At 43.1% G+C, this 440,114-nt stretch overlaps 6 protein-coding genes across 32 annotated transcripts; 3 read left to right on the forward strand and 3 right to left on the reverse strand.

Moving 5' to 3' along the window:
- Nucleotides 1-207: 207 nt before the first annotated feature.
- LOC121549957 (transcription factor 7-like 2) lies at nucleotides 208-120,117 on the reverse strand. 21 transcript variants are annotated; one of them, XM_041863200.2, is made up of 16 exons: nucleotides 119,493-120,113; nucleotides 119,272-119,338; nucleotides 118,995-119,119; nucleotides 70,055-70,156; nucleotides 62,518-62,577; nucleotides 16,937-17,069; nucleotides 14,069-14,171; nucleotides 12,901-12,975; nucleotides 8,488-8,625; nucleotides 8,138-8,324; nucleotides 7,564-7,671; nucleotides 6,874-6,937; nucleotides 6,116-6,166; nucleotides 4,847-4,919; nucleotides 3,612-3,636; nucleotides 1,151-1,239 (listed from the first exon to the last, which is right to left on the reverse strand). In XM_041863200.2, exons 1-15 carry the CDS (start codon nucleotides 119,679-119,681, stop codon nucleotides 3,630-3,632), a joined length of 1,482 nt encoding a protein of 493 aa, XP_041719134.1. In that variant the 5' UTR covers nucleotides 119,682-120,113; the 3' UTR covers nucleotides 1,151-1,239; nucleotides 3,612-3,629. The 21 variants fall into 21 exon arrangements, with proteins under 21 accessions (XP_041718487.2, XP_041718203.2, XP_041718243.2 ...); XM_041862553.2 differs by lacking the exon at nucleotides 3,612-3,636 and having other exon boundaries at nucleotides 208-1,239; nucleotides 6,874-6,922; nucleotides 8,138-8,300; nucleotides 8,488-8,610; nucleotides 119,493-120,116; XM_041862269.2 differs by lacking the exon at nucleotides 3,612-3,636 and having other exon boundaries at nucleotides 208-1,239; nucleotides 8,488-8,610; nucleotides 119,493-120,116.
- A 41,776-nt stretch (nucleotides 120,118-161,893) lies between these two features.
- On the reverse strand, nucleotides 161,894-361,289 carry LOC121551068 (vesicle transport through interaction with t-SNAREs homolog 1A). 5 transcript variants are annotated; one of them, XM_041863633.1, is made up of 9 exons: nucleotides 361,114-361,289; nucleotides 353,758-353,816; nucleotides 351,069-351,179; nucleotides 327,119-327,196; nucleotides 319,200-319,220; nucleotides 308,112-308,196; nucleotides 243,269-243,339; nucleotides 238,530-238,591; nucleotides 161,894-163,164 (listed from the first exon to the last, which is right to left on the reverse strand). In XM_041863633.1, exons 1-9 carry the CDS (start codon nucleotides 361,205-361,207, stop codon nucleotides 163,071-163,073), a joined length of 675 nt encoding a protein of 224 aa, XP_041719567.1. In that variant the 5' UTR covers nucleotides 361,208-361,289; the 3' UTR covers nucleotides 161,894-163,070. The 5 variants fall into 5 exon arrangements, with proteins under 5 accessions (XP_041719567.1, XP_041719636.1, XP_041719700.1 ...); XM_041863766.1 differs by having other exon boundaries at nucleotides 163,083-163,164; nucleotides 238,519-238,591; XM_041863702.1 differs by lacking the exon at nucleotides 319,200-319,220.
- Nucleotides 361,290-361,724: 435 nt separating this feature from the next.
- Nucleotides 361,725-368,898, forward strand: LOC121551362 (RNA-binding protein with serine-rich domain 1). Its single transcript, XM_041864013.2, has 7 exons — nucleotides 361,725-361,780; nucleotides 362,434-362,583; nucleotides 362,827-362,997; nucleotides 363,319-363,424; nucleotides 363,614-363,767; nucleotides 364,124-364,268; nucleotides 368,337-368,898. Coding segments are annotated over exons 1-7 (834 nt in total). The 5' UTR covers nucleotides 361,725-361,778; the 3' UTR covers nucleotides 368,443-368,898.
- A 3,468-nt stretch (nucleotides 368,899-372,366) lies between these two features.
- LOC121551440 (arf-GAP with dual PH domain-containing protein 1) lies at nucleotides 372,367-399,491 on the forward strand. 3 transcript variants are annotated; one of them, XM_041864139.2, is made up of 11 exons: nucleotides 372,367-372,562; nucleotides 372,682-372,805; nucleotides 384,221-384,351; nucleotides 384,943-385,034; nucleotides 386,696-386,778; nucleotides 394,709-394,821; nucleotides 395,203-395,367; nucleotides 397,249-397,332; nucleotides 397,434-397,568; nucleotides 397,707-397,935; nucleotides 398,627-399,491. In XM_041864139.2, exons 2-11 carry the CDS (start codon nucleotides 372,715-372,717, stop codon nucleotides 398,653-398,655), a joined length of 1,152 nt encoding a protein of 383 aa, XP_041720073.1. In that variant the 5' UTR covers nucleotides 372,367-372,562; nucleotides 372,682-372,714; the 3' UTR covers nucleotides 398,656-399,491. The 3 variants fall into 3 exon arrangements, with proteins under 3 accessions (XP_041720073.1, XP_045069112.1, XP_041720143.1); XM_045213177.1 differs by having other exon boundaries at nucleotides 372,367-372,805; XM_041864209.2 differs by having other exon boundaries at nucleotides 372,368-372,805; nucleotides 395,221-395,367.
- A 4,521-nt stretch (nucleotides 399,492-404,012) lies between these two features.
- Nucleotides 404,013-407,179, reverse strand: LOC121551569 (transcription factor Sox-8-like). Its single transcript, XM_041864304.2, has 3 exons — nucleotides 406,573-407,179; nucleotides 406,018-406,265; nucleotides 404,013-405,794 (listed from the first exon to the last, which is right to left on the reverse strand). Exons 1-3 carry the CDS (start codon nucleotides 406,989-406,991, stop codon nucleotides 405,040-405,042), a joined length of 1,422 nt encoding a protein of 473 aa, XP_041720238.2. The 5' UTR covers nucleotides 406,992-407,179; the 3' UTR covers nucleotides 404,013-405,039.
- A 1,291-nt stretch (nucleotides 407,180-408,470) lies between these two features.
- lmf1 (lipase maturation factor 1) lies at nucleotides 408,471-430,705 on the forward strand. The gene is made up of 11 exons (XM_041864409.2): nucleotides 408,471-409,568; nucleotides 410,037-410,346; nucleotides 411,238-411,248; nucleotides 414,881-415,029; nucleotides 422,891-422,956; nucleotides 426,293-426,460; nucleotides 426,914-427,094; nucleotides 428,256-428,409; nucleotides 428,611-428,794; nucleotides 429,580-429,692; nucleotides 430,127-430,705. Exons 1-11 carry the CDS (start codon nucleotides 409,364-409,366, stop codon nucleotides 430,296-430,298), a joined length of 1,713 nt encoding a protein of 570 aa, XP_041720343.2. The 5' UTR covers nucleotides 408,471-409,363; the 3' UTR covers nucleotides 430,299-430,705.
- The last annotated feature ends 9,409 nt before the right edge of the window (nucleotides 430,706-440,114 follow it).

Genomic DNA, 440,114 nt, shown 5'->3' on the forward strand with positions numbered 1-440,114 from the left:
CTTACGTTAAGAAAAAATATTTATACAATGTATTAAGAAAAAGAACATATTTTAAAATGGACAACATACAAGATACAACAAGCAATCTCTAAAGCAATAAATACTACTGGTCCTAGCGTTGTGACATTTTGTATTGAATACCGCAATCCACCACCCACCCCAATAGCCCTCCCCCTGTCTCCCCTCCAACCCCCCACCCACCCCACCTGACTCCACCCCCAAAGGTAAACAAAAAAAATAAAAAAGACAACGCAATGGAACGATGCACATTAACACAGTAACCCCCCCCACCCAGCCAATAGTTCTGTACATTTAAAGAAGAACAAGTAACATCACAATTAAAGTTGTTCCTCAGTAAGAGAGGTGTCTCCACGATCCTCATACCCTCAAATGATTGGTTCGCAAGCTCGTATTTAATACAAATAATGAAGGAGAACCAACTCTTTCAAGAAAAGGGCTCATTGAATAGTCATCTGTCATTTAAACACGTTTAAGTGGAACTACTAAACCATTTTCTGTTTAACACTACAAAATAAAGACAAGAACAGAAGTTCAGAAGAATTTTGGCCATACTCTACAGCTCATTGGATTATTATTTCATTATAATATTTATATTTTTTTTCGATAATGATGGGTCAAATATTGACCAATGAACTTTGATAAAACAGTAACACATTTTCAAAGCCTTATGGCACAGAAACAGAAAAAAAAGATTGAACGAAACAAAGAGAAAATAATTAGGGATGCAGAAAAAGAGGAAGGTAGGAAGGAAGGATCTACTCTATAGACTTGGTAACGAGCGACAGAGGCTGAGGGGCCGTGGAGTTGGGGTGTAGCGAGTGGGAATGACACAGCGATGCTGCCAAGGGCCTGGCCAGGACGGCGCCTGAGGAGCCCGGCTGCCGCGAGGACGAGACGTCGCCGTGGGCTCCGTTGTGGGCTGCGCCAGGCGTTTTGCCCGCTGCAGCAGCAGAGTTTTCCAGCAGAACCAAAGATGGCGGAGGAGGATGCCCAGCCAGAAGGTGCCGGTGAGGGTGGTGGAGAGGCTGGTGGGCCGGTTTCATAGTCAGTGAGAGAGGTTGCATTTGTTCAGTCTGAGGTCTGGACTCTTTCGAGGAGGGGGAGGGGGCCACCGAGGAGGGGGGAGGGTGGGGGGAGTCTAGTAAGCTTCCGTCCGAAGAGGGAGGACTGGCACAGCTACCTTCACCTTGGATGTAGCGAATGCACTTTTTTTTTCTCCTGGAGATGGGGGACAGAGAAAGACGTTTATTTTAAGCATGACATCCCAGAACTGACCAATCTGCTGGGCAATAGCTGAGCCTTAGCAGTCAACTTAAATGCACCATCTTGTTTCACTGGCATTATGCATACATAAAATCTAAAACCTATTTCTGGGCCTTACATTGTTGTTATTTTTCTGGTGCATTTAAGTGGTTGCCAACGCTACAGCCTGGCTGAGGATCAAGGCTACAGGTGGCCTGCTCAGACTCCCAGGACATACACACAGTACAACACAGTACACCAAACAGACAGACAGGATGATGAACAAGGAGAGACAGCAGGAGGATGAAAATGATGGATGAGAAATGGATGACGAATAAAGAAGAATGAAGAATGGTTTTCATGGCGAATCTCAAAACAACTCCCTTTATTGTTGCTATTTTTCCTCATCTTTTAAACGTTTCCTCACAGACTTCTGATCTTTACTGAACCAATGAGCTGGCCGTGGTGAAGAGCTACTGCCAGGATCAACCTGCTCTTCTGAGATACTAGTCCTCCCTCTCTTTCCCCTCCCTCCTCACTTCCCTCCACTATCCTAACTTCTCCCCCTTCTCTCCTCCCTCCCCTCTCTCCTCCACTATCCTGACTTCTCTCTCTCCTTCCTCCTCACTTCTCTCCACTATCCTAACTTCTCTCTCTCTCTCTCCTCCCTCCACTATCCTGACTTCTCTCTCTCTCTCGCTCTCCTTTCCTTAGGGGGGGAGAGTTTGGATGCTGAGGTAAGAGGTTAGAGGGATCCCCGCTACGCTGCACCTGCCCCTAAGACATGTGTATGAGGGTCACGCTATAATGTTTGCATTTCTGCTCGGGTCGGGACTCTCCCGTCTGGCGTGCCTGCAGCCAACCCATCTCGCTCTGTGGAACGGCCCAAAATGCAACTGCACTGAGCTATCACTCAAGAGGGTCGGGGGGGCGGGGGTGCAGGGAGGGAAGGATGGACAGAGGGGGGAGCCTATGCCCACCTCGTTTCACCCTGACCTCAACAACAACTCCTTATCACAAGGTCTGTGCCTGCCTCGAGGGCAAATACACTGTGGTTCAGACTGTGTTGCTAGCTCACAGGGACAATGAGCAAGAAGGAGAAAGAACAGAATTCGGAGGTGGGGAGGGAGTCGGACAGAAGTGAGTGATAGAAACAATGCTTTGGTTCAGCTAGCCTTCGACAAATGTAAGCATCTCTGTTCTATCGTTCAATAAACGGTAAGGCCTGTTTCTCAAGTCATACCCTGCCTGTACTCCTTCAGATAAAGGTTTCACACAAATAGTGTGAGAGAGAGAAAGAGATGGAAAGAAATAGGGGTGAGATCAATCAGTGAGAACTGATAAAAGAGGAATGAAGAGAAAGGGAGAGTGGGGAAAGAAAAGTATATATTTGGACAACCACACATACCTTACACTGACAGAATGCTGGATAAAGAGGCATGCACTTCTGAGATTTAACAATTACACAAAGAGAACGAGCACACAACATGGACACACAAGAAAGAGTAAACCACTGGGAAATGTCAACTGAAAAAGCTAAGAAAGGCTGTCAAAGACCCTGTATGAGTATTGTGTGGTATTGAGCGCTAGCTATCAGTGTAAAACCTCTGCCAGTGCTGAAGTGATAACTGCCTGTCAAACCGCTACAAATGAGCTAATATCCATTTTTTAACAGACATATCGATTGATAGTATGGGCCTGTGTAACATATTGATTTCCTCGTCTCCAGGGGAATTACGCCAGATGCATCTTTCAGGAAATGGAGCCCGGTGTGGTCTGTTAACCTCTCGATTCCTTAAACGATGCAGGAATTATCCCTGGCTATTTCCAAGCCAAGACCTCTGACACCCCGCTGCTGGCCTACTCATCATCTACCCGTTACGTTCATGGACTGGATCAGGTAATACTGCGAGTATGTCATCCCTATATCAATGTGATCAACTGTTTACGTCTTATTTTAAATCTACTATAACAGTACTACTGTGTGGAGCATTGCTAAGAGTTCAGCAGGCCTTGTGTATGACTTTAATTGGATGTTGACTTCAATTGGACGCCATATGAATTCAACCTTTATAATTGCACACGAAAAGTGACTTGGTAAGATCACTCAATATCCTATGAGCTGTTTTCTTTGAGGCAAAATGCCAGATAGACTTTCCGAAGTAATAACTACAGATCAATATTGAAAACAAAATAAGAAAAATGAAATGTATTGATTGGTCGCATGCCTTGGGTTGACCATGGTGATGTACAGTATCAAACGGAGTGTCACAATGGTCAGGGTAGAGGTGGAGACAGTGCAAGCCAGACACGGAGAAGGGTATTACTTAACAGAAACAGATACCTACCATGAAAATATTCCCAATTCAAAGACTGCTTGTGTCAGAACAGAAAGACAACAGGTAGGGACTAATTAAGGGTTATTAGAGAGGAGTTTGGAGGAGGAGGAGGAAGAGGAGGAGGAGGAAGAGGAGGAGGAGGAGGAGGAAGAGGGCATAGAAGAAAGTCACTCTGGTGCCCTCTGAGAAGCAGGGCCAAGCCTTAACATGACAAGGTTATCAAGATGGCCAATTCAGACAGACACTTAAGACAGTTAGGATGTCAGGCACTTACATACAGCCTGGATAGAAAATGGATTTCAACCTTTCAACTTGCCAGAAGAATAGTATCATAAACCATAAATGTATAATTTTTTTTATTACATTACAACAAAAAGACCCAAAGGTCTCCTAAATTTGATTGTGTACAATGTTGCAAGCAGGACTGAGGTAGTGTACAAATAATGATGCTAGTAAATCCATTTTCTGCCACTGGGCTTCTAGTTTTCAAAGAAAATAGGTGAAATGACCTGCTAGGAGAAGTTCTAGCAGAATATTCCCCAATCAGGAAAAGAAACAGATAAAATGTAGGTGCCATCAATGAATACATATATTTTCGAGGGACATCTTGAGAAGACGTAAGAGAAGGAAGTGGTTGTCATTACGGTTGTCCTCCCATAGATACTACAGGGGTATACCTGCATGGTTTGCACCATAAACCCAGCTGGTCAAGCCCAAACAAGGCACGACACTTCTTTGGGGCATTTGCATCTGTTAGCCAAAGAGGTAGACACACAAACAATACAAAAACACAGAAAATGGACACGTCATTGGACAGACAACATGTAGCCAAGGCTTAGGTTTGGGCTGTCAACACTGGGACCTCCTCCACACAGACCAGGCCATCGCGTCTCCAACTCCTCTCAGACCCAGTCTGATGAGTCCTGCCCCTCATTATGAAAATCTGCCCTATAGGACCCACACAACCTCACATCTATACGCTGCAATCTATACTTGGGTACAGACAAACACCACTCACACCAACACACACACACTAACGCATACCCTGTTAGCCCTGTTCCCAAACACCAACACAACTAGAGGCAGGCCAGACTAGCAGGGCTGGGTTGGAGGAAGAGTTGGGAGGTGGCGACAGCCTGGCGAAGGAAGAAGAGAGGGAGGCGGAGAGGGAAGGAGGAAGTCCCAGCTCAGAGAGCAGCCGTCACCTGGCCCCCGGCGTTCACGCCAGCACACACCATACACACCTGCACGGGCCACACCAGTTATTCTGCTGATCGAGCCCAAAGCGCGCTCGACACTTCTTAGGAGCGCTCAGGTCTGATGCCACAACAGGGAGGAAAGCCAGCAGACAGGAGGAAGAATAACCAAAAAGGGGGAAGAAAAAGAGCAGAGAAATAAAGGAGAAAAACGGAAACCAGTGAGTCTGTGAGTTTCGTAATCGTGGCATATCTAGCTAATTTCCCCCCTAACTAAAAAGATGCAAGTAATTGTGCAGTATGCCTTTACAGAAAGGACTGTCAGAAGACACGGTTAGTCTTTCAGACATTAGTCAAATCAAACCGCAAGCAAAAAGTTAACAAATGCATAAATGTGCAAAGATTAAGTCGAAGAAAAGGATAGTCATTTCCACTTTAATAGAAGGCTAAAGCGATTTTGTTAGAGGAGAATATGATGGGGGAAATAAAGCAGACTTGATTACATTTCTGCTAAGTGACATTCATAGTTGTACTTTTTATCGCCATATTTGAAAAGGAGCGGGAAGAGGTGGTAAGTAGGAAGAGGAAGCAGTATCAGACTGTTAAGCTAAGGGAAGGTTTGGGTTAGTCCCAGCCAGGGAAAGCATTAAAGGGTTAAACCCTACTGAATGCAGCAAGGGCACTACTACTTAGACCTGAATTCAAACACCTGACACACAGTTTTCTACCATAGTGGCTTAATAATCAAATGTAGAGCAAAGTGATAGCTGGGTCAAAGGAGGAATCCTTTGGTGAGTGAATCCAGGCCTTAGTTTGAGCAGAGACTGCGTAGTAGGGGAATAGGCCCAACTCATGCTGGCCCAGAAAAAGGCACAAGCACAGCTACTGAAGCAAATAGATTAAGGAGGTTTACCCTGACTGACGTCAAATCTCTGGGTCATAATCAACATTAAGATTACTTTAACTTTAATAGTCACCGCTAGAAATATATACAACATATGGATTTGGCCAAATGGGGAAGATTGTTCTAGAATAAATGGCTTTAACACAGAAGCATCATTAAATAAATATGTAAGTATATAAAATAAAACATACTTTTGCTAGTATAAATAAAATGTTCAAATAAATAAACATAAGAGACATTTTAAGAAAGAAAGCAGCAAACAAAGCATATAACATTCTTCAAAATATTGCATTTAGCTTAGTAAAATTAATTTTAAATATAATATATTTTCACATACATAGATAAATACATAATAAACTAAAAAGAGAAAAAAAAACAAGTTAGTAATTTAAGACTCAAAATGACATTAGCACCTGTAATCGGAGGGAGTGAAAGGCAAGGGTTTGGAAAATATTCTCTGTGTTCTGAAAAAAAGAACAGATGGAGAGGCCTTCAAGAGGGGATCCGTCAAGTAAACGAGTTTAGAATACAGTTTAATATTCTGCATTTCTCCTTTTCAACTCACAATATGGAATATCAGAAGAATATGAATAAGAATATAAAATGAAAAAGTAATAGAATTAGCAAACCTCCTTAATTTTAAGATGTGGGTGATTTTTTCCCTCTTTTTTTGTGTGTGATTAAAAAGCATGCATGAAAACAAGCAGGGGCAGCCCAAGTTACAGACACACACACAAGCACAGTCTATCTGCAGGGCACAGGCATTATAACGCACAGAAACACAACACTGGCAAAGTTAATGGCTCTCGCAAATGCTTAAATTTCACATTCTCAAAACACACATATCACAGTATCATAAATGCTGGGGGGCAAAGTGTGTGTGTGGGAGGGGGGTGAGGAGGAGGGGTGAGGCTGGGGGGGGTCATGCATATTCAACGTTATTAGCTGGGGAAGGCTAGGGGAGGGGTTGGGGAATGGAAGGAGGGGGTAACAAGCAAGTCTACCATTTAAATATTGCATTATGGGTAGCATAACTATGTAGTCAAAAAAAACGAGCCAGGCACAACAACTTAAAAATAAATAAAAAAGCAGTAGAGAAAAAGACTTTTATCTCGTGAGACGTCACACAGTCCTGACACATGATGGATCTCCTAATAGGAGAGAGACTTACCATTGCCCTCTCCTGGCTGCTTATCCCTTTTCCTCTTCTTCTTCTTGCCCTGTTGGTTAGCCGCCAAAAGAAGAGAAATAGACAGGAACCTTAGTTATTATATTGCAGAAGACCTGAGACATGAAATCAAAACGGGTCATCTTTCTGTATATTTATTTATTCATTCACTCTCTGTCTCTTTCTCTGCCCGCCGGTTTTAACTGCCACTGCAAGACAGAATTTCCCATTCTCCCTTTCTGTATTTTTTTACTCTCTCTTTTTTCTTTTGTTGTAATCTTTTCACTTATTTTCCCCTTGTTTATGTAGAGGCTTTGTTGGTTTCTAGCGAGGGAGTCAGATTTGCAGAATGCTTTGTGCAGGCTGAGAGGAGTCAAAGTTTCACTGGTCAACCTGAGCCTTGCAGGGGCGTATGATGACCCCTGAACTGCTGGACACACACCAACGCTGGGAGAGAAACTTCCTTCAGCATCAGAATTCCAGGGACTTTAGACCCTGTTTTATATAGCCCAGCAAATCTACTGTAAAGTATATTGGAGATTCCATTGGCTAATGTGTCTAGGGAAACAGTCAGTCGGCATTGCTAGTGAGGTGAGCTCTCAGCTCAGACAGAACAGTAAGAGCACTCATCCCAGACATGTCCTTGTGAGGGGAGAAATACAGGAGGTACGTGTTGAAAACTTAAAAACTTACATAGTTATCTCGTGCTGACCAGCCGGGGTAGAGCTGCATGTGAAGCTGTCGCTCTTTCCTGGCCAGCTCGTAGTATTTCGCCTGCTCCTCTCGTGTTAGGGCGTGCCACTACAGACAGACACGCGGAAAGAGAGAGAGAGGGAGGGAGGGGAAGAGAGGGGGAAGGACATCATAGAAAGAGAAGAGGGCAAAAAAGAGGTAGAGACAAACTAAGACATGTTGCCCTTGTCTTCCAGACCCAGTAGCAGGCCTATAGTCAACTAAACCATACATTAAGTGTGTTGTGGATATTTTCATTTGACATTTTTTTACATTTCAGTCATTTAGCAGACGCTCTTATCCAGAGCGACTTACAGGAGCAGTTAGGGTTAAGTGCCTTGCTCAAGAGCACATCGGCATATTTTTCACCTAGTCAGCTCTGGGATTCGAACCAGCGACCCTTTGGTTACCGGCCCAACACTCTTAACCGCTAGGCTACCTGCCCTATGCATAGTCCCTTGTACAGGGAGTTACCAAGCTGTATGTGTAAAGTGAGTGAGTCTGTGTCTATAGCGGTGCCGTCTCTCTCTCTCACCCTTCGTCCCAGTATCTGGTTAATGGCGGCGCTCTCTTTCAACGTGCACTCGGCCACCACCTTGGCCCTCATCTCCTTCATGTAGAGCATAAAGGCATTCAGCGGCTTCTTGATGTGGGGCTGCTTCTTCTTCTCCTCTTCCTTTTTGGAGTCCTGGTGTTTCCTGTGGAGTGTGTACAGTATAGTACTGTATGGTTGGCAAATACCCAGAATTGGTATTAAACAGCTTATTGTAATGGTAGAATTTAGAACAATAATACCAGTGCCAAATGTGCCGCTACTGCTGTTTAGTTTACAATGGTAAAAATAAGCAGAGGTGTGTGTGTGTGTGCAGATGTGTATGTACTCACGAGCTGTTGAGGCCTATGTCGCTGTGGGAGGACTCTTGCTTGACGTTGGGCGTGACGATGGCGGGGTGGGGGATGCCGGTCTGGTGCAAACTGTGGTGAGGGGGGACCATGTGGTGAGGGAACCTGGAGGACAGAAAACTGTGTAAATCGTCAGAGTGGACACGTGTGAAATGGAAGATGGACACATCAAACAGAGACAGAATATGCTCACTCGACATTCATACAGACGTGCACATGTTGACGTGCTGTATAGGGCCGAATCCTAACTTGAGGTCCGAGCGGGAAAGTCGGATTTTCATGTAAATCTCTCATTGAGATTCAATGCATGACTTATACAAAAGCTTGAGTTTCGCACGCGTATATCAAGAAAGCATTCGGTCCATAAGTATCACAGAATCTCACAACCACATAGAAACAGTTACCCAGTACACACACACATTACACATCACAAGTCATATTTCATAATATTCATTTTAAAATAAGAGCTGTTTTGTTTTGAAGTGGGAAGAGTTTCAAATGGAAGGACGGGACAGTCATTTTCTGCCAAAATGACCCATACAGACACTTTAACTGTAATGGGTTTTAACAAGTCCTCACATGCTTCTATAACTGAGCCAAAATAGTGACTTTCTCCAATGGTAAGTCAGTGTTTAGTGCTGCCACCCCTCTGTGGACTGTGGATGACAAATACAAGTTCCAGGATGTCTTGGTCCCTTTACAATGTGACAAACTACAGGTATGTTGAGTCTTGTGCCAATCTGTTGTGTAAGCTGATGTCAAAACTGAGGTCATGTTAAAACATATTCAGCTCCTAGGGCACCGCCTTAGCTTTAACCATTGGTAAGGCACCTTTTTCTATGTTAAACCTAGACCTATTCTATTGGGCCTCGTGCTAGATCAGGATTATTCATGGTTATTCTTTACCCCTCTACTCTACATCTTTATAACACTGGTATCATTAGCTACACTGATAGAGGGCAATAACCCGCATCGATGGATTCACTTCACAGAGCAATGAGCAACACAATTGTGTGTGTGATGAGTGAGAGTAATTATGTCTATGTAAGATTATTTGAATGTGAGTGTCTGTGTGAGTGTAGAGTATATATCTCAGCTACGCATGACCGTACACAAATCATAGAAAAAGAGTGGAGGATGAAGGAGGGGGAAAAAGGAGGAATCATTTTTTATTTATTTATTTTGCTCATTTTCTTGATGTGTCTGGCTGCATGGCTTGGAGCCAGAATATAATGATGAGCATCAACTCGCCAGGAACAACTAGTTTCTGTTGCAGGCGATCTCTGGGGAGTGTGTTCTCTCTGTCTCTCTCTCTCTCTCTCTCTGTCTGTCTGTCTCTCTCTCTCCCCCCTCCTTCTCTCTCCCCCCCCCTCTCTCTCCCTCCCTCCCTCCCTCCCGCTGCTCTTCTCTCCTCCCTTCTCCTCTCTTCATCATTGACACGTTTGTGTTCGTGCCATGTCATCTGCTGAGCCGCGGCAGTGGCTGCAGATCACCCATCATTAGGCCGCCGCATTTCCCCTACTCTCTCTCTCTTTTTCCTTCCTTCTCCCTCTCTTGGTGCACTTGTTAAAATGTCCTCTGTTCAGCGTCACATTTTTTCCTCTTCTTCCTTCTCTACTCTCCTCCTCCTTCCTGTCCCCTCCCCCCTCCCACCTCCCCCTCTCCCTCCCTCCAGCTGCCACCGCGCGGCCCAGGTTATGGTTTAAACATGACGGCCATCCCTTTGATGTGCGGGGCATTATCCAGCCTCATCAGCACAGAACAGCGCCTTGGTCCAATTTAGCCAACAGAGGGGGAGAGAGAGAGAGGGAGAGGAGGCCTCCATTCCCCAGGCTCCTACGTCTCAATCTGAAAGGCAGGGATGGGGGTGGGTCATTGGCTGCAACGGAGGCCCAGTGTCAGCCAGGGCCATTTAATTGCCAACGCGAGGCGGTACCCCCGTGCCTGGTTAATGTATAATGACTCGTCCGGCGCACTTTCCCTTCCGCAGAAAAAAAAAAGGGCTGAGGGTAAGCGAGGGAGGAAGGGAGAGAGAGAGAGAGACATGAGGGAGGAACATATCAAAGGGCAGGCGTTGGACAGGGGGCGAGAGGCCTACACTTCCTCCCACGTGTGACACACAGGCCCGCCAGAGATAATGGACCTGTACTGTTCCAAACCCATTTTTAAAAGAATATATTTTCATTTGCTCCGACTCTGCTCTCTCCTGCTTGCCTTTTTTCCTTCCAGATAATGTATTTTTTGAACAGGGCCTGGTGTAAGGTGCTCATTGAGGGGGCGCAATGTACGAAAGTGAGGCTCACCCTCTGCATCGTAATCGGGCCGGTATGTGGCACTACGGGGTTGTTCTTTTGTTAAGATCTGGCTACCCAGTGAAATACAGGACCAGGACATCTCAATCACTCAGGCCTCATGTAATTATTAGACATGGACCGGACTTTATAACTACTGGATGTCTTGTGATATATTTAAGCCCTTTTAAAGCCAAGAGACAATTCTCTAATTCTGTTTACATTTTTTGCTTCCGAAACCCTGTCATATACACAATTATCCAAACCTTTCCACTCTGCACCATTTCTCTATGCCGTCAACAACCCAAATGGCCATCTTTTTTTGTCAAACCCCCTGTAGCAGTTTTAACAAGGATGTGCTAAAGCCCCTTTCTCCAGAGACGGAGACCTCCACCTATTCAGCTATGCTAATTCAATTAGGGCTCATCAGAACGCATTAGCTCTCCCCAGCCCCACAGCACAGCCAATCCCCCTAGCCCCCATCCAGCAGATTCAATTAGCCTTGCTGGAAATACGATGATCACAATGTAGAGGCCGTCATTAGAGCTGAATTAGCTGTCACTTAAAGCACAGGTCCACTAGATTTGGCCAGACCCCAGTTAGTCTGGCTGCCCGGCTCTACCAGACACCAGACACACCCTGCCTGCACTGAAGAGCAGGGCAACCAGGGCTGGGCTGGGGAGAGGGGGGCAACGTCTGCTTTAGGGGAGTCGCTGGGAGTGGAAGAGGGACACAATAGGGGGTAGAGATGATAAATTAGAGCCTTTATAATAACCCTGCTATGCAGATGACATGAAAAACCAGCCTGTGCTAGAGTGAACAGTCGGTCGCTAAAGCCATGAGGGAGTCTGGATCAAGGTGATGATGGAAACGATCAATCTAAATACGGAAGTATTGTGTATTAATGAAGAATACATGTGAAGTTATACATGTTCAATGTAAGGCTAACCAAGAAAGAGGACAAACTAAGATCTATTGGCAAACATATCCTCTTTCTTTTTAACACTGTGAATGTGCTTTTCTGCTTTTAATTAAAAGGAGCGTTTAAGGTCTGTGTGTGTGTTTGTGTGTGTGTGTGTGTGTGTGTCTGTGTGTGTGTGTGTGTGAGTGAGAGAGAGAGATGAGGAACACGAGTGCACACGAAATGTGTTCAATGTCAAAATACTAAGGGTGTGAGGTACTATTTCACAACATGAACCTTTCCATACCCCATTCGAGGCCTCACTCTCTCTCTTTTCCTCCCTCGCTCACACTTATCCATCAACGAGGTCTGAACAGTCGACCATAAGGAGCTGCCTTTCCAATCAGCCTGTAATGAAACTAAAGTTTGGTCTGGTCCCCAGTTCCAAACTCTCTAGCTGCCTGCACTGAAACGCCTGTGAATACAGCTCTGGGCTGGGGGAGAGGGACAGGGGGAAAGCAAAGGCTATATGGAGCTGTATTTATTTTTTTCGAAAAGACTCCAAACCTACAAATCATGGGGTACTTGTCATCCACAGTTAACTCTTCCCACATTCCATACAATACAGAGTATTGGGAGAGCCTGGCCCAGTTAAAAACACATAACGCAGCAACAACAATGCAGAGTAGTATAGCACTGCCCCCGAGAGAGCCAGGCCCAGTTTAAAACGTATAACACAACAACAACAAACCCCCGGGTTCACTTGTGTCCAGAGCTCTCCCCTTCAGCTGGACCCTAATGGGCCCAACAAAGAACTAACCATGTGTCAAGCCCCAGCATGCATCATTCTCTCCTTTTAAGTGTATAGATGTTTATATATCAATGTGTCTGGTTGTTTAAAAGCTAGCAGCAAGGACATGCCCCGTCCATTACAGATGTGGCTGACATGCAGCTAGGGTAAATGTTCTTTAGGGGCCTCATTAGCTCAAAAGTGATACATATAATTAATATTTCAACACATTAGCGGGGGACACTGGAGGATTAGCCTTTTGAACGTGGAGACGAGAGTGTACACTCTCCGCGTGACAGCCTCCTCCTCTCTGTGTGTGTGTGTGTGTGTGTGTGTGTGTGTGTGTGTGTGTGTGTGTGTGTGTGTGTGTGTGCGTGTGTGTGTGCGTGTTTATCTCCCAAGTCTCAACTCACCTTTGCATGGATGCGTTGACAGTGAGCGCAGTCGGGTAGGGGTGTCTAAAACCCTGGTAAACAGGTTGACCTTGCCTAGGAGAAGGACAAAGAAGAGAAGGAGGTAAAGAAACAGGGTTGATGGAAGTAGAGGAGGCAAAGCCCTCTCCCTCTCTCCCTGATCGCAGGCCTCTTTATTCTCATTTGATCAGGACTAAAATCTAGGGGATTGCAGAGCGCGGATCAAAGGAGAGGCAAACTCTGAACAATTTGATTGCCACAAATCTGATAGGAATGGCTAAATTAAATTTCATAACCCTTCGCTCAGTGTCGATGGAGAGGGGGCCCTTTCCTCCCCGAGCTGAATCTAGGTGTTTTGTTGTGATAATTAAAGACGAAGCGCGACTCTTTAATGGAGCCATCACGCTAATTGAGGTCTACACATCTAAAGACAAACAATAATGAATGTAAATTTATACCAAAATAAAGTGCAGCGAATCAAAGGGTGCCGCGGCTGCGCTCGGGACCTCTCCCAGTATTTAGATCGCGGTGAGAAAACATTAAATTAACAGAGCTTAATTTGTAGCCTTTTGTCATATTAACAAGTGTTGACAAGAGTCACCCAGGGAGAGCCCCCGTGTGGAATTGTGGGTAAAATGCGGGCAATCACGGTTCATTGCTCTAATTGGACAATACAGAGACATGCAAAATAGCATTCGCCACAAAGTTGGGGTTGGAGGGGGGTTTAGGAAACCGCAGTGTGCTTCTGTGGCCCATGAGTCAGTCCATTGCTTGAATTTATCAACTGGAGACTCCAGTAGAGAGGGAGACTTAGCCATCCTCGCTGCAATGTGGTCAGCTAGGAGTCAAATCAGTGCCTGATCAAAATTGAGAGGACCCAGTTTGAGATAAGTGGATACAGAGCTTTCCCTATGTGCAGAAACCAAGCTCTATTAGCATTCACAACAAATCAGAAGACATTGCCTCTGATGGATAACTATTTCACGTTATATCATCTACATTAGGGATGCTGATTTTACAACATAAAGTACTACAGAACTTAATGCTCCAAACCACTAAATAAATCTACATCTAGACATAGTTACAAAACAAAGACACCAGCACATGCTTGGAGCACTAAAACATGCTTAATAACAGTAGAGAAAGAGAGTACTAAAACGTTGCTTACTGTGGTACTAACCACCCCAGCGGATGAGGGATCTGGCCTACAGCGCCAGGCGAGAGAGGGTAATAGGGGGATATGTCTGGGTGTTGTGGAGGCCTTGGAATTCCTGGAGAGAAAGAGAGAGAAAGGATAGGGGGACAATGAGAGAGGGAGGGATGGACAGAGAAATATAAGTCAGTGTTAAAATCCTCCTTTGTGAGTTTCACAATTGAACAGAGTCGACATCACTGGAAGCTGGGTGGCTAGGGAGGAGGAGGTGCAGTTACGCTCGCATGTTCACAGTGCTAAATCACACGTCCTGATCAAAGCTGTTCCGAGTCAGGCGCTACGGTGGCATAACGTGTTGAGAGAGACGGGGAGAAAAAAAGAGGGGGGGAAACTACCCCAACATGATCACATTGGTCTTCTATTGAATGAGAGGATTAACAACGTGCGATAATTGAGGTTTAGAAGCTAACATAACAAACAATGTGTACAGTCTCATACAGTAAGGACGGGATTCACTCAGATGAAATAATGACATCTGTTCCTTTAGAGGTCTGCAGGTAAACAGGGTTTGACTTCATATACAGTAAACCCAGCAAGTTATCTTACTGTCATAAGCATGAATGAAGTGATGTTATAAACAGGCTCTGCATGTTATTCATGACCAGCTTGTTTCATAGCTAGTCGGCTTACCCAATATACTGTGTGACATGTTGTTTTAGCCTAGCTGTCTTCAACTGACATAGGCTCTTATGACTATGACATTATAAAGTAGGTCTTATAAATAGGGGCCCTTCGTCTCCTGCTTCTCTTTAGCAGAAGTAGTTATGTTCCACTGTTCATCTTCATGTTTAACAAAGAGACAGAAATGCTTTAGTTTTCCCATCTGACGAACAGTGACAGAGATGTCCTACATAAGGACAGCTCTCATAGAGGGCAAAACGATCACACATTTGCCAATGTCGCCTACACTTACTGTGGCAGATGACAGGCAAAGAAAACACGCAACAAGCCACCCAAAACATTAGGCCTCCAAAGGTCTGTCGTAAAAATAACACGCTCAAGATCAAAAAAGGAGAAAGCAAAGAAATTATGGATTTTCAATTTTTCCAGTGTTGAGCATTAAAACACAACAAGGAAGTGTTTGAATTCCACTGGCAGACAGCGCAGCAGAGGGACTTTTATTTGCTCCGGAGCATTTTTTCACAGTGGGCCTGCCTGGCCTGCATGTCGGTGCAGCTGTGGAGCAGTTTTTGGCTGGAAAGAGTGGACCCAGATGAAGAGTTCTGCAGAACTGACCCTGGCCCCATGAATCCATCCACAGCCGGTATGTCGCCAGTGTGTGTCACACCCAAAGCATCAAGGCAGAGCCAGGTTTGTGTGGAAAGCAGACTTTGTTCAGTGACAGGTACCTAAGGAACACTTTGTGCATCCAAAAAGTAGACAAACTCTCACTGGTCTCTAAATACTGACGGTGAACTAATTGTGAACAATAAGATGAATGTAAAATATAATAATAATAATAATGTAATCACAAGTTATAGATCGTTAATTACACATTTGATGCTGAGGAGGGTTCCAAAAATGTTGCTGACACACTCCTCAGAGGAAAGCGTTCCGAACGTTGCTCTTCATTGCCATCCAGTGCTGAAGCCTTAATATAGCTTGTTAATTAATTAAACACTAAGCTCAATTAAGCAAGGCCATTAACTGGCATATTAAACAGCAGCTGGGACGTTATTATCGCCCCTTTGTGAGGACAATCATAATTAGAGACCATTATGACCTCAAAACAAAACAACCAGAGACCTTTCAAAGCTACTTAATACTTACCACTGTACAACATATTGAAAGTAAGTTACCCTATTTGGTCATAATGTTTATTGCAGGTGGACAAGTCAGATGGATGGGGTGTGTGTGTGTGTGTGTGTGTGTGTGTGTGTGTGTGTAGGAGAGGGGCATTCAGCCGTGTGAGGTTATACACACGTACCTCCTCCTGTCGTGTCAGAAGAGAGAGAGGAAGCAGTGACCCTCCCCTTCCTGCCAGAGCATGTGTGCAGAGACGCTAAAGAGACTGGGGTCAACAGGCTTACTTCTGCAAGACCAGAGACACAATAGCACAGGCCATAAAAGAGAGAGAAGCTCTCTGTCTCTCTCAGAGTAGCCCTGACTGTTGTCTGCCCTCAAATATCTCAGACCTGGTCACCAGGGATTTCCACATAACACGATAACTCCGGTAGACACGCTAGCTTCGCCCTCATGTGGGTGCTAGCAAGCAGGCTAGGTAGTGCTAGGTATTAACAGCCAATCCAGAAGGGGGCTAGAAGCTATAGTGAGCTTCGATTGGTCAATAGCGCTGCGATGTTGCGGAGTACTTGCATAAAGTTCAGCTTTCCCCAACTTTGGTGCTGCCCTCTATACGCTCCCTGACCCATGCTCGAGTCACCCAACGGTCCCCCAGCCAACTTCCTTCCCCTCCACTGAAAATGAATGGCTTCCGAAGTTTCATCGCCCCCTGTGGTCAGCGGTGGAAATCCACTGTCAGAGAAAGCAGGCCCTGCAAAGCTGTGCTTTGTGAGGGTTATATCTTCCATAAATAAAATGTCATTGTATCAGGCAGAAGTGTGTGTCTGTGTGTGTGGTGGTTGCATAAGCAGCAGTGGTAGCCTTTGTATGTGGAAAACAATGAGAATTAAATATATATTTTGAAGAATTCAAAATAAATATATCTATTTTTTAAATGCTCCCAGACCTTGGGAGAAGATCACTGTTTGGATTTGAGGACTGAGTGGCTGGAGTGTTAACCATTTCCAAACCATGTTAACCATTTCCCAACTGGGCCTCAGTGTAGTGTAGTGTAGTGTAGTGTAGTGTAGTCTGTCTTACCTGTTTTGGGGTCCACATCTCCCTGTAGGTGCGGAGGGGGGTTGCCCGGTGTGAAGTGCTCATTGCTGTAGGTGATCAGAGGCGTGAGCGGGTGCACATGGTGAGGGTGCTGTACCACTGGGACCTTATTAGACTAAAGAGAGGAGAGAGAGAGAGAGAGAGAGAGAAAGAGAGAGAGAGAGAGAGAGAGAGAGAGAGAGAGAGAGAGAGAGAGAGAGAGAGAGAGAGAGAGAGAGAGAGAGAGAGAGAGAGAGAGAGAGAGAGAGAGAGCAAAAGAAAGAAAAAAGAGAGAGAGAGAGTGAGCGAGCGAGCGAGCGAGCGAGAGAGAGAGAGAGAGAGAGAGAGAGAGAGAGAAGAGGAGAAGTGCGTGTTAATATTTGGGGTAGAGATTGCAGGCGCCTGCAGCGGAATTATAACATGGATCAGAAAGCTGTTTAAAAAACGAGAGCTATCAAATGATCAACCCCCTCAGAGCGCCAAACCGCCAGAGCAGAGTGAAAATAGTGTGGTTGGTAATTAAGAACACTTCTGTGGTGACACTCAGTAATGCCATCTCAGATGCAGGGCTGCCATTTTAGATTTGGATTGGGGCTGCACGACAAGGGGGCTTCAACCAAATACGTGTAAAGTCCACAGCCATAATAACAACACTCAGCAACACTCTACCATCCAATTCCCCCACTCTCCTTTAGTGGTTTATCCTACTGATTCCCTCTCCTCCCTCTGATCTCTACCCCTCCCCTCTCTGTCCCCCCCCAGTGTCTGGTTTTGGGGGGTAGAGGAGAAGGGGAGGTAAAGGGGATAGGGGGGCGTTATAATAAACGAGGGGAGAAAATCAATTTCTACATATTTGCCAAATTAGTTTTAGCTATATAACCTGCTCTTTGTGCTATTAAATGACGCAGGCATCTTTTTCAATTACCCAAAGATGATAGTTGAGCTGAGGGGTTCTCCGCCATGGGCCCTGTGTTAACCAGAGCTTAGCCCACTTCTCCAGGCACAGGTACAGGCATACACACACACACAAACACACACACACACACACACGCACACACTAACCAGATTAGTGTTCTGGTACAAACCACTGGCGGTGAGCTGGTCTTGCTCAACCGATATTCTATTCTGTCCCTAGGCAGTCAAAGAGGCATCACTAATCAGGCTTATGATAACATGGCTGACGTGTGCTGGGGAAAAGGAGACAGTGAGCTAGCTGGGTTGTGTGTGTGTGTGTGTGTGTGTCTGTGTGTCTGTGTGTCTGTGTGTGTGTATAGAGAGGGAGGGAGTAATGTAGGTGCAATGGGGGTGTGGGTAATGTTCCACTCTAACAGTCCAAACACACTCATTAGCTACCCTAACCATGGTGAGGCACCAACCCAAAGCCTGGGTATGGCAATTTTCCAATAGACTTTGAAATGCATTTAAGGGGGAGAGGGAGGGAGGGATAATACATGGACTCTATGCTCATTTAACTATACAAATGCAAAGCTGAGGCCCTAGGCAAGACACATGTGCAGAGCTTACTGGTGAAAAGACATCCTCACCTCCATAGGCTGGCTGAGCCTTCTGTGAACACTGTATGAGATAAATGGCCTATTCTGTGTAACTGACTACCAGACCAACTGACCCTACAACATTCCATACCCAGGGTGGGTGGCAAAAGGAGTTGGTCTGGACTGTACCAGGCTGGAGTGGGTAAAGTACCCTTCCAGATCTCCCCCCTTCAGTGGGGCTGTGAGAGGGGGAGATGGGAGAGGGGGAGGCGTAGCACAAGGGTAAAGAGGGAGGGAGCATTCCCCACTGCCATGGTCCCAATGAAAGATTAATGAACCCAGTAGAACTACTGGGAGACATGGAGAGACTCTGGGGACTCATTCAGCCCTGAGCTCAAAAGACTGGAGAGAGAGAAAGGAGAGCGAGAGAGAGAGAGAGGGAGAGAGAGAGAGGGGGGTTGGTGGAGGTACACGCCTCGTTAAAATGAACACAGGACACAAATCAACATGTTTTTCCCCCACAGTCCCCCTATCTAGAAATCAAGAATGGAGGGATAAATAAATATTGAGGGAGATGACAGCTGCCAAACACTGCTGACGAGGTAGCCATTGAGCAGCGCACTGGTTATCCCAAATGGCCTTCTCTCCTCCTAACCCCCTTTCCCTCCTCCTCTACCCCCCTCAGTAATGATGTGAAAGAATGTTGTCAATTCTCCCTGTGCTGAAAGGCTTTAGTGGCCATTTAAATTAGTTATTTTGTCCAGGGCCCTCTCCATTGAGAGACAGTTTAAAATGCCCATCCACTGAGTCTGCATTGAGAGAGAGAGAGGAGAGAGAGGAGAGAGAGGGTGAGGGAAGGAGAGACAGCAAAATAGACAGCAAGAGATGAGAGAAAGAGGGTGAGCAAGAGGGTGAGAGAATGAAGGACAGACAGACAGTGAGAGAGGAAGAGAGAGAGAGAGAGAGACAGAGACAGAGAGAGAGAGAGACAGAGAGACAGAGAGAGAGACAGAGAGAGAGAGAGAGAGAGAGAGAGAGAGTCAACCGATTTACACCACAGTCACTTCAGGGGCTAACAGGCCTCCTTTTCAGAAGCCCCGAGCAGAGCCAGGCAAATAATAGCCAAGACAAGTGCTCCACTTTATGTGGCTTCAGATCCACGCGGACACTGCTGCTGTTTGGCTACTGTAGCGGCCAGCCTCTCACTGTGTCACTGAGGGGAGGAGAAAGGAGGGAGGTGTAATGTTACCCATAGAGAGAAAAATGCATAAGCAACGGAGATGTGCTGCCTTACAGAGAAAGCATGGCTGTATCAAGTCTAAAGAATAAACACATTCTGAATTCGTTCTAACGATTATTTTTCAGTGCAGTTATTCTAAAACAACTCTCAATTATATGCTTGCAGTAGGTGTGCAGTGAGAGGTGTGTGCGAGTGAACGATTCACTACAACTTCCATTTGGGTCAAGATGACTCCCACACCTCTACATGCCCTAGAGTTCAGACTTCCCTGACAAGCTCATCAGTTTAGCTTCTGCACACTCACAGAGAGAGCAGGTGGGCCATCCCAGATTCCAACACCTACAGTGCAGAGCCCATCTGGACTGTAACACATTCCCAGAGCTCTAGTGGAACATCCATGGAGAGAAGCAGGATGATTTGTTTTGTTTTACTGACATGAGACCCATCACACCTGAAGTTCAGGCCTTCGCAGGAAACACAGGCTTGGTGCACACCATATCTCTTCGATCAACAATACATTTCTGCTTCTAGAAAATAAAATATAGCCTACACCGTGCACACACACACACACACACACACACACACACACACACACACACACACACACACACAGAGACACAGACACAGACACAGACACAGACACACACACACACACAGAGACACATACACATACACAGACACACACAGACACAGACACAGACAAACACACACACACACAGACACAGACACACACACACACAGAGACACAGACACAGACACAGACACACACAAACACCCTTTCCGTTCAAGTGAATCCAAACCCTGCTATACCTGTGTAAACTAGACCTCGGTACAGAACCTGCTTTTAACACCCTCGGACAACAGGCGCTGACGGAATCAATTGCTCGTCAATTAGTCTAGTCACAAACTTGTTCAAATAAATAAGAGGAAACTAGACTAATCAAATATTAATTTATTTACTCTTACAAACCACTCTTTGAGCAGCTTCACCACAGATATGTGGGAATGACAGTTACAAGAGAATGCCCTGTGAGAAACAGAAGGAAAGGGACAGGAGGAGGACAGCGAGAAAGGGGCCCTGGAGAGAAAACCAGGACAGGGAAAAGCTGTTGGCCTTGCATATCCGCTTGGTGGCACCTTGCAGGGCAATTTGAAGACTAAATGTGAAGGTGGCGACCTTGTGGCCTCTGGGGGGCCTAGCGCGTATCTCTGTGCTTTATGTCATGATATGATAAGTTGTCACAACGGCTTGCGGGCTGTAATGAGCTGTAGTGGGGATGAGCCAGTGGGGAGCGGGGGAGGAGTTGGGGGGGGGCCTGACAGCATAGTGATGGATAGGGGTCCTCACAGGCCCACAAATTCCAGAGCAAACAGAAGCGGCTGCCAAGGCCCTGAACCGCTCCCAAAACGTGCCAGTTTGCAGAAAACACAGACTGTGCAAGGGGAGTGGGAGGTAGGGAGAAAAAGAGAGGGAGGGAATGATTGGAGTGTGTGTCTGTGTCTGTGGACTTTGATAAGTGCAAAAATCAAAACACAAACTGATGTCATTACCATGGCAACATCAAATGATTGTCCACAATACCTCATATTGGCAGGATAGGATCTATTTTCATAAAACATTCAAGTTTTCCTCTGAGAAGTTCAGAGTGCCCCTTCCATGCAAAACATTCTCATCTCCAAGTGATGCCCATATCACATCTCTGTTTCCAGTAACTACATTTCCCCTCTCACTGTTAGCAGTGATGGAGATCAAACTGAACATTCACAAAGATGGATCGTAGGCTACACATGAAATCGGCGCAATGCTACATTTTTATTAATGCAACACCTTGGGGTCAAACGAGCAGAGAAACACATTACATATCATTTTGTGTTGGTTACTTTACCAAGACAATATCTTAAAGTTTAATCCTCTATGAACATTAAATTAGATCACCATATTTTAATTAAAACTGGACAATTTCTGCAGCATTAAACACATACTTTTGTTTACACGTGAAACCAACCTTCACTGTTGTGTTTGCACTAAAATACTATATATCTGTTAGTAACATTAAAGGATCTCAGAGCTGGGTTGGAAAAAAATGAAACAATTTAGGAAGGCGCCAGGCGATCAGTATTGCTATTCCAGAAAGGGGGGAAAGCAGTCCAGCCAAGGGTATCTTGCTCCAGAGACCGAGTCAGTATATTTAAAACTTAATCTATTCACTTTGCTGCAGTGACATGCTTGCTGCTGATCACAGGACCGAACAAAAATGTTATCTGGGCCAAAGCCTTTGCTCTCATTCTCCATCTCTCTTCATTCATTCTTTCATACCGAAGTCTTTCATTTGTCAAATTTACATTCTGCAATATATCTTACATATAACTTTGTCAATGTGATTTTGATCAATAATTGTCAAAAATTGATTTTAATGTCTTCAATATGGAGGTTTATACAAGAGCAACATGAATGCTATGTGTGTTTATGCTTTCCTGTTAAAATGTAAACATCTCTTGAGCTTTCCTACCTGAGTTGAGGAGGCGTCTTTAAGCAGTGATACTACAGTAGTTCTGTCATCTTTTGAAATGCAATCAGCGCCTCTCATTTTCAGTTGAAAGAAGTAATTATAATTTTGAATTAGACTGCAAAATCAACAGAGGAATATGTTAATTTGTGGGTTATTTCAATTATATTTAATATTTCATGGTTAGACATGAGCATAATCAAGTAATTATTTGTCTAGGAAATACTATTCAGCTGGATAACAAGATATTATATTTTGAGGAATAACAACGCAATATTGAAATAACTATTTAAATGTAAATTTGTTAGTAAATAACTGTTTATAGATTTAAATATCAATTTAAAACAAAATGGCAAAAAGCACAATTATTTCCAATGCTGCTACTTCCTGTTTTTGGACTGTTTCTGTAAATGTACACTGCTCATTAACATATCCCCACACACTCCTCCCATACACACACCAAGATCAAGAACACACCTCCCCTCCCCGCACATAAACATACACAGCCCCCCCCCAAAAAAAAGGCAAAGAGTTATATTTGAAAGGAAAAAGCGCTCTTTACAGCCACTTTAAAGCAGATGACCACCAGCCTGCACACACAGTGGGGGAATACCCCCTGGGCCCCCCTTAATCACAACAACCATCATCTGGTAACACAATCAAAAAGTGATGGAGCACAGGAATTGAGAGAAAGAGAGATGAAGAGAGACGGAGAGAAGAGGCAGGGGAGTGTGCTTTACTCACCCAGCCACTGAGGTTGAGATGCCAGCAGCCGATCTGCTGGAGGAGGGAGAGCCCTGGGGCGAGGACTCCTCCTCTGGCTCCCCTCTCCTCCGGCCCCGCTAAAACACCATCCCTCAGGTACATGACCCCCTGCTCTCCTTTCACCTGCCTCCCACTTCTCCTTCCTCACTACGGCCTCCCTTTCTTCTTCCTCCTCTACTTCTTCTTCTTTGTCTTTTCTTAGCCCTCAGTTCTTCTTCCCCCAAAGTACTGGAGTGTGTGCGGCTGGGCATGTGTGTGTCCCTCAAACTGGCATCCTCATCGCCACACGACTGGCCTACTGTTTTCCCCGGGTTTTGTGACTGGAGGCACCACAGGCGTATGTCTCTAAAGATCCACGGATGGGGCTCAGAGTCTGGGGCCTAGTGGCCTGCCCCCCCCGTACCTCCCCTAAAACAGCCTGAGGATTCCTCAGCTTCCTCCACCACTCTCAGCAGCCCTTTGCAGCCTCCTCTCTCAGGAAAGTTTGTGCCGGTCACAAGAAATGAATGCGAGAACACAAACCGAGGCGAGAAAAAAAGATCAAGCGCTACTTCCCAGCAGTGCAGAGAAGTGTTCCCACAAGCAACAAACAAGAAAAAATATACACCCCAAAAATGTTTTGTTATTACTCAACTCCCAGATTGCACGCTTGTATGTGTGTATACGTGTGTGTGTGTATATATGGGTGTGTATGTGGGTGTGGGCTCTGCCGTCCCTCCAGGATGCCCAGAGTCGAACTGGCAGCTTGAAAAGCTTTGGCTACAACAAGGTGAAGTGAGCAAGGCAAGAGGAAAGAGACAAAGAGGAGCGAGGGGGAGAAAAAAAGAGAAAGAAACAACATCCACAAAGGGAGGGCAGGCTCAGCAAACTGTGGCCAACAGTCACTTATCCGTGTGATACTGACAGTCCCCTGTCCAACCCCACTTTCCAGGGGGGAAGGAGAATACGAGAAAGAAAGGTATTTGTCTTCCCTTTGACATGGACGTGACATCTACGTGGGGTTTTCTTTCAGTTTTTTCCTGTCCTACAATACTGAAGATGGGAGGATGGACGATTCCACCGTCAAACTCTTCCTGAGCTCTCTGTGTGAGAAGATCGACTAAGCAAGGCCTAATGCAAGGCCTAAAGCCTCCACACCCCCTACTGTCCTCCTTCTCTTAAACGTTATTATCTTGAGATAATTTCCTCTGAATATTCGGGCCCCACAACCATGCTCCTGTCCCCAACTCTTTGCAGACTCTTAGCACTTCCAGGGCCTTTGACCAGGGAAAGCATACCCAGGAGACGTAGAAACCAATTAACAAGCAGGATGAATTAACTAATTGCACTACAACCTGCTTCACCAAGGGTTAATTAGATATTTTATTTTAAATATAAAATGTTGGTTCCTAATAAATCTATAATTATACGGTTATCATTGTAATATTACTTAGTGACAAAAAAAAGTCGGTGGAATTGACCTACGGTATACTCCAAACACATTGTCACTTAAATTTACCTGGTGATAATGAATCTAAAAAAATATTTAAAATATAGGGCCAACTGAAAAGGCGGTCCAGTATATTTCAATATCTGAGTAACAATAAGACGTATAAAAATGACAACAACGGAAACAAAATCCTACCGCATGGCTTTTATCCAACTATTTTATTTCAAGAAGTTTTTTCACTTTGTTTCTCTTTTTTTTTTGCCCTGCTCTCCTCTGGCCTTCGCCAGGCAGTCCTGAGGCCCTTAATGCCAAAACAAAGCCCTGGGAATGTCCTTTACACGGCTCCCACAAAAGCAACGAGGCTCCGGGCTTGACAAGTAAATGAACCCCTCACAACGTGGCGGCTAATTGCCTTCCCTCCCTCCATTCAACTCGGCCGCCACACTCCCGTGACCTCCTTTGTCCCATGTGCACTTTCTTAAGTAAACTGTCAGTTCGCACGCAAATGATGGACAGCTCCCAATCCGCCGGGCCACAATGGCAACAGTGCGACCAACAGGAGAGACTACTCCTCTGAAAAAAGAGAGAAATAAAAGACCCTCTATCCCACTCCACTGTCTCCGGCATTCGCTCTAGACTAAAAAGTGTGCAAGAAAAGAAATGACAGAGAGGAAAGTCTGTAGAAAGAGAGGATACCGGAATGGACAACAATGGATGGCGACCGTTACAAATCCCACTCATTTGGACTTAACTTTGAGGAATACAAGACAGGACACTAAATGAAAATGATTGGCATAAACTCAAAGAGATGCTCCTAATCTACATACCATGATAATTGATTTAATAGAAAATGTACTTATAATACAAATTGAGTTTCATGATCTAAAATTCATTTTTTTGAATACGTTTCAAAATTATTTAAAGAACAATAACTATCAAAATTGCTATTTAAAATAAATAAATATAAAAATCCATTAGAAGAAACTGGAGTAAAAATACATGATATTTAGTAATTAACAGTAGTACAAAGCACTTGACTGATTTCATTACCTTAATCATAATTGTAATGATTTAATATCAATATCAATATGATTATTTTGACAAAATAATACATTATAATTTAAGATTAGTGTTGCCTTAGATAAAACCCTGTCAGACTGTCAGACAAAGCAATCAAACACTTCCTTTCAACATGTCACTTAGCAACTAAACTATTATAAATTGCCAAATGGAAGACATACAATAATGTCAATAAACTCCAATAAAATAATAATATTTAAAGCCAGATTTAAAGTCCACTCACATTAGTTGAACAAAAAAGCACAGGAGGTAATAAATAATGTTGAAGTCTTACCATTTAAAAGAGCTGTATTTGGGATGCTGCTCGGTTCCTGGTTAAAACAAGCATGCTGGCGCTCATGGTAGCGCACAGACTACAACAAGACGCCCATCACCATGTCATCCACTAATCCACTGGGGGGCAGCACCTCATCTACGACAGCCCCTCGCAAACCAAACGCCCGATCGACTGAGTCAATAACACACGAGCCCAAAGAAGAGGGAAAATGAACGGTGGCGCGCCAGCCAGCAATGGTAAGCAGATCCAGGTCCGACAGAGGAGAGAGCGAGCGCCCAAACCGGGCTGCTCACACTCAGCCCCCTCATTCCACACACACACACACACACACTCAGGCAGCTTTGCTCTCCTCCGCATCTGACCAGGAGTCCCTCTCTCCCCCTCGCCCATCTTCATATCCCCCCTAATAAGTTATTTCGTGTCCATCTCTCTTTCTTTGATAAGTTGAAAGAACAACAGAAAGAAGTGAGAGAAAGAAGTAAGAGAAAGAAGTGAGGGATAGGGAGAGAAGCTTTCCTTCGGCGGCTTGGCAGACATAAAGATCCTCGACTTTTCTATAGGAGTTGCCCTAACTTGGCTAAACTCAAGCAGTGGGGTGTCCCTCGTCATGTCATTAATCCCCAACGCTAGCCACGCTCCATTCAATAGGAGTCGGACGAAATAAAACACAAAATAAAAAAAATAAAAAAAAGCCAAAGAATGTAATCCAATGGCGCAGCGAGTGTGTGGTGTTGTGGCCCCGTTGCCCCCTGGTCCTGCCTGCCGGTAGCCCCAGATTTTGATGAAGGGACCCCGGAAAATACAACGACACCAAAAAGACCAACCAGACATTTATTAACAAAAGACCTGTCGCACTGTTACAGCTTTGCAACCTCTACTGTCGCCCTGTAATCTCCAAAGACAACCGAGAAGAAAAAGGAGCTCCAACTCCAAAGTCAAACAAAGCCAGAAGACAAGCTAACAACAGCAGTGAACAATAACAAAAATACTAATACATCGAAACAAGCCGTTATGGTTCCTAACGAACTGGCAAAGGGAAATAAAGCCCGGCCAACTGGTGGCTTGAAGAGAGGAAGCCCACTCTTAAAGCTGTGTTCAGACCATCCACCATACCACCGCTGTGAGCCTTTCAACCATAGCAGAAAAAAAGGACTATTGATCTTCAAATGGCGATAATTGAAAAGATCAAAAAGATTAAACAAAATCGAGAATGTGCTGACTTACCATGTTATGCTCTTTTTTTGGTTGCGAATTTCTGTAAAAAAAATTTAAATATTCGCTCAAAGATGCGGTATCGGAGGTGTCAAATTTTTTTTGCCGTCTCTTGATCGTATTACTTCCGCAGTCCTGGTTTCCAACGCGTCTGAACTTTTTCCTTTTCTCTTGTATTTTGTTTGTGGTACCCAGCTTTTTTTTCCCCTCCTTAAGACTTTAAAAGCCTTCAGCTCAGTAAAGCAGCACAAATTATCTTGCCACCTTGCGCAGCTCTGATGCTTTGGCCGCTAACTTTGGAAGGCCCTTTACTACTGCTTCAAAATTAGCATTGTCAAAGCAGTTAATGAATATTAATATTGTATTTGTCATTGGACCTGGCCCATTGCTGAACTCCAAGTCATCCATCAGGGACAAGATTAAGCACACAATTATTTCTGACTGACAGGGACCAAATCTGGGAGATTTTTTTCTCTCAGACAATTTAAAGAAAAAGACACAACATCATCTTAAGGTGCCTCCCTGGAGACAAGAGACAAGATGAATACACTTTTAATGAAGCACGATTTCATTGTGCGTGAGCTGGAGGAACGTTAGAAAAAAAGAGAAAGATATAAATATTCTGACTCAGGATTTTTACAGTTTTTACTGAAAGGACTGAAACCACAAATTACAAATATTTACTGTGACAGCAGTCCAAAATTATGATTTTTTTCTTCTTTTGATAGAATCTGAATTCTAAGGAACATTGCTCCCATCCTCATGGAATACCTTTTCCTGGGTGATTTCTAACATGAGTTGGAATGAAGAGGAATAAGCTACAGACACGAAATAGTAAATAATTCCTGCACAATTTTGCCATGAAACATTAATAAAAAACCTGGACTGCCAGCGCTCTACGCGGAGCCTGACACAGTGCCGACCGCTAAGGACCACACAGGTAGCCTTCCAGCACTACCCGCTACCAACATTTCAACTCTAACCGGGATACCCTTTCCCTTAACCATCAGAACCACCCGCTTACACCATTACAGTTCAAACCAGAGAACCTTTTCCCAACAGTCTGAAATGCATTAAGTACAACCCGGGATGTACATCAAACAACATGTCTGAAAAATCACATATTTTCTGATCGAGACTGGGCAGAATAATACCAAGTCGTAATAAAAACGTGTTTTCAAAAAACAGCGTCTTAATCACCAGCATTCTTACCTGCACCTGCCTCGCTGAGAAGTTAGCCGGGTAACAATGCCATTTAGTTCAGTCCTACTGTTAATCCAACATCTATTGTAAATGCTTAAGAAAAAATGATTTTGCCCCCAAAAAACGTTTTGTCTTCTCATCCATGAGGCGTAAGAACTCGTTCGATAACAGTTATTTTTACCATCTTTGAGGTGCTTTCACTGCTTTCACTTTCCAGTTATCGGTCAGGTGGGCGACCAAAGTATGAACCTTTTTTATGGGCATATTAAGACTTTCTATCTTTTCTCTGGAAAATACCACTATGAAATATAGTAAAAAGGTGCTGAGGGGGGTGTACGAAAAATGACAGATGTGGGGCACTAATGCCACCGGCCGGTGAATTGGTGAAGGTCGGGGGTCAAGCTGTGGGCGCATCTTGGAGTGTCGGGCCCCTGCCGACCACCCCGCCGGACCCCTAATACCATTAGCAACCCTTAGATGAACATTCTAAATTGGGCTTTTGTTCTCAAGGTGCCGATCCGACCCCAACAGCCCACCGGCACTACCGCCCCAAAATACAGATGGTAGTGTCTTTTATCGAAATGAAGAAAGCAGCTTAGGACCGACCGCTCCATATCTACATTTTACTGCGCCTCGAAAAGCCGTCGGCATCGCCGTGATTTTTATCGAGTGTTTTTATTTTTAGATAAGTATCGTATATAGCTGTAATTTTCATAAGAGATGTATATTATTTTACCTCACTTATGGTTAGTGGGAAATATCATATTTTGATATTGCTTTAAAAAATTTAGAACATAGTCAATAATTTTTTTATCTACTGCTATATTTAGAGTTCTACTTCAACATGGGAGAACATTTCGTTCTAAAATGTTAGAATATTTTCCAAACATAGCAGTAATAGATGAATATATGCTGAATTTTACAACATAATTGTGTGTTCCTGATAGATCTACAGTATTTTGTAATTTTACATCAATATACATGTTTATGTCTATGAATAATAATAATAATAAAAAATTTATAACAAAATTAGACACTATACAAATATAATTCTTATTGGATAATGAATGATGTAATTGCACTGACACCGACACACAACCAAACTAATTAGGTGTTCACCGGAGCCGGTCTTTAAGAGTAAACAGTGATCAGAGAACCCCTCCACATCTTAATGCATGTTGAGAGTCTAAAACAGGTCCAATCTAGGTGAAGAGAAGGAGAGGAGAGCAGGCAGCTCTGTGGCCCAGCATGATCACATCAGCACTAGTATCAAATTAACTCTCCGACTTTGAAACTTATTGATCTGCTATTAAGACACTAGTGAACTTGATGAAGTGAGTGCTGTAGGTGACTCGGGGACTTCAAAGTCTCGTGCCAGCCACATAAAACAAGCTGCTTTGATCCCGCCTCGGATCTAGAGAGGGGGCTTCTGAGGAACCCCCCAATTCGTCTCCTCTCTCCTCTACTCTCCTCTCCTCTCCCACTCACCCGAGGCCCGGGCTTCAATACCGGCTCTCTCTTTCTCTCCATCTCTCTCCGGCAGCCTGGAGAACTGGCACACCACTACCGTACAACCATACACTGTTAATTGTACATTTTCAAGGGAATGATTAACATGGAGAATACGGTAGATTTTACAGTGGTGCAGATCTCCCTGCTGATTCACACAAACACACACACTGTTTGACTGCATGCTACGATCCATAAACAAGTCACATTCACGTCGGCTCCGCTGCCGCTTCTAAAGATGTCACCATTACAATTCACTGCTGATAATGAGGGGAGTCTCCTGACCGAGTTTACAGTATGAAGTAGTGTATGGATAAGAGGAACAATGCAGAATGCTAGATATAGCAATGCTATTGTGTGGTAAAATTCCCCCTCTGCCCAAGGCAAGTCTTCACACCCACATTAGATACTGCACACTGCCAATCATACCTGGGATTTTTTTTTCTCCTTTTGTGCCACTGGGTGGAGGTAGTAGTTGATGTTTTCAGTTCACACTAAATCACAATTACATACTGAGAAATAAACAAATCCAGACAAGCCCGTGGAACTCCATATTTTCCGGGCAAACCCTCTACAGAGCCTACATCAATGTACATAACACACAAAAAGCAGAGTCTAACCCACTCAGTAGAAGCCCTAGCTAGATGCTTTCTCTATTCCACTACTAGAAGAGATGGGAAATAGATTTCAACAAGCCCCACTGTAAACACAAGAGGTATAAGATCTCAGGTTCTGCCTCCATTCCTCTACTAACCTAAAAAGGCAGATTAAATCAATATTAATGACTCAATTAATAATCGGCAACACAGTGTTTGCGCTCAGGCTCCAGTGCTAAAGAGATGTGTGTGTCTACATGTGTGTGTGTGTGTGGCTGCACTTGGAGTGCCAGGGCTAAGCTGTGTCTGTTTAATTAAGAGGGGTAAACAGATGACAAATGTGAGACAGTTAAACATTTAATGTGTGTTTATCTCCCCCCTCTCGCACTCATTTATTTACTTCAGAGGAGACTCAGAGTGGGTGGCGTTAAAGACTGATGGGAGAGATGCCGGTGGATTAAAACACTGCCGCCGCACTACCGTGACAGCCAGCAGGCAACACAGAGAGATTTCCTGCCAATTGTTTTGACATTTTTTACTGTTCAACTTCATTCTGTTTGATAAAAAGAGAGGGATTATACAATGAATTGAATAAGTAAAAAGACTTACGCTACTATACAGCTGTTGTGAGAGGCAACAATTAAATTGGTTTCGAATTTGATGACATTATGACATTGAATGACGAAGAACATTTAAATTAGATTTTCTATTTCAAATAATATCAAGTGAATTGACAATATAAAATATTGCTTGAACGTTCATGATCGCATTCTCCATGCAAGTAAGATCACCTGGCAATGAGAGATTTTTTTCTTCTTCTAACGCTTCCTATCTTGCATTGATGATGTGCCAAGAGTCAATGTCAAAAGCGAGCTGCACTAGACCCGTAGTAAATGCAGAACGAGCAACGCCTGCGGCACACACATCCTTTTCTTAACCCAATTGCACTATCTAACTAAAAGTTATCATTTCCATTGTGACAATGTTAAAGTAAAAAAAAAAAAAAAGATATGTATGGGGATGGATAGAGGAAGGGGAGGCAAGGGAGAAAAAACCAAAGAAGAAGAAGAGCAGGAGGAAGAGGGGGGGGGGAAGAGCTCTGTGCCACGAGCATATATAAGAGAACTTTCACCAATTAGTGGGGAGAAACGGGAGAGGGTGATGCCGCAGCACCGGCACTCAAAGAGCCAGGCCTCGCGGCGCGAAGCTGTCATGTCGGCAGGATTGATCAACAGGCCTGCTATTTCTAATGGCATGTTGTCATGAAGCCGCAGCCATGGGGAGACACATGCCTCAGTCCTCGTAGACAGCAAAGTGTGTGTGTGTGTGTGTGTGTGTGTGTGTGAATTTGAAAGATAGGGTTGGGTGTATTGCAGCAACCATATATACCTATTCTGTGCCCATATATATTTTACTAACAATTTGAGAAAAGGCCTCAATTCCTCTTCCCCTCTCTTCCTTTCTACCTTACCCAAACCTGAAGTGTTCAAATGTGACAGGTGCGCCTGTACTGTTTCATTCTCACCTAGTCAACCCAAACAAAGCTTGTGTCAGTGCAATGACTGCAAAAAATAAAATGTATAATATTGTAAAAAATGTAAAAAATAATGAATATATATATATATATATATATATATATATACAGTTGAAGTCGGAAGTTTACATACACCTTAGCCAAATACATTGAAACTCAGTTTTTCACAATTCCTGACATTTAATCCTAGTAGAAATTCCCTGTTTTAGGTCAGTTAGGATCACCACTTTATTTTAAGAATGTGAAATGTCAGAATAATAGCAGAGAGAATGATTTATTTCAGCTTTTATTTCTTTCATCACATTCCCAGTGGGTCAGAAGTTTACATACACTCAATTAGTATTTGGTAGCATTGCCTTTAAATTGTTTAACTTGGGCCAAACGTTTCGGGTAGCCTTCCACAAGCTTCCCACAATAAGTTGGGTGCATTTTGGCCCATTCCTCCTGACATAGCTGGTGTAACTGAGTCAGGTTTGTAGGCCTCCTTGCTCGCACACACTTTTTCAGTTCTGCCCACAAATATTCTATAGGATTGAGGTCAGGGCTTTGTGATGGCCACTCCAATACCTTGACTTTGTTGTCCCTAAGCCATTTTGCCACAACTTTGGAAGTATGCTTGGGGTCATTGTCCATTTGGAAGGCCTATTTGCTTTAACTTCCTGACTGATGTCTTGAGATGTTGCTTCAATATATCCACATCATTTTCCTTCCTCCTGATGCCATCTATTTTGTGAAGTGCACCAGTCCCTCCTGAAGCAAAGCACCCCCACAGCATGATGCTGCCACCTCTGTGCTTTACGGTTGGGATGGTGTTCGGCTTGCAAGCCACCCCCTTTTTCCTCCAAACATAACGATGGTAATTATGGCCAAACAGTTATATTTTTGTTTCATCAGACCAGAGGACATTTCTCCAAAAAGTACAATCTTTGACCTCATGTGCAGTTGCAAACCGTGTCTGGCTTTTTTATGGCGGTTTTGGAGCAGTGGCTTCTTCCTTGCTGAGCGGCCATTCAGGTTATGTCGATATAGGACTCATTTTACTGTGCATATAGATACTTTTGTACCTGTTTCCTCCAGCATCTTCACAAGGTCCTTTGCTGTTGTTCTGGGATTGATTTGCACTTTTCGTACCAAAGTACTTTCATCTCTAGGAGACAGAACGCGTCTCCTTCCTGAGCGGTATGACGGCTGCATGGTCCCATGGTGTTTATACTTGCGTACTATTGTTTTTACAGATGAACGTGGTACCTTCAGGCGTTTGGAAATTGCTCCCAAGGATGAACTAGACTTGTGGAGGTCTACAATTTTTTTTTCTGAGGTCTTGGCTGATTTCTTTTGATTTTCCCATGATGTCAAGAAAAGAGGCACTTAGTTTGAAGGTAGGCCTTGAAATACATCCACAGGTACACCTCCAATTGACTCAAATGATGTCAATTAGCCTATCAGAAGCTTCTAAAACCATGACATCATTTTCTGGAATTTTCCAAGCTGTTTAAAGGCACAGTCAACTTAGTGTATGTAAACTTCCGACTTCAACTGTATATACACACACACACACACACACACACACACACACACACACACACACACACATATATTAACCAATCAGTAGTTCAATTTGTGAAATTAAAATACACTAAATAGAAGATGTGTTTCAGCTTTGATGCAATTTTTTATTCCACTTTCATAACAATCATAAGTATCTATTTCATTGAGCTATACATTATTGTCTCAATCAAGAGGCTATGATATGCTGCATTAAGTTTGCAAAAATATTTATACTATCATCTGAAAAGCATCTTAATTGATTAAAGCTCATTTACTGAAAATCTAGCAGATAAAGAAAATGTATAATGGAATAATGGAAAACGGTTCTCGGAACATCTACAGAAAAACGACGCAATCAAACAAAGGAAATTGTTCAATAAAAAATTAGACACGTTGTTTAGTTTTTCAGTAATGCGGCAACAGTAACAAGAAGGCTTGCTTCATTTCTAGCCTTTGCGACCTCACGGTGGCATCACTAACGATAAAAAGTCAAATAAAAGTTACAGAACTTTCGAGTTCAAGATATCGCTAGCTACTTGGAGTGCATGTCACGTATAGGTAACCTTTTTATCGGGCCTGCCTCTGGTCTCATCAGTCGATGAAATTCTCTGCCCGCGGCAGTGGCTTAGCCGAGGGACATGGACCAATAGAAAAATATTTCATTGTGTTAGCATTTCAAATGGCGAGTTGAGGGCGGGGGGGTATTTGGAGGGGTGAGGGAAAGAAGCACTAACCGATCATTGCCAGCGGAATTAATTGGCTATTCCAAAAATAATGTCCCTTACCCACGATCCTCGGAGGGCCGAACGCTAGCGGAGGGCACTTTTTTTTGTTCAGTGTCTTCAAAAAGAGGACTGCTTGGGGGTACTGGCCGTATTAGGGTTTTAGCTCAGTCCCCTAAAGACCGGGGGGAAATAATCAGAGGCGCTGAACCAAACTCGGCTAATCCGCACCCTAATTAAAAACTCTGAAACCCCAAAACACCTCACAGTAATGCCAGTCGAAATAAAATGGAGTGATAAAAGGTCGGAACATCGAATTATTCTGAAGATTAAAACAATTAATAATAATAATAATAATAATAATGATAATAATAAAGAGAACAAAAAATATACAGAGATCATTTTTGAACAAGGGACTGCACTCGGCTTTCAGCCAATGCTAGATAAATGGCTCAAGATGGAACAACCATGGTGGTGCTTCGATCCTTTTATTCAAGGGGATTTAGGTTTGAGCTCTGTTACACATCGCCCAAGCATATGCAATGACCCCAACTGATATCGGTGCATCTTTTAGCCATATCTTAATCTAACGTTTTTAAAGCTCTGTGGCTTTTCAGACTCAAAACAGCATTAAGAATGAGCATTGTTTGGAGCGAGGGGGGGGAGGCAGCCCTGGGAGACGATTCCACAGAATTGTTAGGCCTGGTCCGGGGCAGGAGCCCTCTGGATAAACAGCTGCTTATGCGCACGAATCAGCAACTCTATAGAGCAAAGTGGGAAAACAAAACACCAAAAACAAACAGGCCAAAAAAAAGAGATCCAGATTAGGAGGGGAACCATCCCAAATGCTACATCTCTCCATATCGATAGTTTTAGGCCTACAGCATGCAGGGTGTCAATTCCCCCCTCCCCCCCGAAGACGAACGTGCGAATTTGCAGTGGTCCCCATTACACACCTCCCCTTCGCTCATTGTGAATTCAGTCAACGAAGTCAATCTTATTAACTTCCGCGCTGGTTCACACATGACATTTTCTTCAATTTTCTCACCAACATCAAAAACATCAATTAGCAGCTGGAAAATGGGAAGGAGCGAATGACAGAGTCCGATAACGGACTTATTTGAAGCTGAGGGTAAATCTATTCTCCGGTTTCTGAATGTGTTCATTACAATTGCATTTTCAAAGAAGACCTCCAAGTAGCAAAGAAATTCAATTTATCTTCTAGAAATGTCCAAAAATAGTTATTTTTATTGTTATCCTGTGTCTATCTCTCGACCTCAGTGGGCAACACAAAGCATAGTGGTGCAATATTTTCAGTCTCTCATTATAACAGATCACAACTTCTTCCACAGAACTTGAAACCGTGTAACGCCAAATCCAACCCCCAAAATTGTTTCCTGTGATGGATTGAGACTCAGATAAAAAAATCTTTAACAAACCTATTGTCAAATAAAAATATAGACCTAGGCCTACTGTATAATTATTTAACATCTACTTTTATCCTAAAATAGTAATTAAATACACCAGATTTTATATAACTTGACAAATCTGAGGGAAAAATCTGTTTATTGTGTTTTATTGAGTTTGTTTTTAAGCTAATCATATCTTAAATTAAAGTTAAATTAGTTTATCCAAACTCCACTGTACTGACAAGTAGTCATGCAATGTAGCCTATGTGGCATGTTATGACACCCCCCTCATAGCTTTAAATGCAATATTTTTTACCCATTAATGGATCATGGATACATGATATGCTACACAAAAATTCAAATAAAATATGAAATAGTGTACATCAGCTCATTTCAATTGATAATTTCCAGATTTTTACGCATGACATCACAAAGTGCGTTGAAATATGAACCTGCACATTAATAAACCTTTCTTTGCCCAACTTTTCCCCTTTCCCAACATTGATGAGCATGTAACCCAATAAACCTTGGATAGTAACCTTTAAGTAAAAGTCTATTTTCTGCTGATATCCAAACATCGTCAGATGGCTTCCTCATGCTTGAGTTACATCTCCGAGGGGGTGAACAAAAGCAACTTTAGCAGCTGCGGAAAGACACTCGTAATGCGATGGGGGAGATCACATATAGAGACGCGGGGATCACGTTCCTGCGGCCCATTGATTTCTGATCTTTTGACATTATTTAGATGCTTTTTATTTTCTTGCCCGTCTTTTATTGCACATCACAAAAGACAGGGATGTCCAAACAAGTGACGGTGGGGATATCTACTATCTGTCAAAAGAGCAGGCTTTTCCCGGCACTGAAGCAGTGGAGTGCTCTGACATAGTGCCGAGAATCGTCGGGATGAAAATATCACTCTTTATAATGGGGCTAATCAGATTTCGGATGCTATTTGCCTTCTAGCCAAGGAGAGATGAGTTGTGTAGAGCAAGAGGGCTGTAACCAATACACTTCCCCTAGTCCATCAGAGTCTGCACCTCAAAAAGAAGTCGTTTAATACATCCATCTGAGAAGTAGCTATAGGCTACAAATCACACCGATGCAGAACTCAACTGAAATGTATGGTGACACATTTACCTGACTTTCTATGTACAAAATTGTAAATATAGCTAAAACAAACAAGCCGGCTAAATGCAGAACGAAACGAGTTAGAGGGCATTTGTAATACCTCTGCTAGATTAATGCTCAACATACAGCAGTGATCATTTCCATTAAGCAGGGATTTGATCATCTTCCCCATGTGCTTTCACAGGCCTGTTGCAGATTAGAGCACCGTGAAAATGGCCAAATGGTTCTGTTTATCTCCCTGTAATTATTTTGATGCAGATGACGGAGATTGTTTGAGCGGCTGTGTGTAAGGCTTGATGACGCACACATTTGTACACACAGTGAGATAAAGACCTCTACATGGACAAAGCTGAGTAGTGCCTCTAAATACCATTAACCCATTAGATTGTTTTAATAAAAACCTTACAAAAGGACTTACAGTAAGCGATTTGTTTTAGGTGAAAGAGCAGGTTCGAGCACACACAATGACCATCTTCAAGTCAAGTAATGACTGACAGTAATGTTCTGGTTTCTGGTGACGTGACACTAATGGACTTTCAATGAGGTAGAAAAACAGGCAAACTCGACGACCACGGCATGACGATTGCCATGCTAGCTGACACCGCTTCAATGGGCAATCAGGGCCACCCACACATCTCCCACGGCTTCAATTTTAAAGGAGAATTCATATTTCTTGTTCTTCCCAAAACATAACTATCAACAACAATCCAGTCAAAGATAAAGTATTTATTGAAGAGCACTCCATCATATTATTCCCATTACTTGCACATTGACAGTTTAAAAGAGTAATTACACACAAGCAAGGTAAACAAAATAATTTGCCAGTGAAAGGTATTGTCAGTAGGCTTAATGTAAAAAACGCTGTGTTTATATACTAACATCTATTATTCTCCTAAAGTCTTATAATCGGTCTTATAATTTGCAATAATAGAGGAACACAGCATTCTGTTTCATCCATTTAATTCCATGCATTTTACAAGCTTTCTTTTGATTGGCGCAATTGGTGATACCTTAGACTGCTATCTTTTCAAGACTATATTGAAGTGGCATCCAGGATAACCACTTACATAAACAAAGCACTATCCTTGAGTCTTGCTTTTCATAGTGTTCATAGGTCTGGACCAGGGTTTTCCAAACTCGGTCCTCAGGACCCCAAGGGGTGCACGTTTTGGTTTTTGCCCTAGCAGTACACAGCTGATTCAAATAATCAACTAACCATCAAGCTTTGATTATTTGAATCAGCTGTGTAGTGCTAGGGCAAAAACCAAAACGGGCACCCGGGGGGGGCCCCAGAACCGAGTTTGGGAATCCCTGGTCTAGACTCTAGGTCTATATAATCCTAGTGTTTATTAAAAAACAATGCTTATTTTAGTTAAACGCTCGACAGACGTGCTTATTTTCGATGAAAACAAGCAATCAATCTTAGAGTCGTTACTCTTTATAATCACTTCTATTTTCAGTCCATTAAAGTTTGGCCGTGTCAGATGATTACACCCTTCGTATCTACCTTTCCAATTACGTTTAGAGTTTGGGATTTACAAATGTGAACTTTCATGTCCTGTGTTGGCAGATAAGTCGCTGCTCCTGGCCATGAAAGCAGCGCTTTAATGAGTTGCACTAGGGTTAATTGGTTCGCTAAGATCCCCGAGTCATGTTTCTCAATATGAAATTAAGCCATTTCCTGGAGTTTCCACAACTTATTTAATTACAAACACTTCAGCCCAATTTCCATTTCCCACAGAGTTGAAAAAAAGGCTGTGTTAATCTCACCATGTCTGCTTGTTTGTTTACTTGTTTGTTTATTTGTTTGTTTATGCTGGTTGGTCTTACCCTGCATTCCCATGATTCCTGAACCGTCATATGTTCTTCATAGATACCCCATGGTGTACGAAGATCTCTTTCAGATAAACATCATCCACTGCCATGTGTACGTGCACAAGGCTGCATTTAGACAGGAAGCCCAATTCTGATTTTTTCCCCCATAAATTGGTCTTTTCACATCAGATCTTTTTCAGAGCTGATCTGATTGGTCATAAGACAAATGAGTGAAAAGAAAGATCAGAATTGGGCTGCCTGCCTACATGCAGCCGTGGTGTGGTGGCCCTCCTGTAGCTCAGTTGGTAGAGCATGGTGCTTGCAACGCCAGGGTTGTTGTTCAAATCCCACGGGGGGTCAGTATGAAAAATGTATGCACTCACTAACTGTAAGTCGCTCTGGATAAGAGCGTCTGCTAAATGACTAAAATGTAAAATGTAGAGAAAATGGCATGAGTCACCAATACGGTTCGGTCAACTTAGTGTTTCCCCTAGAATATGGTAGCTAGTGTTTGTCATAATGTTTTAGAAGGAAAAAATAACATCTCTCCCACCTTTTCACTCTCTCCATCTTACCACATACATACACAGACAGACAGACCCCCCCACACACACAACCAGTTAATCCCTCATAAACGACTGCACCAGTCACTTGCTATTAGGAACTACACGAGGTGAATCTGTCCGTATAAAATACCTTGTAATTAACACTGGTGCAAATGTGTTAAGGTTATCCTGTGGTAGAAGGGGTTCAGTACTCCTGACAGTGTAATTACGGGTTCCCCACAACGCACCAACCATCTCATTTAACATTGGTAATTCAATCCATCTTGATTTTCCCAGCACCGCCCCACTCATTGATGGATAGTTATCATTAGAGGGGGACAAAGCACTGAAACGACTGAGGCGTGTGTGTGTGTGTGTGTGTGTGTTGGGCCTAATGCCGGGGTGCAGGAGGATGCATCCTTTCAGACACACACTATTGCGGTCTATGAGCAGTCCTTTAACGTTAAATTACTGAGGGGTGTGTATGGAGAGATGGGACAGAGGGAACGCTTTGCGTCAGAGAGCAGGATGGATACTGGAAACACACACACATAAAAGTACACACACACACACACCTATATGAGCATACACACCACTTGGTTCCCAGTGACCCCAACACACAGAGAGGCTATGGTTCTACTCGGCACCCTTCTATAGCATGCTGCTCAGACTGCTGAGAGACGGCAGACACACACGCACGTCTCGTATTCGCAGCAGTCTGGTGTTACTCTATATATTCAGCCCCAGCCTGGCTGTATACATCTTCATTATATGCTGTGTTTATTTTCCTGCAGGGGGGAGTGGGGCGGAGAAGAGTCTCCTAGTCATCCCAGGGCAGCAGAAGGCCTCTCTAATGAATCTCTGCTAGACATTATGGGCTCTGTCTTACCCACTGCATTATCACACAACTCATGGCCAGCCGGCCCAAAAACCTCTCTAAACAGTGTGTCACATTTAAACAGGCACATGCTCACACACTATACAAGGCCAATAGGTCTCAATAGCTTCACATGAAGCACCGCTTGTTTGCATTATCGTAAAAATGATAATTCCTTTTATCATAATCAAGGTCCTACATATACATAGTCTATGGCCTATCTCTCTTCTAACACATGGGCATCTGAAAAACAACAACACGAATCCATTCGGGCAAAAGAGAATAAATAACTGAGGAGGTGGTGAAGAGGAACAAATGCCCAGAAAAGCGAGCCCAGTTGACGTGCGACTATAGCAGCACTGCGCTCAGCTCAATATGATTATCTCTCTCTCCTTTCTGGCCGCAGGTTTCGGGGTCAGCGGCGCCATACACACATGCCTGGCCTTGCCATTTCAATGATTGAATTGCTTCAGGAGCTCTCAATCGATTGTGTTCAGTGGCCCCAGAGAGGTCCCTGTGGAGAATGCCCACCACCGTCTCACCGTCCTGGGGGTGGGGTGGGGGGGAGCCCAGTCGCACAACCCGCCCCTATCCATTAAGCAGGAGCCGGTACCACCGGCAAGAGCAGCTCCAAAATGGCTGCCGCAACAGGCAGCGGCGCTTCATGTTTCTACCCTGAAACGCGGGGGCCTACTGCGGGGGGGTTTGTTTTGTTTTTTCTATTAGCAGGGATTTAAAAGGCATTTTGACACCTGGAGTTGTCGACACTTCCACAAAGATACTCGTGTTTTTACTGTCAAACTCTATTTAACGGTGGAGCACACAGTGGTTCAGTCAGGTGATGCTGCCTGGCTGAATGAGATTCTCAGGCTTGTGCTCTCTTGTTTTGTTGGCTCGTTGTGAGGGAGGAATGCGTTGCTATAGCCTCCAAACTCAGCGTGCACGCAAATACAGCACACAAACACACACATACACCATTTTGCGTATACTCACACATACACTATTCAATTACCCCTCACATGTAGGTCTATGTACTGTATGCCTCCATAGACATCAGTGCTGGCCTGCCTGCAGACCCTGCAGTTTGTTTAGCAACACTCCATTTGACGACGCCCGAAGGGTGCAATTAAGTCCAATTACAGCCTGTCGGTTTTATTAAGAGGCACAGGCTGGCCAGGCTCGGGGGCAGCGTGGGGAGTAGGAGCTGCAGCAGCACCAAACTGCTGCACTGCAGGCTGCCAGGCTGGCTGGCTGAGGGGAATAGAGGCATAACTCTGAGGAGAAGGGCAAACGGAAGCAGACGTCAGCAAACCAAAAAAGACAACTGACAGACAGCTAGACTCGACTGCGAATGTAAACAGTGGAGGTGTAGAAAAACAGAAAAAGTTCAGGTTCACCGGGTTCAAAGCTATTCGCTTCCAGTCAAAGCTCCTATTCAACAAGGCCGGGGTCAGCAGGTGAGTTGACCTCAGATGCTCTAGTGATTAGCCTACAGTCATCTATCCTTGAGGTGAGATGGGGTTGGACTAGCAGTCAAGTTTAGAGGCAGTACTGTGTGCCAGGCTACGCCATACTGTATTACTGAGTTATCAAACTAGAAAAAGCATGGTATGATTACATATTTTTATGACCGCTGATTTAACAATTGATCAATAGAGCAATGGGAAAAGTAGAAGTGTATGAATACCAGTGAAAGGGGGAAAAAATCGATACAGTTACATTTCACAATATTATTTTGGACGATATTAGCGTAAGGTAGCACTAGTCAGCTGTACCTGCGGCAAAATTCCGGAAATCTTCATCCCATAGCTTGTTCTCCATGTTCTTTCAACTTTTAAAACAGTGAGCCAACAAGTTTTCATCACTTTTACTTCCATGACTGATCAAAACTCAATTTCACACCCCTTGACTTTTTCCACATTTTGTGTTACAGCCTGAATTTAAAATGGATTACATTGAGATTTTTTGTCACTTGCCTATACACAATACACGATAATGTCAAAGTGGAATGATGATTTTTAAAACAAATTAATTAAAAATGAAAAGCTGAAATGTCTTGAGTCAATAAGTATTCAACTCTTTGTTATGGCATGCCTAAATAAGTCATATAATAAGTGTTTAACATGATTTTTGAATGACTGCCTTATCTCTGTACCCCACACATAAAATTATCTGTAAGGTCCCTCAGTCGAGCAATCAATTTCAAACACAGATTCAACCACAAAGACCAGGGAGGTTTTCCAATGCCTCGCAAAGATGGCACCTATTAGTAGATGGGTAAAAAAAAAAAAAAAAGGCAGACATTGAATATCCCTTTGAGCATGGTGAAGTTATTAATTAGACTTTGGATGGTGTATCAATCCACCCAGTCACTACAAAGATACAGGCATCCTTCCTAACTCAGTTGCCAGAGAGGAAGGAAACCGCTCAGGGATTTCACCATGAGGCCAATGGTGACTTTAAACAGTTACAGAGTTTATTGGCTGTGATTGGAGAAAACTGAGGATGGATCAACAACATTGTAGTTACTCCACAATACTAACCTAATTGACAGAATGAAAAGAAGGATGTCTGTACAGAATACAAATATTCAACATGCATCCTGTTTGCAACAAGGCACTAATGTAGCCCTCCTGTAGCTCAGTTGGTAGAGCATGGCGCTTGCAACGCCAGGGTTGTGGGTTCGATTCCCATGGGGGGCCAGTATGAAAAATGTATGCACTCACTAACTGTAAGTCGCTCTGGATAAGAGCGTCTGCTAAATGACTAAAATGTAAATGTAACACTGCAAAAAATGGTGCAACGCAATTTACTTTTTCTACTGAATACAAAGTGTTATGTTTGGGGCAAATCCAATTCAACACATTCCTGAGTACCACTCTCCATATTTTCAAGCATAGTGGTGGCTGTATCATGTTATAGGTATGCTTGTCATAAGGACTGAGGAGTTTTTTAGGATAAAAAAGAAACGGAATAGAGCTAAACACAGGAAGAATCCTAGAGAAAAACCTGGTTCAGTCTGCTTTCCACCAGACACTGGGAGATGAATTCACATTTCTGCAGGACAATAACCTAAAACACAAGGCCAAATCTACACTGGAGTTGCTTACCAAGAAGACAGTGAATGTTCCTGAGTGGCCGAGTTACAGTGTAGACTTAAATCTGCTTGAAAATCTATATTTTAAAGAATAATGGGTAAATCTTGCACAATCCAGGTGTGGAAAGCTTTTAGAGACTTGCCCAGAAAGACTCATATATGAAATCGCTGCCAAAGGTGATTCTAACATGTATTGAAATATGTTTATGAGTCACTGTAACCTATTCTTTATCCATAAAGTAATCTCTTGAAATAAGACCTTAATTGAAAGTCTCAGCAGCTGTGAAGTGTAAATGATGATTCTTTGATGCAGGGAAAATGGGATTTATTCATGTCAATAGTTGTCGTCGTCAGTGCATTACCCTTCTGTAACTTTGGCTTTCTCTGTTGTCTTCCGTTGTAGTGCATTAGGACATTGGCAAAATCCATAAGTCAGTGCAGGGGGTTTAATACTTATCTAATCAAGATATGCACTACATGGCCAAAAGTATGTGGACACCTGCTCATTCCAAAATCATGGGTATTAATTTAGTGCATTAGTGAGGTCTGGCACTGATGTTGGGCGATTAGGCCTGGCTCGCATTCGGCGTTCCAATTCCTCCCAAAGGTGTTTGATGGGGTTGAGGTCACGGCTCTGTGCAGGCCAGTCAAGTTCTTCCACACCGATCTTGACGAACAATTTATGTATGGACCTCAATTTGTGCACAGGGGCATTGTCATGCTGAAACAGGAAAGGGCCTTCCCCAAACTGTTGCCACAAAGTTGGAAGCACAGAATCATCTAGAATGTCATTGTATGCTGTAGCGTTAAGATTTCCCTTCACTGGAACTAAGGGGCCTAGCCCGAACTATGAAAAACAGCCCCAGACCATTATTCCTCCTCCACCAAACTTTACAGTTGGTACTATGCATTCGGGTAGGTAGCATTCTCCTGGCATCCGCCAAACACAGATTTGTCCGTCGGACTGCCAGGTGTGGTTCATCACTCCAGAGAACCTGTTTCCACTGCTCCAGAGTCCAATGTCGGGGAGGTTTACACCACTCCAGCCGACACTTGGCATTGCGCATGGTGATCTTAGGCTTGTGTGCGGCTGCTCGCCCATGGAAACCCATTTCATGAAGCTCCCGACGAACAGTTCTTGTGCTGACGTTGCTTCCAGAGGCAGTTTGGAACTCTGTAGTGAGTGTTGCAACCGAGGACAGGCGATTTTTACGTTGGAAGGTGGCATGCTATGAAGGTGCCACGTTGAAAGTCACTGGGCTCTTCAGTACAGGCTAATGTTTGTCTATGGAGATTGCATGGCGGTGTGCTCGATTTTATACACCTGTCAGCAACGGGTGTGGCTGAAATAGCCAAATCCACTAATTTCAAGGGGTGTCCAGATACTTTTGGCAATGTAGTGTATTAGTGTTTTTTCTTACTTTCTTCTTTTTCTTCCACTTTGACATTACAGAGTATTTTGTGTAGATCATTGCCAAACAACGACAATTAAATCCATTTTAATCCCACTTTGTAACACAACAAAATGTGGAAAAAGTCAAGGGGTGTGAACACTTTCTGAAGGCACTGTAGAATCGTGAGAATCACAATACATATCGTATCGGCAACCCAAGTATTGTGATAATATCGTATCAATTCCCAGCCCTACTAAATACCACCCATCTGAAGTCTGACAGCAAAAACGGCTGAATGCAGATGTCACAAAGCAATTTGGGAGGGGGCTACATACAGTAGTCATGTGAGCTTTCCCTGGGGTACTTGTATGTGTGTGAATAGCGTAATACTACAGCTGTGATGGAACAAAACACCGGCGCATCTTTCATCAGTCATCATCGCATCAAAAACGTGCCTCAAATGAATGCGTCGTTTTCCACAATCGCCCCCTTTCCTCCGACCCCACTGCGGGGATGTTTACAGATAGCTATCATTCCGTCTTCTTCACGTTTTGCGCTTGGACACGTTTCAAAAGACCAGGGCTTTTTATCTTGCCTCTTGCTGTGAGGAAATTTGCTCCTTAATGGCTTTCTAAACAGGAAGCCCGACAATAAAAACTAGAAAATGAGAATGCTTCCCTCTCAGTCCTTTCAGAAGAGGCATCCTTCGATGTGTTGGGGAAGAGTATTCTGAGTGCACATCACTGTGGTGCCAACTGTGTCAGTCATAATGACCTTCACCTGCTAGCACAACGTAATACTACTATTAGATATCAAATTAAAGTCTGAATACTGTTTATGGCATTCTTAGGTGTTTACTGCTTGTGTTTACTGTGGTATATTCACAACACAATCCCCTGCCTCCTCTATGGAATCCATGCCCACTGAGTGTGTCCTGGACATGCCATGAGTAAGCTAGTCCTTCTGTGCACCAACACAAAAAAAGAGACCAGAAAGACAGCTACATGCGCTTCCGCACAGTTGGATAAAACAAACCTTAACCGCACAACTCAACTTCACCAAATAACTATTTGTTTTCTAAATGTTCTGAAGTAGTATTTTTTCTACTCTCCTCTCTCTCTGGGTAAAACAAATCCCTCATTTCCGGCCTCAAAAACACCCCCTCCCCTTTCTCCCTCCCTGTGTGCCGTTTCCGTGTGTGGAAGTCTTCACTCGCATTGATTTTTCCCAGCCGGGGCCCTTCCCAACACGAGGCGCTTCCTTGACGGTGTCATCACCAGCGCCATTCTTCCTTTTAACTGTGTTTTCCTCTAGTGGCGTAGTGTACTAAACCGTCAGAGAGGAGTGGGTGAAGAAAGGAGAAGAAAAACTGTTGAATCTATTGATTTCTGTTTGATGAGATGGTGGTGGTGGGGGGGGGGGGCATAGTTCAAAGCTGTGGAGATTCTTTTTTGATCACCGCTACAGTAGTGGTGTTTGTTAGTAGGGGTAGTATCAAATAGTACACAAAGATTGTATATGTGAATTTGTGTGCATCTGTCTGTGAATTCCTTTGATTCTGCATTGTGTTAAGTTCATACCCAGATTCCATGTGGTCAGCAGGCTCATTAAATGTAGTGACCAACATGCAAAAGCTTTATGACACGCTGATATACGATCATTAGAATGTGCCAGCACGTGACCTACTGTACACTGGCTATCCCTATGGAGTTGAATGGTAGACAAAGTGAATACATTCGCTCACTCGATGCACGGTATTAAACTGTAGACACAGGGAGAAACATAAAGAACATCACTACTATTCAACGAATGATGAGTTACATGAGCTGGGAGAAGGAGATGGTAAGATATGGAGAGACAGGCAGAGAAAGCTTGACAGCAGTGGGAGAAAGAGAGAAACGAAGGGAGTCTTTGCAACGTCCATTCATTTCCCCATCATGAAGCAAGATACGGAGAGCCAGGGAGTCAAAAGACAGCATGGTCAGAACGATGGGTAAGGTAGAGATTGGAGAAAGGGAGAATGAGATGGCGGGAGTCTTTGCAGTCTCCATTCATTCCCATGATGAGCCAGAGCTGTAGACTCTCATCCAGTCCTCCCCAGTCTGCTAGTCCTCTCTGTGATGTGCAGCTGTGTCCACTGGGGGCTACAATTAGCCCATCAAACTCATTCCAGCCGAGACTCGGCGCCGCCTCTCAAACCCCCTCGCTCTCTGGAGCCAACTCTTCCAAAGAGACAGGCAACTTGTAAGACTGGGGGAGGTAGCCTTTGAAGTCCCAGGCGTTGCCGAGGCCTCCCTTTTTGCTCATATCAGGGGTGAGGAGATATAACAATTAAAACGTCAAGAGAGGCAGGCACCCACCACGGCACTCATGCACAGCACACAGGCTCGTGTGCCGTAAGCACGCCCGCTCAGGAGAAGTTGGGCCACAATGGAGGAGAGGCAAGCGAGGCGTTAGCATGGTGTCTAACGGGTAAGCACCGACAGAGACCGTGGTACAAGTGATGAAGGATCTTGACACATATTTCCTTCTAGCGTCGTTTCCATCCATCTCAATTTTCTCTCTGTTGCTTCTCTGTCGTTATCTTCCTTTCTTCAACAAAATTGGAGTTATCTGTCTTAGTGGTAGTTTCTGAAACCCAGATGGCCTGTAATGTATGTGACTCCATGTTGCATAAGACACAGCTTTACTCTTCTCTGCTCTCAGATAGAGAGCGCACACACACACACACACCTCCCCTACAAATGCAGAATCAGTCTGACACACAGCCAGAACAAACCCACATAATTTTAAGGAGGATTACAATGACTTCAATCATACCCTGTTCCCCAGGCCCCCTATACTGCGATCCTACCCTGTCAACTCCTTTGCCTTAAGTCTGTTGTGCTATACCTATACCAGGACTGACTCTGCTGTACGGTGCAGGGTCATCTATAGTTTAAACAGGTTTGCTTACGCAGATGCAATTGAACATGTGGTCTGCATTAGCTACAGCTGTGGTCACCAACCTTTTCTGAGTCAAGATCACTTTCGAAGTCAAAAAGCAAGCAGACGAGGTTTGTGCAGTAGGCCTAATACATTATTACAGCATATTAGCTATTTGCCTGGCCTGCCAATATTGGTATTCTCAGACCATATTATATTTCAAAATTCGAGCTTGATAACAAAATAGATCAGTTGGTGTAGCACTTGTGAGGCACAGCTGAGCCTAAATTGAAATAAATTGCAAATAATTAGCTTTTTTTATTTTACTGGACTGATGGTACCTGCATCTGCTGATCATGGTGCTTTCAAGACAACTGGGAACTATGGAAAAAAACAAGGTCAAGTCATGACATCAGTGATTTTCAGGTTGGAAAGTTGGGAGGTCTAGAAAGATGCCAGAGTGTACGACTTGGAATTCCGAGTTGGATGACCGTTCAAAACTATTTTTCCCAGTCGGATCTAGTTTTTTTCTGAGTTCCCAGTTGTTTTGAACACGGCATTAGTCTCAGCGGAGGGAGGGAGAGAGCAGCAAAGGGTCCGCCTCTCACGATCCCTGCTCTCTCCTTCCTTTCCTCCAGTGACACTGACCAGAGAGAGGGGACACTGTCTTCCACCTGATGGCGAAACTTGAGTCGCACCTCATCTGCCTGATGCACAAATTCATGTTGTTCCTATGACGAGAGAAAGTAAAATATTCCTCGATATTAAAGTAGACACGACGTGCTGCTAATAATAGTAATACAACGCAGGGCTATCGATACACCTGGCTTCTCATTCATTGCAGATGCAGCTCGAGCGGAAGTATGGAGAAGGGCATTTTATGTTTTGTAATAGTATTGAATAAAAATAGTGATGACAGTTCTGAATATATTTTTTTTACATGAACTCACTCATAAAAACAGCAGCTCTTTGCTGTATTCTTTGACAGTCTCTCTGTGGTCATGCTTTTAAAAGTCATTAAATCTTACGTATACTAGTATCAAACTTTGCTGTGGCCGGGGTCATGGAATCTCTGTAGGTGATTTGAGCTATCCGATTGGCCAGCGCAGCAGGTGCACTCTATTTAGCCACAGATCTCCCGGTTCGCCAGGTAGGCAGAGTTAGTCTTTTCAGACAAATGAAAGGTTCAAAATGGGAACACTTTGCTTACCCGTTGCGCAGGGCTTCTGAATGAAGTGCACCTACTGCCAACAGCGCAACACGGAAAAAGTATAAATAGGAAAGCAAGCCTTTATCATTGGCTTTTCTACAGAAATGTTTGGTGATCGATTAGGAATGCCTTAAAGATCGACTGGTTGGTGACCACTGAGCTACATCAAGGAGCAGCAGCCAACAAGAGCTTAACCAGCGTTTTAGCATCCGTCAAGACTAACATGTCAAAAGTCTGCCCTTTTAGCAGCTTATCAACAAACTGTACGATAGTGATAAAAACAAAAATAGCTAATGCATAAGTTTGCATTTAATTGCAAACATAAATTGGACATCAGTTCTGAGAACATTGCACTGCAAGTCATGCTTCATAAAACGAGGAAGCATTCTGTCTTTTGTCTGTTATTTTAGACTTCTCTAAAGACAGAATCCCGTTAAAAAAAAACAATGGCTATGGTCTTAATGAATGCCAGTGAGAATCCACTGAGCCATTCAGGCTGCCAGTTGATTTCTCCATGCCTCGCTACACACCAATCAGCTCGCCAGCCCGGCCACACCACCAGCCAGTCACTTGTCTGCCATTTCAACACAAGATGGAGACAGTGCCAAAAGTTCCACTTAAAATCTCCATTCACCATGACGTGTGAGGAAAAGAGCCCAAATGCTGGGCTTTCCAACAAAGTCGAGGAAAACACAACAAAAGCTGCCGAATTCTGCGGACAAGCCGCATCTTCTCGGTTTCTGCTGAGCACAAAATAAATAAGCATGAAGAGGAGGAGGAGGGCGGGGGGGGCGTCTTGTTACGTAGGAACAGAGCATGTAGCAGATAAGAGCAACAGTGTACAAAGAAGAAGTCAGGCCGGTGAAACTTGAGCAGATAAATCATCGCCTCACTGTCCCTTAATCAGCACGTAAAGAAGAGCCTGTTGTGTGTCTGCAAAACCACGCCTGTCTCGCTCCAATCACAAAGCTTAACGGGTTTGTAATTTCAAATCTCACATACACACAACTATCACACAGCCACTAGGGCAAGGCTGCATCCATGCTATTTATTTTACTCAGAAAGGATGTTAACAAGACAAATGAATGAATAAATACACAAATAATGCATATACACTAGTGGTCAAAAGTTTTAGAACACCTACTCATTCAAGGGTTTCTGTCTATTTTTACTAATTTCTACATTGTAGAATAATAGTGAAGACATCAAAACACTGAAATAACACATTTGGAATCATGTAGTAACCAAAAATGTGTTAAACAAATCAAAATATGTTTTATATTTGAGATTCTTCAAATTTTACATTACATTTACGTCATTTAGCAGACGCTCTTATCCAGAAGCAATTAGGGTTAAGTGCCTTGCTCAAGGGCACATCGACAGATTTTTCCACCTAGTCGACTCGGGGATTAGAACCAGCGACCTTTCGGTTACTGGCACAACACTCTTAACCACTAAGCTACCTGCCGCCACCCTTTGCCTTGATGACAGCTTTGCACACTCTTGGCATTCTCTCAACCAGCTCCATGAGGTTGTCACCTGGAATGCATTTCAATCAACAGGTGTGCCTTCTTAAAAGTTAATTTGTGGAATTCCTTTCCTTCTTAATGTGTTTGAGCCAATCAGTAAAGAGAAACGACAGTCCATCATTAATTTAAGACATGGAGGTCAGTCAATACGGAATATTCCAAGAACTTTGAAAGTTTCTTCAAGTGCAGTTGCAAAAACCATCAAGCGCTATGATGAAACTGGCTCTCATGAGGACCGCCACAGGAATTTAAGTCCCAGAGTTACCTCTGCTGCAGAGGATAAGTTCATTAGAGTTACCATTACTAAAGGACACCAATAAGAAGAAAAGACCTGCTTGGGCCAAGAAACACAAGCAATGGACATTTGGGCTTAGTGGGACTATCATTTGTTTTTCAACAGGACAATGACTCAACACACCTCCAGGCTGTGTAAGGGATATTTTACCAAGATAGAGAGTGATGGAGTGCTACATCAGATGACCTGGCCTCCACAATTCCCCGACCTCAACCCAATTGAGATGGTTTGGGATGAGTCGGACGGCAGAGTGAAGGAAAAGCAGCCAACAAGTGCTCACCATATATGGGAACTCCTTCAAGACTGTTGGAAAAGCATTCCAGGTGAAGCTGGTTGAGAGAATGCCAAGCGTGTGCAAAGCTGTCATAAAGGCTATTTGAAGAATCTCATAAAAAAATATATTTTTGATTTGTTTAACACTTTTTTGGTTACTACATGATTCCATATGTGTTATTTCATAGTTTTGATGTCTTCACTATTATTCTACAATGTAGAACATAGTAAAAATAGAGAAAAACACTTGAATGAGTAGGTGTTCTAAAACTTTGGACCGGTAGTATAGATAATGCTAATAATATACTGTTTTGCTTTTTGACAGATATCCCAATGCTGAGGACTTTGATGGTGGGTTCATTCTTTTTAAGATGCATCTCTCGTACATGCTTTTGTTTACAATCTGGCTAGTGCCTGGTGCACATGGCAGAGCTGCTTGCCCATCACCAGTGTGAAATGTTATTCTATATTAAATATTATAAACGGGGTGGTTCGAGCCCTGAATGCTGATTCGCTGAAAGCGGTGGTATATCAGACCGTATACCACGGGTATGACAAAACTTTTATTTTTACTGCTCTAATTACATTGGTAACCAGTTTATAATAGCAATAAGCCACCTCTGGGGGTTTGTGGTATATTTCCAATATACCACGGCTAAAGGCTGTATCCAGGCACTTCGCTTTGCGTCGTGCTTAAGAACAGCCCTTAGCTGTGGTATATTGGCCATATACCACACCCCATCGGGCCCTATTGCTTATTGATAAACCCGGTGGTTTGAGCCGTGAAAGCTGATTGGCTGAAAGTTTATAATAGAAATAAGGCAACTTGGGGGTTTGTAGTAAATGGCCAATATACCACTGCTAACGGCTGTATCCAGGCACTCTGCATTGTGTCGTGCGTAAAGGCGTCAGCATGCTTTAGTTCTGCTGGCTTCGGCTAGTCAAAAGGAGCGAGTGTGCTCACATACTCCCTTAAAAGATCTTCTCTTGACAAAAAAGTTTTGTCAATTTTGAGACGCCGTTGCCTGTATACACTTCCTCAAAATAGTCAGAATTAATCTAAGATAAGTCAAGAAATCTGTCATTAATTTTGACGTTTTTGTCAAGCAATTTTACATTTAACTAAGATGTTCATGCAGTATTTCTCAATGAAAAAATGTGCATGAAAACAAGTAATCTCTCGTTGAATGACAACAAAGACTTTATTGAAGAATCCCTACTGTTGACCAATCACCAACAAAGGGGTGTAAACTTCGGCTACCGACTTACGGCTTTGCTTCCCCAAAAATTTTTGTGTGCCTGAACAGCCGAAAAAAAACAGAACGTACAGAAATGTCACAAAATGTCTTTGTAATATATGCACAAACTCTTACGAACTGTTTCGGCTGGGAAGCATGCGGACGCCTTAAGAACAGCCCTTAGCCGTGGTACTGTGTGTTGGCCATATACCACACCCCCTCGTGCCTTATTGCTTAATTATAATACAGGCAGGCACCACATTACTACAAGACAAAACAGCTCGCTCACTCAAGCATGATAGTCTTGTAAGTATAAAAGCAAAGCTTGTTTTCATATACAGTGCCCTCCATAATTAATGGGACAGTGAAGCATTTTTTCTCTCTTTTGGCTCTGTACTCCAAATGTTTGGATTTGAACTCAAATAGTAACTATGAGGTTAAAGTGCAGACTGTCAGCTTTAATTTGAGGGTATTTTCATCAGGTGAAATTACAAAACTTTTTGTACATAGTCCCCCCATTTTAGGGGAGCAAAAGTATTGGGACAAATTCACTTATATGTGTATTAAAGTAGTAAAAAGTATTTGGTCCCATATTCATAGCACATAATGACTACATCAAGCTTGTGACTACAAATTTGTTGGATGCATTTGCTCTTTGCTTTGGTTGTGTTTCAGATTAGTTTGTGCCCAAAAGAAATGAATGGTAAATAATGTATTGTGTCATTTTAGAGTCACTTTTATTGTAAATAAGAACAGAATATGTTTCTAAACACTTCTACATGAATGTGGATACTACCATGATTACAGATAATCCTGACTGAATCGTGAATAATGATGAGTGAGAAAGTTAGATGCACAAATATCATAACCCCCCAAAAAATAATATTTGTAATGTTGAGAAGTTAGCATGTCTTGGGGGTATGATATATTTCTCACTAATCACTATTAACGATTCATTCAGGATTATCTGTAATCATGGTTGCATCCACATTAATGTAACAGTGTTTAGAAAACATATTATATTCGTATTAACTATAAAAGTGACTCCAAAATGACACAATACATTAATTACCATTCATTTTTATTGGGCACAAACTAATCTGAAACACAACCAAAGCAAAGAGCAAATGCATCCAACAAATGTGTAGTCACAAGCTTGATGTAGTCATTGTGTGCTATGAATATGGGACCAAATACTTCACTTTGTACTACTTTATTACACACGTATGTGAATTTGTCCCAATACTTTGTCTCCTAAAATGGGGAGACTATGTACAAAAAGTGCTGTAATTTCTAAACGGTTCACGCAATATGGATGAAAATACCCTCAAACTAAAGCTGACAGTCTGCACTTCAACCTCATAGTCATTATTTGATTTCAAATCTAAACTTTTAGAGTATAGAGCCAAAATAAGAAAAAATGCTTCACTGTCCCAATAATTATGGCGAGCACTGTAATAAAAAAAAGCTTGAAAATGTAGTGGAATGGGATTATTGTGGTGTGTAAAGAATCTAATAATTTAGAGGCTCTCCGCACTACTAAAGCTAACTCTCTCTCCTCTGCTCTCATCCTTCTAGACCTATCTGCTGCCTTTGATACTGTGAACCATCAGATCCTCCTCTCCACCCTCTCCGAGTTGGGCATCTCCGGTGCGGCTCACTCTTGGATTGCGTCCTACCTCACAGGTCGCTCCTACCAGGTGGCGTGGCGAGAATCTGTCTCCGCACCACGTGCTCTCACCACTGGTGTCCCCCAGGGCTCAGTTCTAGGCCCTCTCCTATTCTCTCTATCCACCAAGTCACTTGGCTCTGTCATATCCTCACATGGTCTCTCCTATCATTGCTACGCAGACGACACACAATGAATCTTCTCCTTTCCCCCTTCTGATAACCAGGTGGCGAATCGCATCTCTGCATGTCTAGCAGACATATCAGTATGGATGACGGATCACCACCTCAAGCTGAACTTCGGCAAGACGGAGCTGCTCTTCCTCCCGGGGAAGGACTGCCCGCTCCATGATCTCGCCATCACGGTTGACAACTCCATTGTGTCCTCCTCCCAGAGTGCAAAGAACCTTGGCGTGACCCTGGACAACACCCTGTCGTTCTCCGCTAACATCAAAGCGGTGACCCGATCCTGTAGGTTCATGCTCTACAACATTCGCAGAGTATGACCCTACCTTACACAGGAAGCGGCACAGGTCCTAATCCAGGCACTTGTCATCTCCCGTCTGGATTACTGCAACTCGCTGTTGGCTGGGCTCCCTGCCTGTGCCATTAAACCCCTACAACTCATCCAGAATGCTGCAGCCCGTCTGGTGTTCAACCTTCCCAAGTTCTCTCACGTCACCCCGCTCCTCCGCACACTCCACTGGCTTCCAGTTGAAGCCCTGATCTGCTACAAGACCATGGTGCTTGCCTACGGAGCTGTGAGGGGAACGGCACCTCCGTACCTTCAGGCTCTGATCAGTCCCTACACCCAAACGAGGGCATTGCGTTCATCCACCTCTGGCCTGCTGGCCCCCCTAACTCTGCGGAAGCACAGTTCCCGCTCAGCCCAGTCAAAACTGTTCGCTGCTCTGGCACCCCAATGGTGGAACAAGCTCCCTCACGACGCCAGGACAGCGGAGTCACTCACCACCTTCCGGAGACACTTGAAACCCCACCTCTTTAAGGAATACCTGGGATAGGATAAAAGTAATCCTTCTACCCTCCCCCTACCCCACCAAAAAAATAATAATAATAGATATATTGTAAAGTGGTTGTCCCACTGGCAATCATATGGTGAATGCACCAATTTGTAAGTCGCTCTGGATAAGAGCGTCTGCTAAATGACGAAAATGTAATGTAAAATGTTAACTTGTATGCAGTACAAATCACATTATTGTGGGAGCACCTCCTCCAAGAGTATGAATTAGGCTGTTTGAAAAGGTTTGAATCCTAAGCAACCTGCCTACACATTGTTTGAAGTACAATAGACCAACATAGTTCCTGTAGTAGGTCAAAGCTGTGTGCTGGGAAACCTTGGTAGAGCATTGGTGAAGTATGCATTGTGGTGATCATGTGAATTTCCTTTATTTTGCGGCTTCAGACTGATGCCTACTTCTCGCTTAAGACATAGGTGTTGTTGTTGGTTTTTTTCATGTTTTTTACACCGGAAGGTGGTTTTCTGTTAACATTTCCACATGCAAAGACAGATATATTTTTTTTAACCAAAAGTTTGTTATTGGCAGTGGTATTGTAACCTTTAATTTGGCCTCTGCCAAAAGGTCTGGGCTTTAATGGCACATGTTGTGCGTTTGCATAACTGCAATGGTTGCTGGTTTAAACATTTACATTTTAGTAATTTAGCAGACGCTCTTATCCAGAGCGACTTACAGTTAGTGAGTGTATACATTTTCATACTGGCCCCCCGTGGGAAACGAACCCACAACCCTGGCGTTGCAAGCGCCGTGCTCTACCAACTGAGCTACAGGGGACTATGATCCTTGGCAGTTGCCCTCTAACAGCTAAAATCTGTTTTGATCCAACTATCAAAGAATGTGTAGAATTTGCCATGGATAGTCAAAAGGTAATTGTCTGCAGTTTTCAGAAGCTGAATAGCTCAATTGGTTGTGACAGTCTTACATTGTAAAATATGACTCAATTCCCATTGAAAGTAAAGTAAAAGAAAACGTTTTTAAATCATTGACTTTTGAAGGTCGTATAACTCAGCTATAGAGACTAATCAAAGATATCCCCATGTACACTAAAGCTGCGTCGTTCTTGTGCCTTTTTCATCTTGTTTCTAGCCTACAGCGTTGCGGAATTATGCATCCTATACATTTATATGTGGTCCTCTGTAGCTCAATTGGTAGAGCATGGCGCTTGTAACGCCAGGGTAGTGGGTTCGATCCCCGGGACCACCCATACGTAAAAATGTATGCACACATGATTGTAAGTCGCTTTGGATAAAAGCGTCTGCTAAATGGCATATTATTATTATTATTATTTATATAATCCGGGTTTGAGCCGCGCCACTGGAATGGCCGTGCATGGCAGAGTTGTTGACAAATATCCAACACATGGGCTAGTTCAGCATCCAGATTAAATACAATTAAGACAGTCAAATTGCAGAGTTGTTAGTTTGGCACTGTTAATCAGCAGACATTTGGATTTAAATGTCAAGAAGACAGGAGATGGAGCGTACTGGAATTTATTATGGATGTTAGAAACTGGTGAGTTTTTGTGATGCTAGCAAGCATGTATTTGCACACTGCAGTCAGTACACAACCGAGGCGCTGTTTACATGTAACGTTAGCTAGCAATTCGTTTTCTCAGCTACAGTTTGAGTTGTGTCCTGTCTGAGAGTGAAATGTGGCTAGCTCTTACCATAGCTTGGACTATGGATTAGCTAGCTAGCTAGTGTTGCAAAAGCCAAATGCATGCATTGTACGGTAGCAGCGTGACAATTTGCCCAAAGTTTGGTGTTGGTTTTGAACTAATGTATCTAGATAGCTATGTTTTGTGGAAAAATGTAGGACTGCCATTTGGACGTGAGCTAGCTAATGTTAGCTAGCTTCTGTGTCGAGGTCAGCTGTTGTTGTCTGTCTCTAGCTAGCTAGCTAATGACTGATTTAATTTGTGTATTAACCTTCCATAACCAAATATAGCTAGCTACCATTCTTTGGCTGTTCATTAGCTAGCTAGCTTTCAGCTGACTGGTGTTAGCTAGCTGCTGGACATTGGACAAGTAAGTTAACGTTAGCTAGCTAGCTACCTAGCTATTCAAAGTATCTGTTTGATTTTGTTGATTAAACTCAGCTTGAATCCCACCATATCACTAGCTATCTACTGTAGCCTGTTTGTTCTCATACTTTTTCTATGACTGGCAGCCTGGTGCAGCTGTGTTGTTGCCGAGCAACCAAATTGCTCGATGGTGTGTGAGAACTCTGAGAAATATATTAGCATTGTCAGAAATGCTACAAAAAGGTAGCACATCGTTGGCACGTGAGAGCGATATAGTATACGTTTAATCAAACCTGTTGCCCCTACAAATGTATTCAGTCCGAAAGGTGGCAAGTCTAACGGTCACTTTATGGACGCTTTAGTCTTGTTCTTATCCGACGCCTAGATATTGAGCTTTTCCTAATGCTAACGACCCTGTTCAAAATCCGTTATATGGTTGCGGTAATGGCCGGACGGCTCATAACGAGAGCCAGGGAGTGTGTTGTGTACCTCCAATCGAGGTGATTTGAGAATTTTCATCGACATTGGTGTCATATCGGCTTAAATATGACAGTAAGGAGATTTCAATTTAACATTGAGCTTCAACCAACGCCATACTATTGTAGCACCGACCGGTGCGAAAATAATAATGGATTTTCCTTAACAACATACCCATATTTCAATGAAATTGGCCAATGTTTCCCTGACGTGTATGGCAATTATGATTTAATATGTATCCCCTACTTACTGCAATTGTGGTATTCTCATGTAGCATGTTAATGGTCCTGTGTAGCTCAGTTGGTAGAGCATGGCGTTTGCAATGCCAGGGTTGTGGGTTCGATTCCCACGGGGGGCCAGTATGAAAAATTTATGCACTCACTAACTGTAAGTCGCTCTGGATAAGAGCGTCTGCTAAATGACAAAAAAATTATAATAACCCCTTTAATCAGAGGTGATTCTTGGAGGGCTGGAAAAATATAAAAAATAAGAAACATGCAGAGGTATGCAAGAGCATGCAAATACAATCACCTGCCTCGGTGTGAGCTGTCCCAAATTTCCACAAACTATTCTGTCAAATGTAATTGCTTTTTTTGAGGATTCAGGAGACTAAAGAAGAGCCTGGCACTCAGGCATCATTGACTACACTGACTGTGGATGATAACATCAAAAACACAACCAAACAAATAAAGAAAGTTCAGGGATGTCTTCACTGAAACTGCTGAGAAGAAGAAAAGAAAATACATTGGAGGTTAGTCTCACTCAGGTTGAAAAACTCACTGAGGACAATACAAAACTATTCAGAAATCAGATACCGAGTGTTCTCAACTAATCCCCCCAACCCGCTCTCCCGCCGTACGAGCAGGGACACTAAACCTAATTCAGGGCAGCTTAAGTGCTCCCTGGAAACAGTCAGCATTCCACCGGTCAACACACACACCCACACACACACTCACACTCAGAGAGAGAGAGAGAGAAGATGTTAAACTTTGACTGCCACAATGCATTCAACCATAGCAATAAATTGTTATTTGAGGATGTGGGGTTCATCGTTTCTCCATAGACACCCAGCCCGCCCTACCCCTCTCAAACATCCCCCACAAAATCTCTCACCCCAAACAAAAGTGTGGCCACTGCAGTCAGGCAAAGAAGCAAGCAGGGGATGAATCTTCCAAAACAGGGGATGCTGTGCCAGTCCAACCAGTGGATAAGCAGGCGAGAGTGTGCTGAGGGTCTGAATGTGATTCAAGAGGACAGCAGACAGTAGCACCATATACAGTATGTGATGGGCTTTTGGAATCGAATTTTAGAGTTGTGCATCCAGCTTCCTTTGGGCCCACTGCTATTTGACCCTGACCTTTGGACATCTTTCAGCCAGATACAGGGATAAATAGTCCTTAAAAGGAGGTTTACTTTTTTACAACCAAATCTAAATTTTTGATGTAAATGCCATGTTATAGCTAGAAGGGTCTAGTTTTTTGAGAAACTTACCCCAACCAGCGATTCACTTCCTCATCCCTGCTGTGCAGTACGGGGGCTCTGAAAAAACATGAACAAATGCACCAAAAACACCCAAATATTTCCTTTTAGAAATGGAAACACTCTCAGTATAGTGATGCAGGTCTTTAGATGTTATACACATTAAATTGTGTCATTCAGAACTTTATCCGCAACCTTATATTACATTTTGTGCGACTCAAGCTGTTTTCCTTATCCAGCTGTTCCATTCTTGGTGTAGCCTGCTGCTAGAATGGTCGGAGAGGTAACACTGGAGTCGCAACAAAATGGAATACAACGTTGCGGATAAAGTTCAAAATGATACAATTTCATGTACGTTTCTCAAAAACAAGTGAAATCGCAAAAGAAGTGTCTGGACCCTTCTATAACATGCCATTTACATCAAAAATAGAGATTTGGTTGAAATTCTCCTATAATGAGAAATCTTTAAGACCTTAATTCTAGAGGATCATAATTTTTGTTATTTACAGTTTTTTTTAACCTTCTGACCAAGTAAGCACTGGCAGTGATTTCATAGAGCTGACGCACACACAAACACATACTGTAAACACTGCTCCAAATTCTACAGGCGACCCTAGGGACATTCTCTAAATCACTTCACCCTACTCTCCAAAGTTCATGTCAAAACTTCCTGGAGCAGGCATTTCTAAAGGAAAAACTAAGAGTTTCACAAAGTAATAACGCTGTGTATAATCCCACACAATTCAGTCTAGTAAGAAAGTGAGAACAGAGGGAGGGAAGAAGGAAGGATTTCAACAAAAACAAATCATTGGTTTGGCAAAGAGATGTGTGTAAAAACACCCTCCAAAGATTGAGATTTTATCTCCTGAGTCATTCAATTTTGTGTGTTGATGCCCACTCGTGATAGCGTAAATTCAATTGTCTCAATTTTGCAGTAACATTGGCAATAACTGACTGAGAGCAAGGAAATAAAAAATGTCATGCTTTGTTGGAGGTATCCGGGCTAGACTATAGGCTACTTGTAAAGTTATAGCCTAAATCTTCATGTTAACTCACTGTAATATGTTTCCCTCCTTTGCCGCCTTCCCATCACCCCTCCTTTCTCCTCCTCCTTGGAACCAGTCATTCCATTCCTCCGCTGGGAAAAGGAGGTCATGTATCGACTTACCCAGCGTCCCTCTCTCTCTCCAGCCACAAGACCCTTCCGCCTCTTCCTCCCCCCCATCTCATTCCATCACTCTACCCAACCCGGAACATCCCACCACACCTCCCCATTTCAATTCTTCCATACTAACCATTCCCTCTCATTTCAATTCTTCCATACCCCCCGTTCCCCCCTTCCCGCCCAACCATGCCCTCAGCCCAATACTAATTGGTAAATCTGCTGAACCATAGCAGTTCCAACAATGAGACACCTGGAGTTCTGTCAAAACGAGTTTCCCTGTGAAACGGCCTCAAGTACTAATACAGTACACGCTCACAGCAGCCCAACCACAGAATCAGATGTGGGACTTGGGCAGAGGAGGAGGGAGGGAGGGTTGGACAAGCAGGGATATATAGAAAAAGTGCTTCATGTTAATTATCATTATTTGGAAAATACGCAGTGGGATGCGGTGGGATGTTTCACTATAAAGTTAGATTTAAGGTCCCTGAAGACCAATATGCCAAATTAATGTATCTGTTTGCACATTGTACCATGATTTAAGGTCAAATTTTGATGAGACATTTTTCTATCTGACTGCAAAACTAAGCTGCTATCACTTTCCTATTTTGCTCTCAAGCACACACACACACACACACACACACACACACACACACGCCTGCAGTGTGTCACAAGGCGTGGTGTCTGTGAATTCATGTGCAACTGTGCTTGACAACCTTACTTGACCTGACAGTCTGCTTATGTAGCACACACAAACAGACACACCTAAAATTGGATTGGGCAAACGTACATCTACACCTTAGACAGAGAGACACAGACACCAACAAATATGCAGACACACCTGTGCAGACAAACACATATTTAAGACGCACTCACAAAGAAACACAGACATAGACACACCCAACAGAGCTCCTGCCTTACCTAGTCAAAAAAGTTGACTAGGGAGGGAAATATCTCCTCTCTCCACTTGTAAACCGTGTTTACATTAACGGTTGTTTCCGTAAGTGTTTTTTCCAAGTGCAACGTTTTTATTACCGACACGGTCCCGATGGAGCATGGAAAATCAGGCAATTGATCAGCTGGAGCAACTCAAGCAGGCAACTCAAAAGAATCCGGGGTCCATACAAAGGAGACGACAATTCGTTTTCATCTTGGCTCCACGTCCCACAGTTCCTCTCACTCCCTTCATCAGTCTAAACGTGCAACCATGAGCCATAATCTAGCCTAGCGCCCACTTATTTGGCAGCAGGCAGCAGTCAGCTCTGCAGACCAAGGCTAGCCATTATGTCCTGCTCCATTCAAACTCTGACTGTTTGGGTCCGTCAAGGAGGGCACCATAGTTGAATAGTAGTAATATAGAAATGAAACAGGCCCTGACTCTTCCTGGGCCTTGGATGGCTCCTGACGACAGGAGAACAATTCAGAAAAGCTAGACAGCCTTGTCTCGTCCAAGTCCCTCGTCTTCAACATCGGCCAAACCCCACCCGGCCAAACATAAATACAGAGGCAGGCACACACAGTCACTCACTTAGACTATACACACACACAGAGACAGAGACAGAGACAGAGACAGAGACAGAGACAGAGACAGAGATAGAGACAGAGACAGAGAGAGACACACTCCACTCCCTAGTTAACTTCTCGCTGGCTCTGCATTCAGATGCTGATAATAAAGAGAATCCTCTTCAAGACAGCTGCTAAGAGAAACAGATGAAAAGAGAACAGAAAGAGATTCTCTCTCCCGGATGGTAATTCAAACACGAACACAGAATACAGCCCTTCAGCAAAAGACTGGAAAATGATTGACATCTCATAATATGTGACAAAGACTTACCAAAAACCTCAGAACTGATGGAGATTCTGATAAATAAATATTCTATACTGTCTGAAACCTTCATGGATCTGAAATCATCATTCTATACCATGTACAAACAGCAGAGACATCAAGTAAAATTCCACCCAAAAACTATCTTTTGGTATTTGTTTCATTAGTCCATTGTTGACATAGTCCCAAAATGTTTTGCTTGTCAGCAATCAAGTTTTTAAGATACGTAACTTTCAAAAAACAGAAATCATCCCAGTATGATGCATTTTGCATACAGGGATGATTTCTATATTTTGAAAGTTTTGGGACTATGTCAACAATGGACTAGTGAAACAAATACCCCAAAAATATTTTTGCTTAAAATCAATAGACACTTTGGCACTGTTGTAAATCGAAAGGATACAATCATCTATCGACAGAGACCGTAATGCTACCTTGAGAGTAACCATTCTAAACCATCTGATGTTAGCTACAAAGCACAGTCAGCTAACTGAGCTAGGCTACACCAAGTATCACAATGCTAGAGTGGGTTACAAGCCAATGACTTACAAAACACAGTTCACCATTCTTCTAAACCATCTCTGGAAATCAGGGTTGTCAGAGAACTAGGAATGTATGTGTTGCATCAGTACATATTTAGTGTGAGAACCATGATGAAAAAGTTAATAGGTACTTGAAACTTGAAAAGTATCCCCCAAAATATCTGCACCAGCACCCATTATAATAATAATAATATGCCATTTAGCAGACGCTTTTATCCAAAGCGACTTACAGTCATGCGTGCATACATTTTTTTTTTTGTGTATGGGTGGTCCCGGGGATCGAACCCACTACCTTGGCGTTACAAGCGCCGTGCTCTACCAGCTGAGCTACAGAGGACCACATTACAGAGCAACAAAGCAAGTCAACAACACAGCAGCAACAGCACTCAATCAGCAGCAAACACATAGCATGATTAGAATTATGACTATTATTAATACTTTTTTTAAATCATCATCATTTGTCAGTTGTTATTTGGCATCATCAACCAGCTAGCAAGATACTTGGAATTCAAAGTTCTCACCAACTGAAATTGGTGAAGGCTCAGATCTGACTGTCCGGGGAATTCCAAGCAGAAGGGCCCCTGAAAGGTAAAGACGGACGTTCCCGAGTCACACAATTATATCAGCTCACACACACACACACACACATCATCCTAGCCTACCGGGGACATGATTGCAAAGGAATGTGTTCTCACTTAAGCCTAACTCACCCCCCTTTTCACTAGCTAGGCTATTCATTTATTTAAACTTCTATTTCCTTTCCTTTTCGCTGCCTCAGCTTTCTCCAGGGTGCCTTAGCTATCCTTATACACACACATTACACAGAGAGAATATGATAACATGGGTTGGCTCTGGGTTGGTTACATGGCTGTTATACTGGCTGGCTAGTTGTTAACACTGGAGTAACTTGGCTATTTCTTGCTGCTGGTTCAAAGACATTGACTTGTTTGGCTCGTAAGGAGACTGCAGCGTGCACTAGGGTGAACATGGGGAGATGTATTCCTGTGCATGTAGGTAGGTTTGCAGCTAACAGCCTAATCACATTTTAAATCACTCTAAAATCAGGATATGAAGGGCATGGAAAGAAAGAGGGAGGGAAACAAGAGGAAGAAGGAAGAGAAACAGGGAAGGAGATAAAGAGTTTAAGTATCAGTTTACAACAACAAAAAACAACGTGCACACTAATCAAAGTGCAAAGTCATTCAGACACACACACAAAACAAATCCCTACTGAACCACCTAGGTTAGTGTGTTTATCCATATACTGAAACCTCATACATTAAGTTACTGTAGTGTACATGTTACTCTGCATATTTCTCTGAGCAGGCTTACAGTATGTACAGTGCTTGCACACACGCACACACATTCTAGATATCCACGTCCGTCACACATTCCCCAGGGTGGCCTTAGTTCACAGGTGTTATAATCGCTAAATGCCACTCAGAGGTAAAGAGGACAATGACTTCCCAACTATTGCTGTGCGTTTCAAAGCCGCTATCCACATTTCTCCATGCAAATCAGATGACAACTAAGGGTGGAGAAAATAGGCTTCCCACTACTACAGGTCAGAATCTGGATGATACTTCTCTATAAATTCCTCTGTTGTCTGCCCAGCAGCCACTGACTGTTGTTGGGGTGTCTGTAAACAACTGGACATTCAGTGTTGTAGAGAAACAATGACTTTGTCTAGATTGGGTTTCACTGAGTAAAACAGCAAACCCCTACTGCCCTCTCGTCACAGTTCCCATGATTGACACACGTCTCGTCTCGGCTGGTCTCACATTTGGCCCCTAAGTTGGTTGTGATGTCAGCCTGACAGTGCAATGTCTGGTTTGAGACAGTGGACAGGGCAAAGGCCTGGTTGGGTGCCCAGAGGAGGCACAAAGCCCCCTGTCTCAGGGTGAGGCCATGTCTCCTACCAACAGCTCTGGTCTAAAGCACTGCTGCCACAACAACAGACACCATTGAACTTATCTGTGATTACGCTGCCACTGACTTTGCTCAGACTAGCCAGAGCTTGCAGACTGAAGTAAAGAGGAGTTTCTGAGCAAGGAAAAGAGAGAGACCGACAGAGAGACATAGAGAGAGAGAGAGAGAGAGAGAGAGAGAGATCTCCTCTCGTAAACAGTGAGGGCAGTGTCTCCAGTCTGTGACCCTGGGGACACTCATTAACAGTGAAGGAGGCCAGGATTTCACACCAGGGCTTCCAACCCCCAGAGCTATTGTCTGTACAACCCAGGTGCACCGCAATTTAGAGGGAGGAGACATATCTTTATTTAACATGTCACAATGTACATAAAGATGGACGTGGAGTGGACAAGAGGCCACTTCTTTTCTAAGGATGACCGGCCAAGCCGTTCAGGCACAGTTGGGGACTGCGAAGTCACTGTGGGCATTTCCTGAACAAATCTATTCTATTTCAAAATGTAGGGATGGAGACTTCATTTCAAGCCAACTCCCACTCCTTTCTGTAGCTCTTCTTCCAGTGCACTTTCTATGGCGAGACAAATGGGCCTGCAATGTGAAAGCCGAGTGTTCATTGGTTAGAAAGCCTCAGGTGGGAGGTCTTGCCATACATAGATGTAATGGTCAGATTCAATCACTTCCTCAACACTAATTATTATACACTCGGAATAGACACACAACAGGACACTACACCTCACCCTTACTCCCTCAAGTTACATGTTTCACCGCTCCTGACACACACATACACACACTACACGGAGGCCCCAGTTGGGAAATGGTTAACACTCCAGCCATCCCCTGCTGCCAGTGAAAGCCCAGAAAACAATGGAGACATTGTCTGGCCTAAACAAGACTCTGACAAAAGCACTGTGTGTGTGTGTGTGTGTGTGTGTGTGTGTGTGTGTGTGTGTGTGTGTGTGCACTCTCTCGCTCTCAAACATACGCGTATTTCTGCCCCAGTTCCCAGCATGTCAATTTAAAAAACGTTGTTAAAAATGTTTGACTTGCACCACAATAGTAAGTCTAAAGTGGCTGCAAAATTAAGGGTATTCATCACATAGCCTATAATTTACTAGTAAGAAGATTACTCAATATTTAAAAGCCAACAACAAGTGACGTCACCTTTCTTACATTGCCTTACCCATTTCTTGTCTTTATACTGAGTAGAAATGTAAAGTACTTTTCTTAACTTGAATGTGTTAAGAAATGGCATGAGCACCACCATGTTATGCCTGGCCACTGCTATGATGACTGCTTGAGTAGCAGCAGTGGGAGTCTGTGATGTGGGGGCACACACACACAAAATAAATCCTGTAACAAATCATAAATCTGTCTAAAAACAAATCCCACCTCTAAGCTACTAGAAAAAGTGGCATAAGACATCAGCCAATCGGGTATCTGTGGTGCATCGATAATTAAGATGACTGTCAACTCATTGAGTTTTGAGAATTGACTGTGTTCATGTGTGTATGATGTGTCACATGAAGATAGCACTATGAACTTAAAATGACTACGGACTGAGGGTTATTTTATACAAGATTATCTCGGACTGTTGACCGTGTGAGGCAGATGCACAATACAAAAATGTCTCTCCCTGGGTTTCGTTCTGTAAAAAATACACATCAATAGACATATCAATTAATAATAACGTTCAGCCAATGGTCTAAAGTTCAGCGGCAGCGGTTTGGAGGCTGCCCCGCAGGGCGGTCAGACACTTCAAAGGGCCCGGCGTGCCCCCTTTGCGATCATGGCGGTGAGGGGCAAACCACGCAGCCTCATAACGACAAGCCCCTGTGAGGTCACTTCCTCCATTCCCTTCATGGCTGACCCTCAAGAGCTCCACCCACTTCTACCCCAGAAACCGACCTACCCAGAGACTCTTCACAAGACAGTACATTTTTGTTTCATTCTATGTGTATCTGTCCATCTGTCTTTGTCCTTCTCTATCTCTCTCTGCTCAATTTAGCATTTGTATATCTCAAACTTGATCTTTTTGTTTTATTTACTGTTTCACTGTCTCTCCGACTTTTTCTAAGATTGTTGAAGTGTCACTTGAACTTCGGATCGCTCTCTCCTTATCTCCGGTCCCTATCGGCTGGCTGTTATCGCTGTAGTGCAGACAGCACATTCCTAGCCAAAGAGGTCAAGGTGCCCAGGTGTTCTTCCCATTTGAAAGCAAAAATAAACTACAGTTTACTGCCCAATTTATTGATAAGGGGATCACGTAAAGGAGCATATTGGCCATGTTGGTGGGAAGGGTGCGATCTATACATTTACACGCTGACTGAGATACGAAGGCCCAAGGTGTTATCTCTGACATTACCCGAGTCGCCAAAACCAATCTATCTGTCTTTACGTTGTTAACACTGTTATGATACAAACCAGGGAACCATCTAATCAAACTCGCCTCAGTCGCAGATACGTGGAGAGGAGGGCGAGAGGGGATATTACAATACAAGCTTCATCTCACATTAAATGTAATCACTTATGCTAACAGCAAGTGCGTGCCGGTGCAGCAACACCTCTGATGGTACCAATCAATCAAAATAAATAAATAAACAATGAGATAAACACGTTTGGCGCAACAAGACGCTAATGTATTCTGAGTGCGAGGCGTTTGAACCGTAACCGTGTGTTGGACGTCATCTTAGGAAACTCCTCTTAAAGCCCTCGGTACCAAGGAGCAATGGAAGACGTGAGGTGATAAGTATTTGCAGCCATATGACTCATGGAGGAATAAAAACAGAAGTATTTACCTGCAGCTTAACTGCCTCCTACCAGCTTAATGATTTCAGAGGAGATGTATGTCTCTTAAAATAACCGTCCAAGTAGGGCCTCCTGAACTTTACGGTATAAAAATAACACTGGCGTCGCTCGGAGGATAAGGAGGGCCTGTCCTACTGAGTTTGGTTGTTGTGTTTGTTAGAGCGCTGTCATCGCCATCTCTTTGTCTTAGCATAACTTTTGACAGGGTTTCTGTTTCAAATAAACAGCCTATTTTAAGCAGTATGTACTTAGCGAAACTGGGCAAAAGACCAAGAGGGCTGGCATGCCAACTTTCTCTTAATGTTGAACTGGAAACCATTTATGATAGTATTTTTATTGTGGCTCATAAAAACGGTCTATACTTATCAGATACCAACAGTGACTTACGTGAAGACAGTGCCTTGACATCAAGTCTTTGCGTGAAACTCAAGAGCATAACAAATGTAGACTACATACTAGCTCCATGGGTCAACACAGGGTCAGCTATGTGGTTAACTCTAAATCAATCATGCCTTTCCCACACGCACAAAAGCATTTCAGAGTTGGACTGCTGATCTAGAAACAGTTCCCCCGTGTTCATGTAATCTTCTTCATTATGATCCAAAAATTCAAACTGATCCTAGATCAGCACTCATACTCGGAGAAGCTTTATGAATACGGGCCAATGGGTCTATAGTGTAGCCTAAACCAAGTACAGTTGAAGTCGGAAGTTTACATACACCTTAGCCAAATACATTTAAACTCAGTTCTTCACAATTCCTGACATTTAATCCTAGTAAAAATTCCCTGTCTTAGGTCAGTTAGGATCACCACTTTATTTTTAAGAATGTGAAATGTCAGAATAATAGTAGAGAGAATTATTTCTTTCAGCTTTTATTTCTTTCATCACATTCACAGTAGGTCAGAAGTTTACATACACTCAATTAGTATTTGGTGGCATTGCCTTTAAATGGTTTAACTTGGGTCAAACATTTCGGGTAGCCTTCCACAAGCTTCCCACAATAAGTTGGGTGAATTTTGACCCATTCCTCCTGACAGAGCTGGTGTAACTGAGTCAGGTTTGTAGGCCTCCATGCTCGCACACGCTTTTTCAGTTCTGCCCACAAATGTTCTATTGAGGTCAGGGCTTTGTGATGGCCACTCCAATACCTTGACTTTGTTGTTCTTAAGCCATTTAGCCACAACTTTGGAAGTATGCTTGCGTTCATTGTCCATTTGGAAGACCCATTTGCGACCAAGCTTTAACTTCCTGACTGATGTCTTGAGATGTTGCTTCAATATATCCACATAATTTTCCTTCCTCATGATGCCATCTATTTTGTGAATTGCACCAGACCCTCCTGCAGCAAAGCACCCCTACAGCATGATGCTGCCACCCCTGTGCTTCACGGTTGGGATGGTGTTCTTCGGCTTGCAAGCCACCCCCTTTTTCCTCCAAAAATAACGATGGTAATTATGGCCAAACAGTTATATTTTTGTTTCATCAGACCAGAGGACATTTCTCCAAAAAGTACAATCTTTGTCCCCATGTGCAGTTGCAAACTGTAGTCTGGCTTTTTTATGGTGGTTTTGGAGCAGTGGCTTCTTCCTTGCTGAGCAGCCTTTCAGGTTATGTTGATATAGGACTCGTTTTACTGTGGATATAAATACTTTTGTACCTGTTTCCTCCAGCATCTTCACAAGGTCCTTTGCTGTTGTTCTGGGATTGATTTGCACTTTTCGCACCAACGTACGATCATCTCTAGGAGACAGAACGCGTCTCCTTCCTGAGCGGTATGGCGGCTGCGTGGTCCCATGGTGTTTATACTTGCGTACTATTGTTTGTACAGATGAACGTGGTACCTTCAGGCGTTTTGAAATTGCTCCCAAGGATGAACCAGACTTGTGGAAGTCTACAATTATTTTTCTGAGGTCTTGGCTGATTTCTTTTGAATTTCCCATGATGTCAAGCAAAGAGGCACTGAGTTTGAAGGTAGGCCTTGAAATACATCCACAGGTACACCTCCAATTGACTCAAATGACGTCAATTAGCCTATCAGAAGCTTCTAAAGCCATGACATCATTTTCTGGAATTTTTCAAGCTGTTTAAAGGCACAGTCAACTTAGTGTATGTAAACTTCTGACCCACTGGAATTGTGATACAGTGAATTATAAGTGAAATAATCTGTCTATAAACAATTGTTTGAAAAATTACTTGTGTCATGCACAAAGTAGATGTCCTAACCGACTTGCTAAAACTATAGTTTGTTAACAAGAAATTTGTGGAGTGGTTGAAAAACGAGTTTTAATGACTCCAACCTAAGTGTATGTAAACTTCAGACTTCAACTGTATATGTCCGATATTATTGTATATACACCGTGTCTGAACATTAACATTGGTGCTATAACTATACTAATTAAATGGTACAACTCCAGAAACAATGCTACCCACTATGCTAATACTGGCCTAAGGCACTTCTTGCTAACACCTCTAACATTCATGCCACACTTCTGATATTCCTCACTATGTAATCTTTACATTGACCTCTCTTAACGGCTGAAAAGTGAGAAACAGAACAGTATAACAGAGAACTAGCTTTTTAAATATCAACATGGTCTATTAGACTACAAGGACTCAGTTTTCATGCCCCTATCACGGTCCAATAGTCACGTAGCCAGCCTGTGTGCCGGGCAGTCATGCCCTTTGGAAAGTGAACAGCGTGGGTTAGTTAACAATGTGGCTATAACTCCGCCTACGCTGCGCTCATAAAGTCAGAAGAGTAAACCTTCCTTCTCTGAGGTTGTGGGTCATCTCCATAGGTTTCCTATTAGGTTCATATCACTATCCAGCTCCAAACTCTACTGTACAGTAAGCACTGGGCGGGGCCTTGTGTCGACACACTGGGTCGGAAGCGGCGTGGCCGTCCAAAGAGCAATGGCCACCTGCCACTTTGCCAAGTCCACTACATCCACCATCTTATCCCGAGTGAGCTTTGTCTTTCCCATGTTCTTACCATTGGCTTTACGCAATCAATACAATCAATATAATGCTTATAGCCCCCAAAATGCTTTATAACAACAAAACACCCCTCTAAAGGTATGATGAGTAGTTACCTCTGTTGGTCGGCTTAAAATAGCTTGGCTGGTTAGTGAGTGACTGTCATTTCTAGGAAGACAGCCATCTCTCTACGTATTTCAGTTAGTCACTGACATCCATTCAACAGGTTTTGTGTTGGAAAAAGAGGGTATACAGAGGTATACAACAGGATACAGTAGAAGGGTTGTCTTTCTGTCTTAGAGGAAAAAGAGGTAGAGAAATGTAAAGGACTAAAGCGGGGTGTTACTTACAACGATGTGTGCCGGTGACGGGGACCGGGCATCTTTAAGTGCTTGTCTACTTTGAAGACTTCCGTGGTTAACATCTAGCAGGGGCCATTTCATCTGTAGGTACTAGATTGTGAGAAAGAAACAAAGTGGAGAAAGAAAGAAAAACATGTTAACAATGCAGAAATAAAACATTAACAAAAAGGAATAAACATTTTAAAAGTGATTACATGAAAGAAAGTAAAAACAAAACTCAAATATTTTTTTTTTTTTTTTTGTCATTTACTTTTTAGTCATTTAGCAGACGCTCTTATCCAGAGCGACTTACAGGAGCAATTAGGGTTAAGTGCCTTGCTCAAGGGCACATCGACAGATCTTTCACCTAGTCGTTGGGCCACGATCTTAACCACTAAGCTACATGCCGCCCCAAATTCAAACGGTAATTCCAAGGATGTGACACGTGGTGGGTTTTGTCTCACGAACTTGAACACACACTTCATATGGATTGAGAGGAATCATAACATTGCATTTTCTGTGTCATATTAGTCCCCCCCCTCAAAACAAAACTACATTAGACTGAAACCATTTATTACAGACCTTAAAAAAGAGACCTACATGTCCTAGCAGTTGGAAAAATATACCGGAGTTGTGTTTTATGGCATCCATTCAAGAATTAGAACCATTTCAAATCTTAGGTAGAATAAATCACTCCTTCTATGCCTGTGAAGGCTACTGTAAGTCGATTATGGGGTTAGAATGACTTAATGCCATAAATGTGACCACTCTGGGATTCCAGGTGACTTAAATTACTTTTATTGGTCAACCTCATATAACGGTGCACTGTGGAGCCACGGCACACTGTTATAGGTCTGACTCTACCTAGCGACTGTCCCAGTGAATAATTAACTGAGTGACACACACACAAGACGTAGATAGATACACTACCAGTCAGAAGTTTGGACACACCTACTCATTCAAGGGTTTTTCTTTATTTTTACTATTTCTTACATTGTAGAATAATAGTGAAGATATCAAAACTATGAAATAACACATATGGAATCATGTAGTAACAAAATAAGTGTTAAACAAATCAAAGTATATTTTATTTTTGAGAAACTTCAAATAGCCACCATATGCCTTGATGAAAGCTTTGCACACTCTTTGCATTCTATAATATATAATATAATAATATATAATATAATATGCCATTTAGCAGACACTTTTATCCAAAGCGACTTACACAAAAAAAAAAAAATTATGCACGCATGACTGTATGGGTGGTCCCGGGGATCGAACCCACTACCTTGGCGGTACAAGCGCCGTGCTCTACCAGCTGAGCTGGAATGCTTTTCCAACTATCTTGAAGGAGTTCCCACATATCCTGAGCACTTGTTGGCTGCTTTTCCTTCACTCTGCGGTTTGACTCAGCCCAAACCATCTCAATTGGGTTGAGGTTGGGGGATTGTTGGGGCCAGGTCATCAGATGCAGTACTCCATCACTCTCCTTCTTGGTAAAATAGCCCTTACACAGCCTGGAGGTGTGCTGGGTCATTGTCCTGTTGAAAAACAAATGATAGTCCCACTAAGCCCAAACCAGATGGGATGGCGTATCGCTGTAGAATGCTGTGGTAGCCATGCTGGTTAAGTGTGCCTTGAATTCTAAATAAATCACAGACAGTGTCACCAGCAAAGCACCCCCACACCATAACGCCTCCTTCTCCATGCTTTACGGTGGGAAATACACATGCGCTGATCATCCGTTCACCCACACCGCGTCTCACAAAGACAAGGCGGTTGGAACCCAAAATCTCCAATTTGGACTCCAGACCAAAATACAAATTTCCACCGGTCTAATGTCCTTGCTTGTGTTTCTTGGCCCAAGCAGGTCTCTTCTTCTTATTGGTGTCCTTTAGTAGTGGTTTCTTTGCAGCAATTCGAACATAAAGGCCTGATTCACACAGTCCCCTCTGAATAGTTGATGTTGAGATGTGTCTGTTACTTGAACTCTGTGAAGCATTTATTTGGGCTGCAATTTCTGAGGCTGGTAACTCTAATGAACTTATCCTCTGCAGCAGAGTTAACTCTGGGTCTTCCATTCCCGTCGCGTCCTCATGTGAGCCAGTTTCATCATAGCGCTTGATGGTTTTTGCGACTGCACTTGAAGAAACTTGAAAAGTTATTAGAATGTTCCGTATTGACTGACCTTCATGTCTTAAAGTAATGATGGACTGTTGTTTCTCTTTGCTTATTTTGAGCTGTTCTTGCCATAATATGGACTTGGTATTTTACCAAATAAGTCAATCTTCTGTATACCTACCTTGTCATAACACAACTGATTGGCTCAAACGCATTAAGAAGGAAATACATTCCACAAATTAACTTTCAAGAAGGCACACCTGTTAACTGAAATGCATTCCAGGTGACTACCTCATGAAGTTGGTTGAGAGAATGCCAAGAGTGTGCAAAGCTGTCATCAAGGCAAAGGGTGCTACTTTGAAGAATCTCAAATATAAAATATTTTGATTTGTTTAACACTTTTTTGGTTACTACATGATTCCATATGTGTTATTTCATAGTTTTGATGTCTACACTATTATTCTACAATGTCGAATATAGTAAAACTAAAGAAAAACCCTGGAATGAGTAGGTGTGTCCAAACTTTTGACTGGTACTGTACATGGACCATTTTCTCATTAACTGGGCGGAGCCCTTTAAATCAGATGATATGCCGATTGTTTTGGTGACATAGTCTACCATATTTAGTTTCCTGGACTGTAACGAGGAAAGGAGGAGGAGGAAGAACTGTTGCTCTGAATTATGAACTAAGGCATCGGGGAGAGCAATATCTGAACCATTGCAAGACAAACTTTACAGGGGCAAGAACTTCATAAAGAAGAAGCCTAGCATCTTAAGTATTGTGACCAATGTCTTCTTTGTCAACAGGTCATACTGACTATTTACCTTCAAAGGATTTAAGGATACTCTCAAAAGGGTACTCATATAATGCAATAGCGAAAGTATAATTCCCCCCGCTCATTCCACTACCCACAGCCGAATGCTTTCCCTTCTAGACCTCTATTTGCTGTGCCTGCTATTTGACTATAGCTAATGCTCCCACTACATTCTGACACAGTGACCCTTGGGGGTGACCCTGCTATCGGCTGTGACATAAACTACTCTCGCCTTACGAATGTCAGGGCCACCAAGTCGGAGGGGGTACAGACTGAGGTCACCTCAGCTGCCTGCCTGCGCTCAGAGAGGGCCTCCAACATTAGTTAAGTTACAGGGGGTCAACAGGGTGAAACAGGCACTTATTGTACGGTGTGAAAAATAGAACTACTAAATATCATGATAGGGTACACTGTGTAAGAACCACTGACCCTTCCATACTGCTTACTGACGGAGAACATTCAAATAGGTATTCAAACCAATATGTCAAACGGTGACAGGAGTTCCTTGAATTTGCATGCGGGGCTGTGCAAATACTCCTAATGGGAATGAGGGCAGTCAAAATATGAAGGGAAAAATATGCCATAAATAATTACTATAAAACTCTGTACAGTTGATATAACATGATCAACAATTAAATATGTAAAGGGAGAGCAACAGAGCCAGATAGGAAAACAGACACCAAGAGAATATGACAAAAGAAAGAAAGAAAGAAAGAAAGAAAGAAAGAAAGAAAGAAAGAAAGAAAGAAAGAAAGAAAGAAAGAAAGAAAGAAAGAAAGAAAGAAAGAAAGAAAGAAAGAAAGAAAGAAAGAAAGAAAGAAAGAAAGAAAGAAAGAAAGAAAGAAAGAAAGAAAGAAAGAAAGAAAGAAAGAAAGAAAGAAAAAGAAAGAAAGAAAGAGGGGGTCATTAGAGTTGGCAAGTGGAAACACTGGAGGGTTCCGGACTTGTTTCTTAACCTTGGGACCACAGGCACTGCTCCTTCTAGCCTCAAGGCCGGCACATGAAAAATAGTTTTGGAGTAAACCCGACATAAAAAAGAAGTGCCGTAATGTATGCCGCCTCATACCACACCAGGTCCCCCCAAAGGAAACTTCTGACAAGTCGAGTTGGCCTTGTTTCTTGGCCTCTGATGCAATGGGAACATCAACTGCTGGGCTAGGATTTCGTCCAAAAAACTTGGCCGGAGCTAGAATTGGAATGTTGTCATTCCATCTACGTCTGTGTCCCTATCCATAGCCCCTAAATAAAACAATCACTACGGCCCTTCTGCTGCCCCGCTGTCCAACAGCTCATTTCCTGTAGCCTATTCAACTACCTAATCAGAGCTACTCTCTGTCCTCTACGTATGGGCCTGTGCTAGAAGAAATCTGTACACTTGTGTGTTGCTGTGTTTGTTACTACGTCAGAAAGAGTGTGTGTGTGTGTGAGACGTCTGTATTTGTGTGTGTGCCACAACCTTTCCTGAGACCGTGGCTAAATCAGTGGTAATTAGCAGAGGGTTCACTGCAGGGTGCCTTGCTGTGTTTGTGCTGGAGGAAGTTATTGACTCCCGTCCTCTGCCTCAGCCCCTTCAACAAAAACTCAGCCTGGCTCCACAACGACTAATTGATGACACAACACAAGGCTTTTGCTGCAACTGTATTTTTGTGCATCGAGGGGTGGAAAGTAGTGATGGGGGAAAAATCGATACATTTACATATCGGGATATTATTTTTTACGATATATTGTATTCTTTTTTACGATATATCGTATCGTTTTGACAATATCACAATATTATTTTTGCGCTAATTGGCTGTACCTGCACCACAACTATTTTTCCTTCAAAGCATGTTCTTCATCTTCTTTTTAAATAGGAAGCCAATTAGTTTTCAGCACTTTTATTTCCATGGCTGATCAAAACTCTGATCAAAACTTTTCATGACTCTCTCTTGTCCTTCTGCAGCAGACATATGGTGAGCAATATGTTTGGAACATCTAATCACATTAAAATCACAGTATAAAATCACAATACATATAGAATCGTGAGAATCGCAATACATATCGTATCGGCACCTAAGTATCGTGATAATATTGTATTGTGAGGTCCCTGGCAATTCCCAGCCCAAGCGGAGAGGACGACTTGTAAAGCTCCAGTGATTGTGGTCTTGTGGTATTTACAGACCCCCCACATTGGGTATTAATTGCCATGAAGGGACTGGGGGGGACGTGGGGGGGATGTTTGAGTGGTGGGGGGCACTTGAGAGTGATGGTACCACTGTGAGGTAACTCAGGACAGCATATACAGTGCCTTCATAGAGTGTTCATACCCCTTGACTTATTCTACATTTGTGAACATTTATTGAAAATGAAATACAGATATATCTCATTTACATAAGTATTCACACACCTGAGTCAATACTTTGTAGAAGCACCTTTGGCAGCAATTACAGCTGTGAGTCTTTCTGGGTAAGTTTCTAAGAGCTTTGGACACCTGGATTGTGCAACATTTGCCTATTATTCTTTTCAAAATTCTGTGTTTGAAACTCACTGCTCGACTGAGGTACCTTACAGACAATTGTATGTGTGGGGTACAAACATGAGGTAGTCATTCAAAAATCACGTTAAAAATTATTATTGCACACAGAGTGAGTCCATGCAACTCATTATGTGACTCCTGAACTTATTTACGTTTTTGCCATAACAAAAGGGTTGAATACTTATTGACTCAATACATTTCAGCTTTTAATTTTTAATTAATTCCACTTTTACATTTTAAATAAATCAGAATTTAATCAATTTTAAATTCAGGCTGTAACACAACATCATGTGGAAAAAGTAAAGGGGTGTGAATAATTTCTGAAGGCACTGTACACACTTAGAAAAAAGGGTTCCAAAAGGGTTATTCAGCTGTCCCATAGGAGAACCCTTTTTGGTTCCAGATAGAACTCTTTTGGATTCCATGTAGAACCCCAGGGATTTTTCTGCCATTGAAATCCTGGACGCCTAAGTCCAAACAGTGTACAAAATACAGTGCATTCGGAAAGTATTCAGACCACTTCCCTTTATCCACATTTTCTTACGTTACAGCCTTATTCTAAAATGGATTAAATAAATACAAATCCTCATCAATCTACACACAATACCCCATAATGACAAAGCGAAAACAGGTTTTTTGTCATTTTTGCAGATTTTTTAAATAAATAAAACGTATTTACATAAGCATTCAAAGCCTTTGCTATGAGACTCTAAATTGAGCTCTGGTGCATCCTGTTTCCGTTGATAATCCTTGAGATGTTTCTACAACTTGATTGGAGTCCATCTGTGGTAAATTCAATTGATTGGACATGATCTGGAAAGGCACACACCTGTCTATATAAGGTCCCACAGTTGACAGTGCATGTCAGAGCAAAAACCAAGCCATGAGGTTGAAGGAATTGTGCATAGAGCTCCGAGACAGGATTGTGTCGAGGCACAGATCTGGGGAAGGGTACCAAAAAATGTCTGCAGCATTGAAGGTCCCCAAGAACACAGTGGCCTCCATCATTCTTAAATGGAAGAAGTTGAGAACCACCAAGACTCTTCCTTGAGCTGGCCGCCCGGCCAAACTGAGCAATCGGGGGAGAAGGGCCTTGGTCAGGGATGTGACCAAGAACCCGATGGTCACTCTGACAGAGCTCCAGAGTTCCTCTGTGGAGATTGGAGAAACTTCCAGAAGGACAACCATCTCTGCAGCACTCCACCAATCAGGCCTTTATGGTAGAGTGGCCAGACGTAAGCCACTCCTCAGTAAAAGGCACATGACAGCCCGCTTGGAGTTTGCCAAAACGCACCTAAAGGACTCTCACACCATGAGAAACAAGATTCTCTGGTCTGATGAAACAAAGATTGAACTCTTTGGCCTGAATGCTAAGCATCACGTCTGGAGGAAACCTGGCACCATCCCTACGGTGAAGCATGGTGGTGGCAGCATCATGCTGTGGGGATGTTTTTCAGCTGCAGGAACTGGGACACTAGTCAGGATCGAGGGAAAGATGTACGGAGCTCTTTGTGGGATTTTCTATTTCAGCTCATGAAACATGGGACCAACACTTTACATATTGCGTTTATATTTTTGTTCAGTGTATATATATACAGTGGGGGAAAAAAGTATTTAGTCAGCCACCAATTGTGCAAGTTCTCCCACTTAAAAAGATGAGAGAGGCCTGTAATTTTCATCATAGGTACATGTCAACTATGACAGACAAAATGAGAAAAAAAATACAGAAAATCACATTGTAGGATTTTTAATGAATTTCTTTGCAAATTATGGTGGAAAATAAGTATCTACTGTGAAGCATGGGGGTGGAAACATCATGCTTTGGGGCTGTTTTTCTGCAAAGGGACCAGGACGACTGATCCGTGTAAAGGAAAGAATGAATGGGGCCATGTATCGTGAGATTTTGAGTGAAAACCTCCTTCCATCAGCAAGGGCATTGAAGATGAAACGTGGCTGGGTCTTTCAGCATGACAATGATCCCAAACACACCGCCCGGGCAACGAAGGAGTGGCTTCTTAAGAAGCATTTCAAGGTCCTGGAGTGGCCTAGCCAGTCTCCAGATATCAACCCCATAGAAAATCTTTGGAGGGAGTTGAAAGTCTGTGTTGCCCAGCGACAGCCCCAAAACATCACTGCTCTAGAGGAGATCTGCATGGAGGAATGGGCCAAAATACCAGCAACAGTGTGTGAAAACCTTGTGAAGACTTACAGAAAACGTTTGACCTGTGTCATTGCCAACAAAGGGTATATAACAAAGTATTGAGAAACTTTTGTTATTGACCAAATACTTATTTTCCACCATAATTTGCAAAGAAATTCATTAAAAATCCTACAATGTGATTTTCTGGAGAAAAAAAATCTCAATTTGTCTGTCATAGTTGACGTGTACCTATGATGAAAATTACAGGCCTCTCTCATCTTTTTAAGTGGGAGAACTTGCACAATTGGTGGCTGACTAAATACTTTTTTCCCCCACTGTATATACTGCTCAAAAAAATAAAGGGAACACTTAAACAACACAATGTAACTCCAAGTCAATCACACTTCTGTGAAATCAAACTGTCCACTTAGGAAGCAACACTGATTGACAATACATTTCACATGCTGTTGTGCAAATGGAATAGACAACAGGTGGAAATTATAGGCAATTAGCAAGACACCCCCCAATAAAGGACTGGTTTTGCAGGTGGTGACCACAGACCACTTCTCAGTTCCTATGCTTCCTGGCTGATGTTTTGGTCACTTTTGAATGCTGGCGGTGCTTTCACTCTAGTGGTAGCATGAGACGGAGTCTACAACCCACACAAGTGGCTCAGGTAGTGCAGCTCATCCAGGATGGCACATCAATGCGAGCTGTGGCAAGAAGGTTTGCTGTGTCTGTCAGCGTAGTGTCCAGAGCATGGAGGTGCTACCAGGGAGACAGGCCAGTACATCAGGAGACGTGGAGGAGGCCGTAGGAGGGCAACAACCCAGCAGCAGGACTGCTACCTCCGCCTTTGTGCAAGGAGGAGCAGGAGGAGCACTGCCAGAGCCCTGCAAAATGACCTCCAGCAGGCCACAAATGTGCATGTGTCTGCTCAAACGGTCAGAAACAGACTCCATGAGGGTGGTATGAGGGCCCGACGTCCACAGGTGGGGGTTGTGCTTACAGCCCAACACCGTGCAGGACGTTTGGCATTTGCCAGAGAACACCAAGATTGGCAAATTCGCCACTGGCGCCCTGTGCTCTTCACAGATGAAAGCAGGTTCACACTGAGCACATGTGACAGACGTGACAGAGTCTGGAGACGCCGTGGAGAACGTTCTGCTGCCTGCAACATCCTCCAGCATGACCGGTTTGGCGGTGGGTCAGTCATGGTGTGGGGTGGCATTTCTTTGGGGGGCCGCACAGCCCTCCATGTGCTCGCCAGAGGTAGCCTGACTGCCATTAGGTACCGAGATGAGATCCTTAGACCCCTTGTGAGACCATATGCTGGTGCGGTTGGCCCTGGGTTCCTCCTAATGCAAGACAATGCTAGACCTCATGTGGCTGGAGTGTGTCAGCAGTTCCTGCAAGAGGAAGGCATTGATGCTATGGACTGGCCCGCCCGTTCCCCAGACCTGAATCCAATTGAGCACATCTGGGACATCATGTCTCGCTCCATCCACCAACGCCACGTTGCACCACAGACTGTCCAGGAGTTGGCGGATGCTTTAGTCCAGGTCTGGGAGGAGATCCCTCAGGAGACCATCTGCCACCTCATCAGGAGCATGCCCAGGCGTTGTAGGGAGGTCATACAGGCACGTGGAGGCCACACACACTACTGAGCCTCATTTTGACTTGTTTTAAGGACATTACATCAAAGTTGGATCAGCCTGTAGTATGGTTTTCCACTAATTTTGAGGGTGACTCCAAATCCAGACCTCCATGGGTTGATAAATTTGATTTCCATTGATATTTTTTGTGTGATTTTGTTGTCAGCACATTCAACTATGTAAAGAAAAAAGTATTTAATAAGATTATTTCATTCATTCAGATCTAGGATGTGTTATTTTAGTGTTCCCTTTATTTTTTTGAGCAGTGTATATATATATATACACTACCAGTCAAAAGTTTGGACACACCTACACATTCAAGGGTTAGCCACCCTTCGCCTTGATGACAGCTTTGCACACTCTTGGCATTCTCTCAACCAGCTTCATGAGGTAGTCACCTGGAATGCATTTCAATTAACAGGTGTGCCTTCTTAAAAGTTAATTTGTAGAATTGTTATCCTTCTTAATGCGTTTGAGCCAATCAGTTGTGTTGTGACAAGGTATACAAGGTATACAGAAGATAGCCCTATTTGGTAAAAGACCAAGTCCATAATATGGCAAGAACAGCTCAAATAAGCAAAGAGAAATGACAGTCCATCATTACTTTAAGACATGAAGGTCAGTCAATACCGAAAAGTTCAAGCCCAAATAAATGATTCAGAGTTCAAGTCACAGACACATCTCAACATCAACTGTTTAGAGGGGACTGTGTGAATTGCTGCAAAGAAACCACTACTACAGGACACCAATAATAAGAAGAGACCTGCTTGGGCCAAGAAACACGAGCAATGGAAATTAGACCAGTGGAAATTTGTTCTTTGGATCCAACCGCCGTGTCTTTGTGAGACGCGGTGTGGGTGAACAGATGATCTCCGCATGTGTAGTTCTCACCGTAAAGCATGGAGGAGGAGGTGTTATGGTGTGGGGGTGCTTTGCTGGTGACACTGTCTGTGGTTTATTTAGAATTCAAGGCACACTTAACCAGCAAGGCTACCACAGCATTCTGCAGCGATACGCCATCTCATCTGGTTTAGGCTTAGTGGGACTATCATTTGTTTTTCAACAGGACAATGACCCAACACACCACCTTGGCTATTTTACCAATAAGGAGAGTGATGGAGTGCTGCATCAGATGACCTGGCCTCCACAATCCCCCAACCTCAACCCAATTGAGATAGTTTGGGATGAGTCGGACGGCAGAGTGAAGGAAAAGCAGCCAACAATTGCTAAGCATATGTGGGAACACCTTCAAGACTGTTGGAAAAGCATTCCAGGTGAAGCTGGTTGAGAGAATGCCAAGAGTGTGCAAAGCTGTCATCAAGGCGAAGGGTGGCTTTTTGAAGAATCTCAAATATAAAATATATTTTGATTTGTTTAACACTTATTTTGTTACTACATGATTCCATATGTGTTATTTCATTGTTTTGATGTCTTCACTATTATTTTACATTGTAGAAAATAGTAAAAATAAAGAAAAACCTTTGAATGAGTAGGTGTGTCCAAACCTTTGACTGGTACTGTATACAGTTGAAGTCGGAAGTTTACATACACCTTAGCCAAATACATTTAAACTCAGTTTTTCACAATTCCTGACATTTAATCCTAGTAAAAATTCCCTGTCTCAGGTCAGTTAGGATCACCACTGGAAATTGCTCCCAAGGATGAACCAGACTTGTGGAGGTCAAAAAAAAAAAATCGATGTCCTAACCGACTTGCCAAAACTATAGTTTGTTAACAAGAAATTTGTGGAGCGGTTGAAAAACAACTTTTAATGACTCCAACCTAAGTGTATGTAAACTTCCGACTTCAACTGTATATATATTTTTTATAAATACATTTTGTGTGGATGGAAAACCCAGTGTAAACTTAAACGACTAAAACCAGATATAAAGTATGTAGAAAAGATAATGGAGCTATATATTTTTTTATGATATAATCTTTTGAGAACTAACAATTACCAAAAAAAAGCTAGACATTCAGGGAGAATAGAAAAATATTGATTTTGTTATTATGTTTGAGGAAAACAACACAGATTTAGCTATGGCAAAATGCACAGAATTGCAGGTAATTAGCTTTAAAAATTGCACAAATTTCTCTCAGCTCCATAGAAACATTTGTAGAATTGCAGGAAATTGGCTTAAAAATTCCAACATTTATCTACACCACCAAGATGGGGGCCTCTAAAATGTCCTCTAATATTCCGCCATGCCGACCGGCCGACTGTGTCCATTGCCACGCGTATGCCACACCCACTACCAAGCCCACCTAAGCCCCTTTTTGATCCAGAAAAAACCGTGGAACCCTCTGTGGAAAGTGTTCTACAAGAACACTTTTTGAACCCTTTTTGGTTCTAGATAGTACCTTTTTTTCTAAGAGTGTACTGGTGCCAAAGGGCCTGAATTCTGATTCCAGTCATTGGAATCAGAATTCTCATAGACTAGACTAACCAAATGATTGTCCAAGTTGAGTACACAGATGCACACAAATATCCAGACACAACCGCAGGGAGGCCTTGAGTGAGGGGACATCTGTTGAGGTGGTGGGTGTGTGGGGGTGGTGAAAGGTGACACCCCAGAGTGTGGCGCTAGAACGGAGAGAGACGGAAAGGCAGAGTGCACATGCCCTGACAGGCAGCTCTCACATGCTAATCCCTCCTGCAGGTTTTACAAGCATGCCAAGGAAAACGGAGCCCCGGCGAGTGGCAAGCTTTCTGACCCCACCTCCTCCCCCTTTCCCCTCCTCCCTCTGTTCCTCCCCCCTCCCAGTGCCTGCTGACGGACGCGCCGCCTGGGCTTGAGTAGGCCGTGACCCCTGACCCCTCTCTGCTGCCCTGCTCCTCCTCCTACCTCGAAAAACTCTCCCGCTAGGAGGGCCTCCCTGGTAACTCAAGAGCCATTCCAATGTGACAAATTGCTCCGGAGGATAACTCTCTCGCCCCCCACCTCTTCTTCCTCCCCTTACCCCCGGCATCTCCCGACCCCTAAGAGCCACCCAGAGCACACACTGTCCTCTCTCTCCCCCCCCCCTAACCCTTGGCCTCTCCTCGGCTCACCGGACCAACAATGGGAGCTGAATGACTCAATTGTCTCTGATGAAGTGAAAGACAAGGGAGTCCTCTAAATCCTTACAGAGGGATGAACTCTCCCTCTCTCGCCTGGAGATTTCCCATAGTGACAAGCACACTGGTTAAAAAGCGGGTGAGAGTTAGTGATAGAGGGAGAGGTGGTCTTAAAAAATAGCCCCAAGCCCCCACATTTCACTACCAAGGTCTAACTGCTGGACTGTCTGCTTGCCATATTTGAGTGACTGATGCAGAAGTTCAGCTTGGCATGGTATGAGCTGCTGAATGTGAGCCAGTCATCACAATGCAAACAAGCTGAGGCTAACCCAGTGCCGTCCCTTATACAGGAGGAGGCCACAGCAGGAGACAACAGAGTGCATTGTGAGTGCTCACATATCCTTCCACGTACACACCACAAGTTGGGCGATAGTCCTGAATATTTGACTTGGAATACGAGGGGACTCTTATTTCAAATATATAACAAATAGACTACTAGAACATATTAACCTGAAATACTTTGATACATATGTCATTAACACTAGTCTAATGCATAATGTTACTAAAGCTCTCCCAATATGTATACATTTCACAAATAAGCTAAGCGTCAATACACCCTCACTGACTAAATAAAATAATCGTATGCAATTTTATTAGCGATAAACTATTTACACTGAGTCAGCGGCCCTGAATTCTGGAGGCGGTCGATGGTGTAAAACCTGTTGTTGTTAAAACCCCATCTAATGTGTTTATCACATGCAACCCAATCCTTGGTGCAAACCGGCTTGTTCATTTAGTTTTGGATTAAGAGCAGAGGCTTTCCCCCAATCAGACAAACAGGCTTCCTAAAGTGCCAAAGTGTCTCGGAACACCGTGAATATTCCCAGCAGGCCGGCGAGAGAGGATGAAGTGAAACCCGGTCGCAGGCCAAACGTGGTCCAGAGGCATTCCAGCCACGTAAACAATGAGAGAGAGAGAGAGCGGGAGAGAGGGGCGAGCAGCTCCGGTTTACCGGCAACATATGGAGCCTGGGTCTTGCTCTGGAGACACCGGGCAGATCTCCGGCCCATCTGTGTCAATGGGCGCTGACTCATAGTACAGCCATGACGCAGCCACCGCCACCCAGACACAAGAGAAGTGGATGTGTACCCCACACACACAGATTTTGACATGTAGGCTACAAGGAGCAACACATGCATTCACACGGTGACATATGCATGTATACACTCAAAGTTACGCGCATGCACAATGAGACAGACGTGTTCACCGAACACACATTACTGAACACATGCTCACACAAAGGAACACACCATAGCTAACAGTACGTCATGTCCAATAACACCCTGGGGACAGGGGCCTGGGATCAGAATGACAGCTTTCAGAAAACACCAAATCAAAAAACAAATATAAAGAGGTTTATTTGTGTTTGCTGAGACCCCTTCAAAAGAGTCAATCCCACTATCCCAGTGTCAAGTCTTATTGGGATTGACTGAGACTAAAAGGTCTAAGAAAGTGTATTGTTTAACTTCATATTCTCCTAAGGACAGCTGCTAGATTCAAATAATACTGGAAAATGATGGGCGAATATGTTTCCTTCTTGATATTTGTGGGTTCCTTTGTCTAGGCCACAGGTGCAGGGCTAAAACATGCACCCAATTGTTGGGGCGGGAACAGTCATTTTCTGTAATTGAGGGGGGGAGAAGAATTATGCAATCCAGACTCTTTGAAATCCCCCAGGTCAACAGAGAGACCCTTTCCCAATCTCTAGGATACACCACACATTTGTGTGTGTGTGTGTGTGTGTGTGTGTGTGTGTGTGTGTTCGTCTCCAGAAAACTGAGGATGAGGAGGAAGAAGAGTGAAATTAGCAGGCAGACATTGAGGGGAGTAGATGAGGGAAGGAAGTACAGCCAGAGCTGAGAGAAAGTTAGTCGACGCGAGAGGGCTCTTCATGACTGATTTAGTTCTTCTAATACACATTTTATGAGTAAATACAAAAAAAGCCCCACTAGCTCTGATAGCCAGAGGGGTTTTGCAAGCAGGAAAATAAAAGTGGAATGTGGGAAGGCCTGGGGTTTGCGTGCCCCGGGGCGGGAAGGGGTCCGCTGGGCCTGTATTTACTCCAAAGCCAGAACCGCTAGGGGGTTCCACAAGGCCCTGACTCCAAAACCTCCCTCATCCTCACCTCTTACACCCCCACCACCACCACACCACACCCTCTCCCCCCACATCCTCTAAACGTATTCTGAAAACTGTCTGAAAACAACGTGGCCAAGGCTGTGCTGGTTTTTAAAGACTTTGAGGCATTGTACTCTTCTATAAAATAAATGTTATTTTGGAATGGATTATTTTCACTGTTTCCTCAAAATGTGGCCCCGAACCCTTTCCTAATCTGTCCTGTTCTGGATGTTAACGCTGGTCTCAAACACGGGTTCATGAGATATGTGCAGTCTTGCTCCTACACTGTTTACTTAACAGGTGTGGACACATGCCTGTCCCCGCCTTATCTTAGCTCATTGGTCACCATAGCAACACCCACCCGTAGTATGCGTTCCAGCAGGTATATCTCACTGGTCATCCCCAAAGCCAACACCTCCTTTGGTCGCCATTCCTTCCAGTTCTCTGCTGCAAATGACTGGAACGAACTGCAAAAATCTCTGAAGCTGGAGACACTTATCTCCCTCACTATCTTTAAGCATCAGTTGTCAGAGTAGCTTACCGATCACTGCACCTGTACACAGCCCATCTGTAATTAGCCCACCCAACTACCTCATCCCCATATTGTTATTTACATTGTTATTTATTTTGCTCATTTGCACCCCAGTATCTCTATTTGCACATCATCTTCTGCACATATATCACTCCAGTGTTAATACTAAATTATAATTGTAATTATTTTGCACTATGGCCTATTTATTGCCTTACCTCCATAACTTACTACATTTGCACACACTGTATATGTATGAAAAAATGTATGCACTGGATAAGTGACTAAAATGTAAAAATGTAAATGTATATCGATTTTCTATTGTTATTGACTGCACGTTATGTTTATTCCATATGTAACTCTGTGTTGTTGTTGTTTTTACCGCACTGCTTTGCTTTATCTTGGCCAGGTCGCAGTTGTAAATGAGAACTTGTTCTCAACTGGCTTACCTGGTTAAATAAAGGTGAGATAAAATAAAATAAAAGAACACATTTAAAACACTGATTTGCAACACAAGTTTCAAAAGATTGCGCAACACACATTCAACAAAAAATATCCAAAAATGATTGAACAAAATGTAATTACAGTAGTAAAATGCTCTATTATAAACATGTCTGTTCGAAAGACAAAATCATCTGAACCAATGAGAAATAAACTGAGTGACTGTGGGACCTGGAGCTCCACAATACTTTTGAGCTAATATTCTATAAGTGGAACATGAGCTCAAGCAGTAGAACATTTGAGGTGCCGGTACTCAGCTCCGGTGAGCTCCTGCCCAAGTCGAGCACTGATCCCACTTGAAGTAAGGAAGACCAGTCACAGACACACCAGGGCACTCACATCTTCTCCAAGGATATGACATCATCCCAGTGTGACTCCAAACTCTTGGTGGATTTCCAGCATACTGACTCAGAAAGTAAACAGTGTTGTGTTTCTTTAACTCCCCTTGTCTCTACCACACAGTGTCATTAAGAGTATCCCTGGGTCTTTCTATAAATAGAGCTGGGAGGCTGAGGACTCCAGGAGCCTGCTGTTCCTCCGACAGACCAGGGACACTAATAAATAGCACAGGCATCTTTAACATCAGGCTTGGCTGGCTCAGCTCTCAGGTCCGTACTGCTTCTATCTCAGCTTCGGTCTCTAGTTCTCTGACTCTCTCCGTGTCTGGGCCTTTTCCCCAAGACTGTGGTTACACATCCTCCTCAGTCTATGCTTAAACAAAGCTCTCGAAGGGTCTCTTGGGTCTACCGTGGTTCAGTTGGTCGGAGCACGGTTCTAATTGTTTCAATTTGAGCAAATACTAAACACACAGAAAGTATAAACTGCAGGTCGCTTTGGATGAACGCATCTGCTTGATAACTGTACTACTCATCTACAGTAGCCCAGAGCAGCACAGCGAGTGTGGGCAGAGAGCGAGTGAGATCAGGGCTGAGGTGAGAAGCTCAGGTTAGATCCCAGTCCTGCTTCCGCCAGTGGATTCTCGAGCACACTGACCTACATAGTGGTTACGTGAGCTCAGCATGCTAGCACAGCAGGGCTAGGTGTGCCTCAGCCCCTTACGCAAGACTCTCGCTCTGTGTTAGAAAAAAGGTTGAGTAATAGGTGAACATTGTGCGTACATTTTTGTGGTAATATTAAAAGTATAAAATAAGGACTTGAAGGTTGAGCCAGAGCCCTGGAACCTCTTCTTGCAGCCACCTTGAATGGCTTGAGGATGATGATGATTGGCCTTGTGATGTTGGATGGATGTCACCCTGACACAACAAGGTGGTTACCTGTTAGGTAACATTTAGGTAACTACAGTATATACAGTGAGGGAAAAAAGTATTTGATCCCCTGCTGATTTTGTACGTTTGTTAATTTTAATGGTAGGTTTATTTGAACAGTGAGAGACAGAATAACAACAACAAAATCCAGAAAAACGCATGTCAAAAATGTTATAAATTGATTTGCATTTTAATGGGGGAAATAAGTATTTGACCCCTCTGCAAAACATGACTTAGTACTTGGTGGCAAAACCCTTGTTGGCAATCACAGAGGTCAGACGTTTCTTGTAGTTGGCCACCAGGTTTGCACACATCTCAGGAGGGATTTTGTCCCACTCCTCTTTGCAGATCTTCTCCAAGTAATTAATGTTTCGAGCCTGACGTTTGGCAACTCGAACGTTCAGCTCATTCCACAGATTTTCTATGGGATTAAGGTCTGGAGACTGGCTAGGCCACTCCAGGACCTTAATGTACTTCTTCTTGAGCCACTCCTTTGTTGCCTTGGCCGTGTGTTTTGGGTCATTGTCATGCTGGAATACCCATCCACGACCCATTTTCAATGCCCTGGCTGAGGGAAGGATGTTCTCACCCAAGATTTGATGGTACATGGCCCCGTCCATCGTCCCTTTGATGCGGTGAAGTTGTCCTGTCCCCTTAGCAGAAAACCCCCAAAGCATAATGTTTCCACCTCCATGTTTGACGGTGGGGATGGTGTTCTTGGGGTCATAGGCAGCATTCCTCCTCCTCAAAACACGGCGAGTTGAGTTGATGCCAAAGAGCTCGATTTTGGTCTCAACTGACCACAACACTTTCACCCAGTTCTCCTCTGAATCATTCAGATGTTCATTGTCAAACTTCAGACGGGCCTGTATATGTGCTTTCTTGAGCAGGGGGACCTTGCGGGCGCTGCAGGATTTCAGTCCTTCACGCCGTAGTGTGTTACCAATTGTTTTCTTGGTGACTATGGTCCCAGCTGCCTTGAGATCATTGACAAGATCCTCCCGTGTAGTTCTGGGCTGATTCCTCACCGTTCTCATGATCATTGCAACTCCACGAGGTGAGATCTTGCATGGAGCCCCAGGCCGAGGGAGATTGACAGTTCTTTTATGTTTCTTCCATTTGCGAATAATTGCACCAACTGTTGTCACCTTCTCACCAAGCTGCTTGGCGATGGTCTTGTAGCACATTCCAGCCTTGTGTAGGTCTACAATCTTGTCCCTGACATCCTTGGAGAGCTCTTTGGTCTTGGCCATGGTGGAGAGTTTGGAATCTGATTGATTGATTGCTTCTGTGGACATGTGTCTTTTATAAAGGTAACAAACTGAGATTAGGAGCACTCCCTTTAAGAGTGTGCTCCTAATCTCAGCTCGTTACCTGTATAATAATGCAAATTAATATATAAAATTTTTGACATTTGTTTTTCTGGATTGTTTTCTTGTTATTCTGTCTCTCACTGTTGAAATAAAGCTACCATTAAAATTATAGACTGATCATGTCTTTGTCAGTGGGCAAACGTACAAAATCAGCAGGGGATCAAATACTTTTTTCCCTCACTGTAGTTCCATGGCCGTCAGATTGGAAAAGTATAATTACAAGCATTCCATAAGTGTCAAAGCCTTGTATTGACAATTACATTAAGTTTATGCAAAGAGTCAATATTTGCAGTGTTGACCCTTCTTTTTCAAGACCTCTGCAATCCGCCCTGGCATGCTGTCAATTAACTTCTGGGCCACATCCTGACTGATGGCAGCCCATTCTTGCATAATCAATGCTTGGAGTTTGTCAGAATTTGTGGGTTTTTGTTTGTCCACCCGTCTCTTGAGGATTGACCACAAGTTCTCAATGGGATGAAGATCTGGGGAGTTTCCTGGCCATGGACCCAAAATTTCAGAGCCACTTAGTTATCACTTTTGCCTTATGGCAAGGTGCTCCATCATGCTGGAAAAGGCATTGTTCATCACCAAACTGTTCTTGGATGGTTGGAAGAAGTTGCTCTCGGAGGATGTGTTGGTACCATTCTTTATTCATGGCTGTGTTCTTAGGCAAAATTGTGAGTGAGCCCACTCCCTTGGCTGAGAAGCAACCCCACACATGAATGGTCTCAGGATGCTTTACTGTTGGCATGACACAGGACTGATGGTAGCGCTCACCTTGTCTTCTCCGGACAAGCTTTTTTCCGGATACCCCAAACAATCGGAAAGGGGATTCAACAGAGAAAATGACTTTACCCCAGTCCTCAGCAGTCCAATCCCTGTACCTTTTGCAGAATATCAGTCTGTCCCTGATGTTTTTCCTGGAGAGTAGTGGCTTCCTCGCTGCCCTTCTAGACACCAGGCCATCCTCCAAAAGTCTTCGCCTCACTGTGCGTGCAGATGCACTCACACCTTCCTGCTGCCATTCCTGAGCAAGCTCTGCACTGGAGGTGCCCCAATCCCATAGCTTAATCAACTTTAGGAGACGGTCCTGGTGCTTGCTGGACTTTCTTGGACGCCCTGACGCCTTCTTCACAACAATTGAACCTCTCTCCTTGAAGTTCTTGATGATCCGATAAATGGTTGATTTAGGTGCAATCTTACTAGCAGCAATATCCTTGCCTGTGAAGCCCTTTTTGTGCAAAGCAATGATGACGGCACGTGTTTCCTTGCAGGTAACTATGGTTAACAGAGGAAGAACAATGATTTCAAGCACCACCCTCCTTTTAAAGCTTCCAGTCTGTTATTCTAACTCAATCAGCATGACAGAGTGATCTCCAGTCGTGTCCTCGCCAATACTCTCACCTGTGTTAACGAGAGAATCACTGACATGATGGCAGCTGGTCCTTTTGTGGCAGGGCTGACATTTTTGGGGGATTAAGTTCATTTTCATGGCAAAGAGGGACTTTGCAATTCATTGCAATTCATCTGATCACTCTTCATAACATTCTGGAGTATATGCAAATTGCCATCATAAAAACTGAGGCAGCAGACTTTGTGAAAATTAATATTTGTGTCATTCTCAAAACTTTTGACCACGACTGTACACACACACACATACACACTCAACCTTCACAAAGGCTTCACATACACACACATTAAAACGCTCAGCGATCACACAGCTACGCCTACACACCCTAAAAGAACACAAAAGAATAACACGCACACAGACCATTTCTACACACAACCTACAAAGGTTTTCTACATATTCTCAAACACTTCCGCACGCACAAGCCCACACACATACACACACCTTGGAGCAGTTCAGACTCCATATTCATGAGGCCCATTACCAGGGCTCCAGCTCAAAATTCAGAATGGTTTCAGGACACAGGCATGGTTTCAGGGCACAGGCATGGAGCCCTACACCTCCAAGACAGTGAAGACAGTTTGCACTACAGCAGAAAACCTCACAGCGGTCCGAGGAATCTGTACATCTACAATTCTCTGTAATATACTGTATCCTTGAGAAAACATCATCATACCCCGATTGAGCGAGTACAGATTAAGCCTAGTTTAAACTAATCTGCTGTTCCTGAGGGCAATATGATCTCATTGACTGTGATACAGGGAATAGGCTGATTAATTGTTTTCCATCCATTTAAACACACATTATAGCACTGGGAGACTAGCTCTTCACTGTCACAGCTTAATTAAGCAATAAGGCCAGAGGGGGTGTGATATATGGCCAATATACCACGGCTAAGGGCTGTTCTTAAGCACGACGCAACGCAGAGTGCCTGGATACAGCCCTTAGCCGTAGTATATTGTCAATATACCACAAGCCCCCGAGGTGCCTCATTGCTATTATAAACTGGTTAGAAACGTAATTATAATAGTAAAAAGTAATTTTGGGTCATCCCTCTGATATGCCACAGCTTTAAGCCAATCAGCATTCAGGGCTCGAACCACCCAGTTTATAATTAACAAATAAGTCATAAGGATGTGGTTATTGGAGCTCATTAAAATGGAGGATGTTGCCGTGACAACAGGACTCTGAGAGGGTCAAGGAGGCTGCTACGTGGGCCGGGCTGCGTGGGTGTTTCTCCTTCCCCTCTCCTGTTCCTCTGTACCCCACCCCTCACCTCCAAATCAACTGACAATGACTCCCCCTCCCCTTGCACACCCCCCCTCTGTCTCTCTTGCACACACACAGACACCTCATGGCTAATTACTGCCTCGCTTAATCACTGGGTGATCTGTCTGACTCTGAATCCCCCCTTCACCAGAGACACAAACAAACAAACGTAGGCACACAAGCTAATTACTGATTAATCTTTTATATGGTCTTTTACCAACTCCCTGTTTGGCTCTCTTCAAGAGAGCGAGAGTTGCACCCCTTCTCAAAAAACCTACACTCGATCCCTCCGATGTCAACAACTACAGACCAGTATCCCTTCTTTCTTTTCTCTCCAAAACTCTTGAGCGTGCCGTCTTTAACCAACTCTCTTGCTATCTCTCTCAGAATGACCTTCTTGATCCAAACCAGTCAGGTTTCAAGACTGGTCATTCAACTGAGACTGCTCTTCTCTGTGTCATGGAGGCTCTCCGCACTACTAAAGCTAACTCTCTCTCCTCTGCTCTTGTCCTTCTAGACCTGTCTGCTGCCTTTGATACTGTGAACCATCAGATCCTCCTCTCCACCCTCTCCGAGCTGGGCATCTCCGGCGCGGCTCACTCTGACAGGTCGCTCCTACCAAGTGGTGTGGCGAGAATCTGTCTCCGCATCACGTGCTCTCACCACTGGTGTCCCCCAGGGCTCAGTTCTAGGCCCTCTCCTATTCTCGCTATACACCAAGTCACTTGGCTCTGTCATATCCTCACATGGCCTCTCCTATCATTGCTACGCAGACGACACACAACTAATCTTCTCCTTTCCCCCTTCTGATAACCAGGTGGCGAATCGCATCTCTGCATGTCTGGCAGACATATCAGTGTGGATGACAGATCACCACCTCAAGCTGAACCTTGGCAAGACGGAGCTGCTCTTCCTCCTGGGGAAGGACTGCCCGTTCCATGATCTCGCCATCACGGTTGACAACTCCGTTGTGTCCTCCTCCCAGAGTGCAAAAAGCCTTGGCGTGACCCTGGACAACACCCTGTCGTTCTCCGCTAACATCAAGGCGGTGACCCGATCCTGTAGGTTCATGCTCTACAACATTCGGAGAGTACGACCCTGCCTTACACAGGAAGCGGCACAGGTCCTAATCCAGGCACTTGTCATCTCCTGTCTGGATTACTGCAACTCGCTGTTGGCTGGGCTCCCTGCCTGTGCCATTAAACCCCTACAACTCATCCAGAATGCCGCAGCCCGTCTGGTGTTCAACCTTCCCAAGTTCTCTCACGTCACCCTGCTCCTCCGCACACTCCACTGGCTTCCAGTTGAAGCTCGCATCTGAAGCTCGCATCTGTCTCCCGAGTGGCGCAGTGGTCTAAGGCACTGAATCGCAGTGCTAGCTGTGCCACTAGATATCCTGGTTCGAATCCAGGCTCTGTCGTAGCCGGCCGCGACCGGGAGACCCATGGGGCGGCGCACAATTGGCCCAGCGTCGTCCAGGGTAGGGGAGGGAATGGCCGGCAGGGATGTAGCTCAGTTGGTAGAGCATGGCGTTTGCAACGCCAGGGTTGTGGGTTTGATTCCCACGGGGGGCCAGTATGAAAAAATATATATATATATATAATAATACAAAAAATAATGTATACACTCACTAACTGTAAGTCGCTCTGGATAAGAGCGTCTGCTAAATGACTAAAAATGTAAATGTAAAAAAAATGCTACAAGACCATGGCGCTTGCCTACGGAGCTGTGAGGGGAATGGCACCTCCGTACCTTCAGGCTCTGATCAGTCCCTACACCCAAACGAGGGCATTGCGTTCATCCACCTCTGGCCTGCTGGCCCCCCTACCTCTGCGGAAGCACAGTTCCCGCTCAGCCCAGTCAAAACTGTTCGCTGCTCTGGCACCCCAATGGTGGAACAAGCTCCCTCACGACGCCAGGACGGCGCAGTCATTCACCACCTTCCGGAGACACTTGAAACCCCACCTCTTTAAGGAATACCTGGGATAGGATAAAGTAATCCTTCTACCCTACCCTTACCCCACCCCCAACATTTAAAAAAAAATAAACATATTGTAAAGTGGTTATCCCACTGGCTATAAGGTGAATGCACCAATTTGTAAGTCGCTCTGGATAAGAGCGTCTGCTAAATTACGTAAATGTCAATGTTATTTCCACCGGCCAATGGAAATGTAGGGGAAAGGGAGAAAGACACAGAGGAAAGCGTGACAAAAACTATCTGCTGTGTGTGACCTTTGCCCTGTATAGCCTACTTTAAACATGCAAACTTCATAGTAAAAAAACAATTTCTGAAAACACACACTTTGTTACTCCCTTTTTCATATCTCTCCGACGTACCCCATGAAAACAGACACAAATCCCAAAACCATGTTAATACGTCGATAACGAGCTGAGGCCATCTATTGATCAGCTTAATTTTGCATCTCTTAGCTGGGGAGCAACAGCCCGGCTGGATGGAGATCATTACACTGATGTTCACACACACACTGTAACTGACGTAGAAATAAGTTAAGAGCTCAACCGCCCGCATTACAGCAGGCGGGCTAATGACACGCCAAACGTGTGTGTGTGTGTGAGAAAGAACGAGAGAGTGTGAGAGCGTGAGAGAGAGGGGAAAGAGAGAGAGAGAGAGAGAGGGGGGGAGAGAGAGCGAGAGAGAGAGGGGAACGAGAGAGAGAGAGAGAGGGGGAGCGAGAGAGAGAGGGGAACGAGAGAGAGGGGGGAGAGCGAGAGAGAGAGGGGAACGAGAGAGAGAGAGGGGGGGAGCGAGAGAGAGAGGGGAACGAGAGAGAGAGGGAGGGGGAGAGAGAGAGAGGGGAACGAGAGAGAGAGGGGAGGGGGGAGCGAGAGAGAGAGAGAGAGAGAGAGAGAGAGAGAGAGAGAGAGAGAGAGAGAGAGAGAGAGAGAGGGGGAACGAGAGAGAGAGGGAGGGGGGAGAGCGAGAGAGAGAGGGGAACGAGAGAGAGAGAGAGAGAGGGGGGAACGAGAGAGAGAGAGAGAGTGAGAGAGAGAGTAAAGAGAACAGGCCACAAGCCTTTCCTAATTGGTGCAGTGAGGCAGAGATAAAGAGAGAGGATAGACACTATACCCTAGCTCAATCCATTTAGCTCCAGTATGTCCTATATTCTCAGTAGTTTTCATTCTGAAATAGTGTTCTGCTTCGAAGGATCTTTTTTTTTATATACAGATGATGATAATAAGCTAAGCGTTCATCATAGGAGCAGTTATGAGTTGTTTTCCAGTGAGTCAGCACGGGAGCTGAAACAGAGGACGTTCTCCTCCCCTTAACACATTCTGACAGCTCGCTCTGACAGACAGATGAATACATCTGAACATGCGTGTAGCAAACAATATGGAGTAATATCCTCTCTTATGCCAACGAGGCCCAGCATTGATGCAACCCTCTTCAATATTGGGAGCTGCATGTCATTCACGCATTAGGAAAAAAAGGCGAGGTCCTGGCACCGGAGATAATTTACACTGCACACCTTAATATATATACGGTATGAATAAACCTATGTCTACACCTATAGCGATTCATAAAGGTTGTTTTTGGTTCCCGTTTTGTTCCAGATAGGTTCCATAAAGGTTAACATGATCTAGAAAAAACCTTAGCTACAAACTGTGTGTTTTTGTCAGCTGGGGGATGCAGTGCAGCGGCGGGAGGAGGAGAGGAAAAAAGCCCTCAGCCAAGCCATCAAGTTGAACATTGAACTTCAGAGTAGTAGCTGCCTTTCTATGCCTCTCCTTTTGATGTTACCTCCAAAGCAAAGGATCAAAGGCTTGGAGTGTGGCGTGGGGAAGTCCCAGGCTCTTAGCCTGCCAGCCTGTGATATATGCAAAAGTCTACGCCAAAAAAAGAGAGAGCGCAAGCTAGGGAGAGACGGGGGAGAGAGAGAGGGAGAGGGTCGGAGAGAGAGAGGGAGGGAGACGGAGAGAGAAAGGCAGAGAGGGAGAGACAGAGACAGAGGGAGAGAGAGAGCAGGGTGAGTGAGAGAGCAAGAGAGAGCAAGCTTGCAAGGAATGTGGCTAAATAGTGTGTTTCGCTTTTAATGAACAGTGAGGATGCAATTGGCTGCTTGCTCTCTGGTTGTTTTAGCTACAATGAGAGGTGAAAATAATGTATGTTTGAATCAGAGAATAGGCATTGGTTTGATACTGAGAGATGGGGGGTACTGGCAGTTTTTGTTACCCTTCCCCCAATCCCCCATCGCCTTTCGAACATCAAGGGCGTGAGGCTGTGTCGTCTCTACATAAATATACAGTGTGCTGTTAAAGTCAGGACTACAGTAAACACAGTGAAGAGGAAATGCTGTGTGTCTCTCACAGAACCGTCCACACACACACACAGAAACACACAATACTGGACATGAACAAACACACACAAAATACGGGCTCAGCTGGGCCAAATACTGGAGCAGAGGTGTGCTGAAACTGACAAACCTTTACTAGAGACAGACAAACAAACACACACACACACACACACCCTTTCCCCAAGGCTATAGGATTAAGAGGTCCAGCTTCCTTCCCACATATCCCGTCGATCTGCCCCCACAGCCCCTCCCACCCCTCCACCCCTGGTCTGCCAGCTAGCCATGCCTGCGAGGAGGACACACCTGAACTTGACATCGATCGGCCCCAAGCTTTTCCTTCACACAGACACACACACAAAATCTGATAGAAAAGAAGCTGACAACTCTAAAGTGGAGAGAGGCAAAGAACACCTCAGGGAGGACGGATGAGGAGGATGAGGAGAATGGAAGAGGAGGATGAGGAGGAGGATGATGAGGATGGATGAGGAGGATGAGGAGGATGGATGAGGAGGATGATGAGGAGGATGGATGAGGAGGATGGGAGCCATCCTTGAGAGAACTCTGACAACCTACCATACATGCAGGTCACCATCCTGCTATCTATTAACCAACTAGCACACTGAATAGCATACAAACAAACACATGTATGCAGTCTTCCGCCCAACACACACATCTAAATGCCCAGCCAGTATCAACGTCGGTCGGGTTTGTCCATCTACCCTTGGGGTCACCGTCACAGCCCCATTCTTCAAGTTACAGATTCCTTAAGAGTCATGGCCTTGAGAGAGGGAGGAGGGGGGGGAAGACTGGAGGTACAACATAATCAGCCTGTTGTTGGAGGAATAGGAGAAAGTGAGAGAGAGTGAGAATGGAAAGAAAGAGAGAGAGAGAGAAGGGGAGAGGGAGGAATATAAAACATGGCCGGATCTTATTTCGCAACAGCTGCCAGGTCCTCTGGACTTTCTGCATTTCCACGTCTTTGTGTGTGTCCGAGTACAAGTAAGCCTAGGTTATGAGTGGCTGCATGTATAAGTTATGATAGAACTTGTCGACAAGAACTACAAAAGTATCCCCTTGCTACGGAATTGTATGTAAACACAAAACAGATGCGGCACTTCCCATTGGAAATGAATAGTTGAAGGATAAGGCGTGTGTTGCTATTCAGTCGCATACAGCACCAGTATGTCCAATCTAAACTCAGCAAAAAAGAAACGTCCTCTCACTGTCAACTGCATTTATTTTCAGCAAACTTAACATGTGTAAATATTTGTATGAACATAACAAGATTCAACAACTGAGACATAAACTGAACAAGTTCCACAGACATGTGACTAACAGAAATTGAATAATGTTTCCCTGAACAAAAGGGGGGTCAAAATCAAAAGTAACAGTCAGTATCTGGTGTGGCCACCAGCTGCATTAAGTACTGCAGTGCATCTCCTCCTCATGGACTGCACCAGATTTGCCAGTTCTTGCTGTGAGATGTTACCCCACTCTTCCACCAAGGCACCTGCAAGTTCCCGGACATTTCTGGGGGGAATGGCCCTAGCCCTCACCCTCCGATCCAACAGGTCCCAGACGTGCTCAATGGGATTGAGATCCGGGCTCTTAGCTGGCCATAGCAGAACACTGACATTCCTGTCTTGCAGGAAATCACGCACAGAACGAGCAGTATGGCTGGTGGCATTGTCATGCTGGAGGGTCATGTCAAAATGAGCCTGCAGGAAGGGTACCACATGAGGGAGGAGGATGTCTTCCCTGTAACGCACAGCGTTGAGATTGCCTGCAATGACAACAAGCTCAGTCTGATGATGCTGTGACACACCGCCCCAGACCATGACGGACCCTCCACCTCCAAATCGATCCCGCTCCAGAGTACAGGCCTCGGTGTAACGCTCATTCCTTCGACGATAAACGCGAATCCGACCCTCACCCCTGGTGAGACAAAACCGCGACTCGTCAGTGAAGAGCACTTTTTGCCAGTCCTGTCTGGTCCAGCGACGGTGGGTTTGTGCCCATAGGGGACATTGTTGCCGGTGATGTTTGGTGAGAACCTGCCTTACAACAGGCCTACAAGCCCTCAGTCCAGCCTCTCTCAGCCTATTGTGGACAGTCTGAGCACTGATGGAGGGATTGTGCGTTCCTGGTGTAACTCGGGCAGTTGTTGCTGCCATCCTGTACCTGTCCCGCTTGTGTGATGTTCGGATGTACCGATCCTGTGCAGGTGTTGTTACACGTGGTCTGCCACTGCGAGGACGATCAGCTGTCCGTCCTGTCTCCCTGTAGCGCTGTCTTAGGCGTCTCACTGTACGGACATTGCAATTTATTGCCCTGGCCACATCTGCAGTCCTCATGCCTCCTTGCAGCATGCCTAAGGCACGTTCACGCAGATTATGGTGTTTTTCAGAGTCAGTAGAAAGGCCTCTTTAGTGTCCTAAGTTTTCATAACTGTGACCTTAATTGCCTTGTAAGCTGTTAGTGTCTTAATGACCGTTCCACAGGTGCATGTTCATTAATTGTTTATGGTTCATTGAACAAACATGGGAAACAGTGTTTAAACCCTTTACAATGAAGATCTGTCAAGTTATTTGGATTTCTACTAATTATCTTTGAAAGACAGAGTCCTGAAAAGGGGACTTCTTATAAGTTTATAAGACATTCAGGCTTTCATTGACCTTTAAAAAAGTTGTTAAGTTAGGTCATTGATTTTCTTTGGGAAATAGTGCATATAGCATAGAGAAATGGAGCACACAAAATATAGATATTTCGATATTGCCGACAATCCTGTGGAAAACATAATTAGATATTTCCCTGTGACTAAATAATTTTCTAAAGAATAACAATCCTACATTTTACATTTTAGTCATTTAGCAGACGCTCTTATCCAGAGCGACTTACAGTTAGTGAGTGCATACATTTTTCATACTGGCCCCCCGTGGGAATCGAACCCACAACACTGGCGTTGCAAGCACCATGCTCTACCAACTGAGCTACAGGAGGCTACATGCCACTTTCTCTATATGAACCTGAGAAAGAAGGCACTTGTAAAAAAGTTGACTATGCCCTTGCCTTGATTTCAAGGCAAGAATGGCAACACCAGATTAACTATATCCAGATGGTTAAGAAGGAACTGTTCTGGCTCTGTAGCCATACTAGAGCAAACCTGAGTGCACTGTGGGGAAAAGACAGAAATGGGGTTAATGGCTAGCGGGGATACAGCTTTTGAATTTCCGTATCAGGTTAGGAGAACTTATGCAGCTGGTTAGGAGAATTCACGTAGCAGGTCAGGAGAATTAGGTTAAGGTTAGGGAAACGGTTAAGGTTAGGGTTAGCTAAAATGCAAAAAAAATCTACTTTTGACGTTAATTTGACGTTCTAGCCATGACCAGAAATGGGTGGATGAACTTGAAAATACAAAGGAAATTAGCAGGTGGGGCATGTTTCGGGTGTGATCAGGGCTTGTGTTGCTAAAGCTCGGCTTCACTCTGCCTCGCCGTGATGGATAGCTAATGAGCAAGAGAAAGATCCATCGAGTGATACCGCAGAATACCATCCATCGACAGGGCAGATCGCTAGCTCCCTCCCTATCAACGACGGGTTAGGGGGATGAAAAGACAGGAGGATAGACGAGGATGGGGAGGGGGGAGAATGAGAAAGAGGGAATGTGAGAGAGAAAAAAAAATCCCAATGATGACACCTAAGTGCAAAGAACGATTAAGGATTTACTTTCAAAAAGGACTCCCATTGATCTTTTTTGATAGACCTGCAATAAATCTAACTAGATCGACTCACATGAGAATGAAGCCTAATCCTTTAGTCAGATCCAGAAGAACTCAAACCAAACCAGCTGTTAATTTAGGCTTTACAAGATAAAGCAGGAGAAATCCAACCTGATGTACCCTAGGGCAAGGGCTTACATCATCTCTGTAAAGCAATCAACTTATTGCCAGTTTGGAGAGGTAATCAGAGCACACACTGTGAGTGAGAGAAGGAAGGGGAGAGGGAGAAGTGTCACGACTTCCTCTGAGGCTGCCTCCTCTCCTTGTTCGGGCAGGCTTCGGCGTTCGTCGTCACCGGCCTTCTAGCCACTGCCGCTCCTCTTCTCATCATTCCATTTGTTTTGTCTTGTTTTTTTTACACCCACCTGGTTCATATCCTCTCATCAGTCTCTGTATAAGTGTTCCCTCTGCTCCCCCATGTCTTTGTGTGTGATTGTTTCCATGTGGAGGTGTCGATAGCTCGGTGGAGCATTATGTACTTTATCGCCGGGATATTCACCCGTGTGTTTTGTTTTCCCCAGTGCGCCGTTAAGTCGCACTGTAGTTGTTTTACGCATTGCTGTGAACTGCTGTATTGGCCGAATAAACCATTATTCTGTGATTTACACCTCCTGCACCTGACTCCGTCCAAATCACCCGCTACAGAATCACACACCCAACAGCATGGAGTCAGCAGGAGCGGGGAATATGCCTGGAGTCTTTGAGTGGGTCCGGGAGCATTCCAACATGTTAGCCAGCTTGCTCGAAGCGATGGATCGGGTTCTCCAGGCCGTCCAGCGCCTGGAGAGGAGAGGACCCGACCCTGCGGAACCAGCTGATCGACCGGATCCAGCCACCCACACCCCAGCACCCAGAGGTATTCACCTGTCTCGAACGAGGGAATACGACAGGATAGCGGCCCGCTGCCAGGGTTTCCTCCTGCAGCTGGACCTCTATTTCACCACCATCAGCCCTGCTCAATTGAATCGGGAGAAGGTGTCCACCCTCGTCTCCTGCCTCTTGGGGAAAGCCCTGGAGTGGGCCAACGCAGTCTGGAGTGAAGGAGAAACGTTGGACAACTACGGAGAGTTCGCTCGCCTCTTCCGGGCAGTCTTCGATCATCCCCCCGAAGGAAGAGAGGTGGGCGAGCGTCTGGTCCATCTGAGGCAGGGGACGAGGACCGCGCAATACTTTTCTCTGGAGTTTAGAATTCTAGAGGCTGGGTCTGGGTGGAACGAGCGGGACCTCATCGACCACTTCCGATGCAGCCTGCGTGAGGACGTCCGAAGGGAGGTAGCCTGCCGGGATACCACGTTGACCTTCAACCAACTGGTGGACATGGCCATCCGGTTGGACAACCTGCTGGCTTCGAGAGGACGTCCTGGAAGGGGCCTGCCCGTTTCACCCCCCTTCAACCCGGATCACGTTCCGATGGAGCTGGGTGGTGCAGCGATCCGGGAGAACGGAGGACGACAGATCAAGTGTCACTCTTGTGGCAAGACAGGACATTCTGCTGCACGATGTCGTTCGAGTTCTTCTGGTTCTGAAGGCGGCAGGCAGGGCACTCTCGCGTCACCCCAGGTAGCGCAAACCCACACGTGTTTTCCAAAATGCAGGCGACCAAATTACCACCCCATCGGGCGGGGGATTGCGAGATAAACCTCTGGTTAGACGCTGTGCCTCCCAGGAGTCATGTAAATCCACTGTCGCAGGCTGAAACGGAGGCTATGGAGACATACGTCTCCGAGTCCCTGCATCAGGGGTTCATACATCCCTCCACTTCACCCGCCTCCTCGAGTTTATTTTTCGTGAAGAAGAAAGACGGGGGTCTGCGCCCTTGCATTGATTACCGTGCACTTAATCAAACTACCATTCGCTATAGTTACCCTCTACCCCTAATTTCCTCTGTTATCGAATCAATGCATGGGGCATGCTTCTTCACAAAATTAGATCTCAAGAGTGCGTACAACCTGGTGCGTGTCCGGGAAGGGGATGAGAGAGGAAGACAGCATTTAGCACAACAACAGGGCATTATGAATACCTGGTGATGCCGTACGGGTTGATGAATGCTCCATCAGTCTTCCAGTCCTTTGTGAGCAAGGTGTTTCAGGACATGCTTGGTCGCGGTGTGGTGGTCTACATCGATGACATCCTGGTGTATTCCGCTACGCCGCCACGTCCACCTCCAGTGCGCCGTGCGTCGCCAGAATGCCAACGCTGACCATCACCGCATTGAGGCCCCGGTCTTTGTACCGGGTGATCGAGTCTGTCTCTCGACCCGGAACCTGCCCCTCCGCCTGCCCTGCCGGAAGCTGAGCCCGCGGTTTGTGGGGCCGTTGAAAGTCCTGAGGAGAGTTAACGAGGTTACGTATAGGTTGCTGCTCCCTCCTGATTACCGTAATAACCCCTCGTTTCACGTATCTCTCCTCAGGCTGGTGGTGGCTGGTCCACTCCAGGAGTCTGAGGTGCGGGAGGTCCCTCCGCCCCCTATGGACATCAAGGGGGTCCCGGCATACTCCGTCCATTCCATCCTGGATTCGAGGCGTCGGGTGAGGGTCCTTCAGTACCTCGTGGAGTGGGAGGGGTACGGTCCGGAGGAGCGGTGCTGGGTCCCGGTGAAGGATGTCCTCGATCCCTCCCTGTTGCGGGATTTCCACCGTCGCCATCCGGCTCGCTCTGCTCCGCGTCCTCCTGGTCGTCCCCGAGGCCGGTGTCGGCGTGCTGCTGGAGCTGCGCATCAAGGGGGGGGTACTGTCACAACTTCCTCCGAAGCTGCCTCCTCTCCTTGTTCGGGCAGGCTGCAGCGTTCGTCGTCACCAGCCTTCTAGCTGCTGCCGCTCCTCTTCTCATCATTCCATTTGTTTTGTCTTGTTTTTTACGCACACCTGGTTCATATCCTCTCATCAGTCCCTGTCTTAAGTATTCACTCTGCCCCCCATGTCTTTGTGTGTGATTGTTTCCATGTGGAGGTGTCGATAGCTCGGTGGAGCATTATGTACTTTATCGCCGGGATATTCACCCGTGTTTTGTTTTCCCCAGTGCGCCGTTAAGTCGCACTGTAGTTGTTTTACGCATTGCTGCGAACCGCTGTATTGGCCGAATAAACCATTATTCTGTGATTTACATCTCCTGCGCCTGACTCCGTCCAAATCACCCGCTACAAGAAGAGTGGAAGAGAGAGAGATGTAAAGAGGAAGAGACACATATAACCTGAGAGGCAGAAAGTACAACAAAACACTGAAAGGGAAAAATATATAAATAATAGGACCTAAAACCATAGCAAACCATAGTAATTAAAACTGTTATTTTTGTTCGGCCCTTTTTCTTCTCTCCCCTCACCACTCGCAGCGGAAGTATTGCAAGATGCCTTCCAGCCCACACTGGTAACATCGTCTAATGTATTTTTCAGCCATGCATCCTGTGTTTGTATGTGATTGTGTGTGTAGGCTATGTGTAATCATGTTATAGTTGTTTTAGTTCCTATAGTTGATTTAGTTCCTATAGTTGTTTTAGTTCCTATAGTTGTTTTAGTTCCTATAGTTGTTTTAGTTCCTATAGTTGTTTTAGTTCCTATAGTTGATTTAGTTCCTATAGTTGATTTAGTTCCTATAGTTGTTTTAGTTCCTAAAGTTGTTTTAGTTCCTTTTCTGATCTGAGAGTGTGTTACCACAATGAGGGTGCAGAGAATATGCATACCACACGCACACACACGCACACACACGCACACACACGCACACACACCCACCCGCAGTCATTAATCCCATCTCCTTGTCTTTAATGTCCTGTTTACTACATGCAACAAGATCAAATCTCAAATCCTATTCCAGGTCTTACAGACCCCTTCACTTTGTGGTTTCAGAGGAGGGGTGAAAAAAGCAGGCTCTGTAGTCTCTGGACACTGTCCAAGGAAAACTGAACCTCAGGAGTCAAAACAAAACCACACGTGAAAGCAGAGTAAAAACAGATCCCCCCTCGGCCCCTCTCATCTACCCTACCTCTCCGCCCTCTCGTGGTTACACTGGATGCACACAGGGATCACCACGACTTTGTGGGGCTCCTCTCGCCCCTCCAAATTGTGGCAGGTTTTGGGGCTTTGACACGGACCAGTACTTTTGTGTATACAGGACACATCCCATGTAAAGGAGAACGCCACTTTAGCTCCATTCTATTGCCCTGTGCTATCTTTAGCGCCCTGCTAAACCGCTACCCCCCCACACCGCCCCCTTAAAAGAAGAGAGCCCAGCCCAGGCCTGTGGTTCTGACTGCCCACTGGCACCTCTCACCACGGCCACAAGGTCACACTTTTAATTACACAGAAACAGTAATCTCACCAGACAGATGGCAAGCAGGCCGCCTCTCAATTACTTTATGCCCAATTGAATCATTACTGATGCTATTTGCTAAATTATGGTACACTAAAACACCACAAAACAGGAGGTGGGGGGAGACAGCAGATGTGCCTCTTGCCAAGCATCTGTGACAGAGATGAAAAAGGCGTGAAGAATACAAGCGCAGGGCGGTGTTAGTTTTCAAAAATATATATATCTATAATACTACAATCAGGGCCAGTGAAAACAGACCCTTATTTTTCATGAAGGAAAAAAAATCATGGGCCTATGCAAAACATGTCGGCTCCCAACACCCTAGTTTGGTAACCACATAACAAGGGCAATTTATACTGAACAAAAATATAAAAGCAACATGCAACAATTTCAAAGATTTTACTGAGTTACAGTTCATATAAGGATATCAGTCAATTGAAATGAATTCCTTAGGCCCTAATCTATGGATTTCACATGACTTGGCAGGGGTGCACCCACCGGGGAGACAGGCTCAGCCAATCAGAATGAGTTTTTCCCCACAAAAGGGCTTTATTACAGACAGAAATACTCCTCAGCACCGCCCCAGCCCCCCCACCTCAGACGATCCCACAGGTGAAGAAGCCAGATGTGGAGGTCCTGGGCTGGCGTGGTTACATGTGGTCTGCGGTTGTGAGGCCGGTTGGACGTACTGCCAAATTCTCTAGAACGCAGCTTATGGTAGAGAAATGAACATTCAATTCTCTGGCGACAGCTGTGGTGGACATTCCTGCAGTCAGCGTGCCAATTGCACGCTCCCTCAAAACTTGAGACATCTGTGGCATTGTGTTGTGTGACAAAACTGCACATTTTAAAGCTGCCTTTTTTGTCCTCAGCACAAGGTGCACCTGTGTAATGATACCTGTGTAATGATCATGCTGTTTAAACAGTTCTTGATATGCCACAACTGTAAGGTGGATGGATTATCTTGGCAAAGGAGAAATGCTCGCTAATAGAGACATAAACAAATGTATGCAACAACAAAAATGAGAAATAAGCTTTCTGGGATTTTTTATTTCAGCTCATGAAACATGGGAGCATCACTTTACATGTTGCGTTTATATTTTTGTTCAGTGTAAAAACAAAAGTGAGGAAAGGTCCAATGCAGCCGTTTTTATCTCAATATCAAATCATTTCTGGGTAACAAATAAGTACCTTACTGTGATTGTTTTCAAATACAATTATCAAAAAGATAGAAAATAGCAATTTCTCAAGCAAGAATTTTGATAGGACTGTCTGGGAGTGGTCTGAGTGGGGAGGGGAAAACTGAAAACTAGCTGTTATTGGCAGAGAACTTTGGAACTCTCTTTCTTATTGGTCTATTAACTAATTTAAAGCCTGGCGGGCCAAAACTCCATCCCACCAAAACAGGCTGAAATTTCATGCATTCTTTTCAAACAGCTCTTACACTAAAAGGGCATTATCATAATTTTCACAATTTCACAGTATTATTCTAACCTCATAGTGTGGAAATATATATAAAATCACCTTTTTTGACTGCACTGGGCTTTTAAAAGGAGAGAGGGAAGAACGTTTGGTTTATGGTTTTCTCTGGGCCCAGCAGTTGTCTTTGGGGAACATCACTGGGCTCGGCTCCTTTCCTGAAAACCCAGCAGTGACCCAGTATCCAAACTACCGATGCTTCGCTCTTCCTGACAATGGCCTCTGTGAATAATTAAAGGTTGGCTTTCCCAGCGTCTCTGACCACAGCTCCCCAAGCATCTCAATCTCTGGCCAATCAGCTCGAATGTGTTGGCTACTCAGACATGCTTGAATCCAATACTGATACTGATATTGATTCGATATTGATACTATTACAAAATGTCACAGCCAAAACCAATGAAGACACAAATGCTGGTTAGTTTAGGTGAGAACTTAATAGCACAAATATTGCTGCACCGATGCTCGTATAAATTCTTGAATTTAGGCCTTAATCGAGCCAAGAGAGATAATGCTTTGGTCTTTCTGGTTGTAAATCCTCCGGCTGATTGGCTGCCCGTTTGGTCATTGGGTACATATCTTGCCCTGATTGGTTGCACCCTGGGGTGTCATGTTCTACGACATGTATACATAACTTCATGCCACTGGGGGGTGGAGCCCAACAGGCCGGAGGAGGGCTATAAATCTACCCTAACCATAGGAGCGACAAGGAGCACATCAATGCAACACAAACATTTCCTCTCACAACAAGAACACTATGGCGACTCCCACCTCTTCTCCTCCATTAGAACGGAGCACAATGGGCTAAATCAGCACAGGAACATCCAGCGGGATATATGGGTCAAGCTGAGACTGACACGATTCAGTCATTTTAAGACGGGGTCAACTCTGAATCCATATATAATGGCTGTGAAAAACACTTGTCCTCCTCACGACCCTAATAAGACTGGCAGCTCCCCACTAAATGGGAACAGTTGCGTCGAGTGGCACGTCCTCTGCTGTAAAACGATCCTCAGAGCATATAGAAAACTTCCAAGCAGTTTTTTTGAGTCGGGGTGAGGAATTCCCTTGGCCTATAGAGCGCGGTCAGCAGTTGTTCTCCCAAGAGGGTGTGTGAGCGACTTGGAAGGAGGGAGGAGGAGGGGGGAGGAGGAGGCGGGAGGAGGAGGAGTCGGGATTCGGGAGGATGGCTGGATGTTACCAACCACATGTCAAATTGAGAAAGAGGGATTCTTCCAGAGGGTTTCAGAAAATGTGTGGGTCCGCAAAGCGATCCCGCAGGCCAAGTTACAGGATGAGGAGTAGGGTTGGTGGGCAGAGTTAGTCTCTCATGCACATCCACTCCATGGCCCTGGAAATAAGAGTTTCCCGTTGCAATCTCCAACCCTGCCATGGTTCTGGGGCAAAGAGTGGGGGAATAGCAGACAAGTTGAGTATGGGAGATAATATAATAATAATATAGGCCATTTAGCAGACGCTTTCATCCAAAGCGACTTACAGTCACGTGTGCATACATTTTACGTATGGGTGGCCCCGGGAATCGAACCGACAATCCTGGCGTTGCAAGCGCCATGCTCTACCAACTGAGTCATACAGGACCACCAGCTTCTGCTCTGCCAAGCTGGTCCCAGAGTCTACAGCACCAATCACTAGGCCTATACTGCAAACTAACCTACATCCGTAAACAATCAAATGCCAATGTTGGTCCACAGTAGTAGCATCCAGGGGCTTGCTAACAACACTAAGCAATGGGACTACAGTAGTTTCAGACCAACTGATCCCTGCTGAGATTAGGGTGAAGAATTCCACCGAATACCTTCTCCTAACCCCACGCCACGGCCATGGACTCCTGCCCTCCCAGCTGCTGTGTGTGTGGCAGAGTGGGCGCCGTGGCAGGCAGCTCTGACACCTGTCTCTGACAAGTCCCAGCATTCACACAGTGACTAAAGCTCGCTGCCTGGAAGTCAGGTGACAAACACTAACCCACACCTCCTGACAGCACACACACATACAGTAGACTACACACGCTGAAACATCTTAACCAAGAGGCACTTAAGTGTTATCCAGACCACTTACAAAGCCTCAATACCATGCTAGAGATACCCTCATGTCTCTCAGATATACAACCCCTGATTCAATCTGTGGCTTGGAGCTGTAAACTGTTGCTTCCCCCAGTCTCTCGCACACCCTGCTGTAACCACCGTTTTTGCATACCGCTCGACTTGCGTAACTGTCGAGTGGTTTCTCTCCCGGGAGACAATGACTGTGTACAGAGCAGGCCAAATCTTTCCATTTTAAATAGGCTTGAGATTGCGAGAGAGACAAGACGATTGGTCCACTCTCACTTCTATGAGAGTTGAGTAACATACGGGTGACTGCCAAAATAAAGGAAACACCAGCATAGTGTCTTAATAGGGCATTGGGCCAGCATGAGCCCGAACAGCTTCAATGCGCCTTGGTATAGATTTTCTACAAGTGTCTGGAACTCCATTGGAGGGATGCGACAACATTCTTCCACAAGAAATTCCATAATTTTGTGTTTTGTTGACAGTGGTGGAAAACGCTCTCAGGCGCCACTCCAAAATCTCCCATAAGTGTTCAATTGGGTTGAGATCTGGTGACTGAGACGACCATGGTATATGGTTTACATCGTTTTCATGCTCATCAAACCATTCAGTGACCACTCGTGCCCTGTGGATGGGGGCATTGTCATTATATGGGGGTATGGCCACGGTAGCCAAAATAATGGCCTGCCCAGTAATTTTATACATGATCCTAAGCACAACGGGATGTTAATTGCTTAATTAACTCAGGAACCACACATTTGTGGAAGAACCTGCTTTCAATATACTTTGTGTCCCTTATTTACTCAAGCATTTCCTTTATTTTGGCAGTTACCTGTACGTTGCTTCTTTAAGAGAACAGTGAGAAGCACAGATAGGTAAGACTGCCTGTGGCTGAAGCCCTGAGCCTTGCGTGCCTGGAGTAAACGTCGGAATTAACGCTGTAATTGTAACTTAATTGTAAACTCCCCTGAGTTCACTGAGAGTATCAGAGTCTAGCTGTGTCAGGGAGTGTGTAATTGAGTTGTACAGTCCAACAACAGCTACTTTGAAACCTTCTACTACTACTACTACTACTACAAGTGCTTCTTTACCCATAATATACATTTACATTTACATTTTAGTCATTTAGCAGACGCTCTTATCCAGAGCGACTTACAGTTAGTGAATACATCTTTTTTTATACTGCCCCCCGTGGGAATCGAACCCGCAACCCTGGCGTTGCAAACGCCATGCTCTATCAACTGAGCTACATCCCTGCCGGCCATTCCCTCACCTACCCTGGACGACGCTGGGCTAATTGTGCGCCGCCCATGAGTCTCCCGGTCGCGGCCGGCTGCGACAGAGCCTGGATTCGAACCAGGATCTCTAGTGGCACAGTTAGCACTGCGATGCAGTGCCTTAGACCACTGCGCCACTCAGGAGCTTTATGTACTTTATATACTTTATGTGCGCTATATAGTGAGCTTGTCATCACTGTTGCTCGGGGGGGGGGGGGTTAGGGTTCAGGCTGGGTGCTGGGGCAGCAGACTGGGCCTGATTGAGCGCTTCAGCCCCTGGTATGGCGATGCTGCCACACGGCCGACCACCGCCCCTTTCCCCGCCTCATTTGCACAGAAATCCCGCTTTTCTGCACTCAGTGTATATTTTTGTCATTTCCCTGCCGAGGGTCCATTTGTATTATCTGCCGAAATGGCATGCAGAGGGAGGAGGAGGTAGAGAGTGTTTTGCTACAGTGGGATGCAGAGGGAGGAGGAGACTGTGTTTTGCTACAGTGGCGCTTCTCAACGCCAACCTCCCCCCTGAACACACACACATCGGATGGACACTCAGGCCCAACTCCCCCTCCCTGACTAATGTGCCCCGGCACTCGTACATCACCCGTAAATTGGCCAAATGAATTAACCATAACCTCTGCTTAGCGTTACAGGCTTTAAATGGATTTCCCCCTCTTCAGGTCTGGCCAATAATTGAATTTATCCATCTTGTTGAAGCACAGTTTACACACTTGCTAACATCATGCCAATCCCGGCTACATTTTCCGCTCCAATGGCGGGAGTGAGGGAGATTTGTCATCGGATCATAACAGGTAATTCGAACAACAATTAGTCTGATGACTCCACCGTATGTCAATGTCTGGCTGCCCAGTAGTCAAGACCTTGGTGGAACAAAAAACCCTATCTATCTAAACCCCACCCTTTCTCAACTCTCCCCTTGCAGTTCTTTAATATCAATCATGTAATCCTCCAGGTTGAAGCAACAACAACCCATGGCTGTGGTCTCTAGGAAGTAAATGAGGGTTGTGAGCAACCACGCAAACACACACAGACAGACAGACGAGGCTGTAGCCGTGAACATTGGTGTTGGTGGGGTTCATCTCTACACTTGTGTAGTGTTTGAACAGTAGTGCATTAGACACTCTGGGGCCCACAGGACAATTCAGCTATGTAAACACAGAGGAACTTCCTTCCCTCCGGTCCTTCAGGCCGGCACTGAGACGACCCACTGTTTAAACAGCAGAGAATTCCTCCGGCCGCCTGGCCCTACAAGAGCAGCTGCTCTCCACTGAGGCGGACCAGAGACAGACTCAGTGTAAAGTCAAAGTCCTCGGGGTCATCCTCCAAAGACAAATACATACATCCCCCTTGGCGTTTTTCCTATTTTGTTGTATTACAACCTGTAATTTAAATGGATTTTTATTTGGATTTCGTGTAATGGACATACACAAAATAGTCCAAATTGGTGAAGTGAAATGAAAAAAATAAATCTAAAATCTAAAAAATAAATAACGGAAAAGTGGTGCGTGCATATGTATTCACCCCCTTTGCTATGAAGCCCCTAAATAAGCTCTGCTGCAACCAATTAACTTCAGAAGTCACAAAATTAGTTAAATAAAGTCCACCTGTGTGCAATCTAAGTGTCACATGATCTGTCACATGATCTCAGTATATATACACCTGTTCTGAAAGGTCCCAGAGTCTGCAACACCACTAAGCACCATGAAGACCAAGGAGCTCTCCAAACAGGTCAGGGACAAAGTTGTGGAGAAGTACAGATCAGGGTTGGGTTATATAAGTGGAAGGCATGTTGTGTGAATCAAATGATACAAACCCCCAGAAAATCAATTTTAATTCCAGGTTGTAAGGCAACAAAATAGGAAAAATGCCAAGGGGGGTGAATACTTTCGCAAGCCACTGTATTTATATACATAAAGACTTAGCATGGCCATATCAGGTTTACTTTGACCTCCAGTGTGATGTCTGAATGGGTTTTATTTGTTCACATAAAATGCTAGGCTAGTCGCCTGGGCACAGGCAGATGAGCTAACCAGAAGATCAAGGGTTAAAACTGAAATCTTGCCACTCAACACCACCTGTTATGACAAAGCCAGCAATTTATCTTTATTTATATTAGAAAAATGCAAAGCACCATGCTCCATACAGATAGAGGGGAAGTAAAGGGGAAGATAAAGAAACTCCTCATTCTAAAGGGCACCGTGACAGACGCCACAAGGGCCGGTCACATGACCCTCACCGTCCACCCAAGATGACACGATGGCGATCGAGACCCCTACTGTCGATTATGTGGACCACGTTCAACATTTCATTATTGAATCTTCATATTCATCTTCTATTATTATGACCTATAATATAAATCCTTTCAATTGACTGTCAGTCAAATCTGTTATAATACTATAATAGGCCTAATCTAGAAAATCATAGTTGACTTCCTTTTCCCTGTAGATATATATCTTAGTAGTATATGACTTGCTAACACTGTTAACAACAGGTCATTATTTAAACCCAAACCTTGCTGAATTCAATTGTTCACTTCAACAGTGCTATATTCCCTCTGCTTTTCAGTTGATTTGGTCCTCAGTCCGCATCAGTCCCCTCTGGCTGACAGCGAAGGCCACTCATCCCACCTCGGGCCAGTTGTCCAAACAGACACTCAATTCACTTTGACCCCTTGTGGAGCCAATTGACAATTCACTCAGTGCTGGGAGTCAATTTCCTCATGTTTGGAAATGACCCAAAACACTGCTGACACCATTCCTCAGTGGAGTAGAATGCATTAGGGAGATTTAAACCTATGCTTTTCACACAAACGACCCCCCACCACCCACTCAAACACACAGACCACAACATAGAATTATATCCCACAACAGTGTGAGATGTGGTATTCAATCTATTCTACAGCCTACTAAGAGCCCACCATAGCATGTGTCCATGTGACCAGTAATTCTCATGATATGTTATCTACTGTACCCAAATTGACAGCTGTACTTTTTAAGAGGGGCAATATTATCGTGTGTAAATAGATTTCTAATGGGTGGCTAAAGAGCTGACACTGGGAATTTGCTCTTAATCTATTTGGAAATTGGTGCACAGACCCGGACAATCTCTCACTGTTCCACATTGCGTGTGTGCAAAGGGCTTACATTTCATTAGCCTTGTGCATTTTTACATACAGTAATCTCTGCAACAATCTCATTTTGTTCTAAATCCCACAATAATCCGGAGATTAGTAGATTAATTTATTTATGCTCTGGCTCTAAAGCTCCCTCACCTTTTCAAGCAGTTATGAATCAACCTTTAAATGCAAAAAAGCAGACAATCACCTCATTAGTGCGCTCACACACACACACAAACACAGCACTCCTCAGAACTTATCCTCCTGTAATTAAGAGTTTAATTAGAATATAAAAAATGCATAGTTTTTCCACCTTTCGCTTCTCAATTATGTGTTTAATACAAAACGGTCCCTCACATCTGAAAAGGTTGGGTCCAGTTTATCTGAATAAACTAAAAATTGCAATCACAAACTGGACAGACCCATCTCAAGGATGCCAAATGATCTATGCTCCTTACAAATACAGAAACCCTTGACATTTGTGAATACATTAAATACAGCAGATCATCACCATAACAAGATACACTGGTAAGACTGCTGCATCTTTTAATGCAGGACCTAATATTGTAATGACAATTACCTAATATATCACATTTATTTTCCCTTTCAAGTTAAAAATACACTTATAGGTTTGTTGTAGTTTATAACAATGGAGCGATGGTATAGGGATGAATAAATCCTAAAGGGTTCACATATTTTCTCCAAACATTGCAGGCAATTATTCATAATCACTTCTCCCAAAACACCAAGCTCTCCTGAGTGAGAGTTCCGCACAGTGGAACATTCTAGAGCATTCTGCCACATCCATAAAAGGATGGCCTAGTACAGGTGTTCCCTGCACATTGGCACGGCTAGTTATTATATAGCCCAACATGATCATTAGGGGTTGTGATGGTGTTACACAAACCGCAGACAAAGGCGTGCGAGCGCACACACACAGACAGATACTCCAATGGAAAACTCGAGCACTCCTATCACTCGTCATAAAAAGGGTCAGAGAGGCAGCTCTTTTCCTAACAGAAAGCACCCTGCACTTTGACCCTCCCCAAACACACTCCAATCCAAACACAAGCCTGGCACCACCAAATTCCTCCACTGTCACACAATCCTCTCGCCCACCAACGCTTTTAGGGCGGACATTTTGATGACGAGGCGTGGACACATGAGGAGGTAAATACTGTAGAGAACTGGCCAGATTCATTAAGAGGAAAAGCCACACACATGGCCTGTCCATCAACCTCGGCAATAAACTCATCCCCCCTCCCTCCTCTTCTCTAAGTCCCGCTGTTCCTTTTTTGGGGGGGAGATAAATGTGAGGTTTGGAGGCACTATTATTTGGACATTAACCAGGAACTGTCGCTGCTCTCATTGCCTGGCATTAACAGCAATTATGCACCCTATTCAACCGGCCTTTGTGCGACCCCCCACCCCCCACATACACACATCGCTGGACGCATTTCCCGCTTTTCTTAACCCCCCACCCAGCGCATTCTCTCCCACTCCGCTGGTAAACTCCTTTCGCTGCTGGTCTTGAATTAATGGGTTTATGGAAATATGCACACAGACAAAAAAATATATATATACCTAGTGTAAAATGTTATCAATAATAGTATCAATAATTATTTCCCCAAAAAACATTCAGTAAAATACCTTGCACCTGCATTTGAAAAATTCTTCACACTTAATGATATAGTTTTTCCCTATAAAAGGTCTATGTTATAAGTATCATTCAATTATCAATAAACAGGCAATCAATACTACAGAGGTACTACAGAGCTATTTGTGGACCCCAGAAAGAGTATCTGCTGCTATCGCAACAGCTAATGGGGATCCAAATACCCCCCAAAATCGTATCTTTGTACTGTTTGCGGTACAAAAAACCAGCTCTACTGTAAAGGAATACAACCCCCTGCTAGCACCTGTTCTAAACTATTTTGATCCTATAATTGATCGAAAGAGAAACAATTATTTGAGCTTCAGTAGAATTACAGAATAAAGGGGTGAGATTGTCTATCATCTAAGGAGTCATTGCCTGAAAGGTAAAAATTGACATCTCGACTAGCAGTCCATGGCTATCTCAACCAATGCTCCCAACACGTGCAATTGTATCAGAACAGTTTACAGATATAAGGACAATACAACAAAGAATCCTAATAACTGCCCCCTACCCCTTGAAATTCAGGGAACATCCATGCATCTTACATATGTTGGATCTAGGGAGCATAGAACATAAAATATATGAGCGCATAGTGCATGTACATACTGTGCTGGACATATATGGAACACACAAACACACACACAGATAGGCAATCATTTGATTTCCATGTTTCAGAGAGCCCCAAGCCCTGTGGGCCGGCAGCAAGACTATATTTAACAGATGACAAAAGTTGCATTCCAGATGTACAGTGAGATCTTTGTGTTGAGCTTTATGGAAATGCATGTGAGACAGAGAGAGAGACAGAGACAGAAGAGAGAGAGAGAGAGAGAGAGAGAGAGAGAGAGAGAGAGAGAGAGAGAGAGAGACAGAGAGAGAGAGAGAGAAAGGGAAGAAGAGGGGAGCGCTAGTCCACAGCTGCTAAACCAATGCTGTTTTTTAAAAACAGAATAGCATACAGCAGTATTGCCCAGTGATAGGGAATTGGAAGGTTGGAGGTGAAAGTGTTTTGTCAGTAGTTTATGCAATTCGCTTTACCAGCCGCAGTTCTATTGAGGTAGAAACATTGTATATTTCAGTTATAGGTCTATTACAATCAAATAAAATCTATCACCTTTTTGATAAACTTATGCATTCAGCACAACTTGCATTTAGAAATGTAACATCAGATTAGTAGTTCTATTAAAACAAAGAGCAATGGCATAGGTTTGATAGATAAACAAAAGGGGGGAAAAGAAGCATGAACTATAGCCAAACTCTATTCATTACCACTCTGGAACTACTCCCATCACTGTATTTAAAAACCTCATTAAAAACACGCCCACAAACGTGTTGGACTGACTTATTTTTGCTGTGTGTCATTTCAAACAAACTGATGGAGAGCATGTTTTGTATGCTTTCACACATCTTAGCCTGCCAACATCATCAGCATAAGACAATTAAGCCCTGCCAATGAGAGAAAAAAATCTCTGTAAATATTTACAGTGCAAATCTTTTCCATTCATTCACCAGGCGCTAACAAAACCTTACTGTACTCTCCCTCTCTCACAATCCCCCCCCCCCCCCCTCCCCATCCTCTCTCTTTCTCTACATCTGCGATTCATTGACTTTACAATTTACCACATGTCGAGATGGGAGAGGTCGAGACTCCATCTGAATCACGGCACAAATATGCGAGTGATTTATTGTTTTAAAAACCGTGGGCCGATTTTGTGCAACTCCACTTTTCCTGAGCATTACTCCTATTGGCAAACCATGAACAATTACAGTTTGGACTAATTAAGCTGAGAGAATGTGCTGTGCGCCACTAATGTCTAGCAGGCCCCAATTTTTGTTTAACGGTGCCAAACTTTGCTCCCCAACTTAACTCCCTCAAATCCAAAACAGATTGCACTTTTTATGTGTGTTTATCAAGCTCAAGAAAAATAAGGACATTTTATTTTCCTTGCATGGTATAAGAGGAACAGAGAGAGGGGGGGGGGGGGGGGGGTTGGAAGAGATGAGGAAAGATAGAGAGAAAAAGAGAGAGAGGGGGGAGAGAGAGCGGGTCCTGCTTCCGCTATACTTTGTAAACAAAAGTGATTTGCAGGACAAAAGGAGCACAAACTTAATAAATTCGGAGCGCGTTTTGCGAGGTGAAACACAAAATGTGGACGCATAGTGCCATGAACCCCCTGTGGATAGCAATTAGGTCCTATTAACATGTAAAGCCCATTTGATAAGGTGTGGGTCTATCCCCTGAATCCACATTAAGCTATCTCTCCTCACCTCGCAGGGACAAGCCATTCAGAGCTGTACCAGAACACACATAATCCACATGATATGCCATTGTTATGCATATGCTGCTAACATGTTTAAAAAGATACTGTCTGTGTCAATTCTAAAATATAGGACATACCATTACATCTACATGAACACAAAAGGATTACGCTAGGTGTTATTTTCGGGCTGATGTACAATTACAACTGCTAAATCGGATGTTAATTTCAATAATCTTGCCACAAATCCACCATTCCCTCCAAAACATGTAAAAATGGTATAACTCATTAATTGTGAAGGAAAGTATTATTATTTTTTTAATAGGTGGGTCTACCACAATAGGAGAGATACTGGTGCAACAATAGAAGTGAAACAAAGAAAAGAGAGAAAAAAGCTATTGTTATAGCTAACCACACAACACCTCTCGCCAAGCTTGCTGTGGAATCGCCACAGGTTTCGGGTGCGTATTTTTTCACTCTAAATAGACCAGTGGAAGCTGGGTGTTGTGTTCTCTCTCTCTCCCTCTCTCTTTTTTTGTTCCTTTTTAAAACGACTCGTAATTATACAACGAAACCCAAAACCCCAGCCAAAAGTCTGCATGCCCCTGGAATTATGGGGCCAGGGGTGGCGTCAAATATCTTAACATTCATAAGTCAGAGAAGCAGTAAATAAACCCAGCAGATTTATGGCCCTGCAGCCCTAGCCAGAGTTCTTGCAGCCCCGCTCTCTCTCCTCTCTGCAGACCTGTTGAGGTGTGATGTTAGCCCGTAGCACTGGAGTTAACCCATCGCCTTTTCAGAAAGCCCCATGTTAGCATTAGCATCTGCACAATCGCAGAGAGAGAGAGAGCGAGAGAGAGAGAGAGATGTGCAAGAAACAGTATGGCACCGGGGGTTAGCTGGCCAGGCCACTTCACCAATTCATCCTGCTCCCACTGAACCAGCAGGCCTTTGTGTGAGGTTGAAAAAGGAGGTAGGGGAAGGAAGGGAGGAGAAGAGGGCAGGAGGCCTAACACCCTGGGCACAACGTCATGTCAAATTGCTAAATGATCCCAAATTGTACAGCTTTTAGACTTAGGTGGTTGGAAAAACAAACTCTCGCTCATTATAGCTCTCTGAGGTCAGACAAAGTATAGTAACCTCCACACATTCAAACACACACACACACACAAGCACACACTCACACTTAAAAAAAGACATGCAGTGACGGAATCACAGGAAGCATAGAAAGGCATGCCCAAAATGTCAAGATCACGGCCAGCTGACAAAAAGGAGAAATCAAGTGGTAAGACCGTGGTAGCATCACTAACATCCCAATCATATCACATTGGGACAATATATGTCTAAAGGTGTGGAAACAAAAACCAAAAATTGCACACACATGCCAAAACATGAATTACAGAAATCATAGTATTGCACCGTCTGCACCAATAAGACCGGAAATCGATTAAATTAGAAAATCGGACTGAGGAGAAAAAGCAACCGACGACGCCTGCTATATCAAAGAACCGTAACATAACAATGGACTGAGCTAGCCATTTCTAATCACAGACACAGTACCAATCATATTCTGCAGTCGTCATTACTAGTTAGGGAGGAAGACAGGTAATCAATGCCCAGGTGAATTATTGATGCTATACATTTATGAATATAACGGACACAAAACTTCAAAGCTCTAATGGCTGGACACACACGGTGCAAAAAGGAGGGCTGGGTGAGTGCAGTAAGTAAACCATCATCAGCCTAAAAAGGTATGACGTGATCTCAGGGTATGAAGAATAAAGCTGTCCTGAACATTTATAGTGCAGTTCTATTTGTGCAATAAATGATATCACGTTTGCAATGTCTCCTTGCTTTGTAAACCAATTACAAAACAAACACTGTTCACTAGGCATTTCTAAAATGTTATTTTTGCAGATGATCTTATCTTACCTACAGGGAGGTGGTGGGGAATGACAGTGATCAAAAAGGCTAATATGAAAACCTTCCTGATTTTGAATTACCTCTAAACTAATGGGCAAAAGGAGACTGAGATCAGACCTGAGATCAGATTGAGACATATACTGCAGCATCTTCTTACAGTGCCAGGGAATTCCATTAATTTATTCTTATCAGTTTGGTACATAAGCACATTGTAATGTGGAAGTTATGTGTGCTTGTGCTGGACCTTGGTTTATAGTGAACAAAAAGAAACTAACCCTTGCCCGTTGAAACAAGAAGCCATCTTAAAGTGGGTGTGTGCGTGTGTGATAAAGGTAAAGAATTGCAATTGGTCTCAAATATGCACGAGACACATATTTAATAAAACACCAAATCATAAAATATACAAATAGCAAGATAATTCAATAAGATGAAATGTTTTTAATATCTGTGCAATTATTTTGTAGACATGTTATAAGACATGCTTAAAATGTGTCAGACACAAAAGGATGCATTTCATTGCCTATCAAGTGTGTTTATTTTCAAGGTGTGCCTGATTCACTAAATTGAGGAAACAAATATCAATTTCATTACCGAGAGGCGTATATGGGGGTAAGTTCATATTTCATAATGCCTGGTTTTTGCCTTAACCTTGTAAAATGTCCTAAAGCGATGACTTGTAATTGCAACCATATAAAAAAAAATACGAATAGTTTAGAAAATTATCCCGCTTAAGCATTGCTATTGCCCAGTGGGACTAGGAGGTGGCGAGTAAATGAGTAAGTATGCATAATTATAGCAAAGCTGATTGCCTCTAATAAATAAGATCAATTTATTCATAAATAACATTTTACATGGCACATGCTTTTAAGAGCGATGGTTTACCCCTTACAAGCTAGAGCGGTATCATGCAGTACATAGGCTATAACACTGCATCATGTAAAATTCAAACATTATTTCCAGCCTATACATAAATGATTTTAGAATTATTTAAATGTTTGAGGGAAAAATATAAATGTCTGCATATTCAAAGTAACTGTCAATGACAGGCCTCTTTCAGCTAATGTCAATGCAGTTTGACAGATGCAAATTAAATAAACTAATCAACACATTGGTTTTGTTTTTATAAGGTCCTTTCTCAATGCTTTTCTGAGTTTCCTTTATGTTGATATATTTATCTAAACTTACTTGTGTTAGGCGTTATTATACAGTACTAAGAAGGTTTAAATAGGTGTGAGTTTTAAGCATTAGAGTAAAAAAGGTTTTCAATTATGTTGTGAAAACAACGTAGCCAAGGCGCAGGACAACATTATATTAGGGGGCGGTATTAAATAAAAGCCAGACGTAGCCTATCTGACACTCACTTAATAATACAGTAATAAGAAGAATACAAATAAAAATAAGATTTTAAAATTGTCCACTATAAACTGAAATGTTATTATTAAAATTAATGTTTATGTTTTGTATTATAATTTGATCACAGGTATACAAGAAAGCGAATATTCATCATATGCACATGACCTTATAATATAATAATATGCCATTTAGCAGACGCTTTTATCCAAACCGGCATACAGTCATGTGTGCATACATTTTTACGTATGGGTGGTCCCGGGGATCGAACCCACTACCCTGGCGTTACAAGCGCCATGCTCTACCAATTGAGCTACAGAGGACCATGTTGCATAGCATTTTTTGATATGAGGTGATGGAAACGCATTGAGTATCCCGATTCCTATAGAATGCTATAGGCTACAGAGAAACATGCAGGCACACTGTGTTGCGAGCGACATGCATGCCATTGTACAGTTCATAAGAAGTTGTGAAACTTCTGTCTACATTTAAGAGCTAAACACACCTAGCTGGGTGACAATGCGCGTTTACTCTAGGGGCTACTTAGGTTGTGTGTGTCCACTAATGTATATGTGTAAATAAACGAACTTACTGTGCGTGCTGTTGGAGAAAGTGATCCATTCGGAAGGTACGGGCTTGTAAGATCGGGGATCATTATAAATGGATAGCCCGGGTACGGTGGGCTCTTGAACAGCCCTCCATCTTGCCTTTTCGCAGCTAACATGGCGGGGAAAAGAATAACTTTTATAAGTGCCTTGAAAACTTTGATGCATCTGAGATTCCAGAAGAAACTCATTCGGCACGCTCATATAGTGCCATTGTGTAAAAATCTAAGAGACAAGAGCGTGAACGGAAAAGCAGAAACTCACCCTCCTCTAAACTTTCTCTTGTTTTGTCTCTGAAAGTTTCAGATCTAGGCGGAGGCCGTCTTTCCGCCTTGAAATGCAACGAAACACAGGGGTTGCATTAAAGAAACACATAGGGAAATCATTACTTTTTAAATACCGTGCTTTCACTGCATATTTCGCGCATAATAAGTAAATGGTTGCAAACTACCGAATAGACAATCGATTACGATTATTTCACTTACCTCCGAATCCGACGAGCTGTTTTGATTTGTTTCTGATTCATTTACAAGAGAAGATTTGACATCTGCTAAATCCCTTTCTGCCGATAAATTCTCCGAAATCTTTTCCTCCTGCTCCCCTTCATCTTTGAAGGAAATCATTTCATCGTTCGCACCCAAATCGTCCCCTCCACCGCCGTTGAGCTGCGGCATTTTCCCGAGCAATTTTGGGGGGCAAAAACACAAAGTTTTAAACCCTTGATCTTGGTGATCTAGAATCCGAGTTTAAGTTTAGAGTCTGTATTGGCGTTTTCCAAGCACTGGCGGTTAGTACAAACTAAAAAGAAGGGGAATCTTGGCAGAAAAAGAAGCCGGAGATGGAGCTGAGCCGCTCGGATTGAGTGAGTTGAAGTTGGTCGGAGTGGTTTTCAGTTCAAAGGCGGCGCTGATTGACAGATAGAGAGGGATGGAAATAGAGAGAGTCTGGATTCAGGATTATTGACAGGGAGAAACACACAAGAAACTAATGAGATTCAAAAAGGGAGGGACTTGAAGTGACGTTTTTATAAATAGGGAGAGAAAAAAAAGCCTGGAGGAAGCCGGCCGATGAGTAGCAGTTAGGAAAGGCAGTTTGGGTGAGGAGCGCAGGACAGTGAAGCGCCCGTTTGCTTTTGTGCTGGAATAGCAAAATAGGCTGAAGATAGTAGCCTACTTGGAAATGCGCATTCAATATATGGGCGGTCTCCCACTGAAAATGAATAGAGAGCACTTCCTTATTTTCTCCAGTTTCAAAATGTAGCAATTTTCAAAAGCCACGGCATTGGGGCCAAAAGTTTCCTGCGCATGCATTCCAGAATAAACTTCAATAAATCTAGGCTATATCAACATTTGCTTCATAGGGTAGGGGCAGGTTACATGAAGCAGTATGAATAGCATTTTGATTACTATGACATCTTGAACCCGTTCCTTCTTTTCTTTCTTTAGCCCATGTAATGCAAGCTATGATATTTTGATATTATATTAGACATTTTGTTGTAAATTTCTCATAACATATTGCATCATTTTCTATTCTAGACTATATCCTAAATTAGGTTGCATCTATAGTTTATGTACTTGCATTGTGCAAATATAAAGGACACAATGATGGGCGCACAGACGTGCTCTCAGTCTGCACGACGTTGGGAAGAATACAGGCAGAGGGGCTAATGAGGCCGGGGTTTTAGGACTAACCTGTAGACTATTCATTATGAATAATAGAACAGGGGCTTGGTAAATTTGTGCTGGGTTCTTTTCTTTTCTCCATCTGACAGATTTCTAAAGCACAAGAAAAAATGCCACCAATAAACTTTTCGGCTCATTTGTGTCATTGATGCAAATTACTCACGTCTCTCGGAAAAATAAATCATTATGGAGCAGGTTTATTTATACTGGTCATCCAGTGGTGCTGCAATAAATACGTTTTAATTAGACGATAGGCTAGAATATTTACCACGCTAAAACCTACTGTTTGTGTCAAAAATTATGTAGCCTGTCAAAATATTAATATGCTTAATTGACTCCTTGATAGCTGTACACCAGGTGGTCAATTGACAGTAGCCTGGTTGTAGGCCTGCCTAGCTAAAGGCCAGTATCTAGTCTTTTTACTACTAAGACGTATTGAATATAAAACAGTCTACCTGAATGTCGTCTACGATCATCCTCAATGCTTATCGCTGCTTGTATTCACACCTTCGTCTCAAAGTGTTGTTTAAAACAGCAACCTCTGGAGCTCAAAATAAGTCATTCTTCGCTCATCCTCTTTGGGTTTCGCGCTACAAATTCTATTCCAATCAGGGTCACACAGACATCAAACAGTGGATGAATATCATTAATGCGGTGAAGTGTTAGAATAAATTAGTCGGAGAAACAAAACGAGGGCTTTGCATTTTTTGTTCTGCACTATTTTCTTTATTTATTGTTAATTCTGAAATTGAATTATTAAAGTATATATCTCTGCTTCAGCCTATAGGGTTCATATTTTGATGACCCCTAAAAAGCTGTCGGTAGGCATGTATGACTTTTTTTTTTGTGAAAAAATAAGCAGTTTATGGAATAGGCCTATAGCTGACACACCTCTCATTTGGCTACTCTAGAAAGACCACTTTAGTGTGTGTGTGTGTGTGTGTATGTGTATGTGTGTGGCTCAGTAGTCCACTGGTGGGGCTACAAAATGTAGCCTGGAAAAGCTATATTCCATTCAATAATCATAAAATTGATGTTAAATAAATGATTAAATGTTTATTCCAGAAAAACTAAATATACAACTGTAGTAACATCTTTTTTTATTTTTAAGGCATCATATTCAGATTTTTTGTCTGTCTTCTGCTCAGTGGTCAAAATACTGTGTTGACCCCAAAACAATTCACATAGACCTACTGCATGCCAGAGATAAGGGCTCTATAATGAACCTGTATATCAACTCGCTTAAACAGGCTGCTTTAAAAGCGCATCCTTCTGCAAATGATCACTGATCTGGCATGACTGGATCAGCTGAAAGCAATATGGTAGAAATCTACACAATATTATCAAATTATTGACTTCCTCAAGGAAGGAAGGAAGGAAGGAAGGAAGGAAGGAAACATTGAAAGGGCAGGAGGGAATATAAGGATACTCTTCTTAGATAATCATGTATGTCTGTGTAGGCAGCAAAGAGGCGCCCCACCACTCCCAGCTCTACAGACCTGGAGACCACACAGAACAGCCCAAAGCAGTGGAATTCCAAGCTTGCCTCTCCCTGGATTGCCTCAGCAGGTGCCTGAGAGTTCACTGGGGTGTGTGGCGTGTTATTGTGCCTGCAGCGGGGTACCTGCCTCTGATGCTGTCCCATTGAGTCTAATCTGAGGGACCTTTTAATAGGCTGATGTGTGACTCAGCCAAAAACATGATGGTATGTAATCTAATGGGCATTTTTATGAATTACTTTATGATTATTATTCTTATACACTGAGTGTACAAAACATTAGGAACACCTTCCTAATATTGAGTTGCACCCCCTTTTGCCCTCCTAACAACCTCAATTCGTCGGGGCATGGACTCTACAAGGTGTCGAAAGCTTTCCACAGGAATGCTAGCCCATGTTGACTCCAATGCTTCTCACAGTTGTGTCAAGTCGGCTGGATGTCCTTTGGGTGGTGGACAATACTTGACACACACGGGAAACTGTTGAGCGTGAAAAACCCAGCAGCGTTGCAGTTCTTGATACACTCAAACCGGTGCTTCTGGCACCTACTACCAAACCCTGTTCAAAGGCACTTAAATGTTTTGTCTTGCCCATTCACCCTCTGAATGGCACACATACACAATCCATGTCTCAATTGTCTCAAGGCTTAAAAATCCTTATTTAACCTGTCTCCTCCCCTTCATCTACACTGATTTAAATGGATTTAACAGGTAATATCAATAAGGGATCATAGGTTTCACCTGGATTTACCTGGTCAGTCTATGTCATGTTCCTAATGTTTTGTACACTCAGTGTATATTATATAATGCTGTTAGTGTTGTTATTGATGCAACTGCAGTTACAGTGCCTTCGGACGAAGCAAAAACAGGTGTTTAGACATTTTTGCTAATTTACAATAATAACAAAAACTGAAATATGACATTTACATAAGTATTCAGACCCTTTACTCAGTACTTTGTTGAAGCACCTTTGGCAGCAATTACAGCCTTGAGGCTTCTTGGGTATGACGCTACAAGCTTGGCACACCTGTATTTGGAGAGTTTCTCCCATTCTTCTCTGCAGATCCTCTCAAGCTCTGTCAGGTTGGATGGGGAGCGTTGCTGCACAGCTATTTTCAGGTCTCTCCAGAGATGTTTGATCGGGTCCACTCAAGGACATTCAGTGACTTGTCCCGAAGCCACTCCTGCGTTGTCTTGGCTGTGTGCTTAGGGTCGTTGTCCTGTTGGAAGGTGAACATTTGCCCCAGTCTGAGGTCCTGAGTGCCCTGGAGCAGGTTTTCATCAAGGATCTCTCTGTACTTTGCTCCATTCATCTTTCCCTCGATCCTGACAAGTCTCTCAGTCCCTGCCGCTGAAAAACATCCCGACAGCATGATGCTGCCACCACTATGCTTCACCGTAGGGATGGTGCCAGGTTTCCTCCAGACGGGACGCTTGGCATTCAGGCCAAAGAGTTGAATCTTGGTTTCATCAGACCAGAGAATCTTGTTTAGACTTTTGGCAAACTCCAAGCGGGCTGTCATGTGCCTTTTACTGAGGAGTGACTTCCTTCTGGCCACTCTACCATAAAGGCCTGATTGGTGGAGTGCTGCAGAGATGGTTGTCCTTCACGAAGATTCTCCCATCTCCACAGAGGAACTCTGGAGCCCTGACAGAGTGACCATTGGGTTCTTGGTCACCTCCCTGACCAAGGCCCTTCTCCCCCGATTGCTCAGTTTGGCCGGGTGGCCAGCTTTAGGAAGAGTCTTGGTGGTTCCAAACTTCTTCCATTTAAGAATGATGGAGGCCACTGTGTTCTTGGGGACCTTCAATGCTGCAGAAATATTTTGATACCCTTCCCCAGATCTGTGCCTCGACAAAATCCTGTCTCGGAGCTCTACAGACAATTCCTTCGACCTCATCGCTTGGTTTTTGCTCTGACATGCACTGTCAACTGTGGGACCTTATATAGACAGGTGTGCCTTTCCAAATCATGTCCAATCAATTGAATTGACCACAGGTGGACTCCAATCCAGTTATAGAAACATCTCAAGGAGGATCAATGGAAACAGGATGCACCTGAGCTCAATTTCGAGTCTCATAGCAAAGGGTCTGAATACTTATATAAATAAGGTATTTTTGTTTTTTATTTGTATTAAATTTGCAAGAAAATTCTAAATACCTGTTTTCGCTTTGTCATTATGGGGTATTGTGTGTAGATTGCTGAGGAATTTGTTTTATTTAATTCATTTTAGAATAAGGCTGTAAAGTAACAAAATGTGGAAAAAGTCAAGGGGTCTGAATACTTTCTGAAGGCACTGTATGTAGTCATTTCACTATGGAGGAATGTTATAAATTCGAAAGTACTCATAGATTCTGTCACATTCTCACCCCAATACACACCACTTTATTCGATCAACCCCTCTTCCTTCCTTGATATTACAGAGGAAAGCGCTATTATAGTCCCAGTGGTCCTTACAACCAACCTCAGGCAAGATAGTCCTGCACACATACTAAATTATGTGTGCAAACAGTTAATTACCCTCAATGCCTCTTTATTCCCGACCGTGCAGGCTGAAAAGGCTCTGGGGACAATTAGTATATTATAAGGTCTGTCTATGGGCCTTGCTATCTGGGATCTTTGGGATGTAAAATGTCCCAACTCTTGAAGTTGACATTTAAAATGGTTACGGTAAGTGTTAAGGTTAGGGTTAGGTAAGGTTAGGGTTAGCGTTTAGGGTAGGATAGGGACGCCCCAAAGATCCCGGATAGCACTAACCGTCTGCCTACCCACTTGTTTTAGTTAGTAAAAATATGTGCATTTTAAAGCCGTGTTTAAAGGGTAACTACAGTTTGAGTCATGCCAGATCCAGTCTTAGCTAGATGAATAAAACAATATAACGTTTTATGTCTTTAACAAGTGGAACTTAGCATTTAACCTTTTATTGCATTTCGTCAATGACAAATTAGCCCCATTGTATGAGGAGGCACCGCTAACCATTTTAGAATTTTTTCCAGTACAGTTCAGATTAATTATATCATATGAATAATGACATGGTTAACCACAATTATGTGTTTCTAATGGCTCTCCACATTGTGTAAAAGACAATAATGGGGGAATTGATTTTTTAAATGTGTTTGATTATGCAAAGGACCTTTTATGATGTACAGTATATTCATAATTATTTTAAAAGCAAATCGGACCACCGAAATAAAACTTTTTTGCAGAGGTGGTTAATTAATGTTTCCTGCCATTATACAGTACAAACATACAATACCACTCAGAAAGCTGAGGAGCACAGAAAATAGATTATAAACTGGGTGGTTCGAGCCCTGAATGCTGATTGGCAGACAGGGTATGACAAAACATGTATTTTTACTGCTCTAATTTCGTTGGTAACCAGTTAATAATAGCAATATAAAGGCACCTCGGGGGTTTGTGGTATACACTATGGCCATATACCAAACCCCCTCGGGCCTTATCGCTTAAACTTACTGTATATAACGTTGGAGTGTAAGTCACATAAATGAGCATGGGTTTGTCTTATACAATCAATACTATTGCCATGCCACAATTTCTTTAACAATCTGTTTAACCAAGCGGTTGTAGTTTGATTCGATTATTAAAAACTATAAATGAATTCCCCAACATACACTACCATTCAAAAGTTTGGGGTCACTTAGAAATGTCCTTGTTTTCGAAAGAAAAGCAATTTTTATGTCCATTAAAATAACATCAAATTGATCAGAAAAACAGTGTAGACATTGTTAATAGGTGTACAGAGGCCCATTATCAGCAACCATCAGTCCTGTGTTCCAATGGCACGTTGTGTTTACTAATCCAAGTTTATCATTTTAAAAGGCTAATTGATCATTAGAAAACCCTTTTGCAATTATGTTAGCACAGCTGAAAACTGTTGTGCTGATTAAAGAAGCACAATATACGTAAAAATGTATGCACACATGACTGTAAGTCGCTTTGGATAAAAGCGTCTGCTAAATGGCATATTATATTTTTATAATTATTATTATATTATATTATTATAAAACTGGCCTTCTTGAGACTAGTTGAGTATCTGGAGCATCAGCAATTGTTGGTTCGATTACAGGCTCAAAATGGCGAGAAACAAATAGCTTTCTTCTGAAACTCGTCAGTCTATTCTTGAAGGCTATTCCATGCGAGAAATTGCCAAGAAATGTAAGATCTCGTACAACGCTGTGTACTACTCCCTTCACAGAACAACAATTGCTGATGCTCCAGATACTCAACTAGTCTCAAGAAGGCCAGTTTTTTATTTTATTTTATTTTTAGGGGGTAGATCAGCTTTAATATTTCAGATAGATTGTAACTTCCATCAATGTAATTGTCTGCATCACATCCAAACCCCCCATATGTTTTACCCATATATATATATATATATATATATATATATATATATATATATATATATATATATATATATATACACATATATATGAACAGAACAGCGCGGAGAAGATGGCTGCCGTTTTACAGCCCTCTAACCAATTGTACTATTATGTGTGTTTTTCCGCGTTATTTGTAATTTATTTTGTACATAATGTTTCTGCCATCGTCTCTTATAACCAAAAAGAGCTTCTGGATATCAGGACAGCGATTACTCACCTCGTATTGGACGAAGATTTTTTCTTCAACGAGGCGGCCGCGAAGGATATCATACAGACACCCGACAAGGCCCAAATCCCCGTCATTCGCGTGAGGAAAAGACGGAGATATCGTGGACGTAGATCGGGGTGCCTTGTAAGGATCCGATGGCGAGCGAGTAAACTGCCTCTTCCATCAATCCTATTAGCCAACGTTCAATCATTTGAAAATAAATTGGATGACTTAAGATTACGGTTATCCTACCAACGGGACATTAAAAACTGTAATATCTTATGTTTCACTGAGTCGTGGCTGAACGACGACATGGATATCATACAGCTAGCGGGCTATACGCTACATCGGCAGGATAGAACGGCTGACTCCGGTAAGACATGGGGTGGCGGTCTGTGTATATTTGTAAACAACAGCTGGTGCACAAAATCAAATACTAAGGAAGTCTCGAGGTTTTGCTCGCCTGAGGTAGAGTATCTTATGATAAGCTGTAGACCACACTATTTACCAAGAGAGTTTTCATCTATATTTTTCATAGCTGTCTATTTACCACCACAAACCAATGCTGGCATTAAGATTGCACTGAATGAGTTGTACAAGGCCATAAATCAACAGGAAAACGCTCATCCAGATGCAGCGCTCCTAGTGGCCGGGGACTTTAATGCAGGGAAACTTAAATCCGTTCTACCTAATTTCTACCAGCATGTTAAATGTGCAACCAGATGAAAAAAAACGCTAGACCACCTTTACTCCACACACAGAGACGCATACAAAGCTCTCCCTCGCCCTCCATTTGGCAAATCTGACCATAACTCTATCCTCCTGATTCCTGCTTATAAGCAAAAACTAAATCAGGAAGCACTACAGAGGGTAGTGCGTACGGCCCAGTACATCACTGGGGCCAAGCTTCCTGCCATCCAGGACCTCTATACCAGGTGGTGTCAGAGGAAGGCCCTCAAAATTGTCAAAGACTCCAGCCACCCTAGTCATAGACTGTTCTCTCTGCTACCGCACGGCAAGCGGTACTGGAGTGCCAAGTCTAGGTCCAAAAGACTTCTCAACAGCTTCTACCCCCAAGCCATAAGACTCCTGAACAGCTAATCATGGCTACCCGGACTATTTGCACTGCCCCCCCACCCCATCCTTTTTACGCTGCTGCTACTCTGTTAATTATTTATGCATAGTCACTTTAACTCTACCCACATGTACATATTACCTCAACTACCTCAACTAGCCGGTGCCCCCGCACATTGACTCTGCAACGGTACCCCCCTGTATATATATAGCTTCCCTACTGTCACTTTATTTTACTTCTGCTCTTTTTTTTCTCAACACTTTTTTTTTGTTGTTGTTGTTTTATTTTTACTTTTTTTGTTAAAAATAAATGCACTGTTGGTTAAGGGCTGTAAGTAAGCATTTCACTGTAATGTCTGCACCTGTTGTATTCGGCGCATGTGACCAATAAAATTTGATTTGATTTGATTTGATTTGATATATATCTATATAAAAAAAAAAGTATTTGATCCCATGCTGATTTTGTACGTTTGCCCACTGACAAAGACATGATCAGTCTATAATTTTAATGGTAGGTTTATTTGAACAGTGAGAGACAGAATAACAACAAAACAATCCAGGAAAACGCATGTCAAAAATGTTATAAATTGATTTGCATTTTAATGAGGGAAATAAGTATTTGACCCCTCTGCAAAACATGACTTAGTACTTGGTGGCAAAACCCTTGTTGGCAATCACAGAGGTCAGACGTTTCTTGTAGTTGGCCAGCAGGTTTGCACACATCTCAGGAGGGATTTTGTCCCACTCCTCTTTGCAGATCTTCTCCAAATCATTAAGGTTTCGAGCCCGATGTTTGGCAACTCGAACCTTCAGCTCCCTCCACAGATTTTCTTTGGGATTAAGGTCTGGAGACTGGCTAGGCCACTCCAGGACCTTAATGTGCTTCTTCTTGAGCCACTCCTTTGTTGCCTTGGCCGTGTGTTTTGGGTCATTGTCATGCTGGAATACCCATCCACGACCCATTTTCAATGCCCTGGCTGAGGGAAGGAGGTTCTCACCCAAGATTTGATGGTACTTGGCCCCGTCCATCGTCCCTTTGATGCGGTGAAGTTGTCCTGTCCCCTTAGCAGAAAAACACCCCCAAAGCATAATGTTTCCACCTTCATGTTTGACAGTGGGGATGGTGTTCTTGGGGTCATAGGCAGCATTCCTCCTCCTCCAAACACGGCGAGTTGAGTTGATGCCAAAGAGCTCGATTTTGGTCTCAACTGACCACAACACTTTCACCCAGTTCTCCTTTGAATCATTCAGATGTTCATTGGCAAACTTCAGACGGGCCTGTATATGTGCTTTCTTGAGCAGGGGGACCTTGCGGGCGCTGCAGGATTTCAGTCCTTCACGGCATAGTGTGTTACCAATTGTTTTCTTGGTGACTATGGTCCCAGCTGCCTTGAGATCATTGACAAGATCCTCCCGTGTAGTTCTGGGCTGATTCCTCACCATTCTCATGATCATTGCAACTCCACGAGGTGAGATCTTGCATGGAGCCCCAGGCCAAGGGAGATTGACAGTTATTTTGTGTTTCTTCCATTTGCGAATAATCGCACCAACTGTTGTCACGTTCTCACCAAGCTGCTTGGCGATGGTCTTGTAGCCCATTCCAGCCTTGTGTAGGTCTACAATCTTGTCCCTGACATCCTTGGAGAGCTCTTTGGTCTTGGCCATGGTGGAGAGTTTGCAATCTGATTGATTGATTGCTTCTGTGGACAGGTGTCTTTTATACAGGTAACAAGCTGAGATTAGTAGCACTCCCTTTAAGAGTGTGCTCCTAATCTCAGCTTGTTACCTGTAAAAAAGACACCTGGGAGCCAGAAATCTTTCTGATTGAGAGGGGGTCAAATACTTATTTCCCTCATTAAAATGCAAATCAATTTATACAATTTTTGACATGCGTTTTTCTGGATTTTGTTGTTGTTATTCTGTCTCTCACTGTTCAAATAAACCTACCATTAAAATTATAGACTGATCATTTCTTTGTCAGTGGGCAAATGTACAAAATCAGCAGGGGATCAAATACTTTTTTCCCTCACTGTATACACACATACACATATACACACATACACATACATACACACACACATATATATACATAAATACATACATATATACATACATCCATACACACACACACACACATATCCTTTTTATAATTATATTTCCCTTCATTACTTTCCAACCCCACCACCCCTTCCCCAATTGGAGTAAACTAGTGAACAACAACGCTTAGGCCTCTACTTCCAGCCCATACATACTATATACATTTTATGGACACAGTCAAATTCTACAATAATTATATTTTGTTTGTTTTTACTTCTGAACTTCCTCCGATCATTTTCATGATGTCCATCTGGTTTGCTTCTATATGCCATATTTTTCTAACTGTGCTCTTTCACAAAAGCTCTCAACCTATAACCTATATACTTATTATGGACACAGTATGCTTTACATTAGTTATCTTGTTGTTATTAGTTGTTGTTATTAGTCCCATCCTTCAGCTCCATTCAACACCTCCCATCTATCTCTTAACATCATCCATATTGGATTTCTATTTGCCATATATTTTTCAACTGTACTGTGATGTTTTACAAAAGTTCTGAACCTTTCTATTCTCATTGTTTCTACAGATCGCAAATTGAAAATAAACATTTTTGCTAAAAGTATTATTATATTATTGATCGATTGACTATGACTTTTCAGATCACCCAGTAGTGCTATCTGCAGGGTTAGCTCCAGGTAAATATTGCAATCCTTTAGCCATTCCTGGAAACAAGCTACAAATGGACAGTACCAAAACAAATGATCTAATGATTCTGTCTCTTCGCAGCAAAATCTGCAGAGCTGGGAAGATTGTATCCACCATTTAAATAATATTCTATTGGTAGCAAGAATTTTATATAATAATTTAAATTGAACAATTCTAAGTTTTGAATCCGGCGTCGTTTTGCGTATCAATTCCTAAATACTATGCCATGGAATTGGTACGTCAAAAATCTCTTCCCAACTATCTACAGTATATGGGACGGCTGTCAATCCTTTGGTCCTTAAATGAAACTGGTATACTTTTTTATTTATCACAATTTTCTTTAACCAATTATACTCTTTAATGCAAGGCCGATAGACAAGTTCCTTACTTTTTCCCCCTTACACTTTCCTTTTCCAGTTTTGCGGTAATGCTGCAATTATTTGGTTGTAATTTTGGGTAGAGCAGACATTTCCATATGTTTTTGTTAGCTGCTTGTGCGACATAACTCCACCAGTCCTACTGATAATATAATTTATGAAGATTATACCTTTTTTAAACATTTTGTCCAAAAAAAAGGTTTTTTATCAATTAGTATATTTGAGTTTAACCACTTTATTTGTTGCATTATTTGTTCTGTTGTTTCTGGAGGATTAAATTGAAATTGCAACCAACTTTCTATGGCTTGTTTTAGAAATAGTGATATTTGGGAGATTTCTTCCTTTTCTAATAACTGAAAGTGAGAGGTTGTAATCTGAATAAAGGGAAAAAGGCCATTCTTGAACATTGGGTGAGACAATCTTACTAATTTGCTAGAGAACCAGTTCGGATTTAAGTATAACTTTTGTATGACTGAAGCTTTTAGTGATAGGTCTAATGCTTTAATATTTAATAATTTCTGTCCTCCGAATTCATATTAATTATATAAATAGGCCCGTTTAATTTTGTCTGGCTTGCCGTTCCAAATAAAATGGAATATTCTGTTCTCATATAATTTAAAAAACTGTTCACTAAGCGTAGGTAAGACCATAAGCAAATAGGTAAACTGGGAAAATACTAAAGAGTTAATCAGGGTGATTTTTCCACAAATTGACAGGTATTTACCTTTCCATGGTAGCAAGATCTTATCTATTTTTGCTAACTTTCTATAAAAATGTATTGGAGTGAGATCATTTATTTCATTTGGGATATGTATTCCGAGTATATCCACATCACCATCAGACCATTTTATTGGTAAACTACACGGTAATGTAAACATTTTATTTTTTAGTGATCCAATACGTAATATAGTCCATTTGTCATAATTTGGTTGTAATCCAGAGTGGTTAGAAAATGTATCTAGATCCTCTATGAGGCTGTAGAGGGATTCAAGTTGTGGATTTAAAAGAAAACATGAATCATCAGCGTACAATGACACCTTTGTTTTTAAGCCCTGGATTTCTAATCCCTTGATATTATTGTTGGATCTGATTTTAATAGCTAACATCTCGATGCCAATAATAAATAGATATGCCGATAGTGGACAACCTTGTTTCCCTCCTCTTGACAGTTTAAAACTTTCGGAGAAATAGCCATTATTTACTATTTTACACCTAGTTACTGTACATGACTTTAACCCAATTTATAAGAGATTGTACAAAATTGAAATGCTCCAGGCATTTATACATAAACCCAGTTTTATTGCTTCTTTAATCAGCCCAACAGTTTTCAGCTGTGCTAACATAATGGCAAAAGGGTTTTCTAATGATCAATTAGCCTTTTGAAATTATAAACTTGGATTAGCAAACACAATGTGCCATTGGAACACAGGACTGATGGTTGCTGATAATGGGCCTCTGTACGCCTATATAGATATTCCATTAACAATCAGCCGTTTCCAGCTACAATAGCCATTCACAACATTAACAATGTCTACACTGTATTTCTGATCAATTTGATGTTATTTTAATGGACGAAAAAAATGCTTTTCTTTCGAAAACAAGGACATTTCTAAGTGACCCAAAACTTTGGAACGGTAGTATATATGCTCACTCTGTAGATTTTTACATTTTACATTTTAGTCATTTAGCAGAAGCTCTTATCCAGAGCGACTTAAAGTAGTGAGTGCACACATTTTCATACTGTACAAAGGATAGGCATTAAAATGTTTAGAAGTGAGTAGCACAATATGAAGAAGAGTTCAAGGAACAGGTCAGACTGACATGATTGATGGCAACATTCTGGTTTTGTAGCTCTACTTCTACCTCTGTAGGTATTGGCTGCTGGCAGCACCGGACTGTCTCCAACCCGTCCACCGTTACAAAACAGTACATCGTGAGAACCATATTAGAGAAATTAAGTGAACTGCCTCCTTCATCCAAAACAAACAGCAGGCTTTTCAGAAATGGATGTGATAGTCATTAATCAGAGGATGAGGCAGACCTAGAGCTCTCTAAACATGGAACCCACCTGAGACAGGACTGCAGGACCTTGGAGCTACGGAACACAGCCAGGGCCTGTGTTCGCTGTCCTCAAGCCTTGTGGTCACCTCTGATGTGTCAGCCAAGGCACAGCAGTGTACACCTGTCTTTCAGAGAAATCGTCTCACTGAATGGCGAGCCAACCCACTGCGCAAAAACAGGTTGAATAAACGTTGTTTCCACGTCATTTAAAAAACAATCTATGTAATGACGTTGAATCAACGTGGAAAACTGTTTGAATTTGCAAAAAGTCATTAACGTAAGAGATTTTAGTAGTTTTTTCTCACCCAATTTGCAACCTAAATCCAATGGCATGGTGATATGTTTTGTTGATTTCACATTGAAATCAACCAAATGTAATTCAAAACTAGACATTGAACTGATGTCGGTGCCCAGTGGGAAGCCACCTCTGGCTTGTAAACGTTAGGTAAAGGTCAATAGTAGGCCAAGAACACAGCAGATTTGTGTTGGGTATTATTGTGTTTTTATGCTATGTTTGACACTTAATGAGAGGTGAAAAACTATGGTGGCCTACGTCATAGATCCATATATTTGTTAATGTTAAATTGGATGATTCACACCAGCACATTCTGCTGAGAGCATCGACTTTGCGGGAGAGCGACTCAAATTTGTGGCCATCGTTAAGTTCAATGTTTTTGTCTGGTCTTACAACAAATATGTGCAGTCATTATAAAGATGCTGACACGGCTTGTGGCATTTGGCTTCTACTGACTGCAGGTCAGGTGTGGGACTAGACATTACCACAAAGAAAACTGACAGAGAACTGGCCTTTTTGTTTCTCACCTTTGCTCAGCAAGACTTTTCACAAACCTCACAAATAACGATATCAAAAGAGATGCACAGGAGGCATGTGGAAAATAACTGTTATCCTGACCCCCGCTTTGTGTTTCGGACTTAAAGGAAGTCCCTCATAATGATGGGCTTGTGTTTTGGACAACACTACCTCTGCTTTTGTAGGCAGGGCGGGGGGAGGGGGGGGGGAGTGCAACAGCAGGGCTTAGGACCAGGAGGAGAAAGACCAGGAACAATGTTTCAATGACATTCAGAAGAATGGCCCATAATTACTACCGTACTGACTGAGAGCAGTTTGCCCTGTTTGTGGCTGAATTAAGTGTGTGTATGTTGAGAGGGGTAGTGGTGGTGGGTGGGTGGTCTGAGAATTCAATTTCCATTCAGAGGGGGCTTATTTAGGATATTTACCCATTGTCCACATCACGTTTGCATTCCCCCCCCCCCCCTTCACTCTATCCCTCTCTCTCTGTCTTTTTCTCACACTTTATGGAATTGTTTTCCAATCATATTTGTATATAGAAACACATGATGTACAAGCTGTGCGCTCTATAGCTCCAGAGTTGATTGTACGCAGGTGCTCTTTGAATAGGACATTGCAAGTAGCGAGAAAAAAACAGACAGCACTTTCTAACACAAAAATATTGAATAGATTCATGCTTTGTGTCCCCGGAATGTTAACCCGATGTCCACGCCCGTGTGGAAATCGAATTAGCGTAATACAAAAATCACCATCAAAATCTGTCTGTTTAAGCTAGAGACTTCAGCATGCGCTGCGTCTCATCCACCGATGTCGGCCTCAGGTGCATTTCAGGCACCTCAAATCATACTTCCTTTTGATTGATGTTTTGCCATGTACGAATGTGTTATTCAATGTGTTTCTATGGGCTAATAGCAGTAAGGCCAAATTCAATGTTTTATCAAAGTATATAAATATATATATATATATACAGTGGGGAGAACAAGTATTTGATACACTGCCGATTTTGCAAGTTTTCCTACTTACAAAGCATGTAGAGGTCTCTAGTTTTTATCATAGGTACACTTCAACTGTGAGAGACGGAATCTAAAACAAAAATCCAGAAAATCACATTGTATGATTTTAAGTAATTAATTTGCATTTTATTGCATGACATAAGTATTTGATACATCAGAAAAGCAGAACTTAATATTTGGAACAGAAACCTTTGTTTGCAATTACAGAGATCATACGTTTCCTGTAGGTCTTGACCAGGTTTGCACACACTGCAGCAGGGATTTTGGCCCACTCCTCCATACAGACCTTCTCCAGATCCTTCAGGTTTCGGGGCTGTCGCTGGGCAATACGGACTTTCAGCTCCCTCCAAAGATTTTCTATTGGGTTCAGGTCTGGAGACTGGCTAGGCCACTCCAGGACCTTGAGATGCTTCTTACGGAGCCACTCCTTAGTTGCCCTGGCTGTGTGTTTCGGGTCGTTGTCATGCTGGAAGACCCTGCCACGACCCATCTTCAATGCTCTTACTGAGGGAAGGAGGTTGTTGGCCAAGATCTCGCGATACATGGCCCCATCCATCCTCCCCTCAATACGGTGCAGTCGTCCTTTCCCCTTTGCAGAAAAGCATCCCCAAAGAATGATGTTTCCACCTCCATGCTTCACGGTTGGGATGGTGTTCTTGGGGTTGTACTCATCCTTCTTCTTCCTCCAAACACGGCGAGTGGAGTTTAGACCAAAAAGCTGTATTTTTGTCTCATCAGACCACATGACCTTCTCCCATTCCTCCTCTGGATCATCCAGATGGTCATTGGCAAAATTCAGACGGGCCTGGACATGCGCTGGCTTGAGCAGGGGGACCTTGCGTGCGCTGCAGGATTTTAATCCATGACGGCGTAGTGTGTTACTAATGGTTTTCTTTGAGACTGTGGTCCCAGCTCTCTTCAGGTCATTGACCAGGTCCTGCCGTGTAGTTCTGGGTTGATCCCTCACCTTCCTCATGATCATTGATGCCCCACGAGGTGAGATCTTGCATGGAGCCCCAGACCGAGGGTGAATGACCGTCATCTTGAACTTCTTCCATTTTCTAATAATTGCGCCAACAGTTGTTGCCTTCTCACCAAGCTGTTTGCCTATTGTCCTGTAGCCCATCCCAGCCTTGTGCAGGTCTACAATTGTATCCCTGATGTCCTTACACAGCTCTCTGGTCTTGGCCATTGTGGAGAGGTTGGAGTCTGTTTGATTGAGTGTGTGGACAGGTGTCTTTTATACAGGTAACGAGTTCAAACAGGTGCAGTTAATACAGGTAATGAGTGGAGAACAGGAGGGCTTCTTAAAGATTCTGTAGTGTTAAGATTTCCCTTCACTGGAACTAAGGGGCCTAGCCTGAACCATGAAAAACAGTCCCAGACCATTATTCCCCCTCCACCAAACTTCATAGTTGGCACTATGCATTTGGGCAGGTAGCGTTCTTCTGGCATCCGCCAAACCCAGATTAATCAGTTGGACTGACAGATGGTGAAGCGTGATTCATCACTCCAGAGAACGCGTTTCTACTGCTCCAGAGTCCAATGGCGGTGAACTTTACACCACTCCAGCCGACGCTTGGCATTGTGCATGGTGATCTTAGGCTTGTGTGCGGCTGCTTGGCCATGGAAACCCATTTCACGAAGCTCCCGACTAACAGTTATTGTGCTGACGTTGCTTCCAGAGGCAGTTTGGAACTCGGCAGTGAGTGTTGCAACTGAGGACAGATGATTTTTACACGCTACGCGCTTCAGCACTCGGCGGTCCCGTTCTGTGAGCTTGTGTGGCCTACCACTTCGCGGCTGAGCCGTTGTTGCTCCTAGACGTTTCCACTTCACAATAACTTCACTTACAGTTGACCGGGGTAGCTCTAGCAGGGCAGAAATTTGACGAACTGACTTGTTGGAAAAGTGGCATCCTATGACGGTGCCACGTTGAAAGTCACTGAGCTCTTCAGTAAGGCCATTCTACTGCCAATGTTTGTCTATGGAGATTGCATGGCAGTGGGCTTGATTTTATACACCTGTCAGCAACGGGTGTGTTTGAAATAGCTGAATCCACTAATTTGAAGGGATGTCCACATATTTGGTATATATAGTGTATATTAAAATGCAGAGGCAACATTTAAAACACCAGCAATGTGATTCGGCACGAAGCCATGGTATTTTGATTGTTGCTCTACATTTCAATTGTTGCTATAGAAATGCCATGATAATGAAAGCTTATTAACAGAAAACTTTATATGTTACAAAGTGATGCCTGTTTTTCTCTCTCTGTTCTGTAGCCCTTTTCTGCAGTCAATGACCAAAAGCGCCCTCTTTGGTCTCATGGGTGGAATGTTATTAATATTTTAAAGAATTTCTTAATTAATAAAGGTAATTTTTTCTCAAATCAGTCTTCTGTGATGTATATAAAGTGTACTATTGGGATGCAAACTCAAAATGTATTACATGTCAGCTCTATATCTGACATGGTACAGGTGTCTTCTTTTGTTTAAGCCCATAACCATGTGTGTGAGGTGTATACCTTTGTTTCAAAGTATATTTGTTTAAGACTACCAAGAATCACTCTGTGTGACCCTGATTTAGCCCACTGCAGTAAAAGGTTAATATCGGTAATTGCTTTGGAAGGGGGCGCGATTGTGAATTATGCTGTAGACCTAAATTCACTAGGTATTCAATTCCGCCACAATGGCTTAGTGACCTTAGGTCAAATGAGATGCTTCATAATGCAAATGAAATCATTTTCTCATCAATTACTTGTGACTACAGTATGTTCCACCGGTTCGTGTTTGTTCAGTTTGTGTTTTCATAACCAGCAGGTGGTGAAGAGATACAGATGAATGCTAGATCAAAGCTTATACACTAACGGAGGCAGAGAATGGTTTAGAGGTTAAAGGGCGCAGGGTTATGGTTGATGCCTGGCAAAACACAAGATGAATGCAGCAGACACATTAACTAGTCTTTATCTAAACAGTTTGGTATAGGGATCCAATAGGCGAAATGAGGTACCCCTCACCCCCTGGGACCATCGGATCATGACCATTAGAATCACTCACAATGGGTGATGTGATGTATTTTTAAAAATCCAAATAGTAAATAAAATAACAAAACTCTTCAAAATGATGGATTATATGACGTAATCCGAGAGTTTACAGAGTTCTGGTGTAATGTGAATTATTATCATGGGCATTAGTTTAAGGCCATAATGATTTGCAATATTGATTACTTCTGCTCTAGGTCAAAATGATAAAATCTGTTATTTTCCTTAAAGTATATCAAAATCAACCATATCGTATCTATTTTAACCACGTCTGTGTATTTTCTCCTGGTTTACTGTTTTGAATCGCTCCCCATATCCTCCAAATGCCCTCTTTCCCATCTGTCTAAACTTCACCGTTAATTTTATCAGCACCCCTCACGGTTTCCATACCAGGACCCTAATTAAGAAATTAATGCAGGAAAATCAATTGGCCTCAAGTTTTTGTGCAATGTATTCATGATGGCTTCAAGCTAACACCAATCAATGCTTTTTGCATGGGTGGAAAAACTGCCTAAGTTATAGCTGGAGGATTTTGATATGAATTTCAATGAAATAAACACCTAATGAATTCTACACCTTCATGGTGTTGTAAGGTGTATTGAATATATTCAAGGGCATAAAGTCTCTTTTGGTCACCACCTATCTATCACTTACTACGATTCAACTTGCCGGTAAGATTTCTCCTGTGTTTCGCTGTATGTTTGATAACTGGTGTGCTTACTGTCTATTAACATGTTTGAAAGTGTCCCTACCGATTTACAATTAAAATGTGCATTCAGTGATCTGTGATGTTCTCCCTGTATTGTGTCAGTTGATGAATCAGTGTGTTTTGTGCGTTCAAGCCTATAGAGGACAAAAGCTAATTTGGATGGTTCGAGCTGTGCACTCCATCAAAATTGTTTCATTGAACAGCAACCTTGAATTTTCTTTGACGCAATTGCCTTCCTCCAAAGCCACAAATTGCAATTAGGCTATAGCAATTCATTACCTGAACAAAACGAGGGCAAAGGGCAAAGAGAGACACAAATACCCCACACAAGCATGAAGCCACAGGTTAACATTTTGCCCAGTCCTCACAAACAACAGTCAGTCCTCATAAACCACAGTCAGTCCTCATAAACCACAGCACAGATAGTGGTTGTTTCATTCGGACTTCATATTTTGGCCAGCGTAGTTGGTGATAACGGTTATGAAACGCAGTCCCTTGTTCCATCAGGGTCCATGCTTTTTCTTCACTCAGTGAAATGAGTCCCATGTTCTATTTCTATTCATTAACCAACGTCCCAAATGCATCATAAGCCTAGAAATCAGATCACAGTATAGTTTATCAATATTAATAAGGATAGGCAAACTCCTCTGGTAATTAAGAGTGTCCCTTAGCTTTGATTTAGACCATTACTAACGCATCTGCATCTTTAGATTAGAAAACCGGCCTCTTTTATTTAATAACATTAAATCCCGACATGCATCTTCTAAAAGCTTTAATAAGACAAAGATAAGATTTGCATCCCCATACACGTGTCTTTTTCAATTGATTATGAAGCCGCCATTGATGTGTGAGAAATTGATGTTTTCCTCTGTTCTTAATGGGTTCTAATAGAAAAGGCGGAGACTTTGCTTCTTTGATGTTCAATCAGTCAAAATTCCCACTTCTTCTTTGTCAGACTATATTTGGTAAATAACGGTGACAATCCATGTGCTTTAATAAGATGAAATAGAGAGAGAGGGAGATGGAGGGTGATGGATAGAGAGAGAAAGGGGTGAAAGAAAGAGAGAGTGCACAATGGCGAGAGCGAGGGTGAGAGGGATAAAGAGAGAGAGAGAGAGAGAGAGAGAGAGAGAGAGAGAGAGAGAGAGAGAGAGAGAGAGAGAGAGAAGAAAAGGGGTGGTATTTCACACGTTTGTATTTCAAATGTACTATATCTGCTTTCCATGGGGACTTTATGTGACACAGTGCCCTCTGACAAACACAAGCACACATGGCTACCCTTTCAATGGCAATCTGGATGCTAAAAATTAGCTCTGGACTGAGCTCTCATATTCTGGGTTATTTGTTTATGTGTAAATTATATTTCACAGTACTGTCCCCATGCTTGTGTGAATTACGTGTTGCTGTGACACATTACTTTGTTTATTCCAAACAACACCCACATCATCAAAGTCTGTCCAGTCTCTCGGTTAATGCTGTCACACCTGGCCCATAGCACTCATGTTGTCTGTGTCACTCAACCCATAAAGTGAAGCTTTCTGGTAACTATGAGAGGAATACAAACCACAGTCACCACCAATGCCCATTGTAGTGCCAGGTTTTTGGAGTTGAGATTCAGTCTATGCCCATTGCTCTGCCATGTATTTGGAGATTATATTCACTTAGAAGATTCACAAAGCCAGCCTGCACAGCATCAAGTGGATTTGATTTGCAGATTAAAAACAAGGATATTGTAAGCAAACAAGGATGGCACAAGTCATGTATATTTGAACACTTCTGGAACACTGGAGCAGCTTTTAAACTCTAACGTCTTCAGCTGGGCATCCCAACCTCTCTTCACATTAAATGGACCATAGAAAGTGTGTTATATTAGAGAGTGGGGGAGGGTGTCTTCGACGACTCATTAGCATGCTGTTTAGTCCCCTCTCAAAAAGGGGAAAAGGCAAGTGAACATTTTAGAAATAAAGGAAATAATGTCACGATAGAACCCTGAGTAGAGAAAAGGCAGCTGTTCTTTCCATTTGGCCAGTTTACAGCTGGACAGACAACAGACAGGGACATAGAGGTATATAAATATTAAATGATAAAAATAGGTCAGTGTGATGGACTAAGGAGTAGGGAAAGTCAAAAGAAGAGATGGACAGGTGGTAAGAAAGATAGAGAGATAGGTAGATGGGGCAAGAAAGATAAGGTTAACTAGAACGAGGGCAATAAAGGGAATGGGAGGAGAGATGAAAAGGTATTAGCAAAGATGGTGAGGTGGAAAGCGGGATGGAGAGGTGGAAGGAGGGAGGGAGAGGTGGAAGGAGGGAGAGGTGGAAGGAAGGATGGATAGGTGGAAGGAGGGAGGGAGAGGTGGAAGGAAGGATGGAGAGGTGGAAGGAGGGAGGGAGAGGTGGAAGGAAGGAAGGATGGAGAGGTGGAAGGAGGGAGGGAGAGGTGGAAGGAGGGAGAGGAGGAAGGAAGGATGGATAGGTGGAAGGAGGGATGGAGAAGTAGGAGGGATGGAGAGAGAGTGCACAGCAGGGAGCCCAGAGTGGCTAGGGGCTGGCTCCAGGCAGGGAGAGGGCATGGGAGGATTTAGATAGCAGATCAACCATAGACACACTCGATAAACCCCCACGGACAGGAGGAAACCTGATACCGCTCGACACTTTGGAGCATTCATTTACAAATGTTTACATCCTTTAAGGAACAGAAAAAGACTTGTCAATGCTGTTCGATATCTGCACAAGCCAAAATACCGTAGCATTGGGATAACATAGAATGAAGAGGGGTTTGTTGGATTGATTCGTTTTTGCATTTGTTTGGACTTTTTACCGCAGGTCTCGTGAAGTTCTACTAAACAGTGGAAAAGGAGAAAAGTATGTAAATAATGTTTATGTATCCAGATCCATAGAAAAAGATAAACCACAATTGTTTTACACAACTTTGTAGTGTACTTGCAATGTGAGGCCCAAATAAAGTAGATTATTTATGGGCTACATTAGAACATAATACAGAACAGTAACATGCATGTAACAATGAACAGGTGTGAAATTGAATCACTGAACCCTGTAGGCAAGATTTATAAACAGAACGCAGACAGCAATACTTAGATCATCAGTATTTTTAAGTGAGCAATTTATTTTATTTTATTGTATATATAGGGGGAAATATGAAGCTCAGTATAGTGCTGTTTAAACAGAGGAGGTACAGTCATGTGGGGTAGTGGCTCAGGAGATGGGTGTTTGACCTGATACATATTCAGGAACCAGGCAGATTACTGGTGCATTTCAATTTGGCTCTGTTTTCTTAACCAATAAAGGATAGCAGAGTGTGTTTTTTTTTATCAACTCAAAAACAGATGTGGGAACTTAATTTGATCAACCTGTTGCAGAAGAACTATCCTGCAATGCAGGAAATGTAAAACCTGTAGTGCATTTGAGGTTTAAAAAGGCTTCTGAAGTTTGTAATTTCCATTTTGAAATTTCAGACTTGATTTTCCCTTACGAAGAATTGATCAACTCCTACAAAAATGTCCATTAATTATAATCCACATAATAATTCACTTTTCCTGTTGTTGCAGGATTATTTTCCTGCTGTAGCAAACTGGCTCAAATGAAGATCCTACATCTGTAGGTCTGAACAGGGCCATAGTTGCTCCTAAAAAGCCCATGAGAGGACTGAGGGCTCGTGTAGTGGTTACTGGCTCAGTGAAGCCTCAGTTCAGCGACCACCAGCCTCTCAAAAGTAACTCAACCCAAAAGTGAACATAAGAGGTTCTTTCTTTCACCCTTGTTAGAGACGGCCACATCCATAAAAAGCTCCTATGGTCGACTGGTTTAAAGATGGCCGCCTACTCCAAACACCTCAGACCAAACCAGTAAAACCTCCTAAGAAAAATCTGTCTGACTAAGTTGGTTTAAATATATTCATAGTCGTGCCTTAGGGGGACATATTTCAGTGTTGCACATAATTATAAGTCCTCAGGTGTGTGTCATTGAACTGTAAATCACCCTTGCTTGTTAGAAGTGCCTTATTTCAATTCTCTCAACTCTCTTGCATTTCAAACACACCCAAAGTAAAGTAAGAGCAGGACAAAGAAGGAGATAGGGGAAAAAAATAGTCTTTGTCGTTTGCAGAGAATAACAATTTCAGAAGGGCTGTTGCTCCCACGCCTCACTTCTCGATCAGAGAAACCTGTGTCAAAAAGTATGTTTTTCTAACGGTGCCTCATTTGCATGTGAATAATACATGCTACTTATAAGCATATTAAATGGAATATAGCTGCACGTAATTTGAAGGAAGAGATTAGAACTTCCAAGTTAATTATAAAGATGTCAGCCGGTGAGCCTGAGCCCGAAGGTCGCCCTCTTTAGTTTAGTCATTGTATGCACAAACAATAGATAAAGTGTCATCAAACAGTCTATTAGGGCTGTCAATGCTGCATCAGTCAGGAACCTGGGCCACACACTCTCAGTACTTGTATTATCACCCTCCTGTATCTCACACACTTACAGACAGTGATGCATAACAACTAAAGAAAGATTGTTAAAAAAGCGTATGGTCTCTATACATATGTAAGACTGTGTGTGTGTGTGTGTGTGTGTGTGTGTGTGTGTGTGTGTGTGTGTGTGTGTGTGTGTGTATGCTTCGGTCATTACTGTACCATTAATACCAAATCAACTCAGAGAGGCAGCGAGTGGAAAGGAGTGTAGGGGAGTGCCTCTGGGTGCTCTTTGACAGGGCCGCCAGTCAAAGGGGCCGGCTCGCTCTGTGTTTCTGTCAATCTCCCTCCTCTGAAGTTTCATTTAAAGGGAGGAGGGACGCCTCACTAACTCCTAACAGGTAAGAGAGCCCATATTATCAGGCCTCAGAGAAACCAGGAGAAATCTGATGTGTTCTTTCAACTGTACTAAACTGAGCTAGGCTCACTGACTACAGGAAGGCCACTGTCGGCTGATTAAGAACGAGAGAGAGAAAGAGGGAGAGACAGAGGGGGGATATACATATGATGTGAGAGATGGAGAGACAAGAGGAAAAGTGTAAAGAAATGTATATAATAAGGGGGTGAGAATGAGCAGAGCAAGATTAGATCTACAGTTGAAGTCGGAAGTTTACATACAATTAGGTTGGAGTCATTAAAACTCGTTTTTCAACCACTCCACAAATTTCTTGTTAACAAACTATAGTTTTGGCAAGTCGGTTAGGACATCTACTTTGTGCATGACACAAGTAATTTTTTCAACAATTGTTTACAGACAGATTATTTCACTTATAATTCACGGTATCACAATTCCAGTGGGTGAGACGTTTACATACACTAAGTTGACAGTGCCTTTAAACAGCTTGGAAAATTCCAGAAAATGATGTCATGGCTTTAGAAGCTTCTGATAGGCTAATTGACATCATTTGAATCAATTGGAGGTGTACCTGTGGATGTATTTCAAGGCCTACCTTCAAACTCAGTGCCTCTTTGCTTGACATCATGGGAAAATCAAAAGAAATCAGCCAAGACCTCAGAAAAACAATTGTAGACCTCTACAAGTCTGGTTCATCCTTGGGAGCAATTTCCAAACGCCTGAAGGTACCACGTTCATCTGTACAAACAATAGTACGCAAGTATAAACACCATGGGACAACGCAGCCGTCATACCGCTCAGGAAGGAGACGCGTTCTGTCTCCTAGAGATTAACGCAAATCAATCCCAGAACAACAGCAAAGGACCTTGTGAAGATGCTGGAGGAAACAGGTACAAAAGTATCTATATCCACAGTAAAACAAGTCCTATATTGACATAACCTGAAAGGCCGCTCAGCAAGGAAGAAGCCACTGATCCAAAACTGCCATAAAAAAGCCAGACTACGGTTTGCAACTGCACATGGGGACAAAGATCGTACTTTTTGGAGAAATGTCCTCTGGTCTGATGAAACAAAAATAGAACTGTTTTGCCATAATGACCATCGTTATGTTTGGAGGAAAAAGGGGATACCTTGCAAGCCGAAGAACACCATCCCAACCGTGAAGCACGGGGGTGGCAGCATCATGCTGTGGGGGTGCTTTGCTGCAGGAGGGACGGGTGCACTTCATAAAATAGATGGCATCATCAGGAAGGAAAATTATGTGGATATATTGAAGCAAAATCTCAAGACATTAGTCAGGAAGTTAAAGCTTGGTCACAAATGGTTCTTCCAAATGGACAATGACCCCAAGCATACTTCCAAAGTTGTGGCAAAATGGCTTAAGGACAACAAAGTCAAGGTAATGGAGTGGCCATCACAAAGCCCTGACCTCAATCCTATAGAAAATGTGTGGGCAGAACTGAAAAAGCGTGTGTGAGCAAGGAGGCCTACAAACCTGACTCAGTTACACCAGCTCTGTCAGGAGGAATGGGCCAAAATTCACCCAACCTATTGTGGGAAGCTAGTGGAAGGCTACCCGAAACATTTGACCCAAGTTAAACAATTTAAAGGCAATGCTACCAAATACTAATTGAGTGTATGTAAACTTCTGACCCACTGGGAATGTGATGAAAGAAGTAAAAGCTGAAATAAATCATTCTCTCTACTATTATGACTGTAAGTCGCTTTGGATAAAAGCGTCTGCTAAATGGCATATTATATTATTATTATTATTATATTATATTATATTATATTATATTATTATTCAGACATTTCACATTGTTAAAATAAAGTGGTGATCCTAACTGACCTAAGACAGGTAATCTTTACTAGGATTAAATGTCAGGAATTGTGAAAAACTGAGTTTAAATGTATTTGGCTAAGGTGTATGTAAACTTCCGACTTCAACTGTATGGGAGCAAAATATCGGCTGTCTGATGAAAACCTCTTATCTCCAAAACAGACACTTTTCAGGAAGTGGAAAAAATGACCATTTTCCCCATTAACAAACATACAATTAGTAAACTTCAGAAGCTATTTTGAATACATTTTCTTGGTCCTAGAGTTATTAAATGTCCATAGTGCATTGAGGGAATTACTTATTTCAATAAATGTACAAAAACAATGGCAAATATTGAGTTATCTGGTTTTCATCAGACAGCGACAATATCTACGTGTATGAGAGAGGGGGGTGGGGAGAGAAGGGGGAAGAGTGAGAGAGAGAGAGAGAGAGAGAGAGAGAGAGAGAGAGAGAGAGAGAGAGAGAGAGAGAGAGAGAGAGAAGGGGGAAGAGAGAGGAAGAGACAGAGTAAATCTGTAGAGAGTATACTGATCCATACCAATATGCTTACAGTGATGGAAGGTATGGCCTTCCATTCTACTACTCTTTGGAGCGTGCTGGCGGCTAAGATGGGGGCCTCACCAAAGCTGTCATCAAAGGGTGGCTATTTGAAGAATCTCAAATATAAAATATATTTTCATTTGTTTAACACTTTTTTGCTTACTACATGATTCCATATGTGTTATTTCATAGTTTTGATGTCTTCACTATTATTCTACAATGTAGAAAATAGTAAAAATAAAGAAAAACCCTGGAATCAGTAGGTGTGTCCAAACCTTGACTGGTAGTGTTTGTGTATGGGCTCACACACACACAAATGCAGGCACACGCACATACACACACATCTTTCTCAATATTTCATTCAGCATGCCCCAACTGAGCTTCTCAAAGCCCACCAAACCAAGAGCACAAACCTGGCACACAGGATCCATGGTACCCCAAAGCCAACTATGAAAACAACAACACAGTCACCTACAATCTGACAGACTGTCTTTTCACCCAAAACCCCAAATACAATATATTGACTTAAGCTTAACCAACCATTGAGGCTTCAGGCCCTAACTCCAATAGCGACTTCACCATCATCTCAGTATAATTGTAAACCATGGCTGTGGTATGCAATGATAAAAAAGTGACCTCACATAAAATGTACACATCATTTCCTCAACACGTCTTTGTTCAGAAAGAAGGAAACTGTTCATATTAATAATAATAATAATAAAACACTTAAAAAAAAAAAAGTATATATCTATTTTGAAGTATTTTATGTTTTTATTGGATAGAGAGAGATAGAGGTGAAAGGTGGGAGAGAGAGCGCTGAAAGAGCAGTCCATTATACATGTGCTCCAAAGGCAGCTAGCAGCTTAGACTGCTAGATCACCCCAGTTCACACATTTTCTGTTTTGATATTGTGTTTATTTGTGTTTGAGAAGATGGTTTTGATTGAGTAAACCAACATAGAGCTATTACAGTAGCCTACTGTGTTGTGATAGTTTCTATCTACTGGGATAAATAGTGACTTGTAGCTTCTTCCTGTCCTCTGCTGACCTCATCAATATGAGACGTGAGGATTGGGGATGAAGATGATTGGAAGTACCTTTACGTTTCATGAAAAAGAGAACATGGCAACCAACTGTTTCGGCCCAATTTCTTGTTTTGAGCTGCCTCAAACCGAATATCGAATCAAACACGATTCTCGCCACTCTGTTTTGTCTGGTATGTTCTTCAAGCTGGGTGTCATCGGAGAGTAAACTATGTGTACATTTTCAGTCCTTTGAGTTTTTTCCCGTCTCTCGCTCTCTTCGCATGTGTGTGAGTGTGTGTGTATGTGTTTTGCGAACAACCGTATGTGTGCTGGCTTTGTTTTTCTTTTTGAAAATCCCTTTGATGTGCCCTGTTTATTTATTTATTACAAAAGGCCTTTTCGGCGGTTAGTGCTACGGTGGGTACAGCGGTGCTCGGAGCGCCATCCATCAACGAGGAGTCTCTTTGACGGATGAACCGCTGACCTCGCCTTCCCAGCATTCTCTGGTTCTGCTACAGTACAGGTAAAGTAGGGCCTCTTTTTTAAGGAGACGCACTTCCTCATCTGTCTGAGTATCAATGTGTGTCAGTGTGTGTATGCTCCCCCCAATTGTAAAGTGGTTATCCCACTGGCTATAGGGTGAACGCACCAATTTGTGAGTCGCTCTGGCTAAGAGCGTCTGCTAAATGACGTTAATGTGCCCTTGAGCAAGGCACTTAACCCTAATTGCTCCTGTAAGTCGCTCTGGATAAGAGCGTCTGCTAAATGACTAAAATGTAATGTAAATGTAATGTAAATGTATGTATTCATAACGTGATCCATTTCATTTCTAAATATGAACATATTATTCTGACTTGGTTTAAAATATAATCTTTCCATCCCTTGGTAAAGATAACCTTGGTAACTGAGGGCTCCTACTGTGTGGATGACATGTGATGTCATGCTGTTGATGTGAATATTGCAGCAATTATTCATGATATGAACAAGGTTCAATTGTAAAAAAAAAAAAAAAAAAGTTCAAAATATGTTTTAGTTAAACAACTTCACTAAGTTCTTTATACATGTTAGTAATACCTTTATACCTTTCTGGATTTTTATATGTAACATTGTTTAAAGGTCCAATACATCCGTTTTTATATCAATATCAAATAATTTCTGGGTAACACTTAAGTACCTTACTGTGATAAACTAAAATAGCTTCTTAGCATAGAGCAATTTCTCAAGCAAGAACTTTGCCAGGACTGTCTGGGAGTGGTCTGAGTGGGGAGGGGAAAACGTGATACAACATTTACGTCATTTAGCAGACGCTCTTATCCAGAGCGATTTACAAATTGGTGCATTCACCTTATAGCCAGTGGGATAACCACTTTACAATATGTTTAAAAAAATTTAAATTTTTGGGGGGGTGGGGTGGGGTAAGGGGGGTAAGAAGGATTACGTTATCCTATCCCAGGTATTCCTTAAAGAGGTGGGGTTTCAAGTGTCTCCGGAAGGTGGTGAGTGACTCCGCTGTCCTGGCGTCGTGAGGGAGCTTGTTCCACCATTGGGGTGCCAGAGCAGCGAACAGTTTTGACTGGGCTGAGCGGGAACTGTGCTTCCGCAGAGGTAGGGGGCCAGCAGGCCAGAGGTGGATGAACGCAATGCCCTCGTTTGGGTGTAGTGACTGATCAGAGCCTGAAGGTACGGAGGTGCCGTTTCCCCTCACAGCTCCGTAGGCAAGCACCATGGTCTTGTAGCAGATGCGAGCTTCAACTGGAAGCCAGTGGAGTGTGCGGAGGAGCGGGGTGACGTGAGATAACTTGGGAAGGTTGAACACCAGACGGGCTGCGGCATTCTGGATGAGTTGTAGGGGTTTAATGGCACAGGCAGGGAGCCCAGCCAACAGCGAGTTGCAGTAATCCAGACGGGAGATGACAAGTGCCTGGATTAGGACCTGTGGCGCTTCCTATGTAAGGCAGGGTCATACTCTCCGAATGTTGTAGAGCATGAACCTACATGATTGGGTCACCGCCTTGATGTTAGCGGAGAACGACAGGGTGTTGTCCAGGGTCACGCCAAGGCTCTTCGCACTCTGGGAGGAGGACACAATGGAGTTGTCAACCGTGATGGCGAGATCATGGAACGGGCAGTCCTTCCCCGGGAGGAAGAGCAGCTCCGTCTTGCCGAGGTTCAGCTTGAGGTGGTGATCCGTCATCCACACTGATATGTCTGCCAGACATGTAGAGATGCGATTCGCCACCTGGTTATCAGAAGGGGGAAAGGAGAAGATTAGTTGTGTGTCGTCTGCGTAGCAATGATAGGAGAGGCCATGTGAGGATATGACAGAGCCAAGTGACTTGGTGTATAGCGAGAATAGGAGAGGGCCTAGAACTGAGCCCTGGGGGACACCAGTGGTGAGAGCACGTGGTGCGGAGACAGATTCTCACCACGCCACTTGGTAGGAGCGACCGCTCAGGAAGGACGCAATCCAAGAGTGAGCCGAAAAAGTTGTATTGATAGTGAGAGTACATTAGTAACAGTACTAGTTTGTTAAACCAAATGCCTTTTCTTTACTACATGACCTATTGTTGCATACTGCCCAAGAAGAGTCATTTCTCACTGTTAGTGAACCTTCTGAATTCTTCTCACCGGAGCAAGATTGTATCACTGCCATTATACTACTTGCATAGAGCTATAAGCTACTTTTTTTGCTTGGCCTTCAACCACAGGAAGTACCTCAGCACATGTGAAGATTTCAATGGTTCTCCATTCCAAGTTAAAAAGAGAAGGAGGAATATGTCATGTGCCATAGCCTAGTTTTCTCCTTTCCCTCATCTGTGCTTTATTTTTATTGACATATTAGCTAGTGTCTTATTTATTTATTCCTCAAATGTGGTTTTGTTTTACATTTTCTTCATCATTTTCTGTTTTATTTATTTCTGTTTTTACCTACACTATTTGAGTAACTTTGTTTTGCTTGAAAACTTGATAACCCCTTTTGTTTGTTACCATTTGTTCAGGGAGTGTAAAAGGTGTCTATAAAAGAGAGATAGATAGTGAGATACTAGTCATCAATCAGTTTAAACAATGAGAGCTGATGGACAGTCAGACCAACGAGGCTATTTACTCAGAATAATCAACATACCAAAAGTGAATGAGGACTCAAGGCTAGAGCAGGATTGTTGAACCACAAACACTGAAGGCTCTAAGCATCCCCAAGCATTTCAATGTACATCGTTTTTGTTCAAGAGGGAATTCATTTAGAATGAACACGTTGTATTCATGGTGAAGGTACAATGGTAACATTACTAGTTTGTATAACCAAATGCTTGACCTATTGTTGCATACTGCCCAAGCCCAAGGAGAAAATGATCTTACAGCTCTTTGCAACTAGTATAATGGCAGTGAGTAATACAATTTTGCTTCTGATTTCTTCTCATCGGAGCAAAAATGTTATTACTCACTGCCATTATACTAGTTGGAAAGAGCTGTAAGATCATTTTCCCTCTTGGCCTTCAACCACAACAAGTACCTCAGCACATGTTGAGAGTTCAATGGCCTCATTTATACCTGGTTCTAACATGCATCCTGTGTCCTGATCTTGTCCACATTCTACACATGGTGTTAAAATGTGTCTTTTATCCATCCACTCTGTCTGCATTGTGACAATATTTCCTGGTCCCGCCCTGTATGCAAGTTATTTGATAAATATTATTTCTAAATAATATGTACTATTTACTTTGATGGCATTAGTCAATGGTGCCAGTTGTCAATGATTTTAGAGGGCAGGATAATGATGATTTAAATGATTTCACTGTCCAGATCCGTCTACACTTGCACAATGCGTGCCTGACTACCTCTAGAGATGGGCAGGAAGATCTGATCACATTTAGATCACAATGTGTCTTCAGATCACAATGCATATTTTAATCGTCTACACCAGTCCTGTCTTAAAATGTGGCCACAATCAGAATGTGGATAAGATCACGACAAAGGACGCATGTTAGAACCAGGTATAAACAGGGCTTATGGTTCTCCATTCCAAGTTAAAAAGAAAATAGTCCAAACACATTCATGAAAAATATATTCTATTTACAAAATAAATCTATAGCCTTTACCTTTATACTGCACATGATATTCAGAGGTGAGTGCTATTGAGGATACATTGACCATTTCACAATGTAACGTATCACTTTAGCCTGTATCCATGTTTCTTTCTCTCACTATCCATATTTCTCTTTCATCGCGCTGGCATGTCCGTGGGGGCCCAAGCCCCCCTCCCCCTCTGACGCCCCTCCCTTGCCCCTCCGACAGAAACCCCCAGATGGAAACCATGGGGATTAATGATTCATAAGCTGCTATGTACACAATTATTATTATTCTAATGTGTAGTAATGGCTCATGAGCATCTGATGCACACATGGCATGGATAGATTAATCTCCTTCCAACCAACACAAAAATAAACAACCAAATATTTATATTATTTGGTCATTTTGTGAAATTCTATATCTTGTGCCCTTTTGGTAACGATAACCTGCATTCAACTTCGTAAAGTGTTTGGCCATTGATGCCAAACCTCTAGTTGATGTTGTTGTTTGGAGTTTGGCGGTTGGCTGAAGGTCACTGGTATTTCTCAGAGGGACTCAGTATATGAATTCAGCATTTAAATCCCAAGGTGTAATTGAGTGTCTCGTAGTCTTCTGAACATACTGAGGGATGGAGTTCCGATCAATCACCCTCTATGGACAGTCCATACAGTCCAGCTTCAACTACAGTTCTACATGTTGGTTGTATGGGCTCAGCCTTTGCACCTGTGCAATAAGCTTGAATATCAAAGTTTTTTTTTTGTTGTGACCAACGTTTTATTTTGTTTCTTCTTTTTTTTTTATGAGGGGCTCAATGCACACTAGGGTCATTTCAATTCGGGACAATTTCTGGACAACTGCAAAGGCAGTAATACTTCCCCAAATATCTTTGCATCTTTAAGTTACAGTTTGTTGATAAAACGCAAACACATACAGTTGATGTCGGAAGTTTACATACACCTTAGCCAACTACATTTAAACTCAGTATTCCACAATTCCTGACATTTAATCCTAGTAAAAATCCCCTGTCTTAGGTCAGTTAGGTTCACCACTTTATTTTAAGAATGTGAAATGTCAGAATAATAGTAGAGAGAATGATTTATTTCAGCTTTTATTTATTTTATCACATTCCCAGTGGGTCAGAAGTTTACATACACTCAATTTGTATTTGGGAGCATTGCCTTTAAATTGTTTAACTTGGGTCAAACCTGTCGGGTTCCCACAATAAGTTGGGTGAATTTTGGCCCATTCCTCCTGACAGAGCTGGTGTAACTGAGTCAGGTTTGTAGGCCTCCTTGCTCGCACACACTTTTTCAGTTCTGCCCACACATTTTCTATAGGATTGAGGTCAGGGCTTTGTGATGGCAACTCCAATACCTTGACTTTGTTGTCTTTAAGCCATTTTGCCACAACTTTGGAAGTATGCTTGGGGTCATTGTCCATTTGGAGACCCATTTTCAACCAAGCTTTAACTTCCTGACTGATGTCTTGAGATGTTGCTTCAATATATCCACATAATTTTCCTTCCTGATGATGCCATCTATTTTATGAAGTGCACCAGTCCCTCCTGCAGCAAAGCACCCCCACTGCATGATGCTGCCACCCCCGTACTTCACGGTTGGGATGGTGTTCTTTGGCTTGCAAGCACCCCCTTTTTCCTCCAAACATAACGATGGTCATTATGGCCAAACAGTTCTATTTTTGTTTCATCAGACCAGAGGACATTTCTCCAAAAAGTATGATCTTTGTCCCCATGTGCAGTTGCAAACCGTAGTCTGGCTTTTTTATGGCGGTTTTGGATCAGTGGCTTCTTCCTTGCTGAGCAGCCTTTCAGGTTATGTCGATATAGGACTCGTTTTACTGTGTATATATATACTTTTGTACCTATTTCCTCCAGCATCTTCACAAGGTCCTTTGCTGTTGTTCTGGGATTGATTTGCACTTTTCGCACCAAAGTACGTTCATCTCTAGGAGACAGAACGCGTCTCCTTCCTGAGCGGTATGACAGCTGCGTGGTCCCATGGTGTTTATACTTGCGTACTATTGTTTGTACAGATTAACGTGGTACCTTCAGGCGTTTGGAAATTGTTCCCAAGGATGAACCAGACTTGTGAAGGTCTATAATTTTTTCTCTGAGGTCTTGGCTGATTTCTTTTGATTTTCCCATGATGTCAAGCAAAGAGGCACTGAGTTTGAAGGTAGGCCTTGAAATACATCCACAGGTACGCCTCCAATTGACTCAAATGATGTCAATTAGCCTATCAGAAGCTTCTAAAGCCATGACATCCTTTTCTGGAATTTTCCAAGTTGTTTAAAGGCACAGTCAACTTAGTGTATGTAAACTTCTGACCCACTGGAATTGTGATACAGTGAATTATAAGTGAAATAATCTGTTTGTAACAATTGTTGGAAAAATTACTTGTGTCATGCACAAAATAGATGTCCTAACCGACTTGCCAAAACTATAGTTTGTTAACAAGATATTTGTGGAGTGGTTGAAAAACAAATTTTAATGACTCCAACCTAAGTGTATGTAAACCTCCGACTTTAACTGTATAAAACAATGCAGAATTGCCCTCAGAATTTGTTGGGGCCAGCCATGTTTGTAACTTCCATGTTGAAATATGGCATAATTAATCAATTCTGACCCCCACCTACACTGGTCAAGTGAAGGCGTCCAGGGCCCAGAAGGGTTGTCCTGTTTAGCATAAATGAGTGCATGTTTTAATACCTGGAGTCTCAATTATTTGGCTGTGTGTTTGGTTGTCATGGCAGGTTAAGAGAGTGTTGGCCCTTTAAAGACCTTTAGCTAAATGGGATCATAATATTGGCAGCATCATCATGGGTAATAAGTGTGTGATTATGTGTGTGTGTGTGTGTGTGTATAACCTGTTTGCCAAACCTCATAAAATCATTATTTTGAATCATAACTTAAAACATCTCAAATAAGATACTTTTTTTGACAGAGTTCCAGCCTTTTTATTAACCCTCAATATCTGTGGAAATTCTATCTTAACTTATTTTGAAAAATCTTTAACCCACCACTGTCATGCAGAACCTTTCACAGTGTGTTGATGAGTGTGATTATGATGATTAAGTCTCTCTCTCTCTCTCTCTCTCTCTCTCTCTCTCTCTCTCTCTCTCTCTCTCTCTCTCTCTCTCTCTCTCTCTCTCTCTCTCTCTCTCTCTCTCTCTCTCTCTCTCTGTCTCTGTCTCTGTCTCTGTCTCTGTCTCTGTCTCTGTCTCTCTGTCTCTGTCTCTCTCTCTCTCTCTCTCGATTAGAAGTTCCGACGTGGCCTCTGGGATTGGACGATTTCAACATATTTTATTTAACTGCTGTAAGGTCTAATATTCAACAGCTGTGATCTATAGCAGAATTACAATTCTCAGGGTCAAGGAGGGATTCTGCCACGGAAGGGGAGGGTACAATGACTCCTTAGAAAAAAGGAATGATAGAGAGATGAGAAAAGAGAGAGAAAAGGGGGAAGAATCTCACTAGTTGTCTTTAAAAATGAATGAGCAAATGGGTAATCCCAGCCACTGCATCGGAAGGAGAAAAATCAATATTGGCTCTCTGTTCATCTGGGCAGTCAGAAAAATCCTTCAGATCAGCAAAAGTTGTGCATTTTGTTTCCGCCGCTATACAACTCAATAGAGGTGTGTGTGTGTTTTATAATAGCATGTGTGTGTGTCTGTGTGGACGTGTTTAACTACAGTGAGGGAAAAAAGTATTTGATCCCCTGCTGATTTTGTACGTTTGCCCACTGACGAAGACATGATCAGTCTATAATTTTAATGGTAGGTTTATTTGAACAGTGAGACAGAATAAAAAATAAAAAAAATGCATGTCAAAAATGTTATAAATTGATTTGCATTTTAATGAGGGAAATAAGTATTTGACCCCTCTGCAAAACATGACTTAGTACTTGGTGGCAAAACCCTTGCTGGCAATCACAGAGGTCAGACGTTTCTTGTAGTTGGCCACCAGGTTTGCACACATCTCAGGAGGGATTTTGTCCCACTCCTCTTTGCAGATCTTCTCCAAGTCATTCGAGGCTGACGTTTGGCAACTCGAACCATCAGCTCCCTCCACAGATGTTCTATGGGATTAAGGTCTGGAGACTGGCTAGGCCACTCCAGGACCTTAATGTGCTTCTTCTTGAGCCACTCCTTTGTTGCCTTGGCCGTGTGTTTTGGGTCATTGTCATGCTGGAATACCCATCCACAACCCATTTTCAATGCCCTGGCTGAGGGAAGGAGGTTCTCACCCAAGATTTGACGGTACATGGCCCCGTCCATCGTCCCTTTGATGCGGTGAAGTTGTCCTGTCCCCTTAGCAGAAAAAACACCCCCAAAAGCATAATGTTTCCACCTCCATGTTTGACGGTGGGGATGGTGTTCTTGGGGTCATAGGCAGCATTCCTCCTCCTCCAAACACGGCGAGTTGAGTTGATGCCAAAGAGCTCGATTTTGGTCTCATCTGACCACAACACTTTCACCCAGTTCTCCTCTGAATCATTCAGATATTCACTGGCAAACTTCAGACGGGCCTGTATATGTGCTTTCTTGAGCAGGGGGACCTTGCGGGCGCTGCAGGATTTCAGTCCTTCACAGCGTAGTGTGTTACCAATTGTTTTCTTGGTGACTATGGTCCCAGCTGCCTTGAGATCATTGAGAAGATCCTCCCGTGTAGTTCTGGGCTGATTCCTCACCGTTCTCATGATCATTGCAACTCCACGAGGTGAGATCTTGCATGGAGCCCCAGGCCGAGGGAGATTGACAGTTCTTTTATGTTTCTTCCATTTGCGAATAATCGCACCAACTGTTGTCACCTTCTCACCAAGCTGCTTGCCGATGGTCTTGTAGCACATTCCAGCCTTGTGTAGGTCTACAATCTTGTCCCTGACATCCTTGGAGAGCTCTTTGATCTTGTTGTTATTCTGTCTCTCACTGTTCAAATAAACCTACCATTAAAATTATAGACAGATCATTTCTTTGTCAGTGGGAAAACGTACAAAATCAGCAGGGGATCAAATACTTTTTTCCCTCACTGTATACTTGTGGGGACCAGAAGTCCCCACAAGAATAGTAAACCAAGAAAAATTTGACCAACTGAGGACATTTTGTTGGTCCGTCCCCACAAGGTCAAATGCTATTTCTAGAGATTTTAGGGTTAAGGTTAGAATTAGGTTTAGGGTTAGGAGATAGGGTTAGTTTTAGGGTTAGGGTTAGGAGCTAGGGTTAGGTTTAGGGTTACGGTTAGGTTTTAGGGTTAAGGTTAGGGTTAGGTTTGGGGGTTAGGGAAAATAGGATTTTGAATGGGACTGAATTGTATGTCCCCACAAGGTTAGCTGCGCAAGACTGTGTGTGTGTGAGACTGACAGAATGTATGGGTCCATGACTTCAGTTAAAGTATTTTGAATCATGTCTGTGTGAGTTTAAAAACTGACCAATGCCCACAGTTTGAAACCAAATATATTCCTCCTGCATATTACAGCACTGATAAACGAGCATGATATCCACATAAAAGCAAGCAGGCTGGCATTCCTTACTGTGTTAGATGTATCCTACTGTACGAGTGAGGAAAGGGTGGTTGGGGATGTAAGAGGACATCATATAAATTCTGTAACCTTTGAACTCCCCATTCAATTGACCCCTCACTCCAACCTGCAGGGGTCCCCCTCGCTACAATCCAATTCCACTTCCTGCCCTGTGTAGAAAGACAGTCAGACGAGCTCTGTGATTGGACACACCTTCATGAATGTTTAATCACTACCCCCCCCGTCTGTCTAAGGCAGAGGTATCAAGGAGGGGGATGGAGGACAGAGAGAGGAGGAGGGTTCCATTGCCCTTCTAAGGTTGCATGTAACATTGAGACAATACCTTTCTCTCATTCCCGCATCCCATCTTCCTCATCTCCATCCATTATAGTATATCAATGAGCTTATGTTTATGTTTGGACAATCATGCATATGAAATGCCTCACAGATAAAATTCTACCCCCCTTCTCGATCCCAAATCCCCCATCCCATCCCCCTTCCCTTCTTCCTCCATGCTAAGTGATGCCCCCCAGTTCATTAGAGAGCTCTTCAGTAGCCTGTCATAAAGGATGTGCTCCATCAAAGCTGATCGACTCCCCGTTTTCCAGAAAGATGTCGTGGGTTATCACCGTTTGCTCAGATCTCCGGCTACGGGGAACATGAATGGCAGGCCGTCGTTTGAAGACAGTGATTTCTCCACTGATGCCTCCCAGTTGGAAATGTAGAATATTGTCTGGTAAGACACCATATGCAAAGTAAATGACTGTACAGCTTGGAACTAGCACAACAGTCAGGGCCTGCCTTCCAGCAACCTAGTCTGATCCTCCATATCTCCCTCTCGTCTTACCTCTGTCTGTCTCGCTCTCTCTCTCTCAATCCATCTCTACATTACACTGACCAGAATAATACTTTTTGACTCTGAAAAGAGAATGGACAAAAAATGTCCCCATTGACTACTGATTTCAATTTGTCAACATGCTTCTGGGATCTGACATTCACTGTACCACTAAACACATATTCAAATCAATGGACCATAACAAATTACTGCATTTAAATGTTGCAAAAGTATCCAACCATTTACTGCAGCATATTATACATTAATATATCCTAATAGCTATTGGGATCCTAATGAAATTATAAACATTGCATAACGAAACTAGAGGTTAAAAGTACACTAACATTTAAGAGGCCTAATACTGTCTACTGGGTCAATTATATGAAGTCTCCATTATCATGCAAATGGCAGCGCCCGTTACAACTGTATTCCTTTGTAGTTGTAAAGAGATAATTTTAGCTCAAAGGATATGTCAGTATTCTACAGGGAGAGTGATGAGATGGAGAGAGAAAGAGGAAGAGAAGTTTAGTCTGCTTCAGTCCGTGTCTGACCTGGTCTTTGTGTTCAGTGTTCATATTGTAGGAATAGTCCACCTGTGTCGGCGCTTCACTGTGTCGGCGATGAGGTACACATAATAGAGGGTAATACAAACATTGGATTTGACTGCGGTTTAGCTGTGGGTAAAATGGAAACTTGCAGGCTCCGCCTTCCCTTCTTCCTGAAGTGTCAGGTTGTTTTTCCGGTGATGAATAAAGGACAGAACGAGAGGGGCGGAGGAGGGAAGACGACAGCAAGTTATGACAGGGCATCTTTGTTGTTGAAATGCAATACTGCTTTAATGACAACACAAACGTTCTTCACATCTACAGAAATCACAAAATGTCTCGGAAAAAAACTAAAGAGCCCCAGAAAAGTATGAAAAGCAACATCGTGTTGAGTTCAGCTACATTGACCTGATCATCAAGATATTAGACGAACACTATGGATGGACATTTCGGACATCGACCGAACCATGCATACACAACAAATAAACCAACAGCACTCGCCATTGCACTATTCCGGCTCCATCTTTCGCCCACAAGCACAATGGTAGGCCCTCTAGACATGGCTGTAGCTTTGTGACCTTCCACAGAGAATAGGGTTATTGTCATGTCTCCATAAACACCATTAAAATAAACAACAGTGTTGGTGGTAAAAAAAAAGAAGAAAGAAACCATTCTACTTGGACTGGTGGTGTGTACAAAAGGGGGAACATACTGTAGCTCTCTCTCTACTATCATATAATAAAAGGAGGACTAGGGGGTTTCTCCAGCACGTGTGACAGTGGAGATGGATGTGTGTGTAATGTATTTTGTCTATGTATGTGTTTGTGCGGACAGTCGAAAGAGAGGTAGATTCATCCGTATTGTCAAACGGTGTCATTGTGGATTTCGGCTCGCTGGTCTGCGGGCGGATGTGCGTCCCTCACAGCGGAGACTCTCTGGGAGATAAAACGTCTGCCTCCCATCGTGATCCCACTGTTGGAGCTGTTTAGCTATCCCGTTTAAGGTCCGTCCATCAGAGGAACAACGGCTCAAACGCTCCCTGTCACAATTCCTGTCCGCCTAAACGGCTGACAAACGGCAGGATTTTGTACCGGAAGGGGACGCCGCTGAGAAGTTTGCTTGTCTGGGGAACAATTCTCCCCTTTTACCTGTTTTCGAGAGGACCCCTGGTTTGTGTATCAAACACCAGGAGATGTAGGCTTAACCTGCATTGTGGTTGAAAGGGTTCTCGGTAGGGCTATTTTTTCAAATGTGGCATACACCTACAGTGGGGAGAACAAGTATTTGATACACTGCCGATTTTGCAGGTTTTCCTACTTACAAAGCATGTAGAGGTCTGTCATTTTTATCATAGGTACACTTCAACTGTGAGAGACGGAATCTAAAACAAAAATCCAGAAAATCACATTGTATGATTTTTAAGTAATTAATTTGCATTTTATTGCATGACATAAATGCAAATTAATTACTTAAAAAAATAAAAAACTCTCTCTTTGTCTGTATGAAGCCCACACACCTTTAGCCATTTAAGGAGGGTTAACACTGGGCTTAATTCAATATTAAAAGGTGTCTGTACCTGCTGCTATTGTTGCCCCTTGGAGCAAGTTTTCATCTTTCTCTCTGTGGCAAGACGCTTGTCGAAAACCAAATCAGTCACAAAGAAGAGAAAGGGGTAATGAATAATCTATTTCATATTCTAAAGGCACACGCTGCTCTGAGGGAGAGAAGGAGAGAGAGAGAGAGAGAGAGAGAGAGAGGGAAGGAAGGAAGGAGGGAGATGTGGAGAGATATTAGAGGGCTGGGAAAAAAAGGAAGGATGGGCAGGCAAAAAGAAGGAGAGAACAAGAGAAAGGAGACAGAAAAAGCAGATGATACCAGGCGTCTGCCAAGCCAAGGAATCACATGGCAGATGATACCAGGCGTCTGCCAAGCCAAGGAATCACATGGCAGATGATACCAGGTGTCTGCCAAGCCAAGGAATCACATGGCAGATGATACCAGGCGTCTGCCAAGCCAAGGAATCACATGGCAGATGATACCAGGTGTCTGCCAAGCCAAGGAATCACATGGCAGATGATACCAGGTGTCTGCCAAGCCAAGGAATCACATGACAGATGATACCAGGCATCTGCCAAGCCAAGGAATCACCTGACAGATGATACCAGGTGTCTGCCAAGCCAAGGATTCACATGACAGATGATACCAGGCGTCTGCCAAGCCAAGGAATCACATGACAGATGATACCAGGCGTCTGCCAAGCCAAGGAATCACATGACAGATGATATCAGGTGTCTGCCAAGCCAAGGAATCACATGACAGATGATACCAGGCGTCTGCCAAGCCAAGGAATCACCTGACAGATGATACCAGGTGTCTGCCAAGCCAAGGAATCACATGACAGATGATACCAGGCGTCTGCCAAGCCAAGGAATCACATGACAGATGATACCAGGCGTCTGCCAAGCCAAGGAATCACATGACAGATGATACCAGGCGTCTGCCAAGCCAAGGAATCACATGACAGATGATACCAGGTGTCTGCCAAGCCAAGGAATCACATGACAGATGATACCAGGCGTCTGCCAAGCCAAGAAATCACATGACAGATGATACCAGGCGTCTGCCAAGCCAAGGAATCACATGACAGATGATACCAGGCGTCTGCCAAGCCAAGGAATCACATGACAGGCCTCCTGTTTAAATAATACCCCCACCCGTCTAAACAAATCATTAGCCCTCCCTCTTCTATCTAAAGTTGTTTAATGCCATTTCTTAATGAACATAATAGCCAGAAATAATAATGAAAGAAAATATAAACATCTAAACGGAGGCCAGGCAGAGTTGACAGCGACGCTCAATTATTTCCTTGTCAAGTGTGTCTGTTTTTAATGAGGCCCTGTGGGACTGACGGCTGTCAGTCAGCCCTGACTTTTTGACACCATTACAACTTCAAATAGAGCCGCGCTCGCTGCCTGCTGCAGCCACGCTGCACGGTGGAAGGGAGGCAGCAGCAGTGCTACAACTCAGCTCATCCTGACAGGCTGGGAGAGGGAGAGGGAGGAAGAGAGGGTGAGGGAAGAGGGAGGAGGGGTGGGGGTGAGGAAGAAAGGAGGGAGGGACCGAGGAGAGAGGACGAGCACACGCAGGCACACCAGATAGGTACACACAATAATCAGTTATTTTTCTCATATACACCAACCTCCATGTATAGACTCTCATACACACCTCCACCTGTTTTTCCTTTTGATGGAAAAACCAATCACACCGGTGATTATCTGATGAGGTTTGTCCAACTGGCAGGGATTTCTCCCCCCTTATTTCCTCTCCTTCTTATCCTCTTTTTTCATTATTCCTCAACTTAATGATAACTCGGCCACGGGTTGGCCCACATGGGATGGAGGGGGAGACACTATTTTGTTGGCCATTAATTTGAACCTTTGAAGCCACCGGGCGGCGGGGAGGCGGTGGTGGAGAAAGGCCCCCCCCCCCACCAAGCCCGCTTCCAAAATAATACAATCGGCTAGGCCTGAAACGGAATAGCAAATGGCCTCTCTCTCGTGTTGCTGCACAGAGGCAGGTGGCCGTCTGGCCTGAGCCAGGCAGAGACCACCGGCCTACTGTCTGTCCGTCTGTCTGTCTGGAGGAGGTGGACGTGGCGGGTACCTGTGTACGTTTTAATGAGAGTATGTTTCTGTGTGAGTGTAATGTGTTTGCTACAGGGCTAATGAGAGCATCATTCAGCCATAATGACGGGACACTAAAATGCCCCTCAACAGTCCCTTTGCAGTGCCTCTTGGATTTTGCACATAAAACACAACAATCTTACTCTGTCCACCTACAGTAGAATGGCTTTCCCTTTCCAAACTGGACTGAAACACACATAGTATTGGGAGTTGGTAAAATGAGCATGCTACATCATGTCAGCTTGAAGCGGTTTGGGTTAAAGACTACATAAAAATTATTATCATTACAATTTAGATAGGACAACATAGCAATATCACTTAAATAAAAAATGAGTTAAGTCTGAATTCACACAAAATCAAAGCAATCCATGTTTGAACTGGTCCTGGACAGATACGTACTATACATGTCATGTGATTCGCTGGCCAAAGACGATTGGTCTGCGTCAGGTTACGTTTACAATAGACTTCATAAAATGTACACTTGCTATCACATACTCTAATGATAATCAAAGATAATAATAATCAATTCTCAAACAATGTATATAAATAAATATTAACAGAATTACTGATAATATGAAAAACCTAAAAACCTTTTTAACTCTACGTACATTTATGTAGATTTGCCAGTTAGTGCAGTATGTCACCTACTATGATCAATTCTCTATTAATGTCTTGTCTGTACAAACAAAAGATCATGGAGTCTGGACAATGTTGAGATCCCATACAGTCAGATACCAATGATATGTATGAGTGAGTAATGTGAAGAGGATGGATAAAGCAAATCCTGGGTCTCCTTCCTTAAGCTAAAACAGAAGCAAACCTTTTCATGCGAATACATCTTCCATTTACGAATGTATATCTCATATTTGGGCCCAACCGTGTGGAAAGAGGTGACTCTGACTGCCACCTCTTATTTGAAGGTACTGTCCTTTGTGCCTGGAGGCTGTGTGTGAATGTGAATGCATATAGTAAGTCCCCATGTTAATCAGAGTTGAGTCTAGCGTTTAATATACTAGATGTATTGAAAGATGGTCTGACAAACAGGGAGAGAAAAGCCCTGCGTACCGATATGCACGCACTCGCACGCACGCACACACACACACGCGCTCACACACACACACACACGCACGCTCACACACACATACAAATGGGACTGCGGACACCTTAGGTTAGACCATGGAAGTAGCGAATAAACAACACTAGCATGTTCTATATCTTTGAACTTGACTAGACTCTTTGAATCCCCCATAGGCTCTCGCTACCCAGGGAAAAGATGGATCTCCCATGCAAACACAGTCCAGTGACAACAACACCCTGAATAATATCAATAACAATAGAAAGAACTGTGGGGGCGAGAGAGAGAGAGAGAGATAGAGAGACCCCTGTCAGGGTCTGGAAAGAGTGATTCATTGGAACCATTTGTCCTAATTACTCCAGAGCAATGCTTTGTCGCTATTAATCACGCGTGGTGTGTGTGTGTGTGTGTGTGTGATGGAGTGTGTTTGTGTGAGCATTGGGTAGATCAGCGCCCTCGCACATTGAAATAGATAGCCAGGATGATGGTGATGAGGATGATGGCGCCGAGGACGAAGACCAGGACTCTGTTCTGGATAATTCTGCACACACAGAGAGAGAGAGAGAGAGAGAGAGAGAGAGAGAGAGACACAGAGAGAGAGAGGGGACGAGAGAGACAGAGAGACAGAGAGGGATAGAGAGAGAGAGAGAGAGAGACAGAGAGAGAGAGAAAGAAAGAAAGAGAAAGAGAAAGAGAGAGGGAAAAGAGGGAAAGACAGGGTTAGACAGGGGTCACAGTAGTCTGTTTGAATCCACAGAGACATCTGAAACACGCCCAAACATGTATGCATTTATGTGCAACAAAATGACCAGTCCTCATGTTTAATGGGTACTATGAGGGCCTCATACAAGGTTATTTACTGTTCACACACACTGACAAGACTGCTATTCAAAAGGGACACACACTCCACACACGTAAACGCAAGCTCGCACACATGATGAACAGCGCCGGAAGAAGATGGCTGCCGTTTTACAGCCCTCTAACCAATTGTACTATTATGTGTGTTTTTCCGCGTTATTTGTAATTTATTTTGTACATAATGTTTCTGCCATCGTCTCTTATAACCAAAGAGAGCTTCTGGATATCAGGACAGCGATTACTCACCTCGCGTTGGACGAACACTTTTTCTTCAACGAGGCGTTCGCGAAGGATATTCTACAGACTCCCGACAAGGCCCAGATCCCCGTCATTCGCGTGAGGAAGAGACGGAGATATCGTGGGCGCAGATCCGGGTGCCTTGTAAGGATACGACGGCGAACGAGTAAACTGCCTCTCCCATCAATCCTATTAGCCAACGTTCAAGCTTTGGAGAATAAAATGGACGATTTAAGATTACGGTTATCCTACCAACGGGACATTAAAAACTGTAATATCTTATGTTTCACGGAGTCGTGGCTGAGCGACGACAATGATAACATTCAGCTAGCAGGCTATACGCTACATCGGCAGGACAGAACGGCAGACTCGGGTAAGACGAGGGGTGGCGGTCTCTGTATATTTGTAAACAACAGCTGGTGCACAAAATCAAATACTAAGGAAGTCTCAAGGTTTTGCTCGCCTGAGGTAGAGTATCTTATGATAAGCTGTAGACCACACTATTTACCAAGAGAGTTTTCATCTATATTTTTCATAGCTGTCTATTTACCACCACAAACCAATGCTGGCATTAAGATTGCACTGAATGAGTTGTACAAGGCCATTAATCAACAGGAAAACGCTCATCCAGATGCAGCGCTCCTAGTAGCAGGGGACTTTAATGCAGGGAAACTTAAATCCGTTCTACCTAATTTCTACCAGCATGTTAAATGTGCAACCAGAGGGGAAAAAACTCTAGACCACCTTTACTCCACACACAGAGACGCATACAAAGCTCTCCCTCGCCCTCCATTTGGCAAATCTGACCATAACTCTATCCTCCTGATTCCTGCTTATAAGCAAAAACTGAAGCAGGAAGCACCAGTGATTCGGCTAATAAAAAAGTGGTCAGATGACGCAGATGCTAAGCTACAGGACTGTTTTGCTAGCACAGACTGGAACATGTTCCGGGATTCTTCAGACAGCATTGAGGAGTACACCACATCAGTCACTGGCTTCATCAATAAGTGCATCGATGATGTCGTCCCCACAGTGACCGTACGTACATACCCCAACCAGAAGCCATGGATTACAGGAAACATCCGCACTGAGCTAAAGGGTAGAGCTGCCGCTTTCAAGGAACGGGACTCTAACCCGGACGCTTATAAGAAATCCCGCTATGACCTCCGACGAACCATCAAACAGGCAAAGAGTCAATACAGGTCTAAGATTGAATCATACTACACTGGCTCTGACGCTCGTCGGATGTGGCAGGGCTTGAAAACTATTACAAACTACAAAGGGAAGCACAGCCGCGAGCTGCCCAGTGACACAAGCCTACCAGACGAGCTAAACCACTTCTATGCTCGCTTCGAGGCAAGCAACACTGAAGCATGCATGAGAGCACCAGCTGTTCCGGACGACTATGTGATCACGCTCTCCGTAGCCGATGTGAGTAAGACTTTTAAGCAGGTCAACATTCACAAGGCCGCAGGGCCAGACGGATTACCAGGACGTGTACTCCGAGCATGTGCTGACCAACTGGCAAGTGTCTTCACTGACATTTTCAACATGTCCCTGACTGAGTCTGTAATACCAACATGTTTCAAGCAGACCACCATAGTCCCTGTGCCCAAGAACTCTAAGATAACCTGCCTAAATGACTACCGACCCGTGGCACTGACGTCTGTAGCCATGAAGTGCTTTGAAAGACTGGTCATGGCTCACATCAACAGCATAATCCCAGAAACCCTAGACCCACTCCAATTTGCATACCGCCCCAACAGATCCACAGATGATGCAATCTCTATCGCACTCCACACTGCCCTTTCCCACCTGGACAAGAGGAACACCTACGTGAGAATGCTATTCATTGACTACAGCTCAGCATTCAACACCATAGTGCCCTCAAAGCTCATCACTAAGCTAAGGATCCTGGGACTAAACACCTCCCTCTGCAACTGGATCCTGGACTTCCTGACGGGCCGCCCCAGGTGGTAAGGGTAGGTAACAACACATCTGCCACACTGATCCTCAACACGGGGGCCCCTCAGGGGGTGCGTGCTCAGTCCCCTCCTGTACTCTCTGTTCACCCATGACTGCATGGCCAGGCACGACTCCAACACCATCATTAAGTTTGCCGACGACACAACAGTGGTAGGCCTGATCACCGACAACGATGAGACAGCCTATAGGGAGGAGGTCAGAGATCTGGCCGTGTGGTGCCAGGACAACAACCTCTCCCTCAACGTGACCAAGACAAAGGAGATGATTGTGGACTACAGGAAAAAAAAGAGGACTGAGCACGCCCCCATTCTCATCGACGGGGCTGTAGTGGAACAGGTTGAGAGCTTCAAGTTCCTTGGTGTCCACATCACCAACGAACTATCATGGTCCAAACACACCAAGACAGTCGTGAAGAGGGCACGACAAAGCCTATTCCCCCTCAGGAGACTAAAAAGATTTGGCATGGGTCCTCAGATCCTCAAAAATTCTACAGCTGCACCATCGAGAGCATCCTGACTGGTTGCATCACCGCCTGGTATGGCAACTGCTTGGCCTCTGACCGCAAGGCACTACAGAGGGTAGTGCGTACGGCCCAGTACATCACAGGGGCAAAGCTCCCTGCCATCCAGGACCTCTATACCAGGCGGTGTCAGAGGAAGGCCCTCAAAATTGTCAAAGACTCCAGTCACCCTAGTCATAGACTGTTCTCTCTGCTACCGCACGGCAAGCGGTACCGGAGTGCCAAGTCTAGGTCCAAAAGACTTCTCAACAGCTTCTACCCCCAAGCCATAAGACTCCTGAACAGCTAATCATGGCTACCCGGACTATTTGCACTGCCCCCCCACCCCATACTTTTTACGCTGCTGCTACTCTGTTAAGTATTTATGCATAGTCACTTTAACTCTACCCACATGTACATATTACCTCAACTACCTCAACTAGCCGGTGCCCCCGCACATTGACTATGCAACGGTACCCCCCTGTATATATAGCCTCCCTACTGTCACTTTATTCTATTGTATATATAGCCTCCCTACTGTCACTTTATTTTTACTTCTGCTCTTTTTTTCTCAACACTTTTTTGTTGTTGTTTTATTCTTACTTTTTTGTTTAAAATAAATGCACTGTTGGTTAAGGGCTGTAAGTAAGCATTTCACTGTAATGTCTGCACCTGTTGTATTCGGCGCATGTGACCAATAAAATTTGATTTGATTTGATTTGATTTGCACAAATATGCATGCACGCGCACACACAAAAGCCTGTAGGCGCGCGCACACAATCGTTTGTTCCAGCAACTCCCAAACACTGACTCATAAACACACATCCAATCACACACACAAAACTGCAGACATGCTTTAGGAAAGGAAAGGGGAAGGGAAAACCTCTTTAAAAACGTTATTTTCATAATAAAGTGGAAAAAGTGGCTCAAGTTTCCTGGAGGTAATAAAATATAACATCTGTGAATTACGGATGGAATTTGCCATTAAACACCTCGCTCTGTGGCACATTCCCATTCTCCCACAGTCGCCTAAGTACATTTGACAAAAATAGACTTTGAACAAAAAGAAAAATGTAAAGAGAAGGGAGGACATGGAGAGCAAATTGATGTTTTAGTTTGTTTGTGTGTGTGTTCATATGTATATACCATACCGGTCAAAAGTTATAGAACACCTACTCATTCAAGGGTTTTTCTTTATTTTTACTATTTTCTACGTTGTAGAATAATAGTGAAGACATCAAAACTATGAAATTACACATATGGAATCATGTAGTAACCAAAAAAGTGTTAAACAAATCAAAATATATTTTATATTTGAGATTCTTCAGTAGCTACCCTTTGCCTTGATGACAGCTTTGCACACTCTTGGCATTCTCTTAACCAGCTTCACCTGGAATGCTTTTTCAAAAGTCTTGAAGGAGTTCCTTCACTCTGCGGTCCAACTCATCCCAAACCATCTCAACTGGGTTAAGGTAGGGGGATTGTGGATGCCAGGTCATCTGTTGCAGCACTCCATCACGCTTCTTCTTACACAGCCTGGAGGTGTGTTGTGCAATTGTCCTGTTGAAAAATAAATTACAGTCCCACTAAGCGCAAACCAGATGGGATGGTGTATCGCTGCTGAATGCTGTAGTAGCCATGCTGGTTAAGTGTGCCTTCAATTCTAAATACATCACAGACAGTGTCACCAGCAAAGCACCCCCACACCATCACACCTCCTCCTCGCTTCACGGTGGGAACCACACATGTGGAGATCTTCCGTTCACCTACTCTGTGTCTCACAAAGACACGGTGGATGGAACCCAAAATCTCAAATTTGGACTCATCAGACCAAAGGACAGATTTCCACTGGTCTAATGTCCATTGCTAGTGTTTCTTGGCCCAACCAAGTCTCTTCTTCTTATTGTCGTCCTTTAGTAGTGGTTTCTTTGCTGCAATTCAACCATGAAGGCTTGATTCACGCAGTCTCCTCTGAACAGTTGATGTTGAAATGTGTCTGTTACTTGAACTCTGTGAAGCATTTATTTGGGCTGCAATTTCTGATGCTGGTATCTCTAATGAACTTATCCTCTGCAGCAGATGTAACTCTGAGTCTTCCTTTCCCGTGGCGGTCCTCATGAGAGCCAGTTTCATCATGGCGCTTGATGGTTTTTGCGACTGCACTTTCAAAGTTCTTGAATTTTCCGTATTGACTGACCTTCATGTCTTAAAGTAATGATGGACTGTCGTTTCTCTTTGCTTATTTGAGCTGTTCTTGCCATAATATGGACTTGGTCTTTTACCAAATAGGGCTATCTTCTGTATACCCCCCCTACCTTGTCACAACACAACTGATTGGCTCAAATGCATTAAGAAGGAAATAAATTCCACAAATGAACGTTTAACTGTTAATTGAAATGCATTCCAGGTGACTATCTCATGAAGCTGGTTGAGAGAATGCCAAGAGTGTGCAAAGCTGTCATCAAGTCAAAGGGTGGCTACTTTGAAGAATCTCAAATATAAAATATATTCTGATTTGTTTAACACTTTTTTGGTTACTACATGATTCCATATGTGTTATTTCATAGTTTTGATGTCATCACTATTATTCTACAATGTAAAAAAATAAAGAAAAACCCTTGAATGAGTAGGTGTGTCCAAACTTTTGACTGGTACTGTATGTACAGTGGGGAAAAAAAGTATTTAGTCAGCCACCAATTGTGCAAGTTCTCCCACTTAAAAAGATGAGAGAGGCCTGTAATTTTCATCATAGGTACACGTCAACTATGACAGACAAATTGAGAAAAAAAAATCCCATTGTAGGATTTTTAATGAATTTATTTGCAAATTATGGTGGAAAATAAGTATTTGGTCACCTACAAACAAGCAAGATTTCTGGCTCTCACAGACCTGTAACTTCTTCTTTAAGAGGCTCCTCTGTCCTCCACTCGTTACCTGTATTAATGGCACCTGTTTGAACTTGTTATCAGTATAAAATACACCTGTCCACAACCTCAAACAGTCACACTCCAAACTCCACTATGGCCAAGACCAAAGAGCTGTCAAAGGACACCAGAAACAAAATTGTAGACCTGCACCAGGATGGGAAGACTGAATCTGCAATAGGTAAGCAGCTTGGTTTGAATAAATCAATTGTGGGAGCAATTATTAGGAAATGGAAGACATACAAGACCACTGATAATCTCCCTCGATCTGGGGCTCCACACAAGATCTCACCCCGTGGGGTCAAAATGATCACAAGAACGGTGAGCAAAAATCCCAGAACCACACGGGGGGACCTAGTGAATGACCTGCAGAGAGCTGGGACCAAAGTAACAAAGCCTACCATCAGTAACACACTACGCCGCCAGGGACTCAAATCCTGCAGTGCCAGACGTGTCCCCCTGCTTAAGCCAGTACATGTCCAGGCCCGTCTGAAGTTTGCTAGAGTGCATTTGGATGATCCAGAAGAGGATTGGGAGAATGTCATATGGTCAGATGAAACCAAAATAGAACTTTTTGAAAACGTTTGACCTGTGTCATTGCCAACAAAGGGTATATAACAAAGTATTGAGAAACTTTTGTTATTGACCAAATACTTATTTTCCACCATAATTTGCAAATAAATTCATAAAAAATCCTACAATGTGATTTTCAGGATTTTTTTCCCTCATTTTGTCTGTCATAGTTGACGTGTACCTATGATGAAAATTACAGGCCTCTCTCATCTTTTTAAGTGGGAGAACTTGCACAATTGGTGGCTGACTAAATACTTTTTTTTGTATGTGTGTATGTATGTGTGTGTGTGTGTGTGTGTCCCAGATGTAGTCTCCAGAGCGCCTCTCCACACACCTGACAAATGACAGAATTATCACATTTGCTGACATGTGGAGGGGGAGTGGGGCCAGTGTCCACTGCTCTAAGCAGGAGATGAATAGCCCATGCTTCAGCCATTCATCACAGGGGCTGTGGAGCTGCAACTCAGGACTGCTCACTCACCCCCTACCTACCCCTTCCTCTCCCCCAGCCCGACCCCCAGCCCCAGCATCTATCCTGGCCTGAGTTTAGTGGCAGTTTACTCCCAACTCCAGCCGTAGACCCGCTCTTACATCTAGTCCCTGTCCTGGAGCATCTTTAGTAAGATACTTACCCCAGCCTGAGTTTCAGCCTCTTCCACCAACTTCTACAGCCTGGTCCTACACTAGCCCTGCTCCAGTCCAATGCTCCAGCCCATTGCCCCAGCCTGACATGGAGAGGGTCTCCAGGGGCCCGAGCCCTCAGCTTGGAAACAGCTCAGCAGGTCATGTTTATGAGAGTGTGTGAGTGTAAGTGTGTCTGTGCTACGCATGTGACGGTGAGAAAATACATTTGTAATGAGAGTTAAGCTATGACAGAACACTCCATTCATCATGTTTATCATAGATTGATTTGAATAATTGGGCCTGGTCTCCGTGGCTCTGGCAAGGGGCTTCTCCTGATAGGGCACTGGCGCTGCAGCATTTGCATAATGCAGAGCCGTTTGGGGAAGAAGCGGGAAACATTAATCAGCGCGTGTTTAGCAAGGCCACAACTCCCTCTTTAATTGCCATTCATTATTAATGATGATTATTTACTCGCAAATAGCCCAACAGAGATGCTAGCATGTTACTGTGTGTGTTGTGTTTGGGGATCCTGCTGCTAGTTCATTTTACAGATGTGGAGGCAGGAGGAGGGGTTGAGATGAATGAGGAGGGGTTGTTGGGAAGTTCGTTTTGGGCTGGCGAAGGCCTGGTTAAGGGGATAGGGAAATAGCACTTTAAAACAAGTTTTATTTTAATAAGCTTTAATAAACTATTTATAAGTAGTGCAGGTAGGCTATTTATGCCTATACTATTGATAAATTAGTCTTCTAGCATTCATAACCATTTATTAACATGGTATGCATTGTAAAAATTTCTAAGAAAGCATTTATAAGTATTTATATTCGCATTCATAATGACTTAATAATACAAGTTATTATTAAGCTCTTCACTTGGGTAACGTACAGGGTAGTGCTTAGCGATTAGTGCGTTTTGAGGTCAGTTTCGGTTTCGATTATTTATTTATTTTACATTAAATGCACTATGCATTATGTGGGTTGAATACTGTAACAACACAGAATAAAACAATTAATACAATTCTCATGATGATAGTGTCTGCCCATTACTGCTTGTCACTTATTAACCATCATTTATTCACATTACTTTAAAATATTTCAGCTGTTGTGTATATTACATTTGTTTTATTTGATGACGTTATTATGTAAGTCATCATCTCATCTCTATAGATATCTGACTAAATCACTATGTTAGTAGTTCTTCAAAGTAAATAAGGCATACTTTTATGACTGCTGAATACCAACTATCAATCACTTAGATCATGTATTTCAGGTAGAGATACCTCACGAAGCAACTGCTCTCTATCCCTCTCGATCATGCGTTCTCTCTTCTCTCCGTTTCCCTGTCTGCTCCACATAGATCAGACAAGTAGGCGGGTGTGCAATGGATTATGGTCATTGTAGTTAATTACCACGTTTTCTGCGCTACACTATGTAGAGTATTGACTAAAACTAAAACTCCCTACATTCTCGCACAGTTCGGGCTTGATCTGATTTATCTCTAGAGAAACCATGCATCGAGCTCACAAAAAAAACCTGAACGAAATGGATTTCAAAATATTGAACCAATGTCAGTCAATTTCGGTTAATCGCTCAGCACTAGTACAAGGTAAGCGCTGTACACTACACTGTCAATAAAACAAATATTATTCTTAAAAACGAGAGCGTCATTTGGTGTCCGAAGCGGGATCCTCCGACAGGACGATCTCGCAGGAGTCAATAAGCAATAACACAAAATACAGTGTCACTGGTCAGGACCTTAACACCTAGCCTAAGGAACTCTCTGTCTATTTCTCATGCTCTGAAGTCCTATTTCTCTTCATGTTACCTCCCATGTGGCGCAGTGGTCTAAGGCACTGCATCGCAGTGCTAGCTGTGCCACTAGAGATCCTGGTTCGAACCAGGCTCTGTCGTAGCTGGCCGCGACCGGGAGACCCATGGGGCGGCGCACAATTGGCCCAGCGTCGTCCAGGGTAGGGGAGGGAATGGTCGGCAGGGATGTAGCTCAGTTGGTAGAGCATTTGCAACACCAGGGTTGTGGGTTCGATTCCCACGGGGGGCCAGTATGAAAAATAAATAAATAATGTATGCACTCACTAACTGTAAGTCGCTCTGGATAAGAGCGTCTGCTAAATGACTCAAATGTAAAAAAAAAAAATTTCACTTCATACCGGCGTTATTCCTGTATTGAAATCCCTAACTAGGTGTGTCTAGTGCATTGGATATGGGACCTGCCTCCTTAACAACACTGGGCCTGGGGGAATCTAAATGGAAAGCGGATTGGAGAGGAGGAGAGGACCACGGGCTGGTCTGTTTGATACTTACAAGGTCATTTGAATGAATGTGTAAAATGCATGGGACGGTGGGCTCTCTCCTGCCTACAGTAATGTAGATTAATATACCGCTGGTTAGGGGACTCCTCTGACAACAATCTCCGAGGATGGAGAAGGTCCCCAGGCCCCCAGGCCCCCAGGCAACCCCCTCCACCCCCTCACGCCCAGGCTGCCAGACGGGGAGGAGAAGAGGAGAGCCCAGAGTGGAGGAGAGGAGCGAGGGATTAGAAGTGAGTCATAATTCACTCGAGCCATGTTTAAATCCATTTAAGAAACAGTGTCTGTGACACTTTAAAGAGTGTAAGCCCTGCCCTCTGACAGCCCCTGTAATTAACCCCTGGAACCCCCACCACAGAGAGAGAAGGTAGAGGGGTGAGAGGAGGAATATTCACAGTTGGTTTGGATAGCTAGAGCCCGTGTCTCTGTAAAATAACCGAGCATTCAAATGTATATCCAATTGTGCCTAATGGCATGATGATCTCAGAAATCTACATGTATGTCACACAGGCATGTGAGCTATTCATAAAAAAAGACCACACGTGTGTAATGTATTCATTAAAATTGGTCACTACAATCCATCATAAAGCGGAGACCAAATCCACATTATTCTGTGATACTGTTGATAACAGTCCCCTTTTTCATAATCCACTGGACCTAATTTGCAATGATAATTTTTGCTACAAAGTCGTCCATCAAATAGATATCATCTACACTGCAAAGATTATATATGCCACAAAGAGATTGATATCAATTTACCATCCAAATACGATTACAAGCCTTATTCATTAAAATAAAGTCACATAACGCCATCGTAAAAATCTCCAAACATATCTTGGACCAGAGAGTTTCAGTGTGAAAAACATGGTTTCCTCTACCTTATGGGAGATCCAGGTCTGACACATCACATCTCCAGACAGAACAGAACTTATCAAACCGGATCCATCCTCTGTGTTTGACACTTGAGAGAGGAGAAAATAATGGGAGGGGTGGGGTGGAGGTGTGTGTGTGCATGACACACAACTCAAGGCTTGAGATAAATCTTACCCCCCTCTGGCATACCTTCTCATGAGGCCCTTATGTGATCCCCCCATCTCTCTCTCCCTCTTTTTCCCCATTCTCTCTCTCTCCCTCTTTTTCCCCATTCTCTCTCTCCCTCTTTTTCCCCATTCTCTCTCTCCCTCTTTTTCCCCATTCTCTCTCTCTCCCTCTTTTCCCCCATTCGCTCTCTCTCTCCCTCTTTTTCCCCATTCTCTCTCACTCACACACACACACACACACACACACACACACACACACACACACACACACACACACACACACACACACACACACACACACACACACGACACCATCCCAACACCAGTACCTTCTATAGAAGCTCAGGAGGGCTGGCTCTATTGGTTATAGGACCTCTTCTACCCTACCAACCAACCAACCAAGCAAGCAGTTGACTACAGAGCAAAGCAGCTATAGCACTGCCCAAAGACAGGGGATGCTATATGTGCATGCAAGTGAGGGAGAGAGTTGGAAGGAGAGAGAGGAGGGAGGAGATATGGAGGAAAGAGGGCTAGAGCAATGGAGAATAAAAATGAGAGAAGAAGCAGCAGAGAGCGCGAGGGGAAAAACAGAAACCCTCGAAGAGTCCGTTTACCCGGGGAAGGAGGCTGGAAGAGAGCCTCCTCAGAGAGATGAAAATAATGAGGATTCACAAAATCGTACCAGTGTTATTAAAATTTAAAATCTCTATTTTTTTCCCTCTCTTACTTAGTGTTTTTTCTTCACAGCACACCCTCATTACCAACCCTAATAAGGCCAGGGATACACCTCTATGGTGTGTGTGTGTGTATGTGTGTGTGTGTGTGGGGGGGGGAGTTCTGGGTCCAGCCCCCTTGTGCTATGCACCCCCCACAACCCTAAATTCTCTACAGCCCCTCACACACCACCTCTCTGCTGGCTCTCTTAGGTGGACGTGCGGACATACAGACACACAGTCAGACTGACACACGGACACTACACATCACTACAATCTTAGAACACAAACCAGATATTTCTTTCTCCTTTATTCCCCCTCCTTTTCACTACTAGGCCAATAAAACACAAATCAATGGCTGTTTGACCCGTTCTGGTTCTTTCTCTAAATCCTGGGAATATGCAGCATGGGAGAGGAGAGGAGGAGAGAAAAGAAGGGAGGGAACGAGGGAGGGGAAAAGAGGGAGGAGGGAAGGGTGCCGGAACGATCAATGTGTTCACAGAGAGAGTGATGGACATAGTGCAGAAAGCTGGGGGGGCCGAGCCCTGACGAACGCGTGTGCTTGTGATCATAAACTGATACAAAATAAATATTTTATTCTATTGCCCATCTTCACTCCCCTCCTCTACACACACATTAATGTCAAAGTTGTCTGTTTAAATAGGGTTATAGAGGAATATAAAATCAACATTGATTCAATTAAAATAGCTATAATAACTTGCCATGTTACAATCAAATGAATGAAACAGATCGGGTAAAATTTGTCAAATCGTCATCATTTTATCAGAACAGCTTACAAAATAAATGTGAAGACATCAATTGCGTGTCAACCCACATAAAAAAACGTGAGCTGTTGTGCCAACAGCTTGGATAATAGGTTGACCTGTGGGGTATACCACAAAGCAGTTGATAAACAACCAGAAATAACTGTAGTTTTTCTGGTTAATTAAGAAAGCTAAACGTATGTGTTGTTGGTTGTTGAGTCAATTAGACCAAGCCCATTTCAAGAACATCTTTCAAATTTTTTTATAGTTATTTCAGTATTTTTAGGCAACTTAGCTGGCTAACTCCTTGATGCTGCTTTGTAGTATACCCCCCTCAGTAATAGAATGAGACTTGATTCCTCTGTATGTACAGTACCAGTCAAAAGTTTGGACACACCTACTCATTCAATGGTTTTTCTTTATTTTTACTATTTTGTACATTGTAGAATAATAGTGAAGACATCAAAACTATGAAATAACACATATGGAATCATGTAGTAACCAAAAAAGTGTTAAACAAATTAAAATATATTTTATATTTGAGATTCTTCAAAGTAGTCACCCTTTGCCTTGATGACAGCTTTGCACACTCTTGGCATTCTCTCAACCAGCTTCATGAGATAGTCACCTGGAATGCATTTCAATTAACATGTGTGCCTTGTTAAAAGTTAATTTCTGGAATGTATTTTGTTCTTAATGCATTTGAGCCAATCAGTCTATCAGCCAATCAATCAGCCCTATTTGGTAAAATACCAAGTCTATATTATGGCAAGAACAGCTCAAATAAGCAAAGACACACACAACTGTGTATGTAGGCCATTGCATTTGAGCCAATCAGTTGTGTTGTGACAAGGTAGGGGGGGGGTATACAGAAGATAGCCCTATTTGGTAAAATACCAAGTCTATATTATGGCAAGAACAGCTCAAATAAGCAAAGAGAAACAACAGTCCATCATTACTAAATAAATAAATAAATAAAAACCCTTGAATGAGTAGGTGTGTCCAAACTTTTGACAGGTACTTTATGTTCTGCCCATTACCCCCAACGGTGTGTTCAAGCTAAATGAGATTTTCTTTAACTGGTTCCAATGAATCACTCTTCCCAGGCCCTGACAGGGGTCTCTCTCTCTCACACACACACAGACAGACTGTGGGCACACAAGCACAGCAAGAGGGTCTTAAATGATTTTTCTTTTTCGTAAAGAGTTTTTACAGCTTAACATACACACACACACACACCCACACACACACACACACACACACACCTTTTACTATCCTTGTGGGGACCTAAAACTGATTTCCATTCAAAATCCTATTTTCCCTAACCCTAAACCTAACCTTAACTCCAACTCTAAACCTAACCCTAATTGTAACCCTAGCCCTAAACCCAACCCTTAAAATTGCCTTTGTCCTCATGGGGACCTGGGAAATGTCCCCACGATGGAGAATTTTCCTTGTTTTACTATCCTTGTGGGGACTTTTGGGGATTTCTGGTACCTACGAGGATAGTAATACAATCCTGCCCTCCCCCCACACCCCCCCCACACACATTTACTGCCAGGGCTGATGGCTGAAAAAAATACAGCTCTTTAATTGCATGTTATTTACTTTAAAAGGGCCCCGACATCATGTAATTCCCGAAAGAAAAACAGTACTTATGCACAAACACAAACTCTCACACTAACACTCTAGCCCCTACTGGATGTTGTATCTCAATAGGACCTGAATACTATAATACATCATTTTCACAAGGGCTTATTAGCCACATTACTGTACAATTACCCAATGGCTCTCTCTATGAATTAAAGTATGAACAAAATAATATATAGTTTTAAGGAAATTCTAGAAAAATGCTCATATACACCACAGGACTTGATACGCAATGAGGGCTCTCTTTTCCTTCCCACACGACCTTGTTCAATCTTTAGCTCTATTTACAGTATTGTACATTCTGTGCGACGGTTGGAAGGAAGTTTGATTGTCTCCGTTTGGAGTCCATGGTCTGAGCGAGCAGCACTCTTATTTATTTATATTTTTTGGGGAGCTTAGCACAGACCCACGAGAGCAGCACCGGGGCTCTACATGTTCATCCATTTTTTATTTGGAGGCTAACAACCTGGCCAGCAGCCGAGGCTGGGACTTGGAACTCTCCTGGAAAAGTGTTGGAGGGTTGAGAGAGGATGAGAAAAAGGGAAGACATAGGGGGCTAAGTGAGTGTGTGTGTAAAAAATAACCAAAGAAAGTATAGAGCGAGAGTGAGGGAGAAATACAGCAGGGGAGAGAATACCTTGTTTGCAACTCTTTCTGGAATTTTCAAAAACTTTTGCCTGCAGTGGTTTCAGGCAGCTGCAGTCTCATGTCCTGGTATGATGTGGCTTTTTGAGTCTCTCTTCTTTTTTATAGATACACAGTTTACTGACCTAGCTGGCAGCTTGCCAGAGTAGTAGTTCTCTCTCTCCTTCTCTCCCTCTACCCCTCACCCCATCCCCCTCTCACTCTCCTTCCTTCATGCACTCCTTTTCTGTTTTCTACTTACCTCACTTTTTCTTGTTTAACCTCTCTCTCCCACACTTGTTCCTTCTCCTTACCTTAATATTATCTCTCCCTCCCTACTTACCTTTCTATTTCCTTGCATCCCTTATTCCACCCTTTCCCATATTCTCTTCACATGCTCCCTCTTTTTCCCCATTCTCTCGCTCTCTCTCCCTCTTTTTCCCCATTCTCTCTCTCCCTCTTTTCCCCCATTCTCTCTCTCCCTCCTTTTCCCCATTCTCTCTCTCTCTCTGATGTGAAACGCAGCGGAGGGTTCTTTGAGCACGTTCAGCTCTGTGGTCAAGTAAGCCAATGAGAGATCACAAGCCCTACCTACCGTCAATGTATCCCAGACAGTCGCAGAATCAATGCACTCTGTACAAGGCTAAACGTGTACAAATGGATAATGTGTGCATTGTGTGTCCTGCATACCTCACCTCTCCTCTTTCCTTTCTATGTCACAGGACATAGGCATCTCGGAACAAACAAATAGCTAGAGAAAGCCGAGCTGAGGAGCTTTTTGAGTACGTCCACAATGGCTTCTAATTTCTTCTAATTTGGTGGCATACCTCTACGATGCTCAAATGTGCCTCCGCGGGATTTCTTCGAGGGGCCTTCACTTGGAGGGCAAGGTTATATTGCTGTGCAAATGCCACACACACACAACTGTGTATGTAGGCCATACATGGATGGTGCATGTGAAATGAAGCACTTTAATAGCTTCCATTTTCTTTTTTAATGAGGTTATACTACATGCAAGGATACATATTAAGTTGTTGGCAAAACAATAGGCTAACCTGCTGCTCAAGCATTAACCTCTGACTGATCCCATCGCTGCCACCAACTGCTGCTGTAACTGATGCTTTGCATTTTGGGAAGGTGACTGGATGGAGTGGGACATTGAGACGTGAATCTTTCCAGCCTGGAGGTTGATAGTGAATAGTACAGCGTTTATACAGCGCCCAATAAATTACTTTTCTAACTATTTCGTCTCGCCTGCTAAGATTTCACAACTCAAAACCACTCGGACGCATTCCATCGGAGGGCCCGCCGCGTATCAGATTACCGGCCCTGCTGAAAGGGCGTAACACTTTCCATGGGAACCATATGCCTCCAAAACTATGATGCACATACATTTGTATTGTATGTTCAGTATTGAAATCTCATTAGGCCACATAAATCATCCGTACGGGCTGGCCAATCGAAAGGGAGGAGGGAAAAAGTTGAGCCGGGATGCTCTGTGCGTTGTAAACAGACCCGGGGCAATGGTTTATGACGTCTGCGTGCTGCGTTTCAGTCACACAATAGATAGCTGCCACACGGGGCTTTGATTTGATTATTTCACCTAGATGTCTTGTAGAGACTTTGGTGAAATGTATTATGTCCGCTTTCTAGGCACATGACGGCTGCTTTTCTACGTAGAAGTATTGGGTCTGACAATGGTAGTAGGAATTGTACATTTTATACCGATTTCTTTTGTAATGGAATTTGGAAACTTGAAGCTATTGGATGACGAATAGCTACGTTTTTAAAAGAATGCTTGGGATCGCAGCATTACAGAAAATGATGGAAAGAATGAACAAAACAGAAATAACTAAAACAAATTATGTTTATGTAAGCATTTCAAAGAGTTTCTGCCATGCTTGTTGTATCTAAAAGTTGTATCTTCACAATAACTTTATGTCATGGTACCACGTTACATTGTTTGCTTAAGCAGGCAGTCAGAGTACTGTCTCCACTCCAAATGTTAGCCCTTTCAATAAGATAAAACGCTTTAAACTAATTACATCGAAAAATAGAGCTATCTAGGATTCCACAGAGGAGAAGTAATGAGGAAATGTGTGTTTATGTCTGTGTCTTTTTATTAAATGGTGTGGAGACTCCTTATGTGTTTATTTGCCATTTTAAATAAAGTCTTCAAATATTTGCTTAAAACCCCCGGTGGCTTCATTCAGCATCCTGTGTCTCCAGATATGGGTAATGTTGATATACTGATCTCAACCCCAAAACACACACAAAAACACACGACATATAATTGCCTACTCAGTTATCACACAAATAGTTCACACACACACACACACACACACACACACACACACACACAGTGGTGACGGTCATTCAGGGCAGGTGGGGCAGAGCCTCATCTGTTTTGAGACCCACCTGTTGCCTGTTTTGTATGTTATTTTGGCATTAATACATGTCACATATCAGTTTGCAAACAATGTAAAAAAAATGAAGATCATTGAGTTAATAAAGTCACATACGAACATGGTCTCTTTTTTGCTTTCTTGAGTAAGGCAGCTCCAAAATGCAGGTGTTACAGCCTAGCTCAGCGCTTTCTGTGGTGGTGGGGCAGCCAGCGGAAAATACGGAGCGTAGGGGTTGGTAATGTTCTCTAGTTGCGCCGTGATTGGCTCAGTGTTCTGTCACTCATGGGGACACTATGTCACCGCAAAATCTACGGGGAGAGCTCGAAAATTCAAGCCCCTTGGGTGCTGCCATACAGTTACATTAGAAGTGCCCATCCACGAAGGCTCAAGGTCATTGGCCACAGATAAAATGACATCAAATCACGTTATATCTACCATAGCCTTTATTGGACTGATCATGTCAACATCATACTTTCAACATCTTAGCTAGCAAGCTAGACAAGCAGTCATCATCATGAATCACGTCGACAATCCTTTTCATCCTTGTCATATGAAGAGAGATTATAGATAAAACGTATCGTTGCTCATTAGCCATTGGACATAAACATCACACAACAAGTTGGAAATCGCAAATTCAACAATGAGTGGTTTGGAAGTAATCAGTGGCTAACTGCAAGCGTTGCAAAGCAATCACTAGCCTGCTATTCAGTGAAGTGGGTGTGTGGTCCAAGTCTGGGTTTAAGGGTCTCTTTTCCAAGCTTAAAAGGATAAACCTTCAATACCATGGGCCAGAAAAGGTTGAATACATTGGCCATGCTGTCAATCCAGCATGACTTCTGCCGCGTTCAAAACAACTGGAAACTCTGAACTGGGAAATCTCAGACTTCAGTGAGTTCAAGACAACTGGGAACTCCGAAAAAAACAAGCTCCGTCTGGGAAATACATTTTGAACGGTCATCTAACTCTGAATTCCAAGTTGGGAACTCGGGCCTCTTTCTAGAGCTGAAGATCACTGACGTCATGATTCGAACTTGTTTCCCCCCCCCAGAACTCCCAGTTGTCTTGACAGCACCATACATCCAGAGATTGCCAGACTTTGACGATAAAGTTTGATGACAAAAATTTGCCCACAAGGACCGCCGCGCCACCTTCCTGTTCAAGTGAGCACAGCATAACAAGGTGAGTCCAAAAATGACTTGTATGCTACTGCATAAATGTAATATGCCAGGGAGATATGTACACTATAGCTAAGAAAGTAACACTAACATGTGGACCAGACCGCACGCTGATCGCGCGCATGTATATTTTTTCCTCCCACACCAGACGTGATCAGGACACGCAGGTTGAAATATCAAAATGAACTCTGAACCAACTATATTAACTTGGAGACAGGTCGAAAACCATTAAACATGTATGGCAATTTAGCTAGCAAGCTTGCTGTTGCTAGCTAATTTGTCCTGGGATATAAACATTGGGTTGTTATTTTACCTGAAATGCACAAGGTCCTCTACTCCGACAATTAATCCACAGATAAAAGGGTACCGAGTTTGTTTCTAGTAATCTCTCCTCCTTCAGGCTTCTTCTTCTTCTTTGGACATTATATTGCATTTGGCAACCAACTTTAAAAGGTGCATTACCACCACCAATTGGACTGGAGTGTGTCTTTCAATCGCCCACGTGGGTAGATGCTTCTAAAAACCAATGAGGAGATGAGAGAGGCAGGACTTGCAGTGCGTTGAGCGTCACAAACAGAACCTAATTCTATTTTAGCGCCTGGCCACGCAGACACTCGTTGACGCACGTGAGCAGTGTGGGTGCAATGATTGAATAACATGTATGTGTAAATGTATTTTGCAACGTTCACGCATGCGACGCGTGTGGTGTGGTCAGCATGTAAGTGTACAGTTGTGGTCAAAGGTTTTGAGAATGACACAAATACTATTTTTCACAAAGTCTGCTGCCACAGTTTTGATGATGGCAATTTGCATATACTCCAGAATGTCATGAAGAGTGATCAGATGAATTGCAATTAATTGCAAAGTCCCTCTTTGCCATGAAAATGAATTTAATCCCCAAAAAACATTTCCACTGCATTTCAGCCCTGCCACAAAAGGACCAGCTGCCATCATGTCAGTGATTCTCTCGTTAACACAGGTGAGAGTGTTGACGAGGACAAGGCTGGAGATCACTCTGTCATGCTGATTGAGTTAGAATAACAGACTGGAAGCTTTAAAAGGAGGGTGGTGCTTGAAATCATTGTTCTTCCTCTGTTAACCATGGTTACCTGCAAGGAAACACGTGCCGTCATCATTGCTTTGCACAAAAAGGGCTTCACAGGCAAGGATATTGCTGCTAGTAAGATTGCACCTAAATCAACCATTTTTCGGATCATCAAGAACTTCAAGGAGAGGTTCAATTGTTGTGAAGAAGGCGTCAGGGCGCCCAAGAAAGTCCAGCAAGCGCCAGGACTGTCTCCTAAAGTTGATTCAGCTGCGGGATCGGGGCACCTCCAGTGCAGAGCTTGCTCAGGAATGGCAGCAGGCAGGTGTGAGTGCATCTGCACACACAGTGAGGTGAAGACTTTTGGAGGATGGCCTGGTGTTAAGAAGGGCAGCAAAGAAGCCACTTCTCTCCAGGAAAAACATCAGGGACAGACTGATATTCTGCAAAAGGTACAGGGATTGGACTGCAGAGGACTGGGGTAAAGTAATTTTCTCTGATGAATCCCCTTTCCGATTGTTTGGGGCATCCGGAAAACACCTTGTCCGGAGAAGACAAGGTGAGTGCTACCATCAGTCCTGTGTCATGCCAACAGTAAAGCATCCTGAGACCATTCATGTGTGGGATTGCTTCTCAGCCAAGGGAGTGGGCTCACTCACAATTTTGCCTAAGAACACAGCCATGAATAAAGAATGGTACCAACACATCCTCCGAGAGCAACTTCTCCCAACCATCCAAGAACAGTTTGGTGACGACCAATGCCTTTTCCAGCATGATGGAGCACCTTGCCATAAGGCAAAAGTGATAACTAAGTGGCTCGGGGAACAAAACATCAACATTTTGGGTCCATGGCCAGGAAACTCCCCAGACCTTAATCCCATTGAGAACTTGTGGTCGATCCTCAAGATGCGGGTGGACAAACAAAAACCCACAAGCATTGATTATGCAAGAATGGGCTGCCATCAGTCAGGATGTGGCCCAGAAGTTAATTGACAGCATGCCAGGGTGGTTTGCAGAGGTCTTGAAAAAGAAGGGTCAACACTGCAAATATTGACTCTTTGCATAAACTTAATGTAATTGTCAATAAAACCCTTTGACACTTATGGAATGCTTGTAATTATACTTCATAACACTGAAGCAGCGAACTTTGTGAAGACCAATACTTGTGTCATTCTCAATAATTTTGACCACGACTGTATGTTGTGTAGTAGGCTGTTAGTAGCCCATGTGCTTCACCCTAATAATTTGGCCCCTTTCCCCCTCATAACATAGCCTACTGTTCTGACTTGCTGGTGCACATGTAGCCTATAGCCTGTTTTAGAGAAATATAATCATAGAATATTGTAAGAGCTTTCATTGTCTGCTTATATGCCCCCTTTATTTATTCTACGGTTCTGACTTGGTGTACAGGGAGAATACTGTAAGAACGGCCCATGTTCTGAATTCTGTCGCTGCACATTTTAAAAGTGCTGAACAAATAGTTATATTGACTACGTCCGTCCTAGCTCTTAATCGAAATTATGGATAGCCTCTTATCCGCTCGTCGTCCCCATATGCCATAGTTTGTACATCTCAATTGTCAGTAGAAACCACATTTGTTTAAGCAAGTCAGCCATATCAGCGATGTTTTTTTAAAAGGCAGTAAATGAGGCTGAATGAACTGTTTCACTGCCAGACAAGGCTCCGCTGATAGCCAGGTGTAGCAGTGGTAAGGATTCACTCCATTGTGCTGAAAAGAAAGCTCTGCTGTTGGGACAGCTTTATGTAGGCCCTAACCGTTTGTCACCGTTATAGTGCAATTCATGTATTGTTTAGTGTTGTGTTGTGGCTTTGCTGGGGTGCATTTAAAAAATGTTGGGGGAGTTTGCCCCACCAAGATTTACATGCTAAAATCGCTACTGCACACAGAGTAAGTACATATTTATTCTGAACGAAAGGCATTTCTTCTGTAAATAAATATTTTTAGCACAAGTTTTTCACAAAAGTTATTTTGAAATAAGTAAAGTAATTGAGCAAAATATGACCATTGTGTACACTTTAACACAAACACACTCAAGCAGGACCTTTAAAGGTAGTGTTGACAGAGTTTGATAGAAACTGATAGTGAAAAACAAACTAGTTGATACTATAGTACTATAATCTACAGGTAACTGCCAAAATAAAGGAAACACTTGAGTAAATGAGTGATACAAAGTATATTGAACGCAGGTGCTTCCACACAGGTGTGGTTCCTGAGTTAATTAAGCTATTAACATCCCATCATGCTTAGGGTCATGTATACAAATACCCAGTTGCCCATTATTTTGACTACCATGGCTAGAAGAAGAGATCTCAGTGACATTGAAAGAGGGATCTCAAAGGAGCATAGTGGGTTTAAAGTGTGTGTGTGTGTGTCTCAGTCACCAGATCTCAACCCAATTGAACACTTATGGGACTCTTGTGGGAGAATGGTGTCGGATCCCTCCAATAGAGTTCCAGACACTTGTTAGAATCTATGACAAGGCGCATTGAAGCTGTTCTGGCGGCTCCTGATGGCCCAACGCCCTATTAATCTTCTAGAGTCTAAGCCAGGGGAGGGGGGTTCTACTAAGCTAACATATGGAATTGTTATAAGATGGTCATACCAAGGATCATTTAGCTATTTGATTTGGAATTTTAAGACCCCTTAAGGTATCAACAAAATGTATAAAACCATTATTTGATGAAACATTGAATTTTGGCATTACTGCTATTAGCCCATTTAAATGGATTGAATAACAAATTTACTACATGGAACAACAGATTATCCCTCAAAAAATGTATTTAACCCCTTATTTTAGGCACTAAACTATCTCCATATATACTTCCATTAGTTTTTTAAACTGGTACCGGGGATCTTCAGACGAGTCTTGTGGGCGTCTTGTGGGAGCAAAACAACCGACATGTACGTGTTCGTGAGAGACTTAGTGTGTCATATTAGTGTGTATCCCAAACTGTTCGGATGCTACAGACAGAAGTTGGCAGAAGAGGCTGTACCAAACTTGTGGGGGTCGTAGAGCAACACGGAGAACACCATCGTATTCGTGAGCGTCTCATCGTTCCACAGAGGATTCATAATAGTAGTATGCCAAACTGTTCGTTTTTTTAGACGTTTTCGCAATAAGACCCATTTTTGGGATGTTTTATGGTCTGACAAACACCGCTCTAGCTCTGCCACCTTTAACCACAGATGTGTAAGGGAGATAACTCTAGCTTAAACTGACGGAATTTGATCGGGATTTTTGTATTATGTTAACCTCTACAGGATCGGTGTCCTGTCTACAGGACGGTTGAGCTAACGTGGGCTAATGTGATTATCATGACTGTAACAGCAAACTTTCCAGGACATAGACATGGCTTATATGGGCAGAAAGCTTAAATTCTTGTTAATCTTAACTGCACTGTCCAATTTACAGTAGCTATTACAGTGAAAAAAGACCATGCTATTATTTGAGGAGAGTGCACAACAAACAAAAAACGTATCACTGCAACTGGTTTGATACATTCACCTCTGAAGGTAAATAATGTACTTATATTCAGTAATCTTGCTCTGATTTGTCATCCTGAGGGTCCAGAGATAAAATGCATTTGCAAGAATGAAAGGAGAAATGGGCGCATGAGATGGTTGCACAAAGCGGTATAGCAGTGAATAACTGAAAACAAATGGCAAGCCTGAATGAACAACCTGAATTTGCTTCACACTTTAAATCGCTTCAACCCGGGTCTGAAAGGAAGGAACAGAAGCAACACAGGCACTCCAAACAACACAACGCCGCACAGCGACCGTCCTTGCCATGGCGAAGCGAGGGAGTCATGGACGGGCGGGGGAAATAGATGCTCGGAAGCCACTCTATAGAAGACTCCTCGAGGGCACACAGCGCTAGCGTCAGCGACCTATGCAAACAATGGCTGAGGAGGTTAGCAGCGTAGCGCTTTAAAAACTAGCGCTTGGAAATAAACAAATGAGCTCCTTCCCTCTACCTCAGGCCATTCACCTGGTTTGAATAGTGACTGTCATAATAGCAGTATATGTACAGTTCTATGGACAGGCCAACAAACAGGGTGATAGAGACTGACAGGAATCTGTCAAGAAAAAACTGCCTCTGATTTGTCATGTCTTGATTTCTATAGTTGACTTGTTTGGGCTAGTCTGAACAGATTGTATTTACAGGTTAAAGGTGAGCTGGGTTATTTAGTGGTGTGGATGGAAATTTGCTCCCGCGAGAGAGGTCAGAGGTCAAGTCCACAGGCTTAAGGGCAGCAGCCCCGTCTGAGAGTTAACCCCGCGACCTACAGGGTCATGAACACACTGCGCTAGTGTGGCCGGCAGGCAGGAGCACAGGAGATCAGCTGAGGTCTACGGTGTGTGTGTTGTGTGTGTGAGATGGTTTGTGTACGTGCATTTTCACATCAAGAAGGCGTAGTGTAAAAGTGGAAAACTACAGGAGTGCAACTGACGCGTCTGTGTGAAATAACAATGAGATTACACAAGAAGCCCCAACAGAATCTCGGTTTGTGATTCATCGGTTGTTGGATAACCACTTGTTTGGGCCTAGTGTTCCTTCTCAAAGCCAACCAGCTCTGTGTCTCCAACTGGATAAACGGGGGAAGTTTCAAGCTGGTCGGTCAGTCCAGTGCGAGAAAAAAAAGGATAATGTCATCCACCGCTTGACACTACAAGGGAGGTTTTAGTCAGTCTAAATAATCCATGCCGATGCATTAAATTTGCAGACCCACATCCCTCACTTTCCCCAGTACAATCCCTGTCTCAGCCGTGAGGGGGGGGGGGTATGGAAGAGAGGTAGTGGAGGGGGAAAGAGAGAGAGAGACCTAAGAGTGAGTGAGAGAAACAATGTGATAGAGGTCGAGGAGACAGGGGGGACCTATCCAACAAGAGAGAGAAGGGGGGGGAGATAAAGAGATAGTGAGAATAAGGACAGGAGGGGAGGAGGGGTAGAGGGGAGGAAGCCTTGAGTGACACTGATTCACTCATGATTACCTGCCTCACCCCTTCTTAAAAAAAGAACAATTTGAGCGCGGGGCCATCAGTGCGGTGGGTTCGTTGCAATAACGGTGTTATTGACTTGTTGCTCCGGCTCCATTTGCTTAGTGCCCTGGAGGCTGAAATCAATAGACTCCGCTACGAATCGGACTAATCAGGCCCTGCAGCCACATAGGGTCAGGCTGCAAAAAACTCAGGAAAAATCTATAGGAAGCTGAGCGATGGAACGACAGGGAGGAAAGAGAGAGAGAGGAGAGAGAGGAGGGGTTCAGAAAGTCTTCTCTAACAGCAGCACAATTTAATTGACCAATACTTTTTTCCTTCTTCCTACATTTGAAAGGTCAGGGGGAGTCAGGGCTGCTTGGGGAGTTCTTCTAGGAAACGGAAGTCAAGAGATGAAATGAAAATAATAATCTGCTATGAGTTCATTCTAACTGGTGACTTCCTTGTTGAAGTGCGCCTCACAGTATGCTGCTCCGCCCACTCTATTCCCCTTCTCTCTTCACTGTACTTGTGCATGTGACATTAAAACTTGAAACTTAACAAACCCTCAAACCTGTGAGCTAACTTCAAACAAATGAAATAGTGTAGTCAAATTTAACATGGTAAATTCATGAATAAGAATTATATAGAAAATACAAATGTTTCCAAATGGGAAAAGTTTCTAATGCGAAGTGACGAGGTGGGCATCTCGCATGTGAGCGCAAATGATCAAAGCCATTGATAATTGGTGACGGTCATATTGGGCAACATTTTTGAGAAGGGCCTATTCTTTCTCTGAATCTCAGGCAGATGCCTGTTTCTCTCCCCAGTTTGAGGCAACCTGCCCGACTCCCTCAAGGATCAGCAGCATCAACCAACTCTCCTTACCATGTTTAGAAAACATAAAAAATGTGAAGGCCAAATTTGTGGGTGGGAAAGCACTGTTAATGTAACCTAATAACACGGGGGGCCAGTATGAAACATTTATGCACTCACTAACTGTAAGTCGCTCTGGATAAGAGCGTCTGCTAAATGACTAAAATGTAAAATGTAATAATATTCTAATCACCTTTAGAACATTTCCAGAACCAACTATATTTTTTATTTCAATTTGAGAAAATCTACAATAGAAATGGTCCCACCCTATTGAGAGACTCTAACCACAAGCCAAGGCCCCATCAAACTAACTTAGAGTGTCAGTGGCCGTCCTGAGAGTGGGAGGTTGGGTCATTCCCGGGCCGAGTCAAACCAAAGACTGTAAAAATGGGACCCGAATGCGTCTCTGCTTGGGGGTATATTGGGGGTAAGGCCCTGTGACTCAAATACAGTAGGCTGCCTACAATGCAAGCACATGACATGTAAACAAAACATTTGGGTTCCTGAATCTGCACTGTATTCAAGTCATATCTTAAAATAGAGCATTTACTGTGCAAATCCAATGGAAGGAAATACATTATTGCAATGGAAATGCAGGTTCTTAATAGGACATGCTTAATAGGGCATTTCAATCAAATGTGTTCTGTAGTTCCCTGGAATATTGACTTGTCATCTTAGGTACTGTACGTTGTAAAATAACTTTTGGCTTTCTATCTTTCTATGCCTTTCCAATCTCAAGCAACACTTCATTATGTTGGTTCGTTTTCCTTACTGTACCATAGAAAATAGTACTGAAAGTACTGTAAATAGCACTAAGAGAGTCGTACACACTACTATGGTTGGCTTCCTGAATAGGTTTGTAGTTAGAAACCGAATCAATATCATGCTGTATTCATAATATGCTAGTGACTGAAGCCTGTCAAGTCTCCTGTAATTCTATTTGGTAAAAAATTATATTTGAATCAGTGAATGTTGTTCCCATCTGCTTGATCATTCATTACTGCTTCTTGCAGAGAAAGTAGGAATCCAAAGCTTGGCAAACACTCAACACATGAATGATAAGTGCTCAAGTGCTGATGACAGGAGAGACAAAGGGACTAAGAGGATACAAGATAGATTTTGATCAGACCAGCCAGGTCTCTCTGGAGTCTGGACCTCAACTAAACTCTTCATTTTCACCACAGAGGTCAACATTTCTATTTGATGCACACTTTGGATTATAAAGGACTAGTTTACCATTTATTTTTACATTTCTTTACTGGAGTGAAAATGAATTAGAGGAAGAATTTAGAATTCTAATAAAATGTGTATATTTTTAAATACTAACTGCAGAAATTTGCACATTTTGTAGGAACTGACTTGAAGTCTTTTAGACATTACAGTCAGCTTTAAGCAGTGTTATTTACACCTAGATTTCACACCATGCTCCTATTGTGTACTGTACATGATGGGTTTCCATGGCAGCATCAACCAAAATATCACTGAAGAATGGAAAGGGTTTGAATGTATTGCAACATCTTACTTTCGATTCGGTTGCAGTATCAAATAGTAGTTTTGGGATTGAAGAGTAGAGGGACCCTGGATGATTAACGGCCAGGCTGAAATCCAGGGGATGTACTTACATCAAGCTGCCTCACGCTACAGAAACAGGATTTTTCCCATGTTGAAAGAGGGGCATGAGTGAAAAAGTTTGGGAAGCACTGCAAGAAATGAATTACACTTTAATCATTATTAATATTAGTGTTTTCCCAATACCACTACCGCTAAATTCTTGCCACCGCTGCAAAATATATATTTATACAGTGGGGAGAACAAGTATTTGATACACTGCCGATTTTGCAGGTTTTCCTACTTACAAAGCATGTAGAGGTCTGTAATTTTTATCATAGGTACACTTCAACTGTGAGAGACTGAATCTAAAACAAAAATCCAGAAAATCACATTGTATGATTTTTAAGTAATTCATTTGCATTTTATTGCATGACATAAGTATTTGATCACATACCAACCAGTAAGAATTACAGCTCTCACAGGCCTGTTAGTTTTTCTTTAAGAAGCCCTCCTGTTCTCCACTCATTACCTGTATTAACTGCACCTGTTTTAACTCGTTACCTGTATAAAAGACACTCAATCAAATAGACTCCAACCTCTCCACAATGGCCAAGACCAGAGAGCTGTGTAAGGACATCAGGGATACAATTGTAGACCTGCACAAGGCTGGGATGGGCTACAGGACAATAGGCAAGCAGCTTGGTGAGAAGGCAACAACTGTTGGCGCAATTATTAGAAAATGGAAGAAGTTCAAGATGACGGTCAATCACCATCGGTCTGGGGCTCCATGCAAGATCTCACCTCGTGGGGCATCAATGATCATGAGGAAGGTGAGGGATCAGCCCAGAACTACACGGCAGGACCTGGTCAATGACCTGAAGAGAGCTGGGACCACAGTCTCAAAGAAAACCATTAGTAACACACTACGGCGTCATGGATTAAAATCCTGCAGCGCACGCAAGGTCCCCTTGCTCAAGCCAGCGCATGTCCAGGCCCGTCTGAAGTTTGCCAATGACCATCTGGATGATCCAGAGGAGGAATGGGAGAAGGTCATGTGGTCTGATGAGACAAAAATAGAGCTTTTTGGTCTAAACTCCACTTGCCGTGTTTGGAGGAAGAAGAAGGATGAGTACAACCCCAAGAACAACATCCCAACGTGAAGCATGTAGGTGGAAACATCATTCTTTGGGGATGCTTTTCTGCAAAGGGGACAGGATGACTGCACCGTATTGAGGGGAGGATGGATGGGGCCATGTATCGCGAGATCTTGGCCAACAACCTCCTTCCCTCAGTAAGAGCATTGAAGATGGGTCGTGGCTGGGTCTTCCAGCATGACAACGACCCAAACACACAGCCAGGGCAACTAAGGAGTGGCTCTGTAAGAAGCATCTCAAGGTCCTGGAGTGGCCTAGCCAGTCTCCAGACCTGAACCCAATAGAACATCTTTGGAGGGAGCTGAAAGTCCGTATTGCCCAGCGACAGCCCCGAAATCTGAAGGATCTGGAGAAGGTCTGTATGGAGGAGTGGGCCAAAATCCCTGCTGCAGTGTGTGCAAACCTGGTCAAGACATACAGGAAACGTATGATCTCTGTAATTGCAAACTAAGGTGTCTGTACCAAATATTAAGTTCTGCTTTTCTGATGTATCAAATACTTGCATTTATGTCATGCAATAAAATACAAATTAATTACTTAAAAATCATACAATGTGATTTTCTGGATTTTTGTTTTAGATTCCGTCTCTCACAGTTGAAGTGTACCTATGATAAAAATTACAGACCTCTACATGCTTTGTAAGTAGGAAAACCTGCAAAATCGGCAGTGTATCAAATTCTCCCCTCTGTATATGTATATATATACACTACCGGTCAAAAGTTTTAGAACAAGGGTTTCTCTTTATTTTTACTATTTTCTACATTGTAGAATAATAGTGAAGACATCCAAACTATGAAATAACACATATGGAATCATGTAGTAACCAAAAAAGTGTTAAACAAATCTTCAAATAGCCACCCTTTGCCTTGATGACAGCTTTGCACACTTTTGGCATTCTCTCAACCAGCTTCACCTGGAATGCTTTTCCAACAGTCTTGAAGGAGTTCCCACATATGCTGAGCACTTGTTGGCTGTTTTTCCTTCCCTCTGCGGTCCGACTCATCACAAACCATCTCAATTTGTTTGAGGTCGGGGGATTGTGGAGGCCAGGTCATCTAATGCAGCACTCCATCACTCTCCTTCTTGGTAAAATAGCCCTTACACAGCCTGTAGGTGTGTTGGGTCATTGTCCTGTTGAAAAACAAATGATAGTCCTACTAAGCCCAAACCAGATGGGATGGCGTATCGCTGCAGAATGCTGTGGTAGGCATGCTGGTTAAGTGTGCCTTGAATTCTAAATAAATCACAGACAGCATCACCAGCAAAGCACCCCCACACCATAACACCTCCTCCTCCATGCTTTATGGTGGGAAATACACATGCAGAGATCATTAGTTCACCCACACCGCGTCTCACTAAGACACGGCGGTTGGAACCAAAAATAAAAAAATTGGACTCCAGACCAAAGGACAAATTTCCACCGGTCTAATGTCCAGGTCTCTTCTTATTGGTGTCTTTTAGTAGCAACAATTGCAACAATTCGACCATGAAGGCCTGATTCACACAGTCTCCTCTGAACAGTTGATGTTGAGATGTGTCTGTTACTTGAACTCTGTGAAGCATTTATTTGGGCTGCAATGTCTGAGGCTGGTAACGCTAATGAACTTATCCTCTGCAGCAGAGGTAACTCGGTCTTTCATTCCTGTGGCGTTCCTCATGAGAGCCAGTTTCATCATAGCGCTTGATGGTTTTTGCGACTGCACTTGAACAAACTTTTAAAGTTCTTGAAATTGTCCGTATTGACTGACCTTCATGTCTTAAAGTAATGATGGACTGTCGTTTCTCTTTGATTATTTGAGCTGTTCTTGCCATAATATGGACTTGGTCTTTAACAAATAGGGCTATCTTCTGTTTACCCCCCCCTACCTTGTCACAACACAACTGATTGGCTCAAACGCATTAAGGAAAGAAATTCCACAACTTTTAAGAAGGCACACCTGTTAATTGAAATGCATTCCAGGTGACTACCTCATGAAGCTGGTTGAGAGAATGCCAAGAGTGTGCAAAGCTGTCATCAAGGCAAAGGGTGGCTATTTGAAGAATCTCAAATATAAAATATATTTTGATTTGTTGAACACTTTTTTGGTTACTACATGATTCCATATGTGTTATTTCATAGTTTATGTCTTCACTATTATTCTACAATGTAGAAAATAATAAAAAGAAAGAAAGAACCTTGAATGAGTAGGTGTTCTAAAACTTTTGACCGGTAGTGTACACACAGTACGTGTGTTATGTCAAAAATCCCTTATACAGGCCCTTACACAAATGTTACCCAACTAAATCACTACAAACCTCACAAACATCTGGGAAAACCATCCCATGTTGATGTTTACAGTTTCTCCTCTTGGTTACATACAGTAAGGCCTGTCCCTGTCCCTGTCCTAGGGGTCGAGTCCCTTTCTCAAATACTCCACATTTCCATCCTCATACATTCAACACATCACAGGCCGACCGAGGAACCAGTGGCACACTATGAAAAGCTAATCCATTATTAATACTGAAGAGCGCCAGGATTGTTTGGCGGTGGCCGGTGCTGTGTAGAAATGTATTCTTCACACAAAGAACGAGAGAGAGAGGAAAGAGAGAGAGAAGAGAGGGGAAAGAGAGAGAGAGAGGAGTGTTTCAATGAAGTTTTTATCAGGACACAACCCTGTTTGGCTTCAACATAGGAGCAGGGCCATGACATGGACATCTCCTGAGAACACACAAACTTCTCCTGTCTGGTTTGTCACTCCTTTTACTTGTGTTGTGTTTGTGATGTGTCTGTCGCTTGGCTAAAAGGACTCCTGTCCCCTCAGTGCCACTGCTATAGGAGAAGTACGTTTCTGCTGACACTGGGACTTTTCTACCTATTGGTCTACTCCTCCATAGCCAATGAGAGGCTGGGGAAGGGGGCTGGGAGCAGATAGATGATTGGCTCTGGGCAGTGAGCTGAGAATTGTTGGTAAAACCTCACACAGGTGGATCTAGGGAGAGGAAGCCAGAAGATAGGTGTGGTAAACATCTATTTAGAGTATGCAAATGACAGTGGCAAATAAGAGAAACCACTCACACAACGCCAAACAATCACACGTTAAAAAACGAATACTTAGGCACACTAACACATCTAGAAATCTTTTCAATTCCAATCAATTGGACTGTTTTATAGTACATCGTCTTTGAATAACTAACTTAAATAACGATTCTCTTTCTCCCGGCTAATAGACATTAACCCGTGTCTTTGCTGCTAACATTCCATGGCTAACGCCCAGCCTCCCCGGATAGGACGAAGTGCAAGGTCAGCCATGGCCTTGCTGACCAATAGTTATTCGACTAATAAGCCCCTACCCGCCCCATAGGATCCTCCTGTCTTCGTCCTCTACCCCGTTCTGGGTGCTGTGGAACAATGGCGCTTGGATACATTAAAGCTCCTGCCCTGTGATCAAACGAGCAAATGCCTCCCGGGTCAGCCAAGAGCTACCCAACGTCAGTTAACAATGCAGCATTTAAACATCAGTCGTATGCAAAGCGGCTGGTACACAGGGGAGACCGGGGCGGCAGAGCAGAGCCATAGCAGGGGCAGAGAGCTACAGTGTAGAGCCTGGCCTGGACTTATCTGTCAAATAGAAATAATGAGTGTGGGGCTTTCCTAAAGACAGCATGCTATTTAACGCACAGCTGTGTCAGTTGATCGCCCAAACAGCATTACTATGGGAAAATGGGATATGAGACTGTCAGCTATAGCATAGGATTACTACAGTAGAATTAACACGCAAAAACAGGATTGTGTTAGCGATTATGACAGATTACGGTACGAAACGTGATATTTTGGCTGTTTAATCACTGACACAGCAAATCTATCTATTTACAGTGCCTCAGAAAGTATTCCTACCCCTTGACTCATTCCACATTTTGCTGTGTTACAGCCTGAATTCAAAATGGATTAAATATATATTTTTCCCCTCACTCATCTACACACAATACCCCATAATGACAATGTGAAAACATGCTTTTAGACATTTTAGCAAATTAATAAAAAATGTAAGGCTGAAATGTCTTGAGTCAATAAGTATTCAACCCGTTTCTTATGGCAAGCTTAAATCCAACACAGGATACCTAAGCACGCAGGCACACACCCACAACATACACCAGGTGTCAAGTTTACCCTTCAAATTTGAACTTCTGTCCATACAAAAACCCAGACCCCCATTTTGCTGAGGAGCAGCCGACACATTCAAACACAACAAACTGAAAAAACTAATGACCAAAATACCAAGAAATTCACTTTCCGATTGCTTTGACAAACACGAAGATGCATCCTTTTGTTTTTGTGTGGCTTTTTTAAAGCCAAGGGGGCGACTGCCCCTGCCTCTCGACTGCTTGGTTAACCAACTGACCTGCTGTCAAAGGAGCCTTTGTGAGTGTGCTCTGGCGGCCGGCCAATCAGATCCTCCAGCTTGTCAATCTCTGGGAGGATAATGGTGGCCTTGGTATGCGATCTGCGGCAGAATGAGACAGGCTGACTGCTCTAGGCCCTCCGAAAAAAGGCCACGGGGAAAAATACCTGTTTGGCCCCAAGCCAAAGTGACACTGCATTATTGAGGCCTGGGGTTATTTCTCTAGTTAATCCCTTTACTTATCATCACTCTTCCTCTTTCATCCATTCTTCAGGGCTTAAGTGAGCTTCTTGCCAGGTAAACAGAACAGGGGGCTGGTAGAGTAGGGACACCAATTTGATTTAATGATGTAGTCTCTGGCCTCATTATACACTAACAATCTCATGCTGTAACTATAAACCATATGTATAGTAGGTGTAAGAAAAATAACGGACTGAGCAGACTGAGTAACTAGGCCCACGCAGGGTGTGTGATGGAGATGTGATGGAAATATGTGTGTGTGTTTCTGAGTGAGAGTGAGAAAGGGAGAGGGGGGGGGGGGGGGCTCATGAAAAGGAATAGGGGACTATGCCCCGAAACGAACAAAACAAAGACAGAAATCATGGAAATCATGTTTACACACGCAAAGAGTAAGAACTTCTCAGAAAAACTTATTGAACAATTACAGGAATGACAAGACTTCTACTTGTCACACAAGTTCATATTCACTTTGGAATGGTACAACCGAATACGAAAAAACGTCAAGCTTCAACGAACTCCTACTTTTGACACCACCCTCCGTGAAACAAGTGTTTATGCTTTTAACTTCAGAACCAACTAGTGACAGCAGGAAATGATGAAACGCCAAATACCTCTCTGACTCTGAGAACCTGCTCAACCAGTATACAGCACGCCCTCTCTCCTCCAGAGAGAGGAAAGAGGAGAGAGATAGAGAGAGGGGAGAGGAGAGAGATAGAGAGAGACAGAGGGGAGAGAGAGACAGAGGGGAGAGAGAGAGAGAGAGAGAGAGCGACAGAGGGGGAGAGAGAGACAGAGGGGAGAGAGAGAGAGCGAGACAGAGGGGAGAGAGAGAGAGAGAGAGAGGACCGAGGGGAGAGAGAGAGAGAGAGACCGAGGGGAGAGAGAGAGAGAGAGACAGAGGGGAGAGAGAGAGAGAGTCAGGGGGTGAGACAGTGAGAGAGAGAGAGAGAGAGAGAGAGAGAGAGAGAGCGAGAGAGAGAGATAGATAGAGAGACAGTGAGCGAGAGAGAGCGAGAGAGAGGAGCGACAGAGAGAGGAGAGCGAGAGAGAGAGAGAGGGGAGAGAGAAGGGTGCTGGAATGTGTTAATACTTGCAGTGTCAATCTCCACCAAGCAAATATTAGCCCCTCCTATCGTTTCCCTGCTATTGTGAGTATAGCGACAGAGGAGGAGAGGGAGACAGTGTGTGTGCGTGCATGGATACGTGCACACACACGCTCAGGGCTCAAATACACACATTCACATACGCATGCTGGCACTCATGCACACTGACACACAAACTCAGACACACCTAACCACAGGCGCAGACACACACACACCTTCCATTGTTTGTAGAGTGCGGGGAAGGAGAGTCGGGACATGCTCATTTCACACCACGGGGTGAGCCAAGGAGGAGTAACAGAATCCAGTCGTAAAAAACCTTGCAGCACCCCCTCTCTGCTTTTCTCACAGTTATCACTTAACAAAACCCGTCTCTCTTTGCACAACTGTCATACTAATCTTGCTGTTGGCTTGTTGCATTACAGCAGCACTATGCCAACCTCTGTTCATAAACAAACTTTGAAAGCCATGGTTGCAAATAGAGTAGAAACATAAAACGTATAATCTGTTGAAAACTATCATGGAATGAAAGATTGCACTTGAAAATAAATCCTGAAACACGAACGGACAAAATAAAATGTATGGTTAATCCGCATGTCTCATGTTAGACCGCCCTCAGAACCACTACACACGTTGTGAGTTAACCCCTTCAGCGCCGGAGACAAATCAAAGTCTCCTGCTCTCAGAAGGGGGTCCACACCTCAAACGGCAACACCATCAGCTGGAATAACCCTCATCCTCGTCTCCACCTTCATTTGGGTTAAGTGCCTCCGCTCCACACTGCCCACGCACCCAGAGATTGACGGAGTGAGCGAGTGAATGAGGGAAAGAGAGAAGGGGGAGGCAGGACGAGATGGAGAAAGTTTGTGATAAAAGACGCAACTTTCTCATCAACGCCGGAACGTCGGAATTAGTTGGGAAGTCTCAAAATGCACATAGGCAGAAAAATATAAAAGTAAGCAAGATTGATATACTAGCATGGCCAGCATTCGCCAAACTTATTTTGGGGGTATAACAGAGGTGATTTGTTAGCGTCCTGTATTTGTAGCGTATGGCTTCCTAGGAATGGCCGTGCTGTTCCGAATCCGGAACTCTGGAAGTTCTATTCCGGGATCCGGGCCACAGTGGTGTGTCAAATTAGAGGGAATGTTGTGTTTTGGGAAATCTAATTTGAGGCTCGTTTGTTTTCCTGGCCTTATTTTGCAACTGGAAGGTGGGAGGCAGACTTCCAAGTTCTAACGTCTCTCTGTCATCCCTCGCAAACAAGAAGAATGTCCGACGTTCCACTTCCAACAACAACCTCACCAAGAAAAGGTTGTGGAGTGTCGACTGAAACGGGCCCCACAGTCCAACCCACTCAGACACATTTCTCTATTTCTCTTTTTCATAAAACACAAACTCTCTCCGTTTTACAATTGAATCCATTGAATTAGGCAAATAATTAATTGAAAGGTTATTTTACGGTGTCACGGCGACATATGTAAGCGCACATACATATACACATATTAAAAAACACAAATATTAGCATCCATCTCCTGGCGCTAATTGCGACTGACTCCCAGTGGGAGGAGACAGGGGTCCTTGGTCGATAATTAATCCTTGTTTGGAAAAGTAAATGACATTCATTAGCAGGGAACGGCGCCAAGTCCCATTATTTACATGGCAATAATCTGGAGCGTCCTGGCAGCGCTCTTTTAATATTACGGAAATAACTCAGGGAAGAGGATGAGTACAATCACTCCTCTCCCTTTTCCTGTCTTCACACCCAGAACAATTAGGCCTGGGAGAACAGATGGAGACGCTTCTCAGTAAAAAAGCCCTCTGAAAGGCTTCTCATCTTCTTCTTATCTCACACACACACACACACACACACACACACACACACACACACACACACACACACACACACACGGTAAACACAGACAAAAATGTAATGCAGTGAAGACACATATTCAGGTACTCGTGGAAACATATTGAAGAAACTGTGAACACACACAAAAACATACTGACTTGCACCTTAACACAGTCACATATTCTGAAAACAGATACTGAAAAGTAAAATGCATAAATATGCAAGCTCTACTGCAAACAGTTAATGGATAAAAACACCCTCAATGTTGGTGATGAAATACAAAAAGCTACTTTGGTTAGTCAGAGTTCACTGGTTGTATCTTTGGACTTCATTGGTGACAATAATCAATATCATGTATATTATATAATCCAGGATATACACTGAGTATACCAATTAGGAACACATTGCTAATATTGAGTTGCACCTCCTTTTGCCCTCAGAAGAGCCTCAATTCGTCGGGGCATGGACTCTACAACATGTCGAAAGCGTTCAACAGAGATGCTGGCCCATGTTGACTGGACCATTTTTGATACACACAGGAAACTGTTGAGCATGAAAAACCCAGCAGCGTTGCCGTTCTTGACACACTCAAACCGGTGTGCCTGGCACCTACTACCATACCCCTTTCAAAGGCACTTAAATCTTTTGTCGTTCACCCTCTGAATGGCACACATACACAATCCATGTCTCAACTGTCTCAAGGCTTAAAAATCCTTATTTAACCTGATTCCTCCCCTTCATCTACACTGAGGAGACTGAAAAGATTTGGCATGGTTCCTCAGATCCTCAAAAGATTCTACAGCTGGACCATCGAGAGCATCCTGACTGGTTGCATCACCGCCTGGTATGGCAACTGCTTGGCCTCCGACCGCAAGGCACTACAGAGGGTAGTGCGTACGGCCCAGTACATCACTGGGGCCAAGCTTCCTGCCATCCAGGACCTCTATACCAGGCGGTGTCAGAGGAAGGCCTTCAAAATTGTCAGACTCCAGCCACCCTAGTCATAGACTGTTCTCTCTGCTACCGCACGGCAAGCGGTACCGGAGTGCCAAGTCTAGGTCCAAAAGACTTCTCAACAGCTTCTACCCCCAAATTTTTAAAAAAATGCACTGTTGGTTAAGGTTGTAAGTAAGCATTTCACTGTAATGTCTGCACCTGTTGTATTCGGCGCATGTGGCCAATAAAATTTGATTTGATTTAATTGAAGTGGATTTAACAAGTGACATCAATAAGGGATCATAGCTTTCACCTGACCTGAATTCACCTGGTCAGTCTATGTCATAGAAAGAGCTGTTCTTAATGTTTTGTATACTCAGTGTACATTCCTTATTGTTTAGCTAGATAAATATACTAGCTAAGAATTCTGCATGAACTACCGTACTTTCCACATCTGAAAACACGTCAGCACTTCAACAGTGCACGCTTTGTATGCAGACACCCGCAAACGAACACACACTAAACAATGGGTGCGTTAAGATTGCCTAAGCCGGCACAACAATCGGAAAAATTACATAATAGGGCTCTTGTTGTGCAACACCAGTTTGCTCACAATGGTGCTGGTCTCTTGATATTGTCCTGCTACAACATACAGGGAAAATAATAATACAATTGCGTATAGACGGAGCTAGCCGTGAACACTTGTGCTAGGCGGTTCAGCACGAAAGCCTCCAGCATGCCCGTTTTCAGTTACAGACTCTCTCTTTCAGTAAAGAGTTATTGACTTACTTATGCGGTCGTTTCCACAGTCACACTTGGTTATGATAGAATAAAGAGGACTTTGTGATGGAGGGTACAAGTAAATGTCAATGTTATTCAAAGTGGATGCCATCTGGTCTGGTGTGACGCAACAACAATGTTTTCTCTTATTATGCTATTGTATTTCCATTATATTCGTTTTTTTAAGATATAAATATCACCTGTGTAGATCTCCAGCCACAAGCCATGTCCATATTTCCTCTTTCTTCCTTCCTGCCATTCCCTCCTCCTTTAACTCACTGAACCTTACCCTCTCTTTCAAGTTTTACGTTTTATTTGTTAAATGTCAAATGTTTAACTTGCAAGCCCTACCCGACAGTGCAGTATTCAATATCAAACAAGCATAACTAATATATATACAGTGGGGGAAAAAATTATTTAGTCAGCCACCAATTGTGCAATTTCTCCCACTTAAAAAGATGAGAGAGGCCTGTAATTTCCATCATAGGTACACGTCAACTATGACAGACAAATTGAGATTTTTTTTCTCCAGAAAATCACATTGTAGGATTTTTAATGAATTTATTTGCAAATTATGGTGGAAAATAAGTATTTGGTCACCTACAAACAAGCAAGATTTCTGGCTCTCACAGACCTGTAACTTCTTCTTTAAGAGGCTCCTCTGTCCTCCACTCGTTACCTGTATTAATGGCACCTGTTTGAACTTGTTATCAGTATAAAAGACACCTGTCCACAACCTCAAACAGTCACACTCCAAACTCCACTATGGCCAAGACTAAAGAGCTGTCAAAGGACACCAGAAACAAAATTGTAGACCTGCACCAGGCTGGGAAGACTGAATCTGCAATAGGTAAGCAGGTTGGTTTGAAGAAATCAACTGTGGGAGCAATTATTAGGAAATGGAAGACATACAAGACCACTGATAATCTCCCTCGATCTGGGGCTCCACGCAAAATCTCACCCCGTGGGGTCAAAATGATCACAAGAACGGTGAGCAAAAATCCCAGAACCACATGGGGGGACCTAGTGAATGACCTGCAGAGAGCTGGGACCAAAAGTAACAAAGCCTACCATCAGTAACACACTACGCCCAGGGACTCAAATCCTGCAGTGCCAGACGTGTCCCCCTGCTTAAGCCAGTACATGTCCAGGCCCGTCTGAAGTGCATTTGGATGATCCAGAAGAGGATTGGGAGAATGTCATATGGTCAGATGAAACCAAAATAGAACTTTTTGGTAAAAACCCAACTCGTCGTGTTTGGATGACAAAGAATGCTGAGTTGCATCCAAAGAACACCATACCTACTGTGAAGCATGGGGGTAGAAACATCATGCTTTGGGGCTGTTTTTCTGCAAAGGGACCAGGACGACTGATCTGTGTAAAGGAAAGAATGAATGGGGCCATGTATCGTGAGATTTTGAGTGAAAATCTCCTTCCATCAGCAAGGGCATTTAAGATGAAACGTGGCTGGGTCTTTCAGCATGACAATGATCCCAAACACACTGCCCGGGCAACGAAGGAGTGGCTTCGTAAGAAGCATTTCAAGGTCCTAGAGTGGCCTAGCCAGTCTCCAGATCTCAACCCCATAGAAAATCTTTGGAGGGAGTTGAAAGTCCGTGTTGCCCAGCGACAGCCCCAAAACATCACTGCTCTAGAGGAGATCTGCATGGAGGAATGGGCCAAAATACCAGCAACAGTGTGTGAAAACCTTGTGAAGACTTACAGAAAACGTTTGACCTGTGTCATTGCCAACAAAGGGTATATAACAAAGTATTGAGAAACTTTTGTTATTGACCAAATACTTATTTTCCACCATAATTTGCAAATAAATTCATTAAAAATCCTACAATGTGATTTTCTGGATTTTTTTCCTCATTTTGTCTGTCATAGTTGACGTGTACCTATGATGAAAATTACAGGCCTCTCTCATCTTTTTAAGTGGGAGAACTTGCACAATTGGTGGCTGACTAAATACTTTTTTCCCCCACTGTATATATATTTTTTAAACAACTTGAGAAATAAGAGAGGAAGCTATATACAGGGTACATACTTAGTGCTGAACGATTAACTGAAATCTGTGGTTATATTTCGTTTTTATAACAAAGTAGGTTAAATTATTTGAATTCCATTTCATTCTGTTTTTTTCTGTGAGCTCAAAGTGCACATTGTGCTAAAGTTTTAATAAATCAGATCATGCCCGAACTGTGCGATGTAGTAGGGAGTTGTAGTCCAACAGACCAATGTTCTACATAGTTTAGAGCAGAAAACGTGATAATTAACTACAATGACCATAATACATTGCACAGCTACTTGTCCGGTCTGTGTTTCTTTTACGCCTGCTACGTAAGAGAGAAGAATGCGCAGTTTCTTCTCGAGGATTTTCTACCTGAAAATACATGATCTAAGTGATTGATAGTTGGTATTCAGCAGACAGCATAGGCAGCAGCTCTATAGAGATGAGATGAAATAATAAAGTAATCAAATAAAACAAAATGTAATATACACTGAGTATACAAAACATTAAGAACACCTGCTCCCTTATCGACGTCACTTGTTAAATCCACTTCAATCAGGAGGAGACAGGTTAAAGAAGGATTTTTAAGCCTTGAGACAATTGAGACAAGGATTGTGTATGTGTGCCTTTGAACGGGGTATGGTAGTAGGTGCCAGGCGCACCAGTTTGTGTCAAGAACTGCAACGCTGCTGGGTTTTTCATGCTCAAAAGTTTCCAGTGTGTATCAAGAATGGTCCACCACCCAAAAGACATCCAGCCAACTTGACAATTGTAGGAAACATTGGAGTCGAAATGGGCCAGCATCCCTGTAGATTGCTTTCGACACCTTGTAGCGTCCATGCCCCGATGAATTGAGGCTGTTCTGAGGGCAAAAGGGGTGGGGAGGAGTGGGTGCAATGCAATATTGGGAAGGTGTTCCTAATGTTTGGTATACTCAGTGTACACAACAACTGAAATATTTTATTAAAGTAAAGTCTTGTGAATAACTGATGGTTAATAAGTGATAAGCAGTCATGAGCAGTCACTACCATCATGAGACTTTTATTAATTGGTTTATTCTGTGTTACAGCATTCGACCCACATAATGCATGTTGCATTTATTGTAAAAAGAAAAAAAAAGAAAACCGAAATGGTGATTTTTTAATAATCTAACCAAAACCGAACCAACCTCAAAAAGTACTAATCGCTCAGCACTAGCCTGAATAGATTTGTTATTAAATAAAAAAAAATCTCACACATCTACACACAATATGCCATAATGACAAAGTGAAAACATGTTTTTAGAAATCTTTGCCTCTTTTATTGAAAATGAAATACAGAAATATATAATTTACATAAGTATTCACACCCCTTTGCTATTATGCTCCAAATTGAGCTCAGTCCTTTGACCATCCTTGAGATGTCACTACAACTTAATTGGAGTCCACCTGTGGCCAATTCAATTGTTTGGACATGATTTAGAAAGAAACAAACCTGTCTATATAAGGTCCCACAGTTGACAGTTCATGTCAGAGCAGAAACTATACCATGAAGTCCAAGGAACTGTCCGTAGAACTCTGAGATAGAATTGTGATGAGGCATATATCTGGTGAAGGGTATAAAACAAGTGTTGAAAGTTTCCAAGACCACAGTGGTCTCTATCATTGGGAAACTGGAAAAAAATATGGAACTACCCAGACTCTGCCTAGAGATGGCCGTTCGGCCAAACTGAGCAACCGGACAAGAAGGACCTTGTTCAGGGAGGTGACCAAGAACCCAATGGCTGAGATGGGAGAACCTGCCAGAAGGACAAGTCTCTACAGCACTTCACCAATCTGGGCTTGATGGGAGAGTGGCCAGACGGAAGCCACTCCTGAGAAAAAGCCACATGACAGCACACCAGGAGTTTTCAAAAAGGCATGTGAAAGACTGAGATCATACGGCAAAAGATTCTGTGTTCAAACCAGCAACAGCTCATCACCCGTTCAACACCATCCCTACCGTGAAGCACGGTGGTGGCAGCATCATGCTATGGGGATGCTTTTCAGCAGCAGGGACTCGGAGACTAGTAAGGATAGAGGGAACAATGAATGGAGCCAAATATAGGCAAATCCTTGATGAGACCATGCTTCAGAGTGCAAACGACCTTAGACTGGGGCGAAGATTTAGGCTCCAACAGGACAATGACCCCAAGCATACAGCCAAAGCAATGAGGGAATGGCTTCAGAACAAGAATGTGAAAGTCCTTTGGCCAGCCAAAGCCCAGACTTGAATCCCATTGAAAATCTATGGAAAGACTTGAAGATTGCTGTTCACTGCCGCTCCCCATCTAATTTAACAGCGCTTGAGAAAATCTGCAAGGAGGAATGGGAGAAAATCCCAAAATCCAGATGTGCAAAGCTGATACAGACATACCCAAGAAGACTCACAGCTGTAATCACCGCCAAAGGTGCTTCTACAAAGTATTGACTCATGGGTGTGAATACTTATGTCAATTAGATACTGTATTTCATAAAAATAAAAAACATGTTTTCACTTTGTCATTATGGGTAGTGTGTGATATTATAATTTTCATTCGATTTTGAATTCAGGCTGTAACAACAAAATGTGGAATAAGTCAAGGGGTATGAATACTTTCTGAAGGCACTGTAAACAGCGCTGAAAAGTGACTGGTAGCAGGAATATATAAATACTTATGGTAATATACTAAAAGTAATATACACATGTAAACAGGAGTAATAGTGACCGGTAGCAGGATAAATAGATAGATACTAAATGGTAACGGCAATCAATTAATGAACAACAGTGTAGTGGTAGTAATAAATCTAATCAATAATACATTTTGCAGCAGCGTAGGTGAGAGGTGGATCAATAGTTGTTAGCCATTTAACAGTATTATGGCTAGGGGATAGAAGTGGTTTATGAGTCTGTTGGTCTGAACCTTGATGCACCTGTACCGCCTGCCGGACGGGACTATGGAGAATAGTCAATTTCTTGGGTGGCTGGAGTCTTTGGGAATTCTTCAGGCATTTCTCAGACACCCTTGCTCTCTGTTTAAGCGTAAATCATAGTCCACAGACGCTGAGATGCGATAGTCCGGCGTCCTATTGTGATATAGCTACATGGCTCTGAGACCACCATCGGCCGGCGACGCACAGCCTGAACGTGCACCTCCACACAATTCCCAACCAACGCGTCTCTGGTACACGTCCTCTATTCATTTGAATGTGTTGACAGTTGCTTGAGCTGTGATGAGAATTTGAAAAGTATGAAAACCAGCTGTCCAATATTCTAGAACATGGCTGTGCGTACCTGTACACGTTTGGTACTCTGATAAACCCTTTATGCACAAACCGTGTTATGTTGCAAATTCTTGAAAAAGGTGAGACATACAAAACAATACACACAAAACACACATTGAGCATGTAGTACAAGAGCATCTGTAAGTATAGTTGTCCTTGTATGACACTGTCTTTGACACTGTACTGACAATACGCCCCCTTCGCCTCATCCCTCCTTCCTCTCAGCACACTATCATCCACCCCAGTGACCTGGATCCTGAGGGCCTTTTCCCTTTGTCCCATGTCAGGTACTGGGTCACAGCCCCGAAAACCGAGACGCCCGCTATTGTCACGCCTGTTACCGATCTTTGTCCCACTAAGTACAATGATTAAGGTATCAATCCTTTGGGAATAGCTGAGCGCAACAGAAATATCCTGACTGACAGCTTCTAGGAGTGAGTGCTATTCTACACCTCTCTCCTCTCTAGTTCTTCCAGTCTCCCACTGCCCCTGTGGTGATGCTACGAGACGGGGAGAGGACGAGGAGAGTCCCCTCCGCATGTTGAGTCCCCACCAGGACAGATCCAGTGAGAGCAGTCACAGATCAGGCAGCATCCCTGAGCCCTCCTCAGTCCTACTCTCAGAGATACAGTTACACCTCCAAAACCATAGATCCTGACAAAAGGACAAACCGTAGCTCAGGTCACGCAGGCCTCACCCCTTCTCAGAAATACGTCCCCCACCCTACCCACACCCTAGGGTCATGGAGTTACTCTAACCTGATGCAGGGAGTCCCTCGTCAGAGGCTGAGAGAGGCGGTGTTGTGTCTTCTTTCCCACCTCTTGTATACAAAGGGATACCATTTCTTCAGTAGTTATGAAGGCACAGAAGACAGATACAGTTGAAGTCGGAAGTTTACATACACCTTAGCCAAATACATTTAAACTCAGTTCTTCACAATTCCTGACATTTAATCCTTGTAAACATTCCCTGTCTTATGTCAGATAGGATCACCACTTTATTTTAAGAATGTGAAATGTCAGAATAATGGTAGAGAGAATGATTTATTTCAGCTTTTATTTCTTTCATCACATTCCCAGTGGGTCCGAAGTTTACATACACTCAATTAGTATTTGGTAGCATTGCCTTTAAATTGTTTAACTTGGGTCAAACGTTTCGGGTAGCCTTCCACAAGCTTCCCACAATAAGTTAGGTACATTTTGGCCCATTCCTCCTGACAGAGCTGGTGTAACTGAGTCAGGTTTGTAGGCTTCCTTGCTCGCACACGCTTTTTCAGTTCTGCCCACAAATTTTCTATAGGATTGAGGTCAGGGCTTTGTGATGGCCACTCCAATACCTTGACTTTGTTGTCCTTAAGCTATTTTGCCACAACTTTGGAAGTATGCTTGGGGTCATTGTCCATTTGGAAGACCCATTTGCGACCAAGCTTTAACTTCCTGACTGATGTCTTGAGATGTCGCTTCAATATATCCACATCATTTTCCTTCCTCATGATGCCATCTATTTTGTGAAGTGCACCAGTCCCTCCTGCAGCAAAGCACCCCCACAGCATGATGCTGCCAACCCCGTGCTTCACGGTTGGGATGGTGTTCTTCGGCTTGCAAGCAACCCCCTTTTTCCTCCAAACATAACGATAGTCATTATAGCAAAACAGTTCTATTTTTGTTTCATCAGACCAGAGGATATTTCTCCAAAAAGTACGATCTTTGTCCCCATGTGCAGTTGCAAACCGTAATCTGGCTTTTTTATGGCGGTTTTGGAGCAGTGGCTTCTTCCTTGCTGAGCGGCCTTTCAGGTCATGTCGATATAGGACTCGTTTTACTGTGGATATAGATACTTTTGTTCCTGTTTCCTCCAGCATCTTCACAAGGTCCTTTGCTGTTGTTCTGGGATTGATTTGCACTTTTCGCACCAAAGTACATTCATCTCTAGGAGACAGAACGCGTCTCCTTCCTGAGCGGTATGACGGCTGCGTGGTCCCATGGTGTTTATACTCTATTGTTTGTATAGATGAACGTGGTACCTTCAGGGATTTGGAAATTGCTCCCAAGGATGAACCAGACTTGTGGAGGTCTACAAAACATTTTCTGAGGTCTTGGCTGATTTATTTTGATTTTCCCATGATGTCAAGCAAAGAGGCACTGAGTTTGAAGGTAGGCCTTGAAATGCATCCACAGGTACACCTCCAATTGACTCAAATGATGTCAATTAGCCTATCAGAAGCTTCTAAAGCCATGACATCATTTTCTGGAATTTTCCAAGCTGTTTAAAGGCACCGTCAACTTAGTGTATGTAAACTTCGGACCCACTGGAATTGTGATAATGTGAATTATAAGTGAAATAATCTGTCTGTAAACAATTGTTGGAAAAATTACTTGTGTCATGTACAAAAGTAGATGTCCTAACCGACTTGCCAAAATGTGTGGAGTGGTTGAAAAAAACGAGTTTTAATGACTCCAACCTAAGTGTATGTAAACTTCCGACTTCAACTGTACAGTGGGGAGAACAAGTATTTGATACACTGCTGATTTTGCAGGTTTTCCTACTTACAAAGCATGTAGAGGTCTGTAATTTTTATCATAGGTACACTTCAACTGTGAGAGACAGAATCTAAAACAAAAATCCAGAAAACCACATTGTATGATTTTTAAGTAATTAATTTGCATTTTATTGCATGACATAAGTATTTGATACATCAGAAAAGCAGAACTTAATATTTGGTACAGAAACCTTTGTTTGCAATTATAGAGATCATACGTTTCCTGTAGGTCTTGACCAGGTTTGCACACACTGCAGCAGGGATTTTGGCCCACTCCTCCATACAGACCTTCTCCAGATCCTTCAGGTTTCGGGGCTGTCGCTGGGCAATAGGGACTTTCAGCACTCTCCAAAGATTTTCTATTGGGTTCAAGTCTGGAGACTGGCTAGGCCACTCCAGGACCTTGAGATGCTTCTTACGGAGCCACTCCATAGTTGCCCTAGCTGTGTGTTTCGGGTCGTTGTCATGCTGGAAGACCCAGCCACGACCCATCTTCAATGCTCTTACTGAGGGAAGGAGGTTGTTGGCCAAGATCTCGCGATACATGGCCCCATCCATCCTCCCCTCAATACGGTGCATTCGTCCTGTCCCTTTTGCAGAAAAGCATCCCCAAAGAATGATGTTTCCACCTCCATGCTTCACGGTTGGGATGGTGTTCTTGGGGTTGTACTCATCCTTCTTCTTCCTCCAAACACGGCGAGTGGAGTTTAGACCAAAAAGCTCAATTTTTGTCTCATCAGACCACATGACCTTCTCCCATTCCTCCTCTGGATCATCCAGATGGTCATTGGCAAACTTCAGACGGGCCTGGACATGCGCTGGCTTGAGCAGGGTCGACCTTGCGTGCGCTGAAGGATTTTAATCCATGACGGCGTAGTGTGTTACTAATGGTTCTCTTTGAGACTGTGGTCCCAGCTCTCTTCAGGTCATTGACCAGGTCCTGCCGTGTAGTTCTGGGCTGATCCCTCACCTTCCTCATGATCATTGATGCCCCACGAGGTGAGATCTTGCATGGAGCCCCAGACCGAGGGTGATTGACCATCATCTTGAACTTCTTCCATTTTCTAATAATTGCGCCAACAGTTGTTGCCTTCTCACCAAGCTGCTTGCCTATTGTCCTGTAGCCCATCCCAGCCTTGTGCAGGCCTACAATTTTATCCCTGATGTCCTTACACAGCTCTCTGGTCTTGGCCATTGTGGAGAGGTTGGAGTCTGTTTGATTGAGTGTGTGGACAGGTGTCTTTTATACAGGTAACGAGTTGAAACAGGTGCAGTTAATACAGGTAATGAGTGGAGAACAGGAGGGCTTCTTAAAGAAAAACTAACAGGTCTGTGAGAGACGGAATTCTTACCGGTTGGTAGGTGATCAAATACTTATGTCATGCAATAAAATGCAAATTAATTACCTAAAAATCATACAATGTGATTTTCTGGATTTTTGTTTTAGATTCCGTCTCTCACAGTTGAAGTGTACCTATGATAAAAATGACAGACCTCTACATGCTTTGTAAGTAGGAAAACCTGCAAAATCGGCAGTGTATCAAATACTTGTTCTCCCCACTGTATGTTCTATGTGTTGTTCTTGTGTTTATCTACCATTGAAAAGCAATTGATATCAACACGGTTGTCAATCGTCCTTCCACTGCTCTGACGCAGGCTATTTGAGGAAAGAGAGGGGGCAGAGAGCGACCTTTTTCTGAGCTTCCGAGTTGAAACTTCCCAGAGAAATCCGATAAAACCCAGGGCCCGGCTAGCGCCGCCACTCATTTGTTTGCTCGCTCGTCAAGTTTCCTGCGACCTCATCCCCCCGCCATCCGATCCATCTGCTTATCTCCCAGATCAAAGGCGTGCGCAGCCGCTTCACATTTAACCCCGGCCGGGTCCTCCCACGTCATGTCTAAATATTAATGATAATAAAGTCTCACCCCCATCCTGTCTCAGGCCATTACAGCCGACATCGATCCTACAGCTCTCCTGGCCAATTAGAAGGCGGCCGTCGTAATGCGTCTCTGCACATCAAAGGACCAGAGCCATTGATCCGCTCCTGGATCTTAACGTTTACCGTTAAAAAAAAAGCTATATTCGGAAATGATTTTATTCAGCGGGTCGGATGCAGGGGAAGTGCTCAAACCCAGAAGGGAGGGATAGAGAAATAGAGATGTAGTGGCTCAATCATTTTAAAGAGCTTTAGGCCCTTCCATCCCCTGGTCTAGATCCCAGGAACAACCCTGGGGCAGGACGGTAGAAAGAATCGGGAACACTTTGACAACCAGCGTCATAACACGTTATGACCCAGTCATAACCATGTCATAATGTCATAACAGCTGACATAACTTGTCATAACCTGTTAAAATATGGTCATAACACTGTCATTACATATCTTTAGACCTATTGTGACATATGTTGCGTTATTTTATGGCTGGTTATGACACCTATATAAAAACCCACAAAACCATATTAAAATATCATTGTAATTGCACACACATTGATGTCAGACATGCACCTAGCCCAATACTCTGTTGCTGATGACTGGGATGAATGCAGGAGCAGATTTCAGGAGCAGGACAAGACGCCCTCTTTTTGACTGACTGATGACTGATATAAGGTGGTAACAATGCTTCTTGACAGTGTCATACTGTATTTTCTTAGTCCAAGCAAAGTGACACAGGATGGTCATAATGCTTCATGACAGTGGCATAGTAAATTTTCTACAAGCTAAATGTGGGTTTTGACACTCTTATGTAGGTGTCATAACCAGCCATAAAATAACGCAATATATGTCACAACAGGGATAAAAATATGGGTCATGACAGCGTTATGGCCATATTATGACAGGTTATGACAAGTTATGTTAGCTGTTAGGACATATTATAACATGCTTATGACCATGTCATAACGTGTTATGACACTGGGTGTGAAGTAAAGTGTTACCAAAGTATCCTATCCATGTTCCCAACAGCAGCACTGTAATTCTGCTTGTCATGAGGTCTAATGCTTCTTCTAACCCAGTTCTATTTTCAAACACTGACTGAACATGAAAAAGTAAGTTAAACAAACTGAGGTTTCCAATTAAAATGTCCCAAACGCTAATATGTTGCTGTAAGCCCATTGTTTGTGAAGCCTGTTAGCATGAGAACATTTGTGGGACTGGGCTCTTTGGGGTTCTGGGAGAATGAGAAAAGCAAGGCCAGGAGCCTGACGTGTCCAGAAGACTTTCTATAGAGGTCTCAGTAAGCTAGCATGTACAGTGCATTTGGAAAGTATTCAGACCCCTTGACTTTTCCCCCAATTTGTTACGTTACAGCCTTATTCTAAAATCAATCTACACACAATACCCCATAATGACAAAGCAAAAACAGGGTTTTAGAAATGTTTGCAAGTTTATTGAAAATAAAAAACAGAAATATCACAATTTGATAAGTATTCAGACCCTTTACTCAGTACTTTGTTGAAGCACCTTTGGCATTGTTTACTGCCTCGAGTCTTCTTTGGTATAATAATAATAATATAATAATAATATGCCATTTAGCAGACACTTTTATCCAAAGCGACTTACAGTCATGCGTGCATAAATGTTTGTGTATGGGTGGTCCCGGGGATTGAACCCACTACCTTGGCGTTACAAGCGCCGTGCTCTACCAGCTGAGCTACAGAGGATGATGCTACAAGCTTGGCACACCTGTATTTGGGGAGTTTCTCCCATTCTTCTCTGCAGATCCTCTCAAGCTCTGTCAGGTTAGATGGGGAGCATCGCTGCACAGCTATTTTCAGGTCTCTCCAGAGATGTTTGATCGGGTTCAAGTCCGGGCTCTGGCTGGGCCAGTCAAGGCCATTGAGACTTGTCCCGAAGCCACTCCTGCGTTGTCTTGGCTGTGTGTTTAGGGTCCTTGTCCTGTTGGAAGCTAGACCTTCGCCCCCAGTCTGAGGTCCTGAACGCTCTGGAGCAGGTTTTCATCAAGGATCTCTCTGTACTTTGCTCCGTTCATCTTTCCCCCGATCCGAAGTCTCTCAGTCCCTGCCGCTGAAAAACATCCCGACAGCATGATGCTGCCACCACCATGCTTCATCGTAGGGATGGTGCCAGGTTTCCATCCAGACGTGACGCTTGGCATTCAGGCCAAAGAGTTCAATCTTGGTTTCATCAGACCAGAGAATCTTGTTTCTCATGGTCTAAAAGTCTTTAGGTGACTTTTGGCAAACTCCAAGTGGGCTGTCATGTGCCTTTTACTGAGGAGTGGCTTCCGTCTGGCCACTCTCCCATAAAGGCCTGATTGGTGGAGTGCTGCAGAGATGGTTGTCCTTCTGGAAGATTCTCCCATCTCCACAGAGGAACTCTGGAGCCCTGACAGAGTGACCATCGGGTTCTTGGTCACCTCCCTGACCAAGGCCCTTCTCCCCCGATTGCTCAGTTTGGCCGGGCGGTCAACTCTAGTCTTGGTGGTTCCAAACTTCTTCCATTTAAGAATGATGGAGGCCACTGTGTTCTTGGGAACCTTCAATGCTGCAGAAATGTTTTGGTACCCTTCCCCAGATCTGTGCCTCGACACAATCCTGTCTCGGAGCTCGACGGACAAATTCTTCGACCTCATGGGTTGGTTTTTGCTCTGACATGCACTGTCAACTGATGCACTGTCAACTGTGGGACCTTATATTAGACAGGTGTGTACCTTTCCAAATCATGCACAATCAATTGAATTTACCACAGGTGGACACCAATCAAGTTGTAGAAACATCAAGGATGATCAATGGAAACATGAAGCACCTGAGCTCAATTTCGAGTCTCATAGCAAAGGGTCTGAATACTTATGTAAATAAGTTATTTCTGTTTTTTATTTTTAATACATTTGCAAGAATTTCAAAAATATAACTTTTCGCTTTGTCATTATGGGGTATTGTGTGTAGATTGATGAGGGAAATTTTTTATTTAATCAATTGGAAAAAGTCAAGGGGTCTGAATACTTTCCGAATGCACTGAACATCTACCCTGGTCGACTCCTACACCACAGAAGAGGTCTTCAGGCCAGATACAGCTTTGACCGAACAAATGTTGACCTCTCTAACATGTTAAAGTTTGAGCTCCATTACTTTGCACATACTATACATCACTTAAAACTATTGGTAGAGCAACAGTGCAACACAATAAAAGAGAGAGAGAGAGAGAGAGACAGAAAGAGAGAGACAGAGAGAGAGAGAGAGAGAGAGAGACAAAGAGAGAATTGAATTTAAATTGAATTGAGAGAGAGAGACAGAGAGAGAGAGAGCGAGAGACAGAGAGAGACAGAGAGAGAGACAGGGACAGAGCGAGACAGAGAGAGAGAACGCACAACTTGCGTTCATAAACCAGAAACATTCCTCACACAAAATATGCTAATTAATACCACTGCTGACAACATTATATACAGCGTCTGGTTGTGCTGTCTTCATCTGCTGGGGCTCTCTGATAGCCCTGGCCTAGAGGCGACCTCACTGCTTTCATTGTACCAAAGCCTGGAGGAAGGGTTGTTCAATATCCAGGACTACAATACCACTTTTCATAGAGGCTATAATACACCAAAACACTGGGCAATGAGGCAACGAGACTGCAGCCCCTAAGACTTTTTATTTCTTCAATAATTTGACCATTACTGACTGGCACGTAGCTATTCACACCATGGGCGAGGGTGTGTATGGATTACTGACTTAATGTTTTTGTGAGTTGACTTTTGTTGCGAGAGTGAAAGGCCTGAATGAATGGCAACTACGTCTATGAAGATGGATTCACTTGTCCCATTGAGTAGGGTTGGAATAAAAGACAACAACGAAGCTTCCATTGTAGCGATGGCTAGCGAAGAGATGTTTATCCAACCTCAGATCGAATAGTTTAATATGAGAGCTGGATGACAGAAGGCCTTCTCAAGAACTCCTTTACCAGACCATAATGCCATGGAAAAATACTGAAACTTTGAGGCTACATTTCACTGGTTAGCCTTCAAAACTCGCAAACCATTACAACACGTGGAAGATGTTTGTCATGGTATCTGTTGGCGCCACCCCCCTACAGTAGAGATGTTGGTGAAAAATCCCTTTCTCAAGTTTCAGGACCTCCCAACTCCTTCAATTTCCCCACCAAGTCTTCTCTCTCGTGTAGCCTTTGTGTTCCATGTTCATGCTCCTCTTCCCACTGTCCCGTTTGCCTGTGGTAGCCCTCACTAGTATAGGCTTTGCTTGCAGGGTGCTTCGCTTCAACTTTTTGCTTAAGACTACACCAAAATATGTAATTAAAGATTTGTGAAAGGAAACCAGTGTTTAGAATGGTTTATGTCAAGTCTGTCATGAAATGCTCCACCACAGGGCAGCTTTTAGATGGGGCTGGTGTGCATCGACATCTTATTAAATAAAATAGCATCTGCACAAAAACAGGCAGGCAAAATATACGGTGACAGAGCTTTCTCTGTGTCTGTCAGGCCAGAGGATTAACGTTAACACAATGGTGGTGCAACGTTGTAGGAACGTTAGTCCTGGCTGATAGTCCAGCTCCTCACATGTGTGTGATGCTGCGGGTGTACACAGGTCAGCGGAGGTTGGGGATTCACAGGCTCTGCAAACAGGCTGGGAAACTGACACAAGACTGCTAGGCCAATGTCCTCGCAACCTCGCCTTAACGTCTTAGCAATGTTGGCCCTGGCGCCATCGGAGCTGTGGGTTTAGGACAATAAGCCAGCAGACAGGAAGCAGCGCAGTGACCCGGTAAACATTCTGACAAATAAACAAACTGGCCGAGTAACTGAACTTGAGAAGTTGCGGATTTGAAGGAGGTTCGGGGCCGATTCCGTGCTCCTTGCATGGAAGTATGGCAGGGGATTCTTTCTTGTACTGCAGACTCAAAGTGTTTGTATATGCAAACAACCACAGCACATAGATACAGAAGGTTCAAAACACAAATGCAAGCTCAAGTACATACCTGTTTGAGTATAAGAACACACAGACAAAAACATATTGTGCTGATTGAGGATGAACAGTGACAGGGCCTAAAATTAACACCCACCACCTGCCAAATGCGGGTATGTTTTGGCATTGGCGGGTAAGATGTCTATTTCACCAGCCATGTTGGCGGGTGGTCAGGGCTCCACAGTGCAAGCATTTCACTCGCATTTGTGAATAAAAAGTCAAGTACGATCACATTTATAGTAAAATAGATACTGCAGTAGCTGTTTTCAAAGTAATTGCACCATTTTGTTTTATAGCTGGTAAATTAATCGCACAAAGTCAAAGAACTACGAATTCTATATAGCCTATCCCACCTCGAGCTGCAAAACTGCCTGGCTGGGGGCTGTGCACAAGTGAAGCGCTGAGTGAAAGATACATTTTTAGAAGCGCTGCGCACAGGCATAAAAGTTGGTCTAATTTACTTTAGTGACACTTTGTCCTTGTGTTTCTTGGCTATTTACATTGTTTTGTTCACAAGCTAGGTTGTTTTTCGATGTTTGAGTTTCAACTGCTAGGGAAGAGAAGACAATGAGTCTGACTCACAGTCACAAACATAAATCGCGCTACCACGGTAACCTCCCGCCCTTAAATGGCAGGTGAAATTATTTGTCTCATCTGTGATATTTTAGTTAAAAGACTCAGGTCACAAAAAATGTAATTATTCAATATACCACATTAGTTACTTCTTACTAGTAATACATTTATTGTTTTAGAAACATTACAAAGCATGCTCATCCGTTTTTTTATGTTTTGTTGGTGTCATTTTAGCAACCCAAAAATATTTTGGCTGGTAAAAAAATCAGAGTGGCTGGTAGATTCTTTAATCTACCTGCCACAGTGGCTGATGGACCAAAAAAGTTAATTCTATGCCCTGAACAGTGCTGTCTGAACGGCCAGGAATCATTATTAACAGTCAGGCTCTGAATGCTGTGCCTGTCCATGTAATTATTTCCTGGAAGTAAGGATCAATTAGAGGTCAGAGGTAAGGGTACCTTATTGACCTCAAGCCACTCCTGTCAAAAGGCTTCAGAGCCAGCAGACACCTTATTTTGGCTGATAATTGGGTTAAGCAGTCTTTTCACCCCATGAAGCTTCTCTTTTGTCGTTCCCTACTTCTCTGCTCCGTTGATGGATGTTTCTAAAAAAATAAAAATAAAAATCAAGTCCAAAAATGAAGAGCCGGACAGGTCAGCGTCTTCCTGCTTTTCACATCCTTGCGAAAGCTTTGGCAGAGGCAAGGTGAGGGATGGGGCCTCGGAAGGGGAAGGGAGGGGAGGGGCGGGGAGATATAATTCTAGATGTTCCTCCTGTAAGCCTATTAGAGAGCCACTGATACATGCAAGTGAAACAAATTCCTCATATTCTCACAATTTCATGACAAATTATCAGCCATACAAAAATAACATTTGAGAAAAAAATTATACAGTGGTGTTCAATCGAGAAAGTGACATTTCAAATAGGAGGTACAGTAAACAGCTTTGAAAAGTGCTGTGTGTGTGGGTAAAAACTTTACAGTGAGGCTAGCGGGTTTCTGCGAGGCCAAGGCCGTCCCAGCCCGGGACAGCTAGCGACAGGGTGATGTTGACCCTGGAGGTGCAAACCAACCTCCTTGTCGCCACGGAGACGCTGGGTGCCCGGGTCTGGTCGAGCTGAGGAGTCTGCCGTCCAGCTGGCATGGGGCCTGGGCTAGCACTGGGGTGCCCAGCCAACTACCCTCCTGCCTGCCTGCCTGCCTGGCTGCTTGGCCCATACCCTAAACCATCGGCCAAGGGCGGGTGAGGGCAGTGCCAGCTGGGATAGCACTTTACCACCGAGCCCACTCTCCAAACAAACAACCCAGCGGGCCAGAAGCCACTCCGTCATTACTGACGGAGCCGCATGCCTCGTCTAGGCCAGCCCTGCCCTGCACTTGTCAGGAGCTGTCCCAGAGCAAGGATATTCCAATAATTCCCTGCTTCAGAGAGATTGTAGACCTACACAAGGCTGGAATGGGCTACAAGACCATCAGCAAGCAGCTTGGTGAGAAGGTGACAACAGTTGGTGCGATTATTCGCAAATGGAAGAAACACAAAATAACTGTCAATCTCCCTCGGCCTGGGGCTCCATGCAAGATCTCACCTCGTGGAGTTGCAATGATCATGAGAACGGTGAGGAATCAGCCCAGAACTACATGGGAGGATGTTGTCAATGATCTCACGGCAGCTGGGACCATAGTCACCAGGAAAACCGCTGTGTGTTCTCTCTGTTCATGGCCTGTACACACAAAACGTCTCTGAGTAGAAGTGCTCATCTAGGATCAGGTCCCTGTCTTATTCATTATGATTTAAACTGCAAAACTGATCCTATATCAGCACTCCTACCGACCCGCTTTGTGAATATGGGCCATGTTTGCAAAGAAAGAAAGAAAGAAAGAAAGAAAGAAAGAAAGAAAGAAAGAAAGAAAGAAAGAAAGAAAGAAAGAAAGAAAGAAAGAAAGAAAGAAAGAAAGAAAGAAAGAAAGAAAGAAAGAAAGAAAGAAAGAAAGAAAGAAAGAAAGAAAGAAAGAAAGAAAGAAAGAAAGAAAGAAAGAAAGAAAGAAAGAAAGAAAGAAAGAAAGAAAGAAAGAAAGAAAGAAAGAAAGAAAGAAAGAAAGAAAGAAAGAAAGAAAGAAAGAAAGAAAGAAAGAAAGAAAGAAAGAAAGAAAGAAAGAAAGAAAGAAAGAAAGAAAGAAAGAAAGAAAGAAAGAAAGAAAGAAAGAAAGAAAGAAAGAAAGAAAGAAAGAAAGAAAGAAAGAAAGAAAGAAAGAAAGAAAGAAAGAAAGAAAGAAAGAAAGAAAGAAAGAAAGAAAGAAAGAAAGAAAGAAAGAAAGAAAGAAAGAAAGAAAGAAAGAAAGAAAGAAAGAAAGAAAGAAAGAAAGAAAGAAAGAAAGAAAGAAAGAAAGAAAGAAAGAAAGAAAGAAAGAAAGAAAGAAAGAAAGAAAGAAAGAAAGAAAGAAAGAAAGAAAGAAAGAAAGAAAGAAAGAAAGAAAGAAAGAAAGAAAGAAAGAAAGAAAGAAAGAAAGAAGAAAGAAAGAAAGAAAGAAAGAAAGAAAGAAAGAAAGAAAGAAAGAAAGAAAGAAAGAAAGAAAGAAAGAAAGAAAGAAAGAAAGAAAGAAAGAAAGAAAGAAAGAAAGAAAGAAAGAAAGAAAGAAAGAAAGAAAGAAAGAAAGAAAGAAAGAAAGAAAGAAAGAAAGAAAGAAAGAAAGAAAGAAAGAAAGAAAGAAAGAAAGAAAGAAAGAAAGAAAGAAAGAAAGAAAGAAAGAAAGAAAGAAAGAAAGAAAGAAAGAAAGAAAGAAAGAAAGAAAGAAAGAAAGAAAGAAAGAAAGAAAGAAAGAAAGAAAGAAAGAAAGAAAGAAAGAAAGAAAGAAAGAAAGAAAGAAAGAAAGAAAGAAAGAAAGAAAGAAAGAAAGAAAGAAAGAAAGAAAGAAAGAAAGAAAGAAAGAAAGAAAGAAAGAAAGAAAGAAAGAAAGAAAGAAAGAAAGAAAGAAAGAAAGAAAGAAAGAAAGAAAGAAAGAAAGAAAGAAAGAAAGAAAGAAAGAAAGAAAGAAAGAAAGAAAGAAAGAAAGAAAGAAAGAAAGAAAGAAAGAAAGAAAGAAAGAAAGAAAGAAAGAAAGAAAGAAAGAAAGAAAGAAAGAAAGAGATGGTGACAATAAAATAGAAAAGACAAAGATAGGACATAAAAAGCTTCTGCCTTGTGTGAGGGAGAAAGACCGGATTTGAAAGGCAAGATATATATATATATATATATCTATATATCTATATATATATATATATAGAGAGAGAGAGAGAGTTTAAATAAAACGAAAGGACAAGTGGCAGCTGTGTGCCTTTATCTCGGAGAGGACGAGTGAATTGAGTCACCAGCGGTGCACACACACACACACACACACACACACACACACACACACGCCTGGCTTGACACTTCCGTTTGGCGTATTCTCTCTCACACACACAACGCTTGATTAAGATGAACCAATTAGAACATTTCAGTTTTATCGGGGAGCTTCAATTAGGAGTGCATTTCACTGCAACTGACACTAAATGCTCCTCTTATGGTCCCACAAACAAAGCTGCATGCACGGAAAAGAGCAGGAGCTCACGGGGGGGGGGGGGAATAAAAGAACAACACAAGATTGCCCAACAGCTGCTTTCCACACATGCGTCCAGTGAATATGATGTCATGAACCCTGTCCAGCCTGGACATCAGTCACTTCCTGAAGGGTCATTGACCACGCTGATGTGGGTCAAAGACGACAAGATACTTTGCTGTGATTTACTGAGGAGGACCCGAGTGAGGCCTACACTGTATGATTTCTATAGAGGCAAGAGATTTGTAGGTCCAATGGCTGACATACAATACAGATAAAGGGAAATTGAATACTAAGGCCAGGATTCAATTAATTACAGATAGGGCCATACAAATATTATGAACTGTTTAATGAACTTGAGGAGAGGTATAGTTCTGCCATTTTTCATAATTGGTGTGCTGAAATATAGTCTACTAAAGTAAATCAGACCTATTCTTACTATACTGAACTGCTTCAGCTTATATTTCAGCATGAATTCTATATTTAACACATATCCCACTACCATACAAATATTTATATTTTCTATAAAGGAAACACTTGAGTAAATGAGGTATACAAAGTAAATTGAAAGCAGGTTCCTGAGTTAATTAAGCAATTAACATCCCACCATGCTTAGAGTCATGTATCAAAATACCCAGTTGGCCTCCCGAGTAGCGTAGCGTTCTAAGGCACTGAATCGCAGTGCTTGAGACGTTACTACAGACCCGGGTTCGATCCCAGGCTGTGTCACAGCCGGCCGTGACCGGGAGACCCAAGAGGGGGACAAGGCCAGGTGCGGGTTACGGGAGGGTTTGGGGCGGGATTCTTGTCCATCCACTAGCAACCTCGGGGGCGGGACGCCGCAAGCGACTCGGTCACCAGCTGGACGGTGTTTCGAACATTGGTGCAGCTGGCTTCCGGTTAAGCGAGCAGTTTGTAAGAAGAGGCGGCTTGGCAGGTACGTGAGGACACAGGCGAACTCGCCTCCCGAGTCCGTAGGGGAGTTGTAGCGATGGGACAAGACTAACAACCAATTGGATATCAAGTTGGATATCAAACTGCTGTACAAATCCACTATACTTCTGATCAGGGTGATCTGGAAATCCACTAGGGCAGGCCATACAATCATTTTTTTTCACTGTTTAACGGATGCCTGCTTCATATTTCTCAATAAAAATATGGATTGTGAACAGTACAAGGGAAAAGATGAGCTGTATCCTTCCTTTTGGATTATGTCACTTCAAAACATATGTCACTTGTTTTGTAGATACTTTAATTGGTAGTTAGTCTTGTCCCATCGCTGCAACTCCCCTACGGACTCGGGAGAGGCGAAGGTCGAGAGCCAAGAGTCCTCCGAAACACGACCCTGCCAAGCCACAATGCTTCTTGGGGAGAAAAAGGGGTAAACAATAAAACAATAAACATGCACAGTTGCCCATTATTTTGTCTACCATGGCTAGAAGAGATCTCTGTGACTTTGAAAGAGGGGTCTTAAAGGAGTATAGGGGGTTTAAAGTGTGTGTGTGTGTCTCAGTCACCAGATCTCAACCCAACTGAACACTTATGGGATATTTCGGAGCAGCGCCTGAGACAGCATTATCCACCACCATCAACATAACACCAAATTATGGAATTTCTCGTGGAAGAATGGTGTCGCATCCCTCCAATAGAGTTCCAGACACTTGTAAAATCTGTGCAAAGGTGCATTGAAGCTGTTCTGGCAGCCCTATTAAGATACTTTATGTTGGTGTTTCCTTTATTTTGGCAGTTACCTGTAACTTTTCTAGTTTGGTCATGTTTATCTTCCCTTAGAAGTGTTTACTTTGCAGGATGACTAGCATCTATTGAGGTGCAATGTCCTATACATTTTATGACCAAATCAACTTAAAGTATCTACAAAACAAGTGACATATGTTTTGATGTGACATAATCCAAAAGGAAGGCTACAGCTCATCTTTTCCCTTGTACTGTTCACAATCCATATTTTATTGAGAAATATGAAGCAGGCATCCGTTAAACAGTGAAAAAAAAACGATTGTATGGCCTGCCCTAGTGGATTTCCAGATCACCCTGATCAGAAGTGTAGTGTATTTGTACAGCAGTTTAACACTTGATACAAACATTACAAAAAACTATTATATCACTATGCTCTGGTGTTAAAAAGGAAAATATCTATAAAAACAAGTGTTTTTCCCACCCCAAAGTACTCATGGAACTCTCTTGGCTTGTGCCAACTTTTTTATTCAGTTGGCTAGCAATCAGCAATCAGAATCCGAATTACCTTTATTTCCCAAGTACTTTTGCATATACAGTATCTCACATTTTTGTAAATATTTGAGTATATCTTTTCATGTGACAACACTGAAGAAATGACACTTTGCTACAATGTAAAGTAGTGAGTGTACAGCTTGTATAACAGTGTAAATTTGCTGTCCCCTCAAAATAACCGCTGGCAACAAAAGTGAGTACAGCCCTAAGTGAAAATGTCCAAATTAGGCCCAATTAGCCATTTCCTCCCCGTATGTGATCGTGTAAAGTTCAGTGTGAATGGGAAGCAGGTGTGTTACATTTGGTGTATCGCATTCACACCCTCATACTGGTAGGAAGTTCAACATGGCACCTCATGGAAAGAACTGAGGATTGAAAAAGAATTGTTGTTACATAAAGATGGCCTGGGCTATAAGAAGATTGCCAAGATCCCTGAAACGAGCTGCAGCACGGTGACCATACAGCGGTTTAACAGGACAGGTTCCACTTCAGAACAGGCCTCGCCATGGTCGCACCAAAGAAGTTGGAGTGCACGTGCTCAGCTCATATCCAGAGGTTGTCTTTGGGAAATAGATGTATGAGTGCTGCCAGCATTGCTGCAGAGGTTGAAGGGGTGGGGGGTCAGCCTGTCAGTGCTCAGACCATACGTCGCACACTGCATCAAATTGGTCTGCATGGCTGTCGTCCCAGAAGGAAGCCTCTTCTAAAGATGATGCACAAGAAAGCCTGCAAACAGTTTGCTGAAGAAAAGCAGACTAAGGACATGGATTACTGGAACCATGTCCTGTGGTCTGATGAGACCAAGATAAACGTATTTGGTTCAGATGGTGTCAAGCGTGTGTGGCGGCAACCAGGTGAGGAGTACAAAGACAAGTGTGTCTTGCCTACAGTCAAGCATGGTGGTCTGAGTGTCATGGTCTGAGGCTGCATGAGTGCTGCCGGCACTGGGGAGCTACAGTTCATTGAGGGAACCATGAATGCCAACATGTACTGTGACATACTGAAGCAGAGCATGATCCCCTCCCTTCGGAGACTGGGCCGCAGGGCAGTATTCCAACATGATAACGACCCCAAACACACCTCCAAGACGACCACTGCCTTGCTAAAGAAGCTGAGGGTAAAGGTGATGGACTGGCCAAGCATGTCTCCAGACCTAAACCCTATTGAGCATCTGTGGGGCATCCTCAAACGGAAGGTGGAGGAGTGCAACGTCTCTAACATCCACCAGCTCCGTGATGTCGTCATGGAGGAGTGGAAGAGGACTCCAGTGGCAACCTGTGAAGCTCTGGTGAACTCCATGCCCAAGAGGGTTAAGGCAGTGTTGGAAAATGATGGTGGCCACACAAAATATTGACACTTTGGGCCCAATTTGGACATTTTCACTTAGGGGTGTACTCACTTTTGTTGCCAGCGGTTTAGACATTAATGGCTATGTGTTGTGTTATTTTGAGAGGACAGCAAATGTACACTGTTAATACAAGCTGTACACTCATTACTTCACAGTGGGGAAAAAAAGTATTTAGTCAGCCACCAATTGTGCAAGTTCTCCCACTTAAAAAGATGAGAGAGGCCTGTAATTTTCATCATAGGTACACGTCAACTATGACAGACAAAATGGAGAAAAAAAATCCAGAAAATCACATTGTAGGATTTTTAATGAATTTATTTGCAAATTATGGTGGAAAATAAGTATTTGGTCAATAACAAAAGTTTCTCAATACTTTGTTATATACCCTTTGTTGGCAATGACACAGGTCAAACATGTTCTGTAAGTCTTCACAAGGTTTTCACACACTGTTGCTGGTATTTTGGCCCATTCCTCCATGCAGATCTCCTCTAGAGCAGTGATGTTTTGGGGCTGTCGCTAGGGCAACACAGACTTTCAACTCCTCCAAAGATTTTCTATGGGGTTGAGATCTGGAGACTGGCTAGGCCACTCCAGGACCTTGAAATGCTTCTACGAAGCCACTCCTTAGTTGCCCGGGCGGTGTGTTTGGGATCATTGTCATGCTGAAAGACACAGCCACGTTTCATCTTCAATGCCCTTGCTGATGGAAGGAGGTTTTCACTCAAAATCTCACGATACATGGCCCCATTCATTCTTTCCTTTACACGGATCAGTCGTCCTGGTCCCTTTGCAGAAAAACAGCCCCAAAGCATGATGTTTCCACCCCCATGCTTCACAGTAGGTATGGTGTTCTTTGATGCAACTCAGCACTCTTTGTCCTCCAAACACGACAAGTTGAGTTTTTACCAAAAAGTTATATTTTGGTTTCATCTGACCATATGACATTCTCCCAATCCTCTTCTGGATCATCCAAATGCACTCTAGCAAACTTCAGACGGGCCTGGACATGTACTGGCTTAAGCAGGGGGGACATGTCTGGCACTGCAGGATTTGAGTCCCTGGCGGCGTAGTGTGTTACTGATGGTAGGCTTTGTTACCTTGGTCCCAGCTCTCTGCAGGTCATTCACTAGGTCCCCCCGTGTGGTTCTGGGATTTTTGCTCACCGTTCTTGTGATCATTTTGACCCCACGGGGTGAGATCTTGCGTGGAGCCCCAGATCGAGGGAGATTATCAGTGGTCTTGTATGTCTTCCATTTCCTAATAATTGCTCCCACAGTTGATTTCTTCAAACCAAGCTGCTTACCTATTGCAGATTCAGTCTTCCCAGCCTGGTGCAGGTCTACAATTTTGTTTCTGGTGTCCTTTGACAGCTCTTTGGTCTTGGCCATAGTGGAGTTTGGAGTGTGACTGTTTGAGGTTGTGGACAGGTGTCTTTTATACTGATAACAAGTTCAAACAAGTGCCATTAATACAGGTAACGAGTGGAGGACAGAGGAGCCTCTTAAAGAAGGTCTGTGAGAGCCAGAAATCTTGCTTGTTTGTAGGTGACCAAATACTTATTTTCCACCATAATTTGCAAATAAATTCATTAAAAATCCTACAGTGTGATTTTCAGGATTTTTTTTCCTCAATTTGTCTGTCATAGTTGACGTGTACCTATGATGAAAATTACAGGCCTCTCTCATCTTTTTAAGTGGAAGAACTTGCACAACTGGTGGCTGATCATGGCTAATCATGGCTACCCGGAATATTTGCACTGCCCCCCCACCCCATCCTTTTTACGCTGCTGCTACTCTGTTAAGTATTTATGCATAGTCACTTTAACTCTACCCACATGTACATATTACCTCAACTACCTCAACTAGCCGGTGCCCCCCGCACATTTGACTATGCAACGGTACCCCCTGTATATATAGCCTCCCTACTGTCACTTTATTTTACTGTATATAGCCTCCCTACTGTCACTTTATTTTACTTTGCTCTTTTTTTTTCTCAACACTTTTTGTTGTTGTTTTATTCTTACTTTTTTTGTTTAAAATAAATGCACTGTTGGTTAAGGGCTGTAAGTAAGCATTTCACTGTAATGTCTGCACCTGTTGTATTCGGCGCATGTGACCAATAAAATTTGATTTGATTTGATTTGACTAAATACTTTTTTCCCCCACTGTACATTGTAGCAAAGTGTCATTTCTTCAGTGTTGTCACATGAATAGATATACTCAAATATTTACAAAAATGTGAGGGGTGTACTCACTTTTGTGAGATACTGTACCCGGAATTTGACTTTATGAAATGGTAATGCCAGCAATAGATAAAGTATACAGACAGAATATAGACAGAGGAATTTATACAATCTACATACCGTATACACAATATGGATACAGTAAATATAGAAAAATTACATAATTCCCTACAAAAATAATAAAGATGGAATAGCGATAGGAGTGAAGCGTTCTCTCTTCTGTCCGTTTCTTTTTCAGACCTCGATTGTCCCATTGTGTTAATCATAAAATATCTCAAGGTTGGAAGCTTTTCAAAAATGAGGACTGAAACCTTCGTGAAGGGGCAGGCATGATAGGAGCCCCTCTCAACTCCACAGCCAACAAAGCCCAGGCTTGATGGGAGTGATGGTACTCTTGAAAATGTGGTCCTGTTTTTATTTTCCCTCCCATTGTGATGAAGGGAATATTTTATGCTATCTGCAACACAAAAGCGTCAACATCTCAAAACGAGCGGGCCTGTATTGTGTTCTCCATAACCACCCTCGAAAATCCAAGATGGGGGTATGCTAGGGTAGGTTAGGAGAGGGAGGCAGAGACAGACAGACAAGACAGGGAGATGTGATTGAAAGGATAGAAGAGAAGGAATATAAAGGAATAAAGTTGAATTTCAGAATTCGTAAATATTTCACGCTTTTACACCCAGCCAAAGAGAGATCAGAGATGCAACAACAACAAAGCTTCAGCTTAACCATCCAACCAGATGCCAACAAAAAAACAGTCTAAGGTGATGTTTCTTCATGTGTTTTCTCAGTGCAATTGTCTACACACACTACATAAGGATCCCCCTCAAAGACATGATAGACATTTACTCTGGTTTTCCATAATCTGATAACTACCAGGTACACAGAAAACAGATATTCTATTTGTCTATTCATTTGACTGAAAGCTCTATAAGTAAATGCAGTAAATCTGAACCATCAAACACACAATGCCTTATTCCCATTATGAAGGCACTACAACATTGAAAGATGGAGAGTACTGATGATCCGATGCATTATTAAATTCCACCGCAAAGGGCAGAATATTTGAAGATCTTAAACCCTCACTGAGAATCTGGTGTGTTCCAAGTGTAAAAATGAGTTTTAAAAAAACTTGAGGAAAGTTACAGGGCTGAAGAAAACATCTGAGCTCCTGTACCAAGTCTCTCTGTACCAAATATTGAAGGTCAAGTATTGAACCCCTTTTTTAGTCACAACAAACCAATGTGTCCATCGACAGTAAGAGGGGTAGATGAGATAACGTTAGAAAGATAGAGCGAAAGGAAGGTAACCTGGCAACCATTGACAGGTTAAAACAGCCCAGCACAGAACAGCTTGGCATGGCACAGGGATGGCATGTCCTGGCATGGCACAGAGATGGCATGTCCTGGCATGCCAAAGCATAGCATGCTGCCCAACCCAACATACTCAAGTGGGCTAGAGTCTGTATGGCTCTAAAACATGGCGACAAACCAGGCCTCTCTCTTCTTCCACATGCATGCCAGTGTCCAAAACTGCAGTAGTATTCTGCATTCTCTGAGGCAGCTGTTTCGAGGAGCGCAGAGCCCAGACGTACACACACTCACAATGGCATGCTGGGAGGGACGACAGCCAGGGGAGTAACAGTGTGATAGGTTCTAATTGCTTCAAAATGTCCAGAAGAAGACCCCCCTATTATCTATTTAAATCTGTTGATAATAGGAGGCTGGAAGAGAAGAGGAAGGGGGGAGGGGGATACGACCCAGGCGAAGGGAGAGGAGCTACTCCGTGCCGCCGTCGCCTCATTATTTTCGTCTTGACGGACGCCCGCGCTCAACCCCTGGATGAATGGGCCGCGCTGAATAAGTTATCACGAGCTACACAAAGGGAAAATGGGCTCCACAAACAAAACTGCACCACCGAGAAGCATGCGTCTCTCTCTTTCTCTCTCGCTCTTTTTCCTGATGAAAGAGGGCCCCCGCCACATTGTGGGGACTCACCTGTAATTTCAGCAAACACAGTAGGTGGAAAAGACAGGATGAATAAAATGGAAACAGGGAATAAAAGACAGGAAGTGCAGGTGTCGGTGTCTGCACAGTTATCCACAGAACATTCCCTCCTTTTCGGTTAATCTGTTTCGTCTTCTGCATACTAGCTCTTCTTTCATTTCTCCAGAATGCAGGGATTTCCTTTGGACAGCATTCTAAGATGGTTGAAGAGTGTGTGTTTTTTGTACTTTGTAAGACAAGGCTTTGAATAAGATCTCCTTTTCGTTGTTGTGGCTGTTTTGTGTTTTGTCTGGGTCTGGAGAACCATATGGAGTCACCTTCATGCTTTGTTATTCTACAGTGAGGGGAAGCAAGGCTTTCCCCAACGGCTACTCTCAAGAGTTAGGTAATCAAACCAGCATTCAGACCAGTTCCCCCTAACTGTCACCACTACACGTCAATACCACTGCCACCAAGCTCCCATTGCCATCACTCAAAAGTAGAGGCAGAACTTTTGGACGTGAGACTGGTGTGTCTCTCTCGTCTGATGGGCGAATCAGAGGGTGCCGAAGCTCGACAGCTGATCAAACGAGACGGGTATCTTTGGAGTGACACCTGGAGCCACTTCAAGGGGGGGACGGCGCCATTGATCTCCAGTCAGCTCATCGGAACGGCTGGGGGGCTGCCTCAACCGGGACGCAAACAGAAAGGGTGACTAAGCAGTCACCTCAATGTCAAACGGGGTCAACCTCACGGTGTTGGGAAAAGTATGAGAGTAAAGGCTTCCATTCCAGAGTGGGAAACTAGTTGATTGATAGGGTGCTCTGGCAGTATACTCCACTCGTTTAAGTGACATGCTAACAGTATCTGCTCATCATCTTTAAAAGGTTACATTGCCATCTGGAATTGAAATCGGTTCGAAGTATTGCACAAGACTGCAAACTTTGGCAACTTCCAGGCAACTTCCAAAACAATCAAAAAGTAGGGTAGGGTTGATAGATTAATATCACATATTAAAGTAAGTGAAATATCCTAACAAAACCTAGAAAAATAAAAAGCTGTATCTGAATCCACCATTAAAGCCTATAGGCATTGCAAATATACAGGTGAATGCCAACATAAAGGAAAGACCAACATAAAGTGTCTTAAAAGGACGTTGGGACACCAGCTTCAATGCACCTTGCCATAGATTTATACAAGTGATTAGAACTCTATTGGAGGGATGCGATACCATTCTTCCAGAAGAAATTCCATCATTTAGAGGGTTGTTGGTAGAAAACACAGTCTCAGGCGCCGCTCCAGAATCTCCCATAAGTGTTCAACTGGGTTGAGATCTGGTGACTGAGACGACCATAGCATATGGTTTACATCGTTTTCATGCTCATCAAACCATTCAGTGACCACATGTGCCCTGTGGATGGGGGCATTGTCATTCTATGGGGGTATAGCCATGGTAGCCAGAATAATGGCCTGCCATTAATTTGTATACATGACCCTAAGCATGATGGGATGTTAATTGCTTACTTAACTTAGAAACAACACCTGTGTGGAAGCACCTGCTTTCAATATACTTTGTATCCCTCATTTACTCAAGTCTTTCCATTCTTTTGGCAGTTACCTGTAGTTGTGTTAATGATGGAGTGAAGAGAAAGCCAGGGCTAGTCCGTTAACAGACTCTTCCCTCAATAAACAAATGCATTCGTTATAGAAAACAACAGCCCATCTTTGCCCTTGTCAACAACCCCATTCTCTGCAGCCCAGGCTTGTTTGTGTCTCTCTCCTTTATCCAAAAGCATCCCATCAGCACTTTCTAATGGGAGAGGTGGAGGAAGAGAGAAAAATAGAGAGAAAGAGAAAGGTGGCAATGCTGCTTGTTTGGCTCGGGAACAGCTGGTAAAGAGGCTGAGGTGCACCCAGTCGTTGTCCCAGCAGCCAAACACACACAGGCACGCACACACCCGTGCATGCGCGCACTGACACTATTATTTATTTATATTTTACTTTTACCCCTTTTTCTCCCCAATTTCTTGACATCCAATTGGTAGTTACAGTCTTGTCCCATCACTGCAACTCCCCTACGGACTCAGGAGAGGCGAAGGTCGAGAGTCATGCGTCCTCCGAAACACGACCCTGCCAAGCCGCACTGCTTCTTGACACACTGCTCGCTTAACCCGGAAGCCAGCTGCACCAATGTGTCGGAGGAAACACCGTCCAGCTGGTGACCAAAGTCAGCTTGCAGGCGCCCGGCCCACCACAAAGAGTCGCTAGAGCGCGATGGGACAAGGAAATCCCGGCCAGCCAAACCCTCCCCTAACCCGGACGATGCTGGGCCAATTGTGCGCCGCCTCATGGGTCTCCCGGTCACGGCCGCTGTGACACAGCCTGGAATCGAACCCGGGTCTGTAGTGACGCCTCAAGCACTGCGATGCAGTGCCTTAGACCGCTGCGCAACTCGGGAGGCCCTGCACGTACAAACAGACAATGTACTGTAAAATAATATACTGGCCTTCAGCAGTGTTTCCCCTATATTCATTTAGCAGCGGTGGCCCGCCACTGCTAAATTGTTGTCGCCACTCCCAAAAATATGCTAAAAAATTGTGGGAATCATTTTCGGGACGGTCAAACTTTTTCAGTGTAAACTTAAATGACTAAAACTAGATATAAAGTATGTCAAAAAGATAATGGGGCTATATTTTTCTTTTTAAATGTTTGAGAACTAACAATCACCAAAATAAAAAAACTAGACAGTTAGGGAGAATCTATGGGGCCCTCACTGATTTTGTTATAATGTTTGAGTCACTCAGACAGCATAAGAACACAGCATAAGCCATGACAAAATCTGTAGAATTGCAGGAAATCATCTTTAAAACGTAATGTTTTTTGCTTGACACTAGAAGCAGTTCCTCCCAGTCTGCCATTGCTTCCATCGCTACACAATCAACGTATTTATGTGGATTGGTGATGAAGCCCGTCTAGTCTAAATAAAGATCTCCACAGAGGCCTGCTCCTAAAGTCTTTCAGCATTGTACACTTGGCACTGAGCTCCAACACGCTGTCCCTACCGTACGGCTGTATGGCCTACTGAACGCTCATGTACAGCAAACACACTAACAAAAGCCAGCTGCCTTTGCCAGCGATGGGCGAAAGAGGCAGCCAGCTACGATTCATTCGTTTGCCAGGAAAAGAGAAGGGGAAAACATGAGAAGTTCACAGAGGGAGCAGATAGGGCAAAAATAGGCCGACCTAGAGGGAGGAAAAGCAAATGCCTCAGTGATATCAGCCAGGCTGAATAAATTGTGAGACGAGAGGTAACGGAGTACTAATGTAGTACATGAAATTATCCGCAGCAACAAAGAGAACAGATCAAAGAGAGGCATCCGTTGGGATGGTCCACTACTCTTGGGATAGGCAATATGCGCTAGGCTATGGCTATTCCAGCCTCTCTGGTTCGCATAAATGAGTTCAAATGGAAATATTACCCAATAAAAATAAAAAAACAGGGACCTTTTATCAAACACGCTGCTTCAAAACATTTAAACATTACCAGACCTATCAAGACTTTGGTTGACTTTTGACCAAAGGTCACCATGTGGATGAGACTCTTTCTAATGAGCAGGCTCCTAAAACAAAGGTGGCTAAAACAAGTGATTCGGACAGTGAGGGTTGTATGAGGTGAACATCACATCAGAAGCAGAGTGGACAGGTGAGGCTCAATGGCAGGCCCATTCTTCGTACCTGGAGCCTGTGTGTGGTGACTCGGACCGCAAACTGTAGCTTTGGGAAGACCAAGCTCTCATTTCGCCAAATGCGTTGGTGGTGACGCAGAGATACTAGTGGAGTGAAAAATGTATATAAACTATAAGTTGCTCTGGATAAGAGCGTCTGCTAAATGACTAAAATGTAAACGTAAATTAGTCTTCCTCTGGTGTGCTGTACCTGGGGAGGCAGTGTGAGGGCCTGAGCTACAATTTGACCAGAACTCTTAAGACAGGAACAGGAAATCAATTGTATGACTTTCACAAAATATTTTAATAGCTATTATGGCACACAGGTGGGTGAAAACTCAAAAGCAGGTTTGACCTTCGCACAGCAGAAAATTAAATAGACTGAGTGTGAGCATTCTAGCTAGTGTGTGGGATTGTGTGTGTGTGTGTGTGTGTATATAGAGTGTGTGTGTAGGAGTGCGCGCGAGTGGGAGAAGATGCCTTGCCCCCTCCGCCACTGCTCCACCCAAGCCTCTCTCCAACTCCCCTGACTACCGCATCCTAACAAGGCTTTTCCTCCGCTCCTCCTCGAAAAAGGCAAACCAAATAAAATAAAAAGAACAGGGGAAAAAAGGACTGAAATGGAGGAAGGAGAAGAGAGAAAACAGACAAATATAATTTGTTCCATCTTTCAGCTTCAATTAAAAATATCAAATATTTTGGTTCGACTTCACAACAACACTTCAATAGGACACCCAAGACTCCCTACGATTTGCATCCCACCACAGCCCACTGGTGGAATTGAATTCCATTCATTATATGACCTACATATCACATAGTTAATATTCCAGCGCTGGGAAAGGGAGAAACTCAGCCAATACTGATGGAAAGGGTCTAAACTTGGAGATCTTCAGGACATCAGAGCCCCCCTACTCCCGGCGCTTTTCTGGGGCGGCGCTCTTTGATCTCCTTCTCTCCTGACATTGTTTGCGAATGTCGCCTTAATGGGAAACACACTTTTTTTCTCTTGCTCTTCTTTTTCAGTGAATGAAAAGGGAGAGAGGCTCTCGCAGCTTTCCTGAAGGGAGGGTGTGTGAAGATGAGAATGTGTGGACAAAATGTCCTAATAAGTCAGGTTCCTTTAACCATTTTTATTTTACCTTTATTTAACTAGGGAAGTCAGTTAAGAACAAATTCTTATTTACAATGACGGCCTACACCGGCCAAACCCGGACAACGCTGGGCCAATTGTGCGCCGCCCTATGGGACTCCCAATCACGGCCGGTTGTGATACAGCCTGGAATCGAACCAGGGGGTCTGTAGTGACGCCTCAAGCACTGTGATGCAGTGCCTTAGACCGCTGCGCCACTCGGGAGCCCATCACTGTATGTACTAGCAATAAAATGAATTGTTCAGACATACATCGTATAAATACATGGGATATAGTGAATGGTCATATGCACATAAGGTTATCCATGTCAGGATGTATGTTAGCCTTAGCATAGTGGTTAGCTATAACGCAGCACTGGTAGACCAGTTTGCAGTGTATGAGCCCTGGCTCAAGTGAGCTAGTGCAGGTTGAGGGGTACCAGTATACACTGAGTGTACAAAACATTAGGAACTCGTTCCATGACATTGACTGACCAGGTGAAAGCTATGATCCCTTATTGATGTCACTTGTTAAATCCACTTCAAATCAAATCAAATCAAATTTTATTGGTCACATGCGCCGAATACAACAGGTGCAGACATTACAGTGAAATGCTTACTCAGTGTAAATGAAGGGGAGGAGACAGGTTAAAGAAGGATTTTTAAGCCTTGAGATAATTGAGACATGGATTGTGTATGTGTACCATTCAGAGGGTGAATAGGCAAGACAAAATATTTCAGTGCCTATGAACAGGGTATAGTGGTAGGTGCCAGGCGCACTGGTTTGAGTGTGTCAAGAACTGCAATTCTGTAGCTCACTAGTTTCCTGTGTGTATCAAAAATGGTCCACCACCCAAAAGACATCCAGCCAACTTGACAACTGTGGGAAGCATTGGAGTCAAAATGGGCCAGCATACCTGTGGAAGGCTTTCGACACCTTGTAGAGTCCATGCCCTGACGAATCGAGGCAGTTCTGAGGGCAAAAGTGTGTGTGTGTGTGTGTGTGTGTGTGTGTGTGTGTGGGTATACTCAGTGTAGGATAGAATTCAGCAAGCAACGTGTTTGGCCAAGATGGAGCAAGTTAGCGAAAGGTACGCTGCATTTGCACATCGTCGGTCATGTGAAGGGAGTTAGCATTCTGGGACTAGAGTCCTAGCACCAGGCCAAGGGGCTGATCTCTTAATCAATGTCCAGAGCGACCAGAGCCCTCCTCTGAAGTCTGTGGCCCTTGCCTGCCTGCCGCTGCTGCTGCCAGCCCTGCTACCGCCATGAATATGGAGCCCTTCTGCGGCCGGGGCTTGCTTATGTTTTCTGTCTGATATCTCAGCCCCATTCCCATTTCAAAGGGAGGTCTACCCAGGGGTTTGACTTTTTGATCTGACTGGCGACTGACTCGACCACCTGCATGCAGGATCAGCCGCCAGTGAGAAGACCAAGCCCCTCCTACCCACATCCCACCCCCTTGACCTCACACTGCCCCCCACCCACCCCCACCTTCCCAGAACCCCAGTGGTCATAACTGGGTCTGGAGCTGCATCTCAACTCTCCAGCTGCTCTGCTCTGCTGTGTGCAGTGGTTGGGAAGAGATGCTGGGCATGATTGCAGTAGCAGCAGGAGTCGGCTCCGTTCCCGCCACAGACAGTCCACCTGTGTTGGGCAAAGTCATGGGAGCCATTTTGTGTCCATGGTGTGAGGGCTGTAGTGTCAGGGCACCATGGTACTGAGGTAACTGATGATAGAGCTGGAGCCTGTGGCTCCTCTAATCAGGCATTGCTTCCCCCACCAGCCCAACTTACACCCCTCCCAGGACAGTGGTCCCACCAATAAAAACTTCAAATCTGTCAGCCTTACCCTTCCCAAGGTTTAGCTTGCACATTCTGTCAGCTACATAGCATGGGTTCCATCTGACAACATGTAATGTAGAAAATAGGCAGTGTGCAATTTCCTCTTCATTAATTGATATGATGCAGCAAGTTGAGAAAATAACTGATTGATATCACTTGATTGATATGACTTGATTGATATGGGTTGATGACTGAATCATGTATTATATTCTTGAATACCTCTTAATGCAACATTTTCAGAACCCCTTACAGCTCTTCAGTGGAAAGAACAGCAGCACATTATCACAAGTGTCCATTAATGTTATAATTGTGCATTATCAATTTCATACCGCTTCACTCCCGATGAGTATCATTGAGATTATTACTTTTTAATAATATTATGATTTCCTTTAACAGGCATAAGCATGACAAGTTAATGAGATCACCATGACCATGACAATACAATTAAAAATCTCAGGACTTCAGATGATTAGATGAATAATTTAATAGTGTGAAGGGGAAGAAGCCCTCCACCAGCTGACACTAGGCTAAGTAATTGAGGGACTACGACATGGCAGGCCATGTAGTGTAGTATAGGAGTAGCATCATTCAACTCCAGTCCTGGGGACCTCCTGTAGAAGCAGGGTTCCATTTCAACCAATTAGTATCACTAACAATAAATTACATTGTTAAAGAAATACCATTTGAATTATTGTCACAATCAACAACTAATGTGTGTTTCTCTTCGAGTATTTCTTAGAGAAGTGATGTTTCTTTCTCAGCGTCGTTCAGTTAATCAGTTGCCTTGAACCAAAGCACTGATCTACAAATGAGTGGCTCCCCTCTCCTCAGGATCAACCAGAAGAAAAAGAGAAGGAGAGGTGACAAGACCAACGGCGTCTTAATTCAAATGTTACCTTTTTCCTCTTCATTTCCTTTTCACACTTTTTTTTTTTTTAAATATCCAAGCACTTGCAGTCTTGATAGAACTATGTTATACCTATTGCATTCAGAGTATTAAATAGTCAATACGAGGTCGGTCACCCTCTAACAGTTAAGGTAAAGAGAATTTCTGTACTGGAAAAAATAAATAAAAAAGAGTTGAAAAAGGGAGTAGCAAATGAGTACCGTAAGGCAATTTATGCAGCAGAGCTGAAGTTGCAGAGCAGAGTAGTAGAGGTTCACCTACTGGCCTCATTTACACAACACTATAACTCTTTCACACACTACTGGCAAGCTTAGAACACAAAAGCAGCCTAAACAAAGTCACCCCCCCCCCCGAAATATAATATAAAAACTACGCCATGTGACACCTTTGTTTCTCTGTCCCATTTTCTGGTTATAACTGACTTTTAGAGATGAAAATAGTAAACAAAATCGTACAACCAAACACTTTATTTTATTCAAACGCAAAAAAAAGGAGTAAAAATGCTTGGTATTTGTTAAAAGAAGAACGCAAAGCCCCATGAAGCAGAAAGCAAGGCATCGTTTGGGAAGAGGCTAGAGGCCGCCGCGCTTTAGAAAGGCCCTCATAAATCCTGATTTGAGTTGGGACTAACCAGAGAAAGCTGAGGCGCGGCGTGCCTGAGCCACGCTAGGCAGGCGCTACCGCTCTTAAATGCTACGTTTGATTAAGTCTTCCCATTAGGTGACAGCTGAACTTTAACATGAATATGATAATATTGAAATAAGTGTGTGTTATTTACTTTAGCGCTCGGGTGGTGGCAGCAGGGGGAGGAGGGAAGGCGGAAGAGGACAAGGGAGGGGGGGCTGGATGATGAATGATTTCTGGACAGCTCTGGGTGACACCAGGCGAGCCCAGGCCTCCTCTAATCAGACTTGACAAAATGGAGACATATGCAGAAATATTGGTTACAGTCGGCATCACAGCCCTGCCTGGGCTCCTGCTAGTGCTGCCACGCTGCCCCGCCTGCCCCTGATTGTCTACAGGCACTGAAGCATCTATTTCAATTGGCATTTCCTTCCTAGCCCCAGGATTTTACATTTAGCTGGTGTCATTTACATATTACTCTTAATCAAAAACCACAGTGGGCAATAAAAAAAAGAAAAAAGAAACAAAACCGTGGCGTCACGGTTCAGGGGTAGGCGCAGAGGCACTTTATAAAATGGTGATGTGACAAGACATTAAGCTGTGTGTGGACGAGAGAGAAGGAGAGAGAGAGCGAGAGAGAGAGAAAGCGAGGAGGAGAGTGAGGGAGGAGACAGAAAGAGAGAGAGCGTGAGAGAGAAAGAGAGAGAGAGCGAGAGAAAGAGAAAGAGAGAGAGCGAGGGAGAGAGCGTGAGGGAGAGAGAGAGAGAGGGAGAGAGAGAGAGAGAGAGAGCGAGAGAGAGAGAGCGAGAGAGAGAGCGAGAGAGAGAGCGAGAGAGAGAGAGAGAGAGAGAGAGAGAGAGAGAGAGAGGAGAGCGAGGCGGGGGTTGGTATGCTTGTGAGTGAACAGATGTGTGTAAGAGTAAGGAAGAGAGAGAGAGAGAGAGAGAGAGAGAGAGAGAGAGAGAGAGAGAGAGAGAGAGAGAGAGAGAGAGAGAGAGAGAGAGAGAGAGAGAGAGAAAGAGAGAAAGAGAGAAAGAGAGAGAGCGAGGGAGAGAGCGTGAGGGAGAGAGAGGGAGAGAGAGCGAGAGAGAGAGCGAGAGAGAGAGAGAGCGAGAGAGAGAGAGAGCGAGAGAGCGAGGGAGAGAGCGTGAGGGAGAGAGAGAGCGAGAGAGAGAGAGAGAGAGAGAGAGAGGAGAGCTAGGCGGGGGTTGGTATGCTTGTGAGTGAACAGATGTGTGTAAGAGTAAGGAAGAGAGAGAGAGAGAGAGCAAGAGAAAGAGAGCGAGGGGGAGAGAGAGAGAGAGAGAGAGAGAGAGAGAGAGAGAGAGAGAGAGAGAGAGAGAGAGAGAGAGAGAGAGGAGAGAGAGAGAGAGAGAGGGGGAGAGATATACCCATCATGACCTAGCCTACGAATGAAAGTTTATAACGTAGGTGCACAGGTCAAGAGACAAATTGGAGTAATCAAAGTGACAGACAGTGACACATCCAATACCGCCTTGCACACTCTTGCCTGCATCTAATCATCAGTCCAAAGAGTTGCAAACTAGAGTTTCTACTGGACAAATTCAAGTAGGTTTATCCCCATTTTGTTCCGTTTGCTTTGCTTGCGTTTAAGAAACGTTTCTAAACAGAATCGGCGGAATGAATACACCGCTGATCACCCGCACACCAGTTCACTTTCATAGCAGCCACATACAAACAGCATTTATTTATTTTTATTTCACCTTTATTTAACCAGGTAAGCCAGTTGAGAACAAGTTCTCATTTACAACTGCGACCTGGCCAAGATAAAGCAAAGCAGTGCGATAAAAACAATAACAACACAGAGTTACATATGGGATAAACAAAACGTACAGTCAATAACACAATAGAAAATATATATACAGTGTGTGCAAATGTAGTAAGTTATGGAGGTAAGGCAATAAATAGGCCATAGTATAAAATAATTACAATTTAGTATTAACACTGGAGTGATAGATGTGCAGAAGATGATGTGCAAATAGAGATACGGGTGCAAATGAGCAAAATAAATAACAATGTAAATAACAATATGGGGATGAGGTAGTTGGGTGGGCTAATTACAGATGGGCTGTGTACAGGTGCAGTGATCGGTAAGCTGCTCTGACAACTGATGCTTAAAGTTAGTGAGGGAGATAAGTGTCTCCAGCTTCAGAGATTTTTGTAGTTCGTTCCAGTCATTTGCAGCAGAGAACTGGAAGGAATGGCGGCCAAAGGAGGTGTTGGCTTTGGGGATGACCAGTGAAATATACCTGCTGGAACGCATACTACGGGTGGGTGTTGCTATGGTGACCAATGATCTAAGATAAGGCGGGGATTTGCCTAGAAGTGATTTATAGATGACCTGGAGCCAGTGGGTTTGGCGACGAATATGTAGTGAGGGCCATAATGAGCATCATCACTTTGCTTATCGTATACAGTAATTCCTTCTTGCATCTACACGCTCTCCTCCTCTCACCTTTTCCCTTCGCTTGTGGACTTCAGTGCACAACACAACAGCTGTCTGTGACCAGGCGAAAAAACCTTCAAGCCAAACCCTCATACCACAACCGCTACACACGGCCTACATCGTTGTCACATTATTAGCTAAAGTCATAGTCAACATAGCTACTAGAACTAACGCGTTAGTAAACCAGCTACAATCACACAGTACAGTGTACAGCAATCAGTTTAGCAGTTACACCGGCGGGCACTGATGGCAATACATTTATACAAACGAAAGCTTACCTGGAAGAGTGACTTGGAAGCGTTCCACTTTTGGATAGCATAAGCTAGCTAGCCAACATAAATAGCATTCCTCTTTTTGAAAGTAATTTGTTAAAAGCTGTTAAAACTATTATCTTTCTCTCTCTTTTATGGACTGCAGTGCTAGCTAGCTGTAGCTTATGCTAGATTCATTTTCTGATCCTTTGATTGGGTGAACAACATGTCAGTTCATGCTGCAAGAGCTCTGATAGGTTGGAGGACATCCTCCGGAAGTCGTCATAATTACTGTGTAAGTCTATGGAAGGGGATGAGAACCATGAGCCTTCTAGGTTTTGTGTTGAAGTCAATGTACCCAGAGGAGGATGGAAAATAGCTGTCCTCCGGCTACACCATGGTGCTGCCCCAGAAAGTGCTGCTGAGGCTACTGTAGACCTTCATTGCAAAAAGTGTTTTAATCTATTATTTTTATGACGTGAATATAGTTAGTATAGTTTTATCTAAAAATGTTTATTTTTATTTTATATTAACTGAATAGGATGGTCCTCTCCTTCCTCATTTGATTAGCTTCCACTGACTACAATGTAGGGGGCATTCACATAATGTATGTTCATAAGACAACGGTCTCAAAACACAATATTTTCTCACTCACAAAGGATTATGAAGAACAGCACAGTATACTATTTGGGAAAAATAAGATGTTGTGGGTTTGAGTGTGCATGAGCGATTGAGTTTATGTATGTGCTCATTACACATGTATTTACCATCTGTGTATACTGTGTACTGTATGACTGCCTTTCTAGGCCTTACTACAGTGTATTTGTGTTTAAATGAGTGGATGTAAATGTGGTTGATGACACAGGCGAAGACATCTACAGAGAGGTGCAGTAGAATCATGGTCCCTACCTGCCTCTTACCTTCTCAGCATGCCGGTTAGGATGCGGGAGCTCTTGCCCAGGTTGGCATCTGTCTCTCTCAGCTAGAAGCAGGGGGAGAAGAAAGGAAAGTTGTTACACATATAGACATATACAGTCCATATACACTCACATCTAGTACTGGGTCGGACTCCCCTTTGTCTCCAGAACAGCCTGAATTCTTCGGGGCATGGATTCTACAAGTCGGAAACATTCCACAGGGGTGGAATGTTGGTCCATGCTGACATCATGCAGTTTCTGCAGATTGGACGGCGGTACACCACTGCCACCAGTATGTACCATTGACACCAGGCAGGATGGGTCCATGGACTCATGCTGCTTACGCCAAATCCTGACTCTGCCATCAGCATGACACAACAGGAACCGGGATTCGTTGGACCAGGCCATGTTTTTCCACTCCTCAATTGTCCAGTGTTGGTGATCCCGTGCCCACTGGAGCCACTTCTTCTTGTTTTTAGCTGATAGGAGTGGAACCCGGTGTGGTCGTCTGCTGCAATAGCCCATCCATGACAAGGATGGAGGAGTTATGTGTTCCGACATGTCGTTCTGCACACCACTGTTGTACTGTGCCGTTATTTGTCTTTTTGTGGCCCGCCTGTTAGCTTGCACGATTCTTGCCATTCTCTTTTGACCTCTCTTATCAACGAGCGGTTTACACCCACAGGACTGTCGCTGACTGGATGTTTTTTGTTTGTCGCACCATTCTCTGGAAACCCTAGACACTGTCGTGTGTGAAAAGCCCAGGAGGGCGGCTGTTTCTGAGATAGTGGATCCAGCATGCCTAGCACCGACGATCATACCACACTCAAAGTCTCGTAGGCCACCCATTTTGCCCATTCTAACGTTCAATCGAACAGTAACTGAAAGCCTCAATGCCTGTCTGCCTGCTTTATATAGCAAGCCACTGCCACCTGTCTGTAGGAGCGATCGATTTTCATGAACGGGGTGGTGTACCTAATATAACACAGCTCAGTTGTGATTGAGAAGTGAGTGAGACTGGGAGAGATGGAGAGAAACTGAGAAAGAATATTAAAGGAATAATCCACACCCCAAAAAATATTTTTTGGTATTTTTTTCATTAGTCCACTGTTGATACAGTGCCAAAATGCTTTGCTTGTCAGCAATCAAGTTTTCAGGATATAAGACTTTCAAAAAGCTAATTGTGACTTGCCACATCATCATGATGATGCAAAAAGTTTTCTGAAAGTCCTATATCTTCAACATTTGATCGCTGACATGCAAAATTGGGATAAAATGAGACTGAGAAAAAGATTCTGAGAGAAGGCCTGTAGAGTGAAAGAGAAAAGTGGCCTGCAGAAAACTTTGTGCTGCAACTGCGTCTGTGTGTGGAGTAAAAGAATGCTGACACTTTGACGATTGAGAAATCACAAAATTCGAGCTGTAGTCACATTTGTGATGGGGGGCCTTTGCTGTGTGAGAGGCTCTATTCAGAGGCAGCGGGGGGGCTTTCTCTGTCTCAGACCTTCCCTCTCGCAATCTCTCTCCCCCTGCACCTCTGGCTTTGCCTTCCCTACAAACCCTAAATACCACCAGCTCTTTATCTGTTTGACTCTTACTATGTTCCACACTCTGCCCCTTCACCCTGACATTTATTTAGCCTTTTGCCTCGGTCTTTTCCATATTTTCTTTTCACACTTTCTCACTCTTCTTGTGTCTTTCCCTCTCTGTGTGAGGGTTGTTCTGGCAGGCTGTGTTGAGGACCGTGATGGATGCCAGGCTGAGAACTCTCAGGGACAGATGTGGTTTTGGGCGGGTTTGGTTGCTGGCACTGACACCAGCCATACAGCCGCCTGATGTCTCTCTCAAACCCCATGGATGGATCGCTCCCCAGAGACTTCCCACTTTCGCCCAAAATACTACTCTCTTTTTCTCTGAATCAATCTCACACTCTTTCTTTCTCTCACTCTCCCCTCTCTCGCGCTCTCTCTGAATCACTCTTTTTTTCTCTCACTCTCTCTCCATTTCTCTCTCTCGCTCTCAGCCATATCAAAAGGCCCATTTATGAGATATAGCCTAAGATTGATGAGGCAATAAGGCAAACAATCTATTCTAATTAAGTATTTAAGGAATTCATATACTGTGAGGATTGGTGACAGGGCTCAGTGAGTGAAGTTAAAAAACAAGTTCAAGTGTCTGCTGTCGACCTCCACTTATAGCAGCAAAAAACACAATAAAACCTTTCACACCTCCTTTGACTGTAAGGGAAAAGCCATGCATCATGCTGAGTGCATGTGAGTGATTAGTGAGTGAGTGAGTGAGTGAGACTATTGCATGTGTGCCACTCACTGCGAATACAAGTATCTGTCTGGGTATTTATGCTTAAACAATGCCCCCCCAAACCCATTAATCCTTTGTCTTTTCCATGCAAGGAAGACGTTTACCAACGCTTCCATCTTGTGTCTTCCCATCTTGTTTTCCTTCTCTTTCCCCCTGTCCCCATCCCGCTTTTCGCCCCACAAACTGTCTTTAAAGGAAGATGGGGGCCTGTGCGGGTTCATGGGAAAGAGAAAACGAGGGAAAGAGGGAGCAAAAGAGAGACTATTCTCCTTAGACGGGTAGGCAGACCTTTTGAAAGGAAATGTTTCATTTCCCTTTGAAATCGCCTGCGAGGCCCATTGCCATTTTGTGATCTTTAAGCAATTTCCGTGGATAGGCCGTCAGAGCGGGGCCCCTCACCGTGCTGTGGCTCTCTCTACCTGTCTGTCTAACTGTCTGTCTGGGGGAGGGAGGGCGAGGAAGACTACATAGGGAGGGACAGACAGACAGAGAGAGAAGGTGAGAGAGAGAGAGGGGGAGATGGTGGGGGAGACAGAGGGTCACAGTCTAATGCTCTAAAATTGAGAGAGATAGGAAGAGAAGAGAAGAAAGTGATAGAGTCATATACCGAACAAAAATATAAACGTAAAGTGTTGGTCCCATGTTTCAACAGCTGAAATAAAAGATCCCAGAAATGTTCCAGACGCACAAAAAGCTTGTCTCTCACATGTTGTACACAAATTTGTTTACATCCCTGTTAGTGAACATTTCTCCTTTGCCAAGAAAATCCATCCACCTGACAGGTGTGGCATATCAAGAAGCTGATTAAACAGCATGATCATTACACAGGTGCACCTTGTGCTGGGCACTAAAATGTGCAGTTTTGTCACACAACACAATGCCACAGATGTCTCAAGTTTTGACGGAGCATGCAATTGGCATGCTGACTGCAGGAATATCCACTAAAGCTGTTGCCAGAGAATGTAATGTTCATTTCCCTACAATAAGCGGCCTCCAACGTTGTTTTAGAGAATTTGGCAGTACGTCCAACCGGCCTCACAACCTCGGACCACGTGAAACCAGGCCAGCCCAGGACCTCCACATGCGGCTTCTTCACCTGTGGGATCGTCTGAGACCAGCCACCAGGACAGCTGATGAAACTGTGGGTTTACACAACTGAAGAATTTCTGCACAAACTGTCAGAAACCGTCTCAGGGAAGCTCATATGCGTGCTCATCGTCCTCATCAGGGTCTTGACCTGACTGCAGTTCGCATTCGTAACAGACTTCAGTGGGCAAATTCTCACTTTCGATAGCCACTGGCACGCAGGAGAAGTGTACTCTTCACGGATGAATCCCTTTATCAACTGTACCGGGAAATGGCAGACAGCGTGTATGGCATTGTGTGGGCGAGCGGTTTGCTGATGTCAACGTTGTGAAAAGAGTGCCCCATGGTGGCGGTGAAGTTATGGTATGGGCAGGCTTAAGCTATGCACAATGAACATAATTGCATTTTATCGACGGCAATTTGAATGCAGAGATACCGTGACGAGATCCTAAGGACCATTGTCGTGCCATTCATCCACCACCATCACCTCATGTTTCAGCATGATAATACACGGCCCCATGTCGCAAGGATCTGTACACAATTCCTGGAAGCTGTAAATGTACCAGTTCTTCCATGGCCTGCATACTCACCAGACATGTCACCCATTGAGCATGTTTGGGATGCGCTGGATTGACATGTACGACAGCGTGTTCCAGTTCCCGCCAATATGCAGCAACTTCGCACAGCCATTGAAGAGGAGTGGGACAACATTCCACAGGCCACAATCAACAGCCTGATCAACTCTATGCGAAGGAGATGTGTCGTGCTAAATGAGGCACACTAGATACTGACTGGTTTTCTGATGAACGCGCCTACCTTTTTTTTTTTAAAGGTATCTCTGACTAACAGATGCATATCCGTATTCCCAGTCAAGTGAAATCCATAGATTAGGGCCTAATGAATTTATTTCAATTGACTGATTTCCTTATATGAACAGTCACTCAGTAAAATCTTGAAATTGTTTCATGTTGCATTTATATTTTTGTTCAGTGTAGAAAGAGAGAGTTAGAGAAAGTCACAAGGCCTAATGCTCAGTTCTTAGAACAGTCAGTCAGTGTGTGTGTGTGTGTCCGTTCATGCATGTGTGAGCACCCGTGTGAGTTTGTGTGTTTTCGCTTAGACAGTCTTACATCACACATGACATCATTGCATGGGACACACAATGCTTTCATGAGAATAGCAGTGGAAGTGGTTAGTCCATAACCAACTACAAAGCCTTGTTTTCATCAGCCCTTTGTTCCAGCCTTCAATCCCACTGCCTTTCTAGCACGGGCCTTTCCACACTCATTAGAGGGTAACGGTTCATGTCCATTGTCTGTGCGCGCAAGTGTACTCACCCGATCTCTGGATCTCTGGATCTTCTCGCGGTCGGTGTGTAGGTTAGCCAGGATCTCTTGGCCCACTTGTTCTGAAGAACAAAGAGAGGAGAAACACAGTTCTGTTAGCATGGATACGCTGTGAATTGGTTGCACCAGTCTCCCCTTTGATTCCTAACTGAACATTCACTGAGAGAAGTTCAAGGTAAGTGTTTCACTTAAGGACATGACAGCACTAAGCCCTGAAATTGAACCAGTGACTTAAGTCCATGCTCTGCTACTGTTGGCAAATAGTCTAGTCCACAGCTATAGAGGATAGACATTGAGTGTGTGTGTGTGTGTGTGTGTGTGTGTGTGTGTGTGTGTGTGTGTGTGTGTGTGTTAGCCAGCAGACGGCTAGCTATGCTGCCTTACATATGGTACACATCCTTGAGCTACAGCCCAAACATTAGATGGACACTACCCTGCTAAACACCAGCTTGAGTCAAACTACAATCTGACCCTGCTTGTCTGGCATAGTTAAGCCTTACTGAGCCTAGCTAAAGTGAGCATGGATCAGCTGTGCAGACAGTACTATCAACTTGAACACCACTAGCAACTAATCCTCATTTAAAGACATATTCTTAATAATAATAATAATATAATACGCCATTTAGCAGACGCTTTTATCCAAAGCGACTTACAGTCATGCGTGCATACATTTTTGTGTATGGGTGGTCCCGGGGATCGAACCCACTACCTTGGCGTTACAAGCGCCGTGCTCTACCAGCTGAGCTACAGAGGACCACCTTAAAATAGATACATACTTAGAATAAAACAGAAATATATTAAATTCTAGAGATTGTATTTGAAATAGGTAATATAGGTAAAGAACTTCATATTCAAATTCTAACAATTGCTTTAATGATGGCTTAATTGAATCTTCAACTTCTAAAGGTCTCAATCAGGATATGTTCACCACTTGGCAGTGGCTTTTCTATCACTTACAGTATATCACAATTCCAGCTCTCAAAACAATATCCCAGGCAGCACACTACATCCTGCTACTGGAGTCTAATCAGCAGATGCAATATTCATAAAACCACTCTTAAATGCTGCTCATCTGTCGTGGATGTAAACACATTAACGCACACTTATAAAACGTCGCAAACAATGCGTCTGACAAGCTCGTCAGTGGTCACTGTCATTTCCTGGTCCCTTGGGTTAGCCAGAGAGAAAAAAACACACCAAAAAATACAATAAAAAGATCCCACCAACTGTAAGCAGATACTGCATTAGGGATGAAAATGAGGGAGGGAGAAAATAAACATTTGCGCGGATCAAAGACGGCTTTCAATCTGGCGTAAAACAACGCACTCCTGACTAGATTACACTAAACAGGTGCGGCACGCCAAATACCCTGTTTGGGGGAACGCCGAAGACAAAATGGCTACATCTGGCAGCTAAACAAGAGAGGAAGGTGAGATCGCAGAGAGGAGGGAGAGAAGAGGGGAATGGGGACGCCTGTTCTCCCGTTCCTCTCCCTCCCGTTCCCCTCAACGGGCGCACAATGTGTCGCTTTCTGCCTTCATTAATTTCTAAATCAGGGACGAGACAGATTGAAGGATACACAGATTAAACAAACAGTCAGACAGTGACATGTGACAAATAGGGCCGATTAAAAGGCTGAATGCAGGTATTAATAACCATAGTAATACACGCCACCCAGTCCCATCCAAAAGAACAAGGGATAAACAGGGAAAGGAGCTGTGGCAGGAAATCTTCTGTAAAGACAACTAAGCGCCTCTATCTGTCTCTGTCCATGATGGGGTTTAAGACAAATGAGGGTGACAAGTGGTACACAAGTCAAGCCACATCGTCTTTGGCGTGGAGGAAGACGGAGAGCGTGTTATTGGAAAAGCACACACTCGGACTGAGAACATGGATGAGACCGTTGCAGAGGAATAAGGCCCAATGATATCCTGCTGTATTGACAGGGGCTGAGGTATGAATGTAGTGTACAGGGCCTTGGCCTGAATAATATAGGCCTAGGTTCAAGCAAGGCCATACACAATTAAAATGTTTAATGGATGCCCTTCACTTTTCAAAAAGTGAAAGTTGTACTGAAAAATTGCAATTGAGCTTCCAGGAAACCAATACAAAATTTCCTCTCTGATTATGGCTGAACTATGCCTCGTTTAGCCTTCACAAGAGGGGCTTAGGTTGCTAGGTATTGAACTAAGGCTTCTATAGTATTTTAACAAGAAGGTCTACGTTTATTTTTTACTTTTTTGTTCGCTTGCCTCACTTTTCAAACAATGAAATCTGTTAAACATTTAATACAATTTGTACATGGCAGTACTACTTAGAGGGGCTGGGTGCCTCGTCTCAAGGTTTCCTAGAGTGCACTAGCTATCTAATGCAGAGGACTATCATTGTGCACCTTAAGAGATGTCGTTCAAGCTTGTCACTCACGGTGCGTTTACCCTTGACAAAGGCAGCCAATGAGAAAATTAGGATGAATTACTTCATATGGATAGGCAACATTATATCAATTTCCATGAATGTTAAACATGACCCGCTTCCACTTTTAACAACATCTCATCAGCTAGCTAGGCTACATGTACCACAGCCACCACAATTGACTAAGTAACATAATTTATTTGGCTACTATTACAGCTACTAATCCTTCAACTTACTACTGCTACTGATAAAGCTCAATACGCCAACAACGGTGTAGACAACGTCTCCCCTGCATAGGTAAGTTAGAAATGAATGTCTTGGCTGGGCCGGTGTGCTGTAAAATCAATCACGGTATGATGAAGTGTCCCAAGAGCCGACAGACTGTATAACATATTAAAGACTCTGGTTTCAGCAGCCAGGGCCAGGTCCACAAGTTCAAAGATAAATATTTCCCTTAGCTGTGTACAGTGGCTTGCGAAAGTATTCAACCCCCTTGGCATGTTTCCTATTTTGTTGCTTTACAACCTGGAATTAAAATGGATTTTTGGGGGGTTTGTATCATTTGATTTACACAACATGCCTACCACTTTGAAGGTGCAAAATATTTTTTATTGTGAAACAAACAAGAAATAAGACAAAAAAACAGAGCGTGCATAACTATTCATCCCCCCCCCCCCCAAAGTCAATACTTTGTAGAGCCACCTTTTGCAGCAATTACAGCTACAAGTCTCTTGGGGTATGTCTCTATAAGCTTGGCACATCTAGCCACTGGGATTTTTGCCCATTCTTCAAGGCAAAACTGCTCCAGCTCCTTCAAGTTGGATGGGTTCCGCTGGTGTACAGCAATCTTTAAGTCATACCACTGATTCTCAATTGGATTGAGGTCTGGGCTTTGACTAGGTCATTCCAAGACATTTAAATGTTTCCCCTTAAAACACTTCAGTGTTGCTTTAGCAGTATGCTTAGGGTCATTGTCCTGCTGGAAGGTGAACCTCCGTCCCAGTCTCAAATCTCTGGAAGACTGAAACAGGTTTCCCTCAAGAATTTCCCTGTATTTAGCGCCATCCATCATTCCTTCAGGTTTCCCAGTCCCTGCCGATGAAAAACATCCCCACAGCATGATACTGCCACCACCATGCTTCACTGTGGGAATGGTGTTCTCGGGGTGATGAGAGGTGTTGGGTTTGCGCAAGACATAGCATTTTCCTTGATGGCCAAAAAGCTCAATTTTAGTCTCATCTGACCATAGTATCTTCTTCCATATGTTTGGGGAGTCTCCAATATGCCTTTTGGTGAACACCAAACGTGTTTGCTCATTCTTTTCTTTAAGCAATGACTTTTTTCTGGCCACTTTTCCGTAAAGCCCAGCTCTGTGGAGTGTACGGCTTAAAGTGGTCCTATGGACAGATACTCCAATCTCCGCTGTGGAGCTTTGCAGCTCCTTCAGGGTTATCTTTGGTCTATTCGTTGTCTCTCTGATTAATGCCCTCCTTGTCTGGTCTGTGAGTTTTGGTGGGCGGCCCTCTCTTGGCAGGTTTGTTGTGGTGCCATATTCTTTCCATTTTTTAATAATGGATTTACTGGTGCTCCGTGGGATTATCAAAGTTTCTGATATTTTTTTATAACTCAACCCTGATCTGTACTTCTCCACAACTTTGTCCCTGACCTGTTTGGAGAGCTCCTTGGTCTTCATGGTGCCGCTTGCTTGGTGGTGCCCCTTGCTTAGTGGTGTTGCAGACTCTGGGGCCTTTCAGAACAGGTGTATATATACTGAGATCATGTGACAGATCATGTGACACTTAGATTGAACACAGGTGGAATTTATTTAACTAATTATGTTACTTCTGAAGGTAATTGGTTGCATCAGATCTTATTTAGGGGCTTCATAGGAAAGGGGGTGAATACATATGCATATGCATATGCCGGTATATATTTTATGAATTTTTTTAAACAAGTTATTTTTTTCATTTCACTTACACAAAATACTCCAAATTGGTTACGTCCATTACATGAAATCCAAATAAATGTTTGCCTAAAATGACATACCCAAATCTAACTGCCTGTAGCTCAGGACCTGAAGCAAGGATATGCATATTCTTGATACCATTTGAATGGAAACACTTTGAAGTTTGTGGAAATGTGAAATGAACGTAGCAGAATATAACACATTAGATCTGGTAAAAGATAATACAAACAAAAAAACGTGTTTTCTATTTTTATTTTGTTCCTTCATCTTTGAAATGCAAGAGAAAGGCCACAAGATAATATTGCAGTTTAGGCGCAATTTAGACTTTGGCCACTAGATGGCAGCAGTGTGTGTGCAAAGTTTCAGATTGATCCAGTGAAGCATTGCAATACTGGACTATTTTGTATCAAGTCTGCCCAAAAGTGCCGAATTGGTCAATTGATACATACAAGTACATAACTATAGAGAACATACAAAAATGATATGGTAATACAAAATGTAAGTTTACACACTCCCAGGAATGTCATACATGATGGATCATTAGCTTATACACTAACTTTCACACATCTAGATGGCCGGGCAGGGTGGGTCTGGAGCCAGAGACTGCAGGGGTTCAAACTGTAGAACCCAGTTCCTACATTTGAATATAAAATAGATTTTATCAAACACAACTATGCTACATGTTATCTCTGGGACACTTAGGATGACAAATCAGAGCAAGATTACTGAATGTAAGACATTATTTACCTTCAGAGGTGAATGTATCAAACCAGTTGCCTTGATACGTTTTTGTTGTTGTTGTGCACTCTCCTCAAACAATAGCATTGTATTTTTTCACTGTAATAGCTACTGTAAATTGGACCGTGCAGTTAAGATTAACAAGAATTTAAGCTTTCAGCCCATATAAGACATGTCTATGTTCTGGAAAATGTGCTGTTACTTACAACAGTCATGCTAATCACATTAGTGCACGTTAGCTCAACCGTCCCATATACGGGACACCGATCCCGTAGAGGTTAAGGTAAGAGTTAAGGTTTGGGATAGGCTTAAAACTAAAATCTCAAAAACAATTTTTATTGCTGGATTCTAACTTGCAACCTTTGGAATCAGAGGCAGATGCTTACGCCCATCCGCCATCCTCATCCACAAAATTAAAACCTCTTGAAGGTAAAAGCGCTCACTGTTACCCCTAGTGGCCGGTTTCCAAATAATCTCCCGATGTCCTCATAGATGGAAGGACGTCGAATCCTGACTTGTATCACGGGTGACCTTGCTGTTCAGAGAGTTAGGGTAATGTTGAGGAATTGCCAAATCTGCAACCTGGAAAGGGGAGCTATCATTGAGAACTATCGGCTATATTTTAAATTTGGCTTTCAAAAAACCAACAAAGCTACTGTGGAGGATGAAAGATGGCTTTTCTAATAACTGTCTCCTCCCCTGATGGCATTCCTTCCTGAAAAACAGGAAGAAAGGAAAGATTCCCCCCAAATCCATCTCGATGTAGCCTGTATTTAAGCTACTATCAACACGCAAATACACTTCAAGTATGTCTGATGATACAATTCATCATCATGTATAGAAGCTCACATTGAAATACATTTACATCATTTAGCAGACGCTTTTATCCACTTAAATAGATGTATTAGATACTTTACCTGTAACAGTTTCTGATGATGTTTTGACAGATCATCGCCAGGCTTATGTTCCGTAATGGTTCGTTACACTACAGACGACACTGTGTCAACACGTCATAGTTTATGACAACGAGAAATCAAAAGCCGATTCACATCTAGATTTCTGCGCATTAGACACCGTCATAAACAGCTGGCATAGACAGACGTGAAAGTGAAAGAGATTGTCAGAGTGAGAATTGTAAAATATAGAGATATTGGTCTCTCACTGTTTGTTAATTCTCTCTGATGCAAACTATTCAAACTTACTATGCAGCGTTATCATCAGCCACTATTTATGAAAAGTCATGAACTTTTCCAAAATAATGCAAAATGGTTTACTGTGTGAATTGAACGCTGAGCTAAAGTAAATGCACTTCACATTCAGAATCACTGAAACTTGTCTCTACGCTCAATGCTCTACCACCAGCCAGAACAACCATAGGTTGGCCAAAACACTGGAAAGAGGGGGGGGGGGTAATAATTTCCTGCTTACAGTATGCTCCAAACTTGTTGCTCGTTAGCATATAAAGTATTCCCCTCCCGTTTAAGCGGCTATTAACAATTTAAATGACGCTGGTGCTAAAGCCTTCCTCAGACTAGCTCATTAAAGATCCACATCCCCAAAGGTCCATTTAACAAGCCTAAATGACTAAAATGTAAATGCAAATTACTTTATTACATTACAAGGTAGCCTAGCGGTAAGAGCGTTGGGCCAGTAACTGAAAGATTGCTGGTTTGAATACCAGAGCAGACAAGGTAAAATATCTTTCCATGTGTCCTTGAGCAAGGCACTTAACCCTAATTTGCTCAATGGGCGCCGCATTACTATGGCTGACCCTGTAAAAACAACACATTTCACTGCACCAATCTAGTGTATGTGACAATAAAAAATATTCACACCACCACTGGAGAGCAGGAATTAATATATGAACTTATCCTCTTTACGGGAGATTAACAGAACTGACTAGATAAGAACATATTTTGTATTGACTCAGGTTAGCTCAAACAGCTACTGATTCGAACAGTCGAACAGTATCCAAAATCCATCCTTCCGCCTTCCTTTTGATTCATTGGAAGAGATGCATTGGGTCTCACCCATAGAGATAGATAGAGGACTAGTGCCCAAAAGCCTGTTTTAGCATGGGGAGTGCCATTGAGGACTTTCACCACTTTGAAGTAGTCAACTGGGTGGGACTTCCTATGGGTTAAGGAAGGATAGCATAATTCCAGCCAGGTCATCAGGAGGGATCAGCCAATAAATTACACTCTTGAGGAAACATTCCATAACCGCAGGTGGCAGTAAATCACCAACCTTGGCTTTATACCTGTACAAACAAAAAACTCTAGGGGACAGTATGCACCCTTTCAGTTTGTTTGCCAACTCATAGTAGTAGAAGAAGAAAATTGACTACTTCAAAATGGAGATGGCCTCAATGGTGCTGCCCGTGCTTTCACACACACCATAATGGGAGAGATACAATGATGCGGTGTCTATCTAAGTCTATGGTCTCACCATGTCATCACACGGTTGTCAACTTCACACTTCTATGGAGCAATGAGAGAAAGAAAGGCCAGAGTAGTCCAGTAGAGGGAATTACCATCAGGTTAGAAGTCTACTTCCCAGCCAGTCCATCCCAAGACAACCTACCACAGCCACCATTCCAGGGCGCCCTTCCATCCTCTCTCCCTCCTCCCTCCACAGGCACATATACAGTGCATTCTGAATGAATTCAGACCCCTTGACTTTTTCCACATTGTTACGTTACAGCCTTATTCTAAAATCAATTTTAAAAAAATTCCCCTCATCAATCTACACACAATACCCCATAATGACAAAGCAAAAACAGATTTTTAGAAATGTGCAAATTTATATAAATATATATATTTTTTAATATCACATTTACATAAGTATTCAGACCCAGCATCTTTGCCAGCGATTACAGCCTCAAGTCTTCTTGGGTATGACGCTACAAGCTTGGCACACCTGTATTTGGGGAGTTTCTCCCATTTTTCTCTGCAGATCCTCTCAAGCTCTGTCAGGTTGGATGGGGAGCGTCGCTGTGCAGCTATTTTCAGGTCTCTCCAGAGATGTTCGATCGGGTTCATGTCCGGGCTCTGGCTGGGCCACTCAAGGACATTCAGAGACTTGTCCCGAAGCCACTCCTGCGTTGTCTTGGCTGTGTGCTTAGGGTAGTTGTCCTGTTGGAAGGTGAACCTTTGCCCCAGTCTGAGGTCCTGAGTGCTCTGGAGCAGGTTTTCATCAAGGATCTCTCTGTACTTTGCTCCGTTCATCTTTCCCTCGATCCTGACTAGTCTTCCAGTCCCTGCCGTTGAAAAACATCCCGACAGCATTGATGCTGCCACCACCATGCTTCACCGTAGGGATGGTGCCAGGTTTCCTCCAGATGTGACGCTTGGCATTCAGGCTAAAGAGTTCAATTTTGGTTTCATCAGACCAGAGAATCTTGTTTCTAATGGTCTGAGAGTCCTTTAGGTGCCTTTTGGCAAACTCCAAGCAGGCTGTCATGTGCCTTTTACTGAGGAGTGGCTTCCGTATGGCCACTCTACCATAAAGGCCTGATTGGTGGAGTGCTGCAGAGATGGTTGTTCTTCAGGAAGGTTCTCCCATCTCCACAGAGGAACTCTGGAGCTCTGTCAGAGTGACCATCGTGTTCTCCCTGATCAAGGCCCTTCTCCCCGATTTGCTCAGTTTGGCTGGGTGGCCAGCTCTAGTCTTGGTGGTTTCAAATTTCTTCCATTTAAGAATGATGGCGGCCACTGTGTTCTTGGGGACCTTCAATGCTGCAGAAATTTTTTGGTACCCTTCCCCAGATCTGTGCCAATTCCTTTGACCTCATGACTTGGTTTTTGCTCTGACATGCACTGTCAACTGTGGGACAGTTGTGTGCCTTTCCAAATCATGTCCAATCAAGTTGTAGAAACATCTCAAGGATGATCAATGGAAACAGGATGCACCTGAGCTCAATTTCAAGTCTCATAGCAAAGGGTCTGAATACTTACATAAATAAGGTATTTCTGTTTTTTATTTGTAATACATTTGCAAACATTCCTACAAACCTTTTTTCGGTTTTGACATTATGGGTTATTGTGTGTAGATTGATAAGGATTTGTATTTATTTAATCCATTTTAGAATAAGGCTGTAACGTAACAAAAAAAGTAAAGGGGTCTGAATACATTCCAAATGCACTGTAATAGGACACATCATACATTTTACAGGAGCAGTTCCACTGTGAGATGTCTGGGGCCCCCTTTTCTCCCCCCCCCTTTCTTTCTGTCCTCTGCTCTCCTCCCTCTCTTCTCCCCTGAGCTGAAAGGGTACAAGCCCCAACACCAACACCACTTAGCACAGCTCTGTTTCATTAGCTGGTTGAAACCACTGTCTGAAGGTTACCATACACACACACACACACACACACACACACACACACACACACACACACACACACACACACACACACACACACACACACACACACACACACACACACACACACACACACACACACACACACACACTTCTATCCGGATACAATCCCCACCACACAGACAAATGAGTGAAAACGACCCAAGGGAGTGGTTAGGGTAGGTAGAGTCCCACCCCACACACAATTGGCTATAATCCCTGAGGAACAAAGTTCTCTATTTTTGGACACTCCCCTGGATCCTTTTATTTAAAAAAAAGTTGTACATATTGAGGGATGTTGTAAACACTGAGGGATTTTTGAAATGCTGAGCCCACAGGCCATGTGTCTAGTCGCTGTCACACTGACTGACCTGGCTCACAAAGTGAAGTAGGCCAGAACCAGGTCATTGGGGGTCATGCAGCGTCTGGTGAATCTACAGTGTGATTCTCTTGCATGTGGTGGGTAGTCAGTCGGGACCTCAGTACACTGGGGAGTCCAGCTGACGGCCCTCTCTCTGGGTGGGTGCTTATATTTGTTCTATTTCACACATGTACAAGTGTGTATTATATGCATGTGTGAATTGGAAATATTTTCTTTGCATATCCCAACTCCCCTAGACACCCTCGGAGAGTGGGGTCACAGCCAGGGTCAGTCATTACCAATGGCAACCCTGGAGCAATTAGGATGAAGTGCCTTGCTCAAGGGCACAGACAGATGTTTCACCTTGTCGGCTCGAGGATTCGAACTAGCGACATTTCGGTTACTGGCCCAACGTTCTAGCCGCTAGTATGACCAATAGTGTGTAGTCAGAATTTACTGTTGATCAGCAGTGGAGGGATAAGGTGAGCTGGAAGTGCTTTGAGCAGCCCATCTGAGGGGCCTTTTCTTTTCTTGCATGAGTTTGCAGATCGGGGTGAATACCAAGCAGGCAGCGCACTGACCAGCCCTGCTGTGGGGCTTTGTCTGCATGTGTATGATGCTATGAGCAGCGGTGTGGTGGGCAGTCAGTCGGTGTGTATTTCTGGGGCCTTTCTTCACTCCGCCGGGCCGTGTTTTATTCATCGCCTGCGCCCTGACCCCACAGAGCTCCTGTTCTGACAAATCACTTCTGATTAAGACAGATCTCTATTAGTCAGCCACTCAACTTAGCCTATTCATCATTCCCCCTTTCCCTCCTCCTCCTCCCTCCTTCGCCTGTCCGTCAGACCGGAGCAAGACGCAAAGGAAATGTTCCGCCGCGGTTTTAAATGGCTGATTATGGACAATTGGCTGATGGAGAGATGTAAGTGAGTCTTATGGGTGATAAGACGCAGGTTTAATGGGTATAAATGACCAAGCCGACTAGGAGGACCAGCTGGTAATAGAACCATTTGTTTCAGGCAGAACAGGGCTGGGAGAAAAATGAATACTATTTTTTTCTCCAATTGAACTCCCCTGCTTGCCTCCCTCGCCGCCTCAAGTTCAAAAACTCCTGTTCCCGTATTGACTTTTAACAGTGTCGTTCCTCTCACTCGTCCTGAATGAGAATAGATGAGGCTCGGAAGCGAGGCCGGTTGTTTTACATTTATGAAATGGCTCAGACAAGCACACATACTGTACAGATGCTGCTGTAGACATGGCCTCAGACCAGACATACACACTCAGTTAGATACCCAGGCACAAAGCAATGCACCAGCTTACAAATAAAAACAAATATTAAAATGTGAGGGAACTTTAACTTTCAGCATCCCATACACTACTTGTATTGTAAAAACGTAATTATAAAATGGGTGGTTCGAGCCCTGAATGCTGATTGGCTGACAGCCGTGGTATATCAGACCGTATACCATGGGTATAACAAAACATTTATTTTTACTGCTATAATTATGTTGGTAATGAGTTTATAATAGCAATAAGGCACCTCAGGGGTTTGTGGTTTTTGGCCAATATACCACAGCTAAGAGCTGTGTGCAGGCACTCTGCGTTGCGTCGTGCATAAGAACAGCCCTTAGCCGTGGTATATTGGCCATATACCACACCCCCTCTGGCCTTATTGCTTAAACACACCACTGTACTGATGACACTCTGCCTACTTGAGGCAAAACTTCTAAAATTATCAAGTTAAAACAGAACCAATTTATAAAGCAGTTCAATAGCCGTAAAGTCCTATTGTTTAAATCCCCAAAACAATACTAAATTAACCTGAACCACAATAGTATGTAGTAGAGGGAGTAGAAGGAGGGGGGAAATGGGGGAAGGTTTCCATCAGCAAATTGCCTGGACTTACTGAACCATCCAAATGAAAACTAATGGACTTTGGGCCACACTGTGATTGCCTCAACACCCAGACGTAACACGGGAACGACACCATACAGGGTCTTCAATTAAAAACAGGGAATTTACACGGACGGCTGGTCAGCCCCATACATCTACAGTATCCCCGCAGCCACGCTGGTCAATTCTATGGATCAAATGGACTTGACTGATTAATTCCATTTCCACTGCTCCTGGAAATATTTGTACGCGTTGATTAAGCTTGTGGTCAGAATGCGTAGAACATTTATGAAGTGTGGAATTAAAAGCAATCTACAAATAAGATTAAATTGTGTAAATATTATTCATACAGTCCAAACACAACCACATCAGACTCCTTTCAGCCCACTGTCGGTAGTGTGGATATGACAAAGCCATAGCCTATGATAGAAAAGGTGCCTTTATAATAAGCTTTACAACAAGGTGAAAAATCTGTCAACGTGCCCTTGAGCAAGGCCCTTGACCCTAATTGCTCCAGGGTCGCTGTTGATAATGGCAGACCCTGGCCGTGATCTCACTCTCCGAGGGTGTCTCAGGGAGAGTTGGGATATGTAAAGAAAACATTTCCAATTCACACATATGTACAATACACACTTGTACATGTGTGAAATAGGACATATATAACCACCCAACAAATTATTATTATTAGCTTATTACTTACAATATGTAGTGGGGAATACATGAAAGCGTTTGTGTAGTGAAGAATAGAGATGACTATCACAGTACACACTACTGACATTCTCACAGCTGACAAACAGTCTCCATGTAGAAAGGAAAGAAGTTGAAACTGGATGGAAAGATGAAGAAAAAGAGATCATAGGGAAAAGATAGGAGAAGACACTCCTAAACTTGGCAGCTGCAATGGGAGGTATATACCTGCAAAACCCCAACATCTAAATTCTTCCTAATCACACGCAGCATCCCCTTTACCTTCCTCTAGCAGCGGAGGAAAGAAGTTTGTCAGTTTCGGGAAACGGACTCGAGGAAAATACATGAGGGGAAGAAGAAACTTGAAAAAGAAACGGGGGAATGTCAACAGTTTAGGAACGATAATACTTGCAATACTCTTGATTAAAGGCTTTTACGTCTCTAATCAGAAAGTTGACAGGCAGATCAAAGCACGCAACATGATTTTTATGCCTTTTAATTATCTGTACAACACCATACCTCGGGCTGCTCTTCCTCAAACTCTCGGTGAAAGATGGCGAAGGAAGATCTAACACTTCTTAACAGTTCATTATCCAATAAGAAGGAGAAAAGAAAAACGAAAAACACGCACTCCACACACACATAATTATTTCGAAGCGCTTTAAAGCAATCTTCACAATTAGCAAAGACCTGGGGGAGGCCTGTGGTCCTCTATTAGCGCGTCCCAAATTGAAACACCTTAATTATGCTTGTCAAAACGGACGCCGCGTCACCCTCATTTGCATGTTTTGACAGGGCCCGTTGTGATTCAAGCCCCCCCCATCGGAGCACAGGGAGTATTTAGAAGATTTCAACACCTACTGATTATACAGTTTTTCCCTCTGAATAAATGAAATAACATTAATTTGTGCTTTGTTTCAGATCCTTTACCCCTCCCCAATCATCTGAGAGTTAAGAGTAAAAGTGAGCCAAACACTAAGTGAAGTGCGCAACAACTAGCCACTCTGTATGGCTATCCTGATGATGTCGGTTAACCGTTTCTGTTCTGATCAACATGATTCGATTCTTCCTCTCTGGTTGGACATAGTTCATAGTAGGAGTCAACTGGAAAATGGCACAGGCCAACAAAGCCTTTGTTCAATGGAAAATAGTTTTGGACACCTATTAATATCAATGAACTATGATTTTCCAAAAGATGAAAAGGGTGCCAAGAGAGAATGCTGAAGTTGAGAGTAAAACATTATGTTGTGGTGATATAACGCCAAAAAACAAAACAAAGAGACAACTCATTTCACCCAACAGAGTGATGAATGTCTAAATGCTATTTACACCCATTTAAATGGTGATGATTGAACAATTTATCAATCAACACTAGCTAAATAACACAAGGTGGCCTTTACAAATTCCATCCATTTAAGCTTGGTTATCATTGTACCTAAGCTTATATCTCTCATGAAGTGATCGACGGTGACCTTTGTGGCCTTTGTTGCGCATAAGGTTATATAACAGTTTGTTTGCGTTCTGCTCAAAGTTTAAGGTGACCACAGCCATTTCGTCTATGAAGCAACAGCAAACCTTATGACTTTATCAGAACACTACATCTTTCTGGCCGCTCACAATAGCAAGTTTGTCTCTCGCTTTGGAACTAATACTGACACACTTCCCTACTCTTGTGAAATTCAAATAAGACAGCTATTATAGGGGAGGCATAGAGGAGGCTCAGAAAAGAGAGACGCATCATGTGCCTCATTTAACAATGAGCACGGCCACGGAGGTTAAGAGCCTAGTGTGAAAACACACAACATGGGCAGTGCCAACCAGGGCACCGCTAAGGACCCCATGACACTGTGACAGGGCCTGTGTAGAGTATACAGTGGGGAGAACAAGTATTTGATACACTGCCGATTTTGCAGGTTTTCCTACTTACAAAGCATGTAGAGGTCTGTAATTTTTATCATAGGTACACTTCAACTGTGAGAGACGGAATCTAAAACAAAAATCCAGAAAATCACATTGTATGATTTTTAAGTAATTAATATGCATTTTATTGCATGACATAAGTATTTGATCACCTACCAACCAGTAAGAATTCCGGCTCTCACAGACCTGTTAGTTTTTCTTTAAGAAGCCCTCCTGTTCTCCACTCATTACCTGTATTAACTGCACCTGTTTGAACTCATTACCTGTATACAAGACACCTGTCCACACACTCAATCAAACAGACTCCAACCTCTCCACAATGGCCAAGACCAGAGAGCTGTGTAAGGACATCAGGGATAAAATTGTAGACCTGCACAAGGCTGGGATGGGCTACAGGACAATAGGCAAGCAGCTTGGTGAGAAGGCAACAACTGTTGGCGCAATTATTAGAAAAATTGAAGAAGTTCAAGATGACGGTCAATCATCCTCGGTCTGGGGCTCCATGCAAGATCTCACCTCGTGGGGTTGGGGCATCAAGATCATGAGGAAGGTGAGGGATCAGCCCAGAACTACACGGCAGGACCTGGTCAATGACCTGAAGAGAGCTGGGACCACAGTCTCAAAGAAAACCATTAGTAACATACGCCGTCATGGATTAAAAACCTGCAGCGCACGCAAGGTCCCCCTGCTCAAGCCAGCGCATGTCCAGACCCGTCTGAAGTTTGCCAATGACCATCTGGATGATCCAGAGGAGGAATGGGAGAAGGTCATGTGGTCTGATGAGACAAAAATAGAGCTTTTTGGTCTAAACTCCACTCACCGTGTTTGGAGGTAGAAGAAGAATGAGTACAACCCCAAGAACACCATCCCAACCGTGAAGCATGGTGGTGGAAACATCATTCTTTGGGGATGCTTTTCTGCAAAGGGGTCAGGACGACTGCACCGTATTGAGGGGAGGATGGATGGGGCCATGTATCGCGAGATCTTGGCCAACAACCTCCTTCCCTCAGTAAGAGCATTGAAGATGGGTCATGGCTGTGTCTTCCAGCATGACAACGACCCGAAATAAACAGCCAGGGCAACTAAGGAGTGGCTCCGTAAGAAGCATCTCAAGGTCCTGGAGTAGCCTAGCCAGTCTCCAGACCTGAACCCAATAGAAAATCTTTGGAGGGAGCTGAAAGTCCGTATTGCCCAGCGACAGCCCCGAAACCTGAAGGATCTGGAGAAGGTCTGTATGGAGGGGTGGGCCAAAATCCCTGCTGCAGTGTGTGCAAACCTGGTCAAGACCTACAGGAAACGTATGATCTCTGTAATTGCAAACGAAGGTTTCTGTACCAAATATTAAGTTCTGCTTTTCTGATGTATCAAATACTTATGTCATGCAATAAAATGCAAATGAATTACTTAAAAATCATACAATGTGATTTTCTGGATTTTTGTTTTAGATTCCGTCTCTCACAGTTGAAGTGTACCTATGATCAAAATTACAGACCTCTACATGCTTTGTAAGTAGGAAAACCTGCAAAATCGGCAGTGTATCAAATACTTGTTCTCCCCACTGTATGTGAGTGTCCAGTTCACATTGTTTTGAATTCACTCACAATTTAACAACTGCTTCTAAAAGTCTGTTCAGCTAAGAATGGGGAAATCATAGCCGGCTTTTTTTCCTGAATAAAATGTCACAAAAGTTGAGGTAAGAGCACCTTGGCAATTGAAAGGTTACAATGTGTTGCACAATATGCCATGGTGTGAATGAAAACTTGATGTATTTTATTCAGTATATTTGTTCTGTAACTACTTCACTCAGTGGATGAGATCGGGGATTCTCACAGCCTCATGGCTCTTCCTGAAAACGTCAGCTTCAAGGAATCCAACAAAACATACAGTGCCTTCAGAAAGTATTCACACCCCTTGACTTTTTCCACATTTTGTTATGTTACAGCCTGAATTTAAATCCTAGAGGAAAACCTGGTTCAGTCTGCTTTCCACCAAACACTGGGAGATGAATTAATCTTTCAGCAGGACAATGACCTAAAACACGAGGCCAAATCTACACTGGAGCTGCTTACCAATAAGACAGTGAATGTTCCTGAGTGGCCGAGTTAGAGTTTTGACTTAAATCTACTTGAAAATGTATGGCAAGACCTGAAAATGTTTTTCTAGCAATGATCAACAACACATTTGACAGAGCTTGAAGAATTTTGAAAATAATAATGTGCAAATGTTGCACAATCCATGTGTGGAAAGCTCTTAGAGACTTACCCAGAAAGACTCACAGCTGTAATCGCTGCCAAAGTTGCTTCGACAAAGTATTGACTCAGGGTTGTGAATACTTACGTAAATGAGATATTTCTGTATTTCATTTTCAATACATTTGCTAACATTTCTAAAAACATATTTTCACTTTGTCATTATGGGGTATTGTGTGTAGATGGGTGAGAAAAATATATATTTAATCAATTTTGTATTCAGGCTGTAACAACAAAATGTGGAATAAGTCAAGGGCTATGAATACTTTCTGAATGCATATCAATCTGATTCTGAAGTGCTACGCATAATACACTAATGAGAAAAAGGATAATATACAGTGCATTCGGAAAGTATTCAGACCCCTTGACGTTTTCCACATTTAGTTACGTTACAGCCTTATTCTAAAATGCATTAGATATATTTTTCTCCTCATCAATCTAGAGACAATACCCCATAATGACAAAGCAAAACTGGTTTTTAGAAATGTTGGCAAATTCATTAAAAATTAAAAACGGAAATATTACATTTACATAAGTATTCAGACCCTTTACTCAGTACTTTGTTGAAGCACCTTTGGCAGCGATTACAGCCTCAAGTCTTCTTGGGTATGACACTACAAGCTTGTCACACCTGTATTTGGGGAGTTTCTCCCATTCTTCTCTGCAGACCCTCTCAAGCTCTGTCAGGTTGGATGGGGAACGTCGCTGCACAGCTATTTCCAGGTCTCTCCAGAGATATTCGATTGGGTTCAAGTCCGGGCTCTGGCTGGGCCACTCAAGGACATTCAGAGACTTGTCCCGAAGCCACTCCTGCGTTGGATCGTTGTCCTGTTGGAAAGGGAACCTTCGCCCCAGTCTGAGGTCCTGACCACTCTGGAGCAGGTTTTCATCAAGGATCTCTCTGTACTTTGCTCTGTTCATCTTTCCCTTGATCCTGACTAGACTCCCAATCCCTGCTGCTGAAAAACATCCCCACAGCATGATGCTGCCACCACCATACTTCACCGTAGGGATGGTGCCAGGTTTCCTCCAGACGTGACGCTTGGCATTCAGGCCATAGAGTTCAATCTTGGTTTCATCAGACCAGAGAATTTTGTTTCTCATGGTCTGAGAGACTTTACGTGCCTTTTGGCAAACTCCAAGCGGGATGTCATGTGCATTTTCCTGAGGAGTGGCTCAGTCTGGCCACTCTACCATAAAGGCCTGATTGGTGGAGTGCTGCAGAGATGGTTGTCCTTTTGGAAGGTTCTCCCATCTCCACAGTTTCTTGGTCACCTCCCTGACCAAGGCCCTTCTCCCCCGATTGCTCAGTTTGGCTGGGCGGCCAGCTCTAGGAAGGGTCTTGGTGGTTCTAAACTTCTTCCATTTAAGAATGATGGAGGCCATTGTGTTCTTGGGGACCTTCAATGCTGCAGAAATGTGTTGTTACCCTTCCCCAGATCTGTGCCTCGACACAATCCTGTCCTGGAGCTCTACGGACAATTCCTTCAACCTCATTGCTTGGTTTTTGCACTGACATGCACTGTCAACTGTGGGACCTTATATAGACCGGTGGGTGCCTTTCCAAATCATGTCCAATCAATTGAATTTACCACAGGTGGACTCCAATCAAGTTGTAGAAACATCAAGGATGATCAATGGAAACAGGATGCGCCTGAGCTCGATTTCGAGTCTCATAGCAAAGGGTCTGAATACTTATGTAAAAAAAACTGTTTTCGCTTTGTCATTATGGGGTAGTGTGTGTAGATTGATGACGTAAAAAAATGATTTCATCCATTTTAAAATAAGGCTGTAACGTAAACAAATGTGGAAATAGGGAAGGGGTCTGAATACTTTCCGAATGCACTGTTTGAAATAGGTTTAAAATATAACCGATCCTGACAGAACACTCGGACAGGCCTACAACTGACCATCAAATGGGGGAAGGCAGTGCACTCGTTCACTAGTAGAGAAAAAAGATGTCTCCTGTTCTAGGGAATTAACTAAAACAGTTCTCACTGACTAAAAACCTTTCCCGGCATCTTCCCCACTAATTAAGCATATCTCACTTTTTACGACACGGCAGAAGTAATTTAATCTAACTTCTGAGGGCCTCGACACCATCAAATGAATTATTCATAAAGGACATGATATTATAACTCAATTGTCAACTCGGTGACTGTCTTTTTTTTAAAAATCCCTCGTCTGTCGTTCCTCTTTTGTCTTAGGTTCCTTTATTTTTTTCCGGCGAGTCCCCGCTTTTAATCTACAACTGAGCGGTACACATTGTCATGGTCGCCGTCGAACAAAATATTTAGATTTTTGTTTTTTGAAGTTGGTCGGTGGCGGGCGGGCGGGGAAGGGGATGTAGCGATTGGCGCGGCTCCCCGTGGGTTTGTGCGGTGCGGTGCGCAGGTGGGGACAGCTCCACCAAAGAATAAGAGGCTCAGTGTCGGTAATAACACAACCACAATGCCTTCTTTCCCCTCATTAATAAAACATGGAATCCGCCCTAGCCCACCTTGATGGGGCAGGCGCTGCGTGGGGAGGTAGCTGGCGCGGGGAGGTGGGATGAGTTCCATTCTCCACACAGCGGCCTGTCGGCCGGTGTAGCGCTGCTGGCAGGATGATGGAATGTGACCCCGGGAATGACTGACAGACACAGCAGCGGCCAACTGGGCTACGGTGCCCTGACGGCAAAGACCCTGTTCCCATTCCACACAGAGGTAACTAACACAGAGGAGCGCAACATGCAGATTACACATGCACATAGGAATAATGTAGGCATAACATGGGCCTTGGTTTATAGCAGTATGTGGTAGGGTACCACCAGTCAATCTATCAATAAATCAACCAAGCAATTGGCTCATATCTCTCTGTCAAGTCTACAGATCCATCTAAACGTTACATGACAGAGTATCCTAGTACAAATTACACCTAATACATGAGTGCACAAATGAAAGTAATAAGTCATGATTATTTTAGTGACACTGTCTAGAAACATTAAATGTACTTTCAACAATGCCCTCCCCCTGGGTCTGAGTGAGAACACACATGCAGTTGACCACACACACATTAGGACACACGCATTAGGACACAAGCGCATTAGGACACAAGCGCATTAGGACACACAAGAAGTCACACAAACTCACTCACACAAATGCACGCACACACATGAGTGGATGAGTGTGAGAGAACGGCCGTGAGGACAGAGGGGCTACTGTGCTGGATGGACTGACAGCCGCCTCACAAGCAGAAAGCGCCTCGGTGGAGGGGCCACAGGCTGCCCGCCCACAACACTGCAAGAAGAGGCCAGAGCCACACAGGAGCCAGACGCCCGAGGGCACTATTCAATCAAAATCTGAAAGATTCTGGGTTTCAGCTAAAAATAAGCTCTTGATCATTGAGGTTTTTGAACTATACCGTCTATAAAGGCAGTTGAATTTCTTAATTGTAAAATTGTTCACGAAGTTCAATCAAAATGTGCATCATTTATTTAATTGACTCCCAAATGTCAGTTCATCCTAGACACATGAAGTCATCGAAACGTGGGTGGTATTGAGAGTTAAAGGAAGCAGGAACAGTACATAGTGTCTAGGGAAGGATTAAAAGAGACGACAGCAGTTTGTTGTGCTGTGTGCGGCCAGGGGAATGGTATGATTCAAAGTCCACGATTGCGAGCCAGTCTTTCAAGGTTCTCAATGCTCTTCACTAAGCATCCGGCAGCTTTCCACTATATTTCTTGTGGATTTCAAAAGCTGTTTCCTTGCTATTGATTCTTAAGTACTGTGCAGACTTGCTAGCCTGGTTGCTGTCTCTGTTCAGCTATTACATTCCACTCCTTGTGTAGGGATGTTGCGGTGACCGTATTAGTGCGACACCGGCAGTAAAATTCCAAGTGATCGTTGAATCACGGTAATCTCCTCTTATGTGCTTTGGTCTTGCGATGCTAGTACCCGACCCTGAATGGCCTGAGGCTTTCAAAGCCTAACACAATGAAATGGACAGCGCTTTCTACGGTGATGATTAATTCAAAACACCCATATGCATAGACCTACATATGAGCCCCCCAAAAATCTTGAATTTAAATAATGATTGTGCCATTATGTAATACATAGCCTACTGCATATTACACATGGCAGAAAAACATATTTTTTTTTAAATACAGATTTAAGATGTCTTTGGTACATAATTGGTCTAGCCTATACTCCAAAAGCTACAAAAGTAAGTAAATAACCGTATTAGACTGAAATATATAAATGTAATTTTCATCAAACTTGTGAGGCTCTCCAGTCTCCATGCTCATTAGCTGCACATTCAACATATTTGCTGCGACTTCACTCAATCCCGTTTTAAATAGTCTCCCATCCTAAATGTTTTACATTCCCTGAGACCAAACAGAATGGCCACATATTCCCAGATTTTCATAAAACAACCACACTTGTGGTCTCTCCTTTCTGCATCACCAGATTTTGAGTGAGGAAAGATAATAGGCTATGTGCGGCTGGTGCGCTTACCGGAGAGTCACTCCACCACTTCTCACAGTGGTGCTCATCTAGTAAAGTTTGATCAAAGCTGAATCAATGTCTTGGAAGATCACATAATGATTCATTAAAAACGAACCTGCGGGAAAGTGGCCGCCATCAGCTATTCAATGTATTTTTTCCCCTGCCCATTTGATAATCGGCCATTCTAAATCTGAACTAATTTTAAATATTAGTAAAGACAAGATTAAATTGAAAATAGTCTGATGGGTGAAAATATGATCACTTTATCTACTAAGGTAACCTGCCTAAATGACTACCGACCCGTAGCACTCACGTCTGTAGCCATAAAGTGCTTTGAAAGGCTGGTCATGGCTCACATCAACACCATTATCCCAGAAGCCCCAACAGATCCACAGATGATGCAATCTCTTTTGCGCTCCACACTGCCCTTTCACACCTGGACAAAAGGAACACCTATGTGAGAATACTATTCATTGACTACAGCTCAGCGTTCAACACCATAGTGCCCTCAAAGCCAATCACTAAGCTAAGGACCCTGGGACTAAACACCTCCCTCTGCAACTGGATCCTGGACTTCCTGACGGGCCGCCCTCAGGTGGTAAGGGTAGGTAACAACACATCCGCCACGCTGATCCTCAACACGGGGACCCCTCAGGAGTGCGTGCTCAGTCCCCTCCTGTACTCCCTGTGCACTCATGACTGCATGGCCAGACACGACTCCAACACCATCATTAAGTTTGCGGATGACACAACAGTGGTAGGCCTGATCACCGACAAGACAGCCTATAGGGAGGAGGTCAGAGACCGGGCCGAGTGATGCCAGGACAACAACCTCTCCCTCAACGTGATCAAGACAAAGGAGATGATTGTGGACTACAGGAAAAAGAAGAGGACCGAGCACGCCCCCATTCTCATCGACGGGGCTGTAGTGGAGCAGGTTGAGAGCTTCAAGTTCCTTGGTGTCCACATCACCAACAAACTATCATGGTCCAAACACACCAAGACTGTCATGAAGAGGGCACGACAAAGCCTATTCCCCCTCAGGAGACTGAAAAGATTTGGCATGGGTCCTCAGATCCTCAAAAGGTTCTACAGCTGCACCATCGAGAGCATCCTGACTGGTTGCATCACTGCCTGGTATGGCAACTGCTCGGCCTCCGACCACAAGGCACTACAGAGGGTAGTGCGTACGTCCCAGTACATCACTGGGGCCAAGCTTCCTGCAATCCAAGACCTATTTACCAGGCGGTGTCAGAGGAAGGCCCTAAAAATTGTCAAAGACTCCAGCCACCCTTAGTCATAGACTGTTCTCTCTGCTACCGCATGGCAAGCGGTACCGGAGCACCAAGTCTAGGTCCAAGAGGCTTCTAAACAGCTTCTACCGCCAAGCCATAAGACTCCTGAACATATAATCAAATGGCTACCCAGACTATTTGCATCCCCCCGTTTACGCTGCTGCTATTCTCTGTTTATTATCTATGCATAGTCACTTTAATAACTCTCCCTACATGTACATATTACCTCAATTACCTCGACTAACCTGTGCCCCCGCACATTGACTCGGTACCGGTACCCCCTGTATATAGCCTCGCTATTGTTATTTTTACTGCTGCTCTTTAATTCTTTGTTACTTTTATTTCGTATTTACATTTTACATTACATTTTAGTCATTTAGCAGACGCTCTTATCCAGAGCGACTTACAGTTAGTGAGTGCATACATTTTTCATACTGGCCCCCCGTGGGAATCGAACCCACAACACTGGCGTTGCAAGCGCCATGCTCTACCAACTGAGCTACAGGAGGCTACATGCCACTTTCTCTATATAAACCTGAGAAAGAAGGCACTTGTAAAAAAGTTGACTATGCCCTAGCCTTGATTTCAAGGCAAGAATGGCAACACCAGATTAACTATATCCAGATGGTTAAGAAGGAACTGTTCTGGCTCTGTAGCCATACTAGAGCAAACCTGAGTGCACTGTGGGGAAAAGACAGAAATGGGGTTAATGGCTAGCGGGGATACAGCTTTTGAATTTCCGTATCAGGTTAGGAGAACTTATGCAGCTGGTTAGGAGAATTCACGTAGCAGGTCAGGAGAATTAGGTTAAGGTTAGGAAAACGGTTAAGGTTAGGGTTAGCTAAAATGCAAAAAAAATCTACTTTTGACGTTAATTTGACGTTCTAGCCATGACCAGAAATGGGTGGATGAACTTGAAAATACAAAGGAAATTAGCAGTATTATTTTATATTGTATTTTTTTGTGATTTTTGTTTTTGTATTCATTCTTAAAACTGCACTGTTGGTTAAGGGCTTGTATGTAAGCATTTCACTGTAAGGTCTACACCTGTTGTAATCGGCGCATGTGACAAATAACATTTGATTTGATTTGATGAGAGAACAGTGTGTCAAGCCTGAGGCAACGAACAGAGAGCAAACATTTTTGCGATTTTCGCAAATCATCAATAGCCTATTGTCACATCATGCATCCCATGTATGCTTTGATTTCTAAGACATTCTAAGGTGTGTATCATTCACAACTAAAGTTACCAAATAACTCTAAATCTAGCATATAGGACCTGTTTCAAATGATCACTTTTATGCTCAACATAGCCATGTTATATGCGCGCGCACTCGCTCTGGAATGGGAAAATATCCTTTATTTGATTCAGCTAAGTTCAATTACAGTGGGGAGAACAAGTATTTGATACACTGCCAATTTTGCAGGTTTTCCTACTTACAAAGCATGTAGAGGTCTGTAATTTTTATCATAGGTACACTTCAACTGTGAGAGACAGAAATCCAGAAAATCACATTGTATGATTTTTAAGTAATTAATTTGCATTTTATTGCAAGACATAAGTATTTGATCACCTACCAACCAGTAAGAATTCCGGCTCTCACAGACCTGTTAGTTTTTCTTTAAGAAGCCCTCCTGTTCTCCACTCATTACCTGTATTAACTGCACCTGTTTGAACTCGTTACCTGTATAAAAGACACCTGTCCACACACTCAATCACACAGACTCCAACCTCTCCACAATGGCCAAGACCAGAGAGCTGTGGAAGGACATCAGGGATAAAATTGTAGACCTGCACAAGGCTGGGATGGGCTACAGGACAATAGGCAAGCAGCTTGGTGAGAAGGCAACAACTGTTGGCGCAATTATTAGAAAATGGAAGTTCAAGATGACGGTCAATCACCCTCGGTCTGGGGCTCCATGCAAGATCTCACCTCGTGGGGCATCAATGATCATGAGGAAGGTGAGGGATCAGCCCAGAACTACACGGCAGGACCTGGTCAATGACCTGAAGAGAGCTGGGACCACAGTCTCAAAGAAAACCATTAGTAACACACTACGCCGTCATGGATTAAAATCCTGCAGCGCACGCAAGGTCCCCCTGATCAAGCCAGCGCATGTCCAGGCCCGTCTGAAGTTTGCACTGACCATCTGGATGATCCAGAGGAGGAATGGGAGAAGGTCATGTGGTCTGATGAGACAAAAATAGAGCTTTTGGTCTAAACTCCACTCGCCGTGTTTGGAGGAAGAAGAAGGATGAGTACAACCCCAACAACACCATCCCAACAGTGAAGCATGGAGGTGGAAACATCATTCTTTGGGTATGCTTTTCTGCAAAGGGGACAGGACGACTGCACCGTATTGAGGGGAGGATGGATGGGGCCATGTATCCTCTGTAGCTCAGCTGGTAGACCACGGCGCTTGTAACGCCAAGGTAGTGGGTTCGATCCCCGGGACCACCCATACACAAAAATGTATGCACGCATGACTGTAAGTCGCTTTGGATAAAAGCGTCTGCTAAATGGCATATTATTATATTATTATGACAGACAAAATGAGAATTTTTTTTCCAGAAAATCACATTGTAGGATTTCTAATGAATTTATTAGCAAATTATGGTGGAAAATAAGTATTTGGTCAATAACAAAAGTTTCTCAATAGTTTGTTATATACTCTTTGTTGGCAATGACACAGGTCAAACGTTTTCTGTATTTCTTCACAAGGTTTTCACACACTGTTGCTGGTATTTTGGCCCATTCCTCCATGCAGATCTCCTCTAGAGCAGTGATGTTTTGGGGCTGTCGCTGGGCAACATGGACTTTCAACTCCCTCCAAAGACTTTCTATGGGGTTGAGATCTGGAGACTGGCAAGGCCACACCAGGACCTTGAAATGCTTCTTACGAAGCCACTCCTTCATTGACCGGGCGGTGTGTTTGGGATCATTGTCATGCTGAAAGACCCAGCCACGTTTCATCTTCAATGCCCTTGCTGATGGAAGGAGGTTTTCACTCAAAATCTCACGATACATGGCTCCATTCATTCTTTCCTTTACACGGATCAGTCGTCCTGGTCCTTTTGCAGAAAAGCAGCCCCAAAGCATGATGTTTCCACCCCCATGCTTCACAGTAGGTATGGTGTTCTTTGGATGCAACTCAGCATTCTTTGTCCTCCAAACACGACGAGTTGAGTTTTTACCAAAAAGTTATATTTTGGTTTCATCTGACCATATGACATTCTCCCCAATCCTCTTCTGGATCATCCAAATGCACTCTAGCAAACTTCAGACGGGCCTGGACATGTACTGGCTTAAGCAGGGGGGACACGTCTGGCACTGCAGGATTTGAGTCCCTGGCGGCGTAGTGTGTTACTGATGGTAGGCTTTGTTACTTTGGTCCCAGCTCTCTGCAGGTCATTCACTAGGTCCCCCCGTGTGGTTCTGGGATTTTTTGCTCACCGTTCTTGTGATCATTTTGACCCCACGGGGTGAGATCTTGCGTGGAGCCCCAGATCGAGGGAGATTATCAGTGGTCTTGTATGTCTTCCATTTCCTAATAATTGCTCCCACACTTGATTTCTTCAAACCAAGCTGCTTACCTATTGCAGATTCAGTCTTCCCAGCCTGGTGCAGGTCTACAATTTTGTTTATGGTGTCCTTTGACAGCTCTTTGGTCTTGGCCATAGTGGAGTTTGGAGTGTGACTGTTTGAGGTTGTGGACAGGTGTCTTTTATACTGATAACAATTTCAAACAAGTGCCATTAATACAGGTAACGAGTGGAGGATAGAGGAGCCTCTTAAAGAAGAAGTTACAGGTCTGTGAGAGGCAGAAATCTTGCTTGTTTGTAGGTGACCAAATACTTATTTTCCACCATAATTTGCAAATAAATTCATTAAAAATCCTACAATGTGATTTTCTGGAGAGAAAAAAAACTCAATTTGTCTGTCATAGTTGACGTGTACCTATGATGAAAATTACAGGCCTCTCTCATCTTTTTAAGTGGAAGAACTTGCACAATTAGTGGCTGACTAAATACTTTTTTCCCCCCACTGTATAAGCATATCTTGTCTGCTAAATGAACTAGCCTGGCACAGATAACATATAGTAGGCCAACTCATATTCTGTCCTTCTGAAATACATTTTCTTTATATCATAATGTTTCTTTAGACCAGCCTAAAATAAATAATGGATTTATTGTGATGGTGTATATTAAATTGATATTAGACTTTTTAAAATGTAGATGTTCCAAAGGCATGCATCATCGGCTTGTATGCGTGGAGGCCTGGATATGCTAAACGTGTTCATGTTAATTAGACTGATAGGAAAACGTTCTAACTTAATTCATTCATTTGATTGGAAACATTCTAACATTGGGCATTCTGATGTAGTACATTTCATTGTAAACATAAACATTGGGTGCGGATTCCCATTTATTGCATTTTAACTCCCAGCCAATGTGGTCACATCACAGCAGCCTATTATATATCCAGTAAGCAAGAGCAAGGTGCTTCTTTCTTCAAATATATATTTGAATTGCTCAAAATAAGTGACAAAACTATATTGCTACTTCAGTGACACGCATTGGGCTAGGCTACTGGTTCAATAGCTATAAGAGGAACTGAGAGAGGATGGAGGAGAGAGGCCAGTGAAGATGCGCAAGAAGGGAACAGTGAAGACAGAGATGTGTAAGTTAGAAGTTGATTCATAGCTGGGGCTGGGCTAGTAGGCCTAGCCTATTATAGTGAATTTAGGCGACCACCACCTGTGCTTTGCAAGCCAGAGACAACCCAATGTTTTTGTCTGACGCACGTTTTGTGCCAATGAATTGATGTTTAACATCGCCAAATGTGTCAGTTTTATTAAATATGCAATAAAATAAGTATAGTGCCTAGCCTATTTAAAGAAACCCTGGCTGAATAAGAGCGTCTGCTAAATGACTAAAATGTAAATGTAAAATCGCAAAGCAGTGAATCCCCGATTCCCCACTGAGCTCCTTTTTTTAAAATGGCAAGTTCACTTTCTCCTCCATAGACACATATCACGTGCAAGTACACTGTCCAGCAGCTCACATCAGCAGGATGGGGGGTCTTTATTAGGAGGTACATCTACTGTGAATCACTATAATAATGATTATGATCACATTTCGTAAATTTAGAAGGCCTATGGTGATACATATACATTTGGCAGCCAAGCACGAGTGATCAGGTTAGCCTTTCATTGTCTAGACATCATTTTGAAATATCTTCACGCCTAGAATAAAAACCACCAGGCTTCCGTCAAAGAGTCAACTGAATGAACAAAATTACAGGGGGCAGTTTGGAAATAAGGCACATGCTGGGATAATAATTACATAACCAACATCTCTAGTAGCAGGCATACTATAGCTGTCTCTCTCTCCCCCCTTCAAACTTTCCTTGTCAATTCATTCTATATTATAAACTGGATGGTTCAAGCCCTGAATACTGATTGGCTGACAGCCGTGGTATATCAGACCGTATAACCACGGGTATGACAAAACATGTATTTTTACTGCTCTAATTTCATTGGTAACCAGTTTATAATAGCAATAAGGCACCTTGGGGGTTTGTGATATATGGTTAATATAACACGGCTAAGGGCTGTGTCCATAGCCGTGGTATATTGGCCATATACCACACCCCCTCGGGCCTTATTGCTTAAATGTAGCCTAGGCCTACTTTTTGATGGACTACAGCCAAGATTTGAAGGTGAGCCTAGGTTTTGAATACGCTTTTAGGAAAGGATACATTTCATTTGTGTGTCTGAGGTGCGTTGGTGGCTTTGATTGATGGGTAATTCTAGTGTGTGTGAATTTGCTAACTCTCTATGTCCATTCATAAAGTTTCCTAAAGTAGCCTGTCTGAACCATCTCTTAATAAGAGAGGGACAAATAATATAAGCGAAATGAGCATAACAAAATAAAAAGGAATGACGACAGGTGCCAGTTTAATGGGATGCAACTGAAGCAAACGTAGCTCGATTGAATCTTGTAAGCAAACATTTTCCGTATCATTATTTCTCTCTCTCATTACGGAGTCCTCTCTAGCCACTTTGAACAACATGATCTTGCATTGACACTGCCTTCTCACCAGGGAATGACCGCAGCAGGTCGTAACGATAGATTGTTGTTCTTAAAATTCCAATTCTACATTGCGCCAAATTTATGTTCCATAAAGTTGGCATGAAAAAGAATGTCAGCAACTGCGCTGTGAATCCAGCTGCATATTGAATGTTGAGATTTCTGAAAAGCCGGTCTCTTTGGCAAATGACAGCAGTGACAAGGAGTGGAATGTTACCTAAAAAGACTGGTCACCAGAGTAAAGACTTGCCACTAAACTGCAGCAGAGTTCTTTCAATTACACAGGTACCTGAGAATGACAAGAATGTTTCCTGCATTCTGTCGGGTACATCAACCAATAGAGAATGAGAAAGTGAAAACTACAGGATGGCACACTATTATTATTTGTGTGTGTGTGTGTAAATTGGCATGGCATATCTCATTTAAGTACACCCACATGCGAGACATTTGAGTGGTTCCTACGAACGTGTGTTCATTCATTCATTCCCAGGTCCTTCACAGTGCGATGGGTACAGTCCACTTTTTATCGCTGTGGCAGTTTGAACAGCTTTCAGAGTGTCCTTGACTTGAGTGTCAAAACACCACCTCTTCACTATGAGTGACTATGTGACAAAGTGAGTGAGAGAAAGAAAGAGCGATTCCCCTAGCAGTTGTGGGGGAGAGGGGGTTAACCACAGCTAGCATTCCCCATCTCCCCAGTTAGCCAGCCATGATAGAGAAATACCGTACAGTCATACTGTAGCATTAGCGCCGGGTGGGTGGCCGTGGCATGTTTTCATCTGATTGTAATTGAGGCTGACGCGTGACAGACCCCTGTACGGCGCCCGGCGCTGGCCCGGGGCAGGGGCACGCTGACAGTGGGCACGAGGAAGGTGGCATGGGTTCCCGGCCCTGGAATGGCCATGGCATAGCACCCCCGGGGGCAACAAACCCTCCCCAACCCACCCGACCTCACACCTCACCCCTGTCAGCAGGCGTCAGTGAGGCTAATGAGGGGGCAGACAAGGCTGCTTATGAATTCCGCCACATCCGTTAGTTAGGGCGAGCACTTTTTCCTTCTTCCGTGTTCCTCGTGCGCGCCGAGATCTTTGGTAGCTACGTGTCTGTGGAGACGCTGCTCATCAACAGCGGAACCTGGGAGGTTTAATAATGGCTGTGATGACGGCATACGTAGTCAAATGAGCTTCGTTCTCACAGAAAAAGATAAAGGACAAAGGCTTCGGCAACTTAGGGGATGCTCCATTTATATTGGCCATCTTTCTGTTGATTGCATAAAAACAATGGGATGGAGGTCATTTTACTATTAGCTGTGTTATTGTCTTCGCAAATAAAGAGTCCCAGACAGACCCAACCAACGAGAGGTGGAGAAAGAGAGGGAAGAGATATTCTAAAAGGCAAAGTGGGGATGAAAGAAAAGAGATGCTGATTAAAAGGCCCTCCGCCAGGGGTTGATACCGCAAATGAAACTTTAGTTCCACAACATGTATAACAGAGACGACATGGTCCCCAGTACCCTGTCCAAGACATATAATTCAAAAAACTGGATGTTATTATCAGAGTTTTCATTAGACTAAGTTAACTCATTCTCCCATAAGGCTTAGGGATGTCTAGAACTTAAGCGAGGACCGGCTCATCTCATTGGTGGCTTTCCTTCCATCCTGGACAAAACACTCGGCTGTACTATAATGCAGTAGCAGTTATTCCCCCCCCAAAAAAAATTCAACGAAGCACCAAGGACGCATGGATACATGGACTCTTTGTTCCTTCTTCCTCCTCACCCAACTTCCAGGCCTTAAAATAGCTGGAATTTTTAAGATCAGGGGCTGTTTTCTAGGGTATAAAAAATGGATTAAATGAAGTGGAAGTGTTGGATAATGAGCTCCCTGGGCTACGGAGCAGCAGGGACTGAGAGGAGAGGAGGGAGACGGGGGGCATTGAGGAAGACTGGCGCGGCCATGCCCGCAGTGTGCCAGCTAAGTTGGCGCGAGCGGCACTCACGGTACTTGGGCGCAAGCCTAGGCAGCGGGCATCGTGGTCCACGCCAAGAAGGGCATTGCCACAAGCTTATGGTCTACTTGTAAACCTGCACCAGAACTTTTTTCCCCGTGTCAAGCAAGCCAAGGTTTCTTTCCTTGAGGGAAAACAGGAGACTTACTGATTCCTCACAAAAAGTAAGGCTTACAGTACCAACACTTTTTTGAGCAATCACTCAATTTTTAGAGTGACATCCTTAAGTGAATCTGTGGACTCAGCAGCTTACAAAGTCAAAGGGGTGTGCAAGTTTGTTTTTCTAGCGCCTAAGATTTATTTCATCTCAAATGTTGCACTAGGGGTTATGTTTATTAGGGATTCTGTCCCCAGTCACAACACCTGAACTGATGCGCTCTCTATACTCTGGCAACAGCCAAGATATCTTTTTTTTTTTTATATGCCATTTAGCAGACGCTTTTATCCAAAGCAACTTACAGTCATGCGTGCATACATTTTTTTTTTTTCGGATTTTTTTTTCTTCTAATGCAGAACATTAGAAAATGGAGAAGTAGCTACCTGTAATAATTCAAACAGGTCCATTTCAAGCTGTCCACAGTCACAATAGAGTCTGTGTCGAGATGTAAGGACAGAGGACCTGCTGCAGGTTATCGTTTTTCATCATGAATCTTGATCTGGAGGCATCTCTGCAGAGTGGTCACTAGCTGGCACAGCCACAAAGTCATAAAACCATAAACACACTGCTAACGCTAATGCCTAATCCTAACCTTAAATTAAGTACATTTTTGTTTTCATGATTTTTTTTTACAATATAGCCAATTTTGACTTTGCAGCTGGCCTATCTATGGGGAAATCGCTCAGTTCTGCCTCCAGTACAAGACACGTGACAATAAACGTCAACCTGCTGATCTGCTGCAGTTTCACCTGTCTGAGGAAGAATCCAATCATCACATTCTCCTGGCCTTGTTGGTCGATTATCTTTAATTAGGGCATGCACTGTACTTGTTGGTACAAATGTACATCATGTCACCTGTTGCATCTGAATGCAAAAAAAAAAGGCTAATTTTAGTGACTTATTTTACTCAACTTGAGTGTGAACATCTTTTTATTGTTCGGCGTAAAACGATCTCATCCCATTGCCTTGAGGCTTTTTATTGAGCCAAATAAATAATACTGCTTAATTGCTTTTTTGTTAGTGGATCCTTTGGGATTCACAGATGTACCTACCCTCATGGTCAGCAGTGACAAGGGATTCAGCTACAGTACTTAGACACACAAAAATCAAAAGGTTGAGATTAGAGGTCTTACTAACAGGAGCTATCAACAGCCCCAATACAACTCCTCCTGTGGTTTTGTCTACTACTATAATCACATTACTCTAACTGTGTCTGGAAATGCCTGCGTACAGGCAGTCACTATAATCAGCTCATCCGCTGAAGCCAGGTGTGAGCCAAGGGAGGAGTGCATGGATAAACTCCACCGATTTTATCTGAGACTGTCCCCCTCCATATCTACCCATGTCAACAACCCCACACCCCCCTTCTGTTCTTGCTCCTCACGACAGACAGACGGACGGATAGACAGACAGCCGTGACAAGGCTGAGTGCCGATGACAATGTGGAGCGCAGAGACAAGCGGACCTTTTCACCCGGGGAATGTCAACAACTGTCCACAGGTTGGGGGAAGAGGGGGATTGATAGGGGAGGGGCTTACAGTGGCAGGTAGTGGCCTTGGACCTGAGCCAAAAAGAGGGAAAGGGGGGTGGGTGGTTGGCACATTCTTCAGCTACTTTTCCTGTCAGCGATTAGCACCTGTCAGAGCCTCTCCCCTTCTACTCTATGCTGGAAGAGCACTGTCATTACAAATAGCCCAGATTAAAATACCAAGTTACTGGGGCCCCGGCCCCGGCCCCAAACACACGGGCAGTGGGTCTCCTACTTTGACCAGAGAGGGTGGGAGGAGGCGGGGGTCAGGGGTCAGGGCCCAGGCCAACAGACTGAGGGAGACTGTAATAGAGAGGTAGTGTGTAAACAACCATACAATTATTCATTAATATTCCCAAATGGCACTTTTTTTCAATTAGTCAACAATTAGTTCCCAAAAAAACCCTTTAATTGTTGGTAAGATTTTCCCCAGTCCGAAAGCTGTTTAGCTGACAGAAAATGTGACCCTACTGGTCTAATTCGGTTACCAATTAAACTTAAAGAAAATGAAGTCACATTTAATTTTGCTAACAGCTACACATTGTTCCTCCATAGATGATCCATGCACTAACAAACAGGTCTCTATGGAGGAAGGGAGAATAATACAAACGTGTGTTTGGATCAATCTGGTGCCAGAGTGAATCTTCTATCCTGACAATGAAAAATGACCTGTCTCCCCAGGACGCTATGTGTGTGACAGTCACCAGCACTACACTGACAGCCAGGTACAGCCCCGGAGTAAGGCATCATTAGCATCACATATACAGATGCAGTGACTGTGTGCAGGAGTAAGCATGTGTATGCACATGTGAAAGGGTATTTGTGAGTTTGAGTCTGAAATGTGAGTTTGTCTTTGCAGAAACGTAATTGTATCTTTCCAGTTACAAAATGAAGTGAGTCAGTGTTAGGGGAATGACAAAACGTCTGCTCTAAACAGAGCGTGAAGCTGTTGGCCGTATAGACATGTCACCCTATGAATACCTTCTTAAAAAGGTGGTACACGTACCCACACATACAGTATATAAAAACACACACACACAGTAACCAGACAGACCATGGCCAAAACACTAAATAGACAAGTATGGTATGAGAATAAATAAAAAGAGAACTGGACAGAGTATGGCTTAGCTACAGACTAGCTAAATATAACCTGGCGGAGTATCGCAGGGAAACAAAATAGGATGCCAGCAGACCCAGACAATATTAGGTTTACAGATAATCCTAAAATTACCTGACAGAATGTTACAGCTACAAATCACTGCCACAGTCAGGCAGTACAGGGGAGACAAGGGGCTCTATTTTCGGCTGGCGCTACGGCGGCGCAAGTGACAAACGCACGTTAGTTTGCAATTTCAGTATGTAAAAACTGGCGCTCTGGCATTTCCCAGCCCATGCGCCAGGTTCAGCAATTTACCTGTCTAATATCAACTTGCTTGCACTGACGTGGGAGGGATGGCAATATTTGAGTCGTTGAAAACAAATGCAATTTCATGCAGCGAATATCGGGAGATTGAAGAACAACGTAAAGCAGGTCTTAGTGGTAACGCGATTGGTAATGACATGGATATTGTCAGCGGAAGTGCAGCCTATCCAGGCGTGACGCACAGTGACCTTATGCTCATAGAACAAGAGAGGAGATGATCTTGTTGTGCCGGTAACCAATGTACAGTCGTGGTCATAAGTTTTGAGAATGACACAAACACTAATTTTCACAAAGTCTGCTGCCTCGGTTTTGATGATGGCAATTTGCATATATTCCAGAATGTCATGAAGAGTGATCAGATGAATTGCAATTAATTGCAAAGTCCCTCTTTACCATGAAAATTAACTTAATCCCCAAAAAACATTTCCACTGAATTTCAGCCCTGCACAAAAGGACCAGCTGCCATCATGTCAGTGATTCTCTTGTTAACACAGGTGAGAGTGTTGATGAGGACAAGGCTGGAGATCACTCTGTCATGCTGATTGAGTTAGAATAACAGACTGGAAGCTTTAAAAAGGAGGGTGGTGCTTGAAATCATTGTTCTTCCTCTGTTAACCATGGTTACCTGCAAGGAAACACGTGCTGTCATCATTGCTTTGCACAAAAAGGGCTTCACAGGCAAGAATATTGCTGCTAGTAAGATTGCACCGAAATCAAACATTTATCGGATCATCAAGAACTTCAAGGAGAGAGGTTCAATTGTTGTGAAGAAGGCTTCAGGGCGCCCAAGAAAGTCCAGCAAGCGCCAGGACCGTCTCCTAAAGCTGATTCAGCTGCGGAATTGGGGCACCACCAGTGCAGAGCTTGCTCAGGAATGGCAGCAGGCAGGTGTGAGTGCATCTGCACGCACAGTGAGGCGAAGACTTTTGGAGGATGGCCTGGTGTCAAGAAGGGCAGCAAAGAAGCCACTTCTCTCCAGGAAAAACATTAGGGACAGACTGATATTCTGCAAAAGGTACAGGGATTGGACTGCTGAGGACTGGGGTCAAGTCATTTTCTCTGATGAATCCCCTTTCCGATTGTTTGGGGCATCCGGAAAAAACCTTGTCCGGAGAAGACAAGGTGAGCACTACCATCAGTCCTGTGTCATGCCAACAGTAAAGCATCCTGAGACCATTCATGTGTGGGGTTGCTTCTCAGCCAAGGGAGTGGGCTCACTCACAATTTTGCCTAAGAACACAGCCATGAATAAAGAATGGTACCAACACATCCTCCGAGAGCAACTTCTCCCAACCATCCAAGAACAGTTTGGTGACGACCAATGCCTTTTCCAGCATGATGGAGCACCTTGCCATAAGGCAAAAGTGATACCTAAGTGTCTTGGAGAACAAAACATCGACATTTTGGGTCCATGGCCAGGAAACTCCCCAGACCTTAATCCCATTGAGAACTTGTGGTCGATCCTCAAGAGGCGGGTGGACAAACAAAAACCCACAAATTCTGACAAAGTCCAAGCATTGATTATGCAAGAATGGGCTGCTATCAGTCAGGATGTGGCCCAGAAGTTAAATGACAGCATGCCAGGGCGGATTGTAGAGGTCTTGAAAACGAAGGGTCAACACTGCAAATATTGACTCTTTGCATAAACTTAATGTAATTATCAATAAAAGCCTTTGGCACTTATGGAATGCTTGTAATTATACTTCAGTATAACATAGTAACATCTGACAAAAATATCTCACAACACTGAAGCAGCGAACTTTGTGAAGACCAATACTTGTGTCATTCTCAAAACTTTTGACCACGACCGTATTAATAAACATTACAAAAAAATAAAAAATAAAAATCCCATTTGGTTTCATTTGATTAAAAACCAAGCATATAGCATCCCCTCCCCTCAATGAAGGCTTTTTTTTTTTTTGTCCTGCTCAATGCATTCGCTAAGTAGCTAAGCCTTTCAATAAAGGGTTTGGCTCGTGAGACTGCTTTGAAATAAATCTTAAATCACTAAAGCTTTATTAAAATATCAAGTTTGGAAGCGGCAAAACAGTGAGTGGACATCCCCTTTTGATCTATGACTAATGTATTGTGTAGGCCTACAATATTTTAGCCAGCTCCCACCTTGGTCGTGCGTTAAAATAAACTCAATGTAGGCTAAATGTATCCATATGCCCATCAAGACACGAAATGAGATAATGCTGGTGACCCTTGTATTATATTTAGAACTTATTTTCCTATAACAATTGCTTGTTTTCCGTTGAAATCTAATGGAACTTAAAACCCCAAGCCCTCCTAGGCTACCCGTATCCTAGGTCTATAACGAAGGCTGGTTCAACAGAAATTACCGGTAGTTCTCTTTTTTATCCTGTTGATTTTATGATATCATGCTTCTGACACCAAGTTATTTAGAACTATTGCTGTTTCCCAAAAATGTTAGGAAAGTTTAATTTTATTAAAAACCAAAATTATTAAAATGGCTTCCAGCTCACATGAAATGCAATTTAGGAGCTGTCTGCTATTTCTGGAGAAGTGCGATCTCTAAGATAGTTCCGTTAGATTTATAAAACATTACATTTGGGAGCAGCATAACAGTGTGGACATTCTCTTTATATTTGATCTTTGTCCAGCTTCTGTGAAAAGTTTGGATGTGCGTAAAAGCCTCCATTGTCTGCGTTGCCTTAATATTATATGACAACGGGGTGCAATTATAGTGCCTGTAACTGTATTTAGACATAGCCTATTTAAAACAAGATGTTTCATTTTGATTTGAGTTTTATTATAATTATTTCACTCTTTTTAAGAATTATCAATGGTGAATGTAATATTGCTTATTGACAATGTTTGGCATGTCCATGTCTCAGACCTGGCAAACATCATACAATTTACAGTAGGTCTACCCTCTATATAAGTGTGAATGCTATGTTTAACAATATATTTACATATTAAATCCATGGCTTCTTACAATGTGGACTGCAAACATGTTAACATATTTAGCAAAGATGGGATAGGCCTATATACATTTTGTTATTTTGTATCTGTAGGCTATTTAAAAAACGAGGCTATAACGGACTAACATTCTAATTGGAGTTGATGACAACTCAATACATAAAATACCGTAAAAATACACAACTTGAAGCAACCACATATTTAGCCAATTAGCATGTTCTGATTGGCCAGTGAGGGATCAAGCCTCAACACACCTACAACTTGTTTATTCATCAAAACCCATGGTGGGGGGGCCATGCTACCCTCCGACCCCACCACCACCAAAAAATACAACCCATACCTAATTAAAATAACAAACAAAATCCCCCCGTCCGTACATTATTCATATTGTATATGATATCATACCTTGTAGCTACATCTCTATAATGTATAATGTATAGAGTTCGCCCACCAAATGCAAAAATATGTACAGATCCCAAAACAATGATGTGAGGTTTACAATTGCGGGAGTGAGTGGCGAGCTCGGAGACACTCCTGGTACTGACCCCTGTGCCTTCAGGGTATAAATAAACATGTGTGTCCGCCGGTGGATCCTAATCAGAGAGAAAGCGAATCAAATGTATTCCTGGTCATTAATATTTCAGCGCTATACTGTAGCCCATGTGAGAGAGACATGAATGATTAATTTAGACATCACCTCTGTCACAATCCCTTACCCGGCCCGGCCCGTGATCCACCTTTGAGAATACCAAACAAAAGATGGCTTCCGCTTTTTTGGTCTGGGGTTTGGTGTTAATGTCTGGTTTTGGGGGGTGGCAGGTGTGTGTGTGGAGGGGTCGGAGTGTGTGTGGGCGAGAGTACCAACATTTTGTCAGCCGGTGATTGTCAAGCAAACAACAGTCAGTCTCACGGTAATTGACCGTTAATTAACATAAACACATTTAGCATCTCCTGGCCTCCACACATCACCTACAACCCCTTTAAAAAAGTCGAATAAATCCATGTAATATAGCCTACACCTTCACAATAAATCCATTTTTTATTTTAGACAGGTCTAAAGAAGCATGATATGAAGAAAATGCAGTCTATTTGAGAGGAAAATAATACCATACTCTGAGTTGTCCTTATGTTCGGTCCTGATGTGGCTATGCCAAATGGCTGTGGGTTACACTTGTTCATTTAGCAGACAAGTTTTGCTTATAATTCCGGGCCATTATTTTATCGTATGAAGAATACAATTGAACAAATATTTTCTCCAAACGATTTGAGGGAGTGCACACGTGTCTATTCTGTGCTGAGCGGTTAACAAATAAATAGGTACTCCTATATGCTTAATTTAGAGTTATTCATGTAACTATAGTTATTCTACAAACGTTGGGCTATATGTTTTGATTTTTTATACATTGTAAGGTTGCATGATGAGACCAATGATGATTTGAAAAAAGTCGCTTGAAAGGCATGAGCTCTGCTTTGTTTTTTTTTGCGCAGGCTATACACACTCCAATAGTCTCTTTCACAATTTGACAACCACATGATAGTGCCTTGAATTTCACGGCGGCATCCCCTTTGTGGCCGTAATGCACCCTAAAAAAATCCATGCCTTTTGCGGCCGGAGTGCTGCGTTGTGCCGTTCTCCCTGAGTGTGCTGCGCAATCCGAAGCGTCTCTCACTCCCTCACAGGCTACAAGTTAAGACAGACACATCGGGAACGCAACTGCACGCGTCCTTATCCAATTCCGAGGTGCATATTGATGATATTGGAAGAACTGTCCACATTTACTTTTCGTCAGCCAACAAGATAAGTAGGCCTAACGAACAGCAAAAGCACTAGCCTATGTCAATCTACTATCCCCCATAGTACAAAAGTCAACCTATTCTATTCTGTTCAAGAAATAAATATTCCAAACATAGTCTGGGACAGTTGTGGGATGCGATAGATCCCAAATGAATACAACAACAAAAACTTTTTTTATGCAATGTGGCTTACGCAACAGAGCAGAATGTTTAGCTTAAAAATGTTGCTAAACTATTAGGCTATTTCTTCACATTATAAGCGCAGCAATGCACAAATGGTAGTAGGCTATAAGCGCGAATGTTCCATTAGCGGAAAACACCATTATCAAAAGTGACCGCAAATGCAATTATGCATGTAATGCATTTATTATAAAGGTGCATTTATATGGTGAATATTATCTTCCCCAAACTTGAAACTCACGTGCTGCTTATGTATGCCAGTTAGGCTCAACACCCCTAGCAAAGTGGATTAATGTGCTTAATTTTAAGAAGTTTTTTGCCCACTTTAGTTGTGATACAAACCTTATTAAAACATATAGGCCTATGGGCTAGGCTACATGAGGTGGGTGACTATAATTCGAACAAGTCGCAAAAAAAAGGTGTTGTTTCTTATGCTGGGCATCACTCACAAGTGATAATATATACAGTTGAAGTCGGAAGTTTACATACACTTAGGTTGGAGTCATTAAAACTTGTTTTTCAACCACTTGTTAACAAACTATAGTTCTGGCAAGTCAGTTAGGACATCTACTTTGTGCATGACACAAGTAATTTTTCCAACAATTGTTTACAGACAGTTCCAGTGGGTCAGAAGTTTACACACACTAAGTTGACTGTGCCTTTAAACAGCTTGGAAAATTCCAGAAAATGATGTCATGGCTTTAGAAGCTTCTGATAGGCTAATTGACATAATTTTAGTCAATTGGAGGTGTACCTGTGGATGTATTTCAAGGCCTACCTTCAAACTCAGTGCCTCTTTGCTTGACATCATGGGAAAATCAAAAGAAATCAGCCAAAACCTAAGAAGAAAATTGGTTCATCCTTGGGAGCAATTTCAAAATGTCTGAAGGTACCACATTCATTTGTACAAACAATAGTACGCAAGTATAAACACCATGGGACCACGCAACCGTCAAACCGCTCAGGAAGGAGACGCGTTCTGTCTCCTAGAGATTAACGTACTTTGGTGCGAAAAGTGCAAATCAATCCCATAACAACAGCAAAGGACCTTGTGAAGATGTTGGAGGAAACAGGTACAAAAGTATCTATATCCACAGTAAAACGAGTCCTATATCGACATAAGGAAGAAGTCACTGCTCCAAAACCAGACTACGGTTTGCAACTGCACATGGGGACAAAGATTGTACTTTTTGGAGAAATTTCCTCTGGTCTAATGAAACAAAAATAGAACTGTTTGGCCATAATGACCATCGTTATGTTTGGAGGAAAAAGGGGGACGCTTGCAAGCCGAAGAACACCATCCCAACCGTGAAGCTGTGGGGGTGCTTTGCTGTAGGAGGGACTGGTGCACTTCACAAAATAGATGGCATCATGAGGAAGGAAAATTATGTGGATATATTGAAGCAACATCTCAAGACAGGAAGTTAAAGCTTGGTCGCAAATGGGTCTTTCAAATGGACAATGACCCCAAGCGTACTTCCAAAGTTGTGGCAAAATGGCTTAGGGACAACAAAGTCAAGGTATTGGAGAGGCTATCACAAAGCCCTGACCTCAATCCTGTAGAAAATGTGTTGGCAGAACTGAAAAAGCGTGTGTGAACAAGGAGGCCTACAAACCTGACTCAGTTACACCAGCTCTATCAGGAGGAATGGGCCAAAATTCACCCAACTTATTGTGGGAAGCTTGTGGAAGGCTACCCGAAACGTTTGACCCAAGTTAAACAATTTAAAGGCAACGCTACCAAATACTAATTGAGTGTATGTAAACTTCTGACCCACTGGGAATGTGATGAAATAAATAAAAGCTGAAATAAATCATTCTCTCTACTATTATTCTGACATTTCACATTCTTAAAATAAAGTGGTGATCCTAACTGACCTATGACAGAGAATTTTTACTAGGATTAAATGTCAGGAATTGTGAAAAACTGAGTTTAAATGTATTTGGCTAAGGTGAATGTAAACTTCCAACTTCAACTGTAATTCACAAGTGATAGGCTAATATTGTCACCCATCAGGCTGTTCTTGATTTAATCTTGTCTTTACATATACTAAATAACAGATGTGTGACATTTGTTTTGATTTAGAATGGACCCCTATCTTGCACATGTATTGAAACGGGGGCAGCGGAAAAAAATACATATAATCTATGCACTTAAACAGTGAATGGAGGACGCTTTTCTCCGTGGTTTATTTTCATGCCAGCCAGGTAGGCTATACTCCTGTTGTAAATATAAGCAATGAGCTTTATATTAGGAAAGTTGAGAAATAAATATGGTAGGCCTAGCCTATAGAAGGCTGATGGGATCCTCCTCTTTTTAATAGCGGCCATCAATCGATTTTCTCCCGCAATTGCATAGCCTATAGAAATGTTGCGCAACATGAGCTCAATGGGCTCTCATGAAGTGTTTGATTAGATTTTCGAACAAATTTGCATTGATGTCAGAGTGATTAAAGGGACAATAGAGTGCTGAGTATCAGGCAGTTAGCAAGTTTGGTAGGCTACTAATGACCATCAGCAGCATCAGAGCTTGGAGAAGCCTAATTACCGTGACTAAACCGTCATGTGGAATTTCACTGCCTTCATGATTCGTGACCGCCGGTGTGGCGGTAATACGGTCACTGCAACAGCCCTAGGCTTGTTGTGAAGTTTGGCTGTTGACACAGTGCCCTCTCTAACAACAGTGACAACCCTTACAGATGGATTCCACACATTGTTCCTCATTATCAGTATAATTTGGGTAATTCCAATTCAAAATGCCAGATCACACCTCACTACCAGCTCACTCTGCCAATCAGGACATGAGCACCTGCTAAATAATTAAATATCAATACAAATGCCATCAGTCTCCATTTGCTGTGTACACGGACACAGACAACACATGCTGCAAACACATTGACAGCCTTCCTTTAATATGGGTTGGTTCATTTCATGTCAAACGGTAATCCTCTCACTCACTGATGGATATGGGGTCTTCAATGAGGCCTTTACAACAGACACGTGCTCCATCCGTGTTTTTTATTGGGTTTGGCTTTATGAGGCACTTGTCTGACAAGGTCACAGCTAGATGAGATCACCTAAATGCATTGTTGGTTAAGGGCTGTAAGTAAGCATTTCACTGTAATGTCTACACCTGTTGTATTCGGCGCATGTGGCCAATAAAATTTGATTTGATTTGATCGTGCCACTCCTGCCATCTCAAGGTCCTGAGGGTATGGGCGTATGAGTGTGTGTGTGAGAGTGAGTTTCTGTCTGTCTGTGTTTGTGTGCTGTACCTGTCGAGCGCTGCCGTGCCGTGGGGAGAGGAGGGGAGAAGAGGACACTGATGTGATGCGTTGGCATGTGCCCTCGGGTGGTTTTGGTGTGGTTGTCATTTTGTTGTTTGTTTGGTTTCCTTCTCGATCCCCACATTATTAAAAAGACACCCAATATTAATAAATAACAGGCTCAAATGAGGGGATTGATGAGTAGTGATGGGGAATCAGGCTTTTCCCCATCTCTCAGCATTTGGACAAACGGTGAGATTTGATAGACAGTTCTCTCTGGGGAGTTTGAGCCAATCAGCAAGAGGATTGGGCGAGGAGAGAGGTGTGTGTCAAGGAGCTATTTCACAGTGTGTGTTCATAAATGTACCAAAAGCTTCTATTCTCATAGTACACTGTCCATGACTTGTGCATAGTGCTGTATATGAACCACCGCAAAGAATATCATCTTCTAATACAAATAAATGAAAAGAAAATGCAAAGTAAACTAGTGTGTAAAAACAAAATCAACCAGTTAATGTGAACAGCGCCAGTCAGACATTCTAAACCATTTAAAGAATTATGTGTGGGGTCAAATCTCCGACAGCTGTTCTAACAATGCATCAAAATACACATAGGAAACATGCATTCACTTAGAAAATTAACACTTATCTACATAATTGATGGAACCTGAAAAGGTCAATGAACCCTCATCTCAAACGTCCCAGCTCCCCCCCAGAAATTGTGTGGGACTTAAAAGAAGGAACACGAATAGTTTCTCCACAGTACCTAAAGCAAATCTGGATCAATATGATATACACCACAACTACAGGGACCTTTGTCAGAGGTTAGCCTCCTCTCTGCCTCTCTCTCTCTATCTATTCCGAACAGGCGGAGGAGGAAGAGAAGAAGGAAGAACAAGGGATGGAAAAAGAGGAAGAAGAGGTAGAGGAAGAAAAGAAGAACAATATATCGTTTTATTTTTCAGCGTTGCCGGTGTTGCTAATAGGTTTTGACAGAGCGCCGTCGGGCCAGAGGAAAGGAGGTTGGGGTTGAGTCGATAGCGGTGCGGTGCGCAGCGGCTAAGCTAGGCAAAACCCCTGGCACTTGCATAGGGGGCTGACCAGTGATCATTAGAAAGTCAATGAGTCCTCGAGCGCTCCGAGCTACGCTAGCTTTCCCAGGGGCCGGGCGCTAGCTAGCTAGTAGGGCCTAGCGTACACACAGATACACCACCTATGTATTTGATATATACTTCACAGATGCATGAAGACGCACCAATACACATGTGAAATAAAAACATGATATACAAGCACAGAACGCACATGTAAAGTAGTACTAACGCCGGAACAGTTTGTACGGTCTACATTCACACAAATCGACCGTAATAATCAACAACCGTCAATAAATGCTTCTCACGTATCCATAACGCATACAGGCATAAACTCGGACACACAAATTAAAGCACTCACTAAAATGTTAACACCACACATGGCATGGATATGTATAGACACACCCAACCACCCACCCGCAAACACACACGTGTTTCGTGTATTGATGGTTTGCCATAACAGCCAGTGGCATAGAGGACACTTCTTTAATGCCATGACTCTTCTACATCATTGAGCATGTCCCGTCTCCTGGTCTACGCAGCAGACAGAGGGTCCCCCGGGACGGCTGATCCCAGGTCAGTTTAAGGCCCGTAGCCTCGCCTGGACCCATGCATTTTTAACCGCCTCCAACTGATCCCGTCACACCTCCACTTGACATTAAGAAGAGTGCTTCTGTAGAGGTAAAACACAGCTTTAAAGACGAGAGAAGACATCAAATACTCCTTGTGCTAGGCCCTAATCAGTGCAGGGCTCATTCCAATCCACTCAAAAGCACATCAAAATACACTATAAAGTATATCAAAAACAATGCTTTTGATGATTCCAGCGTATTGTATCCTATACCGATCCATCAGGTTGTCTAATTAAGCAATAAGGCACGAGGGGGTGTGGTATATGGCCAATATTCTTATGCACGACGCAACGCGGAGTGCCTGGATACAGCCCTTAGCCGTGGTATATTGGCCATATATCAGAAACCCCCAAGGTGCCTTATTGCTATTATAAATTGGTTACCAATGTAATTAGAGCAGTAAAAATAAATGTTTTGTCATACCCGTGGAATCCGGTCTGATATACCACGGCTGTCAGCCAATCAGCATTCAGGGCTGGAACCAGCCAGTTTATAATGCCTGTTGGATGTGTGGTTGAAGATGAGCTTTAGAGATGTGGTGTGTGTGTGGAGGTTTTACTGCTTACTAACCCTGGGGCCAATATGGGTCTATCCCAGCATTCAGGTCTAATGGGCTGGTTAAGTGGCAGTGAGATACAGAGGAACGAAGATTCAGGGGAAAAGGAGATAAGGGACATGACATTTATTAAGAATGTCTGTGTGTGCGCGTGTTTATAACTTCAGAGCTAAAGCTACAGTGTGCACATTTAAGCATGTTTCATTCTAATTTGAGCTTAGTGAAAAGGTAGGAGAATTGTAAATGGGGTTGGGGTTAAAAGGTGATGGACTTTTGATGTAACTTACAATATGAAATATCTATGGTAGCACCATATCTGTTTAGTTGCGGTTTAAAGGGTGATTCCTGTAATCAGTGCCACTCTGTGGGGGTGTGTCTGTGAAAAGCTGAAGCTGTAGTCAATCAAATGTATTTTATAAAGCCCTTTTAATATCAGCAGTTAGGCATATGCTGTATGCCCTGCCGTTATGCTGTAAGTCCGGGCTATTCAACTACACTACCAGTCAAACGTTTGGACACCTACTTATTCAAGGGATTTTTCTTTATTTTTACACTTTTTTACATTGTAGAATAATAGTGAAGACATCAAAATGATGAAATAACACATATGGAATCATGTAACCAAAACAGTGTTAAATCAAAATATATTTTATATTTGAAATTCTTCAAATAGCCACCCTTCGCCTTGATGACAGCTTTGCACACTCTTGGCATTCTCTCAACCAGCTTCGTGAGATAGTCACCTGGAATGCATTTCAATTAACAGGTGTCCCTTCTTAAAAGTTAATTTGTGGAATTTCTTTCCTTCTTAATGTGTTTGAGCCAACAGAAGATCACCCTATTTGGTAAAAGACCAAGTCCATATTATGGCAAGAACAGCTCAAATAAGCAAAGAGAAACAACAGTCCATCATTACTTTAAGACATGAAGGTCAGTCAATACAGAACATTTCAACAACTTTGAAAGTTTCTTCAAGTGCAGTCGCAAAAACCATCAAGCGCTATGATGAAACTGGCTCTCATGAGGAACGCCACAGGAATGGAAGACCCAGAGTTACCTCTGCTGCAAAGGATAAGTTCATTAGAGTTACCAGCCTCAGAAATTACAGCCCAAAGAAATGCTTCACAGAGTTCAAGTAACAGACACATCTCAACATCAACTGTTCAGAGGAGACTGTGTGAATCAGGCCTTCATTTTTATTTTATTTTATTTATTTAACCTTTATTTAACTAGGCAAGTCAGTTAAGAACAAATTCTTATTTACAATGACGGCCTACACCGGCCAAACCCGGACGACGCTGGGCCCGGACGACCTATGGGACTCCCAATCACGGCCGGTTGTGATACAGCCTGGAATCGAACCAGGGGGTCTGTAGTGACGCCTCAAGCACTGAGATGCAGTGCCTTAGACCGCTGCGCCACTCGGGAGCCCATGGTCGAATTGCTGCAAAGAAACCACTACTAAAGGACACCAATAAGAAGAAGAGACTTGCTTGGGCCAAGAGACACGCGCAATGGACATTAGATCGGTGGAAATGTGTCCTTTGGTCTGGAGTCCAAATGTGAGACTTTTTGGTTCCAACCACCGTGTCTTTATGAGACGCGGTGTGGGTGAACGGATGATCTCTGCATGTGTATTTCCCACCGTAAAGCATGGAGGAGGAGGTGTTATGTTGTGGGGGTGCTTTGCTGGTGACACTGTCAGTGATTTATTTAGAGTTCAAGGCACACTTAACCAGCATGGCTACCAAGGGCATTCTGCAGTGATACGCCATCCCATCTGGTTTGGGCTTAGTGGGACTATCATTTGTTTTTCAACAGGACAATGACCCAACACAACTCCAGGCTATGAAAGGGCTATTTTACCAAGAAGGAGAGTGATGGAGTGCTGCATCAGATGACCTGGCCTCCACAATCCCCCGACCTCCACCCAATTGAGATGGTTTGGGTTGAGTCGGACCGCAGAGTGAAGGAAAAGCAGCCAACAAGTGCTCAGCATATGCGGGAACTCCTTCAAGACTGTTGGAAAAGCATTCCAGGTGAAGCTGGTTGAGAGAATGCCAAGAGTGTGCAAAGCTGTCATCATGGAAAAAGGTGGCAATTTGAAGAATTTCAAATATATTTTGATTTGTTTAACACTTTTTTGCTTACTACATGATTCCATATGTGTTATTTCATAGTCTTGATGTCTTCACTATTATTCTACAATGTAGAAAATAGTACAAATAAAGAAAAACCCTTGAATGAGTAGGTGTGTCCAAACTTTTGACTGGTACTATATGTTCTTACCGGGGATAGATTTCTAAAAAGTTAATTGCCGGGGGCAATTAAAACACACACATCATATAAAGCTATTAAATGTTGCTAAAAGTAATTAGGGTATTTTGTTATCCTCTGAAAACTAAGTATTCTCTCTATGATATTTACTGCCCACAGATATATGGAAAACATGGAACAGCAAGCTGTATGATTCTCTATTTTAGGAATTAAATGTTATACATTATTTAGGAAACTTTTGAATTTAATAAAAGTTATAAATAACACAAAGATGTGGCAATCAGGTAATTCCAAATTTCAATCTGAAGGAAGTATGCTTTGAATTCATTTCCCCAGTAGTTGGTTGTTGTTTTTTGGCACAATCCTTTCTAACGACTCCTTGTGAGTATCATAGAGGGAAACAGAAGGTACGTACATGTTCCTGAGTCTTAGCTTTCAGGAATGGGGTCATAATAGCTTATAGCCCAAACCGTTCAAATGCTAGAGACACATGTATATTATAGCCCCAATGATCAGGTCCAAACAAAATGTGTCAAATGTATTTACACTTCACAGCGATTCTTTGCACATTTAAGTGCACAAACTTTAAGTACTTCTGTCTCTATGCATTAGGCTAAGTCTCTAGGCAGTATTTGCTTTGATTTATATTAATCGTTCTTATAATTAACTTCAGTTTCAGGTTTATGAGGAAACTATGCTCCAACCGATTCTGTCTCCAAAAATGGACAAAAACACCCTAAACTAACCATAGGTCAGTGTCTATAGGCAACTTCATCCTACACCACTGGAAGTAGCCTGAGTTGTCCAAGAGATCAAACAGCTAGAGAAGGGTTTCAGCTTGGACACCAGGGTGTTGTCCAATGCCCCCTCCTGGGCTCTGGCTGTACTGCAGCACGGTGGGGACTGTCAGTGCAAAGACAAGGCTGGTCCCACAATATTGACAGCAAGCAACACAAATATACTGCGCGAGTGTTTGAACATCTTTTACAGTCTTTGACTTGACATACTGGATTTATTGCCTGTGTTGTGTGTGTTGGTAGTTTTGGGCCCTCTCTGGTCCTAAGGCTGTGTAATTGAGGCTCAGTCTACAGTGAGAAAGAGAGAGGGAGATGGAGAGAGGGGCGATAGCGAGTGGGGAGATAGAGAGATGGGAGAGAGAGAGAGAGGAGAGAGGGGAGAGAGAGAGAGGGAGATATAAAGAGAGGGAAAGGGACAGATACAGAGGGCTAGTGTGGGTGGAGCAGCCAGCGCCGAGGCTAACAGGGGATTCACGTTCACTAAGGCTCCACTGATGCGCCGCCAGCCCTTTGAAGGGATTATTAACACGTTTTGATTACTCTGGTCCAGTTGTCACATAAAGTATAACCTCCATCAGAGTCTGAAACGGACAGCCTTTCTCTTCTTGCTGTCGCAGCCCCCTCGCTCGCACCCCCGCACACCCCCTACGCCCCAGCCCGCCCGACTCAAAGCAAGCCACTAATTACGGTTTCAGACATCTTGGAGAATGGACTAATACACTATTAGGCTGATAGAGAAATTAGTCAGCCCCTCTGGTGGCCTCTGAATGAGAAAAAACACACGGTTACTTCCCCTATTAACCGAGCGGAGTGTCACTTCGACTTAAGTTTTAAAAACACGTACTTGCAAAGAACGCTTTCCAAAAGCTTTTCAGAGGATGGGCCACGTTTTGCTTTCACAAAGGGAGAGAAATAACTATGTTCTTTATATTGATTAAATATGAATGGGGAAACTCACAACCCGATATCAAGAGAGGTAGAATTGCGTTAGAGAGGATTAATTAGAACTAATGGAACCATTAGAGTTAAGGACCAATGGACCACAATGTTGACGTGGACAGAGGATTCTACTTTACAGAAAACGCTAATTGCAGAAATAGTCACTTTTAACTTTCCAGTCAAACATGGCACGTGAAAGAAGGAAGTGGTCTAGGCCTACACGTCATGCAAGTCACAGTACCTTTACAATCAGTGTATATCTCAAACTATTACAAAATGTTAGTCATACCATTCCATAACCTATGGGATGACTTTCACAACTTTCGAGAACATTTAGCAGAAATGTGTTCCCTCCATCTCTGCTATACACTAGGGTTAGCCTCACATTCCACATAAAGGTAATAGAGAGATACAGCGCATCCTGTTCATTTGGTAATTGTTGGTGGAACTCAGGCAACTGGTGTCACCACTGGTTCGGGCCCCGCCATGTCTTTAAACCCTGAGAAGCTGCGCTAGGCAATTGGGATCAATTAGGAGCTAGCATCGGCTCTAACAGCCACAGACACTTCCAACCTGTCAGTAGGAAGCAGAGGAGCTAGCCGTTTGTCTCTGTCCAGACAGGCCGCGGTGGGTAGGATCTATTAGCACATTAGCATTGGCAGCCTTTACAAGACCAGGCATAGTTAAGCCATAAAATAGTTGCTGCAAACGCTTGTTAGAGTTTTAGCATTATTTGGAATGATAAACAAAGACAGAAGATGAGTGAAACTATCAATCAGTTCAATCATTCAGTGACAGAAATGCAATTAGATGTCTTACAGCTATCTAATCGTATCAAACATAATATGTAACCTTATCAAGTGTGATAGCTCAGATAAATATCTTGCACGCACGGTCAGCTGGTTGTTTCCCTTCAACTCCAGTTGTGGCGGTGCAACATAGTAAAACAAGGCACCGGAATTAGCATCTCGCTAGCACGCAGCGCTTCTGACCTGTTGGAGACATATACTGCTTCCGCGGCTTCTCACCCTGTCTCTTTAAGACAAAATAAAAAAACATGCCAACAGACAGCCAAACACACGTTACCGCTGAAACAGACCTCACTCTCTCTTTTCAATGAATTAAACATACATCAAGAAAAGAAAGCAGAAACCGGCATCGACAGCGAATAAGTCAATCTGGTTACATACAGTGGGCTGAGAAAGTCCAGTGACCATTAACTATACTGAACAGAAATATACATGCAACATGTAAAGTGTGGTCCCATGTTTCATGAGCTGAAATAAAAGATCCCAGATATTTTCATACACACAAAAAGCTTATTTCTCTCAGATTTTGTGCACAAATTTGTTTACATCCCTGTTAGTGAGCATTTCTCCTTTGCCAAGATAACCAATCCACCTGAAAGGTGTGGCATATCAATAAGATGATTAAACAGCTTATTATAATGCCACTCTAAAATGTGCAGTTTTGTCACACAACAAAATGCCACAGATGTCTCAAGTTTTGAGGGAGCGTGCAATTGGCATGCTGACTGCAAGAATGTCCACCAGAGCGGTTGCCAGAGAATTGAATGTTAATTTCTCTACCATAAGCTGCCTCCAACATTCTTTTAAAGAATTTGGCAGTACGTCCAACCGGCCTCACAACCGCAGAACACGTGTAACCACGCCAGCCCAGGACCTCCACATACGGCTTCTTCACCTGCGAGATCGTCTGAGACCAGCCACCCGGACAGCTGCTGAAACTGAGGAGTATTTCTGCCAGTAATAAAGCACTTTTGTGGGGAAAAACTAATTCTGATTGGCTGGGCCTAGCTCCCCAGTGGGTATGCCCTCCCAGGCCCAACCATGTCTGCACCCCTGCCCAGTCATGTGAAATCCATAGATTAGGCCCTAATGAATGTATTTCAATTGACTGATTTTCTTATATGAACTGTAACTAAGTAAAATCATTGAAATTGTTTCGTTCATATTTTTGTTCAGTATAGATATCAGTGTGTGAAATGTATATACGACAACATGCTAAGTATTGAGTTAGAAGCTGTTTGTGAAACGTACACATGATCTGTGGACGGGGTAAAGTGTGGGACATCAAAGGGGTCCGGAGTGAGAGAAAGGTAAAAGTAGGCCATGGCCGTAGAGAGAGACAGAAGGGGGGGAGAGAGAGAGCTAGGGAGGGGGAGAGAGAGAGAGAGGATGAGTGACGTCATGGAGGTAGAAATGGAGAAGGGGGAGGAAGTGATAGAGAGACTGAAGTGAAGATGCCGAGAGATGACAGTGGATGGGGGATGGACGGATGAGGGGATGGATGGATGGAGGGAGGGAGGGAGGGAGGGAGGGAGGGGAAAGGTTAGGCCAGTCCCAGGCTGGGAGCGAGCTGAGCTCAGGTGTGAGTTCTGAGGAGGCACCTTCTGTTGGTCGCTCTGCAGCCCCGTGTGGACAGGAGACTAGGGCTCCAGGCAGACACAGCCTCGTTAGGCCAAAATAAATCCAGGTGGCCCATGACACATGGCCTGGCCACTCTACACCTACCTACAGTGCCTTGCAAAAGTATTCATCCCCCTTGGCGTTTTTCCAATTTTGTTGCATTACAACCTGTAATTTAAATGGATTTTTATTTGGATTTCATGTAATGGACATACACAAAATAGTTCAAATTGGTTAAGTGAAATGAAATTTTTGTAAAGAAAAAAATAAATAACGGAAAAGTGGTGCGTGCGTATGTATTCACCCCCTTTGCTATGAAGCCCCTATATAAAGATCTGGTGCAACCAATTACAAAGAGAAGTCACATAATTAGTTAAATAAAGTCCACCTGTGTGCAATCTAAGTGTCACATGATCTCAGTATATTTACACCTGTTCTGAAAGGCCCCAGAGTCTGCAACACCACTAAGCAAGGGGCACCACCAAGCAAGCGGCACCATGAAGACCAAGGAGCTCTCCAAACAGGTCAGGGACAAAGTTGTGGAGAAGTACAGATCAGGGTTGGGTTATAAAAAAATATCAGAAACGTTGAACATCCCACGGAGCACCAGTAAATCCATTATTAAAAAATGGAAAGAATATGGCACCACAACAAACCTGCCAAGAGAGGGCAGCCCACCAAAACTCACGGACCAGGCAAGGACGGCATTAATCAGAGAGGCAACAAAGAGACCAAAGATAACCCTGAAGGAGCTGCAAAGCTCCACAGCGGAAATTGGAGTATCTGTCCATAGGACAACTTTAAGCCGTACACTCCACAGAGTTGGGCTTTACGGAAGAGTGGCCAGAAAAAAGCCATTGCTTAAAGAAAAAAATAAGCAAACACGTTTGGTGTTCGCCAAAAGCCATGTCGGAGATCCCCCAAACATATGGAACAAGGTACTCTGGTCAGATGAGACTAAAATTGAGCTTTTTGGCCATCAAGGAAAATGCTATGTCTGGCGCAAACCCAACACCTCTCATCACCCAGAGAACACCATCCCCACAGTGAAGCATGGTGGTGGCAGCATCATGCTGTGGGGATGTTTTTCATTGGCAGGGACTGGGAAACTGGTCAGAATTGAAGGAATGATGGATGGCGCTAAATACAGGGAAATTCTTGAGGGAAATCTGTTTCAGTGTTCCAGAGATTTGAGACTGGGACGGAGGTTCACCTTTCAGCAGGACAATGACCCTAAACATACTGCTAAAGCAACACTCGAGTGGTTTAAGTGGAAACATTTAAATGTATTGGAATGGCCTAGTCAAAGCCCAGACCTCAATCCAAAAGATTGCTGTACACCAGCGGAAGCCATCCAACTTGAAGGAGCTGGAGCAGTTTTGCCTTGAAGAACGGGCAAAAATCCCAGTGGCTAGATGTGCCAAGCTTATAGAGACATACCCCAAGAGACTTGCAGCTGTAATTGCTGCAAAAGGTGGCTCTACAAAGTATTGACTTTTTGGGGGTGAATAATTATGCACGCTCAAGTAAAAAATGTTTTTGTCTTATTTCTTGTTTGTTTCACAATTTTATTTTATTTTGCATCTTCAAAGTGGTATGCATGTTGTGTAAATCAAATGATACGGACCCCCCAAAAATGCCAAGGGGGGTGAATACTTTCGCAAGCCACTGTAAGGGCATTTGCCAGGGAACGTTGCCCATTTGAGTGTTAACAAGGATGTTACATGGGATGCACATCTGCACTAAATTCTACCAAACCTGCAATGTATCACAGAACCTCTACAGTACATAAACCGCCATAGACTAATGAAGTTGCAGAAAGGCTTTGGGTACTTTGTGTATAACGCGGGTCAACAGACTTCCTACTGTGTGTGAAATGTGGATGCTAAGCAGATCTAAATATTGCACTGACTTGTAACAGGCCACCTTCCAACAGGTTGCACTGGCACCTTCTGATTTGGGTTTTATGCTGACATTTCAAATCAGTTTAAAACAAGCTGGCCATGGCAGATGGGAGAGGCAGAGGCTGCAGTGTTGCCATTTCCCGATGTGGATACATACACACATGGCCTCCCTACTGACCAAGTAAATTGAGCACTTGGGTCTCAGCAGATTTCTATGGTTCTGGCTAACATACAAAGGCAAAACAAGCACATTTAAAGTCTTAATATAAGCACGTTTATAGAAAAATTTCCTAAATGAGTGTCCTTACCTACTGAGGACCTGTGAACTCCAATTGAACTTCCATTGACAAAGTTTGAGGAAGCATGACAAAGTTTGAGGAAGTCAAATTGATACCATCAAAGTAAATTATGCAATTTCCTTACGATGCAACCAAGACTAACATGTTATTTTCTTCTTCTTCTAGAAAATGGGGTAGAAAATAACCTAGAATTCACATGGAATCACGACAATATCACCAGGAGACGCAACGACTGAAAAAAATACTGTGAAAAAAATGCTTAACGCGCTCAAATGTACTGTATATCACAGTTCAAGTTCCTATATCTAGGCATGTTCTATTGTTAAAGGTATGACGGTGATTTCATTGTTGTCACCGCCATTTCACAGTGTCACTGTGTAAATTACAAGTGAAGGCTTCCCCTGTAGAGGAGGATGAACCTGTCACCGAGACTGGGGAGCAGACATGCGTTTAAAACACCACCAGAACAACACACAGCATCTCCATATGTGTAAAATCATCATCATCATCTGTCCCTGTGTGTGTGTGTGTGTGCGTGCGTGCGTGCGTGTTAAGCAAAATAACTTACCACTGCATGAAAGAAGGGACCCTGGAATATAATTATTCTAAAGAAGACAAACACACACACACACACACACACCCCCCCTCCATATGTCTGAATTCAGAAACACTAACGATTACAGTATGCATTAAGTAAGCTGTTACAATTAGCGTTCCACCTTTCTTTCAGTCATTAGTCTATACATCAAGCTCAGTGCTTCTCCTATATTCATTTAGCAGCTTCCAAATCATTGCCGCCACTCACAAATAACATGATAAAGAAATATATAAAACATTTGTAGAATTTTCTTTGCGGGAGGTCAAAACTTAAATGACTAAAACCAGATATAAAGTATGTATAAAATATAATGTAGCTACATTTTGTTAAATAAGATCATCTTAGAGAACTAACTAACCACCAAAATAAAAAAACTAGACAGTCAGGGAGAATCTATGGGGCCTTGATTTTGTTATAATGTTTGAGTCACTGAGAAAACATAAGAACACAGCATAAGCCATGACAAAATGTGTAGAATTGCTGGAAATTTGCTTTAAAACTGAGAATGTTCTCTAAGCCCCATGGCAAAATGTGTAGAATTGCACGAGGTTAGCTTTAAAACTGCAATACTTTCTCTCAGCCCCATGACAAAATGTGTATAATTGCAGGAAATTAGCTTTAAAACTGAAAATCATCTCAGCCGCATGGCAAAATGTGTAGAATTGCACGAGGTTAGCTTTAAAACTGCAATTCTTTCTCTCAGCCCCATGACAAAATGTGTAGAATTGCAGGAAACTAGCTTTAAAACAGCAACATTTTGTCTCTGTGGCCAAGAGGAGGGCCTCTAAAATATTTTGTCGGAGACATCACCGTAAACCACGCACACTACCACGCCCTGAATGTCAATGACCAATTATTGAAAGATGCGTAATAAAGTTTCCACTAGAGGGTGAATATCCTATACAGGAAGTTTCAACTTGCAACCTTTGTTAGCTGTACTATTGAATCAACTGACCTTGTCAAAAGCTCCTGAGAGTCTTGTGGTTAAAAAACATAGCTTTTTCCAGACAAACATTTTCTTAATTAACTCATTCGTATTAGCGATATGAGTTCAATGCTATGATCCCCAAACAGAAAAAGAGTCAAATCTAGCCTCTGGGAAATAATTATGTCTGGGATGTCTGACTGAAAACACAAAGGTTAAGGGCTCTTTGTATTAAAATGAGTTCCATGAAAGCATAAAAAACCAGTCAACCCACAGTTCTACCAAGTGGAGCCTTTCAATAGTGTTTTCAAATTTAAATTAGGACAAAATTATATTCTGATATTGTTTGACGTGTTAATAAAATAAAAATGTTTGGTTGCTAGAGAACGAGAGCAAGAAATGCTACAACCTCGGTGTTAGAAAGTGAAGTAAAAGAAATCTGAACGCTGTATCACAACTGACATTTAAACAACCTTGCTCAACTGCCATCATACGGCACAACACATTTCTTAACGTTAGGCTATTTAAAACTGCTATTGTACAGTTTTTGGAAATTAGGGGTATTGGTTGGGATATTTCAGTCATTCTGACAATAGCGCACTTAAAGGAATACTGTGATGTAGGTAATTGGGGTCAATTCCATTTCAATTTCAGTAAATTCAGGATGTACACTGAAATTCCAATTCTCTTCAATTTTCACATTTTGAATTGGAATTTGGTTTACTTTCTGAATTGACTGGAATTGAAATGGAATTGACCCCAACCCTGACATAGAGCTACCAAGAGCTCTCCTAACAGGTGAAGGAGTTTGAATACAGTTCAGCAGTCCTACAGGGATTACGTTGTATAGTGGGACTGAGAAATGGGAGTTAATTCCTTCTCTGTGATTTCCTGACTTGACAAAAATGTATGACAGAACAAGTCTGATAACACACTGGAAAAATCTGCGAATTTAACTGAGGGCAAACAGCAAACACATACAAACACACTGATATTCTCAGAAGGCACGACAACAAAAACAAAACTGTGATAAATACATAACCAGTGCTTGTGAGTTGCCGCTTGTTTCTTTTCAGGAACTCTTTTCGGACCAAATCCTTTCACACTGTGTGTGTTCGTGTGGGCCCATTTGTCACCTGCTGCAGAGGGAGAACCACCCGGACTTACAGTACCTCATACGGTGGCTCAAGGGCGCGGCCTATCTGCCGTACAGCAGAATGCACACATAAAAATCTCCCTATGCAGAGCCAGCCATCCATCCATCCACTCACACAAGGCAGTTTCATTACTATGGGAGAGTCAAACTGTTTGTACTGCCAAGGTTATGTTCTTTAACGGGAGGAAGGAAAGAACAGACTGAAGTTCTGCAACTTAAAATTCATATCAGACGAGAGTGCCAACTGTGATTTACATAAAAAGGTAAAGTCATATTTGTATTGAGACCAATTAAGTTACTGTATTCTGTAGGACGATATTTTTCACACATCTGCGTCCCTCAAAAACTGTACTGTATGGCATGCACGCGCACATATGACATAGAACTGAGTATCCAAACAGGAACACCTTGGTTGATGTGTTTATCACAACTACAGCAGCTGACATTCTACTGTTCTTCACACAGTATATGAGCCAGAAACATATAGCCATAATGACAATATAATCCATTTCCAATACAAGAATTTGTCGCAACAAAAAACGAAACATCTCACTACTCATATCATATTGCGAGTCTAGTTTCCAGCACTCTGCTCGCATTTTACTATCCCCATCTCAACTAAACACACGGTTGTGGTGGCTGTGGCTGTGGTCAACCCCCCGTCCCCCGTCCCCCCCCACCTCCAATCCCCCCCCCCCCTATTCGTATACATACTCCCCCAGACAAAAGCCTTGCTGTCCCACTGACTGGCAGATGGGACGACCAGCTGACATCCCGGGCCGGGCCATTTCATGTTCCCTGGGCGCCCTAAATGCGCGGGCGCCCTGTCCGTGGGCACGGGGCTGCCGAGGAGGAAGCTCTTTTGAAGGGCCGAGGGGGGAAGCGTGGGGAGCCACTCTTCAGGGCGACCAGGGGAGCAAACAGAGGGGACAGACGGAGACGCCTAATAATGTGTTTTTGATGGTTAGCGTGTGTAAAGTATTTGTGTGTGTGTGTAGATAGAGAGGGGCTTATAACAGAATTTAGCCCTGGTCTCTGCTCTAACACCCAGCCACCAAGAATGGGGAATACATGACTACTTACTAGCCTTCACATGCAATAAACACACATCAAACCTGCTACACTAAAGTGAAGCGTTTTGGTTCCCCATCATAGAAGTAAGATGCTCTCCACTGACCAACATCAACTGGTGTATACATTGGCCCGTATCAATATGCTGATCGCACTGCATCTCTCTGTCCCTACCCCATCTCTTACTCCCCAAAACTCACACTACCCCCCTCCGTGCGTAATTATAAATATTTCTCTTTTCCACGGTTTTGACAGGCATCAATCTACTGTCTGTTATCAATGTGTCACTGTCATCACAGGACAAATATTTCTGATCCGGGTCCCGGGTGATGAGGTGGCACACTTCTCCCCCTCCGCCTCTCCTTTATTTCATTTCTCTCCTTCTCCCCCGTCTCTTTTTTAATATTTTAGTGCGTCAGATGTAGCAAGTCTTTAAAGCGCCCATGGGGGCCCTGAGTCCTCGCTTTTGTCTCCCATTTTTTCTGAAACAGTTTCTTTTAACGCTCATCCCAGTTGTTTTCTGAGCCCTCTCTCTTTCTCTCCCTTTCTCTCTCTCTCTCTCTGTGTCACTCCGAGGTCAGAGTGGCACTTTCTGCTGTGCGTACAGGGAGGTGTGTTCATAGTGGTTGTAACCTCAAAATAGCAGAAAATAAGCTGCTTTTTGGTTTGACATACGATTTCTACCATTTTAAAGGTGTTTTGCTGATACTTTGAGATAAGGCTTCGTTATAAATTATTATTACATGTTTATTATCTAACATGTTTACTAACAATTATTAATCGTAAGGTGTAATATGAGCACTTAGTTTCTTTTCTGCAAATATTTTGTGTTTGTTTAAGTGGCCTTATGTATCATGTATATCAATGTAATAATGAAAAATATTGCTGTATATGAAAGTTTTCATACTTTAATAAGTTGTAATATAACTATTCAAAAGTAACAGAAATGTGCATAGTTAATTTAAACATTGATGTATTAATGTTTACATCATTTAAGACATTTCAATCCAATGGATGATTTGTTGACCTTCCAATGGGCTTCATCCTTCATCTTGCCTTCTGTACTTAAAAAGGGGGAAATCTTTCTTATTGCAACGCTGCGACGAAGCAGAAAACACTCAGAGAGGTCTTTCCTTCCTTCCAGTCTGAGCTTTATAGGTTAATAATTACTTAAAGACTAGTTATGCTGATAGAAAGCCTGCTCTTTGTTGAAGCTAATCATTCTACTTAAGGTCTAATTACTGTAGATCCACCGCTTTCTCCTAACACCGTTGATCCCTGTTAGCTCTTAGCATCCACTGTGCAGACAAAATTGGCTGCTAACAAGATGCTATGCTAGCGATGCTAATGGAACTCTAACTGGAGCAGAAAGTCTACAGAAATCAGGAGTGAAGAGAATACTATCTATGGCAACTGGTCACTTTCATTTCTTACAAACATCTTACTAGCTTCATTCTGATATGGCCGCCATCAATGAGTCCACTTAACTTGAGCTAACATCGCAAGTCAGATTCTTGCGACAAACACCTGCGGACTCACAGACAGACAAGCAAACACGCAGATGAACCCCACACACACTCGAGTCTGTTGGTTGAGCTCTTGCATTGAGGGGTCTGTATGCAGGCTGGCCATTGTGTCGGGTTGGGGCCTTTGTCTGTGCAGGCTGAAACCAGCGATTGCACCTTAGCTACCACAGTTCAAGCGTAAACACTTTTTTGTGTGCCACAATATACACTGTTGCCAGTGGACCCCTAAATCCATGGAACAGCTGAGTCCTAGGGTGTCAAAGATAATGGCAATTTATTGCAATGTGAGGCTTTCTCATAGCCCCCCCCTATAGTTTTCCCCCCTCAAACCGATTAAAATTAAGCCGTAAACATGTGAGGATGGAATTAGCACATTTAGCGAGTCTCCTCTTCCCACATCGCATTTTCTCTCTGGAGTGGCTGATCCCGGCAGCCAAACGCGGGTGCAAATTTTAATGACTCGCGTCGTTTTTGAAGTCCACATGAAAAAAGCGGCGCTCGCCGTTTGTGGCGGCGCTAGATATGGCAAGGCTGCGGCCGACCGTGATTGGGGGGCACACGCCGCCAACTCGGACTCGGGCTCTTCGATAGGATCGGTGTCATTTACCTCTTCATGATAAGACGCCTCGCTGACAAGGCCCGATTAGGAGAGAAAAAAATCATTATTACGAGGCCTTTCATCCGCCGGGGGGTTTACCGATAAACAGCTCGCCCATGGTTAGATTTACTGAAAGCAAAATGTTAGGCTATATGTTAAGGTGTATATGTTGGAAATACAGTTTCGGGCTATATTTGTGTATATTTCTTACTTCCTTGAGACAAAAGACATACATTTCCCCCCGAAAATATATTTAATAAAAGGCCTCCTTTCTACATAACTGCAAACTCAAGCTGTGAAATATTTAAGTCCCAGCTCTCAGCGCCATGAATCAAACCATTATCAAATAACTTCCTATTCTTTTTGAAACACAACACAGCATTCAGATTTTTATCAGACTACAAAAAAAACTAAGTTATTTAATATGCTATACCTCGAGGAAATCCACTTTAGCAAACTGTCCTTATAAAAGACAAATGAATAAGAACATACTGAAATATTCAAATGACACTCTGCCACAGAGTGAATAAACTGAAGCAGAAGTGGAGAAAGAGCCAACAAGGGATCTACAATGGGTAGCCTATATCTAAACATGGACTGCACAATGTATTTGTAAATGATGTAAATACATTGCATTAATCAATTTATAAATTAACTGCTTCTTGGATAAACTTATATTTCTGTATTTGGATATGATACAAAATTGATTAAGAGGAAATATTTGGGTAAATACAACAACTACCCCATGTGAAGCACTTTCTTCATACAATGTTATGCAGCCTTAAGCTAGAGACAAAGACGACCACGTAAACAACAATTAATTATATTAAGTTATTCAAACTATTAGCAACATCATATTTTGTGACTAACAAGATTCTCTGATAAATAAAGTACATGATATACTTTTGTTCCTTATCAAGTAAAAAATGAAATCTATTTTGGCCAGTTACTAATATATTTATATTTCTTCCTTTTTCTTTGTTTTGCTTGCCCAAGAGCTGGATATGATATAATGATGCTAAATGACATTGACAGATATCGTTTGTTTTGTTCGATTTTGTCTTCAGTTACCTAATAGCACAAAACCAGTCAACATGGGCTATAAATGTGTTGACTCATGAGAAGAGAACAAGAAAAAATATTTATTAAAAGCCGGATCCTAAAAATAGTTCTGGGTATTGCTAAATATAGCTTGTTATGTCATTTGCTAAGTGTTTAGCCACAAGGATTTGAAGTGCAAGCATCACTTTGGTGGCTAAATACCAAAAGAATGATGAAGTCTGATCTTAAGACAGAGTGGGGAGAAATAAAGAGAGTGAAAATAGAAAGAGAGAAAGAAAGGACTAGGAAAGGGAGAGATGGAGTGCGAGCCGGGGACAAGCGTGTGCCATGTTACTGGGGCACTCCAGCACCCATGGACTCACAGCAAGGCTCAAAGCCATGCTCTGCTTCAAACGGTAGCCAAGGAGTTTATGTTTACAAAACATATTTATTTATTTTTTCCATCCGATCATTTATCTATTTATTTCTCTGTGTCCTGACGCTAGAGCCATGTTCGATGACGACGCTCTCTCCCTCCATCTCTTCCCCTCGCTTTTAATACCATTGCAGTTGGAAATCAAACCGCTCTAAAAACAAATTGATGTACTCTTTAATATAGTCGTCACATCATTGCAGGGTCCTCGCGCGTCTGCCTTGGTGACAACTGCAGGGCTGCTTAGCTTAGCCCACGATATCCGCCTACTGCATTGTTGGTCGCTTCAATGATTTATCACAAAAAAGAGAGAGAGTGGGACGGAGGGAGGGAGGGAGGGAAAGGGCTGTCGATTGAGTCATTGGCACCTTTGATTGACAAGGTCTAATCAGCTTATCTCAGTGCTAATAAAATTGATGGCCTGCAGTGCTGCTCTCTACCTGGCACAGCGTGAACTTTGGGCTGCCGAGGGGCCCCCAGGGGCCGGGCCCCGACCCGCTCTGCTTATCTAAACGGGGCTGAAATCAATCCCTAATGGTCTGTTTTCATTTTCCCACATCGATCGGGGGCCCGATCACCGGGGCCGTAAGCTGAGGAGCGATCTTGGCCTCATCGCTGGCCCCTTGAAAATGCAGAGATCTCTTTTCTCTTTTTTGAGCACGTTGTTGTTTGTTTCAGTTGCCTTGCTTGATTTAGACTGCTGAGCTTTAAAGGGGAAAAGGGGGTTGACATTGTGGTGGAGCCAAGATTAGAGCCCTCCGTTTATTCTCCGTTAAGTCCAAAAGGGGCTCCTTAACCCTATCAGTTTTATTTACAAATGTCAATAAAAAATAAGGTCTGCCAAAGCAAAAACCTGATAAAAATGAATTGATATGAATGCTGTAAGTACAGAAAGTGTTTGCTCAGTGGGAAATTAATATCCAACTAGTCAGTGACAACTGTGTGGAGTTTGTGACAGGAACTATGTGAGCTTATTACAGTATAATAGACACCATGTCCTCGGATTTCCAATAATCTTCTATGTAGAAGAACCCCTTACCTTCTAATGACTCTTGTGTTGTTTGTGAGCGTCAAAAAGCAAAATGTGTGTTCGTGAGAGTCTCAGCTTTACATAAATAGCTTTTAATAGTTTGTAGCTCAAACCATTTGGACTCTACAGACATTTCTGTAAAAAGACCCAGCCCCGGGCCCCTTCAAGATCCGCCCTTGTCTCACAAACACCGCTCTAGCTCAGCCTCTGGTAATAACACAGACAAACAGTTGGTATCTACGGATGTAGAAGAAATAGACGAATCAAATAGTACAACCCAGAAGTCTGTACCTCAAACACACTGTTTAAAAAGTGTTAGAAGTCCAAAACTCGCTGGCGTTACAGTGGATTGGGTTAAAGGGATAGTTTGAGATTTTGGCAATACATTTTTCTTCTTCTACATAAGCAGAGTCAGATGTACTGATTTTATGTCTCTGCTTGCAGTTTGAATGAAGTTGAAGGTCGTTTCTGGAGGGATCGCTAACTAGCGTTAGCGCAACCACTAGAAGAGAGTTCACTCTGGGTAAGTAGAAAAAAAAGGGCTTACATGTAAAATTACATTACTTCAAAAACAAAAGTGTTCCATCCAACAAATGTACACAGGTGCAGGGTATAAAGAATACACTCCCAGGAGCATCTAATGTTTAAACAGTGTAAAGGTATTTCTCAAATTCTTCTTTACCAGATTTTGCCAAATTAGGTAAATTATCAATTGAGTATGCACGTGTAGTGTATAGATATGTACTGTATATGTGTATGTCCTTCAAACGAAGCCAGTATATTGTCTTAATCGCCCCTCAGTAAACTAAACCAACTCTACCCACTACCTCGTCAACTGACTCTAATCAAGGGGAGAGAGCTCGTCAGTACATCTTAAAATGTTTAATCTGCCATGCCATCTCTCTCTAAACATGCCCAATCAGACCCCTCTCACAGCTTCACAAAGTCAAATCAGAATCTGACACCTCTTTGATTTGGAGTCAGTCTGGCCTCCTCCCATTGAGGGCTTGCAGACACCCCTGATGCAAACTACATGCCTACCTCCTGTACTTTAACAGGCTAGCCCTCGTGTCTGCATGTTCATACGCGCCTCTTAAGTCTGCCCCCTTCTCTCTTCAAGTTCTATACTTTATTTATGAGACAAACAGAGGCTGGTTCTTAAGGGTGCGTGTGGTAAATAGCCCGGCATGTCCACAGAGCCTTCTCAATATCCCTCAAAGGGCCTTCAGTGCTCTTGGCAAGCCTGCGCTTTGCTAAATACACTGGAGAGAGAGAAAGAGAAAAAACGGAGCTAAAATTCTATTCTGTGAAGATTCACCATCTCAAAAAACTGAGAGGACCTGTTCTTTAAAAAAAAATAAAAAATGTGTGGTCATTAAGTGGAATGTTATCGATGCCAAAGTAAAGGGGGCAAGCGGCAGTTGGAGCTCCATCTTTTTCTCTTCCTTTGCTCAGGATTGGTCAATTATAGTACCTATGGGGCATAATTATATATTGTGTGGATTTGGAAGGTAACTTTGAATGATTGTGAAATAGCTACACTAACTGTTTTTCAATAAGCGTACTTATTAGCGTACTTATTAGCCGCTTGAGTAGAGTTAAGGTTTCTGGTAACAAAGTATATTTACAACCAGAGTAAGTTGTTAATTGGAAAAACACACTGCACTAATTATTCTTCTTTAACCCTTTGTAGACAATACACCCCTACATTCAACATTTCAATGCGTATCTTATAACAATTTACATTTAGATTTGAGTCATTTAGCAGATGCTCTTATCCAGAGCGACTTACAGGAGCAACTCGGGTAAAGTGCCTTGCTCAAGGGCACAGACAGATTTTTCACTTAGTCGGCTCAGGATTCTAACCAGCGACCTTTTGGTTTCTGGCTCAACGCTCTTAACTGCTAGGCTACCTGCCGCCATCTTAAAATGTAGAAATGTTTATGCTTCAAAATGATTAATAAAATCCAGGTATACACGCTTGTCGACATAATAATAATTATAATTATAATGATTATAATGATTATTATTATTCTCTTTTAGTTTGAAAGCGAGATCACTGAATGAGGCATTTACTAAGCAAAACAGGAGAATTGAGTGCTTGCACGAAATGAAAACTACAATGAAAAACACAAAAAGACAAACCAAAATTATCCAGAATCGGATTTTCTCCACAGTATTTGATCATGTGTTGTGGTGGTGTGATTGTCCATTGATGTAAATATGCAGTACAGGGTGTGGAAGCAGGATTGGTTCACAACGCTACTGGATGCAGGATGCAGGAAAACTGGACAAAAAGGGGTCAGTCGGCCACTTCAATTTACAAACCACTTGGATGGATGACGCTAGTCAATGTTTGGGCTCTCAGTGCATATATTCCTTGTGTGTCTGGGTCCTCAACATATGGGAGTTCTAAGCTTGTTTGTTGTTAGTGGTCTGACAGTGTTCCCAACGTGCCTGTTCTGTTGCTACCTAGTTGAGTTCTCTGAGCGTTGGTCCTCCCTGACCGTTTGTTGTTTGAGGTTGTGCATCTGAGCGAATGGCCGGGGCCGACAGGAGGGCGGGGGGGGTCGCAGATTAAACACAAGGGGGAAAAGGCTCATACCCCACCAAACCCCAAACACACTGCTGGTGTGGACCTGAGCAGTAAGCAGTGTGTGTGGGACCAGGGGCATTGATAAACAGACAATGTTCTCAGTTAGCTGCACACACAGAGCAGATGAGACGGCCACTGGCAACGAGGGGTCAGAGGGTGCACGGCTAGCCTTTACTGTGGAAAGTACTGGGCCCAGGAGGTAGAGAACGCGGTTAGACCACAGCACATTTTTTAACACCAACCAACGGGCGCGCCGAAACATCAAAACGAGTCATTCGACTGAAAGATATGACTGAATGGAATCAAAATACCGGCTGCCGCAGAGTTCGACACGGTGAAAACAGGAATAATATAAGTCTCGGAGATCATCAGAGAATCATATGAAACAACATTTTTAAGCAGAGAATGCAGATTGTATTTATGAATTTGTGAGTTCTACTTACTGAACACATCAAAAGGCAGTGGTCTGCGCACCCCTTTTTCGACTTGAATTATTAAAAGCTGTCGATGTCGCACACACGCGCCACCCCTCCATTATAGTGTAAATTAACAAACTTTTCTAAACTACAGCGGAAGCCACAGAAAGCCAGTTAATACTTCAAGAATGAGCTTTGATATCTCTCTAAAGAATACACTGTGACTGAATAATGTGGTGACTGTCATAAAAAATATATCTGGTTTTAATCTATTTCAAATCCAAATGAGTCTCATTTTCCTATATATAAAAGATAAAAACAAACCTTGATAGTGAGGATAAAACATGATGGGCGATATATTTAGTGATGTTTATTGTGCTTTGTTTGGTTCTCCGAAGTAAGACGTAGTGGAGGAAACGCTGATGTTATTTATTTCAGTAGACCAGTCTTTTTGGAGCTATAAAAAAAAAGCACCTCTCACTCACAGACACACAGAGGCATGGGAGAAGAAGCGCGTGTGCTTTTCCGGGAGCCGAACAAGGAGCAGCGTAGCCCGCTCTGTCGCCCGTACACCTCTTTCTCCCTCGCTCGCCTTTGATGTGCTCCTGAAAATGTCACCAGTCGTCAAGTCGGCAGTTTTATATGTTTACTTTCTCTCCACCTCGCATAAGAGCGAGACAATTTGCTGTCGCTCAATCACACACCCCAACCCCCACCTCTAATTTCATAACACTCCCTTCCCATCCAAATAGAACGCATACCGGTTTCCACTGCTATCTGGTAGCCAGCTTCCAGCCTCCGAGATGACCTTTCCAGCTTCTCTGTGTTGTCCAACAGATGTGCTCTCTAAAACAAATGGGAGAAAAAACAGACAGAAAACAGAAAAATTATGATTGAGAGGGCTGGGAAGCGTTTCAGAGAAACATCTCAACACTGTCACCAAACACTGACCAACATTACGACCACAACAGCAATAGCACTGGCCAGCACCAATAAACATCATTAACAACCACGTGTAGCTGGTGAAATATTGGCAACATGCATGTTGAGCTTGGGTATATGGCATAGTTGTTACTGTTGAAATGTTTTCAAAATGGATAATAAAGTATCTATTCTTATTCAATATTAAAATGAGAAGCACCAGATGGTTCTTCTCTTTTTTAATTGAGATTTCCCCTCCTCGTCTCATTCATAGTCTTCTGCAACTCATTACTTGACATTTAGCGTGGAGGGCAAAGTTAAGGGAGGGAGGAAGAACTAATTGAGATGTAATAAATTATCATTTGCAGCTTTCAAGTAAAAAAAAATATATATATAAAATAAAAACTGTCAAGGCGATGGCTTTGGAATTAAGGAGAAAACCCTAATTAAAGTGGAAATCAAACGCATTTACTCTCCTAATGTATTTGGTTATGGAACATAAGACATGTATTGCTTTCTAGAATGTTCTACTGGTGTGGCACATGGCTGGTGAGACAGTATAATGCCTCAGAGGACACCATAGGACCATATTATGCCAAATCATTTGGAAGTGTATTACGTAAAAAGTGAGTAGTGAAACGTAACATTAGCCTATAATATAATTAGTGAATGAACATAAAAACACTAAAACAAATAGCAAAACACACACCAAAAAAATTAACACACCAGCATGTACCATGCAATCATATAAACAATGACCAGTGACATATTTACACCATAAACAAATGGACACTGATATACATTGAGAATAATGGAATCTAGGGAATATTACACGGCATACAGAATAGTTATACATGTGCAATCAGCATATGTACAGCAGACCTTTACCTGTGCTGACCAGTTAGTATTGGCCACTCACTATACTAGATGATCCTAGTATAGACTAACATAAATCCTTATAGCCATGAGTTACAGTGACAGAATACATCTCACGACTGCATATCAAGCCTTGCACACAGAGTGCATTGCATGTTGACTTATTCATAGGTATCAACAAATGACAAGGCTGCCCATTGAAAGGATCTAATGTACACTAGTTCTAAGGTACTTTGTGTTTCATTTTTTTTTTAAACAAGTGAGTAATTAGATCATTGTCTGTTCTGTGTATCTAGCTAGATACTAGTGGGAGTTGTTATAGGCTAATACATTTGGCATCAATAATATCTGTGAATGCCAACATCCATAGCAACCCGTTCTTTTTCTTAAAGAAATCTAAATGGTTGTTCTTCCATTCATTGCTGGCAATTCTTTCTAAGCCAAGACGAGGTCAGATCTTGTTGCATCGTGTGACCCAGAAATTAAAGGGATAGTTCACCCAAATTACATATTGGTTTCCTTAGCCTGTAAGCAGGTGAGAGTGAGATGGCAATCCATGCTTTGGTTTAGTTTCCCTGGCACTGTTTCCAAATGCTAACCTTTTAGCATTTGTGGCACAAATCCCATTCAAGTCAAAGGACCGATATTAGCATTTTTCTCGCATCATGTTAAAATAATATATAAGTGACTGTTGAGCTTCACAATCAATTTGAGACAATTTAAAAATCTGTGGGAATGATGCGTGAAAAATTCTAATGTCGGTCCCATGATTTGTGCCACAAATGCTAAAACGTTAGCATTTGAAAACAGTGCCAGGGAAACTAAACCAAAGCATGGCTTGCTGTCATACCTTGTCCATAGACTGTTTACAGCTTAAGGACACCAATATGTGATTTGGAAATTTGGGTGCACTATCCCTTTAATGTGATATTGCCACAATACCACATTCAATGTCATTGTATTATTAGATTATAAACGGTCCTTACAATCTCATGCATATCAAGTGATGAGGAAAAGTTACAGAGTCAAGGGTTGTAACATCTTGCATAATACCTTGAACTCAAGCATACATCTAGGCCTACATAAAGGTAATTTGCCTTGGGATTCTCCAGTCTTTCAGTAGTCAAGCCTTTACTGAACCTACATGTGACGTTTTAAACCCTTTCAACACCAGGTATGTTATGCAAGCCCAACAAGACTACCGTAGATGTACCATAGATCCACCACTTAGATGAATGGTAACTCTCTCTGCGAAAGGGGTTTACACCCGTTTTGAAAGGGAGGGAGGGGAGCACTGGAATCTCTAGTTGTAGTTAAGCTATCAAAATACAGACCAGCTAATGTCTCAAAGGACATAAAATAGAAAAAAATAAGATGACATCCCACTTTTCAAAGTTTGACAAATCAAAGGGAGGGGAAAAGATAAGAAAAACAGCCTCTGAACCTTTTTCTTTCCTACCCATCTTCTCCTCGCTGGTGGACAGATGTCATTTAAAATGACAGAAATACTTTTCAATAGTTAAAGGGAGGGAGGGGACGGAGGGTCGGGGGGGTGATGGTGGGAGAGAGTGAGGTGGTGACAAGGAGGGACGGAGGGAGAGAGTTGAAGGGTGGTGGGTGGCTGGGTGTGCAGTGTGACGGTGGTGTTGTGCAGTGTGATGGTGGTGGTGTGATGGTGGTGTGCCTGTGCACGCCGTGTGGGGAGAGAGAAGGAAGCCAGCTCGGCTTAATGAGCCCCTATGGATCAGCGGAGATGGAGGGGACGTATTGACATGCAACGCTTAAGCTAATACACCTAGACCATGGCTGTGTGCCTCGGAGCACAAGGCAGCCGGGGATACTGACAGAGTAGCTCGCTCCCCCGTTCTTCAAAGAGCTCAAGTGATTAGTATGTTATCATTACCATTCGAAACGTGATTTTCCTATTCCCTCTCGGCAAAGGTGACACGTCTCGGGGAGACGGCCAGCAGACTAGCTGCAGTGAAAAGCCACTTCAAAGCTTCTCTCCCTCCTTTCCCTCCTCTCCATCCTCCCTCTCTCTCTCTCTTGTTCTATACTATTTTCGGGGGGAGGGGTGGGAGGTATTCGGTGATGTGCTGGTTGTGGGGGGGGGGTCATTAGAATAATGTACCCAGCCAGGTTTGACGCTGACGGAACCTGAAGGAAGGGGTGAGAGTGCAGGCCAGCCGGCACAGATCCTGTAATGACACCGCGTCACCGGCGGCCTTATAACGACTTCAGGCAGATGTATAAACCGACCGACAGGAAATAATGGAGACGACACCAAAAACACCCGAGAATTAAGAGAATAAAAACACCTCAGGATGCTTCAGCTATTCCTAAAAATGCAAAGATGTCATCTTAACACACTAGCGTGGTCCTCGTACACGAAACCAACATATTTTGTAGGCCCGAGTTCTAAACATGTACCTTATCCATAATCCAATACCTACATTCGACAACAGCCCAAAACAACACTACTTTACCTGTATAACTATCTCTCTACTTATGCAATGGGACAAGAAGATGGAATCAGGGCAGAATTTCACCCTTTAGAAATGTGATGGTGCATTTCCCTGAGCCACCCAGTCAGTTTGAGCATCTTCCCTGCTACCCATTTCAATAAGAGGAAGTACCAAGTTGCTGGCCTCTCCTGGGGAGCTACAACTGTCTGACTGTGTAGAGCATGGAGCATGCACACATGACTATATGTCGCTTTGGATAAAAGCATCTGCTAAGTGGCATTTTTCAAGCCTTGACCCCTGTGGCTATGACAGAGGAGCCGAGTCACCAAAATATCATAAGAATAAACACATAAACACACACACACACAAACACATACACATTGACCTATAAAAAAATACCTGCCATATACCTCCTAGAGAAAATGATAATGGCCTGTTATCTAAATAATTTTTCTTCTTCGCATGCAACTAAACATAAAACAATTTAAAAACAGCACATGATAAATATTATGCGTCTGCGAGCACATTGGTGCGCGCCCCTTCCCAATTTCCGCGTATGCATGTATGGCTTTTTATCTGATGCCTACACTTGCAACAAAGACCTTCTTAGAAATTATACAAATTAGGCAGCCGCAGAACATCTGCAGCTCAAAATCATCTCTTCCTTCACTTTTTCTACTACTTTTTTCAATATCAAACAACGACGGTTACTATCACCATTTTCCAAAGTTCCCATGATTCCTTATTACTTCAATAAGGGGGGAGAGAGTCAAAGTGAATAATGATGACAGCTGTGATTCAGACGGACTGTGTGATCTTCTCCGCGGTTTGTTTGGGACTTGTAAAATGAGGAATTACAAGTGTCAAACAGCTGAGAATATGGGTGCTAAATATTTAAACATGTTTTCCAGCTGAGGAAAAAGTATCGTTTTTAAAAGGGGGCTTAAGTGTGAATAAGCTGCGCCAGCCTTTGATTCAAATGCAGGAAGAATGGGAGGAAAAAGGAGCAGATAGAAGGGTTGATATGGTGAAGAGGGCGGGAATCAAACACAATTAAATAGCGGTGTGTTCCACAGGGGAAGACAGGTGAGGTAACGAAAGGTTTCTCCTGACCTGAGGCAAGGGGGAAATGCACCGTGTCAAGGTGGAGGAAAGAGAAAAATAAGAAGTCTGGAGAGAAAAGGGTTCTAAATTATGAATGGAAGTGAATGGAGGGTGGCTTTGATAGGAATAGCATTACTCAGCTCCAGGAAACACAACAAAAACATTATACACATTCACAGACGACATTAAAAAAACACAAGCACACATCCACACACAGAGATGAACAGTAAGTTGCATGTTGCCTAAAGACATGCTCCAAAAGATGTGCTTAAGCATGGCCGACTCATCTTTAAATTGATATTTTTCTTTGTCTAAGTACCTCTAAGTAACTTAGTGCCTCCAAAGTTACAATGGATATATCAATAGATATTCCTGTTGACAATTGTGTATTGTTATTAATTCTGAATGACGATTGAAGAGTGGAACCTGGTCAGTTAACGGAATGAGTGATGAGAATTTTACTCCAGCAGGTTCATATAGACCTATATCGTTAATAAACGAAGATCAGAAGAAACCACCACCGTTTGCTGTCTGTTTGAATTCAGGCTAAAACTGAACTCCAAATGAGGTTACATTACATTTCATGTCAGCAAGTGGTATTTCACCAGCTTTCTGGCAGCCCATGGCCACCAACCATGCTCACTCCCAGCCTGTGTTTACATGTGTTCAAACCAGAAGAGACCATCCAAGCCCCTCTATTGTCAGTCTCATAATATAAAAACCAAGCACCTTGCTTATTCAACAGTATCCTATGGGAAAAGGTATAGAATGGTGGCGATGTAATGGTGGGGGTCGCATCAATATGGTGGTGGGAAGATGGTGCTAGATTGTTGCGCGAGAACAGCAGATAGGAGATCCCCTATGATGACATTACATAAAGCTTCCTCAGGCAACATTTTACACAAAGCCATATAACAAACGCAACAAAGATATGTACTGTACAAGCCAATAGAAACACAAAAGCTGGAGAAAAGAAAACTGAGCCAAGATTATTTTCAGCCTTCAAAGACATTTCAAAGTGTCATTAGATGAAGTATTGTTACAGTATATGAATGTCTCTTTCCTTTGATGAAGTGATAAAATAAGCCAGAAAAAAAGCACCAATCCAGAATGTATTCATCGATTACATTGAAATATTCTATATAGAAGGTACAGTTGAAGTCGGAAGTTTACATACACCTTAGCCAAATACATTTAAACTCAGTTTTTCACAATTCCTGACATTTACTTAAAGTAAAAATTCCCTGTCTTAGGTCAGTTAGGATCACCACTTTATTTCAGCTTTTATTTCTTTCATCACATTCCCAGTGGGTCAGAAGTTTACATACACACAATTAGTATTTGGTAGCATTGCCTTTAAATTGTTTAACTTGGGTCAAACGTTTCGGGTAGCCTTCCACAAGCTTCCCACAATAAGTTGGGTGAATTTTGGCCCATTCCTCCTGACAGAGCTGGTGTAACCGAGTCAGGTTTGTAGGCCTCCTTGCTCGCACACGCTTTTTCAGTTCTGCCCACAAATGTTCTATAGGATTGAGGTCAGGGCTTTGTGATGGCCACTCCAATATCTTGACGTTGTTGTCCTTAAGCCATTTTGCCACAACTTTGGAAGTATGCTTGGGGTCATGTCCATTTGGAAGACCCATTTGCGACCAAGCTTTAACTTCCTGACTGATGTCTTGAGATGTTGCTTCAATATATCCACATAATTTTCCTTCCTCATGATGCCATCTATTTTGTGAAGTGCACCAGTCCCTCCTGCAGCAAAGCACCCAAACAGCATGATGCTGCCACCCCCGTGTTTCACGGTTGGGATGGTGTTCTTCGGCTTGCAAGCATCCCCCTTTTTCCTCCAAACATAACGATGGTCATTATGGCCAAACAGTTCTATTTTTGTTTCATCAGACCAGAGGACATTTCTCCAAAAAGTACGATCTTTGTCCCCATATGCAGTTGCAAACCATAGTCTGTCTTTTTATGGCGGATGTGGAGCAGTGGCTTCTTCCTTGCTGAGTGGCCTTTCAGGCTATGTCGATATAGGACTTGTTTTACTGTGGATATAGATACTTTTGTACCTGTTTCCTACAGCATCTTCACAAGGTCCTTTGCTGTTGTTCTGGGATTGATTTGCACTTTTCGCACCAAAGTACGTTCATCTCTAGGAGACAAAATGCGTCTCCTTCCTGGGCAGTATAACGGCTGCGTGGTCCCATGGTGTTTATACTTGCATACTATTGTTTGTACAGATTGTGACGTCACGAGAGGCTACACAGCTTTCAGCGGGATTGCTCAAGTAGTGCAAGGAGACAAGGTTCAAACAAAACAAGGATTTTATTATAGGTCTTGGGAAATTAACGAAAATATAACAAAATTCTGTTCTCTTGTGGCTCTTTAAGGGTTAACAGTTCAGGGATGTCTCTTCCACATCCAAAATCATAATTCTCACTCGCTCAGATAACTTTTCCCCAGCCTTACTGTAGTCCACGTTGCAGCTAGTGGCCAACCCAGCAAAAAGTCCTTCCAAATGTCTCTCACGTATTTCCACAGGTGCATATATCCAAAGGTGAGTATTTCCCAAAGGTAAGTATCTCCAAATCCTTATATTCCTCATGGAAGTGGATCGTGCAGCACTCTTGTCCTCCAGAGAGCCCAGGTTGGAGACTGTGTCTCTTCCCTTCCCAAACCTTCAGCTCATCAGCTCCTCATTTGTTTCCAGCTGCGTGGGAAGATTGGCCATAGAGGGGTGGAGTTCCCGACCATACCAGCAGATGGAGCCATAGCTGTCTGGGTTTGCAGCCACCTCAGGGGGATGTAACGTCCCTCCGGGACACAGCCTCTCGTGACATCACACATCCCCCCTCCTCGGGACCGACGTCCCTCGTCGGGGTAAAGGCAGCGAAGAAGGCATCACGCCGGGAGAGGGCGCCCGCATTGCCGTGGTGCTTGCCAGACTGCTCTCTCTTCAACTCCTCCAACTCTAGGACCAGGGACTCAGCCTCCTGTTGTCTCTCCTTGAGTTTCTTACTGAACGCATCAGCCTTGGTTTTAGCAGAGTTTAGCTTCTGTTGAGCAGCTTTCAGTTCCTTCTCTCTCTCTGCCTCCGCATTCTTCATCTTGTTCTCCAACACCTTGTACTTCTCCTCTGCCTTCTTCTGGACCTCCTTACTACTGCGCAGGGTCTCCTCACACTCCTCGATGGTCCTGCGCAGCCTCTCCAGCTCCTCCTGTTGCTTAGGGAAGGAGCTCTGTTGGAGTTTAGCCTGGAGGATATCTAACTCTTCTGTCTTCATGTCTAACTGTTGCTTTAACAAACGATACCTCCCAGCGGTCCCCTTCAGACCAGACAGTTCTTTGTCCAGATTCTGTAGCTCCGTCTCTGTGTCGGTCTGGGCACCTGCCATCCCTATCAGAGCCCGGGCGGGAGTGAGTAACTCGGAGGATTGCACCGGAGCCTTCCCAGGATGAGTCTTGCCTCTCCGTTTCGAGGTACTCGGGTTATCCTCTCCTGAGACTCTCTCCAGAGTGGGTAAAAGGCTGGGCAGTCTCGTCCAATTAGGACAGGGACGGGGAGGGAATCAACCACCCCGCCGTCGTGTGTATGGTTCCCCGTGTGCTGGTCATTGTAAGTTCAGTAATGGGGTATTCTCTGGTGTCCCCATGGACACAGGAAACTGGGAGGACTTTCCCCGGGGTCAGACACGTTGGGCCCACCAAATCCTTACGCACCAGGGTGGCCCGGCTACCAGAATCCAGTAAGGCCTCCACATCATGGTGATTCACAGTTACCGGGCAGGTGGGGGGGGTCGATCTGGGCCGCCATCTACGACTCCCAAGAGCGAGGCAAAACGGTGTGTGGGTGCTGAGCTGGAGGACTCCGCAGTGGGCATAGGTTCATCGGCTGGTTTCCCACACTGCCAGGAGATATGTCCCATCTCCCCACACCGGTAACACTGTCGAGTTTCCCCCTCCTGGTGTACTCTTCTTGGACCCGTCTGGTTTCTGGCTCCCCCTGGAGCCGGGATAGAGTCCTGACGTGGCTGGGTTCGAGACCTTGGGGTCCTTTGGACGGGTTCTTCCCATTTGTGGTGGGGCCGCACTCCTGGGGTCTTTTCGGGAAGCATTCAGCATCTCCGCTGTGGCCTGGTACTTTTCCACAGCTTCCACGGTCAGATCAGCCGTGGTCAAGGCCTGTTGACTGATGAACCGTTTTGCCTCATAAGGCAGGGCGCGTGAGGTAACGATCCACCACAACGGCCTCCACCACCGCCGCTGCTGTATTCCTCTGCGGATCCAGCCATTTCCCTTGCGATTCGGACAAGTTCATGCATCTGCGCCCGAGGAGGTTGGTCTGGTTGGAAGGTCCAACTGTGAAAGCGCTGGGCCATACCAAACTTTGTGAGTCCATATCTGCTGAGGATCTCAGACTTCAGGGCATCATAGTCAGTAACCTGGTCAGGGCCCAGGTCCCGGACAGCATTCAGCGATTCCCGGTTAGAAAGGGGGCTAACAGACCAACCCACTGTTGCTTGGGCCAGGCTTCCCCTAGTGGCCGTGGCCTCAAATGCATGCAGGTATGCCTCAATGTCATCGGTAGCTCCCATCTTAGATATAAAGTCACTTGCCTTTATTGGGCGGGTATTTTGGACCACCCTCTGTCTCTGCAACTGCAATTCCTCTGCCTTCAGAAGGTTGGCTTTCTTTTGCTCCTCCAAGAGAGCCACGTTTACTTGCATCTGGGCTTGCTGGCCAGCAACAAGGGCTTTCAATATGTCCTCCATTTCAGTCGGGCGGGGAGCCTACGGCCAACTTGGAAAACTGGGTGATCAAACCTTCGGTATCCTCCTCTGACATGCACTATTAACGCTGAGCGTGCCCGTATTCTCCACCATCTGTGACGTCACGAGAGGCTACACAGCTTTCAGCGGGATTGCTCAAGTAGTGCAAGGAGACAAGGTTCAAACAAAACAAGGATTTTATTATAGGTCTTCGGGAAATTAACGAAAATATAACAAAATTCTGTTCTCTTGTGGCTCTTTAAGGGTTAACAGTTCAGGGATGTCTCTTCCACATCCAAAGTCATAATTCTCACTCGCTCAGATAACTTTTCCCCAGCCTTACTGTAGTCCACGTTGCAGCTAGTGGCCAACCCAGCAAAAAGTCCTTCCAAATGTCTCTCACGTATTTCCACAGGTGCATATATCCAAAGGTGAGTATTTCCCAAAGGTAAGTATCTCCAAATCCTTATATTCCTCATGGAAGTGGACGTGCAGCACTCTTGTCCTCCAGAGAGCCCAGGTTGGAGACTGTGTCTCTTCCCTTCCCAAACCTTCAGCTCATCAGCTCCTCATTTGTTTCAGCTGCGTGGGAAGATTGGCCATAGAGGGGTGGAGTTCCCGACCATACCAGCAGATGGAGCCATAGCTGTCTGGGTTTGCAGCCACCTCAGGGGGATGTAACGTCCCTCCAGGACACAGCCTCTCGTGACATCACAAGATGTACGTGGTACCTTCAGCTGTTTGGAAATTGCTCCCAAGGAAGAACCAGTATTGTGGAGGTCTTCAATTTTTTTTCTGAGGTCTTGGCTGATTTCTTTTGATTTTCCCATGATGTCAAGCAAAGAGGCACAGAGTTTGAATGTAGGCCTTGAAATACATCCACAGGTACACCTCCAATTGACTCAAATTATGTCAATTAGCCTATCAGAAGCTTCTAAAGCCATGAAATCATTTTTTGGAATTTTCCAAGCTGTTTAAAGGCACAGTCAATTTAGTGTATGTAAACTTCTGACCCACTGGAATTGTGATACAGTGAATTATAAGTGAAATAATCTGTCTGTAAACAATTGCTGGAAACATTACTTGTGTCATGCACAAAGTAGATGTCCTAACCGACTTGCCAAAACTATAGTTTGTTAACAAGAAATGAAAAATGAAAAACTAGTTTTAATGACTCCAACTTAAGTGTATGTAAACCTCCGACTTCAACTGTATGTACCTAATATCATAATTATACTGATAACGGATCACTCCACCATCTTTTGTACAAGAACAAATACAAAACTACAACAACAATAGCATTACTACTACATCCTGACTACACAAGGCTTACAGTAAGTGCTATAGATGGAAGTAACAAGGGCAAAATACACAATCCACTAATTCAGCATGATATTGAGCAGCCACGATTGCTGAGCATCAAGATGTTGATAGTTATCTGGTAAAATAGTGGGCGGGCCTTCTGGGGTTTACCCCTCCAACACTGTCCTTTATCCCTGCTTTTTACCCCATATGTGTTTTGAAAAGAGTGTGCTATCAGAAATAATACCTTTTCAGATTTGTACAGAAAATGTCTTTCATTGAATTTATCCCCATAGAGGCGCATAAGAACCTCAGAAATAGCCTTGGCCTTTAGGCTGCAGAGATGAGGGCATAAAGATATTCAGAAAGGAATGGAATCTAAAAACAGGATAGCAATAGAGGAACTTACCTCTTCACGTAACTTTATCAACTGCCACGTGAAAGCAAAGAGAGAGAGAAATAGAGGGAAGGAAAGATGAAAAGGAAAGACATGGCAGGAAGCAGATCATGCGGCTGGGTAAAGAATTAACCTTGACGATTTATCGGTTTGCATGTTTAGCATTTAAAAATCACAGACAAGCACATTAAACGAAGCTAAACATGAGACTCACGCATACTTTTTTGAACAAACAAAGATCAAGTTCTCTCGCTGTCACATTAGACAACTAGAGGGAATGGATTGCTCGACTCGCAGTGTCTAAACTAGCATCATCAAGGAAGTCACATCACAACACTTGATATGGCAAAAAGGGGAAAAAATACTAGATCTCACTGTACAGTAGGAAAATACAGTTTGGGTACAGTGTGCATAGAAGCTTAAATGAAGGAATATACACTACCGGTCAAAAGTTTTAGAACACCTACTCATTCAAGGGTTTTTCTTTATTTTTACTATTTTCTACACAGTAGAATAAAAGTGAAGTCATCAAAATTATGAAATAACACATATGGAATCATGTAGTAACCAAAGAAGTGTTAAACAAACCAAAATATATTTTAAATTTGAGATTCTTCAAATAGCCATCCTTTGCCCTGATGACAGCTTTGCACACACTTGGCATTCTCTCAACCAGCTTCATGAGGTAGTCATCTGGAATGCATTTCAATTAACAGGTGTGCCTTCTTAAAAGTTAATTTGTGGAATGTATTTCCTTCTTAATTCGTTTGAGCCAATCAGTTGTATTGTGACAAGGTGGGTGGGGGGATATACAGAAGATAGCCCTATTTGGTAAAAGACCAAGTCCATATTATGGCAATAACAGCTCAAATAAGCAAAGAGAAATGACAGTCCATCATTACTTTAAGACATGAAGGTCAGTCAATAAGGAACATTTCAAGAACTTTGAAAGTTTCTTCAAGTGCAGTCGCAAAAACCATCAAGCGCTATGATGAAACTGGCTCTCATGAGGAACGCCACAGGTGTAGCCCATGTAGCTCAGTTGGCAGAGCATGGCGCTTGCAACGCCAGGGTTGTGGGTTCGATTCCCACGGGGGGCCAGTATGGAAACAAAATTAATGTATGCACTCACTAACTGTAAGTCGCTCTGGATAAGAGTGTCTGCTAAATGATAAAAATGTAAAATTAATGGAAGACCCAGACTTACCTCTGCTGCAGAGGATAAGTTCATTAGAGTTACCAGCCTCAGAAATGGTGCCACAGAAGTATAGAATAAATAACTGCGAGGACGTAGTGATAAGAAAAAGGAAGAGAAGAAGAACAAGGGAATAGAAAAGGGTAAAGCATGGAGGAGGAGGTGTTATGGTGTGGGGGTGCTTTGCTGGTGACACTGTCTGTGATTTATTTAGAATTCAAGGCACACTTAACCAGCATGGCTACCACAGCATTCTGCAGCGATACGCCATCCCATCTGGTTTGCGCTTAGTGGACTATCATTTGTTTTTCAACAGGACAATGACCCAACACACCAGGCTGTGTAAGGGCTATTTTACCAAGACGGCGAGTGATGGAGTGCTGCATCCGATGATCTGACCTCCACAATCCCCCGACCTCAACCCAATTGAGATGGTTTGGGATGAGCCGGACCGCAGAGTGAAGGAAAAGCAGCCAACAAGTGCTCAGCTTATGTGGGAACTCCTTCAAGAAAGGCATTCCAGGTGAAGCTGGTTGAGAGAATGCCAAGAGTGTGCAAAGCTGTCATCAAGGCAAAGGGTGGCTATTTGAAGAATCTCAAATGTATTTTGATTTGTTTAACAATTTTTTGATTACTACATGATTCTATATGTGTTATTTCATAGTTGTGATGTCTTCACTATTATTCTACAATGTAGAAAATAGTAAAAAATAAAGAAAAACCCTTGAATGAGTAGGTGTTCTAAAACCTTTGACCGGTAGAGTATATATATTTTATATGTACCTCTGCAGGATCCCAGGGAAATAGCAAAAAAGATACACAGATATGCCTTTTTTATTCTATATTGTGAAATGTAGAACCATTCCATCAATGGTGACATATTGTCAATATTTCATGTACCTCAATACAGATTCCTGCTGTTTGGATTATGTATGGATACCCGTGTGAGGGCTCCTGTGTTATACATATAGTGTACATAAATACATAACGGTAGAGCTTATTATCAGGACAACTGTTACCGGGGGTCATGAAAAATGAATCTTAGCATTAGTTATTCATTTTTGATGAAAGAGAATGTCAAATTCAAAGTGGGGTAAATAGAAGATATTCCCTACTGTTGTTCCTTTATATATTTAATAGAGAGAGACATCGGAGGACGGCAACAACTCAATTCGAGCTTAATGACAATTAAAAGGATGCTTTCACAACCTGCTCTTTATGTAGGGGAGCGACATGGAGAGGGGGCTTATCATGTGAACGCAACATAATTTAGTAGAGGAGGGGAAGGACAAGTTTCTTAATTTGTTAGCTGTTGCAGGTGATTTTTATCTCCATTTCTTGGGCGAGATTAAAGGTTAGCAGATCTGAAGGGAGGCTCAGGGACACATTACTCTCCTCTCATCTCACTTTGTATGTGGTGGTCATTTTGAATTTGGCTAGTTTTAAATAATAATTTACTATGATATCAGAAAAGAGGCAGGAGGACTTGGATCATAAATTATGAACTTGACTGTCGAGAAGAAAGAAAAAGCCTTGGTGGAAACTAAACTATTAAAAAGTATTAGTTGTTGTGGCCACAGTCGTCAGGAATAACAGGCTCCTCTGAAAGGGACTCACACCGAAGAGTTAAGAAGGAAGCAGCCACCCAGTCGGTTAACTTTGATGAGAAATTTAAGCACAATTATGTCAGTGTAACTTTAATTTTACGTTATACTCTTGACGGATGACTATTAGCATTTGAGAGAGTGAGAGAAAATAAACAGCCATATCTGTCTGGAGTGGCACCATCAATATTATTGTCACAGTTCAATAAAAAATATATATTCTATAATATGGTTATTTGAAGACAACTATACTTAAAAATATAATACTTTGAATTAGGGTGGTAACATTTTTAACATGTCTGATTGATGTTTAAAAACGTATGTACTTTTAGTAAGCTTTCCCCGATTTAATTACAAAAAAAAATCCAATTACAAATATGTAATGAATATATAATCATAAAGTATTGTAATTCTGAGTTTAAAAAAGTAAAATACCATGGAAGGGCAAATCTGAAGAACATTTCCAAAAAGGTCTGAGAATAAATGTATAACTGCCCCACTATCAAGCGATATAGTATCTCTCGTGTGAGAGAATGAAATAAAAGGAGTTGAAGAAAATATCTAAAAAGTAAAACTGCTTAATGTTTGTGTGCTGAGAGTTGCATTTTAGGGAGCCACTGGCCTTGGGGAACTCGGCAGCAACAGACAGGCTAACAAATAAATACAAAAACGTAGCAAAGAAATAGGGTTTTCTTCCCTCTGCAGACTGGAAACTGTCCTTTATTTCAAAGGTCACAACCCCCTGCGTTGAATGCATTATTGAGGGGGCCAAAGTTTAAAACTACACTACAGATGTGGCTATTTAGGTTTTGAACAGGCCAGCCAGAGCCGCCGATCACACGCCGCAGTCCTGCCGTCCAATTCAATGAGAACCAAACAAAAGTTGTTCCATCTTATTTGTGCTGCTTGGCCGATTGTAAGTCGCCGTGGAGGATTTGCTGAAACTATATGAGGGGTTTTTGTGCTTGGTGTTCTCATTTTTTTCTCCACATAGCTTTATTTTCTTTGACATCCATTCTTTTAAAATGTAACCCACAATGCTAGCTTTGCTCCAGAGAAATAAAGTGGTAAACACAGAATATTGTAAATGTTATAATTACGCCTCCATGAGCGCCTTTCCTCCGTTTTTTTAAAGCCAGCCAGTATTCAGAATTGCACTGCTGCAATTTTTCTGTTATGATAATCAGCAGATTTTTCAAACAAATATTTTTTTCATTCAATATGGAATTCGATACAAGTGGTAATCTGCTTCCTTTGTAGCCTGTAAAATCTGGTCCATGCTGGCTCAAACCAGCACAATCTCTTGTGGCCAAGCCTTCTGCTGTGACTGAAATCGAAACTATTCCGTAGAGTGTTCATGTGCGAAAAATGTATGTGTGTGTGGTAGATTGTGTGTGTGTGTGTGTGTGTGTGTCTGAGTGTGTGAATTGCATACAGAGTGAGAAAGAATGGGGGGAAAAAATGTGCAACGGTAGACTACCACGTTATTAAAAAAAGAGTGATAACGCCATTTCAGTCTCTGTCCGCGTACAGATAACGAATAAATGCCGAACTCTATTAAATTGTCCTTTAGCCATTATCGCACGGCCAACACGCCATTTTTAGAACTTATGACGACTCCCTATGTACTTAGCTATAAATCCTTGCCATGTAACGAACAGATTTGCGACTGGTAATGATCTGCTCAGCCAGGGCTATATGAAATGATCCTGACCTCTTTCAGATCGTCAGGAATTAAATTGACCGACTTGCCCCAGCTCCCCCATCTTTTCCCATCCTCTCTATCGCTCCAGTCTCGTTCAATAAAAAAAAAAACTGAAGTTCCGAGCACTCCACTCACAGCAAGACCAAGTCTTGTGTTATCTCCAGAAGTTAAAAAATTGAAATGAGGTAAATATTTTCATTTTTAAAACTATTTGTTTGTGTGTGTGTGTGTGTGTGTGTCAATTTTGTTTATGTTTTACAATGTACAAACATTACAATTCTGATACTCAACTTATAAGTACTAATTTTATGCTTTGAGCATTTAAGGTTCTGAAGCAACTACTGAAGGCTTATTTTTATATATATATATATATGTATATAGAAAAATACACCCCCATTTTACTGTCTTAAAATTGTTTTCTAAAAAGGGAGTAAATTATTTTTTACATCTACACAACCTACTCCACATTTCCAAAGTGAAGGAAAGTTATAGAACATTTTTCCAATGAATAAAACATTTTTTAAAAATATCATAATTGGATAAGTCTCCACCCCCGTGAGTAAAATACTTGGTGGAAGTACCTTTGGCAGTCATCCTTTCGTAACCTTTTCATTAAGATTATTTGCACAACTCTTAGGGAAACATACAGTATCCATTGTTTTTGTCAAAATTGCTCAGGCTCAGTAAATTTGGTTGGGGATCATTGATGGACAGCAATATTTAAACCTTGTTTCTGATTTTTTAAGCAGATTTAAGTCAGGACTGAGACTAGACCACTCAGCACCTCTTGGAAAGCTATTCTGGTGTATGTTTTGCATAAACATTTGTGTAATTGTCCCGCAGAAAGATAAAACCCTATCCCAGGGTTTTCAGAAGACAGAGGTGGGTTTTCCTCTAACGTTTTACCTGGCCTTTGCTCCTTTCATATTTATTTTGATCCTAACAAACCTCCCAGTTCCTGCCGGTGACAAGCATACCCATAACATGATGCTGCCACCACAATACTTGAAAATACAAAGGGATCAACAACATTGCATTCACTCCATATTACTGGCTTGCATGACAAAGTGAAAAGAAAGAAGCCATTGTTAAAAGATCCACTCCAAATCATCCATTATGTTTGCAACAAGGCTGTTAAGTAATACAGCAAGACAACAGAGCAAATAAATTAACTTTTTGGCCTAAATGAAAAACTACAGGTTTGGGTCAAATCTAATACAACACAACACAGAGCGAAACCTTCTCTATTTTCAAGTAGTGTGGCGGCAGCATCATGATATGGGGACGCTTGTAATTGGCCGGGACTGGGGAGTTTGTCAAGATCAAAATAAATATGAAAAGGTACAATTTTAGGGTTAAGGGTTAGGTTTAAAATCAGATATTATGACTTTGTGGCTGTGATAGCTAGTGACCACTCCGCAGAGCTGCCTCCAGGTCAAGCTTCACGATAATAAAATGCCAACCTGCCATTTATTTTGGAATAATTGTTGTACTTTGTATTCAATTTTCATTTGCTTGTATACATGTATACTAAATGTATAACTAGATGTGGACTTTTTTCTTTGGTTCAAGGACAATTTGCCTCCCCATGCTTTCCAGTCGTCCTTGTGTTGGGGATATTGAATCACTTAAGAAGAATGGAAGGTAAATGAGGAAAAAGACAAGTGTATTAAAATTAAACTACAAACATACATTCCGTAGACCTTAAGTTCTTTTGAGATGTCAGCCTCTACTAAAAATCTGAAGTTTTCAAGTGCTTGAATGCAAGTGCTTGAATGCTGGACAAATTAATCACCTTAAAATGCATATTTAAAATAATAATATAATTGTTAAACAGAGCAGCATAAGGCTAAAAACATCTTAAAATGACAAGCATCTTAAATTGTACTTAAATTAACTCATCTGTCTGTGTTTCCATTCTTTAAACAAATTATTTTCCTATGAAAAATATTCTTAGGTCTATGAATATTTATTTAAATAATGGGGTTCATCATCAATTGTACTTAATGAAAAGGAAATATATATTATTTGAAATGTGGGTCGTATTTCTTAAAATGTGCCTTTGAAAAGATTTTGATAGGAACCATCACTGTCTTGAATGTGACAGTTCTGGCAGCAAATCCAATTCCAACTTCTGTATAAAATGTCAGAGTCACTTTATGCATCTCACTAATTTGCAGGGAATATGCATATCAATTACACATCTCGGCTAGCGATGCATATGTTTGTAAGATGTGTAGTGCATGGGTCATCACTGAAATGGTAATAAGGAAGCAATAAATAAATAAAACTTTATTTAGCTCTGCTCATCTTACTGTACTTACAAAGTACAGAGGGACTAAATGTGTGAGTGTGTGTGTATTTCTCCCTCTGTGTGTGTGTGTGTGTGTGTGTGTGTGTGTGTGTGTGTGTGCGACTGAGAGACAGCAACTATTGCAAAGTTGACAAGATCATTTAAGGTAATATATAATTAGTCCAAATACGCTGGTCAGTGTTGTGAGTGTCTGTGAGTGGCAGCTGCGCAGGTGAGAGATCGGCAGCACGTCTCAAGTGTTAAAAAGACGGTTTGCGTAGCTGTTCATGTGGTGCTTTTTTGATGCAGCACTTCAGACATAATTCAAAACAACAAAAGTTTAAAGAACATGTGGCATATTTTGAGCAATTAAGATCACTATTTAAGATGTTTGTTTTTCCTTTCTCATATTCAATATGAATGAATCAATACAGTTTTTGAAGGCATCGTTAATTTCCCATGTTTACGGCATTGTCTTAGCATTTTGGGACAATGGAAGAAATACGGCTAATTTGCTTTTTATCTGTTGTTTATAAACCAAACTTGATCATAGTTTTGTGATAAAACATCAATAACATTTCAATGTTCATTACAAAATTCACCATACATCTTTTCATGGAATTAATTATATTTTCAACTATAGAAGTAAGATTTATCATCAAACATCAAATTATACTTTCAATATTACTTAACAAAGGTCATATAGCGACAAGTAGCCAGTAAAATATCAAACATTTCAGTGACTTTTTGACACTAATGCTTATCAACACTGAATCTGGGAATCCTATTTATTCGGAGTGTCCGAGTTGTGTGGTTTCACCACACATTGTGTTTAAAGGTGAGTGTGTGTGTGTGTGTAGGATCTTTTTAGAGGATAAGTACACAGACGGCCTGGAGAACAGCTGTGTGTGTGTGTGTGTGTGGGGGGGGGTGCCCCAATCTGGCGCTGCCCAGACTCTGGGCCCAAGCCTGGAGCCCATTCAGACCCTGGGCAGCTTTGCATTAAACAGTGTTCCTTCCACATGACTTGGTGCCAATGCTGTGGCCCTGGTGGCCCCGTGAGGCCCTGACCCTTCCTCACCCGGCGGCAAGCCACCCATACTAGGGACCAGTGGGGCCTGATTAGCACCTTACCTGACTCTCAGAAGAGCCAGCGTCTTCCCCCAGGAGCTCGTTCCGCACCTCATCACTGTAGGCGATACGTGACCTTTTCTGCAAGGGGAGGAGGAAGAGGAAGGAGAAGAAGAAGGAGAGGAAGACAGAAGAAGGGCGAACAAAAGAGGGGAGAAAGAGAAAACAAGGGCAAAGAAATATTAAAAAATAAACCTTAGTGGAGTTGTCTTCGAAAAACATAACAGTTATTTCTTAAACACGAGAGCCCCCTAATGGACCAGACTGTCAAGAAAGCACATGTACCTGCAGTGTGTGTGTGTGTGTGTGTGTGTGTGTGTACACTTGCGAGGTGATCTAATACCACTGAAATTGTAGAGATGCCCCCCTTTCCCACTTAAATCAACACAATCTAAAGAATAAAACCAACTACGGCACAGGGGCAGGGAGATGTATTAGGAAAGCATTACTTGTCAGTGCTAAATATTTTCTGGGGGCTGTCACTGCTGTCAGCACAGTGCAGTGGCAGGCTCTGTGATAAGGCAGATGCTGGGAGTTAGACAGGGAATAATTCATCACCCATTGGCGTTCCATCAGATTCAAGCTCTCTCTCCCTCTCCCGCTCCCCTTGCACCCCTTCAGAAGGGGTGGGGGAGGAACGCCATGTCCAAAAAAGACAAACATTCCGACACGCACATTTCACACGCACTCTTCAGTGTGCCACCTCCGATGCTGAAGGACCAGACACTGTGTAGCGCTTGTTTACAGACACTAACAGAAAAAGCGCCCTCTTCAAATGCCCTCCAAACTAAATGCACACCAGCGGAAAAAGAGAAACTGTTTACTAAGTCTCCTTCTTCTCATTCTGCCCTGACAGGAGTTCTATGTGGGCCGTGGGAGAAGAGCAAAATCAAATACACTAGGAAATATTGAGCTGAAAATATCATCTTGGTACATATCATAAGATCTTTGATATGGGCACTTTTTCCTGCGTTCACCACGTGTACAAGAACCTTCCCATTTATTTTGTAAATTTCCTTTTTTGAATTTGTATTTAGAGGTTCAATTATGTTTCTGATGTGTGTCTAACAGTGCTACAGTATTTTAAAAAAAAATCAAATAAGAATCAGATCTCTAACCATTCACTGAAATAAAGTAGAGAAAAATATATAAATGTGACACCCCCTGTAGTTTTTTTCTTTCCTCGTAAACTTGACCAGTGAGTGGAAAGCCACCAGTGATTTGTGTTGTTATTGTGACAGTGAGGGCCACAGCCTCAGGAGTAATTACCGAATTGTCTGGGAATCTGATTGACCAGGATGACAAGCAGAAAACCATTTGATAAAGAGAAGCACCCGAACAAACACAGTCTCTAAAGGCATCAACTGAGCCACGGGGACCTGTGCTAACCACCAAAGGAATGACTGCGGGGAATAGCGGGGACCAAAAAACACAGCACCGGCAAAGTATACGCACGAATACAATCGAATGCCTTCCGCAATCAGAATGATAAAATGTTCATTATTTGCATCATTGTTGCACATGAAGTGTTAATACCTTTTCGTAGTATCTACTGTATACTTTATGTGTTGTGAACAATCTATTTTTGATCAAATCAGATTTTGGACAGGATTCCATCTACTTCTAACTGGTAGTATAATTAACCCTTTAAGAATGTACAGGTTACGACAAAGTTAAGGCATTGGTTTTCCAGTTGTTAGTGTGAGTACAAAGACAATAAACATCAATCTGGAGTAGGCACACACCAGTACACAGCGTAGAGTCATGTTCTGCAGGGATAACACCCACATATGTCATTTTAGTGGAGCTTCATCTTAAAGAGCTGCAGTGTAACTTAGGGGAATGACGGCTTGCTAGTAATTGAGACTAGATGCCTGGGAGAAGGCTTGATTTTAGTACACAGAGACTGATGTCTTCTTCAAACCCGCACAGTTTTGGGGTATTTCTAGCTGTTTGTTGCCACCAAGAGCATCAACTGCTTCCGTGATGAAGGCAACGCAAATAAAACAGAAAATAAAAAGAACTGCGAATTCTACTGAACCAAAGATTGTTGCTGCTCCCTACCCATTTACTTGTGGTTTGAATTCCCCCCTCTGGAAAACAAACCATAACCCTTAGAGTGATTATTCACTTTTCATTTGATGTAAAACAAGAGCAGCTGTGCAATATTGACTGCCTCACCCATTGATAGGCTTTGATTACCGGTTGGGGTGTTATGCAAAAAAAAGTGTACCTCAAATGGCTATTGTCTTCATTTGATAATATTTTGTTGTGTGTGTGACTTATGTCCCACTTGTGAGAATAAATGTATTGAAGAAGATCTTTATATTTAATCAGGGTATATCAGAATCTATAATAACTAGGGTTGTTCCAAAAAATCTCTAAAGGTCTAAATATATGAAATAATATATTGAAATAAAAAAGAAAATAAGAAAAAGAAAACACGTTCAGAAAGACAATATGTTGATACGTTGATTGAAAGTCTCTCATTCTAGTTAATGCATGTTGAAGAACAAAACGTCTAAAACAACATGAAACCAGGCAAGGAGGAGCACTTTCATAAGATACCTTATTGCCATAGAAAAAGGAGAGAGAGATCTTTTTTAATCCTTTTGAAAGGTCTTTCTTTTGTCACTTTTTCTAATCTTGGGTGAGAATTTGCTTCTATTCCCGGAAGCACAAAAAAATACAAAGATCCATCTTAACTTTATGCAAAGTGGTCCGTCTGCCTTTAAACTCTACACATCTCGTCAAATGCGAGACGGATGTTCTGGTGTCCTGTCAGAAACACACGTGTCTTACCTCTGTTGACGTCGACGGGAGAAGAAAAGAGAGTTTCTTCAACCCATCAAAATGTAATTATACATGCATAATAACTTCTATACTGTAGGATATGCTAATCAAGAACAACATATGAGCTGGAAATGATTTTCATGCAATTATGACAAAAACATGAATGTGTTTCTACACCATTTCTCTTTACGAACATGCATGAATGTCTAGATATTTACTAATATATCATTACTTTTAAATAAAGGGTAAAACAATCATTCTGAATAAACAAATCACAAACAACTTAACCTACATAAACAGACAAAAGTAGACAATCATTTCAACACCCTTGGTTTATAGACCCAATGGACATTAGTCAATTAAAAAAAAATGTCTCCCTTTAAAACGATCAGAAAAATTTAAACCAAATAAACCGATCTTTATTGTAAACACGTTTTTTGGGGGCCTCCCAAATGCCCTCCCCTCTCTATGTCTGTTGCAACAAGCGACACAGGGACGTGCAAAAAATGGTGGTGCCTGGAAAGCAGAAAAATGTAAACAGTTCATTAGATGGGATATAAATACCCAGAGGAAGAGTGTAATGACGTTACTCTGCAGATGCTTTTCCCTCTACTTTTCCCCCTCTTTATCTTCACCCCAAGCACACGGCTGGTGGCATGGCGTGAAGAGTAATTAACCATATTTAATTTACAAAAGTGTGCTTCATTACATATTTTTTCCACCAGTGGCAGAGCGGCTGGCCATTTTAAAAACATGTTATTTTTTTTACTTAATGGCACTTGTCACGACTCGACGTCTCAGCTTCAAATTGGCATTTAACCTTGAATTTTCTACTAATCAGCTCCACATACTGTTGAAGAGGAAGTGGCATGGAATAAAACATTTTACCCAGTCTTAAAAGTATATTTACTTAAAAATATCTATATCATAATAATAACACTATATTATTATTACTGTACTATAATCATTAATATCCATTACTATCCTATTAAAACAATAAATCATGGCTACAAAATGGACAAACACTACACAAGTACATAAAAACTGAAACATGACATCACTTCCTAGTTCCTATCACTGTGTCCCTATGATATGCTCCCAGGTGATGTTGTGGACCGGTGACAGTGGTTCTTTTCTAGTTCCCCAGAAGCGGGGCAGAGGTGACGGAGAGTGGTGTGGTGTTAAAAGGAAGCCCAGCCCTTTAAGCAGGCAGAAGTATCACAACTGCGGCTTCAATAATGTATCTCAGCCTGGCAGGGGGTTATCACACCACACTAGCACAAAGAACAGCTCTCACACACACACAACTGTTGTTTTCGCATTTCTCCTCTCTTTTAAGACAAACAAATTGGCAGAGGTTGTTCAATTAAGTAAGTGCTTCTTTTTTGTGTGTTAGATACATCATCAGATAAAGGAAAGCGCCGACAATTGTGATGGAGGGGTTTTCTGTGCCTTTGTTTTGTTTTGGGACTTTATTGTTATCATATCCTCTACTATTTTCTATCATCAGACTGTGGGTACTTGTGTGTGTTTATGTGGAATAAAGGGCCTTGCAAGCGTGTGTGTGTGTGTGTATATATATGAAAAATCTCCTTTGTCTGTACGTGTGTGTGTATGTACGAAAAATCTCCTTTGTCTATGCGTGTGTGTGTGTGTGTGTTCCCCTCCTAATATGACTCCAACAGTAGCGGGGAACCCAAGCCTTAGAAACCAGCATGGGGCCTCTCATTAACTCACAGGTTGGTGCTTTTGTGGCTTTAACACAGACAATGCATTATGTTTCACAGCTATAAAAGACTAAAAGGAGTCTCAAATGAGCTACGATAGAAAGACAAACTCATATTATCAAGGAAAACAAGACAACAGTGGAACTATAACACATTTAAACTGGGCTGGTGGTGGAGGAATTGTCCCATATGACAACATGCTCTCAATCCATTTCAAAGGGCCTTCATGTCACTTCAGCAATAAATAGTGTATGTCCATAAATACTAATACAAGTAAAGAAATGGGTCAAACTCCCACTTTTAACATTGAAATGTATTAAAATTGATTAAACAAATTATTTGTACTTAACCCAGCAAAATTACACAATATTGATACAACATAGTATTACATCCTAACATGTTATGTTACAGCATATCATATCATTACATATTGTGTTGTAAAAATGTGATCTCAATCTCAGGGGATAGCCTTTGTTTAACGGTATATTGTTATGATGGGGATCTTTCCTTCTTCCACCACTGTAATACGTGTGCTAGATTTTCCTGTCAAAGTCGTTTCTATTGTTAAGTAGAGCCGAGATCAGTCAATAAGCCTAACGACCCGCAAAGCAAGAGGGTGAGTGAGACAGGAGAAAAAAAACGCTCGCAACTGAACTCTAAACAAAAGAGCAAATTCGAGGGGCTTTGATTGAAGAATCGCCATATACTTTTTGAAGGCAGGGGGAATCGTCTCAATGGTTATTTCTTTAAGGCATGAGGGCCGATTAAACCCAATATTAAAATATGGAAGCCGTTCTAATGAAAAATCAAAGGCCTGGTTTCTTATCCCCCCTCTCTCTCATTCCCTTCTTCTCTCAGTGAATCCCGGGCTGTATGAGGAGAGAGGAGAGCCGGGGCCCGGGCGTCGGTGGTGAAAACACACAGACATCGGTGCAGAAATCAATAGAGGAGAGCCGTCGGGGAGGCAGCCGGGCGAGAAGAACCAGAGCGGGGCCCGCTCGGATCACAACACTGGCTTCTGACGTGCAGTGTGGGGAATAAAGGGGGCCTCCCCGGGTCAGCGCCAGAGAAAAAGGTGAGATTAGAGGGAAATGGAGGAGGGATTTTGGCGCGGGGGGGTGGGGGGGTTGATGGAGGTAGTGTGTGTAAGGGGAGGTGGTGGAGGTGGTGGGGGGTACAGTGCGGGATACCTGGTGAGCTAGGGACCAATCGGCCCATTAGCCTGTGGCTACCTACATATGGTTCACTGAACCCTCCACTGAGAATAACTTTTTTTTTTTTTTTCACGAATGTCTTCCTTTTCTTTTTTTTGAAAAGAAGACCTTCACTTTTAACCCTTTCTCCGCTTTGGAGAGGGTTCTCTTTTGACCTCGATTTATGATTCATCTTTGTTTGATGTCTATTCTCAGAGTGTTATCTAAAAGTGTAAAAAGCTAGACAAAGGAAGAGATTTGGGCCCATATATTGTTCTAGACAAAATGTGTGTGTGTGTGTCCGTTCAACCGCGTTCGTCTATGGAAATGCACAGAAGACTACCGTCCCCTGTCCCTCGCCTTTCTTCGGAGTAACGTGACCATTGTCTGAACTGAATGCCTCCCTCATTACCATAAGAATAGAGCATCAGGCATAGAGGCTTAGCCACATCATTAACGCTATATATCTATGTAGACCACATTCTAATGCAGAGGAGGTGCGTAGGCCCCTTTCAGCAGAGCCAATCCAAGATGTTCCCTTGTGAATTTCCCTAGACACTTACCGGCTCGATGGGAGTCTGCAGGTTTTGTGTTGGAATTCAGAGCAGTTGTCCAAACTATGAGAAATAGCCAATTGAGGGCTGATGAGGGTCTTGTTCACCTCTCTGACATGGATTTGAACATGCGATAGAAAGGAAACCGACAACAACGTCAGATACTCACCCCTAGAGTATGTGAGGTTAAGTTCACCAGGGCTAGTCTTTGGGCACATTAACATACACTACCATTCAAAAGTTTGGGGTCACTTAGAAATGTTCTTGTTTTCCATGAAAACATACATGAAATGAGTTTGAATATGAAATATAGCAAAATGAATAGGAAATGTAGTAATTGACAAGGTTAGAAATAATGATTTTTAATAGAAATAATAATTGTGTCCTCTTTGCTTTCGTCAAAGAATCCTCCATTTGCAGCAATTACAGCCTTGCAGACCTTTGGCATTCTAGTTGTCAATTTGTTGAGGTAATCTGAAGAGACTTCACCTCATGCTTCCTGAAGCACCTCCCACAAGTTGGATTGGCTTGATGGGCACTTCTTATGTAGAAATACGGTCAAGCTGCTCCCACAACAGCTCAATAGGGTTGAGATCCGGTGACTGTGCTGGTCACTCCATTATAGACAGAATACCAGCTGACTGTTTCTTCCCTAAATAGTTATTGCATAGTTTGGAGCTGTGCTTTGGGTCATTGTCCTGTTGTAGGAGGAAATGGGCTCCAATCAAGCGCCGTCCACAGGGTATGGCATGGCGTTGCAAAATGGAGTGATAGCCTTCCTTCTTCAAGATCCCTTTTACCCTGTACAAATCTCGCACTTTACCACCAACAAAGCACCCCCAGACCATCAAATTGCCTCCACCATGATTGACAGATGGCATCAAGCACTCCTCCAGCATCTTTTCATTTGGTCTGCGTCTCACAAATGTTCTTCTTTGTCAATTTGTAAGTCGCTCTGGATAAGAGCGTCTGCTAAATGACGTAATTGTAAATGTGATCCGAACACCTCAAACTTCAATTAGTCTGTCCATAACACTTTTTTCCAATATTCCTCTGTCCAGTGTCTGTGTTCTTTTGCACATCTTAATATTTTATTGGCCAGTGAGGTATGGCTTTTTCTTTGCAACTCTGCCTAGAAGGTCAGCATCCCGGAGTCGCCTCTTCACTGTTGACGTTGAGACTGGTGTTTTGCGGGTACTATTTAATGAAGCTGCCAGTTGAGGACCTGTGAGGTGTCTGTTTCTCAAACTAGACACTAATGTATTTGTCCTCTTGCTCAGTTGTGCACCGGGGCCTCCCGTACTACTCCCTTCACTGTTCTGTGAAGGGAGTAGTACACAGCGTTGTACGAGATCTTCAGTTTCTTGGCAATTTCTCGCATGGAAAAGCCTTCATTTCTCAGAACAAGAATAGACTGACAAGTTTCAGAAGAAAGTTATTTGTTTCTGGCCATTTTGAGCCTGTAATCGAACCCACAATTGCTGATGCTCCAGATACTCAGGTAGTCTCAAGAAGGCCACTATTATTGCTTCTTTAATCAGCACAACAGTTTTCAGCTGCGCTAACATAATTGCAAAAGGGTTTTCTAATGATCAATTAGCCATTTTAAAATGATAAACTTGGATTAGCAAACACAACGTGCCATTGGAACACAGGACTGATGGTTGCTGATAATGCGCCTCTGACCGCCTATATAGATATTCCATTAAAAATCAGCTGTTTCCAACTACAATAGCCATTTACAACATTAACAACGTCTACACTGTATTTCTGATCAATTTGATGTTATTTTAATGGACAAAGAAATTGCTTTTCTTTCGAACGGTAGTGTACATAGTAGATATACAGTGCTAGCAATATCAATACCTGTCCCATGTATGTTTTGTGTAACTGCTACATTAGATTGTTGTCAGCAGGTGGCATATGCAGTAATTCCCTATGGATATAATGACTTCATCTATTCCATTTGTTTTTTTGTTTTTTTTGTCATTTAGCAGACGCTCTTATCCAGAGCGACTTACAGGAGCAATTAGGGTTAATTGCCTTGCTCAAGGGCACATCTACAGATTTTTCACCTAGTCAGCTCGGGGATTAGAACCAGCGACCTTTCGGTTACTGGCACAACGCTCTTAACCACTAAGCTACCTGCCGCCCCACATGTATTACAATGTAATTATACATATGAAACTATCTTGAGAGCCTAAAGCCATCATTAAGTGATTTACCCATTAGGCTATACTTCATTTTACAGTCCACTATTTACCCAGTATTAACTTAGATATTACACTTACCTAATAATCACATTTTGGTTTCTTTGGAATTCAATAAACAAACACCCCTTTGTACCATTTGGTACTGGGTGTTGAATTATTTGTACCAGCAAGTATACATGACCAAATAACTTCCTACCAAGTAAATACCAATTGAAACAGGACTGTAAAATAAAGTGATAGCATGATTTCTGATTTAAATCACATTTTGAATGCAAAACAAATTTCTCCAATTCCTATTTTACCTACCATCTGATGTCAATACATTGTGTAAAGATGTACACATAAAAAAGTAAAAATGTGTATGCATCAAAAGCCAAATAGAACAGAAGTGTTTAGTCTAACTGTGGGTGTGAGTTGATGCTCAGGGATAAATGAATAAATCTGTAATTCATTCTCTCCAGTGTAATTCTGATTAAGGCCACTGCAAGATTCCTCCGCAGGCTTCAAAACCAGACGAGAAAAGACAATTGTCGGTCACAAAGACAAAAAGCTGTTGGTCTTCTTTTGCACGCTCCTCATTTAGAAGCACTTAAGGAAGAGAAAGGGAAATGTAATTCGATAGCGGGAAACTTTGTTTCCATTTACAGATTTCATCCCAGGGTAAACACATTGAGCTAACTGGGGAAAACCCACTGAGTGTCAGGGAAAACTGGGGATGTCAAAGTTCTCCCTCTCTTCTTCACTTCTCGCTCTCCAGACTAATTTTTTGTTATAGGCATAAGCCAAAAAAAGACAAGAGGAAAAACACAAGCCTACTAGATGAATTCATAACGCATTTCATAAATTCTTCATGACTTTTACATAATTAAGCCAGTCTGACAAATCCAAAAGAAACCAGTGTCACCTATTCTGGTCTCGTTTGTCAGTCAATGCATCACTTGGGTGTGGGTGTCACATGTCACTTCTGGTTTACACTGGCGCGTGGGACAGGATTGGGGCTCTGAAACAACTATCTTTCATCTCCTCTCAGTCAAGTCACTCAATCACATAGGCCCTGAGGACAGAGAGGACCTGCGAAGCCCTTACTTTAGGCAGACACATGTCTAAAAGGTACTGATCACTGTCTGTGGGAGGGTGACTTTCTCCGCTCTGGAGAGGATCCCAAGATAAGCGAAAGGAAATGATCGCATCAATGATTATACAAACAACCAGTCCTATTCTCACACATAATATACCATTAAAGACGAAAATTTGTAAGGGAATTTAGGAATGTATGTACCTGTTAAATATCACCCATTATCTCAGAACAGTGGATTACTCTTAGAAGAATCCCACTCATCAAATTAAAAACAGATTCATTACAAATGTTTCTATCACTTATATAGTTTTTAACCACAGTGATTGGTTGATTATCACACTAGCAGAGAACACTGTACTGCCATTACTCAATGCTTCAGTTCCTGTGTCTCCTGGTAGGATAACCATCACAACACTGTTGGAGTAACCAGAACTCCCTTCTCTCCTTCTGGTGACTCAGTCCTTCACCCATTCCACCACCACCATTACATTACATTATATTATATCTAAACCATAAACACACTCTTCCAACGGGGAGACTGTAGATGCTGATCCATTAGAGGCTGCAAGCCCCATCTTTGTGTCTAAAATAACCCAACAAGTATTTTAACTCAGCCAATCCACAAGAAGCTCGGGGAAGAGCTGTTGTGTAGAACAGCTTCAAAATAAAAGGTGGAATTCATAAGCAGAGAAAAATATAGATTTGTTTACATCTTAAATCTGCGCTGGGCTCCAAGGAAAGAGGAAAAAGAATCCCCTCAATCCAGGCGATTTCCATAAGAAATCTGATCTTTTTAATCTGGATGTGTGACTGGACTTTGGTGCTATTGATGACTTGTTAAACTACCGTACATATAAACCATAATCTGCATTAACTCCTTAGTGGTACACAACGAAGACTAAAATGTTTTATGAGGACAAGCACAGACGAGCCAATTTAAGGGGATTTATAGTGTCTAACATCCAACTAATGTTGGTCTGTCATGTTTTGTTTGTAGAAGTCACTGTAATGGAGGATAGGGGGCAAATGACACAGAACCTCCAAACTGGATTACAATGACGCTGTGCCATAACCAGCGCTAAGTACAGTGCTCGTAGAATAGCCCATCAAACCTATATGAAATACTCTAATTATGAAGCATCTTCCATTCAAAGTGAAGAATTCTGGATGACGCTTAAACTACATATCTTGAAAAGGGACAGCGGGACATTCCAATAAAGTGGCTTTACAAACCTTTGGTGACAGTTTTTTCTCCCTTAGATTCACAACTGAGCCCATCAAGAACTTCAGGACAAGTATCAAAGTTCTAGTCTCCATGACCGTGACTTGACCATGAACAAATATCTCAATCACACACTATGGAAGGAACCATGGACAAGTACAAGTTTATATGTAAAAAAAAATAATAAAGATATCCTCCATATTTAAATAATTATATTATTATACATGTAACAAACATAACACATTTTACATTTAAGTCATTTAGCAGACTTAGTTAGTGAGTGCATAACTTAATTTTTTTTATTTTTTTATACATAGACAAAATTCACAAAGAAGTGTATTGATTTAAAAAGAAAAATACAATCACGAATGACCTTCGAGAAACAGCTCAGTGCTGCTGGGTTTGGAACTAAAATAAAGTTACTTATTGCTAATATGCAACTTTAGGCAGTTCCGATTCTGTCGACAGACCAATCGAGGCGTCTTGAACTATGCTCATTGATACACAATGGACAGTACAGAGAGGAATTTGCCAATTTTTTATCCATGTTTAGATCAAGGCCAAATCATTTCCAAGTTGCCATAGTTTGTCTGGCATTTTATCCGAGGCATTTTCCCCCTTTACAGAATAGGCTATACTAAAGGGCCCAATGTGCTCATTGCATAGCTACATCATTCAATATTTGCCCTGACAGAGAAAGCATTTTCATTGAATTAATTCTTTTTCCACTTAAAGGTCATTAATAATCACTTAAGAGACTATGAAATATGAAAAAGCTGTTGCACATATGGGATTGGTGCAGAATACAGCTTTTTTTAATCTATTCATCCGACTGTATCAGGTGAATAAACTGTTCAATATTTCAAGGCTGGTTGACTCGATAAACGCTTTGGAAATGCATGAATTACCTCCCTGGATAGAAACTGGAAGCCATTCAGTCTAAAGGTGTTTGTCACGATCGACCTGTTTCATAATCTGGGCAAGAAAAACTAATTTTATCGTCTTGCCTCCTCACTTTAAAATCCACCGCGAAGGAACTGTAGGCTTTCCAATACAACTGTAATAGAGTTAATTATTTTGATGGCCATCATAAAAAATATATATGTTCAATATCTTCATTATTATCGTAGTGAATAGAATTACAGCTTTCACACAATCTTTTCAGATCATTCTGTGCCTTATTACCTTCTGAATGCAAGCTTCTACAAATGTATATTCACCAAGAGCATAAGCTCTATTTCACCTGTGTTTGTTAAGGATGTATTTCATCCATTCATTGGCTAACATTTATTATTCAGGCATTGATACGCTAACTTTATTGTTCATACAAGGACATAATGACACTTCTGAAATAGTCATTCATTAAGAACTATAATTTATCTGTGGCAAGTCTTTTTTCTTTTTTTATATAAAATCTATTCATGTCCTCACAAAACATGTAAAATATTATGCTTTTCAATAATTTCGACAAAATATAATTTGCAGCAGTATTCATACCGTTGTTACTGTCTTGAATGTGCACCCTGCAGAAATTGACATTGGAGGTAGAAAAATGTGTGAATCATTCTATAATTGACAATTGTTAACGGCTGTTGTTCAACCAAGATTAACTTTATCAAAAGGATATTTTGAAAACCAAAGAGCTTTTATTAATTTCACTACACCTACCATTTGAACCAGAATCGTCCTTCAATTTCACTACTGAAACATAATATACCGAACAAACTTTTTTACGGTTAAAAAGCGTAATAGAAAGAACTAACATTCTAAGAATAACAGTCATCGTGAGGAAAATGTAGATAAAACTAATAGCTACCAAGGTTAGCAAATAACATTTTTCAACGTTTGGAAACAATTTCCTTAGGGGTGAAAATATACACCGGCACACATCAGACAAACACACAGTTTTGACCTGCACGTCAACAAACTATTCGCTACCTCTATCTCCAAGTTTCACAGAGGAGACAAGGTCAGAGGCAACCACAGTGATAAGAAGCAGCTCTTTTAGCAGGTCTCCATATATCCAGGAGAAACTCTTCTGATCGGCATGTGTACTTATCAATATCACCTCTACCAGATAACTAAACTTGGCCTGAATTCCTTGAGCAATATCGCCATCTGGTGTCAGCTAAGAGGGAAGACAGCTTCTCTAGTAAATTCATGTTGGACACCTTGGCCCACTAAAATCCCAAAAGGTAGAAAAGCTATATTCTCAATTTAAATTCTCAAACCTAAAGTCTTGTAGATGTGGCAGTCAAGCGTTGTCAAGCTTTTAGTCTGCTTACAGGCTACTTCTTTAATACGTTTAGATCATTGCAACTTCTCAAGGGAAAACACTTAAATATCTACACAAAGGTTTCTAAAATTGTCACCAACAGCCCATGCAGTCTGAGCACAGCCCAAATGGATGTTGAGTGCATTTACAGTGCCTTCAGAAAGTATTCACACCCCTTGACTTTTTCCACATTTTGTTATGTTACAGCCTGAATTTAACATTTAAATGTCACTGGCCTACACACAATTAATTAAAAACGAAAAGCTGAAATGTCTTGAGTCAATAAGTATTCAATAAGTACCCCTTTGTTATGGCGAGCCTAAATAAGCTCAGGAGTAAAAATGTGCTTAACAAGTCACATATTAAAGTTGCATGGACTCACTCTGTGTGCAATAATACTGTTTAACATGATTTTTGAATGACTCCCTCATCTCTGTACCCCACACATACAATTATCTGTAAGGTCCCTCAGTCGAGTGAATTTCCAACACAGATTCAACTACAAAGACCAGGGAGGTTTTCCAATGCCTGGCAAAGAAGGGCACCTATTGGTAGATTAAGAAAAAAAGAAAAACAACTAAAATAAATCAAATATCCCTTTTGAGCATGGTGAAGTTATTAATTACACTTTGGATGGTGTCTCAATACACTTCCTAACTCAATTGCCGGAGAGGAAGGAAACAGCTCAGGGATTTCACCATGAGGCCAATGGTGACATTAAAACAGTTACAATTTAAGGGCTGTGATAGGAGAAAACTGAGGATGGATCAACAACATTGTAGTTACTCCACAATACTAACTTAAATTTTTTATTTATTTTTTATTTTTATTTTTATTTAACCTTTATTTAACTAGGCAAGTCAGTTAAGAACAAATTCTTATTTACAATGACGGCCTACACCGGCCAAAACCGGACGACGCTGGGCCAATTGTGCGCCGCCCTATGGGACTCCCAATCACGGCCGGTTGTGATACAGCCTGGAATCGAACCAGGGGGTCTGTAGTGACGCCTCAAGCACTGAGATGCAGTGCCTTAGACCGCTGCGCCACTCGGGAGCGCAGCGGTCTAATGACAGAGTGAAAAGAAAGAAACCTGTACAGAATAAAAAATATTCCAAAACATACTGCAACAATTGTGGCAAAGCAATTCACTTTTTGTCCTGAATACAAAGTGTTTTGGATTTGCCCCGAAACATTTCAACACATGACTAAGTACCACTCTCCATATTTTCAAGAATAGTGGTGGTTGCAACATGTTATGGTTATGCTTGCAATTGTTAGGGACTGGGAAGTTTTTCAGGATAAAAAAAGAAATGGAATGGCACTAAATAAAGGCAAAATCCTAGAGGAAAACCTGGTTCAGTCTGCTTTCCACCAGACACTGGGAGATGAATTCACCTTTCAGCAGGATAATAACATAAAACACAAGGCCAAATATACACTGGAGATGCTTACCAAGAAGACAGTGAATGTTTCCCAGTGGCCGTGTTACAGTTTTGACAAAAATCTACGGCAAGACCTGAAAATGGTTTTCTAGCAATGATCAACAACCAATTTGACAGAGCTGTAATCGCTGCCAAAAGTGATTCTAACATGTACTGACTCAGGGGTGTGAATCCTTATGTAAATTAGATAGTTCTGCATTTCATTTTCAATAGATTTGCAAACGTTTCTAATAACATGTTTTCACTTTGTCATTATGTGGTATTGTGTGAGAAAAAAATCTATTGAATCCATTTTGAATTCATGCTGTAACACAAAACATTTTTGGAATAAGTCAAGGGGTATGAAAACTTTCTTTAGGCACTGTGACTCCACAGACCTAGCCTCCCGGTGGTGGAACAAACTTTGGCGCTACCTTTGAAGATGGAGGGTCTATTTACCCAATAGGTCTCATTAAATTAAGCCTCCATTATGCCTCTCCTCTGCCTGATCAAAGGCATCGCTAAGAGGCATGTCATTCTGCTTCCCTCGGTTAAGCTAGCCTCCCCTTTGGCTGATGCGAGGCCCCTCAGCAGGGGTCCTCTGGCTTTAAGACCCCTCTATTATCAAAATGAAGTCGTCAAACAGCAAACAAATCACAAACGCACCTTCGGGATGTCCGTCTGATAACGTGCGCTCTTTTTCTTATTTTTTTATATCCTTCTGGAAAAACGGCTGGGTTATTGGGGTCAGGCTTGGCCCCGTCTGGCATAGACAAGTGGGGCTCAATCTGGCACATTGGCGTTGTGAAGACTTCAAAACGTGGCTGGACGAGAGGATGAGAGATGGGGTTTAAGAGGAAACACCCCAGGGAGGCCAGTAGGGTCGGAGGAAGGAGGTCGAAGAGAGGGAGGGGGAAGCACAACAAATAGTTTTTCATAGAAAATTGAGGAGATGGCCCCCTTTAGAGCTTGGTACCCTCATATGGCCTGCAGGAGTGAGAGAGAAGTGAGAGGCCGGGCCAGGCTGAAGCATTTTGCACTTCTGAGGACGAATCACCAGCTTTTTTTTTAATTAATTTTTTATTTCACCTTTATTTAACCTGGTAAGCCAGTTGAGAACAAGTTCTCATTTACAACTGCGACCTGGCCAAGATAAAGCAAAGCAGTGCGATTAAAAACAACAACACCGAGTTACATATGGGGTAAACAAAACATAAAGTCAAAAATACAACAGAAAATATATATACAGTGTGTGTGAATGTAGTAAGTTATGGAGGTAAGGCAATAAATAGGCCACAGTGCAAAATAGTTACAATTTCGTATTAACACTGGAATGATAGATGTGCAAAAGATGATGTGCAAATAGAGATACTGGGGTGCAAATTAGCAAAAATAAATAACAATATGGGGATGAGGTAGTTGGGTGGGCTAATTTCAGAATGGCTGTGTACAGGTGCAGTGATCGGTAAGCTGCTCTGACAACTGATGCTTAAAGTTAGTGAGGGAGATAAGAGTCTCCAGCTTCAGAGATTTTTGCAGTTTGTTCCAGTCATTAGCAGCAGAGAACTGGAAGGAATGGCGGCCAAAGGAGGTGTTGGCTTTGGGGATGACCAGTGAGATATACCTGCTGGAGCGCAGACTACGGGTGGGTGTTGCTATGGTGACCAGTGAGCTAAGATAAGATGGGGATTTGCCTAGTAGTGATTTATAGATGACCTGGAGCCAGTGGGTTTGGCGACGAATATGTAGTGAGGGCCAGCCAACAAGAGCGTACAGGTCACAATGGTGGGTAGTATATGTGATAGACTACATCCAATTTGCTGAGTAGAGTGTTGGAGGCTATTTTGTAAATGACATCGCCGAAGTCAAGGATCGGTAGGATAGTCCGTTTTACGAGGGCATGTTTGGCAGCATGAGTGAAGGAGGCTTTGTTGTGAAATAGGAAGCCGATTCTAGATCTAACTTTTGATTGGAGATGCTTAATGTGAGTCTGGAAGGAGAGTTTACAGTCTAACCAGACACCTAGGTATTTGTAGTTGTCCACATACTCTAGGTCTACTTTGGGAGAACTCTCATCAGCTTTACCAGGAACTAGTAATGGAGCCTGGGTGAAAGTGGGCAGTGGGAGGTCCCGCTTTAAATGCACATCACCTTTGCCCTAAAAAAAATTAACTTTAAGAGCAAAACTAATTGTTTATCAATATAACAGGGTTTCACATAGGCTGGGGTGGACACAGCTCGCCAATCGTAAGTGAACCAAGATGAAAAGCAATGCTAAAGTTGGTTTGTTCTAGTCTATCCACAATTATTAAACAGCACATAAATGACACATTGCATTGCGCTTGGTAGAAGAGCACCCTTAATCTGATTCCACTATGATACTAAAATGAATACACTGTACAGGTTTCTGGTGGAGACAAAGCTTTGTTAGGAGGGTACGTGACTATACATTTGTGTTAAGGGTACGTGACTATACATTTGTGTTGAGGGTACGTGACTATACATTTGTGTTAAGGGTACGTGACTATACATTTGTGTTGAGGGTACGTGACTATACATTTGTGTTAAGGGTACGTGACTATACATTTGTGTTAAGGGTACGTGACTATACATTTGTGTTAAGGGTACGTGACTATACATTTGTGTTGAGGGTACGTGACTATACATTTGTGTTGAGGGTACGTGACTATACATTTGTGTTAAGGGTACGTGACTATACATTTGTGTTAAGGGTACGTGACTATACATTTGTGTTAAGGGTACGTGACTATACATTTGTGTTAAGGGTACATTACTAGGCCTACATATTTTCGTCTTAGAAGGGTACGTGACTACGATTTTTTAAAATCCAAAATTGACTTTCTCCACTCTCTGCTCCTTCATTCTTAATGTATGAGAATGTCGGTTATTTAAGGTGACAAAGGGTATCCTCGCGTCTAATAGCATGTGCTCAAAATAGCATAGCACAGACAAAAATGTGAGGAATGCGACTTAGCTGTAATATCCGACACAGCAGGTGTTAATTGCTTGATAATTAACCACGGCAAGTGTCGAGACAGGAGAAGCTAAAGATGAATCATCAGCCAATTAAATGCCCATGGCGAGGACAGCGATGCTCTCTCAAAGACTAGAGAGATCTCCTCTGTAATCTGAGCTACCAGACTTTCAGGAGTGGAGCCACAGATCACTGGCACCTGTAATTTCCCAGTGTTTGCTTGTTTGTTGATTTGTTGATTATTTCGGGTCATGTTGGTTGATGCTTTAACCGTGACGCCTCCTGTTTATCTTTACATTTTAATGGAAAATGCTAAATATCCGCACAAGTACCTAGTGGAACGATGCATACCGAAGTTCCACAGGTAAATTAAACCACAAGGAAGCTGAGAGAGAGTTCAGGTAACATACTCAAAGCAACACCATACAAATCCTTAAAGTAAAGCCAAGAGGGTCCAATTTCTGCGTCTAATGGGAGTAATGATAGAAGGTAAAACAGGGAGCCTAAAATATGGGTTAAGAGCAAGTGACTTTAAAATTAAAACACTTCACTCCTCATTAAGGTTTGATATGCGTACGGTGGAGGGTTCTAGACAGACAGGTGCGGTTTATTAATAACTAAACAAGGCCATGTTCTGAAGCATCAACACAAGCCCACTCTCCTATAGATGCTACTTGGGCTTTCAAAAACAGCCCCAACATTTTTTGCCACAGTGGACATGCCAATGACCTTCAGTTTCAGTCCAGGTGCGTGTCTATCCATGAAAGTGTGTGTGTGTGTGTGTGTGTGTGTTTCGGAAAGTGTGAGCGTATGTGAGAAGGTGTACGTATGGTCAGAACTATACCTGTGTATATTGTGCGTACATTTTGGCGTTCACTTACCGTATACCCCCGCAATCTGCCCCTTTTTTTCTCTGTACCCAACGCACTAGAAGACCAGTTCTTAAAGCCTTTAGCCGTATCCTTATTCTACTCCTCCTCTGTTCCTCTGGTGATGTAGAGGTTAACCCAGGCCCTGTAGCCCCCAGTATCACTCCTACTCCCCAGGCATTATCATTTGTTGACTTCTGTAACCGTAAAAGCTTTGGTTTCTTGCATGTTAAAATCAAAAGCCTCCTCCCTAAGTTTGAGTTATTCACAGCGTTAGCACACTCCGCCAACCCTGATGTTCTAGCAGTGTCTGAATCCTGGCTTAGGAAGGCCACCAAAAATTCAGAAATGTCCATCCCCAACTACAACATTTTCAGTCTCCATAGAACTGCCAAAGGGGGTGGGGTTGCAATCTACTGTAGAGATAGCCTGCAGAGCTCTATCATACTATCCAGGTCTGTGCCCAAACAGTTTGAGCTTCTACTTCTAAAAATCCACCTTTCCAGAAATAAGTCTCTCACTGTTGCCGCTTGCTACAGACCCCCCTCAGCCCCGAGCTGTGCCCTGGACACCATATGTGAACTGATTGCCCCCCATCTATCCTCAGAGTTCGTACTGCTTGGTGACCTAAACTGGGATATGCTTAGCAGCCCAACCAACCTACAATCTAAACTAGATGCCCTCAATCTCACACAAATTATCAACGAACCTACCAGGTAAAACCCTAAATCTGTAAACATGGCCACCCTCATAGATATCATTCTGACAAATATACCCTCTAAATACACCTCCGCTGTCTTCAACCAGGATCTCAGCGATCACTGCCTTATTGCCTGCGTCCGTAATGGGTCCGCGGTCAAACGACCACCCCTCATCACTGTCAAACGCTCCCTAAAACACTTTAGCGAGCAGGCCTTTCTAATTGACCTGGCCCGGGTATACTGGATGGATATTGACCTCATTCCGTCAGTAGAGGATGCCTGGTTGTTCTTTAAAAGTGCTTTCCTCTCAATCTTAAATAAGCATGCCCCATTCAAAAAATTCAGAACTAAGAACAGATAAATAAATAAATAAATAAATAAATAAATATTTCACCTTTATTTAACCAGGTAAACAAGTTCTCATTTACAACTGCGACCTGGCCAAGATAAAGCAAAGCAGTGCAATAAAAACAACAACAGAGTTACATATGGGGTAAAACAAAACAAAGTCAAAAATACAACAGAAATACATATATATACAGTGTGTGCAAATGTAGCAAGTTATGGAGGTAAGGCAATAAATAGGCTATAGTGCAAAATAATTACAATTAGTATTAACACTGGAATGATAGATGTGCAAGAGATGATGTGCAAATAGAGATACTGGGGTACAAATGAGCAAAATAAATAACAATATAGGGATGAGGTAGTTGGGCGGGCTAATTTCAGATGGGCTGTGTACAGGTGCAGTGATCGGTAAGGTGCTCTGACAACTGATGCTTAAAGTTAGTGAGGGAGATAAGAGTCTCCAGCTTCAGAGATTTTTGCAATTCGTTCCAGTCATTGGCAGCAGAGAACTGGAAGGAATGGCGGCCAAAGGAGGTGTTGGCTTTGGGGATGACCAGTGAGATATACCTGCTGGAGCGCAGACTACGGGTGGGTGTTGCTATGGTGACCAATGAGCTAAGATAAGGTGGGGATTTGCCTAGCAGTGATTTATAGATGGCCTGGAGCCAGTGGGTTTGGCAACGAATATGTAGTGAGGACCAGCCAACAAGAGCGTACAGGTCACAGTGGTGGGTATTATATGGGGCTTTGGAGACAAAACGGATGGCACTGTGATAGACTACATCCAATTTGCTGAGTAGAGTGTTGGAGGCTATTTTGTAAATTACATCGCCGAAGTCAAGGATCGGTAGGATAGTCAGTTTTATGAGGGCATGTTTGGCAGCATGAGTGAAGGAGGCTTTGTTGCGAAATAGGAAACCGATTCTAGATTTAACTTTGGATTGGAGATTCTTAATGTGAGTCTGGAAGGAGAGTTTACAGTCTAACAAGACACCTAGATATTTGTAGTTGTCCACATACTCTAGGTCAGACCCGCCGAGAGTAGTGATTCTAGTCGGGTGGGCGGGTGCAAGCAGCGTTCGGTTGAAGAGCATGCATTTAGTTTTACTAGTGTTTAAGAGCAGTTGGAGGCTACGGAAGGAGTGTTGTATGGCGTTGAAGCTCGTTTGGAGGTTTGTTAACAGTGTCCAATGAAGGGCCAGATGTATACAAAATGGTGTCGTCCGTATAGCGGTGGATCCGAGCGTCACCAGCAGCAAGAGCGACATCATTGATATACACAGAGAATAGAGTCGGCCCGAGAATTGAACCCTGTGGCACTCCCAGAGACTGCCAGAGGTCCAGACAACAGGCCCTCCGATTTGACACATTGAACTCTATCTGAGAAGTAGTTGGTGAACCAGGCGAGGCAGTCATTTGAGAAACCAAGGCTATTTAGTCTGCCAATAAGAATGCGGTGATTGACGGAGTCGAAAGCCTTGGCCAGGTCGATGAAGACGGCTGCGCAGTACTGTGTTTTATCTATCGCGGTTATAATATCATTTAGGACCTTGAGCATGGCTGAGGTGCACCCATGACCAGCTCGGAAACCGGATTGCATAGCGGAGAAGGTACGGTGGGATTCGAAATGGTCGGTGATCTGTTTGTTGACTTGGCTTTCAAAAACGTTTGAAAGGCAGGGCAGGATGGATATGGGTCTATAACAGTTTGGATCTAGAGTGTCACCCCCTTTGAAGAGGGGGATGACTGCGGCAGCTTTCCAATCTCTGGGGATCTCAGACGTTACGAAAGAGAGGTTGAACAGGCTAGTAATAGGGGTTGCGACAATTTCGGCGGCTAGTTTTAGAAAGAAAGGGTCCAGATTGTCTAGCCCCTGGTTCTCCTCAGACTTGACTGCCCTTGACAAGCACAAAAACATCCTGTGGCGTACTGCATTAGCATCGAACAGCCCCCGCGATATGCAACTTTTCAGGGAAGTCAGGAACCAATATACACAATCAGTTACGAAAGCAAAGGCTAGCTTTATCAAACAGAAATGTGCATCCTGTAGCACTAACTCCAAAAAGTTTTGGGACACTGTAAAGTCCATGGAGAATAAGGGCACCACCTCCCAACTGCCCACTGCACTGAGGCTAGGAAACACTGTCACCACCGATAAATCTACAATAATCGAGAATTTCAACAAGCATTTTGCTACGGCTGGCCATGCTTTCCACCTGGCTACCACTACCCCGGCCACCAGCTCTGCACCCTCCGCTGCAACTTGCCCAAGCCAAGTTAACAAACAGATCACCGACCATTTCGAATCCCACCGTACCTTCTCCGCTATGCAATCCGGTTTCCGAGCTGGTCATGGGTGCACCTCAGCCATGCTCAAGGTCCTAAATGATATTATAACCGCGATAGATAAAACACAGTACTGCGCAGCCGTCTTCATCGACCTGGCCAAGGCTTTCGACTCCGTCAATCACCGCATTCTTATTGGCAGACTAAATAGCCTTGGTTTCTCAAATGACTGCCTCGCCTGGTTCACCAACTACTTCTCAGATAGAGTTCAATGTGTCAAATCGGAGGGCCTGTTGTCTGGACCTCTGGCAGTCTCTGGGAGTGCCACAGGGTTCAATTCTCGGGCCGACTCTATTCTCTGTGTATATCAATGATGTCGCTCTTGCTGCTGGTGACGCTCGGATCCACCGCTATACGGACGACACCATTTTGTATACATTTGGCCCTTCATTGGACACTGTTAACAAACCTCCAAACGAGCTTCAACGCCATACAACACTCCTTCCGTAGCCTCCAACTGCTCTTAAACACTAGTAAAACTAAATGCATGCTCTTCAACCGAACGCTGCTTGCACCCGCCCACCCGACTAGAATCACTACTCTCGGCGGGTCTGACCTAGAGTATGTGGACAACTACAAATATCTAGGTGTCTTGTTAGACTGTAAACTCTCCTTCCAGACTCACATTAAGCATCTCCAATCAAAAGTTAGATCTAGAATCGGCTTCCTATTTCGCAACAAAGCCTCCTTCACTCATGCTGCCAAACATGCCCTCGTAAAACGGACTATCCTACCGATCCTTGACTTCGGCGATGTCATTTACAAAATAGCCTCCAACACTCTACTCAGAAAATTGGATGTAGTCTATCACAGTGCCATCCGTTTTGTCACCAAAGCCCCATATACTACCCACCATTGTGACCTGTACGCTCTTGTTGGCTGGCCCTCACTACATATTCGTCGCCAAACCCACTGGCTCCAGGTCATCTATAAATCACTGCTAGGCAAATCCCTGTCTTATCTTAGCTCACTGGTCACCATAGCAACACCCACCCGTAGTCTGCGCTCCAGCAGGTATATCTCACTGGTCATCCCCAAAGCCAACACCTCCTTTGGCCGCCATTCCTTCCAGTTCTCTGCTGCTAATGACTGGAACGAACTGCAAAAATCTCTGAAGCTGGAGACTCTTATCTCCCTCACTAACTTTAAGCATCAGTTGTCAGAGCAGCTTACCGATCACTGCACCTGTACACAGCCATTCTGAAATTAGCCCACCCAACTACCTCATCCCTATATTGTTATTTATTTTGCTAATTTGCACCCCAGTATCTCTATTTGCACATCATCTTTTGCACATCTATCATTCCAGTGTTAATACGACATTGTAACTATTTTGCACTGTGGCCTATTTATTGCCTTACCTCCATAACTTACTACATTCACACACACTGTATATATATTTTCTGTTGTATTTTTGACTTTATGTTTTGTTTACCCCATATGTAACTCTGTGTTGTTGTTTTTAATCGCACTGCTTTGCTTTATCTTGGCCAGGTCGCAGTTGTAAATGAGAACTTGTTCTCAACTGGCTTACCAGGTTAAATAAAGGTGAAATAAATAATTAATTTAAAAAAGCACAGAAAAGCATATGCTTACGTGTGTGTAAGTACACGTGTGAAAGGATCATCCTTGCATACCAAAGGGCATCACTATGCACTCGTACAGACCATCAGTAGGTGTGTAGATAGATATCCTCCAGGTGGAGTGAAGACTACAAAGTGTAAGGTGGGATATGTGTTATGGATACCAAAGGGCATTACTATAGGCGGCAGGTAGCCTAGCGGTTAGAAAATTGGGCCAGTAACCGAAAGATCGCAGGTTCGAATGTCCGAGCGGACAAAGTGAAAAATCTTTCAATGTGCCCTTGAGCAAGGCACTTAACCCTAATTTGCTCTGGGGGCGCCATACTACTATGGCTGACCCTGTACAAACAACACATTTCACTTCACCTATCCGGTGTATGTGACAATATAACTTTTTGGGGAACCGTCAGTATATGCATAGCTATTAACTAAGACAAATGAGGAGTTATAAAAATAAAAAATAAAAAAATATGCCATTTAGCAGACGCTTTTATCCAAAGCGACTTACAGTCATGCGTGCATACATTTTTACGTATGGGTGGTCCCGGGGATCGAACCCACTACCCTGGCGTTACAAGCGCCGCGCTCTACCAGCTGAGCTACAGAGGACCACGTTATGGTGGGGTACTCACAAAGTCTTTCTCCAGCTTCTCCATCTCCCCCTTATAGCTCTTCAGTCTGCTCTGGTACATGCCTCTGCTCTGGATGGGGAGCTCACGCACCTCAAGATCCATCTGCTCCATCTAGGTCCAGCAATCAACCAGTTAATTCACCAATCAATGATTGTAAAAATAACAAATAACATTATATTGGCCAAATTGGCTAGAACATAGGTATAAACTATGTGATTATAGCTGTGTAGCCTACAATTATTGTGGAAATATGTCAAAACAGATTTACAATTAAAGATTGTTGTTAAACTCAACTTAGGCTACTTACTTAACAGTAAAGTGCGCAATATCTGTTTAGTATGTAGTGATTACACTAAAGGACATTATGTAAAGTGTTGAATTTAATGTACAGTGCATGCTGAAAATATTCAGACCCCTAGACTTTTTCAAAATGTTGTTACATTACAGCTTTATTCTAAAATGGATTAAATAGTTTTTTTCCCTCATCAATCTACACACAATACCCCATAATGACAATGCAAAAACAGGGTTCTTTTATTTTTTGCTAATTTATTAAAAATAAAAAATGGAAATATTACATTTACCTAAGTATTCAGACACTTTACCCAGTACTTTGTTGAAGCACCTTTGGCAGCGATTACAGCCTTGAGTCTTCTTGGGTATGACACTTCAAGTTTGGCACGCATGTATTTGGGGAGTTTCTCCCATTCTTCTCTGCAGATCCTCTCAAGCTCTGTCAGGTTGGATGGGGAGCGTCACTGCACAGCTATTTTCAGGTCGCTCCAGAGATGTTCGATCGGGTTCAAGTCCGGGCTCTGGCTGGGCCACTCAAGGACATTCAGAGACTTGTCCTGAAGCCACTCCTGCGTTGTCTTGGCTGTGTGCTTAGGGTCGTTGTCCTGTTGGAAGGTGAACCTTTGCCTCAGCCTGAGGTCCTGAGCGCTCTGGAGCAGGTTTTCATCAAGGATCTCTCTGTACTTTGCTCTGTTCATCTTTCCCTGGATCCTGACTAGTCTCCCAGTAACTGCCGCTGAAAAACATCCCCACAGCATGATGTTGCCACCACCATGCTTCGCCATAGGGATGTTGCCAGGTTTCCTCCAGACGTGACGCTTGGCATTCAGTCCAAAGAGTTCAGTCTTGGTTTCATCAGACCAGAGAATCTTGTTTCTCATGGTCTGAGAGTCCTTTAGTGGGCTGTCATGTGCCTTTTACTAAAGAGTGGCTTCCGTCTGACCACTCTACCATAAAGGCCTGATTGATGGAGTACTGCAGAGATGGTTGTCCTTCGCGGAAGGTTCTCCCATCTCCACAGAGGAACTCTGGAGCTCTGTCAGAGTGACCATCGGTTTCTTGGTCACCTCCCTGACCAGGGCCCTTCTCCTCCGATTGCTCAGTTTGGCCCGGGCAGCCAGCTCTAGGAAGAGTCTTGGTGGTTCCAAACTTCTTCCATTTAAGAATGATGGAGGACACAGTGTTCTTGAGAACCTTCAATGCTGCCGAAATGTTTTGGTACCCTTCCCCAGATCTGTGCCTCGACACAATCCTGTCTCTGAGCTCTACGGACAATTCCTTCGACCTCATGACTTGGTTTTTGCTCTGACATGCACTGTCAATTTTGGGACCTTATATAGACAGGTGTGTGCCTTTCCAAATCATGTCCAATCAATTGAATTTACCACAGGTGGACTCCAATCAAGTTGTAGAAACATCTCAAGGATGATCAACAGAAACAGGATGCACCTGAGCTCAATTTCGAGTCTCATAGCAAAGGGTCTGAATTTCTTTTTTTTCTTTTTAATACATTTGCAAAAATGTCTAAAAACCTGTTTTCGCTTTGTCATTATGGGGTATTGTGTGTAGATTGATGAGGAAAATGTTTTATTTAATCCATTTTAGAATAAGGCTGTAACGTAGGAAAATGTGGAAAAAGGGAAGTGGTCTGAATAATTTCCGAATGCACTGTATATATAGCCAGGCTAGATGTAATGAAATGATACTAAAATAGTGTAGCACACAACTTGGATTTGTAGGAGTCTGAAAAACAACAAGAGATTCTGAAGATTAAACTGAAATCTCAAGCTAGCAAAACTTCTCAACATGAGCTACTTCAGCAGCATTAACATTAATCTGTTTAGATGTTGATTTGCTGCCACATTGACTGCTCTTCTTCGTGTCATTCGTCAACGATTAAAAAAGTTATGACAGAAAGGCAGTTTGGTAAATAAATAAGATTCAAACAATTTTAAGGGCCTTCATTTTAAAGACGTGTTGAGGCCCAACAGTGTCATGTAGAGTACATTAGAGGTAGAGAGAGACAAGACTCTCTGAGGTAGACTTGGAGAAGCCTAATCAAGATGACATAATAAGACAACTATGTCTACAATTTACACGTTAGTTCACTTCCTTAAATTTTTAAACATGACGTGAACACTTCCTCCTCCAAATAATAGCTTGAATTGTGTCACGGGTGTGTCACTTAAAAGCAAATTGTCGCTAAAGTGATTACGCCATTAACGTGCTGAGCAGCATTCCACCATGTGAAGTATGCGTGTGTGTGTCATGTCACCGTTAGGATTACACAGGTGCCGTTGTCTTCATGCACCGGTGAAATTGTCTTGTTTCCTTTTCCAAATTCATTATTTTGTAAAAAAATGGGAAGAGCGGAAATTACTGATCAAAGACGTACCAACTCTCTGACTTCTTCGAGCTGTTTGTCGACATTTAGAACCAGCTGTGTCTTCTCCTCTGAAAGAGAAACAGGAGAAACATATTGATCAGTCGACAGAGGAGCAGTGCTTTATGACAACAACCCAACTCCCCCGCAACGGGGAGATTGAAAACACACACCAGAATGCATTTGAAGATATATTTACACACTCTCCGCATGCTGATCCACATTTGAAGTGTCTTATTTATCCACGTGTAAAAGGCCTTTGTTGGCTTTTATAGAGGAGCAACGAGACACCTCGTACCAACTCAAAAGGAAATGTCAGCTTTACTAGGTTGCCAGGTTTTCTAAACTCGGAGTCCCACTAAGAATGACTAAAACGCTGCTTTAAGCTCACCCAATGGCTTCGATTGCAAATCATGACTTGAAGCTCATTTGGCCATAAGAGTTCATTATGGAACGCTGTAAATGATTGCGTGAGCTCTAAATTCTGGCTGAACTTATTCTGTTATGTGTAGCAACTAGGGATTGGCATTTGAAAGAATGTTTGTGTTCGAGTAATAGTACTCTCCAATAAATGATTTTGAGTAGGCCTACTCGAGTACTCGGATCATGTGTGAAACAGGTCTGAAGGCAAACCTTTACAGGTTGTTCTAATTACTGGTTCTGATACAAAACTGAAAATGAAATTTCTCACTGCGTTTGACATAGCTACAGCGACTCAAAAAACATTCAACACATCTTAAAGTTCGACATTGTCAGTTATTATAAATGTAACCTGTAAAATAGATTTTCAGCAATTGAATGCAAATCTTGAATCGCGTACTCTAGTATTCACACTGATCCCTAGTAGCAGCAACAACAGCAGAAATGTAGTTAAATACTCCTAATATTCTCCATCCCAATTTGGACATATCATATTTTATTTTTCAAATGTAAAATTATGCTTTGACGGCCCAGAGTTGAAACCAACATCTAAGGATCATTACAAAAACCTAGCCTGCTGTGGACCAATGTTTGTTTAATAGGCCTAATTAGACATATTTTCAACAATTGACATGTAGCCGAGAGCCCGGACTACCAGAAGCTTCCAGTTCAAAAGCCAACCACAAGGCTAGCCTATCAGTAAAGGGAAATAACCGTGCAAAAACCAAGGGAAGATCTTCATTGTTTGGGTCTGCATTGCCTTTTGCCAGTCAACAAATCCAATTTGAAAACCTCACAGGATACACAAGTAAATAGCCAGAGGCGATTCCCGTCGAGGAGAGGTGGTGTAGCCCTCTCCAGCATTGGCCTGGGCAAGATGATCCTGAAATATGCATGGCTATTTACTAGGAGTACCGCAGACAGACAGACGAGGAGTTTTGTAAACAGGCCACAAAAAATAAAATAAAGTTGAGCTCGGTACCTCTGCACAATATTTAATAGCCAGTGATTGACAGTCCTTCAGCTTTCCATAAACACTCTTAAGGAGAAAAAAAATGCATTTAATGTTTAATGGAATGAGACCTTGCAATACATTGTATTCTTATTCAAACCTCAGTCCCAAGTTTTTTGGAAGGTAACAAAGCAAAACAAAAACACATTATCCGTTTGATTCTCGCGTGAATGCTGAAGGCTTGGCCAAGATACTGTCAAGGACGTTTCTTCGCGTGCCACAGCCATTATCAGTGATTGTGCATATGTGACGTCGGGAAACGCAGCAACATTGGGGACAAAAGGCATTTGTCGAAGCTATTGTCATCGTATGAAATTGAAGGCTGTCAACCGATGGGCACAATTCAGGCACTTGAGGGAGGAGAAAAGGAAATAAGAAATGTCTTCATTAGTAGGAACGGAATTGAAATTCAAGTGCAAACTGTTCTGATAGGAGCAGAGGACACTGAACAATGACTGCTGGGTATGATGGGCTTCCGCCTTTGTTCATATTCATGTGGGCTTATTTTAACATGCTGGGTGGTGGGAAACGTGGTGAAATTACACTGTGGAAGAGAAGCATTGTTTCTGTCAAGAAGCCAATTCAAACCATGACATTTCAAATCGGATGTGAATTCCCATGAGCCACAGCGTTGGAAATTAAACAAGCAATAGACTTAGCAAATATGAGCTGAGCAAAGGAAGACAATGCCAGCTGATGGATATTTTGTTTGTTGTTCAGTGGGTGAACAGGCTGTGCCCGGTGAATATGTAGACAGCCTTTGGTTTTCAAATAAAGTGTTTACTTAACTATGAGACCAGTACAGGTATATTCACAGTTATGATACATGATCGATCCCCGGGACCACCCATACGTAAAAATGTATGCACACATGACTAAGTCGCTTTGGATAAAAGCGTCTGCTAAATGACATATTACATTATTACATATTACATGATGTTAGGCTCTCGGGCCTCTCTACAGTCTCTGTTATCCTACTTTTAGGAGAGAATTCCTAAAAGGATTCTCTTTTTTAAAAATATTTCTCCATTATCTTTTCTACATACTTTATATCTGGTTTTAGTAGTTTAAGTGTACACTAAAAACGTTTTACCATCCCGGAAATTATCCCCCGCCCACAATTTACTTGCATATAGGGAAACCAATGCAATACGTACGTAGATACATTGGCTCCGATACCATTCAGGAAAGATACGCTTTAGTTTTAAATGATTCACTGCGTCAGTTCGATGCATGAACGCATTCATTTTCCATTCTAAATTAAAATCTGATGATGATGGAGCCCATGAGTTGGGCCTCTATGAGCTGGATCTGTCTGAGCTGACTTTGTGTATGTGTATGTGTGTGTGTGTATGTGATGCATGTCTATGATGTATTTACTATGTAGGCACCTGATCGGAGCCATAAGGGAGACTAGGCATCTACCACCCCACTACCACTATCAGATTAGGAGGGGAAATGTAGTCTGTTTTTTGTCCCCTCACTCTCATTCTGAAATCACCATCACCCACTTGTTTAATTGTAATTTTTGCACATTAAGTGTTTGAGCTAGTAATGTGTAAAAAAAAAAAAAAAAGGTTTACAAGTTAGCTAAAACATGGCCAATGAATATATTCCTAAAATTGCGGTGCACCCCCTTTTGCCCTCAGAACAGCCTCAATTTGTCGGGGCATGGACTATACAGTGCAGAAATCATTCCACAGGGATGCTGGCCCATGTTGACTCCAATACTTCCCACAATTGTGTAGAGTTGGCTGGATGTCCTTGGGTGGACCATTCTTGATACACACAGGAAACTGATGAGTGTGAAAAACCCAGCAGTGTTGCGGTTCTTGACACACTCAAACCGGTGCGCCTGGCACCTACTACCATACCCTGTTCAAAGGCACTTAAATATTTTGTCTTGCCCATTCACCCTCTGAATGACACACATACACAATCCGTGTCTCAATTGTCTCAAGGCTTAAAAATATTTTTTTAACCCGTCTCCTCCCCTTCATCAACACTGATTTTAGCGGATTTAACAAGTGACATCAATAAGGGATCATAGCTTTCACCTGGATTCACCTGGTCAGTCTGTCATGGAAAGAGATGTTCCTAATGTTTTGTACACTCAGTGTATAGCACAACTTTGGATTTCAACCCATCTCAAAATCTAATGTATTTGACCGTTTGGAAGTTTTTACAGAGTGATCTTCTCTTCTCCTCTTGCTTCAGCCATGCAGTGTGCCTCGCAAAAGTGATTGCTGTCCTCGTTATGAAATAGACTTTACCCTGTATATTAAAAAATTACCCCCAAAACTATTGCTGATGGTGAAGTTCAACAATGAAAATAAAATCTATTGTAAACCCCATTCAGCAGGTATAGACAGATGAGAGCTTACTTTTATTCCGATAAAACACCACTATCAACAGCGCATAGATAACAATAAGCTAGCAAATTACATAGGTTGTCACTCAACTAATAAAGCCTAATATCACGCAAGCCATTTTAGCATTTGAATGCTGACAGTGCCGCGCAGATGTGCAAGATCAGGAACAGGCCGTCTACCTTGCGTTGGTCAACATGCGAAGCTGGGCAGAGTGCGCGGTTTGACTAGGCTACTGATATTGCCTGGGGTTGTTAGGCATGCAAAATGACTTGTAGATCTTTGACTGTCAACACAGTTACATGAGTTCGACACTGAAGGAGAGGATGAATCAGTTGTCACAAAATATTAGGTATTTTCGTAAAGAAGAAAGAATGTAATATGAGCAACAACAGAAAATGTGAACCGGCAATTTGAAATATTTGAATCGATTTTCTGACCGATGCATGCTACATTTGGATCGGTTTGGGGTCCGCAGACCGATGCACTTGTATCTTAAGCATTTGAATTGGGGATCAATGCGTATAGGTGTTTTGTGTCATCCCTAGTAGATCTCATGCATAACTGCACTGATACCAAATGTCCTCGTTAGGCCCATTCACCCTCTGCCCACTTGAGTTGCCCTCGCTTTTCTTTTGGAGGGGGGCGTGCTAATCCCTGGCAGAGGACAAGCCGTCTAGGGAGGTGTAAATATCCCGTAAGAATAAGACATCCCTGCTACAAATAGACTAATCAGCTATCTGCAACAGAAGTCAGAAAATTGTTCACTTGCAAGGACACTTATACTGGACCTACATTTCAGGTTAATCTCTTCAGCTCCAGGAAGTATTTACAATAAATATTTGTGCTCAAAATAAAGAACATTAGCATACAACTATGAATAAGGGCAATTCCACGATAACAGATTGATGCTAAGACTCGTATTTTTCACTTTAAAATGTATGCAAAAGAAAAACAAATGATTGCAAAGTTAAACCACACAACTCTATACACAAGGACAACTTAATATCCACAGAACATTTTACAAAAACAAATTTACTTGAATTACAGTACAGATGCAAAGTTTGGTAACAGAATGACAGCACCAACAGCACAAACTGTCATTCTGTTACCAAACTTTGCATCTGCAATGTTCAAGTAAATGTGTTTTAGTAAAATTTTCTGTGGAAATTTGTTGTCCCCCACAATGTTATCGGGGAGTGGACTGTGGATCTGTCTCCGTCCATTAGTACGTTAGGGGGCGCTATAGTAATCAACTCTACGTACGTAAGTCCCACGCGATATTGCAGACAGCACTGGCCCAATTTTGACAAAACTTTGCTGAATGATGCGTCTTGCCATACAGATCAGGCATTTACAAAATTACACTGATTGGCCAGATGGTGGCGCTATAACAAGAGATTGAAAATGCTAACTTTTAAAGGTCACACCCCTCACCCCGTCTGACCTAAAGTCATGAAATTCAGTACATAGGTACCTCTCCTCACAAGGAACACATTTGCCTCAGGGACACATAAGGTCCGCCATGATGGATTATCCGCCATTTAGAATTTTGTAAAAAACACTTAAAAACGATACTCTTCTGGCACCGAATGATCGAGCTGCACAAAACTTGATATGTGGCATCTATGGATAAAGTTCTCTCAATGCAATATTTTCCAGACTAGTACCTAAAACAACATGGCCACTATTGACCAATAAGCATTCACGTGGGCGTGGTCTGGCACATAAATGCATATAAATCAGTCAAGGATATCGTATTGTGACTAAATTTGGTACACATGTTGCAAACACTGTCAAGACTTAACATATGCAAGAACATTCATATCAATGAAATCAGGGAGGGGACTGTGGATCTGTCTCAGACAGCACTGGCCCGATTTGGACGAAACTTGGATGAATGATGCGTCTTCGCTATAGAGATCTGTCATTTATAAAATTACACTGATTGGCCCAAGGTGGGCGCAATAGTAATTAACTGAAATGTGTTAAATCACACACGATATTCCAATTGGCCCAAGGGTGCTGCATCATTCGTGGTGGATGACATGTTTACTGTTGCCTTGTTGAAACTGTATTTGATCTCTGAGAAATTAAGGTAATAGAGCTTGCCAGCTTGTAGTCATAAAAAACGGAAATGAGTTACCTCTGGTTCGTTCAGCCATCCCTATGGGGAAAGAATAGGGTTTTGGGATAAACGCCCAAAATAAGGTCTGAGGTTAACACAGGCTTAGGAGATCTTATACGTTTTGTTCTATGAGATAATACCTGTAAGTTAACATGACCTTCATGAATTATGAAGCCTTTGTGCATTTTATAAATTAGATAAATGCATTAAATTCACAAAAAGCAACCTGAACTAATGAAGATTATCTCATAGAACAAAACTTATAGGATCTCCTAAGCCTGTGTTTACCACAGAGCTTATTTTCTGCATTTATCCAAAAACCCTACAAAAACTCCATTCATATTCCCATAGGCTTTGTCCAACGAACCATGGCGGAGCTACTGCCTAAAAAGACGCCATAACTATTTATCTCTAGTGTGGTGTGGGGGGTCCGTGGGTGGCTTTTGATACTTGTATTGGATTCCTCATGTCTTACTCATTGTTAGGAAGAATTATGGTCCAAATCAGATGTTAGGTACTATATTTATTGAAGATTATATTAATCCTATAAATTAAAATGGACAATTTGGGTGCAATCAATCAGCATAATTTCTCAGAGATCAAATTATATTTCAACAAAATAATGCTTTTAGGAATGCTAATCTTATCCGTTTCTAACTACAGAAACGATTTCAGAACAATCTGAGATGGTGGGGGTCGAAATCTCTTTCTTGTGCTTTTTGAGGTGGAATAACTGTAGGGAGGAGGGGCAATTTCATCTAGTTTCTTAGATGTAGGCCTACTGTAGAAGTGGAACAATGAAATGATGGATTAGGTTTACTGTACATCCAGTGCACATAAGTGGCTTGACTCAACAATTCAGTCCCACTAAAGCCTACATCTTCACAAACAAACAAGACAATCAATTTAGTTTTCAATGCAGTCCACATCATGTTCTAGATATGAATAAAGTCTAGTTTTACTTTACTATATTTAGTTTAGCTAAAACTAAATATTCGTTTAAAAGTCCAATCCAATCATGTTTAGCCTAGCTACATAATTGAAAGAAGTACCAATCCTAGGAGCAGGACAACCTATGGTCATTGCACCAGGATTTAATCTCCCTTCAGGAACATATCACCTTAAATGTAGAATTAAACTGCTGTGTACTTGTCAGCACAGCATCTGAATGCTCAAGTCCTATTGATGGCTCTTTGATAGTTAGTTAGATAGCTGACTAACTAAATAGCTAGTTGGATAGGTAACGTCGTTATTTCACTAACACAAAGCAGAAAGCTAGTGGAATTGTTTTAGTTCGCTAAATATTCGGCAGTGAATATGATGACATTTGTGTAAAATATGTGTCATGTGAAACTAGCTAGCTAGCTAGCTGCATTATTAATTTGTTGACATGACAGAAGTCATTCGTTGGCAAACTAATAGAGATTAACGTGGTTTACCTCCACCTAATTTGGGAATCCTTCCAATTTTGTTGGTTATTTCTGCTGTCAGGGTTCCAAAGTCCTGTTCGTAGGCTTCAAAATTTGAAGACATAGTGAAGTTTGACTCTAAAACAGGTGTCTTTCTGGCTGAAAAGTATCTGAAGATGAAGCAAAACAACGCTTTCTGCGAAGGCGAGCCGTCACTTCCGTGATGCGTTACAGAACATTTTACCCGGTAAGAAAGCAGCAACTGTTAGCTAATTCATTGGTTCTTCCAATGAAGTGACAAAACTTTCTCCATGCAGGGAACTGAAAAATATATACATGTACAGAGAAATGAAAGACATCGTATTGGCTACAGTTTATGCATTAGCTACACATTTATTTATAGCTTTATCACATTGAAATAGAAGAAACCATTTGTTTTTAAGAGGATATCGCACATTTATAAATAATAAATACTTTTTCTACAAATGTTAAAGAGGCATACAGATTAATAATCTCTACTAATCCCACATTTTGTTTTAAATGTATCAAAATGTGATACACAATATATACATCCCAAACTCCTATTCCAATAAACGACAGCAGAGGGAGCTGTGCGTCTTTTGAAATGCCACATTCCCCGGCTCAATTTTGAAACGTCACTTCTCTGCGACTTGCAGCTGCAACCAGAACAAAATATGTAAACGTCCCTTTTAATCCACTTTAATCGTTGAATTAACTATTCTATAGAGACGTATGATGTATGTAATGTTGTTGTTATAGGAAATGCAGTTGACTCGAGAGTATATTTCACCGATGTGTCGTTGAATTAGCAAAATAGAGGGTAGCTAGATAAACGCTAGTTGTATGGGCAGGTCAGCCAATGAAAAACACATACAAATATATGTTTTATTGTCACATACACCGGACAGGTGCAGTGAAATGTGTTGTTTTTACAGGGTCATCCATAGTAGTATGGCGCCCCTGGAGCAAATTAGGGTTAAATGCCTTGCTCAAGGGTACAGACATATTTTATTTATTGTCTGTTCGGAAATTCGAACCAGTGTCTACAAATTACCTACATAAGTAGCTAGTTTTTCCCGCCATGTGTCCCTGAATTATCAGCTGACCGACCTTCAGCTAGTTAGATAACGTTAAAGCACTGAAATGATCTAGCCAACAGGATAGATTTGGAAAATAGAGATATGTCCCTTCGAGTTTCACTAACAGTCTCTCTAACATATTGCATCACAGACTGGAATTGTAGCGAAAGTTTGAATAGTTTCTACTTGTCCTCTAGCTAGGTATAGACAGACAGCGTTAGTGACAAGTCATTCTACTATCAATCTACAGGGCGCCTTCTCCAGTGAGGCGAAAGGAGCATATGGAGGACAAGGCAAAAGAGCGAGGGAAGGAGAAAACGGGTGCCACCAAAGAGGGAGCTGAGAAGGACAGGGGCAGGGAGAAGGGACGCAAACGACGTAGCTCAACTGGGAGCAGCAGGTCAGAAACAATGTGTGACATCTCTCTTGCTCTCTCTATACCCTTACCATAGCATCTCTGTTTTTATCAGACGACTTCTCTCAGCAGTCACTGCTTTCTGATGGCCCACAGTAAGCCCCTCTCCCGGTCTTCACTCGGGTCTAAAGTAAGCCCCTCTCCCGGTCTTCACTCGGGTCTAAAGTAAGCCCCTCTCCCGGTCTTCACTCGGGTCTAAAGTAAGCCCCTCTCCCGGTCTTCACTCAGGTCCAGCTCCAGTAGCAGCTCCAGTTCCGGTTCTTCCAGCGGCTCCAGTTCCTCCTCTGCCTCCAGCCGCTCCGGGTCTTCCAGCTCCCGATCCTCTAGCTCATCCAGCTCCTCAGGGTCGCCCAGCCCCAGTCGCCGCCGCCATGACAACCACCGACGCTCACGGTCCAAGTATGTGTAACCTGTAAAGCAGTGGTCTCCACTCTCCTATCCCAGCTCTGAGTTAGTGCGTGCAGGCTTTTGTTCCAGACCAGCACTTAATACTTTCAGTTCACCTAATAGTTTAACATTTAAGACATTCAGTAGTTGTTTCAGGTATGTTAGGGCTGGGCTGACAAAAAAGCCTGCATGCTCCGTAACTCTGCTGGACCAGGGTTGGTGGTCACTCTTAAAGCTAATCCAAAGACTGGATTAAGGAGAGGGATCTGTGAGCTTGGAAGTGTGACATATTTTGTTGAGTGAAGGAATAAAGAGTAAAACCTCTTCCTGTAGATCCAAGTCGTCGGTGAAAAAGGATGACAAGGAGAGGCGTAAGAGGAGCCCGAGCCCCCGACCAACCAAGGTGTTCCTGGGCCGCCTCACCAGAAATGTCGTCAAGGTGAGTCAAAATGACTGCCCAGTCTTCAAGTGTACGTGAATACAGTGTATGTGCACATCAATGGGATTCCATATAGCCTAATTGAATGCATTTTTTGTGTCAAGCTGCAGACTGTATGTTGAAGGCTTGTTGGAGTAGGGGGCAATATCTCAGAGGTTGGGCTTTGACTAAAGTCTCTGCTCTTTTCAGGAACACATCCAGGAGATTTTCAGCACCTATGGCAAGATCAAGATGATTGAAATGCCTGTGGATAGGCTCCGCCCACACCTGTCGAAGGGCTACGCCTACGTGGAGTTTGAGAATGCCGATGAGGCCGAGAAGGCTCTCAAACACATGGATGGAGGTTGGTGGAGACCAATGGTTCTGGGTATTTTACATTTTAGTCATTTAGCAGACGCTCTTATCCAGAGCGACTTACAGTAGTGAGTTCATCATTATTTAAATTTTTTTCATACTGGTCCCCCGTGGGAAACGAACCCACAACCCTGGCGTTGCAAACACCATGCTCTACCAACTGAGCTACACGGGTATAAATGCAGTTAGCATCTCTAGTTTGAATGCATTGTAATAGTCAACTCTACAGCACTCTACTCTATTGAACTCTCTGTCCATAACCTATCCTCAGAGTTTTTACTTGAATCATACAATTAGAACATCATTTAAAAATGTACCTCTATTTGTCCTCTATGGTGTCTGCAGGTCAGATTGACGGACAGGAGATCACAGCCACTGGCGTGCTAGCTCCCAGGGTGATACGCCCGCCCCCTCGCAGGCCCTCCCCCCCTCGCAGGATGCCCCCACCACCCCCCATGTGGCGACGCACCCCGCCACGCCTGAGGAGAAGGTCAGTCTCCTACAGTGTTAATGTCAGTGTGTGTGTGTGGATGTTTGTCCGTCCACAATAATTACTTGTTTCGCAGTACAGACAAAGATGTACTTTTTTTCCTGTTTTATTATGGTAACAAAATCAAGAATCTTACGTCTAACATCTGTGTCCTATCATTAGATTGGATGGAGGGATTTTTGCAGTTTTTCCTCTGTTCGGAATCCCTGATTACATAATGAATGGCAGATGAGCATGTATCCCCTCAGGTGTAAAGTTAAAGCCCATTATCATCCCCCTATTCCTGACCTTTGTTTTCATCACCGCCTGGTATGGCAACTGCTCAGCCTCCGACCGCAAGGCACTACAGAGGGTAGTGCGTACGGCCCAGTACATCACTGGGGCCAAGCTTCCTGCCATCCAGGATCTCTAAACCAGGCGGAGTCAGAGGAAGGTCCTAAAAATTGTCAAAGACTCCAGCCACCCTAGTCATAGACTGTTCTCTCTGCTACCGCACGGCAAGCGGTACCGGAGCGCAAAGTCTAGGTCCAAGACTTCTTAACAGCTTCTACCCCCCAAGCCATAAGACTCCTGAACAACTAATCATGGCTACCCGGAATATTTGCATTGCCCCCCCGCCCCCTCTTTTACGCTGCTGCTACTCTGTTTATTATCGACAGAAGTTTACATACACTTAGGTTGGAGTCATTAAAACTTGTTTTTCAATCACTCCACAAATTTCTTGTTACCAAACTATAGTTTTGGCAAGTCGGTTAGGACATCTACTTTGTGCATGACACAAGTAATTTTTTCAACAATTGTTTACAGACAGAATATTTCACTTATAATTCACTGTATCACAATTCCAGTGGGTCAGAAGTTTACATTCACTAAGTTGACTGTGCCTTTAAACAGCTTGGAAAATTCCAGAAAATGATGTCATGCTTTAGAAGCTTCTGATAGGCTAATTGACATAATTTGAGTCAATTTGAGGTGTACCTGTGGATGTACACTGCTCAAAAAAATAAAGGGAACACTAAAATAACACATCCTAGATCTGAATGAATGAAATAATCTTATTAAATACTTTTTTCTTTACATAGTTGAATGTGCTGACAACAAAATCACACAAAAATGATCAATGGAAATCAAATGTATCAACCCATGGAGGTCTGGATTTGGAGTCACCCTCAAAATTAAAGTGGAAAACCACACTACAGGCTGATCCAACTTTGATGTAATGTCCTTAAAACAAGTCAAAATGAGGCTCAGTAGTGTGTGTGGCCTCCACGTGCCTGTATGACCTCCCTACAACGCCTGGGCATGCTCCTGATGAGGTGGCGGATGGTCTCCTGAGGGATCTCCTCCCAGACCTGGACTAAAGCATCCGCCAACTCCTGGACAGTCTGTGGTGCAACGTGGCGTTGGTGGATGGAGCGAGACATGATGTCCCAGATGTGCTCAATTGGATTCAGGTCTGGGGAACGGGCGGGCCAGTCCATAGCATCAATGCCTTCCTCTTGCAGGAACTGCTGACACTCCAGCCACATGAGGTCTAGCATTGTCTTGCATTAGGAGGAACCCAGGGCCAACCGCACCAGCATATGGTCTCACAAGGGGTCTGAGGATCTCATCTCGGTACCTAATGGCAGTCAGGCTACCTCTGGCGCGGCCCCCCAAAGAAATGCCACCCCACACCATGACTGACCCACCGCCAAACCGGTCATGCTGGAGGATGTTGCAGGCAGCAGAACGTTCTCTACGGCGTCTCCAGACTCTGTCACGTCTGTCACATGTGCTCAGTGTGAACCTGCTTTCATCTGTGAAGAGCACAGGGCGCCAGTGGTGAATTAGCCAATCTTGGTGTTCTCTGGCAAATGCCAAACGTCCTGCACGGTGTTGGGCTGTAAGCACAACCCCCACCTGTGGACGTCGGGCCCTCATACCACCCTCATGGAGTCTGTTTCTGACCGTTTGAGCAGACACATGCACATTTGTGGCCTGCTGGAGGTCATTTTGCAGGGCTCTGGCAGTGCTCCTCCTGCTCCTTCTTGCACAAAGGTGGAGGTAGCAGTCCTGCTGCTGGGTTGTTGCCCTCCTACGGCCTCCTCCACGTCTCCTGATGTACTGGCCTGTCTCCTGGTAGCGCCTCCATGCTCTGGACACTACGCTGACAGACACAGCAAACCTTCTTGCCACAGCTCGCATTGATGTGCCATCCTGAATGAGCTGCACTACCTGAGCCACTTGTGTGGGTTGTAGACTCCGTCTCATGCTACCACTAGACTGAAAGCACCGCCAGCATTCAAAAGTGACCAAAACATCAGCCAGGAAGCATAGGAACTGAGAAGTGGTCTGTGGTCACCACCTGCAAACCAGTCCTTTATTGGGGGTGTCTTGCTAATTGCCTATAATTTCCACCTGTTGTCTATTCCATTTGCACAACAGCATGTGAAATTTATTGTCAATCAGTGTTGCTTCCTAAGTGGACAGTTTGATTTCACAGAAGTGTGATTGACTTGGAGTCACATTGTGTTGTTTAAGTGTTCCCTTTATTTTTTTGAGCAGTGTATTTCAAGGCCTACCTTCAAACTCAGTGCCTCTTTGCTAGACATCATGGGAAAATCAAAAGAAATCAGCTAAGACCTCAGAAAAAAAATGGTAGACCTCCACAAGTCTGGTTAATCCTTGGGAGCAATTTTCAAACGCCTGAAGGTACCACGTTCATCTGTACAAACAATAGTACGCAAGTATAAACACCATGGGACCACGCAGCCGTCATACCGCTCAGGAAAGAGACGCGTTCTGTCTACTAGAGATGGTGCGAAAAGTGCAAATCATTCCCAGAACAGCAAAGGACCTTGTGAAGATGCTGGAGGAAACAGGTACAAAAGTATCTATATCCACAGTAAAACGAGTCCTATATCGACATAAAAAAGCCAGACTACGGTTAGCAACTGAACATGGGGACAAAGATCGTACTGTTTGGAGAAATGTCCTCTGGTCTGATGAAACAAAAATAGAACCGTTTGGCCATATTGACCATCGTTATGTTTGGAGGAAAAAGGGGGATGCTTGCAAGCCGAAGAACAGCATCCCAACCGTGAAGCACGGGGGTGGCAGCATCATGCTGTGGGGGTGCTTTGCTGCAGGAGGGACTGGTGCACTTCATAAAATAGATGGCATCATGAGGAAGGAAAATGATGTGGATATATTGAAGCAACATCTCAAGACATCAGTCAGGAAGTTAAAGCTTGGTCGCAAAATGGCTTAAGCATACTTCCAAAGTTGTGGCAAAATGGCTTAAGGACAACAAAGTAAAGGTATTGGAGTGGCCATCACAAAGCCCTGACCTCAAACCTATAGAAAATATGTGGGCAGAATTGAAAAGGCGTGTGCGAGCAAGGAGGCATACAAACCTGACTCAGTTACACCAGCTCTGTCAGGAAGAATGGGCCAAAATTCACCCAACTTATTGTGGGAAGCTTGTGGAAGGCTACCCGAAACGTTTCACCCAAGTTAAAGAATGTAAAAGCAATGCTACCAAATACTAATTGAGTGTATGTAAACTTCTGACCCACTGGGGATGTGATGAAGGAAAGAAAAGCTGAAATAAATCATTCTCTCTACTATTTTTCTGACATTTCACATTCTTCAAATAAAGTGGTGATCCTAACTGACCTAAAACAGGGAATTTTGTACTAGGATTAAATGTCAGGAATTGTGAAAAACTGAGTTTAAATGTATTTGGCTAAGGTGTATGTAAACTTCAGACTTCAACTGTATGCAGTCACTTTAACTCTACCCACATGTACATATTACCTCAATTACCTCGACTAACCGGTGCCCCCGCACATTTACTCTGTACCGGTACCCCCTGTATATAGCCTCCCTACTGTTATTTTATTTTACTGCTGCTCTTTTAATTATTTTTTACTTATCTATTTTTTACTTAACACTTTTATTCTTAAATGCATTGTTGGTTAAGGTCTTGTAAGTAAGCATTTCACGGTAAGGTTTACACCTGTTGTATTTGGCACATGTGGCAAATAAAATTTGATTTGATCCTCCTCTCTCCGTTTCCCGAAGGTCTCGATCACCACGGAGACGATCTCCGGTTCGCCGCAGGACTCGTTCGCGCTCCCCCGGTCGCAGACGCCACCGCTCACGCTCCAGCTCCAACTCCTCCCGGTAGAGCTGCCTGAAACCTCTGACCTCACATCTACTCTCCCTCCTACCCCTATCCCACCTTCCCTGTTCTCCACTGTAACAGTTTGGGTGTATCAAAAGTTGTACTCCACTTTCTTCCCTCCATGTTCACTGATCTCACAGGACATTACAGGTATAAGCATGACAGCCTTTCTCTCGCCATAGTGTATTGTTATTGGTCTATAAGCATAATGTTGAATGCTAGGCTCAATCTGAGGCAAGCTAGCACTGTCAAGAGGAGTGAAATGAACCCTGCTCTCAAGCTGGGGCTTTTTGTACTTAACAGCTGGGTTGTGGTTGACACATTGTGTTTACAGAATTCTAATTTTTGTAGAACTTTGTTTTTTGTTTTAATATGCAACTATTAAAACTCTTTAGTTGAGCCAGCTTTACATGTGCTGCCTGATGTTTTAATAAAGTTCATGAGTCTTGAACAATTTGACTTGTGTTCGTCAGACTCAATCACCCCAAACTACAACATTCCATAGTGCTTCGGGTAGTTAGTAAGGCAATTTTCTACACTTGATGAAAGCCTCAAAGCATGTTACCTCATTCATTATGCATAAGTCTAGGCTAGCTAGACTGAGGGAAGATATTTTGTGTACCATGTGCATGCAAGTGTGAAACACTACCTCTGGTGAGAACTGTAAGCCACCTCAAATAATGTATTTACTGTCAATCTATATCCAACGTCAAACCCACACAAAACAGAAGGTGGTTAATTTACCAAAATATTTATACGAAGCTTGAAACACCGTCCACAATATTACATTTTCACTATATATATATATATATAGTGGGGAAAAAAAGTATTTAGTCAGCCACCAATTGTGCAAGTTCTCCCACTTAAAAAAGATGAGAGGCCGAGGCCTGTAATTTTCATCATAGGTACACGTCAACTATGACAGACAAAATGAGAGAAAAAATCGAGAAAATCACATTGTAGGATTTTTAATGAATTTATTTGCAAATTATGGTGGAAAATAAGTATTTGGTCAATAACAAAAGTTTCTCAATACTTTTATATACCCTTTGTTGGCAATGACACAGGTCAAACGTTTTCTGTAAGTCTTCACAAGGTTTTCACACACTGTTGCTGGTATTTTGGCCCATTCCTCCATGCAGATCTCCTCTAGAGCAGTGATGTTTTGGGGCTGTCGCTGGGCAACACAGACTTTCAACTCCCTCCAAAGACTTTCTATGGGGTTGAGATCTGGAGACTGGCTAGGCCACTCCAGGACCTTGAAATGCTTCTTACGAAGCCACTCCTTCGTTGCCCGGGCGGTGTGTTTGGGATCATTGTCATGCTGAAAGACCTAGCCACGTTTCATCTTCAATGCCCTTGCTGATGGAAGGAGGTTTTCACTCAAAATCTCACGATACATGGCCCCATTCATTCTTTCCTTTACACGGATCAGTCGTCCTGGTCCCTTTGCAGAAAAAACAGCCCCAAAGCATGATGTTTCCACCCCCATGCTTCACAGTAGGTATGGTGTTCTTTGGATGCAACTCAGCATTCTTTGTCCTCCAAACACGACGAGTTGAGTTTTTACCAAAAAGTTATATTTTGGTTTCATCTGACCATATGACATTCTCCCAATCCTCTTCTGGATCATCCAAATGCACTCTAGCAAACTTCAGACGGGCCTGGACATGTACTGGCTTAAGCAGGGGGACACGTCTGGCACTGCAGGATTTGAGTCCCTGGCAGCGTAGTGTGTTACTGATGGTAGGCTTTGTTACTTTGGTCCCAGCTCTCTGCAGGTCATTCACTAGGTCCCCCCGTGTGGTTCTGGGATTTTTCCTCACCGTTCTTGTGATCATTTTGACCCCACGGGGTGAGATCTTGCGTGGAGCCCCAGATCGAGGGGAGATTATCAGTGGTCTTGTATGTCTTCCATTTCCTAATAATTGCTCCCACAGTTGATTTCTTCAAACCAAGCTGCTTACCTATTGCAGATTCAGTCTTCCCAGCCTGGTGCAGGTCTACAATTTTGTTTCTGGTGTCCTTTGACAGCTCTTTGGTCTTGGCCATAGTGGAGTTTGGAGTGTGACTGTTTGAGGTTGTGGACAGGTGTCTTTTATACTGATAACAAGTTCAAACAGGTGCCATTAATACAGGTAACGAGTGGAGGTCAGAGAAGCCTCTTAAAGAAGAAGTTACAGGTCTGTGAGAGCCAGAAATATTGCTTGTTTGTAGGTGACCAAATACTTATTTTCCACCATAATTTGCAAATAAATTCATTAAAAATCCTACAATGTGATTTTCTGGATTTTTTTTTCTCAATTTGTCTGTCATAGTTGACGTGTACCTATGATGAAAATTACAGGCCTCTCTCATCTTTTTAAGTGGGAGAACTTGCACAATTGGTGGCTGACTAAATACTTTTTTCCCCCACTGTATATATATATACACACGGAGAGGAAGAGGGAAACTAAATGAATGTCTAGTATATCACTCCAGCATGACAGTATCCATCTGTATAGGAAGTGAAGTTCAGGGTTTGGCCTCCTTGTCCTTCTGGCTGGGTTTGTCCATCAGGTCTTTGAACCCTAGCTTCTCCAGAGGTTCCTTGGCCATCAGCTGACTGAAATAGCAGAGGATAGTTTCACATTGTTGATGAGATCAGTCATGTCGTGTATATATCTAGTCATCTCATTTTCAACAGGAATTAAGTACAGCGCCACACTCACTTATCCATCCGGCATTCAAGGTAGTCCTTCGACACATGGAGTTATCATATAGCTGCTGTCTTTCAAGCGCTAAATGGCTTATTATTATTATTATTATTATTATAAATGCATTTTTATTTACATTTTAGTCATTTAGCAGACGCTCTTATCCAAAGCGACCTGCAGTTAGTGAGTGCATACATTTTTCATACTGTATTTGAATGCTTTACAGTCTCCAGCAATGACAAACAGAAAAGAGATGCAATGTTGCATTGAATTTCAAACACTAGACAACTACAGGGAAAGCAAAAGCAGTTGAACTGTCATTCATTCCAGTACACCTGTCATTTCACAGATCTCATACACATGAGCTCAAACGCCCCTTTCCCTTGCATTTGAGAAGCAACCAGATGCAGCTGGAAACTACAGAAGCTATGTGGAGCTGCGCAGTTGCTGGGTTGTCACTAGTTACCACAGTCAAAATTGGCTATATCGAAAAAATTATATGAAAACAAAAATTAATTTAAGGTTAGGCATAAGGTTAGCAGCGTGGTTAAGGTTTAAAAAAATCAGATTTTAAGAAGATACATTTTAGATATAGGTGGGGTTTAGCCATAATTATGACAGTGACGACCCAGTTGCTGCGCACGTCACGCTGCTATTTCTGGCTAAATATACATTTTGAATGTATGATTCAACTTCCGTATGTTTGTACAATTTGAAGTTATTAAAATAATAAGTACAAATAAATAAAAAAGCTATTGCTTGAACCAACGAGTCTGTTGCTCAACCAGGAGTGGTTTATTTTTTTTTACCGAAATGATCCAAAGTGCACGGGGCCGAAAATACTTACTGCTAAAGTTCATACTATAGCGGTCAAAGCGATTGTTTTTGCGAGAGACAAAAAATATATATATACCTTCACCAATATGTCATGCAAACTGTATATGAAGCGCCGCATAGTTCTGACGTAAACAAACGGTTTGAGCTAGACGTGAATAATCAACCCATAGATAACATCGATTACGTATTCGACAATCTACTAACTTTTAAAGAGACAGAAACAAAGTTTAGAAATTCGGTGACAGAAATAAGTAAAAGTACGAGCCAGCTACAGTCTGCTATCAAATCTTTGCAAGTGAAATAGTTTATTTTGTTTAAGGTGCAAAAAACAGTCCTTATAAAAACGTCTAAAATATGTTGGCTGTCAGTGTCAGAAAGAAAAATTACACAGGTAGTAAGACATTGTTTCATGATCGTCATACCACTGGAGGTCTCACTGCAACTGCAGAAGGATCAGTCTGGGGGAAAAGGAGGGGATGACAGACTTGAGATAATGCTGTTAGCAAGACTTCGTAGCCTAATAGAGCTGTAGTCAGAAGAGAGAGACTTGCCAAACCTTCAAATCATCACCTCATCCAAGCGGATTTACCGTAGGCTATTAATTATTATTTTTTGGTCCAATCCAGAAGCATTTTTTCGCATTTCGAGTAAAGTACAAGGTCACAATTTGATTTTTGCTTTATCCTAGTTAACGTGCTTTGTATTTAAGTATTTCGGATTGGGTGGAGATCAAACGGTGACTATGGCCTCGGAGTCAGAGAAGAATAAACGGCTCTTGCTAGATGTCCTGACCAGACCTGGAAACGATGCATGTGCGGATTGTGGCAATGCAGGTAGGAAACGAACTGTTAATAAAAGGAGCGCCAAATCTTTTACGGCACCCTATGCATGTGCTCATGAGCGACGCGCGAGGTGTCATCATCCTAGTAGAGAATTCACCTGCCATTGAATCTTGAATAGCCTATTGTTTTCTGTTACCATTGTCAATGTGACAGCTTGTCAGTCAGTGCTCTCCTTATCAAATGTCTATATTTTATTTAACAGCAGTAGGCCTAATTCTAGTGCACTTTAAAAACAAAAGGTGTGTAAACAGAAAATAATATGAATTGCTCTCGAGACACACCTTATATTAGATTGGCAGCCAGCGCCTACTGAGGAGCTGGACTATGGAACTTGTAAGACTGTAGGCTATAGGGACAACTGACAAATGTATTGAGACATGCAGACCCGGTAAACAAAAGTCCTATACTTCACTGAATACCTTCCATCACGTGGTTAAATTGATTACATGTGTGGTGTTGTTGAGTCATCCCTGTCTTGTTTGTCACCTGTTATTGCCGTTTGGAGTGTTTGTGGTGGCTAAGAGCGTCTGCTAAATGATGTAAATGTAAATGTAGTAGTCATTGTGTGACATCAATATAAGTCGCACTGGATAAGAGCATCTGCTAAATGACTAAAATGTAAAAGCCTCAGTGTGTCTCTGTGTGTGTGCTTCAGTGCTAGTGTTTGGGGTGTGTGTAATGGGTGTCACTCAGTCTTGTCTGTCAGCATGCACCAACTTCTTGTTAGTTCATTTTCATATTGCGGATGGTCATTTCAATTGGGTTTTACAGTAACTATTGTCACCTCGCTCCCACGGCACCTCACCACTACTTCTGCTTTATAGGACTTCCTCCCCTCTTCCCTTTCTCATCTCACAGTGATAAAAGTGAGCTGGTGGGGAGGTTCCATGATGGGACTGATGCCCAGTGCTGGAGCTCTGGTGGGGAGGTTCCATGATGGGACTGATGCCCAGTACTGGAGCTCTGGTGGGGAGGTTCCAGGATGGGACTGATGCCCAGTGCTGGAGCTCTGTCCACCCAGGATTTCTTGGCAGTGGGCACCTATGTTTGGTAGTGCCACCATGTCTATAGGTCGCATGAGGAATGATCATAAACACGTACTTTCACTACTGGCAGTCTGTGCTGCATTTCTCCATTACGACTTTGTGATGCAGATGTCAAATAACGCATATAGATAGTAAGTCTCACCTCGGAAGCATTCACTCCTTTATGACTAATGTGTTTGTCGTGGTGATAAACGTTTGTTTCTCACTTCAGGTTTTCATTATAGTTGAAAATGTGTGTTCAAATAAATATTTGACAACCACAGATCAAAATAAGTGTTTTGTTCAATGAGGAAGTAGTGTATTTAATTGGAAAAGGGCTTACCAAGAAAAACTTCCAAAATGACTAATTCGACGTATAACTAATTCGACGTAGAAAGAGGTTGGAGCACTCAACAACAACAAAAAAGCAGAGATTTATTTATTTTAGCTCACTTTAATCCATATAGTGTGTTTCACTGTTTTATGCAGTGTAATTTACACCAGTGATGTATCACTGCCAAAGGAATAGTCGTCTGCTCTCACACATTGGTGTCATACAGTATTATGCCAATGTTCAGAATGTCTCCCCTGCGTGGTCCTAGTGATATAAACCGAGGCCAGATATTTCATCCCCTAGACTAGTAGTTCAATTTACAATTAGTAAATTGGGGCCTCCTGTAGCTCAGTTGGTAGAGCATGGCGCTTGCAACGCCAGGGTTGTGGGTTCGTTTCCCACAGGGGGCCAGTATGAATAATGTATGCACTCACTAACTTTATGTCGCTCTGGATAAGAGCGTCTGCTAAATGACTAAAATGTAAAAATGTAAGTAGAGTAATCTGATCCTAGATCTGTAGTTAAAGGCTACTTCTGCCTCAGTGTGTTTCTGAATGTATTGTACACTGAACAAAAATATAAACGCAACATGTGAAGTGTTGGTCCCATGTTTCATGTGCTGAAATAAAAGATCCCAGAAATGTTCCATACACACAAAAAAACACATTTATCTCAAATTTGTTTACATGCCTGTTAGTGAGCATTTATCTTTTGCCAAGATAATCCATCCACCTGACAGGTGTGGCATTTCAAGAAGCTAATTAAACAGCATGATCATTACACAGGTGCACCTTGTGCTGGGGACAATAAAAAGCCACTCTAAAATGTGTAGTTTTGTCATGCAATACAATGCCACAGATGTCTCAAGTTGAGGGAGAGTGCAATTGGCATGCAGACTGCAGGAATGTCCACCAGAGCTGTTGCCAGATAATTTAATGTTCATTTCTCTACCATAAGCTACCTCCAACGTCGTTTTAGAGAATTTGGCAGTATGTCCAACTGGCCTCACAACCGCAGACCATGTGTAACCACGCCAGCCCATGACCTCCACATCCGGCTTCTTCACCTGCGGGATCATCTGAGACCAGCCACCCGGACAGCTGATAGAACTGTGGGTCTGCACAACCAAATAATTTCTGCACAAACTGTCAGAAACCGTTTCGGTGAAGCTCATCTGCATGCTCGTCGTCCTCACCAGGGTCTTGACCTGACTGCAGTTTGGCATCGTAACCGACTTAAGTGGGCAAATACTCACCTTCGATGGCTACTGGCACGCTGGAGAAGTGTGCTCTTCACGGATGAATCTCGGTTTCAACTGTACCCTCCAAAGATTTTCTATGGGGTTGAGATCTGGAGACTGGCTAGGCCAATCCAGGACCTTGAAATGCTTCTTACGAAGCCACTCCTTCGTTGCCCGGGCGGTGTGTTTGGGATCATTGTCATGCTGAAAGACCCAGCCACGTTTCATCTTCAATGCCCTTGCTGATGGAAGGAGGTTTTCACTCAAAATCTCACGATACATGGCCCCATTCATTCTTTCCTTTACACGGATCAGTCGTCCTGGTCCCTTTGCAGAAAAACAGCCCCAAAGCATGATGTTTCCACCCCCATGCTTCACAGTAGGTATGGTGTTCTTTGGATGCAACTCAGCATTCTTTGTCCTCCAAACACGACGAGTTGAGTTTTTACCAAAAAGCTCTATTTTGGTTTCATCTGACCATATGACATTCTCCCAATCCTCTTCTGGATCATCCAAATGCTTTCTAGCAAACTTCAGACGGGTCTGGACATGTACTGGCTTAAGCAGGGGGACACATCTGGCACTGCAGGATTTGAGTCCCTGGCGGCGTAGTGTGTTACTGATGGTAGGCTTTGTTACTTTGGTCCCAGCTCTCTGCAGGTCATTCACTAGGTCCCCCCGTGTGGTTCTGGGATTTTTGCTCACCGTTCTTGTGATCATTTTGACCCCACGGGGTGAGATCTTGCGTGGAGATCTTGCGTCTTGGCCATAGTGGAGTTTGGAGTGTGACTGTTTGAGGTTGTGGACAGGTGTCTTTTATACTGATAACAAGTTCAAACAGGTGCCATTAATACAGGTAACGAGTGGAGGACAGAGGAGCCTCTTAAAGAAGAAGTTACAGGTCTGTGAGAGCCAGAAATCATGCTTGTTTGTAGGTGACCAAATACTTATTTTCCACCATAATTTGCAAATAAATTCATAAAAAATCCTACAATGTGATTTTCTGGATTTTTTTTTCTCAATTTGTCTGTCATAGTTGACGTGTACCTATGATGAAAATTACAGGCCTCTCTCATATTTTTAAGTGGGAGAACTTGTACAATTGGAGGCTGACTAAATACTTTTTTCCCCCACTGTATTCAATGGTAGTGAAGTCTTGATTCTGAGGAGAGGAGTGGCGCAGCGGTCAACTCTGTCCACCTTGACCCAGACTGTGGCTTTCTCCAGTTGTTCAATGGCTTGGTGGTCTTGCTTTGACCGGATTGCTACCTTCTCACTCTTCTGAGGGACCACATTGAGTTGCCAAAGCCTTTCTATATGTCAGAGTTTCTCAGTAGTTGGGGAACTGAGGGATGTAAAGAGGAACTGGTCAGTATTGGGAGTCTCGATGTCTTTAGCTAGACCCTGGAGTGTCCATCCTAGTAGGGGTTTGATGACTGCAGGTACTCCAGGGGGGCCTAGTCTTACTGGGACGATTAGGGGCAATGAGATGAGTGTGGTTGGCACCGATGAGTAGCAGGGGGGAGGCATGAGTGATGGGAGTTGGAGGTAGTCCTCAACGATGTTGGTACCTTCTCTTGAGGGATGCGGTCGGTTGGTTATTTTTTGGCAAGGGCAAGCAGCTCTACTCTGAAGGCATCTCTTATTTGGAAAGGCTGTCCTGGATGTGAGGCCAAGGTTAGCTCGAATGATACCGTGGAGCCCTGAAGGGTTTCGACCTCTTGTCTCACGCTCCGCAGTGTTAGTTCTTCAGCCTCACCCTGTAGCTGGAGATGGCAGGCAGATGGTTGTAGGAGAATGATCCGAGAGAACCAATCATCGAGGATTGCATAGGTGTCAAGGGATCTTTCTTTGTTGTGGAGGGTTACCTTGACTAGTTTAAGGAGAACTCTGTTGCTGGTACTGGGTCGGTCAAGGTACAGGGTCTATACAGGGGAGTTGACCACTTGCTTGGACACTGATTGACCTTGCATAGAATTTGTAGGTGTTTGGTAGGGATGGTTGGATCGGAGGCACCATACTTTGCAGATAGGTTGGGGGCACTACAGGCTGAGTATCGGCGGGAGGAAGCTTTGCTGGGGCCGGTTGGTGAGTCTGGGCCGGAGCCTGCTGAGGAGGCCGGAGTGGAGCCTGCTGAGGAGGCCGGGGTGGAGCCTGCTGTGCTGAGGAGGCCGGAGTGGAGCCTGCTGTGCTGAGGAGGCCGGAGTGGAGCCTGCTGTGCTGAGGAGGCCGGAGTGGAGCCTGCTGTGCTGAGGAGGCCGGAGTGGAGCCTGCTGTGCTGAGGAGGCCGGAGTGGAGCCTGCTGTGCTGAGGAGGCCAGAGTGGAGCCTGTTGTGCTGAGGAGGCCGGAGTGGAGCCTGAAGCTGGAACTATTTTAACCACTGCCTCTGTATCTGCCTTAATGGATTGTTGCTCCCAGATTCTGTTGGCTTGTAAGGTCGGTAGGTAGGGTTAGGAAGGATGTGGTGGTGTTGGAGGGAGATAGAGAAAATACATATCAGGAGCAAATCAACATAAAAGTGCACGAACTAAGAAGTAGTGTCGGGTGAATTAACAAGAAAGAAATGGGCATAGCGGTCAAAATGTAATAAACTTAGAAAACTGCCAAATATTAACTAGAACAAAAGGAACACATGGCACACAAAATGAGAGCATGAATAGCATCAAAAAGGTGTATAACAGACTAGAGAAATTGGCAGCATAATACATACTGTATTTAGCAATGGCACTTACATATGTGACCGACCATCCCTTTTCGGTCTTATGTTAAAACATTTGAAATGGTGTTTTCTACATTGGATAAAAGTACAGACTCAGAGCTTTACATTTGCTTTAAAAGTTGATAAACTTGTAACCCCACTTTTGAGAAAATGGCCCTTGAATGTTTTGGTACACCTACTGGAGAGCTCTTCTTTGTCTACACCCATTCAGCATCGTTCACATCCTCTTAAGCCTTAGCCCCACCCATCTCTTTAAGGAGTCACATGTGAGGCCATGTGCTAAACAGAGTGAGTAAGTATACAAGTGTAGTAAACAACCACAGATTTCAAGACTAAAAGTGGTGAAAGTAGTAGCCTACAATAAGGAAAAACTCCAGGGAAAAATGCACTTTATCTAGTCCTATATCCCAATCTGACTTTGTTGCAGGTCATGTTGTTCTTCACATGACTGTCTCAGGGAAATACACACTAATCAAATCAAAGTGTATTTGTCACATGCACCGGATACAGAAGGTGTAAATGATACAGTGAAATGGTTACTAGCAATGTCAAAAATAGAAAGTATCAACATACATTTTTTTATAATTATTAGATAAGGCTTACCAAGACACACTTGTCTAAGTGTATAGATGGGTCATGTGAAAGACTGGCTATAACTAACCCCCAGCCACATCTAGCTAAGTGGATGGGTCTCTATTGCCTAGACCTGTTCACATGAAATACAATAGCTGGCCATATCACCCCCAGACACACCTGGTCCATCACAACTTTTTCCCACTGATCTTTGTCGATAGCGCCTTCTAAATTCAGGGCAGCAATGATGTTGAGAGCAGTAGAAACACTTTTGCAGTTCTCCGTGGCTATAATCTTTCAAAAAAAGCCGCGGGAGCAAGGATTATCTACACATACTGAGCAGCTCATGCTATAGACAGAAGCCAGCAACATGGCAGACCAATCAAAACTCATCTCTTCGGCCCATCCATTATCTCAGCCAATCAAATCAAATCAAACTTTATTTGTCACATGCGCCGAATACAACCTTATCGTGAAATGCTTACTTACAAGCCCTTAACCAACAATGCAGTTCAAGAAAGAGTTAAGAAAATATTTTACAAATAAACTAAAGTAAAAAATAATAAAAAGTAACACAATAAAATAACAATAACGCGGCTATATACAGGGGGTACTGGTACCGAGTCAATGTGCGGGGGTACAGGTTAGTCGAGGTAATTTGTACATGTAGGTAGGGGTAAAGTGACTTGGCGCTCCGGTACCGCTTGCCGTGCGGTAGCAGAGAGAACAGTCTTTGACTTGGGTGACTGGAGTCTTTGACAATTTTTTGGGCTTTCCTTTGACACTGCCTAGTATATACAGTTGAAGTCGGAAGTGTACATACACTTAGGTTGGAGTCATTAAAACTCATTTTTCAACCACTCCACACAGTTCTTGTTAACAAACTATAGTTTTGGCAAGTCGGTTAGGACATCTACTTTGTGCATGACACAAGTAATTTTTCAACAATTGTTTACAGACAGATTATTTCACTTATAATTCACTGTATCACAATTCCAGTGGGTCAGAAGTTTACATACACTAAGTTGACTGTGCCTTTTAAACAGCTTGGAAAATTCCAGAAAATGATGTCATGGCTTTAGAAGCTTCTGATAGGCTAATTGACATAATTTGAGTCAATTGAAGGTGTACCTGTGGATGTATTTCAAGGCCTACCTTCAAACTCAGTGCCTCTTTGCTTAACATCATGGGAAAATCAAAAGAAATCAGCCAAGACCTCAGAAAATAAATTGTAGACCTCCACAAATCTGGTTCATCCTTGGGAGCAATTTCCAAACGCCTGAAAGTACCACGTTCATCTGTACAAACAATAGTACGCAAGTATAAACACCATGGGACCACGCAGCCATCATACCGCTCAGGAAGGAGATGCGTTCTGTCTCCTAGAGATGAACGTACTGTGGTGCGAAAAGTGCAACTCAATCCCAGAACAACAGCAAAGGACCTTGTGAAGATGCTGGAGGAAACAGGTACAAAAGTATCTATATCCACAGTAAAACGAGTCCTATATCGACATAACCTGAAAGGCCGCTGAGCAAGGAAGAAGCCACTGCTCCAAAACCGATATAAAAAAGCCAGACTACGGTTTGCAAGTGCACATGTGGACAAAGATCGTACTTTTTGGAGAAATGTCCTCTGGTCTGATGAAACAAAAATAGAACTGTTTAGCCATAATGACCATCGTTATGTTTGGAGGAAAAAGGGGGATGCTTGCAAGCCGAAGAACACCATCCCAACCGTGAAGCACGGGGGTGGCAGCATCATGCTGTGGGGGTGCTTTGCTCCAGGAGGGACTGGTGCATTTCACAAAATAGATGGCATAATGAGGAAGGAAAATTATGTGGATATATTCAAGCAACATCTCAAGACATCAGTCAGGAAGTTAAAGCTTGGTCGCAAATGGGTCTTCCAAATGGACAATGACCCCAAGCATACTTCCAAAGTTGTGGCAAAATGGCTTAAGGACAACAAAGTCAAGGTATTGGAGTGGCCATCACAAAGCCCTGACCTCAATCCTGTAGAAAATGTGTGGGCAGAACTGAAAAAGCGTGTGCAAGCAAGGAGGCCTACAAACTTGACTCAGTTACACCAGCTCTGTCAGGAGGAATGGGCCAAAATTCACCCAACTTATTGTGGGAAGCTTGTGAAATGCTATCCGAAACGTTTGACCCAAGTTAAACAATTTAAAGGCAATGCTACCAAATACTAATTGAGTGTTTGTAAACTTCTGACCCACTGGGAATGTGATGAAATAAATAAAATCAGAAATAAATCATTCTCTCTGCAATTATTCTGACATTTCACATTCTTAAAATAAAGTGGTGATCCTAACTGACCTAAGACAGGGAGTTTTTACAAGGATTAAATGTCAGACATTTTGAAAAACTGAGTTTAAATGTATTTGGCTATGGTGTACGTAAACTTCCGACTTCAACTGTAGGTTCTGGATGGCAGGAAGCTTGGCCCCAGTGATGTACTGGGCTGTACGCACTACCCTCTGTAGCGCCTTATGGTCAGATGCAGAGCAGTTGCCATACCAGGCGGTAATGCAACCGGTCAGGATGCTCTTGATGGTGCAGCTGTATAACCTTTTGAGGATCTGGGGACCTATGCCAAATCTTTTCAGTCTCCTGAGGGGGAAAAGGTGTTGTCGTGCCCTCTTCACGACTGTCTTGGTGTGTTTGGACCATGATAGTTTGTTGGTGATGTGGACACCAAGGAACTTGAAACTCTCGACCCGCTCCACTACAGCCCCGTCGATGTTAACGGGGGCCTGTTCGGCCCGCCTTTTCCTGTAGTCCACGATCAGCTCCTTTGTCTTGCTCACATTGAGGGAGAGGTTGCTGTCCTGGCACCATACTGCCTGGTCTCTGACATCCTCCCTATAGGCTGTCTCTTCGTTGTCGGTGATCAGGCCTACCACTGTTGTGGCTAGCAGGAAGGTTCCTGTCTTTTTACGTGGCTAAATCAACTAGGCTCGTAATTTAACAATTGTATTCGTATTTACAGATATTAATGCACATGAAAGTTCACGTTGAAGAAGGCATATCTGCAAAACAATTATGAAAAAAAGGTTTTTACGTTCTCCTGTGAAGTAGTGACGCCCGTCATACGCCCAGTTATCTGAAACGGGGCACCTACTGTATAAACACTACGGTAATGTAATACATAAGGCTCCGACTGATTGTTTCACGCACAGAAGGGAAGGAAGAGAATGTCTCCCGTGGCAACCTGGAACATCTGGCATCGCCATCAAAGGATTTGTTGTGGAGGAAGGAAAGAAGGTGAGGAGTGAGGAAAAAGGTTGTGGAGTGGTGATTTGGGAGTGACAACAGGTGTGGAGTGGGAAGGGGCGTGGCCTTGACCAATTTGGAGCAGTTAGTTAATCTGCAGAGGAGTGGTCTTCAATACAACACCATTCCATCCATTATTATGAGCCGTCCTCCCTTCACCAGCCTCCTCTGGTGCACACACACACACAGAGGGAATTCAAAGTGTGTTAACGGTGGTGGTTTCCACCTCACCGATACTAACAGTCATGTCATGTGTGTCCTGTGGGTGGCCACCTCCACTGAGGGAAATCCCAGTGACAGAAGCCAATGTGTTTTCTGTTGGTGATCAGTCAGGGTAATCTCCTGGGTAGTGTCTCTGCTCTGCTCTCTGATTCACAGACCTAGTGACCCCCCCCTCTAGAAAGTTCTGATGGGGAGTGTTTCCATAGAGATGGTCATTGTTTATGGACACGAGGCCACACCCTGATTACATATTGTGGGCAGTCAGAGCTCAAAGTCCAGACAAAGCAGGTCCCCCAACCTCTATCTCTCTCTCTTTCTGTGTGTGATGAACACAAAGCAGCAGTGCCCGTGGGTTTGGAAGTGGCTTCCATATTTGTGTGTGAATGTGGTTTGTTAGAACTAGGTGTCAGACCTGGGTTAGCTGCTGAGAGGGTGGTCCTGCCAGCCATGCAAACTGCAATTACATTATGAGAGGTTCCAGTGGCTCAGGTACTATTAGACTGAGGAGAAACATTGAGCTGAAGCAAGCTGAAACAATATTGAAGTTTATACAGCAGTTTTATGCATACAAACACACACACATATTTAAACATAATAGTTTTCAGCTGATTGGGCTACATTCATGGTGTCAAGTTTTTAAAGGCTTTCAAAGGTCTATGCAATTCCTGGATGAATGATCTCTTTAGAGTCAATGCATTAGGTCATTCAGTCAGCCAATTTCTCTCTCAGAATCGGATGCGTGTTTGAGTGTGTGTGATAACATCTCTCATATCTTCAGGACACACATACTTGTAAACATGAATATCTCTTTGCTGTGACCGGAAAATGACAAAGTGCAGGCCTATTCATGTTTGTGGCAGATGCAATGCAGTCTATTCCTTCCATAGCAAAGTGCTCTCTGCAGAGTGTTTGTCTGGCAGATCGCTGTAGTGGCTGTGTGTCACGAATACAGCCGAGGCTGCCCCTCCTCCTTGCTCGGACAGGCTTCGGCGTTCGTCGTCACCGGAGTACTAGCTGCCACCGATCGATGTTTCTGTGTTACACTTGTCTTGTCTTTATTATTCACACCTGTTACCCATTATGCTTATTTGTTTCCCTATAATTACCTCTGTTTTCCCTCCTGGGTTTGTGCGTGATTGTCCGTTGTTTTACGTAGTTTGGTGAGCTGTTGGGCTGCTCTTCCCTGCGTGGAGGGTTGGTTATGGTTTACTTTAGTTTGAGTAAATCCATTCATTTCTCAGTTCTGTGTCCTGCGCCTGATTTCCGTTTCACCACTTCACCCAGACGTTGACACTGTGGGTGTGCGTGCACGTGGGTGGGTGCGTGCGTGTAATAGTCTAGCAATGGCCTGGTGTTCTGGTGAACAGTGCTTTAATACTCTCTGTGGATTTTTATCAGTGGAAATCTCCGCCTGTTTCCTGTGCTAAGCCTAAATATTATTTCCCCTTTGTCCACATACACACACACTTACATACCTATCTCTGTTTCTCTTTCTCTCTCTCTCTCTCTCTCTCTATGCAGCACGTGTCCTTAAGTCCTTCAGTTATATTTGCCTCATTACGTTGCACCTAATACCTTTCAGAAGTGCGATCGTCAGCACTTTTCATATTTATAGTTTGAACCTTCATATCCCTTCTGTTGCACCTCGTTTATGATGCTGTCTCTTCCCTTCTGTTCCTCCCCCATCTCCCTCCATATCACACTCTCCCCCCTGCTCTCTCCCCCCCCTCTCCATCCCGCCTCTCCCTCCCCTCTGCCGCCCCCCCCTCCATCCCGCCTCTGTCCCCTCCCTCCCTCCTCCACCTCTCTCCCCCCTCTCCCTCCCCTTTGTCCCCTCCCTCCCTCCTCCCCCTCTCTCCCCCCTCTCTATCCCGCCTCTCCTTCCCCTCTGTCCCCTCCCTCTCTCCCCCTTTTCCCTCCCCTCTGGCCCCTCCCTTCCCTCTGTCTCCTCTCCCTCCCCTCTGTCCCCTCCCTCCCTCCTCCCCCTCTCTCTACTTAGAGCCAGACTGGGCGTCGGTGACTCTGGGCGTGTTTGTGTGCCAGGGCTGCTCCCTCCTCCACAGAGGCATCCCCCACATCAGCAGGGTCAAGTCCATCCAGCAGGAGTCATGGGAGACCTCAGAGGTGGAGGTCAGTAACCCTGCTGTACCAGAGGGGGAAGCGCGAGAGCATGATGGGAATCTGTATATGATATTGCATCACATTGGTCCTAATTAGAGTTGTTACCTATTGCCAGTTGCAACCTGATTTGAGATCAGATCTTGCCATCCAACTTCTTAAGTCTGCCCATTTTAGACCAAACACAAAAACTGACCCTCAATCAGTTCCAGTAGTGTGTCTGGCACATTGCCTTCTTTAGACTGGGAAGCCTAATCCCCACAGGGACTTGTTCATCTTTTCTAAATGCAATAATAATGTCAGCTCCAAGAGACCACCACTGATGAGATTTGGGGAGTGAAAGCCTTGAGGGAGAGTGATTGACTAGGCATCACCTTGGGGGATAGAAGGGATAGAGGATTCTCAGATTAAATTTACAATAAGACATGTTGAGGGAAACATAAAGTTACAATAAGAGATCCCTGAGGGAAAGATAAAGACAGAAAACAAGATGCTTGGACTGCAATTTAGTACTACTCTTAGTTTCCTTCCCGTAAGTATCAGTCTTAAAAATGCCCCTTATGTGTTGTCAATGCATTAATGGATTTGTCCGTCTATCGTCAGCTAATGGCTGCCATGGGTAATGAAGCAGCCAAAGCTAAGTACGAACAGAAGGTTCCAGCATTCTACTACAGACCCAAACACACAGACTGCAAGTAAGTCACTCTCGTCACTGAGTTATAATGAACTAACAACAGCGTTTGGTCCGTTGGTATGTACACAGTAGTGGTATACAAGGGAATCACTGCTGTGTCGTGCTGTTACTGTAAAGCGTTTACTGTTTCACACCAGCACTGAAATGTAACATGCTGCAGTACTTCTTCTTCCTGTGTGTGTGTGTGTGTGTGTGTGTGTGTGTGTGTGTGTGTGTGTGTGTGTGTGTGTGTGTGTGTGTGTGTGTGTGTGTGTGTGTGTGTGTGTGTGTGTGTGTGTGTGTGTGTGTGTGTGTGTGTGTGTGTGTGTGTGTGTGTGTGTGTGTGTGTGAGTGAAAGAGAGAGAAAGATAATGAGGTTAAAGTGTGACTATCAGGGTTGGGGTCAATTCCAATTCATTTGAAATTCCAATTCAATATTGGAATTAACTTATGAAGTGGAGAATTAACATTGAATTCAATTAGAATTTCAGCAATCTTAAAGTTATGGAATTGGAAATAGAATTAGACTGTTTGGACTGTTTAAATTGGAATTTAATTGGAATTGTAAAAATATTTAATATTTGAAATTTAATTGAAATGGAATTCAATATTTGTACATTTGCCAGTTAATGGCATTAATGCACTTAGTATAAAAAACTGACTGCATGATTTGTTTTAAATCATTTCAACTTGTATTTCTATATTTCCAGTATAGCTAAGCTGTCTGAACAGTGACATGATCACCCTGAAAGCCTGAGGGAATTGAATTCGAATTGGAATTTGGGGAATTGTTGGGGACAATATTGAATTAGGAATTTAATTATTGGAATTTACCTAACATTGGAATTGAGAGGAATTGAATTATCTCTGAATTCAAAATCCGATTTAAATGGAATTGAATTAGAATTGAATTTGTGAAATTAATCCCATACCTGGTGACTACTACACTGCAGATTTATGCCTCTTGAAAAACAGTGTGTTCTCTGTGTGTCTGTGCCATTACTCTTCTCTGTGGGTACTAAACCAACAAGCATATTACATGTGAGAGGGGCGATAGTGAGAGGCAGATTTGTTTGTGTCAGTCGAATGGATTACTTGAATTTAGGTAGCCTAGCAGTTAAGAGCATTGGGCCAGTAACCGAAAGGTCACCGGTTCAAATCCCCAAGCCAACTGTCAGTGTGCCCTCGAGCAAGACATTTAACCCTAATTGCTCTGGATAAGAGCGTCTGCCAAATGACGAAAAGCTGCAAAATACTGTCTGACCATACTGACATGATTATAAGAGACAGAAAGATGGGAACATCTGAAAGAGCAGTTTTTATACTGTATGTAGGTCTATCAGAGAGAGAGAGGAGATGCTGTTGTTGGCATGGCGATGTTCTCCTCTTCATACACAACTAAAGATAGATCTTCTATTATTCATCTGTTTACTCTCATCAATCTTTTTATTGTGGAGTAAAGGAGAGAAGGAGTGTGTGCGTGTGCATGTGTGTGTGTGCGTGCGAGGGCAATGGAGGTGAAAGAAAAAGAGAATCTGTCACAGCAAGATTAGTAGAAATGTGGCCTGTGTCCCAAACTCCCAACTTGTTAGGCCATCATTCGTTCAGCTAACAGCATGGAACCTGTGCTATAGCAAATTCTGGGAGAAGGTGAAAGGCATCCATTGCTTCATTGTGTTCCAGGCTACTGCGGGAGCAGTGGATCCGAGCCAGGTATGAGAGGAACGAATTTGAGTTCATCGAGAAACAGGAGCCTTACTCTGCAGGTGAGTTGACACAAAGGCTGTTACGGTGACCGTATTACCGCCACACCAGTCATGACAGCAGTCAAATTCCACGTAACCGTTTAGTCATGGTAATTAGGCTTCTCAAAGCTCTGATGCTGCTGCTGGTCATTATGAGCCTACCAGACTTGCTAACTGCCTGGTACCCCACACGCTATTGTCCCTCTAATCACTCTGACATCAATGCAAAAATTATTGGAAATCTAATCAAACACTTCATGAGAGGCCATGAGCTCATGTTGCGCAATGTTTCTATAGGCTATGCAATTGCATGAGAAAACAGAGTGATGGCCTCTATTAAAAAAAGGAGGATCCCATCAGCTTTCTATAGGATAGACCTACTATATTTATTTCTCAACTTTCCTAATATTAAGCACATTACTTCTATTTACAACAGGAGTATAGCCTACCTGGCTGGCATGAAAATGAACCATGGGAAAAGCATCCTCCATTTGCTATTTAAGTGCATGTCTTTTTTTCCCCTGCTCCTGTTTTGAGACAGGTGCATGATAATGGTCCATTCTAAATCAAAACAAATTTCACACATATATTATTTAGTATATGTAAAGACAAGATTAAATCAAGAACAGTCTGATGGGTGATAATATTTGCCTATCACTTGTGAATTACAGTGGGGAGAACAAGTATTTGATACACTGCCGATTTTGCAGGTTTTCCTACTTACAAAGCATGTAGAGGTCTGTAATTTTTATCATAGGTACACTTCAACTGTTGTATGATTTTTAAGTAATTAATTTGCGTTTTATTGCATGACATAAGTATTTGATCACCTACCAACCAGTAAGAATTCCGGCTCTCACAGACCTGTTCGTTTTTCTTTAAGAAGCCCTCCTGTTCTCCACTCATTACCTGTATTAACTGCACCTGTTTGAACTTGTTACCTGTATAAAAGACACCTGTCCACACACTCAATCAAACAGACTCCAACCTCTCCACAATGGCCAAGACCAGAGAGCTGTGTAAGGACATCAGGGATAAAATTGTAGACCTGCACAAGGCTGGGATGGGCTACAGGACAATAGGCAAGCAGCTTGGTGAGAAGGCAACAACTGTTGGCGCAATTATTAGAAAATGGAAGAAGTTCAAGATGATGGTCAATCACCCTCGGTCTGGGGCTCCATGCAAGATCTCACCTCGTGGGGCATCAATGATCATGAGGAAGGTGAGGGATCAGCCCAGAACTACACGGCAGGACCTGGTCAATGACCTGAAGAGAGCTGGGACCACAGTCTCAAAGAAAACCATTAGTAACACACTACGCCGTCATGGATTAAAATCCTGCAGCGCACGCAAGGTCCCCCTGATCAAGCCAGCACATGTCCAGGCCCGTCTGAAGTTTGCCAATGACCATCTGGATGATCCAGAGGAGGAATGGGAGATGGTCATGTGGTCTGATGAGACAAAAATATAGCTTTTTGCTCTAAACTCCACTCGCCGTGTTTGGAGGAAGAAGAAGGATGAGTACAACCCCAAGAACAACATCCCAACGTGAAGCATGGAGGTGGAAACATCATTCTTTGGGGATGCTTTTCTGCAAAGGGGATAGGACGACTGCACCGTATTGAGGGGAGGATGGATGGGGCCATGTATCGCGAGATCTTGGCCAACAACCTCCTTCCTTCAGTAAGAGCATTGAAGATGGGTCGTGGCTGGGTCTTCCAGCATGACAACGACCCAAACACACAGCCAGGGCAACTAAGGAGTGGCTCTGTAAGAAGCATCTCAAGGTCCTGGAGTGGCCTAGCCAGTCTCCAGACCTGAACCCAATAGAACATCTTTGGAGGGAGCTGAAAGTCCGTATTGCCCAGCGACAGCCCCGAAACCTGAAGGATCTGGAGAAGGTCTGTATGGAGGAGTGGGCCAAAATCCCTTGCTGCAGTGTGTGCAAACCTGGTCAAGACCTACAGGAAACGTATGATCTCTGTAATTGCAAACAAAGGTTTCTGTACCAAATATTAAGTTCTGCTTTTCTGATGTATCAAATACTTATGTCATGCAATAAAATGCAAATTAATTACTTAAAAATCATACAATGTGATTTTCTGGATTTTTGTTTTAGATTCCATCTCGTACAGTTGAAGTGTACCTGTGATAAAAATTACAGACCTCTACATGCTTTGTAAGTAGGAAAACCTGCAAAATCGGCAGTGTATCGGCAGTGGGGCGGCAGGTAGCTTAGTGGTTAAGAGCGTTGTGCCAGTAACCGAAAGGTCGCTGGTTCTAATCCCCGAGCCGACTAGGTGAAAAATCTGTCGATGTGCCCTTGAGCAAGGCACTTAACCCTAATTGCTCATGTAAGTCGCTCTGGATAAGAGCGTCTGCTAAATGACATAAACGTAAACGTATCAAATACTTGTTCTCCCCACAGTATTATCACTTGTGAATGATGCCCAGCTTGTGTGCAGTAAGGGAAGAAACAGCGCCTCATGTAGCATAGCCCATAGGCCTATATGTTTTGATAAGGTTTGTATCACAAAATCACAAACTAAAATTAAGCACATTAATCCGCTTTACAACGGGTGTAGAGCCTAACTGGCATACATACGCAGCGCGTGAGTTTCAAGTTTGGGGAAGATAATTTTCACCATAAAAATGCACCTTTTATAATAAAAGCATTACATGCATAATCGCATTTGCGGTCACTTGAGAATGGTGTTTTCCTGCTAGTTGATTGCATTTTGGAACATTCGCGCTTATAGACTACTGCCGTGTGCACATTCCTGCGCATATAATGTGAAGAAATAGCCTAATAGTTTATCAACATTTTAAGCTAAACGTTCTGATCTGATGCGTCAGCCTCATTGCTTAAAAAATGTTTTTTGATACTAGTGGTTGTATTAATTTGGGATCTATCGCATCCCACAACTGTCCCAGACTATGTTTGGAATATTTATTTAACACACAGAATAGAATAGGTCGACTTTTGTGCTATGGGGGATAGGCTGCCTATGTCAATCTACTATGTAAATCTACTATCCCCCATAGAATAAAAGCTGATAGGTTACTGCTTCTGCTGTTCGTTAGGCTTGTTGGCTGACGAAAAGTAAATGTGGACAGTTCTTCCAATATCTTCAATGTGCGCCTCGGAATTGGATAATGACGCGCGTAGTTGCGTCCCCGATGTGTCTGTCTTCACTTGTAGCTTGTGAGAAAGACCCGATCATTTGACAGGCATTGGCTAATAAGAATTGAGCTGTCTGAGAGAGCCATGTGAGAGAGAGGTGCTTCGGAGCATGCAGCCGGGAGAAGGGAATTATAATTATTATATTCAGCCCAAGGGCACAACGGCCACTGGCCGCAAAAGGCATTTTTGTAGGGGGCATTACGGTCACACAAAGGGGATGCCGCTGGGAAATTCGAGGGATTATCAAGTGCTCGTCAAATTGTGAATGAGAGACTGCTGAAATGTGTGCAGCCTGCGCAAATAACAAAGGAGAGTTCATGACTTTTCATGCAACTTTTTTTCAAATCATCATTAGAGTCGCATCATGCAGCCTTAGAATGTATTAAAAATACAAACGTTGGGCTATATGTTTTGATCACAACTAAAGTTGCATAAATAACTCTAAATTAAGCATATAGGAAGACTTGTTTCTTTGTTAACCGCTCAACACAGAATAGCTGCATGTGCACACTCCCAGAAATACTTTCTATTTTATTCAGCTATGTTCAATTGCATTCTTCATACTATAAAATTATATAAAATAATGCCATGGAATTCTAAGCAAATCTTGTCTGCTAAATGAACTAGTGTAGCCCACAGCCATATGGCATAGCCATATCAGGGCCTAACATAAAGACAAGGAGTATGCTATTCTGTTATTCTGAAATAGACTACATCTTCATATCATGTTTCTTTAGACCTGTCTAAAATACATAACATATTTATTGTGATGGTGGATGCTATGGATTAATTAGACTTCCAAAGGTCTGCATCAGTGGCTTGTAGGCTATGCGTGGATGCCAGGAGATGCTAAATGTGTTTATGTTAATTAACGGTCAATTACCGTGAGACCGGCAGTTATTTGCTTGACAATCACCGGCTTACAAAATATCATGACCACCACACACACACAGACACACACACACACACAGAGAGACACACACATACACACAAGCTTTGCCTATGCAAAGCTATGGATGCAGGGCTATGCAAAATCTAGCCAACAAATAGTCCTTCTCTGTCATGACAACAAAGCATTGCCTAAACAGTTTGCAAATACAAATAAAACCTTGAAAGAGTTTAGTGACAAATCCTTTACCCCTGCATCATCAAGTCAGAATATTTCAAAACCTTTGCACTCCACAGTATCCACAGAAATGCTTTGTTTGGGAACTATGAATTGAAGAAAGGATGACTTTGAAGCATAGGATAAAGGCAGAGTGATTATCTCTGGCCTTGTATTCTTCATTGTGCTTGAGACAGTGTCAGTCAGTGAATGACTCTTGTTTCATTGCATGAAAGCTATCTTGCTCTTATTGGAGCCAGACTGGACTCTCATTGATTAAAGATGACCTCATCTGTTTACTATGAGATTCAACGTCCTCCTTGGGTGCACACACACACTCACACACACACACACACACAGTTGTCTGACTGGCTGTAATACAGATGGATGCATTGGGCAGGATATTTATATTTATATCTATTTGCATCACATATATTTGCATCACATTTTATTTAACCTTTATTTAACCCGGAAAAGCCCATTGCGACCCAGAGTCTCTTTTTCAAGAGTCTCTTTTTGCATCACATACACTACCAGTCAAATGTTTGGACACACTTACTAATTCCAGGGTTTTTCTTTATTTTTACCGTTTTATACATTGTAGAATAATAGTGAAGACATCAAAACTATGAAATAAAACATATGGAATCATGTAGTAACCAAAAAAGTGTTAAACAAATCAAAATATATTTTGATATAGTAGCCACCCTTTGCCTTGATGACAGCTTTGCACACTCTTGGCATTCTCTCAACCATATTCATGAGGTAGTCACCTGGAATGCATTTCAATTAACAGGTGTGCCTTCTTAAAAGTTAATTTGTGGAATTTCTTTCCTTCTTAATATGTTTGAGCCAATCAGTTGAGTTGTGACAAGGTAGTGGTGGTATACAGAAGATAGCCCTATTTGGTAAAAGACCAAGTCCATATTATGGCAAGAACAGCTCAAATAAGCAAAGAGAAACTACAGTCCATCATTACTTTAAGACATGAAGATCAGTCAATCCGGAAAATTTCAAGTTCAGTCGCAAAAACCATCAAGCGCTATGATGAAACTGGCTCTCATGAGGACCGCAACAGGAAAGGAAGACCCAGAGTTACCTCTGCTGCAGAGGATAAGTTCAGTAGAGTTAACTGCACATCAGATTGCAGCCCAAATAAATGTTTCACAGAGTTCAAGTAACAGACACACCTCAACATCAACTGTTCAGAGGAGACTGAGTGAATCAGGCCTTCATGGTCGATTGCTTCAAAGAAACCACTACTAAAGGACACCAATAAGAAGAAGAGACTTGCTTGGGCCAAGAAACATGAGCAATGTACATTAGACCAGTGAAAATGTGTTCTTTGGTCTGATGAGTCCAAATTTGAGATTTTTGGTTCCACTAACCCTATATATTTGCTTCATCTATGCATTTGCATCAGATGTACCCAGGGCTAAAATCAATAGATCCATAGTTTCTACCCTCTTCAGGGTCCTGTATCTCACAAAGGTGAACGGATGATCTCCGCATGTGTGGTTCCCAGCGTGAAGCATGGAGGAGGAGGTGTGATGATGTGGGGGTGTTTGCTGGTGACACTGTCTGATTCATTTAGAATTCAAGGCACACTTTACCAGCATGGCTACCACAGCATTATGCAGCGATACGCCATCCCATTTGGTTTGTGCTTAGTGGGACTATAATTTGGTTTTCAACAGGACAATGACCCAAAACACATCTCCAGGCTGTGTAAGGGCTATTTGAACAGGGAGAGTGATGGAGTGCTGCATCAGATGACCTGGCCTCCACAATCACCCGACCTCAACCCAATTGAGATGGTTTGGGATGAGTTTGACTGCAGAGTAAAGGAAAAGCAGCCAACAAGTGCTCAGCATATGTGGGAACTCCATCAAGACTGTTGGAAAAGCATTCCTCATGAAGCTGGTTGAGAGAATGCCAAGAGTGTGCAAAGCTGTCATCAAGGCAAAGGATGGCTACTTTGAAGAATATAAAATATAATATATATTTTGATTTGTTTAACACTTTTTTGGTTACTACATGATTCCATATGTGTTATTTCATAGTTTTGATGTCTTCACTATTATTCTACAATGTATAAAAAAAAATAAAAAAATAAAGACTAACCCTTGAATGAGTAGGTGTGTCCAAACTTTAGACTGGTACTATATATTTGCTTAATCTATACATTTGCATCCATCAGATGTACCCAGGGCTAAAATCAATAGATCCATAGTTTCTACCCTCTTCAGGGTCCTAGATGTTCTGTTAGCTTCTGTAGAGCAAGGAGAGTAGTGGTAAACTAGTCTCCCCAGTGGTCGATGGCAGTATATTTATTCTATATGCAGAGAAAGAGAGAGGGGGGGTTGTTATTGATCAATTATGTAATGCAAGGTGAATGATTCATGTCAGACTGGGAAAAAGAGAGACGCCAACCTCTGTCACCAGGGGATGGAGAGATGAGGGAGGAGAAAACAGGGGACAGAGGCGGGAGGAGAGAAGTGGGGGGTATGGAACTTGAGGGGGGAGAGAAGTGGGGGGTATGGAACTTGAGGGGGGAGAGAAGTGGGGGGTATGGAACTTGAGGGGGGAGAGAAGTGGGGGGTATGGAACTTGAGGGGGGAGAGAAGTGGGGGGTATGGAACTTGAGGAGTGCTGGATGGGAAAAGGAGATTGAAAATAGGGGTTATCAAATCACATACACGTGTTTAGCAGATGTAATTGTGGGTGTAGCGAAATGCTTGTGCTTCTAGCTCTGACAGTGCAGTAATATCTAACAATTTCACAACATGAGTGTTTATGAGGGAGGGAGAGGTAGGGGAGATGGAGAGAGGAGGATACATACAGTAAAACTGACATTCCATGGAGTGGGAGGGAGGCGAAAGGAAAATAGAGACATAAAAAGAGAGAACTATAGGGAGAGAGAACAAGAGAGAGAGTAAGAGAGAGATGAAGAGAGTGTGTAGCCTATAATTAATTACATAGAGTGCTCTGTACTGCCACATCATGTAATGAAACCACTTCCGTCTGTAAGAGGGCCAGAAATAGACTGGGAAGGACTTATTGAGAATTATAAACTTGGTGGTTCGAGCCATGAATGCTGATTGGCTGAAAGCCGTGGTATATCAGACCGTGTAACACGGGTATGACAAAACATTTCATTTTACTGCTCTAATTACATTGGTAACCAGTTTATAATAGCAATAAGGCACCTCAGGGGTTTGTGGTATATGGCCAGTATACCACGGCTAAAGGCGTTGTATCGTGCCTAAGAACAGCCCTTAGCCGTGGTATATTGGCCATATACCACACCCCCTTGGGCCTTATTGCTTAAATAGAGCACTGTGTCATTAACATGTAAAAGGATGTACTTTACCATCGGGGAGGTGATTTTTTTCTCCCTGTCATCTTTTCTTTGACTTCCTCTCTCATACACTCTCTTTCAGCTAAAGCCCCTCTCTTTCTGTCTCACTTTCTCTCTCCCTCAGTCTGCTTGGTATTTCTTTATTACACCAGAGAGTTATTTCTCCTCCTTTCTCTCTTGTTCTCTCTCCCACCTCTTCCATATCTCTTTGTATCTCTCGCTCTCGCTCTCGCTCTCTCTCTCTTTCACCTCCACTATGCCAGTTTGTCTGAGTTTGTCTGGTGTGTCTCTATCTACCCAGGGTACAGAGAGGGGTTTCTATGGAAACGGGGCAGAGACAAGGGTCAGTTCCTCAGTCGGAAATTCATCCTGTCAGAACGAGAGGGGGCGCTCAAGTACTTCAGCAAGCAGGAGGTAAGGCTGGAGTCAACACAAATGCTCCCGCACATAAATACAAGCATGTTCCTAGGAAATGTAATCTGCAGCTAGTTTATGCTACTACCTTTCAAGTTAACCATCTCAAGTTAAACATGAATACTTGTATAGCAGGCTATGCACAGTATACAGGCATGTGTCTACAAGGAAACTAAAACAAATGCCTCAAAAGACATCATCCCCTTACCTATCTGTTTGTGTTTACTGTAAACATACAGTATGTATTATTCTATAACAAGTTATATGTATGGTGATTAAGAGGGGTTGGGTTAAATGTGGAAGACACGTTTTGAATGCATTCCGTTGTGCAACTGACTAGGTATCCCCCCGCCACCCCCCCTGTATTTATGTACTGTACAGTTTGTGTATCTCCCCCAGGCGCGGGACCCCAAGGCGGTAATGAAGATCGAGACTCTCAACGCCACGTTCCAGCCGGCTAAGATAGGCAACCCCTACGGCCTGCAGATCACCTACCTTAGAGACAACAGCACCAGGAACATCTTTGTCTACCACAGCGACTCTAAGGTGACGCATATGGGTGACTGCGACAAAAGGGACTCTGGGCAATATTGATGTAGCCTGGTCCAAGATCTGTTTATGCTGGTATAGCCAATTCCTATGGTCTCATGTGTAAATGCACTGAATCGTTAGAGATATTATGCATGATGAATCAACATTTCAATGGTACACCCAATATGCTTCTGTTCCTCATATCATGAAACACTGATTTAGTCTGTTCAACTAAATCTGATTGTACTATTTCAGTGTCTAGCTAGGTCTAATGGAGATGGGCTGTTTTGGATAACTGAGTGAGAGTGGAAATGAAAATGTCTGTTTAATCAGTAGACATCAGTCTTCACAGTGACAAACAGCTGTACTCAGTACATGTAATCTGGTCAGTGGAACTGGTTAGAGAAATGTGGAGGTAGTTGTGTTCACACAAAGGGCTGCTGGCTGGCTGGCATGCATGTAGGCTGTTTTTCTCTGAGGGTTTACTGCTGAGCACACCAGATGATCATCTCTCTCAGTAGTGAGTCAGCCTTCTCTGTTGTCGTCACTAGTTACCACAGCCACAAAGTCATAAACTCCGCCTATTTCTACAATTTATCTTCTTAAAATTTGATTTCAAACCTAACCCTAACCTTGAGCCCAACCCTAACCACACTGGTAACCTTATGCCTAACCTTAAATGAAAACCAAAAAGCTCATGTTTGTTTTCATGAATTTTACGATATAGACAATTTTGTGACTTTGTGGTTGTGGTAACTAGTGAAAACCCTTCTCTGGCGGATGAAAGGCACAGATAGTACAGCCCCCTCTGTTGGTCAACAGACACAATAGCAGACTTGAACAGAACAGCAATAGTAAAGCTGCCATGTCATGATATAATCATAGCTGCGGAAAGTAGTTTGAGGATGGGGGTGCTGCGGTTTATTCGCAGCAAATACAGGACTAGTAAAGGCCCAATGCACTACAACTAAATGTACTTACTTGATACGTGTTTTCCAGTTTCTTGAAATACTTTGCAAATGCAACTTATTTCTATGTGAACTGAAATTGTCTATTCATTCCTTTTACATTTTAGTAGATGCTTTTATCCAGAGCAACTTACAGTAGTGAGTGCATACATTTTCATACTTTTTCGTACTGGTCCTCCGTGGGAATTGAACCCACAACCCTGGCGTTGCAAGCACCATGCTCTACCAACTGAGCCACATCATCACAAACCACTTGATGTCTCAGTGTACTCAATTACTGTATTGTGCATATTTTTTCTTCATGGTGATGGAAAGTCTACAGGTACAATACCTAGATGACCAGCCTATGTACAATACAGTAATGTGCATTTACATTTAGTGGCATGTAAGGATGGTAAATTAATACTTTTCCATGTTATTTGCTAAAAAAATGTTTTAATTTTATGTGGATGTTTTGGGTCTTTGCCCATAACTTTGCACCTTTTTGATGTACATGTTTGAGGACAGGGTTTTGTTCTTTCTGGATTCCATTCAACTCTTACAATTCCAACTTTTGAATCCTGCAAGACACTGTTCTTAATTATACAACTACCTTTTCTGCCAAAGCGGAGAAGCTGAAAAAAATGTTTCCCCCACGCTACAGACATCTATTGGTCTGCTAATACAGGACTAGTGCACTACTTTTGTGAGAAAAATAAAATCATATTTTTATGGGGGGTGGTATTAATATATATTTTTTTATTCTGATTTTTCAGGGGGTGCTGCAGTACCCTCAGCACCTCCTACTTCCCGTGGCAATGGATATAATAGCTTAATCATGTCTCATAATGTTCTATACTGTAGCAGGTTTACTTTATTCTCAATGTAGAGATGACTCTGAATAAGACATGTATCTGACTAGGATGCGCTTGTGTCTTTGTTTTGGTAGGAAATGGTGGACTGGTTCAACGCTATCAGAGCTGCCAGGTTTCATTACCTTCAGGTGGCCTTCCCTGGAGCCAGTGACGAGGAGGTGAGGCCACAACGTATACAGGACTTTGAAATGACTATGACCACTATTAAACACCAAATTAGACAATAATATATTGTTTTCTCTCTTGTCTTCTCCTTCAGCTGGTGCCCAAACTGACTCGTAGCTTCATGAAGGAAGGCTTCATGGAGAAAACAGGCCCAAAACACACCGAGGGCTTTAAGAAGAGGTGGTTCACCATGGATGACAGGAGACTCATGTACTTCAAAGATCCTCTGGTGAGGAGACAGATAGCATCACACCCTACACTAAAATAACTGATCCATTCTGAATTAACCCTACTCCTCATAACTTTCTATTCTGCGACATACTTCTTCTCTCTCTTTCTCCCCGCCTCTCTCCCCCTCCTCTCTCAGGATGCCTATGCGAGGGGAGAGGTTTTCATCGGCAGTAAGGAGAACAGCTACACGGTGCTCCCAGGCCTTCCCCCCTCCACCCAGGGCTACCACTGGAACCATGGCATCACCATAGTAACACCAGACAGGAAGTTCCTGTTTGCCTGCGAGACGGAGGCGGAGCAGAGGGACTGGATCACTGCCTTCCAGAGGGTTATCAACAGACCAATGAGACCACAGGAGTACGCAGGTTAGTCAGGAAGATGCATTACACAGGTGTAATCAAAAGTACAGTTCTCAAAAGTATGCACTACATTAGGTGTACTCTGGAGTATGCATTTATGCAGATGTTGCATCTTTGCAGTAATGTTTGCAGGGTATGTACAACACCAAATGTAACTAGTCAAGGTCTCACAAGCAGTTGCTTGGTTGAAGCTAGTGTTTTATGGCAAGGCTGAAACAAAAGCCTGAACACCAGGTAACTCCTTAGCTCCAGGGTTGGTATTAATCACTATAATTATAGATTGATGTTGTGTTTTTAGAGGTACATGCCTTATCTTAATTTGACCCTGCTTCTCACAGCAGGAAAAGAATCCTGCAGCAACAGGATATTTGAATTATTATTTTTATTATGATTAATGGAAAAATGTTTTAGGGGTTGATACATTTTTTGTTAGGGCAAATCAAGTCCGACATTTTAAAGTGGAAATTACAAACTTTAGAAGCCTTTTTAAACCTTGAATACACTACAAGTTTGCATTTCCTGCTATGCAGAAAAATTCCTGCAACAACAGGATGATCAAATTAAGATACAGCATCTGTAGTCCAAAGCAGAGTAATGTGTGATTACCTCTTTATGTACAGTGTCTATATGCATCTCTATGTGATTGTATCTCAATGTTTTGGTACCACTAACTGTTTTTTTGCTCTTCACCGTGCAGTGGAGGCCCACTTTAAACACAAGCCCTGAGACTGGAGATAGAGCTGTCAGTCTACTGGACTAAGAACAGAACAGACAGGATTTCTCTACAGAGACCCCAGAATAAGTCTATGGGGCTCTACTGTACCATTACAGAGGGAGCATGATGGAAGAAATGCATCAGAGAGGAGACAGAAATCAATAGAAAGACTATCTTCTCCACCTCTCCTGACCTGATGCCCAAACCTGGGGTTAAAGGTCAGTGGGTTTTAGAGGAGAGAAAAGGACACAGAAACGTCAACACCCCTGCTGCTGCTCTCCACATAGACTCTTCCACACTGCACCCCCGCTCTTAGTGTTGTGAGTGGTTCATCCCTTGTTGTTGTATACTAAGGAGTCATGTTCGCTGTGTTTGTTGAGAGCATTACTGTCATTTTAATTATTGATTGAACAGTTTTGATGCCAGTGGATTTATGCAATTTCTCTGATTGTTCTGCATATTCTGTATACATTTAACTTTCAAGGTGCTGACAAAACCTATGCTTCTGGACAGGGTTTTACACATCTCGCGGCTGTTATTTATTTTGAAATACAAATGTAAATATTTTGAATCTCAGTGAATGCTGCTTCATGCAACAGGATTGTAATTTATTTAATATCATACTGTATATGTTTAATCTCCCTGAACTGATTCAATCAATGTGTGTTTACTATTGCAAAACACTAGAGGGCACTCTAGGTCATGTAATACATCACCACAACGCACATCATCCTTTTGCAGGTCCGCCGCTGTAACAAACTTGACAGGGATCCAAGCTGAGAACAATCTCATTTGTCTTGTCTTGTTTACTTCGGGTTAATATGGTCAAATAAATAAATAAATCATGTGGAAGGAACAGTGTAATGATGCAATACATTATGTTGGTTTTCATCAACAGATGGGCTCCCTCTCTCTCTTTTGAAGGTTATGTTTTCTCTATCACTTCATTCTCTCTAGCACATGGGTTCCCAAACTTTCTTTCTACACAAATTGATACTAGAAAATACAGGGGACCCCACTTAAAGATGCACTCTCAAACTGTTTTATAATTTCAGCCAGTAGTTTTGAAAGTGGTGTTCACGAGCCAAAACGGGTCCCTGTTTTTTGTGTACTGCGTCATCAAATTGTGTACAACGTCATCCATTTCATGTGATATGTTACGAATTTGTTGTGCTTAAGATCCTGGAGTGCATCTTTAACGCTGTTTGTTGATATTCACTACATTATAGGTCCTGCAGGCTGTCCCAACACATAACAATGGCATGGAAGTGCATTCTAATAGTGTAAAAAGTCATTAGTTCACACTAAAAGATTGTATTCTATACCCATTTGAAGAGAGAAAACGTTCTTAAATTGTTGTTTTTGTTGTTGTTTTTCTCAGGGGACCCCATTTCAATTTCAGGGTTTGGGAACCACTGCTCTAGTAGTTCAAAACCTCTTCTTTCACAAAATGTGTGTGCGTGTGTGCCTGTGTTTGTTTGTGCGTGCATGTGTGTGTGTGTGTGTTCTTGCAGTATGCATGTGTGCAGAATGGATATGTAGTGGGCATCCTCCAGAGCTGTGTGCTTCTCTGTGCTGACGGATGAGTGGACATGGACAGACACACAGCTGTTCCTAGAGGCGGCAGTTGGAGAGCTCAGACAGCTGTTGGAGTTCCACCCAGGGAGAGTTCCAACCAGAGAGAGTTCCAACCAGAGAGAGTTCCACCCAGGGAGAGTTCTAGTGTTAAGCTGGGGGCTGGATGGACACTCAGAGGGGCGTGGGAAGTGTGGCTGAGCAGTTGTGAAGTGTGGAGGACCAATATTATTATAGACATGGGCTGGAGTGTGCTGACTGTATGCACAAACTTCCGCTCAAGGAGCATGGTAACTGCTGTGCAGCTTACACATATGCACAAAGACCTGGTACTCAAGGGGTTGGCTGTTACAAAAAGTGTAATTGAGAGGTTATAACAGTAAGATAGTGTAATATACAGTTACAGTAACATAGTTATGGTTAGATGTCCCATGTAGCTCAGTTGGTAGAGCATGGCGCTTGCAATGCTAGAGTTGTAGGTTTGATTCCCACGGGGGACCAGTATGAAAATGTATACACTACTGTAAGAGTGTCTACTAAATGACAAAATGTAGATGTGTGCAAGTGATAGAGCGTTGATTCCTGCCAGTCCGTGTGGCCATATGATTATGTCTGTTTATTTGTTTGGATAACTTTGAGGAAATGCTTCCATCACTGCATGTCTCCATACATACAGTAGGTGCCTGTTTTGTGAACTATGTGCCTTTCCTGTGAACTTCCAGTACTTCGTAACACATTGACATGTAGGATCCACATGGCGGGAAATCCTCAAGGGATACCCCTTAGAATGGTGTGTGTGTGTGTGTGTGTGTGTGTGTGTGTGTGTGTGTGTGTGTGTGTGTGTGTGTGTGTGTGTGTGTGTGTGTGTGTTGGGGGGTCAGGATTAAGAGCTTCAGGGGGTCAGGCTCATGGAGCTGCAGCCCAATCGTCATAGTAACAGCTGGGACACGCTCCCACATGCTGCCTTCACTCTCTCTTTCCCTCTCTTTAACTTTTTTTCTCCCTCCCTCGCTCAATTTTCAAGACTGAGTAAATTAACATTGTCTTTATCTATTGGCAATACAGTATCTGTTCTTATATAAACAATGGCATTTAGATTTTATTCATATGAAATGGTCTGCTGCGAATGTACATGTACTGAACATATAAAGTGGATATAGGGTATGATTTTTGGTCAGGCATAGAGACGGGCCATCCCTCTGTCTGTGAGATGGGACTAGATGCTTTTTCAAGGACTGGCGCCAAGTCAACGTGCCATGGTTGACCTCGGTCACCACAGTGAGGTTTCACAGGCGCTCTGTTTCTGGCATTGTGAACCCTCACAGACCACTCCAGACCACTCCAAGGCAAAGGGTCAGAGGGCACTAGTGTTCGTTGAAATGAGCGATGTACAGTATCTGTGGGAACATCAATGGCTTGGAACCTCCTTAGACTTTCTACAGTATTTATGTATTTGTGGAAAATAGAAGCCATTACTTAGATTGAACAATATAAATGGGCCTGCCATTTGAAAAACTGTTATTAATCCTTTTGTCATTGTTGCAGTGCACAGGAACAACTTGCCAGTAGCATCCTATTATGTTGAGACCGAGATTATCACGTAGACTTGTGTCAGTAGAGGTGTTAGGTCTAATTGACTGTTATAAGTTTATTACACTGCTGCCCCAGTCTGTTTCAAGTTAGTCAGATGGCATTTCATGTTGTTAAAGTCTAAAGGAGGGCTATGGAGAAGCTGTAGCACTGATCTAATGAACAGTCCCTGGATAGACACACACAAGGGATCCCTTTCACTGCTTCAAATGGGATGAGACACTTTTATCTGCTTTAACTTCTAATAGCTGTAATGGAAAATGAGAAAGATGTGAGAAACCTTATAAACATGTTTCAAAATAATTAAGAAGACTAATTAAACAGAACTTAACTTGAGATACTTGCAAGGAAATTACGCTGCTGTCTGACAGGTGTATACTGTAAGTGTGGGTGGGTGTGCAGTGACGAAATTATGATTTTGTAGGTGATGGAACTGAACCCAAAATTGATTGATTTTTCCATGCAAAGTCTTAGTAGAATGTGTGTTTTTACCCATCCAAATTAGTTGGAACTGCCTTCCCACCTATACAGTAATAATATATATAATATGCCATTTAGCAGATGCTTTTATCCAAAGCGACTTACAGTCATGTGTGCATACATTATTACAGTAGTAGTGTGTGGCTAACCACAGTGTCAGTAAGGTCTCCTGATGTGTCCTTCCATTCCTCCGCCCCTCCACCCTGGCTACAGAACCCTGTGGCATCATGGGTAAGTCAATGTTGGTTCTGTCTGGCAGCCTGTTGTCGTTGGCGACCCAGCGGGCCAGGCAAACTCCAGTAGGCACTAACTCAGTGAGACTCACCAGGGCTTTTTACCATTCAGGAAGTAATTAAAAGTGGGTGGAACCCCAAATCACTAACCATCATATTTGTAGTGAAACTCAAGGGCAGAAACGTAGGGCATTTAGTATAGCCTGAGAGTAGATATAGCAACCCATGAGCCAGGTACAGTATATCTGTCTAAATATCCTGGCTTTGGTTTGTGTAATAGTTATGTTGGTTTGTGTACAGTGTCCATAATCATTGGATGATCTCTCCATTCCAGTGAGGCAATTGATGGTGGTAATTCATGCATCATTTGTATAATCAAACTTCTGTTATTATGCAATGATGCCTGATTATTTTTGTCAATAACTCTTAACAATCTGTCTCCATTCTCTTATCCTCTTCTAGTTGAGTTTCTACGGAAACGTCTTGGCAAACAATCGGGAGCATACTGGTTGCTATAAATGAAAATGAGTTCTTACTAAAGAGTATTCTGCTAATAAGCCATCCACATCCCATCTGTTCTGATCATCTTCCCTGTGGTTAAGTCTTCCCTGTGGTTAAGTCTTCCCTGTGGTTAAGTCTTCCCTGTGGTTAAGTCATTCCTGTGGTTAAGTCATTCCTGTGGTTAAGTCTTCCCTGTGGTTAAATCTATCCTGTGGTTTAATCTTTCCTGTGGTTTAGTCTTCCCTGTGGTTAAGTCTTCCCTGTGGTTAAGTCTTCCCTGTGGTTAAGTCTTCCCTGTGGTTAAGTCTTCCCTGTGGTTAAGTCTTCCCTGTGGTTAAGTCTTCCCTGTGGTTAAGTCTTCCCTGTGGTTAAGTCTTCCCTGTGGTTAAGTCTTCCCTGTGGTTAAGTCTTCCCTGTGGTTAAGTCTTCCCTGTGGTTAAGTCTTCCCTGTGGTTAAGTCTTCCCTGTGGTTAAGTCTTCCCTGTGGTTAAGTCTTCCCTGTGGTTAAGTCTTCCCTGTGGTTAAGTCTTCCCTGTGGTTAAGTCTTCCCTGTGGTTAAGTCTTCCCTGTGGTTAAGTCATTCCTGTGGTTAGGTCATTCCTGTGGTTAAATCTTCCCTGTGGTTAAGTCTTTCCTGTGGTTTAGTCTTTCCTGTGGTTTAGTCTTCCCTGTGGTTAAGTCTTCCCATACCCTGTTGCTTGTTGGCTGCCTTTGGTAATGATGCAGTTGTTGTTTATTGGTCAAATTAATGTCATGTTCTTTCCCCAGAAGGGAGAAATAGGATCCTTTAACAAAGTAATGGCTCATTAAAATGCATTGCTTTCTGTCTGTGTCACACGCACGCACTCGCTCATGCACACACACACACACACACACACACACACACACACACACACACACACACACACACACCAACTCACACTCACACTACCCACTCTCTGTAACTGCATGGCAAGCATCCATCCTGTCTTCAAGAAACTGTGTCCAACTACTCAAAAATGTTACGTTTATTTATCTGTCATTTGCAAAAATATTCAGAATTGCCAGAAAAAGGTGTGTGGGCAAACTTATTTAACGGCTCGGCATGAGTTCTTACTCTGCAATTCAGTTATTTCATCATAAAGGCAAACGTAATACAGCATCCCACACACTAAGCTTATCAAGCATTTACAAGCGCCAGTTACAAGTCGCTGGTTATCATAGGGCCAGCATACAAATACTCCAGTCGACATATCAAGTATAAATGTCAAATAAGCAAAACCTGGAATGTCCATTGGGCAGCCTCGCCATGTTTTTTGAGTTTCAGAAAGACAAACCTTCATCCATACAGAACTGCTGTGCTGGAATGGACATGTCTTCTTCAAATGTTGACAAGTGCAGCAGATGCACAGGGCTTAGCGGTCCATGCTACAGGGTGAGGATGGCCGTTTCTGTCCTCAGACCAGCTGTCCAGTCAATCACAACGTATGGTAGATCGTTTACCTTATTTCCTTCAACCCTGAAATCTAGTTAACTCCATTCGTAGGAAACAGAATTGAACACCTGTTGCCTTGAGTGAAAGTCCACTACTTCTTTTCAGACAAGGAATGGAACTGCACTGGAGTGATGTGAATAAGAAATGGAATTACTATTAGTTTGATAAATCTGTTAACTGGAATGGTCATTCCAAAATAAAACATGTTATTATAAAACATAAATACAAACATAATATTTTATTTATAATAATTATTCAATCTGAGATAAAGAGTTGAACAAGAAAATAAAATATAGAATTGGGTTAATTTGTGATGTGGTCAAAACAGAAGTGCGGTCCCCATTTTCCTCACGGAGGATTCACGCATGCTTGTGGGTAAAGACTCTCTGTCCATCGTGACAAAACCAGCAGGCACTTGGTCTTGGATAATGTCCAATCTTGAGCCTTGTGTCATGTCCTCACTAACACAGCACAAACAGAAGAAGCCCACAGACTTTGTGAAAGCCATGTCAGACAGGCACCATAGGCAGTCAGTGCTGAGTCTAAGGCCTGGTGAGTGTGGAATAGACCGGCTGCTCCCAGTTAGTGGTGGGGCTGTGGCTGTGTAGCGGAGGGAGGGCTACGCTGTTGATTAGCGGGCTGCCATAGGGGCGGCGAGAGGTGTGGAAGTAGGGGTACTGATAGAGACCTGCGGGGTAGCTGGAGTAGGCACTGTAGTAGCTGGGGCTCTGGAGCTCTGCATAGTCACACTGGGGGCTGGGCAAGGAGGAGGAGGCTGAGGAGGGGCAACTCCCGGAGCTGAGGGAGGTGTAGTCGGGGTGGGGTGGCAGGGAGCTGTGGGAGTTCTGGCTGCTGTAGTGCCTGGGACTCAGCTGCTCTGTTTTGATCTGCGTTCTGTGGTGAATACCATCGCTGTTACTTGAGGACGAGGAGGTAGAAGGGGGTGCCGTCCCCGCTCCCGGCCCTTTGGGACCCCACGGTGAGGCATTGCTGTGGGAGTGGCCGTAGGAGGAGCTTAGGGACCCAGAGGGGGGGTTGGGTCCTTGCCCCCCGTGCCCATGGTTGGGAGGCGCATCGGCAGAGCCATGCCCGTTGAGTGGCAGGTACTGGTCAAACTCGTGGACGTCGAAGGCCTCCATGTTGCTGATGACATCAGTGCTCAACTCTGAGATATCCACGTTGCTGAAGTCGATGTTCTGCCGACCACCGTCCATGGGGCGCCGGCCCTCGTGTTTCACCCCCAGGTGCAGCTCTGTCTTGGGGGTGGTGGGGGGTGTGGGGGGTCCTTGTGGGTGGCCTTTAGAAAAGACACAACAGATGCATAAACATTAGTTACCATATGGAAACAAAAAGGGGAAACCTGCACACCTCAGCAACTAAAAGAAGGAGGGACAAGGTCCTCTACAGTGAGGACCAGAAAAATACCATGCCCAGGTCACTTCCAAACTTTGGACTAACTCAGAGTACATATTATTATTGAATATCGATTGATCGGGAATCAAAATGGGAAAAACACTGACTTGTCTGCTCTGGATGATGATGCCCATCCCCCATGGAGGCCAGTCTGGCCAGACCAGGTTCAGCCTTGTACATCTGGCCCGGGTGGAGGTGGGCCAGCTCAGCCCCGGAGTCGGAGTCACTCTGACCTGGCTTGGTGCTCTTCCTTCTCCGTGGTTGGTACTTGTAGTCAGGGTAGTCTTTCTTGTGTTGGACCCTCAGTCTTTCTGCCTCCTCCACAAATGGCCTCTTCTCGCTTTCAGAGAGCAGGCTGGAAATGTATGACATTTTGGGTTGAATTGAACATGTGGACTACTATAAGATGCACAATGCTGGATGTCATAGTAAATATCATTATCATTATTCTAAACAAAACGCCATGTAGAATTAGGTTAATCATGATGAAAAGGCAATGTTGTGCAGTACGTTTTAGGAAACAATACTAGATAAAGTAATAAAATAACGTATTTTGTAACTTCACTGCAGATTTTTGTGCCATGTTCTATGCAGGCACATTACGCACGCAAATATGTATTATATCCCCCATTACATATGTACATTCCGTTATCTCTACTGACCGCCAAAGCTTCCCCAAGGTCTTGCTGAGCTCGGCGTTGTGGAGATGCGGGTACTGGTCCGCTAGTTTCCTGCGCGCAGCCTGCGCCCACACCATGAACGCGTTCATTGGCCGCTTCACATGGGGTTTGTTTTTCAGAGTCCGGTCTCCTCGTGTAGGCATCGGTACGAGCGACCAGTCATATCCGTTCAGCACCTGAGACACCGCGTCTCGAATGCAAGCGGGAAACCGGTTATCTTCCTCGCCGGTGTCCAGTTTTGGGGTAATCCCGTCGCCGGGTGAGTGCCCCGGCGCCTGTCCATCGGAGCCGGTTGGAGAGGACGGGACGTCCGAATCCGAATCGTCCTGCGACATCGAGCTGGCAGTTCCCGTTGGACTGCATGGATGGTTCTTGAATGACTTACTATTTTCCTCGGTCATGTTCAGTGCAAAATTGATTTGGTCTATCTAGTTCCCTGTAGATTGCGCCAAATGTACATTTTACGCACGGAGCCTTGAGTGACCAAAAATAAAAATGTAAAATCCTAAACGCTCTTTGTGATGTTTTTTTTTTTCTCTCACACTGTTGTACGTTTTTTGTCGTTGGATATGATGTCTACACTCTGTAGTCTCAGTTTTATACTGACACATTTTGTTCTGCCAAGAGAATGTTGATGGAATTGGGTTGCGTCCTCTCACGCCACGCCTCATTTCCTATTGGTTTGGACATAGCTCCACTGGTTCCTCCCATTTTTAGGAAATATGAGCCAGTGATTTGATCATATTTTTACATTTTAGTCATTTAGCAGATGCTCTTATCCAGAGCGACTTTACCGTTAGTGAGTGCATCATTTTTTTCTTCTTCTTCTCATACTGGCCCCCCGTGGGAATCGAACCCACAACCCTGGCATTGCAAGCGACATGCTTTACCAACTGAGCTACACGGGGCCTATGTGTTATATCGTTTCTAATGATTCGTTTTTCTATGTTAAATTGATTATATCAGCCAGACATTAAATATGATACTTTTAGCCATAATTACCCATGGTCAGAATTTCTGGTTTATATTCAGATTCACTGACTGTGGAACCATATGTGCAAGGCATGGACCTATGGTCCTGCAACCTCATAGCTGTCAAAAAGAAATACAGAGGTTTTTTTCACTCTTTTCAGAGCTTTCTGTTTTCCTTCTCTCCTATCTGAGAAACATTTGGTTCTCAGAACGTTATGCACTAGCTGGGTATCTTTCGTTGGTGTCTTACATTTACTTTCATTTTACTTTTACAATCTGTTGTGTGGGATGTTTAAAACGAACATAACTAGTCTATGGGGCATACTAGGCCTATTTGGAGGGCTGAAAGAAACAAACAGATAATTAGACAAAATGTTGAAATTAAATGTTTCTCTGACTGTAGGCTATGAATTGGACTGCATTCATCATTTAACATTTAGCTCCCACACATTTCTATAACCATCAGAACACAAGTCCTAGGGCGCAATCCTCTACCCAGGCTTTGCCGACACATGCAGATCTTACAACGCCTTGATAGGTACTTTATGTAGACCTATCAGCTAATCACATCATATGTTATAGCAATCTGGTGCCCGACTGCACAGTCGATGACATCGCACGGACCATTGGTTGATTCAAGCAGACATCTGAGCAGGGTAATGCGACCATTTGTTGATGCATTCAAAGTCTTAGCAGTGGAACGCGACGATACACTTGCCCAATTGGCGTCACGTCAATGTGTGACAAGTTGCCTCATTACCCCAAGAAGAGCTCCTATTGGCTAATGAATGTATCATATGATTTCGATGTGTGTATTTAACAAATTTGGCCATGTTTCAAGTGTGTGCAGACGAACAGAGTATACTGAAGAATGGTGTGTAGAAGGACGACAGTGTTGCAATTGTGGTGGGGATCATGATCCTGAGTTCCTGGAGTTCCCTGTAAGGGTGAAGGAAATTGAGGTGACGAAAGTTAGAGACGTCAATCGAATCTCCTATGTGGAGGAGATACAAGTATTTTAGAAAACAAGTGATGCGAGTGAATATATGGTAGTGGATACACCACAGCCTGTAGTAAACGCCGAGCTCAGCATGACCTTGGGGAAGCTTTGGCGGTCAGTAGAGATAACGGAATGTACATATGTAATGGGGGATATAATACATATTTGCGTGCGTAATGTGCCTGCATAGAACATGTTTGGTGCCAGACAAAAGATACCCCGTGTGTTAAAAAGGTGGATTTTGTTGCGTTCATTGATACAGTTATAAACTGTACAGCACAAGTCTCAAAGAAGTTGAAGAAACTGGACATTATTGTGGCTGCTGCAGAAAAGTTTTTGGGACTCAAGGATTTTACATCTGAAGACTTGCAAGGGGTACTGGCGCCGGAAGACCCGCAGTCCCAGGTTCCCCTTATCCGATCGGTTATATTTATTTATTTTGTTTGTTTATTTATTGGTCGTTTTTTGGTAGTTACGTTTTTTGGGGGAATCCTGTCTGCATCCTGCATAGTAGGTGGCAGGATGCACATGAAATTGGGTGATCGCCAATATACCATAGAAGAAGCCCCACCAATCACACAATTTATGTTGCAGGCAGATTTTGCAAGACACATCTGCTGTTCAAGGGTGTTAGGCTACTGTACGTAATTTGTTCGGCAACACTATCAACGTGCGATAGATGGGCTTTCCATTCCAAGGTAATCATGTGCAACGCATGGATTTTTCAAAACGCAGACGCAACGTGTCTAGACCCTCTTGAACGAGCCCTCTGATCACGTGGTTTCTAGAGCGTCAACCAACATGGCGACTTCCAGTGAGAGTTCTGAAAGTACTTTGAGAAAAAGACGCGTCGAAACATTTAAAACAACGACACATTCAGATGACGACGACCAAAAGAATGAAGAGGACACTTGCAAAGCAAAAAATAAAGAATTGGTTACATTGCAAACCGGGACTTACTGGCTCACTCGAATTGTGCTTCTACGTTCCATTGCTTTCATCTACTGTAAGTAGATTTTTTTTAAAAAGTCATTTAGCAGACGCTCTTATCCAGAGCGATTAGGGTTAAGTGCCTTACTCAAGGGCACACCGAGAGATTTTTCACCTAGTTGGCTCGGGGATTAGAACCAGCGACCTTTCGGTTACTGACACACCGCGCATAACCACTAAGCTACCTGCCGCCCTAGTTCGAGTGTGACATTCTGACAATGTAGCGAGTTATGATGTACTGGCATAGGCTATATTATTCTCGTCAGTTTTCATGTGTGTGTATTGTATGGCGGTAGTTGGAGTTAAAACCAATTTAATGTTTAAGTAGGCATGGACATGGACACAATTCACATGACCATTTACCAAGAAACATAGCAATTGTTCTCCTGTCACATTCTTAAATGAACCAGACAGTTCTAGTACTCATAAACCTATCTTTATTCACCTCACACTTCCTCTCTCTTTCTCCTCCCTCCCCCTGTAGTCATTGCATTCACTGTTGCCTACAACCAGAACAAACAGCTGATAGGAGAGCGAGGCCTCTTGCCCTGTAAGGATTACCTTCTCAGTGTGAAGCGCTATGTGGGGGGGAAGATCGATATGTCTGCCTTCGCCTACACTCCCTCTATCCTGTGGTTCCTGGACTGGACGGACATGGATGCCAACCTGGATGGCATTGCCCTGGTGGGGATGGTGTTGTCAGGCTTTGTGTTGCTGACTGGCACTGCCAACATGATCATCATGGCCATGCTGTGGGTGCTCTACCACTCTCTGGTCAGCGTGGGGCAGATCTGGTGAGTGATGGGTTGGTACACACCACAGGAGGTTGGTGGCACCTTAATTGGGGAGGACGGGCTCTTGGTAATGGCTGTAGCGGAATGAGTGGAATGGTATCAAATGCATCAAACACATGGTTTCCATGTGGTTGATGCCATTCCATTTGCTCCGTTCCAGCCATCATTATGGGCCGTCCTCCCCTCAGCAGCCTCCACTGGTACACACACAGACACTGCTGTCTATGTTCAATGTGTGTGGTAAGGTGTAGTTTACGGGGTTGTGTCTGGGCCAGTGGGAGGGGGACCCAGTAGTGAGTGAGAGAACATGTTGATGGGGCCTCTGTGTTGTGGGTAGAAGATAGTTCAGTCTCGAGTCTGTGGGAAGGATGGACAGTGCAGCAATACAGACAGACAAACACATGGCCGTCCTCCCTCATTCTCTCAGCTCTCTTGAAGTTCTTAGTGGCTCTGAAGAATAAGATGAGGAGCGTAGACAACTAGACATGTGACATTTTCAAAATTCAAAAGAAATTACTAAAGACATTTTTGGAAATTGTTCACCATCTACTTCTTATGTTCTGAATGAAAAAGGTGGATTTGGAGACATCAATGCCATCATGCCAACACTGATTCAGTTAGCTGATTAGTTTAAAAGGGTCAATACTGGTATGTCCCACTTTTTAGTCCAGTGTGTTTAATAGGAGTAAGTCAATTTATTTAGCAACACTATTCAGGGTTTAATCTTTATAAACTTCTGACACTTACATGTAATTTGATATGTATGATTGTGGGTACAGGATTGCTATTTCCAGTAAGTGCTTGGTACAGAATGTAGGTTAGGCCAACTCTAATCAGATCAAAATATCTATTTTTATGCTGATCTATTAAATTTTTTCCCTCTCCTTACAGGTATTCGTTTGGTAAGTTAACTTCTTACTTTGAATTACATTTGTAAGACTACAACATCCATCTGCACCTGGACCCGGTTTCCCGATAGCGATGCAACTTACATGTAGGCTTCCAAGTGTTTTAACGATGCATCAATCCTACAACGGCCGAAGATGTAACATGCGTTTCCCAAAACACCTCGCAGTTTGCTAAGTGCGTCGTTGGAGCATGTGTCAATACTGATCGAATCTAAAGAAAGGCAGCGCTGCTCTCGGATCAGCTTTCTCTATTTAAATCGTACCTTTTAATAAGAATTATTCCACAATACTGACGACAGATTAGGTCCTAGACCTAGTGAGATATTATCACCTATATATGGCTGCAAATATTGAGGCAGCTCAGCTAATGCTTACCCTATAATAGTGCACTAAATCACTGATTTGGCACACTAAATCACTGATTTGGCACATCATTGTACACGTTGTTACACATTATGAAATATATTGAGGCAAAAATGACAGCCATAGTGTAGCCTACAATGAGCAAAATAGAACTCAATTGACTAAAAGGGATACTTCGGGATTTTGGCAATGAGGCCCTTTATCTACAACCCCAGAGTCAGATGAACTCATGGATACAATTTCTATGTCTCTGTGTCCAGTATGAAGGAAGTTAGAGGTAGTTTTGCGAGCCAATGCTAACTAGCGTTAGCACAATGACTGGAAGTCTATGGGTATCTGCTAGCATGCTTGCTAGCAGATACCCATAGACTTCCAGTCATTGTGCTAATGCTAGTTAGCAATTGCGCTAGCGCTTGTTAGAAACTTTCTTCAAACTGCATGCAGAGACAAAAATGGTATCCACGAGTTCATCGGACTCTGGGGAAGTAGATAAAGGACCTCATTGTCAAAACCCTGAAGTATCCCTTTAACAAGAAATTGATTTCAAAATGATTGAAATAGAAAGGCCTTTGTAGCCTATAGGGTATTTATTTTGTTTATGCAGTCATCTCGGGTTTTCATTTGAAGCATATTTATATCCTTCTCTTGTTTGTAACAATTGCAAACACACTGGCAACTGTGAAGGCCTATTTGTAGTCAACAATTCGTTCTGTTATTGGCAGTCACAGAGAGAGACATACTGTTTATACAGCTTGATTCTATGTTTAGTGGAGATCTTCTGTGTATAAAGTGATGCGGAAGGGCAAAAAAGCATCTAGCGACGCACTTAGCTGTCCTACCAGTGGTCGGTAAACAACAAGCGTTTTCAAGTCTGTTCTACCAGTGGTCCTCTGTAGCTCAATTGGTAGAGCATGGCGCTTGTAACGCCAGGGTAGTGGGTTCGATCCCCGGGACCACCCATACATAAAAATGTATGCACACATGACTGTAAGTCGCTTTGGATAAAAGCGTCTGCTAAATGCATATTATTATATTATATTATCTTGAGTAACGATGGTTTTGGGAAACAGCGCTGAGATTTAAAGATGCTCCTACGAAGGTTCTAACGATGAACTTAGCCTTAACATGCTTTTGAGAAACCAGGCCCTGGACCTGAGATTCGTAACAGCCTGCTCTTTGTCACTCCACAACCTAGCTCTTGTCTAACCTTCCCACAACCACTACAGAGTCCTTGTTTTCCCCTTTCCTTTGATTAAGCAATCACATTCAGCTCAGATGTGTTAATATGATCTGGACCTGCGTCATAGTCAGATGTTTGGGATGACTACATTTCAATACATAATCTCATCATCGCTCTGGCGATGGTCGAGGTCGTCAGCACTCAGCTGACATGGTTTAATGCCCCTCACTGGTCTCTATTGACAAATTGGCCTACTGGCATAGAGATCAAAGTCAGTGTATCATGCCACCCAAAACCCCATTATCCTCAGACCTCAGTAAACATCTGGCCCTGGGTGGGCCTGGCTGTATTCAAAACGTGTCTCAGAGTAGGAGTGCTGATATAGGATCAGTTTTGTAATTAATATTATTATATGGACAGGGAGGACCTGATCCTAGATCAGCACTGCCCAGGGTTAGCAGATGTGGCTGGTTCAGCTTCAGCTGGTCTTTGTTGCCTGCGCAGGATTCCTCAGTTGTCATCCCAGTCACTCAATTCAATCAGACTGTTGAGGTTTTATGGGACCAGTTCTCTAATCTTTCAGACGGAGTAAGGGTGTCCAATTTAATCGCAGCAGGGCTGAGTGTAAATAGTTCAGATAAGAGCCCAGGTCAATTTGACCTCTCTGATTGGTTAATGACAATTTGGAGTGAAAGACGCCAGTCGGAGGTCTGTGGTCAGGTTTTGTGGTCTCTTTTTTTTCTCCTTTCTCGTTCCCTCGCTCATTATACAGAAGACCTGTTTATCGAGGAAATCAAACACTGTAGAGACAGTGCTAGATAAAATAAATTAAAACAGAACCAAGAAGAAATGTATTTCCTCCTCCTTTAGTCCTTAGACTGTTCAACTACATACTCTGTGTCCCTCGATATCTCTACGTCTTTGTCATTATCTCTGTCTGCACTGTAAATCCATCTCTGGCCTCCTCACTATACTGTGGTTTCATGTCCACTGAGCGAGGGCTACAAAAACCGTCTTTGTTAGGAGGGGCGAACAGGCCAACAGCTGCACAGATCACACTGGATCTCTCTGAAGAGAAACTGGAGCAGGTGGGTCTTCACTACAGCCCTCTGCTGCATTCACATCACGCCAGTCTGTGGAATTAGATCGACTGATATGTTTGTATCATACATGGGTGCATGGCCTCACACACCCATGACGGCACACGTGCACTACCTCTGAACCTTTTCACTTTACATTTATGAACAAGCCTGCAGTGTATGGCCATCAGGACATATGCACATAGCCAGAGGTTGTTATCTGTTGTTATCTGTGGTCATCACTGTAGAATGACAGATGTTTGCATAGACAGATGGGTAACTGGCCCTACATCACTTCTACAATTGCAGCTGGCCATATTTTGGTTATTCAAAGCATCCCCGGCTGCTCTCCTTGCTTTAACTGTAAGTAATGCTTCAGAATGGTGAGGGCAGCTCAGAGTATAACATACAATGCAAAGTGACATGCAAAAGGGGAATTTGCATTTTTTTGTTATCCACTTTTTAACTCTCCCCGGCCTTAACTTTTAGACTTTCCCTACTTCATCACAGATGGGGTAACTGAGTAGCTTCACTGATGTATGTATCCATGCTGCATTCACATGCTGAGAGATGTGGTAACCTTTGACCTTTGCCGCACTTGTCCTTTACCAATCGCCTTTTCTCTCATATATCCCATGTCTTCATCTCTCCTGCCCCTTAGTCATCTCGTTCCATATCTTGGGCCCTCTCATTCTCCTTCTTTACTCACACACACAAACACTGTCACTCTATATTCTCTCCACATCTGCTTGACTATTCGTCATGCCCCTGTCCTTTTTCTGTAACCCCTGTCTCCTGTTCTCCCTCTCCCTGACGTCCTTTCTCTGAACATTTGCTCTCTCTGTCTGTCTGTCTCTCTCTCTCTCTCGGTCTGTCTCTCTCTCTCTCTCTGTCTGTCTGTCTGTCTCTCTCTCTCTCTGTCTGTCTCTCTCTCGCGCTCTCTGTCTCTGTCGCTCTCTGTCTCTCTCCCCCCTTTCCTCTCACTTCTCCCTCTCTGTCTTCAGGTTGGGAGAGTCAATTGTTGGAGACAGGCTTCTTGGGGATCTTCCTGTGTCCTGTGTGGAGTCTGTCCCAGGTGCCCCCCCGCTGCCCCCCCTCGCTGATTTCCATCTGGACCTTCCGCTGGCTCATCGTCCGGATCATGCTGGGCGCCGTGAGTGACACACACGCACACGCACACAAACCTATCACACTGACACTGAATTCCCCTCATAGTCTGTGGGGGAAAAACGGTTGGAATTGTTTGTGATTTGTCATTTGCCTTGTTTATAAGAAAAGTATCTACTGGGCTTAGACACTTCTCTATGGTAAAAAAAAAAACACCACCCCAAAGAAAAACATACGTTGTAAATGCAAATATGGAACCAGTCAGTCAGGCAACTTGTTTGCCACTTTTATGGTTTAGTGGAGAGAGAACACCCAACCCAGTACTGTTGTCTTTTAAAACGTGGGGGTTGAAACTTGCCACAATGCCCAAAGTGTTTTTTCAATTAGGCCCATAAAGAGGACGGAGCAACGAGGGAGCTATATGTTCATTCAGCTTACCTCACTGCCAAGAGTATGATTGACTTTAAGTGCTTACAACTGTACAAGCCCCTATAGTAAATTCCCCTAGACACAAAGTCATTACAACACATTTATTAAAAACAGAAAAGCACTTTAGGTCCCCTCAGACATGGCTGAGGCTTAACCAATAAGCAGCTATTTAATCGCGGGGTAATCATGATTTTTATTGTGGTCAGGGCAGCTAGGGTACAAATTGTTTTTTTCTATAATTGAAAGCATATCGTTTAGAAAATTGACTCAGAGCTAGATTTTTGGATGACATTAGGTTCAAGTTGAAACCTTTTTAGGAAATTCTTGTCAAGTCTGAAAGTCTTAAATTCCTTAGATTGACACTGGCAGGGTAAATACAGTATAGTACATTATAAAGGCCATGCTACATTCACTCAGTGTTTGTCATTTAAGTGTTGGTTAGACTAGGTCTGGGTAATCTATCCTGTGGTCTGTGGTTGACCACTGTTAGACTGCTATTGAGAACCCTTTAAGTGAAGGGGACATAGCCAGTAAACTTTGAAGGGACCCTAAGGAAGATGAAACTTTGTCCAGAGCGGTTTCATGTTCGGATTCTGAAACCATCAGTTTATAACCCAGTTCATTGATTTTATTTCTCAATGTCTACTTTCTGTCAGTTTGATCCAATCTCGATTGCGTATGCTGTCAAATGATTTAGAATTTGTGAATAATGGTGATATTGTGGACATCACATTTTCTTCTTTGCTAATTTCCTTCAGCAGATTAAACAGATTCTCTCTTTTTAACGACTTTACAAGTCAGGCTCTTCCTCACATGCTAATAATATCCCTCCTGGCAGCACACTTCTTTCTCGTCCCCTGTTTCTCAATGATTCCTCTGCTTTTGCTTTAAGCTAAGTTTGCGTGTGTGCAAACACCTCCTTTCATTTACTATCCAGGCGGTTTGCTAAGTGGTGCTAATGGGATTTGATGCACAAGGCAGTGTCTGTGTTTAAGCTGTGAAATATAATCATGGTCATCAGGGTGCTAGTGGCCTGGTGTGGTGCCCCATGATTGGGTGTGGTAGAGGTTGGACCTGGCCAGTAAACTAGCTGTCTCACAGCCTCGGCACAAGGTGTTACATCTCACACTCCTGCAGGAGGAACAGTAGGCCTAGTAGGAAGAGTGCACCAGGCAATAATGGAGAGCATCTGTACAGAAAGGATCTTCAGCCAACTGAATTCAGTCTTTGATTGTTCCTCTCAGTAGATCGTTACTACAGTATTATGTGCATCCCCCCCCCCCCCCCATGCTCCTCTTGATTTGAAGAAATCCAGTAAAACTGTAGTACAGTAAAGTGCCTGTCTGGTTGGACTGTTCCATTCTACTTAGGGGTGATCACTTTGCGAGGAAGTGTCTCCTGCAGGCTGTTTGTTGGTTTGGCCCGTATCCATGTTGTTGGGTTTTTGATGTGTTTTGAGGTTGGCCCCGGCCCCAATTGGCCTCAGAGTTCTTTATTGTCTCGAAGACTGTTGATGGGACTTGGGTCGTTGTTGGTAGGGGGACCTACGCATAAAGCAATCATTGTTTTCCAGTATTGGGAATTACCGATGGTGAGAGGTCAACGTAGCATAAAAAGTTGACACAGAATAAAAGACTCACTGTAATGTAGTTGATTGCATCCTGCGGAGAAACATATTGTTCATGTTTGAAGGTTTCTGGCAGTGTTTAACGCCTTCCTGTTTAGGCGGTTGGCAGGGGCATCGATGCGTACCTTTAGGCAGTTGGCAGGGGTGTTCGGATTTAGGACGTCCCTTGGCCCCTCTCTCTCTCTGGTCAAGCCCAGAGCCACGTCACTCTTTCATTTACTGTAGTCAGAATGAACCCCTGACGCCAAATGAAAGTTTTCTCTTTTTGGAGGAGAGAAAAATATGCTAAATATAAGTATATTATAGGCTTTTTCCATTTGTAGGGAAATGGTTGGTGGCTTGATCCAGTGTGCAACTGGTAACTGACTGTCTATGGATGCCAATGGCTGCCAGTGGGAGAAAGCAGTGTGATTGTTTCTGTGGTTCTGACACTGATGTTTGGTTATCACTGAGTGAGTTCCGTTTTTAGGAAGTATCGCCACTGTAGGAAGCATAGTAAAACAAAAAGAAAATCGAAACCCCTATCCCATTTATATTTCTTGTATGTGACAGTTATCAGCCGTACAGTACCTACATTAGCGTATCATGTCGGCTAGCAGGGAGTCTGTCTGTTTTTACGACTGTCCCGGGTCGACCTGCTTTTTCTAGGTCTGGGTAGTGCTAATGACATCCTCAGGGCCTGCTTACCTCAGCCTACCCAGCCTCTCTCTCTCTCTCTCTACTCAGTCCCTGACTTACAGCCTTCCAAACCAGCCACGACACTTTCACCGCTCACTCTCTTTTCCACCATACCCTACTTTTATTGTCGGGAGTCTGCATAAATCTCAGCGCAGCACCCAAACAGGAAATGGACGGACATGCTCGCTGTCGTTTGCATATTTGCGAAGGGCTCCAGCCAATATGCACCTGGAGGGCAGGAGTTCTGTGGTTCGGTGTGGATGGATGGAGCCCAGTGCTATGGAACAAAACGCTCAAGTGGTGTTTTATTGGAGTCGCATGCGTCGACTCAATTTGTCATGGACAGGATTGTTTTTTATGGTGGCTGACAAATTTCATGGGATAATGGCTGCCTGCACCCACCTGCTCACTGTTTTTTATGCTATATAACTCTTCTCATATCTTCTCTTGTGTTGTTAACAACACAAAGCACTACTTTAGTGACAACTCCATCTCATATAAAAGGAGAAATTTGATGGCTTAAAAAATTGCTTTGTAATGGTCAATATTTTCTAAGCCTGTTACAATTCCTACATTACTTCAGAATTCCAATATCGTTACCTTTCCATTAAACGATTGTCAAAATGGCCTCCCTAATAACATTGCAGTCGAACGACGGTTCTCTGGGGAATGGGAAACTGGCCTACTCCATGGTCAGAATATGGGACGATATACTCAGATCCTCATGACTGAATTGGATTATAGGCATTTTGTACACGTCAACACCCAACGATTTATAAGCAGAATATAATGCCCTGATAACCCCAATGTGGCCTAACAAAGTTTAACAGAGTTATTGTGCATTCCGTGACCCATGACAAGCAATGTGTCAATAGAGACAGTCTCATGTCCTGGCTGCACATTCTCACAGAGTATTAATGCTGATTTATTTGGCTAAATAAGAGATTTTATAAGGACAGAAGTTTGCTTGTATCTTTGCTGCTTCTTCTGGAGTTGAAGTCTCAGTACTTTCTATTGGCTGTAGTCTTCTCGGAAGAAATAAGGATTTAAGCGCTTGACCTCCCAAGGGCTCTATCAGGTTGTAGTTGATTATACATTGCCAAGACAGACTAGTCCAAGGCCGTCTTCCAGTCAGTCATTCAACCCCTCACTTTGACCAGGACTGCTACCTCTCTTCAGGCTTTATTCTGGGGCTTAAATTGCAGTTGATGTTGCGCAACAGTGAGTTATTACCCCCTAAGAACTGTTGTTTAGATCCGTCATGGTCCTCCAAGTCTTTAATTCGTCTTCTCTTTTGGCTCTGTGTTGGCAGAACAGAACACAACAGAACAACACTATTATTCAAGTTCACCATAGCACATTGTTAGCACGGGTCACTGACGAAGAAGCACATCTGCTAGCACTTAAATAGAATAGTCATGATGGCCCTCTGTCGCTGCAGGTTGTAAACAATCCCATTTGAAATGGCATTAGGACAGCAGGCAGACAACAAAATGTATCCTGGTTAGGTTTATAGCCCAGCTGATAGGTGGAGGGTAACGCAGGGGGGTAGAGGAGGGGGGATCATTTTCAAATGAATGGAATCACATTTTTCAAGCGAGAAAGTACATTCACTGCGCGTTGATTAGATTATCTGTAATGTTATAAATGCAAGAATGCTCGCTGATAAATTGCAAAAGTAACCCATTAATTTAGGCGTCCACCGTCAGCGAGCGCATCTACCCCTCCACTATCCCTCCAAACCTCTATCCCTGCTACCCCCGGGTTACATCAGCCTGCAATATAGAGCCTGATTACACCAATCAGCCTCTATTGCATTAGTGGAGAGGGACAGAGAGGCCTTTAGGACTGGTCTGTGTGGTGCATGAGAGACCATTGAGGAGAGAACCTATGCATGAGCTCTGACTGAGCCATGTGTGTGGCTGCAAGCGCTGGTAATTGCATTGGTTCATAGGTTTGTGCAAAGAACAGATAGAGATGCTTTGAGTTCTCTGGGGCATCCAAAGAGGAAACACAAGTCGGAAAACGAGTAAAGACTACTTTCTCCCCCTTGACTGTTTTCTGAGTCAGTCGTAATGTTCAGAAGGTCATTTAAGTGATGGATCACTAACCAGCTTTTAATTCCAATTTTCCCGCTCCCTGGTGCTAGTCTTTTCAGTGCTGCTTTTCATTTCCTCGAATTGGAGATGAAATCAGAGCCAGATAGCTTAATCACAGCACACGTCAGCTCTTGTCCTTCCTCATTTTTCACTTCATTTAATGTGATTACGCTAAATTAAATTAATTGATTAAATTAAATCCAGCTTCATATCCGTCAATACATCCCTCTCTCTCGACAGATCCCTCGCTCATTCAGTTGCATTAGTAATTGAGTCAGAGAACTTGAGTACTCATTTTTACATTTGAGTCATTTAGCAGACGCTCTTATCCAGAGTGACTTACTGTAAGTAGTGAGTGCATAAATTTTTATACTTTTTCATACTGGTCCCCCGTGGGAATTGAACCCACAATCGTGGTGTTGCAAGCACCATTCTCTACCAACTGAGCCACATGGGACACAAACCGGTCGTTACGAAACCAGCTGCACAATCTCTCTAGACATGGAAGTTTGTCAGCTTGTCTCACATCTTCCTGTCTAAAAGTCTCTTGTTTGTTTGTTTGAATATCATGGAGGCCTAACAGATACCTTATTTACATAAGTATTCAGACCCTTTGCTATGAGACTCAAAATTGAGCTCAGGTGCATCCTGTTTCCATTGATCATCCTTGAGATGTTTCTCCAATTTGATTGGAGTCCACCTGTGGTAAATTCAATTGATTGGACATGATCTGGAAAGGCACCCACATATCTATATAAGGTCCCACAGTTGACAGTGCATGTCAGAGCAAAAACCAAGCCATGAGGTCGAAGGAATTGTCCGTAGAGCTCCAAGACAGGATTGTGTCGAGGCACAGATCTGGGGAAGAGTACCAAAACATGTCTGCCACATTGAAGGTCCCCAAGAACACAGTGGCCTCCAACATTCTTAAATGGAAGAAGTTGGGAACCACGAAGACTTCCTAGAGCTGGCCGCCCGGCCAAACTGGGCAATCGGGGGAGAAGGGCCTTGGTCAGGGAGGTGACCAAGAACCCGATGGTCACTCTGACAGAGCTCTAGAGTTCCTCTGTGGAGATGGGAGAACCTTCCAGAAGGACAACCATCTCTGCAGCACTCCACCAATCAGGCCTTTATGGTATAGTGGCCAGACGGAAGCCACTCCTCAGTAAAAGGCACATGACAGCCCGCTTGGAGTTTGCCAAAAAGCCCCTAAAGGACAAGATTCTCTGGTCTGATGAAACCAAGATTGAACTCTTTGGCCTGAATGCCAAGCGTCACATCTGGAGGAAATCTGGCACCATCCCTACGGTGAAGCATGGTGGTGGCAGCATCATGCTGTGGGTATGTTTTTCAGCTGCAGGGACTGGGAGACTAGTCAGGATCGAGGGAAAGATGAACGGAGCAAAGTACAGAGAGATCCTTGATGAAAACCTGCTCCAGAGCATTCAGGACCTCAGACTGGGGCAATGGTTCACCTTCCAACAGGACAACGACCCTAAGCACACAGCCAAGACAACACAGCAGTGGGTTCGGGACAAGTCTCAATGTCCTTGAGTGGCCCATCCAGAGCCCGGTGAGACCTGAAAATAGCTGTGACACTCCCCATCCAACCTGACAGAGCTTGAGAGGATCTGCAGAGAAGAATGGGAGAAACACCCCAAATACAGGTGTGCCAAGCTTGTAGCGTCATACCCAAGAAGATTTGAGGCTGTAATCGCTGCCAAAGGTGCTTCAACAAAGGACATTTACATTTTACATTTAAGTCATTTAGCAGACGCTCTTATCCAGAGCGACATACAAATTGGTGCAAAGTACTGAGTAAAGGGTCTGAATACTTATGTAAATGTTTTATTTCCGGGGGGGTTTTCTATACATTTGCAAAAATTTCAAGAAATCTGTTTTTGAATAAGGCTGTAACGTAACAAAATGTGGAAAAGGTCAAGGGGTCTGAATACTTTCCAAATGCACTGGATATTATTCATTTTGATTGACATGTAGGGGCAACTTCACAGTGTGCCTTAACACTAGGCTTAGAACGAAGATAAGTATATTATAAACAACTACAGACCGACAAAGCTGCTACTAGGAGCTGTTGAAGTGGACAAGACACAGTGCCACAGTATTTAATGCCCAGTAGGGTTACCATAGATGGACTGAGCTCCTCTATGGCCTTGTCTTCATCTAGCCAGCCACACACACACACTGTGATGGTTTACCTCAACAGACAGAAAGTGGAAATGTAATTAGGGCAGGATAATCTTCCTGTCCTCTTTTCAATACAACAAACGTTCTCTTCATTTGTACAGACAGACAATACTACATTTTATAAAAGGCTTGAATGGAGACAGTTTATTCAATCACAACAAATAGATTCTTGCCTTGGCTGTATACAAATGTTTATTCTGCCAGAATTGACGAGCAGAAAGAGCCTTTATGCAACAGGTTGTTTTTCATCATACTCTTCTTGAGACACTGCTTTGAGTGCCTCTTTGTGAATAGCTATGCTCTCACCATTAGCTAGCCATTGGCGCTTCAGAGTTAACCGCTAGCTAGCTTGCTAGTGCTAGCTAGGTACCAACACAAGTCATCTGCAGCTTGGGCCATCATGACGTAGATTGGTTGAATATGGAGTCACTCTTATCTAATAGACATACAAACTATATCATACCAGCCCACATCTTGCAATCCTTCAGAATTGGTTGTGATTGATAGTACACCCTCCTACTGTCATGGTTCATATTGAATGATCACTGATTATATACTGTATTGACATGGTAGTAGGCCTGACGTTTTGGTTTCATGGTCATTTAGAGGATGTTACATTAGATACAGACCGATCCAATACACAATCTACTGATTTTAATGCAGAATGTAGGTCAATTGGAGCAGGACATTTTATTACACTATGTCCCAATGATATGCTCTCCATAAACCTCACAAACTAACACACCTGGACAGGACCACTGGGATGGAAAAGATGGAGGGTCCCATTTTAAGTTATACTGTGTTTTCTGCACCATCAAAAATGTCACCTTCAGTTGAGCTGAGTGATTGACACGTCGTCTTCTCTGCAGGGGCTGATCAAGATCAGAGGGGACCGCTGCTGGAGGGACCTTACGTGCATGGACTACCACTACGAGGTCTGTGTGTGTCTCTGTGCGTGTGTGTGTGTGTGTGTGTGTGTGCTCAGTGCAGTACAGTTCCCTCAATCCTTGTGGGCCGTGCTTGTTGGCATCTTGTCGTCAGGGCTTTCCCATGGCCTGTGCTGTACTGGGTCGTGCAGAGTTCAGGCCATGGCAGATGATTCTTATCAATCGCCTGTTGTCCCTAACTGGGTTAAACTAATCACTTTATTATCTATCTTCCTGTGCCACACCATTGGATCGACTGCTCCTGTCTGGCTGGCCGAGGACAGACCAGTGCTTCCCCAAGCTAGATATTCTCCCCAGGCTAAACAAGAAGCTTACACATACACCTAAACGTTCGATTGAAACCGACTGAGGCAATGGTTTAAGACTTGGTCCTGGATAAGAAATATTAGTTCTGTTTACGTAGTGGGTGACAATACATTTCTTAAAACGTATGATAGGATACAGCTCAGAAAAACATATTGGGAACCACTGTCTGCCACAACGGCTGCTAGACAAGCCTCATGTTGGGTTTTCTCCATAGGAAGGGAGAACACAGTACTGTGTCATTTCTAGACTATAAAGCACACAGCTGGGAGATGAGGCGGGATGAAGCATTTTGTCTAATGACAGAGACCAGGAATACACCATGTCTCCCTGGAGTCTGACTGACTATGGTTTTTTATGGCCTTGGAAAAAGTCCCCGAAAGGTCTACTGTCCTTAGGCTGGACTGCACTGATGCATACATACTGTACTGACATGCTCTGTCTGGGTAGAACTTACCCGCAGATCTATGATCAGCTTCCCCTCACCAAATCCTAACCTTAACCATCAAGGGGAGGACACGTTAAACTGACCTTGGATCGATGTTCATGGGCAACGTCATCCTACTCCACTCTCTAACCAACTACAAAGATTTTTAAGAGACTAATATTGACACTAGGAACCTCTCTTCATTGTACAGTATAGGAGGTTTCACTTCACTGCACTATACATGTTTTAGCATATGACAAACCCATGCTTAGTCTGTTAGCCTTGTCCAGCACTGCTCCTCTTTGCTCTGTTTACAAGCACACCCGCGATAACATCTGCTAAACACGTGTATGTGACAAATAAAATTGGATTTGATTAGATTTGTTTGCCTGCTGGGTGGATTTCCCATTAAATGGGAAACATGGTTATTTTCTTTGGTCAATACGACTCCCTCTTTGATTTCTTTATGCCTGCCGTTTTAAGACCCTGCCTTTAGCAAGTTATAGGCCATAAAGAGTCATGATATAAGGAACAGACCAGTTGATTGGAGTTAACTGTGTGTTCAATGGCCTAATTTGCTGTCCTATAAGGGGGACAGACAGGGTGGGTGAAACATTGAACATACATTTAAAAGTCTAACTGGTCTAGCATGGCTTCCAATTTGTGGCCATGATTTTTTGATTTATGTTCCGTATTTGTGGGTTAGTGTTTGTCTTTGGCTGTTTGTTCATGTGTTTTTAAGTGGGTAAGTCTGTCCATGTTAATTTGTGTCCGTGTTAATTTGTCACTCCTCTAACTTATCAGTATTGTCATAATTGTTGCCTTTAAATTTTACCTCACCCCCTTACCATCTCCCTCTCTAAACCCTGTTAACTCAAAGGGACCTCTGTCAATGGACCATCACACCTATCTGAGAGAGTCTGCTGAGAAACAGGGGCCCATTGAGCCCCCTGTTACAGATACATCAGCCTACATTGTCAGGGCTTCACTTGGAGGCAAATGGGTTTCTGGCAGCAGTGGTGGTCAGCCAAGTTAACCTGTATGGATCAGAGACTGTTAATGATCGCCTTGTAGAATTTGACAAAAAGTGTTAAAATAAAGGAAACATTCCAATAGTGTTTGTGTTCAACCTGGATGTCCATGTTGTTTAACCTGGGGTTATGGAAAAGCATATATGGGAGCCTGAGGAATCCGACTCCGTACCTCCATGCAGGCAGACAGGCCCATATCCCCTTCTAAACATTGACCTGCCAGCTCCAAACCTGTCAACACCCCCAGGGGTAAAGCAGATTTACATTTCACCCACCGGAAGCCAAGGGCGCCAGGCAAGGTTTACCTGCCCCCCCCCCTTGACCCTAACACACTGCTCCCTTTCAGCCTCCAATCTCTCAACTCACGGCAGGGCCACCCAGTGCAATGCATCCTGGGTAAGAAGTCTGCAGAGGCTATATGAGGCTGGCTGAGGGGGTTGGTGGGTGTTTAGTTTGTGTTAGTTTGTTTGCTGTGTGCATGCTGGGGTATGTTTGTCTCTCTCTCTCTCTCTCTCTCTCTCTCTCTCTCTCTCGCTCTCGCTCTCGCTCTCGCTCTCGCCGCTCTCGCTCTCTCCGCTCTCGCTCCGGCTCTCGCTCCGCTCTCGCTCTCGCTCGCGCTCGCTCTCCCGCTCTCGCTCTCGCTCTGCTCTCGCTCTCGCTCTCGCTCTCGCTCTCGCTCTCGCTCTCGCTCTCTCTACCTCTCTCTCTCTCTCTACCTCTGCACTGAAAGAGCTCTCTCAGGACATTTCTAAAATAGGCAGTAGCTTTACTTAGCCCTGGAAACCTTCCTGAAGGTGTGGCGTTATAATTGTACACTGTTTCCCCACGCCATTCTGTTCCATGGTTTTATGCCAAAACAATGAGGGGAAAAAAACGTATTTTCAGCTATTTTACATTTATGATCAGCTACATTTCATGTTTGGCACAAGCTGTCATTTGGGCAATCATTGTAGCCAGTGGGAAAGCTGGTAGGGATGTTAAGTTACACAGTATCTCACTGCCATTGATCACCATGCAAATGGAGTCATTGGAGTGACACCAGGTAAATCCATGCAAACATAGAGGTCATTCAGTGTTATGTGGGATGATCTGCACTTTCATTAGCTTATCTGTACCATTAGATGCAAACACACACCTTAACACTCATGCTATGGCAATAACCTATCTTCCCTTTGTCTCTATCCCTTTGTCATTGCTCATATTTGAGTATCGATATGGTTATTTTCAAACTGAGACATATTGATTTTTCCTTGACCTGGAAGTACTCATGTCGTAACCTCTGTGACGCCTGCGGTTGTGCTCTCCCTGGGTGTCAATCTGTGGTCCTCTCTGGCTCATCCCAGTTCTGTGGTTGATTGTGGTGGGTTAGATAGCCCCTCTCTCCAGGCCCCAAAATAAAGGAGTGAAGGTACTGACTCCCAGCTCCCCTCTGTAATGCCATCTCTGGAGATGTTCTGGAGAGTACTGTTGCTAACCACACGGTGCAATGCCTTGGTGTGTGTGTGTGTGTGTGTGCCTGCCTGTCTCCATCTGTCTGTATTCTGATTCTCTTTCTCCCTCCAGACTCAGCCGGTGCCAAACCCCATGTCATACTATATGCACCAATCCCCATGGTGGTTCCATCGCTTCGAGGTTCTGTCCAATCACTTCATCGAGCTCATCGTCCCTCTCTTCACCTTCCTGGGGCGACGCATGTGCATGGTCAACGGGACGCTGCAGATAGTCTTCCAGGTGAGTTGACGGTAGAAACTGATTTGAGGTCAGTTTTGTTTTTCCCTATAGTGGTGGAGGCTAGGATTTTGGGAGGGTAACTGATCCCAGATCTGTGCCAAAGAATAAGAATTCCTGGAGTAGCTCTGACATCACATTGCCACCTGGTGGAACCATTGGTGCATGACAGCGGTTTTATGGCAACTGCAGTCATCAGTTTGATGAATGGAGTGTTATTCAGAGCCAGCTATAATTGAATGAATACAGGAAATCAGGACTTTCCCCGCTGCAGTATGCTGAACTATTAGCCAAAGTAGATGATCCTCATCGATTATATCTTTCTGGAAGTACCTTTGGAGGAATCTAAACACTACTCCTTGTCTTTTCTCCCCATCTACTCTCTCCTCCTTCTCTACCCTCCGTTTCTCCTCTACCCTCCGTCGCTCCTCCTCCACCCTCTCCTCCCTCTTCTAGGTGACTCTGATAGTGAGTGGGAACCTGAGCTTCCTCAACTGGCTGACCATAGTTCCCAGTCTGGCCTGTTTTGACGATGCATCTATGGGGTTCCTGTTCTCGTCTGGCCGAGGGGCCAAGCAAGCTGTACTGGACCTCCAGGCTGAGGAGGCTGCAGGACGGACCCCCAAACCCACCAGGGGTACCTCCTAAACAGACATGATTTCTCCTAAACGAGCCTAACCTGTTATCCATCATTCTGGGTATTTAGTATTCTCCTGGATTTCTGGGTATTTATTTTCAGCCAGTTGGTGTTACAGAGGCCCTGTTATCCTGTCTGGGTGTTTTATGATTGGGACTAATGATGGCAGGCAGAGAGAGGGAAAGGAGGTATTACACCAGCCTTTAACATGACTACCGCTCTACTGGGTAGGCCCGACTGCTCTCTGTGTGTGTGTGTGTGTGTGTGTGTGTGTGTGTATGGGTTCCCCTTTCCCACGTGCCTAGCTTAGCTGTGTGTGTGCATTTACAACCCCTAAGAGCAGTGATTGAGTGGGTCCACATGGGCACCCTCGCTGCCACCTCCACTCCCCACCCTCCAATCTCGATCTCCAACACCGACATCTGGCTGTAGGCACATCTGGAGCAGGCTAGCAGGCTATAGGGCCTTGACAGATGGTAGACAACACCAGGGTGCTGGCAGGGGGTATTAGGCATTACTAATCACACATTACCAATGTGACTGGGTGCCTGGCAGTTGGCACATGAACATAAAGGAAAGAGTTTACGATTTGGACATGATGGGAGGAGTATGGATTAGTGCTGGGACAGCTGAGGAGAGGGAGGAGGGAATGGAACGACAGAGAGACAGCTGGAGATGGCGTGGAAGAGAGTGATAGAGAGAGAGAGGAAGAGAGAGAAAGTTAGAAAGTGAGTGAGTGAGGAAGGAATGCCCATGTGGTGTGTAATAGCAGGAATAGGGTCTAGCTAATTGGTCTCCCAGGAATTGCTAATGGCTTTAGTTTTATGTTGGGTAATATCTGCTAAGTGGGCCTAAAATTCTCTATCTGCACTATGGCTGCTTTTTAGCATTTCTTTTGGTCATAAAAGTCAATTCTTTAAGTCAAACAACAGGTATAGTTCTGATGGATGGTTTTAACATGTGTGGGACGGGTTGGCATTTCAATCTGAGACAGGTAGTAGGGATTTGGAGCTGTCAGCTCCTTCAGTTGTCAGTGGCTAAATGCCTCATGACCTCATAGGCTAAGCCCCTCTCTCTGGCTACTGCCAGAGGGATCTTGAGTTCCACACACACAGGCACACACTTCCTCCTTTTTTTCATCTCCATCCTATGTCCTTCTAGGTATGCTTATTCGTCGAGTGGTGAATGTGGCTCTGGGCATTCTGATTGGCTACCTGAGTTTTCCTGTGGTGCTGAACCTGCTGAGCTCCAAACAGGTGATGAACACGTCGTTCGACCCACTCCGCATCGTCAACACCTACGGGGCCTTCGGCAGGTATCATTCTCCTCTTCCTCTCTCTTTTTATTTCAACACTTTCTACATCTCTCCACTTGATCAGTCCTAACTGCCACATCCTATCATTCTATTCTTCTCTGGTCCTCTCTCCTTTTCTCTACTCTCTGCCATCCTTTTAAACTTTCCCTCTCTCCCTCTCCCTCTCGCCCTCTCTCTCTCCCTTCCTCCCTCTCTGTGCAGTATCACTAAGGAGCGGACTGAGGTGATTCTGCAGGGTACTCTGAATGCGGACCCTAAGGACCCAGAGGCTGTGTGGGAGGAGTACCAGTTCCTTTGTAAGCCAGGGGACCTGACCCGACGCCCATGCCTCATCTCCCCCTACCACTACAGGCTCGACTGGCTCATGTGGTTCGCCGCCTTCCAGGTACAGTCAGTCTGGGACTTAGCAAAGACCTTTGAACTATTGTACACGGCTCTAACTTGACATAAGAATCAGGGATTCTGTTTAATTTGTTTTACTGTTTGTTGGTTTTGTGGGACATTCATGCCTTGGATGTGTGCGTCTCCATCCCTGTCCAAAGTGCCAGCCCCACAAACAATGATCCCAATTGCCAACAAGCGGCGATTAACAGGGCTGTAAGATACTTACAGCAAATACCCACTGGGGGCGCACTAGTTTACATGTAATATTACTTAAGTATTTCCCTTATGAAACACTATTGAGTGTCTCATTGGTTAAAAGCTGGCTAACTCTGTGTCCCCATGGTCTCAGTCTGGACCCAGAACTACCTGCTCTGAGTAATTTCCTCTGTCTGGGCTAGCGGCCCACACTATTCTCAACTCCTGCTACAGCTCTCTCAGGTGTAGTTCTGGCCAGAGACTCGACCGTGTGGCTCGCTGTTTTATTGTCCCCTTCTCAGGGCATAGGGTTTCCCACTGGTTTACATCCAATCCCAGAACCAAGAAAAACCCAGTCAGACATTTTGGCAAGAGGGGGAAGGTTTATTATGTTGCAGATCGGCTCAATATCTGCTCAAAAGTTTGGAATGGTAGACTGCTTCAGATTGAGACGTCTTTGTTCGATATGACAGTTGATCTTTCACTCAAATGTCCCCGGTTTTTCTCTCATCTTCAGCACACCCTCTTTCTCCATGTATTTAACCCTCCTCTCTTACATCTTCTCTATCTCCTTCTCTCTCACTTTGTCAGACCTATGAGCAGAGTGAGTGGGTGATCCACATAGCAGGCAGACTGTTGGCCAACGACACATCAGTCCTTTCACTGATGGAATACAACCCGTTCCAGGGCAGAGACAACCCCAGGTACACTGACATTGACTAACACAGAGGATAATGGTAGCCCTTTGTTTTAAAGCCCATAAACCAAGTACTCCACTACATGATAAAAAATGAAGATAAAGTAAATCAGTTTGATACGTACTATGTGTGAGTTTCTGTAGTACATACATTTCATATGATTAAAATGGGCAGAAGTTGCCGTTGGAGACAGCTGCATTGAAGGCATAACCGATCTCAGCTGTGCTGTGCTGAGGCAGAATGGAAGTGGAAGGTTGTGTGTACGTTAGAATACATGCAAGCCTCACGTTCTCTTTAAATAAATAAAAGATAAGCCTTGTCCTCTAGCCCCCTCTAGTGGAATGTTTCCTCTCGAAATGAAATGTGTCCTTGTATTCTCGCTGTCAGTCACACTAACCATTCCTCTCTCTCCTCTCCCCACCCCCCTCTTCCTTCCCCAGGTGGGTCCGAGGAGAACACTTCAAGTATAGGTTCAGCCTGCCTGGCAGTGCCAGTGCTGCCCAGGGAAAATGGTGGGTGAGGAAACGTATTGGAGCCTACTTCCCCGCTGTGGATCTGGCTGCTCTCAGGGGATACTTTAAGTCCCGGAACTGGCCCCATCCTGACCTTTGACCTACTGTATGTCCAATCACACTGATGTACTCCATGAGCGATGGATGCCTGAGACACCAAGGTATCGCGCCCCCTTATAATTTGGGATCAAATACGCTATGAAAGCAAACATGTTGACATGTGGTCGGTCATTGGAGAACCCTGATATCGGGGAATTTCTGCCACTCTGAAAAAATGATATTCCATTTTTTGTTCATCTATGTTGCCTTTCTCCAGCATGTCATGTTGCCATCTACTGCATGCACTAAAGAATGACCAATCCTTCCCGTGAATAGGGACATGCCACTGTGCCACAATAGGAGAGTTGAGGGGATGACACACCGTCCATGTTGGGCTCACATTGCAAGACAGACAGACTGTATCATCATTGTGTCTTTTCATAATAAAAGGTATATTTTGGAACAATGCTAGACTTTTCATGTATTTTTGCCTTTTGTTTGGTACGCCTAGCAGGTTGTCCATCAACTGACCTAGTGGTTTAAATCATCCAATGAAAGAGGCTGAGTCCTTCCCTCAAATAAAGTGACTAGATTGACATTGCAGTGTTGTACTACATACAAATTCCCCTAACTGTTGTATGTCTTTGTGTTATGTGGATCTGATAGTGATCCAATGAATAAATGCATAAAAAGGGACTGTTCTCATCAGTGGAAGAAGTGTATCTGTCATCTTGCAGGTGTGTGTTCAGCCTACAGAGTTTGACAACCGCAACGGACAAGAACCCTGTTGAGACAATACTCCTACCAGTCCTTGCATCCCACAATGCACCTTTCTCCCAGCATGTCCATTTTTAATTGTGTTCACCTCATCACAAATACTTGAGCCACCTGCACTGTTTGTTTTCCATCATAGATGGTGTATACAGTCTGTTCAATATTGATGCCTACCTACACATAGTTTATCTGCTTAAATCTGCTGGTTTCGCTATTTGTAGGCCAAAACATTTGGTGGCACCTGTGTGCCAGAACATACACGGACCAATTCTGACCCATTCTGTGGTAAGTTATCACTGAAAGATTTGGTCAACTACCTCTGTGAAAAATTTCTTATTATTCTACCTAGTTGTGGAGGTGATGGTGTTGTTGTCTGTACAGGCAGAAGTGAGCCATCCACATGGGTGTAGCTTTACTTTGATGTGTGCAGGTCCAGACTTTGAGCATCTGCTGCCTCTAATGAGGACTGCTAGTCATGCCAGCAGGACAGGACAACCTCATGTCCCTCACACAGTCCAAGTAAGAAACACAAAGTACACGCACAAATAAGTCACAAAACATTTTCTACTGTCTCAGAAGAGAATCAAATGCACACGCACTCAAATGAATAGGACGGGTGCATAGCCTATATGAAAACTATTAGTGTAGTGACCATAATACCATCATTTTTCACAGGCATTGAATCCTGCTTTTCGTATACTTCTTGACATGTTGACATAACCATAGTAGCCTTTGTTGTTATGGCACATTAGGGGGTTGGTGTCCCATCTTACCCACACCACTAGGACAAGCAATATCTTTTAGAATTTGAATCTATAGCTGACTGGGATCAATTCTTCTCTGTATGTGAATCATTCATGAAGTGGATAGGCCACTTGTGGTTAGATAAAGTACTTGATATTAGTCACTAGGAATACTAGGACAGAACAGTATACTCCAAATGTAATGTCCACTTGAAATAAAGAGGCTGTGACTACATTTTTTTCCTGTAATTGGTCTTTGACAAGTCACAGATCTTTTCACGTCAGATGTTTTTCAGAGCTGATCTGATTGGTCAAAAGACATATTAGTGGAAAAAAAGATCCAATGCAGCTAGAGTGAGTCATACCATATACACTGAGTATACCAAACATTAGGAAAACCTTCAATGTTTTGTATACTCAGTGTATAGAGTGCCAAAGTCAGTCATAATACCCATAAAACATAGCGGTCAAACAGGGAAATGGTTCCAAATGTTTTTCCACCATTCATTTTTTCCCATTGGGGATTTTAGAAACACTTAAAGTAAGGGCTTTGTTTCATGTAGGCTTACCCTGGCGTGACGTTTTGATAACCATGTAAATCTCTGTAGGACAAGGTGACTTTTATGAATATATTCACCTGTATTTACCCCCCAAAAATGAAATGCTAATTAGCTGCTAATGTAGCTATCATAAAGAACAACAAATTCTATGATGATCTGGCAAAGGTAAGAATCGAGGCAAAGATAAGAATCTCTGGATTAACTATCTAATGTTAACTAAATGTAGTAATGAATAAATTGGCAAAATGTATTTAAATGGACAATTCTGTGAACTGTCTTGTGCAAGTTTTAAATTGACAATGCCTGTTAGCAAAGGTGTCAGCTAGAGATGATGTGCAGGAGCTTGCAGGGATTTGTAGTTTTGCGTTATGTCTACTTTGATGCTAATTAGCATTTTCAAATCTGAGAGTAAATAAAGCCGAATATATTGATAAAAGTCACCTTGTCCGGGTGAGATTTACATGGTTATCAAAACGACGCGCCAGGCTAAGCCTACACGAAAGCCCTTATTTTAAGAGTTTTTAAAATCCCCTATGGGAATGGTGGAAAAACGATTGGAACCATGACCGCTAGGTTTTATTGATATTATGTCACCTCCACTGTAGGGCTCTATATGGATCATGTTTGACTACTGTAAGGCTGCGTTTATACAGGCAGCCCAATTCTGATATTTTTCCACTAATTGGACTTTCGACCAATCAGATCAGCTCTTTTGCCCATAATTGGGCAAAAGATCAGAATTGGACTGCCAGTTAAACATAGGCAGCCCAATTCTGATATTTTTTCCACTAGTCTTTTGACTAATAAGATCAGCTCGGAAAAATATTTAATGTAAAAAAGATCAAGGCTGCGTTCAGTACGTTTTTAATGCTCTGGACCGTTCAATTGAATGGAAAAGGTGCTGTACTGAACGACCAATTGAAAAAACGGGGAGGTTGTGGGTTGGGGAACCCTGTCAGCATGGCCACTGCCCTTTATATGTCACTCTTTGCTTCAAGCCACACCCACCAAACGGGAGCAAACGTACCTCCAGAAGTGTGTTCAGTTCGCTTGAACGTTTGCTACGTTGTGGAATGGTTTGTACTGAACGACCCGTTTCCCCAGAACGTTCTTGTACGTTCTTGAACAGACTTTGAGGTACATTTTCTCCCATTTGGTGGGTATGGCGAGGTGTGGCTTGAAGCCAAGAGTGACGTATTTAAAGGGCAGTGGCCATACTGACAGCGTTCCCCAACCCACCCCCTCCCCGTTTTTCAACTGGTCGTTCAGTACAGCACCGTTTACGTTCATTGAACGTTCCAGAACATAAAAAACTTACTGAACGCAGCCAAAGTCTGTTCAAGAATGTAAAAGAACGTTTTGGAGAAATGTGTCGATCAGTAAAAACTGTTTGACCGCTAGGTTTTATTGATATTATGTCACCTCCACTGTAGGGCTCTTTATGGATCATGTTTGACTACTGTAAGGCTGCGTTTATACAGGCAGCCCAATTCTGATCTTTTTCCACTAATTGGACTTTCGACCAATCAGATCAGCTCGTTTGCCCATAATTGGGCAAAAGATCAGAATTGGACTGCCAGTTAAACAAGGGCAGTGGCCATACTGACAGCGTTCCCCAACCCACCCCCTCCCCGTTTTTCAACTGGTCGTTCAGTACAGCACCGTTTACGTTCATTGAACGTTCCAGAACATAAAAAACTTACTGAACGCAGCCAAAGTCTGTTCAAGAATGTACAAGAACGTTTTGGAGAAACGTGTCGATCAGTAAAAACGTTCAAGTGAACTGAACGCACCTCTGAATTGGGCTGCCTGTCTAAGTGCAGCCTAAGTGGTGTGGGTTGTGTGCAATTAAACTTCTTAAAGCTATAATATGTAACATTTTGCCCGACCTGACCAAATTCACATAGAAAAGTGAGTTATAGATCTGTCATTCTCTAAAAAGTGGTATATATGTTCTATGTGTGATATTTATATGCTTCCTGTTCTTAAGTTTCGTTTTTGCATCACCAGCTTCAAACAGCTGAAATGCAATATTTCACAGTGGTTTAGATGGTACTCTGATTCTCTACACCCCTCAGACTGAACTCTGGACATTGAAGCCAGTTCAACTACATTTGTTCATTGTTCCCCTCTAATCAGGCACTGATTTAGACCTGGGACACCAGGTGGGTGCAATTAATTATCAGGTAGAACAGAAAACCAGCAGGGCCAGGACCTCGTAGGGTCAGATTTTAATACCCCTGCTCTACACTACTTGCTTGTTTTGTCACATAAACTCAAATTAGGTGAACTGTTTAGAATTTTAGCAACCAGGAAATGGCGGAGCAATTTCTGCATAGTGCATCTTTAATTTAAAGAGTGACTGCCCCTAAAAACCAACTAATCCCTTTGAAAACGGCATATGTGGTGTCGATATGAGTCAGAAACCTTTATTTGAGTGTCAAAATTGACTACAAAGTGTAAATAGGATAATTTTGGTCATAAAGTCAGTCTCATCTAAAATGGATTTTGGAACCTGAGTGCGTCACAACGAGTAAATGTAGGTCGGGTTTGGAATGCAATTATGTCAACAATTCATGCCCCCTTTTGCCAAGCTCCACGTGGAAATCGCCTTTCAGCCCACTTCGCTTCCCTTCATTGAATGGGGCTCCGTTGTTTCATCGCCCTGAATGTGTTCAAAGGATCATGGCCATTTGAGACTGAAAAGCCATAGACAGATTGACCATGCCTCCACTTCGACAATGCATGCTTCCAGCAGGTTACACAGCCAACTATGGTTTGCATGCCCTGCCGTAAGACCCTACCATGCGGAATTGGTGGTTGGAGTTCATTGGTCCCCAATGTATGTTATGTTATGTATATTTTTATCAACATCACTATCATCGCTAGAATAGCTGACGTTAGCTAGCTAGCTACCTAACTACACTAATATATAAGAAAAGTATGTGGACACCCCTTCAAATTAGTGGATTCAGCTATTTCAACCACACCCGTTGCTAACAGATGTATAAAATTGAGCACACAACCATGCAATCTCCATAGACAAACATTGGCAGTAGAATGGCCTTACTGAAGAGCTCAGTGACTTTCAACGTGGCACCGTCATTGGATGCCACCTTTCCAACAAGTTACTTAGTAAAATGTCTGTCCTGCTAGAGCTGCCCCGGTAAACTGTAAGTGCTGTTATTATGAAGTGGAAACATCTAGGAGCAACAACGGCTCAGCCACGAAGTGGTAGGCCACACAAGCTCACAGAACGGGACCTGCCGAGAGCAAAAAAACAATCTGTCCTCGGTTGCAACACTCACTACCGAGTTCCAAACTGCCTCTGGAAGCAACGTCAGCACAATAACTGTTCGTCAGGAGCGTCATGAAATGGGTTTCCGTGGCCGAGCAGCCAAACACAAGCCTAAGATCACCATGTGCAATGTCAAGCGTCTGCTGGAGTAGTGTAATGTTCGCTGCCGTTGGACTCTGGAGCAGTGGAAAAGCGTTCTCTGGAGTGATTAATTACGCTTCACCATCTGGCAGACTGATGGACAAATTGGGGTTTGGCGGATGCAAGGAGAACACTATCTGAATGCATAGTGCCAACTGTAAAGTCTGGTGGAGTAGGAATAATGGTCAGGGGCTGTTTTTCATGGTTCTGGCTAGGCCTCCTGTTCCAGTGAAGGGAATTCTTAACGCTACAGAATACAATGACATTCTAGACGATTCTGTGCTTCCAACTTTGTGGCAACAGTTTGGGGAAGGCCCTTTCCTGTTTCAGCATGACAATGCCCCCATGCACAAAGCGAGGTTCATACAGAAATGGTTTGTCGAGATCTGTGTGGAAGAACTTGACTGGCCTGCACAGAGCCCTGACCTCAACCCCATGGAACACCTTTGGGATGAATTGGAACGCCGACTGCGAGCCAGGCCTAATCGCCCAACATCAGTGCCCGACCTCACTAATACTCTTGTGGCTCACAGCAGTGTTCCACAGCAGTGTTCCAACATCTAGTGGAAAGCCGTCCCAGAAGAGTGGAGGCTGTTATAGGAGCAAAGGGGAGACCAACTCCATATTAATGCCCATGATTTTGGAATGAAATGTTCAAGCATGTGTCCACATACTTTTGGTCATGTAGTGTGGCTAGCTAGCTAACGTTAGCCTTCCTCAATACGACTTGGGTTTGGTTTGGAAACATGATAACATTTCAAAAGAAGGCAAATAATTAGTAGGAAAACCTTAATGTCATGATTGTGATGTTGCCAGATAGACTTTAGATGCAGTATAACTCAAGCAATGTCTTCATATTTCCATGCCACCCATGTTTAGGGCAGAAATAAATATTGGATGCAGCTATGGTGTTACTAGCTAACTCATGTCTGATTTAAAACCGTGTACTTCTCTCTGCATTGTTGGGAAGGGCCCGTAAGTAAGTATTTCACTGTTAGTCTATACCTTTACAAAGCATGTGACAAATAAAATGTGATTTATTTGACCAACCCAGGGCCATAGCAAAACATGTCAGTTGTTTGCATAGTGTAACCCCGTTATCGGCCAGAATCCAATCCAATCTGGAGCCAGTCAATCTAGATCTGTAAAACATAGAATTAGCTTCAAATGAGTTTACGTTATTTCTCGAGCTATGTTTATAATTGAGGGATAATGACAATCGTTTACCCTGTTTTTCTGTTAGACAAAGTGCACAGTTGGGTGCCAGACTGATCCCCTGGTCATGAATGGATGCCAGGACCTACCAGAAGGAGCAAAGGTGGGTATAATATTTCCAGCAATGTGATTGCAATGGTTTAGCAACCTCCGGAAATAATTCAATTAACTGTTCGGTTGCTATTTTAACAGCTTGTCAGGCAAGACCTCAGAATAAATGTAATGCGACACAAGTACCCTTGTGACACCTTGGTTGTTGCCAGTCTCCCTTCACTCCTTTGAAAAGGACACGCCATCATGAGAGCTCTGATAGTGACCCGAGTTACTGCCCTGATGACACAGACGGCTTCATAAACAACGTCAGGTAATGTGTGTTATGTGAAAAGTTGTATAAAAAAATACCCAGCTTGATAAACTAGTAGGCTAATTCCCAGCCAAGCAGATACAACTAGTAGAGTCATTTTGGTTGTGAAGTGCATTAGCAAAAAGCTTTGTCCTTAGAACAAAATGTAATTTACCACTTGACTGTCTATTATATCACCCTGTCACAGGCCCTCCCAGTCAACACAACCTCAATAGATTGCCTGCTGCAGTTGTTCGAGAGATATCCAGTTTGCAGTCGAACATGAAGCATAGAGAAGACCAGCAAGGAGGCCCTCATCAGCATCATGCAGACATGCCCTCGCTGTGAGCATTCCTATGAATGGAACAGTCAGCCACATGTTGGCAAGTATCCGGCCAGCAACCTTCACCTGTCATCGACAACAGCTTTCAAAGGCTCATCATTTGTACAAATACAGAAGTTAACCCACATTGATACATTTTGTAACCCAATTGTGAAACATAATATATGTAAACTGACATTATTTGTTGCTTATTAGATGCATATAATGTCCAGGGTATAACCTAGCCTTGTGGAATCAGCCTGACCGCTGTGTTCACCATTCTATTTCACTTCACATTTTATGATATCTGAAGTGAAATAGAAAAGTGAACGCAGCGATCAGGTTGGTACCACCAGGCTAATCATAACCACCATTGATAATGTAGTGTGTGTGTGTGACTGACTGATCGACTGACCTGTATCTTTGATGGGCCAGGAGCTGATTTATGCTGCTATGCCCATCAATGGGGCTCTGGCAAACGTCAACATAGTATCGGTTTGTGTGTCAGATATCATATATTCTAACTGCCATTGGTAATAGAACAGTAACTGTGTGTATGCATTCACAGATACCTGTATGGAGCCAGCACTTGGGAGACTTGCAAGATAATGTGAGTCCAGACTGACAGACGGGCTTGATGCTGATGTCTCTGAATAGATAGACACCTTGAACTCAGAAATACAATTAAACAAGACAAATTATTACTTTTTATTATATTTTGTTATTATTGAATCGAATGGTACTATCAATAGGGGGGGTTGGGATGGACCTGTGTTTTCTTCAAACATATCAGGCAACTCCTGTCTTAGGCTATATGGTGTCCCATACACCATACAGGAAGGGTTGACGACTGGCATGCTTAGCAAGGTAGCCCCAGCACCATCAGACAAAATGCTGATGGGTACAATATCTCTGTCGGCTGTGAATAACAACAGAAGATGAAAGACAATATTAGCACATTGTCATATCAGCAGAATACTGCTTCTACAGTATGATGTGAAGGATGGTTTATTCTACATGGAACTGTTACACTTGAAAGTTATCAAAACACTTTTAGAATGTACAGTGCATTTGGAAAGTATTCAGACCCTTTGACTTTGTCCACGTTTTGTTACGTTACAGCCTTATTCTAAAATGGATTAAATCGTTTTTTTCCCCTCAATCTACACACAATGCCCCATAATGACAAAGCAAAAACATGTTTTTAGAAATGTTTGCAAATTTATTATAAAAAAAACCCGGAAATATTACATTTACACAAGTATTCAGACCCTTTACTCAGTACTTTGTTGAAGCACCTTTGGCAGCGATTACAGCCTTGGGTCTTCTTGTGTATGACACTACAAGCTTGGCACACCTGTATTTGGGGAGTTTCTCCCATTCTTCTCTGCAGATCCTCTCAAGCTCTGTCAGGTTGGATGTGGAGTGTCGCTGGACAGCTATTTTCAGGTCTCTCCAGAGATGTTCGATCGGGTTCAAGTTTGGGCTCTGGCTGGGCCACTCAAGGACATTCAGAGACTTGTCCCGAAACCACTCCTGCTATGTCTTGACTGTGTGCTTAGGGTCATTGTCCTGTTGGAAGGTGAACCGTCTCCCCAGTCTGAGGTCCTGAGCGCTCTGGAGCAGGTTTTCATCAAGGATCTCTCTGTACTTTGCTCCGTTCATCTTTCCCTCAATCCTGACTAGTCTCCCAGTCCCTGCCGCTGAAAAACGTTACATTTACATTTACATTTACGTCATTTAACATCCCCACAGCATGATGCTGCCACCACCATGCTTCACCGTAGGGATGGTGCCAGAGTTCCTCCAGACGTGACACTTAGCATTCAGGCCAAAGAGTCCAATCTTGGTTTTATCAGACCAGAGAATCTTGTTTCTCATGGTCTGAGAGTCCTTTAGGTGCCTTTTGGCAAACTCTAAGCGGGCTGTCATGTGCCTTTTACTGAGGAGTGGCTCCGTCTGGCCATTCTACCATAAAGGGCTGATTGTTGGAGTGCTGCAGAGATTGTTGTCCTTCTGGAAGGTTCTCCCATCTCCACAGAGGAACTCTAGAGCTCTGTCAGAGGGACCATCGGGTTCTTGGTCACCTCCCTGACCAAGGCCCTTCTCCCCCGATTGCTCAGTTTGGCTGGGCAGCCAGCTCTAGGAAGAGTCTTGGTGTTTCCAAACTTCTTCCATTTAAGAATGATGGAGGCCACTGTGTTCTTGGAGACCTTCAATGAGTCAGAAATGTTTTGGTACCCTTCCCCAGATCTGTGCCTCAACACAATCCTGTCTCGGAGCTCTACGGACAATTCCTTTGATCTCATGGCTTGGTTTTTGCTCTGACACACCTTATATAGACAGGTGTGTGCCTTTCCAAATCATGTCCAATCAATTGAATTTACCACAGGTGGACTCCAATCAAGTTGTAGGATGATCAATGGAAACAGGATGCACCTGTGCTCAATTTTCGAGTCTCATACCAAAGGGTCTGAATAC

This window comes from Coregonus clupeaformis, unplaced genomic scaffold, assembly GCF_020615455.1.
Source record: "Coregonus clupeaformis isolate EN_2021a unplaced genomic scaffold, ASM2061545v1 scaf0086, whole genome shotgun sequence".
Lineage (NCBI taxonomy): Eukaryota > Metazoa > Chordata > Actinopteri > Salmoniformes > Salmonidae > Coregonus > Coregonus clupeaformis.

Coding starts and splice junctions, on each gene's coding strand:
- LOC121549957 (XM_041862096.2), bottom strand. CDS start 119,681: ATGCCGCAGCTCAACGGCGGTGGAGGGGACGATTTGGGTGCGAACGAT. Junction 119,339..119,492: donor ACAGCTCGTCGGATTCGGAG/GTAAGTGAAATA, acceptor TTGCATTTCAAG/GCGGAAAGACGGCCTCCGCC. Junction 8,325..8,487: donor GACATAGGCCTCAACAGCTC/GTGAGTACATAC, acceptor CCAACCATACAG/TACTATACTGTACACACTCC.
- LOC121551569 (XM_041864304.2), bottom strand. CDS start 406,991: ATGACCGAGGAAAATAGTAAGTCATTCAAGAACCATCCATGCAGTCCA. Junction 406,266..406,572: donor ACCTTGGGGAAGCTTTGGCG/GTCAGTAGAGAT, acceptor ATACATTTCCAG/CCTGCTCTCTGAAAGCGAGA. Junction 405,795..406,017: donor TCATCATCCAGAGCAGACAA/GTCAGTGTTTTT, acceptor TCTTTTCTAAAG/GCCACCCACAAGGACCCCCC.
- LOC121551362 (XM_041864013.2), top strand. Junction 363,768..364,123: donor TCTCAAACACATGGATGGAG/GTTGGTGGAGAC, acceptor TGGTGTCTGCAG/GTCAGATTGACGGACAGGAG. Junction 364,269..368,336: donor CCGCCACGCCTGAGGAGAAG/GTCAGTCTCCTA, acceptor CGTTTCCCGAAG/GTCTCGATCACCACGGAGAC.
- lmf1 (XM_041864409.2), top strand. CDS start 409,364: ATGGCGACTTCCAGTGAGAGTTCTGAAAGTACTTTGAGAAAAAGACGC. Junction 427,095..428,255: donor GACCCCCAAACCCACCAGGG/GTACCTCCTAAA, acceptor ATGTCCTTCTAG/GTATGCTTATTCGTCGAGTG. Junction 428,795..429,579: donor TGTGGTTCGCCGCCTTCCAG/GTACAGTCAGTC, acceptor TCACTTTGTCAG/ACCTATGAGCAGAGTGAGTG.
- LOC121551068 (XM_041863633.1), bottom strand. CDS start 361,207: ATGTCTTCAAATTTTGAAGCCTACGAACAGGACTTTGGAACCCTGACA. Junction 327,197..351,068: donor AGAAGCTGGAGAAAGACTTT/GTGAGTACCCCA, acceptor CTCCCCTTGCAG/AAAAGGTCACGTATCGCCTA. Junction 308,197..319,199: donor TGATAAAGTTACGTGAAGAG/GTAAGTTCCTCT, acceptor CATTTGTTTTAG/AGAGCACATCTGTTGGACAA.
- LOC121551440 (XM_045213177.1), top strand. CDS start 372,715: ATGGCCTCGGAGTCAGAGAAGAATAAACGGCTCTTGCTAGATGTCCTG. Junction 384,352..384,942: donor GGGAGACCTCAGAGGTGGAG/GTCAGTAACCCT, acceptor GTCTATCGTCAG/CTAATGGCTGCCATGGGTAA. Junction 397,333..397,433: donor CTGGAGCCAGTGACGAGGAG/GTGAGGCCACAA, acceptor CTTCTCCTTCAG/CTGGTGCCCAAACTGACTCG.